Below are 463,430 nucleotides of genomic sequence, written 5' to 3' on the forward strand. Positions count from 1 at the left end.
GGGAAAGGTTTCTCCCATATATCCTTGGTTTGTAATTCTACATGCTTCTACCTTAGGAAAACTCAGTTAGGTTAATGCTGAACTTTATCTTTTACATACATAATCTTTATAATTTATATTTTGCATATGTTCTTTACCTTACTGAGTTGTGAAATTTCTTCAATCCTGAATAGTATCACCCTGACTACAATTTCACTCTAAAGTACTTCTTCCTGTGGCTTCTAATATGACTTTGCCTCTGGAATGTTTTTGCTTTACATCCTTTCCTCCTCACTGTCATCTAGTTTGTTTTTCTTCTTTCTTTTTTTTTTTTGTCTTCTAATCTTTCCTTTAAACCTCACTGTGCCTTTGTGGAGATTTTTCTAGATAATATTTCACTTGGGACTGACTATGGAGAATTATTTACCAGATGTCTTCCTCTTCTCCATTTAGTGAGTCTCTTGCAATTCATTGTTTTCACTTGCCTTTTGCTCAAGTTTCTTCAGAGATGTGTTCATTGATTCCACACATTTCTTTATACTATTGATTTTCTTTGAATGGGGAGACCTTGTGAGATGTGAGCTTGGGCAGTGGCAGGTTTTGTTTGGTTTTTGATTTTTAAGAGACCCTCTTTCACTGGAGGAACATGTTTCCTTTCAGTTTTCAACATTCTTACAGGGAATCAACTACTTAACATCTAAGGATGTCTAATCTAAATCTTGAAGTTAACAGCTTACAAATTGCGCAATCTTTGCCTGCCAATTAACAACAACATTATTCTTCTGGTTTTTAAGTCAAAAACCTTGGGTCGTCCATGATGCTTCTATTTCTCTTTCTCCCTCCAATCCAACCCACAGAAAATCCTTACATTCAAAATATATCCAGGATCCATTCACTTACGTCTTGCTGTAGACTTCTCTCTGATCTCACCGCTTGGAACTAGCAACCTTAATGTCTTTTCTGCAGACAGCCACAGAGCACTACAGGTAAGTAGGTTAGATCATGGTAATCCTTGACTCAAATCTCTCCAGAGTTGTCTGTATCATGCAGAATAGAAGCCAAAGTCCTCTTGTGATCTAATTTCCCTCTTGATCTGGGCCCAGTCTTATCACTGATTCCCTACAACTCTCTTGCTCATTCTACTCCAACCACTGGCTTCCTCTCTGCTGTTCTAGAATACTAGGTAAGTTTGTACCCCATTCCTTGGCTTGCTGTTCCTTTGTCTAGAATGCCTTCCCCAGGTCTCCACGTGATTTGCTACCTTTCCTATTTCAGGCTTGCCCAACTGCCATTTTCTCAAGTAGAACATCCCTGGACACTCTTAACTGAAATTTCAAACTTTCCTCCTGCCCCCCCCCAATCTTACTATCTATTTTCCTACTTTATTTTACCCTATAGCATTTATCATAATCTAAAATACCATATATTTGTTGAATAACTATATTTTCCCCATGAAACTAATATAACAGTATGCTAACTAAATGAAATTAAAATTTTAAACAAGAAAAAAGAGAAAATGCCATATATTTTTCACACTAATCTTGTGTGTTGCCAGTTTCCCCTGTAGAATATAAGGTTCATGTCATAGGGCTGGTCTAGGGTGAGGTAAAGAGATGCTCAGGGTCATGCTAGTGCAGACACCCCAGCCCCAGCCTTGCTTTCTTAAAGGCAGAGATTTTTATCCATTTGTTGGTGGACACCTTCAATATGCCCACAGTAGTACCTGGCATCTAGCAAATGTTGGACAAATGTTTACAAATGTTGAAAATCTCTCATATACTTAATAATTTCAGAAAACCCAACATATCCCAAATAGTATCTGCTGGTCAGTATTGGAGCTTAATAACAAGTTCACCTCCAGTGACCTATTTTAATTCCATTAAGTAGTTTCACATTAACAAGGTATAAAACGCTTGATAGAATATTCAACCTCACCCATATAGGCATATTTTCACACCTGATTCAGAGATGGGGTTAGTGAGAAATAGTTCTTTATCCATGGGTAGGTATTTAAAATCCTCTCCCACATGCCAGAGGTTATAAAATGCACACCTGTATTGTGCACATGTACATTTATTTGCATATTATACTTGCCTTAACATGCAAAATAAAATACATTGGACTTAAAATACTTTGTATTTTAAACAGCTAAAGCTACTCTTGTTTTGATTCGTTTTGGTTAGTTAGTTCCCTGCTATTGAGATCTACAGTCTGAGGATCATCTTATATTCCTTTAGTTTTTTCACCGCATTGCTTTGCAATTTATGTGAGAACAGAGTGGGGCAGAAGGAGAGAGCACAGCATTTATGGCAAGGTTACCACGCTATAAGTACCCTAATCCTATCCTGAGAACATTCGGCGACATTTATCGACCAGTTGAGTCAAGAAAATTCCATTAGAGCTGGATGGTAGAGAAAATTTCTAGGGGTAAAACTTAGGTTATGCATAGTATTCTAGTGGCAAAAAAGGCAAGCATCCATTATAGTTGAAATTCAAATTTATAACATGTGGATTAGAAAACAGGCTAAAATACTGAATTCTAATATCACAAAGAGTTATTTTCTAAAACAGTTTTCTGGGATTCAACATCAGGTGACTTTTCTTTCTTTTTTTCTTTCTTTATTTCTTTTTTTTTTTTTAGCTTTTAATTAAACCTTAATTTGGTCATGACATTTTGAGAGATTTAGATAATTTTCAACCTTCCCACAGTGATTCGTCATTCTCCCCTTTTGACAGTGAGTTCTTCCCACACAGAGAATTTCAGCTGAACAAATATAATTAGTAGCAATATTGCATTCAATTCCATGTTTAAACACACGTACAAGAATTATTAATGACTTTGAAATAATTAAAGAAGTGGAAAGAAATTACTTTTCATTACGAAGCAGAGAACATCAAAACATTTCAGTCCAGTCTCTGGGAAAAGTGAAACAAGGAGAAAATGTGGGGAAGGAAGGAGAGTGGGGAAGAGGCAAAAAGAGAAAACGTATTCAGAGTTTTTAACCCTTGTGTAGAAATGTCTGTTGTGGGGATCCCATTTTCACTCTTTTCCCTTTTCCAACCTCATTCCTTTCAAGCATGTTTAGAACACTTTAGAAAGGGAAAAGCGTTTGTCACCCACCTATTGTCCAATCTATTTTTAAGTCTTTCTAGGTCAAGGAGGTGAGAACACAATACAGAAATTTCTGATACTCTGAGCATTCTTCAAAGAACCATTCCTCCAGCTATCCGGTTTTCAGCTACTCCCGAGTTACAGGCATGATATGGTAATATGTGCAGTGTCAATAGTGATCAATGAAATGCATAAAAAGGCAGAATTCGTAGATATTGTTAGATCAGTATTCACACTGCAAAATTTTAAAACAACCGTAAAGGTATGAATATACTTTTATTATTTTCTTAACTAGGTACAAATATCAGGGGATATTTTTACATAGAGAACATTATTCAAAATTAATCTTGCATTAATTTACTTATTTACTCAAGCAAATACTGGAGAAAAGAAATGCGGGAAGATAAATGTCATTTGAAATGTTTTTATGTCAAAATCAAACTTCAAAATATTGAAGTGGGGTTATCTGCTTCAGAAGGTATATGCCTCGCTGGTTAATTTTCATACAGAAACGTGACGGTGTAATTTCCAAGTTTTGCTTGGGGATTGAAAAGAACGAGAAAGAACATGGCTCCTACCTTTAAAATAAAAATAAATTCAGGCCAATTGCAAGTTCATGAATTTCTGTGACCTCACAAGAGAGCTGAGGAAGCAGAGCACCCAACTAACCCTAATTCTAGGGGGAGACAGGGACCTGTAGGGAGAGACTAGATGAAAAGGGATGCTTCTTACCTGGAGCCCCGCTGGTCAAGGGGTAAAAATAATTCAGCTAAAACTGGTGGTGAACTGGTGGAAGCTGAATGCGGCTGGCAAGAACTCGTGAGTGATGTGGGAAGGGGGTTCCATCACTCTTGCAAACCTTACTCTCTGCACTTTCCACCTGAAGGGGCACAGTCCTGGGAATAAAGATGCCCCAGAATGAAAAGAAACACTACTTGGAATCTTCACCTTTATCTTCTTTATAAAGCAAAAGAATCTAAGTGGGAAGAAGGTGAAAAGAAAAACAAATAATACAACTGTAGCCCTTAAGGACTTAATGAAAACCCATTTCAGCTAAGAGACGGCAACAGAAATAAAGAAACCTAAAAATCCCTCTACGCTCTAGGGAAGTTTCTCAACTTTGACACTATTTGACACTCTGAGGCAGAGAAATCTTTGTTGGCGGAATGCTGTACTCTGGAATGCAAGATATTAAAAGCACTGCCCAGTTTTGGCAGACAAAAATGTCTTTAAAAAAATTTTTTTTTAATGTTTATTTTATCTTTGAGACAGAGAGAGAGCATGAGCGGGGGAGGGGGAGGGGCAGGGAGAGAGAGAGAGAGACAGACAGACAGACAGAGTCCCAAGCAGGCTCCAGGCTCTGAGCTGTCATCACAGAACCCGATGCAGGGCTTGAACTCATCAACCGCAAGATCACGACCTGAGCCAAAGTCAGAGGTTCAACCAACTGAGCCACCCAGGTGCCCTGACAAAAATGTCTTTTGACATCCCCTAGCCACTTTCCAGCATTATGCTAATAAGTCTGGAGTATAAGTAATAATCGAATACTGTTCAAAAGCTGCAAAAGACGTATAGTCTCTGAGGCACAGAACAAGCAAAGAACTAAAACTGAGGGAAAAGCATCATTTGAGAAAAATCCTCCAGTAAATCAGCCCCCACCCTAAACACCAGGTGCCAGCAGAGAATTATGAAGCTTGTGCACCAAGGATAAGTACAGCGAAAAGAAATGTGAATCACACTGCAACTAGACTAACAAGATCTCACGCTAAATGCCTACCAGAAAGAGCTCAGGCCCATTTCCAAACTAAGCATTTACCTCACTCCACTGTTCTACATGACATGGAAAATGCAAGAAAACCAATTTTTGCTAAGAGAAAATTAATCAACAACCAGACTCAATTAACACACAGGTATTAGAATTATCTGAAAAAGAATTTAAATAATTATGCTTCGCATGGTAAAGGTTCTAACAGAAATGGTGAATACCATGCAAGATAGGATGGGTAATTTGCAGAGAGATGGAACTATAGGAATGAGTCAGGTGGGAATGCTAGCAATGGAACATAGTAGAGAAGTGAAAGATGCCCTCAGTGGGCTCATCTGTAGAATCAGCAGAGCCACAGAACCGATGACCTTGAACATAGGTCAAAAGAAATAGCCCAGACCAAAATACAAAGATTAAAAAAGACTGCCCAAAACAGAACGAAATAGCCAAGAGCTATAAGAAAATACCAAATGTCCTCACATACACATAATTAAATTCTGGAAGGAGACAGGAGATAGAACAGGGCAAAAGAAGTATATGAAGAAATGACAGGTACAAAGTGGCCAGAAATAGCAACAGATATGGAATCATAGATGTAAGAAACTCACAGAACAATGGAATAAATACATACACACATATGCATACTCACAAACATGCCACATCAATATGCAAACTGCTGACAACAACAGACAAAGGGAAAATCCTTAATAGTTCAGGAAAATCCTGCTTGTGTGCTTCCTCTCTCTCTCTCTCTCTCTCTCTCTCTCTCTCTCTCTCTCTCTCAAAATAAATACATTAAATTAAATTAAAAAAATAAAAATACTTTATTGCTAAAAAATGCTAACAATCATTTGAGCTCTCGGTAGGTCATAATCACTGATCACAGATCACCATAACAAATATAATAATGCAAGTTCGAAATATTGCAAAAGTTACCAAAGTGTGATAGGTCACAAAGTGAACACATGGTGTTAGAGAAATGGCATCAATAGACTTGTTCAATGCAAGGTCACCACAAACCTTCAATTTGTAAACAAACAAATAAAAAAACGCACTATCTGCAAAGCATAGTCAAGTGAAGCACAATAAAACGAGGAATGCCTATAGTTGAAAACAACATAAATGTCCTTCAACAAGTGCCTACATCAACACGCTGTGATCATCTATACTGTAGAATATTACTAAGCAATTACAAAAAGAATGAATTATTGATACAACATTGATGAATCTCAAATGCAGTAAATTGAATGAAAGAAACCAGTCTCAAGAAAGTTATATACAAGATGATTTCATTTATATGGCATTCTTAAAAAGGCAAAAATAGAGGGGCGCCTGGGTGGCGCAGTCGGTTAAGTGTCCGACTTCAGCCAGGTCACGATCTCGCGGTCTGTGAGTTCGAGCCCCGCGTCGGGCTCTGGGCTGATGGCTCAGAGCCTGGAGCCTGTTTCCAATTCTGTGTCTCCCTCTCTCTCTGCCCCTCCCCCGTTCATGCTCTGTCTCTCTCTGTCCCAAAAATAAAAATAAACGTTGAAAAAAAAATTTTAAAAAAAAGGCAAAAATAGAAAAATAGAAAACAGATCAGTTGTTACCATTGGCCAAAGATGGGAAGATGGTCTGAGTACAAAAGGCAGCACAAGGAAATTCTTTGGGATGTCAGAATTGTTTTGCACTGTGGCAGTTACAAAAATTGTGCATGTTTAAAACTCATAAAACTGTATGCCAAAAACATGAATTCTGATGACTGCAGTTTTTTTTAATTAAAAATAAATTTAAAATACAATATTAAGGAGATATGCAAAAGATAGTATAAGGATGTGCCTAGAATCTAGAAAATAAAAAGAAACTAACAGAAGAGAAAACCAGTACAAAATGTGTAAAAGAGTTGAAGAGTTACATCACAAAATTAAAATAAAGAAACAAATGGACAGTAAAGGAAATTATATATATATATATATATACATATATATATATTCATTAACAACCAGACAAATAGAATCATAACAAGATATTGCTCACATAACAAATGGTTAAAAATCACTTTAACAAGTGTTTGTGAAAATAAGAACCAACAGAACCCTCACATAATGAAGAATCGAGGGAAATTATTTCAATCAGTTTGTGGACAGTTTAGAATTCATAACATTGAAAAGATATCTGCCCATCAGTTCTAATACTACTAATAAATGTGCCCAAGGAGACACGTACAGAAAAGTTTATTGTAACCCCAAACTGGAAATAACCCTCGTATCATGAATTCATTTTACTACACTATGGCTTTCTAATGTTTTCAACTAGGATTCCATGTAAGTGATACATGTTGGGGATATTGTATCAATGCTCACTCCTAGTCTTAGATTGATTCAGGAAAGGCAAATCAGATGTGGGAGAGTTTTCTGGTCACTTCCTAGAAAGTTTAGCTTCAAGTCCAAAAGACAGCTTCAAGTCCAAAAGACAGCCACAAGAAGAATTGGACAGCATGATGTTTTTGGACTCTGTCATATCAGGCTATCATGCCTGGGACTGCTGCAGCCTTTCTACAGTCAGCCTGAGGAAAAAGTTAAGGATGTTAAGTTAATGTTAGTTAAGTTACATTAAAGATAGTAGAGCCTAGGGAAAGACAGAACCAGAGTCCCTGATGCCTACATTAGTCCATTTTTATCAATGAACATCTGAGTCCAACTTACCTCTGCACTTATTTCTTTAGCCACATTGGGTCAGAGTTTCTGTTACTTAAAAAGAAACTATCCAAAATGGTACAATAGACAGACCTATAAATGCCAGTTTTGTCTCTGTGCATAATGTCCATCTAGACAATAATTTGTTACTATGTAACTATGCTACTGTGATCAAAACACCAAGGTAAGCTCTTTTGGACAGATCTCTCCACTTCCCATACAATGATATAATGTGTTTAAAAGCACCCTGGTGTATTTCTCATACTATTTCTAACCTTAACAAGAAATTATGAAAGTCTTATTATTGTTACTCTTAAAGACCTACATCACAGGACTTCTTAGCAATGCTATCCTATGTGGCCATGCTTTAAATATGTCTTGCCTTTTATTTTCTAAAGAGGAAATTTTTAAATTTCTAAAGAGAAAATTTTATGCAACTAATCAAGGTTTTACTAGAGAAAAGATTACAAATTATATACAGTCAAAAGATCATCCATTTATGATCAGGTTTAGCATTTTGTTTAAAAACTTCCAAAAACTTTAAGAACCTATGAACACATACTTTTATTTAAAAAAATGACACTAATTAATGCACATTGTTCTGGGATCCGCCTTTTAAACTTACCATTATATTAAGAGAATCTTTTCCAACCACACTATGATTCATCTGTCTGATTTATTTAGAACTATGTTAAAAATGTCTGGATGATTTCAACTAGCATTTATTGTAGAAAAATTAAGTTACTGATCTAAAAACAAAAGGACTCTCAATTTACACTAGGCACCTCAAAATTAGCATTGAGGGAGAAGACTTCAATTAGAATAACAGGCTATTTATTAGAACTATTTAAAGAAAATGGCTCTAAAAATATTGTCCATTACTCAAACTAGAAAGTCATGAGCCGTGCTCTGGTTTCACCTTTATAATTAATTTAAAACATTATTATTCTCTTTCATTCCGTAAGTTCTTGGCCAGGAGACACAAAATGATAATTTTTCTTATGAATGTAATATGATATTAGTTTTGCCTTTACTCCTTTTTCTCTCATGTAATAGTGAAAACCTACTTAATGAGCTCTGCCATTAAGGGCTGCCAAAAAGTATCGGTAATCTCACTGGCTTGACATCAGATCTATAAAAATTCATCTATTTAGAGTGTGACCATGGTGACAGGCAGATACTGACTTACGATACTACCAAAGATCATCTAAACGCTGCTCTCCTGTGCTTGGAAAAGCCCTAGAGGTTAGTGCGCTAAGAAGAGAACCATGAAAATATCTATGCACACTGCAACAGCCTGGACTTGTAGTTTGTTTGCCCAGAGAGTTCTTACGCTCTAAGCTGCAGTCCCCAGTTTGTGGCCCACTAATGTCATCAGTCTGCAGGACACCTTTGTTTTATTTCTTTTTTTCCTTCTATTTCCAGTTTTCAATCCCATCCAACCCCAACCACCATAAGTAGCACAGAATAAGATGTCTGAGTTTTGGGATATAATTATTCTTAATGTGACCTACTGTTTCCACACTTCTCTGCAGGCGAGCTACATGGTCTACCCTTCCACCGGAACCTAGTTCTTCTACTATCCAATGTCCAAATGCTTTGTGTTATTTTTACTATATGTACACTTGATTACACATACGCTTGATTAATAATCTTTTGATTACTGCCATAGCTTGCCTCTGAAAACAGACTGTCGTCTGTGACTCCCCCTCTTCTTTGTTCTGATTTTGCACTACTCACCCTCTCACCCCAGAGATACTCTGTGTCCTTCTCTACCACAGGACTCTGTAAAAGAGTGGCCTTTGAAAGCTTTCCCTTCTCTGAGTATCATTACCATAATCTGGATTTTCTCTGCCCTTTCTCTTCCAGCAAAAATGTGACTTCTCTCTGTAGTCTTTTACCCCTTCTGGAGAAATTGCAAAATAACGTTATAAGTTATCCATGCTGACATCTTAAAGACCTTCAGTGCCTGCTGACTGTCTTGGCCACTTTGAAGTGGATGAGCACCATTATCCAAGACTGGTTGGGGTGCTCAGTATCGGTGGTGAGCACTGAGCCTTATCTGTGGCTTTGAGGTTCCTCAAAAAACTAAAAATAGAACTACCCTATGACCCAGCAATTGCACTACTAGGTATTTATCCAAGGAATACAGGTGTGTTGTTTCGAAGGGACACAGGGACCCCCATGTTTATAGCAGCACTATCAACAATAACCAAAGTATGGAAAGAGCCCAAATGTCCATCGATGGATGAATGGATAAAGAAGATGTGGTATATATACATACAATGGACTGTTACTCGGCAATCAAAAAGAATGAAATCTTGCCATTTGCAACTACGTGGATGGAACTGGAGGGTATTACGCTAAGGGAAATCAGTCAGTCAGAGAAAGACAAATATCATATGACTTCACTCACATGAGGACTTTAAGAGACAAAACAGATGAACGAAGGGAAGGGAAACAAAAATAATATAAAAACAGGGAGGCGGACAAAACATAAGAGACTCATAAATATGGAGAACAAACAGAGGGTTACTGGAGGGGGTATCGGAGGGGGGATGGTCTAAATGAGTAAGGGGCACTAAGGAATCTACTCCTGAAATCATTGTTGCACTACATGCTAACTAATTTGGATGCAAATTAAAAAAAAGAAAAGAAGATGCAAATCCCATGTATACTCATAAATATTTGGATTCTGAGTCATGGAAACAATGGGTAAGATATTACATGCCAAAAATGTTATTTTTAAAATTCATTCTCAGGGTGCCTGGGTGGCTCAGTCGGTTAAGCATCTAACTTTGGCTCAGGCCATGAGCTTATGGTGTGTGGGTTTGAGCCCTGAGTCTGGCTCTGTGCTGACAGCTCAGAGCCTGGAGCCTGCTTTGGATTCTGTGTCTCCCTCTCTCTGCCCCTCCCCCACTTGAGTGCACCGCCCTACTCTCTCCCTTTCTCTCTCAAAAATAAATAAACTTTGAAAAAATAATAAAATAAAATTCATTCAAAATATGTATTTGGTCCTCCCATGTGCGAGGTCCATTCAAGGTGATGGCAATATGGTGACAAAGACATAGGAGGTCCCTGTTCTCTCAGAGGGTACATTCTGGCATGAGATGGTTCAGATAAAATATGACAAATAACCACCAAAAAATAATAAAATATAGTAAAAAGGGCTATGCAGGTAATTAAAAGAGGTGATGTGTTAGCTATGTTAGAGGATGACTGATTGGACTTCAGGAAAAGTCTCAGCTGATGAGATCTGAATGAAAAGGAGCCAACACTGAGACTACTAAGGAGAAGGCACTTCAGGCAGAGGAAATCCGAGTACAGGGTCCTCAGGCAGGGATATGCTTGGTATATTTGAGTCATAGAAAGAAAACTGACATGGCGGGATCTTGATGGGCAAGGGCCAGCATGACTTGAGTTGAAGTAAGAAAGTTAAGTAGGGTTGGTGCATCAAGTCTTATAAATCAGCAAGTGCTTTAAAACCAGAGAAAAGAGGGTGTCGGGGAGGAGAGTGCAAAGATGCAAAAGCCATTTATGAGAACAAGATCTCCAAAAAGCACTCTTTTCCTGAAAGGAGTTGAAGAAGAGTTCATTGTATCCAGATCTCCCACTGGCACCCAGGGAAAGAGTGGAGCAGGCATATGATACGAAGTGATGTGGTCCGGAGACCAGGACCTGGACCAGAGTCCATCTGTGGAGTTTCCAGAAAGACAATGGCAAGCCTTTTATTAATCAACTCAAATGATTTTTAGTAAAGATAGCTTGCTTTGGGGGAGGGGCAAACCTTACTAGAGCCAAGAGTATTCTTTTTCTTCTTCCTCTCTGTTTCTACTTGTCACCATTTACTTTTCTCCCTCCTCTTTCGGTCCCATCCACTCTCAATAAGGTCATTTGTTTTTACTTCCTATAATTATTAGTGCCTAGCTCTTACTAACCTCATTTACATTCTAATTGTTTAGATGATACAGTTTTCATTTTACTTTCAAATGCCTCTGCTCTGTCCTAAACCTTGTTTAACAATAAACAGTCATTATCATTATCACTGCAAATTAACCACCTTTTGCTTTGTTTTGTTTCAGTTTTCTTGAGGACGTATTGCATTCTTTTCTTCTTCTTCTTTTTTTTTTTTTTTGGTTCTCTAATTGTATTTCTTTCCTGGAGCATTTATTTTTATTAATGTTTATTTTTGAGAGAGTGGGGGAAAGAGGGGACAGAGAGAGAGGAGCCAGAGGATCCAAAGCAGGCCCCGCGCTGACAGCAGAGAGCCTGATGTGAATTCCAGCTTGAGAACTGTGAGATCGTGACCTGAGCCGAAGTTGGATGCTTAACTATCTGAGCCACCCAGGCACCCCTTCCCTGGGACATTTACTTTGTCAATTTCCCATTCTTTCTCTTTCTCTACACATTCCCTCACCAGCAAGCATTATATCTCAAATTGTCTATACAGCTCTCTTGTCCATTGTTAAACCAACACCAACAATCTCTAATAAATCCCCAAAGCTGGCAACTTATACACGTTGCACATTTTATACATCTTCTTGCGTTTTACAGGACCTTCCATTCTCTTCCTCACCTCCTAAACCCATGTGCTGGTTATTTTGTTAGTTTTACTTTTTTTAATATACTGTTAAATCAGGACTCTTTTTAATGTCTCAAATATCTCCCTTTTTCCCTTGAAGGCAAGGAAAACTCTCTGAATCATTGAAGTCCTGATAAGCTCAGTTTTTAAACCAAGACTATTTAAATATCCTTCTTTCTAGATTTTCCTCCAACAGTTTTTCATTTTCTTCCCTTTAGGTTTTGTTTTGTTTTTGTCTTAGAGAGAGAGAGAACATGTGAGCAAGGAAGAGGGGCAGACAGAGAGAGAGAGAATCTTAAGCAGACTCCACACTCAGCATGGAGCCCAATGCAAGGCTCGATCCCATGACCCTGGGATCATGACTTGACCTGAACTCAAAGAGACACACACTCAACCAGCTGAGCCACCTAGGTGCTCCCCTTTTGAAACAAGAAATGTAAATGAATTGAAGGCCCAGTGGATCAAAAATAAGGAGAAATGGATTCAATTAAATAAATGGTTTACATTATCTGGCTGGCAGGTGTAGAAAAAAATTACTTGACTTGGTTTAATTATCTCTAATATATGAAGATAACATGCAAAAAAAAAGTCTATAGGAACGCTTCTACGATGTTACTAAATAATTTATTATCCATTTTCCAGATCACATCACTGTCTTCTAATCATACAGGAACTCAAAAGAAGCACAAATCGTTGACAAGTGTCCAGTTTGAATGTGTGCAGTTGAACATGTGCTCCGCCCCATTCTCCTTTGCTTTTCTCATCTCTCCACTGACCACGTGCTCCTCTTGTTTCAAGGCCATCTGCTTCATTCACATTCACAGATCCCCCGGAGCCCTAGTGTGCCCTTTGTTTTAGCTGTCCCTTGTCTTCTTACCTCACACAGTGAGGTACCAACATCCATTCAATTAGAAAACACAGTTTTAGATTCTGTTGAAGCGAAAGCTTCACCAAAGTTAAACAGACTAGGAAAACCTGATTCAAGGTTATTCATTTTGCACTTCACTCTGCTGAAACAAAGAACAGAAAAATTTTTAGAGCTGGAATGAGGGAGGGATAGTAGGCCCTATGTGTTTGCTAGCTGGATTTATACAAAGGAAAAGACAACTTTCTCCTATCTTCAAACAGCAGGTAGTTGTATAAGTTAGAGCAAGGCACCCACCAAATTTAGGTTCCTCCTCTCCCACAGAAACTGGGAGCTGGGAGTGCTAGCTTCCTTGATGATTAGATTACATTTCAAAGATATGCTGCTAGGTCTTTGAGAAATACAGTGCTGGGTTATAGAACTGGCTAGTGGGCTTTAAAAAGATTTTTAACACAAAGGGGCAAAGAAAGCATTGTAATTCCAAGTTTTCTAAAGTAAATGCTCTATGAAAGGAGCTCAGGGCCTAGGAACAGGAGAAAGACTGAAGTTAGGCAAGCTAAGGACAATTTTAAGGCAGACGTGGTTACTTCATTGTATCCGTGGCTGCATCCAGGAATAAATATCCATGAAGTTAAAGGCACTGGATTAATATGGCCTTAGCTTTAATTGTAACTGTCTCCTAATTCAACGGTCATGTATTCCCTGGAATAAGCTCATTCAACTTCTAAGCCATAACTACTTGGGTGCCTTCTTGGATCACTGCCTGGGCTGGGCTGAGCACCAGGATAATCCTTGCATTATAATTCAATTCAGTACAACTGTCAAGGGAAAACAGTGTTAATTACACTTTCAAAAAAAGAAAAAACCTTCGAGTCTTCGAGTCAACATTATTCTAAATAGAAATTTGTCTTCTCTCTATTTTTATGAATTTCTACATACTCCTGGAAGGTTTTTTTTCCCCCCAAATAAAACTTGACTTCAATTGTTCCTATTCTAAGATACTGGCATCGGAAAATTAAGTTAAAGTGGAACATAGGGACATATGGTGTGAAAGACTCACAGATGTACAAGTGTAGAGCCAGTTTGGTTCAATGTAGCAAATGGCGAACTCAGTTACTTGTTGTGCCAGATTTTAAATACATGCATTGGGCAATGTCGTCTCTTCACTCATTAAGATAGACCTTTCCATTGACACAGTCATCTAGCTCTTGGGGCACAGATTCAGTGGACGTACATCTGGTCACCCATCCAACTGTTTGCACAACCACCCACATCTTTGCGGCCCAGCTCTCTGGAAAAGGAGCAGCCGTCTAACGGGAAGACTCAGGAGTGCACTGACTGATGATAGCCTTCTAGCTTCAGCTAGCACATGGAGGTGGCTGTGTGTCCGATGTCAAAGCCACGAAAGGAAAGAAATCAAAAAGTTTTATTCCCAAGTCTTGTTCAGAAAAATGAGACCTCGAGACTTACCGCTCTCCAATATGTGATATTTTCTCCTCACTTCATGTCTTTCCACAGTCACATCTGTTGGACCAGCACTGCTGTGGATCTCTCGTTGTGTTGTGCCGTTTTGCTGAAATTTTTCCACGTGGAGTGGAATTTGGCAATTTCAACTGTCAATTTTACTCGAAAACATCATTCCTTCATTTATTTACTTGCTTAGGATTTTTATTTATTTATTTATTTATTTATTTTTAATTTAAGTATAAAATTTGTTGTCAAATTTATTTCCATACAACACCCAGTGCTCATCCCAACAGGTGCCCTCCTCAATACCTATCACCCACCCTCCCCTCCCTCCCACCCCCCATCAACCCTCAGTTTGTTCTCAGTTTTTAAGTCTCTTATGGTTTGGCTCTCTCCCTCTCTAACCTCTTTTTTTTTTCTTCCCCTCCCCCATGGACTTCTGTTAAGTTTCTCAGGATCCACATAAGAGTGAAAACATATGGTATCTGTCTTTCTCTGCCTGACTTATTTCACTTAGCATAACACTCTCCAGTTCTACCCACGTTGCTACAAAAGGCCAGATTTCATTCTTTCTCATTGCCATGTAGCATTCCATTGTGTATATAAACCACAATTTCTTTATCCATTCATCAGTTGATGGACATTTAGGCTCTTTCCATAATTTGGCTATTGTTGAGAGTGCTGCTAGAAACATTGGGGTACAAGTGCCTCAATGCATCAGCACTCCTGTATCCCTTGGGTAAAATCCTAGCAGTGCTCTTGCTGGGTCATAGGGTAGATCTATTTTTAATTTTTTGAGGAACCTCCACACTGTTTTCCAGAGCAGCTGCACCAGTTTGCATTCCCACCAACAGTGCAAGAGGGTTCCTGTTTCTCCACATCCTCTCCAGCATCTATAGTCTCCTGATTTGTTCATTTTAGCCACTCTGACCGGCGTGAGGTGGTATCTCAGTGTGGTTTTGATCTGTATTTCCCTGATGAGGAGTGACGTTGAACATCTTTTCATGTGCCTGTTGGCCATCCGGATGTCTTCTTTAGAGAAGACATGTTTTCTGCCGATTTCTTCACTGGATTATTTGTTTTTCGGGTGTGGAGTTTGGTGAGCTCTTTATAGATTTTGGATACTAGCCCTTTGTCCGATATGTCATTTGCAAATATCTTTTCCCGTTCCGTTGGTTGCCTTTTAGTTTTGTTGATTGTTTCCTTTGCTGTGCACAAGCTTTTTATTTTCATGAGGTCCCAATAGTTCATTTTTTCTTTAATTCCCTTGCCTTTGGGGATGTGTCAAGTAAGAAATTGCTGCGGCTGAGGTCAGAAAGGTTTTTTCCTGCTTTCTCCTCTAGGGTCTTGATGGTTTCCTGTCTCACATTCAGGTCCTTTATGCATTTTGAGTTTATTTTTGTGAATGGTGTAAGAAAGTGGTCTAGTTTCATCCTTCTGCACGTTGCTGTCCAGTTCTCCCAGCACCATTTGTTAAAGAGACAGACTGTCTTTTTTCCACTGGATATTCTTTTGTGCTTTGTCAAAGATTAGTTGGCCATACTTTTGTGGGCATAATTCTGGGGTTTCTGTTCTGTTCCGGTCTATGTGTCTTTTTTTGTGCCAATACCATGCTGTCTTGATGATTACAGCTTTGTAGTAGAGGCTAAAGCCTGGGATTGTGATGCCTCCTGCTTTGGTCTTCTTCAAAATTACTTTGGCTATTCAGGGCCTTTTGTGGTTCCATATGAATTTTAGGATTGCTTGTTCTACCTTTGAGAAGAATGCTGGTGCAATTTTGATTGGGATTGCATTGAATGTGTAGATAGCTTTGGGTAGTATTGACATTTTAACAATATTTATTCTTCCCATCCATGAGCATGGAATGTTTTTCCATTTCTTTATATCTTCTTCAATTTCCTTCATAAGCTTTCTATAGTTTTCAGCATACAGATCTTTTACATGTTTGGTTAAGTTTATTCCTAGGTATTTTATGCTTCTTGGTGCAATTGTGAATGGGATCAGTTTCTTTATTTGTCTTTCTGTTGCTTCATTATTAGTGTATAAGAATGCAACTGATTTCTGTACATTGATTTTGTATCCTGCGACTTTGCTGAATTCATGTATCAGTTCTAGAAGACTTTTGGTGGAGTCTATCGGGTTTTCCATGTATAATATCATGTCATCTGCAAAAAGTGAAAGCTTGACTTCATCATTGCCAATTTTGATGCCTTTGATTTCCTTTTGTTGTCTGATTGCTGATGCTAGAACTTCCAACACTATGTTAAACAACAGCAGTGAGAGTGGACATCCCTGTGTGTTCCTGATCTCAGGGGGAAAGCTCTCAGTTTTTCCCCACTGAGGATGATATTAGCTGTGGGCTTTTCATAAATGGCTTTTATGATGTTTAAGTATGTTCCTTCTATCCCGACTTTTTCGAGGGTTTTTATTAAGAAAGGATGCTGAATTTTGTCAAATGCTTTTTCTGCATCGATTGACAGGATCATATGGTTCTTATCTTTTCTTTTATTAATGTGATGTATCACATTGATTGATTTGTGAAACATCATTCCTTTAAAACCTCTTTGACTTTGCCTGAAGCTAAAGCAATCTTCTCTCCCACATCCCCACAGCACTTTGTATATACACCCCCTCCTGGCACTTATCTGCTTTACTCTAATGCTCTGATTGGTTTTCTGTCCCATCTGCTAGATTGTGGGTTCTTCCAAAGCTGGGGACATGTCTTATTCATCTTTCACTTTTTCTTTTTAAGTACCTAGATGAGTATGTATAACGAGAAAGGCTCTCTCTCTAAATGAAGCAGCTGCCCATTGAGCACAGATACTGGACGTGCTCTGGCTTTTGCACCTGTTGTCTCATTTCTTCCAGACACCATTCTTTCAAGGTTTCCATTGCACATGAGGAAAGAGGCTCAGGGATGGTGAGTACTTGCTGGGAAAAGTCAAAAAGAAAGTAGTGGCTTCAGACTTAAAACATAGGATTGTTATTATATTATACAATAAATAATGTGTAATTTATACCAAAATACATAAACAGAAAAGTCAATTTTTTAATTTAATGCATATTGGACATCTGCATAAACTGAAAAAGAATCAGCAAATTTACTTCTCTATTAAATTTTGAATTTTTCCTGTATATGTTCATCCACTTTTGCTAATCACCATTGCGTTTTGCCTCACAAAGACACTGAGTTACAGGAGGTAGGGGAAAAAATGTTAGTTATGGTCTGAATCATTCCTTGATTTTCTTCACATCAATATTGATTTAAAATAACTACTTGAATTAATCCAAGGCTCAATTTTATAAAACTGTACTAAGAGGGTTACACTTGTTTTGTAGAAATCTTTGTGTGTGAATGTGTGTGTATGTGTTTGTGTGCATATGTGTGTTAATGTGTTCAAACACAAGTCAACCGCACACCTTTTTATTTTCAACTTCACTCAAGAGATTAACTCAATCTAACAGAGTATCATCAGTCTTCCAGAGAAGGTAATATCCATGCAGATGGGCTTAAGTGCTTTACATGCTATCATGCGCATTATTTTATTTTAATACGCTTATTTAGATTTGTTTTGATACATAGGTGATAAGAAAAGATATGACTTTAAATATTTAATTTATGCTCAAAATAAAATTACACTCCACAGACTTCCTTCTCCTAAGTCTTTTTGTTTATAAAATTCTGCTTTCACACCATGTCTATAAGGCTTCTAAGGCTTCTGATTGAATAATTGAATTCCCACAATGAGGCAAAGTAGAGAAACAAATCATTCATGCTATTCCATTTGAATATGGATAAGGTATCACCCTGGAAATATATATATATATATTATATAATTATATAAATCATATTATATATATATATAGTAATTATAGAATATATATATTTTCTGTTGTAACAAATCATCACAAATTTAGTGGTTTAAAATGATGCAAATTGATTATGTCACAGTTCTATAGGTCAGAATAATGAATGGGCTGGGCTGTTTCCTCTGTTCTACTTCTCACAAAATCAAAATAAAGTGCCTTTCAAATATTCTTCCTTATATATGTATGTGTTCAAGCTATTCAACTTCCACCATAGTTTCTAGGACTGAGTGTTGATGAATTCACCTGGAATCTCCAACACTATGTCCCCAGCATCTGTAATGAGAGCTTTAATGAATCAATCAGCAAAGCAGATAATGAGAATTAAATAATGTTTTAAGTCTCTCAAAAATATTTTATGCAATTGGTTATAGGCTGATGCTTAAAGAAAAAAAGGAGAAAAATAACTTAAAAGAACCAAAAGTATGAAGGGTTAATGGGTTCTGAGCTCCATATTATTAACTGACCCATTGCAATAAGGGAACTGTTGTAATTATTTCTGAAATAATTTTTTAAATAGTTAGAATACAAGAACAACTGAGAAAATTGTAAGACTTTCCTAAGTATAGTGGAATAAAAAGTTACTTTTATTGTCATTAAAATAAAATACAACAAATTTTCTTGATAGAGAAATCACTCTCATACTCAAAAGATGAATTTTCTTAGTTCCCAGAAAATTTCACTCAATTGTGAATAGATAAAAGGTGGAATGTGCAACAAATAATTGTCACACTTTCAACCTAAAACCACTATAATTATTGTCCCAAGAATTTATAGAAATATCCTCTTCAGGACAGAAGGTTTATCACCCCCATTTTGGGGGAGTACTGACCACCAACAGCTCTGCCCTTGGCAATTATCCTCTCCTGAAGAGAGTCACTGAAAGTTCTGTACCCAATTATGATTCTGTCACCAATTCCAATGTGTGACAGGATAGTTTCCTAAACCACTAAGCAGTTCTCTGACACTGGGAGAGTCCTACTGTCCTACTGTCTACCTGGGAGTAGGGGAGTCCTACTGTCTACCTGGAGATAGCACCAAGTCCCATTGTTTAAAGGCTCAGTCCTACAAGACTAGACTGCCCTCTGGCCCCAGATTGTCACCTGTGCTTCTATTCAACTGGTTATAGGTCAACCAGCTCTGTGGGTTCAATTCATTTGCCAGAGTGGTTCACAGAACTCAGAGAAACATTTTGCTGACTAGATTACTGGTTTATTATGAAGAGATACAACTTAGGAAGAGGCAGATAGAAGAGATGCAAAGAGTGGGGAAAGGGCACCAAGCCTCCATGCCCTTTCTGAGGGAGCCATTCGCCTTGTACCTCCACATGTTCACCAGCCTGGAAGCTCTCCTGAGTAGTTCTCTTGGGTTTTGGGTTTCATTACATAAACATATTAATGAAATCATTGGTCACTGGTGATAGAACTCAATCTCCAGCCTCTCTCTTGTCCCAGAGGTGGTGTTGGTGGTGGTGGGGACAGGGGGGCCTTGAAGTTTCAACTGCGTGTCTGATCATGTGATTACATGATTAGCTCAACTGGCAACCAGTTCCCATCCATAAGCCCAGTCCAAAAGTTGCCTCACTGGCATAACAAAAGACAACTTTAGCTGTCTCATCACAAGAGATTTCAAAGTGGCCCACACCCCACAATGAAAGTCAGTGAGCTCTAATTTTTAGGAAAAGAAAATTTTATAAGAAAAGTTCTTATACCCTTCATTTGCCAAGAACTGTAGTTCTTAAAAGTTTTATGCCTAGAGGTGCCTGGGTGACTCAGTGGGTTGAGCGTCTGACTTTGGCTCAGGTCGTGATCTCACGGTTCATGGCTCAGGTCATGATCCCACGGTTCATGGGTTCGAGCCCCGTGACAGGCTCTGTGCTGACAGCTCATAGCCTGGAGCCTGCTTCAGATTCTGTGTCTCCCTCTCTCTCTGCCCTTCCCTCTTCGTGCTTTGTCTCTCTCTCAAAAATAAACATTAAAATTTTTTTTTAAAGTTTTATGCCTAGATGATGGTCAGATGGAGTGTGAATATTAGATCTTATTTAAAGGTTGTAGCAGGTTTATTATCCACAATCCAGTTTTTCTGGATTCTTATTTTGTAAATTTTTACTATTTCCTGATTGTTTGGGTATTTCCAAAGTAGTGCCTGCATCAGTGTACTTTTCTGACAAGATGTGACAAATAACCCATAAAGATCACATCCTTCAGGCCTTTGGTACTTAGAATTTGAAGTAACAGAGAACCAAGCCCCAAGCCAACATAGACAGGCTGTAGGATCTGCCATTATGACCATAAGTAACAAGTGCAACTACTCCAGGCTTCCAAAATGTTTCCCTTAGTAAACTGGATGAGACGCTGATTTCCATTTTTTTGGTATTTAACATGGCTGTGAGCATCTGGAAAGTAACAGTAGTTTGGTGGAAACTCCCTTTTATAGCAAATGTGCAATGTGGAGGCTGATTTGGGGCAAAAACAATAAGGCAAAGTCATCCAAAGTGAAAAATTAGAATCTCAATTCCTCATTGTCCATAACTATCCCACATGTGTCTTAAGAACCACACACAGGAGAACACTGGCCAAGAAGTCCTGGGATTTTGAACTGCTTGCTATGGTCACTCAACAATGGAGTAAAAGTTGGAATGAAAGCTTGGCATTCCTAATTTCTGATAAACGGTTATAGTCATAAAAATACATCTGGATATGAACCAAAAAGAAGTTGCAAAGGGTGGATTTGTTCTTGGACATTAGAGATAACATCAGAGAAAATCAGGAAAGCAGAAAGGAATGTGATAAATTGAATATATAATCTTAAACATCTTGTAAAAACAAAGGTGTTTCAAGGGGTTAAAGTTTGTGAGATCTTCCTGGGGCAAGGAGATATTCGTTCAGACAGGACAACACGGTTGTATTTGCAAATTGGGGAACAACTTTTGGAACAGACTTGGTGAGGGGAGAGATACAAAGAGAAGAAATCTAACATGAAGGAGGCTGCTGGCCAATTCCCTTCACAAGGAGACTACATCTTTTAGAGGTGGTATAAACATGAATTTCCATTTTAGCAACAGTATTTAAAATACTGAAAGACCTAACATATATCAAGTAGGCCTTTTCATCTCTGGTTTAAGCATAACATCCACTGTGCACACACACATGGAATTAAGTTATAGAAACACATAAATGATAAACATTAAGGACAAGGAAAAGGAGAGTGACACCGAAGTCAAGGGTGGCAGCAAAGGGCACATCTTGCCATTAGTGTCAATTCATCTATGTCCTCCCCTGAGCTCCTCTGGGGTATGGGTCATGGCTCACTCACCGGACATTCACAATAAATATTGTGCTCAGCATCTCAGTCAATGTGTTGTTTTGAAAATAAAATGACCTAGGAAAAAAAGAATTTTAAGAGTGGAAAATCCATTAGCCAGTTATTCAACTACATTCTGGACCAAATTCTACTGGTGCATCAGCAAGGACTATTGAGTTCATTTGTTCCACAAACGCATGCAAAAATGTTCCTGGGGGCACCATGGCAGAAGGTGATGGACAATGCCAAAGTTATAACCATCAAGCTAGTTTAGGAGGCATGATACATTCTCAAGTACTTGCGATACAAGAAACTATATAACAACTTCTGTGTGTGTTCTCAAAGGCAATAAGCCTACAGACAGAATGCCATTACAAATATGTGACCAATCTGCTGGGTAATGGCGTTCTGTGATATACTTGAAATGGATTTAGTAGACATTTTTTATCTTGCAGAAAAAGAACCACAGAATTTCTCATGCATTGTTTTCACTTGAGATGTCTTTAGACTTTCACATAGCTCTAGGCCACGTTAGTCAATATGAAAAAAATGCACTCAAGTTTTGCATGTGTGACAACCACAGGCTATTGAAGGCTTTTATATCGTGCAGATACTCATCCAGGAAATGAGCTGCCAGAATATGTGATGACACTAGAAGTTACATTTTGGAACCCACTTATATGTATGAGTATTTTTTGCAACTATAGAAACCATGTTTTCTTTTAGTGTAAGCAGACACATTTGCAAGCTCAGAAGTATCTCATGCCCATTCAATTGGTCCAAGTACATTGCAAGACAAGCAGCTCAAAACTTTCCCTCATAGGAAACAGGCAATCTAACCATATAAATAATTCAAGTGACCAGTTTGCCTCTCTTCCTTATCAAGAGTTCTGACCTGTTGGCTGAGAACTGTCAACTTGAAGTATATAATGGCTTTTATAGTTACAGCCAGACAGACATCATCTAACATTTGATGGGCGTCTGCTAGATGCCAGTCACATTGAGCAAGTTATGAAGGGTCATTTCTTGCTCTGCCCAAAATATGGATGAGGAGGCCCATATCACTTATTTACATATGTTCAAAATTAATGGTATATTCTTTGTAATTTTTAGTTAAATTTTGTAAATTTTAAATGCAAAATTATATCTCTTCTGGTGATTCAAAATTCTTATTACATTTAGTCAAATCATCACGATTATAAAGGATATGATACCTACCAAATAGTTATGCAAAATACATTTCATAAATGAACTTTAGATATTCTGTATTAAAGTAAGACTTCACATTTGTAACCACTACCTTTCAACACTGTACTGAGCCTTACCAATACAATAAGACTAGGAAAAAAATGAAGTAAGCAATATACATATTGAAAACAAAAAGATACTTTTTTTCATCATTTTTTTAACAGAGAAATGTTGGATGTCCCATCTACTACAGAGATCTACTACAGAGATCAAGGGACTAAGAAACAGTCGGGAGGAGCTAAAGAATGCTATAAATTAGCTGCAAAATAAAATGGATGTGACCACAGCTCGGATTGAAGAGGCAGAGGAGAGAATGGGTGAATTAGAAGATAAAATTATGGAAAATGAGGAAGCTGAGAAAAACAGAGATTAAAAAAATCCAGGAGTATGAAGAGAGAATTAGAGAACTAAGTGACACAATTAAACATAATAATATACACATAATTGGGATTCCAGAAGAGAAAGAGAGAGGGAAAGGTGCTGAAGGTGTACTTGAAGAAATCATAGCTGAGAACTTCCCTATGTGGGGAAGGAAAAAGGCATTGAAATCCAAGAGGCACAGAGAACTCCCTTCAGAGGTAACTTGAATCGATCTTTTGCACGACATATCATAGTGAAACTGGCAAAATACAAGGATAAAGAGAAAATTCTGAAAGCAGCTAGGGATAAACATGCTCTAACATATAAAGGGAGACCGATAAGACTAGTGACGGATCTATCTACTGAAATTTGGCAGGCCAGAAAGGAATGGCAGGAAATCTTCAATGTAGGGAACAGAAAAAATATGCAGCTGAAAATCTTTTATCCAGCAAGTCTGTCACTTAGAATAGAAGGAGAGATCAAGGTCTTCCCAAACAAACAAAAACTGAAGGAATTCATCACCACTAAACCAGCCCTACAAGAGATCCTAAGGGGGATTCTGTGAGTGAAATGTTGCAAGGACCACAAAGTACCAGAGACATCACTACAAGCAGGAAACCTACAGACATCACAATGACTCTAAACCCATATCGTTCTATAATAACACTGAATGTAAATGGACTAAATGCTCCAACCAAAAGACACAGGATAACAGAATGGATAAAAAAAAACAAGACCTATCTATTTGCTGTCTACAAGAGACTCATTTTAGACCTGAGGACACCTTCAGATTGAAAGTGAGGAGTTGGAGAACCATCTATCATGCCACTGGAAGTCAAAAGAAAGCTGGAGTAGCCATCCTTATATCAGACAAACTAGACTTTAAATTAAAGGCTGTAACAAGAGATGAAGAAGGGCTTTATATAATAATCATAGGGTCTATCCATCAGGAAGAGCTAACAATTATAAATGTCTATGTGCCAAATTCGGGAGCCCCCAAATATATAAAACAATTACAAACATAAGCAACCTTATTGATAAGAATGTGGTAATTGCAAGGGACTTTAATACTCCACTTACAACAATGGATAGATCATCTAGACACAGGATCAATAAAGAAACAAAGGCCCTGAATGATACATTGGATCAGATGGACTTGACAGATATATTTAGAACTCTGCATCCCAAAGCAACAGAATATACTTTCTTCTCGAGTGCACATGGAACATTCTCCAAGATAGATCACATACTGGGTCACAAAACAGCCCTTCTTAAGTATACAAGAATTGAGATCATACCATGCATACTTTCAGACCACAATGCTATGAAGCTTGATATCAACCACAGGAAAAAGTCTGAAAAACCTCCAAAAGCATGGAGGTTAAAGAACACCCTACTAACGAATGAGTGGGTCAACCAGGCAATTAGAGAAGAAATTAAGAAATATATGGAAACAAATGAAAATGAAAATACAACAATACAAACCCTTTGGGATGCAGTGAAGGCAGTCCTGAGAGGAAAATACATTGCAATCCAGGCCTATCTCAAGAAACAAGAAAAATCCCAAATACAAAATCTAACAGCACAACTAAAGGAAATAGAAGCAGAACAGCAAAGACACCCCAAACCCTGCAGAAGAAGAGAAATAATAAAGATCAGAGCATAAATAAACAATATAGAATCTAAAAAAACTGTAGAGCAGATCAATGAAACCAAGAGTTGGTTTTTTGAAAACATAAACAAAATTGATAAACCTCTAGCCAGGCTTCTCAAAAAGAAAAGAGAGATGACCTAAATAGATAAAATCATGAATGAAAATGGAATTATTACAACCAATCCCTCAGAAATACAATCAATTATCAGGGAATACTATGAAAAATTATATGCCAACAAACTGGACAACCTGGAAGAAATGGACAAATTCCTAAAAACCCACACACTTCCAAAACTCAAACAGGGAGAAATAGAAAGCTTGAACAGACATGTAACCAGCAAAGAAATTGAATCGGTTATCAAAAATCTCCCAACAAATAACAGTCCAGGACCAGATGGCTTCCCAGGGAAATTCTACCAGACATTTAAAGCAGAAATAATGCCTATCCTTCTCAAGCTATTCCAAAAAATAGAAAGGGAAGGAAAACTTCCAGACTCATTCTATGAAGCCAGAATTACTTTGATTCCTAAACCAGACAGAGACCCAGTAAAAAAAGAGAACTATAGGCCAATATCCCTGATGAATATGGATGCAAAATTTCTCAATAAGATACTAGCAAATCGAATTCAACAGCCTATAAAAAAGAATTATTCACCATGATCAAGTGGGATTCATTCCTGGGCTGCAGGGCTGCTTCAACATGCACAAATCAATCAATGTGATACATCACATTAATAAAAGAAAAGATAAGAACCATATGATCCTGTCAATCGATGCAGAAAAAGCATTTGACAAAATTCAGCATCCTTTCTTAATAAAAACCCTCCAGAAAGTCGGGATAGAAGGAACCTACTTACACATCACAAAAGCCATTTATGAAAAGCCCACAGCTAATATCATCCTCAGTGGGGAAAAACTGAGAGCTTTTTCCCTGAGATCAGGAACACGACAAGGATGTCCACTCTCACCGCTGTTGTTTAACATAGTGTTGGAAGTGCTAGCATCAGCAATCAGACAACAAAAGGAAATCAAAGGCATCAAAATTGGCAATGATGAAGTCAAACTTTCGCTTTTTGCAGATGACATGATATTATACATGGAAAACCCAACAGACTCCACCAAAAGTCTGCTAGAATGGATACATGAATTCAGCAAAGTCGCAGGATACAAAATCAATGTACAGAAGTCAGTTGCATTCTTATACACTAATAATGAAGCAACAGAAAGACAAATAAAGAATCTGATCCCATTCACAATTGCACCAAGAAGCATAAAATACCTAGGAATAAACCTAACCAAAGATGCATAAGATCTGTATGCTGAAAACTACAGAAACCTTATGAAAGAAATGGAAGAAGATATAAAGAAATGGAAAAACATTCCATGCTCATGGATGGGAAGAATAAATATTGTTAAAATGTCAATACTACCCAAAGCTATCTACACATTTAATGCAATCCCAATCAAAATTGCACCAGCATTCTTCTCAAAGGTAGAACAAGCAATCCTAAAATTCATATGGAACCACAAAAGGCCCTGAATAGCCAAAGTAATTTTGAAGAAGAAGACCAAAGCAGGAGGCATCACAATCCCAGACTTTAGCCTCTACTACAAAGCTGTAATCTTCAAGACAGCATGGTATTGGCACAAAAAAAGACACATAGACCAATGGAACAGAATAGAAACCCCAGAATTATACCCACAAAAGTATGGCCAACTAATCTTTGACAAAGCACGAAAGAATATCCAATGGAAAAAAGACAGTCTGTCTCTTTAACAAATGGTGCTGGGAGAACTGGACAGCAATGTGCAGAAGGATGAAACTAGACCACTTTCTTACACCATTCACAAAAATAAACTCAAAAGGCATAAAGGACCTGAATATGAGACAGGAAACCATCAAGACCCTAGAGGAGAAAGCAGGAAAAAACCTTTCTGACCTCAGCCGCAGCAATTTCTTACTTGACACATCCCCAAGGGCAAGGGAATTAAAAGCAAAAATGAACTATTGGGACCTCATGAAAATAAAAAGCTTCTGCACAGCAAAGGAAACAATCAACAAAACTAAAAGGCAACCAACGGAATGGGAAAAGATATTTGCAAATGACATATCGGACAAAGGGCTAGTATCCAAAATCTATAAAGAGCTCACCAAACTCCACACCCGAAAAACAAATATTCCAGTGAAGAAACGGGCAGAAAACATGAATAGACACTTCTCTAAAGAAGACATCCGGATGGCCAACAGGCACATGAAAAAGATGTTCAACGTCACTCCTCATCAGGGAAATACAAATCAAAACCACACTCAGGTATCACCTCCCGCCAGTCAGAGTGGCCAAAATGAACAAATCAGGAGACTATAGATGCTGGAGAGGATGTGGAGAAAAGGGAACCCTCTTGTACTGTTGGTGGGAATGCAAACTGGTGCAGCTGCTCTGGAAAACAGTGTGGAGGTTCCTCAAAAAATTAAAAATAGATCTACCCTATGACCCAGCAATAGCACTGCTAGGAATTGACCCAAAGGATACAGGAGTGCTGATGCATTGAGGCACCTGTACCCCAATGTTTCTAGCAGCACTCTCAACAATAGCCAAATTATGGAAAGAGCCTAAATGTCCATCAACTGATGAATGGATAAAGAAATTGTGGTTTATATGCACAATGGAATACTATGTGGCAGTGAGAAAGAATGAAATATGGCCTTTTGTAGCCACGTGGATGGAACTGGAGAGTGTTATGCTAAGTGAAATATGTCAGGCAGAGAAAGACAGATACCATATGTTTTCACTCTTTTGTGGATCCTGAGAAACTTAACAGAAGTCCATGGGGGAGGGGAAGAAAAAAAAAGAGGGAGAGAGCCAAACCATAAGAGACTCTTAAAAACTGAGAACAGGGGCGCCTGGGTGGCGCAGTCGGTTAAGCGTCCGACTTCAGCCAGGTCACGATCTCGCGGTCCGTGAGTTCGAGCCCCGTGTCAGGCTCTGGGCTGATGGTTCAGAGCCTGGAGCCTGTTTCCGTTTCTGTGTCTCTCCCTCTCTCTGCCCCTCACCCGTTCATGCTCTGTCTCTCTCTGTCCCCAAAATAAATAAACGTTGAAAAAAAAAAATTTAAAAAACTGAGAACAAACTGAGGATTGATGGAGGGTGGGAGGGAGGGGAGGGTGGGTGATGGGTATTGAGGAGGGCAACTGTTGGGATGAGCTCTGGGTGTTGTATGGAAACCCATTTGACAATAAATTTCATATTAAAAAAATAAATAAGTAAACACGTTTAATTTAGCATTTAGATTTTTTTGAAGCACCAAACACTTGATCACATTTTGTATGTCATCAAAAATTATCATTTTAAATAATTTACAAGTTACAACCATAAATATACATCAGTTTGAAGCTATTAATGCAAATATAGTCATTTTCAACTATAGTTTTTTATATTTTTCTTTTTTTTAAGTTTATTCATTTATTTTGAGAGAAAGTGTGCATGCAAGCAGGGGAGGGGGCAAAAAGAGAGAGGGAGAGAGAGAATCTCAAGCAGCCTCCTCACCGTCAGTCCAGAGCCTACAGAGGGCTTGAACCCACAAACTGTAAGATCATGACCTGATTGGAAATCAAGAGTCAGATGCTCAACCAACTGAGCCACCCAGGCGCCCAAATTTACAACTATAGTTTTATATAAAGCTATAGTTTGATTTAAAGCTAGGAGCAAATTGTGGTTATCAATACAAAACACTGTACATATAATCTGTAGTGATTTCTCTCTACTCAACAAAATACGACTTTCCACTATCTTAGAAAAAGTAAGTTGGAACACATTTGATAAATAACATACAAGGCAATACTTCATTTGCATCACATATAGGAAGAAATGTGTTTAAACATTTATTATAGGTTTCTCACGAAATAGAAAGGCTTTAAAGACCATCTGTTTTCTACTACTATCATGTAAATTTAGTACCAAAATCGATACATAGATTTCCCTGCACTCATGTTCCTCCCACTAACTCAGGGCAAAATTCAGAGTAGATTAATTAATTGTGAGGTTAATTATACTTTTAAAAATTTGTTGCTCATGTAGTTACCCAATACACCAAACACAAGTGAGTTGGTTTTAGAATCAGTCTATTTTAAACCTCTGACCATATTTTGGTTAAAGCCAAAGACTTTTGATCTCTAAGATCCTTTATTTTAGTAGAAATAGCTTATCTGGACTTACAGGTAGTTTAAAGGGGGCGTCGTATTTTGTAATAATTGAACGTTCATCATCTGAAAGCCAAGTGTATACAGTATTATTTTGGATCATACCAGTATAGGAATCAATGACTTGGCCGCGTTAGACTTTCATTGGACAGTCTCAGCGCGCCCCCTATGGTACTGTGGTTAAAACATGAAGTAACTAAAATGAAATAACACAGAATTAACTTTCTCTAGTATCACTTGTCACACTCTTTCACTCAACGAAAAAGGTAAGTGAAAACCTGACATTTTATTTGGTTCAGTGGATCTATGGATGAACAGTTATTTTCATATTGGAGAGGCTCCACTGTGAAATAAGCCCGCACACATCGTCTAAACTGACTTTTTTCTTTTTCTTTCTTTTTTCTTTCTTTTTTTTTTTTTTTTTACTACACAATCAATATTTTCCACTACCATCACAAAGTTTTTCCTCCCGTTTTCTTCTTCCTCCCTGTGTGTGTGTGTGTGTGTGTGTGTGCCCGGATGTGTCAGCGTGAGCCCAGCGCGCCTCGGTCTCCGTCTCCCTAAAGCCTCGCCGCGAGGCTCCGGGAAGCAGGTGCCGCGGGGCACGGACTCTTACCTGGGCTCCGACGAGAAGGCAACCTCCGAGCAGCAGCCACCCCCAGACGTGGGGCGAGGCTCCCGGCCCGGCCATGCCCGGACCAGCCCGAGCGAGAAGACGGACGCTCACCCCGGAGCCCGGAGAGGCTCCCCACTCGCAACTTGGCCAACGCGGGGCAAACTTGTGGCCGGGAGCGCGGCGCAGCTGGGGCGGCGGGAGCGCGTCTCGGATCCCCGTCCTGCGCGCCGCCGCCCGCGCCTCGGTCGGGTCTGCCGGGGAGAGCGGCTCGGCTCCCGGCCTTGACTCACCGCCCCGCGAGGCCCGCGTGGGAGAGGGGGGCGCTCTCGGACCACCACCCCCCCCCCCGCCCCCGATCCCGGCGCGCCCCGCGTGGAGGCAGGAGGGGCGGGGGGACGCTCGCGCTCCTCCTCAAAGTCTCTGCGTCCCGCAGCCCAGAGGACCCGAGGGCCTCGGACCCTGGGCGCTGCTGCCGCCACCCGCAGCTCCCGCCGTCTCTACTTCTGTCCACTCTACCCGCTTCCAACCCGCTGTCTCTTGGGGCGCCCTGGGTCCTCGGGGAGTGGTCTCAAAGTTCCCTGCTGTCCAGAAGAGCCACCAGCCAAGGCAGGCCCTGGGTAGTGTGGTGTGCGACACCTGTGTGCTAAGCACTGTCCACAACCCTCTCAAGTTCTCTGATTGCCTCCATCTCAAAATACATCAGCACCTCAATATTTATAGAGACATGTCGATTTGCCGCCTAGAATACTGAACTCATGATGTAGAAACTTAAATTTCTTACACCTATTGAAGAAAAATTTTAGCTCGATATGAAAATACGAATTTTTAATCATTGGTGGATGATGCTTCAGTCTATGAAATTTAGGAACGAGCTTCTGTTGCCTTTATTGCAACATTTCACTGTGTGATCCATATTTATTTATCCCCCTAAAGGAAGCTGTACAAAATGCCTCGGATACACTGATTAACATTGTGCAGTATATACATGCAAATTATCCCTAGTTTATGCAGTTATTGAAAAATAGAAGATGATTTATTTAATGGTCTTGTGTTATTTGCCAATATTCATTAGTTAACTTTAGAAGAGTTATACAAAATTTGTTTGAAACAAAAAGAATCCTTGACAAATATTCAATATTCAAAGGCCAAAAATACAGTAATGTAACTTATTCTCTCACTGCTACCACACTACAGATAAACAAGCTAAATTTGAAGCTCCAAGGAAAGTAAAAGCTTATTTTTGACTTCTTAAAGAGGCCCCCAAATTTATAGTGAGTTTAAAATAGCTTAATACAAATCAGTACAAATAATTTTAAACAATTTCTAACATTAGTATATAGAAGATCTTAATTTTATCAGCAGTATTATGTAAACTTGCTGCAAAACCTGCAAGATAAGTTGGAAGACTGCTTTGCTATATACAAAATTTAAAATTGCTTTGCAATTTATTCAATGCTCCTTCATTTCAATATTAATAATACCATGTTGGTGTAAGAATTAGGGGATTTACTTAATACGCACAAATTAAAATGTATTTCTGTTGCAAATATAGTATTTAAGCTGAGATGTGCTATAAGCATTACATACCAACTTTATGTAATATGATAATACAACAACAAAAAGAATATACAGTGTCTCACTATTATATTTTATATCATTGTTATTGATAAACATCGGACTAAATTAGATATATTCTTTTTTTAATGTTTATTTATTTTTGAGAGAGAGAGAGGGAGACACAGAATCTGAAGCAGGCTCCAGGCTCTGAGCTGTCAGCACACAGCCTTACGTGAGACTCAAACTCACACACCATGAGATCATGACCTGAGCCAAAGTTGGATGCTTAACCAACTAAGCCACCCAGGCACCCTGAAATTAAATATATTCTTAAAATCACCTGTTCTTCATTACTTTTAAATTGCATATATGGACCATATTATATTTGTTTTGGACAAAACTGTTCTAGAATAAAACTTAAGTTACCTCATACCCTTCCCAAAGGATGTGCCCTCTCACCACTTCTTTTTTTTTAATATGAAATTTATTGTCAAATTGGTTTCCATACAGTGCCCAGTGCTCCTCCCAACAGGTGCCCTCCTCAATACTCATCACCCACCGTCCCCTCCCTCTCACCCCCATCAACCCTCAGTTTGTTCTCAGTTTTTAAGAGTCTCTTATGTTTTGATTCCCTCCCTCTCTAACCTTTTTTTTTTTCTTATACCTTCTTACAACGTTTTACTGGAAGTCCTACTTAATATAATAAGACAAGAAAAGAAAATTAAAAGCTTACAGATTGGAAAGAAAAAAAATAAAATTGTCTTTGGTTGCAGATGACATGATTATCTATGTAGAAAAAAAAAACTCCTGGAACTAATAAGTGATTATAGCAGAGTTGCAAGTTATATGGTTAATACACAAACATCAATAACTTTCCTATATGTTAACAATGAAAATGTGGAATTTGAAGTTAAAAGCACACTACCATTTGTATCATCATCAAAAAAAAACACTCAGGTATAAATCTAACATAATATCTATAAGGCATATATGAAGAAAACTACAAATACGGATTTAAAGAAATCAAGGAATAACTAAATAAATGGAAAGATATTTCATGTCCATGGATAAGAAGACAGTAATATCAAGATGTCAGTTCTTCCCAACTCGATCCATAGATTCAGTGCAATTCCGGTCAAAATCCCAGCAAGCTATTTTGTGGATATTGACAAACTGATTCTGAAGTTTATATGGAGAGGCAAAAGACTCAGAATAGCCAACACAACATTGAAGAAGAAGAGAGTTGTAGAACTGACACTCCCCAATTTTAAAACTTACTGTAAAGCTACAGTAATCAAGACAGTGTGGTATGAGTGAAAAAATAAACCAATCAGTGGAATAGGCAGACCAGAAATCGATCCCCTATGTATAATCAACTGATGTTTGACAACGGATCAAGGGTAATACAATGGATCAAAGGTGGTCTTTTCAATAAATGGTGCTCGAACAACTGGACATCCACAGGCAAAAAAGTAAACTAGATTCAGACCTTACACTACTCACAAAAATGTATTCAAAATGGATTGCTTACTTAAATGTAAAACACAAAACTATAAAACTCCTAGAAGATAACATAGGAGAAAATCTAGATAACAGTAGTATTGGCAATGACTTTTTATATGTAACATCAAAGGCATGATCTATGAAAGAAAGAATTGGTAACCTGGACTTCACTAAAGTTTAAAAAATTCTGTTCTGATGACAAGGATATTTACTCTCACTACTGTTGTTCGACATAGTACTGGAAGTCCTAGCCCCAGAAATCAGACAACAAAAAGAAATTAAAGGCATACATATTGGCAAGGAAGATGTCAAACTTTCACTCTTCACAGACAACATGATATTCTACATGGAAACCCAAAAGATTCCACCAAAACAACTTCTAGAACTGATCCATGAATTCAGAAAAGTCACAGAATATATAATCAATGTACAGAAATTGGTTGCATTTCTATACACCAGTAATGAAGCAACACAAAGAGAAATCAAAGAATAGATCCCATTTACAACTGCACTAAAACCCGTGAAATACGTAGGAATAAATTTAACCAAAGAAATAAAAGATCTGTACACTGAAAACCATAGAAAGTTTATGAAAGAAATTGAAGAAGAAATAAAGAAATGGAAAAACATTCCATGTTCATGGATTGGGAGAACAAATACTGCTAAAATGTCTATAATTTCCAAAGCAATCTGCACATTAAATGCAATCCCTATTCTTCACAGAGTTAGAATAAACAATCCTAAAATTTGTATGGAACCAGAAAAGACTCTGAATAGCCAAGTAATGTTGAAAAAGAAAACCAAAGCTGAGGCATCACAATTCCAGACTTCAAATTGTATTACAAAGCTGTAAGCATCAAGACAGCATGGTACTGGCACAAAAACAGACACACAGATCAGTGGAACAGAATAGAGAACCCAGAAATGGACCCACAAATGTATGGCCAACTAATCTTCAACAAACAGGAAAGAATATCCAATGGAAAAAAAATACAGTCTCTTCAGCAAATAATATTAGAAAAACTGGACAGTGACATGCAGAAGAATGAAATTGGATCACTTTCTTACACCATACACAAAAATAAACTCAGAGTGGATGAAAAACCTAAATGTAAGACAGGAAACCATCAAAATCGTAGAGGAGAAAAAAGGTAGCAACTCTTTGACGTCAGTTGCAGCCACTTCTTACTACATATGTCTCTGGATGCAAGAGAAACAAAAGCGGAAATGAACTATTGAGACCTCAACAAGATAAAAAGCTTCACACAGTGAAGGAAACAATTAACAACACTGAAAGGCAACCCATGGAATGGGAGAAGATATTTGCAAATGACATATCAGATAAAAGGTTGATATCCAAAATCCATAAGGAACTTATCAAACTCAACACCCCAAAAAACAAATACTCCAGTGAAGAAATGGGCAAAAGACATGAGTAGACACTTTTCCAAAGAAGACATCCAGATGATTAAGAGACACATGAAAAGATGCTCAATATCACTCATCATCAGGGAAATACAAATCAAAACCACAGAGACTACCTCACACCTATCAGAATGGATAAAATTAACAATTCAGGAAAGAACAGATGTTGGCAAGGATGCAAAGAAAAGGGAACACTTTTGCACTGTTGGTAAGAATGCAAACTGGTGTAGCCACTCTGAAAAACATTATGGAGGTTCCTCAAAAAGTTAAAAATAGAACTACCCTATGACCCAGCAATTGCACTAGGTATTTACCCAAAGGATACAAAAATGCTGATTCAAAGGGGAACATGCATCCCAATGTTTATAGCAACACTATCAACAGTAGCCAAATTATGGAAAGAGCCCAAATGTTCATTAACTGATGAATGGATAAAGAATATGTGGTATACATATGTACAATGGACTATTACTCAAACATAAAAAAGAATGAAATCTTGCCATTCGCAACAATGTGGATGGGACTAGAGTGTATCTAAGAGAAATCAGTCAGGGAAAGACAAATACCATATTATTTCATTTATATGTGGAATTTAAGAAACAAAACAGATGAACATATGGGAAGGGAATGAAAAATAAAATAAGATAAAAACAGAGAGGAGGCAAACCATAAAAGACTCTTAAATATAGAGAACAAACTGAGGGTTGTGGAGGGGAAGAGGGTAGGGGGATGGGCTAAATGGGTAAGGGGCATTAAGGAGGGCATTTGTTGAGATGTGCACTGGATATTATATGTAAGTGATGAGTCACTAAATTCTACTCCTGAAACCAACACTATACTATATGTTAACTAACTTGAATTTAAATATAAAAAAACTTCTATTCTGTGAAAGACAATGTCAAGAATGAAAAGACAAACCTCTAACTTGGAGAAAACTTTTATAAGAGACATATCTAATAAAGGATTATTATCCAAAAAATATACAAAGAACTCTTAAAGGTCAGCAATAAGAAAACAATCCCACTTTAAAAATTGGTCAGAAAACTTATCTACCCTCCCCCAAAAGATATATAGATGGCCATTTATGCATATGCAAAGATGTTCCACATCATATGTCATCAAGGAAATACAAATTAAAACAATGATATACAACTACAAATGGTCCAAATCTAAACCACTGACAACACCAAATACTAGTGATGATATAGAGCAACAGAAATGTTCATTCGTTACTAGTGTGGTGCAAAATGGTACAGATACTTTAGAAGACAATTTAGCAGTTTCTATAATATTAAATATACTTTTACCAAATGATCCAGCTATTGTATTCCTTAGTATTTACTCAAAAGAATTAAAAACTTACATCCACACAGAAACTTGCACACAGATGTTCATAGTAACTTTATTCATAATGCCAAAACTTGGATGCAACCAAGATGTTACTCTGTAGGTGAATGGATAAACTGATATATTCAGACAATGCAATGTTATTCAATATCAAAAAATGAGCTGTCAAACCAGGAAAAAACAAGGAGGAAACTTACAAGCATATTCCTAGGAGAAATAAGCCAATCTAAAAAGGTTACATACTATGTATTTATAAAATATAACATGCTGGAAAAGGCAAAACTATGGAAATAGCAAAAGTATCAGTAGTGGCCAGGGGTAAGGGAGAAGGAAGGAATGAGTAAGTAGAGCACAGAAGATTTTTAGGTCAGTGAAACTACTTAGTATGATACTATAAAGGTAGGTATATGTCATTATAAGTTTATCCAAATCCATAGAATGTACAACACTAAGAGTGAACCCCAACGTAAACTATAGAGTTTGGGTGATAATTATGTGTCAATGCAGGTTCATTAATTATAACAAATGTAGCACTCTGGTGGAAAATGTTGGTAATGGGGGAGGCTATGCATGTGGAGGGGAAGGAGGTATATGGGACACGTCTGTAACCTCCACTCAATTCACTGTGAACCTAAAACTTCTCTAAAAATTAAACTCTATTTATATATTTATTTATTTGTGAGTATATAAACTGATATGCTCTTTACGAGAGAGAGAGGTTGCAAATGAGTGAGGGGGAGATAGAGAGAGAGGGAGAGAAAGAATCCCATGAGGGGCAGAGAGAGACAGAGAGAGGGAGAAGAGATAGATAGGAGAGAAAGAGAAGTAGGGCTCACCCAAAGCAGGCTCATGTTCACCTGAAGTGGGACATGAGTTCACCCAATGGGGGATTGGAAATCACCTGATGTGGGATTTGAACTTATGAACTGTGAGTTCTGGACCTGAGTCAAAGTCAGATGCTTAACTGACTGAGCCACGCAGGAATGCAAAATTAAAGTCTGTTAAAAACATATGTTACATCAGCAGAAATACATATCAAAAACCTAGGTTTGGTATATCCTTTCATTTATTTTCCTTTAAGAAATATATTTACTTTGAGAAAATATTTTTTATAATATTGCTATATGAAAAAAATGACTTATTTCCCAATGTCCTCACTAAAAATAAAGATTTAATGTGTGCACCAAATTGTCCATTATTTTTGTCCAAGTGTATAATGTCCATTTATACATACAGAGATTGATGGATAATGCAGAGTTCTCGTAACTCTTTATCTAGAGTTCTAGTTAATTTGTAAAGGTTTGTAGAAGTCAGTGCAGCACACTGAGACAGTGCTGCTTGTGGTTTAAGAAAAATGAATTAGAAGGCAGAGGCTCTAAGAGACACATAGGCATGTCTACATGGCAAAGTCAGATATTAAAAACTGTAATCTGTTTCCTATCAATCTATGTGCTTTGTTCTGCAAAAAGTTATACTTCCCTCTTATTGACTCACTCGGAAGTATTTACTGTCAAAATATTATTGAAATGAGAAAACTTGCCCCCCATCAGAAAAAGAATAAAGTTTTTCACTATGTCCTTACAGAAACTATCAAGATTCATTTTGCATAGGAGATTAGACATAAAAATTTCTCAGCATTTATTTGACATGCAACTTATGTCTGGTAAATAAAATAAACACCCCTTTAGATTTGTATAGGTAATACTGAAAAGAGCCCCTGATCTCTTCTCAGATCAGTTCCAATTCCTTGAAAGTGTGATATGTCAGAACTGTAGTCTGCAGTATGTCTTGTAAATTGAAAATATATTGATTCACTACTGAAAGGAATTTTTTCATTCTTGTCCCTAAGAAAGCACTTTTACTCCTTTAGCAGCAATATTAGTTCCATCATCACATCTCATTAAGAAATTAAGACAATTACTTTATGGAAGGATAAGTATCACAGAAAAGAGGCCACAAGGCCAAACATATTTCAAGCTCATACATCAGTAAAACTACTTCAAAAAGGTAAAATTTTACCCTGTGTAATCCTCTGGCCAATTCCTGTGATGAATTTTCTTATTGAGCACTGTTACGAATCCAAACATCACTAGATACAAAAGTGCTTATCTTAAGAAAGAAGTCATAAATACTAAGAAGAAAAAGAAAATCTGGATGTGATCCTGAGACACGACACCATTTCAACAAAAGTTAGGTACTTATTGTTTTCTTTTACCTAGTGATTTTTTTTTGGAGTAAAAAGGGTACATGATAAATGAAATCCTACAAGAATGATAGGCCATTTTTTCTTTACGTTTATTCAATATTTCAATATATAATAATGTTGGAGATACTTTGAAAAAACTGTTTGTATCATGTACATAGTGCTTCTGAATTCTCCTGAATTCTGCATAATTCTGTGACTTTGTTATCTCAGGTTGTTCAAGGTTCTTAGGTCTTCCTTTGTTCGTCTTTTGTTTCCCCATATGGACATCTCTACAATCATGTAAGGAACTGAGGTAGCTTATCCAATTGGTAAGTACAACCTGGACCCTGACTTAGAGCATCCCAAAATTAACTTTATTCAAAGTCAAATAATACTAAAGTTTAATCTATTAAGTACATGTCCATCATAAACTGAAAGACAATGCTATGCTAGGCATTGTGGGATAAATCCTACCAAAAGAAAAGTTAATGAAAAGATTACAATTTATATGAAAGAAGATTAATCTTTAGAAATCATTGGTATTAAGTACCATTGGATGATGTGAAAGTTGAAAGGCAGTCTGAATTATGTGACATTTAGAATTGTGTAAAGTATTTTTATGCTCTGTATATTTATTATATTATCATCATACCATTTACTTTTTTGTATTTTTAATCATTTTAGTTTACATTCAACAGAGTCATATTTCAGTATATTATTTTCTCTGTATTTAAGTTTTGTTCACGGTGGCTTGATATTTGAAAACAATGCTCTGGTTAGCAGCAACCTATTCAAATGTATAGATACTTTACTTGTTTATTTTTTTTCAAAGACTTTTGACGTTACAGTACCATGCAGTGATTATAGATGTAAAATTCATGGTTCCAACCTCCCAAACCAAAATAGACCTGTAGTTATTTGAGTATGTAAGCATGAATCCAAGTGGGCAACATGCCCAGAAAATAAGTCAACAGAAACAAAGTCTTCAAATGAATAGCTAGGAAAAACAGGTTTTGAAAAGCTCCTAGTTGAAGATTGGGATGCTGTGCCTTCTGGCCCAATGCTGCTGCACCACATTAAATAATTACCAGTGTGTGGGAGATGAATGGCCTGAACTTGGTCATAATCCCTGCAGTTTTGCAAGGCCAGTTCAGCTGGAAATAAGAAAACTATATTTAAGCAAAAGATATCTTAAAGGCAGATCTATCAAAATCTTTTAATAGTTTTTATAGCCTTATATAAAACAAAAATCACGGTGCTCTTCAATCCTGGATATGACTCCACAATATACTAACTCCTTTCTTACAGCATTTTGGTAAAATACACGGCTATTTGGTTTTTCTAGTCTTATAAATGTAATTTCCTCTCAAATCATAGCATCTTACTTTCTAAGAACAAATTTCATCATTCCAACCCTAAAAGTATGTTATATCATCCATCCAGGAATAATAGATTTTTAAATATATATATTTATCTATTTATCTGTATATCTATATCTATCTATCTATGTATCTGTATATGTATCTCTATATATAGACAGAGATATAACAATAAGGTGCCATAAGTTGCAATAAATGTTTATTAACTGGATAATCTGTCAACATGTGTGTATTACACATATACGTCTGTTAAACAAGTCAAGGTCTCCACTGCCCAAGCCAAGGCTGTCCTGTGGCATGGGACAGAAGTCTACCAACTTGCAAACGTTTTCAATAAACAAAATATGAATGAATGAATAAGAAAGGCATAAGGAGGAAACCTGGAAAAAAATTTCTTTCAAGTCAAAACCCAATACTAACTCCTGATTCCTATATCTATTATGTTGCTCATTCTCAATTAACTGCCTGCCATTCCTAATATGATTTCCCTACCTATCTGTGCCCTGCTTTGTGACAAGGGAGACTGTTCCTTCTGTATTGCCTTACTTGTACTTTCTTCCCAGCTGGCTTCTGGATGAATAGGAGCCACAGGCAGGAGGGTGGGAAAAGAGAAAGCCCAGGGCATTTCTTTCTTTTCACTCCCTTTTTGAACGTAGTCCTTTCGTTGTGACTTAAATAATAATCATTTTTGCTTTTAGAGCTGTAGGTCAGCTGGGGATTGGTTGATTGAGGGTGTGCTTTGCTAGGTGGCCCTGTGTCCTGCACACTGGTTGCCCTCACTTAAGGTTTGGGTAGGTTGGGATTACTGAGTTCCACGTGTTTCTCACCCACTTCAACCAGTTGGTCTGTATTCTCATGGAACTGATAGTCCAGGCACACCAGACAAGCAGGAATGTGTTTAGGGTTTAGGCTCAGAACTAACACATTGCCACTTCCATCACATTTTAGTGAGCAGAGCAAAGCACGTGATCTTTTAGAAGAAAGGCGTGAGGAAACACTCACTTGCACTGGGGAGAGAAACTACAAAGGGCATGGAGGCGGAAAGAGTAAACAATTAGACCTAATGAGTTTCTAGAACTTCCCCTCCCCCCCACTGTTATTGGCAACCAATCTCTTGAGCTGGCTTCTCCATTTGCATGTATTCTACAAAGAGATTTTCATGTATTAACAAAACTTTCAATGAAAATATGTTTTGTGACATTTTCTTTTCAAGGTCCTATTTTTTGTTTAAATAATAATTACCAGAGGAGGGTTTAATTGCTCTACATTTAAAGTGGTAGCAGAATGATTACTCACTACAATTCATTCAAAATTTGTGAATAAAGTACTTTTATATTATAAGAGAAATAAATAAGAAGTTGATGAAATAAATTATGTGATCTTTTCTAATCACTCATGAAATGAGATATTCTTTTTTTTTACACAGATTAATAATAGGAACATGCATAATTCCAGGAGTGATGACCCCCAGAAACATATTTTAATTAAATAATCTAACTTCAACATTTAAATAAAACTGTTTGGACTAGAAGTTATACAAATAGAGTGAAGGAGAAAAAGAAAGTCACATTTCTGAGGACACATTTCTGATCATATATATTTGATATATTCTACACACACACACACATACACACACACGCCTTATAACAGACTGGTAAGGCTCTTTTTATTTCTAGTTCTACTGTAGAAAGGACACTGGGACTCAGAAAGCCCATAAATCACAGAGCTAGTAAGCAGTGGCCCAAGAAATAATATTTCCAGGCAAAATATACATGTGTGGACAAAAAACGCACTATAAATACATTGCCTAATATTTTTGGAAAGAGCTCTGGACTTTGTATACGAAGGTGTAGACTTGCAATTTGAATGTCCTATTTGCTGTGTAAACTTGAGTAGTTACTGACTTCTTCAGGCCTTTTTAAAGTAGTGTTGGGGATTGAGAAGAGAAAACATACCATTTATCACCAAATAAATTCAGAACCAGTTTACAGACACAGACAGGAATTGAGCACATGGAAATCAAGCCATCACCTCTAATGCTGTAAAATTCATGTTAGAGAATATAGCTTCAATCTACTAACTACTGCCAGTGTATACTTTGGATTAGCCCACCTAAGAGAAATTTAGCTCTTTGAGCATACAAATGTATCCAGCTTACTGTTTCCACAAGACCAGCATGAACCACACAAAAGGAGATTGAGACTTCCTCTTCCTACAGAACTATGAGGATTGTTCAGGGAAATATTTATTCCCCAAATGGAAAAGGGATCAATATTTTAAATAAGATGAGACAGTATCACATACGTGCATGATTAGTGATTCTATCTAAAATGAAACTAAGTATTTTTTTCTTCATAATACTAAGTGAAAAAAAATTACTGTCATTCATGCCTCATGAAGCATGATAAAGCCCTGGTGAGATAAGATAAAGGAGCATTTAAAAAATTTTAAATTCCCTTATAAGTGTTCTCATGATGTACAAAAGAGTAGTCTGTGAATTTTAGTCTGTGAATGATATTGGGTGCATTTCTTCATTATGTAACTCCATGAAACTTCTTAAATTTAACTTAGAAATAAATGTTCCTTGGGTCCCTGGTTGGCTCAGTTGGTTCGGCATCTGACTCTTTGCTTCTGCTCAGGTCACGATGTTATGGTTTGTGGGTTAGAGCCTGGTGTTGGGTTCTGCCCTGACAGTGCAAAGCCCGCTTGGGATTCTCTCTCTCTCTCTCTCTCTCTCTCTGCCCCTCCCTGGCTCATTCTCTCTCTCTCTCTCTCTCTCTCTCTCTCTTTCAGAATAAATAAATAAACTTAAAAAAAAAAAAGAAAAGAAATAAATGCTCTTGATGTTAACAGAGGCTGGAGGAAATTAACATTTTAGGGGGAACCTACACTGTGTCAGGGAGACTTGCCCTGTGCTGTTTATTTAATATTTATGACTAAACTATGGGTTAGCTATTACAAAAATCTGTGGCTCATGTAAGATACATAGTGTTCAAGTTTATATTGAGAGCCTACATGAAATCTGGAAAAAATCCAATGGAATGTTGAAATTGATTTAGAATAATTCTGATACTTTTCACTGTGTTAGAATACACTAGATATTTTCTACAAGGAATACTCTATACCATTTATCTCTAAGCTATGCAGTTTGAATCCATTTTAAGTCTCAAAACCTTCTTAAGGTTTTTAAGAATCCATTAAAAATATTAAGCCAAATATTTACTACTATTATTATATTATTATATTGCCTCTTCAATGACTCTGAAAAATGTAAATATATTCCTAAAAGGCAGGTAATAATTTCATACTTGCTCTTTAGTCCCAAAGTTGATTAACCAAAGAACAGGGTCTAAGTGAATCACTGAAAGCCTTGACTATAGAAAAGTTTTGATGATATATCGTCATTCAATTGCATAAATGTGCTTTCAGACGGTTCTCCCTTTGTGTCTCCATATTATAGCCAAAAAAAAAAAAAAGTAGGTGTAAAGAACATTAATACTATACTTGGTTTCATATAAAATGTTTTCCATGGAAACCCAGCAAGGCAGCAACTGTTTTCACTAAATGTCACTTAGGGGCACCTGGGTGGTTCAGTTGGTTAAGCGTGGGACTTCAGCTCAGGTCATGATCTCATGGTCTGTGAGTTCAAGCCCCACGACAGGCTCGTGCTGACAGCTCAGAGCCTGGATCCTGCTTCGGATTCTGTGTCTCCTTCTCCCTGCCCCTCCCCCACTCGTGCTCTGTTTCTCTCTGTGTGTCAAAAATAAATAAACATTAAACAAACAACAAAAAATACAGAACTGGTGAGCTGCAAAGGTGACCTCAGATCCCAGGTGCTTTCACCTGTCCTCAACACCTCCCACCACATTACACCGAGGTACTGCCTTTAAGAATGAAATTTCAACCAGATTTTCACTTAAGAGGAATTTGGAAGGAACAATAAAACTATTTTAATATCTTGGTATTGAGTAGACTATATTTTTTTCTATGTTTCTATAGAGTGATTTTTACTATTTTCCCCCTGGTGCCATTAAAATAGTTTACTATTTAATATGCTCAATCTATTTTTTATTGAGTTGGTGACATGAAAATGGGGAATTATTATTAATTGAAAATGTTTTGCAAGAGAGATCTATGGAGACCAAAACACTCATGTCCAAGGCTGTCAGGGAATGTTAACAGCCCTGATACCTAGCCATTATTGCACATGTCATAAGTTAACATGATGTTTACTCTGGAAAATGTTTATATAAGTTAATTTTCCGTTTAATTAACTAGGATAACTTAAATGGATGCAAAAGAATACACTTTTGATAATATTTCTGGTTTATGAAAATCTTTAATTTCTCTATGATCACAAATTCCCAGAAAAAGTAGGCAATTTGATTAATTCTGAAAGAAAGACTAGTATTTTACCTCTGATTAAAGGTGGAATACATTTCGTACTTTGAGAATTGGCAGCATTTCAGAATAAATATTTTGAATGTTCTGAGGGAATTTTTTTTCCAATTTTCATGAGTGGAATTTCAGGACACAAAATAGCAATCTGTGAGTACAATAAGGCAACGTTTTCTGCTTGAAAGCATGTTCCAACTTTCAATAACTGTTGGACAGAATCCAAAAAGAATAGCTGAGGACATATATCTCAAGAATGCACTGCAGTCTTTATAAATATTTGAAAGGAAGTAGCAACATATTAAAATACTATTGGAGCAAATATAAATTTCCCCTGGTAAATAGTCTTCATATGTGAGACATTATTTTTTTATTGAGTAAATATGTGAAAATGATAGGGGTCAATAAAAAAATCTATAAGTAATAAAACAGGATTCTGCGCATGCATAGTATTTCCAGGATGTTAAACTAGTCAAATATACTAGTCCGTACATTCAGGACTGGAAAGAAAAAAAAAATGAGCTAAAAAAGAAAATCTGGCAGTAATACTTTATTAACTTTTTGTCACTTTCCTGCATTTTTAAGGTTCTCATTTTCTTGTGTGTGAATTTCATGAATTTATAGTGAAAATGCCAGCATATATCTAACCTTTATATATTTGTAGGGTTCTTATTGTTTTTGTTTTTGTTTTCCCAGTATAACATGTGCATGACAGATCTGGGTTTGTGAATTAGTCACCTTTGTAAAATGCTTTGAAATCCGCAGAGTGGTGTAACATAGGAAAAGGAAACATATTTTCATACGACCTGAATTAGCCAGTTCTATCTAAAAAGAGTAGAGTGCTATATCCCAAAGTTGAATTTATAAGCAAAATAAATTAAAACAGCTATCATCTTTTATTAAAAAATGATCTAGATTGTACCAGAGTTCAAGTTGATTGTTGAGTTCAAGTTGAAAGCTATCAATCTTGTCCAGGGGACAAAATTCATTTGCATAATTGAGTAGATTCTTTAAAAGACATTTTCCAGGAAAGGGGATGGGATGGGAGTATATGGCAAGATGGGGAAGGGACAAAAAATGCAGACCAGGGATCCCACATTTATTAAACTTGAATACAACTGAGGCAATCTGCTAACTAATATGAGCTATGGAAACTGCATACTAGATCCCTGAAAATAGCCAAAATATGTAGATGATTCAGATGAAGATTTTCTTTTAGTACTCTTGTTACTTAATTGCCTGTGTGGGTTGAAATGTCAGTCTTAAATATCTAACGAAAAGTCATAGGTACTTTCAAAATCACTTTGCATATTCTGTATGTGTTTCTGTTCATCAATTCTTGTGGTGACATGAAGTTTTCACTGCAAATATACTGAAGGTTTGCAAAAGTATTTAATCTTCAGTTAATGAGGGCCCATGGAGAAAATGACTATTTGTCTCCTTTGAGTTTATTTAAATTTCCAAGAGGGAATTTTAAAGTATATATTGTAATTCAAATAATAACCATTCTAATATAGCATAGATAATAAAATCCCTTCTCAAGATTTCCTAGTTAGTTTTCTTTGTAAGCTTCTTAAACAAATATCTGTTGTAATAAAAAGGGCTGCTATGTCAACTAATAACAGTTAATACTACTCATATAATTTTTGCAAAAAATATAATCATTGTTTCCTATAGTACATTAGAAGCATCATACGGCTAAACTTTAATAGTAAGTACGGTGTGATTTTGCCCAACTGTTAGAATGTATGCTGTCCCAGTACAAACTTCATTTACTACTTTCATTTTTACCACTGTGATAGAGTCTTTCACTTTACAAGGAGCAGGGCATGCCAGGGTCACCAGACAGAGATTTATTAACTGTATCCCAGAAATTAGAGAAATTGAGGAAACCGTTTGAGCCTGTGGAGGACTGGAGGACCACTTGTAACATTCAAGAGACAATGACAACTTGGATGAACAAAAAGTGCTTGTTTGTTTCATCATCCCTTTGAAAGCCAGCTTCCCCTTCCTTCCCACTCCAGTGACTCCACTCTGCTTACAAACCAGCGCCCTGTCAGTTTCTGCCCCAATAACTCATGTTTACATGCAGCTCTTACTTCTGCTGCCCTCTCTAGACATCACAATGTCCAAGAAAGAGGATCAGAATAGATTCTGTAGTCACCATCCAACACAGAGCATTCTTACCAGGTTAGAGTCCTCAAACCATGTCACCTCTTAGGTTGCGAGGCTTGGGTACATCTATCTACACAGCCAATAACCAAAGAGTCATTCTTGAACAGCTCTGAGATATAGACAGATATCCATGAGTGAATTTATCAAGGTGAGATTCTAGTAGGCAAAGATGGCGGCAACTCCAGAAGTATGGTTTAGGGTGGCTTGTTCCCAGGAACATGATCTGTCCTGATGATGCCGCCTCTGAATATGTGTGTCACTGCAACGGGCGGCCCCACAGAAATATGCACCCTTGTCCCATATTCTTGCATGCTGAATTAATATGGCTGGAAGATCTATCCTATTCAGAACATCTATCCTGACTTGTTGCAATCAGTTTTAAGGAGGAAGTTGTGGTTGAATTTTTGAAAATCGTTTGAAGGAATAATAAAAACTACTTTTTATTTCCATGCAGAAAATTTGTATCAAAATCAAACATAAGTATCTGATTTGAGTATAACTCCAATCTGTCTGAGTGATATCTTTGCTTTGACCTTATTTTCTTTATGAATAGAGCAACAAATTAATCCATCGTTTTTGCTACTATTTGGAAAAACATATTCCTTTATTCTGTCAAAGGGCTTGCTTATTATCCAAATTTACAATATAGACATCATTTATTACCACAGTGGAAAATAGTGAAATTACGATGAATTGGAAAAATCTTATATACTAGCATTCCATTCATTTTTAAATAAGCTTTATATTTTAGATAAGTTTCAGGTTTACCGTAAAATTGAGCAGAAGTTGCAGAGATTTCCCATATATCCCCTGCTCCCTCACATGCAAAGCCTCCCCCATTGTCAAAACCCCCAATCAGAGTGGTACATTTTTTACAACTGATGGCTCTACACTGAAACATCGTTATCATCCACAGTCCATAATTTACATTAGGGTTCATTCTTGGTGTACATTCTATAGGCTTGGACAAATGTATAACAGCATATCTGCACAATTATAACATCACATAGAGTATTTTTGTTGCCCTAAAAATTCTCCGCGCTCCACCTGTTCACCCCTTCCCTCTCCCCTGCCCCAGCAACCACTGATATTTATATTGTCTCCATAGTTTTGACTTTTCTACAGTGTCATACAGTTGTAATCGTACAGTATACAGCCTTTTCATATTGTCTTCTTTTGCCTAGTAATATACATTTAAGTTTATTCCATTCATTTGTATTTGATGACGTGGATGAAGAATAATGGCAATTCAACAGCAGAATATTGTGCAATCTCATTTGAGAAATACTGAGAAATAGGCTTTATGATGGTATTCATGTAAAATTTTTAATACGAGACCTAAATAACAAAGGCCATAAGTGATAACAAAGCAGGAACCAAAGTGGACTTCAAAGGGCGTCTCACTGTTTTCTATGGACACAGAAAAAATAATTTACTCAACTGTTTCAGAAATACAGAAAGCAGGCACGCCTAGGTGGCTCAGTCGGTTGAGCGTCCGACTTCAGCTCAGGTCATGATCTTGCAGTTCACGGGTTCAAGCCCTGTGTGGGGCTCTGTGCTGACAGCTCAGAGCCTGGAGCCTGCTTCCGATTCTCTCTCTCTCTCTCTCTCTCTCTCTCTGCTCCTCCCCTGCTTGTGCTCTGTCCCTCTCTGTCTCTTAAAAAATAAAATAAAATGTTTAAAAATTACAGAAAGCCTATCATGCAATCAAACATGTCACAAAATGGCTTCTATATCTGATTGGTAGAAATAAAAATATGTTTAGTGATATTCTGCAAAGTGACCAACATTTGCTTACTTTTATCAAAACTTCACTACTGTTCTGTGATTCTAAAGGGAAAAAAACAAATACGTCTATGCTATAATGACAATTACCAGAACACTTCCCTACTAACGACGTAAGTTGCTGGAGGCTTATGTTACAATCTACTTAGGTTTCCTTCCTTTCCTATAATAATAATGATTTATTTTCATAGAGGAATAAGACATGTACACTTATAGAAATCCTACATGAAGAAATTAAATAATATTTGTGGAGTATCTTAAAAAGATGTAAAGTTGTGGTTTAAATAGCAAGGTGCACTTGAAGTAAAATGGAGCAGTGAATACGAGGCGAATGAATGGTAAGTGCTATTGTTCATGGTAAGTTAGTTCTCGGAAACTTGAACTCACCATTTTTATTACTTAAAGTCATGAGAACAATATTTAAATGTCTGTTTCTCAGCAGCTATAAAAACATTTGACAAGCTAAAACGCTAAAATCTCACATCCCTTTCCATTTGTATATCAAGGCAATAATGTCCCCTAGTTCCCCACCATGCTATTCATTAAACATCTCTATGTAGAGAGATCATGACAATGCCAAGAACTTACGGAAAGGAGACAATTTAGTACAGAAAAAACTTACTATAGAGATGGGAATTTAATGCTGAAAAGTAGACTTAACTTGAGAATCTCTAATTTTTACTAACAATAGAAATTGCTGTCAAAATATGGGACCTTTGGACCTTTTACTTCAAACACGGGAGAAACTATAGCGGAAGACAGAATATGTACGGTCAGTCACTTTATGACAAACGTGAGGCAGTGAGAATGCTTCAACATTTCTTTAAATCATGCGGGATTAATGTGATTTCCATTTGAGCAAAGCAAATCTTGAGCCCTTTGCTTCATACTTTCGGTGATTCTGAAATCTGGGAAGTTTTGACAAAATAAAGATTCTTGGACCTCCATCTCAAACTAAATTCAAAATTTGAGAAGTGAGGAATAGAAATATAAATTTTTAAAATTTCCATGTCAGTTTTTGATGAAGTTGGTACATTAGTAAGAAAAATAAATGGACTTTTGGGGCACCTGCATGGCTTAGTCGGTTAAGCATCTGACTTCAGCTTAGGTCATGAGCTCATGGTTCATGGGTTCGAGCCCCACATCGGGCTCTGTGCTGACAGCTCAGAGCTTGGAACCTGCTTTGGATTCTGTGTCTGCCTCTGCCTCTCCCCCCTCACGCTCTGTCTCTCTCTCTCAAAAATAAATAAACAGTTTTTAAAAAGATTTAAAAAAAAAAGAAGAAATAGACTTCAGAGAAGAAATTATTTTAGCACCTAAAAATTAAATCCACTTATTCCTGCGCTCATTTGAAAGAGCTGTTTGTTATCTGACATGTTTCTTTTCTCTTTTGAGCTTTCCTCTTAATTACTCTGTGTAATCATTTCCAACGTGGAAATTATTGTTCCTAATAAAAACCATGGAAAGAGTAATTAATTGGATTCTGTTTTTCTTTTGTCTATCCAAAAATGACTATTGAGCAGTTGCTGTGTTCCAGGCATTCGGGTCCTGGAGCATATGGTCACAGGCATGTGAATATTAAAGTGTGCTCACAAATCCATAAAGCATAGCTGTGTTATGAGCTGTTTGGGAGAATGCAGCAACCCCAACCTAGTTCACAGAGTCAGAATGCTTCCTCTACCTTTCACAACAAACCTTCTTCGTTAAAGCACAGGGAATATTTATGCCATACTTGTTGGATGTTATCTGAACTAAGCAAATCCAATCAGTTTGATTTATTCTAAGATTAGACTTCCGGAAGATGGCAAGTTTTACTTATTATATTGATCTGTAGTTAATCAAACTAAACACTAATGATTTTAAGCCTTGGTACATGGTTTTACCACCTTTGCCTTTATTATAAAAGGTAATTTGGTCTTATGTATTAGTCATTTGGAATCTGTTATTAACTTTTATGATGTTAATGGTTAAAAGTACAACATGAAAGCATGAATATAAATTCACAGGAATTAGTCTGCAATTAATTAGCTCTAGGACTTACAGTATCGAATGTCAAAGTTGGAGACCAAGGCATTCCTAGTTTTCCTGAAACATTTCTGTAAACTACCTGCTTCACTTAGAAAAGCTTGTTAGAGTATAAAGATAGTGTTAATGGGTAATTTAAAAGACATTAAAAGTACAAGCATTTGTTCTCACTTAACATTTACTATTGAAACTACTGACAATAGATACTATGTCTCAATCAAATCTTAAGAAGAATTCTTTTTCTGGAAATTTTAAACTGGCAGGAAATACCACTTAACATGTCATACTCTTACTTAATAAAATGCCACAAAAGACAGGACTATAACGCGAAGAGTAGATTTTGAGTAAATTTAAAAAATAAATGACAGTTTAATTAGGTATCTTAGTATCCCACATTCGAATCCAAGATGTTTAGTTGCTTAGAATAACTTGACAAAGAAAAACAAGGCTAAAGATGTTGTTTCATTTCTTATCACATTTCAGTGCAGTGTAAAGATTAATAATGTAAAAACTGAAGTCCAACTGTCTATGTTTAAATCCTGGCTCACCAGTTCCTAGCCTTATGACTTCGGGCAAGTTATTTAACCTCTATGCCTCATTTTCCTCATCTGTACAACGGGAACTTGGGACTACCTATCCCATAAGTTTTTTTTTTTTTTTTTTCAAGAATTCAATGAGTAAATACATTGACAGGATTTATTAGCATCCAATATTGACATAGTTAGCACCCAACAAATGCTATCCAAAAAACTGGTTGGGAAGGTTTGTTAGCAAAAGCAAATTTTGTTAGCAGTCACTTAATGGTCTCAGGGGAATTTTTTTTTTAATTTAGATATTATATATTGTTTAATCACTTTCTTTGTTATTCTATGAACACAATCATATATATTCATCACCTAACTTCCATTTTAAAATAATGGAGAAATCAATTTCTCAGAATACTCTGAAACTCTCCTAAAAGTCTTTAAAATTAGCCAGGAAGAAAAAAATTTAAGGTAGACTAACCCTAAACTTTTCAGGGTTACAGACTATGTAAAAATTTCACTCTGCAAGTGTATCAGTGACGTGAAGTTCAGGGTATATAAAGTCCACAGTATGAGTGCACTCGCCAGCTACAGCAGGTGTGTTGGTGTCACAGGGAAGGTAACACCTCTACCAGAATTTCACCAGGATATTCCATCAGACACAAAATGCAAGCAAAGTCAAGCGCATTTCGGTACAGCTTTCCAACCCTCGGGCAAAACAACACGAGCATACATTCCATGGGCCCGTGGAACTAAACATACAAAGAGCATTAACTTCTTTTCTAATCCATTACCGAAGTACCAAAAATTCATTAAAGGGCGCCTGGGTGGCTCAAGCTAAGTGTCTGACTCTTGATTTCCGTTCAGGTCATGATTCTGGGGTCGTGGGATTGAACCCCATGCCCAGGTCTGCGCTGAGGGTGGCGCCTTGCTTAAGAGTCTCTCTTTCTCTTTGCTCCTTTCCCCTGCTCGCATGCTCTCTCTCCCTCAAAGAAAGAGAATTTAATTTAAATTTCTCTAATTTCTTTAATTTAAAAGAAAAAAACTAACTGAATTGTAGGAGGATATTTAAATTATCATTTTTTTTAAATTTAAACAATTTTAGGGGGTGCCTGGGTGGTTTAGTCAGTTAAACGTCTGACTGGCTCAGGTCATAATTTCACAGTTTGTGGGTTAGAGCCCTGCACCCACCCCTGCCAGCGGCTCTGTGCTGACAGCTCAGAACCTGGAGCCTGCTTGGATTCTGTCTCCTTCTCTCTCTGCCCCTTCCCCGCTCATTCTCTCTCTCTCTCTCTCTCTCTCTCAAGTATCAATAAACATTTTTAAAAATTAAAAATAAATAAATAAATAAACTCTCATGTACGTGCAAGAGGGTGCAGGTGCTAAAATATTAAAACAAATTTAGACTATTTTGTGATTTAAACTTACTCACCTTTACTATTAAACGCGTTTCTAAATGCATATACAAGTGGAAGAAAAGCAAAAATCAGCTGCCCTCTCACACCCAGAGACAAACAGTTGTTTGCACACCAACCCATCTCCACACTCCCTTTCCCATCATGCCTCGCCGCACCTCCGCAGCCCAACCCCAGGCATTTGCTCATACAGTAAGACCCTACTCCCTGATATGTCTTCCGTGGGATTTTCATTAACCATAGGCCCTTGAGCAGTAATTTCAAGAGAAGAAATTTCAGACCATGTGCTAGATCCATCTTATTTCTTTCTATAAAGACTTTAATTTGAAATAAAATTTTAATATTTGAAATGCTTCCAGCTTTAACTAAAAACATCTTTTTGAAAATTTCTAGCTTTATTTACACGTGTTCTCGTTGTAAATGTGGTGTTTACATGTGTTGTGCAAGAAGAACACGTTGATTTTTTAAAATTACCTTACCAATTTCAAAATCTGCCGGTTGTGGTAAAACAATTTAAATTAATTAAAAATGATATTCATTTGGAGTCTACTAAGGCTGCCTGACTCCAAAGTCACATATTTTACTTCTACACAATCCTGCTTAAAAATGGCAGAACTTGATTCAACTCCAAAGTGTCCAAGTCTTTAGTCCTAAATTCATTTAATAGGAATTACTACAAATAAATATATGACTCTGATGGAAAATGAATGGAAAACATTAGTTTGTATACCTAACATGAAATCACAGATTTTGCCTGGTATGAAACAACGCATTTTTTATATAAAATTAAAAATTAAAAACCATGCCTATTATAGTTAAAACCCATTCTCATTGTACAACAAAGTCCTTGTCTTTAAATAAAAAAGGAGGGGTGCCTGGGTGGCTTAGTCGGTTAAGCATCCGACTGTGGCTCAGGTCGTGATCTCGCGGTCCGTGAGTTCGAGCCCCGTGTCGGGATCTGTGATGACGGCTCAGAGCCTAGAGCCTGTTTCAGATTCTGTGTCTCCCTCTCTCTGACCCTTCGTCGTTCATGCTCTGTCTCTCCCTGTCTCAAAAATGAATAAAACGTAAAAAAAATAAAAAAAAAATAAAAAAGGATCAGTTGTTCAATCAAAATTTGAACTTTCTGAAGAAAAAGAAACTGTTTTATGAAAAAATAGCAAAATATTTCTTACATAATACATAAGAAACTGTTTATTGCTTATGTATGACATAGTTTATTTTATATGTACTGACTCAAGTACATTTATCACCTATAGACATTCATATTTTCAATATAGTCGTATTTCTGTGGTTGTTGCTTTTGCTACATCTATTAATCTGAGTTCCTGAGAGTTACTTTCTATAAACAACTTTTTAGATAAATGTTTCACGTGTTATTCAATAGTTTGATGATAGTAAAACATCATTAAACCAACATGAAACACAACTTGAGCTTTGTATATCACAGACTGTAAGTATTTGAGAGCTCCCACCCCATTTGTTAAATGACCTTAGCCAAAATGCTTTGCTATTAAATTTTTCCCATAAATACATCATGTTAAGTTTATTAATATTTAAAATTATAGATGACTATCTAAACATTTTGTGTACCTGACACTAAAATTTAGGTATTTAGAAATATTTGAAAGAAAATACAAGATGTCAAACTATTTCAGAAAGGTATCTTCTGCCCTTCCTCTCCCCCACCCCATCACCTAACCTATTCTTTAGAAGATTGTATTTTTGCTTGTCTTAAAATTTTCCTTGATTTATTGAGACTGGACAAAGAAAGTGATTTTTGCCTGGCTCAGACCCTTTGAAAACTATCTGCTTCCAAAGCAGGTGCGCCTTGCCTTACTCCACCATCTAGCCAGCAATTACAACAGAAGATATCCAAGTTTTTCTTCATCAGGCAGATGCGAAGGCCCATCTTTCTCTGTTTGGGCCAACAGACCAAGTAAGTGTGAGGCAGTAAATTAACTCCCTTCGTACTTTTCTGGTAAATCTGCTCTGCAATTTAGGTCTTTTGTTTTTGTTCTCTAATTTAGTTTCAGATGGGATTTCCCAAAGGACAAATGTGAGGGAATATTAGGCCCCAGAGGGTGGCTGATGGACCAAAGCCAAATTCCATTTGTCAGAATAGTCCTCCGTCTGAGTCCGTCGCAGACATGAAGAGAAAATAATATCATTATCCCATCTACAAACTCCAACATAAATATTTGTTGCTAATCGGTGTTATCTCACAAAACTGTTTCTAAAAGAATGCACTGTTCTACTCAAAATATAACTTTAAAATCTTCTCAGTATTTCTTGGGTGATGTCATTACATTTGAGAGTTGGACAGACTGTCAAGATACAGTTCACTGGCCACTTTCATGCCATTAAATGTTAACTAACATCTCCAAGAAAATGTGCTTCTTGGAATTTCCTGTCTTGGTGAAAACTGTGTAGATTTAAAATGCATGAAGATAAAAAATCTTGCAATAGCAATATGGAACAACTTAAGAATGTGAGAAAGGAGTATAGTCTAAGGCACTCGTGATGAAAAGTGCAGAAACAGATACAGAGAGAGTTTCCCCATTCTTGGGATTCATAATACTGACTTAATTTACTTCATCTTTCCTAAACTTATCTGACCATTAAACCTACCACCCTTTAATTTTTCTGAAGGAAAATTAACAGCCCTTTGAACTTTTTTTTCTGGAAAAATTCTCGGGAGAATATTTGGTGACTTGAACCTGTATAAGAATGGTCTATTTATGTAATGGATCTCTGGATAGAGTGAAAGATCCAAAGTAGCTTTGTAGAAGGAGTAGAACTATATAAAGCTGCAAGAATTTTGCTTTCCGGTGTTCTTTTTAAGGAAACATCCCACTTTGATAGAAGCCTTAAGAGCCTTTACACAACTATGAGCCTAACTTTAACCCATAATAATTTTATGCTCACTTTTCCAACAATAAGTATTCACCCTCCTGGGGAGGTGATAAAACGAGCTAGCAAGAGTAAACATGGCATCCCACTTCATACTGGGTTGAGTTACGTTCTTGGTTAAATGGGTTTTGTGGGGAGTTAGTACCTGTTATTTTTCTTCTTTTTTTCACCAGAACATTATCATTATAAAATATGGTGTTTTATTCAAATCACAAGTCATTGTTCTTCCTGAACAAGATGTTGCATCTGATTGTAGGACGTGGAAAAGCAAAATATTAAGCAATGTGGAAAAATAATCACCTTTTGTGAAAGCAGTTTGTTTAAAAAACTGTTGCTGAAAAAACAATTGCAAATTATTTTCTGAATGCTTTTCGGTGACCACTTTTGGACCTACAAAATGGAAATTATTTTCAACTTTCTATCATAGCCTTGATGAGAAATGGATTTTAAAATCATTAATGCTTAAGTAATTTTAATTGCAAACATGGCATAAAAAGGAAAATATTGTATTTAAGGAAAATAAGATTTAAAACATTGGCATACGTAACAGTGTTATAGTAATATTAGTATACCATGGTCTAAAATTACACATAAATATAAAACTCTTACATTTGATGAGTTATACATATCTTTCAGGATACTTCAAGTTTTAGATTTCATAGTTGTATATAAATAATTGTTAACTTCATTTGAATTATTTGCTCATTTATTCTTTATATTAGATAAAAAGTAGAACGGCATGATAATGTAAGGAATACAAATTTGTAAATCATGTAGAAATTTTACAGTGGATTGCTGAATAAAGAAACAAAAACTTATACACACACACACACGTGTGCGTGTGTGTGTGTGTGTGTGTAATTGAAATGCTGATTTTGTTTTGGAAAAAAGTCTAAATTTCAATACTGAATACCATAAATTTCACATGAGGTTATTATTCTTAGCAAACTTGACTTTGGAAGTAAAATCAGAAGTTTCAAAGTGTTAATCTCACAACATTAATACTGAAAACAATGATGTTTAAAGATCTTTATTGGATCTTGAGTTTTCACTTAGAAAGAAAATTCTCACATGAATTAGGAATTAGGATACAAAATGTCCAAGGGAAGTTAAAAGAAACATATATTATGGAATATAGTTAAAGTTCAACATGAGCCATAAATTCAGTTGATTCGCAAAGCCAGTCAACAATTAAACAAGTAGAGTAAAAGCAATGAGGAATACAGACCTTGCCCAAGAGGGTGTCCTGGTTAAGGGGTCACGGGTTCCTTGTTTGGAAGTTCTGGCCAATTGTTTCCTTGCAGGAATTTACCAGAGTTTTGATTTTTCAAAATACTCTAAAAATATAGATTAATATTTATAATTTTCTGGTGTTTAAAGGTTAACAATAGATGGTTGCCTACCCAAAATCCATTCTCCCCTTTCTCCTTCCTAAGAGCATTGGATATCATTCTGAAATCTATTTTTTCTTCCTCCCCCCAACCACACACACACACACTCATGACCCAAGTGCCTTGGAAAAGCTGAAGTTCTGCTCTTGAACTGAGGTTTGATTAGCTTAAGGATTAATTCCATTCCACTCTCAACCAGAAATAAAATAGCACATAAAATACCCTGAAGCAATTATTGGCCGAGCCAACCAGCTGTGTAAACTCAAATATTTAATTACAAAATATTGGGAACTTGATGTGATCGATCTTCCAGCCACTGGTCAACTGACCCTAAATCCACACTATTTCCTGACTTTCTTTTCTGGGCGATAATATTCTTCCCTATTATTTAGGCCAATTTGAAAAATGTTTCTTCCACTTTTACCTAAAATTATCCAAAATGGTTCAACAGATTGAAAAACAACAAGATAGAACAAGTAAGGGCCAAACTTAATCCACAGGCCCTGCAGTTATTATGCCTAAAATATATACAGGCCAACCATGACTCCATTTATATGAAATAATATCTTGGAGACAATTCGATTCATTTGTGTTTTCCCCTTAAAAATCCAAGAACAAAAGTGAAAATGAGCTTAAACTGCCATTATCAGAATGGTTACTTGTAAAAGTCAATAACAATTGCAGAAATGAAATAGGATGTTTTTTTTTTTTTTGTCTTCAGGTTATTATAGCATTTTTATCAAGTAATGATGACAAACTTTTTGGAGTTTGAGTCAGGATTTTATAAACATAGAGCATTCAATCAGCCTGAAAGCCATCACTTTAGCATAAAGAATGTGGCCAACAAGTGGCCACAATGTGGCCAAACATTTGCTGTGAGGGCCTCATCTCAGGTTGACAATTTAAGTACTTTTCAGAGCGAAGTAGCAGTTAGAAAGTACCTTTATGTACTCTAAAGTACCATAGGTAAACTTTTAGTAATGAAATTATAGAGCTTTTTTTTTTAAAATTCTCTTGATAAAGGTTATTTATCCTGATAAATTGAAAAATAAGAGCTGCAAATTTTACAATATCCAACATTATAAAGAATATTTTGTTTCTAAATCTGTTGGATGCGGGGAATTGTGAAGAAGAGCAATAAACTATTGCTGATAAATAAACCGATGCTTTATGACAACATTTCCCTCGTATTTCAGATAAAATTACCCTTCAATGAGTCACAAAACACACGTAATGCTCTGGAGCTGACTGTGTATCAGCAAAAGTAAAAGAGGCAAAAATAATCTTACAGCAAGTCCACAGCTGATGGTATCCAAACTTTTTCAAGACTAGATTACTATAATCTATCTTGATATTATTATCATAGAAATAGAATATGTATCAGTGAAAGTCTAGTCTGGATACAGAAACGTATCTGTTGTTTCAACAGAGAGAGAACTTACTATCAAGAATTATTAACTGGGTGTTATTAGGAAACAAAGGGCAAAAGAAGAACACAATGGTAGCACTTTGGGAATCAGGGCAGAAAGAAGTTAATCGGAGGGAACAAGAGGAACAGTTTGTAATTTTGAAACATAGACGCTTGGATGACAGCTAGAACAAAGCTGAGACTCAGATCTCTGAGGAGGGGGTGCTGTTTGGCTGCTCTTTTGGCCTCAGAACCTTAGATGTGGAGCCAGACATCTGAGGAGAAAGCACCAAAATTGGTGCTGACATTTTTGAGAGGCATAATGAGGCTGGTGCAAGGGGCTGGGAGAAGAGCCAAGTGGGATTAGCTGCTCCTGCTAGAATGAAATGTCACTGTAGCTGCAAGACACGATGCTAAGTGAAATAAGCCAGCCACAGAAAGACAAATAACTTCATGATTCCATTCATATGAGGTATCATCAGGCATTCATTCATTCGCTTGGTTAAGGTGGTTCTCTGCCAGGTTTCTCTACTTTCATTACTTTTTTCTTTATATTTAATGGGTATGTATATTTGCTGAAGATGTTTTCAGACTGTGCAAAGATGCCGTGTCTCAAACTTTGTGCTGGCTAATTTTAGCATCTATCAGTGGGTCTTGACCGCGGCAAGGATTACTGTGGTGGTTTTAATGGTGACTTTCCATTCTCCTCTGTCTCAACCTGCTTGGCGGCCAAGGCCAAACACCACAGACCAGGTGGCGCAAGCAATACTGATGCCCTTTCTCAGGCTTCTGGAGGTTAGAAGTCCCAAATCAAGGCACCAATAGAGTTTGTTCTGTGTCCTCACATGTTCTCTGTGTGAGTATGGAGAGAGAGACATCTCTGGCCTCTTCCTCTTCTAATAGGGACACCAGTTCTATTGGATTAGAGCCCCATCTTTAAAACCTCATATAACCTTAATGACTTCCTATAGACCCCACCTCCAAATGCAGTCACATTGGGTGCTAGGGCTTTGACGTAGGAATTTTAGGGGGACACAATTCAGACCATGGCACCCTCATTCTCTGTACATGAATTAGTAGTACTGTTTTGTAAGGAAGGGGTGTCCTTTCTTATATTTATGTGTCTAAATAGTTATTTATATCATTATGAAATCGGGATATTTATTTTATTCATTTTTATCCCTGTATATGATTCGTGGGAGTGTAGCAAAAATACAAATGCTTAGTAGCCCAACTGTTTCTAGCTTTGGCAGTTGGGAGCTCCAACTCTGTATTTTTGAATTTTAATTTTAGATCTAGGTTTTATCTCTGTTATATTAATCTAGATTATTTTTTATCACTATTACTTCAATAGAAAATATTTAATTTCTAAATCTATCCATTCTGTCTATTTTTTCATTTTTTTTTACTCCAATTTCAGGGTGAGTGCCTAGAATTTCTCCTCCACATAAATGATTACATTGTGTCAGATCAATTTTACTTTTAATGTAGATGTTAAATATAACGTTTTATTTATTTATTTTCTTGAGGGTCTTTTGATGCTTTTAATTATGAGTGAAAGATGCTGTTCTAGGTACTGCATTAATATCTTAATGTAATGAATATTTTTCCCACTCCTTCACAACTGAAGGAAGCAGATTGAAATTATCTTAACCCTATTAAAGGGCTCAAAGCAAGTCTACCTTTTCACAGAAGTGTGATAGGTGGATTTGTGACCCCTCTTGTGCAAAAAATAATTTTGTCCATGACCTAATTCTTCATACCTGTGAATTTGTTACCTTAGGTGGCAAAGGGACTTTTTGCTGATGAAATGAAATTAAACATCTTGATTTATTTGCAACTGGTGACATTTTTCAATATGCTAATTTTTGTACTTGATAATTTGAGTCTGACCTTTGTACTTTTCCTCTATAGTAATAATGTGCTAATTAATATCTAAGGCAGTGTCTAAGTAAATATGACAGTATGTGAGGAAAAATTTAATTCAAATTTAGACAAATTTCATGAGTATCAAGATCATCAAAATTATACCAAACTGACAATAATATACACATTTTGACTAAATATGAGAATCAAATAAATAAATGAGATTTATTTCATATGTGGAAGATAATCAGATAATCTTCCAATTGCTGTAGTAGTAGAAGAGAAAAGAATATCCGCCCCCCCCCCCATAAATCTATCAGGACTTTCCTATGTGTATTCACAATAACCCAGAGTAACTTATAATCATGAAGTCGGAGATATGTATATATTTATATCATGTAAAAGTAGAATTCTAGGGGCGCCTGGGTGGCGCAGTCGGTTAAGCGTCCGACTTCAGCCAGGTCACGATCTCGCAGTCCGTGAGTTCGAGCCCCGCGTCGGGCTCTGGGCTGATGGCTCAGAGCCTGGAGCCTGCTTCCGATTCTGTGTCTCCCTTTCTCTCTGCTCCTGCCCCGTTCATGCTCTGTCTCTCTCTGTCTCAAAAATAAATAAAACGTTAAAAAAAAAAAATTAAAAAAAAAGTAGAATTCTATGTTTGTAAGAATTAGAACAAATAATGTATGTGTGTGTGTGTTTGAAATCTGTGCCCGTGGTAAAAAGATTTCTACTTTGTTGGAAAGACAACACTGTAGTTTAACATTTAGGTGTTATTTAAAATCCTGCCATATTGCTAACATGATCAGAAGTGTTGAACAACTTCTTAAACCTTGCTGGGCTTGAGGTCATTACTGCGATAGAAAAAATAAAAATATATAGCCTTATCTTATAGCACTGTTGTAAATTCCAGTTGAAGTATTTTTTTCCTCAAATTCTAAAATACAATAGAAATTCTAGATAATAACTTTTAGGGTTTTTTTTTTTTTCTGTCACCATTTGTTGAAGAGATTGTCTTTTCTCCACCATATTATTGCCTTTGCTCTTTTGTCAAAGATCAGTTAACTACATTTGTTGGGTCTATTTCTTAGCTCTTTACTTTGTTTTATTGGTCTATTTGTCTATTGTTCATCAATATAACATACCTTGATTATTACAGTTTTATAGTAAATCTTGATATTGCAAATAATCAGTCCTTTGACTTTGTTCTTCTCCCTAAATATTGTGCAGACTATTCTGAGTATTTTATTTTGGACCTCAAAGAATGACTTGGGAAGTATTTCCTCTGATTGTATTTTCTGGAAGAAATGATAGAGAATTGGTGTAACTTCTTCCCGAATCGTTTGGTAGAATTCAACAGTCAGTAAATCTGAGTCTGGGATTTTCTATGTTTGAAGATTAGTAGTTATTTATTCAAGTTTCAAATACGCACAGGCCTATTCACATTGCCTGTTTCTTCTCATGTGAGCTTTCAGTCTTAAAAAACCAGTGCTACAGATCAATTATGAACAAAATATTTTATAAGAAAAAGCATTCAATTTGAAATGTTGAAAAGGTTTATATAGGAGGACATTTTATCCTGCAAGTTTGACAGCTAGTTGCTTTACTGCCATACAACTTCAAGAGACTCTTTTAAAAGAAGCTAGTTCTTTTTGGCCCCCAAAGAATATAAGATGTGATCAAATCTTCTTCAAATAAAAATAAAATCCCATCACACAACCAGTGTAGTGTTTATCATTTAGGCATTTATGCTAGAGAATGGGGGAAACACTAGTGAAGAAAAATAGCAGATACTTCAGCTATCAGCTGAGGTACAAAAGAAAACAAATACAAGCAAGTTTCATAACGAGGGAATGGGAAACAGACAAACTTAACAATTTTAATTTCTTTGATGCTTGTGTATTTGTGGTGATGAGGTTGGCTTTCATCATGTGCTTCCCTCAGCATGCTTTTGAGATTTATACTTACTGTTGTATGTGTCATTATCCAGTTCTCTTTTACACTGAGCATTTTGCCATTTGAATATTTTGCTACATGAGTATATCACAATATGCTTATCCATCCCCTTGTCAATGCTTGCTTCCATGTTTTGGCTCTTAGGCATAACGCTGCCATGAACGCTCTTGTACAAGTCTTTTAGCCACGCGGCTATGCGTTCGTTCTTCTTTGGTTTCTGCGTAAGGATGGCATGACTAGCTCAACTTATATGAAACTGCCAGATAGTTTCCCAAATGCTTGTAAAATCTTACATCAGCAATTCCATCAATGTCATTGTGATACCACATTGTCTTAATTACTCTACCTTCTTTGTCTTTCAAAATTGGATCAACCATTTAAGGTCCTTTGCATTGCCACATAAATATGAATTGTATTTCCATTAGAATCTGAAGTGGTTCCCTGAAACATGGGGGTTCGCTTTTGAGTGTCTAGCTCTGGGAAACCATTTCCACTACTTTGTGAATGGGAAATCAAATAGTAATGCGGATGCACCTCCCTAACTCTAACATCATCGCCAGGGGAAAGACTAAAATTGCGTTTCCTACATGGAAAGCCAAGAGCAGTGTGGTTCTGACTAAAATGCACAGTCCACCGCCCTGAATCCTTCCTCAGTAATTGAAGTCCATTACTGCTGTGCCACAGTCTCCAAATACTCCTAGTCACCACTGTGACTCAGTACTGTGACCCCAACTATTTCAGTGCTGCTAAAAGTCCTTTCCTTCTCATCTTCCACTATGCGCCTCAAACCCTATTCATATTCCTGGAAACACTGTCACCACTGCATGAGCTTTATGTCTTCCAGAGAGAAATTAGGGAAGTAAGATAATTCATTTTAATGGAGGAATAAAATTAAATACATTAAAATGGTTTAATTAATGTCTATAATAAAGACAGAATAGAACAAATGAACTTCTTAAGGATTTAATACGACTCTAAGATAAACTATTTATATTACTATTTTTCCTTATCTGTATTTATTTTTATTTGCTTCAGGCAAAAATATGAATTTAAAACTATCAACGCATAGAAAAGCTTTTCAAAATGGTTCCCTGTGTGGCTGAGCATGTAAAAAGATTTTTGTTTTCCCTTCTAAGAGGCAGTTAGGTGAGAAAATTGATTAACAGAATCTATGAGTGGGAAGAAAGTAGATGTGGTTACTGGAACAAGTCCTTTTAAATATGAATGATCTGATGGGCCCATATAAATCTGTATACCAATACTAAAGATTTTCTACTAATTAGAAAATGAATAAAATTGGGGCGCCTGGGTGGCTCGGTTGGTTAAGCGTCCGACTTCAGCTCAGGTCATGATCTCACCGTCCGTGGGTTCGAACCCCGCGTCGGGCTCTGTGCTGACAGCTCAGAGCCTGGAGCCTGTTTCAGATTCTGTGTCTCCCTCTCTCTGTGACCCTCCCCTGTTCATGCTCTGTCTCCCTCTGTCTCAAAAATAAATAAACGTTAAAAAAAATTTAAAAAAAAAGAAAATGAATAAAATTAATCCAATAAAATACATAACACTTTTAAATAACTTCTCAAAATTGCTGTGAAAATGTTAAATTAGTAGAGTAATTATGTAAGAAGACACGTCGAAGAATTGGCTCCTTTATTCACTTATAAAAAAGACTGCAAAAATATCTTTACTCTTTTGAGAAAATCTAGATATGTGACTGAAGATAGGACCTCTTATTTGGAGAGAAGGCATATCATCCAGGACAGGAATAATAATGAATATAAACCCCATGAGAGCAGAGTGGAGGTTCTTAGAGTAACATATTTTGACGGAAAAGTGGCAAGGGAGTCCCCATCAAACTAATATGATTTCAAAAATTAACTTTTCTATTTGGTGTCAGCCTTCAATGTGTCTCCATTGTCACAACAAAAAACAAAAGACTTGTAAGGCTTGCACACTGACACTCAGGCAGAATGTCATTTGGTTTATTATCTTGCTCACACAATTCAGTAATCACATCTTTGACACAGATGGGGGGAAAAATGCTCCTGGCTTTCATGCAATCTTTCCACTGTGGTTAAGAGAGATTCTAGTGACTTTGACGTTTTATTTTAGGTTTTTTTTTTTTTCCATTTACACTGGAATGGAGGGATAATAAATTGATCTCAGTCAAAATACTTCATCCTTGTCAAATTTTTAGGCTAAGGAAAGTTTCTAAAAAATAACAGAATGACAACCTTGGAAGAGCAAGTTTTTGCTCAGTAAATAAATGTGGGAAATCGTGTTTTCATTACTTTGTATTTTGTTTCTATTTTTCTTATTTAGTGTGTCTCTTGAAGCTATCACCTCATTGAAAGCTCAGAAAGCTGAGAGAATACGAACGCTGCTTTAGTCATATAAAATGTCCTTTGTGGGGAGCTAGGTGGTTCAGTCGGGTAAGCGACCGACTCTTGGTTTCTGCTCATGACATGATTTCACGGTTCGTGAGTTCGAGCCCCATGTCAGGCTCCACACTGAAGGCATGAAGCCTGCTTGGGATTCTCTCTCTCTCCCTCTCTCTGCCCCTCTCCTGCTCACGCTCTTTCTCAAAATAAATAAACTTTAAATATACAAAATGTCCTCTGCTCTTAACAAGTGACGTGAGTTCGTTTACTGATATCCACGCTTTGACCACAGGGCTCAAAGTTCAGGTTCGCATTCAACTGACTTTGATGAACAAAACAGAGTAACACAGAACAGTCTCTGAGCTACCTCATTGAAACCATTCTTATCCTCCTTTGGTTTAAATGGTAACAGCCAGCATTTTTTAAAAGAGGAAAAAGAAAACAGTGAGGAACTGCATGAGGGTTCTGTAGGCAAGGAAATCATATGAGTGGCACCAAAGACAATTTTCCCTTGTTGTCGCCTTGCAGAGGGCACTGGCTTGGCTCGGGCATCTCTCTCAGGATGAATGTGGCTGCTGACATATGTGATATTTCTGGTCGTTCTTGGATTATGGCATGTCTGTTTTAAATTATTACATAGGGGCCTTGTTTAGCCTCCAATTCTAATCTTCTTAAGCAGACTCCATTCCCCATTCAGGATTGGATCCTCCCTCGACTCTCTGGAGCATCCCTCTGTAAGCCTGCCTACTAGAAACAGGACTTTGAACCCTTCTAATCTCTCAGGTCGCTACATCACAAGAGGGAGCTTGCCTTTTAAGCCTCCTTGCCTCCTACCATATACTCAGAAGAGGACTAATGACTCAGTCACTTTATGTAACGTGGAAAATTACATTCCTCTAGCCTGGCCTCCTTCTTTAAAACTTAACACCCTCAATATCTAACTTTGAACATATTCAGTACTGGCTCTTAACTTCTCTCCCAAAGGTATATAACCATAGAAATGTTCTGCTGAGAACTCTCTGCCTCTTTAGGCTACCACTAGTCCCCTTTTCTTCCTTCCACAAAATGGAGACAATCACAAGTAGAACTTCAGATGTTCTGTGAAATACAACTTGAGAACTAATGGATTTGGAAGCATATGGTATTAATCATATTAATCAGTATAAATCAATATTAAATCGTATAAATCAGTATTAAACAGATTTCCTACAGTCTGCAAAATACTCTCTGAAAATTCCCACCACTCTTTTTGTGGGAGGAAAGAAAATCAATCTTGTAAGGTATTTATTTAGTTAGTTAATTTCTATTTCTATTTCTATTTCTATTTCTATTTCTATTTCTATTTCTATTTCTATTTCTATTTCTAACTATTTCATACAATGGTGAATAGCTAATAGACACCAGAAAGTATATGTATAATTCTTGGACTTTGTCTCTGTGAACGTTGGGTTCTCGTCTCTATAGCCAGCACTTTCCTTTTGATTTTTAATTTAAATTAAATTAAATTCGCTTTCAAATCTGCAGCTTGAAGAGGAACAAGAAATCTGTGTGCTGCTCTAGCAGAGTCAACTGACATCAACATCTATCAATCATAACAGGATCATTGCCTTCTCAGTATGCCTGGGCTCACTGAATTCTACAGCGTCTCCATGAGGTTGACATCATTATACACTCACATTCCGTAGAAGAGAACAATTTCATGTTAATTAACCTGCCCAAAGCTACATAACTCTCTAAGAACTGAGCCAGGCTTCCAATAAAATCTTCCTGACTTCAAAATGAAGGTTTATAAACCATATTTAATAGGACTCTTCTAATGGGTATTTCTCAGAAAATCAGGGCTGATCTTATAGAGCAGCCACCTGGGTAGAATGTCCCAAAACCCTTCTCCAGAAATATCTCCATCAGGTATCCACACAGAAATCTAAAATTCGTCTTTCAAATTATATTGTTTGGTTTAAAGAATTAGCCCTTATTTTATGTCCCTCTTAGGGGCAGTGTATTAAATCTTACCCACTAATTTGCTCTTTATTCTCACACACCTCTCTTTCTTTCCTCTTTTCTGAAGAAAAAATATCTCTCCTACTTGCCAACAAATATTGCTTTCCTTTCCTCCTTCCTCCAGGGCCATAGATCTTGAAAAAGGCCTCATGGCCGAGCCCTGGCTTCTAAGTCTCTCTTCACTCAGAGGAACGTGGTCTTCATCTATGTCTCACATTGTGTCTATTAAAGTTACAAGTCCCAAGGCTAACACATTATCTAAAAACGCCTCACTCTTATATCTCAAGTTTTCTTTTTACTACCTCCTTCCTTCATGCTTCGTGAGCTACCTCGCTTTAAACGTGGGGTGGTAAATAAAATCACTGAACATTTTCACCTTTTACCTGAAACAACGAGTAATTTAATCCGTTGAATTTAATTTAGCTTTCTAGTGCTGCCAAAACAAAGCATTACAGACCGGGTTTGTAGATGGTTTATAGATGGCCATATGTTTGCCAATGGACTATGTTTGGAGATAGGGTTTCTAAAGAGGTAATTTAGTTCAGATAAGATCATCCGATAACGGCCTAATCCAATATGACTGAAGTCCTTATAAGAAGAGGAAATTTGGACACAAACATACACCAATAAGAATGTGTGAAGACAGGGAGAAGATGGCCATCTTCAAACTGAGAAGAGAGGCTTCAGAAGAGATCAATCTAGCCAACGCCTTACATTCAGATATTCAGCCTCCAGGATTGTGAGGAGAAAAACAAAACAAAACGAAACAAAACAAAACAAACTTGTTTAAACTGCCTGGCTGTGGTACTTTGTTATGGCAGCTCTAGCAAATAGTCCACTGGTCATTTTAACAGAAAGTAGCTTTGGGAAAGTGACACAAGCATAAAACGGATATGAATGAGAGGAAGAATTGTAAGGAAGCCAGAAAATAAGAGAAGCAAATACCTAGATCTTTCAAGTCATATTTATCATATGATGAACCCAAATAGAATAGTGTGTTTCTTGAGTCATCTCTTACACATTCAAGAACCCTATTTAAAAACAGAATATTATACATACCATCATTCGCAAATTGCCAGAAAAGGGAAAAACTATTTAATTTTGTTTTTGGAAAATGTTTTATTATCTGTCATATTTGAAAATGAGTGTCTTAGATATACAAATAATCCACATTTCCCTAAAACATTCTAATTTGGAATAAATGATCATTCAGATTGGGGCTAGTCTGATGTTCTTTTTTACTTTCTTTTTTATAAGTTTATTTATTTTCTTTAGTAATCTCTAGCAGTAGGTTATGATCAAACCAGATACTCTGTTTCCTAAATCAAAAGTAGGCATACATTTTCTGTCACCTGGCCTGATAATAAGACATACAGTAAAAATGAAGATAATTCTGGAAAATCTATGCTATGTGGTTATTGTGGTCATTGTTTAGAGAAAGTCATAGAGATCTACAAATAGGTGAGGGCAAGAGGGAAGTTCATTCAGGCCAATATAAAGCCTATTGACTATGATCAAGGAATAATCCTTTTAGAAATAGAATATGTCACTATCACATAAAGACAAAGTTAAGATCCAGATGTCAGACAAATGTAAAAACACGGGCAAGTTCACCCCAAGCCAGGAAAGCAAAGAAAAAATGTGCATAATAGGCTTATGCATTCAATTTTCCAGGCCAATCAGAAGGGGCCCATGGAAGCTAACAGCCAAGTGCACAGTTTAAACTAAAAATATGTGTAAAAAATATGAATGTACTTTGAATCACAAACTGGGTTCATTCTTTAAGGCTTGGGACATGCATGTCAAGATACAGCAGATGTACAAACTGCCCCATGAGTTTCAATTCCAGAGAAGAAAACAGCTAGTCCCTTGGTGGGTTTTAGCCACTTTTCTGGGAGAGTAAATGACAGCTGGCCAACGATGATGCTTCCAAGACTACAACAGCCTTCCAAAGGTCCCGCTGAGGACAAGAAAAAGCTGGGAAGCTGGGTTTAACCAGGTAGGTAGGCAAAGAGTAATATATAAAGTTACCCTGCTCCAGAACCAACTTCATGCACTTCATAGACTCAAGACAATGACAGAAACATTTGGGAAGATCGTAATTAGGAATACAAATTCCCCATGGCTCAGTCGGTTGAGCATCTGACTTCAGCTCAGGTCATGATCTCACCCTTTGTGAGTTCGAACCCTGCAACGGGCTCTGTGCTGACAGCTTGGAGCCTGCAGCCTGCTTTGGATTCTTGTCTGCTTCTCTCTCTGCCTCTCCCCTGCTTGTGCTCTCTTTCTCTCTCTCTCTCAAAAATAAACAAATTTTGAAAAAACTTAAAAAAAAAAAGGAATACAAATTTCCGGACTCTCTCTAAAAAATTTTAAGGCAAAAAGGAAAGAATAAATATAAGGGTAACAGGATATATAATTCTTTTAGAGAAATGTCTCATTGCTGCTGAGTCTCTCATAAGTCAGCTTCATAAATGTGATAATGATGGGTGGCCGATATCTCCAAAGGTTTCATGAAGATGTAACCAAATTTAAACAAGAATAAAGTAAACCAATTTGGTTTTTTAACCCAATTTGTTTTAAAAAGTAGCTTCATTTCTAATAGGCTACGATTTGTAAACTTTAGCAGATACCAGTTCAATATAACCCACACAATAAACTCATATATTGCATAGATCCTTCCAGTGAATTGAACACCCAATATAGCATGTTATAATTTTTCATAGGGCATGTTAGATAACGATGAAAATAATCAAATAGTTATCTAAAGATAGAAGGTTTTTTGGTTAAATCCCCACAACTGGGTAAGTTTAACACTTAAAGTAAGGATGAGCACCGGGTGTTGTATGGAAACCAATTTGAAAATAAATTATATTTTAAAACATTTAAAAAAAAAACTTAAAGACAAATTGTTGTGATATAATGCTACTCAATCTGCTAAGGTTAGATTTAAATTTTCCCTTTGAAGGGAAGTCAGGTACATTAATCACATTTTTCTCTGATGTTAAATCCTCAATTTGTGTCTTTAGAGTCTGTGACTTATTTCTTTCCAGGTGATAAAATTACTTGATCAATCAAAAGAATAAACCCCCAAATTTAAAAATTAACACCACCTTCTATTGGCAACTTTGGCAGTTGGAAGACTTCCATCAACACCTAAACACAAAGATAAAGAAACAAGCATTTATTTAAAAAAAAAAAAAAAATCCATGTCAGTTAAATCCTTTCCTTTCAACTAAACTCTTTTCAGTTGAATAGGTTTCCAAAAAAAGAGAATGATCAATTTCTTCTTATTCTCTGAAAAGGCCAATCACTGGATTGTATCACGTCCTCACATATTTAAAATGTGTATGATTAGTGTGAGAAGGCAGCACACTCTGTCTGCTTGGGAGATGAAGCGATTCAGAAGTGGGTGATGATTCGTGCGGAGTTAGTGCAAACGTGTGGACACAGCACCTCGTGAGCACTGGAATGTCTATGCATTTCTGTTCCAGACGTTTCCGAGTGATGAATTTATTCTCCCTTCAATGGAGCATATGTCCATATCTAAAAATATGTGAAACACATTGCTTTAATGAAACTTCTATCTATTATTTGTCATATTAACCATCTGTCTCCCACTAGCACCCAAAGCCACAATTCTCTTCGTAAAGGACTGTTTTGACATGTAATACATACTGAATTGCAGACACAGTGGTAAGCAGACACCCTGGAAACACCTGCTCTGACCATCAGCAAGATGGTTAATCCCTTTTAAGAACCTGTTAGCAGCTTATTGATTGTAGAATGAACAGTTCTTTCTCATGAGTATATTCACAGACGTTAGTTTAAAAAAAAAGTCTGAGGGGCGCTTGGGTGGCGCAGTGGGTTAAGCGTCCGACTTCAGCCAGGTCACGATCTCGCGGTCCGGGAGTTCGAGCCCCGCGTCAGGCTCTGGGCTGATGGCTCAGAGCCTGGAGCCTGCTTCCGATTCTGTGTCTCCCTCTCTCTCTGCCCCTCCCCCGTTCATGCTCTGTCTCTCTCTGTCCCAAAAATAAATAAACGTTGAAAAAAACATTTAAAAAAAAGTCTGAACATAGAACTACTAGGCATTTTCAGCTTTTACAATTGCCATACTAAAATGTAAAGTATATTTGTTAGCTTAATTCTGTAACTTCCTAGAGTATTTACACTATCACTCCAGCTCCTGTAAGCTAATAGCCTTAGGGTTCTATCTCCACTTCTGCATGTGGGGAAGCAGGCTCAGCATCATGGGTTTTTGGTGTTTTTTTTTTAATGTTTATTTATTTTGAGAGAAAGAGAGAGAGTGAGATCTTGCATGTGAGCGGGGAAGGGCAGAGAGGGAGAGAGAGAGTCCCAAGCAGGCTCTGTGCTTAGAATAGAGTTCCATGTGGGGCTCAGTCCCACGACCGAGAGATCATGAGCTGACCCAAAATCAAGAGTTGGTGGCTTAACCAACTGAACCACCCAGACACCCCTCAAACTTTATTGTTGTGTATTCTAAATTATTTGGTGTGGAATTAACTGAAATATGTCTGCCATAAAAGAGGATTGTTAGAGAGGAGCTACTGCCTTTTGCCAACTTTGGTTCACTGCATTTCAAGTATCATATAACATTTACATTTTCCGTAGAAAGGAATAAGTAATAATTTATGTCAAAATTCTGAGAAGAGCAGAAAATATGATGATATCGGAAAAACATAAAAGCCATATGGTAACAAGCTGGAAAAAGAAATTCCCAAGAAATAGGGGCTAGAATGTTTATAAAGAAATAGGTAAGCAGGAAGATGATACCGCTTATTGTGGTTTGGGAAATTATTTTGAAGAACATAATTTTAGTGCATTCAAAGATAGTATTTTGATCCAACTTTATAGCTCAGTAAATGGGAAAAACCCATACCTGCAAGTACTCCAGATAATTCTGAATATTGTTAAGTATGCATGAGACACTCAAGTGCCCAAACCACAAAGCCAATTTTTTTCATATCAACTTAATAGCAAATAAACTGGAAGCAAAAATATTTAACTCTTACAGCACTCATATACGGGGTTGAAAGAAGATTTTTGGTTAAGATACGTAGCTTATTTTTCCAATATCAAAAGAAGGGGAAAACTAGATCCCTCTTCTTAGTTCCGAGTCTGAGGTTTTCCTTTAATTCTACAGATGCATTCTGTGTCTCAAGGAGATTCCTAACATTATGTTAGCGTGAATCATGCTCTCTGCTCTCCTAGTTTACCATCTAATGGGAAGCAAAAATAGAGGCAGTTAACAAACAATAGAGTAGCTAACTGGAAGGGGAACAGAGCGGCAAAGACTTTCTATCTCTGTGGGTCACTTAGAGAAGGTTTCACAAAAATAGTTATGCTACTTCTTGTGAAGAGTTACCTAATGCAGGTATTGTGGTGTGGCTCAAGATATGCACCTGCAAAGAGAACAATCTGTGCCTCTGTGTTAAATACACGAGAAGGAAGCACTCATGAGTCTCTTCAATGTTTTCAGTTTAGAATGACCCAATATAGAATGTTTTTATCTTTTTCTCTCATTCGTTCCCACTTAGCATCAGTTGCTGTATTACCTCTAGAAGTGAACAATAGGGCGCTATAACACAACCAATGATTTATCAAAGTCACACTGACTTGTAGAGACTGAAGGACATCGAGAGACCCTAAAAATCTGAGATCATAATAAAATTTCAATATGATGAGAAGTTTACAAATGGGGATGTGTTTACACCTTGAAAAAGAATTAAGTCTCAAATTTTGTGACTCTAAAAACCACCTTGCAAACACAACTTCAACATTGTGGTATTGATTTTATTATTACTTAGAATTTGAATTTTTTTTAGAGAGAGAGAGAGAGAGAGAGTGCACTAGTGGGGGAGAAGGGCAGAGGGAGAGAGAGAGAATCTTAAGCAGCTCCAGGCATAGCGTGGAGCCTGAGATGGGGCTTGATCTTGCGACCTTACGATCATGACCTGAGCCTAAATCAAGGGATAGACACTCAACTGACTGAGCCAACCAGGCGCCCCGTAAAATTTGACTTTTTTATGTGTATTGAAACTACCCCATAATAGCAAGCTATGTATGTACTAATAATTCTTGAGGTTATTAAGATACTATTTATCAGCAGATAATGCACTGGAGTGTTGTTCATTTTCAGGTTAAATACTTAAGGTGCAATAGTGCACAGCATGTGTTCCATATTGTTATATTATTATTAAAATAAATTCTAAGAATATACTTGCTTGGAAAATTCTAATTAGTGTGATTACTATGGAACAGAAAATAATTTATTTTTAAAAACATTTTGGAAAATAATCAATGGCAGCCTAAGAAATTGCCATATGAGTCATTCAATAAAAGAAAATACCTTTCCCTTGAATTCTGAATAATATTATTTGTCCAATTTAAGGGAAGTACATTGAAAATTAGTTGGCAGAGTTTTTCTAAGAAAAACATGATATGGATAAGGCCACATCAATAGAAGCGAAAAGAAAAAATAATCTAAGAGATGCAGACAACCAATTTAGAACCCGTAAAACTGTTTGGAATTTACTCAGAATTCAAATTAGTCTTGCATTTTAGTCCAGGAGTTGTGAATAGTAATAAAGAATAAAGAGTTAACTTGTTATCAATTATTTTCAAGCAAGCAAATACTAAAAAATTATTTATAGACTTGTGTATCTGTAAAGTATTTCCACAAATTGTGTAAATCAAACAACCCCAAAACTCAATGGTGCGCTAGAGGAAGGATTTGTTTCCAGTCGCCTGACTTAAGATCTGCTGGGTTTCAGCTGACTGCATGTTAAATCAAGAAGGCTTGTAGTCAGACTTCAGGATCAGTGTGGGTCTGTTTCATGTGCCTCATTCTCCTGAGACTAACAGGCTACCCAAAACATGTTCTCTTGGTAGTGACAGGTATCTAAGAGACAAAGCACCTTTCGCTGTTCTGCTGTGTCATACACACTAACATCCCACTGGCAAAATAAGTCATGTGGTCATGTTCTACATTAGTGGAATGGGAAAATTTAGCAAAACCTGTGAAATAAAAACAGGCAAAAATAAACACAGAGCCATGGGAGATCCAGATATTGGAGTTTTTAAACATGGACCCTATACTAACTTGGATTAGTATTTTCAAGAATTTAAATGACAAGATAGTGAATTTGAGCACAGAATCATAAACCATAAAAGCAAGCTAAATGGAATGTCCAGAGCTAAAAGCTACGACTAATTAAAATTATGAACTTCAGGACCGCCTGGGTGGCTCAGTCGGTTGAACGTCCGACTTCAGCTCAGGTCACGATCTCACGGTCTGTGAGTTCGAGCCCTGCGTCAGGCTCTGGGCTGATGGCTCAGAGCCTGGAACCTGCTTCCGATTCTGTGTCTCCCTCTCCTTCTGCCCCTCCCCCATTCATGCTCTGTCTCTGTCTCAAAAATAAATAAACATTCAAAAAAATTAAAAAATAAAATAAAATTATGAACTTCATAGATATATTTAACAGTAAATTACCAAACTGGAAGATAGAAAATATACTAAGTAAAGCATGGGAAGTAAAAGGCATGGAAACACACTAGAGATCATAAGAACATTATAGGAAAAGGTAGGTAGGATTAACATATATATTAGAATCACTGAAAGGGAAGAGAGGAATATCTCATGGATCCAGTAGTGAACACCACAGATTCAAGAAGCACTCTGAACTCCAAGCAGGATAAATAAAAAGCAAATTGCATCTGAGAACATCATAGTAAAACTGCTGTAAACCAAGCATTACTGTCCAAGATGCAACAATGAAACCAAAAGTTAATTTCTCACTAGAACACATGGAAGCCAGAAAAGAATGAAATGACATCTTTAAGATGCAAAAAAATACATAATCTAGAATTTGATACAGAGTAAAAACAGCTATCTACATGAAAGTGAAATAAAGACATTTTCAGAAAAACAAGATAATGGAAATCATTGGTAGCAGTTTTTACTAAAAAAGCATTCTTCAGGCATAAAGAAAATGAATTTAGATGCTTAGATGGAAGTCGAGGGCCTCAGGAAAAAAATGAAAAACAGTAACTGTATAATAATATAAATGGATATTGGCTGTACAGGCAACAATATTTTCAGAGTCTGAAACACGTATACAAAAATGTCAAAATGATTTTTAAAATACAAGAGGGAAGCAAACTAAGTTAAACTATTCTAAAGTCCTTGAATTTTGACAGAAGTGGTAAATGGGATAATTTATATTAAATTTCAATAAGACAATGATGCATATTATAACATTCAAGGTAACCACTAAAACAAGAATCAGGATGTAAAACTAAGAAGTTTGTAGAATACGGAGCACTTGGGTGGCTCAGTCGGTTAAGCGTCGGACTTCGGCTCAGGTCAGGATCTCACAGTTCAGTGGGTTCAAGCCCCACGTCGGGCTCTGTGCTGACAGCTCAGAGCCTGGAGCTTGCTTTAGATTCTGTGTCTCCCTCTCTCTCTGCCCCTGTCCCTGCTCATGCTCTGTCTCTCTCTGCCTCTTAAAAATAAATAAAGGTTAAAAAAATTAAAACAAAAGGAAGTTCGTAGAATGGAAATAACAAAAAAACAAAACTTCCAAACACAAGTCAAAAAGAGATAAAAGAAGGGAGAAAGAAGTGAACATAAAATAGGAGGAACAAATATAAAACAATAGTAAAATGTAGTTATAAGCCCGTTATGTCAGCTCTAAGTAGACCAAACATTTCCAATGAGAAAAAGCCTTTGAGCCTGGATTAAAAGGCAAACAAAGATACACTACATAGAAGAAACACCTTATCTATCAGGTTACAGAAAATACGAAGGTCAAAGATTTATCATAATTTATGGTGCTTATAGGCCATTAGTAATGAATAATATTAAAATGAAAATGTGGGGGCACCTGAGTGGCTCAGTCATTTGAGCGTCCGACTTGGACTCAGGTCATGATCTCACGGTCATGAGTTCGAGCCCCATGTCAGGCTCTGTGCTGACAGCTCAGAGCCTGAAACCTGCTGCCGATTCTGTGTCTCCTCCCTCTTCCTCTGCCTCTCCCCCACTCATGCTCTCTCTCTCTCTCTCTCTCTCTCTCTCTCTCTCTTTCTGTCAAGAATAAACATTAAAAAATTTTTTTAAATGAAAGTGTGGAAGATTAACTTCTTAAATATTGATGTTATTTAGTTATTGCTTAATATAGTGGAACTCTTCCTGCAGTTAACTAGGCTAAAAGCACCCAGAGCCTAAAGGGTGGCATGTATTAATTATCAAAAAATACTTTTAGAAAATAATTACACATGGACAAATAAAGTTATTACAAAAATGTTCAATATTTTGAAATACTAAAATAAGTGGATCTGTGAAAATATACAAATATAAGGAAATGCACATGTAATGAGATACATATGCAACCCATTTTAAATAAAGCTGTCTGCTGACACAGAAAGTTGCTTGTTTTTGAGTAAAATCATAAGCTATAAAAAAGTACGTAGAGATTTCTTTCCCCAAATAAATACACACATATACTTTTTTTAATGAGTTGGGAGGATAGCTTTATGAATATCAGAAGTTTTTATCTCTGCTTTTTAAGATTACTGATTACTTAAAATTTTATTTGTAGACTTAAATTTAAATAAGCAAATATATTAAGTTTCTTTCAGATAAGTGTGTAACAAAGTTTGACTTTAATTGCACATTTTCCAATAAAAGCACCAGAGAATATAGAATTTTATAATTAATCTTCCTGAGCTCACTCTTCTTGGTTTGATAATACATCTACATAGTGTGCATATATACATTTATGTACATGTATATGTATATATAATTATATTTATATTTATTTACAAAATTTTACTACACCTGTTTTATTAATATAAAAATTTTAATTGCAAGATAAGCAAATACTCTAATTTATCAGGTCTATCCTTAGTTTTTCTCACATAAAATGCTAACTACCTTAGTCAATGTGTCTGGCTTTCAGATACAAACACCTCCCTACACATATGCATATACACTATCTCTTGACTATTTATGAGAGTAAAAAATGCTTGGTTTAGATGACATTGGTTATTTTTTTAATGTTTACTTATTTTTGAGACAGACAGAGAGAGAGAGAGGGAAACAGAGCATGAGCAGGGGAGGGGCAGAGAGAGACAGGGAGACACAGAATCCCAAGCAGGCTTCAGGCTCCGAGCTGTTAGCACAGAGCCTGATGCAGGGCTTGAACCTATGAACTGTGAGATCCTGACCTGAGGCGAAGTCGAACACTTAACCGACTGAGTAACCCAGGTGCCCCTGACATTGGTTATGTTTAATCCATCTGTTAGCATGTAAGCACTTGCTCTAGTCCTTTTATGAGGTCCCTTTCAGGAATTAACAAGTTCGTCAAAGATGTGTTCTGTCTCCATACAAGTTTGAGTAATAACAAAAATAATATTCTTCACATTCTAATAAACTGCACTGTGGAAAGTTCAATGCTGACTGCCCTGCAAAATGATAGAATCTGATTTCGCTAATACATCTCAACTAAGAACTTAAAATCCCAACTAGTATTAAGTGACATTGTCCCAACATATTTGGGCCTCTTCTTGATTTCATAGATGTGGTCAGGAGACAAAGAAATGTTACTGGTATTTAGCACTCAGCACTGTGTAATTTCACCACCTATGAGAGGAACTTACATTTCTGTCTTCTCTATGCATATCACATGCAATGTGCATGATAAGTGGATCACTGCATTTCCAGTTAAAAGGTACATAACATAGTATGTTCCTTCCTCAAATACATCCTGATGTTTTTCTCACTGTTATCCATTAGGAGAGAAAAAGAGGATTGAAATGAAAGTAAATTGAATCTTCCAACTTTCCACTGACTTCAAGGAAAGAATTCCTTCGTTACTATTCCCAACATTTACCTTCCAGTGATTCGAATTAATTTATTTGCCTTCAGACAATATCGCCAATTGATGTTTAACATTCTACTCAGTGAGGGTTTCACTATTCTCTGGATTGTGTCTATTTGGTATGACATATTTCTGGACCTGGAAAATTTAGACCTGCTGTATCACACAACTCTGGGTTTGGAAAGAGATTCTGGAGTGTCCCATCCACAATGGATCCCTCTGGGTTGTTGTGGGCTGATGGTCAATGAGTTTAACATTGTTTTACTTTGTGCTAGAAGACACATTCCATCCTGGTGACTAAGAGCACACCCTCTCACCCTGGCTAAATCCAACTCCCAGTTTCCCACTTACTCTATGACCTTGTAAGAAGGTTTGCAACAGAAGATGGCTTATAAAATATGAGCACGTTCCTTCCATGCTTTAAAAGAATAGGTACATACTTGAAACACTTTGCTATTATGATGATATTCTTGGTGTAGATTTTGCAGAAGTCTCCAGTTATCATACCTTATCCCCTACATCTCATAGATTGTAAGCTCTTTGAATAATGATTTCTTTCTCTTCTTCTCTGTGGTCCTAAAAAAAGATGGTTGACTGACGGTGTTAAAAGGAATAAGAAGCAGCTGAAAAAGACGCTGAAGTTGTTGCAATTTTGAAGTCAGTGCAAGTTCTGCGAAAGCTTCCATCTCTAAAACCGTCTTGATCAGAAAAGTCACGCTCAGAACATGAAGGATGACACATCCCTGAGATTCTATGGCCTAACCGTCTCTGTAATGTTAATTTGTGTTACTCTAGGATATTAGGAGCCGCAACCACACAGGAAATGCATTCTGGATAGTTGTAACAGTTTTAGAGCTGATAGAGGGTTAATCTGAGGGTAAACTCTGACTGACTTATCGAACCACTCACTATTTTACATAAACACCATTACTTGTGAGGTAAACTGAATCACGAGACTCATATTTAATGCAAATTCTGAAACTGATTGTTTTCTGTTCTTCTATATCCCTCGAAGCAATCCTGTTTTGTGATTCAATGTGAATAGATGCTAATGCTTCTGAAAAAAAAACTATCTCTATATTCCAATTATCCAATTATGTGCAGCCATCTTTCACAGATAGTGACAGTGAGATATCAAATCACATCGCCTACTCAGACAGTTCCACTAACTTTCACAATTAACTACTATGATCCGAGAAAAATTGAAAATCCAGAATAGGAAAAAATACATAATGTATGTATATATGTACGCACACTTGATTTTTGCTAGTTAATGTAGTCAACGAGAGACAAAGTGTCAGATGCTATTATCACCCACAATTTAGTGACAAAGGGGTGTTTCATCATCCGCCATCATTTCCCTTAGATAGAAGCTTATTATAATGTTATTTTCTGAGGAAAGAGAAATTTGTCAATGTAGAAAGCTTGGGTCATTGTTGCCACATAATGACGACAGTCATTCCTTTGCAATGATCCATTGATTATCATGCACTCCGTCAGGTGGAACTATAAAGAGCCTACCAGCTTTACAGAGTGGGGCATAAATCTTACCTCTCTTAAATATTCTTGTGTAGACTTTGACTTTTTCTAAAATATTTGCCTTTTATTCTACAGCATTTACTTTAAATTTATCAAAGAAGAAAATGAAAACTAAAAGCAAAAAACAAAACTCCCTAAGAGAAAATAAACTTTAAAATATATGCACAGAGTACTTGTACAGTATTGATAATGTCATTAATCAAATGAATAAGTATTATCTTTAAATGGATGACATTGGTTAAAAAAATTCTGAATCCCTAGTATAAATCTTTCATAACTCTAACACTGTGTTATGTGCAGTGTTCATAAATCTAACACTGCAAAATCCAAATAAAACACATTTTTCATTAACTCTCTATGAGAAATAGCAGCTTAGAGATGGAAATCAGAATATGAGTGATGCCTATAAATGTGGAAGAGACTCTTCTAGAGTCTGGAAGAGGGTAATATTTGCTACAAGTCAAAAGAATTATATTTCCCTAAAACACTGATAAAGATATATGATGGAGTTATGAAAACCATAAAGAAGAGTTACCTATGTCAATAAATTTAAAGACAAAGATAATTTTCTTTGAAATTCTTCAAGAAAAAAAAGCATTCGCATTGTTTTTGTGGGATAGAACATTACAGTACAGATTAGAAACCATTCTCAAACTGCCATGCCAAAGATGTGACAAAAAATTTTGCCACAGTTCAGTATTTTATCTCCCTTATTTTGACATTGCTTTTTTTCCCAAAATGGAAACCTCTCAGCCAGCAAACATCTATGTCCTCTAAGCAGTTCTTCTTGGTCATTTTCACTGCAATTTACTCAATAATAAATTCAAGTTTAAGTGGGAAAGATCTGTGTTCCCACTTCTTCATCCCTACAACAATTTCATGGAAGCTACTTAGGAAATACTCTTTTCAACAAAGCTGTGTGTGTGTGTGTGTGTGTGTGTGTGTGTGTGTGTGTGTGATGAGAGACAGACACGGAGAAACTGAAGGAGAAATAGAGAGAGGGAGAAAAGAGGAAGGACAAAGGCAGAATGAAGAAATTGGTTTGTGAATAATTTGAATGCAGTGAGGGTGACAGGATCCATTCAGTTCATATTCTCTATGTGGGGGCCTAAGGGTAGCTTCCAGTTCATTAAGCAGTAACTGTGGCCTCAGAACATCATGAAATACTCTCATATCTTAAAAGAAACATTAGGGTAGAGATATGGGCATATGTAAAAAAGGAGAGAGAATCAGTTTATCAAGGGAGGAGAGGAGTGGATGCCATGGCTTCCCCCGCCCCCACCCCCACCACCACCCTCACTCAGTCAACGGTAAACTTTACATGTGGCCAGTCTTCCCTCAATTACTTGATGCCCCTTTGCTTATTTCCTCTTTTTGGAGGTTCTTTTATTTGCTGGTTTCACGTGACACTGAGCTCCAGATTTCTCTGTTCTCTTATTTTACCAATTCCAGTCGTTCTATGCTCCGTTTGCTCAACCAGCATTAGTATTCTTGGAATCTTAATAAAAATCAAACTCTGGGGCACCTGGCTGGCTCAGTCAGTAGAGCATGGGACTCTTGATTCCAAGGTCATAATTTCGAGCCCCACATTGGTTGTAGAGATTACTTAAATATAAAATCTTAAAAAAAATCAAACTTGTGTGACATGATAGATTCCACTCAGCCTCAATTTCATTACCTTTAAAAATAGTCACAGGATGAACATCAACTCAACCCACATGACAACAACATAGTACAAGTCTCATGACTCCAACACAAAGCTTTCAGGGCCCCAGGAAACGACAGTCTGCAATTGTGTGGCCATGAGAGATGAGGCCGGATGGGTGTTAATGTCTCAGGGAAGCACATCTGCTCTGGGATCCCTTCAGTTTTGACACCTTCTTTCATGTTCTACTTTCCCTAAACTCAGCCTGATGATTAGAGAAGGAGATCCCTCACCTTAGGATTCATCTTGTCATTTGCAATTCTCATTGCTTTCATTGAGACCTCTCCTTTCTCTCAAAGGCAAGTCTTTTCCAGCTAGATATGATAGTTTACTAACATTGGTCCCTTCTTTCCTTCCTTCCTTCCCTTTTTCCTTTGTTTTGTGTTTGTTGTTTTGTTATCCTTTTTTTGTCCATGTCATGAAATTCAAACTCAAAGGCTTTCAGACACATAACATCAATATGAAGATGTTAGGCAAACAGCATTCAAATTCTTTGAAAATATATATCAGAGGAAAACAACAGAAGCTAAATTTGGGCTATGAACTACCAATTGTTGACCTTTGGTTTTTTCCATGAGTCTTTCCTGTTCTCCTAAGAGTACATATAGACCTCTAAAACCACAATTCAGTTTTTAAAATTCCTGTCTTCTTTGCTTTTATTCTTTTGTCCTATAACATCTTTGAAACAATGAAAAAGCTACAGTCAAACCAAATAAATTTCGGAAGTGGGGCAGAGATGTAAAGAAATATTTAGATATAAATGTAATACATACACATAAATACATATGTATGGAGTCATAGCTATAAACAGATATAGGCATATATGTGAAACTATGGTGTATTAGTTTCCTATTGCTGCATAACAAATAGAAGTTTAAATTTTTTAATGTTTATTTTTGAGAGAGAGACAGAGCATGAGCAGGGGAGGGGCAGAGAGAGAGGGAGACACAGAATCCCAAGCGGACTCCAGGCTCCATGCTGTCAGCACAGAGCTCGATGTGGAGCTCGAAATCACAAACTGTGAGATCATGACCTGAGCTGAAGTCGGACACTTAACCAACTGAGCTACCCAGGCGCCCCTAACAAATAGAAGTCTAAAACAACACACATTCTTTAATCTCACAGTTTTGTGGGTCAGGAATCCAGGCATAGCCTAAATGAGTCCTCTGCAAAACTGCAATTAAAATATCAGCCAGGGGCACCTGGGTGGCTCAGTTGGTTAGGCATCCAACTTCAAGTCAGGTCATGATCTCACGGTTGTGAGTTTGAGCCCCATGTGGGGCTCTGTGCTGACTGCTCAGAGCTTGGGGCCTGTTTCAGATTCTGTGTCTCCTCCTCTCTCTGCCCCTTCCCTGCTAGCATTCTGTCTCTGTCTCTGTCTCTCTCTCAAAAACAAAACATTAAAAAAATTTTTTTTAAGTATCAGCAAAGCTGGATTCTCATCTAGAAGTTCACCTGGGGGAAACGTTCCAATTCAAGCTCTTATCAACAATTAGATTGCTGGTAAATTTCATTTCCTTGTGGCTGTAGGACTGAGGGCTCCAGTTTCTTACTGACTGCTGGAGGTGACCCTCAGCTTCTTATGTGGATTCCCCCAAAATGGTCACTATTTTTTTTAAATCACATCAGCAAGGACAGTGTCCACAGTAAGTCTGCTAGCAAAATGGACTCTTACCTAACAAAGCATAATTACAGGCATAACATCCCAACACCAGTGTAATATTCTATGGGTTAAAAGGAAGTCTCAGGTCCTGCCCACACACAAGGGGAAAGAGTCACAGAAAGTCATGAATACCAGGAGGCAAGGATCATGGAGGAGCCACTCTGGAGTCCGTTTATCTTATAGAAGTACCAATGTTAGCGCAGTAAACATGTTCACTAATAAATTGTTGGGGGAGGTTGTCGAGAGGAAATGACCACTGATGGACTGACGATCTAGACCCAGGTAATCAGAGGCCCCTCACCCTTTCTCCTGCCTTAGAAATGACCATTCCACCTACCGTTCTCACAGTGGGAACTTCTTGAGAAGTTCCCTTGAGAACTTGAGAGACTTGAGAGCCTTGAGAGACTGTGGTGTTTTTGAGACCATCTGGACTGAATATGTGATTTAACCCAGTTATAGACTCCATATAAACTTTTAAGATTCTGGCAGACTGTGTGCAGAGACCCACTCATCTTGTGGTTGCCCAAGGCAAGGATCATACATAAGTTCTTTTGCTTATTAAAACTTGCCACCTACCAATCTGGAGTTGTCTGCCTCGTTCTTCAGTCTCTCCTTGCCCTCTGCGTATGGAGGCCAGTTTGCAAGCAGACATAAATCGTGGCTGAATTTCATCTGTGATTTATATCTTGGATCATCAAACTATAGCCCATGAGCCTACTGTCTGTTTTTGTAAACAAAGTCTTACTGGCCCACAGCCACATGCACTTATTTGTAAATTGTCTTTGGCTGCTTTCATCAAACAATGATATTTGAATTTGTAGAGAAAGAGATCACAATCTGGTCCACAAATCCTAACATATTTACTCTCTGGTCCTTTAAAAAAAAACTGCCCACCTCTAGTTTAAGTAATGGACTTTATCAAAGTTAATCCATAAATTTATCATAAATTAATTCCTTTGTTAGTTAGATGGATTCACTATATTTTTTTCTCTAATACTTTTTGAAAAAAAAAATAGGTGCACTCTAACAGCTAAGGATAAATGATGCCAAGCTTTGTGAAATTGGAAATTTGACAATTTTCTTATAGTAACATAGCACCATCTCATGGAAGATTACAGAAACTGTCAGAAAAGTTTACTGAAGTACTACTAAGTTACTGAACATCTGGAATGTCCTGGTGTAACTTCCAAATTCTACTGAAAATAATATGTCAAAAAAAGTGTTGCTTTTTCAACTTAAAAACTGTATAAAATTTAAGGAACATCTAATCCAAGTATATCGTTTCCTGGATGAGAAAACTGGCCTTCTGAAATTAAATGACTCACTAAACTTACATATTAAGTTTAACAGTGGGATTTCAGATTTTTTTTCTATAAACAATGAAAGTGTGTTCATGTATAGGAATATGTGCATATTAAAAATGTTGAATTAAATATTTCAATATTAATATTTGTATTTAAAATCAATTCAGCAATTTTTAATTAAACTTTTTATTTAGAGCAGTTTTAGGTTACTGAAAAATTGCCAATATAGTAAGCAGAGCTTATTTTCATATAAAGATATATTAAATTTCTTAAATCAATACCAAAATTGTGGAGGTAAAATCATTTGGAGTATCATGTTCCATTCTACACATGTAGGTCAAGAAATGGGATCATGTTAAGAGAAACACATCATGATGAGGTAGATGAGATTACATGATTAGAAAACCATCTTGTCTAAGGAGCTATGGGAGGGACTTTGGCTGTTTACTATGGAGAAGACACAGGTGAACAGGGAGCCCTATGCTAAGTATCTGAATGATTGGCATGGAAAAATGGTGTATATTCCATTTCTTGTGATTTTTTATATGAAATTTATTGACAAATTGGTTTCCATACAACACCCAGTGCTCATCCCAAAAGGTGCCCTCCTCAATACCCATCACCCACCCTCTCCTCCCTCCCACCCCCCATCAACCCTCAGTTTGTTCTCAGTTTTTAACAGTCTCTTATGCTTTGGCTCTCTCTCACTCTAACCTCTTTGTTTTTTTTTTCCTTCCCCTCCCCCATGGGTTCCTGAATGAGTTCCTTCTTTTTTTTTAATGTTTATTTATTTTTTGAGAGACAGAGAGCGGGCAGGAGGGGGCAGAGACAGAGGGAGACACAGAATCTGAAGTAGGCTCCAGGCTCTGAGCTGTCAGCGCAGAGCCCAACGCGGGTCTTGAAACCACGAACTGTGAGATCATACCAGAACTGAAGTCAGTTGCTTTACCGACTGAGCCACCCAGGTGCCTCTGATGGGACAAAGATACAGGGAGACAATTTTGTTTCAAGGCAAAACCATCACTCTAACAGGAAATAGAATGGGCAATCTGGTGAGTAATGAGTTTTCTGCTATGAGAGGTATGCAATCAGAAGCCTAAACACTACTTGTGAGCTTGGTAGGGCAGGGGATGCTGTTCAGTAGTTCATGAGAGATGCAAGTGGTCCTAAAACCTCTACTCTATGTTTGAATTTTTTAATTTGAGGTGTAAAAATGTGGGTGGAACGTACGGTATCCTGAAACCCTGAACAGCTAAGGGTTTTCATCGAGAGGTTACATGAAGTGCATTCCAACGTACGGCATTAGGTGGAAAAACCCAATTGTGCCTTACTTACCAAGAAGGGCAAACAGGAGGAAGTCTGAAGGATGTTCCAGAATTTCTAAACATGCTCAAACTTGATGAGGAAGTCTCAGACCCTAATGGTGGAAAATTCTGGCTAGCATTTCTCTAAGAAAGCAAGGAGACCAGGATAGCTTTTCCAAGAGCATCCCTTCCTTTCTCATTGACACACCCTGACTTAAGAGAACTATTAAGATGTGGGGCTTCATAAAACCCAATGACTGAAAACAGTTATTAACATCACAACTTGGATGCTTTTGTGTCCTAACCATAAAGAACAAGTATTTCCTCCTGGGATGTAGATCTGATTTTCGGTATATTCAGTCTATAGTTTTAAATCCAAATGTGCTGAGACCCACTTTGATGTCCACCACCCCTCACAGAGTTGCCTCGGATACTCAGAAATGTGCTCCTCAGGCTGTGACTCTGCACACCGTGCCATCTGTCTCCACTGTGTGCATGCTGCCCTTGCCCTGTTTGGGCTTTGATGCTCAAGGTCATGGGACACCACTGCAGGGATGCCATTCACCATAGTACTCAGGCTCAGGCGCTCCACACTGGGTATGTATGGGCACCCTGAGCCTACTCAGATTTCCATACTCATCCCTAACCCCCACACATATCCCGTCCTTACCCTGCATGGTCTCTGACTCCCCACCTCAGATTTGCTGCCTGCAAGGATGCCCTCCCCCGCTCTGCTCTGACACCACTCACCAAGTGCCCTGTCACATGAGCTTGCTCCTCTCCTTGCTGGGGTTCTGCACCAAGCAGCCCTTCAAGGCAGCTGTCTTTCTCCTTCCTAGATCTCTGACCCCTCACTGTTCTTCCCCCACTCCCCGTCTTTTTGCTTCTTCCCTCTCCCCCTCACTATATGTCTCTACCTAGGGCTTTAGGACAAAACTGTCCTGGAGAGATATTTAGGAATGCAAAGAAGAAGAAAAGGGAAGAGAAAGGAAGAGGAAGCACAAAATTGGAAAAAAAATTGGTTATTGCTTCTGAAAACAAACATCCTTTTCTCTCTCACTGACAAATGTTAATGGCAAAATGTTACAACTATCTGCTATTCTTGGGATATGTTTTTAAATATATTACTTAACCACAAGCAGCTGAAAACTCTGATTTGGAAGCTGACTGTGATGAATCTCTCACAAAAGAGCACACACCATGATCAACAAGATAAACTAATTATTAAAGCACATGATAGCACAGGGGTGCCTGGCTGGCTTAATCAGTGGAGCATGCAACTCTTGACCTCAGGGTTGTGAATCTGAGCCCCACGTTGGAGGTAGAGTTTACTTAAATAATTTTTTTGGAGTACGTGATAGTACAATAAATTTTAGGTATATTTCAGAAGTACGTTTCAGCCTTTCTGAAAAGTACATTTGTTTCTCTACTTCTATCATTTTGTTAATTTTACATTAATTGAAATTAAGGAATCATAGAAACTTGAAATGAATTTAGCATTCCTCGACATTGCTATAACAAAGCAAAATTGGAAGGAGAGCACACAGCAGGAAATAAAGGAGACAAAAACTAGACATGGGAAGATGAAGTGATCCTCTTTGGGAATGACAAATGTATTTCATTAAAAAAGATCTTCAAAACTTGGGGCGCCTGGGTGGCGCAGTCGGTTAAGCGTCCGACTTCAGCCAGGTCACGATCTCGCGGTCCGTGAGTTCGAGCCCCGCGTCAGGCTCTGGGCTGATGGCCTGGAGCCTGTTTCCGATTCTGTGTCTCCCTCTCTCTCTGCCCCTCCCCCGTTCATGCGCTGTCTCTCTCTGTCCCAAAAATAAAATAAAAAAAAAAGTTGAAAAAAAAAAAAAGATCTTCAAAACTTAAAAGAGAACTTACAAAAATAATTAAGGTTTTAAAAATCAACAATGTGTTACAAAGAAATCACTTAGTAAGTCACTTTCTTTAAATAATTATGACTTAATATTTGGGATATAGAACACACACATGTATGCCTATGACTTAATATTTAAACTAATTTATTGCTCAGAGACATTTATTTGTAAGTCACCTGTTTAGACTTCAGAAAATTTCCTTATACTAACCCTGTTGTAAATGGTTATTGGTTTCATCCATTGCATCCAGACTATTTTTTAAAAAATACATGAAGACAAAAAAGAAAGAAAGAAGGAAAGAAAGAAAGAAAGAAAGAAGAGAAAAGAAAAGAAAAGAAAAGAAAAGAAAAGAAAAGAAAAGAAAAGAAAAGATGTATATCCATATGTAAATCTGGCAAGTGTGATTATGTTATTATATTATATTATATTATATTATATTATATTATATTATATTATATTTTAGGTTTTTTCCCCTTCTTTTTCAGTAGAGTATGGGCCATACAGAATCATACATGGTTCCATGGATTCAGAAATGGGGGAAATGTATTATAAAACATAGTGACAGCTCAAGGGACCTGACTGTGGGGAGGTTCCCACTTCCTACTCTTAGGAGCCATTTTTAAAGAAGTATTCCACATAATTCTGTTGATATAGGTCACACCAAGGAAAACAGAATTAAAAGTCTGACTTGTTTTCATGATGCTCCCAGCAGCAATAACAGAGACTCGAGAGCAAGAGAGGTGCTGTAGAGGTGCAGAAGCACACGTTTATATGTGAAAGTTATTTACACACCCACTGTGCATTTATAAGCTGGAGGACAAACAACAAAATATATTTCACAGACGACCCTCCCAAAACAACTGGGACAGTGTTATCAGAAAGAGCAATGCACCGCGCTATTCTGAATTCACTAGGTTTCTGCAAAACCTTCCAAGTCAAATCTTGAATTTTACTTTTAGCATATAAATGGTATCTACTCTCCAAAGCAAAGTGATACTTCTTTTTCTAATATGAGAATCTGTATTTTTGTGTATGAAATAGAAAAATTGTACTCAATAAAGCACTTATCATTAAAAATTTTTATTAAGGTAAGATTGGTCTATAACATTATGGTAGTTTCAGGTGTACAAAAGAATAATTTGATATCTGCATACGGTACAAAGTGATCACAATTGGTTATCATCTGTCAACATACAATAGCCCCCTTGCCCCCTTTCACCCACCCCCCAGTGCTCTTCCCTTCTAATAACCACCAATCTATGCTCTGTATCGGTGAGTTTTGTTTTATTCCTTTGTTTTGGTTTTTTGGATTCCTCATATAAGTGCAATCCTATGAAGTTTTTAAGCCGGTAAAAGTTTGAATACAACTTACTTCTCTATCCATTCTTATTTCCTTGCAACGACAAAACATCGCCATCTCTGGCACACGTCCACCCCTCATTCTTAGCAGAATTAACTACTTACCTTTTGTCAAAACTCCAGGCAACACTGTCATCTATTTCTACAATCCGATTACATCCATTATGCTAAAACTCACATTTTTGATTAGGTAACATAAATTGGGGAAAGCTGTCTCCAATGATCCACTCATCCATGCCATCCTTTTTCTATTTGGAAGAATGAATGCTTATACCTGAAGCTACTCGGAAATCAATCCAACAAAGGTATGTAGTGAGTGATTTTAGTATTACCCATCATTTTTACTTTATTTTTTACACAAACTGAAGTACTTACAATTAAGAACTAACTTACCAGACAGCTGGCAGAATGTTTACTGTTATGAAAGCATCACTGTTTGCATTTTTTCCTATTTGCACTTTTTCGTGTTCTGTGAAAGCGTGCCCCGTTTTTCAAATATAATTTAAATTTTAAGTATTTTTGTAAATTACTTGAATGTAAGTGGCATTCTATACCTTTTTAAAGGTACGAAATAGTTATATATAAAGGGAAATCAAAACATTGTTAAGCCCTCTAGAAAATAATTAAAATATAAAGCATATAGCACCATCTACTGATAAATCCACGTATTTGTGACAGTTTAATTTTATTACATTAATAATTAAAGATGAAAATTACAGGAACTATCCTATGTCTACTTATTTTGTGGATAGTCCCAGAATTTTCATTTCTAAGTCTCCTTGTTGATTATGACTGTTATTGATAAAATACAGTAGAGAAAATAAGATACGTTTTAATAAAGGTTAGAAAGAATTATGTAGATAATACTATTTATGGTGTGCCAGTGACATCAATTTATTGCCTCCAAACTCCACATCCACTCTTCATTGTCTTACTTGTGACAGTGGAGCTGAATCTTATAAGCATTTCTCTCTTTCCGGCTGGCAAGATGGCAAGCTTTGCCAGCAGAGGGACCCTGAGGGACATAGCAGGAGGAGGAAGGACCTTCTCTTTACCTTTCCGAGGTGCTTTTTTTCCTTTCTTGCTCCTACGGTATTCAGCCAGCAAGTGGGACACCCAATTGAGCTTACTTCCAGCAAGTTTCCATGAGACACCCACGGACAGCTTCCCAGAAAGTTCTGCAGGCAGCACAACACTCTCCCAGCAAATTCAAGAACAGCCTCAGTGGGTGACTTCCACCAAATGCAAAAAATAAAAATAAAAATAAAAAGAAGAAAACAAAAAGAACAAGAAAAAGAAAAGGAAAAAGAAAATGTGTTCTCTTGAAGTTCACACAGAGCTCTTACTAAAAGATTATTTTCTGTGTCATACACAAAGTCTCAATGTCTCGAAAGAAATGAAATCATGCAAAGAACATTCTCCAACCACAATGGAATTAAATTGCAAATCAAGGGAAAGATATCTGCAAAATCCCCCAAATGTTTAGAAATGAAATAGCATTTCTAAGTAACCAGGTATCAGAGAAGTTATAAGAAAAAAAAACTAAAAATATGTTGCACTGTGTAAGAATGGAACTACAAAACATCAAAAATTTGTTGGATAGCACCAGGCTACCAGTAGTTAGTTGTGGACCTATTTGAGGAAGCCATTTAAACTCTCAGTGCCTCGATTTGTCTGATTACAAAGTTAGTTGGCTGAGTTTGGCTCTCAGTGTTTATGAATTCATAATGGAAGAGCATTAACTCTGAAAACACAATCTCAACAAGACTTTATAGGGAGGTAACAGTATTGGAGAAAAATTATGACGGAAATGGAATTTTAGTTTTCTTACGAAGTATCAGTTGAAATGAGCTGTTAGTCTAGATTTGTAGTTTTTACTTTACTCTTCAAAATCTAAATTCCACGTTGTTGGCAGACTCATAAAATACTCAATGTCATGTAACCTCAGAGGCATTAGAGAAGCAATCTATTCTACGAGTCCTTTTCATTTCTGCAGCTGGAAAAAAGTGTCCAAACACACAAAAATAGTACACTGTGCTCTTCGTCACTTAGTGTCATCAAAAGGAAATTGTATAAAATGTTAAAGTTATTTTATATTGGGGGGGTAAATCGGTTCAAATTATATTTTAAGTTTCAAAAAATAAAAAATGACAACTTAAAGTTTTCGTTATCTCTGGTTAGAATTTAACTGCAATTAAATAAAATATTGCAAAATAAATCACTCATGGAAGGGGAGTTTAAAAAATACCTTTTTTCTTTCCTGAAGGAAACTCTGATTGGAAAAGAGAAACTACATTCGTTGCAGAGGCTTGCTCTAATATTTTGAGATTTGCTCAATTAACCTCCCGACTCTTGATTTTGGCTCAGGTCATGATCTCATAGTCGTGAGATCAAGCCCCATGTGGGACTCAGCACAGAGCACGGAGCCTGCTTGCAATTCTCTCTCTCTCCCTCTCTCTCTACCCCTACCCTGCTCATTCTCTCTCTCTGTCTCTCAAAAATAAATACATAAATAAATAAATAAATAAATAAATAAATAAATAAAGTAAAAAATAATAAAGAATTGTTTCAGCATAAAACAAGACAACCCATTTGTACCTAATGCTAGGAACATTTTCCATCTAATGACACAGATTTATAACACTGCATTGGCAGAAAAGGTAATGTAGCCATGGTGCACTTCTTGGCTTTGAAGTGAACAATATTTCTATGGTCATAGCAATGTAAGTGCCGGCTTCATTGTTTAGCTAAAAACCTATAGGCACATCGTACGGTATTTCACTATTGTCATAAAACAGAATATAAGTGTTTTCAACTTCGACAAAACTGACAAAAAATGAAGGCAGGGTGACGGTAAGAAAGGATGAGGAAAAAAATGGGGGCATTAATATGCTCTTCTGTTGTAGACTCTGGGTCTGAAATTCTTTCTTGCCCAGCAGGAAAGCGGGATGCAGGATTAAAAATGCGAGAGATGGTTAATGTCCAGGAGAAGACAAGAGCCCGATTAAGGGTCCTTGCTCCATTTTTATTAGGATCAGAAGGCTTACAAACATAGTTTGGACGTGCACAAAAAGACAATGAAATCGTGAACATTAACTCATGGGTGTGAGGGAAAGGGGGTTTTGAAGACAGGCAGTGTTAGGGGTTTGGGTCAATACAAAACAAAATCCTGGCGAGGGCAGAAGGATGCTTACAGCAGACATGAGGCACCACCTCTGTTTACCTAAACTGGCCTAGGGGACAAGAAAGACAGAGCTTGCTATCTCAGGGTCAGCTCCACCCCATAGCAGTCTATAGCCCTATTTACCTGTTTACCTAATTTGGTCCTTCCTTCCTGTGAAAGCAGCTTTCTGCTATAGTACAAAGTTGGGGGGCATTCCACCCTGAATACCTAATCTTGTTTACCTCGTAGACCTTTGTCCTATACTGGGGCCTTTGCCTTGCCTTACCTATACCTATTTCCCTGATCTTGTTTACCCAAACTTGTGTGTGAACATCCTATGGCTTTCTAGTTCTTTATGCTTTGTTAACCCATCAGTGCAGGCTCAGGGAATTCCTACGCTTATTCCTCACACTCTTCTATCAAGTGGTAATTGAAGAACTGGATGTTTTGCATGTTGTTAAACCTTGCAGAGCTGAGGAGTCAAGGAACCGAGAATGGTGGTAAGCTGAACAGCAGAAATGGGGAGGCTGAAATTAGGATGGAATTAAAGTTGATATCTTGTTATAGGCACAGTCTTTAGTGCTATCAGAAGAATAACAACACCAACAAAAAACCCTAAAAGTAGTTTTGTTTGTTTTTTTTCATTGGTTTTACTTTTAATCATGAGTCTAGTGTGGGGAAGGGTTAGGCAGGGTATAGTTGCTCTCATATCTATGGCTAATGCTATACATTTAATGTTTGTGTCCCCACCCTAAATCCATATCCTGAGTTCTGATCCCCAAGGTGATGGTACCAGGAGGTGGGGCCTTTGGGAGGTGATTAGGTCATGAGAGTGGAGCCCTCATGAAGAGGTTAGTGCCCTTATGAACAAGACCACAGAGAACTCTCTCTCCTCTTCTTCCACGGAAGAAAATGAGCCACCTACGAATCAAGAAGTGGGCCAGCAGGAGATACCAAATTTGCTGACACTTTAATCTCGGACTCAACAGTGTCCAGAGCAGTTGAACAACAATTTTCTGTTGTTTATAAGCTACTCAGTCTATGGTATTTTGTTACAGCAGGTCCCAACAGACTAAGATGGTTAAATCATTTAATGCTTCCAAATATGTACACAGATCATATTTGTTTTTTAAGAGTTTAACTTCAAAAAATCACTTTAGTTGAATCTTGTCTCCTGATCTAACCATCATACCTCTTGTTACCGCTGCCACCAGGAGGTGCACTATTGGCATAAAGTTGCAGAAAAACCTAAGCAACCAAAGAAAATGGAATCCGTTTAAGTGAAGAGAAACATCACGTCCTGCTCCAGCTTTACAATATCCAGAACTCTAATTATAATGCTTAATTTTGATCATCCTAAATGGTCCCATGTTGTAAATATCAACTTTGTTAATACATGAAGTAGTTTGCCCGAGTGTGAAAAATAATGGTCTGATTAATATTAATCCCCATAGCAATAGTTTAATTTAAATAGCGTCTTTTAAAATTCTTCAATGTTGAATATACAGTTAAATATATAGACACTGAAACCAGATTTGCCAAGATGGATTTGGGTCCAACACTTATAAACTGTGCCATCTTTAACAATTTTTAAAAATCTTTCTACCTCAGTTTCCTCTTTTGAAAAATAATAGTCCCTAGGTTGAAGGATTGGTATGAAAACAAAATAAGTTAATATATGTGAAGAACTTAGAACATACCCAGGAAAAGAAGTCTTGGGCATTTTTATATGAATTTCTTATCCAGCCTAAAGGCCGAAAACAAAACCGTAGTGCGCTAAGTTATATAATCTTTGAAAAAAAAACAAACCAAAACAAAACAAAACAAAAGACTGCCTCTTTACCAAAGGTAGGAGTTGCAAACTAGTCTTTGTTGGAAAATCATCAATAAGTTAAAATATGACCCTGAACAAAGACCACAAGGTTAGGTTTCTAGTTTACTTTATCATACTCTTAAAATAAACCAACAGGGAAGATATTAACTCTATTTCATAGATACGAACACTGAGGCTCAGAGACGTTCACCAACACATTCAAAGTCATCAGTTAGTGAATGAGAAAGCCAGAATGTGATTGCCATGCTGTCATTGCAGAAAATATTCTTTGCAATATGCCATGCAGTCTCTCAAAGACTTTAATTTACATTCTAAAAGAAAATCAACTGCCAACTCCAGCTCTGTGTCTCCACTCTGCCCCCCCCTTATTTTTTAAATCATCCTGATTTAGTTAAATACCTTAAAACACTGAAATGTGAGCGTTGCATTATAGTTATATAACACCTATGTACAAAAATTTCTAAAAAGTGATTGAGGAGTGGAAGGAAAGCATGGTCTGAAATTTTCAATGTTCCCTGTGCCCACTACCACGTGAACAGCCCAGGCTAGCCTGCCGAAGGATGGGACACGTGTCATCACCATTACCCAGCTAATACCTAGTTAACTGCCAGACACAGGAATGACACTACAGTGGGCAATTTACTCAATGTTTCCGTTGCTGAGACCTTTTTAACAGAAGAAACCTGGGCCTGCAGAGCATTCATCTGACCTGCAGAGGGCACCAGTGGCCCAGACAGCAGAATTTAGTGCCTCAGGCTGAGAGCTGGAAGGAAAAACGCTCCTTGCCCTGCGCGCACGCGCTGTGGATTGTGGAAGCCGCTGGAAGCCAGCACAAGCACTTCTTCCCCTAGAGATTTGAGTATGCCATCGAAGACTTCCATGGCTGAGCATCACCTGAGCTTCAGAAAATTCAGAACTTTGCAGATTGTTCAGATCATTAGCTTTTATGTTCAAAGTAGATAAATATTTTTACAAGAACTGTATACAATTCAGGTTCTAAAATTATTCAGTCTTTCATGCCATAATACAAAAATACTAATACTGAAACTTCATTAATTCACCCCAGCTAGAAGACCTACCTACGTGACATAGCAAAAACTTGATCGTACACGTAAATGCAGTTATGTTGTTTTCTGTAAATATATTTCCTCCTTATTAAACTGACATCTCTTTATTCACTCGGGTCATTTCCTAGAAAGGGTATTTAAGCGTAGGAACAAAGCTGATAAAGTGCATGGCCCTTGGTTTAACTGACTACAGTCCAAATCCTACTTCCGCCACTTACTAGCCGGGTGACCTTAAGAAGTCACTTAACTTCTCTGGGTCTCACATTCTTTGTACAATGTAAATGCATGGAATAAGGGCTCTGCAAACAATGGTTATATTACTGAACAGATATTATTGATTCGTAACTAGCATATTAATAGGTTGTATATGGTGCTTGTTGCAGGGAAGACAAAATCCGTGACATGGGTCACTACTCTAATACTTGAATTATATTATACGGTTTCTAGCAAAGCCTTTGGCCACATTGATTTCTATCTTTAAAATTGTCTTTTGGTCAAAGAAAAAGCATTTTTGGAGCAAGTGAGGAGTGTAGATGTTTAAACATCTATTTGCAAATATAGCCTTCAAGGTATTAGAAAAAAATTTGTCCTTAAAAATTTGGAAGATGGATCTTTAGAATTTTATAAATGCTTAAGTAGCCTATAAATAAATAACATTAAATATAAATTTAGCTTAACGTTTTTCTGAATTATGAAAAAGTATAAATTACCAAACTTTCGCCAAGTTTGGAAAAATCTGTTATTAAATAAGAACGTAGAAGAGGTTTATAAACTTGAATTCAAAGTAATAATTCTGAAGTGAAAAAATGCAGATATTTTATAATCATAAATGAGAACAAATCATATTAACTACCTGTTGATAATCTTTATACACCAAATTACAGATCATTAAAATAATAAAAGGAAAGTTCAAGGAATATAAGTGAGATAGATACACAATAGTGACAGCCTCATCTCTGTGAACTCAGTACAGAAGTATATCCAAAATAGAGAATCTGAATTTAAAAAATAACTAAGCAGGGGCACCTGGGTGGCTCAGTCGGTTAAGCGTCCAACTTCAGCTCAGGTCATGATCTCATGGCTTGTGGTTTTGAGCCCCACGTTGGGCTCTGTGCTGACAGCTCAGAGCCTGGAGTCTCTTCAGATTCTGTGCCTCCCTCTCTCTCTGCCCCTCCCCCACTTGTGCTCTGTCTCTGTCTCTCTCTCTGTCTCAAAAATAAATGAACATGAAAAATAAAAATAAGATAAAAAATAACTAAGCAGATCTCATCACTGAAAATTAATTAAAATGTCTGATTTTTAATAATCCATTACTTTTCAAAATATTGACTATTCCAAAATTAAGGGCTAATAATATTGAAAAGTAATGTTAACTTCATTATTATGTTGTTGTTGATAATAGTATTAACAAAAATATAAATAAGCAAGGAATACATTTGCAATTAACCTACAATGCTTATATAAAGAAAATGTTTGAAAGGGAGGCATAAGGAAAACTTATTCTTGGAAATTTTTAGTTCTCCCTGTGGCCACCACATGTGAACAGTGCCAGCTGGCCTGCTGAAGGGTGACAGCCATGTCATCACCATCACCTTCGTCAGTGTCTAGCCAGCAGTGACACCAATGAATGAAGGTCTCCTAGGCAATCCAGTCCCAGCCATGCTGCCAGGTGACCATAGAATAATCACACAGTTGGCCCGTGAAAATAATAGACATTCGCTGAAGTTTGGGCTGGTTTGTTATACAACAAAGCCTAACTGATACACACTCCCTAGGCAAGAACCAAAACAAGCTCACATTGTCTTTCTTTTGCCAGGGCCCATGTCAAATATAGGAAAAACATATAGCATTGCCTTGAACTTGGAAGAGTAAGATGATTCTGAAGTAATGGCAACCTCTTTCCTATCACCATCAGAAAGCCAGCCCAGGGCTTGCCTTTTGACTGTCTCAGACATGAGTCAGACATGGAAGTAGTGAAAGGGGATACAGTAAGCTCTCCAAGTTGTTGTTTTTTGTTTTTGTTTTGTTTGTTTTTAACAACCTTTTTTCTTGTCTGAAAGAAAGGGAAAACACCTTGCCTTTTGTGGTTAGGAAGAATCTCAGAACACCAATACTCTATCCAAAAATTCTCTTTGAATTTCCAATCATCTTTTTTCTTAGCCTATTCAAGATTCATTAGAGGTAAGTGGTCAGCCAATGATGGAAATCAATATTCTCCTACGATGTTTATTTGAGTCTCACATCTCGCATCTATCAGTGTGGTTAATGCCTTTGACAAAATCGAGTCTGAGGTAATTCCATTATAATATCTTGTATCATGTATTTATAGAATCTTTGCATAGGGAAGCCCTTTTGCAGTTTGATTTGAAATGGAGATGATTTAAAGAGAAATAACGACATGTTATTTCTCCTTCTCACTTTAATCTGGCTATTGTCCTTAGTGCTTCTGTTTTCAACAGAACCTCCATATTGCTAAATCCACTGGTCCACTCATAGTACTCAACCTCTTAGGAGCATTGTACACAGTAGAAATATTTTTTACAATTGGCTTCCAGGACACTACATGATCCTGGTTTATCTCCCACTCTTAAGCTGATTCTGCTTATCTTTTTTTGTTGAATTTACCTCCTCGTCCTGATCTTTAAAAGTTGGAGTTCCCTGGGTCTTCTTCATCCCCTCATTATCATTAAACCCTAAGTGATTTCTTCCAGTAGCATTACTTTAAACGCCATCCATACATTAATGATTCTTACATTTATATTTTCTCTGCTCTGTCCTCTGCCTTTGACTTTCATATTCCATTGTCTACTTGCCATCTCTTCTTGCTTATCTTATACTCATTTCAGATATAGTACATGAAACACAACTTGATCTCTATTCATAAATTTACTTTTTATTACTATTATTATTGAAGTATAGTTGACTCACAATGTTACATTAGTTTCAGGTGTACAACATAATGATTCAGCTTCTTTATATGTTAGTCTCTGCTCATCAAAGTTACCATCTGTCACCATATAACGCTATTACAATACCACTGACTATATTCCCTGGGCTGTACCTTTCATCCCTATGACTTATTCATTCCATAACTGGAAACCTGTACCTTCTACCCCCTTTCACACATAAGGCTATTTTTCAATTTTTTCCCTATACCTACTAAATAATAATGCCATTACCTTTGATCAAGGACAAACCTTTAACATCATCTGTGAGTTTCCCTTTCTTTCTATGCCATCATTTACTTAGGAAATTCTAACTTTCTACTTTCAAAGTAACCAAATAAAATTATCTTTTACCAACTTCCTGCATACGACTCTAGTCCAAGTCTACATGATTGCAATAGACTCCCATCTGGCCTTTATTCTTGAGGTCAGACAATGTCGGTTTCCTGTTAAAAATCTTTTAATAAATTTCCTTAGTGTATAGAAAAAAGAAAAAAAGGTCACATCTTTCTACAGTCTTTAAGAATATACATGATTTAATCAGTGGTTACCTTTTCAATTTCATGTGCTGCTTTTTTCCCCTTTCCTCACTCTGTTCAAGCCACAGTAGCCCTTTCTGGTTCCAGAACGTGTTAAACCTGTGTCTGACTCAGGATCTTTGCATTTGCTACTCGTTGCCTAGAGCTCGATTAACACAGGCATTTCCAAATTTCCATGGTGTGTTCTCTCACTTGATTATGATCTTCATCCAAATATAACCATCTGAGAGCAGCTTCCACTTCTCCTCTCCCTATATCTTTCCCCTGCTTTGTCCTTAAAGCACTTGGTATTTTCCAGATACTTAACTGACATGATCTGGTACGTCTAGTTATAAATTTTCCATCTTCTCCACAAGAATATACCTTTTATAAGGTCCATAGTGTTTTATATAAATATGCTACACACACATGTCTTAAATGAAATAACACATTTGCTCATAGGCAAAAATTCAAATGTCATAAACCAAGTCAACAGAAAATGAACAAGCTATGAAAAAATATTTGCAGGAATGTGACAGATGTAGGCTAATTAATGATATAAGAATATGTATAGGTTAATAAGAAAAATAATCAAGTAGAAAAATGAAATCAGGACATAAATGCGCTATTTATAGCAAGAGAAGTACAAATGTCCCATAAACAACATTCGAAGAGGTGGAAGGTTTACTTGCATTTCATAGCTTTACCTCACACAGTCCTCAGAATAACCTCAAGTGGCAGGTTTCATTACTATTGTCATTATATAGATAGAAAAATAAATCTAAGACAAAGAGCAATGAAGCAACTTACCCTATGTCAGAATACTAGGTAGGATGAATATGTTATGATATTTAAAAAATAAGATTTTATCTCTTTGTGGGAAAAGCAGAGAGAATTCTACAGACTTCATGAAAATGAGCACATATGTAAAAATAAAAACAAAACTATTATCTACAGATGCACAAATTGTACATAAATGTACAGAAAAAGTGTCTGACAGGGTAAAGGCAAAACCAATTATAGTGGTTTCCTCTGGGAATAGAATTTGTGGAGGCTGGAAAAGCCACCAAGTTGTAACTTAATTTTTATGTACACTGTTTTTTTTTTTAAATAATGAGAATGTACTTACGTATTAGTATTATCATTTAAGAATTCCTAGTTAAAAATAAAAATTACTTTTGAGGGAGCTTGTAAAAATTACATGCCTTTTTTAAAAATTGATGTTTAATTCACTATTCTATGTAGGCTTCAAAGACAAAGGCTATGCATGAGCAACTGTCCATGTTTTTTCATTATATTCATTTGTCTTTCTTCCTCTTGTTAAAAAAAAAAAAGGTTTGGCTAATGAACAGAATGTACTCAGGTCTTAATAATTGAAGGGTGCTTGGGTGGCTCAGTTGATTAAGCGTCCGACTTCGGCTCAGGTCATGATCTCGTGGTCTATGAGTTTGAGCCCTGCTTCGGGCTCTGTGCTGACAGCTTGGAGCCTAGAACCTGCTTCAGGTCTCCTGCTTCTGTGTCTCCCTCTCTCTCTGGCCCTCCTGCTTCACGCTCTGTCTCTCTCTCTCAAAAAATAAACATTAAAAAAATTTTTTAAAATTGATACCACAAAATGGGCATGCGGAATTAAACAAACAGGTAAGTGTCACGTCTCAGAAAATGAAAACTGGACATGCTTATTTATAGGACCCATCTTAATTCATTGCTATCAAAGTTAAATGGGAAGCTAATATTCAGCGCGTATCCCTTAGAAAATTCAAAAGATGCCCACACATCCACACCCCTGTTGATGCTATTGCAAGAAGAACTTAGTCAGGAAGATGAGGTTGGAGTCAAATGAATTTTCAGCATCCTGTTCAGAACTCTTGGAAAAGCCACCTCTATAACCTCATAGCAACAACTACTAACACATTGCAACCCACTTGACCTGCTCTCTACCTGGGCATCAGGTCACTGAAAAGGATAAGAAATCACACTTATATCTACTTATATTTACACAAGGAAACTCTGGGAGAATATGCAAAATACTACTAATAATGGTTATCTGTGGGAATGGGGGTGGGGACCAGGTCAATTATAAAAGAAATGTGAGACGTTTTGAATCATATAACTATACCCGTTCAAAAATATTTTATTAATAAACAATGTACTAGGAAAAAACTAAATTGAGTCTAATGAAACTTGGTAACAGCTTCAGAGGTCAACAAAAAAAGCAGATTTGGAAAAAAACAATGTACTAAGAAAAACTAAGTTGGGTCCAATGAAGCTTGATAACAGGTTCAGAGGTCAACAAAAAGCAGGTCTGGAAATCATTTTGCCTCTGGCAAAGTTTTGGTGAGAAACCATATGACTGCTGGGTCAGTTCAGAAAAATTCACATCTTTATGAGGATTTTGCTGCAGTTTATGCATTGAATTGTTTTCCTTAGGTGTAGTCTAGGATCAGCATCTGCTAAACACTCCATTAATTATGTAAAATTCTTACTGTTCTAAGAGAAAGTCTCTCCCACTGAAGAATTGCTGATATATCAATTTTTCCTAATTAGCTCTTTGCTCCTTGGTCAGATTTCTCCCTGCAGGAATTTAAAAAGGAAACTACCCTGGGTTGCCTGGGTGGCTCAGTCGGGGACTGACTTCGGCTCAGGTCACGATCTCACGGTGTGTGGTTCGAGCCCTGTGTAGGGCTCTGTGCTGACAGCTCGGAGCCTGGAGCCTGCTTCGGATTCTGTGTCTCCCTCTCTTTCTCTGCCCCTCCCCCACTCATGCTCTGTCTCTCTCTGTCTCCGAAATAAATAAACATTAAAAAAAAATTAAAAAAGAAACTACCCCATCGTCAGAATTTTTTAAAAAAATTACAAATTAGTTTACAACATCCCTTAAAATTCCTTAGAACTTCTAAACATGCTCTTTATTATTTCTTTTTGACATTGGGGGCTGGGTTCCTCAACTCTGAAAAACAAGCAGAGTTGAGGTAGAACTAAACTTCATTGTCTTGTTTCAGCTACAGGAATGAAGGTTCAGGAGTCTTGCTGGAGTCCATCAACTATTGTGCCAAGTTGGGCTTCTCAGTCTAGCTTACAAAGAGGATCTGTGTACAAGTAATGTTTTAAGGAGGTATTTTCCAGGATATGAGTCATACTAGAGACAAAGGTATGGTCAAACTTGATCCTGCAGGGGAACTCTGGAGCATGAGATACACCTCAAGATTGTCTCCAGCAAATGTGAGGGAACCAAAATTTAGTACTCCCACATGGGGAGTGGAGGCCCACTGCCTAGGGCAGTTAACTGAGGAGCCCCAGATTTAGCCATGGAAGACACAATGAAAGCCAAAGAGTGGAAGGAGGTTGGGGAAGAGGGCAGGGAAGAAAGCTATAGAAATGTACAAAGGGGTTGGGGGCTGGGGCTGGAGTGCTATACCAATACATCAGATCTTAACCACAGACACAGAATGCATTTATGTACAATCTGTGTTTAGACCTAAGGCTCTTATGTTTGTTTGTTTGTTTGTTTGTTTCTAATTGTTGCCATACTTAACACTGTAAGCCAGAATTCAGTAGAAATTCCAATTCTAAATAACATAAAAGAAGCTGCCTTAACACTTCGATTTTTAATAGCACTTGGTAAATTCATTAAATTAATGAGTTCCATTGAATAGCAAGGTAAGCATTCTTCTCTACGGTGATGTCTTCACTTAGTAGCCATAACTTAAGAAGCCTTAAGAAATTTAATCCAATGGGGGCGCCTGGGTGGCTCAGTCGGTTGAGCATCAGACTTCTTCAGCTCAGGTCATGGTGTGTGAGCTCGAGCCCCGCATCGGGCTCTGTGCTGACATCTCAGAGCCTGAAGCCTGCTTCAGATTCTGTGTCTCCCCCTCTCAATCTGTCCCTCCTCTGCTCACACTGTGTCTCTCTCTCTCTCTCTCAAAAATAAATAAACATTAAAAAAATAAAAAATAAAATAAAATATTAAAAAAAAGAAACTTAATCCATTGATTAAATGTTTCTAAAAGTGTCCAATTTGGATAAACTATTATAGAGTTAAAATTTCTATATCTGGGAGTCATTTTTCAATGATTAAGTGAAATATTTCAATAATGAATTTATGTAATAAATATTGTGCCAAGCATGTTCTGGACATTGAAAATAAAGTGGAGAACCAAACTCACAAAGTCCTTTCTCATAGAGCTTACATTCCAGAGTGGGGAGATAGACCAAAAATAAAGAAAGGTATGTGTTACATTATTTCTGATGTGACATTATTGATAAATAAAATAAAATAGTGTGACATAAACTGATAATAGTTTAAAAACATACATAAAAATAGAACTAAAATGCTAACAGAAGAAAATATAAACTCTTATCTTTGGAACTTTGAGGTAAAAAACAATGTCGTAGGGCCCAAAAAGCACAAATCATAAGACTAAGTAATTGGCTTTAAACACATCAATATAAAGAATGTCTGATCAGTGAATTGAATCATAGACAAAATTAACTAATACACAAAAATAAACTAAAAATGGATTTAAGACCTGAATGTGAGACCCCAAACCATAAACTCCTAAAAGAAAACATAGGCAGTAATCTCTTGGACATCAGCCTTAACAACATATTTATAGATCTATCTCTTCAGGCAAGGGAAACAAAAGCAACAATAAACTTCTGGGACCACACCAAAATAAAAAGCTTTTGCAAAGCAAAGGAAACCATCAATAAAATGAAACCGCAACCTACTTAGTGGAAGAAGATATTTGCGAGTGATATATCTGATAAGGAGTTAGTATTCAAAATATATAAAGATATTATATAACTCAAAACCAAAAAAAAAATCAGATTAAAGAGTGGGTAGAGGACCTGAATAGATATGTTTTCCAAAGAAGACATACAGATGGCCAACAGACACATGAAAAGATGTTCAGCATCACTCATCATCAGGGAAATACAAGTCAAAACTACAATGAGATATCATATCACACCAGTCAGAATGGCTAGTATCAAAAAGACAAGAAATATAAATGTTAGCAAGGATGTGGAGAGGAAAGGAACCCTCATGCTCTATTGGTGGAAATGTAAATTGCTGCAACCACTGTGAAAACCGGTTTAGTTTCCTCAATAAATTAAAAATAGAGATAGCGCATGATACAGTAATTCCACTATTGGGTATTTACACAAAGAAAATGAAAACACTGATTCAGGGGTGCCTGGGTGACCCAGTTGGTTAAGCATCCAACTCTTGGTCTCAGCCCAGGTTATGATCTCATGGGTTCATGAGTTGGAGCCCCGCATCGGGCTACACACTGTCAGTATAGAGCCTGCTTGGGATTCTCTCTCCCTCTCTCTCTGTCCCTCCCCTGCTCGCATTCTCTCTCTTTCTCAGAATAAATAAATAAACTTTAAAAAGTTGAAAAAAAGAAAACACTGATTCAAAAAGATAAATGCAGCCTTATGTTTTTGCAGTATTATTTACAATAGTCAAGATATGAAAGCAACTCAAGTGTCCGTCTTTAGATGAATGGATAAAGAAGACGTGATACAAATACACACACACACACACACACACACACACACACACAGAGGGAGAGAGAGAGAAAGAGAGAGGGAATATTAGTCATAAAAAAGAATGAAATCTTGCCATTTGTAAAAACATGGATGGACCTAGAGAATATTATGCTAAGTGAAAGAAGTCAGAGAAAGACAAATAGCATGATTTCACTTACATGTGAAATCTGAAAAAACAAAACAAATGAACAAATAAAAAAACCAGACTCTTAAATACAGAGAAAAAACTGGTGGAGTCAGAGGGGAAGTTGGTGAAGGAATGGGCAAAGGTGAAGGGGATTAAGAGGTATAAATTTCCAGTTATAAAATAAATAAGTCACAAGATGAAAAGTACAGCATAAGGGATATAGTCAATAACACTGTAATAACATTGTACGGTGACAGGTGGTGACAGGCGGTAACTACATGCACCGTGGTGAGCACTGAGTAATGTGTAGAATTGTGAAATCACTATGTTGTACACCTGAAACTAATATGACATTGTATGTCAACCATACTTCAATAATAAATAAAATAAATTTTAAAAAATATTAAAAAATTAACTGACAATGACAGACTGGGAAAAGATATTTGTGATATCTAAAACTGATTGAGGATCAATATACAGACTATACATGGAATTCCTAAAAATCAAAAAGAAATGAATTGGTAGAAAAAAATGATCCAATGATCTAACAAACAGACAAAATGGGAAATCTGCTAACAAGTAGGTAAAGTAATATTGTTTCATGCAATAATTGGAGAAATGCATATTAAAACAAGACAATACTCTTTTTTGTTTTATTTTTTGTTATTATTTTGTTTTAAGCTTTATTTATTTTGAGAGAGGGGGAGAGCACAAGTAGGGGAGGGGCAGAAAGAGAGAGAGAGAATCCCAAGCAGGCTCCGCACTAATAGAACAGGGCCTGACACAGGGCTCAGTCTCATGAACCGTGAGATCATGACCTGAGCTAAAATCAAGAGTCAAATGCTTAACCGACTGAGCCACGCAGACGCCCAAGACGATACTCTTAACACATCATATGAGCCAAAGTTTAAAATCAGAACGTTGTTTAACGGAGTTTAAAATCAAATGTTGGAAAGTGTGTAGAGAAATGGAAAGCACCATGCCCACCAGGTAGAAGTGTAACTATTACTAAATACTCTCCAGTTAAAAACCAATTAACACACATACACCAAAATGAGTAGTGTCAAGCAAAAACAATTGATAAGGTCCAGAGCGACGTACCACTCATATGTATTGAAAATACACAAATGCAAAATGACACTGCATATTGTATAAGCGTATGTATACATCCAAGGTAAATCAACGAATACAATGGTGGAACTAGGGGAACAAAATTAAAGAATAGCCTTGCACAGAAAACTTGAAGAACTGTGCTCCAATTTTATATTTAGAATCTCTTGCAAAACTTTAACCACATTTTTATTGTGTTTCATATTTACCATGTTACTGGGATCCATGCAATACATTAATTCATTTTACAAGCTCTCGTGAGGGTCTACTGTGAACAGGCTTTATGCTGAATGTTAGGATTAGAAAGATAAATGACACGGGAGCATGTGGTCTCCTGGAGGGCAGGATGCATACTTAGAATAGGTTTATATCTTCAGGTGATATCTGGACATTTTTTCACATAATGAGTATGATGGCTATTTCATTCAATGTGAACACTTTCTACTCTTGGATTCTGCGCCTCAGATTTAAATTGTGAATTCCGTAAGACTACCTAACTAATCCTAAGCTTCTGATTCAGCATTTATTCTGTTTTGCCATAGATTTTGGTCTGACTTTAAACATGTTTATTTCAAATGTTTATTTTGGATGCATAATAATGCAATTAGTCCCTGAATCCTTTAGGAAACAGATGAAGGATAAAACACAATATATCTGACTAATTAGACAACCATATTTAAATGCAGGCATTTCATGCTTTTTATCCTGCATTTCCCATTGTTATCCAATATCAGATGTCAGATAGCAAATCTGCAAAGTGACTCTGAATGTTACAAAATATTTCTAGAAAACTTGAAAGGTCATAATACAAGAAGTAGCTTTAAGGAAATCTAAGCATGAAGGTTTTGGTAGGAACAATAAACTCCACCAGTGATTGGATTCGGCAAAGTGAAAACAAAACGGGAGTGAGCAGCTGCTGGAGAAAAGAAATGTTTCAGCTGTTTTCTATGCAATACGTCCCAGAAATGTAGCAAATGACATTTTACTTGTGCCCTAGGGCTCCTTCCGACTAAAAGTTCATTTCCTCTGAGCCTCGGAAGACCTGCAGGTTTAACCCACCTTGGCAGTCCTCAGGTAGGAGCCTGACTCAGCAACCCTCCCCAGCTTCCTGCTGCCTCTTTCCGAAACCTGTGACCCTTGTAAGGAACCAGTCACTCTCCAAATGAGAGTGAGCTATTAGCTTCATTGTAGGGACACTCATTTGACCAAAACAAAACACAACATTGTGGGAGAGAAAATAACACCTCAACTACCTTGCTAGAAATTGTAGAGGTATTACTGATAGAAATATTTCTAGGTTTCAGACCTCTTTTTGCTTTACATTCACATTTAATTAACTGAGCACCTTCTAAGCGTATGAACATAGGTCATCTTTGAAGCAACCCTGAATGACAAATGTAATTTTCTTTATTTTATGGTAGTAGATAATTGAAGCTCTGGTATATTAAAGGCTTATACAAGATAACATAGCTTTAAAGTGAAGCTGTTTGAGGGTGGCTCAGTTGGTTAAGCATCTGACTTTGGCTCAGGTCATGATCTCATGGTGGGTTCGAGCCCTGCGTCAGGCTCTGTGCTGACAGCTCAGTTGGTTAAGCACCTGACTTTGGCTCAGGTCATGATCTCATGGTAGGTTCGAGCTCCACATCAGGCTCTGTGCTGACAGCTCAGAGCCTGGAGCCTGCTTCGGATCTGTGTCTCCCTCTCTCTCTGCCCCAATGCCGCGTGTGCTCTGTCTCTCTCTCTCTCTCTCTTGCTGTCAAAAATTACTAAACATTCAAAAAAAATTAAGTGAAGAATAGGTACTAAACGTACTGTTTAAGTCACCCAGGGTCTCAAGACATAAAAATCCCAGACTATCTACAACAATGTATATTTATTGCAAGGATGACAGTGCATGAGGTAAGAGCAGAAATCAGTTTGTTGGCAACCCATCAACTCAGATTCAGTTACCCAAATTTCATGAGGTAGAAGAGTCTTCATAGATACACAGAAAACTGGCTTGACAAGTTTTAAGACAGAAATGCTAGCCACATAACCACCCATTTCCCAAAGGGAAGAGTTTGCTTGGGGTGGCTAGGATATCACCTGGTGTGCTAGAGTTCTATTGGCCAGTTTTGGCCAACTATCCCTGTGTGATCAGCTGAAGAAACCTGCTGCTCTGAACCCCCAAGCTAGAGGGGATCCTACACCACCCCCTCCATTTAGAAAAGGTTTCTTCTTAACAGACAGGTGAAAAATAATAAGTGTCTTAAAGAGCACAAAGACTCTTGGGTCACTTGTCACAGATGATCTGTAACCCGCACATCCTCTCTCTTGAGGAACGCCCTTCAAGCTCCTGAGAATAGCTACCCAACATCTTTTGCTCCACATTCTCAAAAGAAAAGCACATGCAGACGGAAGTCATGAAGGTTTGAGGGTTTTACCTCTGCTGCCTACTTTGGAAAAATATACTGCTTCAGAATGTGGGGAAAGCTGAGTAGGTAAAGCCTTCACGTAACTGAAAAGACTAATGAAGTAACTTCTTGCTACCTTCTTCTCAGATATTATGCTTCTGATTCTTGCATAATTAAGTGTTGTTTCCGAGGAATAAAGATGGTCCATTTCATTGCTTCCCTTTATATCTCAATTTGTGGAAACTCATGAACCAGTGGGGTGTTTGCAACAGTTGGCGAATGGTTACTGAGATGTGATATAGCCTTATATATGCAAGTATATATATGTGTGTATATATATATATATATATACACACACACACACATATATATATATATATATACACATTAACTTTAGAGAAAGAAACATAGACATTAGTGCAATACTAATTTTCTCCTGGGCAACTAAGAAGATATTGAATACTAGAATGGTAGATAATTATATTCTTTATAAAAGCAATTTAATAATTTAATTAAATGTTAAAAATTAACATAAAAATTCCAGACTTAAAACAAAACTTCCAGATTTATCTAAATAATGCTGACTTTCACAGGGATAAAAGGTACAACATAGTAGGTGTAGTCAGTGGTACTGTAATAGCATTGTAGGGTGACAGATGGGAGCTACACTTGTGGGGAGCAGAGAATAACATATAGACTTTTCCAGTCACAAATGCTGGACACCTGAAGCTAATGTAAAATTGTGTGCCAGCTATACTTCAATTAAAGAGATAAATGAATGATCAAATGTTTCAATAGAAGGGATAAATAAATAATAAATGAAGAATGCTGACTTTAAGTTTCAATTTATAACTTTGGTTTAGAGATATGGTATGTGGGCCTCTGTTTCTTTTTCATTTCTTATTTTTTTAAGGAGGCTCCATGTCCAAAGTGGGGCTTGAGCTCATGACCCTGAGATCGAGAGTGGGATAGTCTATCTACAGAGCCAGCCGGGTGCCCCTGTGGGCCTTTGTTTCTTGATGCAAGATGACAGATGTTAGGAACTAGCCTGTATTGGGGTCAGAGAATAGTCCAGATAAAATTTGCTATGACCTGGGCAGCGGCTGGATACCTCCTTCTGACAAAATAAATTGCACTAGCAATGACTGCCAAGATTGGGAAAGACCCTTTGGGGCCAATTTTTTCCCCAAATGGGCGTGTATGTGCATGCACTAAGGATATTTGGACTCCTCTGTCAGCTCATCCAGCATATGACAATATGTCACGGTTGGTATTTTCCAAAACTTAAATCAGAGATTGGCAATATTTCTGGGACAAGAAACTTCTAACTTCCTTATGAGCATTAGAGGAAGTGGGTCCAGGGCCTGCCACAGTAAAAAGCCTTTGATCATAGGAGCTAACATCACTCTGCAATTGTAGTATGAATGGCAGGGTGGGGATGTTTATCCAGAGTCCTGTCACAGTCCAGAGACACTGAGAAGAGAAAAGAGCTGATGGCCATTTTGACTATGCCCTTCCATGAACAATATCCTCTTAAGTAAGTATCTATACTTACCCTTTAGCTAATAGGAGTTAAGGAGAACAATTCAGGGTCTTAAAAATGATAGGAATAATAGCAATAATTACAGCTACTAGTCATTAAGCCTGTATGTGTCAGAGGCTTGACATACATTAACAAACACAGAAACCATGCAAGGAACACATTAGTATGCAATACTGAAGATGAGAAAGCTGTGATTAAGTAAAGCAAAGTCAGTTACCTGGAGTAACAAAGTAACTAACTTCTAGAGCCAGGATTCCAACCCAAATTTGTCTGATTCCCAAACTCAGGAAAACATTGACCTTTTTCCTAAGCCTATTGCCTCTCTTGCAGAAAGGAGAATTTGTAGAGAAGGAGACCCTCAAAGAAAAGTACAATTTCGGGTAACAAAGAATATCTGGGCCAGTGCTTTCCAAACTTGAGGTACACAGGAATCATCCGTAAGTCTTGTTAATTAGTAATTCTGTAGGTCTGATTGAGACCCAATGTTCTGCATTTTCAAAGCGTTCAGTAACAAGCCTCTGGTCTAACCCCGTTATTTTCAGATGAGTAAAATGAGGTCCAGAGAAGCTAGGCGATTGGCTCAAGGCCAAGCAGTTTGTTCAGTGCGCACAGATTGATCTGGTTCTCTTTCCAGCTACACAACCTTGCAGTTAACTAACTACACAGAATGGAATGAGAGACTCAGATGACACCCATGTGCTTGAAAAGAACATTCCCCAACTGCTGGGGGTTATTGTGATCCTACACAAAGATGTTCAAAATGGGCACATCCTCATCGCTAGAGCATTTCAGTCTACTACATATCTTTTCAGGATAAATTCCACTCCCATATCCCTGTAGTCTGGTGCTATTTAATACTCAGATTAGAGATTCCCATGTTCTCTCTTTGTATCTGTTACCATGTTAGTGATTGTTTTACTTAACGCAATAGACATATTTCTGGAAAATTATGTGGAACTTTTTTTGATGCTCTGAAAGATCTTATTCTTTTTTTTTTTTTGGTAGAGGGTAATAAATTCTATTAAATTTTTGGAAAAAATCTAAAGTTGCGATTTTGTTTACCATAATCTCTCATCGGAGAAACACTAGGTAATTCGTGGAGCTTACAAACAAACATAACTTACCCCAGACTCCAATATGATGCCATGGCACAGATCCATGATTATTAATATGTGATATTATGTTATCTACACTCAGAGATAATTGTGTTACATAACTAAGAGCAATTCAAATTTATTTGCTATTTCTCAGAGTTCATCCTCTCAGTTTGGAGAAACATTCTTCTGACCAAAGCACTTTAAGTAGATTTCTCTGGAACCTACTACAATGCAGCCTGCTTTGGCAAAAGGAAAGTTAATTCGTCTTCTGATTTCAGAAATCCTTTAAAAAATAGTGTCAAAAATCAATCAAAAATGAGAGTGATGTGTGATAACTGTTCTTATTAGAGATGGGGCATCTCATGGAATAAGCATATATGTGATGGAATAAATTCCTCAGGCAAACTGATTCTCATTTCTCTAAGAGCCTTTTTAATTACGAGCAAAGTATGGGCCTTGAACATAACATTACATATTATCACAATCGGAAATGGCATTTATACACTATTCTTAGGCAAATCACATATTATACTTCCTTGAGTACATTAAGTAATTTCTTGGGAGCTTTTTGAACTGACTGTGTTTTAAAATCATGTCTATCTCCTTCTTGCCTTCCTTTGTGTGGCTGCCAATTCCTAAGTAGCTTTTTTATGCCAAGCTTAATCCAATAGGAAGGATCACAATAACCCCAGCAGTTGGGGAATGTTCTTTTCAAGCACATGGGTGTCATCTGGTTTCTCATTCCATTCAGCTCCTCTCCCTCCTCCCCTTCCCCACTGCTGGAGGATTTTAATTTCTTGGCCTTTCACTAAAGAATTAACCTGAGAATAAACTGAGATTAAATGGTACAGATTATTATAGTGACCATCAGGGGAAAATTATTATGTCAACTGTTTTCCCCTCTCTTCTTTATTCCCACCCCCTGCCCCACCAAAAAAAATTGTTTATTTAAAAAGTTTTAGACTGCAAACAAATCACTTAGAGAATTATCACATCATGACATATGGCCAACCTGGATCGCTAGTCATTTCCTAACATATAATTGAGTGTCTCTCCATCTGAGCCTAGGTCCATACTGTCCCCACTAATGTGAATGTATTCAGTTCACTTAGATGCCCGCTAAGATGCTACTTTTCCTTCAAGGCCCAGTCAAAAGCCACCTCCTTGCATCTATTTCTCCTTTGTAACTGGTCTGCATGGATTTACTCTCATAAGAGTATAAGCTCCTGAGGTCAGTGCCAACGTCTGTTTATGTTGCCTTTCCACAGGGACTGTATTAGTGTCTTGTTACTGGTGGAGTTCACTACTAGACTGATGGAGGTCACAGGACAACAAATGCCAAAGTTTCCATAAAGAATCAGTGCCATAGAAACACACAACTTCCTTGGGGTGCCATCATGAATAGTAACCAGCCAGTCTCCTGGTCATCCGTTTATTGCAGGTTTTGCCAACATACCTGAATGAATTGATCTATGTTGTCCATCACTTTATAACTGTGTTTCTCAAAAGGTTGTATTCAGATCTTTGACAACAGAACCAACGGGGGCTCTGGTTTAAAATGGAGGTCACCTCGTTGGGCCTTACTTGAGATCTTCTGAGTCAGTATCTTCAGAGATAACATCTAGAAATATGATTTTTTTAAAAACAATCCTATGAGGACCTTAAGCCTACAAATCTTTGAGAATTGCTGATTCAGAGTAATGAGATTTCACCTTCTTGATAGGACATTTAATGCTTGAAGAAAAAAAAATGGCTGGTAAAGATAGAGAAAAATATACAAAGCATGACTTTAAAACTTTTCTGACTTGGCCTGTTCTAAGGTGGAGTTTCTCAAAGGCAGAGACAAGTATAAAATGGAATCGAATATCCCTTGCAGCTAAATGATCCCCTAATTTTTGTCACAGAAGTAAGAGAGCCACAATTTTTATTTGGAAGATTGACAACTGTTTAATTTAAAAAAAAAACAACAACAACAAACTGATTACCATGTCTAACTACAGAAAGGATGGATAAGCAGTTTAGGCAAAACTGTTCAAAATTAATCCATTGCCCTTCCATTTTAAATAATATTCTTCCATTTCTGATCCATTTTTCTCTTTCCTAACAAATTTTCCTTATTTCTTTTAACCGAAGTAGCTTGTGATCTATGAAGAGTCTGTTGAAATGATGCGTGGGAGGTTTATCTTTTCCTCCAAGGGGAAGCTCTCGAAAGGGCAAAAGCTCTATTTTGCTATATGCTGTTCAGGGTCATAAACTCCCTGGAATCTGGGTGATGAATGCTCATATAATAAATATTTTCCCTTTTCCCGTTAGCTTTACATTAATTTCATCTCTTCCAGTGAGTAAATGAAGGCAGACATATTGGACAAGAGATTTCTCAAGTTTATGGGTTGGCAGTTGATGTTTTTGCTGAAACTGGTTAGTTTGGGGACCATATAATTATTTTTTCCTAGAGAAACATTCACAAAAAGATAAATTAGAACTTCCAATGAAATGCTCTTTGGTTCCTGTTCGGGGCAGTAGGCGTGACTGCTGTGTGTGCGCATGCAAATACTTCTGTACTCCTGGAGAACTGCCCACCTGCTCTCCTAAAGTCAGGTATTGCTGTTGAGTTGCTATTGCAAATAGAGTGTGTGTAAAAGGGCTGTGTCTTTTCTGGGTGGCAGCATTTAGTTCCTAGTGGTTGATGCCGCTGGGGCACCCATGGGAGCACATATTAGTGCCAAGGTGCCTCTCCTGAGAGATACAATCTGAGAATTTACTTTAAGGTTACAGAGCTTTGTTTCCAGTCCTTTTCATTAGCTGCCAGTTTCCCCTCAGACAGTTGTTCTTAATTATCAGGCTTGATTGCCCTAGAAAACTGAGGAAGATATTGTAAAATATCTTCTTCCTGCTTCACAGAAATCTCCAGGATGAAACTCTACCTGACGTTATCTCACATCACTCACACCTGTTCTTCTTGGAGTTCAGTCTCTGGGGTGTTTCAAGGGGCCATGTGCCTAATCTCTGAGGAATTCCTCAGGGTCAAGGTACAACAGGTCTAGGCCTGTTGTAATAAGCTACAACTAGCATTTTTCACTAACAAAAATAGTTTCTCTTTCTAAAATTACAGAAACACAGATGATTTCACAGGAAATGGCAGTATAGTTGGTTTCTTTTGCCAGTACTGGCTACTTCTCTTGATCCTCTTGCTTTGTCACCTCTGAGTTGTAGTGAACCCTAGTTCCTAAACATATTCCAAATGATATATTTCAAAAATTAAAACCAATCTCAGAATTAGACTAACACGGCACAAGAGTTTTAAGTTATTATTTTAGATATATATATGGATGATATACATGTTAGATATAAATATTGATATATATGTGTATACAAAGCACTTATAATTTAATGTAAGGCATGAAGAATAGACAAAAACCTCTATCTGACTACCATCAAGTTTAAAAAGTAAATTATTAAGAATGTTTTTGAAGGCCTCTGAGTAAGCCTCTCCAATCCTACCTATTTACCTCCTTTCAGAGATAACAGTATCCCAAATCTGAATATGGGGGATATCATGCCCCTACTTTTATTTATAGTTTTACCACCTATATTTGTAATGTTATATGTTTTTATTTTGCTTGAACTTGTGTGCTTTTGAACATTATATAAATGGAATTAAACTATGACTAGTCCCATATAATTTGCTTTCCACTCAATATTATGATCATGAGATTTATATGATTTGTCACATATAGCTCTGAATAATTGACTCGTTGTTGCTAATGGTATCTCACTGCATATTCCAATGAAATACATATATTCATTCCAGTATGGACTGATATTTGGTTTTCGTCCAAGATTTTTTTTTGCAATTGCAGATTATGCATATCTGAGTATCCCTCTGCCTATACTTGCAAATCAGAGATGACTGAAATGAGTCCTACAAGCAAGTGCTATTGAACTTAGTTTGAAAAATCTGGTTTTTCACTGCAAGTCACTGCAGAAGCAGTTTGGTGCAGAATATTTTAGGGAACCACACAGTATCGAAGAGCCCTGAGTGTCTCCATAAATTATCATAGTAAATGGAGATAATTTGGGATGAGGCAGAGAGGAAAATGACTTCAACATTCCCTACAGAACAAAACAGAATCGTCTCGGTAGGACTGGAAGCAATCGGAGAACTGAAGTTCATGCAAGTATGACTCAGCCCAGATGCAGAAATAATGAGAAGCAAAGCCCCTTCCCGAACAGGGTGGAGTAGAGTCCAGTGTGGTTAACCTTCAAGAAGACGAGAGATCCTCTCTCTGTTAGGCAGAAGGCACCGACAAGAAAATTCCAAGTACAAAGAAAGGCAATGGGCCCTGAATCAGAAAAGTTTTAAGAATTGCAATTTTTTTTCTTTCAAGGGAGGAAGGCATAACATGAGAGATAATAATAATTGGCTCCTATAACAAGAACTTCTCTCTAAAATCATCACTGTATTCTTCAGAGGCACCTTGAAATGTTTAGTCAAAATTGGCATTCAGAGCTAAGTAAGGCAAATAGAAAGATAGAAATTGAAAATTGGGATGGAAAAGAGAGAACCCAAGGATCCTTGGCACTACGTGGACGAAGAAAGGGAAAGGGAATGCTGGAGGGTGGGAAGGCGGTGAAACGCATCTTCGGAAAACAACTGTAAACAAGCATGTTAGCTTGTGTAGTATTGGGTCCTCCCTCACTTCCCACGCAAGGCCTTTATAAAGGTCTGCATTGCCCTCATAGCTTTCATATGACTGGATCTTTGCAGAAACCTCGCGATTGTCGGGCTATACACCTCAGCCCATCTACTATAACACAAAGCACCTAAGGATGGAAGAAGAAGCACAAAAAAACCATGAAAAAGTTAATTCTTGGAATCCGGAGATTGGTAATTCCGCAGGCCAAGGAAGTAGAGTTTTACGGCAATCCTAGATTTCATTGGGCAGGAAGGACCCAGCTGACATCTTTTGATAATATTAATCTATATCCTTATAGAAATGTTAATTAACATTTTACCTACATAGGGATTCCATGTATCCTTCTTTCTTGTAAAACCAAATCTTAACAGGAACTAAATATATAAAAAATGAAAGTGTCTTATCAAACTTTCTCCATCTTTCCCTCATCTCAGTATCATCCCCAGAGGTATTCACTGCTATTTATTTGATAGATTTCCTTCTGGAGCATTTTCTTTTCATTTGCATACATATATTCTGTAGCCTTTTTTACAACTCTTTTTATTCTGATACTATCCTTTCGGTAAGAGATTATAAATGTGAAATTCTGTACTTTCTGTTTTAGGAGGTAGTCTGAGTCAAAGAGGACTGCCTTCTTAAGAATGGTATTCCTAAACTAGACTTCTGGATATATACCCAAAGGATGGAAAACACTCTTTCCACATTCTTTTTTTTTTCTTTTAAGTTTTTTCAAAAGTTTATTTTTGAGAGGGTAAGAGAGAGCGTTAGCAGGGGTGGGGCAGAGAGCGGAGGAGACACAGAAAACGAGGCAGGTTCCAGTCTCTGACCTGTCAGCACAGAGCCCTACATGGGGCTCGAACCCTCAAGCCGCCAAGATCATGACCTGAGCCAAAGTCAGATAGTTAACCCACTGAGCCACCCAGGCGCCCCACACTCTTTCCATGTTCCAAATAGAGCAACACATAATGAAGTATTGCCACTATGTAAGCCTTTTCTGATAGAATGATCGGGAAAGTGGGTAAAAGAGCAAGGAACTTTTTGCTCCTTCCCTACTTAAATCCAATCCTGTTTTCAAGTCTGACTCTGGATGGATTGGTGCGCCTCCTAATCTCTCTCGAGGCTGCTATCTACAGTATGAGAAAGTTCCTTATGGAGTTTGCTTGCCTCTGTTTCCCTATTTGAAATCAGAACTAGGCTGATTCCTTCATTCGAAATAAGAACTGGGCTGATTCCTTCAATAAAGTTTTAGAATGGCTTAAACAAATTGCTTTGCCTATAATATCCTTTTTACATATACATAAGAACACGTAATACAAACCTGCCTGAATAAATTCAAAGTACTGTCCTTTTCAATAGTTACAAGTTACGAGCGCCTGACTGCCTCTGTCAGTAGAACATGTGCTTTTGATCCTGAGGTCGTGAATTTGAGCCTCACGTTGTGGATACAGTTTACTTTAAAAATAATAATTATAGGGGCGCCTGGGTGGTTCAGTCGGTTAAGCATCAGATTTCAGCTCAGGTCACGACCTCGCGGTCTGTGAGTTCGAGCCCCGCGTCAGGCTCTGGGCTGATGGCTCAGAGCCTAGAGCCTGCTTCCAATTCTGTGTCTCCCTCTCTCTCTGCCCCTCCCCCGTTCATGCTCTGTCTCTGTCTCAAAAATGAATAAATGTTAAAAAAAAAATTTTAAAAAATTAAAAAAAATAAAAATAATAATTATAAATTTAAAATTCTAAGTGAAAGCATTATATCAGAGTTTAGTGGTCAGCGTTTTCTTTTCGTTAGTGGTACATAAAATAATCATGTATTTCATAATTGATAGCCTCTTAGATGTACTGAAATCTGGTATTTCTAGCCTGTGCAAAAGGTAGGGGACAGACAGGTGGACCAGCTTCCTACAATAAAATGCACCTATGTGAGACTTAGTGTCAGTCCGACCTATGTGAATCAACAGCCTTCCATTTTTTTATGGCTTGAGTGATGGCTGCTGTCTGGGCTGGTCAAGCACAGTGGTTCAGGAAGTGTCCTAGAAGTTTGGTTCTAATCTGTTTTTCTAGCAATTGAATGACTCTGTGAGCTATATAACATCCTGAAACAAATTCCTTTTATGCAGATTTTGCTGTTTGCATCTAAGAATCTTAAGTGACACATGAATTACATTTGAGAATACAGTTTATAGTAAAATTGCTAGAGAAAGGATAAGCAATGCATAAATGATTCTGAGCCTTTATACTCACTTGGAAAAAAAGCTATGTTTGAGTTCCACTTCACATGATACATGAAATAAATTCTAGGTGATTAAATATCAAAGTGTACAAAATAAAATTTAAAAAATATAATGATAATAACTGGAATTTGTGAAACTAAAGAATCACACGTACACTTGGTGAGGATATCAAAAAACACAATCTTGTTTTTTGTCAACAGTTCAGTGTTATCTATCAAAATATTAAATACACAAGTTTTTGTGACAATGAGTTTACCTCTAAGAATCCTACAAGAATATAATACATACTTGCAAAGATTTCTATACAGAAGTATTTATTTATTTATTTATTTATTTTTCTATTTATTTTAGAGAGGACTGGGAGGAGAGAGAGAGAAAGAAAGAGAGAGACAGAGAAAGAGAATCCCAAGCAGGCTCCATACTCAGTGCAGAGCCCAATGCCGGACTTGATCCCACGATGCTGGGACCATGACCTGAGCCAACATCAAGAGTCAGGCACTCAACTAACTGAGCCACAGAGGTGCTCCAATATAGATATATTTATAAAAGCATTTTTATTACAGGCAAATAGAAAATGAATCAACCTATACAACCTTTAATAGGGAATTGTTGGAAAAATGATAGCATGCCCACAGAATAAAACACTCTGTTGCTATGCTGAAGAATGTTGTTAGACCTCTACGTGATAAACTTGATGGTTATATATGATATAGTCCATTCAATGTGTGTGGGAATGTTCACACTTTGAGAATATTTGTATACACTAAAATCTCAAAAGACACCCAACAATGATCATCCTTGGGGAAGGAGACAGTAAGAGGAAGAGGAGGAAATTTTGTAATGTTTTATTCTGTATTGTTGGGATTTATTATAATGAACATTATTGCATTCATAATTCAAAAAGCAATAAAGTCTGAAAAATAGAAACAGCCTCTTGCAAAGCAATATGAATATATTTTCCTGCTTCTGTTGGAGCAGAACAACGCTTTCTCCCGAGGCTCTTAGCTACAGATTCACTGGAAGTGATTTAGATTCTATGGGACTTTTTTCTGGGAGAATGACCACACCAATCCAGGGCAGGTAGCTGTTGTTTCGAGCTCTGTTGTCAAACCTGCTCAAATAATTTAGGGTCCCCATCTAGACTCACACACCCTTTTGGCTGGAGAAATAAATTTACCCGAGTGTGTGTATGCTGAGCCACACCATTCCTTAAAACTACATATGTGTGTAACAGATTTTATACAAACAATGGGAAGCAATACACTTTTCTCTTTCTTGTTTTATTTTTCTGACATCCGTTAACCCACATCTGGCATCTTTGAAACAAAAGGATTCTATATAAGCAGTAGAGAAGGACTAGATCTGTAAAGTATATATTGACCAAAAGTGAAACAGATATTCATCATTGGAAGAATTACAGTATTTAGTTACCTTCTTGTAAAGCAATAGCCTATTACATTACCGAACCAACCCAAAAAGAATAAACCTACAAGTAGACAAAACTGAATTTAGTTTTGACATTGAGAAATCTGAGGCCATTAAAACTGATGACTATCTCAGAACCGATCAGAGAAATTTTGAAACAAGCAGGCTGATGTGACCCATCATTTTAAGTCATTAAAATGTATCTGTCAAAAGCTTCTCGCTCACTCTCTGGTTCACTCTTTTTTTCAAGAAAAGTTGTTTAATTCCCGCGATGCTAAAGTCAATTAAAAGAAAGACAAATCTATGTATTCAGTTAAATAAAAAATGCTAACAGTACTGTGGTACTTTTTGCTGTCTTTTGAAATTATATTAACCATCTGAATGGTGCCAAATGATTAAAATAATGTTATAAAGAGCAATATGTACCTATGATATTAAATATGCATATTTGCCAAGGCCCAAAAGTAAGTTAAAAGAATCTTTATACTTTCAACGTGAAGAAAACCTACTTTGTGATGCTAAACAAAGAAACAGTATATGATTTAAAAAATATTATTAGAAAAATAAAATATTGTTATTAGTTAGAAAATAAAATGTGTGTGTTCACCATAATATTTCCTAGCAGTGTCTCCTCCCCAAATACGCTGATATGAAAGTGACTATGATTTGGGGGTGCCTGGGTGGCTCAGTTGGTTGACTATTCGACTCTTGATTTAGGCTCAAGTCATAATCCCAGTGTTGTGGGATCGAGCCCTGTATCAGGCTCCACGCTGACCATGGATCCTACTTGAGATTCTTTTTTCTTTCTCTCTCTCTCTCTGTTCCTCTCACCCTCTTCCCTGTTCTCTCTCTCTCTCTCAAATAAAAAGGTTTAGGGGCACCTGGGTGGCTCAGTCGGTTAAGCATCCGACTTTGGTTCAGGTCATGATTAGATTCAGATCAGATCATGGTTTCTGGGTTTGAGCCCCTTGTCAGGCTCTGTGCTGACAGCTCAGAGCCTGGAGCCTGCTTCAAATTCTGTGTCCCCCTCTCTCTCTCTCTGCCCCTCCCTCACTTATGCTCTGTCTCTGTCTCTCTCTCTCTCTCTCAAAAAAAACATTAAAAAAAAGTTTAAAAAAATGATTATGATTTGATGCAACAATAGCATTGTAGATCAAGGGCAAGTCCTTTTCTAAGCAGGCCACCATGCTTTTCTTTGTGGTTGATTTTATTGTAACTTAACATAATATTACCTTCCATTTGCATAATATAAAAATGTTAATCAGATTCCCTTTTCAATTCCAACCTTGTATTGTAATTCTGTATGTACATAAATAGGGTGGGTTTTTATCTTTATATTTCCTACTGTCTAGTCCAGTACATTGACCAGAATGCCTAATCAATAAGTGGTTTATGGGTAAAAGATTGACAACCAGTATGTACCGTCACAGCAGATATTTTATTATCTCGACTATAACACAATAGGACAGCTTTTATTTTTCAGTGCATAGCAATTAAATGTTCCTGCTTCCATAGAAACCTAAGCTTATGGTCAGTGTGACATGTTAGTGAAATTACAAATACTGTATCTCTTTCTCTAAGGCAGTAAATTTTGCCTCAATTCAGAGATGATATGCAATACCTAATGTAAATTTGCAATATTGGAGATTCTACAAAGTTGTACTAATGCATATGAATCTGACCTTATAAGGTTTATATGGAAATTTGAGGAAATCAATTTCTTATTGTTTAATAATCTTGTCTTCATTTCTGACATGACATTATAAAAATTCCCCAGAAACCAAATACTACAGTAATCATTTTGGTTAAATAGTATTTTTTAGGAAAATTAATTCCTTTCTGTTAGCTATTTAAACATTGTCAAATGCTATTGCTAAAGCACAAATGTAACAGTTCTAAAAACATTTACTTACTTAACATTAAATTTCTTCTATAATTCCAAATTATTATATTCAGGGTAATGCAGATTACTTCTTGATTCCCTAAAACATGATTTCTGCACATTCCTTGGAGATTTAATACAATAATATGAAACTTATGTAGTTGTTATTTTATTTATATATGATATTTCTTTAGCATAAAGTCATTCCTAATTATAGATTCAAAATAAAGACAGATAAAAATATCTCTTATATCTCCTCTTAAATATAGAGAACAAACTGAGGGCTGCTGGAGAGGTTGTGGGTGGGGGGATGGCTAAATGGGCAAGGGGCATTGAGGAAAACGCTTGCGATCAGCACTGGGTGTTATACGTAGGGATGAATCACTGGATTCTACTTCTGAAATTATTATTGCACTATATGCTAACTAATTTGGATGTAAATTAATATATATATAATATATACATATATATAATATATACACATATATATGATATATATAATATATACACATATATAAGATATATATATATAATATACACATATATATAAGATATATATATATCATGGATATATATATATCTTATATCTCTCTAATGCTTTATTATCCAAAATACTTGCAGAAATTAAAGGGATACAACAACCAGAGCAGATTACCACCATAAGAATAAAATCTGTCATTATGGAAGAGGATGTTTTATCTTCCCCTAAAACAAAATCATGATTTAATGTTTACATTTTAATTCTTGCTAAGTGGTTGTCCTTGATACAGAGTAATTGCAATCTTCATATTCTTGCTTTTCCATTTCCTGATTCCCTCCTTCTTTTATGCTAACTTGGTCAAGCCTTTTTTTTTTTTTTTTGAGATGGAAAGATAAAAGAGATCTGATTAGCTCTTATCACACATCATGTTGGATTTGCCTTCAAAGGAGTTTGAAAAAACTGTTGATCCAAAGGAAAGATCAAATGGTGGAATTTTAGACATTATTCTGTAAGTTTCTAGAAGAGAGAATATGCATATGTGAAAACGTACTTTCTCAAGAAGAATTATGTCAAAACATAAGCTTGTGACTAAAAAAAGATAATTTTGAACTATTTTCATTTATTAGCACATTAATATCATTAACTGTTTTATATTGTTTGGTTTTATAAATATTTAACATGAACCTACTGCTAAATAACATCAGTCAATAACTTTTGAGAACTTATCATGCAAGACACCTGTGTAAAGAAACAAAATAAAGACAATTCCTACTCTTAAAAAGTTCACCACCTAAAGAGGACAAAGAAAAATGAATTATAACACAAAATTATATGTGCAATAACTGTAAGTCAATTTATTGCCTTGTTAATGACTAATGGGCTATGGTAGCAGCAAATGATTATCTAATGTTTATTATGTGCCAGGCATCTACTATTTATAATCAAGAAAGTTCTTACTATTATACTGTCCATCTCACAAATGATAACACTAAAGCAAAGAGGGCAGGTCATTTTTCCAATGCCACAGAGCTAGTTAGCAGTAGAGTTGTGATTAATGGTCATGTTGGGGGAAGGAATAGTGTTTTGACTTGACACTTTAAGGATAAAAATTTTAAAAATGTACAAAACACTGTACTCTAATTAGTAAATCTGTTTCTTTCAGGGGTACATGCTAGCACTTCTGAAACTATTTTATAGGTGTATTAGCATGGAACAAATAAGTAAATGTATTGTAAGTGATGAAAACCAGGTTTATCACTAGGAGAACCTGTAAAGTAGGTCCTCAATGTAAAGTTACAGATATGCAAAGGGGACATGGTAGAATGAATCCTGTGGTAGTGGATTGCAATTGGGAATATATGTATGAATTTATTTAATTTTCTGTATATTTAACAATAATATGTATGTAATATAAGTGGATAGATAAATAGATACATAAATAACATAGACCACAGAAAGGGAAAAATGGTGATTTTATTGTGGAGAAATCTAGCAGGCACTACTTTATCAAACGACCAAAAGTCACATCCCCAGTCATGGGACAGAGTAATATCACTTAACTCTGATACAGTATACAAAAAAAAAAAAAACAAACAAAACAAAACAAAACAAAACAAAAAACCCACATCTTCTCTGTGATTTTCTTCTGCAAAATTCATATTCTCCATCTAATCATTAGAAAGCATCAAATGAATTCAACTGAGGGATGTTCTGCAAAGTACCTGACTGCTGCTCTTCAAAAGTATCAAGGTCATGAAGGCGAGGAAAGACTGAGAAACCACCATGGGTTGGAGGAGACTAAGGAGACATGACAAGTAACTGTAATGTGGTGGCCTGGGTGGAATCCTGGAGGACAGGATGGTCCTGAAAACCTGGGAACCTTCAAACAAAGTCTAGAGTCTGGTTAGCAGTCTCACCAACGTTACATTCTTAATTTTGTCAGCTTTACCGTGGTTATGGGAGATGCTAGCATTAGGAGAATTATGGTGAAGAGTAAGTGGGAACTCTCTGCACTATTGCAATGTTTCTGTAAATCTAAAATTCTTTTTAATTAAATTTTAAATTTTTAAAAATTATTTCTTTTAAATCCAATAATCATTTTATTATATTTTAAGTTAAAATGAAGTCTAAAAACAAACATAAGGGCGCCGGGGTGGCCCGGTCGGTTAAGTGTCCACTTTAGCTCAGGTCGTGATCTAGTGGTTCGTGGGTTCAAGCCCCACATCAGGCTCCAAACTGGTGTGAAGCCTGCTTGGGACTCTCTCTCTCTCCCTCTCTGTCTGCCCCTCCCCTCATGCTTTCTCTCTCTCTCTCTCAAAATAAATGCAAAGGATGCAAAGGTACATAAATCTCAATACAAATTTTTTAAAGGATTTATAAATAAATATCCACAGTAGCACTACTCTTAATAATAGTTTTTTAAACTAGAAACTATCCTGGGGCGCCTGAGTGGCTCAGTCAATTAAGTGTTCAATTTTGGCTCAGGTCATGATCTCACAGTTCGTGGGTTTGAGCCCCCTGTCCGGCTCTGTGCTAAGAACTCAGAGCCTGGAGCCTGCTTCAGATTCTGTGTCTCCCTCTCTCTCTGCCCTTCCCCTGCTCACACTCTGTCTGTCTGTCTCTCTCTCTCTCTCCCTCGCCCTCTCTCTCTCTCTCAAAAATAAATAAACATTAAAAAAATTAAAAAAAACCTAGAACTAATGTTTATTAAGAGTTGAATGAATAAATACATTGTGACGTTTATACAATGGGATTCTACTTTAATGAAAGAAACTACAATAAAGATCACTGTCACAAACTTTATGCTGAATAAATGAGATAAAAGTAATTATTGAACAATTCCATTAATATGGAATTTTAGAGTAAGTGAAAGTAATCTCTAATGATAACAAGCACAAAAGTGGTTGCCTGAGGCCTATAGTGGGGGTGGGGGTAGGGTATTGAATGCCAAGAGAGAGAAAGTATCTTGTTGAGATGACGGAAAATTTTATAACCTGATCATGGATGAGTTCCATGGGTGATCATTTCTTAATACTTATTGAACTATACACTTAAAATGGGTTCACTTCTTTTTATATAAATGACATCTCAACAAAGTTGATGTAAAATTTTAAAAAATCATCAAGAGATTAATTTACATGTTTGCTAATTTATTATGATGACACAACCCAGCCTTGGTTTCTGGTGTATAAATGGTCTCTGGTCCCTATTTTGCCATATTGGACATGGTCTCAGAATTATTTTCGGAGGAAAAATCCCCTGCCACTCCTGTGTTGAGATGGAACAGCCATCTCTCGAGACAGCTGTTCTGATTGACTTCTCCAGGTTCACTGAAAATTTCCACCCCTCTCCTCAGCCTGGCAAGTTATCAAAGCCTGTGGAGCTCTCCTTAGTTAGCAACACAAAACAACTGCCCTTCAAGTCTCCCCCAAAATTAAGGCCTGAAGCACCCTGTTGCTAATTCTCATTAAAATTTTGGCTGTGATAAGTAATTTCATTTGGAGCACTGCTGGTGTGAGTAGTTATTCTGTTCATTCAGAGGTATACATTGTTTAGTCTTCCTAGATTCTCTTTTAGTAACTTGCGCTTTGGTATTAGACCATCAGTTTGGGTTTAAAGAAATGAAGAAGAAGAACATACAACTCAATATTGTATCTATTCATTTGTTCAACTTTTTAAAAAGTTGTTTTATGATGTGTTAATTTTGAGGTGCCTGTGAGAAATCTACATGGCTACGTATTGTAGGGAATATAGTATCGAAGTCTCAAGAAGTACGTTGTTTTGATTTGGAAATGATAAGACAACACATTTCACAGCCAGTGAGGCCTGGACACTGACCCATCAGGAGGAACACCGCCAGAGTGTTGGAGCAGATCTCGAGGCACCCCTTGCTGTGCCAGATTTCATCCTTGCCTCATGGATGTTGAGGATAAGCAGAGAATTATGAAGGCAGGTTCACATCAGAAAGAGTGAAGAAAAGGCATCGAGGGCAGTGGCAGTTTACCAATCAGTAAGGAAGTGTTTCAATATTTAAAAAAATTTTTTTAACGTTTATTTATTTTTGGGACAGAGAGAGACAGAGAATGAACGGGGGAGGGGCAGAGAGAGAGGGAGACACAGAATCGGAAGCAGGCTCCAGGCTCTGAGCCATCAGCCCAGAGCCTGATGCGGGGCTCGAACTCACGGACCATGAGATCGTGACCTGAGCAGAAGTCGGACGCTCAACCGACTGAGCCACCCAGGAGCCCCGTATTTCAATATTTTAACAACAAGGATGCCATCCAATACGTGCCCACTGAATGGCAATCCTGAATGCAGTTGACAAGATTTATTAGTATATCAGCCAATGGTTTATTTATGAAGACCCTTGGGAAAATTTTCATTCTGAAAGTTCTCAAGCATCTGGTCTTTTAAAAATGTATCTCATGGATATTCTGAATCTCAAAAATATCTATCTCTGTCTGGCTATTGAGAAGCTTAGAACCATATTTGCAGCCAACTTCAGCTACTGTATTAAAAATTTTTAAATAAAATACCTTGTATTCCTACATTTGGCTATATTTCATTTTTATTCTAATTTCTTATTTGTCTTTTGAATATATTTTCCCATTGATTTATTTGTATCATATTATACACATTTCTTCAAGAAATCTCAAACAAATTTTAAATTATTTAATGTATTTTCAATTAAACATACACATTATACACACACGTGCGTGCACACACATACACACACAGGACAGGTTAAGTTTTTCTGAGTTGGAGTTAAGGGTTATATATGAAGTAAGAATTGAAAGACAATGGTGTTTATTTGGGAGACATTGAGAAAGGACATTTCAGAGAAGTCACAGCGTGTTCAAAGGCATAAATTTGTGAAAATAGCATTGCATGTTGTTGCTGATCTACAAGTAGTTCATTCTATATTATTAGAAAAGGATAGGGGAAGGAGGGAATTACAGAAATAAAGGCTAGCTTTACAAAACCAAAACAATGAGCTGGACTCTTTCCTGTACTTAACAGAAATTTAATGAATAATTTTAAGCATGAGAGAAATGTGAATTGAATTGTAATTTAGAAAAAGTACATTAGGGGCAATATAGAAAATCACTTCAACGGTGGGAGAGTTTAGAATCTGGGATATAAATTGAAATGATAAAGAAGAAAAGTATGTACAGGCACAGTGCTAAGAGCTTTTCTATATATTATTCTGTTTAGGACTCTGTTCTAAACATGCCACTCTCTTCATAGCCCCGTGAAAACAGTCCTACAGTTACCCTAGGGTCTCTCACCTTTTCTGGAACAGTTGACCTGACTTCCTGACCTTCTTGGTCCCTTTCCCACCCTCCAAGGCTGAACTGAAGTGCCCCTCATCTACAGGAATCCTTCCCTGATTGTTCCAGCGTTCATAAGTCGATCACTTCTCTAAGTTTGAGATTATACCAAATTTACAAAACACTGTTAAGCACTTCATCATCGCTTCGTGTGTTTATCTCCACAGCAAGAGCCTAAGCTCCTCAAATGGCAGAGCCAGCATGATCGTCCTTTTGAGTTCTCTTTATTACCATCCTCACAGTGGTTAGCATTAAGAGTACACTGAAGAAATCTGGTTCAATTGATCAAAAAATTTTAAAAATGGATTGAATTCTTAATCAATTCCCAATGTCAGCTGCTGGCAAGAGACCAGAAATAAGTAGCTATAATAGGGTAGAAATTCATTTCTCTGCATTAAAAAGAAAAAAAAAAAGTCTGTATAAAGCAACTCTGGTGGGAGTGGCAGCTCTTTTCGTTATCAAAGACCTTAGTAACTTTCCGGTTTCTCAGCCTTAGCAGGTAGCTTACAAACCCAAGGTTTCTTTGTAGGGCAAAGTGCCAACTAGTAGTCTAGCATATCCAGGAGGAAAGAGGAAAGGAAGGAGTGAGGGGCAGAAAAGACCCATGCCAACTGTCTACCCACTCCTCAAAGAGGTTTTGTGGGACTTTCCACCTAAAAATTTCTGCTATTGTTTCTTTATTCTCAGTGGCTAGGAAATGTAGTCTTTCAGGTGGGCACTGTAAATCCCCTAATAAAATTAGCCGTCATACTAAGGAAGAAAAGTTGAGTGACTATTAGGTAGGCATTTCATAGTCTCTGCCACAAGTGTTTATAGCACACTCAACGCTTGTAATGTTTTCTTTCGTTTAACACAGACAGCATTGTGCTAAGAGTCATGGCTTTAATGTTGCCCAAATCCATGTCCCAGCTCTAGCTGCGACCAGCTGGGTGAACTCGGGCAAGTTATTCATCCACTCTGTGTCTCACTTTCCCCATCTGTAAACCGAGATAATAATAGTACCTACATCACGGATGGTTTTAAGCATTAAATGAGTTACTGGATAAAATCACTTAAAGGAGTATTTGACTGACTCGCTAAGTGTTTATTTTCTGTTCTTGTTTTATCTTATATTCTTGTTACATATGTTCTGTGCAGGTAGGCTTCGTTATTATTGTGAGTGGCAAGATGCAAACCCGACTGCTAACTCCAAGCTCCATGATCAGCCCATCCCACCTCCGACTCACCCGGCACCAAGAGAGGCATGCAAGGAAAGGACTACAGAAAAAAAAGACGTGGCAAAGCCCAAGGTGAGCTTCACTCCTTCACAATTTTGCTTAGGGCCAGGGCTTTCCATGCCTTGGTGGTCTGTGGCTTTAAATACTTAATAAAGCTTCATGCAGCCCCTGTATCTTGCATACTTACAAGTAAAGAATATCTCGATCTGTCATACAAAACATTGCCTGTCAAAATAAGAACTGCTATGCCATTGAAACTGCATTGCAAGAATTTAGTAATAAAAAATATTTGTTCTTTTGGGGGCACCTGGGTGGCTCAGTCAGTTAAGTGTCTGACTCTTGATTTCAGCTCAGGTTTGTGCGTTCTCATGGTTTGTGCGTTCAAGACCCGTGTCGGGCTCTGTGCTGACAGTGCGGAGCCTGCTGAGGTTCCTCTCCCTCTCTCTCTGCCCTTCCCCCACTCAAAAATAAATAAACATTTAAAAACATTAAAAAAAATGTTTGTTCTTCTTGATACCTAGAGTAAATTTCAAAGTTTCAAGTGGTTTTGCACGGTAACCATAATAAAGTGGTTTTAATTCTAGACAACAGCAACATTCTCTGTCCCCTCTCAGGAAGGCCTGGCATTCCTAGCAGGTTACATTGCTTCTTATCTGATTGGAGCTTTGCCAGGAATTCTCGCCTCTTACACCTGCCAGCTGAGACAACACCACACCAGCTGACTGATTCATGGCACTGGGATGAAACCAACAATGGCACTGAAACAAGAAATCTTGTTGACAAAAATGGCATCATAGACTCATGATTGAGAACTATGGCTTCATGTTGATCACAAGTGGTGGCTAGAACCTTTTCTTTACGTTTAAATTATTCCTGAGACATTTCTGATTTGAATCAGAGCAAAGACCCATATTTAAACCATGCCTTTCTGTAATGTCTTTAGCTCATCTAGAAGTATAACATTATTTAAAAACTTAATAGCTGGTTGTTTCAACCACTATAGAGTGTGACTTTTTTTTTTTTTTTTTTTTTTTTTTTTTTTTTTGGTGAAGCATCAGTTGTCTTAGTCTATTGTGAAGACAAAGAGACTATAGAGTAAAACGGAATCTCTGGACCTGTCCAAATTTGCCCTTAGGAAGGAAAGCAACCATGCTGCAAAGAAATACAAGCATTTGGCGGAGAAGACTGCTGATTCTTTTTCTGTCTCAAGGCAGAGCCATCTATTAAGCACAGCCATGAACAATCCAACACCATCCCTTTTTTGTTTGTTCATTTGTTTGAAAGTCTAGGCAAGACACATCACTACAATATATATTGCTTTTTCCTTTACCACATCATAAAGATGATAAGAAATGTATTACTATTTGAAATAAAAAATTTTTAATTGATCTGACTGGTAATAAAAAACTATGTTGGGGCACCTGGGTGGCGCAGTCGGTTAAGCGTCCGACTTCAGCCAGGTCACGATCTCGCGGTCCGTGAGTTCGAGCCCCGCGTCAGGCTCTGGGCTGATGGCTCAGAGCCTGGAGCCTGTTTCCGATTCTGTGTCTCCCTCTCTCTCTGCCCCTCCCCCGTTCATGCTCTGTCTCTCTCTGTTCCAAAAATAAATAAACGTTGAAAAAAAAAAATTAAAAAAAAAACCAAAAAAAAAAACTATGTAATAATGACAAGTGCAATATGAATTATAAACAAAAGCTGTCATCTGGCAGATTGCATTGCTATGGAAGAATTTATGGTCTTTCTCAAATTATTTAGAATAATGTTTGTCAAGCTGGAGGGTGCCTCAGGACGATGATTCCCTTCAGTTAGAAGAAGTGAGAGCCAAATGAGTCCAGACAGGTGGGTCAGAGGTCAAAGTATTTGAACAGATGCTCGTTGACTTGGACTTCTGTCTCCCATTTTACCCACATATGAATTAGCACCCTTACATTTAGCAGCTACATATTCAATTCTAGTTACCTGACATTGTTTTATCTGCTCCATTGCAACGCTTTGTCAGATCGTTAAGTCCATAAACCACAAAGTGGGAGAGTCTTGGGGTTCTCCATGCCCTAGGTCCTGACAGCTGTGAGAAAAACACCAGTCCTGAATTAATTTTGATAGCAAATATCACATGTAAAATGTGAAGCACATATTGTAATAGAAACATAAATAGCGCCCAGTGCCCAGCACTAGTAAGCATTTAAGAAAAATGTATTTATTTAGTCAATGAAAAGTTTCAGACATGAGCTCATGGAATATGACTTCGATGCATATGGTTTTGGTGCTATTGACAACATATTTGAATCAATCATTGTATATATTAATGGAAATATGCATGTAAAAAGAAGATCATTTCTATGAAAACGAAGTTGAATGCTTTGGAAAGATCATAAATGTAATACTACCAAAATTCTTCATCAATTCAGGTGTATCTAGAAAACTAAAAATCTGACGGGAAAATCATAAAATACATCAAAGAAATTTGTACTCTACTGGCTTCGTAAATATCTGTAAATTCCTATTCCCCTTTAAGGAAACTAAATCTCAAAATTGTATAGGATGAATTTTCGATGTGGATTGGGCAGGAAGATGACAATTCAAAGCAAGGAATCCAGAATAAAGGAGAAGATCTTGGCACAAAATCAAAATATTGACAAGTTACTGTGGATTTTTCAAACCACTTAAAGTTAGGCACGTATTATTTTTAAGCTTCCGCAATAAAATCATTTTTATCTTAAAACCAACTGACCATTAGACCTGTTAGTATCAAAAAACAGGGATTTATCTCAAATACACATGAAAGAATTTTATAGCTCTTCAAGTCTTATAGAAATTTAAGTTATGTGGACCCTTGTCTTTTTTACCAATAAATCACAAAGTTGGTAAATGAAGAATTCGCTGAGAACCAGTGAATGGACTGATGTGCAGTTGGTTCCAAAGCCAAAAGGATATATATTATGGCTTGAAAGGAGAGGACACAAAATTTTAGTGCTCATAAATTGGAAGGCTCCCAGAGAGCTTTCCTTACTTAACCTTAGTGGCTTTAGCAGGACTAATTAACTTCTGTTCATGTGTGTGAATGTGTGTGTGTATAAAATATTTAAACATATGTGCATCATGATTTTGTACAGGCATACCATACATACTTGTGGTCACATTATACATGTACTATATATAACATACATATGCCTATAAATACACAGTGACACGTCTGTCTATAGAACACTGAACACTCCGCTTCCCCTTTAATCTTATTCTTATAAACTCAATTTCCAGCCAACAATGTGAAGTTTCTGAAACAAAATTACCTAAAAGGAAACTTCACACTTAGCTTGCACCTTCTTATAGATTTTCTGTGGCAGCAGGTTCTCAAACTTTACTCTTGGCATATAGAAAGCTTTACTGCTGATCTTAGGCAATAGAACTTAACACCTAAACAATATGTCCTACATTTTATGAACACTTTGAGGATACTAATTAATCTACGTGATATCCTTGTGAAGGGAATAATTGCAATTTTCACAGGTTTTTCCAGATGACACAACCGAGACTTGGTTAAATAAAGTATCTAATAACACAGGACATTAATGAAAATGATTTTAACACTATTATTTACAGAGGAAAAATAACCTAGGAAAGATGAAATGGCAGTTCCATAAACAATTATGGGGCACTTATTACGTGCCTCACAAGCAAAGAAGAAAAAGAAATCATTTCTGTCCTTAATGTGATTGCAGTATAACACGATACGTGTGAGGAGAGACTTATTTAAAGCACAACTGAAGCACAGGGGTAGGGACGACTATCTGTTGTTTGTGAGGGAATGGCAAGCAATGTGTTCCTAAAATGACTTTGATGGAGCGTCTTGAAGAGTAAGATTTCATTTATCAGACAAAGAGGAGAAGGATATTCTACTGAGAGCATCATGACATATCAAGGTACAGAATGCCTTTTTCAGCCAAATAAAATCATAGCAGTACAGTTGGTCTGATGAAACCCCAAGGTTTCAGTGGGAAATTGCAGAATATACAGAAGCCACATGATGAATGGTCTGTATTCTACCTATGGAGCTTTACATCTATTTTGGGTTCCCAGGAGCTAATGAAGATGACATAGGGGAGCGAATGACACCATCCACTGCATTCTGGAAGATTTTTCTGTAAATAAGTAGGGGTTCAATTTGTTAATTTGAACAAGAAGGAGAATATACTAAAGAAAAAAAAGTCTGGGATTAAGCCGTTGTACTGAGAATAAAGAGAGAGTGGCAGTTTGGGTTCTTATTTTAGGAGCAGAATTAACAACACTCAGTGCTTTTAAATATAACTGATGACTTTCCTCCACTAATTGCTTCCCAAAGGGTGTCGTGATTTTTCTCCTCAGGTCATTCCTGTATTTATTTGGGGGGACAAGTTTCTCTAGGGTGGTATATAACCCAGCTCGATGGCTTGCTGCACGACCACTTAGACCAAGTGTAGGTTTAGAAATCATACAAGTCAATATTTTATCTGAAGATATTCTTATTTAAGGTGACAATAGTGTCTAACTCTTAACTTGGAGTCTAGGGTTACATCAGATTTACACAATCAATATCTACTTTTCTCCCAAATTAAATCAAGACCACGACAGATTGACCAAAGGCTCTGCAGAGGGGAACTGCAGGTACAGCATGTGGGTTCTCATTTCTACCTTACTTCAGAGAAAAGAGAAGGGTGTGAAAAGTCAGGAAGGGTATTTAATTGCTCCAAACTTCATCGGCTCCATAAAAGCAACTAGAGAGTCCGGTTAATTACTCCACGAGTAATTAAATCATCAGGAGTTTAAAAATAAGTTACAAAGTACTAAAATGGAATGCTTTTCAGAAATTATGTCTCTGATAATTAAGCAAGTATTCAAATATGTGCACACACAAAATGACAATCTCCCAAGCTTTATCAATAAACATTAGCTTAAAAATTAGTTTTGGTCAAAATGATCTCCATTGTTATTAATGGAATCGTGCACCAACTTTATGCATCACGTGGGAAGCTATTAACTTATAAATTAAGAGCCAAATAGTTTTGAGGGGCACCTGGGTGGCTCAGTCGGTTAAGTGTCTGACTTTGGCTCAGGTCATGATCTCACAGTTTGTGAGTTTAAGCCCCACGTCGGGCTCTGTGCTGATAGCTCAGAGTCTGGAGCCTGCTTTGAGTTATGTTTCTCCCTGTCTCTGCCCCTCCCTCCCTCATGCTCTGTCTCTCTGTCTCTCTCTCTCTCTCTCTCTCTCAAAAATAAATAAACATTAACAAAATGTTTAAAAAGCCAAATAATTTTGAAATACTCCATTTTTAATACTATTTGTATTGATCCATTATGTTTTGAGGTTTGACATAGAAATGTATAACCGCGACTTTCTTCTCCTTAGTCCTATGTTAAAATCCAAAGTAGAAACCTTTGGGAAGAGTAACGTTCACTAAGCCATTAGGCAAAACGATGAAAACAGGGAGACGGCTGGTTGACCGGCCTTGTACATACTTTCAATGCATTTCACATGTCTTCATAGGAGGACTTCATATTTCCTCTAGAGTTCTCGATGGGCACAACTCATGCTCACTCGCTAATTTGACTTCTCAGAAAATTTCCCTCCTTATGAAATTCCACTCAAGGTCTTCCCTATAAGAATCAAAATAAAATGTTCTAGCCACCCAGGAGACAGCGGTGTGTAATGCTATAAGCAAGGTGGCAGACAGACTGCTCACTGATGTCAGACATAGTGAAGCTTTTGTGTACTCAGGCCTTGGTGCATTTTTTACCTTCTTATGCATGAGTTTAAGCATATGACTTAACCCAGATGTGTCTCAGTCTCTCCTGTGTAAAAAGTGTGAGGATTATAATTACTTACCTCTTAGGGATGTTATGACACTAATTAATGCCTCAGAATTCTGTGAATAAAAATTATTCTGCACAGATGTTAATTACTATTATTCAAAGAACAGCCATAAGGCCAGATGCCGGAGAAGGTGACGGGCAGGTTTTTAATGCCCACAATGAAGGCTAAATAGAATTTATTAGGAAGAATTGTGGAGAAAAAGAAAACAACAAAAGACTTAAAATGAAGGCATTATATTAGCAGAACTTAAGTAACTGGGCATCTACTGAAAATGAGTGTGGGGTGCACATGCCATAGCCAAAAATCAACAAAAAAAAATGTAATGGCCCATGGCAGATTTCCTGAAGGAAAAAATGTTTTTAGCAGTACTTAAGTCCTAGTGTTGTGAGCAAATTTTAAGGTACATTGCTATACTCTATATAATCAAAAAACACTAATTCACTCAAAAGACCCCATGTGAGTCCACCTGACACAGTCTTTTTATTATGTGTAGTAGCTCAAGATGTGAAAATTAACAAATCCGTAGGGATTGCAGAAGAGACAATGGTCAAATAGAGAATTACAGAATCTCCCTTATCTGTTATTTCATAACTGAAGAGATAAGGTAGTGTGTCTTAATGATGTTTCAAAGGTTTTATTTTCCCGTAATTTCTACAGTTGTATCCTTCGGGCTCTGCCCTTGGTTCACTCTCTGGCTACAGCTGGGGAAGCATGAGGAAGACAGGTCTTCAGTTTTCCCTGACCATTCTTGTACACCGTCACGTGATAAATCTTGTGAGGTTATTTCTGAAAGTTTTCTGTATCAGGAAAGACAGCCTAAGCAGAAAGTGGATTCTAAAGTCCTTCCCAGCCTAACACGATGGAATTCTTAGCACTTATATATTGCGGACTATTTACTCACATTTTGCTCTTTCTCCTGAGACTTCTGCAAGATGGCTTGCATTCTTGATGTTACCAGCTGCACTATAGTCTAAGGGCAGACATGCTGACTGAGCACTGGAGTTGTGATTGTGTAGGGATGAACTAAGCAATAAGTAGCCCAGCTGGAATGATGGAGAACTTGCTCCTGGGGTCAGGTTTAAAGAGCATCACTTGTTATCCAATGCACCTAAACTGTATCTGACAATGGTTTATTTTTGCAGAGATCAGATTCAACATAAATTGAATTTGTACTATATGTCAAGCATAGCCATGGCTGTTTTCCCATTTTGGATTAAAAAAATTTTTTTTAAATAAGCATAATAGTCATTTTCATTGCATTTCTTTTCAAGGAGGAAACTGAAGTTGAGAGAAATTAAATGACATTCTAAGGTAGTTTAGCAACACAAACGTCTTTGACTTTCAGTCTAGTGATCTTCCCTCTATACTCCATAGCATCCTCTGATGTCATAATTAGTTAAGTATCTACAGAAATTGAATTAAACATGAGTGTGCAACTTCCTGATGGACCTTACCCCAGAAACATTCAAGCCCCAGTTGTAGAGAAGCAAAAATAGTAGCCAACTCAACTGGTACCAAGCCATAGTCACAGAAAGATGAGAAAATAAGCTAAAATATTTACTTTCACCAAATCACCATGGTTAGAAAAGCCATGGGTTCATTTATTTTTACAACCAGAATTTATGGATAATCTGTTGTGTATAATCCCTACTAAGTATAGGGATGATTTGACAGTCAAAAGACACTAGATCCTTTCCCTCAAGGATTTAACCATCTATGGGGGGAGACCGTCGTGAAACAAGTAAATTCCTAAAGAAGCATTTAGTCACAATGTGAATAGTGCTAAAATGAATATAAACATTTAGTTACCATAATATCCAGTATATATAAAACAAACTGTTAATTTTTTTCAGAGTAGTTGTATTATTTTCAATGTAAAAATATATAACTTTAATTAATATTCTATAACCCTACACCCAAGTGGGATTTGATGTTGCCTTTGCCCTGGGTTTTCACAGTTCCCAGGGTTTCCAAAGCATATTTTAAAGACGCTGCATTGAAGGAAGATAGAGTTGAGGGTTTGGTTACCATAAGGGAATAATAATGAACCAGAAGCCAGGAAGTTGGCCTGAGAGGTTGAGTCAAGAACAATAAGACTACGGACACCACGGTGTGGCCTGGCTCAATTCCCCAGGGAATTAGATATCTGATGCCAGGTCATTGACAACCCTGACCAAGAACAAAGGGACTTGTCTCCCGAGCCTATAGGTGAAATGAAATCTACAGGTTCATTTAATCACAACTGTTCTTCAAAATGCTCGCTCTAACCACGAGAGACTCCTTGCGACTCTCTCAGCACTTGAACCTGAATACTGGAAGTGTGCCTTAGCAATTGGAGAGCAGTATGTGGCAACTGAGACTTGTTCATTTGTTTGTACGTGTGCCTTGATTTCTAGACTATTCTTCCTGTGAGTTGTTAAAGGTCTCTGAATTAAGCTGTACCTTCTTGCACTGCCGAGCAGCATTATATCCAGCACACTGCCCTAGGCCAGCTCAGATAATGGGGCAGAACAGCAACATAATGGGATATTATAGCAATCTTAACCCATTCCACACTTGACTAACCCCAGTAATGAGTCAATAAGGCCTGTAGCTCTGTAATGGGAGCTTATGCAGTGGAACATTGAGGCAGGATGTTGCAAAGGAAAACCTAGGAGCCATACTGGAGCAGTTACCGCGGCTCCTAATATTTATAATAGGCCAATTCAGTCTGCAATCTGATCTCTGTGTGGTGCCCAGAGTCTTCCTGGTTTGCTTTCCTGAATCACCTCTGTTTTTCAAGTTCCTTACACCAAAATAATTGAGATAGTCTTGCTAAAATGAGATAGACAAGGGATTTACAACTTTGAGTTTTGAAAAGGAGGAAGTAGACTGAGTGAAAATAAGGCTCATCATACACAACTTAATCTCTCACGCCCCTGATTTCTCATTCTAAACTCAGATTTCTATGCTATGGATCCAGGAGGGGGAGATTAGTCAGGATTATTGCCTTCTCCTTCTGGTTCTACCAATACTTTTAGTTATTTTAATTCTTCAAGGATTTCTGATGGTTTTATTCTCTTTTAGCCCTAATAGCCACAAGATATCTTAAAATTGGAGGCTTCGAACACCTGCCCCATGATCTCAAATTGATTAACCGAAAAGTTCAGCATGTACCTCTTAAGATCTAAATGATATTGTAATTAGATGCAGAGTAGTATTGCTGTGAACCAATATATGTATTCCCTCCTCCCTGCCCAAATTCATATGTTGAAGCCTGTACTACCAATGTGACTGTATCTGGAGACAGGGCTTTTAGGAAGTAATTAAGGTTAAATAAGGTCATAAGGGTGAAGTCTTAATCTGATAGAATTGTGGCCTTATAAGAAGAGGAAGAGAGGGAGGTATCTTTATTGACATGCAAACGTTGCAAGGAAAGGCCACATGAGCACACAGCAAGTGGGTGGCCATCTACAAGCCAGGAAGGCGTTCTCACCAAAACTTGACCAATCTAGGACTTCGAGCCTCCAGAAGGGTAAAAAAATGCATTTATGTTGTTTAAGCCACCCACTCTATGATATTTTGTTATAGCAGCCTAAGCTGACTAATACGAGTATATTCAATGATGTACTTAACACTGTTTTCTACAACGATCCTAGAAGATCAGTCTAGCAGAAGAGAAGGATGGACTGTGCTACTCCTGCCAGGAGGTTGGGCACAGAGAGCAGTGTCATAGACACTGATAATATGATTATTAGATAGCAGGAAGCCCTTGTGTATTGACTGCGGTTCAAAAGAAATCTATTCACACAGGAGCTAGCAAGACACCGACAAACTTGACCATCCCTTCTGTGACTCTCAGATCTTCAGCAAAGTTTCTAAATTTTTGACTTGTTTTTGTTTGACCACTGACTTAGAATAAAGCCAAGAGCAGAAAGGAAATTCAACCAGAAGAAGAACCATGAAAATGTAAATAGGGATTTCCAAAAGTATGGGGAGAACTTTGAATGTCCTGAGGCTATGGTGTTGGGCCAAGTTCAGTAAGCTCTTCAGAAGGCAAGGAGTTTCATTTAAAATGAGAGCAACAGGAAAAACACATACTATGAGAATATGTTATAGTTGGACCATACTAGTCGGCATTTTTTTCCATGGGCCAGTATAAGAGAAAAGGCACTTTGGCACTTTTCTGGGGATTGAATGAGGGCAAAGGAAGAATCCTTACAATATGGCAGAGGTAGAGGATACAGACCCATTACTGGGAATTCTGCTTACAACTTAATGAGTTGTTTCCTCTCAAAAATGGCGAATGTACACTTCATTATACTTCAATATTAATGAGAATAATCGATTTCACTTAATTTGCTCCCTGACACTTTCTCCAAAGATTTAATTTGTTACTGTGTACTTTTTAAAATAACCCATTACAAATTTAGTAATATAGAACAAGGAAACAAAATAAGGCAAAGAACGGTTAAAAGGCAGATAAAGGGGAGAAAGACTAGGAAATGAAATATGCAAAAGGAAGAAGCAAACAACCTAACAAATGGGTCAAAGACCTTAACAGACATCTACCAAAAAAGTAGACCAATGACAGATAAACATATAAAAAGATGCTCCGCATCATATGTCATTATGGAAATGCAAATTAGAACAATGAGATACCACTACTATTAGAATGGCCAAAATCTGTAACACCAAATGTTGGCCAGGATGTGAAGCAACAGGAAATCTCATTGCTGGTGGGAATGCAAAATGGTACAGCCATTTTGGAAGACAAAGATTACAAAATGAAACATACCCTTAACATATGATCCAGCAATTGGGCTCCTTAGTATTTGCCCAAAGGAGTTGAAACTTATATCCACACAAAAACTTGCACATGGTTGTTTATAGTAGCTTTAGTTATAACTGCCAAAACTCAGTAGCAACCAAGATGTCCTTCAGTAGGTGAATGAATAAATAGAACGTGGTACATCCAGACACTGGAATACTATTATTCAGTACTAAAATGGCATGGGCTATCAAGCCATAAAAAGACATGGGGGAACCTTAAATGCACATTACTAAGTGAAAGAAGCCAATCTGAAAAGGTTACATACTGTATGAGTCCAACTATACAACATTCTGGGAAAAACAGATCTATGGAGACCTTGGCAAAAGTCAGGAATTCGGTAGAGCATGTGACTCTTAATCTTGGGGTTGTGAGTTTGAATCCCACATTGGGTGTAGAGATTACTTAAAAATAAAGTCTTTTTAAAAAGTCAGGAATTAAAGAGGGTAGAGAGATGTGTGGGTGGAGCATTAAGAATTTTTAGGGCAGTGAAACTACCCTGTATGACACTATAATGATGGATGCATGTCGTTATACATATATGTATAATGAATTTATACATATGGAATTTACAACACCAAGTTGAACCATAATGTGAACTATGATCTTTGGGTGATGATAATGTTTCAGTGTAGGTTCATTGATTATAACAATGCACCACTCTGGTGGGGAGTCTTAACAATGGGGGAGGCTATGCGTGTGTAGAGGCAGAGAATATATGGAAATCTCTGTACCTTCTCTTCAATTGCTATACCTAAAACTGCTCTTAAAAATAAAGTCTTAATATTAAAAAAATGAGACTGGGAAAGGACAGTTGCAAAGGAATAATGAGCAATTGTAAAACAGAGAAAAAGGACTGTATAGCAGAGATTTTGAGGACACACAAAATATCCTTTTCCCATAACCCCTTAGGTTTGGGCTACATGACTAATTCTGGACAAGGAAACAGGAATGAAAATGACATGCGTCATTTACAAGCTGGGCAGCTAAGAGCAGGTGGCCACATGTTCCTAGATCTGTGCTGTGCAATAAATATGATACAAACCCCATATGTAACATTAAATTTTTTAGCAGTCCATTAAAATAAATACATGAAGTTAATTCAATAATGTACTCTGTTTATCCAATACATCCAAGATATTATCCTTTCAACATGTAAGCAATATACAAATAATTATTGAGATATTTTGCGGTTTTATTTTTACTAAGGCTAAATCCAGTGTATTATCTTTAAATTCAGACTAGACACATTTCAAATGTTCAATAACCACAGGTGGCTAGAAACTGAGCAAGAAATAATTTGCAAACTGAGCAAGAAATAATTTTTGGTTGCATTAAGCAAGCAACTGAAATTTTAGGACTTACATATTACTATAACATTGTGTACATTTACCCTATTATAAAAATTGTTACAAATTCAGGATCAAACAACAGACCTTCCCCTCTTCCTTTTAATTTTAGAGAAATTGGATGCAATCCTTGACCAGGAAATTAGGTAAAGGGTTGATGCGCTAGAGTTGTTCACTGTTGGGAGCAAACTTACCGAAGGATTGGAAGTTGATGTCTCACTGCCAGAAGAAACATACAGAACAGATGGAGTTGATTGTTCAGCCAGTCACTATTAGATGCATACACAAAAACAGAGTTCTAGTCACAGATTTCAAAAAAAAAAAAAAAAATAGCAGCCTCCTTCCCTGCTTGTTAAAAACCTAACTTTTGGGGAGGATATCGTTCAGTCAAACACTAAGTTTATTATTTAGTACATCTTTCCAAGCTTTCTTTTTTCTCATTTAATGACAATTCTCCTTCCTTCTAGTCTGACCATCAACTGCTCAGAAGTCACAGATGCCTCACTGCCAGTGGAGGGGGAAGGAGTCTGAGACCGTGAGCTGGCAGAGGTTGGCGTCGTGAGGACTGAGTTGGGCTCTTTCAGCCCTGCCTGCTTCTCAGCCAGGTGTTCGGGATGATCACGTTGCTGACAGCTGTGAAGACCCATGGGAGCTGAAGTTCTTGTTTCTGGACCACTTGGTCTTTGGGTGCCCAGTTACAACCATGTATGTCACAAACGGTGCAAAGGTGATTCTCACATTACTGAGCAATTCCTTGGGAAACTGGTAGTCAGTCTCATGATTCAAATTAATTTCTCTGGCCGACCCTCAGCCTATATGAGAAATTTAGAAATGACAGCCACTCCCAAATAGGACATGGGGGTGGAGGAACCTCTTTCCTCTCTCATTTAGAAATGCCATTCTGGGACACTTGGGTGGTGCGGTCGGTTAAGCGTCAGACTCCTGATTTCGGCTCAGGTCACGATCTCAGTTTATGTGAAGTTGAGCCCTATGTCAGGCTCTGCGCTGACAGCACAGAGCCTACTTGAGATCCTCTCTCTCCCTCTCTCTTTCTCTCTCTCTCTACCCCACCCCTACTTGTGTTGTCTCTCTCTTAAAATAAATGAACAAAACTTAAAAAAATAAAGGCCATTCCAGCTTCTTCTATGTTCTCAAATTCTGCTGCTCTACAAACTCCAGTTAAAAAGTAGTCACCAGTCCTCTAATTAAAGACTCACCCCAAAATTCCATGGACATGTTCCATAGGGACATCTAACCTCCCAGGAAGATGAATGAAGTACCAGCAGCCCCCATTGTGAGGAGGGTGGCCTGGAGAGGGGCAACACAGCTCTCAGACACCTTTCTCCAAATCTCTTCCCCTGATGCTCCTTTCACTCCCACACCCTTTTGCTCCAACTCAGGAGTGGAGACAAACCGGTTCTTCTAGTTCTTATAATCTCTTTCCCAAAGGCCTTATTCTGACACTTAGCCAGGTCTCCACTCAAATAGCAATCTTCTGTCTTCCCTCCCTTCCTACACTCCTCTGCTGTGTGTGTGTGCGTGTGTGTTTTGTGATTTTTTTTTTGTAAGTTCATGTATTGACAGTGGAGGAGTGAGAAAGGCAAAGAACTCATTGTTCTCTTTTTCAGTTTATTGTCGCAGGTAAACCCTTCACAGCTCACCCTCTCCCTTGTAATTTCTATAGCCTCACAGCAGATAAAGGAGCTTCCATAGATACTCAAGACAGGTGCACAACTGAGTTCCTGATGAAACTCTTTCTGCTTGGCTTTGTGAATAGATTTGACAACAGCTTCCAGGAAATTGCATCTGATGTTTTAAGGCTAGACCTGGCTGTCAAGCATGCTGAGTCATATCCATTGAGTCAGAGAGTGCTATGCTGTAAGGGAATTTTTCTAACATTAGCCAACCTCCCTGCTTTGGGATGAGGAAAACAGCAGAGTTTCATAGCTAATGATCCTGAAGAGGGAGGAAAGCTTCCCTTCAGTTTGTTTGGTTGGTTGGTTGGCTGGCTGGTTTTTCTTCAAGGTCTTATTATTGTCTCAAGGTTCAAACATAGCTCTGAGCTCACCTACCTGGGAAGTAAAGGCTTATAGCCCATACTATTTTTTCCTAATAAATGTAATTATAAAACAAAGTAAAAGATGTGACATCAATTGATTAATTAAGCTCCCATAGGTTCAAAGTAAATACATAGTTAAATGCCATGAGGAGGAAGTTGGAGACCTCAAAATTGCAAAAGTAAAACATCAGCGATAGAGCCATATTTTTCTATGCCTTTAATTCTTAGATGTTCACAAATGACCAAGAGTTTATTGATTTGTGGTCTAAACATGACAAATTAAAACATTAGCAGAACCCATAAACTCCAAATTAATTGGAAGAGGAGATCTATTAAGAGTTGAGTAGAAACAAAAATAATATAAAAACAGGGAGGGGGACAAAAGAGACTCATAAATATGGAGAACAAACTGAGGGTTACTGGAGGGGTTGTGGGAGGGGGATGGGCTAAATGGGTCAGGGGCACTAAGGAATCTACTCCTGAAATCATTGTTGCACTATATGCTAACTAATTTGGATATAAATTTAAAAACATAAAAATTAAAATTAAAATAAAGGATTGAGTATCAGGGCACGTGGGTGGCTCAGTTGGTTAATACTCTTGATTTTGACTCAGGTCATGATCTCATGGTTCCTGAGATCAAGCCCCACACTGGGCTCTGTGCTGACAGTTCAGAGCCTGCTTGGAATTCCCTCTCTCCCTTTCTCTCTGTCCTTCCTCTGCTCATGCTCGCTTGCTGTCTCTCATTCTCTCTAAATAAATAAATTAAAAAAAAAAGAGTTGTGCATAATACTTCCACATAGTTTATGGTTCACAGTCAGTATAAGAATACATATTAAACAGAAACATTAGTTACCCTTTCTTAAGTGGGAAATATCCCAAGCTACAATCATTAGACTAAAGCTGTTCACATTTCAGAAACTCAAGGACCGCCTAGAATAAGTCTGTGATCTCCATAACCTGATTTCAATGGGAAAAGGACCAAATAAATTGCAGGTATGTTTAAAACCACAGTGATTGCTACAAATCAAAAAATCAAGATACCTAGACACACATTCACATTACCTTCATGCGTTTCTCAATATGTAATTCCACGGTAAGATTTTAAATCTGATAATTATTTTTTTTGCTTTTCTATTTTTTCTTCAACAGCAACAAATAAAACTTGCTCTGAGAAATGGTCTACAGACTTGTCATTTTTCCAATAATGCAAAAATTTTCCTAATAAAAGCATGACTGAATGAGGATGAATATAGGGTAAAATTATTTCCATTATCTTTACCTTCAATTTTTCATCAGAATTTCATAATTAAACTCCTTTTCAATTCTATAAACAATATACTATTCACACAAAAAATACTAAAAGGTTTTATGAATGCTATAAAATGATTTATATATATTTATGCTGGCTTCTAAAAGAGGTGTAAAGCATTTTCTTTGCCCAAATAAAATGTATTTGGGGCAGAAACTAATATAGATTACATTGAAAAATATGTATGCATTATTTATTCCTTTTTTCCCCAGTTTATTTTTACCCATTTGAATAAAAATGGATATATAGAAGGGTGGAAAATTCTTTACATTAAGGAGTAAATGAGTGACATTCAAAATTAGTGATAAACTAACAATTGCCCTAAGAGACACAGGTAAAGGAATGTTGGTGGTTCAGCTCTACTATCCATAAACATGTGTAGGGGCCCAATGAGGAATTGATCCTCCCAAGTCTTCCCAACCACCTACCCAAGTCTATTAAAATCCATTATCCTGGATCTTGAAATATTTTGAGGACTTACAGTCATCCATTAAAATGCACAAAGCTGAGCAAAAGGACATATTTTGGTAGGAAACAGTTTGGGGAGGAATAAAAAAGATGCAGGTTGGAGAAGAGGCAGAGTAAGAGAAAAGTTCTGTGATTGGGGAAGGGGCCCATAAAAGGGAAGGCAAAGGAGCCCCAAAGCCATATGTTGACATCTAGAAGCCCTCTTGTGAATGGCATGCCTTGATATCTTGAATTATTGGCCCTGATTTGTCACCTTTCCATATATCCAGCATCTTTGCCTTGTGCCTTTGAAGTTCTTCCCACTAAAGGCAAAATGTTCTTTCCTGCCCTTGACTTTGGGCTTGGCTTTGTGGCTATCCCAGACTGCTAGCCAACATGATGCACTTAGCAGCTTCAAATGTGCTTGTGCATTCTATTGTCCTCTTCAACAGCTGTGAGTAGAGCATATCCAAGCTAGTGCACAGGTCCAGGGAAGATGAGAGAGACACGTGGAGCAGAGGTGGATTCAGTCTGCACCTTGGAGCCAAATGTATATCAGCCAACCCCCTGCAGACCTGCAAATGCATGAGGAAGAATAAATGATTGTTACTTTAAGCCATTGAGCTTTATGGTGCTTTCTTTTGCAATCTCACTGTGGCAAGGGCAAACAGATAGATTGATTCTGGTGCTGGTGCTGAGGATAAGGCAGTTAACAAGACATAATTCTTGTTTTCAAGGGATTTACAATTTAGTAGATGATACAAATCAGCAGGCAGAAGGTAAATTACTGTCTAGGGTAACTACGAGATATCTAACCTAATGTCCAGGATTCAGGTGCCCTAGATTGAGTTGCATCTAAACTCAGACCTGACGGATGAAGAGGAATGAACAAACCAAAAGGACTGGCAGGGAGTTGTGATTTGAGAGAGCCCTGTCTGCTGAGCAAATATGCAAAGATATGCAAAGACCTGGACATATGAGACAGCACAAAATTTTCAAGTGTGAGCAATGGGAGAGTGAGAGATGTTAAGAGAGGAGATGAGAAAGAGTAATAGCCAAATGATTCCAGTCAAAGACTGTACTGTGTAAGAAGGATAGCATGAATAGGTGTGGATTTTGGTAGAGTCCAGGGGAAAGATCATCAGGTTATTGAGTTGCCCGCCCAGAGTTTCAGTTTACTCATTTTGTAGGTCTGTTTCTTTGTACACATCACCTCTGAGCCTCTATTATTTGGTTGCCTCTATTATTTTGATTTAGAAATAATTAAATCCTCCTTAAAGTGTTGTGAACTTTCTTCACTAATTATCGAATTCTATGCAAATGCTATTATTATGTTTGACAATAATAATATCCATCTGCAATGCTCTTTTCTGACAAAGGTAAAAATAATGGTTGCAGGTGAATTTCCATTTTCAACTTTTTATTATTTTAACATTACTTTTAAGAGTGTCTGTAAAGATATGCATACTTAAAAATTTTTTTTTAATGTTTATTTATTTTTGACAGAGACAGAGCATGAGCAGGGGAGGGGCAGAGAGAGAGGGAGACACAGAATCTGAAGCAGGCTCCAGGCTCTGAGCTGTCAGCACAGAGCCCCACGTGGGGCTTGAACTCCTGAACCACGAGATCATCATGACCTGAGCCAAAGTCCGACGCTCAACCAACTGAGCCACTCAGGCGCCCCTACAATTTCTTTTTAAAAGTAGTGGGATATTACCAGTACCCATGTTACTCTGCCAACCAAAATCATTCCCTCTCTTCTCCAAACATAAACACAATGCTGGATTGTGTGTTAATGATTCTCTTATTCTTCTTTATAATTGTATCCTTTGTGTATGCTTCCTTAAACGCTATGTTTAGTTTTGAATAGTTTACTTTCTTACTGCATATATCCTATTATGACTTGCTTCTCCATTCAACATTAGGTTGTGAGAATCATCGACGCTGATGTGTGTAAAGCATTCTGTAAAGTCCCCACCATTTTTTCTATTAAACCCAGAGATGCCAGGAACATTCTTGACCATGTATTCTGTTGTACATATGCAAGGATGTCTTGAGATTCTGTTCCAAGGAGTACAATTGGTGGCTCGTGGATTATGTGCATTTTCAAATCCACTGGGAATGTTAATTTTTTCCCCCAAACGTGTCACCGCCAGCGTTGCCTAAGAATTTACACTGGCCCTTTTCCTCTCTCACGTTAGATACTGTGCGTTTCAATTTTGCAAGTCATGCTGGACCCATGTCTCCTTTCCGTCTCCTCCCTCCCTTCCCTTTTCTCCTTTCCTTTCATCCCTTGTGTACCTTCTTCTCTGCACTCCATCGCTGACATGGAAACAGATATCTATGGCTAAAATGTTTAGGGTAGAGAGTGGGGCGGGAGGCGGGGAGAGCTAGAAATGCTTTGCAGACTTTGTAGCACAGGCATCCCTACTTCAAGCTATACGGTGCCAGCTTGGCAATCCTCACCGTATTGTTTTTCCAGGCTACTGTAGCATCATTGATTGCAGAATGACATTTAAAAGGTGACCTCCCGAATCAGAGTCCATGGTCAATGTCAAATGCTTTACAGGCAAAGCTGCTGTTTTGAGAATCTGCACCAACCACGTTTTGGAAGGTACGCAAATAGAGGAAATCTTTTACTAACAGGCTGCAACCGCTGACTCCACTGTTTCCATGGCAACCCAGTCCGAGCAAGGTATTCCAAAGACTCTTTATTTAAGAAATATCAAACAGCCCCAGGGAGTCACTAGTCTTGTCAGACCACCATACCCACAATAGCAAAGATTATCCCCTTCCCGTCACGAGGGGATAATCCTTCCCCAGATTTCATGACTTTCTGACACCTCTTGAGAGGAATAAAATTCCATCCTTAAGCTTTTCTTTTCATGTTGCTTTCTTGGAGCTAATAGAGTATTCAGAGTACAAAACAGGAAGAAATGGGGGTTGAGAGATGGATCCATTCTGCCTCCAGTGGTTCTATTTATGTAAGCTGTCTGGGAATATTCAACACAAGGATTCAGAAGGCCTAGGTTTTAATCTGTCCTGCTTACTGCTTGATATTAATACTTGAGTCTTGGGTTCTTCCCCTTTAAAATGAAAGGATTGAACTCGATTACCTCCAAGGATCTTCAAGTTACCAACCAGAAAATATAATGCCATGTGCTATCTGTCATTTAAGACCTCCATGCAAACAGACTTCCTCAGAAAAATGGTCAATAACAAAAACTTCTGTTTTTGCATTGCATAATGTTTTCATTTTGAAACAGGTGAAAAGATATGTTTTTATCCTGCACAGACTCTGTTGGGTTTTGCAGGATCAGCTTTTGTAATTCATTGTGTTACAAAATGTAGCTCTTTTCAGGGCTAATCACTTCGCGTTCATAATCTCTTGTGGCAAATGTAAGAAAGTTAGAGTGTACTAGTGCATCTTCTAACTTTACATAGCAGGGGTGACACTAAATCTGAACTTCTCTGCTCATTTTCTCCCCATCACATCACTGATTATTTCAGAAGGTGTCACCCTGTGGATAAGAGAATAGACCCTTGGGAGTGACAATGTGGTTTCCATTCCCAGATCTGTCCCTTCCGGCTCTTTGACTTTAGGCAACTTCCATACCTTCTCTGACCTCAGTTTCTACATATGTAAAATAAGAATGATGGTACTTCCATTATGGAGTTGTGAGAAATAAATGTCACTACTTGTAAGGCGCTTAACAGTGCCTTGCATAGCATAAGCACTCAATAAATATTAGCTATTATTATGTTATCATTTCAGAAGCATTCCTTAGGGTACCATTTAGTGCACTGAAGTGCTCACTTACTTGATAATAGTCTAGTTGCCCAAATGTTTATTTGCCTCCAAAGTAAGCAGTCCATTGCTTGCTTAATTACCTAAGGCACTCTGGCATATTTTAATCTGCGTGAATAATAACAAAAATCTATTATGAAACATTATCCTTATCATTTTAGGAATTATTAGAGGAAATTAATGCATATAATGAAAACAGGAAGTTTCAATTCTTTGAAAATATTGGCAAATGACTCTTAAAATTTATGTTGCTTAATATTTATTATTTTTTAATTTTTTTTAATGTAATGTTTATTTATTTGGGGACAGAGAGAGACAGGGTGTGAGCAGGGGAGGGGCCAAGAGAGAGGGAGACACAGAATCCGAGGCAGTCTCCAGTCTCTGAGCTGTCAGCACAGAGCCCCATGGAAGATGAACTGTGAGATGGTGACCTGAGCCAAAGTGGGACACTTACTGGACTGAGCCATCCAGCTGCCCCAATGCTGCTTAATATTTAAAAAAAGCAGTTAAAAGAATAAAAGATTTTATGTTTTATTTAAACAAGCCTGTTTTTTAGCCTGTCCAGAGTCAGTTTCTCTGTATATCTCAGCATAATTTAGGCCCAAGATTTTTTCCACTTTACCTTTGGCAAGTGAATTTCAATTTTACAAGACCTTCAGGAACCTCCTTTTCTCCCTTCTTCCTCTCCCCCCTCTCTTCCCCGTGGTTCCCCCTTTTTAAATTCTCCAGTTAGTAAGGTTAACTAAAAATGTGCAAAAGTGACTTCAACAATCGAGACCTTTGGTAATTACAAGTGTTAGGAACCCAAAGGAAAACTATCTTCCATAAAACTACTGGCCACAGCAACATTTGTATATTTATTTCATCGTTTATATTCTATGATTAATTTTGATTCCTGATTATTTCATAAATAGATGAAAGGCAATATTGTATGTAACAACACATTTTCTATGTAATTTTTTTAAGTTTTGCACACTGAATCATCAGCATCATTAATTTTTTTTACATATATACTGGATTTCCTTTAAGTGAGTCCCATCTGTATTTTTCCATCTCCAAGAAGGGCACAGTCAGGCCAATCGCAGCAGGAATGCAGTGAGATATTTGGAAGGGTTTCTACGTTGTTGTGGCTGGCAAACCCTGGGGTGCTTTACTAAAGCAGAAAGCTCTTTCTCTGAAGTTTTTAGGAACAGGATGAGTAACTTGTCTGGGAACAATGCCATCCTGAAATCTGAAGGACAGGCCGGAGTTTCCATATCATTTAATATAGCTCCATTTATCACATTTTGTCACATGCTTATCAAACTTTCAAAGCATTCATTGATGGTCAGCCTCCTACAAAACACTGACATAATCAAAATGTGCCTTGCTTGGGGCGCCTGGGTGGCTCAGCCGGTTAAGCGTCTGACTTTGGTTCAGGTCATGATGTCACAGTTGGTGAGTTCAAGCCCCACGTCGGGCTCTGTGCTGACAGCTCAGAGCCTGGAGCCTGCTTCAGATTCTGTGTCTCCCTCTCCCCCACTAGCACTCTCTCTCTCTCTCTCTCTCTCTCAAAAGTAAATAAACATTAAAAAAAATTTTTTTTAAATGTGCCTTGCTTGCCTTTCTCTACAGTAGAATGTTACTCACTATATTACCTGAATCCTAACTGGTGTCCTCATCTCCCGAAGCCTGTGAACTATCCACAGTAGGAAAAATTAGGTGAATTAGCATCACCATAAATAGAATTCCATGTACAGAAATACTTACATGATTGCATTTAATTTTCACAGAATAACTCCTTGAGGAAGACATTCTTTTCATTTTGCAACAGGAGAATCAGAAAGCTGAGTAACTTGTTCAAGGCAAAGCAGCTGACTCCAAATCTGCTGCTTTTTCCAACAAAGTACGTTTTTCTATATTGCCCAACAAGTCCTCTAAATTAACCACAGAGGATGGCTAATTGGAATTTTTCAGGGACTGTGGACAAGCAGGTAGAGAAATTGTTTCAGAGTTGAGGGATAGGAGGGACTTTTCCCAAAACTCCTCAAACTGTGGTAAATGACCAGGTTCATTGATTGTGTCTGAGTCCAAGATTTCAGATTTCCCTGAAATAATGACATTTGTCCTTAGCTGCCTGGCAGTCCGAATCTTGTAGAAAACAGCAGCTGTCCTTACTTCAGTCACTTGCTCGGTATGTCTGTTAGCTCATCACCCAATAGATCATCCCTTAAATCTTACCACTCATTCACTCCACAAAGATTCAGAAACATCAGGATAGGAAGAGTGTTACTGTTGAGACTTAATAATTACTTAAAAATATTTGCTTCAGCATCTTTGTTAGCACTTGCAAAGAAATGTAAATACTTTTTAAAGTTTATTTATTTATTTTGAGAGAGAGAAAGAGAGGAGGAGGGGAAGAGCAAGAGAGAGAGAGAGAGAGAGAGAGATTCCCAAGCAGGCTCTGCATTGTCAGTACAGAGCCCAATGTGGGGCTCGAACTCATGAACCATGAGATCATGACCTGAGCTGAAACCAAGAGTAGGACGGTTAACAAACTGAGCCACCCAGGCGCCCCAGAAATGTAAACACTTTAAATTAATGTTATAAAAATAAATGAGGAGAGTAAATTTTCATCAACTGTTTAGTTATACTTGTATATTTGCCTGATGATTCAAAAACTTTAAGATTCTGGAAGGGATCAAAAACCATCTGGACAAATTAACTGATAAAAAATTAGCATATTTTGTGCTCACTTCGGCAGCACATACACTAAAAAATTAGCATATGCTAAAGTAAACATTTTTGCTTAGAATTTAAATTATATATTTAAAATAGTTCAAATTACCAATGTTTAATAGTGATATTAAGTATCATTATTAAATGAGGTAATGTACATTAAGTGCTTTACCCAAGGTCTGATACATAGTAATAATGAAATAAAAATTATCATTATTTTTGCAAATCTAGAGTATGATTCTATGTCCTGTCCTCTTTTATTTCATTAATTTTTATGTGTCTCCTCCCGATAAATTGATTCGTTACTATTTTTTAACAAAGACACTTTGTAATAGTAAAAGAACTGAAGTTAAAATATATATCAAGTTATACTGCTGTATTTTTAAAACATGCTTACTAGCCATTTCATTCTCATATCTTATGAATATGTATTCCAACTCCTTTGCAGAATTTTCATATTAATCTTGATTTTCTTCAGCATTAAACAAAAAAAAAGATTTGTTCATTTTTCAACAATAACATGGGGATTAATGGATTGAATGAAGCCCTTTGCTTATTTAGTTCAAGATCCACACAATGAAAATGATACTAAAAAAATTCTGATTATAATTGTTTGTGTTTATGTATCTCCATGATTAGATTATGCATTACCTAAGGGCAAAGATCTGATATTAGTAATTTTTTAAATTTATTTACCCATTTATTCCTTAAAGAATTATTTATTGCAAACTTATGTGCTAACCCCAAAACCCGCTGGAACGTATGCATTTATCTCCATTTTCACCACTACCATGAGGGTTCTCTTCATGAATATCTCTTGCATAGGCTCCCACAACAGTCTCCTCACTATTCTTCCCACCAACAAGAAAGCTTTGGGTTGGTTTATGACTATCTTTATCAGGAGATATGTTAATAGGATGTTGACTCACTAATTTCTTCATCTTTCTTATCAGACATCAGTTTGTTAATATCCTTAGCGCATAGGTTATGGTGACACATATAAATCTATATGTAGAGGTATATAAAAATATATAGATATGGATATGGAGAGAGAGAGAAATGCCAACTGGCAAGAATGAAGGCAAGGGAGGAACACTAAATTTATTTGAATGAAAAAAATATTTAACAATATTGAAGGAAGAAAGATAATACAGGTCTAGATTATTTCTAGTCACTTTTGTAAGAAAGTTCTCAATTAAACAAATACATATAGGAATCTTTATTAAAATTCACCAGCCTTTAAAAAATTGGCTAGAGTGAACTTATAAAATGTACCTGAAATATAATTACAGAGGGTTTTAAAAAGAAAGGGTGGTCAGTGAGTCCAGTTATGGTCAAGAGAAAACAAACTGGAGGAGGCATTTTACTGGGTTTACTTTAAAGTGAAAAGTATACTTGATGTACATCCAAAGAGGTGTCTAATTGGTTAATATAAAATGGGTGACATAGTCAATAAGAATGATAAATATTTATAGTATTGAACAGAACGGAGTGGAAAACTACATTCATGGCCCTGAGCCCTTTGACCAAATTACAAAGAATATTTGTTTTGAAAAGAATTTTAAAACACCAGGACTATAAAGATGGGGAAAGTGATTATATTTACATATAAATGTGTTGTAAACAACATTTTTTGTGTATTTTCATACTTTTATTTCAGCATATGCTATTTTATTATATAATAATTTATATAATGTGTGGGGCACAAAAATGTAATTAAAATTCAATAAGTAAAAGGCTCATATTATTGCTTTTTATTGCATGTAATAAATCTTATAAGTAAATACATGAATATTGTTTTCTCTATTACAAATTCAAGACAGACTACTGGTCAAGACCCTAGGCTCTGAAGTTAGAAATTCTGGAATTAAATTCTGCTACTTATTACTTGTGTGCTTTTGCACACTAAACTTCTTTAAGATTTAATTGCTTATAAATGTAATGGGAATAACAAAAGTACTTACCTCATAGCACTGATACACAAATTAAATGGGATTATGCATAAAGTAGCATAGTACCTAGCATACGCTAAGTGCTCATTAAATTGTTTTCATCATCCTAATGGCTATATATTATTTCAATATAATTTTATACTTACATGTATTTAACCAACCATCATATAAGGTCATTTAGACTGCTTCCAAATTTTGTTATTATTACCAAAGCTACATTGAACATTCCTATCACAAAATCTTTATTATTTTTTCTTTTTTATGTACTCATAGGTATAGATGGAATTGCTGGTCAAATGGCATGTCTATTTGTAGATTTCTAGTCACTTTTATTAGTCTAAGTAAAAAAAAAAATAATAAGATTAAAAAAAAGTGCCTCAGTGGCAGAAAAATGCATGCCTGATAAAACCTTAACTTTACACTGAGGATAGAAGTTAGGAAAAACACTGAAAGTCATGACATTATGCCTTTACCTGATGCAACAATTAAAATGAACAATGTAAATTGCAGGCAGGAGATTGGAATAAGACTTGAAAAAGCCATGCAAAATAGGTCAAAGACTAAGCATTTCAGAACATTCCAGCCATAGGATAGCAGCCAGAAATAATTAGCTCTGGCACCAGCTCTTTCAAGAGAACACTGACAGGCATTATCCAATGAAGACAGAAGAAAGTAAAAATTTGAAAGATGTCAGTATCAAAGGAGATGGGTGTGCTGAAATCCTTTTAAATCTACCCAGAGCACAATGTTATATATTCACGTGCAACTAGAAGAGAAAATAACACAGATTATGACATCCTTTTAGAGGACTGATACTTCAAAAACAATGGGTCAATTAGTTTCTGGAGAAGACTGTACATAAATGCAACATAAAATGAAGTCTAAAGAATGCAAGCTGTGTTTGACTCAGCAAGGAACGGAGATAAATCAGGGGCTTAGTTGAAGAAGTGTGGGCAGCCAGGAGCCCAACAAGAGTCAGGGGATTGAGGATGTACCCTCTCAATGAACACACACTCCTCCATGTCACGATGTGTTTACCCTGTAACTGTAAAGTAATGTTGCCGTGGAAAGTTTCAAGACCCAGAGAAGGAAAGAATTACAGCTGTAGAAAACTCATTACTGCAGAAAGCATAATGGTGCATGAAATTATCGATGCAAAGCTTACAACATAACACACAATTCTTGTTGTCCTACGTCTGTGTGAAAATTGTAAAATTTTTAACACAAAAGAATCTGAGAGCAAAGATAAACTAATGAAAAGCCACTATAAGGAAAGATATATTTCTACATCCTTACTCTCAGATAGTGTATACAGTTTTTCTCTCTCTCTCTAGGTAAAAATGTTGAGATATTAAATACATAGTAAAGCTAGTTTCTAGAGCTATAAAAAGGGTAATGAAAAACATATACATTTTACAGTTTACTAAACCAGTGAATGGAGAAAGAAAATAGGTCAAAGTATTGCCTTGGTTTTCCATAAGGTGCATCAACTGTAAGTGGATGTGGGCTAAATCTACTCAAAATAGAGGCCTCCAATTTTTCCACGTGGCTAGGAGGAGGCCTTATTTATTAAAAGCTACTATTAATTAAGCTCCTACCTATTCACTGTGTATTGCATTATTTCAGCTGAACTTTCCAACCACTCAAGAAGGATACTACTTTCCTACTTTAGGTAAGAGAGTTTGTGTATATTGTCCAACATCATCCAGCTGGTAAGAGGCAGAACTGGGACTCAAACTTAGGAATTCTGTATGATTTTGAAGCCTGATAATTTTAAACACTCTACTATCTAACTACTGTTTAGAGACAGCAGCTCAATTCTAGAATAGGGCGTGCTCATAAAACTTGGTTGCCTATCTAAATTTCAGATTTGTATCTGGGATCAAAATAGATTATATAACCTTGTTACAGGAACATCAGGCATCACCCTCAGTTACCAAACTTCCAGTTCAATTGCAAATTGTACAGCCTAATAACACAGCAAGAGGAACTGTAAGAGAGATTTATCTATCTTAAATAGATCTGATCCCTGACCTATAAAAAAGTTAATTAATGCTGTTAAAGACTGGGGTGTAGAATATGTATGAGAATATGGACAATTAACATGGAGGATATAAAAGCAAGGGCAAGGACTACATGAAGATATTTCAAGGATTAATGATTAGAAAGAAGTGAGTGGGAGTAAAAAGGGATACTGAGAAATGGTAAGACCATGCGGTTGCCAAGGAGACACCAAATCATGCTGTGGATGACCCAGCTAGGAGAAATATTCATAACAGAGAAAATGGTTTTGAGAGAGATATAAGGACAATCACATTCTAAAGCAGCATGTGGGGAAAGAAGACCTACTAGAACATTTGGTTTTTGAGTGCCTGGAAACAAAAAAAATGTTGGGAAAAAATAGCAATAGATTTAAGAATGCCAAGGTTAGAGAACTGTCTGTATAAAGGAAGAAATACCAAAGCACGATAAATGCATTTGCACTAAAGGGCACTGGAGGATAATTATCTAGCAAAGAATACACAGTGATTTTGCTGGTGTCACTGAGCATCGGTGGCCATAAAAACAACTTTTGTGCTAACTTGCTCATAACAAAATTGTTTTTAAGTGCCAAGTAATTTACTTTCTGGTTTGCAAGACCGGATTTGCAGAATCAATTTATTTCTACCTATCACGTAATACATTCTGCCTTGCCAGCCACCAGGTGACTGCTGACGCTGCATTTATAAAGCAAGACCTAATCACTAGGATTAGTGTCGCTATAGTTAAAAGAAGGTATGAGCAAAAGCACACAATATAAAGAAATGCACTTTCCTAAAAACAAAAAAACAAAAAAAACCTAACTCTTCATTTGATTTATCTTTGCATGTTACATGGCGCCCAGCCATGCCTGGTATATATTTCTTGCTTTTTGGATCCCATTGAACAAAGCATTAACACTAAGTACTCATTAATTGTTAAGAATGGTAAAGTGGGGTCACGTTTAGAGCAAGATTTAAAGAAATGAAGATTGCGAGGAACAATTGGGATTTTTCTTTTTATATGTGACTTATGAGACATTTTTAATATTTTCTCATTTTTTAAATATGTAAGTAGTTGCTAAACCTCAATCTTTAGTGGATCAAATTTTAAAATTTTGCTTTTATTATTCAAATAATAAGGAAGTTCTAGCACCTATGCAGCTCCATAACTCCTTGAAAAAAAATGACGGAACTTCACTCGGTACAGTTTAACAGAGCTATTTTAATGACATCACCTTCTACAGACAACTAATATCTCACCATCTTGAGTCATGTGCAAAAATTGCTTTTTGTTCAATTTTGCTATATTACTTGTAAATGTTAGAAGAACTCATACATACTTGCATACAAGGGAATGGATGCTTCAATGGAACACCCTGGGCCTCTCAGAAAGAATCCTAAGAAAGAAAAATGAATGAATGAATGAATGAATGAATGATAAAAATAAAAAAAAGAATCATAAGAAAGGAACCAACACTTGAGGGAACAAATGGAAATTCAGTTGATAAAAAAGTGAGAATTATATTAGGATATCAGTATGTTTAGAGAAAGAAATTTATTGAGAATAATATCCAATTCACATTTTGACAACTGCAAACTTCACACTTCTTCCTTAAATATCATTATATTCTCACACTGAAAGTAATCTTATAGCTTGTTCACTTCCATCTTTAGGAACTGTGGTATTCTTTGTTAAACTTAGTACTCAAAATGCCTTGTGAAATGTTCAAGCCCTTCTTTCTTTAAGATCTTTATAAAAATAAGAACATTCCTTGTGAAAACAGCCACATGTACTTCATTTTAAAAATAATGATGTTCCAACATTTATTTTTAAATAGCAAATACAATGATCACTTTATTTCTTACTATGACAAACTTGGATTAAATTACATGTCAGTCAAGATAGACTTTAGTAACTGATTTTCCCATCAGGTCAACCTATTAACAGACAAAGCTGCTGTTGGATGTAATGGCCTTGTTTGGGAGATTACTATTCAAATTCCTCCTCACTCATGGACTCAACCAGCTTCATCTTTGAAAAAAAGCATATTTCCATGAAACTGATCATTAAAAGGCATCATCCACTCATTTCATTAGCTCAATTTAGAATTGTATCAGGAATATTATTTTGGCTTTCTGTGAACACCTTTCTTGAGGTAATAAAGTTTGAAGAACTGTGTAATAAATAATGGCACAAGGCATACAGTAGAAAATTTTAATGTAAGTTGCTCTAGGTTTCAGATGTTAGCCTGAATTTTACTTTAACTTAAATAATAAAAAATACCCCATGGTAAAATAAAATATTAGAATATTCATTTGTATTTAAAATAAAAATTAATTCCTTGAGCTTCTAAGCTGGTAGGCTTTCTGAATTCTTCATGTAAAAAGAGCTAAATTAAAACAAATGCTATAGAAATATTTTGATTCACTATTCAAGAGACTAATGTGTTTTATCTTACTGCTTTGAGAAACAATATGTCTTTAAATGTACAATATATTTTAGGACATAGCATAGTTATCCAATTGTTGTTGTTGTTTTTTTTTTCCTCTCTTCCTTCAGTAATTTCATAACAAAATGATGAACAAGTGGGGGCAGCATATGTGACTAGGAGGTTTCCAGTATTCTTCACTTTATGTCAAACTACATTTATATCTGCATTTTTCAATCTTGTTAATTAAAGCACAAAGACTTATTCAGAGTGCTACAACAATTACTGCAGAATTATTTGGCCTCTAGATATCTAAAGACCTTGTCTTCTGACCTTGTCAAGTATTACAAATTTTGAAAAATGACACTCAAACTGGAAATGCTTTTCTTAATTATGTGGGCTACTTTGAGCATGAGGTCATCATTTAAATGTATACTGGTGTTTTGAGTGGGGTGTATGTGTGTATAGTTAGGTGGTCTTGCAAGACATGAGAGTCTGAGAAGTTAGGAAGAGAGCATAAATGATCTATAATGTGATAGGAGAAATGTATTTGTATTTTTCATTTCCGTCACTTTCAAATATTACCAATGTTACTTTTGCAAAAGGAAAGTGAAATGACAGTTGTTGGAGTGCTTGAGTCTTTCTGCAGAACTGAAGGTGGGTTGAAACTTCACAACACTGTCCAAAGTCTGAGCAGGCTCAGTAGCAATCACCATAACTCAGGGCTGGTTAAAGGCAGAACAAAAGTACTGCTGTTTGTTGATGGAAAAATACAAAAGCTCTGAATTACCCCCATTGGCCTTGGGGCAAACTGGCTTCTGTGTCAGGAGCTGTTCAACACTGTGCCTTTTCCAGTGCAATTATGCAGAGAACTCTGACTCCCTTTCCAATGGTAAGTAAGAGCAGCTTCATGGAGCTGCTGATTGATGTTATTACAGTTGCCTTCTAAGCACCTGGCAAGACATGGCGGTGGGGGGGGGGGGGGCAATGCTATATGTCTCTTAGCAGCTAGAGTTTATGGTATCCTGTACTTTAATATTCATCCTACACATTTTCATAGCATTGTCACAAGAATTACTATTCTCATTTCATGTTGACTATCACTGTGCCCTGTAAAGTTGAAGATGCAGCCAAAATATCCTTGATCAGTGAGAGAGTATCATTCAGATAGAACAGGGAAAAGTGCTACTTTGCACAAAGGAAGGTTTATTAACTGTATAGCAATGTCTCATTATTAAGTGGTTTCTTTTGGAATGCTGAGTTGTACAGAGTGTTGAAAGAACTAAATCATAATGACTCATGTTTGGAGAACAGCTTGCTTACACATTACAATTTAATCAATTTGGGTATAATAAATTGGCACACAGCATTTCTTCCACCTTCATCCTTCCATTGCACACTGCAAAGGCTAGAAAACCAAAACAGACACATGCCCTATGCTCTTGCAGATTGGGTTCTGGAAATTACATTCACGATTTCCTGCCATTTAGAAAGAAGTAAGGATAGTGATTCGGCTACTGCTGCTGATTAGTGTAGTTGAGGAGACAATGGGTTTTCTGCATTTATCACCAGCTGTGTGATTGTGAAGAGGCAGTTGTGGTGTAAGCAGGACTGGTTTCCTGATAGATCTCATTTAGGTCACCACTCTTAAACTCATTACTTACAATAGCAGCTTCATGATTTGCAGCTCTCTGGTTGTGATAGAGGTAAGAGTGTTCCTGACTGACCAGTCCAGAAGGGATGTTCTCATTCTCGTTTGAAGGCCAAGCCTCAGCCCCCTATTCCATCGGTTCTAAAAATGTGTTAGTATTTTATTTCCTATATTGAATCCCTTTCTGTCTAAAGTATGTTGAGTGGTTTTTGTTTGCTGCAAGATAATCCAGACAGAAGTGCTCTCATTTCCCCTAGGAACACTGAATACTGGATAATGAAAAGAGGATGTTAGGGATTTCGGCTCTTAGTAATTGTAGAATAGTTTATTGTAGCCCGATTCTCCCTCCAAGAAGAATGCGAAGATCTGGACAAAATGTAAACATATATCTGTGTGAAAGTAGCTCCAAATGAATATTGATGGTATAAAACAACAACAATAATGCGTTTGGCATTTAAAACACCCAAAGAAATAAAATATATGAAAATTGCACGTGAGTCAGGAGGGGATATAAGCTGAATTAAAGTGCTCTAACTTTTCTGGATTTCCAGGAAGTGGTAAAAGGATACATGCAGGTTGAAATCACTGGCAGAAATAAAAGAATGTACAGGCAACAATCTAATGGAGGGAATATGAAATAAAAATAGCCAATTTATTGAGACGAGGGAAGAAAGAAAGAAAAAGGAACATGAAGCAGTATGTGCAAATACAAAACAAATAGTAAGATGGAAGATTGAAGCCTCAACGTAAATGAATTACAGTAAGTGGAAACAGACAAAACAGACCAAAATTGTCAGACTGGAAAAAGAACAAAACTTAACTCAATGTTGCACACAAACTACTTATGAATTAACATAAAAGGACTAAAATGAAATAATGGAAAAAGTTATTCCATGTGAACAGTGGCCAAAAGAAGGTTGATGGAAGTGTACAAATATGAGTAAAATAGGCTCTAAGACATTACCACAAAAAAGAGGAATAGCTCGTTATAAAACAACCAATTAACCAAGAATATATGATCATTCGATCATTTCGATGCTTTGTTTAGCATAGCCTTCAACATGTGAAGCAAAAACTGGCAGAATTATTATTTTTTATTTTCTAATGTTTATTTATTTTTGAGAGAGAGAGAGAAACAGACAGAGTGTGAGTAGGGAAGGGCAGAGAGAGAGGGAAACACAGACTCCAAAACAGGCTCCAGGCTCTGAACTGTCAACACAGAGCCTGATGTGGGGCTCAAATCCACGAACTGCAAGATCATGACCTGAGCCAAAGTTGGATGCTTAACTGACTGAGCCACCCAAGCGACCTCAAATTTGGTGGAATTAAGAGAAGAATAGATCATCACAGTGGGAGATTTCAACATATAGCCCTCAGAAACTACTAGAACAAGCTAACAAAAGATCAGTAAGAAAGACAAGATTTAAAACTACAAATTGAAAAATGTATCTAGTAGATACATTGTGAAACAATAACTTGAACAACTGCAGATTACATGTAATTTTTAAGTGCAAATGGGCGATTCAGCAAATTTAACCAGGTACTAGGTCATAAAAAAATGTGGTCTCTGATCACAGTAGAGAAATATATGTATTTTTGATCCAGAAATAAACAAAAAAGATAATGTAAAAAGTTCTGAAGAGTTTGAAAATGAAATGCTATTCTACTAAATAACCACGGGTCAAGAAGGAAATCACAATGGAAAATAGAAAATAAGTTTGACTGAATGATAATTAAAATATGATATATCATATCTAAGAAATAGAGCTAAAACTATGTTTAGAGAGAAAGTCATGGCCTTAAATGCAATTGTTAGAAAAGAATTTCAGCTTCTATATGAAGAAGCTAGAAAAAGAACAGCATATGAATTTCAAAAAAGGTAGTACAGAATAAAGAAGATAGATAATAGGAAAAAACTGATGATAGAAAGCAATTATTTTCTATTTCAATAAAGACAAAAGTCATTTTGTCAAAATGACTTAAGAAATTATAGTCTTGGCAAAGCTGATGAAAAAGAAATATAGGGGTGCCTGGGTGGCTCAGTCGGTTGAGTGTCCGACTTCGGCTCAGGTCATGATCTCACAGTTTGTGGGTTCGAGCCCCGCATCAGGCTCTGTGCTGACCGCTTGCTCAGAGCCTGGGGCCTGCTTCAGATTCTGTGTCTCCTACTCTCTCTGCCCCTCCCCCATTCACGCTTTGTCTCACTCTGTTTCTCAAAAATAAATAAATGTAAAAAAAAAATTAAAAAAAAAGAAATATAAAAGGTACAAATTGCCAATATCATGAATAAAATTATGAATGTAAAATAATAAGGATCTCATAAAAAACTTAATACCAATAAATCTGGAAATTTAGTGAGATGATAATCTGGAAAACAAAGTATATTACAATACACCAAAATAGCAGTAAAAATCTAAATACATTTGTTAGGTAAATTTAACTTTGAATTGGACAACTTTCTGCAAAAAAAGCACCAAGTCTGGTTGGCATTACTGGCAAATTGTTCAAGTCATTTATGAAAGAAAGAATACCAAACCTACGCTAATTCATCCAGATATAGAAAAAAAGGAAAATGTCTAAATTGGTTTCATAGAGTTGAATAAACTTGATATTAACACTTGGTAAGGATATAGCAATAAAGAAAACTTGCAGATCAATTCTTCTTTAAACATAGATGTAGCACAAAGAACATGAAACATGAACATAATAAAATATTTGCAAATCATGTCCAACAGCAAAGCTGATGTAAATCATAACACAGTTGAACTGGGAATTCAAGACTGGTATCACATTCAAAAATCAAATCTCCTCACCATATTAACATAGTAAAAAAGAAAATTGCACAAATATATCAATAGATGTTGTGGAAGACAAAATAACATTTCCTTCCTGCAAGGATGTCTACATCTAGTCTCCAAAACCTGTGGATATGTTACCTTACATGGTAAAAACACTTTTCAGATGTGATTAAGGTTAAAGATCTTGAGATAGAGAGAGTATTCTGGAATACGCACGTGGATTCATTTTAACAATGAGTCCTTAAAAGTGAAGAACCTTTCCTAGCTGCAGTCAGAGACATGCAATGTGAGAAAGATTGATACCCCTTCCCCATACTGGCTTTAAATTTGAGGAACGAGTCCAAAAAATGCAGTAGCATCTAGAAGCTGGAAATAGACCTCAGCTTACAACCAGCAAGAAAATGGGACCTTGGATCTATAACCACAAGGAACTAAATTCTATCAACAACTGAAATGAGCAAGAATGCTGATTCTTCCCTGCAACCTCCAGTAACAAGGGCAAGCCTACCGACATGTTGATTTTAGCCTGTCAAACTCATGCCAGACACTTAACTTACAAAATTGTAGATAATAAATCTGTGTTGTTTCAAGTTATTAAATTTATGGCAATTAGCTATAGCAGCCATAGTAAACTAATACAAATATATAAAAAGCATTTGATAAATTTCAATACCATTCTGTGCCATAATTTAAAAAATTATTCACAAAATTTAACATAAGGGGCCATCTTTAGTGTGATGAAGGTTGAATACAAAAAATATATATAAGCATCATATTTAATGGTAAAATATTGAAAGCATTCTCTCTGGGATAAGGAATGAGATAAAGGTATACAATATCATAACTCATATTTTCAATATAAGTAATTGATATCATTCAATAATGATACTGGGTGAATAGGAGATTCATGGTTAAAAAAACATTTATATCATACCATCAAACATTAATTTCAGGTGCACCATAGATATTAATGTAAAACCTAATCAAAAAGCTTCTGGAGGGGAGCCTGGCTGACTCAGCTGGGAGAGCGTGTGACTCTTGATCTCAGGGTCGTGAGTTCAAGCCCCACATTGGGTGTAGTGATTGCTTAAAAATAAATTTTAAAAAATTAACATGGAAATTAACATGGAAATTTGCCTCATGACCTTGTGTAGGAGATGGCCAACATGAAGCATATCATTCAGAGTATGTTCTCCGACCACATTGGAAATAAATTAGAAGTTAATTTAAGGTAAGATATTTAGGATATTAAACAACATAATAATTTTTATTTAAATGATATTACAAACACAAAGGAAATTAGAAATATTTTGAACTTAAAGATAATAAAAATACAACATAACATTGTTAGAGTGCAACTAAAGCAATATTCAGGGAGGATTTCAGTTTAACTGCTTATGTTAGACCATAAATGTCCAGTGTCCAACTGAAAATTACTAGATAAGTTAACAATACAATGATAACTAAGAGAAATATCACTCAAAGGTAAAAGAAGCAGAAATAACACAGATGGCAGAAATAGGAATGAAAGGATCTTAAAAAGGTACAAATATTGATGTTCAAGTTTTTAAAGAAAAACAAGAGCACAGTGAAGAGAAAAATGGAAGCATCAAAAACAATGGAACGTCTAAATATATTGGAAATGGAAACTCAACTTTCTGAGATGCACTGAGGATTAAATGACATAGAGACAGCATTAATGAATCTAAAGACACAAAAATAGATTATTTCTAGACACAGGCACAAAGAAAAGACAGAGAAAATTAACAATCTCAGTGACATATGAAACAAGATCAAGAACTTAAGTAGCCATGTATCTTAATATTTAATATACCATGTAAACACTAATAAAATACTAAAGAAATACTGGTCAGGGAATTTTGAAATTTAAAGAAAATTATAAACCCAAGGATTTAGGGGGCTCATAAACCACTAAGGAGGATATACATCATACAACACACAAGCCACTTACTAAGGAACATAATAATTAAATTCTAAAGAAGAATTATAAAAGCAGCTGTAAAACTTTATACATTACATACAGGGGGAAAATGACTGTAGTCTTCTCATCAAAAAATATGCAAGACAGAGGAAAATGGAGATATATCATTAAAGTGATGAAATGAAGAAATTTATCAACTAAAAATTGCATTACTTGTGAAAATGTTTTTAGAAAGAAAGGCAAGGCAATCAACAAAATGGGAGAATATATTTGCAAATGACATATCAGATAAAGGGTTAGTATCAAAAATCTATAAACAATTTACCAAACTCAACTCCCCAAAAAACAAATAATCCAGTGAAGAAATGGGCAGAAGACATGAATAGACACTTTTCCAAAGAAGATATACAGATGGCTAACAGACATATGAAAAGATGCTCAACATCACTCATCATCAGGGAAATACGAATCAAAACCACAATGAGATATCACTTCTCACCAGTCAGAATGGCTAAAATTAACAACTCAGGCAACAACAGATGTTGGCAAGGATGTGGAGACAGGGAACCCTCTTGCTTTGCTGGGAATGCAAACTGGTACAGCAAGTCTGGAAAACAGTGTGGAGCTTCCTCAAAAAATTGAAAATAGAATTACCCTATGACCCAGCAATTGCACTACTAGGAACTTATCCAAAGGATACAGGAATGCTGATTCAGAGGGACACATGCACCCCAATGTCTATAGCAGCTCTATCAACAATAACCAACTTATGGAAAGGGCCCAAATGTCCATCAACTGATGAATGGATTAAGAAGATGTGATGTGCTACATATTATATATATGTATGTATCTATATATATATGTATATATATATATGTATGTGTCTATATTAATATATGTATCTGTATGTATTTATGAATCTGTCTATCTATCTACATATAAACAATGGAATACTACTTGGGGATGAAAAAGAATGAAATCTTGCCATTTGCAACAACATGGATGGAACTGGAGGGTATTGTGTTAAGCGAAGTATCAGTCAGAGAAAGACAAATATCCTATGATTTCACTCATGTGTGGAATTTGAGAAACAACAGATGACCATGGGGGAATGGAAGGAAAAATAAAATACAAACAGGGAGGCAAACCATAAGAAACTCTTAAATACAGAGAACAAACTGAGGGTTGATGGGGGTGGGGCTTGGGTGGTAGGGAAAATGGGGGTGATAAGACATAAAGGAAGGCACTTGTTGGGATGAGCACTGGGTGTTGTATGTAAGTGATAAATCACAGGATTCTACTCCTGAAGCCAAGGCTACATTGTATGTTAGCTAACTTGACAAGAAAAAAAAAATTGTTTACAGTGTGAGTACACTGGGACACTATAAAAACAAACAAACAAACAAATAAATAGACAGACAAAATTAAAAAAAATTTAAAGACAATAAAATCTGAGAAAATTTGTTACACACAGACCTAAACTATAAGAATACTACAATTGATAACTACATAGTTTGATGATATTAAAGACAGTACAAATGTATTTTTTATTTGCAATTCTTTTGCTCTCTTTTCTGATTTAAAAGAATTTCGGAAGCAATACTTATAAATCTACATTGATGAGAATACAATGTATAAAGATATAATTTGTACAGCAGTAGTAAGACAAAAAAGAAGGGAGGAAATGATGCTAAATAGAAACACAGTTTTTAGAGGTGCCTGGGTGGCTCACTCAGTTGGGTGTCAGACTTTGGCTAAGGTCATGATCTCACACTCTGTGAGTTCAAGCCCCACATTGGGCTCTGTGCTGACAGCTCGGAGCCTGGAGCCTGCTTCAGATTCTGTGTCTCCCTCTCTCTCTCTGCCCCTCCTCTGCTCATGCTCTGTCTCTCTCTCTGTCAAAAATAAATAAACATTTAAAAAATAAAAAAAAAGAAACACATTTTTTTATACCGTTGAAATTAAATTGGGGTTAATCTGAACTATATACCTATAAACTATGATGCTGATTACAATCCCAAAAGTATCCACTAGAAAATAACAGAAAAATATAGTAAAAGAAATAACGATGAAAATGATACAATATAAAATACTTAATTATCAAAGTCAGTAATGGGACAATAGAAGAACAAAAAAGACTTAAGATATATACAAACCAATGACATATAAATCCTACCTTACCATAAATATATTAAATGTAAATTGATTGGAAAATGCAGATATTGACAAAATGTACTTTAAAAACTGTTCCAAATATATACTATCCATAAGAGAGACACACAAAACAAGTCGTTAAATATAAATATATGAATAAAATCTTCAACAAATTAACCATTCAAATACAATAACATTTATTTTTATTTTTTTAATGTTTGTATTTGAGAGGGAGAGAGAGAGAGAGAGAGAGAGAGAGAGAGAGAGAGAGAGAGGTAGAGAGAGAGGGAGGGGCAGAGGGAGAGGGAGACACAGAATCTGAAGCAGGCTCCAGGCTCTGAGCTGTCAGCACAGAGCCCGATGCAGGCCTTGGACACATAAACTGTGAGATTATGACATGAGGCGAATTTGGACGCTTAACCAACTGAATCACCCAGGCATCCCCAAATCCAATAACATTTAAAAAGGATTGTACAATATGATCAAGTGTGATTAATCTCAAGAATGTAAGATAAGTCCAGCATGTAATCTATATGATAACTTATTGTAATAAAATAAAAGACAAAACCCAAATAATCATCCCAAAGGATACAGAAAAAACATTTGACAAAATTCAACATCCTTTTTGATAAAAGCACTCAACAAACTAATACACGGGAATTTCCTCAACCTGATAAAGAATATTGATGAAAATCCCACAAGTAACATCATACTTCCTAACAAAAGACTGAAATAGTTTCTTCTAAAACCAAGAACAAGAAGAAAATGTATGTTCTTACTGCTTCTATTCAGCATGGTACTGAAGATTGTAGCCAGGGAAATTAGGCAAATAATAATAATAATAATAATAATAATAATAATAATAATAATAATAAAAACATCCAGATTAAAAAGGAAGAAGTAAATCTGTATCTATATGCAGATGACACTTTTTTTGAAACAGAAAAACCTAAGGAGTCAAAAAAAGATGAAAATTATTAGAATTAATAAATGAGTTCAGCAAATTTGCAGAAAACACACTCAGTTATATTCCCTTAACTATCAACAAACAACCCCCGACATATATAACATCAAAAAGTATTAAATACTTAGAAATAAATTTAACGAAAGAAGTGCAAGATTTGTACATTAAAAATAACATTGAAAGAAATTAATAAAAACCTAAATAAATGGAGGCACTCCTGTGTTCATGGATTAGAAGACTTAATATTGTTATAATAGTGATACTCCCAAACTTATCTATAGATTCAATGCAAGTCCTATCATTGTGGCTCATCTTTCCCAATTTCAAAAGTTACTACAAAGCTACAGTAATCAGGACAATATAGCATTGGCATAAAGATGGATATACAGATCAGTAGAATAGAAATGAGATTCCAGAAATAAATCTTCACATTTTTTGTGAATTAATTTTTGAAGAATATGCCACGACAATTCAATGGGGAAAGAATGGTTTTCAGGAAATGGTACTGGGACAACTGGTGGTCAATATGCAAAAGAATAAAGTTGAGCTTGTATCTCATACCACATAAAAAATCAACCCAAAATGAATTTTAAAACCTGCATGTAGATCCTGAAAGTATAAAACTCTTAGAAAAAACATAAAAATTTCCATGACTTTAGACTAGGCAATGGATTCTTACATATGACCCCCAAAATATAGTAACCCCCCCATAGATATATCAGACATCATTGGAATTAAAAATTGTTTCAGTGGACATGTCAAGAACATGAAAGGATAACCCACAGAATCAGGTAAAATATTTACAAATCATATGCCAGATAAAGGATTAATATCCAAAATATGCAAATAACAGTTTCAGCTCAACAATAAAAGACGTAACTCAATTTTCAAAATGGGTAAAGAATTTGAACAGATGATTTTCCAAGTAACATATATAAATGGCTAAGAAGCATACGAAACAATGCTCAATACCATTAGTCACTAGGGATGTGCAAATCAAGACCACAATGAGATACTACTCTACCCCCACTAGAATGGCTAAAATTAAAAAAAAAAAAAAGGCAAGCAATTCCAAATTTTGGTAATGATGTGGAAAGACTGAAACCTTCATACACTGCTGGTAAGAATGTAAAATGGTGCAACTACTTTAAAAAAACAGTTTAGCAGTTAGTCAAATTATTAAAAATGTAAATACAACTATAAATATATACACATTTATAGGATGTATGGGATATATATGTGTGTGTATGTATATACACACACACACATACACATTATATATACATATATATAAATATATATGTGTATATATATACACACACACACACATATATATACATATATATACATTTCTGCTTCATTCCTAGGCATATACACAAAAGAACTGAAAACATATATCCATATAAGAAGTTATACACAAATGTGCATAGTAGCATAATTCACAGCATCCAAGAAGTGGAAACAACCCAATGTGCATCAACTGTGTTTATCAGTCGTTGAACAAAATGTGGCATATCCTACAATGGAATATTATTAAGCCATTAAAAGGAATGAAGAACTAATCCATGTTACTACATGGATTAAGCTAAGTGAAAGAATTCAGGCACAAAAGACTACATAGTATATGGTTCCATTTATACTAAATGTCCAAAATAGGGAAATCCATAGGGACATAAAGTAAATTAATACTTCTTAGGGGCTGGGAAAGGTGGGAGCAGGCAGTACACTGCTATACGTATGGAGGTTTCTTTTTATGGTGATGAAAACATTCTGAAATTAGTGGAGATGGTTGCACAACTTTGTGAATATGCTAAAACCCACAGAACTGCACTTTTTAGAAGGGTGAATTTTCATTAATATTTGAATTAAATCTCAATTTTAAAAGTAGAGCAAGATATACTCCATAAATCTTACTCAAAAGAAGTCTGGAGTGATTACATTAATTCAGACAAAGTGGACTTTGCAAAAACAGTATTACCGGGAAAGGAGGAACATTAATCATAATACATGGAATAATTCATCAAGAAAACATCTAATAATCCTTATATGTGCATGTATACTCTTTCAGAGCTTCAAAAACCATGATGGAAAAATCTAACAGAACTCAAAGGAGAAATAGACAAATCTACAATTACAGTTGGATATTTCAATACTCTTGTCTTCATCTCGAGATCAAATAAAAAGAAAATCTACAGGGATATTGATATAAACAACCATACGGGGCAAATTGGCATAATAGACACTAAATAAACACTTCACTTAGCAAAAGCACAAGGCATATTTTTCTCCTAACAGATTTATTGATATATAATTTACATACTATAAAATTCCCTCACTGTAAGCGTACAGTGTGATGAGTGTTAGTAGGTTTACACAGTTGTGCACCTATAACAACAGTTTTGAAACACTAAAAACACCACAAAAAAATTCCCTCGTGCTGGTTTGTAGTTAATCGTTGTTCCCATTCCTCACCTCAGGCAACCAGCGATCTACTTTCTGTTTCTATTGTTTTACCTTCTCTAAAATTTCACATGGATGAAATAACTCAGTAAGTCAATTGTTTTGTCTAGCTTCTTTAACTTAGAAAAACGTCTTTGAGGTTTATCTTGCTTGTTGCATACATCACTATTTTGTCCCATTACTGTGTAGTAGTATTCTAATGTAGAACTATATTATCTGCTCAATAGTTCATGGACATATGGGTGACTTCCAGTTTTCAGTTATTATGAATTATGCTGCTACGAACATGAAGATAAACATCTTTGTATGGACATATGTTTCATTTTCCTTGGGCAGAGAACCAAGAGTAGAATACCTAGTCATATGTAAGTGCACGTTTAAATGTTTAAGAAACCAACAAACTGTTTCCCAAAGTGAATGTATGGCTTTATGCTATTACCATCAATGTATACAATTCCAATTTCCTCATATCCACACTACACATGGTAATGTTGGTCTTTTATTATATTCTTCCTAACATATATGTAATGGTATCTCATGTTCAGATTTATGTTTTCCTAATGGTTACATGCTATTAAGCATCTTATGTTCTTGGTAGCCATTACTATATATTCTGTGGTAAAGCATCTATTCAAATATTTAGTCTTTGGATGGAGGGCTGTTTATCTTCATATTATTGAGTTCTGAGAACTCTCTATAATTTCTACATACAAAGCCTTTACAGAATACATGACTCTTGGTTCACTTGGGAAGCTTGGGAGCTTCCGCGTGAAATCTGAAACTGTTCACAGAGGACAAGAAGAGACCATAGAAAGAAGCAGGCCACCTCATATTGGTAGGTGGCAGGATTAACATGCAAAAAAACTGACATTCAAGGCTTGCCTTGGGTGGCCACAAGATGAACGGATCTCTGTGCTCGCCCACCAGGAAAAAAAGTTTATAAGAGGCCTCACCTCGGTTCAGATGGTCTCAGCAACACATTGCTCTCTCACAGCTGCATCCTTGAAAACTTCTCCCACTGTGGGAATAGTGGGCAGAAAGTACATTCCAAGGACAGAGATGGGGTGAGGAACCTCTAATTGCTCATAGCCAGCTCACAGGTCAACCGGCGGTCACGACCTCTAGATGACCTCTTCTAACACTTCACCTCTCCAGTGACCAGCTCTTACGATCTTAAATGCCCCCGTGTCTGCAGCATTCCCTGAGTGGTTAGCAAGGGGTTTTACTAACCATGGAGGTGACTCATTTGGCAGCTATCTGACTGCATTGGAAGTAGAAACCACAGTGATGGTATAGGTAAACGCAGGAAAACACACACACACACACACACACACACACACACACACACACACACACAGATTAAGATAATGATCTTTAGGGGCGCCTGGGTGGCGCAGTCGGTTAAGCATCCGACTTCAGCCAGGTCACGATCTCGCGGTCCGTGAGTTCGAGCCCCGCGTCAGGCTCTGGGCTGATGGCTCAGAGCCTGGAGCCTGTTTCCGATTCTGTGTCTCCCTCTCTCTCTGCCCCTCCCCCGTTCATGCTCTGTCTCTCTCTGTCCCAAAAATAAATAAACGTTGAAAAAAAAATTAAAAAAAAAAGATAATGATCTTTAAATTAAGTAACAATGTTTTTCTGCTGAAAGCCCTATGATCCAAACCACTAATTTATTAAGTGCCCTAGGCTGGGAGGCAGATCACCCAGGGTGTTCACTTGTGTCCTCACCTCAAGTAATTTAATCAAGATGATACATTAGCAGACTTACCATGTATGTGTACCTACTCATGTAAGTATGAACATACAACATTCTTTTTGGATAATGGCACACATGCCTTCTTGCAAAGCAGTAATAATGTCCAAGACCATACTATTTCGGAGGACAGCTTTTCTTATGAGAGTCATTTTGGTGTGCAGAAAGACAAGATTTGGGGCGCCTGGGTGGCTCAGTCGGTTAAGTGTCCGACTTTGGCTCAGGTCATGATCTTGCAGTTCATGAGTTCGAGTTCCGCGTCGGGCTCTGTGGTGACAGCACGGAGCCTGGAGCCTGTTTCGGATTCTGTCTCCCTCTCTGCCCCTTTCCCGCTTGTGCTCTCTCAAAAATAAATAAACATTAAAAAAATTTTTAAAAAGAAAAGAGAAGAAAGACAAGATTTGCAGGGTGTCATTTAAGATTATTGACTGAACTCAGTAGGGGCTTTTTCTATGTGTTCCTTAACATCTTTCAGGCCAGAAGAGGGGAAAAAAGTGGCCAAATGATCATACCAATAGAAAATAGAATCTGTCCATCTGGCCCTGAAAAGAAGATTGGCAAGTTATATTGCCATGGGACAGATTCTCCCCTATGTCCAGGGGAAACCCAGGGTACAGCAGCCCAACCACATAGGTGGAAAGTTGCAAAGATTCATATCTCGCAACCATTGGGATTCATTCAGGGCTACCTAATACACACCTGGGTGATGTGACTAGTTAGTGTCAAACCAATGGCTATCCTTAAGATGACAGAACGGCTACACAGTTCCAGTAAAATGCATCCCATGTTCTTGGTATAATTGAGTTGGTTTTGTTTGGCATTTTTCTCTTCCCAACTTGCAATAAGGGTGCCTTTGTGCTCAAATCTGCAGAACCTGAGGTGAGCCACAGGAACACATCCCAAATCTGAGCATAGCCACTCATGGCCTCAATGGTGATATTTTTAGGACCCTTCCAGTCAGCGGTTTGATGGGCTGCCTGTGTAGTTTGATAGCAAAGGAATCCCCATGCCCAGGGTTGATACTGTGTGCCATAGGCCAAGTTTCTGGGTCAGTATTGGTAATACCAGGTAAATTAAGAATAAGAGTCCTAGCTTGTTCTTCCTTAATTTACTGCTTTAGTGCCTTCCAATTCCCTCCCTGGAGTGGTGATACCCACCACTGCAATCATGACAAGCTAGAGGGGGGAAGTTGTCCACATATCCAATAGCTCGATTGATTTTCTAGCCAGACACATGTTTGGGCCTATTGTAGGTGGGTATTTCCAGCAGATGCCTGTCCTATGACTGGATACCATAGGAATAGCAGAAGTCTAAGGTTGAAAAATGGATATTTAGTAGGAACTTCTATGGGAGGGTCTTCCCCTCCTATAAGAATTACACTAAGACCTGATCCTTAGATGTTAATGCGGTACAGCTTTAGGAATTTGACCTGGCTGTGTATACCCTACCTGTTGACCAGGGGAAGCAACACTGTTCAGAGTGAGGAGATGTACTGGGGAAGGCATGTACCAGACCAGTACTTCACCTTCTCCCCTTTCAATGGTGAATTTTCCATTCCAGGTATGGTGTGTTTCAATAGGTCCAACCTGAAGCAGGATAATGGGATCTCAGTAGAGATTGAGTAGTTCCTCCTCACCCAATGATGCCAAGTAACTCCCCATCCAGGTGAGATGTCCCGTTGCAAATTCCAGTCAATGATGCCCTTTCCAGCTGTAATGGACCTTGGTGTTCTCAACAGCCTCACCCCAGTGAGAATCAGAACTTTGGCTATTTCTCCAAACTTCTATACCCTTTACAGTATTGGACATCTTGGCAGGCATCCCCAGTCTGGCATACAGAGCAACAGGCCCTACTGGCTGATCATTCAAGTGTGTTAAAGCCTGAGAAAGTACTACTTGCCCAAGGTGGGTTTTACCTGTTAGTAATTCAGTGTGCTGCTTTAACATTCCATTCTTCCTTTTGACCAACTCTGCTGCTCGCATGTTGTAGGGGAGAGGGAACCTCCATTCAATGTCATGTTCTTTTGCCCAATCTTGTACATCATAGCCTTTGAAATGGGACCCCTGGTCATTGTCTCCTGAATGAGAGTGTCTGTACATGGTACTTAGCATCCTCTCATCCCCTAATGGTGGCAAGCCTGGTTTGTGCAGCAAAAGGGGAAAGGTTAGGCCATACCCAGTGTTTCCACACAAACAGAGGCATACTTAGAATTGTCACTCAGAGGAAGGGGGCAGAATAATTAACTTGCCAATTCTTCACGGGTTGGGAATTCCTGTGGATGTTCCAGATTCCTTTGACGGTTGCCTTGGGTGTCGTCTAGAACACACAGAACATGCTGTTACCATATTAACCAAGTCACTGTATTTTAATCCTTCCTCCTTGACAATGCATCACACATCCTAGGCACTATGGTAGTTGCTCTTTTTAACACTGAATCTGCTGCATCTTCTGAAAATTCAGTTGCTAGGTCTCATACCTGAGCTATGGCATCAGCTTCCAAGGGGTGTCAGCCCCTTATGCGCTGGGACATGGAAGACAGTGAGGATTACCTCAGACTCTTGCAGGGGAATGCAAATGTCTTTCCACATATCCTGACCCCAAAAGGGCTTATTCTTGATCATCCACCCCTTAGATTCCCATTGGTCAAGCCATAGGGTTAAACCCTTTGGAACAGTCCAACTGTCAGTGCAAAGGGTTAATGGCCAGGGCTCATGAGTGAATACCAACTAAACCACTCTGAGTTCAGCCCAGTGGTTGCTGTGGTTTGTTCCTGTTTCTACCCAGCTGGTGTCAGTATTGGGCTGCAGTCTATGTGGATGAGTTGTCCAGACTAGACTCCTCTCTTTACAATGCTTCAGGGAGAATTTCCTCTGCTCCCTTTTATAGGCCAAAGGGACCGCCGCGGGAATGTGGCGGAGGCATATAGAAATTCTACACACTCTACAGGGCCTAATAGCACTGCATTCCTAGAGACAGTGGGCTGTTGGATAGGGTGCTCCTCTGCTGTAAATAGACCGGCCTTTGTCAAAGTGGGAGTTTGAGCCACAGCAGAAGTGAGCCCATGGAACACATTCCTAAGCCACCCCATGATAAGAAGGAAAGTTTGCACATCTCGTTCCTTCATGAGAGGCTCTACCTGCAGGAGTACTGTGTACACTGCTGGGAGCTCTTGTTCCATGGAGGCATCTCAGGTTTCTGCCCCCTTCCACAGCTGGGACCAAAATCCTAGGGGTGTTCTCTTCTTCTGCTGTCTCTGCCATAGCGCCCAACCTACACCTTCCAGAGTTTTAAACACATCTTACTCAGATGGAATCCCAGAGCTTCAATAGGCTTCACTAACATTTTTGCTTTCTCAAAGGCAGGTTGTTATACTGATTCTCAGTCTCACATGTGCCCTTTCTTTGTCAAGTTATATAAGATGTGGAGGCATTCTGCCAGGTCCTTCAAACTAATAAAAGTCCTTCAAAATCCCTAAATCCCTACAAACTCTTGTACCTCTCTCATGTCCTTAGGGGTCAGATAGGCTTGCACCTTATGAATCGTGGTGTCTGGGACAACCTGTGTCTCCACCCAACCGAAGACTCCCAAAAACTTTATGGCCGGGCCTGGGTCTTGAAATTCTGTGGGTTCACAGTCCATCCTCTTGCTCACAGATGTTCCAGAAAAGTCTGCAGAGTGTCTTGCAGCAGAGGCAAGTCTTTATTTTACCACCAATGTAATGGACCCATTTTACTGTGGGGAAGGAGAACAGAGAAAAATCTTTGGCTAGCATCCCATGACATACTGTGGGGCTGTGCAGGTAGCCTTGAGGAAGGACTTGAAAGGTCTACTGTTGCCCCTCCCTCATGAAGGCAAAATTCATCCTCTGACTTAGCAGCCAAGGTTATGCTGAAAAAAAAAAAGCATTTGCAAGGTCCAGTACAGCATAGTACTCTCCTAGGACCATGGCCAAGTTATCTAAGATGATGGCAATACAGGGAACAGCCTCATGGCTTGCAGGGAGGGGGGTACTACCTTATTTAATTCTTGGTAGTCCATGGTCATCTACCATGAGCCATGTGGCTTTTTTATTGGTCACACAAGACTATTAAAAGCATTATGGACAGGACATACAATACCCACTTGGTGCAGTTCTTAGATAGTTTCTCCTCTTTCCTTATGCCGTCCACCCCAGGCAATTTACATTGTTTGACAGTTACTGCTCTTCATGGAGGTGGTAGATTTACTAGTTCCCAGTTGGTGTTTTCCCTCAGAAAAAAATCTCAGAGTTTATGGTTCGATTACTCTAACCAGGAGACAGGGGTCACTAATACAGGGGACTGCAAATTAAATCAGCAATGAGGTACAATCATACAGCTATTAGAAAGTCTAAAATCTGAAACACTGACAACACCAAATGCTGTTGAGGATGTGGAGCAACAGGAATTTTTATCCATTATTGGTGGAAAAGTACAACCACTTCAGAAGATAATTTGGCAATCTCTACAAAGCTAAACAGTCTGCTACACAATCCAGCAATTGTGCTCCTAGGTATTTACTTAAATGAGTTGAAAACATATGTCAGCACAAAAACATGAACTTGAATGTTTATAACAGCTTCATTCATAATTGTCAAAAATTAGAAGCAATCAAGATGCCTTCAATAGGTGAATAGATAAACTGGTACATTCATACAATGAAATGCTATTCCACGATAAAAAGAAATGATCTATCAAGCCATGGGCATGAGGAAATCTTAAATGCTTACTGCTAAATCAAAGAAGCCAGTCTGAAAGGGCTGTGCATTATTAGATTCCAACTACATGACATCTGAGTAGGGAGCAGAAGAAGGGGGGAGGGATAAGTAGAGCACAGGGGAATTTTAGGGCAGCGAACTATTTTCCATCACACTGTAGATGGTGGATATTATATGTTTGGCAAAATCTATAAAACTATGACACCAAGAGTGAGCCATAATGTAAACTATAGACTTTATTAATAATAATGTCTCCATATTGGTTCATCAATTATAAAAAAAAGTACCATATCTGTGCAGGAAGTTACCAATAGGAGAAAGTCTGAGCAGAGGGAAAGGAAGTATATTAGGAACTCTCTATACTTTCTGTTCAATTTTTCTGTAAATGTAAAACCACTCAGAAATAAAGTTTGTTAATAATATTTTTCTATAAAACTTCCAGAAGATCTAAAGAAATAGAGGCTTATACCATGTTCATGGATTGAAAGACTCAATATTGATAAGACGGCAATTCTGCAAAAATTGACCTGTAAATTGAATACAATTTTAACTGAAAAAACAGCACTGTTTTTTTAAGGGTGAGATGCTTTATTTTTTTTCAATATATGAAATTTATTGTCAAATTGGTTTCCATACAACACCCAGTGCTCATCCCAAAAGGTGCCCTCCACAATACCCATCACCCACCCTCCCCTCCCTCCCATCCCCCATCCTCAGTTTGTTCTCAGTTTTTAAGAGTCTCTTATGCTTTGACTCTCCCACTCTAACCTCTTTTTTTTTCCTTCCCCTCCCCCATGGGTTTCTGTTCAGTTTCTCAGGATCCACATAAGAGTGAAAACATATGGTATCTGTCTTTCTCTGTATGGCTTCTTTCACTTAGCATCACACTCTCCAGTTCCATCCACGTTGCTACAAAGGACCATATTTCATTCTTTCTCATTGCCATTGTGTATATAAACCACAATTTCTTTATCCATTCATCAGTTGATGGACATTTAGGCTCTTTCCATAATTTGGCTATTGTTGAGAGTGCTGCTAGAAACATTGGGGTACAAGTGCCCCTATGCATCAGTACTCCTGTATCCCTTGGGTAAATTCCTAGTAGTGCTATTGCTAGGTCATAGGGTAGGACTATTTTTAGTTTTTTGAGGAACCTCCACACTGTTTTCCAGAGTGGCTGTACCAATTTGCATTCCCACCAACAGTGCAAGAGGGTTCCCGTTTCTCCACATCCTCTCCAGCATCTATAGTCTCCTGATTTGTTCATTTTGGCCACTCTGACTAGCATGAGGTGATATCTGAGTGTGGTTTTGATTTGTATTTCCCTGATGAGGAGCAACGTTGAACATCTTTTCATGTGCCTGTTGGCCATCCGGATGTCTTCTTTAGAGAAGTGTCTATTCATGTTTTCTGCCCATTTCTTCACTGGGTTATTTGTTTTTCGGGTGTGGAGTTTGGTGAGCTCTTTATAGATTTTGGATACTAGCCCTTTGTCCGATATGTCATTTGCAAATATCTTTTCCCATTCTGTTGGTTGCCTTTTAGTTTTGTTGGTTGTTTCCTTTGCTGTGCAGAAGCTTTTTGTCTTCATAAGGTCCCAGTAATTCATTTTTGCTTTTAATTCCCTTGTCTTTGGGGATGTGTCAAGTAAGAAATTGCTACCGCTGAGGTCAGAGAGGTGTTTTCCTGCTTTCTCCTCTAGGGTTTTGATGGTTTCCTGTCTCACATTCAGGTCCTTTATCCATTTTGAGTTTATTTTTGTGAATGGTGTGAGAAAGTGGTCTAGTTTCAACCTTCTGCATGTTGCTGTCCAGTTCTCCCAGCACATTTGTTAAAGAGACTGTCTTTTTTCCATTGGATGTTCTTTCCTGCTTTGTCAAAGATTAGTTGGCCATACATTTGTGGGTCTAGTTCTGGGGTTTCTATTCTGTTCCATTGGTCTATGTGTCTGTTTTTGTGCCAATACCATGCTGTCTTGCTGATTACAGCTTTGTAGTAGAGGCTGAAGTCTGGGATTGTGATGCCTCCTGCTTTGGTCTTCTTCAAAATTACTTTGGCTATTTGGGGCCTTTTGTGGTTCCATATGAATTTTAGGATTGCTTGTTCTAGTTTTGAGAAGAATGCTGGTGCAATTTTGATTGGGATTGCATTGAATGTGTAGATAGCTTTGGGTAGTATTGACATTTTAACAATATTTATTCTTCCAATCCATGAGCACGGAATGTCTTTCCATTTCTTTATATCTTCTTCAATTTCCTTCATAAGCTTTCTATAGTTTTCAGCATACAGATCTTTTATATCTTTGGTTAGATTTATTCCTAGGTATTTTATGCTTCTTGGTGCAATTGTGAATGACATCAGTTTCTTTATTTGTCTTTTTGTTGCTTCATTATTAGTGTATAAGAATGCAACTGACTTCTGTACACTGATTTTGTATCCTGCAACTTTGCTGAATTCATGTATCAGTTCTAGCAGAGTTTTGGTAGAATCTATCAGATTTTCCATGTATAGTATCATGTCATCTGCAAAAAGTGAAAGCTTGGCTTCATCATTGCCAATTTTGATGCCTTTGATTTCCTTTTGTTGTCTGATTACTGATGCTAGAACTTCCAACACTATGTTAAACAACAGCGGTGAGAGTGGGCATACCTGTCGTGTTCCTGATCTCAGGGAGAAAGCTCTCAGTTTTTCCCCATTGAGGATAATGTTAGCTGTGGGCTTTTCATAAATGGCTTTTATGATGTTTAAGTATGTTCCTTCTATCCCGACACTCTTGAGGGTTTTTATTAAGAAATGATGCTGAATTTTGTCAAAGGCCTTTTCTGCATTGATTGACAGGATCATATGGTTCTTATCTTTTCTTTTATTAGTGTGATGTATCACGTTGATTGATTTGCGAATGTTGAACCAGCCTTGCATCCCAGGAATGAATCCCACTTGATCATGGTGAATAATTCTTTTTATATGCTAAAACAGCACTATTTTTATAGAAATTGACAATTTGGCATTAAAATTTATGTAGAAATGCAAAAAACTAGATGATTCAAAAGAAAATTGAAAATTTTGAAAGAATAATAACATTGTAGGACTTGCAATACTTGATTTCAAGGCTAATTGTAAAGCTAGAACAGTACTTTTTTAAGATTTATTTATTTCTGAGAGAGAGAGCACAAGCAGGGAGGGGGCTGAGGGGGGGAGCAGAATATCTGAATTGGGCTCTGCACTAACAGGAGTGAGCTTGATGTGGGGCTTGAGTTCAGGAAACGTGAGTTCAAGACCTGAGCCGAAGTTGGACGCTCAACCGACTGAGCCACTCAGGTTGACTTGCAATGCTTGACTTCAAGACTAATTGTAAAACTGGAACTCTGTTTTTGTTTGCAGACAATGAGGATGGGCAGGATTGTATTCAAGGCCCAAAGTTGTGGTTGTCCACTTTATTCATTTTTTTAAGTTTATTTATTCATTTTGAGAGAGAGTGTGTGTGTGCATGAGCTGGGGAGGGGCAGAGAGAGGGAGAGAGAGAATCCCAAGCAGGCTCCATGCTGACATGCCAGCACTCGGGGCTCCATCCCAGAACCCTGAGATCATGATCTGAGTGAAACCAAGAGTCAGATGCTTAATGGACTGAGTCACCCAGGCACCCCTGCATCTGTCTACTTGAGGCTCAGAGTTGATGCAGACTCAGGGGAATTCTGCCTGGAGTGAGGGAAGACAGAAGGAGCACCTTCCTTTTGGAATGTGGTTCTTATATCAAATAGTACGGAATTAACAGGAACTGAGAAACAATAATTGGACTATGTGGGACTGAAGAGATACTCTCAGCGAGCATCCGCAACTGTGTGCTAGGTCATAATTGTCAGCCGCTAACGCTGTAGCAGGATTCTTACTTTTCCTTCCATCCCTCATATCATTTCACAGTCTCCTAAGATGTCCTTCTTCTCACGCAGGCCATGTTCTGAGGAAAAGTCCTAACTCCTCCAACTTCCCTGCAACTTGGGTGTGCCCTGATACTTCCAGCCTCATTGCAAGCGTCACAGAGACATGGGGTGTAGCTGGGCGGAGGGAAGCAACACATGGAGCATGGGGTGTGACTTCAGAAGCCGGGCTTTCAGATTTTGCTCTGTTACAGTTTTTAATCTTCATAGCCTCTCATCATTAGGTTTCTGTCTTCCATATGAAAACTAAGAGAATTGGACCAAATGCCGAGAAAATCAACTCTAATATTCTATGGTCTATGATTCTATGGATAATTGAAATGACACAACCAAATTATGGGTGCTATTTCATCAGCACTGTTGAAACTGTGCAAGCCACACCTCTCTATCTTGGCTGACCTTAAAAACACCTTGTTACGACTTGATATAGATGCTTGAAGCAATTCTGAGTTGCATCTTACCTCTCTTACTTACAATAAAGTGCTGTTCTCTGATTAGAAAGATTCCATGGTAAAGACTCATCTGTTGTCTCAGTTGGTCATATCACTTTCAAAAGTATTTGAGGTGATATTTTTAATGGCGACATTTCAAAGTCAACATTTTCTGTGCTAATTCATTATTCTTATATTTGTCTTCATATTCTTCACAGACTTTTCTTATTCATGATCTAAATGTATCCTCATATTAAACATGGCAGAGGGGTATGGCTAATATTTTTAATCCTCATTCATACACTGAGATTTAGATTAAGTGAAGGGACTCTGGATCATACATCTAGCTAAGTAGCAGGTAGATTAAATCCATGAAGCCAAAGTGTGGGGGAGGGAGGCAAGCCAATCTTGTTTTATTCAATGCTGCTTCCACAGTGCCTACAACAGTGCCTGACAGACTAGGTTTTAATAAACATTTGTTGAATGAATAAATGAATGTCTGAATCTGATTGATGACAGCCATTGCTCCCTTAGGGTTGACAAAAGTTGGTCTCTGTCCTCATGCTCCCCCCAATTTTTCTGTCCTTTCCGAATGCAACTGTTGTCAGGTTTGTGGAGGCAAGTGCAATGGGCCTTCTCCGTGGAGGGGTAACGGGAACCCACGCCTCACAGTGACAGAGGAAGGAAAGGAAGGTATTTATAGAGACTCCCCTATCTCCCCCCCAAGGAGCAGAGAAGGTCCGCTGGGTGCCTCTGTCTCCCTTTGGCGGCGGAGCGGGAATTCTCTGGAGCCCAGTGTGGCCGGGGCTCGGCAGGCTCTGGGTGGCTGCCACTCCCGCGGTCCCCACCGGGCGGCGGGCTGGCTGCGGCAGGAGGCGGGGCTGCCGCGCTCCCTGTTCCCGGACACTGCGGCGGGGGCACAGCCCCCCGGCCGAGCGGCCGCCGCATGGTGAGGAGGGGCCGGGGCGGGGCGCTGGGCGCGGGGAGGCGGGGTCGGCGCGGGGAGGCGGGGCCAGGGCGGGGCGGCCGCTAGGGGAGCCCGGGCCAGGGCGGCGCTCAGACTGGGCCGGGCGCTCGGGCTGCGCGGGCTCTCGGCAGCCGCGGGGCAGCATCCTCCTCCTCCTCCTCCTCCACCTCCTCCTCCTCCTCCTCCTCCTCCTCCTCTTCCACCTCCTCCACCTCCTCCTCCTCCTCCCTCCTCGCGTCCTTTTCTTTCCTTCCGTTTCTTTCTCTTCTCCCTCTTCTCCTTCCCCTGCCCCGTCTCCCCTTTTTCTCCTTGTCCGGAGGGCCTTTAGTCCTCAGGTCCGTGAGCGCAGGCAGCAGCCAGGGCGGGTGCATCCAGATTCTGCGTCCAGGTAAGAGAGCTGTCGCCACCTCTGGTTCTGTATTCGGTGCCCTTCCTTCCTCCGCCCAGCTTTCTGCTAGAGGGAGCCTCAGCTCGGAAACGGGTGGGACTGGAGAAGGGGCTGGGCTGTCTTGTCCTCTCTGCCTTGGAAGCCGGCACAGGTTGGTCGGCTATCCCGTCTCCCACCTGGCGGAAGCTTCAGGCCCGGCCTCTCCAGGTGTCACCACTGAGCACGGGAATGGGCGCTGCGCCTGGGCTCTAGATTTGTAGAGTGTGTGACCTTGTCAGGTACCACTTTGAAACCCGGGGAACTTACGTCGGGTTAGGATATCCATATTGAGAGCTAATATTACCTGAGCTGTAGAAAGACGAGGAGTGGGTTATACAAAGGTAATGGAGGTGGGGGGGGGGGTGTGGAGAATTCGAGGTAGAGAATTTTTTTGTCCATCTAGCTGCAGAGAACTGCATACTGACGAATGAGTGAGTTAGAGAAGCCTTATCAGTTTGAAATCATTTTCCTTGTAATTCTTCCAAAAACAGCTGGAAGAAAAAATTGATAAGTATAATTTTAGGCAAATGAGAAATCTATGATCGTGTTGAAGGGCGGGATACGAAAAAAAAAAATGTCTGGATGAGCCTGAGCGTTTACACAATATTTCTGTTTCAAACGATAGGGGTGAGAAAGCTGCACCTACAGTCCATCTATTCTTTTTATTTTTAAAGGCTTTTGGGGGCCCGCATTGCCAATTGCCCTCCTTCCCCAATGTAGTCTTTTGTTTAAGGGTGGAAATTTAAAGGAGTGTATGAAAGGAGTGGGGAGGTGTTGTGTTTGGGTGTGTGGAGGGGAGGGGACGGGAGAGTAAAGCAGATGGGGTCAGGAAAAAAGCATCTTTGGAAAACTGGAATTGATATTATATTGCTTGGTGTCAGGGCTTAAGGATTTTTGTCAGAAAATAAAAAGCTTTCATTAGCAACAAGCCCATTTATCACAATTACTGTGTGCCATCTGCTGTAAGCCCTTAGCACAATGATTCCAGGATACAGACCTTTAAAACTGACACAATGTGAAGGGTTTTTGTTTCAATGCATACACATACATACTCACGATGCGTGCACTTGTGCACATCACACACACGCTTACACATATGTAATACACTATATACAGAATATATACAGAAGAGAGTGACTGCTTAAAAGACAAATCTTTTAAAATTTATCTTTGAGGGTTTGGGGCTTATGGTGTGAATGAAATCTGTAGTGCAAAACAAAAAAAAATATTCTCAGGTGATATATAATTTTGAATGTGAGGCAGAAGGATTAATGGATGTTGGCAGGAACTAACTCAGATATTAAAGGTGTAATTTATTTAGAAATGGTTGGTCCGGGAGAGGAAATGACTGCAAACTGAAATTGAGGTTTGCAGCCGCAGTGAGGCGATGGAGAACAAAGCCTTTTATGTGAGCCACATTATGCAAAATGTCCCATGCTTGAACTTCAGGTACCAGCCCAGTGTAAAGCATAGCTTTGTCACTCTGTCATTTCACTGTGGGCAAATATATATATATATTTGGCAATGGAAATAGATTAAACAAATAAAAGCCCTTTAGAGTGCCCAAGAGGAAGATTACAGCCTTTCACCTGAATGTGACACAGAACACCCATTTCACTGGGCATGTTTAATAGGTATGTTTAGGTAGAAATCTTTATGAATTTGTACATCCTAGGTGTTTCAGTCAACCCTCTCCCCTTCATGCACAAAGCATCGTCCCTCCAAGAAAAGGTAAATTGCATTTTTTCTTTCAATAAAGAATATTTATTTGTGTGTGTGTGTGTGTGTGTGTGTGTGTGTGTGTGTGTGTTTTAACATTGATTTTCTGGTGATTTTATTTGATTATCATAGGTTTATATCTGTATGTATGATTTGTATATTATCAGAGCTATGGTGCCTTTAAGATTGTTGGCACAGGCTGTTTATCTGTTCATGATTTATTTGATTTTAATTTGTAGCATTTCACAGTTTGCGGTCATATTATTTAATTTACAAAAGTTTTTAAAAATTTTACACATAAGTAGAAAATTGTCTAATATGCCTCTGGAAATCTTAGTAATTTAAAAATTGATCTTCCTTTAAGCGTTGTTTTGATTACCTTAATTTCTTTTTAAAAATTTTTTTGAATGTTTATTTATTTTTGAGAGAGACAGAGACAGAGAGTGTGAACGGGGGAGGGGCAGAGAGAAAGGGAGACAGAATCCGGAGCAGCCTCCAGGCTCTGAGCAAGCTGTCAGCAGAGACTGACATGGGGCTTGAACTCACAAACTGCAAGATCATGACCTGAGCTGAAGTTGGACACTTAACCAACTGAGCCGCCCAGGTGCCCCTATAACCTTAGTTTTCATTTCGTTTCTCTCCTATTTTCCCCCCTCTTTCTTGTCAAGTAACCCTGTTTCTTTCTGGTTGTCAGGGCTGCTTTCAGCTTCTAGTTGTGGCTAGACTACCAAAAGCAGAGATAGTTCTCTCAGGAATTTTGAGTGTAGGAATTGTTCATTCTCTGCAGCAACTCTCCCTCAGGATGACCTGTTTACAGCACCTTCTCAGGGAGGAGAAAGAGAAAGAATGTGCTGAGAGAGCATGACCCAGTGAAACAGCCATTACCTCATCGTAGTAGCTACTTCAGATTCATTGAGAGAGCAGACATCCTCTCAGTGGAAACCAAACACTGGAGCACACCCATCTCTAGGCAGAAGCCCTCCTCTTCCCATAGCAGCCTCTACTGATTTTGCTTTGCTGAGGTTAAAGAGATGTTTTCTCTTTTAAGTATTTCAGAGATCTTGAACTTGGACGAAAATATGCAGCCAGAAATGAAACTTGGCACAGAATCTGAGCCTGAAGGAACTATTTCATTCCTTTACCGCTTTTGGCTTAAATCAATTTGCAAATTTTCTAAACATCGGAAGGGAAAAGGAAGAAAAATATTTGTTACTGTATGTTTTGCATGTTTTCTTATGACACACATATTTTGTGTTGAATTTTACTAGCAACTGGATAATAGACTGGACCGCTATGCTGTTTGAGAACTATAGCTGCATTATTGGAGTTGAAAATTAAATAGTTATTATGTTTGATTAGATGTATACATGACAATATGTACTTTCCTGAATTATTCATCAATATCCATAGGAGGCAGACCATGTGAAACCAATTGGGCGAGTTCAATTTTCAAGTTGATTATTCTGATTCATGAAGTCTTTTCAATGCTGAATTTCTTTGTGACAGATTAAGATAAGAATCTGAAATAAGAGTTATAGTAGATGACAACAGCACCCCTAGGTCAGTACTGTATTTCCTAATGCTAAAAGTAGTCATTAGGTAAGTCATTACTAGATGCGTGAACCTGAAGATAACATTCTGAAGCTGTCATAAGCTCTTTTGTCTCTTGATACATGAGTTAAAGATGCTGTTAAGGTCTGCAAGTCACATCTGATTCTTTCAGATATATCAGTTCTTTTTGCTACTTTAATTCTCTCAATGCTTTTATTATCATCATCGTCTTGATCTATTCAGTGTATGCCTCTTATACAGGCGGCAGTATTTTGATCATTTCACCAGTTCTCTCCTCCCTTCACACCATTTTAATCTCACATCTGAATGTTAGACTTCTCTATTACTATTACTACTATTCTCTCATAGTATTGTTTTCAGCACAAATTAACTTTTAGGAGAACATTTATTCCTATTTATTTATTACACATCTATTAAGTTTCTACGAGATGCAAAGTATCATACGGGAGGCTATGTAATGACATACCAAAAAAAAAGGAAGACATAGTCCTTGGCTTTAAGAAACTTACAAATAAACTGAGGGTTGGTGGGGGGTGGGGGGGGTAAGTGGGTGATGGGCATTGAGGAGGGCACCTGTTGGGATGAGCACTGGGTGTTGTATGGAAACAAATTTGACAGTAAATTTCATATAAAAATATAAATAAAAATAAGAGGAAAGAAACTTACAAATAAAGTTGGAAGGATTTGTTTCTTTTATAAGAGGTGACATTCAAATGAGTAGCTGTTGTATTACAGATATGACAGAATGCAAGGGACTGCAATGCCCCAGCATCTCAAAGACAAGCTATTATGCATCACTTATATAAATGCCTTAATGTAGACGTACCTTCTTTATTCCATATATATTTTTTGAATTGGAGAATGACAAAACATAACTGTGTGTGTGTGTGTGTGTGTGTGTGTGTGTGTGTGTGCATATACATACCTACATAGTGGAAATAGTAATAGCCCCTCAAATACTTCCATCAGTCAGCTGTAGAAAGTCATGTCATTAAATACTGTACAGCACATGAAAATTCAAATTCAGAGTTTTTTGGATATTCTCAAGGAATTATCTGTCCCAGGAATTGATTCCAGGCCTCAAAAGCAGTTAAAGAACTATGAAGTCAGAAGTGGTAGACAGAGGACCAAAATCAAGGGAAAGGTCTATGGGAAAGTTTGGGTGGGTGGGTGGGAGTAGAGGAGATGAGGAATGAAAGCAAATTCTCAGTTGTTAATAGTTGTCCATTCAAGATGGAGAAGAGCCTGTGTCTAAGTGGGTGGGGAAGGAAGAAGTCCTTTTTTTCTACCTCCTCATAATATTTTGTTCATATTCCTCCCTTTCATTACTTTGAACTAAGGCCGTAGGTGTTTCCTTATAAAATTTATAAAGGATGCTTATTGGAAGCCATTCTGTAGTGAATCAAAATTTTAAAAGAATGTGAGCACGATTAGTTGACGTTTTATGCAAAACGCTTTGAATCTAATCTTTGAACTTTATCTTTCCTGTTCAAGAGAAACAAGCCTTCCTTTGAGTGATAGTATTTTAACTGTGATGTTTTTACTTATACATTTGAGGGAAATTCTGTGAGAATTTAGACAAACTAAAGAGCCCAGGATTTCCTCTTACAGTTGGTTAACTTGTACTGTGGCTTTGGGGAAAGTTGAAAACAATTTACTTCCATTAAAACATACCAGAAGTGGCAAAATCTTTTTTTTTTTAATTTTGCTTTTTTGTTATGTTAACAAGCCTTTAGAGAAAACAATTTCTGGGGTGCCTGGGTGGCTCAGTCGGTTAAGCGTCCGACTTGGGCTCAGGTCATGATCTCACGGTCCGTGAGTTCGAGCCCCGCGTCAGGCTCTGTGCTGACAGCTCAGAGGCTGGAGCCTGCTTCAGATTCTGTGTCTCCATCTCTCTCTGACCCTCCCCCATTCATGCTATCTCTCCCTGTCTCAAAAATAAATAAATGTTAAAAAAAATTAAAAAAAAAAAGAGAAAACAATTTCACTTATAAGATCACACAGCTTGACTTTGCCCTTCTTTCTTTTCTTTCCTCCTTCCTTTCGATTTCTGCAAAAATCATTGATCATTAGAAAGGTGCCAATACTATTTTTATTAAAATTTATTTTCCATTACACCTATATTTCTCATTTAACATGCAGTTTTATGTTACATTCTCCTCCTCCTTAGCATTCCATCCCTATCTTGGCTCTTTCTTTGATCCTACCTTTTATATCCTCTAGCCTTGAATAATCTTTTCCTTGTATACCAGTGTTTGCTCATGTTCCCTTCTTCTAGAAGGCCTTTGTGAATCTGGAAGAAAAGTTACTACCTTGTTTCTTCCCATGATTGGAACCAAGTTTCCCCAGGTTCTCTTATCTTAAACATAAATGCTCATCCCAACTGTGTCCTCACCAGCCTTCTTTAAATTAATTCTTTAAAAAATCTGCAGGTAATGGTACATCTAAATGACTGATTGTTTCCAAAATGAAAAATTTGGATAACCAACTGCTATTTTTGTCATTTTGTTCACCTGAAGCCAAGTAAAATGGTTCAGCTATTTTTATAAATTAAATTGACTAGTAAAGTCAATCCATTATCTTCATTTTATGCTGCTTAACTAACTCCACAGATATATACCTAATACTTGGAGTACTAGCTAGTCAATGACTATTCTGAAAATGCTGAACCAAATTAATTCAGTTTCATATAAAATATTTCTGATTAAATTGCTCTGAACAACATCATCATTAGCCATCTTGAGTCCATTTCAAAATGATCATAAAGCAGAGTGCCTGAATATCCATGAGGATATTTCATCACTTAATTGTCCAGGTCTATTACATATAAAGCAAACTCACAAGTAAATACACAAATTCTATTAATTTGAGGTCCACTAATCATGCCAATATCAGCCTTTCACATTACTTTAAGTGTTAATGGCTTTATAGTTGGCTATGTTTTATTGCTGTAACAATTTTAACACTACTGTGTTGTATTGTTAATGGACAGCAGTGAAATTCTGTAATGAATTGATATGAAAAAGTGTTCTTAATTTTATTGGCTAGAAAGAATGATGCAACATCAGTTGCATTGACATGAAAGCAATTAAGTAATGCTCAGCTTTGAAATTTCATTATTTGGGCATCGTGTCTTTCAAAATTGTAATTTAGTCTTTCCTTAAGCGTATACATGCTTTTGGCAGAACAGTATTTTAAACAATATGCTGCTCACTTTTTGTTGATGTTTGTATGAGATACCATATTCCTTTGGCCCTTTTTAAAAACAAGCAAAAAAGTTTAAGCGTTCAGTTATGCATTCTCTTTTTGTTAATGAGTACTGTATAGCTAGGAAAAGCTCTCACTCATTAATTTACTGCACATGTTTATCATTTATTGTTGAACAAAAATTTGCAATCTGTAGCATACAATTTCTTCAGGGAACAATAATATGGAGTCATAGTACATGTAACAATTTATGAACACATGAAATTTGTTTTCCTTCTGTTTCACAAAGGGCTTGCATGGTGTTGTGTGTGTGTGTGTGTGTGTGTGTGTGTGTGTGTGAGATAATCTAAGACAGCCTATTATAACTATGCCATTTTTTGTAGTTGAAATAAATTATTTCACAATCAGTTGATTTAGGGAAAATTAAAATTTTACTATGATGTTCCCCATGAGAACTTTTGGTATTAAATACATTTTTAGAGGCAAAACAATGATATGGGTGTTCATTAAAGAAATTAAATTGTATTAATTTCAACCTATTTGTATACTTTTCTGTTTAGAGATAATAGTCCAGATTCCATTGTCCATTATTGAAATCAAATGATAAGGCTAAATATTGTGCTCAAATAAAAATATCTGTTTTGATCAAGTCAAAATGTCCTAAAATGAAATATTGGCCACTTAAGTTTATCTTTTAAGAAGTTTAGGTGGCACTGCTTTTGCATATAAAATGCAATTTATCTTCATTGCAACAGGAGAAGCTTGAGTTGATGGAACTTTAGAAATTTTACTGCCAAGAAAGCATTAAAACACTAAGCATCCTACTGAAAGCCAAATCTCTTCTAAAACAATAAAGTGAGTATGGTCTAGCATTATTTAAATGGACTTTAGCCATTGTGTCTCAATCTAAAGCTTGCCTCATTCATAGATTACGTGATGGAAATTATTATAGACTACTGAGTGGCCTTTGGTGAAATTGAGATTTTGTGGGTTTTTGTTTTTTTTTTTTTAAGTTCTCTATTTCAGACTCAGTCACCAGTTCCATGATTTTTGTTCCTTTTGTTTTAAATAGGACTACATTATATGAGGGTGGTCACTATCAAAATTAGAATTTATGAAAACTGCACAATTCTGGATAATCTCACAGCCCTATATCAGCCCCTTCTTAAAAACTACATGAGGGTATGTGATAAGAATCCAAATGTTCATTAAAAAGCTGATATTGAAAATGAGTAAACTGAGGGGTGCCTGGGTAACTCAGTTGGTTAAGTGTCTGACTTCAGCTCAGGTCATGATCTTGTGGTCCATGAGTTTGAACCCCACGTTGGGCTCTGTGCTGACCTCTCAGAGCCTGGAGCCTGCTTCGGGTTCTGTGTCTCCCTCTCTGTCCCTTCCCCATTTACGCTCTGTCTCTCTCTGTGTCTCAAAAATGAATAAATGTTAAAAAAATTTTTTTTAATTAAAAAAAAAAGAAAATGAGTTAACTGATTTTTGGTTTTTAATAAAATATTTTCCTGGGGTGCCTGGGTGGCATAGCCAGTTAAGCATCTAGCTCTTGATTTTGGCTCAGGTCATGCTCTCATGGTTTGTGAGATTGAGCCCCACGTCAGGCTCTGTGTCAACAGCGGGGAGCCTGCTTGGGATTCTGTCTCTCTCCCACTCTCTCTTTCTCTTTCTCTCTCAAAAATAAATAAATATTTTTAAAAAATAAAATATTTTCCTTTTGCTTCTAATTTATTTGTACTGTATATAACAGAGTAGCTCTTCATAACCCTATTAATTAGTAGCTTCGAAGGATTATGTGCTTACGTACTTGGAAACATAAGATGACATTAATGTATTCTTTAGTTTTATGCCTCTGCCCCATTGCAGAAAGGACATTAGTTCTTAAGGCTTGCTAATTATACATGAACTAGATGATGTTTGAAGGGGAAGAGGGACTGTCAAGAGAAAATGATGTGAACCTTTGACATACGTGTGAACAAACCGGTACAGAGAGCTGTTAAGTGACTTACCCAAGGTCCTGAGGAGCAGAGCCAGGCCTAAAACTGTCATTATGGATTCAAATCAGAGCTTGTTAAGGGTGCCAGTGAAGAACCATTCCACTCTGACTTTCTGTTTCCAATTCTGATTATATTGTCGTTTTCTGAGCTGAGGGGTTTAGGTGAAGTGACAATCATACCTGCCCAACTTTGTGATCCTACTGTGACTTTCTCATGGACACCAAAGAGGGAGGGACTTGGAATTCTAAGGCCATTCCAACCAGCTCCATGCCAGCCACACTTCAGAAATTGTTAAGACTAAACCTGATCCAGGAAACACTGACTGGGCTCCTGCCCAGGGCCATTCCTGTGGTTTGGATCTCTTAAAACAGAAGTTTAAACTCTCTGGGGATGTGTGCCCAGACTCAAGGTACTTGGGAAGCCAAGGAGCTTTTCTCTGAGCTTGAACTATCCATACTGATGCTTCTAGATTGATGGAGTCTGTGTTTAAACTTGGCTGTATGTACAAGGGGAATTCAACAAAAATAGCCAGATTGAAACTTTTTTCTGACCTATAGCAACATGAAATTTTCTCAAAAATAGCTTTCCTTTTGTGTTTCCCCCAGCTTTAATATTTTTAGCTAGGAGGAAGTGAGCTAGAAAGGCTGTGGGCCTCTGTGTCTGTGCCTGTTTCCCTCTTTCTTACTCTTGTATGTCCTCCTGTTTCTCTGTTGCCAGTGCTCCATCCCTCTTGGATTTTGCTTCTTCCAAGGAGACAGCAAATTAAATAAGAATTAGGTGTTGCTATGGTTACTATGTTCAGTAGAGCTTCACCTGCACCCACATTGCTTAGGCGTTGTAGAGTCTTAAGTTGACAAATATTTGAAAGGCATGAAAAGCATCTTGGAGGAAAGAAATTAAGCAGAAGCCATGCTTAAATATTTAAAGAGGAACATATTCCTAGTCACTGAAAACTGAAACGATATCACTACCTAGGGAATGAAGGAATTCTAGTGTTACCCTTCTGTTAGAGAATGTTATATAGCAGGTCCTGTTTATCTAGATGAACATGTTTAATCGCCCGTCAGAATCGGAGTGACTTTTATCAGTGAGTAGATGTAACAGAATTCTTTAAAATATTTTCCATGTACATTTGTGAAAGACTGTGTTGTGCATATTGTCTTTCTCTGGGATGTTTTTATTTTGAGCCATAAATACAGGAAAAGTTATCTTAACTGCACACCACGAATCTATACTTTATAAAGGCAAATTTTAAAAAATTAAGATATTCCTTGCTCTTCTTTGTTGTGGTTTATTGAATTTGATAATCTGAAAATCTAAATGATCTTTAAGAAATTAAAATGGTATTCTTCCTTGGGAAGGATTCACTCTCTGTCTTTTTTCCACTTAAATATCAGGCTAGTGAGCCGTAAGTATTTCTAGTGTCATCGCCCATAAATCATTCATTATTTATTTAACAAAAGGTTATTGGATCCCTAGTATACATCAGAATTTTTCTAAATGTGTAGGAAATTGGGACATAGCATACAAATTCCCGCCTTTATGTAACTTATAGTCTAATAACAGGAGACAGAAACTAATAAATAAGTGAATGAACATTTGAAGCATGAAGAAATGCTATAAGAAAGAGGAAACAAAAGCATATAATAACGCTTATTTGGGATGGGATAGGCTGCCTTTATAGACTCAAGTAATGAGAAATAGCCATGGGAATGTGGGCGGGCAAGAATTTTCAAGCTGTGGGGACAGCATAAACAGCAGCCTTGAAACAGGAAGAAGCCCGGCGTATTGGAGAAACAAATACAAGGCCAATGGCACTGGAATCTAACGAACATGATAAAGGGTTGGAGAGGAAATCGAGGCAGAAGGCAGGTGCCAGGCCACATAGGTCCTCTTGATGAGGGGTTAGACTTTTATGTGACTTGCAGTGCTTTCTGATTTTTAAGGTAGTAGAAGCAGAATTTTTTGAGAACCTCATAAAAGCTTCCAAAGATTAATTATATTATCTAAGTCCCTATGGACATATCTGTATCTTATTCACTAATGTGTTAAATCACAAGAGAGAAATAATTTAGAAAATCAAAAATCAATGGTGGGGGTAAAATTAGACGTGTGTTAACCTGGTCTAATATAACAGTTTAAACATAGGCAACCCTTGAGGTGATGGGTGGCTCAGTTAAGCATCCGACTTCGGTTCAGGTAATTATTTGGCAATTCATGAGTTCGAGCCCCACGTCAGGCTCTGTGCTGACCACTTGCTCAGAGCCTGGAGCCTGCTTCAGATTCTGTGTCTCCCCCTCTCTCTGCCCCTCCCCTGCTCGCACTCTCTCTCACTCTCTCAAAAATAAATAAACATTAAAAATTAAAAAAAATAAATAAACATAGTAACCCAAATTGTGTCATTTTCTTTAGGTGTTGGAAAATTATGTATATAAGTAATTTTAACCTCTTGTAGCCTTTTTGCACCCCAAACTAACCTTTAAAAAGTAAATCCAAACAGAAAAGTACAAGTATGTATATGAGAAAAGAACCCCAAATCATTTTAGTTTCAATATGGATTTGTTCTTTGGCTATTTCCCCACAGCAGCTTTATTGTAAACAAGTCCAGGTGCCAAGCAACAACCAACATTGTACTGAAATTTCTAAATAAATTAAATAACTGAGCAACACATATTTTGCTTCACATATTTTGCACATATTATTAAGGCAATAGTTTAAATTTGAGAATTTATAAGTGAGCTGATCCAATTTCCTGATGATATTGGATCACCTGTGTGATTAATGATCATGCATATATTATACTAAAATATTTAATACACTTTTCATATATTTGTAGATCTAATGTGATGCTCTGTTGAGCTTAGCATTAAACACAGTTTGCCAGACATTTGATTGATTTTACCTCTGGTATATTGCAAGGCTGTTAACGTTTTCTCTAGGCATTCCTCAGTAGAAAAGAGAATTATTTTTTTTTTATTCCTTCATGTAATGTTATTTTCCAGACATTTCAATATGCCACATAATGTAGGAGAAATTAGTATTTTTATTTTATAAGGAAGAATTGAATTAATGTTGATTTTTCTTCAAGCTTCTTTTCTTGACTCCATTTTGTTTTGTTTTTAGGATTAATTAAATCATAATGTTAATTGGTTTTATGTGGAACCATTAGATAGAGTGATATATCTATTTCCCAGATTTGCGGTTACTCAACTTAAATATTAAAAGTATGAATAACAAACCAAGAAATAATTCTGATATATATCAAATAGTATTCTTAGAATTTTATTCAAATGTGGGCTTCTTAATATTGAGATATCACTAAGCATCAAATATAGTGGAACATGTTATTTCAAAGGATTGATGATCAGGCTTTAAAAAGAAACAGTAATTTTCTTCTAAATATACAACCATGCTTATGCTATGGAATATAAAATATACAGCATATTGCTGTCCCCTAGTTGACATTCACTAGAGAGACGTGAGACACAAAACTAAAAAAGAATATAGTGCACAATAAGGTAAATGATATAGTATGGCCTATAAATGCTTTGCAAGTTCAGAAGAGGGAGGTATATCACCATGTATAGAAACTGAAGATTTTGTGTGGGAAGCAGAATGTGGAGTGGGGCTGTATAAGTGGCTGGGTTTGGAAAAGTGCCCAGGTAGGACAGTTGTGAAAGCAAAGGCAGGGAGGTGACAATGAGCAAGGTAAACCAGATTGCCAGCAATAGAGGATTCCGTTAAGAGAACAACGGGATTGGAAGATAGTCCTGGGTTTGTAGAGGTCCTTAAACACTGGGCTTAGTAGAGGTTTTGGTTTTATCATTAAGGCCACTGGAGGCAAGCGTTTGGAAATTAGTGAGGGATTTTGACCTGGGGAATGGCAAGAAAGCATGTGATACCCTAAGATTAGCAAGACAAATTTGAGAGAACAGAATGGCAGGTTTAGAATTTCTACGTATGGCATAGCCTAGAGACACCAACCTATTTAGAGTACGAGACTAAAAGATTTGTTTGGGAGCTCTGGTTTCAGACATTTTCATGAACAGTTAAGAAAATATCAATACCAACAAATGAAAGTAGGTGACACCGATAGAGATGGAATGAGGAATGTCAGCTCTTTGACATTTTTTGAAAGATAGATTTGAGGAAGCCCGGAGAGTTAGAAGCCAGGTAGAACTGCAGTTAGTAATATGAGCCTCTACTGGGGTGATGTCACATGTGTGCAAAATATGTACTTTTAAAAAGAATTGGCTTTGGAAGATAGCAAAGAATTTAGGACAAATTTCAATACAACTCCTCTGATTTCTAGGCTATATTGGAAATGGACTACATGACTTCACAAATTACTATAGTAAACAGTGACTGAAAAATCAATGAAATGTGTGTGTGTTTAAACAGATTTTTTTTTTGTAAAAAATTACAAAATTATTTTTGTTATTTAGTTCTGATTTTAAATATTTGGATTCTTAAAATGTTTGACATCTTTATAACTAATATCATATGGTTATATGTAAGCTATTTTGTAAAAGGCCAGATAGAAAATGTTTAGGCTTTGTAGGTCACATACACTCTCTGTCCCCAATTACTCAGCTCTGTTTTGTAACAAGAAAGCAACCATAAGTAATATGTAAACCACTGGGTATTGAAGTGTTTCAATAAAACTTTATTTACAAATAAAGGTGATAGGCCCATTTGACCTGTGGACTGTAACTTACCAACTCCTGGCATGTAGTGTCCTGTTTTGGCATAGATCTAGAAAATGTCTTTGAAATTATGTAACCGAACATATTAGAACATATCAGAACATATTAGAAACTATAGAACTTGTCCTAAGCCACTGGATTAGTTTCATCATATGGGCATGGATTGTGTTTACATTATTTTTTCCTCAGCCTCTGGTAACTTCAGAATAAAATTGTGTTCCATTTCCAAAACTGTTTGAACCTATAGTTAATACATTTCACATACTAACTCTTCTATGCTTCACTTTCTTATGATTTTCTTTTGTCCTTATCTTTTGAACCCTTTTTTAGAACAAGTAAGATGAAATAAGGCTCCTTTCTATATTTTCATGAGAGAGCCATTTTTAATTAAAGTCTGTGTGCAGAGTATTCTTACTTTCCAGGAGTGAAGGTGGTGTGGCATTTCAATCATGTTTGCTATTAAATTAGGACAGATTGCATTGCTCTTGTTACCCTATTTACACAACTGAAATAGTTTTCTCACACATAAACTGTAACTCTTATGTGAATATGATATCAGAGGACATTTATTAAATCTGTTATCCTCACATTAAAAAAAAAATGGGATGGTTTGTTGCTTCTGAACATTTCACTGTGTCTGTGGTCACAAATGCCTTTCAAATGAGTTTTAAACCCTCAGGATTCAAGTGATCCTGGCAGGAAGCTGCTAAAACTCAAATATTTTCTCTCTTTTATGAGTACATGAACATGGAAATAGTCTGGGGATTAGGATTCAGATAATTTAAATATTGTTCTCTTTGTCTCCAGAATGCTGTGTGAGATTTTCTCACTCCAAATTGAAATCTGGGACTCATGGTATAAGAAGCTACGAGTTTTAATTTGTTTTGTTTTGTTTTACATACTCTTCTTGTGAAATGATACTGTTGCCTTCTGATTTCAGTAAGACCCTGTTAATACATTGGAATTAAATAGTTGGACAATTTTTGACCATCCAGTTAAATTAATAGTGAGATGGTTTTGTTTTACTCTTCTAGATATGGTATAATGGACAAGAGAGCTCTTAGCCTGAAAAAAAAAAAGTGTTATCAATTAGGTGCAACTTGGTAATGATCTTTAGACCTACCCAAGGAGAGTGACATAGGAAATGGTAAATGTGTACATGTATCTACACTGGATGTAGTTAACACTGAAACAACGTTTCAAATTTTGGATAACTATGTTATACAATTAGTTATAATATCTAATAATAGAAGAAAAATTGACCCGGTATTGGAAAAATTTATACCAAATCTAATGAGAATTTCATTTTGCACTTAAAATATAATTTAGTAGGGCGCCTGGGGGGCTCAGCGGTTAAGTGTCCGACTTTGGCTCAGGTCATGATCTCGCGGTTTGTGGGTTAGAGTCCTTGCATGGGGCTCTGTGTTGACAGCTCGGAGTCTGGAGCCTGCTTCAGATTCTGTGTCTTCCTCTCTATCTCTCTCTGTCTGTTCCTCTGCTCATGCGTTTTTTTTTTTAAATAATAAAAATAAAAAATATAATTTACAGAATTTTATTCTGTCACTACTTAATAAAATTTAAAATTTAAACACTTAAAATTGTTCATGAATATATACATGTACAATTATGTACATTGACTGGTCATTGAAGATCTATAAAAATTTCTTTCCACATCTGAAGTTAGAGAGGACAAAATGGAGAACAGAGAGGAGAATCATATGGCAATCACTTTGCTTAACTCCAGCTTTATTTGCATTATTTCTGTGAGCCCACATTGTTGCTGTTTCATTTGTTATTTGTAAGACTACACACTTAATTACATAATTCCACAACTATGTGTGATTGCCAAGGTCCACATTTATTAATACCTATACTCCTCTGAACAAGATGCCTAATGTGTGTGCACGTGCATATGTACCTGTATTTATGTGTATGATTTACAAAGGGCAACTTGTCTTAGCATAGACTCATAAAAGAAATGCCCTCCAAATAAATCTACAACCACCTTGGCCCTTCTTTTGTTATCTTTAAAATGAGGATAGCTGCTGGGGCACCTGGGTAGCTCAGTCGGTTGAGCATCTGACTTCGGCTCATGTCATGAGCCCATGGTTCATGGGTTTGAGCCCTGCATTGGGCTGCTGACAGCTCAGAGTCTGGAGCCTGCTTTGGATTCTGTGTCTCCCTCTCTCTCTGCCCCTACCCCACTTGCATTCTGTCTCTTTCCCTAAAAAATAATAAACATTAAAATAATTTTAAAAAATGAGGATAGCTGCCAAAGATCTCTCAGGCTTTTGTTTTGTTTTGTTTTTAGATATAAGAATCTGGAAGCCAAATTAGAGCTATCTTTTAGGACAAGGATTTCTTGTTTCTAGGGAGCAAAACATGGTGAACAAAATGCTCTACCTTCCACAATTATATTTCCAAAGAAGAAAGGCAGTGACAGAATTATCATATTTAAGAGATGTCTAGGAGTGCTGGATAGTTCAGTCAGCTGAGCATCCAACTCTTGATTTCAGCTCAGGTCATGATCTCAAGGTTCATGAGTTCTACATGGAGCTCTGCACTGACAACAAGGAGGCTGCTTGGGATTCTCTTTCTCCCCTCTCTCTGACCCTCCCGTACACATGCACACACACTCTCTCTCTCTCTCTGTCTCTATCTCCGTCTCTCCCTCCCTCTCACCCTCTCAAAATAAATAAACATCAAAAAAGAGGGAGAGAGATGTCTGTCACCCAGTAGTTATATTAGCCAGTTGGAAACTAAGGAACTGTGCAGACTTTTTGGACATAAGGCTTAGCAGTTCACAACATCTTAAGTCAATGTTAAGTCATCCCATGAATTGATACTGGGATATACAACATGAATAGACATGGGCATTGCACTGAATTTATTTGGAAGAGAATGTAAATGAAAATAATATTTTACAGACCCTTATTTTATTGTTTGGTATAGACAACATAGTATCTTTATCATGATGAATTAAAAACTTTCTGTTACATTTCACTTAGATTCTCTCTAAGTCATTGTATGTAGGCTATAAACATTTTCACAGAGTAGTTCTTTGAAAAATTCAATAATTTCATTATTAGAGAATGTGATGTTATAGTTAGTATATAATTTTTATTTGCTTGTTTGTACAGTAATTACAAGATATCCCTACTGCAAGAAAATTTTGTGAAGGGAGTGGTCAACGAATATTTTTGAAAGAGTGAACAATTTTAGATAAAGTTGTTTAGAATCCCAACTTATTTAGTACTGTACCCAAAAGGAAATGATGGCTCTGTTTTTGGGTGGTAATATTTTAAAAATCAATACTGTCTCTTTCTCTTAAAAAGAAAAAAAAGCCATTTGTCTAAAATCTCAATCTTTACCTTTGTTCAAGATGTAGAAAGCATTATCAGTCTACACTCTTATTGAGACCTTGAGAAAGTTTTTGAGTCCCCGGGCCTCAGTTTTCTAATCTACAAAATGAGGAGATGAATTTCATTGTCTTTAAGACTGCTTCACATTCTATAGTGAGTTGAAAGGACATCGCCTTAATTTCCACTTTTGCACAAATCAGTTTTTCATGTTAGCTAGCTATTTGGCCAGCAAAGATTTCAGTGATTAAAGTGCTGTACAGATAGGTTTTTTTATTTATTTTTTATTAGGGAAAGCTGAATGTCACCAAGAAAGTTGGCATTATGAGATGTCTTTCACACTTTATCCATTGTGGGCACCTTCTTTATAGTCAGCGAATGCTTACTAAGAACCAGTTATGAGCCCCCTGCTGTGGTGAGTCATGTTAGCCGTATGAGGAAAAAAACAAGACTGCATCCTTACTCTCCAGAAACTTATTACAGGGTAGGGGAAGACAACCAGGTCACATGCTTTGGATAACTAAACAGTCTATAAATGAACACTTACAGCACATCACTAATTTCCCTGTGTCAAGTACATGGAGGAGGAAGTGTGTATGGGCCAGCTTTGACTAGGAACCAAGTCATGGTATGGTTATGAGTGGTACAAATACTGTGAGCTGATGGAGAGATGAGACTGTGACAAGGCTTTAGGAAAAGATGGAAGCAACTCTACACACGTGGCAGATATTTGCCCTTCTTATAGCCAGTGGGAATTAAAAAAAGAAGAAAAGAATTGTTTTTGAAAAAGCTATTTTGCAATAGAAGGACAATAAAAATGTTCTGTTCACTAATATATACGATACACATTTTATTTCTTTGTGTGGTAAGTCTTCCATCGAAATTATTATGGAGAAAATATTTCTCATGACTCCTTTAAGTTAATTAAGTTAATTTTGTTAATTGCAGATGATCTTTAAATGTCCATTTAAATTCTATGAGAATGGCTTCTGCTTCAAATGGAAGTCCTTTGGAAGACATGACGCTTTGAAAAGGTTGGAAAGGAGGAGGAGGTGTGCCCAGAGGATTTATTGTACCATTTTTTCAAAGCAGAGGCCAGCTGTTTTGGAACTAGAATTAAAATGTAAATTATCAAAGGAGGATAATGAGAGCCATTCCTTTCAGACAATGCCCAGTGCAATCAGAGTAAGCAAAGGGTTTGGGAAGATTTTCTACTATGCACAAGTCACGGATGATGAACTCAAAGGCTGGGAGGGAAGTGATTTACAAGAACCCAACTGGACACAACCCATGGATTGTCTAGTACTCTGGACAGCTGAGTTCATTGAGGAACAGACCTTCAGTTCTGCTGGGACTGAATCCAAATCACGAGGTAACTGTACAGAATTGAGGAAGTCACTGCATCAGTACCATGGCAGGGCTGTAAATTGAACTATAGTGCTGGCATGAGTTGCATTTCAATTTATGTGGTTTTATGAATCAAAACAGAAGTCTTTGAGTACAGGGCAACAGTCAGTGCCACATGGGAACAAAATAGAAAGATTAAGCATGAGCTTGTTCAGGATTTTCTACATAAATCAGAGGACAAAAACCCATGAAAGCTTTCAAATGCAAGGATTTTCATGAATAAATTAGCTTTTATTTAAAATTAAAAAAAAATTAATGTTTGTTTATTTTTGAGAGAGAGAGAGAGAGAGAATGCGAGCATGAGCAGGGGAGGGGCAGAGAGAGAGACACAGAATCTGAAGCAGGCTCCAGGCTCTAAGCTATCCTATCAGTGCAGAGCCCAATGTGGGGCTCGAACTCACGAGCTGTGAGATCGTGACCTGAGTCCAAGTCAGATGCTCAACCGACTGAGCCATTCAGGCACCCCTATTTAAAAAAAATTTTATACATTTATTTATTTTTGAGAGACAGAGTGAGGCAGAGCACAAGTGGGGGAGGGGCAGAGAGAGAAGGAGACACAGAATCTGAAGCAGGCTCCAGGCTCTGAGCAAGTGGTCAGCACAGAGCCTGATGTGGGGCTCAAACCCACAAACTGCGAGATCATGACCTGAGCTGAAGTCAGTCATTTAACTGACTGAGCCACCCAGGTGCCCCAAATTAGTTTTTATTTTATTTTTTTTTGTTCAAATTTAAGTGCTTCATAAAAGATCCAAAAGGCTACATGTAAGTCATACAGGTATATGTTCATTTGAACTGACCTTTTGGTCCTAGTATTTAATGTCGCTGTTACTCAGACATCATGCTTCTGTAATGAAGAAATCAAATGTCAGTGAGGAAAAAAAAATGGGGAATATATATATAATTTATATTTGGGTTTTACACACACTGTGAAAGAGAGTAAAATAACTTTAAACTCTAAGATTTTGGGGTATGGAGCCTTATACATTTTTTTTATGAAAAAGTGGTCAATAATTGTCTTTTATATGACCATAAAGTTTATTTGCATTGGTGAACAATTTCTATAGTGTTCTAAAATCAGATCAGCTAAAAATCAGATCAGAGTTAATGTCTGAAATAATAAGGGGTTTGATTAGTAAATAAATATTTAATTACAAGCTTAAATTTTAGCACCTTTCCTTACCCCCAACCCAGTGTTTCATTTAGATCCATGACTCTTTCTCTTTATGTACTCTTGCTGGTTTATTTGTTCCATTTTTTGAGCTTTAACAATCATCTGTATTCTCATAACTCTCTAATCTGTGTCTCCAGCTTAGATTTCTTCTCTGGAGACTCAGATTCATATACTCCAATGCCTACCAGGTAGCTCTGCTTGGGTTCTGTGGGCATCTGAAACTCAACATGTTCATAAGGAAACTGATTCCAACATCCGTCCTGCATTCCTCTTAGAGTCCCTGTTGTACATAATGGAATTATTTATTCCAAGTCAGAAACCAAAGGTCATCCTAGACCTCTCAAAATATTTCCTACATGTATTTTCCTTTCAGCTTTTTCTCCTTTTCATCCCCTACTCTCACTGGTTTTTCACCATTTATCTGTAATATAGCAATTAATTTTCCTGTCTCCAATCTTTTCCTATTAAATTCCATCTTTATATGAACTGGAGTGATCTTTCTAAACTGTGTATCTATCTAGATTACTCTTCTCCTTAAAATCCTGAATCTAGTATCTTTTTCGCATAGCTTCTAAAGGCATGTAAATTAAGTATGCTGTCTCTTCTTCAGTCTTATTGTCAGCCAGCCACTCCCTGTGTGTATTTTTGGCCACCCTCAGAACTACCAAACTACCAAACTACCGATGACTTACTATCTTCTTCCCATTACGGGTTTTTTTTTTGTTTTCTTCCTTCACTAACTGCTTTTCATTTTTTAAAATCAGATCAGCTTTTGTATTTCTCTCCCACTGGGGTATTTATGCTTCTTGAGGGAAGGAATGATCATATTTATCTTTGTAAATCCAGGCACTGGCAGAGTGCCCTGCTATATACTACACATTTAGTAATTGTCTGTTGAACTAAACAATGCTGGTTTATGGTTGCATTTAGCTTTTGCTACTGATGACTTTGATTAAGTGGGTGCTTGTCTGCTACACTGAGTTTCCATCCAGGGAGCTAACTTCAGTCAAATACTTTGGTGTACCAAGTAATTTTATCATGCTTCTTGATCTGTGCTCCCCATCTCTTCACCATCCACTCCCAGAGAGCACCTTGTTTCATTTTTCCACCCAACTCTGAGTAAGTTAAAGGCTCTGAACCTCAGTTTCTTCACCCTAGTTCCTTTTCAAAGGGTTCTTATGAGAATTAACTGTGATAAAGAGCTTTTGTGAAAATGGTAGCATGGTGTTAAGCACAGCATTAGAGCTCAATAAGTATTTAGTGATTTTTCAGAAAAAATAATGACTCTTCATGCTTTCTAAAATGTTTCAGCATTGCTGTTGGGAAATAAGAATGAATGTTCAACTGCTAATAGGAGAGAGGTGAGCTAAAATTCTTAACTATCATAGGACCATGCTATGGGTCTGACTTTACACATTTGACATAACTTTGACCTCAACAAGCCTCCAAGCAAATTGAGTTTTTAGAATAAACCAGTGAGAAAGAATTATTGTAACAATATCCTTTGTATAATAATTAAATATTTAAGTGACAATTATACTAGCATTTCATAAAGTGAGCAAGGATCCTAGTATGCTTGAAATCTATATTGTTTTGCTTAGGTTAACTTAATTTAATGACAATAAATGATTTATCAAATAGATTAAACATTAAAATCAGCAAAGTGGGGCACCTGGGTGGCTCAGTCGGTTAAGCATCCGACTTTGGCTCAGGTCATGATCTCACGGTCAGTGAGTTCAAGCCCCACATCAGGCTCTGTGCTGACAGCTCAGAGCCTGGAGCCTGTTTCAGATTCTGTGTCTCCCTCTCTCTCTGACCCTCCCCCGTTCATGCTGTCTCTCCCTGTCTCAAAAATAAATAAATATTGAAAAAAAATAAAATAAAATCAGCAAAGTAATCAGAAGCTTATCATACTTGTCTTAGGTCAGTGCAGGAAATTAGGACCTGAAACTTGAAGTCTTTCATGGGAACTAAAATACAAAATTTATGTCTATCATATTTACTATTTCTTACCTTTGCTCAAGGATTTATTATATTGCTCAGTCTCAGTGAATAAAAAATTAATATTTTTTGTCTAAATAATATACAGTGAACATCTCTGCAATACTAATTAGTATCTTATAATTAGAAGTCTTGGATTACATCTATATAGGGCCATCAGGTCAAGTATTAATATACATTCCAATTAAATCCATCTAGTCAGTACAGTGTATACTGTGGCAAAGCTATTGGTCTAAAATTAGAACTAGGTTGATACTTTGAACCAAGATCTTAAGTAAGTTTTTGGTTGCAGCTTAATAAAATTACTTTAAAATTGTTAGGGGAAAGGAAAAATTAAAGTATAATTCAAATCCTATTATTGTAACTTCTAGAGGGGTATGTGAGTTATTTATTTAACTTGGAATTTAATTATAACAACTATTTTTCAAATTGAGTCATCATTGAGACTGTTTGCTATTGAAATATCCTTTGAAGAAATGTGGGGAAAAAAAACGCCACTTGGTTTCTGTATTAATTTTATTTTAACTGGGAGCAACTTTGGAAATAGCGTGTATTTAAATTTTAAAATGTTTTGTAAAATTGCACACTTTCAAAAAAATTTGTGATTGTTACATTTAAAAAAAGCATAAGTCAAGATTCTGTGATGATGGATGGATTACCAGCTTTACTCTGAAGACATGGGTCATCATTTTGGTTTGAATGCAATATTGTTTTTGCCTGATTCTGTAGTCAATAAACGTCCCAGGATCTTTGGATTTAGAAAATATGTCTGGATCATTCAGATTTTGGTTTATAATCTAAGAGTGTTTACATTGTGATACCTACTCACATAATGTCTTGTTAGCTTACTTAAACATGGCTCCCATATTTAAGAAATTTTAAACATTACTAATAAAATACAATCCAATTCTAACATCTAATGGGCGATAAGGACACTAATGTCATTATTATCCTTATGCTCTCAGGAGCGAGGTTTATGATCACATTTAAAGAACGTATCTTTGAGATATACAATGTAAGCTTCTGCTTAGGCAACGATGAAAGTGAGTATCACATGAAAATAAAAACAGTGTCATAGTCACTGTTCAGAATAGATGGACAGAGTGTGGCTTCAGTGTTTGGGTTTTCTTAAAACCCTAAAGATATGTGGCACAGGTTTTTCAGCAGACAAGTTGCAACACATTTAAAACATGTAGCCAAAAATGTGATAAAGCCAAGAGAAAAAGTTGGTGCTTTTACTCCTTATGGAAAAGCAAAAATCGCTCGGAATATAAGATCCTGCTGGGCACATAGTCTGCATTAAGAGAGTAAGATGCCATTTTTATGTAACATCTTAACTGTGATGGTTTACTAATAAATATGATGGAGAAAATCATGTTCCACCAGTAGGACTAAACTTGGGAATAATAATCAGAAGCATTGGCAAACTATTCAACCACCTACATTTTCCAAGAAAATTACTCATAATAGCAATTTTGCATTGAGGTATTATTAAGCAGCATGTTTTAATAATATGTGGGTTTAAATTCAACAAGGAAACCATAGCAGTGCCTTTTTTTTTTGTCTACAGACCATAAAACATACCATAAACTAAGTGAACTAAAAGCCACATGTTTCTGACAATCAAAACCTAAGTTCCTGTGCTTCCTGCCCATTATAGAATACCATGCAAAAAATCAATATTCCATAACAAGATTCATCTGCAAGATGCCATATTGGAAAATATTTGGATTTGGGGGTTAACTTTAAAATTGTTCAATTTAATGTCATAACATGGTTAGAAGCTTGATGTGTTTTTAGGAAGAGTAAAATTATTTAAGAAAAGTGTAACTTTTCGTATAGCTTTTCAGTTTTTACTAACCACAGTTCTATTCACTGGCTAACAAATGTCAAATATAGAAGTAAAGGAAATATTAGTAGACTGGTGGATATGGTTCTGATTTCTTTAGATTTATGTAGGCCTGTAGTTCTGTCCAAGGGTCTGCCTTAGATTTTTGTCTTCCTTTGATTTAGCTTCAATGTTACATTGTATATTTTATCTTTTTGTGTTGAAAAAGAAAGGTTTCAAGGATAGCTTGGACATATTTACCCTTCTTGGAACTACCACCAATCTCAGTTAAAAAAAAAATAATAAGGCTACTACCTTAAAACTATTTTGGGAATGTGGATATTTAATGCTTAAAAATGAAACACACTTTATTATTTTTTTTAATATTTATTTATTTTTGAGAGAGACAGAGACAGAATGTGGGTGGGTTAAGGGCAGAGAGAGAGAGAGGGAGACACAGAATCTGAAGCAGGCTCCAGGCTCTGAGCTGTCAGCACAGAGCCCGACGTGGGGCTTGAACTCATGAGCTGTGAGATCATGACCTGAGCCAAAGTCGGACGCTCAACCAACCTAGCCACCCAGGCGCCCCTGAAACACACTTTAAATGTACAGTGGTAGAAAGTTTTTGATGCACAACTACCTAAATGTGAATGAACGAAGGGAAACAATGTTGTAGTCACCACAAAAGCATCTATAATCACATTGTTAAAATGGGAGGTTCCAGCTGTTTTATCTCTCCACCTAGTTGGAATAAATACTTGGTTTTCTCAGATCATGGGAATTGTTTTTGTTTTTGTTTTTGTTTTTCTCTGTGGAACCAGTAATAGAGCCCAACAGGCTGCTACCTCATACCTTCCTGGTAGTCTGTTTGTAAATTCTGCAGATTTTGAAGCCCATGGCCTTCTATTGAGATTTAATTAGGTTCTCCAAGGCCAGCAAATCTTTATTGCAGGAAAGTTCCAGTTTGCCACTGCCTGTATCTGGCTTTCTCTTTGTGTAGCTAGTGTTTGGGTAAGTAAGTGGAGGAATGCCATGGTACACCAGAGTAATTGTGGCTTCTTTTCTCAGACCTGGCTTCCACAGGGACCTGGGATTCTGACCTATCTTAGTGCCTAATGAAGATACCCCTTATAGTCAGCTCTCAGTGATGTTAAAACTGTGACTTTTGAGGGGTGCCTGGATGGCTTGGTCAAGTAAGTGTCTGACTTTGGCTCAGGTCATGATCTTGCGGTTCATGGGGTTGAGACCTGTGTTGGGCTCTGTGCTGACAGCTCAGAGCATGGAGCCTGCTTTGGATTCTGTGCCTGCCTCTCTCTCTACCCCTCCCCTGCTTGTGTTGCTTCTCTCTTTCTCTCAAAAACAAACATTAACAAAAATGTTTTTTTTTTTTAATGTGGCTTTTTAGTAGCTTACAAGCTTTCAAGTTTGACTGTGAGGCAAGTGGTCACTTCTGTGGAACTAGGAAGTACTAGCCCACCAATATAACTTGAACCACTGAAGTTTTGGTCACCATGGCTCCTTAAACTGCATGTGTCGTATATGTCTCTTTTCAGCTTAACTAGAGTTAAAATATAATATGGTACAAAACCTCAAGCTCCAGAAATCTCCTCTGCTAGCATCTTATTTGTATGAAGAAATTCATGCTAAAAATACGAGTAGCTAGCAAAAGAAGCAATACCATTTAGTCTAGAGAGTCTCACGGGACACTCACACTTGCTGTTGGAGAGAATAGCCATATAATTCTTGATACTATCCTTGGTGATTTTGTCAACCCCCAAGGGTCACTTAACAACCCTTAAGAGGGTTGTTCCTGATCCTCTTGAGTTTGAGAGACTTGTGCTGTCAGTGCTTCCAACTAAGAAACAGAGTACCAGCCAAGTCTTGATCACTCAGGATATAGTGGACGGTACTCTATACCCTAGCTCAGGGAGTGCAGACCATCCTCTTGCATGCTTTCCAATCAAGAATTCTTACTAATGCCTACATTTACTGCTTCCCAAGGATTAATACTTACCTGCTTCACATACTGGGACTCTAGAACTATAACTGGTCATATTAATTTATTGTGACTGCTGTAACAAATCGGTGCCCTGAAACAATAGAAATTCATTTTCTCACCATTCTGGAGGCTGGAATTCTTAAATCAAAATGTACAAGCTCTAAGGGGGATTCTGTATCATGTTTCTTTCAGCTTTTTTGTTTGTTTGTTTTTAATGTTTATTTATTTTTGAGAGAGAGAGAGAGAGAGACAAAGAGAGAGAGAGACAGAGTATGAGTGGGGAAAGGGCAGAGAGAGAGAGGGAGACACAGAATCTGAAGCAGACTCCGGGTTCTGAGCTATCAGCACAGAGTCTGACATGAAGCTCAAACTCACGAACTGTGAGATCATGACCTGAGCCGAGGTCCTTAACTGACTTAAGGACCATTCAGTTTCTATTGGCTGTTGTTTTTCCTTACCTTGTGGCTACATCGCTCCAGTTCTCTGCCTCCATTTCACATGGTGTTCTCCCAAAGGAAGAGTCCTTTGTCTTTCAAAACTCCCTCCTGTGTCTCTTGTAAGGATACTTGTAATTGGATTTGGGGTCCATCTGGATAATTCATAATCATCTCTTCATCTCAAGATCTTTAACTTACATCTTCAAAAATCCTTTTTACAAACATACAGTAACATTCACAAGTTCTAGGGATTAGGGAGTGGATTTATCTTTTGGGGGATCACTATTCAGTCCCTTACACCCGTCTTTCTGAAAAATGTGGTAGGTACAACATACCATTGGCACTGATGGCTGTGGTTTTTGGACTAGCGACAGAGATACGGGACACTAGAGCCGACTTTCATAATGTCATTATTAGAATCCTACAACTAACTAGAGAAAGTCTTGAACCTACTTCCATTAGATGCACTCTGATTTAGTGTCTGATTTTGTTCTAGGGATTAGATATGGAGCTACCCAAGCGTGTTTAGCATGTTGGGCTAAAGAGACAACTGGAGACCCAACCATTAGACTATAAGTTCCGTGAGTCTTATTTACCAGCCTATCACCTAGTACATTGGCTGGATCATAGTAGGTACTTAGCATATATATATTTTTTTAATGAAAGAAGGAACAACCAATAGGGTCAGAAAAGTATTTTGGGCCCAAGCACAAATATTTAGGAAGGAACAAGCGGTCCTGCTCCTTATTCCAGAACTATAGAAATACTTTTGGGAAGGACTGATTAAGAAAATCAGATATTCAGAGAATGTCCTTCCCTCTTCTCTCTGTATAACCAAGTCCTGTGTTTTCATTCCAAGGCTCACCTCTTCCATCAAGCTTTCCCATCTTCCCAGTCTGTGCCAGTGATCTCAAAATCCTTTGATAGACCGCCCTAGTACTACGACAGCATTGAACATACCGCCTAATATGTATTAATTTATTTTCTATACCTTAAAAAGTTCCATGGATTAGAACTATGTTGTGTAATTATTAATATAAAAATAGAAAATAAAAAGGGTGAGTGAAGTATGGAATAAAATATCATTTAATATGTAATTTAAGTGAGTTTTATTATTAATGATATTGGATATAAATCTGTACTATAAATAATCTTCTTGATTTCCTATTTCTTTGGCCGACTTCTTGTCAGATGTGTGTAGATTTTCATTGTCTTTATCTAAAAAGACACATTGCTATACATTGTAATAAGCTAAGAACAATGAACAAGTGGGAGAAGTTCCCTTTATTAGCGACCATACGGTCATCTGCTGGATAGCTCATTTCGTCATGGTAATGTGGCATTTGACATACAGACAAAGTGAAAATGCCAGCATCAATTAACATATTAAACAGTAGCAACATTTAATTTCATTTTCCTCCCTTTCAGAAAAAAAATTATAAATGGAATTTCTAATGTTTACTTCCTGTGCTACAAGAGAGACCACATTATTTTCACTGTATCACTTAGTACTAGAATATCTAAAACTCCATTATTTGCCCTTGCTCAACTATAGTCGTATGTTCCTCAGAACATCTGTAATGAAGATGGTCATGTCTTAAACTGCAGTATTCTATATATCATCCAAAAGCATCTTGTAAATGGTGATTAAGGGCTACAGCTAATTGGAAAGTCCTATTGTTCTATGATTTTTTTGATTCATTGAAATCATTTTAACAGTCGGGATGCCTGGGTGGCTCAGTCTGTTGAATGTCTGACTTTGGCCCAGGTCATGATCTTGCGGTTTGTGAGTTCAAACCCCACACTGGGCTCACTGCTGTCAGCACAGAGCCCATTTCAGATCCTTTATCTCTCTTTCTGCCCCTCCTTTTTTCTCTCTCTTTCTCCCCCCACCCCCCCCGCCCCATCTCAAATAAATAAACATAAAAAAATTTAAAAACAGAATAAAATAATTTTAACAGAATCTAATAGAAATCACCTCAATGCAGCCTAGTAAAATGGACAGTATAGTAGAGCATATAACATTTTTTTGAATTGTATTGTAAACTATAGGCTACTATTTAATGGCTATAATTATTAGAATTTCAAAGTTCTTTTGTGAAAGAGTTGTCTGTTTTTCAAAGCTATTAGTAAGTTGGAGTTTTACCTTTTATTTCTCCTATGGAGCATGCAACACAATATCCATTGAACTGGTAGCCTGAGGGATATAATCCAAATCCACATAATTTGTGACTATTTAAGTTGCTTATTCACCATTGCCTCCATAATATACGCCTTGATATGGAAGCTTCTTTAAAATGCAGTTGAGCCATGTTTACAGCAAAACAAAGTTTATAAAAGATTCTTCATGTACTCTTCATCCACACTGCCTCCCCATCTTTCTCAGCCCTGGTGAGGGGAGTGAAGGCGACTCTCAGGATTTGCCCCATCCAATCTCCTGTTATCTCTGGCTTCCTGTCAGATTCGGCCAATGGGAAGCAAGATAGGCAAACAGCAAGTGGGAGAAGGATCTCTCCCACCTCCTTGTTGCTGCTGTAATTCCCGAGAGACTTGTATCTCTCTGGTAGATAAGGCAGCCCCCTTGGATGACTGCAGTTTTTGTGGAGTGTGGTTACATTGTTGCCTCTGCTGGCTCCGAAGTGCCAGGGTTGGAAACAGCTTCTTGCTCTTCTAGGCTCTGGTTGCTGCAACATCCCTGGTTGATTTCCTTAATTTTATCCACATCTCTGTAAAGGACCCCCTCATCAGAACCCCACTTTTCTAATCAGACCATGACAGATACACATGCTAAACAATGTTGGAGTGTTTAACACAGGTCTTCAGCAAACTTGCTGCCGGGTATATGTAGGCACAGCTGTAGGCGGCTAAGAATAGTTCTGCCTGCAGCATCTATTTTTTTTTTTTTTCTGGGAATCTTTTGCAATTCTAACTCCAATTTTTTGGACTCGGTAAGAACTTTATCTTTTGGTACCAGCTTTTTACTTGCAATCGAATCCTCTCCCCGCTCTCAAAAACAACCTGATACTAGTCAGCAGTTACCCTTGTTTACTTGACCACATACTGTTTTAAAATAGAATTTTAGAGAAGTGTACCTTACTTCTCAGCCTAGCATCCACCTTTTCAATCATCTCTCTCTCATTATATATAGAAAAACTGTATTGATTGTGTGATGGAATTTTAGGCAGCTGTGAGGACTTGAGGACCCAAAAGAACATCTTGAAATAAAACTAGGTCTATTTGCAAGTCTAGCCTTGAGAGTAAACCTGATCATTCTTTGAGGTTAGGAGTAGGAAAGAGTATGAAGTGACAGTCTAGGTATTTTTCTCCTTTAGGGGTGGACCTGTGGTCTCCAGAAGCAGAGAGAGTAGGGGGAGGGTTGACCTGTATGCAAATACTAAAGACCTATTTCTAGGAGCTATTTGGTTTTCCGGGCTTCTTCAAGGAGATAAAACCCACTTTAATCTCATGGCGCATCGTTCTTTCAAGAAAGGCATTCTATCAGGAGCTCTCCTATCCTTTTTTGAGACAAAATCAGTATTCTTTCCTTTAATCTGAGGACCTCCTTATACATTTTGAATTTTGTCACACACCTAGAAACAAATAGTATTTTAGTAGCCCTTTATGATGTCCTGAGGCATATCCTTAGGCATCCATTTTCCTTCTGCCTCTGATAATGACATTTCTGATAAAGTATACTTTTATCATGAAACTTTGTCAGTTGGATAAGAATAAACCCATATTAAAGGACGGACCCAAAGGTTAGTTTCCTTGTTAGCAATGTGTTTGGTGCCTGCAGTACCCAGCCTCATCGGTCATCATGTTCCTTCTTCCCTTTGGTTAGCCTGCAGACACACCTTGGTACCAGCCGACAATTTTCTATGTAAGTTGAAACATGGAGGGAGGCACAGAGGAATACTTTCAGTGTCTTGTCTAAACCCTTTGTTGCAACCTTAAGCGGTTTTTGTTGTTGTTGTTTTGTTTTGTTTTGTAATCAAAGGGGACACACTTGGTTGGTCACCGCCCTTTTTGCAAATACTATTGATCTTTCCTGTATACGAATAATAATTTACATCTGTCTAGTTTTTCTTCTCCACTCTAAAAGATTTTGAAGATATTTAGCCCTAACCTTTAATTTTCGCTCATAATTCTTCGAACCTGTTGTTTTCTTTGTTTCTTTCTATGTTTTCTCCTGCTCATCTATATTTTGAATGTAGAATAGCCAAAAAGTGCATTCTGTAGCTTATGTAAAAACATCTTTCACACAGAGTGGAAATGTGCCTTATGGTCTTGTGTTTTATACTCTGTTATTACCTCTAAGAATGGCAATATAATTATAGAGATATTGTTGTTTCTTTAGTGAATGATCTGAACCCCCGGATATTTCTCTACTTTAATGATGCATAATCAGCCATTATCCATTTTGAATTTACGCTTTTGTTTAAGAAATTAATGACAAGCTGACCATGATAGTAACAATTTGGCACATTCCATCCTATATTAGTAAGATTTCATAAATTAAAAAGCAAACTTATTCCCTGCCCCAGGAAATAAAATGTCAAATTATGATCAATTAACATTACAATATTTTAAGATTAGAATGAACAGTTTTAATAAACAACAATGCAACATAACAATTTAAGATGGGTTAGAAGAGGGTTAGGATTACATATTAATACTTATGACTGATTATATTTGTTATCCAAAAGAATAAAACCCAAATCATCCCAAACATTTATGTGCCCGTCTTACATTGAAACTCTTTATGATAAAGATCCCACACATTCTCTTAGTAACCAAATTTCTTATTTGGATTTCTTTTTATATCAATAAAATTTTTTCCCATCCAAAGTTTTCCTAATTCTCTGTTTACTCAGAGGAAGTGTCCTATCATGGAACGCAAAGTTGGTTACATGAGTAATTATCTTGATATGGGTATTAGTACCAATACACAGATATATAGACTATATAGAATCACCCTTCTACTGTAATAAAAAAAAAAAAAAAAACAAGGGCAAGTTTAATGCCATTAGCTCAGCCAGTAGTGAGTGACAGTCCTAACATCAGATAAAAGGAATTGTGTAGTCATTCTTCTTCATGGTGTGAGGTAGGATAATACATTAGAAGCTAATACATTAGAAAATCATTAATATATTCAGTGAGTGATGAATATCTTAATAAATTCCATATATGACAAAAGTCTGTTTTAAAATATGTAGGATGCAACATGTAGGAGACATAATATGTAAATATGTGATAATAGATACTATTTATATACTATAGTGAGGGTTAAGCATATGTCTTGTACTCTTCCCAATGTGTATGTTTGTGTGTGTAAGAACCTCATTAATATGTACTATTATTAACCTGGTCTTACAATGGAGGAAGCTGAGGAGAAGGAGATGTTACATAATTTGTCAGGGTCACATAGGTAATTAGTTTTGAAGTTACAATTTTATTTCATAATCTTAACAATTAGAATCAACTTTCTCCTGTAAAATTGTGTGTGTTCTCTTTTATGTGAGTTTGAGTTCAAGATATTTTTGTGGTCATCCTTAATTCCTTGATATAATTTTCTTAATGGATTGCTATATTTTTATGATTCAAAGTAATCTCTAGGTTATTTAGGTAATATTTTTACTTGTATGAAATTATTCTACACTATCTCTGGCATTTAGTGCTTATCAACTATCACATTTTAAAGGTACATTAAAATAAAATGGATTAACAAGGTGTCTTTGAAATTGCTCAAGCTCTCTGCTTAGTTATGTCAATGTAGATCTGTACTTCAAATAACCAAAGTGAAGGGCAAATTTGTTTACTTTTGTTCTATATTCGCTATTCCTTATAATAATCCCCAAATGGCTGAAATACAGATGCATCTTTAGGAAGATTTCCTGGCGTAGGGCAAAAATTATTAATGCTAAATACTCCTGTAAGATGTAGAGCAAAATAAAAATTGCCTCTTCATATCCCTAATATACTTACAAATATTTTAAAGAAAACTAATAATGTTTAGAGAATCCACTTAGAAATCCAGAGCCTGATTGTGACTCAGTTTTGGTGATTCGGAATAACTGGATTCTCATTCTTATTGGTTAATCATTCACCTGGCTATGAACTTGACTGATCTACATCAACTATGTGAGAACTACCACTCTGGTACAACTACTCCTATTACACTATTACTGTGAATAGGAACTTAGGTTTCCTAAGTACCAGATATGTTATTAAGCACTAAACCTATACTATGTTGCTTAAATTCTCATAATGATCTTATTAAGTTAGTTTACCCCAGGTTATTGTCAGCCTCTTAGCATTAAGGTTAAAACCTGTGCATCTTTAATCTAAAGCAGCAGTAAGAGGCAGCTGTCACTCAGGCTCCCAGATATCATGTCATTCTCATGCCTCTGAGTACTCTTCAGGTGGCCTCTTCCAAGGGGCAGGTCTCATCTGAGATGCTCAATGGTGAATTTCCTGCTTTGACTGAGGGAACTGAAAGGATGTGTAAGATCTTCCAGTGCAGTCTAGGAATTATAATCTCAGGCTGAGGGGATTGGTTCCCTGCTCAAAAAAAAAAAAAAAAAAAAAAATCAAAGAATGGCAGGATTGTGAGGGACTTTATTTTCCTAAAGGAAATTAATGTTTGGAATAGAAAAAAATGGTCACATTGTAGGAATTTTAGAAGAATTTCCCCACTTAACACATTTACACACACACACACACACACACACACACACACACACACACAGAAAACACACAGATCAAAGAAGAAAGCAGATGGATCATTTTAATGAAAACCCTATTCCCACCAATAAGTGACCATCTTAATCACAATATTTATTTAGTACTTTGTTGTATAAAAGTGTATTTCACATACATTATTCCATGGAATCATTACAACCTTTTTGAAGTGGTAGTTAATACTTTCTTGGTTTTACAGATGAAGACACTGAGTCTCAAAGAGAATGAATCTTTTTTTAAGTAAAGTCTTTTGTTTTTGTTTTTTTAAAAATAAATTTATGTGTTTATTTTGAGAAAGAGAGAGAGAGGTCACAAGCAGGGGAGGGACAGAGAGAGAGAGAGAGAGAGAATATCCCATGCAGGCTCCACACTCCGTGCAGAACCCAACATGGGGCTAGATCCCATGATCATGAGATCATGACTTAAACCCAGATCAGGACTCAGACACTTAATCAACTGAGCCACGGCAAGAGGTGCCCCGGCAAGAGAATGCATCTTGAAAAGGATGAATGGTTTATGGCAGCTGCCCAGATTGGCTTTCACATGGGTACTGCCACATCTATCCTGCACTTCACTGGGTCTTGTAAGATCTTCCAAAATTATCCACCAGCTAGTCTTGAGAGGCACCTGTTAACCTGAGTATCACAGCTAGGGCGCAGTGAGCCAGCAGCTAGGAAATGACTGTGAGTAGGCACAAGAGAGCCCTATGTCATCGCCCAGTTTTGGAAGCAAGAAAAATGTAATACAACAAACTAATGAGGCCTACAAAGATTCTTTCAGTTTAGAGTTTTTGCATGAGTGGGCTACTATAGTATAGTGAAAGAGTGCTGGATTCTGTACCAAAATATGAATGTATCTACTCCAGCTTTCCCACGTATGAATTCTCTGATCCAAGCATTTAACGTATTCTCTCCAAGCATCAAATTTCCCATCCATTAAGGACGACAGGAATATCCACTCTATATTTCACAGGATTGTTGAGAAGACCAAACTTAATGCAGCATATGAAAGTTCTTTGAAAACTACAAAATGCCTGAGAAGTGTTCTGAGGGTGAAGAATGGAGGTAGGGGTAGAGGTTAGGCCAGAATGTGTCCTATAGATATAGAGACCTGAGTTTCATTGCCACTTTTCCCCTTCCTTCTTGAGTTAAAATGGTCCAAAGTAAGTTATGAACCATGTTCCACAATATGCCAATATCCATCTCAACCATTCGAATGAACTGCAACTACAAAAGAAGTTATCTTACCAACATGCTTTTTCCTGATTTTGTTGGGATTGGAAAATTTGCCTTGTTAAATTTAAAAAGGTCACACTGTGTAACCCTATTGGTTATCAGTGTGTCCTAAGCATTAGGATAATAATACAAATAAACAGGTACAATTTTTCTCTCTGACAGAAGTCCCTGCTGTTAAAATGCCAGGAATCCCATTTAATAAAGTAGAATCATTATAAAGGGCTTGGCTTGACTCCCAGAACAGGAGGTTCCCCAGTGAGAAACCACCTGTTAACAAAGTCTTCATCTCTCTGTTTGGAGTCGTGGAAGAATATAAATTATCCAGAGAAAGTAACACAGAGGACCTGGAGGGAATTCACCTCCCCAAACAATTCAAAGATGTATAGTTATACCTCTATTACATGAAAAGATGCATTTCAAGTATACCCTCTGTTGACTGAAACTTTTTAAAAAGAGGTGGAAATAATATTGGAAGCAAAGTAAATGGGGAAACAGAGGTATAGATTAATGCCGATCAAACTCACATGAAGGAGTCAGACTGCCCATTGAGAAATGGTTGGGATTGGCTAAAAGGATGGATGACTGAATTTGAATAATGAAGTAAGTGGGAGTTTGGAAATGCTGAAAGATATTTTGAATCACAAATTTCCCCCAAAGTCTGTCTTGTTTACTTCTACTCAGAATGATAATTCGTATGGGTAGAGCTCTATAGTTCCAAACCTGGGAACATTAGTCCCTAAATCTCATAGGCTATCCCTGCAGATCAAAAGTCCCATAAAGCTGTATGATGCCTTCATGGCTGCCTCCCCCTACAGCTGAAAAGCTGTAGAGGATACTGGCTAGAGTATAGGATCTGGAGTAGCTTTGGTTAAGTTGTTGAACCTCTCTGTATCTTAGTTTCCTCACATGTCAAGCAGGGGTAATACTTATACCTATTGCGCAAGGCCGATGGGAAGATTGCCACAATTTAATGTATGTAAAGTTCTTAGAATTGCTAAGGGTAATGTTATCTAACAAATACTACTGATCAAAGTTGAATGACAAATTTAAATCAAGATGTTGCTATTTATGAAATTTATTTTACCTCTAAAAGATGTTTTTATTTTCTAGTATTCTGTGTAGTGATTAAGAGAATGAATTAGGAAGTCAAACTGCTTATGTTTGAATTATGGTTTCACTCACAGTTAGCTCTAATTTTGGGTAACTTACCTCTTATTGTCTCTGTTTCCTCATGTGTAAAGTGGAGATAATAACAATGATAGAGGTATTAGGAGGTAAGTAATGAGTAAATGAGGTAAGACATGGAAAGCCCTAGAACAATGTCTGGCACATGCTTGGTGCTCATCCAATGCTAGCATTATTATCATTAATTTCCTTTACAATTTCTCTTCTCTGTAACTTTCTGGGACCACTAGATACTTCACTCGTATCTATTCCTTCCCTAATGTTTAAGACCAAACCTGGTCTAAATTGAAAGATACAGGAGCATCTTTAAGTAATCATTCTATGTGTATCTCAATGTTACATCAACCTGTCCTCCAGGCAGAGCCTGATCTTGTTGTCCAGTTTACATATGTGACTTTCTAATATGATTCTTGTGTTTTGGTTTGTACTCTAGCTCTCTGTTGACACTCCCTGGACTCTCTTGCCTCTGAGATCCTTTATTTCTGCCCTGTAGGACTGTCATACAACAGATTCATTGGCAAACTTCTTTGATATTCAGTGCCTGGGGCTTCTGGCCCTTACTCCTCATGCCTACAGGATTGCACTGGATGCTCCATAGGTCTTGGATCATTACATCTGATTATTTACTGGAACCTCTCTTTAGTACCTGAAACTGTCTCCTCTCTGTGAATACTATATCCAGGTCTTACACCCTCCTTATCTGCCTTGCCCAGTAACACTAGCCTCAATGAGCAAATAAGACCCATTTCTAGATTGATATTCTATGATTTCAACTACCCTTATAAAAAACAAATAGTTGCATACAAATCAGCAGACCAAAATTTCTCAACTCAGCATCTAAAGTCTCCTTTTTGGAAATTATATCTCAGTGTTTGTACAGTGACCTGTTTTTACTTTCTAGTACAAGTGTGATATTTCAGTGTGTGTGTGTGTGTGTGTGTGTGTGTGTGTGCGTGTGTGTGTGTGTGTTTAGTTTGTGCATAGTTTCCTCGATAAATTCTGGAATTATCATTTTAGTCAAGTTAGAGATACATAAAATAGATGAAAAAAATTGGCCACCACAATGTATGGAAATTACTAATATATGACTAATGTTCTCAATGACAGTCTTTGTCAGGCTATACCTATCCAAAGGAAACCAACATGGGTGGTTTGAAAAAGAACAAACTGGTTCTTTTGGGTGTGGATACTGGTTTCATAATGGAAATGTTGGTTTGCCCTAGAAAAACTATTGCAATGCAATAAATTAAGTGACTCAGGTGTGTTAAATTGCAGGGAGAAGACGTTCTCTTTTTTTTAATTTAAAACAATTTTTTTAACGTTTGTTCATTTTTGAGAGACAGAGAGAGACAGAGCATGAGCGGGGAAGGGGCAGAGAGAGGGAGACACAGAATCTGAAACAGGCTCCAGGCTCTGAGCTGTCAGCACAGAGCCCGATGCAGGGCTAGAACTCACAAACTGCGAGATCCTGCCCTGAGCCGAAGTCGGATGCTCAACCGACTGAGCCACCCAGGCTCCCCGAAGAAGTTCTCTTAGTACCTGAGATCTGGGTGGACTGTGAAGGAATAATTTTTCTCCCTTTCTCTTTACTCTTTTATTTTTCATTTTTAAACTATTAATAACAAATTTCCTTTTACCTGTTTGTGGTAAGTAGAATTGCTTAAATGGGTGATTAAAAAATGGAAACTTTAAAGATACAAACTAGTTCTACTAGAAAGTAAAAACATAAAAAAGCCACTGTAAATACTCCAGAAAACGTGTTCATTAAATGAATTTATTATTAGTAGAAAACCATTCATAGTCATTCAAAGTAAAAATAAAGCATTTTTTTCCAAAATCTATGATGTCCAAAATTCACTTCAAGTGGCTATTAAATTTGAATGTAAATACATGGGTTAAAATTAAACAAAATTTAAAATTTAACTTCTCAGTTGCATTATTTCAAGTGCTCCATGGCCACAGATGGCCAGTGGCTACAATGTTAGGCAGTTCAGAAAGCTCTCTTGGATAGCACCTGTTCACATAATTTCAGTACTGGGTTACTGCAGAAAGTTCAGTTGTTCATCATTGCTTCAAGTCATTTCTCTGTTTATGATTGGTTTTTAGCTTAATAGGCTCTTAGCTTAATGTTTTTATCGTTTTATTCTTTGGTTCCTGATCCTCTGGTCTTCCAGCCTCTTCTTTTGCCACTTTGCAACTGTATTGAACCTCCTTCTGCAATCACTGATCTTTTTTATTCTTATACATTCTCAGTCCCCTTACACATTATTTGCCAAGATTGCCCCTTTTCCTCTGGTTGCTTTCCATCTTAGAATTTAGTCCAGATACCACCTGGCAGAAAACCTTGCTCATTCTTCTCTCTCTAGGTTAGTTGCCCTTAAAAGTCTGAGTCTCAATAGCACATTCAGTTTATTTTTATTTTATGAATCATCACCCTTGTCAAAATTCTTCTATGATTCCTCTTGTATCTTGAGTTGTCTTATAGAAAATCTTGGTAACATATGAATTTTACTTGTTTAATTTTGGACAACCATTGAATTATTTATTCTAATTTTCTTTTTAAGAATAAATGAAAGAGGAAACTAGTATTTGGATATAGAAACGAGAAGTAAAGTGAATGGCAGAGTTTTCAAGAGATGTTATTGGGCAAGATCAATTCATATACAGGAAGAAAACTCAGGCTTCAGAACTGCACTCTAGTGGTATCCTTGAAGAGAGGGTCATGTGTAGAAAGAGCAGGGGTGTTGTAATGAACTCAACATGGGAAGAAATAATGCCTTGGAGTCCAATATTGGGTCAGAGGTTTGATTAAAAAACTTAGTTATTCCAATTAGGTTATATACATGTAACCAGAAACTTTGGCAAGCACACATGCTATTTTATATCTCTGAGAGCTCTATAGACACTAGGATTTGGGATCCAATAGACTGAAGAAGTTAATTTCTGGTCATGAAACCAGAGAGGCGTTAACCCATTCGAAAACCACAGCACGCCTCTTACTTTGGATGTTCTCCTCCACAAATGTTTTGCTAATTATTGCTAATTACAAATTATTACTAGTATGAGAGATAAGTCACTGATTTAGTATTTTGCTAGTGTTATATCCTTAGTTGCTTGGTTTAATAAACATAAATATATTTTAAAGAGATTACTTAAATTTTTTCTGACACGATTTCTCTCAACTTAGTTTTAAGATCTTTAGCTGTAAATCACCTTAGCATAAGTGGCTTTTGGAAATGCCAACTCTTTCAGTGAGGGGGAACTTGTGTGTAATTATCTACTTGTCTTCTCTTCTATCAGCACCCAGTACTCTCGTGTGTGTGCACACACCACACCCACCCACATACCCACCCGGACAAACACACGTGCTCATGAACAACTTGAAAGCAACAATGTGTCTTTTATCTCCATATTCTCAGTATCTATCTCATCATGCTTATTTCATAAATGATAGAAGGAGGAAAGGCAGGGAGATATGGATGAAAGAATGGAGAAAGTTTGTTTTTTTTTTAATTTTTTAAAGTTTATTTATTTTGAGAGAGAGCATGAGTGGGGGAGGGAGAGAGAGGGAGAGAGAGAATTGCAAGCAAGCTTTACACTGCCAGTGTGGAGCCTGACGCAGGACTCAGTCTCATGAACCCCGAGACCATGACCTGAACCGAAATCAAGAGTCAGATGCTTAACCAACTGAGCCACCCAGGTGCCTTGAGAAATGGTTTTTTATACAACACCTTACATAGTCATTCTTTTACTATAAACTTACTCTTCATTTAGTAATGTGGTCTTTAAAAAATTGTTCTGATTAGTTATAATATGACTACTATGTTTTATGTTCTAGAAAATAATGCAAATCAACTTCCTACCACTTCTTAACTTTTATTGTCTCACAAAAAGTGTCCTTTTAATGAAGAATCCCTTTAGTGCTTTATGATCCATTTCTAAGTAAGGTCTGACCCCTCTAGCCATTAGATACCCTGAGAATGTTTTTCTTTTTCTGGTCTCTCTCTGAAGAGAAAACAGCTTTTAACCGATTCTTTATTTTTGGAGTTTTATGAGATGCACTTATGATTCATTTAAAGTGAAAAATCTTAAAAATGTATGCAGCAAAAGACCAATGCCTGTAGTTCACATATGAGGAAACTAGAGTCCAGAACGATAACTTAATTGCATAGGATCATAGGGTAAAAAGAGGGTTATTTCAAAAACACTGTAGGTAAAACCCAGGATTAGATTTTGTCTCCAGTTACTTCACAGGGCACTTACTACAACACCATCTTTTAAACTATTATTAAAAGAAAGAATTGAGGGGCACCTGGGTGGCTCAGTTGGTTAAACATCTGACTTCGGCCCAGGTCACGATCTCACAGTTCATGAGTTCGAGCCCCATGTCGGGCTCTGTGCTGACAACTCAGAGTCTGGAGCCTGCTTCGGATTCTGTGTCTCCCTCTCTCTCTGCTCCTCCCCTGCTCACGCTCTGTCTGTCTCCCTCTCTCTCTCTAAAAAATAAATAAACATTAAAAAATTAAAAAAAAATTGAAAAAATCTATACTAGTTGTCTAGTCCCTTTTCCTGCTTTATCTTAACAGGTGCCTTTTTATTGAAGGTCTGAATGTTTGTAAAATATTATCAGCTGGAGTCAAATTAGAGACTAGATTCAGTAAAGTCAATAAAATTATCGATGTAGGGATTGCTCGCTGTTGAACTATTTTTATGTCCCTAGATTTAGAGTGGTTTGCAAACAACTTTGTCTTTCTGAGACATCCAATTCTTAATTTGAATGTCACAGGTGCACAAATCACAGAGTTCAGGAATGTTGAATGAATGACTAGGGTGAATGGGCTCTATTATTTTTTTTATCATCAACAGGTCAGTCTACAGTAGCAAGTCTGAAATTTGAAACCACACTCTGTGCCACTCCAAATTTCATGAATGATTGCAGTGGTTCACTAAAATAGATTCATTGGGGCACCTGGGTGACTCAATCGGTTAGGTTCTGACTCTTGATTTAAGCTCAGGTCCCGGTCTCATGGGGTTGCGTCCTGTGTTGGGCTCTATGCTGACAGTGCAGAGCCTGTTTGGCATTCTCTCTCTCCCTGTCCCTCTCCCCCTGCTTGCTCACACATATGTATGCTCTCTGTCTCTCTCTCAAAAATAAATAAACTTAAAAAAATAAAATAGATTATTCCATCTTAGTACCAAAATAAGACTAGCTTGTCGCTTGTTGACATAGCTTTAATTTTAGTCTTCTTTCTGAGGAATAGGCATGACTATTTTGGGTGAAAATAATATAAATTTCTATAGGTATTTATAACTATTCTCTACCCTTGAAATAATGTGTTAAAAATCCCTACATGTGATTAATTAAAATAATTTCAATGAAATAACTTCAGTTTACTCAAATTATGCTGCCGAAGGAAGAAAAACTGTTGACAGACTCTTTTGGTAACATTATTAGATAATTTTTGTTCTTTAGGGAGGGGGAAGTTTCAGGATCCTGTGGGAGGAGACATATTTCTATTCCTGAAAGAATTATTTTTATTTCAATTTTCCTGAAAAACAGAGGTATGATTCTATAGATACATTATTCATTGATTCCAGTAGTGATTGATTTATCCCAATCCAGCATTCAATTAACCATCCTACAGTTAATTATCTTGAATTTATCACTGATTTTTAAAAAAATATTTATTTTTGAGAAGGAATGTGTGTGCATGCAAGTGGGGGAGGAGCAGAGAGGAGAGAGAGAAACCGAGAATCCAAAGCCGGCTCCTTGCTGTCAGTGCAAAGCCCGATGTGGCGCTTGAATCCATGAACCGTGAGATCATGACCTGAGCCAAAGTCTCTACCTACTGAACCACCCAGGTGACCCTATCAGTAATATTTTAATAATATACATGCTCAAGTTAAAAAATCAGCTTGAATGGAAGGCTACAAAGACATAGATGTTTCAAAATAATTCTGTCTACTTATAATATAGGGTCATTATGGACAGCTAGTAGACTTTTTAAAGCATAAAGACAAATTAAAATTGTATTATTTCCCTAACAAGTGAAATAATTTTGTAACATCTTCTTTAAAACATGCTCTTTTTTTTTAATTAGCTCTTTTTTTTTTTAAATTAGTGTGAGTATATGTGTGTGTATATATACACAGGTCATTATGATTGTGTGTGAATAATTGTATACTGTTTTGTGCTTTACCGTTTTCATGTCATGTCATAACATTTCTGTTCCAGGCTGAATACGTTTTATCATAAGAAGGGACTATGACCATTCTCTTGCTGTTGGGCACTTCAGTTGTTTCCAAAAGTCATGGGTTAATAAAGTCATAGAGTTGGAAGGGGGTTAGAGAAGATTTAATCCAGTTCTTTTCCTTTTATAATTAGATTTTATAGTTTGAATTAAGGTTTAGAAAGGTTAATTGACTTAGGGATTATTTTATTTTCTTTAGAAAAAAAAATGTGAGTTATGTAATTCCAGAAATATTTTTTCTTTAAAAAAATAGTGAAAGAAAAATAAACTAAATCAGTCAAGGCACTTTCGAAATAGAATAAAAAATATGGATGAGTAATCTATCATTGGGTGACTAATATATCATTTGCTATAAATATTTTCTTCACATTTAAAGGGCAAAATGCATTCGCATAACATAACTTTTGTAGTTGCTATCGCTGAAAGAAAGGGACACACAAAACATCACATTGAGTGAAAATCAGAAAGTGAGTTTCTGCTCTTTTTTCTCCAAACTGAGCTAATTACATGACTATAAAGAGAGCACATGTTGAAAAGTAAACTTGGTTTCTAAAATTCTTTCCATTCTAATAATCTGAGTTATTGCAAGGAACAATAATACTTTTTCCACTCTAGGATGTAACTATTCGGCCTTTAACTTTATATTTCATTTCCTTATGTAGTGTTCACAACACTGTGATTTATGGCTTCCATGTCATTCTAAATGATAGTTTATTCAATAAATTCCCTTCGGTCTTGGATATATGTCAGTTCTTGGGATGTTAGCCTTTTCCTGTTCTAATGGTGTCTAGAGGTGTGATTTTTTAAGAATAGGTGCATCAGTGGGCTATGCTTCATTTTCCAAGAACAGTGTGGTGGTGAAGCCTAAGTCCTTCTCAGGTGTAGACCCAGTTAAGACTACCGGGCAAGGGACCAAAAGAATCAGAAATGCTGGCACTTACTTTAGGCCATGAAGAACATTCCCTTGCCAAATTACCTAAAGCTAAGATTGAAGGTATGTATTCAAATATCACCAAACTTTGAACAGGCTGGTTCTTATAAAAGTCCCATGATATTTCTGGAGAAATGATATTTAGTCCAAGGAATACTACTACAGATCTTGTCTGTTTTTTGTAGAGATATATTTAAGAATAAAATGAGATTCTATAAGCTATTGGTGTCTGCCTTTGTCACCCAGTGCAATTACATTTCCATTATTATTTCCTGATTCAGATGTCACCTGCAAATCACTGTCTGCACCTTTCACATTCCTTTTTTCACAGTAACTTCATCTTGACACCTCATTCTAAGCTGATTTTTTTCTAAAACAGTTGATTCTAAAACAACATTCTAGGATTGTGACCCTGGACTAGTTACCTAACTTCCCTATGACTTAGTTTTCTTACCTGTAAAGTGAGACTAATAATAGTACCTTTACTAAAGGTCGTTGTGAAGATTGCCTAAGCAATTAGAGTGCTTGGGCCATAATAAGTGTTCAGTTTATAGCTACATTTATCAGGGGACTCCTAGGTACCAGACACTTTACATACACCATCAGAGTTGATCTTGTGGCAATGATACCCATTATACAGATGAAGAAATGTGGACTTTGAAATGGTAACTTAATTAAGGGATAACAGAGCAAAGAGTTCAAGCCAGAATTGTTGCATTCCATTATCCAAGTACTATATATTTCTTCCTCCATGAAAACACTTAAAGAAGGGAGTTGTATTTGTTTCTGCAATAGTAGGTTGAAAAGAACTTATTTCACCCATGACGCGACAATAAGCCAAGAAGGGAGTATATCAGATTCCTGCTGTCTTCAAAATAAAAGGCTTACCTGGTATCTTACTGGGTGAGAGGGACTGTAGGCCTGACTAGGATGTGGGATCTTAGAGAGTGTTGGTCCGTGGAGTTAGATTTCCCCTCCTTGCCCCAACCTCCCAGATTCCAGCTACCAGTTGACATTTTTCCCTGAATGTTCCACTCGTACTTCAATCTCAGTGTGTCCCCGTTAGAACTCACCACCTCCTCCAAACCCTCTCCTATTTATCCTATTTTTTCTCATTTTTACTGAGGACGCAGGACATCCACCTTGTCATCCAGACTCTGATAGAGTGTAACCTTTCCCTCACCTCTGTATTTATTCAAGTTGTGCTATTTTTGCTGTATCTTACTTTTCACTTTTATTTCCACCCCGCTTGTTCAGGCCTTATGTCCCTCTTGTAAAAGTATTGTGACTTCTTTATTGGAGTGTCTCTGTTCCATTTCTACCACCAGCACGTTGTCTTACAGACTGCTGCCAAATTCCATCCTCAACCCTGTCGCTCTCCTGAATAGTCACTTCCAATGTCTGTCAGTTTTTAAAAAATAAATTCTAACTTCCAAAAACATACCAATAAAGGCCACTTATAATTTTGCAAATGTGCTTTTCTTAGTTTATCTTTCACTGCTTCTTTTCATGGACCCTCCTCTCCAGCCAACCTGCACCCACACCATTTTCCACCATTCCTTCTTTATTTATTCCATTCTTCTCATTAGGCCTTTTCTGTGCTACTCTATCTCTGTTTTGCCATTTTGTTCCCCTTCTACCAGCCAAAATCTCATATGGATCTTATTACTAAAGCACTTGATTTGCTTCCTGCATTTCCCCTGGGGGTAAGAGTCATTTCACTCTCTCTTGTCTGGACAGAAGAGGCAGGATAGCAAAAGAGGATAAAAAACATGGACAGATCGCCAAGGGCTCATTCTCGGCTCTGCCAGTTACTAGCCATAAGACCTGTGTCATTTCTTAACATCCCTGCGCCTCAGTTATCATGTTTGTAAAATGGGGCCAGTAATAGTACCTATCTCCTAGATTGTTTTGCGGATTATATTAAATGAAAAGCACTTAGAATGGTGCCGGGCTCACAGGAAGCACTATAAAAGTTTGTTAAATGAAAGAATTAAGAATTGACTGCAGCAACTGGTTAATACTTCCTTTATGAGTGGTGATCTCCTGCACCATTTTATTTGCTTGTGTGTTTACCTAAGCCTGTCCCCTCCCACCCCCAACTTGAGGATGGGATTTTTGCTTTTTTCATCATATTTGTACATAATGGGATTTGGTACTTGGTCCTTGAAAGATCCTCATCCTTCCTTCATTCTTATCTTCATGCCCAATAGAATTGTTCTAAGGTTTGGGCCGGCCTTATCTGTCTGGTTAGCTTTGCCATATCTCTCTGAGCAAGTGAATTGAGTTTTTAAGAGAACTGAAAGGTCCTGTGAGTTCGGTAATTTTTAAGCACACAAAACTTTAGATTCAACTGATGGAGAGTCTATCCCTTCAGTCCTCAGCCTCATAGGCTTTATGGTTCTTGTGTTTTCACAATCTATACCAACAGATAATGATATGGTACCTTAGCCAAAGGGTTTTACAGAGTGTATCTAATTAAACCATGTGGATGTCTTTGATCTGAGCACGTATTACCCTTACTTAGTAGGTGAGGAAACAGGAAGCAGAGGCATAGGGCAGCCAAGCAATGTGGATGGGACTTAGAGCCATCTGACTCCTCCAGTGCCCCGGGCTGCCAACATGTGGGAACATTTCTCTGCTGCTCCAAACTTCCGGGATATGTTGCCTCCGAAGTTCCAGGATAATATCCAGGACGATACTCTCAGGACCACACTGTGAGCCACAGACTGCATCAGATCGTGGCATTTTCTTAATAAGAATCAGAGAGTTGGAAGAGGTCTTGGATATCATCTTGTTCAATTCCTTATACATGATCCCCTTTAAACAAATGTATTACCTGAGCTCATTCAGCCTTCATTTGAACTCCTATAATGTTAAGGAGCTCATTATCTCTTGTTAGCTTACCACATTTTCTCATTGCTAGAAAGAGCTTCTGAGTATCAAGGCATAGCCTGACCTCTTGTAGTTTGCCCATTTTGCAAGTCCTTCCCTTAAACTATTCATGACTTGTCTGATATTCTTCCATAAGAAGGTTTTTTCCAGTATAAGAAGGCAGATACTGTGCCCCATCTACGTGTCTTCTTCTCTAAGTTGAATATCCTTAGTTCTTTCATATGTTTCTAATATGGCACAAGTTTTCATATTTTACTTAAAAACAAAAACCTTTACCGACTCTATGCCGTAAGTATATGCACAGTGTCCTTTTTTTCGTTGGTGATTAATGGGCCCTTCCTTATTTTCCTCTCCATCTTAGGAAGAGAAAAAGCAGTGATATGTTCAGTCTACTCTATCCTTTCTCTGCTTTTCTACTACACCTGCTGTTTCCTCCCTTCACACTCAACCTCTTTGTCTCTCTTTGTCTCTATTCCACTCCTCCCCCCACACCCTGCACCCCCCACCTTCAGTGCCTTGGTTCCTACCCAGGCTAAGAATTGCCTAAGCAAATTACCTCATGCTTGCAGACAGTATTATGAAGATTATTTGCCTTTCAGCTGCACAAATTAGTATTTGAATTCCAGCATTGCCACTTACTAGCTATGTTATCCTAACTGAATGCATTTCCATTTCTTCACCTGCAAAATGGAAAATTAAATTCTTTTCTCACTGGCAAGTGGTGGCTATTAAATGAAATAGTAAATGTGAGAGAGCCTGGCTTATATAAGCTTTTAAGAACTGTGGGTTTCCGTTCCACTGTGGGTCTACATTCTCAAGAGCCCACCTACTAGTTTTATTATGGTTTGCTGCATCAAACACACATGTTTGCTTTCAGACCTTAGTCATCCATATTTTTTTAATATAGCAAATCTTCAGTATTCAAAATTAGTATGGCATGTTTGAATTTAAACACTTGTAATTGAAAGAAGTGAAAATCCAAACAATGCTTTGGGCAAGGCAGATGATATGCAGGAGAAGATGATCATTGGAAACAGCTTGTCATGTAGATGAGCAATGCCCCCTTGGCACTGTTTTAAAAGCAAAAAAAAAAAATTACATATGGCAAAGTGCTCTTGTATATTTATCTAATCGGGCATATTATTAATGTGTCTTCTTTAGCAGTTTGAGCTTGTGTTACATTGTAATTACACATACTTCCCTCCCTTGTAGACTTCTGCTCTATTTAGAGAAGAAACTCAGTTAAGAAAATGTTTTTTCAATAATCCCCTTTCCCGTGTTTGTGTGTGTGTGTGTGTGTGTGTGTGTGTGTGTGTGCCCGTGCACACACACATGCGTGTTTACCCATTTAAAGCAGGTAATGCCACTGAACCACAGTGGGTAAAAAGCAAAACCTAATCAGGAAGAGACCCTGTCTTTCCCATCAACAGTGTCTCAAGGTCAGCCCCATCACCACCCTTGGTTCTGTCTCTATCAGGATTCCCATACACAGTTTGCTTTCAGCCCTGAAGTTAGCTAGGGTCACCTTCTCCCCAGTCTCGTCCGTCTTCTTCCAAGATCAGACACCTGGATTCCAAAAGTGAATACAGAAAGGAAACACTTTCTAAGGGCCACAACTGCTTGCACAGAGCATTGGGAGCTCTGGATTTAAAAAGTCAGGAAAGCAGGGGCACCTGAGTGGCTCAGTCAGTTAAGCATCTGATTTTGGTTCAGGTCATGATCTCATAGCTCATGAGTTTGAGCCCTGCGTCGGTCTCTGTGCTGACAGCTTGGGGCCTGGAGCCTCGTTTGGATTCTGTCTCTCTCTCTCTGCCCATCCCCTGCTTGAAAACTCTCTCTCTCTCTCTCTCTCTCTCTCTCTCTCTCTCTCAAATATAAACATTAAAAATTAAAAAAGATAAATAAAAAGTCTGAAAAGCTTTTCTGGCTTTACAAAGTCCTTAAGGGGAGCTCATGGAAATTAGGTATTGCACATTTTCACTGCTACAATAAAAAGATGAATAAGTCAAATGGTATGGTTAGAAGAGGTTTCAGCTGTACTGCTGTCCCCACCCGCCTTCATCCTGAAGATTTTCCATTAGGTTAATATACTAGATATGTTTTGGAAAACAGTCAAATATTAATTTTCACTTGGAGCCCCTCTGGGATGTCATTACTGATGCCCCTCAGAGCCAGTGTGTGTCTGGGCCAATAGCCAGGGACTTAAATTCGCATCTGGGTGTATTAAGGAGAAAATGGGTCCCTTAGGATTGTTGCAGGTATATTAACACCGTGCTGAAAAGTAGTCCAGGTTCTTGGCTACAATTAGACCAGCATTCCAATGGGTGGACCCAGCTCTGAGTTACATTGGACTTATAAAGTAACCCTCCTTAGGCTTAGGGCTAGGTAAATCTCAAGGGAAGCTAAAGCTTGCAGTCCATGCTTTTTGTTTCCAAAAGATTGAAAGTAATAATTTATCAAATTACTGATGACAGAGGCATCAGCATTTAAGTGGCTCTTCCTGATGAAAGAAAGAGAAATTAAACCCTAACTACTGAGGACTTTTTGCCCCTAATACCTGAAGGAGGAAGAAAAAAAAAAAGACAATTATATAACACAGTTATGAATGGCTCAGACTGCTCAATTGAAAGTTATTGCCAAGTTGTTGCTTTGTCATTGTTTTACATCCAAGAACAGACAATTGTGAATTCGTATAAAATAGTGATACTACTTAATAGAATCTTAGCACTGAGATCTTCTAGTCCAATCTTGTTTTACAGAAAGAAAAAATAGTGAATTAAGAATTGTCAATCGATACAAATGTGTTCCAGGTTATTTTTATGTATATACGTATTTTATATTCTTCTGATTCTCTCATCATCAGACGAAGACCTTTGATGGCTAGTATCACAGTCTGAGTTCCAGGGGCAGGGTGTTGCTCTCTGGCCCAACTCAAGCCAAACCTCAAGTCAAGGTTTCATAGAACATTGTCCCCACGGCAGCTGTTACTGCACTACCCACCGGGTACTGTGGTGTATTTGGGCTGGTCTGTGTCCACCACCATATTTTGTTCATCTATGGATCCTACATGTTTGACAAGTGATTCACAAGCTCTTGGTTCTCAATAATTAGTTTTTGCTGGGAAAATAAATAATCATAAACTAATCTAATTAGCAACATTTGGAAGGTTTATTTACAAGTAGAAATGTTTTTTTCCCCTTCATTCTTGTGAGTATTTTAATGTAGATTAATTAATTAATGAAAATCCATTTGTTACAGAGTTAGGGACTTGAGGGAAGAGGCTAAAGCAGAGCCCAAGAGATAGAAGGAGCTATCGTCACATACATATTTGAGGATTCTGCATTAACCAAGCACATTTTCATCAAGGGACCTGCAGGATTTTAGTAAGAGCTATCACCCCCAAATGTCTGGATTTTAATTTTAAATTTTGTACTTGGGGATAGAGATAGACATAGAGCTACAATAGAGATATATAGTTGTCTACTTTTATAAGATAGTTGTGGCTTATAAGTAAAAAGGTACAAGAATTCTTAGTAGAGTCCTCTGAAGTATGTGTGAGACTAGTTTATGATGTATTTAATAAAGGGCTTAGATATGACGCAACTAATAATAAATTAGAACATATCACAGAACAAAACTAAAATTATGAATTACTCTTTTAAAACTACCTTGTCAAACAATGATTAAACATATTTATACCATGGTATTTTGCAGCATGTATTTTTTGAATAGTATTGTATATTTCTTTTTTAAGATTTCAGTAGGAGAGAATATTAGTATTTCCAACTTATTGCATTTTTTTCCATACATCACCCAGTCCTCATCACAAGTGCATTCCTTAGTCCCCATCACCTATTTCACCCATCCTCCCACCGACCTACCCTCTGGTAACCATCAGTTTGTTCTCCATGGTTAAGACTCTGTTTCTTAGTTTGTCTGTCTCTCTTTTTTTCCTTTGTTCACTTGTTTTATTTCTTCAATTGTACTTATGAGTGAAATTATAGGGTGTTTGTCTTTCCCTAACTGACTTCACTTAGCATTATACTCTCTAGCTCCATCCATGTTATTGCAAATGGCAAGATTTCATTTTTTATGGTTGAATAATATTCCATTGTATATATTACAACATCTTCTTTATCCCTTCATTTATCAGTGGATGTTGAACAAATCTTCCATAATTTGGCTATTGTAAATAATGCTGCTATATACATCAGGGTGGCAGGTATCCTTTTGAATTAGTGTTCTTGTATTTTTTGGGTAAATATCCAGTATTGTGATTACTAGATTGTATGGTAGTTCTATTTTTAACTTTTTGTGGAAACTACATAATTGTTTCCAGTTTGCATTCCCACCAACAGTGTGAGAGGGTTCCTTTTTCTTTACATACTCCTTTTCTTTATATACTCACTAACACTTTCTGCTTATTTTTTTATGTTTTTAATTTTAGCTATTCTGACAGGGGTGATGTGATACCTCATTGTAGTTTTGATTTGCATTTCCCTGATGATGAGTGCTGTTGAGCATCATTTCATGTGTCTGTTGGCCATCTGAATGTTTTCTTGAGAGAAATGTCTGTTCATGTCTTCTGCCCATTTTTAATTGGATTATTTTTGTTTTCTGGGTGTTGAGTTTTAAAAGTTTTTTATATATTTTGGATACTAACTTTTTATTAAATATGTCATTTGCAAACATCTTCTCCTATTCAGTAGGTTGCCTTTTGATTGTTTCTTTCACAGTACAGAAACTTTTTATTTTGATGTAGTCCCAATAATTTATTTTTGCTTCTATTTTCCTTGCCTCAGAAAACATATCTAGAAAAATGTTGCTGTAGCTGATGTCAGAGACATTACTATCTGAGCTCTCTTCTAAGATTTTTATGGTTTCAGGACTCACTTTTAGGTCTTTAATCCATTTTGAATTTACTTTTGTTTGTAGCGTAAGGAAATGGTCGTTTCATTCTTTTGCATGTCGCTGTTCAGTTTCGCCAAAACCATTTGTTAAAGAGACTGTCTTTTTCCCATTGCATATTCTTTCCTGCTTTGTTGAGATTAATCGACCAGATAATTGTGCATTTATTTCTGAGTTTTCTATTCTGTTCCATTGATCTGTGTGTCTGTTTTTACTCCAGTACCATACTGTTTTGGTCACTACAGCTTTTAATATAACTTGAAGTCCAGAATTCTGATGTCTCCAGCTTTGCTTTGGTTTTTCAAAATTGCTTTGGCTATTCAGGGTCTTTCATGCTTCCATATAAATTTTAAGATTGTTCTGGTTTTGTGAAAAATGCTGTTAGTATTATGATAGGGATTGCATTAAATCTGTAGATTGCTTTGGGTGATATAGACATTTTAACAATATTTGTTCTTTCAGTCCACAAACATGAAATATCTTTCCATTTCTTTGTGTTGTCTTTGATTTCTTTCATCAATATTTTATACTTTTCAGAGTACAGGTTTTGATCTCTTTGGGTAGGTTTATTCCTAGGTATTTTATTCTTTTTGGTGCAATTGTAAATGGGATTGTTTTCTTAATTTCTCTTTCTGCTGTTTCATTATTCGTGTATAGAAATGGAACAGATTTCTACACGTTGATTTTGTATCCTGCAACTTTACTGAATTCATATATCAGTTCTAGTAGTTTCTCCAGATTACTGCATTTATTCACTCCATGCAATCCCCACCCTACTATTTCTTTTTGGTTTCATCAGTTGAGGGTACACTACCCAGCACTTTACTCACATTTCACAAACCTGATTCGTAGTGTTTTGTGACATTGAACCAATCTGGGGAGGCAAATTTAGAAATGAGTACTCATTACCTTAGATGCACTCTGTAGTGGTTAACCCAAGGGGAGCTTGAGATATGGGCATTCCACCAGGAGATGAACCAAAGCAATTTTGGTTACAACTGATTTGTGATTTGATCTTTGCGGATGTATTTACCTTTGATCTAGGTTTTAGGAAGTCACTGCAATTCAGTGGAGCCAAATGTTGTAAGTGCCTGAAGACAATGCCTTTATTGCATATGTTTTGTCAGCTGGATTTTTGTCTTGGCCAAAAAGGAAATTATGAGTCCTCCATATGATATGACAGGACCCTCCATGTCATATGATACAGGATGGTAGAAAGGCAATCCCACAGCCTTTAAAATAGTCATTATTCGATTATTCCAATAACCTAGGAAAAAAGCATAATCTATGGGAAAAGGATTCTCAATATTAGTTTCTGACAAAAGGTTTCTCATTATATTCAGCATGATACATTCAGTATCCCTCAGTTTGGAGATCAGTATTGCTATGAGAAAGACAGTGGGGAGGTGTGTATTTTATATATGTTATTACAAAAATATCATACATTTTATATGATACATATATTACTAATTACATGTTATTACAATATATATTACAATATATACATATATATAGTATTACAAAAATTAAATGTGCATGTCAATAACAAATGGCAACTTAAGTAAGTCAAAAAATACTAGGAAAAAGCAGTGTTTCTTGGAGGTTGAAGTGAGTGATTTTCAGACAAAAAGTTAAGTAATATTTGACTTGCCAGCAAGTAAAATGCATGGGAATTGTTACTCCAGGCTTACATAGATACATCTAGTTTAAACCTATAAACAGGCATGAGGAGAATATAGGTCATTTTCTCAATTCAGCCAGTAGTATTTCTGAATCCAATTTGGTCATGATTTATCCTCTCCCTCCTAACAGGGATAATTTCAAGTATAATTTAAAATAGAGACTTTTTGCAAGTGATAGCTTTTCACTATACTATCCTTCATTTAGTGGAAAGCACGTTTTCCCTACCTAATAATTTTCTGTATATATGGAGAGGAGTGAGTTTAGCTCTCTCTTCCTTATCTTGGTCCGTTAGACTGGAAAGTTGATTTAGAGTCATAAATCCTTAAACACAATGTATTCTGGTGGAGCGGTTTGCTTATGTCATAAAGTTTGCATAAAAGAGGTTAACATCCTACCATGTGCTTATGATATAAACACATGTGATAGACAAATCACAAGCCAGGGAATGTAAAACCACCTTCAATCAGGTCTTAAAAATACTTATTTGTAAGGTTTTGTGTTTTCTTTATTTACTATAAAATTATAAATTGCAGATGGAATTTTATTCATATATTTTTAACTTAAACCACTGTATACACTCAACTACAAGTGTTCCTCTTCTTCTCATTCCAGTGCAGGGTCTTGAGAGCAAAATATTCTATAACATTAGGGGACGAATAATATTTATTTAGCAATAAATGTCTAATAGGTATATTCTTTTTTTTTTTTAATTTTTTTTTCAACGTTTATTTATTTTTGGGACAGAGAGAGACAGAGCATGAACGGGGGAGGGGCAGAGAGAGAGGGAGACACAGAATCGGAAACAGGCTCCAGGCTCTGAGCCATCAGCCCAGAGCCTGATGCGGGGCTCGAACTCACGGACCGCGAGATCTTGACCTGGCTGAAGTCGGACGCTTAACCGACTGCGCCACCCAGGCGCCCCTAATAGGTATATTCTTATACAAAGAGTATATTTGAAAAGAAGAGTCTCACAAAACTCTTAACCAGAAATTATGTTAAATAGTGAAGTACAACTTAAGGGTCAAATCACTATTGCCATGTTCTAATGGGAGCGACCATCCTTCTGGTTTTATATGTATTCATAAAACAACAATGCCATTTTGAAGTATAGTTCTTAGCGTCTATTTATATATCAATTCTAAATAAGTATCAGCTTTTGTATGTATGCATTCTCCTCTCTTCTAATACATTTTTTACTTTAATGCTATGTATTATCTCAACTTCTGTGGAACATACATTCTAAGTACCTAAGTACAAGAAACATGAATAGGGTGGGTCACAATGTAGTACTATTCTAGAGCCTTCTATGAACATTGTCTAGGAAAATTGTTAAAGAATTAATGTGATGTCAGGCGGTAAATGTTGGATTTTTATTAGACAAAACTTTCCCTCCCTCAAAATAGACAACTTTTTCAATGTTAAAATGATTTTATCCTTTCAGATTGAATGTATTTTATTCTAGTGAGAACTTCTCATCTCAAAAAGCAAGTTTCTTACCTTCCAAGACAGAGGAAAAAGCCTCCAGAAGAAACAAACATTTAGAAAATACTTTACAAACTGGCACAAATTTTAAGCTGAGGCCTTCTCCAAGAACATAATGGTAGATCTTAATTTTGGAAATAAGAGTCCTGTCCACCTAAAAGTGGTAACAGTCAGTTAGGAATAAGATCCATTGACCTCTGACTTAAGATTGTTTCTCTTACTTTGGAATTAAGCATCTCAGTAAACGGATGCTGAAGAAAGAGTCTCATTTACAGAGGAAAGTAAAATAGCCAAACTGCTATCCTCCCACGATGTTTTTTTTCTTTTTTTTAATTCTCTTATACATATAATTCAGGCCATAATTTTGGAAGTATATTGCTGTATTTCCACGAGCTATCTTGAAAGTGAAACATACTATCCTGGTCAGAGCCCCGTTTCCCTGTTTCCCTAACGGTGATTAAAACTGGGCTGAGGGCCCAAAGTAATAAAAACAGTCTCAGAGACTTTTCACTAACCTTAGTCTGGGAAAAGCAACATTGGAGGTTTCATTTCTTGACAAATACACAATGTCCATATGATTAAATGCTCTTCAGTTTCTTTTCAACCACAGACTGCACATTCAGGCCTTAATTGTACCAGCTGTTCCCTTAACCTGTCCCCTAAATATTGCTCTTGAATGTAATCTGTTATGATGCAAAGTCTTTTAAGTTTTCTTTATTACAACTCATCTTTTTTATACTAAACGAGATGTCCTTTCTCATTTGAGAAGAGTGAGCTCTCTAGAGGAAAAAAATAAAAACAAAGATTTTTTATTCTGCATGTATTAGGGCAAATCCTTTTTCCCGTCTTAATTGAATTCAGTTAAGTGTTCAAAAACTTTGCCACAAAGATCGGCTGAGCTATTTTTCTTTTTAAATGAGGCCAAGTCTTGTTGGCACCCATGACGAAGACCATACTGTGCAAGGGCAGTTTGCCAATAGGTTTAACATTCGAGGCCAGGGTTTCACTACGTCTGCTCAAAGCTTCTTCAAGAGTCCTGCAGTGAAGCCACCTTGCAGGCCAGTGGTGTGCTTTCTGCACAAGTATTATTTTCCCTGCTTTCAGATGGTAGATTTGGAAGTAAAGCAGTCCATTTGCTTTCTCTCATACAAAAAGAAAAACAAAAAAAAAAAAAAATGAAGGGTGGAATTGGGGGAAGCCAGGTGAAAGGTACACAATAATCTGAGCCTCTTCTACAACTTCTGGTGAGGCCTAAGTTATTTAAAAATAAAAAGTTATATTGTAAAAGGGACAACCAGAGCAACTAAATATGAAAGAACCGAACTGTAATGTATAAGGATGGCTTTATCTTCAAAAAATTTAGTTAAAATAAATATGGAATACAAAGTTAAACACAGGTTTTTTTTTTCTTTCTATTGTTTAGGCACATGCATGTTAGGGACATGCATATGCCTAAACCCCTTTACTATTGCAGGTAGTGGAGGAGGAGGTGGAATAGTGTTAGATTATTCTGTAACCAGAGCACAGTGGGTTTAAATGGATATTTAAATCTGTCTCTGTCTCTTTGTATGTTTCCTTCGCTTCCTCTGACCTTTCTTTCCTCCTGGTCCCCTCCCTCTATGCTGACGGTTCTGACATTAAAAGTAGTGCTGGATTAGTCTAGTTCTATTGCATTAGAGAAGTACCAAGTCAGGCTAAAGGTTTATAGAGCGTGGTTTGGATCAGTTAGGTGTGGGAGATGAAAATGAAAAAAAAAATCATAACAAACATGTTCTTATTGCTACAATTACCTGTGAAGGGAAGGGTGTCAGTTATAGCTAGGTTAGGAACCTGGTTTCCGAAATCAAGCAGCACAGAGTCAAACCCAGATGGTGCTCCTTACCTGTGACCTTTAGTGCCTAATATCCTTATCTCTAGAAGGGGGTGGCCATCATATTATCTGCCTTTTAAGCTTATTAAGAAGATCATGTGAGTTAATATGTATACGTATATGTATGTGTGTCTGTTTAATATAAAATATCAGTGAGTATTAGCTTATTTATCTAACTACAGTAGTATCTAACTACTAGTACTGCCAAGACTTCACAATGTTTCTGGGTATTTGAAGTACAATTTCCAACACCTCATTTGAGAAGAATATGAAATATGAACAGTTAGATACTCTTGTGAACACTTAGCACATCACTTCTACTTAGACTCTTTTCCCAAATAGTCTACTTTCCAAATGTATGTTGGGCAGACTCATGTAAATAATTTAGTTTTTGCTGGTGTTCATCCTACATTATTTAAATACCAACTTGTAGGGGCTGCTGTCTTCCATTCACTATAAAGTTCTGCCTATTTACTTTGTTCACTTGTTTCCCATTTCTTTTCCAGATTTAATATGCAAATGTAAATTTTTGAAATTGACATCATGGGTTATGTATTAAATTTGAAGGAGCTGCTCATATTTCAATTGGACGCCCTCACTGTAACTACATGGGGTGAAATTCAATAGGCTGTGTGGACTATATCAGGGTTTGAGACAACTTTGTAAAGAAGTGTGTAGCATTTACTCGGTCACACAGTTTTATCGACTTGTTTTCACTTTAAGCAGTTTTATTCGAGAAGCAATTAATAAAGCATTCTGTAATAATGAATAAAATTAATATTAATATTTAATATCCTAGCATTTGGTGATTAATTTTCAAGTTATGAAATTAAGTGGTTCCTTGAAATAGTTTAGGGAATTTGCCAGAGAGTGGGGAACCTCTCAACCAGTTAAGGTGTCCAGGAAGAAGAGTCCATAAATTGAGCTATAGTGTCCTATGACAGAGGCTGGGGTGGGTTTGGTTTCTGTGTCAGCCCCATCTAAAGTGTATAAAATCGGTTCTTCCCCAGAAAGGTGAATTCAGCTCCAGAAGAAGAGATACATATATGTATACATGAAAATGTACATACATATACTGTACATGAAACATATGTATACATGAAAATTCCTCACATAGATCCCTTAACTATGAAGCCAGGTCATCTTAAATTTTGAAAAATGAAGGAAAGTATATGATGGATATTTATTTAGAACATAGAATCTGGATATGTTTTTGTTCTAAACCTATCCTCTGTTACTAAGTATTTACTAGCTCACAGTATAATATAAATTAAGGGACAGATAGTTTGCATGAATTTCTTATTCATGTGGAGTTTATGGTATTGTAGATTTTTTTCTGGATTGAAGTATACATGAATCTCATTTTTTTTCCAAAATAGTATGTTCTTATGCATCTGAATAAACTCATTTAACTGTATTTAAATGAAGTGTCTTAGGAAGAAACACATAGGAAAAGCTGGGGCTGAATGATTTGTCTCAAAGACAACAGTGGAATCAGTCTTGACACCTTGTCTATTCATACTTAAAAACTAATATCTGTAGTTTCATCATAAGGATGGGTCATGTGTCTTAGCTCTATTATTAAATTGTAACTCTCTGAAAATGGAGTATAGGTACGCTTGCCTTGTGTTGCTTAGATCACATAGCACCCAACCCTGCATAGTGTAGACAACATAAAAATATTGTGTAAGTGAATGTGTCAGTAATAATCATGGGTAGTTAAGGCTTGTATTAAGTAAAATAATATCACCATCAGAAATCCAATGTCAGCTTCAATCACTTCAGTGTCAGTGTCCAGTAGCCTATCAGAGTTTGCCTCATTAAAAACTAGGTGAACCCTTTCCTATTTGGCACATGTGGTAATATGTGTACAGATTAATATATTATTGGCAAGATAGACATCAGTCTTAAAACGTAAGCAGATTTGCACACGCATGTTATAGAGTGAAAAAACTCACTATATGCCAAATTTTGTGATATACTCTGAATACGTAATATCTATGTAATCCTCAAAGAAATCTGGGAAATAGGTATTCTTATCTCCATTCCAAAGATGAGAAAACTGAGGCTCATACATATATTTAAACACTAATTGGTTAAAAAAAAATGGCAGGATGCAAGGACACTTCATTAAACACTTAGATTCAACTAAGGACAATCTAAATTCTTTATTACACACTAATGACTGCAAACATGACCTGAAATTTTGTTTTCAGAATGTTTTTCTTAAAGTAGAAATTTTGTACTGTGACCACAGAAAAAATATTTTCTAAAAATTATTTTTTCTTCTATTTTTTTATTACTGGATATGATACATATTCATTAAAGAAAACTTAATACAAAAAAATGAGATAAATATAAAAGAAGAGAAAAATAACAGCATTGAAATGGGTTCCTTGTTTTAGTGTTGATTTCATTACTAGTACTTGTACCAAAATTCAGTGGCACATTTACCCTTTGTTGAAAAAAAGTTGTTCTTGAAATTACTTATTTTACTTTGGTGATCCAGTCTATTTATTATGGTTCTTGTTTATATACAAGAAGAAAATGCATTTTGAAATTTGAGGCCAAAATGTCATAATTCATTGTTCAATTTGCCTTTTGGGCAATGCCAGAGTTTGTAGTAATCTTTTGAAAAATTTCCAAGTCACATCAGCATGTTTTGCTGTAAGAGAGCACACACCATTTACTTCTATCCGTCCTTTCATCCTGGGAGGGATTACATAGAATGCGTGGAGTCTGGAAAGGTGGTTGACAGCTGGGAGAGATTTTTGTAGGGGCCTCAGAGTCTTCCAGAAGATTGATTATGCAGCATTTTCTGCCAGTTCCCTTATAGCTTCACCCAGGGTATCATCCCACAGGAAATTTGGCTCTGGACCTCATTGTGTTTCTGGTAATTTAGATGACTTTAGGACATCCCCTTAATCTCTTGAAGCTTGATTCTGTTTTTCAAATATATGGGTAAGGTCCCTTATACCCTCTAATCTTCCTAAGGATGATATAAAGAAAAAATCATTTGCATTTGAAAAAAAAAATTAACTCTTGTGGGAGCCATTCGAGTTGACTGTTAGAACAGTAAAATGACTTCCCCTGAGTTCAGTTGGAAATTCAGTTTGCCTTCTTACAGCAGTGAACATTTACTGACGTGTGGTCAGTAGTTTATAGCATACCACCAGGAAGTCAAGGCGGTTTCTTTAATGCATCCTTATACCGAATCTTACTTTTCTCAACAAGTTTGCTTGGGAATGAGTTATTCCAAGTCAGGAAATACTCATTTTGTTTTTACTCTGCCTTTTTAGCACCTTGGCCTTCTTGATTTGGGATTGGCTAGAAAATAATGCCTCTTCGATCAGCTGTAAGCTCTAGTTAAAAAAGAAAAATTCTGTGAAAGAACTTAAATCTTCTAGCTCGGTTCCCAGAAGCACACTGAAACTGGCAGATGGAAACACAATAGCAATTTTGCAGTACGACTGCAGCCGTGACATACACACAACAGAAGTTGGTAATTGGGTTCCTTATTACCGGCAGGGAGAGGCCTGTTGACTTTCTCTACTGCTAAAGAGTATATTCAGTTACAGTGCTGTGGCACTGGGTCCATCAAATACTGAGTGCTCCAGGAAGTGACAAGGGGACCGGCTGTACAGGCTACTGCTGGCTGTCTTCATATGAGTCACATGGGGCAGCATGTTAGTGTTGCCTGACTGCTGTCAAAGTTTATTTCCCTCTCTGCTAACTGGTTGAAAATGTCTGTACCAAGGGGAACTTTTACTAGTGTATTGTAAGTAATTTTGTGCCCGGCCCAAGGAAGAAGAGTTCATTCATTATGGATGGATTATAGAACCTACCTTCTCCAACATATTTTTTTTTATGTTAAAAGTTTGGAAACATGAAACACATGTTATTATTTGGAAATACTTCAGCACATGAGTGTATCAAAACCTAGGTCATTTGTTTTCCTCGGTCTCTGGATTATTTTCTTTCTCGCTTGACATTTGACACTTTGGTAAGCTAACGGTTGTGGATAGCCGGTTACTAGAGATTGCCTTTCATTGGGAAGCAGGTATAATGAGCCAGGACCAACTAAATCTAGGTCAACAGAGGTATCTTAGTTTACAGAATTAAGCAACACTGTATATGTGGAAGAACTTAAAGTCTCTAGATGTAAAGTGATAGTTTTTAGTGTTCGCACCGATACGACTACTAAAACCCCACGCTAGTTCACAAACTGCATCTTGGGTGCATTTTGAGAATGCACATGAATGTGTTACATTTGCACTTTCAAACTTGAGGACAGTTGTAAGCCAGGGATCTATCTGCTGTTTGAAATATTCCCCTCTGAAAGGGCAGCGGGTGAGGGTCTAGCTTTCTGGCCGTGATCATGCCATTTCAGCTTGTATCTATCAGCTGCTGAAATTGGGCGGTAGAGAAGGCTCCCAACTACCATTGCTTACCCTGCTTTGTTTTCTTTATAGAAATGACTACAATCTTATGTATTTGTGTTCTGTTAGAGGAATGGAAGCTCCAAAGGGGCAGGAATCTTGTTGATACTTATTGGCCACCAACATATACCAGTCCCAAGAAATGGCTGCCATGAAGCAGTATTCAAAAATTATTAGTTAAAAGAGTGAATAACTAACTCCCAAGTGTATTCCATTTGCTTGGGAAAATATCCTTACAGAAAATAATGACGAAGTTGTATCTTGGAACACTGTCAGGCTATAAACATTCTATTTAGTGAGGCAGCACTATTTGGTTTTACTAAGAATTAAACAGGCCAGGTTAGGAATTTAACCACCATTTGTAATAGTTCCTTTATAGCTTTCAATAAATGGTTTGGGAAATTATTAGTATAGGAGTGCCTGCGTGTGAAATACAGGGAAAATATGTATTGCTAATTTACTTTCGTTCCACTATAATGCTTTTTGCTTCAGTGCTACTTTGCGGGAAATTAAAGCTTTAGCCCCTGATTTGTTCAGTTGAGGGATGGCAAGAGTCTGAGAAAGTACTTAATATTTAACATTGGTAACAGCAGATCTGTTTCCAACATTAACGCTTTTAGACTTATAGGAAACCCTAACTTTTTGCTGCTGTTACATTTCTTCCAGATATAGGATTTTCCATTATTATGTATAAATTCTAGACTTTTTTCTAGAAAAAAAGTGTAAATTTATGTATAAATTCTAGACTTTTTTCTAGTCCTTTGTATGTAATATGAAATGGAATAAGAATATTCAAATGGATGAAAATGTTCTTTATAATAATAGTTCTGAAGTCAATCCTTTTATACCTCGTTTGGGTATTTGCAATTCTTTATTAAATTAATTAAATTATGTTGGAAATGAGTTATCATAACAACATATGTAGGAGTTAAGTATACCTGGATTCACCCAGGAGAAAGCCTGTGACTCAGAGAAGTAGGTTCAGTAATGTGTGGAATGCTCCAATTTGGCTTGTTAGTGCCGTACTAGAGTTTTCAGGAAATGAGAGCTTTGGGCAACAGATTTACTTTATTGTTTAAGGATTGCCTATAGCTGCACATTCCTTTGAGATCCAAGTTTCACTGAGATGACAAAATGACCTGTTGGTAGGCCTAGGAGAATGTGTGCTTTCTGAATTAGAGAAAATCAGGGTTGTGACAATCTTAAAAAAATATCGTGATGTTAGACACAAGCAACATTTCTCCTTCTTGATGAGTGTCTCGTATGTTTCCCACATCTTTCCAAATCTCCGCTGTAAATCCAAGTATTAGGGTCAAGATTCTTCACTATAGATTTTGGACAAATAATTAATAATGCATTCACTTTACTATAAAACCATTTCAAAGGAGACCTTGGATTTTAACGACTAATGGTTTGAGTGAACCGATAGGTTTTTCATTCTGAAAAAAAGTGAGCTTATTGGCTTTTGCAGATTCTGTCCTCGTTCCAGTCAGTGTACCACCTTACTACCTAAATAAATACAGCATCATTCAGATACCTTCCAACTCTCAAATAACTCATGTTCCCTACTGCTGTGTTTCATCATAAGCCTTAAATATAACAGTTAACTTCTTAAACTATTTATATGCCTAACATTAATAAAAGAAAAATTATAAAGAAGAAAAAAAATGAAAAGCTCTTGGATGAAAATATGTTAGATCTTTTTCCTATAGACCTATAAGGTAAGGTCAGCAAAATATTTCTTAAAAAATAAATACTGCCATCTTCCAAATATTTGTCCCACTGAAAATACTGGGAGAGAGAACTACAGGAGACCAGGCTCTATTTCCAAAATTTGTCTTCTTTTTTTTTTTTTAGAGCATGCTTACAGTCACTGTTTCTGCCTGAATTTGAATATGCCAGAATTCCTTAAGGAATCACGCAGTTGGAAAGAACCATCAGAATTCTAACTTAAGGGGCGCCTGGGTGGCTTGGTCGGTTAAGCGTCTGACTTCGGCTCAGGTCATGATCTCATGGCCGTGAGTTCGAGCCCCATGTCGGGCTCTGTGCTGACCGCTCAGAGCCTGCAGCCTGTTTCAGATTCTGTGTCTCCCTCTCTCTCTGCCCCTCCCCTGTTCATGCTCTGTCTCTCTCTGTCTCAAAAATAAACGTTAAAAAAAATTTAAAAAAAATAATTCTAACTTAAAATAAGAGATTAAAGAATATATGTATATATAAATATACACAGGCCATACACCCAAATGTATGTATGTATTTCACCTTGTCTCTGACTTTTTTTTTGAATGTTTTTATTTATTTTTGTGAGACAGAGCAAGTGGGAGAGGGGCAGAGAGAGAGAGAGAGACAGAGAGAGAGACAGAGAGAGAGAATGAGAATCTGAATCAAGCTCCAGGCTATGAGCTGTCAGCACAGAGCCTGACGTGCGGCTCGAACTCACCACTGTGAGATCATGACCTGAGCCGAGGTCAGATACTCAACCAACTGAGCCACCCAGGTGCCCCATCTTGTCTCTGACTTCTGTTGTTATTTCTTTGCCTTAATAAATGTTTGTGTAGTGTCAATTACTTAGGGATCTTTATCTATAGGTACTGGATATTTAATCTTTATGAGCTTAGTTTTCTCCTGGGAAACTAATATATAATAACAGTATCTGCTGTATTTGGTCTTGTAAGGGTGAAGTGAATGAATAATGCGTGTGACATATTTTTGTACAATGTCTGAGTTATGTAGACACTTAATGATCATTTCTTACTATTGCTGTTGTTTTGTATTAGAAACAGTACAATAGTTTTGGAAAACAAATTCCATGACTGAGTGTTTGAAAGTGCTTCACTTTAAGTGAGCTCTTATTATCCAGTTGCCCTAACACCCAGTCATTCTTTTTTCTGTGTTGTGACATTAGATGAGTGACTTAGACACATGTAGCTGGCCCTCTGTAGTCTTAACCTGTATTTGCCATCATTATTATAGCAGCTACAGCAAACATGTCAGAGTACAGAACATTCCATTAAGAGCCATACCTAGTGCCTGGCTTCCTACAGTGTTATTTTATATGAATAATATAAAGTCTAGAGGTGAAATTAGTTGGAGTGTCCATGACTCAGCCTGTTTTTCCGGGGAGTGACTCATTCCACATTTATAGATAGATCCCTGACTTTATGCCATACACCACATTAAGTGCTTGAGATACAAACATGGATTTGCTGGGTCACTGACCCAGAGCAGCCCACAGTCTGGGTAGGCAGGCTACAGCATCATTCATTAAGAACAATATGGGTATGCATGTGGCCAGTACTTTATTAATGTTATATCTACCTATCAAGATGGTGACTAAATATACAATAATGTGGGCTGGCTAGATTACCTAACTCTATGGTTTGGATCATACACATATACTTCTGATTTTATATTGATATGTTTTAGCCTAATTATATCACCATAGTTTTCATTCCTTTTCTGTTTTTAGTGTTAAGTAAGACTTCATTCTTTTTGCATATCACATGAATCATACTCTCCACGAATAGGTCAGTTGTCTGATAAATACCTTCCCTTGATTATCCTGCCAGAAACTCAAACTTAATGTGTCTACAAAAGCCCCTCACCCTCTACTCTTGCTCAGCGCCTTGATCTTCTTTCAGCCTTACCCGTTTCCAAGAATGGCACCATCTTTCTGGGAGTCTGTCTCAAACCCTCAGAATTCTTTCGGCACTTTTTCTCTGTCCTGCGCCTTTCATATCCAACCGATTCCTAAGTTCCGTGACTTACACACAGCACTATGGACTGAATTGCATCCCCTCAAAGCTCCTACATTGAAGTCCTAACCCCCAAAGTGACTGTATTTAGAGATAGGACTTTGGGGAGGTAGCTAGTATTAAATAAGGTCGATAAAATGAGGCCCTAATTTGAGAGTGGCTATGTAAGGGCACAGTGAGAAGGTGGCTGTATACAAGCCAGGATATGGGCTTTTACCAGAAACTGATCAAGCTGGTACCCTGATGTCAGACTTCCAGGCTCCAGAACTGTGAGGAAATGCATTTCTGTTGTTTAAGTCTCCTCATCTATGGCATTTTGTTCTGGCAGCCTGAGCTAAGATACTTGCTATGCAGTAGTTAGGGTATTCTTCCTCCTTTGCACTGACACTATCTCTACCTGAGTTGACTCTTCCTTATCATTCACTTGGACTTTGGAAGGAGTCATCTAAGTGGTTGATTCTTTAATCTCATCTCATCTCTGATCCAATCTATACAGTGTTGCCAGATTCAGTTACCTAATTATGCCATTCTTGAATTTAAAACCTTCAGTGGTTCACTTTAGCATACAAAATTAAATATATTTAATTATGTAGCCTCGTCAGCTTGTCATTCAAGGTTATTACCCTATACAGACCCAACCTAGCCTTTCACCCAATTAGTGTTTTTCTTATGTGTTATATTCCAGTCAGGTAGGCTTGCAGGTGTTTGTACAGACAGCCCCTGGGCTTAGCTTCTTTCATTACTTTGTTTCTGCTGAGTCCATTAATCTGAGTGGGTCTCCTTCCCATTCCATCTCTGCTTATCAAAATCCTCTACCTCCTTCAAGGCCCAACTCAAATGCCTGTCCTCTGTGAATCCTTATCTATATAATAGGATTTCGTTGTGTTTTTTATTTCCTCTTCTTTGATCTCCTGTAGCTCTTTGCTGGTATTTCTTTGTGACAGCAAGCATATTCTGTTTAGTATCATAGCTTTTGTCTTTTGGCTTTTCATAACCACCCCCATCCCACCGCATTCTCACTAAGCTCTTTGATGGTAAAGAACTTTAGATCTCTGAAATATTAAACAAGGCTATTAAAAAAAATACCCCACAGAACTGTTCTATATTTTAAAAACTAAAGATTATAAACAATTAAAAAGCACTTCAATTAATTTTTTTTAACAGAATTGATTTTTAATTTGTCTTGCAACTGCAGTCTTTCCTATGTTTGTATCTGTAAATTGATGCTCAAGCAGTAACTTTTCTACTAATCAACAACAGTTTCTGTAAACTGAGATTCATGTGTAACTCTAAGGGAAAAGCACAGCAAGTGTGAAAGGTGGGTTTTCAATTCACAATGGACCTGGGTAATCTACTAGTTAAAATATGTCTGCTGTTTTCCATTTTTATTTCTTGTGAGGTATAAACAAGCAAACTTCAGCTTGATACAGAGTCTATAATCTGATTTCATCATTACAATATGATTTATAAAGTGTAGGCATGAGATCATTTCTTATTGGAAAAGGAGGGGGGGAAACAAGCTGTAGCAGTTAACTCTCAAGATTATTTTCTGACATTTCCCCTACCTTTTTGTTGTGGAGCAAGAGGATGGAGAAGTGGTGCTTTTATATGCTGATAAGTTAAGCTGCCTGGAAGCAGATGCAGAATCCTATTGAAAAGAATTTCATTTGAGTTCTGCTTAGGGCATTGTTTAGTGCAATACTACACTGAGTCTTGACCTGTGTGTTTGAAATGGCAGATGTTCACAGTGAAGGCTGAGCCTTAGGGCAACATAAATCTTCACTATTCTGTGCCTATTTGCTCAATAACTGGGTTGAATGAAAGAAAAAAAAAAAACGGTCTAGAGACTTGTTATTTAGAAAGCAGCTGCTCTTGCTTGGCACTGCAAATGGAAGAGCCCCCTTAAGATAAGAAAAGCAAGCAAACAAACAAAAATCCTAAGAGCCCAAGTGAACATAAGTCCACCAGGTCAAGACTGTCCACCCCTTCTTCCTCAGAACTTTGTCTCCATTAAATATTTTTGATGCAAGTCAGGTGGGACAGGATGAAATTTTTTTTTCTTATTTCTGCCCAAAGGGGAATTTTCAACTATTGAAATTTGGCAAAGCATCAGAAAAGCACAACACCAAGCACCCTCATTCATTTGACAAATATTTATTTACATTCTCCTGGGTGCTAAACACTGTGCTAAGCCAAAGGGTTCAAATATAAGATTTGCATAGCTAAAATAGCATTATTATTATTATTATTATTTTTTTTTTTTTGAGAGAGAGCATGAGAGCATGAGTGGGGGAGAAGGACACAGGGAGCAAGAGAGAGAAAATTAAGTGGACTCCACGCTCAGCATGGAGCCTGACCTGGGGCTTGATCCAATGACTTTGGGACCTGAGCCGAAATCAAGAGCCACCCAGGCACCCCAGAATTAATATTTTAAATAAAGTTTGTATTTGACTCATGCTATATTGAAAAGAAAATAAACTAGAATTTTTTGGAGGCAGGGCTGGGTTGGGGTGGGGAGGTAGTGGCCGTGGCAAGTTAGAATTTCTCCCCATGTATGGAATACATAAATAGCCAGGTTCATATTCCATAAAGCCTGACTTCTGAAAAGCTCTATAAATATCATTCTGTTTTTACTATGAAAACATATATGTAGAAAGGATAAAATCCAACTTATTTAAAAGAATATTAAAGATATCAGGATCTTGATCTAGTATGTTAAAGAAGTCTTAGCAAGCAGTAGCTATGGCCAAATCGTACATCGAGGCTTAGGACAGCACACAAATGAATGTGCAGATCTATGTAGTCTCTCTTGCCTCCAGACAACGAGGGAGCCACATTTTCTTAGGGAATGACGGCTGGTAATCAACATGGTGAGAATGTACATATATGCAGTGTGCCCACTACTTGTTCTTTGTCGTTCATTTCTGGTATTCATGTGTACTATTTTAGCCTCCTCTTTCACACACAGTAGGACACTCACACATGCACGTGTACATATATAGCACACACAGCCACACATACAAAGTCGCTCGGTGTGTTGAACCACTGACCTTCCTGCTCTCCCAGTATTTTTCTTCTTATTTTAGGAAAATTTTTCTTCCTCTCTTTTTCCTTTTCTCCTTTACTAGTCTTTTTTTCTTGGTTTAATCCCTCCCGCTTTCTTTTTTATTTAAATTTGTGGGGCAAAAAAGAAACAAAACAAAACAAAACTAGGCTTAATGGAGAGTGTCCCAGACTTTCTCTGTGGCATTCTGGGTATCTCAGTAATTTTTTCATGGCACCCCATAGGCCAAAAGAAATGCTTCACAGTTCTGTTTCATTAGCATAAGTATGTATGTCCTAACAGCTGAATGGCTTTTTGGAAAAAAAAAATACACAAACATTGAAAGAAAAGTCTTTTTTTTTTTTTTTAATTTTTTTTTTCAACGTTTATTTTATTTTTGGGACAGAGAGAGACAGAGCATGAATGGGGGAGGGGCAGAGAGAGAGGGAGACACAGAATCGGAAACAGGCTCCAGGCTCTGAGCCATCAGCCCAGAGCCCGACGTGGGGCTCGAACTCACGGACCGCGAGATCGTGACCTGGCTGAAGTCGGACGCTTAACCGACTGCGCCACCCAGGCGCCCCGAAAGAAAGGTCTTTTTATTTCATACTTAGAAACCCACAGTTACTTACCAATGGTATGTGTGTGTGTGCCTGCTGGGTACAGCCCAGCCCTCAAAGCTGGGAGTCTGATTGGATGTTGTCATCCTCATTTCTTATTCCACATTGGTTTTCATGCCGTATTTGCTTTTATGTTACAAACGTTATCAAAATCCAACTTTGCAAAGTTATCGTATCATTGAAACACACATAGCAAAATCTAAAATTGAAACTGTGGCTTACTTCAAGTTAGTAGTTTGTAGTTTGTGTTGTGCCTGATGGATGTTGCTGTATTTTTCATTTATTGAATGTATTTATCAGTCTCTGAATTTACACTGGTGCCCTGGGGTACTGTGACACACAGCCTGGGAATTGGTGGCTTTATAGAAAAATAATAATATTGGTATCAAAGTAAGATAAAGGCAGGTGTTTGAAATGGGAGTAGACATATTAAAGGCATTAATCTTGAAAGTCCCTCAAAATGCCCCCAAATCCTATCGTTTAATCTTCACAAATTTATCCACCTGTTAATTCATTCTTGCAAAATAAAGTTCACTTTTTTTTAAGTACCTACCCTTGAGATTAAAAATCAGGAATTTCATGTCCAATCATACTTTTTTGGTTTATTACTATTTCTTTTATATTATCTTTTAATAAAAACTATATACTTAAGGTGGATAACGTGATGCTTGGATATACATAGTGAAATGATTACTGTAGCCAAGCTAACTAACGGAACTCCCTAGAGTATATGAATATTACTTTGGACTATCTTTTCATTAAATAATTACCATTTAAGGTTAATTTTACTTTTGGATTTAACCTAGGAGTCTAATAATGACCATTTGTAACAATATCTTGGGGAACAAATTCTAACTTCTAACCAGTTAACTCACAAATATACTTCTTACTTGTTTTTTGTTTTTAATTGGAGATTTAGCAGTAGACACTCCCTGCAGCAAGTCAACAGTTATGCTCTATGTCATTTTAGTTATTATCTTTACTAACTTTCCAAAAGATAGGCTGACTTTTGGCACGGAAGTTTTGGGTTTGCTTTTGTCCTTGGTGTATCTTCTTTGGTACTTCCATTTGATAGTGTGCTTCTCAGAATAATTCAGTGGCAGGACTAAAGTGTAAGACAGGAGTGGGAAGATGGATATTTTGCCCCTGAAATTGCCTTATTTGGCTTCTGTTGCTTTTTAACAGATTGTTGATACTGGACTAAAAATCTGCAGACTGTTAAACCAGATTAAGGGTCCAAATGCAGTCGTTTTATTTTTTTCAATTAAACATCTTTCATGAGAAATGGTAGTCTATGAGTACAGAACTGGTTAAAAAATTGAGGGGAGGTTGATGTTTTAGAACATAAGCACAAGCATTGTTCCTCTTTACGTAAAAACTGCTGAACATAAAAATAGGGCCTAATTTGGGCATATAATACATCTTGTTAAACAAGATCCAGAAAATAAAGTTTTATAACTACATAACCCTCCTTATTATAAACGTATGTGTTGTCAGCCAGTATATTTTATGGTCAAGGAACCAAATAACTTGACTTCATCTTCTTTCTTAGTAAAATAAAAGATTGAATCATTCAGTTGATTTAATTTACAGGATGTTTTCCTGTTTATCTTTCAGATTTTATTGAACTGATCCAAGGTATCTTGTGACTTCTGGCTGGAATTAAGGTTGGTGATGTGTTTATATCGATTATGAATAAGCTGTGAAATAAAATAGAGGCATCTTGGGCCTTTGGACAGCTGGGTCAAACAACTCTTGCAGAGCGTGATGTTGAAAGCCAAAACTTAGTGAGAAATGGATGATTTCAGACTTGGGGCACTTAACACACATGTTTTCCTCAGCAGCATTTGTTTTCATAGTTAGTATAATTTATTTCATTATCAAGTATTGTTTCATTTATTTTACCTGTCTTACTAGCTGAATTTTGATCAAATAAATAAGATCCAATTCTAATTTATTCATTTAATAAATACATATGTCAGAAGAATGACTTCTTTGTAAGGCTGGCTAACATTTTAAAGAATGGTCAGCTTCCTGAATTTGCAGGGAAACACTTGAGACCCACAGTTTGGTGTCCACACTTCCTGAGATGGGTGGAGTTGAGACATTGCTTATCAGCTGCAAATTTCGATTAATTGGCAAAAATGTTAGATGCCATTCCTTTTGTTCTATTTTCTTGTTAATTGGTTTTATGGGAGACTCAAAACTAGCTTAACTGAGTTTAGAGTAGTAACAGAGTCTTGAAGTTTGCTCACATCAGTAAGCTTGGAATTTTACTTATCCTTTCTATTTTCTTCTCTAGAATATGTATTCAGATTTTATTTTATTTTATTTATTTATTTTTTTTCAACGTTTATTTATTTTTGGGACAGAGAGAGACAGAGCATGAACGGGGGAGGGGCAGAGAGAGGGAGACACAGAATCGGAAACAGGCTCCAGGCTCTGAGCCATCAGCCCAGAGCCCAACGTGGGGCTCGAACTCACGGACCGCGAGATCGTGACCTGGCTGAAGTCGGACGTTTAACCGACTGCGCCACCCAGGCGCCCCAGAATATGTATTCAGATTTTAAAACAAAGGAAAAAACCAGTCACTGTATGAAACGAGGGCTTTTGGTGCTCATATAACAGCAAAATGCCAGGTGTTGCTAAATTTTTTGTGTAGGGCTTTGATTAATAATTAACAAAGAAAAACATCGGCTTTTCATTTATGCTTACATTAATCACGATTAGCCTTCAAAGCCCACATTTACCCTTCAAATTGCAGTGTCTAGCACATGGCAGGCACACAGTAAATATGTACCTTTTCTGCCTTCAATTCTGACCTCACTCATCTACCCCCTACACACACACACACACACACACACACACACACACCACAGACTGTTGTTTCTCTTTTTCATGTACAAACTATGCTTTCCTATCTTTGAAATATGCATGGATTATAGTAAATAGACTATGTTGGAATCATGCCTACTGATAATTAGAAACAATAAAAAAAAAGTAAAATGTTTACACAAGGATAGTTGAAAATCTTTATTTGTATCCTGTATTATTTTATCATGTGTATTCATATAGTTTGGAGTTGAGTTTATTGAAGATACTTAGCTTGGCTTCCTTTCACATCTGCTCCTGAGTACATTCTATGTAAACTTGCACACATTTAAACATGAAATTTCTTGTAAGACTTTTTGAACTTCTGGCTACTCCTCTTTTTCCTGCCAGTCCGTATCCATCTGCCAAGCAGAAATTACAAGTAGATGAGATTTTTGGCAAAGTGTAAACCTTTGAATTAGGAATATTTTCATATATAGGGTTAACTTTGAACTGTTACTTTTTCATTTTAATTAAAAGTAAATCAGGGGCGCCTGGGTGGCGCAGTCGGTTAAACGTCCGACTTCAGCCAGGTCACGATCTCGCGGTCTGTGAGTTCGAGCCCCGCGTCAGGCTCTGGGCTGATGGCTCAGAGCCTGGAGCCGGTTTCCGATTCTGTGTCTCCCTCTCTCTCTGCCCCTCGCCCGTTCATGCTCTGTCTCTCTCTGTCCCAAAAATAAATAAACGTTGAAAAAAAAAAGTAAATCATACTTTGCCCCTCTTCCTTCTTGGGTTGTGTTTTATGGTTGGTATGATTGACATGGCAACTTGAAATCTTATCTCCTTTTGGCCACTTTTCAGAAAGAAGAAAAAAAATAAAAAGAAACATGTAAAAGAAAAGAAGTAAAAAATTGTGTTAAAAAAAAAAAACGTTAAGAGTAATACACAGAAACTTTCTTGATCTGAGCCACTACCCATCTTCCATATGGAGAGTTGCTTTTGTGGAAGGGTGAACATAATTTAAGTGTGTTCAGTCTAACTGAGATAAGTCAGGGTGACTTACATATTCCAAAATAAATATATCAATTAAAATATATAAAATGTGTGTAGAAATGGAAACGTGTTTAATCCTCTCATTGCTAGGTGTCTTCCCACATGTATATGTGTGGTTTAGCATAATTGGTATTGTTTTTCTTTTCAGCTGAAAACGAAAAGAGTTAAATTTGTTAGTTATCTAAATCATACTTTGGAAACGTAGCTAGATATAGCAGGGCTTTTCAAAAATGTATTAACTCACCAGAAACAGCCAGACTCTCAACATAAAATAAGATAATATAATGAAAATGACCATTCTTTTCAAAACTAGAGCTAAGCCTTTTGCTTCAGGAAAAAAGTCTTCCTCATAGAAAAGCTCCTTCTTAATATTAGCTGAGCAAAATAACTAGTGACACTGGATAAAAGCAAGATACAGATGGGGTATACAAAAGGGGGTGCCAGAAATGTTCTTGCACTTCTGCACAGCAAAGGAAACATCAACAAAATAAAAAAGCACCCTACTGAATAGTAGAAAATATTTGCAAACATCTATCTGATAAGGTATTCGCAATATATCAATAACTCATACAACTCAATAGCAAAAACACAATCTGATTAAAAAATGGATAGAGGACTAAATAAGACATTTTCCTGAAGAAGGCATACCAATAGCCACTGGACACATGAAAAGATGGTCAACATTACTAATCATCAGGGAAATGCAAATCGAAACCACAATCAGATGCCACCTTACACCTGTTAGAATGGCCAGGATCAAAAAGATACAGAATAACAGGTGTTGGCAAGGCTGTCTAGAAGAAGAAACCTTTGTGCATTGTTGGTGGGAATGTAAATGGGTACAGCTACTATGAAAATCAGTATGGAGGTTCCTCAAAAATCTAAAAATAGAACAACCATATAATCCAGCAATTTCACTTCTGAAATGAAAACACTAACTCAAAAAGATATGCACCCTCATGTTCATTGCAGCATTATGTATAATAGCCAAGGTATGAAAACAATCTGTGTCCATTGATGGATGAATAAAGAAGATGTGGTGTGTGTGTGTGTGTGTGTGTGTGTGTGTGTGTGTGTAAAATGGACTTACTTAGACATAGAAAATAATGAAATCTGCCCAATTTGTGACATCATGGATGAATCTTGAGGGCATTATGCTAAATGAAGTAAGTCAGACAAAGAAAGACAAATACTATATGATGTCACTTATATGTGAAATCTTAAAAAAAAGAAAGTTGAAAACAACCTAAGTTCATAGATACAGAGAACAGATTGGTGGCTGCCAGAGGCAAGGGCATGGGGGGGTTGGCAAAATGGGTGATGGGAATCAAAAGGTACCAACTTTCTGTATTAAAATGAATAAGTCATGGGGATGTAATATATATCATGGTAACTGTAGTTAATAATTCTGTACTACCTATTTGAAAGTTGCTGAGAAAATAGATCTTAAAAGTTCTCATCAGAACAAAATACAATTTTATAACTATGTGTGGTGACAGATTTAACACAGCTTATCGTGGTGATCATTTTGCAATATATACAAATATCGAATCATGTTATATACTGAAAGTAATGTAATGTTATATGTTAGTTATACCTCAATAAAATTTTTAGAAGAGAAATGTCTTTACAAAATTTCATCAATTCTAAGATGTCCATTTCTTTCACATAAAACTATATAAAATTAAAAAAGAATGCCATAGTTGCCAAATATTTTTTTCTTTTATCCTAGCAAATGGAAGTATGTCTTACAATAGATTGTATCTTAGGTTCTATGAAATACAGTATTACTAAATTTAGATTGGCAAAAAATTTAAATTCCCTAAAGTTATTACAAATGGGAACCAGAATGATGTCCAGAAACTAGAAAGTCAGACTTGTTACTGATTCTTAAAACGTTTTGCACCACCATTTTATCTTTAAAAGAATGTGTATAAATGTGTATCTACTTTTCCAATTCATTTTTTCTCTTCATTATTTATACTGCTACTAATATTTCGGTATATTTCCCTCCGTTTTTTATCTTGCTTTGTTTTCACAAAATTGAAGTTAAACTTTGTATCCTGTAACTTCTGGTTACTTGAAAATGTGGTTTTATCCTATAGATATTCTATATTTTTTTTCACTATTTTACTTATTGTTGGACACTCAGATGATTTCTAATAGCTCACCATTTCAACTTGGACGTGGTCCTTCCTCCTAATTCTAGTCTATACCTCTGCCTTGAATTCTGATGCTTTCTATTATGTTTCTATACTACTAGGCTGCTTGCCATCAAGTTCTTTGCTTTCATTATTTTATCTCTAAAACGGGAACAAAAATAACTTATACTTCAATTAAAATATTAAATGTGGTAATCTATAATTATGAGTAAAAAAAGAGAGGGTTCCAAATCACTTCTAAAACATCTATCAAAGGTCTTTTTTCCTCTAGGTTTTGCATAAGGAATACATTCTGGTGCTTCTCTTAAGGCGGGCAATAAAACTAATGAAGATCTTTAAATTGACATTAATTTTAAAAATAAAATATAAATATTCTAAAATAAAATATAAAAATGAAGGAAGCCAGAAGTTTTATACACATGTATGAAAAACTAAGCTGCATATTGCACAACTGAATGGACTTTCACTTAAGAAAACCAGTGTAGAATGGGGCACCTCGGTGGCTCAGTCGGTTGGGCGTCTGACTTTGACTCAGGTTTTGATTTCGTGGGTCATGGGTTTGAGCCCTGTGTCCGGCTTTGTGCTGACAGCTCAGAGCCTGGAACCTGCTTCAGATTCTGTCTCCCTCTTTCTGCCCCTCCCCCACTCATATTCTGTCTCTCTGTCTCTCTCTCTCAAATAAACATTAAAAAAATTGAAAACAAGCAAACAAACAAAAAAAGAAAACCAATGTAGAAAATGAGAATAATATAATCAGGAGCGGGGAGAGAGGATACACTTATGTCTTCTGAATAAGCTTTGTGCTTTGAGCTTTCTAGGGTCAAGACCAACAAGTCTTTGACCAGCTATGTAGTCTTCAGTATCACCTGAGGGAGAAACTCTATTTCGCCTCTAAATTGTTTCATGTTGCTTCACACATACCTCACGGTGTTTGTTCATACCTCGATATGTTATGATTAGTTCCGGATATTTCTTATCTCTCCTAGTAACTCATAGCAACTGGGGTCTTTGCCATTTTGTCTCATGCTCTGGTCAGGCCTTGTAGGAGTGAACATCCAGGAATTGCTTATAGTATGAATTCTGAAGATTAGAAGCAAGCCACAATGAACAATTTTGCTGTGTGTCTATAAGCGAAATACACAGTTAAACATATATATGGATCTGTGCGTATATATACATCCTAATAATTATTTTTTTAAGTTTATTTATTTATTTTAAGAGAGGCAGAGACGGCACAAGTTGGAGAGGAGCAGAGAGAGAGAAAGGGAGAGAGAGAATCTCAAGCAGCCTCTGCTGTCAGCACAGAGTCTGATGCGGGGCTCGAACACACGAACTCGTGAGATCATGACCTGAGCCCAAACCGAGAGTTGGACACTTAACCGACTGAGCCACCCAGGCGCCCCAGTCCTAATAATTATTAATCACCGTATTTTCTTCCCTGGTGATGGAAAAATTTGAACAAAAGAGCAGGGACTTTTATTTGAACAATAAATCACCCAAAAAACATTTGAAGCAGTAACAATCATTAGGTTTAATATGTGGAATTTAAAAAAGTAAAGGTGATTGTTTTGTCATTCTGTTTTATCCCTACATTTAGCATAATATAATAGTATAAATATACTAATGGATGAAAACTTACCCAGAATTCTAATCATTGGATTAACATGTGACAAAGTGACTCTGAGATTCACAAATTCAAATTCAAATTTGCAGAATGCCTAATTATTTGATTGCCACTTTAAGGAAAGATCCAAAGCTACTAGAATCACATGTCAAACTGGAAAGACCAGTTGGTTCTAGGGAGAATTTGCTTTCTCTGGTGCAGCTTTCTGAAATCTGAAGCATCGTAAATCCTTATTTTCTCCTTTTTATAAAAGGTAATCCTTTCCCATTACGAACATTGAAATCAAGAAATAAGCTTGTGACATGATTTGGAATGGGAGAGGTGGGGGCAGGTGAAAGTGGGGGTGACAGGTGTAGGAGAGGAAAAGTTTTCTCTTCTTTCCTTCCAGGTGCTTTGGCTACCCTCATAATTAAATTGACATAGGACATACTAACATAGGGGATAAACAAATTTAATTTTGTATGAGAGCTCATAAAAATATGAGACTCAAAGAAGCGACCAAAACTGGCAGCTTTTGTACCTTTTAGACAAAGAAACGATAAATTTGTGAAACATTGACATGATAAAGAAGTTTGGGCTCAGGGGTAGTAAATTAGTGAGGAAGTAACAAGGTTTGTTCATTCAGCCTTCTGGACTCTGAATTCCCTCTCTCTGGTGATAAGGATGTCTCTTTACCTCCTAGTACAGGGAGGATACCTTTCATAAGGGAGATTTATTTCCTGCTTTCGGGTGGACAAAAGAGGATCAGGGTGTCTTTCTTGCACTGGCTATTCCTTAAATAAATTTTATTTAAAATAATCAATATGCCAAGTGACATACTTTGGGGTAGCCTGCCCAGAACCTAATCAGAGACAAACTTGCTATCACCTCTCAATCTCCTCATATGATCTAGGGAAATAACCTCAGGAAGATGTGTTACCAGAATTGCTCCTTTATTTTGAGAGAGTCTTGACATACTGAGGAAACAGGCTTGTTGTTGCCACAGAGGACAAATAGGATAAAGCAACTCACTGGAAATATATCAAGTAACTACTACTGAGTCTATTTTTTCTTTGTCAAAAAAAAAAAAAATTCTAGCTGAGTCTTTTTTTCTTAACTAAACGTTTATGGTATCAAATGGCTACAAAAGACAGTCCTTTGGCTATATTTTCAAATAAATCCCTTGCTTCTGAAAACAAACTTGTGGGTTTAATTCACTGACCAGCTAATTTTTATTTTTTTCCTCAATTCATGTGAAAGAAAGAATGCTGTTCCAAAGAGTAGCTCTGCCGATCTTCTTGCAGATTATTTATATCATTAAAGAATACCATGAATTTAATTTGGGCCTATATCTTATTAGGGAAGTTTGAAGGATTTAAAAACAAGAAGTACTTTCTTCTTATGTAAGGAGCCCATTCATTTAGAAATGCTTTATTTCTTTCACAGCCTACTTACTGCAAGGTAATAACTTTATATTATTGAAAGGGGATATGCTCTCTTCTTCCTCAACTTCTATAAACCCATGTGATGTTATTAAGTTTCATTAGTTATTCATCTAAGAATAGAAAATCATCAGTTGCATAGCAGAAAAAGGAATGTAACATATATAGATGTTAGATACATAGATATGCCTACTGGTGTTGGATAGTTTTGGCAATAAACAATACAAGGGCTTTGCTTTGGGGCATACTTGATAGGCCATTCTTGTTAAGGTAAAATTATCTGCCTTTTCTGAACAAACTCCCTACAGTTATTTGGCAATATAAAAATGTTAGTTGAAAAACCAAGTAGACTTGGTTTCATTCCGTATTATTCAATGTCCCGTGACCATTAGCTTATGTTTTTTTCAGTCTTTGCTTTACTTTTCTTGCCACTATTTTAATCTAATTAGTAAAGAGCTGAATGAAAATAAAACAATACATTATACACATGCTTCTATGTCTATACTTATATATCCATCCATGTCTCTCTTTCAGCCCCCCTTTCTGTCTTTTGTAAAAGTTATATGTCTTTCAAATGAAGTTTATAGTTCAAAAGTAGGGCAAGCATATTTATATTCTAACTTTTAGAATATGAATAGATATTTAAAACTTTAGGTACTATCATCCTCATTTTATGAGTAGAGAAACTTAGTCACAAAACCAGACAATTTTTATTAACGACTGATTCTGTGTAAAATGTAATAGTTCTTAAAAATATAGAGGTGTTTTGGGGGATAAAATAAGTATAAAAAATGGGTTAGTAAACAGAATGTTTAATTTGATAGGCAACTTTATAGATGCAAACACTTTCAAATTCCACTTGACTTTCCATTATCTTTCAGGGACTCAGAGATGTAATACAGATGATTTGGCAATAATATCACAGGGAGAGGACCTTTGTACTCCGTTCCTTTGGGATTTTCTTCCTGTTTTAAATAACTGGAAATTAGGATATACATTTTTCACCATTAGTAGTATATTTGAGGTATGCACAAGCAGCTATGTAGGCTAGGTGAAATCAATGACCAAAGAGAAATTTATTTCTGTTTTCAAGCCAGGCTATTGCAGGTAGGTATTTAAGTGTAGTGTGATCACCTTTTCTTATATTTTACACAAGTATTACACAACATAAAAAAATGCATGTTACATATTTTTAAAAAACATTTTTCTTTTAATGTTTATTTTATTTTTGAGAGAGAGAGACAGAGCATGAGCATGGGAGGGGCAGAATCTGAAGCAGGCTCCAGGCTCTGAGCTGTCAGCACAGAGCCCGACGCGGGGCTCAAACTCATGAACCGCGAGATCATGACCTGAGCCGAAGTCGGATGCTTAACCCACTGAGCCACCCAGGTGCCCCCATGGTACATATTAATAATTACTTAAATGACCTTAAAATATCTCATGATACTTGAGTGATTGTGCATCAACTGTAAACATAAATTCCCCAGAGAAGTTACCTAAGTAATTTTTATTTCCCTTATCAAATATCATTCTGCCTTTTCCACTGTACCTGGAATTGTATTCTCTTTTTACATTGCAGAGACTGAAGCAATGTTTGTTAATTTTATTATTTTCCTGTATTTAGTTTCTCTTTGGATTAAATGTAGTATCTTTTTTTTAAAATTTTTTTTTTCAACGTTTTTATTTTATTTTTGGGACAGAGAGAGACAGAGCATGAATGGGGGAGGGGCAGAGAGAGAGGGAGACACAGAATCGGAAACAGGCTCCAGGCTCTGAGCCATCAGCCCAGAGCCTGACGCGGGGCTCGAACTCACGGACCACGAGATCGTGACCTGGCTGAAGTCGGATGCTTAACCGACTGCGCCACCCAGGCGCCCCTAAATGTAGTATCTTTTCCACTTCTATGTCATGGTTTGCTCAGTGATATTTTTCCCAGGTTATTATTTATCCCATGAAGTCCACACAGATTTTGTTCTTGATAATTGTTTATTTCATCATTTTGATTTTGCCATATATGGTGTCCAACTCAGCCTATCAAACAATGTAGCGCATTATTGGATGCAGGAGTCATTAGCTAAGGTGGCCCCACATGGAGGTACATCACTTCATACGGTGAAATGATCATGAGGGGTGGGGGAAGCAAGAAATGTGCCCAACGAGGAGAATAGTTTATATAAAAAAAAAATCCTAGTCACAGATAAATGTCTGATAGCCAAATGGAAATTTTTAAAAAGGAAAGAGGCAGGGAGTGGGGAAGGGAGTAAGATAGCCCAGATGTGAACTCTTTGTGCCTATGGGGAATCAAATTATTTTTTTCAGTCTCATTGTTTCATGGAAATTTACAGATGAAAGGATTTCTAAATCATGAGTTGTTACCTGTACTCTCATATTAAAGTCTTTGCATATATGAAATAGCCTACATGAGAAAGTATAGTTCCAGTGAAACAGAACAGTTATTAATAAGTCAAGTATTGAGAATACACTTGCAATTTATTTGAGTGCTGGGTTCTGTGGATGCTTTAGAAGTATTAAAAATGATTCATTTTTTCTCCAATAGCTTGTGGTCAAGTTAAGGAAAGGGAAAACTAAAGCATGTAAATAGTAACTAATACATGTGATACAATCAAATCCTAAGTACAGACATAACCTTCTAGGGAGATCTAGAGAAGATATAATTCACTGTAATTTACAGAGACCTACCTCATTTTAAAAAGAACTTAAGTTGGGTTTAAAGGTGAATAGAATTTAGGCAAAATAGAAAGTGAGAGGTTGAGAAAGAAGGGCATTTCTTGAAAGGGGTCTATGGAAGCCAAGGCACAGAGAAAGTACCAAAGACTGAGAAGTTAGGAAACCTGAAACAGAAGGTGCAAGACGGTTTTACTTTGGACCTGATTCTACCTCTTCCCTCTCCTCTTCTCAGTCTTCCCTTTCTTGTTTTTTCTTTCCACAAATATTTGTTGAACTATGTCAGATGACAATAACAATACAATTTAGTAACAAATCTTATGTCCTCTGTTCAAGGAAAGACAAGGAGCACAGTGGAACACAAGCAGTGGAATGGTTTTCTGGGGACTTTGGTTGGTTAACCGTGAGTTTTATAGAGCATTAGAAGAGGCAATGCAGAAACAGGGCCTGATTGGCTAGGAGGTTGAGGATTTCTTTCTAAGCAGGTTCTATTATTTAGGGAAAGGTAACCTAGCTAAAGCTGGGTTGGATGATTGTGACTGGTATATGATAGGATTCCTGGACAGTTATTTCCCAAAAGTGCAGTCTGACTTAAGTGTAGATTTGTCACCTGGGCTGTGCCACTGGGGTGGGTAGCCTCCATTTTGTTGATCCACATATCCTTTGTCAACTTTAATGTGTATCTGTTTTTTTCACTCTAAGCAGGAATTCAATTCATTAGATCTTTCATACTCTTTTGGTGCACAAAGAATAATTACATACAGAAATACTAATGTGAATGTCTGTTCCAAGAGCTTCCATTAAGAAAGATACATTTGTGTGTTAGCTTTTATGAAAACAAAACAAAACAAAACAAAACACAGTATCTCAACATAAGGGAACTAATGCTCCAGCTGACATTCGTGCTATCAGGTTTTATTTAATTTTGATATCAATGTCGCCAAACTTGTTTATAATTAAAGGTAAATGAAGTACTAAATTTAAGTACTATAATCAAATGATAATTATTTTGGGTATATAATTATAATTAAATTTATAATTCAATAATGTTTATAATTAAAGGTAAATGAAGTACTAAATTGAAGTACTATAATCAAATTTCACATGAGAAATTTGGAATTTCACCATTTAAATTATGTGTTAAATTATCTAAAAGGGCTCCACTAAAGGGAGAAGGGTTAATTGGAATTGAAATTATTGGGGAAATATAATTAAAAACAAACTTCTTCCAACTCAGACATCTTCTCCACAAAGGTAGTAGAGGAAAAACAAAAACAAAAACAAAAACAAAAACACACAAAAAAACAAAACACCACCTTTTGTTCAATAAACACTAAATGAGAATGTGATGCACATTGAAGGCAATCCAGTAAGAAGAGATTGCAAAGACCAAAAGAAATTTCAGTCTTTTTTATAATCAAGCAGATAAAACCCATTATCTACATGCTTTCAAAAGAAACAATAACTAATCCTTCTGTAAGAGCACTAAATTTACCTGGTAATTGGGGTGACCATCTGTGTTAGCTAATTGGCTTTCTCTAGAGGAGAAACACACTTCTCCTAACCTTTATGATAGCAAGTAGTTTTACAGTTTGGAGCAAGGAGCCCACTGAAGTTAGGCTCCTCATCTCCCACAGGAAGATATAAAGAGAGAGAGAAGCTACCTCCTTTCATGTTTGCATAAAAAAAAAAAAAAAAGGCTCCTAGGCCCTTGAAGAAACATTCCTGAGTGTAAGAGGGGCCAAAGGCTTAATTAGCCATTATAAAGACTTATATGCATTTGAAAAGGAGAATGAAAAAAATTCTAAAAGATGAAGGAGGAGGGTGAAGTCTCTTATTTTTAATGGGCAGAATTAAGCCTCTTATTTTTCATTTGTGTTTGCCCTTCCAATGAATAAAATCACTTTCTTTAAAAAAGTAGGCAATGGATCGTTTTGGTCCTCCAAATATACTGCTAATATATTCTAAAACAAAGGGAAAAAATAGGCTTTAAAGTGGAAAGATTTAGGTAAAATCATCACTTCTTCCTCAGTCATTGTAACGCCATTGCTGGGTAAATTAGTGGGGCCGTACTGCTCAGATGTGGCCTTTGTCAGGGAAGGCTCAGGCTCTGCAGAGGGTGGACAATATAAAAATAACTTAAACTACTCCTTTAAGTGTGTTCAAAGCTTTCTGGTGCATTTAACTTAAACTTTCTGAACTGGTGGACCTCTGGTACTCATTCAAATGCTAATGTTTGGCCTTCTGCTTTTTTAAAGAAATGCAAGCTGGAGGTCACGTGACCCTAATTACTGCAATTATGAGCTTTCTGGGAGTAATCACTCTGGTTGCACCCAGATGAGCATCTGCTGATGATAAATAGATCTGGAGATTACTAAGACCAGGCTTCCTTATAAGACATCCAGTTATTAATTTCTTCATATATGTATACATATACAGAGCAAAAACCCATATACTCTAATGAGAGCATTCTTTTTCCGTACAAGTTATTTTTTTTCCTTAAAATTCTTCAAATTTAATTGGAACAGTTGAAAATGCGTATTTGTGTATGTGCATATATTAGCATTCTAAAGGAAGACATGGAAAAGCTCTAATAATGACTAATAATGACTAATAATGAAGCAGCACCCTTCCCCTACATACATTTTAGTTTCCTGTGCAGAGTAAAGAATGTTACAAGGGCTTAATCTTTTCAGCAGAAGTATCATTTGATGTCATTTTATTCTGTTCTGTTTTATTAATTTGGGGATGAAGACCTAACTTCTAATCATAAGGGAATGTATCTAAGGGGAAATTCTCCAGACAACATAAGGCTTCTAGGAGTCATCCTTTAACAAGGAAAATTACTTTCCCATGTGAGTAAGGCCATTTACTTCTCAAGAGGTTATCATTTCATAGGATAATTTTTAGTGGACTCAGTTTTAGATTTCATTGTATATTATTGGATTATTTTTACCCTGGCCCATATCACACAACAACATTTGAGCAAAACTCTGTTTATGCTGAATTGCTACCTTATTGAAATAACGTTGATAGACAACAGTGAGATTAAAGATCGTGTGTGGCGTCCTTGTTTGAGAATCCCTCATTTTGCCAACTTGCCTCTAAAGTCAGGGTTAGAACTTATACTTTGCTATTTTAGTGTTCAGGCAAGCTTACTTCCAGTCTGTGTAAAATGTACATTTTACAAATAGTAAATTTCTGGTTCATTAAAGAAATGCTTTTGTGAGCACCATGACGTGCCAAGAAGTGTGCCAGAAGGTGTAGGGGAGGAAAACTAAATGTCCCTTTACCCTTCTGGGTTCTCAGCTGAGACAACCCTGTAATGAAAGAGAGATTAACAGGAGCAAAACAAATTTAATTTAATTTCATTCATGCATGGGCCCCAAAGATATGAGATCCAAAGAAGTGATGAAAGAAGGCAGCTTTTATACCTTTTAGACAAAGAAACCATAAATCTGTGAAGAGTTGACAAGACAAAGAAGTTTAGGCTTGGGTAGCAAATTAATGAAGTAGCAAGATTTGTTTATATAGGCTTTTTGGCCCTGAAATCCCTATCGATGGTGAGAAGGAGGCCTTAAGCCCTCCAAGTTCAGGGAGGGTACCCTTCACAGAGGAAATTCATGTCCTGCTTTCATGAGGACAGAGAAGAATCAAATTGTCCTTCTTACTTCAGCTGTTTCTTAAGTGTCTTTAATTTCAAAGCAATCAGTATGCCAAGTGGCACCTTTTGGGGTGACCGGTCCTGAACCCCATCAAAGGGAACGTGACAGGCACTGTCTTGCTTTCTAATATTCAGGACTTAAGTGGAACAGCCTTTGAAATACAAACACGTCTTCTACAGAACATTTGTGTGGCGTATCTACATGTGATACAGAGTTTGCTAAATGATTTGTCTTCATCTATCAACAAGTTAAAAATGCATCTATTGATGGCTTTTAAAAGCCTTTTTGTGGCAGCACCTGTCAAGTTTCCCTCCTACCCCCTTTTTTGTCATCACTAGGAAACGACACAATTTATTCTTAAAGAATAAAGGATGTCTGATTGGATCATAACCCTTTCCTCCTACCTTCATCTGTCTGTCTTTGTTCTTCTGCCTTGCTTCTTGTAAACTCTTTAATCTTCTTTAACAACAAAAAAAGCTACTTCATTTGTAAGGATTGAGATCCCTCTTTTCTAACTTCTCAGAGAAAGAACAGTAAAGAGACTTGGCCATATTCAAATTCTGTCAGCTGGGACTCTGTGCCTTTCAAAGACGACATTAGAAGCACATTCATGTTCCCTCTAAACTGATATGCCAGGAAATTGGGATCTTGAGATCAATAGTTAAAGCTTTACATATAAAATTCTATAGCATATTTTAAAGGAGAAGCTTCACACACTAATTTGCCAAATTGAGTAATTATTGTGTCATAAGTATAAGAGCCCCCCATTCCTTTTGCTGAAATGATAGATTAAATATTTGATAATATAGTTCAGTTGTTCAGCATTATGACTTCTTGTAAGTAAAAGCATAAATCACACACACAAAATTTTTGGCAGATAGATGTTCAGAGATTTGGTTGAGAATAGGTTGTCTTCATAAATATAATTCAAATGAGGGGAGTTTGTCCACTCACTTTTAGAGATGTAGCAGAACCTGTGGTGAGCTTCTCCTGACACTAGAGATCCAACCAGACAGCTCTTGCCAGCGTCATTCCGGTCATTTCTGCCACAAATGGCAGTGCTCCTTTTATTTCACCAGTTGGATCTCCTCTACGATAGGAGAGGAAAAAAAAAAAAAAAAGTCACATAGACATCAAGAGCTAATCAGAGCAGAAAGGCATGGCCATGAACGAAGAAGACAGAAGTCAGGAGCGTTATGCACATGGCCAGAGCAAAAATGATGTCATTTGCCACAAAATAGCATTTTGAACCCTGAAGGCAGAGAAAGAAAAGTGAGTTGGCAGAAGTCTTACAGGTTTAGATGAATGATACTAAATCATGTCATTGAAGTAGGTTGACAAATCTTCAAGACTGAGGAAAATAGTGCCTTATAGCATGTTTCAAGAAATGTTTGTGACAAATACTTTTCAAAATAACTTGAAAGGGCTGTGAATGTATTTTATGATTTGGAGTCACTGATTGAGGGTTTAAATCAGTATATAAAATACATTTCAGGGCACTTGGGTGGCTCCGTTGGTTAAGCATCCTACTCTTGATTTCGGCTCAGGTCATGATCTCACCATTCGGGAGTTGGAGCCCTGTGCTAAGCTCTGTGCTGAGTGCGGAGCCTGCCTGGGATTTTCTCTTTCTCCCTCTCTCTGCTCCTCCCCAGCTCATTCTCTCTCTCTCTCTCTCTCTCTCTCTCTCTCTCTCTCTCTCTCTCTCTCTCTCTCAAAATAAATATATAAAATTTAAAAACATAAAATAAGTTTCAAAATTATTAATAGGTATAAAAAGCTTGCAGTTGTGGGTCTCTCCTAATGAGAGAGGCATGGAATCCTGGAAATTGTTATTAGAAGAGTCGTCAATTAGGGTCTTTCCGAAAGCTCTTACTTAGAAGTTCTTTGTCTGTTCACCTTTGGCCAAATTTTAAATCTATCTCATTAAGGGAAAGTAATAGTTGATGCTACCCCCTCAGAAATAAGTGTCCCACTCAGACATATTATAATTTATGGACAGGAAACACAAACCAATAAACCATAGACATCAACTCAATGCAGCCCACAATCATAGGTGACATAAGAGTAGTCGAGTAGTCGTGACTCTAATGAATTTAGAGTTGTCTTTTCCTGTTTATCTATGGATACCTCAGTCTGGTTTTTAGATATGACATATTGCATGCTTATGGAAAGGCTGGTAAGATACAAATTAAATTCTGATATTTGTATTCACCTGAAATTAGTTCCAGTAAATAGTTCCTCAGCCTCATCTTTTGCTACTTCCTCTCCCTTTATTTTCCATTTTTCTGTTGAATTGCGTGGTCACGTATCAGTTTCATAGAGAAGCCTTCCCTCCACTGGGCTAGATGTTTTGGCTATGCATTCCCGTAACACCTCGACTTTCACCTGTCATTACACTTCACTTTTTTTGCATTGCTTAATCAACCTTCATTTTTCTTAGTAATTAGATTCTAAGTTCCTTGAAGGCAGAGACCATGCATGCCTTGTCATTGCCCTCTTTCTGTAACCTGCCTGATAGAGTTTTTGTAGCTATTAAGTGTTGATTACACTCACTGTCATTGCTGTTGTTGGGTTGCTGGTTGTTATTCCCAGTGCCTTGTGTGCCTCTCTCAAAATACTGTCTGGAGCAGTGGTATCCCTTTCTAACCACTCCGTTTGGGCTGCCCTGTGCCTGGGCCTTCTGCATTTTGGAGGCTGGGCCTCCTTTCTGCTCCTCCTGACCTGCAGAAGTCCCTTCTTCTTCCCCAGTGGAGGCCCCTGTCATACTCAGCTGTCAATCAAACTGTAATATTTTCGCCCTGAAGGAGTTTGGCAAATAAAAAGAAATCCCTTCATACTGCATGAGAGGAATCAGCAGACCTGTTCAGCTCCATTTGACTTTTTATTCATTTATTTATTTTTTTGCTAGGTGGTCTGTATCAAGGATGGAAGTGCCCTACATTTGCGGAACTGTTGCCTACAAATTCAGTGTTAAGCACTTAGCGCCGTTTATAGCTTAAGCGTAACTTTATAAAACTCTATTTTGAAAAGCTATGACTAACTATGGAAATACATAAAAAGAAAGTTAACGGAAATGAAAAGTCCCCTTTAAATCTGTTTGACAAGGCTTCTCTCATTTAGAAAAACAAAAACTATGTTGCTTGCCTCACTGATGAGTTGTGCCAGTGTTATTTCTCCCATTTGCTAAAGATTCAAAATTTAGTTGGGCTTATTAAAACAGTTTAATGTATCAAAAGCCTACATAACGTGGTGTGAGTAAATGTTATTTCACAGCTTATTTTAGTATCTAGAATGGTTGGCATGGAAACCTTGAGAAGGCATTTTAGATGCTTGATACATAAAGATTTTCATTTTGAAAATCCTGGTTATCTTATTTATTCCTACTCAGAATCAATTTTCATGTTTATTTCCATCCAGTTTTAGAAATATGATTTTTTCCACGGACAGAAACAACTTTTTTAATGAAATTTTTTAAAAAGAAATACATATTTTATTAGAGACTAATAAGGAGAAGGTAGGCAGGGTCAGAGGGATAACTTTCAAGAATTAAGAGATTTAATTTGTTAGATATACATATGGGCTGTGGAATCATATAGAAATGGGTTCAAATGCTGGTTCCAGCACTTACTAGCTATATGACAATTGCTATATTAAAAGTCTTAAAAAATTGAGATTAAAAGTTGATATGGTAGTTATAAAAAAATAAATGAGGTAATGTATGTAATGTACTTAGCAGAGTATCTTGCATGAAATACACATTCATCAACTTTCATATTTAAATTTGTAAAATACAAGAAGAGCAGGCAAAAGAAAAATTCCACAAAATACTTTGATTCAAAAACCTTTCCATTAGCCATTCTTTTTTCAATCATTGTCTTTTGCCTGAATATTATGACATAGTGGTTATAAAATGTCTCAAGACCTTCACTAATTTATATGTGCATAAACTTCTGTGGTTTAAAACAAGGCATAAAAAAAGTTCCATGTCAACCATTTTTTAAATTCATTACCTGTTGTGTTGTTCTGTTACTGACTGGAGCTCTCTTACCCCATGATAGTGACCCTCAATGTCCCTTGGGATCCGGAAACCTGGGTTTGATTCCTGCCTCTTCTGCTAAGCACCTGCGTGATTCTGAATAAAAAAATTTTAACTCTCAGGACCTGGGTTTTCTTGTATATAAACTACATGGAGATAAGCCATGTGGTTTCTGATGTATAGATATTCCGGGTTTTTAATACTATGATTGTTGTCAACCTGGGTGTCAGGATAAAGTCTGAACTTCTGGGCACCCATTTTTTTCTTGACACCACATACTAAATTCAAGTATGATATTGGACGTTATATAAAGATTATTTTACTCCCTTTATAGTCCTGAAACTGCCATCCCTGCAGTGCCCAAAGGCTGTCAAACTTTAAAAAAATAACTTTAAGTAAATAAGCAACTAATTTTTTTAAACTTAGAATCACAGAATATTTGGCAAGTTTGATAACCCTGGTTTTCCAAAAACTCCTAGCAAGTAAATGACAATTATTTCTAAATCTATTTTTAAAAACACAGAGATCAATTTTCCATATCCATATTTAGAATTGGCATTTCTTAGGCTTAAAACAGTTAAAAAACAATCAGTGTATTTTATACCAAAATAGCCAAGTGATGTGAGGAAGTTATAAGAGAATGACCCAAAGGAGCAACTTTCTCAGGTTATAGAATTTGCCAGTGTGTGGACGACTGTTAATTCATGGAAGGTTCATCTGTAGGCAGTGACTGTTGTTGAGCTGAGGAAAGTTCTGCCAGAGCAAGTCCATTCCTGAATGGACTGCCCCTTGGAGTAATTTGAGTTAGGGACAAAGGTAACTATGCCTTTGGAAAGGGTATCAGAGCATAATTATATAGACCTTACTCCTCAAAAGCTTCAACCTTTGTAACTAAAGTTTTTACTAGGCTATCAGAAGAATCTCAAGATTAACTTGGAAAATTCCACTAAATCAAAACTCTGTTGTCCTTTCAAGATACATTCACATGGAGTTCTGTATACTTCAAGACCGCATATGTAGCTTTGTCCAAACTTGGTTCATACATTAATTTACAATTTCTTTTTTTTCCCCTTCCCAAAGAAAGTCTGGGAAAAAAAATCTTCACTATAGTAACTGATTAGTTCCATTTCCTGCAATATTTCTTTTCTTGTGGTTGCTGGTTTCTAGCCAATTCTATTTTTGCATTTATTTTCTCCATTACATTTTTTTTTCTGAGTAGAAGAATTTTTGTGTTTTTCATTTTGTCAAAATGGAATTCTTCCCACGTCATGCCATGATTTTGATATTTTCAAAGTTTAAAAAGCAGTACAGAAGAGATGTCCACATAATTAAACATGCCGTGGGCTTTGAAAGCCAGTCTGATAATTCAGAACGTATCCTTAACCATCAGTGGATTGGGAGTGCCCGATCACTGTTTTCCTATGTCATATGCTCTTGAGTATAGCAGTCAGCTTGAGACAGCTGTGGTCTAAAAGAGGAAACTACAAGTATAGGAAGTGACCTGATGAGAATGCAAAAAAACTAAGAGATTAAATAATAATAATATACAAAGACAAACAGCATATTTCATTGAATGTATGAAAATTCTGAAAGTGGAGGGAAATGCAATTCAAAGAATATGCAGATAAGTGTCTACATATGAGCACATGGAGATATACAATGGAGTGAGTGAGACTTTTCTCAGTCTTTTGGTTTTCTGGGATCTTTCTGGTTTATTTTGGGGGTGGTGGTGGTGGGAGTATGTGTTTAGAGCACTCTAGATTTATTTGAGTAAGTTACTGAGTATTTACAGTTCAGATGTAAGCATTTATAAAATTAGGCTAGGACTCTGCCTGGGAGCAAATCCTTCTGTCCTTCTGCCTCTATGTTATATGTTGAAAAGTAAGAAGTTGCTGCAGAATTTATCTCCTAATTGAACTCTCTGTGCTAGATCCTTGAAGAAGCATTGGCTGATTTCTGCCATTCTAAATGTAAAAGAAGGAAGTGTCACTGGAATGAGAGCTATAACTAAATCAGACGGTATTCCTATTTTCTGATTGTGGTCATTGTCTGTTGGAAAAATTTCGTTTCACACCTGGAAGATGTGCAAACCTCTGTCCTAAGCCTGATCCTCCAAAACACATCTGTGATTGGGATGTAGTTCCAACTCTGTAAAGCTAGCAGACCAGAAACCATCAAATACTTTCTCTTCTCTCCCAGACCTAGTTAAACTGTATCTGTGAATATATGAATGCAGTAGGTCTCTAAGCTGGAGGACTCCCATGAATTCTACACCCTCACTATCTGAAATTCTTTATACTAATCCTGGTATCTGGGGGATAAGTCACTGCTAAAGTTACAGGTTGGAATTGTCTCAGTTTCTTGCAGCAGCTCTTATGTCTGATATCTGGTAGGCATCCTTCCCACATTGCCCTGTGTGATAAATGAATACTTCACTCCAATCTACCTTACCCTGTATTTTTTTTTCTCCATGGCAGTTATATATTGTAGAAATATTTGATATGTTTTATTTATCTGTGAAATTACTTATTATGTGTTTCCTCTAACTAGAAAGCTCCTGAGAGCAGGAGCATTTTTAAGTTTATTAATTCATTTTGAAAGAGAGAGAGAGTTCACGAGCATGCAAACAGGGAAGGGGCAGAGAAGGAAAGGGAGGGGGAGTATTCCAAGCAGGCTCCACACTGTCAGGGCAGAGCTCCCTCGTGGGGCTCAATCTCATGAACTGTGACACCATGACCTGAGCTGAAATGAAGAGTCGGTTGCTCAAGTGACTGAGCCACCCAGGCGCCCCACATTTTCTATTTTGATTCCTGATGTGTCCCTAACTCCCGGCCCAGTTTTTATCACTTAGTAGTTGCTTACTAAATATGTATCGAATAAATAAATCTCGTTGTTATTACCATGCATCCACTGTTGTCCCCTGGTCTTTGTTCTTCTCCTGAATACACATGCAGTCTCCCTCTCTGCTCTCTCCACAGTTCCCATCCTCAAGTAGTGGCTTGCTTCACTACAATGAAGTTACACACTCTCTTTCCCTTTCTTTCTTTCTTTCTTTCTTTCTTTCTTTCTTTCTTTCTTTCTTTCTTTCTTTCTTTCTTTCTTTCTTTCTTTCTTTCTCTTTCTTTCTTTCTTTCTTTCTTTCTTTCTTTCTTTCTTTCTTTCTTTCTTTCTAATTTGAGTATAGTTGACACCCAATGTTACATTAGTTTCAGGTGTACAACTTACTGATTTGACTAGTTTATATGTTATGCTATGTTCACCACAGTGTAGCTGTCATCTGTCCCATTACATCACTATTACAGTATCATTGACTATGTTCCTTTAGGCTGTGCCTTTTATTCCCATGACTTATTCACTGCATAACTGGAGACTGCACACTTGTTTCAGGAGACTCTCTTCTAGATTTTTCCCAGGTGCTTAGTGTGACACCCTATGTGGCTATGTTCTCTTAGAAGTAGAGGTTGAGCTCCTTTGGCTTCCTTATGTTCTTCCTCCATATAAGACAGAGGTTCTCAAAGTGTGTTCCCTAGACCAGCAGTAGCAGCATCACCTGGGAACTTGTTGGAAATGTAAATTTTTTTTTTTGGGCCCTGCCCAGGGCCTAATGAATCAAATGTGTGGATGCAGCCCAAATCTGTTTTATCAAGCCTTCCATCTGATTCTAATGCTAAAATGTGGGGGCCAGTGGTAGGACACAGGTTGCATCCCTGACATTGTTTTTAACTTTCTGAAAAGCCTGTAATTTCTGTGGCTTCATTTGTTCGGGGGATCCAATAACGGCTCATTATACTCAATTCTCTATTTAGGTTAGTATAGGCGTAGAGGCGCCTATATGGCTCCGTTGGTTACGCCTCGGATTCTTGATTTCAGCTCAGGTCATGAATTCACTCTTCATGGGACTGAGCCCCACAGCGAGCTCTACAGTGACAATGTGGAGCCTACTTGGGATTTTCTCTCTCTCTCTCTTTGCCCCTCCTGCACTCATACATGTGTGCACGTGAGCTCTCTCTCTGTCTCAAAATAAATAAATATACATTTAAAAAAATACAAGGGCTTAAAATTTTTTTATTAAATTGTGGGCATGGTGAACAGAATCTACGTAATAAATTATGTGCCTTTGTAGGATTTGTTTCACATTGTTGAAACTTTCTTTTTTTTTTCCAGAAAATACTCAAAATCAAGTTTCTAGAGGAGTTGATTATAATTCCCAATCTCTTGCTATATGTCTACTTCCTCCATCCCACTTCCACTCCCACACCCCCACCACAGGACATATATAAATTCAACCCCAGAACCTGCTGGAAGTGAGCCATTGTTCTTTATGGAAAATATACAAAATAACTTATTGGGTCTAAGACTAAAAAATTAAATATTTTAGAATAGGAAATATAACACAGATATTATACATTTTTTTCCTAGAAATCCTGTGGATTTCTGTTTTAGAGGATAGGAATGATTGCCCCTGTTTAAGTATTTATGTACAAAATCTGCTTTAATTTGTAAAATAATATTGCGCCTATTTTTTGGCTAGAACTGCTTCTACCATCTATGGGAAGATATTTCAGATGCCGCATTTTACTCATCATTTGATTATAGTTTGGTTAATGTATTGAGAGTTCAGTCTTACAAGCTTTGTGTCCAGCTTCTATACCTTTTTGCTGTGGTGAAAAGAGCACCCGGATTTAGGACTGTCTCTCAAAAAAGCAACTGGAAGGGTGGCTGAACTCATGTCATCCTAGACCCTTGCAGAAATATATATCCATATTTCTCCTCAGTCATTTTTTTTTGCATACTTAAAAGCAGAATCACATCTCTTGCCTCTCTTTATTTGGAAGACCAATTCATTATGGTTCCTTAATAATCTTTGTGTCTGAACTAAGAATAAAGAGGTGCTATTTGTCCTCCAGAGTGGAGTTTTCCTGTTCTAAATGAGAACTAAGGAGGGCTACGGTTAGGAATGTGGGGATGAAGTTGAAGTGGCAGCAGATTATCAGAGGTGCAGTAGTAGAACAATAAGGGCATGGATTTTGAAGGGAAATAAGCAAGTTTTGGAAAACTGGAATTGTGTTGTTGTGATGGCTGCATTTAATTAGCAGACCATTCAGTCCAAACCAACTTGTAGTTAATGCATTGTAAGTGAACTTCTCAGCAAATGATTGTATGTGTGCTCTGATGAAGAGGTGGTAATTGAACTTATGGAATGAGGGGCATTGCCTGGTGTGAAGGAGGAAAAGCACATTTCTCCTATGAAAATCATAAGCATTATCATTAAGTCCATTAAAATAGCTCTTCAAGAAAAAAATGGCTTGATAATTAGGAATGTTATTTACTAGCGTACCCAGTCTTATAATGACAAAGAGTCCCCGATAATCCCATGTTTTTAAAATGTTTTTATTTTGAGAGAGAGACAGAGCACAAGCAGGAAAGGGGTGGGGGGGGGTGGGGGACACAGAATCTGAAACAGGCTCCAGGCTCTGAGCTGTTGGCGCAGAGCCTGACGTGGGGCTTGAACCCACGGACGGTGAGATCATGACCTGAGCTGAAGTCAGGCACTTAACCCACTGAGCCACCCAGGCGCCCCTAAAATCCTGTTTTTTAATTGCTCTAAAAGTAGAATTCCATTTGAAATAAGTAGGAGGCAAGCAAATTCATCAGTCCCTAAAGCGTGTCAGCAAGATGAAAAATGGTCCAGGGAGAAGCAATAAATACTTTGAGCAAATATGTATATGTCACTAAGTACCTAAAAGCTATTTATTTCTCATTTTAACCATAAACTTTAATTGTATTCTTGGCTATCCTAGACCAGTTACTCACTTCTGGACTGCTAAAGTAATTTGTTAGGATTACATATGGCCTAAGTTTTCTTTTCAATTAGTGACTGTGAAAGGAAAATGAATCCAACAATTCTGAGGGTTGAGAGCAGAGTTTCTCTTAGGTATGTTTAATTTTGACTAGATCCAGGGAAGAATGACAAAAAAAAAAAAAAAAAGAAAGAAACCAAAAATCAAACCTGAAAAATATTTGTCAGTATGGTTTACAATTAGTTTTAAAATTTGTTATCTTAATTAAATTCTGAAATTTGAAATAACAGTAACTTCGGCCCATCGAAGTTTAGCATAGTGCTCCATCATCATTGAGGACTCAGATACCTTCTATGTTTTCACCCTGCCATCCTCAGCGTGTATCTTCCAGTTAGCGTTCAAGATGACTGCTTCAGTGCCCACTGTCTGACAGGCATCCCAGGGGGCAGGAACAGGAAGAACAGGAGAAGGGTATGGTCCTACCTTGTACACAGATTTCCCACTAGTCAGACACACCTCTTGTTCTCAATTCCCATTGACCAGAGCTTAATTATTGGTCATACTTTGCTATTGAGATGAAATGTGGCATTTATTCAGAATAAATACATACCCAACTAACATTTGAGGATTCTTCTGCTGAAGAGGAAGGAGAGAATGAGTAATGGAGGACAATTTGTATCCTCTGCCACACTAGAATTAGCTCTATTTATTTTGTTAAACGGGAGGAAATGCAGATTATTTGGGTTGCAGTGAATGTTTACCGATCAGTAACATGATTATAGGACAAATATAGAGAGGAAATTAAATGTCTTTTGCAAATTGTGTAATTTGAGACCTTAAAGTTGCCTGCTATTTATGAGGCTAAGCATTTTTCTCAGCTTGAATTAAATCATAAATGCTAGTGATTTGTGTTGATAACAGGACAAACATTTATGAAGTTCCAGGCAGGCAGCATACCAGGTTCCTGATGTATATTATCTTTTTTTTTCTTTATAGCCATCCAATATATTTTTTTATAACCATCCAGTAATTCACTTTCTTTTGTAGCTGAAGGATCTGAGGATTAGAAGAATTAATTGGCTCAAGGTCCCATAGATAATTAAAAAATGGAGTTGGATTTTTACCCATGTCCATGTGATCACAAAATATGTGTCTCCCCTATTACTTTTCTATATCCCAGGAGCTCTTCAGTGTCACTGGCATGGTATTTAGTTTCTTTCATCCATCTTCAGATCCTCCTTGTTAAGGGTAATAACCTGTAGCTACTGATTAAATGAATGAAATACTAAGTCCACTATTTTTTTCTGACACTATGAAATATTTCTTTCATTTGCAGACGATCTAATGCTGGCTAGCTACTGTCTTTGCTATGTTTAATTTCTGACCGAATTTACATAATGGCTAAAATTTTATTAAGTAGGTGACATGGTAAGTAGGAGATTCCAAGTAGTCCTTTTCTTCATAAGAAAAACAAAGGAGAGAAACAGATTAACAGGAAAGAAAAGCCAATGTTCTTCTCTTTGTTTCTGTGTTCTTACTGCACCTGACTCTTCTCATATTGTTGGTTAATTTTGTCCATATTCTGTGTCCTAAAACATCTGTGCTTCCTCTCCTGAAGTTTGTGCTTGTTTGTTTGTTTTCATCATTTAATAGCATGGTTTTAAAAGCCATTTAATTTTAAAAAGCATGTCTAGTGCCATTTAGTGGTTGTAATATTTGAGTGCTACAGAAAAGAAAATACAAGCAGTCCTTTTATGAACCTGAAACAGACTTTTCTGAAATAAGTTATAAAATAATTAAATGTTTGCCTGCTACATTTATGTATATTAGCCTTGAGAATATTGAGACAGAAATTGAATACAATTATCCTTCAGTTCTGTTGGAATATTTATTGGTTGATTAATGTGACTGATTTGTCAGTATGGTTTCACCTAGTTTTTAAAATTTAAGTTATCTTGGCTAATTTGAATAATAAAAGTTTTGAATTTTAAGAAAATTTGAATAATAAGATTGAATTATAAAGTTTTCAATATATGGATCGCTATCACTAATTTTGCAGTCAGTTCCTTTTTCTGTTTGTAATGCTAAATTTAAGTGAGTTTAATTATCCCAGTACAAACAGTTTTGATGTTTTTGATGTACCAAATTAGGGTATTCTTAGGCAACCAACCTTAGAGCCCTAAGGGAAAGGTCTTACTGAGAAAAAGTGTTTTTAAACGATACGATATCATTCCTTTCTAAAATATCCATGTTGATTGTTTCCTTCCTTTGGCTCACTGGAAAATAGGAGCCCTAGGTATGACTTCAGTTGTTCTAGGGTTTGCTTATTTTATACAAGTTCTTCATCAGCATAATCATTTTGTTCATCATCATGCCCAATTTTTACAGAGCACTAAATGCTTGCCATGTGTTGTTTCAATGAATCCTTTTAACAGTTCTGAGAAGTAGCTATTATTTTTATCCTGATTTTAAAGATGACCTAACTGATATTTAATAAAGTTAAACAATTTACCCAATAACTGACTGGGCCTGGATCCAAGTGGAGGCAATCTGGAGCCTACCTTCTAAACCATGCTGTGATGCCCATATACATCAACTCAAAGATTCTCCAATCTGGAATTGGCCATGTTTAGAAGCCCGCTTTTAGTGCCTTCCTGCTAAATCTTCTTTCTTTGTTTTAGCTGTTGCCCTGGAATTTTGGGTTACAGATGGATATTGACTAGATCTATAGGCTGTTTGCATTTGCTGTTTGACTCAGTGGGTTGATGGCTTTCGTTGACCAATCAGCTCAATGAATTTTCACCAGATAATTAATGTACCTTATACACTCGGCCTAACCTGCTCTTGGGTGAACTCATGAAATAGCTGAGGTGTGCCCACCAGTCACCTCATCCTACACTCACACCACTTTTCCTTTCAGACCTTTTTTTTTTTCCCCTTCAGGAGTTCCACACTGCCTTCTGTGTTCAATGCCCCCTTTTTACCACTTCAAAAGCAAGTCTTGCAAAATAAGTGCAAATTTACTTTCACATTATTCTTCCTTACTGCCCCCATCTCCCTAGTCAAGATATATTTTTAAATATTTTTTTTTCTGGTTTTCTGATTGACCTGTTCTCTCTGTGGAAATTTTAGAAAAGTACAGAACAGTATAAAGAAGCAGAAAGAAATATAAGACTTAGGACTGTACCACCCAGATGCTGCTACAGTATGCATGTTGGCAAATTTCCTTCTAGTCTTCTTTTGTTGTATGAAAGATTTCTAAGGCATGAGGAATTATTTTGTTAATAGGATACAGCCCTTTAAAACAAAGGACTCATTGTCAGGACTTGTTTCCTGTTCAGATTAGACAAAGGTTTCTGGTCATTGGGTATTGGGGGGCGGGGGGATGTTCACTAAGAACGTAAGTTGGTTTGTATTTGGGAAATTGATGTAATGCAACCCTCCAGGGGAGGACCAGAGAGTCGCTTACAGGTCAAGACTATTCCTGAGAGAACTGAGGTGAGGCAGGGTAAGGAGAGCTGGTCCAGGTACCAGAAGTCTTTCTAGGAATTTCAACACAAGGAGTATCTAAGCAGTGACCTGGCCCAGCTGGAGGGAATGGAAGCTGATGCTGGCAGAAGGAGTCAGGGGATCCCAAGAGACCTGGGTTCCAAAGGGCCAGTCAGCAGTCTGGCTGCCGCCCCAAGGGGCTATATAAAATACCAAGGTAACCTGCCAAAATGCGTGAAACCTTCAGCTTAAAGCATAGGCTGATTTCATTATTTCTGAGCCCTGCAAATAACTGATGCGAGACCTTTTGTTAGTTTGCCATTAATAACAGCTAATGTTTCTTGAGTATGTGTGCAGCACTGGCTAATCTATTTCCTGTCCTGGTGTTATCTCATTCAGCCCTTACAAGTCAGTCACTGTTAGGATCTCCATGTTACAGATAAGGAGTCAGAGGCCTTGAGGAGTTGATGGCTATGACTAAGGCCACTTGGATAAATAGAGGGATAGGAATTCCAGTCCAGGGATTGTTTGACTCCAGAGTTCTTACTCTTGACTGCCACATGGTCTGTGATTTAGTCTTTTGTCTGGGGTTTAAGGTGGGATTCTAATCTACTAGAAGAAATCATGTATGTGTGTAGCGGGAGGCAGTATTTTCTGGAGGTCATCAAAGTAATGTACAAAGATAACATTGCTTACCCCTTCCAAATTACTTTATAAAATCTGACCTATAAATATGGCAGATATTCAAACTGTCTTCTGACTTAGAAGTATCCTGGGCTCTTTATTATTTCTGGGTTCTTGATTCTGTCCGTTTTTTTCCTCCCTGGACCTCAAATTTATACAGATAGAAGGTAGAATTATATAACAAGAACATCTTTCTCAATTGCCACAAGTTCTACAAGAGCTGCAATTCAATATTTAAGTGAATTGCTGCTCTGAAATAACAGTAGTGTTCAAGCTAATCTGTAGTGACATGTAGAAATGTCCATGAGTCAGAAGGTCATGTACCCTGCCTTGCATTTCATTGAATGGAATACTTATGTATTCTGTTGAATGGAATACTTGCATTTTACTTTTTTGAATAGATTTGGGGGGGGGATACAATTCACATACCACACTTTTCACTTATTTAAAGTATACAATTCAGTGGTTTTTAGTTTATTGGCAAATATGTGCAACCATCGCCACAGTCAACTTTAGAACATTTTTATCATGTCAAGAAGAAATCCTGAACCCTTTAGCTATCACCTCCCAAACTGCCTTCCACCCTCAGGCATAAGCAACCATCAGTCTACTTTCTGTATCTATAGATTTCCCTATTCTGGATTTTCATATGAATGGAATCATATAATATGTGGATTTTTGTGACTGACTTCTTTCACTTAGCATAACATTTCCCAAGTTCATCCAAGTTGTAACATATACCCAATTATTCCTTGTGTTATATTTTTCTCTAAGGATGTTCACCCTCGATGCCACCAAAATGTTGACTCCCTATTTATTCTTGAAATGTCACTGGATATCATATCATTTCCAAGAAGCACTGAGAATTCTAACTTCTGTAGGCTGTAGACAGATAGTGGTTCTTGCGAAGAAGGCTTCAGAAACACTCTTTACTACTTCAGAGATGCCCATGTCCTCCTCAACACCTCTTCATCCATCATAAATATATTTTTCAGTCATGCATGCTTTGCTCAAGGCATTCATTCTCTATAATTTTGTAAAGTATCTTTCCTTAGAGAGGAAAACTGATCCATGACTTTGAATTGGAGTAAAGAGAAAGCTGTGAAGCAAATCATGAGAATGCAGTATAATCACTACATTTTGGGAGGACTGTAGTTTAGCCTCCGTTAATAAAATTGCAAAAGAGATTAAAACTGGTGATAAATAATGTATATTTTTGTATGACTTTTAAAGTTTTCTCAGTTATACCACATTGTATGTTGTATGTTGTATGTAATATTATATTGTATGTATTGTTTTTAAGGTATTCTCAGTTACACCAAATTAAATATAATTGATTAAAAGAATATGGAAGCTAGTATAATTTAAGATTTTACTTATTCTGCTCCTCAATGTCTTTTCCTACAAGCTGACCTATTATATAATAGTAACTGAACTGTGATTACATTTTGTAAGCCTTTGTTCTGGTCATTGTACATTTGTAAATCTAGAATGAATTTTATCAAAAACCTCCAGAAAATTAGCTTTTTCAAAGCTTTCTTAGAATGAGACAGATTATAGGTAAAAATAAATTGTAATAAATTGGCATTTTAATTATTTGGCAACTATTTTTATTTCAGCACTGTCTCAGATTGAGGCAGCTGAATTTTGAAATTGTTCTCCTAAACATTTGTTAATCACTTGATCTGTGCCATAAACTGGACTAGGTGTTTTCAAGTATATCTCAAATTTTTATGACGTATGCAAGTATAAAATACACTGGCAAAGTGATGTCACGTTTTCATACTATTACAGTTCCAGCTATCTATGTATTTCTTGCCGATGACTTTAATAGACTGATCAATCTGCTGCATTTTGAGTTTGAGCTGACATCAGGAAAGCCAAGTGATTTGACGTGCAGTGATAAGGTCAGTCACAGATTCAGATACACTACAAACCAAATTATGTACTTGTAACAAAAATTTAAATACTGATGATATAAGATTGTATTGGGAAAATATTCTGTCAGTCAACTCCAACTCATTAAATGCTTTTGCTGTAGCTATAAATTGTCTCTTCAGATTGATTATTTAGAATGAATTCAGAGCTTTTAGAATAGATACCATATAATTGAAATCTTTGGCTGAGCTATAGGTGGTTTTGATTCTAATATATTTGGGTTCACAGTCATAACTCTGGGAATTATTTCATGCCTCCAAAATTGTTGACCTCCTCTTCTTTAATAGCTCTGGAGTTATATTTTGATATGTGTTCAAGGAATATGAAGCAGTATTAAGGCAGTGAATATTATTGATATATCAACTTAAAAATTGCATTCTTCAGGCAATTTTTATAAGGTCATTTTTATAAGGTCAATATTTAACTTTTAGAATATGAACCTATTTTGGAGCATAAATTTAGTTTCTTGTTAATCTAATCTAAAAAAATAAACGTTTATTTATTTTTGAGAGAGAGACAGAGTGCTAGTGGGGGAGGGGCAGGGAGAGAGGAAGACACAGAATCCAAAGCAGGCTTCAGGCTCTGAGCTGTCAACACAGAGCCCAACATGAGGCTTGAACCCATGAACTGCAAGATCATGACCTGAGCTGAAGTCAGAGCTTGACTGACTGAACCACCCAGGTGCTCTGTAAAATACAATACATTTTTTTAAGAAACCCATAAGAAGTCCATGCAATGACCTGGGCAGAAGAAACATATTTGTGCCTATCCAGGATGGAAGCTTTTGTCTTCACCTTTTGTTTCCATTTCCACTCTATTGAGGTACACCAAAGCAAGGTTTGCATTGAATATGTCTATTAATATTTGTGTACATACTCTGAAGGCAGCTCACAAGTGGGAGGCCATGGATTTTGTAGTTTTTTCTATGTCACCAAACAACACTGACCCAAGAGTCAGTTACTATTTTTAATAGTAAAATACAGTACACTGATGATATCAAGTACAAATATATTTTGAAAATTTTTGATGTGTCCTAATGGGGAATAAGGAGTGTACTTTTTGTGATGAGCATTGGGTGTTATATAGAAATGTTAAACTACTGTGTTGTATACCTGAAACTAATATACTATATGTTAACTAACTGGAATTTAAATAAAAACTTAAAAAAATAACTTAATTTCTTAAACATAAAAACAGGAAAATTTTTGATATATCCCTGAAATTTATTAGATGTTTCACTTAAAAATTTTTTTTAATGTTTATTTATTTTTGAGAGGCAGAGACAGAGCATGAGCTGAGGAGGGACAGAGAGAGAGGAGACACAGAATCTGAAGCAGGCTCCAGGCTCCAAGCTGTCAGCACAGAGCCTGATGTGGGGCTCGAACTCACAAAACTGTGAGATCATGACCTGAACTGTAGTTGGATGCTTAACTGACTGAGCCACCCAGGTGCCCCAATGTTTCACTTTATTTAGTACTATTACTTGATAGCCCCAGACATCACTTTTATCGATGATGTGAACGTGAAGGTGCACTTCACTGGCACGTTATGAGAATGAAAAGGGCTTAGGTATTGTTGAGATGTTGGCCTTATAAAGTACCTTAGCTTTTTTTTTTTTTTTTTTTTTAATTTTTTTTTTTTAATGTTTATTTATTTTTGGGACAGAGAGAGACAGAGCATGAACGGGGGAGGGGCAGAGAGAGAGGGAGACACAGAATCGGAAACAGGCTCCAGGCTCTGAGCCATCAGCCCAGAGCCCGACACGGGGCTCGAACTCCCAGACCGCGAGATCGTGACCTGGCTGAAGTCGGACGCTTAACCGACTGCGCCACCCAGGCGCCCCCTTAGCTTTTTATTAAATGTTTTAAGTGTTTATTTTGAGAGAGAGAGAGAGAAAGAGAGCGTGTGCGTGTGCACAGTAGGGAAGGGGCAGAGAGAGAGTGAGGGAGAGAGAGAATTCCAAGCAGGCTCCATGCTCGGTGTGGAGCCCCACATTGGGCTCTATCTCACAGCAGTGAGATCATGACCTGAGCCAATATCAAGAGTCAGATGCTCAACGGACTGAGCCACCCAGGTGCCTCAAGCTTTTTGTTAATTTTTTAATGGAGATAGTACTTAGGAATGCATTACATAAATGCGAGTCTTCAAAATTTACCTTTTTTACTTTCCTTAAAATTTTCTCTAACTTTTCCTCAAGTTGACAGTCACAGAAAGTCACAGTAGTAGTATTTCCTGTACTCTTTGAGGTCACTCTCAGTGAAAGATTCAGGACCAAATCCGCTTTTCTAAATTAATGTGGTTTTTGTGTGGTTTGGGCAAGTAAACAAATATGTCTTCCTTGAGTTTGTCAATAACAAATTTGCACTATTCCTTACTGCAGACACAGAAAAGTAGATTGTTGAATTTTTAAGTTTAAAATACTTGACATTTATATTTAGAAGTAAATATAATTAGATTACAGTGTTCATTTAAATGATATTCAAAATAAGTGATTTCTTTTCAGAAATCAACATGTCAGCAACCATGATGAGGATCATAAAGCCATAGAAAAAGACAACCAATGAAGTCTTTAATCCTAAAATTAAGACCAGTTTTTTTGGATATTGTTTAGGAAAAAGAATCCTCTAAAAGCAATAAGATCACAAAATTGCTTCTATATTTAATATTCAAATGAACATCTCAGCATAAAGGCACATGTATTATTTTCCTTAGATATTCAGAGTAGATAATATTAATTTTTTCTGCAGAAAATATTAGTTACTTTATATGACTAGTCCAGGTATTCTGATTCATGGTTTTTTAAAAAAAATTTTTAACATCTATTTATTTTTGAGAGACAGAGCATGAGTAGGGAAGGGGCAGAGAAAGAGAGAGACACAGAATCCGAAGCAGGCTCCAGGCTCTGAACTGTCAGCACAGAGCCCGACACGGGGCTTGAACTCATGAACCATGGGATCGTGACCTGAGCCAAAGTCGGACACTCAACCGACTAAGTCACCCAGGCATCCCTGATTCATGTTTTAAGTTAGGTCACATGAGTGGCTGAATCATGGAGTAGATGTGAATATAGAATTGATTAGACCCCAAAACTTATTACATACAGAATATATTCACATGTATTACAGAAACATTTTTCAGCTAATTCTAAATAAGATATTTACTCTGATCTATATACTTGGCACTCTGTAAGAATAGAAATAATCCATAAATTTAAGGTAATCCCCAGAGTAATAAGGATCCTGGACAACTATAGGGTTGTCAGTCAAATGAAATAAGGTTGAACTAAAAATTTATGTTTTAGTTCACAATATCATCAGTTGCCAAAGGGATATTGATCTCTGTTTTAAATATCAGGATTACACAAAAAATATGTCATTTTAATAATTTGTTGAAAAACTAGTTTTATAGGTATAGACTTGAGTTAAAAATTAAGCTATTAAAATGTACCTGATTCTTTTTTTTTTTTTTAAATTTTTTAACGTTTATTTACTTCTGGAAAAGAGACAGAGTGAGAGCGGGGGAAGGGCAGAGAGAGAGGGAGACACAGAATCCAAAGCAGGCTCCAGGCTCTGAGTTGTCAGCACAGAGCCCGATGTGGGGCTTGAACCCACAAACTGTGACATCATAATCTGAGCTGAAGTCAGACGTCCAGCGCCCCAAAATGTACCGATTCTTAAAGAAGGAAACCACTGATTATTTTTCCATAACTAACTTAATAACAACAATGATATTCTTTGTTATGTACTCTAACACATACCTGTTTAAGAGTTAGTTAATTTCCTTTTTACTGAGCAAACATTAGGGTAGTCAACAATAGATTTGATTGAATCAGTGTGATGTACTGGGAAAGAAATACTTTTTTTTCCAACATCCTCAATTTCCCAATGTGTTTTCATTAACTGCAGAGGCAGAGGGCGATAATATGGAAATTTACTATGTATTTTAATTCATAGTATACTGAGCATTTGCATTCATCTTTCCAATGTGTACCACATTTCTCCCAAAACAGTTTATTACCAGTTCCATTTATACCCAAAGCCACATGCAGAGAAGAAAACAGGTAGTTGGCTCTTGTGCTCTGACACTGATTCATCTACATTTTTTTGGATTGAATTGTGTTTTATTTCAACTGGCTCAAAAAAAAAATTAGCAAACATTAAAGATCCTTCATTATTACTATTTTGACAAAGAGGATTTGAAGAACTTGTTGGCATGTGAGTCAGTGATTTAAAATAACAAAAATATCATTCAGGGTTGGAAATCCACTAAACAGCTCTTTTAACCTAATGTTGGTCACCACCAAGGTCATGAATCCAAAGTATCAACCTATTCCACTGTTGTTTTCCCTCTCTTCTCTAAGCATTGTTTTGAAAATGCAGCCCATTTATCTTAAGTTGTATTAACCACTTATAAAGTATTCAATGGAGACAATATTCATAGGCAGAAATCCAAAATGTCAAAGTGCCCTTAACAAAAATTAGCCAATAGGTTTGTATGTAGGACACAGCCAGAGAGTATCTGTGTCCAACATCAAAATATTCTATAATGATGCTTAAATGAAGTGGACCAACTTGAATCTGCCAGACTGTAACCTTGGGGGAGTTATTTAACCTTGATGAGCCAGATGTTATTACGGTATTTATTATTGTATTTTTACCTGAAGATTAGAGATGAAATAATATGCAGAGTATTGGCTCAGATGCCAAACATCAAATGCGGTTGATGTTATTTTCATTTCAATGCATCTTAATACCTCTGTGAGCAGTGGAAGGGAAAGGAAATTAAACTCATATTGGTCAGTAATGCAGTTTCCTCATAAGATGCATTGAAGGCTGAATCTCAGGCAGGTGAAGGAAATAAGTAAAATATTCAAGAATATCAGCTAGAGTCTTTACTGTGAGTCCAGGGTCTATTAGCATCACCCCAAGGTTACTTCAGACCTTTGAAAGGACTTGGCTTAATTACAAACTAATCAACAAATACTAATAGAATTCTAGCTAGTTTCTCAATATCATGCTGGATAGTGATAGGGGCTATAGTACAGGCACATAAACAATGCCATTGCCCTCAAAGCCCTTGAAATACAAAGAGACAAAGCTACTATACATAAAGAAATAGTACATAATACACACACACACACACACACACACACACACACCTGTAATCAGTTTCTGAAATGCATTATCTAGAAAATTGTACAATTTGTTTTTTATGATGTTCCATAAGAGTTTTGGTTCATTTAATCGTTTCATCTAAATATAGTCTCAGTACAGAAACAACCAGAATTATTTTTATTAAGCTTCCAGTTGCCTTGTTAGTTTATACAGAGCCTCCCCAGGTATAAATTAATTCAAATTATATTGAAAAATTTGTTGTGTTGTTTCTTCTAGTGACTCATTATTTAATTCAACTTGGATGTGTATTAGTTTTCAGCCTTAAAATTTGGCATAGAGGATGCTAGTTTATCTTGAAAAAAAAATAAAGCTTTACTTGATCTTTATCTTAATTCATAATATATTACAGGGTTTTTGAATCAAAATTTTCTGTAATTTAAGAATCTTAATTAGGGGAGAGAGTACAGTAAGCAGAAATCTGTACTTTATAAAAGTTAAACAGTCCTAATTATTCATCATAACTACCATTTTTTGATTAACATCTCTGGGCAGTGATTCCACTTTTTTATACATGATCTCATTTCTTCTGTTCAATTCTGCAAGGTGGGTGTTACAATTACTCCATAGGGCAGTTGAGGGCCAGAGAGACTAAACAACTTACTCAAGAACATATAGTTTATAAGTCATGAAACTATCCTGGTTTGTGTGATTCCAGTGCCCAAAGTATGTCACTTTATTCTTCTGTAATATAATGCATTTCATTAACTCTTTCTTCTTAAAAGTAGACTGAAACTCATAACATAGAGCAGATTGGTTTAGATGGCTTCTTTTGCAAGAGAATAGCTTGATATTTTAGCCATATATTTTAGAATAAAGTCTCAAAATATGTAAATAAAAATATATATATTAAAAATAAAAGAGTTAAGTAATATATGTACATTATTTAATGAAATAAAATTTTAAGAGACAAGTCCTATTTGGTGGCAGATATTTAGATATTTGTTTTATATTTTAAAGAATATATTTTTTCTCTCGATACATTACTCTGTAGAAAACAGAGCATTGAAATCTTGGCTTTAAAACTGCATGAAAATGGAATATCAAGTTTTATTTTGCAGTTGTTTAAAAATAATAATTTTGTCATAAATATGTGAAGCTTCCCTTCCTAAAAGCTTTCATTCCATTAGTGTCCTTTTTTAATCCTTCTATTTCCTTTTTCTTTTTTTTCCTCTCTGTCCCAGCAGTATCATGATAATCTTGAAAATAACAAGGATAACAAAATGGCATTGGAAAGAATTTTTATGGCAGTGGAGAAAGAGTAACAGTTTTTCATCTTGACTGTGGAAGGGAGGGATATCTATGGATTTTATTTATAGGAGCAGAAGGGCTTTAAAATAATTATTATATATATCATTTGGAACTGGTTGGGTCTGTCTTCTCTTAATGTTTTATTTCTTCACAAGTCATTGGTTAGGCCCGCACAGCGGGATATAAGCTTGAGCAAGTTGCTCACCTCTGAAACCACAGTTCTTCTATAAAGTGGGGTTCCTTCATCATAGGCTTTTTTGTTCTTTAATTAGAATTAAAAGAGATAATCCACGTAAAGTACTGGCACTCCTAAATACTAATATATATATTAGCTATTATTTTCTGAGAAACCCTTGCATTACTGGGTAAAAGCAGAAGAGTGAAATCATAGTCATTGACCACTCACCCTTAGATTCCTTATCCCTTTTAAAAATATAGAGTAACCCAATAATGTGATACCTAAATTCTATATGTAGTCAGCATTGCAAACTGTCAATATTTTTACGTGTGCATTAAAATACAATTATGGCAGGTACTTGATTTTTCAGGGCTTTGGTAGGTAGGGTCTAAATTGCATCAGCCTTTGTTAAACTGGAATCTTCTGGCCATTTCACTGCTCATTAAAATATCTATCAGAACATGAGCAGTGGAAATGGTAGCAGATAAAATAGAATCCAAACTATTTTTGCTCCTTTTTAAAAGAAGAACACTGCTGTTAATTTTTTAAAGAGATTTCAACTATGGGATAATGATAAGAGTTTTCTTTTTTGGGTGGGTGGGGTGATCTGGCAGTGATTGGATTTTTTACACATTTAAATTAGGTTATTTATACTCTACCAATTACTGAAAGTAGTTGTGAGATTCCTGCAATGTGCTGAACCTTAATTTACACTTTACCATCTGTCTATGTCTTAAGGATTTAATAGATTCTTGCCTATAGTATCCTCTTGTGATGAAATCCACCTTTGGAAAGGCATCCTCTTTTGTAAAGTTACCTAAGCTGCACTATTGGGTCTCCAAATCAAAGAAACAAGTCCTAGTAAAATTCAAGAGGCAGGTAATTACTATTTTTTGATACTGATTTTTTTTTTTTTTTAATTTTCATGGGTGTAGAGCTTGGACTATAAATCAGTTGATCTGGTGACAATAATATTATGAAAACAATGTAGCTGACAGTATTGTAACATTATTAGTCAAGTCACATGATTAGTAACCTATTAACCAGAGAGTTTGTTTTCTGTTTAAATTGATCATGTCTCTTCTTTTATAAGAGTAAAAGATGGGTCCCTGGGTGGCTCAGTTGGTTAAGTGTCCGACTTTGGCTTAGATCATGATCTCACTGTTCATGGTTTGAGCCCCATGTTGGGCTCTGTGCTGACAGCTCGGAGCCTGGAGCCTGCTTCAGATTCTGTGTCTCCCTCTGTCTCTGCCCCTACCTCACTCTTGTTCTGTCTCTCTCTCAAAAAATAAAATAAAATAAAATAAAATAAAATAAAATAAAATAAAATAAATAAAAGAATAAACATTATAAAAGATTTAAAGAAAACAAAACTTACCTCATTCCTTGTGTGTAGCACACAAATTGCTGCATTTGTGTTTTGTTTTTGTTACAATTTAAATTCCTAATTAACAAGAAGTTAGATGAAGTTTAGAAACTTCATCTAAAACTATAAAACTGAATAGTTAAGTTTTCAGTTCAACATGAGAAAGTGAATGGTACTGAGTTAAATCTACATGTAAAGTAGATGATATTTAACAAGCATAATTTAGGAAATGCAAGCTTTTATAATTTATAGTCCTGTTCATTTCACCCGTGTATGGGTGCTTATCACATAGATGTGTGTGTGTGTGTGTGTGTGTGTGTGTGTGTATCTTTATATGCTTGCATATATGTGGACACTGTGTACATATGGATATATACATATTGGTATATAGATTTAATTACACAACTAAATATATATGTATGTATGTTTCTTTACATATAAATATGTATATATGCATCTATTTGTATGGGGAAGTATCTTTAATACTATATCTAAACAGTCAAATGATTATGTAGTTATGTATTGTCAATGTTGTCATAAGGAAAAAACTTGGTCTATGGAATAAGATAAAGCTGAATTTCAATTTTGTCTGCCTCTCACTGCTTATATATATTTTTTTCATCTTTTTGAGCACCAGTTGCCTCACCTATAAGTTAACGTATGTCAAAAAGACTAGCTAGGAACAGTAAATAAGACAATATGTAATGTGTCAGGCACATACAAGGTTTTCAGTTAGTTGACCTTCCCCTAAGCGTGAAGAACTACAAAATTTCTTTGAGTCTTAAAAGGATATACGTTGTTAAAAATGAGATAAAGGATATGATATGCTTGGCTTCTAAAACCATGTGGTTAGCCCAAATTAGAAAGCATTTTTGTAACATTGTTATGTAATAATTCTCCATATAATCCAGATTTTAGAAGAATTAAGTAACTAAAACTCTTTCCCCTTTATTTTTCACTGGTTAAAACAGAAAGATTGACTAAAATATGAAGTTATGAATTTACATAGTTCAGTGGCTAAAAAAATGCTTCGAGTATGGAGCACACATTATAACTTTCCAGTGAGTCAATAAATATACTAGACAAAAGAAAAGTTTTATACATATTTGGAAATAAAATATTTAAAATGCCCACTTTATTGGCCCAACAGGGAAAAATTACCCAATTATACATATCCTCAGTTGTTTTTGTTGTAGATACTATAAACTGCTCTAATTGTCTCTTCTCATTTCTAAAATACCCATGCTGGTTGGTGCCAGGGTTGTGTTAAGAGATATGTACCCAAAAGCAGGACCCTTGAGCAAAGGTGGGTTTGGAGCAATAGCTTGGAGGCTCTGCTACTCTGCTCTTCCCCACAATCTGCACACAAAACTACACCCCCCACAAAGGAAAACCACCAAAACATTCCTTTGAGTTAAACAAAGTATGTTTACTTTAGCAATGTAAAAGTCCCCAGTCCCCCTCCTACTCAATTTTAAATTCTTTTTTTTTTAATTTTTTAATAATGTTTTTATTTTTGAGGGCGATAGAGAGACAGAGCATGAGTGGGGAAGGGGCAGAGAGAGAGGGAGACCCAGAATCCGAAGCAGGTTGTAGGCTCTGAGCTGTCAGCACAGAGCCCGATGCGGGGCTGGAACCCACGAACCATGAGATCATAACCTGAGCCAAAGTTGGATGCTTAACAGACTGAGCCACCTCTTAATATGTTGTAATTTTGTAGTCATCACCACTTTCAAGGTAAGTGAGCTTTAAATAATGACATTTAATTTGTAGCAATGCTTAAAATACAAGCAGATTTTAAAGCTTGAAGGACCTAAAGAAGAAAAAAAAATGATGTTGGTAATAAAAATATTCATATTTCATATGAATATAGAGGATATAGAGGGTTCTGGAGCCATATCACCTGAGTTCAAATTCCTGCCTGACAACTTATTTGCTGTGTGTCTTTGGACATGTTACTTAATCTCTCTGTGCCTGAGTTCCCTCTGTCAAATGAGTAGAATAAAACCATTGGTCTCCTCGTGGTTGTGAGAATTAAATAGGAAATCCATGTAAAACGCTTATAAAATAAGGATTAGTTCTTGCTGGAATTTCCATCATTGTCATCATTATTACTATTATATTAATAAATGTCATATCACATGGAAACAAACCTGTAAATGTGCCTGAAGGCTAGAATTCTTTCACATTTTTTATACTACAATATAGTCAGTCTCTTTACAAAAAATGATAGTCATTGTGCACTAGTCTTTAAATGGGAGAAAGGATAGAAATAAGAACACAAGGCTTCTCCTTTTTTCATTTTTTTTTTCTTTACTCAGACAGTGAAGCTTTACATAGTACTTTTCTCAATAAAACACCAGAAATAAATTGACTGCTGTTTATTATCTGGACACAAATGTCCTGATTGCTTCGGTTCATCTAGGCATGTAAATTATTCAACATTCCACACTAAATTAGACTTCAGGATCAGTAGGAAAATATTTTCTGAGTAGCTTAAATGTACATTATTGTAATGAAGGCAGCCGTTCAAGGAGGCAAATCATTCAGCGTTGGTAGGGAAAGTGAAGAGTTCCTCAAACCTTGTATTTGTATCTAGGGACAATTAACCGCTGTTTAGATGGACAATTAAGATGATAACCTGTCTAGGAAGCCTTTGTATTTTTTTATTTGTTCTCTTTCTGCTACTCACCAGATATTCTAGCTCTTTTCTGTATTTTTTCTTTGCTGAACAAATAGCAGGCTTGGCTGAATCCACATATAACTTTATGAATCATTTTGGCAAATATGGAAAGAGAAGCCTTTTCAGATGTCATACAAATGACACAAGTACAGAAATTAGACTGTCAAAAATGCAATCAATGTTCAGTGATATCATTGGATACCTAGGGTCCTCTTATCTTTTTACATTTTTGTGTATCCTCATGATGTTGACTTTTTTTTCCATCATACTTTTTGCCTCATACTTACAAAACAGCTGCTACACCATCAGGTATCATATCTGTATTCCAGGCAGGAAAAAGGAATGGTAAAGCCTTTTTCTTCCTGAGGTTTGTATTTCAATTTAGGACAAAATGCTCTCTTCTGGATATTTTCCCTTTTATTTGTTTTTATTTTTATTTTATTTTATTTTATTTTTATTGTATTATATTTTATGTTTTATTTTATTTTATTTTCCCTTTTATTTGTTTTATTTGTTATTTACCCCACTCCAAACCAATCACTGGCCAAAGAAAATGGCTCTTGAAAAGACAATGGAGTGTCTGCACACCTGTCTTTGACCAATGAAAAAATCAGTCTTTTCTCCAAAGCAGACTGGCAAAGGTCTCACAGTTGGCTGCAAACTTAGTTCGCTCTAGTGGCTTCCACCTTACCCCACTACAACCCTCCATTAATCAAAGAAGCGTTCTTTGAATCCTTTCTAGAACTGTGTTGTTATTCCTGAAAGTTAATTTTAATTACCTTTAAAGGACAATTAGAAACATATTGCTTATTGATAAATAAATCACCATACTATTGCCTGGAAAAAGAATACTTTTTAAAGACACATTTCTTAGATCTTTAGAGAAACTGACGTAGATTTAAATCTGTCAGAAAACTTCTTTTTCTTGTTCTTGTTTTCTTCTTTGCAGCTACTGTATATTCTACTCCCTGCTATTTTCATGGTAACAATCACAAGTTGGTTGCTCTTTTTAGCTGTAATGGCATGATGCTGAATAGGCCAGCTGATAGCTATTTTACAAGAAAATTTAGCAGTTGCTTTGCGGTAATGGGTATTGGTTTGTGGCACATCCGTTCCAGTTTCTGCCTTGTTAAACACTTTAAAAGCAGCTCCAGTTTTCTTAGCCTCTCTTGCTGACCCTCTGGGAACCATAGGTTTTATGCATCTTTACAACTGGTGATGAACAAAACTAACCTAATCCTAATTGCGTATTTGGCCCATTGACATTATGTGAGAGGGTTACCTGGATACTTTTTAAAATAACTTTTGATTTTATTCTGCTTCCTATGCTGGAAAATATGCTGATTCATTGTAACACAAATTTCCAATATTAGCTGTTAGGAGATCTTTCCCAATTTTTTTTAAAAGGGATTTGGGTGGTCTTAGAGAAAGGAAGCAAGCATTTGGTTCATTCTATTATTGTCGATTCTTGTGGACGCTATAATAGTGAATTAGTCAACTCTGTATTTTACATTAAAAATGTTTAAAATGCAACTGCTGTTGGAAAAATTACCTAACAGTGTGCCATATTTAAAAAACTACATCCCTAGCCTCCCTCTCCTCTGAGACTATCAAACCATACTCAAAATATTGAAACTGTTCACAACATCTATTTGATGGAAAAATGAATGGGCAGGGAGTCCATATGCTTATGGTTATAGCAATAACATATATCATGCTTTATAAAGTAATGTTTCCCCTAAGTTTCAACAGGAGACTGGCATGAGTGCTAAATTTAAAATGCATTATTAGGTCCAGTTAGAAAAGTTGATTAAAAGATTCAAAGAAATTGGAAGTTTTTTGGATTTTCTTTCACAAAAATGTTTGACTTTTCTGATTCTAATTCCTACATTTGATATTTTCTCTGAACCTGAAACAATACTTTGAAATGTTGATGATGAATATAAGACAGACTCCTGGATAGTGTTTCTTAACTTCTGAGCCAGAGTTAACCAGATACAGCTAGAACATTTAGGAAATGTTGCCAGAAGCAATGTTTAGATGATTAATAAGTAATCAAGATTAGTTATTGCAGTTAACTAAAGGCTGTAACCGTTGCAGTGTTCAGAAGACCCAAGAATAGAACTGGTTTTGTCATGGATAAAATATTTCTGGAAACACTTCCTACCACTCACAGTTCTCATAGTGTACTTTTTGTTTGATCAAATATAATTAAGTAATAAAACTTTACAGAGTTTGGTTATCTCAGGTCCCCCCAAATGAGTGCTAAATTACGTAGAAGTTGCATTAGATAGGATCTCCTAGTCACAGTGAGGAGGTCACCCTGAGCCTTCCTCTGTCCCTTCTGATAGCATACTCATTTTAGTTTGGTTCTCAGCAGAACACAATCAGAAGAAAGATATATGGTGCGGATGCTGTTTAATCTCAAACACCATCAAGGACATCCTATAAAGGATTCCAAATTACCCTACCGCTAACTGTTGCCTAGCAAGTAAAAGGGCTAGATAGAAAAAAAATACAATCCATCCTTCTTTTTGTTTTTTAAAAATTTTAAGAGATTATTTATTTATTTAGTGGGGGCAGAGAGAGAGAGAGAGAGAGAGAGAGAAGGAGAGAGAATCCCAAGCAGGCTTCATGCTGTCAGCACAGAGCCTGACATGGGGCTCGAACTGAACAATCCGCGAGAGCATGACCTGAGCTGAAATCAAGAGCCAGACATTTAAGTGACTGAGCCACCCAGGCACCCCCTTTTTATCCGTGGAAAATTGAGAGCTGCAAGAAAGGAGCGTACCTGGCATTATTAGATGGAAATAGTTTGTCTGTGGATTTCTGTTAAAAAACATCATCTGAGTAAGAAAAGGTGCTGTCCTAATAGTGCTCCTCTTCTCCGTGTTTATTTTTGATCAGCTAGTTTTCCCAGTTTCATCTGTCAATTTTTATTATATTTCTTTGAAAAGTGGCATACATACAATGTTGTCTTTTAGAAGCATTTTCTTACATTGCATTATTTTCTTACATTACATTATTCACTGTGGGAAGCCCATTGCATTCACCTGATAAGATAAATTTCATAATTATTCAAAAATGTTTTAGTTTGGAATGTGTTTATCATGTTCTTGCATGGAGCCCAGAGAGTTCTAGTGTGCCTGCTCTGTCTTAAAATACATTTTGATAATTTCGTTATATGCATAGTCTAATGCAGGTGAAACCAGAGTATGGCATGGCCTATTAAGAAAGACAGAGGACTAACTTTATGGGGAGGGTAGGATGTGCTATCACTTTGGGCACATCAAGTTATTTATTTCATATAATGATCTTACGAAGTACGGATTTATTAAGTCTAGGCTACTTAATTTCCCCCAGGCTTTACAGCTAGCGAATAACGGAACTCAATTTTAAACTTAAGACTCATCCCACAGCCATGCACTGCTCAGTATACCATGCTGCCAGTAAAGTTAAATGGCTCTAAATGAATAAGTACACTTTTGGATCTATGAGTTATTTCTGTTATGGAGTCATGGCACATGAAGTTTCTGCCTAGGCAAAAAGATGCATATGTGTTTCTTTAAAGCATATATTCCATTTTTTCCCCATTGTTAAATTATGGATAGGAACTTCTATAAATAAAAATATTTATAATAAAATGAGACTTCATTATAGGCAGTCTTAGCTCTTTTTACTATTTCCAATTTACTGTAAAGTTTCAAACCTTAACCTGTTAGGAACAAAAATGTCTTTTAGTCCATTTGGAACCCTCGCTTATAACAACTTCCTGCATCCATTCCCTCTATTTCTATTTTTAAGGCTAGAGGCAGACTTAGCACAGTGCCAGGAACATAATATATTTAAGTAATGTTGAATTTATGCTCTTAATAACATCAGAATTTAGAGTGAAGAAAGCAATCCAGTGGCCTCACCTTCCTTGCCATGTCTGTCACTGCGACCTTTTCCATACGATCTCTTCTTTTAAAAATCCCACATAAATGACCAAAGCCTGCTTTTAAGGGATTTTTAAGATTCACTAAAATTAAAATTAATTTAACTTGGAGGATTTTTAAAAATCTAACAAACACGGTTTGAGAGTGTGGAGACCTCACAAAACAGAGTGAAAACATGAAACAACAGCACACATTTATTTCTAAGAGGTAGTGTGGTGTAGGGAGAAGACTCCTGTACTAGAAATCATGCAGCACAGCTCCTGGTGTTGCTTTGTACAGAAACCAGAAGTCTAAGCTGATGAAGGGATGTGTGGGAAGAAAACAGTACCGGGCGCAGCACCTCTCCAAGATTTGCATCAAGGACATAGGAGGTAACATACCCGAAACAATATGATGGTGTTCAGGGGCAAATGACCACCCTGATTGTCATCATTGCTGCCATTAATACCACCACTTAATAATAGTGGTGCCACTAATTGGAACTACTCCTTTGAAGTCCAAGTCATTTCAAGTAATTTTTCCTGTTTTTATGCCTCTATTACTCTTGTTTTTGAACTGTCCTTACCATTTGAATTAACTTGTCCTCATCTGTAAATGAGGCATTTGGGGTTGTCACCACTGCTGAAAGAAGTGTAAGAATGTGTCCAAAGGAAGACTCTCAAACTTTTGAGAATCAATAGCATGCTGGTATTGGTAACCTGACTCTGAAAGGGGAAGGCGGGTGCAGCAAGAAGAAAACAATTCCAATTTGTAGAGTTAGTGGGTTTCTGTGTGTAAATCCTCCTCCTGTGGATGATTTCAAGGTGCCATCATGTCACTGGCCACAGAGTCAGGGAGAGAAGCACATGGCTGGCTCTTGCAGGCAGGTAGGAGCCAGCCCAGCACACACACATGGGCCTGGGCACAGATGGGTGTGTTCAAGGTGATGGCCTCCAGGTGCCTGTCTCACTGTGTAACCTACTGAGAACAAAGGCATGGACAGAAATGCACACCTCTAATTCAGTTCAAGACTTTTGGATCTTTGCCTCTCAATACAGTATCTATTTCTATTTTTTTAAATTTGTTTATTTATTTATTAGAGAGAGAGAGAGAGAGAGAGAGAGAGAGAGAGCACGTGTGAGCCAGAGCAGAGGGGTCTTAATCAGCCTCCACGCTCAGAATAGAGCAGGGCTTGGGACTTGATCCCACAACCCTGGGATCATGACCTGAGCCAAAGTCAAGAGTCAGATGCCCAACCAACTGAGCCACCCAGGCACCTCATAATATCTATTTCTGGTCTCTAATAGAGCATTTAAATTCAGTCTTTTGGGTATTTAGGTCTAAACTCTGTCTACTAGACCCTGACTTGCCTCAGTCTTATAGCCCATGAAAGCGAGGTTGTCTTCAGGATTCCTCTGCTCTTCTTCTGTCCCTTCCAAATTAAGCCCACCACCGTTCTAGCTATGTGTACCCATCCCCCACCTCTACCTCCCACTCTCCCTCTCCTTGAGGGTACACAATTCAGGCAAATAGAACCATGACATATTCTGGGGTTAAAATTTTCAATTTATTTTATTAACAGGCAAACTGAGCCCACAGGATATAAACAAGCAATAGCTGTTTGATTTTATATATACATATGGAACCCCAGAAATGTATTTAATGTTTGTTTGATAAATTTTATGTGGGAACATTGGGCAGTTTGCTTTGGGTGCTTCTGGTAAATCTCATGGAGGCACTGAACTGAACTGTGTGTGTCGATCTGTACACACACACACACACACACACACACGCATTTATTTACCTGCTTATTCTCAGCCTTTTTTCAGAAAGGATTTGAAGTGTTGGGAAGAACTTCAGGTTAGTTATTGAAGGGGCAAAAAACAATTATACAGCCTTGATTCACAGGACTTCTAACTGAAAAACTAGGAAATAGCACATGATGTGTACCAGAAGACAACAAAAGTGCCCATTGTAATCATGATTGTTCTTAATTTTATGGTAGTATGTCTGCTTTTTGTTTGAATCTCTGTTACTGCCTTGAATTCAACCATGGGTATTCATTTGATAGAAAACATCTGATAAAAATTGATTTCCCTTAAAAAAAAATGCATGTAGAACCAGCCTAGCTGGTTCTATCAGAAAAGCATGTGACTCTGAATCTCAGGGTTGTGAGTTTGAGTCCCACATTGGGTGTAGAGACTAGTAAATAAGTAAGTAAGTAAGTAAGTAAATAAATAAATAAAGTTTTAAAAAATATTCATATATTCTTAGCGAAGATGCTAGCAAACATCCATTCAATTCAGTTATTGATTTATTTTTAATACTCAGGTAGACTTTACTGTGGAAGAGAGTTTTAATGCAGTCTGAGAGCTAGGCAAGTTAGTTTAATGGAAAATGTAAGGAGGGTGGACAGACCTGAAGGGGATTTTTTATTGAGATTCGAACGTACAGTTGGGCTGGAGGTAAAGTAAGTTAGACATTGAGAGCATAGAGAAATACAGGAAAAGTTTTATTTTTTTAAATAACAAAGGTGCTTATCTATTAGTTTTCAGTACAAAAAGTCAAAACAGAAACTCAGCTTTATCTCCTCATTTACAACTTGTTTCTTTCTTTGATTCATCCATTCAGCATTTGTGAAGCCATTAGGGTGTTCCAGGCATAGTGCTCCCCAAAAACAGTTTCATCTCAGATTTGTACTATGATTCAACCACATGTGAGTTAAATAGATTTCTGTGGGCTAGCTGGGGAACCCAAGTAATATCTAATACTCTTCATAAACTGGTGAGTGCTGACATTCCACTCCCATCCTTCACTCAAGAATAAATTTAAAAGTCTTATTATTTTTTTATTTTTTTAAATGTTTGTTTATTCTTGGTGGGGAGTAGGGGCATTGAGAGGGAGAGAGAGAGAGGATCTGAAGCAGGCTCTGGGCTGACAGCAGAGAGCCTGATGCGGGAGCTCGAACTCATGCACCGTGAGATCATAACTTGAGCCGAAATTGGATGCTTAACTGACTGAGCCACCCAGACGCACCCCCCCACCCCACGCTTCTGCAGTTGTTAACACATGTCAGTTACACACAGCTAGGGTTTAACAGTTGTGTTCTATCTTATTAATGGTGTTAATTCTGGGAAAACTACATTTTCTACTTGAGAAGAAATTGGAAACATAGAATTGTTTTAAAGCATTCTTTCTTTTATGATTTGTAGTCCTACTGTTTATTGTTTTTGGAGGGCAAGTTACTTAGTTTTTTTGTGCTTCAGTTTCAATATCTGTGAAATGGAGATAACTACAGTGCTGCCTCCTAAATTTTGTAAGTAAGGTATCTTCTGCTTTTTGAAAGTTCGTGTTTTACTGCTTTGCTGTTATGCAAAGGCCAATATCAGTGCCTGTGTTTGCTAACCAAAAGAAATCTGAAGAGGATTTTTGCCTTTACAAAAAAAAAAAAAAAAAAAAAGTTGAAAAGAAAAAATAGCGTCCAGCATTTGCTTTGCAGCGAGCCATTATAGAGGCAGCATGTGCTCCAAATAGTGAGTGTGGCCTCTGCCAGGCTCTTCCCCAGGAACCACACTGCGCATCTCAGCATCAAGCCCCCATAGCTTTGTACTGTGTCTTGATTCATTTGTGCATCAGTTAGCAAAGATGTGTCCTAAGGTATCAGAAAAGCCAAGAGGTTATTTCAGAGGTCCAGGAATGCTCTAAAAATTTTTTCCGTATAAGTTAATGGTAATTGCTTCTTCACTTTATCACATTCTGGCTTACAAAAGATTTTGTAGGGATGTTCTACTTTTAGGTAGTGTGGAAAACCTCTATTACCTGAGGCTTGTTAAGTGCAGAGCACAGTATCTGGCACATAGTATGCACAACAGTTCTGCCCTCTACTGCTTAGAAAGAAACATAGGGACCAAGAAAAAAATAGTGCCAAACTTTAGCTTGATGCACCTCCTTCTCTCTCTCTCTCTCTCTCTCTCTCTCTCTCTCTCTCTCACAGACACACACACAAACACATACACCTCTCTCTCTCTGTCTCTCTCTCACACACACACGCACACGCACACACACACACAGCAACATAATCTGGTTCATTAAAAAGAACAACACAGTGGAAAAAAACAATCAAAATTGAAAGAAATATTTCAACTAGAGGTAACTCAGCATATAAGCATTGCAGCCTGTGTTGGCATATAAAATCCATAATTGCTCTAACCTGCCTTCTAAAAATTCTTAAAGTTAGGTGACTGGGTGGCTCAGTCGGCTAAGCATCCAACTCGGCTCAGGTCATGATCTCATGGTTCATGAGTTTGAGCCCTGCATTGGGCTGTCTGCTGTCAGCTCTGCTTCAGGTCCTCTGTCTCCCTCTTTCTCTGTCCCTTCCCCAATCGTGCTTTCTCCCTCTCTCTATCTCAAAAATAAAAAACATTAAAAAAAATAAAAATAAAAACTCTTAAAGGTAAATGTATTTGTAAATCTCATGTGAAAAATTGTGCCTCTGGGGTTGATTTTTAAAAAATTGTTAAGGAGTACAAAAGAAAAAAAAACACAAGAATTTAAGTGCAGTGCTGGTTATTCTAAAGGAAATATGATTAGTTGTTATATGTGTAGATTAGAATTATAGATTATTCAGCTCAAGAAAGATGCTGGTGGGCACTGTATGTGAAGTCCTCTAGATGAGAAAATGAATATTATTTGAATCTTCTAGTTTAACTGAAGACATTTTCTTTTGAACTATTAAAAATAATTTAACATCTTCATAACTTGATAAAGAATATCTACAAAAAACATACAGTTAACATTATAGTTAATAGTGATAAACTTGAACATTTCCCACTAAGATCAGATATAAGGCAAAAATGCCCCCTCTCACCACTTCTTTTCAGCATAGTACTGGAAGTCCTAGATAATACAGTAAGATAAGAAAAGGAAAAGAAAGGTGCACAGATTGAGAAGGAAGAAATAAAACTGTCTTTATTCACAGATCATCTGTGTAGAATATCCAAAAGAATTGACAAACAAACACACACACAAAAAAACAACCCCCTATACCAGTAAGTGATTGTAGCAGGGTTGCAAGATATAAGGTTAATATATAGAAGTCAATTGGTTTCCTATAGACCAGCAATGAACAAGTGGATTTTGAAATTAAAAACACAATACCATTTACATTAGCATACAAAAAAGAGAAAAACTTAGGTTTAATTCTAACAAAATATAATATCTATATGAGGAAAACTATACATTCTGATTGAAGATATCTAAGGAGAACTAAATAAATGGAGAGTTCTTGGATAGGAAGATTTAATATTGTCAAGATGTCAGGTCTTCCCAACTTGATCTATAGATTCAGTGCAATCCCAATCAAAATCCCAGCAAGTTATTTTGTGGCTATTAACAAAGGGATTCTAAAGTTTATATGGCGAGGCAAAAGACCCAAAATAGCCAATGCAACATTGAGGAAGAACAAAGTTGGAAGACTGAAACCATGCAATTTTAAGACTTACTATAAAGCTACAGTAATCAAGACAGTGTGGTATTGACAAAAGAATAGAAAAACAACTCAATGGAACAGAATAGAGAGCCTAGAAATAGACTCATGTAAATGTAGTCACTATCTTTGACAAACACGCAAAGGCAATACTATGGAGCAAAGATAGTCTTTTCAACAAATGGAGCCAGAATAACTGGATGTGCACATGCAAAAACAATCTAGACACAGATTTTACACACTTAACAAAAATTAACTCAAAAATGATCACAAACCTAAATGTAAAATGCAAAACCATAAAACTTCTAGAAGATAACATAGGAGAAAATCCTGATGACCTTGGATATAGTGATGCCTTTTTAGATGCAACACCAAAGGCATGATTCATGAAAGAAATAATGGATAAATTGGACTTCATTGAAATAAAAAAAAAACTTTTATTCTGTAAAGAACAATGTCGAGGAATGAGAAAACAAGTCACAGACTTGGAGGAAATGTTTGCAAAAGACACATTTGATAAAAAGACTGTTATCCAAAATACAAAAAGGACTCTTAAAACTCAATAATAAGAAAAAACACAATTAAAAATGGGCCAAAGACCTTAACAGACACTTCACCAAAAAAGATATACAGGTGTGGGGCAATTGGCTGGCTCAGTCAGCAGAGCATGTGACTCCTGATCTTGGGGTCATGGGTTTGAGCCCCATGTTGGGTATAGAGTTTACTTTAAAAAATTTAAAAGCTTAAAAAAAGAAAAAATCTTAAAAGATATACAGATGGTAAATAAACATTTGAAAAGATGTCCCATATCATATATCATCAAAGAAATGCAAATAAAAACAATGAGATCTCACTACATACCTATTAGAATGGCCAAAATCTGGAGCAATGACAATACCAAATACTGGTGAGCGTATAGAGCAACAGGAACACCCAATCATTGCTTATGGGAATGCAAAATGGTACAGATACTTTGGAAGGCAGTTTGGAGGTTTCTTACAAAATTAAACATAGTCTTACTAAACAATACAATAATCATACTCCTTGGTATTTACCCAAAGAAGTTGAAAACTAATGTCTACACAAACACCTGCCTATGGATGTTTTAAGAGGCTTTATTTATAATTACCTAAACTTGGGAGCAACCAAGATGTCCTTGAGGAGATGAAAGGATAAATGAACTGTGAACTGTGGTACACCCAAGTCAATGGAATATTATTCAGCGCTAAAAAGAAATGAGCTGTCAAGCCATGAAAAGACATGGAAGAAACTTCAACTTAAATACATATTACTACATAAATGAAACCAGTCTAGAAAGGCTATGTGTATACTGTATTATTCCAAATTCTGGAAAAGGCAAACTATGGAGGCAGTATAAAAATCAGTGGTGGCCGAGAGATGGGTGGAAGGAGGGATGAATAGATGGAGCCCAGAGAATTTTTAGGGCAGTGAAAACACTCTATGTGATAAAATAATGTTGGATACATGTCATTATACATTTGTCCAAACCCATAGACTAAAACATAAAGAGGTGAAGAATAATGTAAACTATGGACTTTGGGTAATTGTGATGAGTCAGAATAGTTGCATTAATTGTAACCACTCTAGTGGGGGATATGGATAATGAAGAAGGCTATGCTTGTGTAGGGGCAGGGGCTATATATAGGAATTCTCAATACTTTCCCCTCAATTTTGCTATAAACCTAAAGCTACTCTAAAAAAAATAAAATCTTAATTTAAAAAATTAATCTAGGGGTGCCTGGGTGGCTCAGTTGGTTAAGTGTCGACTTCGGCTCAGGTCATGATCTCACGGTCAGTGAGTTCGAGCCCCGCGTCGGGCTCTGTGCTGACCACTCAGAGCCTGGAGCCTGTTTCAGATTCTGTGTCTCCCTCTCTCTCTGACCCTCCCCCGTTCATGTTCTGTCTCTCTCTGTCTCAAGAATAAATAAACGTTAAAAAAAAAATTTAAAAAATTAAAAATAAAAAAATTAATCTAGTTAAATAAATAACCCCCAGTAGACTTTGAAAAATCTATGATCTCACATTTACTGTCAATTAAAAGTGCATTCAACAAAATAATCTTGAGGTTCACATGAATCCTTGAATCTTATGACTTCTTTCCAGTTGTGAGATCAAACAACAGACTTACGGAAGTTTCTTACTCACAAAATGTGACCACTTAGGCCTCATTAAGAGTATTAAAACTTTGGGGGCACCTGGGTGGCGCAGTCGGTTAAGCGTCCGACTTCAGCCAGGTCACGATCTCGCGGTCCGGGAGTTCGAGCCCTGCGTCGAGCTCTGGGCTGATGGCTCAGAGCCTGGAGCCTGTTTCCGATTCTGTGTCTCCCTCTCTCTCTGCCCCTCCCCCGTTCATGCTCTGTCTCTCTCTGTCCCAAAAATAAATAAACATTGAAAAAAAAATTAAAAAAAAAAGAGTGCTAAAACTTCAGTGTCACTCTGATGGCAAAATCACCTTTCTGGTAAGAAGAGAAGACCATTGTCCGGTTCTTCCAGATAATATAAAGGTAAATGGCAGGAAAATAATTGTTGTCTTTCTGCTATGTTTTAAGTCATGGAGTATAATCCAGTCAAGAGTGAATATTTTGTGAAGGCCTTTTCCAGTACAGCTACTATCCAGCTCCAGTCTCAAGCATTGCTAGAAGGCCCACCTAATTTTTTTCCATGTGAGTTTACAAACACCAAAATTTGTCTGTAAAAGGAGTTCTTTGTCCTGGGTATCTTGAGACCGCTTGGATCTAAAGGGGCCTGGGGGCTGAGAATAAGCCAGATGGTCTTCAGCTTAGATTAGATTTCCTTTTATCAGGAAGGTAAAGATAAGAGGTTGAGTGACTAGAGGTGAAAGTCCAGGAACAGCGCGTGAGGGTGGGAGAAGCTTAGAACAGGGTCTCAGGATCCTGAGGTTAGAATCCATCTCATCTTCCTCTGTGCTTTCATGGTTCCGTAGGAGATACTCTTGCAGAGCTTACCACATTGAACTCTAAACAACTTTTACATACCTTTCTTCACCACTTTATTGTGAGCTCTTTGGAACATAAACAACATCTTTACTCCCACCTTTTAGTTTTGAATAATTTTACAGCTACAGAAAAGTTGAAAGAATGGTAGGATGAATGTCTATGTGTTTGTAGTAGATTCACTAATTAACATGGTGCCATGTTATGACCATTCTCATAACCACAGTACCATTATCAAAGCCAAGAAATTTAAGTTATTCAATAATATTATGTAGTATACCACCCATATTCAAATTTCCTCAGTTGTCCCCAAAATGTCCTTTATTGCTTTTTTTTTTTTTTAAATCCAAGAGACAGTTAAGGTTGCCATGTCTCTTTAGTCTCCTTTAATGTAGTAGAGGCCCCTTACCTTTTTCTTTCTTCTTCTTTTTTTTTTTTTTTTCCTTTCATGACATTAATGTTTCTGGTAATTCCATACCAGGTGTCTTATAAACTATCACGTGATGAACTTTTTGTTTGCTTCCTTGTGATTGTGTTCAGAGTATATATTTCGGGAGAGAATAGGTGATATTGGGACTCCCTGGCAATTAACTATAAAAATGCCTTTCTCCCTCTGTAACAAAGAAGAAAACTGGGTGATACTTTGAGGCCATGGGAATATCCTGTTTCCTAGCAATGTTTCACCCAGTAGCTTAGTATGCATTCATGATTCCTGCTTTTGTCGCTTATATATTGGGGGTATTGCTGGTGACTTGAAAAAAAAAAATCATTCTTCTTACTTTTTGTAACTAGCATTCTTCTCTAAAAAAAGACTTTAACACCACTCCTCTCCTCTACGGTTCTTTCCCTCTTCTGACTCTCTCTTTCTCTTCCTCCCTCCCTCCCTTCATCTGTTCCCCCTGCCCTCTTTAGCAGATCTCTATAGACTCATGGGTTTTCTTTGATTTGATGTCTTACAATCTTAGTGCCATCATTATTAAATTTGATGCCTAAATTCACTCAAATTTGGCCATTGGGAGCCCCTCTGAGACAGCAGTGCTGTCTTTTTGATAAGCCCCATTAATCCTTCAGCCGGTCTCTGCTTTCTGACACAACAAGATGTCCAGGGACTCTTTGTACTTTCCCTGCTGCAGCCCTGGGTTCAGCCACTTTTTTGGAAGAAGTTCTGGGTCCTTTTAGTAAAACATGGTATTTAGAAAATAAGACAAGGATGTCATTGCTTTTAGGACAAAATGAAATAATTGATGTGAGAGTACTTCATAAACTCTAAAGCTCTATACGATCACGATTGTTCTTAGTGTCACTGACAGGCATTCAGCTTATTGGGAGTAATGCTAAATAGCAGCACCATGAGTCTCTCTGTGTTTAGAGAGTAACTAGGAGACACAGGACACATGCGAAGGGGGAGGAGAAAAATAAGCCAGCTTTGTCAGGTACAGTGTGAATCCTTGTCTTACAGCTCTAAGAGAGTGTATAAAACAGAAGAAAAGCTGTGGACTGTAGTCTACCTTTTTCCCCCGAGTTGCTTTCTTTAATATTTCAGATAGAAAGGCACAAAGCATTTTATTTTGTGGGCCAATTAAAATCTTTTTAAAAAATAAAACAGTCATTTGAAAGATGAAATATAAATGTGTGATTTCTGTTTTTTTTTTATTTAAATTTTTTTTAACATTTATTCATTTAAAAAAATTTTTTTTTCAACGTTTATTTATTTTTGGGACAGAGAGAGACAGAGCATGAACAGGGGAGGGGCAGAGAGAGAGGGAGACACAGAATCGGAAACAGGCTCCAGGCTCTGAGCCATCAGCCCAGAGCCTGACGCGGGGCTCGAACTCACGGACCGCGAGATCGTGACCTGGCTGAAGTCGGACGCTTAACCGACTGCGCCACCCAGGCGCCCCAACATTTATTCATTTTTAAGAGACACAGAGAGACAGAACATGGCGGGGGGCAGAGAGAGAAGGAGAAATGGAATCCAAAGCAGACTCCAGGCTCTGAGCTGTCACAAAGCCCAATGTGGGTCTCGAACCCACAGACCATGAGAATATGACCTGAGCCGAAATCGGACACTTAACCAACTGAGCCACCCAGGCGCCCCTGTGATTTCTGTTTTTACATTTCTTATTTTATTTATTTAGTTGGTTTTAAAAGAATAGTGTAATTTAAAGATTTCTGGATTTTTTATATTTCCAATATATAGCTTCTTTTATTTTCCCCACTGGATGGTATACTTCTTGTCACATTTAAGGAAGTAATGTTGTGGCATCTTTGAGTTTCTTTGTGGGCAAATTGATTGTTGAAAGTGTTGCTTCCTGTGACTTTATTGCAAATAAAAAGCATACCTAGTTGTCTATATGATTTCACTGTTAAGATTCACACTATAAATATCATTTGGTTTAGTTTCCAGGCTTTCCTACTTGTACTACATCTCTTTATACTCTCAAATTAAAACTTTTTTATGACATTCCCTTGTGAGACCATAGATGATGATAAATTGGACAGAGGACAGAGATCGTAAACAGGTGATGCTTAGCATCTCATTAATTCCTGGAAGGAAAGCAAAATAGGCCAGATGTCCAGGAAACAGCAATTCTTTTCTTTTTAACTGCCAGGACTATTTCTTTTGATGGTGGTGGTAAAGGGAGGAATGAAGATGGAGTAAGGAAGACACCCCACAAAGACCCAGTGGTTTTACAAGTCCTTTTTTCATAGGAAACCAGGCTAAAAATGGAGAGGAACTAAAGACATGTGATTGTATGCTCTACATTGGAATGCCCTTTATTTTTCTATTTGTGGTTTTGTATAAAACTCAGATGAAGGGATGTCAAATGCCTGTGTGTTTTGGGGGGGAGGTTGAGCTAAGAAAAGAAGGTGATTGGGTTTGTTTCAGTTGTTTCAAGAACTCATCATTTTCCAATACTGAAGAAAATGGGGTAGTGCTACACAGAATTCAGAACATCTGCAGAAAAATGTAGGCTCTTGGAGAAACTCATACCAGATTGTCTAGTTGATAAAGTTCCTCAGTTTACTGGCAGTTTGTCTTTGGGTAAGTTATTTAACCTCTCTGTCTCAACTTGCTTACCTAGAAAATGGAATTAATAAAAGGACCTTCCTTATAAGGTCCTATTTTATGTTCAAAGTGTTTAATATAATATAGGCAAATACTCAGCACCCAACAAACATTAGTGCTTGCTGTTGTTATTTATATATGTCGAAATAGAAACAGATATTAAGAAAATAATATTACTTCTTATCAGTATTTGAAAATTTTAAAACAATCCAGTCAACAAATGGATCAAACACTCAATCCTAAAAATCAACTTTCTGACTTTATTTTGTTATGGATTTATTTAACTTCCTTTCCTAGACATGAAGTATTTTTACACTTTTAATGCCTCTCAGTAACTAGGTCCACAACTCCATACAAGACACATTGATGAAGTACCCGCTATGGCCAGCACTCTACCAGATGCTAGGGATACAAAAATATAATGTGATACTTATCCTCAAGTGGTTAACTCTGGTGGGACTGACCATTACATAAATTAAGAATGTTATTTGGTTTGATAATTACTATTACAAGGTACAATAGTGTATGGTTGGGAAAATTAAGGAATTTTTATACTTCAGAGTCAAGGTGGATGAGCAGATATTCCCCCAAATTAACAAAGCTGCAAAGAACTTTCCAAAATGAAAATATAAAATAATCTTGCTTGCTGACCAGAGTGTTTTTAACAAAGTATGCTTTAACCTTAGAGCAGTCAATAAATGTGATTCTGAAGATTTTATTTTGGAATTTATCATAACGTCCAAGGCTCTAAGTACTAATAATTTATTTCCCCTGGGCATCTTATACTTTAAAAGAATAAGGTATCACTTTCCACTTTCAGCTGGAGCACACGAGTCACAAAGGCACTTATGCACTGGTGTGTTTCCAGCTTAAAAAGGTGATGCAAACAGCATCTATGTGAAACTTCAAAAAAACTGAAACTATTGCCCAGAAGACCAACAGTGATTCCACACTGACTCAAGTACCAAAACACGGAGCTTTTTATTTCTTGACTTTTTAACTAACCTTAAAATATAAGGCAGCTTTTAAAATTGAAGACTGGTTTCATTTTAAAATTTGAATCTTTAATGTTGTTATTCATACATCTCAGAAAATTAAAAGACTAAGAAATAACTTACCAAAAAATATAAATGTTTTTGGATTTCCATTGCTCCCTGGGTACCAGATTATCCATATTGTGTGTATTACTGATGTGGACTCATTGTCAAAATTTGCAGCTGGAAGATAGGGATGCCAAACAATAGTCTTTGTAAGATCTTTAACCATCTCCCTGCTAGGAAAAGTTTAGATTACATCCAAAATGGAGGAGAATACTGAGGAGTAGAATTTAGGGCGTTTTGCTGTTTTTTTTTTGTTTGTTGTTGTTGTTGTTTTATTTTAGAATACAGTTTTAAAAGCATAACTGCAGTCAGATATGCACTGAGTTCATATCCAATAGTTTAATCTACTATTAATACATTTAATCTACTATGAATTTTGGCTTTCTAATTTATAACACGGGCATAACAGTAACTACCTCAGAGTTGCTGTGAAGATTAAATAAGTTAATGTAAATACATGCTCAAAAAAAGTGTTTCGTCTTTAGCAAGTCCCTGATAGAAATTCCTCATTATTATCTGTAGAGATTCATGGGAGCAAGTCCTTATAGAGGCCATCTGAACCCAGTTTAGGAGTAAGGACATCTGCTCCCCCTTCCTCCCTTTCCCTTTCTCAACCTCTGAAATCAGTCCAAGGCTCTGCAGACCATGTTTATGTTAACATACTTATGGGCATACCCTCTTCTGGATGCTGGCTGTGCTGTTCCAAAATTCTTTTTTTTAATGCTTATTTATTTATTTATTTATTTATTTTGAAAGAGAGAAAGAGAGAGAGAGAGAGAATCCCAAGCAGACTCCGCACTATCAGCACAGAGCTCAACACAGGGCTCCATCCCTTGTGAGATCATAACCTGAGCCAAAATCAAGAGTTGGACACTCAACCAACTGAGCCCCTCAGGTGCCCCATGTCCCCAAATTCTTGATAGAGGTTTTGGTTTCTAATCAAGATAAAGCCCTTTGAGAGCTAAAGTAATGTTGCGCGTATCTGACATAAACAGGTGTCTCACCTTATGGTTGCTTGGCAGTTGAAAGAATAAGCTTTTATCTGGGGCTCCAAGTTCACAAGCATCAAATTCAAAACTCACATTAGTTGATAGAAATAAGATAAAAATGGTGAGGTCAACATTATAATTTTACGAGCAATATTTGTAGGTTTTATTTAAAGTATATATCCTAAGTACAATCTTGGAATCCTCTTTCTGTCTTCATTTCTGTTCATTCTTAACAGTCATAGTGTAACAAAAGAGTTAATCTTAAAATGTTTGAGTAGAGCAGTACTTTTTTCTGGATATTACCTGTTATAACTGATTATAGCTAATGAGGAAAGAATACTAAGAAAGGAAAAATGAACAGAAAAATAAAAGGAAATAAAGTAAGTCATGTTCTTTAAAAAATATGTTTTGTAATTTTAGCATAATCTTTAATTATAAAAGACATTGTGGTAATTCACTACACTTGTTATTGGCACAAATTCATATTGACACATAGTTTGGCACATATACCCCCTTTTTTGGAACCCCTGTTGCTTTCATTAGCACAAGAGATAAATACCTTTGCAATTAGTGAGTAATTTATCTCCCCCCTCTTTCTTTCTTTCTTTCTTTCTTTCTTTCTTTCTTTCTTTCTTTCTTTCTTTCTTTCTTTCTTTCTTTCTTTTCTTTCTTTTTTCTTTCTTTCTTCTCTCTTCTCTCTTTTTTCTTTTCTTTTTTTTTTCTTTTCTTTTCTTTTCTCTCTCTCTCTCTCTCTCTCTCTCTCTCTCTCTCTCTCTCTTTTGTGGCATTATTTTTTCAAGATGTATTCCATGAACCAGTAGCATCAGAATCATCTGAGGTGTTACACAGTGGGTTCTTGGGCCATCTCTAGACTTCTAAATCAACACACAATGGTGAAACCTAGCATTTTAGCACAACTCTGTGGAATCCAGAACAAATGTTGGGAACTGCAGCCATGTTCTCCACTTTCACAGTCTCTGCCCCATAGATGGTATTGGGAGGAGTGAGGGCAAGATCTCACTTCATAACCTTGCAGAATCTCAGGTTTCATAACCTTTTGTTGTTGGTGGTGATGATGGTGGTGGTATTCTGAACCACAGGTCCAAAGAATTGAGTTCTTCATGATCTTCATTTTTAGGGGCACATCATCATCAGAAAAGAAAGTTCCTTTCTTGATTCACATTATTTAAAATTTTTCTTTTAATCTCTGACCTCCACTTCCATTTGCCTCCCTCATATACTTGGTTGATGCATATCTGTCTTGGCAGAGATGATGTTCTATTTATGCCTTTTCCATTCAATATTGTTGTATGTTTACTTACTTCAAAGCTTCTAAAAGCTGTGCAGGACTCCAGGACTTCTTCTATCTCCTTTGACTTGTCCATGTGTCTCACTGTGAGAACCCCAGTTTTCTTCAACTCTTGTGGCATCATGAACAATGAATTCAACCACCTCACACACGTTCACCACTTGTAATCAGGCTTCAAGAATAGTCTCACAATTTCCCTATATCTGTTATTAAATCCAGACTTTATTTTTATTTTTTTTTAATCTTTTTTTTAACGTTTATTTATTTTTGGGACAGAGAGAGACAGAGCATGAACTGGGGAGGGGCAGAGAGAGAGGGAGACACAGAATCGGAAGCAGGCTCCAGGCTCTGAGCCATCAGCCCAGAGCCCGACGCGGGGCTCAAACTCCCGGACCGTGAGATCGTGACCTGAGCCGAAGTCGGACGCTCAACCGACTGAGCCACCCAGGCGTCCCAAATCCAGACTTTAAAAATTATTTTTCATTGATAGCATCCTAACAAGCTGTCTGGATAACATGTATTGGAAGGAATTGCAAACTTAATGGAAAATGCCTTTAAATTGCATTGTGGAATGAGTTATATCTGAATTACCTTTAATCATGTAATTCCAGCCTCTGATTTATAAGGTCTTTTTGAAAATCTGTCATAGGTAAGATATCCTAACAACAAAGCTGTTTTCTTTTTCTTACATTTGTCATACAATCTTGTGATCTTTCTCTCTGGAGACTAGCTCTTTATAAACTCTAAGTTACCTAGAATGTGTAACAGAAAGTCACAAATCAATTCTCACTAGTACAAAACACATGTCCTATGCTAGAGGTCATCATTTCTCAATGAAATATGCAATGTTAACATAAAGGTTACGGTATCAGGGACTCTTGATCATAGTGCTATCTTTGAATCTCTTGTCTGGCTGCACGGATGTTGGAAAGAAAGTTTTTCTGAGCAAAGATATTTTATGTAAGTAATCAAGCATTTAACCTAAAGAAGAATGCAGCCAGCCAGTCAATAGTGATGAAATACTCTTTGTTTTTCACTCTCCCTCACTCAGAAACTGCTGACTGTTCACCTCTAGGCCATAGGCATTTTGAGGGTGACATTCTCTCTTTCCAAGATAATCCTCATGATAGGATACACTTAATTTATGCTATTGATGGGACAGCTTCTGAACTGAACTGATTTGCATATCATCAATATACGTAAGTCCTGAGTAGAGGGCCAGCCATCCAAATTAAAATATTCCCTGTCAAGGACATGCTGTGTCTGGCAAATTCTACAGTAATGCTGATTGCAGGTGGTTGGTGAATATTGATGCTGTTCAAGATTTATAAGGCTTCATTGGAGAGCCAATGAAACTTAAGATTTCTTTAGAACAATGTCCCTGTTTAAAACAACTCTTGTTCGGACCCAGCTGGGCATTCAGTAATGCCAGCCACTGAATAAGATCTTTCAAGTGCCTCAGCCCGCCTCACCTGTCAGACTGGCTCACTGGTTTATAAATGAAACCCTGTTTGCTTCCAAAGTTCTTGATCTTCCAACTTTTCTCTACCCTTCTCCCATATTCTTACTTTTCCTTCTGATTTGAGTGTCTTAACCCTTCTAGCACATGTCATCAGTTTTTATTTACTTTTTTTCTTCTTCAGATGCTGCACAAATAGCACTGGGTCAAGGTCAGCATGTCTATGCTATTTTATTACTTTCACTCCTCTTCACTCCCCTTTCCAAAGTTTTTCCCTGTTGTAAAATAAATTTCTCTTTTGTTGCACTTGGCTTTTAATGGAATGCCTTGCCAATTTCTCAAAGGTTTCCCTTTTTGCAGTCCTTATGCATTTAACAAAGGCTTTACTTCCCCATCTCCAATCAGCAAATCAGTCAATCATACATTCTACTGGGGATTTCCAAATTAACATTTGAAATTATAACAGAGTTATAATCAACCATTGCCATCTAGAAAAACCTGTCATTGAGGTACCACCTGTTCTTTTCTAATGTGGCATCTATGTGCTCACAGGTGTTTCAGCAGAAGGTATCTGGAAGCTGGGCATTCTTTTTTTTTTTTTAATTTTTAAATGTTTATTCATTTTTGAGAGACACAAAGAGACAGAGGGTAAGCAGGGGAGGGGCAGAAAGAGAGGAAGACATAGAATCTGAAGCAGGCTCCAGGCTCTGAGCTTCATCACAGAGCCCAATGTGTGGCTCGAACCCACAAACAGTGAGATCATGACCTGAGCCAAGGTTGGACGCGTAACTGACTGAGCCACCCAGGTGCCCCTGTAAGCTGGGCATTCTATTCCCTTGTCTTTATTTCTTTAGTTCTAGTGAGTTCAAAATAAATACATACCATGCTATAGTATTATGTATAGTGAAAACAATAACTATATATTTTTCTCCCCGTTTCCAGTTACATTTTTTTCTGAGTCAGCACCCAAGACACACATTATTTATTCTGCACCAATGTAAGAAGAATCTATAGATATTGTAGAAAGAAAATGCTATAAAACACATCAAACCTGCCCTTAACTGAAGTGAAACCAAAGGCTTCGGTAGAGAAAAGTTGTCCAAATGATTCCTTACCTATTTTCCTGTTTTCTTGACCATGTTCCCCATGACTTTGGGGTAGAAGGAGAAGAAAGAATTGAAAAGGGATAGACAAAGCATAGAGAATGGGAGAGGAAACACACACACACACACACACACACACACGCACGCACACACACACACAACAAGAGTGTAACAGTTTAAGAAAAAAGTTAGTGTTCTCAGGGATGTGGTAATTTCTCTCACAGACAGATTCATTAGCCCGGGTACTTAACAATGGCTACTTCTGCAAAGATCATGTTCTTTCAATCCATTTGAAAAATAAGTTATAATAGATGGATGATATCTGGAAAAAAACTGAGGTTTTCCCCAAAATATTAAATAAAACATTCTTATTTCTTTAATTATATGTTTGCTATTAGAAGCAAAAGGGAGGAAAGCCACAGAATTGTGGAAAATGATAGTATAAATATAATGTAATTTCAGACATTGTCATATAGAATTCTTCCCACATGAACCCTTTCTAGCCAACTTGATGGTACTGTTGAGAAAGAATGTCCATATATAGACATGGATCATATCTAATATTTCCTTTTAATTTAAAAACCAATATGTCTTTTATCTAGAGTCTTTTGTAGCTTAGAAATCTGATAGGATGAAACATAAAAGTATTCCTGCTCTCCATTCCAGTTCCCCTCTCTTTTCACAAGGGGTTTGATATCCGTAATCTATGTTCTCTAGCTCCAATCAACAGGAGGATTTAGGACTTTCGTGCACATTTAGGTATATCAGTGGATTTATTCAAAGTGTATGTTTTTCTGGCAAACTGTTTTATTTAAACAATGTACAAATAAACACTCATATCACCAGTAAATTCTCTTCTCATCTCTGATGTACCGTTGGTAGAAGGACTGGAAGAAGAGGAAAGATAAGGACTAAAAAACTTTATATATATTTCCTGGTGCCTGTTACCCCAGGGTATACTCTCCCCTAAACAGCAAAGAAAATAAGTATGGATTTAATAAATTTTTGGAATGTGGATTTTAGCTATTCACAGAATACATATTTTTTTAATATATGCATTTTCGAGAAGCATTCCACATATGATGTTGCATTTATGAAGCCATCACAGTAGATGTTTTATGAATTGACCTGGAAATATTTAATGCTGGAAGAAAATACTATAAGAGCTTGTAAAATTTAAACCTTTTCAGAATAATCTGCTACTAATGTTAAGGTTAAAGACTGCCTAATTCATATGGATTGGCCTCTCAAATACTGCTAACTCTCCAGTTCTATGAAGTTGCCAAGTATTGAAGAAATGAGAAAGGTTTAGAATATTGAGATAATAATCTTGAAATCTAGAAAAGCAATGAACAAAATAACTTCTTTTAGCATTTTTCAAAAAGAAATCGGAATTTTAGAACTAATGTCATGCAATGTAGCATTTGATTTTGTAGCATTTGACTTTGTGCCATTATTTATTCTTCCATTAAATCCTAATGGTCCCATTTGTGGAGACGTTCAATCAAATAAAGGTTCATTTCCGGCTTCCAGGAAGATCAGCCAAGAAATTCATAACTCCTGAAGATGATTCTGCTTGGCAGACTGTTAAATGAAACTTTTCATTGAGAATTTCTCAACACCAAATCTTATAATTTTCTTTCATGACTTCCCGTTTTCTCCTAATAATATAGATTCCCTATAGGCTGATTGTATACAGTGAAAGAAAGCAGTTTGCATCAACTTTTAGGTGATTGGAAAGCTAAACATGCAAGTTATAACTAAGGATTCACAAGCATGTACAAAAGTTGCAAGAAGTTTTGTCAAAATAAATAATAAACACATAGATAACTATTTGTAAAAATTTAAATTGTGAGATGCACTTAAAATGGCTACAAATGTGTCATAGATGAAAAGCCTAAAATGTGTATATTTAAATAACCAAGACACAAAAATAAATAAAATCATTGCACCATGTATTTTGTCAAATGATTTCTGAAACTAGTGATTTCCACCAATTTTGCCAACTGTTTCAACTCAGACTTCAGATTTTTATGAGGTCATTCATCCTTTTTATATGAGTCTTAGTGTTATAATTTCAGTCATCCATTCATGCATACATGAGTTCAAGGAGTATTTATTATGTGCTGATTATGTACCAGGCCTAAGAACCTGTGGATATTAGTGAACAAAAGAGGCAGAGTTTTGCTTTTCTGGGGCTCACAAATGAATGAGGAGAGACAGACCACAAAGAATAAGCATAAAAAATATGTAAGTTATATAGTATATTAGGAAATGATAAGTATTCTGCCAAATGCAATAATGGAGACTGGGAATGGGAATTGCAGATTGCAATGGTCACATTAAGCCTCACTGAGAAGATAATATTTGAGGAAGGGCTTGATGGAGGCAATGGGGTTATTTGGAAGAAAAGTATCCCGCACCTTAACTGTAGATAAATTTAAGTTAATTTAAACAAGGCATGCATTGGCATATGATATTGGTGTAATGTTTTCTGATGTAACCTTTATGGTTAACCATGGTATTCAATTATTTCTAACTTGACATAATAAAATGGAAATAGTAATTGACTATGTAAAACAACTATTTTACCATTATAATCTATAGTTAAAAAAATTTTTTTTAATCTTTATTTACTTTTGAGAGAGAGGGAGGCAGAGTGCAGGTGGGGGAAGAACGGGGAGAGAGGGAGACACAGAATCCAAAGCAGGCTCTAGGCTCTGAGCTATTAGCATAGAGCCTGATGCGGGGCTCAAACTCACAATCCATGAGACCATGACCTGAGCCGAAGTCAGACACTTAACCGACTGAGCCACCCAAGCACCCCTGTAATCTATATTTTTAAGACATATGTTAATTTCAACAAGAGGTTAAAAATATGCACAATAAACCCAAATTATCAATGAAGTTCTTAAAAACCACGTGAGCATATATCTCACGCATGTCACTCTGTCAAGATTAGACCAGATAGATAGTAGATAAAATTACGGTGTCTTCCTTAACTACAGGAATGCTTGTGTTTCCTCATTTATATATGAACTGATGGAAACTAAAATAATTCTGAAAGTAAAATTTTTTATTTCTAAGACTATCTCTTTTATGCACACTTAGAGTAGCATAGTCTGTCTTAAAGTACCTGACCTAGAAAAATGAAAAATTATTATTTCTATGTTCAGTTTAGCTCCTTTCTTCTGATGACACCTTAGAATTGTTAAGGTGGATTACAAACTAATTAACTCAGAAGTCCAGGGATTGAATTTCTGCTTCACCACTTACCAGCTGTGTGCTTGGCATATAACTAAACCTAATTGGACTCTTACCTCAATTGTAAAGTGGAGGTTCATAACTCTCAGAGTTGTGAAATAAAACAATGTTCTATTTATTTATTTTTTAATGTTTTATTTATTTTAGAGAGAGAGAGAGCGAATGGAGAGGGCAGAAAGAGAGGGAGACAGAATCGAAGTAGGCTCCAGGCTCTGAGCTGTCAGCACAGAGCCCGACAAGGGGCTTGAACTCATGAACTGTGAGATCATGACCTGAGCTGAAGTCAGACGCTTAACCAACTGAGCCACCCAGGTGCCCCTAAATAAAACAATGTGTTCAAAGAGGTTGGCACATTATAGCTACTTAATCATTTATATTACAATTGTGTCTTATGCTTTTTAATTGGTCAACATTAGAATGAATAAATGAATATAAACAACATAAGACTAGCCCAAGGCCATATATAATATCAGTCATTATAGCATCATGGTGATTTTGTTTTATTTTATTTTATTTGGTATCAGGGTGATTCTGAGAAAGCAAAGTGTGTACTGGAGCTGTTCTGGAAGCCTTTTATAAAAGAGGGCAGAACATTAAATGGACAAAACAGGAAGTCTAAGATTTTGGTTGGTGGCAAAGAAGTAGCTGATTTTGAAGAAAACTAGTGACTATGCTGGGTGTCAATGGGCAAGCGATTTGCGTGAAAGGGACAGTATAAAAGGCACCTCACCTGTCCATGCTTTGGTCATCACAGTGTAGTTGAGTAGGTATTGCTATAGACAAGTATTTTCACATGTTACTAAATTTCTAAGATACACATTTTACTATACAGTTTTTTAGTTCACTGTTTCCTATTTATTTATTAAAAGCCCATGTGAAATGTTCTTGCAGTTTGTTTATTTAACAAATACATAATACTCATAGGGCCTTCATTTATGAGGCCATGGTTCCACACCTGAGTATGTATGTTCATACCAGAACCCTTTGCAGAATGTTCACTGTGGATCCTAAAATGTGCTATAAACAGAATTTCTAAACCATTGGCATCATAGTATTTTATTGCTATTGTTATTATTATTATTGAGGTATAATATACCTTAATAAAGCACATGCATCACGATTGTACACCCCCCTCAACATGTCACAGCCACCCATGTCAAGACTCATTGTACTTCTTCTTAGTCAGTACTACCCTTTATCTTAATCCCCATAGAGGTAAACGCTATTCTGACTTCTATTTCTGAACATTAGTTTTGTCTGTTCTTGAATTGCATATAAATGGAGTAAAACAGTATGTCCTCTTTCGTGTCTGTATATTTTACTTATCATTATGCCTATGAGATTCATCAGTGTACTTGCATGTAACAGTAATCCTTTTTTACTCTTTATTTTTTTCACTGTGCTAATCCATTGTATGAATATACTGTAACAGCTTCTACTATTGTTGAGCATTTGAGTGGTGTCTAATTTCATGATGTTATGAATAAAGCTACTAAGAACATTTCCAAAAACGTATTTAGATAGGCATATGTATTCAGTTCTCTTGAGTATATACCTAGAAATGGAATTACTGGCTGATGAGGTAGACTTACATTTTACTTTACTAAGTCTTGCCAAAGAAGTTTCAAAAGGGTCTATACTAGCTTGTTCTCCCACCAGCAGTGGGTTAGAGTTTCAGTTGTTCTGCCATTATAGTTTTCAGTACCTGGAGAATTTTATTCCCAACATAGTTCTTCAAGTGTAATGAGATTATAACTTGATGAATTGAACTAGCAATTATTTTTCAGAATTGAAGTTCACATAACACTGTTTTGCAAAAAGAAGTTTCATTCCGTTTACTTTGATGAAAGTATATGAGCAGAATAGAACTTGGGGTAACTGTCATTTCCTAAGCCTCGGTGGTGATGGCATACACAACTTAAATATGGCCTTTAAACTAGCTATTTCACTAAATAGCAGTCAGACTGTATTTTGGGTGCTGACAATTGGAAAAACTTCTCTTTCCTTTCTCTATTTACATCATCTTTTTTTTGGCTTCACCTTAATGAGTGAAATAAGAGTACTAATGGAATAAAGAAAAACAAGAGCATATCATTTTTGAAACTGCCTGTGAAAAATTGCCAGTGAAATATGAATATTTCTGAGGTTAAAAATGGTGCATAACCCAAAAATAATTTGAAATGTATTTTGTGCTTATATTTGGATAAGAATATAACTGAATTTTAGGAAAAAAAAATCACCACACTAAGATTTAAAATGAAATTGTGAAGCCAAACTCTGATCCTGATGACTCAGAGGATTAAAACATGATACAAGAGCAAACGGAAAGTAGTCCAGTTATGTTGCCTTACTCCTCACCCTACTTGCTTAGAATATATTCATCCTTCCCAGTATGGGTCAAGTCTAATCAAAATCACAGTGAACATGGCAAAGATGACTGTAGGTGACCCATATGTAAGTGTGCTCTTTGCTTCTTTATAAACATACTCCATTTCTGATTCACTCTATGTAAATTCAGTGAAAATACTAAGTATCTTGGCTTAAAAGTTTTTATTTTTAAAAATTTTAAATTTTCTTTTTATTTGAGAGAGAGAGAGAGAAAGAGAATATCTTAAGAAGGCTCCACTCTCAGTGCAGAGCTGGATACGGGGCTAAATCCCACAATCCTGGGATCATGATCTGAGCTGAAATCAAGAGTTGGATGGTCAACTGACTGAGCCACTGGGCGCCCCTAAAATTTTTTCTACTGGGTTGTATGTGAAGAGACAATTAATATAAATATTAAAAAGGTGAATAATTATGGAAGTTGAGGCCTGAAAAATATCAATCTGTTTTCAAGTTTTGGATAAGTAAAAATCCAGCTCAGTAGCATAGAGTGAAAGTCAGTGAAAGATGAAGCACACAACAAGCTGATGAATGTAGTTCATCCTCTTTAATCATAACAAGAAGAATTTAGGGGCAAGAGTTAGTGATTTAAAGATTTTATTGCGGGGGAAGGGATTTTTATCCTTCTATAATAAGTTTGCCCATTATCTGCTCTCAAAATCCTATATATGAATTTCTTAAGATATTGGTTATTTATTTTTTATAAAGATAATTCAGCTTTGTTTATGTTAATAATTTTTATAGTTTGCTATGAAAACAAAAGAACATCATATGAGTAATTTACGTAAATGTGTCCTTTGGGTGCTTAGGGATTGTCTTTTACCTCCCAACCAGTTATTCATCCCATAAATCAGGAATCCCCTAGAACATATGTCTTGCACTGCTGATATTACATTGAATCTGTTTGCCTAGGCATTTTTAAGAAATGAAATCCAGAGACTTACTGTAGAATTTGTCAAAGAATTCAAGAAACATTTCTAGAAGATTTTCAGATCCTCACATGAATCATAGAGCCTCATGGCCTTAAAAGCAATCATTAGTATTGGGGCCTATGCTTCTCATAATTTGTAATATTCTGGAAAGTGTCACATATTGAATTTGAAACTTGTCATATTTTATTTAGTGGCTATTGAAGACTTGCCTTTGCCTAGAGACTGGGACATTTTGTACAGTTCTCTACTCAGTTCGGCTTCCTTTTTATGACTTCTCCAGGTATTGTTGAACAATATGAAATTGCTATTTTATAGGTTAAAAGGTAATGGAATTTCAACATTTCATATAATTCAGACAGATACACTAATTGTGACACTTTTCTTTCTTTTTGTTTTTTGTCGGACCACAGTGTACTTTTTTTTTTACATTAACACATGTTTTTTGAATCTTTATAAACAACTGAAGCATCCATTAACCATATCTATTGACACTTCATCAGCAGTTTGGTTACCTCTGATTAGCATAAACTCAATCTGCCGCCAGAACACCCAAGTTTTCTAGACTTTCTTTGAAGGAGGACACCCTGGAAGTAGCATTTCCCCAGGTTTTCCGGGCATTCAAGTCACCTGGAGTACACAGGTTTCAGGCCCATTCCATGGAAATCCTGACTCAGTAGTCTGTCTTAAGGCAGGCAGGGTGCTGGGACATGGATCCTGACCACAGGATACTTTTGTGTGGACAAAATTTGTTCAAAGAAGAGATGCCATCTGTGATAAATAAGGCAAAACAGTGTACAGTGAATTTGGATGTTATATAACTTGTAAGATACTCAGATAACTGCTTATATTTAGAATGACAAATTTCAGAGTATAAGGTAAAAGTATAATTATTATTTCTATTATTAATTTTTTAAGTGCCAAGTATAGTAATTATAGTCAATTTATAAAAAGCTACTTCAAGGACGCATGACTGGCTCAGTCGGTAGGGCATGTGACTCTTGATCTGGGGCTTGTGGGTCCGAGCCCCACGTTGGATGTAGAGATTACTTAAAAATAAAATCTTTGAATTATTTTTAAATTAAAAAAAACTAGCCACTCTGGAAAACAGTGTGGAGGTTCCTCAAAAAATTAAGAATAGATCTACCCTATGACCCAGCAATAGCACTGCTAGGAATTTACCCTAGGGATACAGGAGTGCTGATGCATAGGAGCACTTGTACCCCAATGTTTATAGCAGCACTCTCAACAATAGCCAAATTATGGAAGGAGCCTAAATGTCCATCAACTGACGAAAGGATAAAGAAGTTGTGGTTTATATATATAATGGAATGCTACTTGGCAATGAGAAAGAATGAAATATGGCCTTTTGTAGCAACATGGATGGAACTGGAGAGTGTTAGGCTAAGTGAAATAAATCATACAGAGAAAGACAGATACCATATGTTTTCACTCTTATGTGGATCCTGAGAAACTCAACAGAAGACCGGGGGGAAGGTCTTCTGGGGGGAGAAGGGGGGAAGGGAAGTTACAGAGAGGGAAGGAGACAAACCTAAGAGACTCTTAAATACTGAGAATAAACTGAGGGTTGATGGGGGGTAGGGGGGAGGGGAAAGTGGGTGATGGGCAATGAGGAGGGCACCTGTTGGGATGAGCACTGGGTGTTGTATGGAACCAATTTGACAATTTCATATAAAAATTTCATATTAAAAAATAATAAAAATACATTTAAAAAATTAAAAGACATTTCTAAGCATTTTGGCCATAAGGCAGTATTGATTTATTAACTATTCTAATTTTATTTAAATAATCTAAAGATTAAATGTTAGCATATTTAACACCAATAGAAGTATTATTTATCAAACAATCTCTGTCTTAGCATTTAAGAGCTGATAATCCTGTGCTAGGAACACTGGAGAATTCAAAGAAAGCAGGAGACAAGTCCCTATGTTAAATAAATGTATATCCTTTAATGGAAATAACAAAAAATATTGATTCCATGGGAAAAATGATTTATAATACAAATAAAATACAATATTCATAAGGAAGACTGAATATATGGAACAAGGAAATCAATATAGAACACAAAGAATTTTCTTGTGCTTAAATGCTTCAATTCATCTGCTAATGTGATTTTCACATTTACTCATTAAAAAAAAAAAATATATATATATATATATATATATATATATATATATATATATATATATTGAATGTTACTATGTTCCCAGCCACTGTTTTGGGTGCTTTGGATACACCAGCGTATGTCCCAAACGTGTGGGATGCATGTATCCCAAACGTGTAAAGATGATTTCCCTCACAGAACTAGCAGAATGAGGCAGGTAGTAAATAATAACATAATAAATACAGGTTTATGGTGTGATAGAAAGTGGTAAGTGCTGTGGAAAAAGGGAAGCAGGAGCAGGGACGAAGGCTGTGGGAGACATGGTTGCAGTTTTCATCATAGTAGTCAGGAAAGCCCTGGCTGGGAAGATGATATGTGAGCAAAGGCTTCAAGGAGGTAAGGAAGAAATACCTCCATTATTCATTCCTAAAGAACTCCAAGAGTGATACACAAATATACAGACCACTGTATCCGGGAGTAAAACTAAGGGTCTTCCAGAAGAGCCATAGGGCTAAGCTAACTGAATTTGGGGATGTAGTTAAATCAGATTCTTAACCATCAGGATCTGAGATGAAGTAGATTTTAACAGACAGGCAGAGACAAAGTGTGTCATCAAAGGTAGAAAATGAAGTGTTAGCTTAATTTCCTGCTTACTTTTATGTCCTCTCCACTATAGTTGAAGTTCTTGGAGAAGGAAATGTTGTTTTTCCCCCATACCTATCAAGTGTTTGAAATATATGTCTGTATGTCATCAAAATTGGTTAAACTGATGAATGGTACTAAGCGAAGGTCTAGAATATTGTCAAAGAGAAAAAAGGGAAGGAAAGCAATACAGTTTAGGCTCATAAGCACAAATATAAAAAATATAAAATGTCATGAAAGGCTCTCAATTATCTGCCATCTTGTGGTCTTAGAATAGAATTAAAGAGAAGAATTACAAATATAGTGCTTAGTATACAATGCACATGCTAAAGTAATAGTTGCTTCCATCCACTAACAAATGAAAAGAAAAAAAAAAAGAAAAAAAATCTACCAATTCGTTCTCAATGACAAAGCAAATATTCTCAACTATTAAATGACTCCTAAAGAGTCCTAAATATTTTTGAAGCTGTGCTATTTTTTTAGACTGACCAGGACCATTATGTATACTTTATAAGATTCTGAAAAAATATTTCTGTTTGAAGAAATGACAATCTTATGCATCTTTTTTTTGTGCTTAGAAGTTAACAATTTATTATCAATAATTAATATATTAAAACATTTCTTTAAAAAAATAACTTTAGTGTCCAAATCACTAGAGAAAAATAGACAATTAACAGAAAGATCATATTTAAGAAACACTTTTTGGAGGAGAAGATGTCTAACCACTATGTAAGGTTAACTGAAATCTGAACTCTCTCGTAATTTTACTAGGGTAATCATATTTTAAATGTTATTTCTTTATTTTGTAGTTGACATACTGGGGGCAGAGGACAATAGTAATGACAGCAACTGTATTTCAGACATCAGAAAAATCAAACTGATCCTACCTATGGATGAGTTAACCTAAAAGCAATGAGTTATAAGAACTGAATATTGAAAGAACATTTTATGAAGGAAATAAACACAGTAAAACAGCAAGGTCAAAATCCTAATCACAATTTTTGCTGACTCAGAAAGATTTTAACAAATATTGCGCCCCCCAGTGGTGGTTTTTGAGTGAAAGATCTCTTAATTTTTTTTTTTTTTTTTTTTTTTTTTTTTAACTTGGGCTCCCAGTTTTCCAGTTTCATTATTTTGGGTAACTTCATGAAACTACACAAATAGGGGGAACCTTGGGAAAACAGCTGAGTTTGCCCGATTTCATGCTTGCAGAAAGAACAATGCCTGCCGGGGATGATGGAGTGCCTAGTATATGATGATTAAGTTCAGGCTCAACAAGATAGGTTCACAAAAGGGTAATCATGCTGGATTCATCTGGTTGTCGGGCTGGAAATGAAAGAAAAGCAGTGACATAATTACCCCAGATTCTTCAGACCCCCAATACAGTACAGCACAGCTATTAAGCAAGACTCGTCTCAGAATTATTGGAACATATTTTAAAGAGGAAGATCACTGCTTTAGCAAGTAAAGGAAAGCTTACAAAATCAAAGACAAAGGATGTTTCTGGAATCGCTTTTGCTTGCAAACAGAACGGGACAGAGCAGGGCATGAAAATCACTTGCTGGAAGAATTAAAGCAGGGCACCTGAGATAGGAAACTGGGATGGTATTTCTGCTGGATCTCCAGCCTGCTTTGTGACCTTGGTCAGATTCCCTGGGCTTCTGCTTCCTCACCTATGAGACAAAGGGTGTGGACTAGGTTGAGTGGTGTCCATGAATCCAGAATATGGACAGAAGCAAGGAGAAGTAGGAACCATGTCATACAAAAGAACCGTAATTTGAATATTTATGAAAGCAAAATTAGCTAGTGATCGAAAAGTGGAGAAGAAAGGTGGCTAATGGAGGATGTAAATTCATCTTAATGTGTCAAAAATAGAATGTAAAACCGATAGAGACAGTTCTTTCCAGAAGGCAAAGGATGAAGCATATCCCTTGGTCTCTAAATTTCCTCCACTGGAGTCTCCTCTTTTCTCTATCATCACCTTATTTTTCTCAGTACTTTCTGTTTCCGGTAACCATGGTGATGCTCCCTCCTGGCAACCTCCTTCAGAGCCAGCCCTTTTGGTATAGATCGAATTTTGTTCTATTCACTGGTGCAGGAAGCTAACAGTGCTATAAAAATTAATTTATTTATTAACATTTTCCCCAGCTCTTTTGTCCAGGCAATAAATTCAGGGAATTATTCCACATGTAACCTCCCTACATAAAGGGCACCGTAAAACAGGGATAGTCAACTGTTCATTTCAGTTGCTAACATAAAGGGGATACTGATTATGCCAGAGATTCAGTTCCCTGCCTTGGCCCTTGGGGACGGTAAAGTCCCAGTACTCAAGCTCCTTGCCACTTCCTTTGGCTTCTGTATGTAAACGGAATAAAATAGATTGCCCACAGAAATCACACATCAACCCTGGTTTTCCAGTCCTCTTTGTTTTTTTGCGGTATTCTCTCTTGTAAGGAAAAATTGCCAAGTGTGTAATTATCACAGTTAAAAGGGGATTGAATTTCCTCTCTGAAAATACAAATACATATATGCATTTTTCTATTGGGCACAGTTATTTATTTTGGAATATAAGTAAGCAATATGTGATACTGAGTTTTTAAAATATTGCAATTAGCAGCCAATGACAAAACATCAAACAACCTCTGATGTCATTAATGCAGATAATAAAAATTCCCATAAACTACCATTTAGTCATGTCCAGTTTGTGTAGCCAGATTTATTTGTAATCCTATATGCCGGGAAACTGCCTCTCTATTTAAGCAGTGTGTGTGTGTGTGTGTGTGTGTGTGTGTGTGTGTGTGTGTGTGTGTCTGGCATTAACACAAAGGAGACCAGACGATGACATTCATAGGCTTATAGACTCGACTCCTGGGGACACACTTGGATGGAGGCAATTAAAATGCCTGTCAGGCATTTGATACCAGAAGCCCCTATGGTAAACCGCTAAATCATAAGCCAGGGCTGCATCTTATTGTCAGTGAATGATGGCGGAGCTGGGTGGCTTGTCATCATTCTCGAAAATTCTGAGGCTAGTGAGCTCTCTCTCCCTCTCCCACTCGCCTTATTTTCCTTTTCGCCACTGCGGGGACTTTTTCTAATTTGCAGCTTCCCTTTCCCCGACACACACAGACAGGAGCTGGTGGCTTGCAGACTGCGTCTGTCTGGAGCTAGAGAGCTAGAGCCAGCCCGTAGAGATAATGCTCCGGGAGAAGGATTCTGCAGCAATCCTCAAAGGCTAGACTTGGGTGGTATCGCTGCCTATTCACTGGTAATGGTTTGGGTTTTTTGGTTTTTTTTTTTTTTTAATTTTATTTTGTTCTATTTTTAATCCATTTTTCAAAGGAGCTGCTTGATGGGATCTCAAAGTAAAATGCTTTAAAATTCATTACTGAGCTTCCTAAAAATTCAAGTACTGCATTTTTTGTACTACAGATCTCAAGACATAGATTTATTATCTGGATTATAAAGAATACATTTGCTTACTGGTGAGTTACAATTTTCAATATTTAGTTAACAAATCTGTATATGTATTTTTTTTTCTTGTGTTTTGTTTCAGTAGATTCTTCAGCTTGTTGTCTCTAACCGAAGAAACATTGATTGGGAACTACTCATTCAGAAAATTAAAAGGTACCACATGTTTTGTTTGGGTGTTTAAATGAGGGAAAATCGGGAAAGATTTGGAATGTTTTTATTTAAATTAATCTGTCTATGGTTGATCTTTTATCCTTAAGCCTACGTTGATCATTGTCTGTAGCATGTATCATTCCCCAGGCAGAGAATGCCATTATCCAAGGCTTTTTTGATTATAAGACGTTTAAAGAATTATATCTTTTGCCTGTGTTGCAAGTTGTTAACAAATATCAATATGTCTGGCTTATTTTTGGATTTTTATTATGATAGCAACTAAAAAAAATGTCCAAAATTCTCTATCTTAATGAAAATTCAGTCATTTTAATTTAACAGAACTATACTAAAGTAATAATTTTAACTGAGGGAATCCTGCTAATAAGTGATATTTTTAAACTGGTAAATGAAACGCTGGTAAATTCCCAGGTAGAATGAGCGCTAGAGACAAGAGCTTAGGAATGACTCAGTATTGTTAGGTTTTGCGAATAAAATATTGTAACTTCTTCACTGATGCTTCAGTCTTTAGCACCATGTTTAAAGGCTGAGGTTGTTGGTTATTAAAAGAACTGATTTTACATATGCTTTATTGGCATAAGAAAGTAATCCTTCATCTTGCCATGAAATCAAGTTGAATCCATTGATCCTGGCTGGGCCTTATGCCTTACATGAAAAATATTAATTTTCGAATTCAGCATCACGATGTGTATTGATTGGAGATGGCAATTACAGGTATTACCTTTTGTTTAATTCCTTAAGATTACCTTTGACTTCAACATACACTCATGTCAAGAAAAGCTATATTTGAAAATTGCCTTCCAAAAATGGAAGACATTTTCTGCCTTGCTGAGAAGATCAATAACATCTCTTAAATCTTTCTTTGGCATTCACATAGTATTTCCTCTCAAGATTATCGGTCTGAAATCTTTTATGCAGTGAAGTTAGTTTTTTTTTTTTAATGTACTTGGGAAATAGCTAATGTTCAACGACAGATCCTGAAATGCCAGAAGTATGTGAGTGTACATCTGTGAGTGTGAATATTTGTACCAGTTGAAGGAGATGAATGCATTGTCCTCGTTTAATTTTCTCTGCAGTGTGTATTATGAGGCCCTTAATTTATTCATTCCACAAGCACTTACTAAGAGCCTTGGTAATGTGGGTAGTTATTGTGGGAGAGAAGGAAGGGGCAGATGCCACTGTAACCACCCTTCCAGAGTGTAGGCGATATCACATAATATTTTTGCACAAGAGAATGAATTCATTACAATAAATCAGTGTGTTCTAAAAAAAGGAAACTGCATTATTTCAGATATTGAACAAAAATCTAATAGACTAGTCACAGAGATACAGGAAATATATTGCATTTTCCCTTAGAAATTACTCAGTGGAGTCAGGTATGGAATCCCCAGACAGGACTTAACTCTTCCTCCTGGATATTGTAAAACCCTTGGGACTATTCTCTCGTTTTAGGTTTCACTCAGAGTAGTGAATACATTTCATTTTTGGTGCAAAAAAAATCTATTTGGTATTTTCCCATCTCACAAAATCCATATAGTGTATATTTTATGTGAGAATCTGTTTCCTAATCTGCAGGATCATTTAGCAACTCATTATATTAATTTTGAACATTGGGGTATTTACGTGAGTTGGAAAAGGATGATGTTGCTATTTAACCACTAAAAAATGTATTCAATATATTGTTAATAAGAACGAATCTGCTCTGTTGTGATTTAACTGGGTGTTGGAAAAGTGGCATATTACCTCACCTAAAGCCTCTTAGTGCCTACATTTTCTAGGACCATTTTAAAATATACCTAGGGGTGTGTTGACAGACTTTGTGTCATCAACTAGGGTTTATTGAAATAGACTGTTATGGCGTCAGATCAGAATTAAATTTGACTTTTGAGCTCGAAGAGAGTCAGGGATCTGTATCACGGTTTTGCAAATCAAGCTTGTCTTGACATTGGTTAATTATTTCACTGATTTTTTTCACTGATATCTACAGCACATAAAATAGTGCCTGGAACGTAGTAGGAGTTCAACAAATATTTACTTATTTGATGAGTAAATGTTTCATCAGCATTTTTCCTCTGTTACTTTTTTGTTCTTGTTTTTCATGAGATTACACACTGTAAAACAGACATTTGGTACTTCTTTTTTTTTCATCTACTCAAAACATTCATTATATCGTCTCTAATTAATAAGAATAATTAATTAGATAATTAATATCAGGTAGAAAATCAGGCAAACCATGTGTGGAAATTTCTCCAAGTTATATAGAAAAGAATTTTTCCAGTTTTAGGTTAAGATGGAAAGAATTTTTAAAAATGTCCCTTTTCACTTTCATCAGCAAGGGAAGGGTGCCAAACTGCAGCATGAGTTTTGTTTTAAGGATGCTTCCTAAATACTATTCCCAAGCTTGACGTTGTTTATTGCTCTTCATGTCTTCAGCCAAGATTTTGCTGCAGCAGTGGGGAGGAGGCCTTCTCTTTCTGTCTCTTTCTTTCCCTCTGTAATCCTAGAAATGATGTCATAGTCTTCTTAAACGCTTTGTTGCTCACCGTGGACTAGTATGACATCATTTCCTAATGTATAGAGAAACTTCTAGAGTCATGATAGTTTTAGAGAATGCTATTTTTTCTTGTCATTTATTTTTATTAATAAAGCTATGGTTTTTTGTTATTAACTATGTGCTAGATAATTACCCTTAGCCCCTAATGTAGGTTATCTTGTTTTAACTCTCTCCACAATCCTGGGAGGTGGGTATGGTCTCCATTTTATGGATGGATGAACAGAGATTCCAACTGGGCAACCAACACAAGTCTGGCCCAAAGTCCTTCATAGTAACCACAACATACTACCTTTTTTTCCTAGTAGATTTTTTGGCTCATAGCCATTTGCTTTAATGTTTTATTTATGCACGTGACATATACTGAAATAAGGTTCAAACAGTATGCCTGTAGATTCTTGTTTTCATATGCATAAGGTGGGACTAAATAAATCTTCAAATATGTAACATAATCAAATTCTGATATATTTTATATTTTTAATATATATATTTTTTATTTAAACTAAAGAACTTTATTCTTTAAGGAGGAATGTCAGAGAGAAATTAGGAAGTCTTAAAATAAATTAATCCATAAAGGATTCCTGTGTCATTACGATGAAGACATATTACTGAATTATAGTCTACATAACTAAATAAGCCAGATATCCAAGTGTTAAATAGCATAACTTGATGCAATATTTTGTAAAGCTTTTTTTTAATTGAAATATGGCAGAAGTTTCAAATGACCAAAAAAATAAACAAACAAACAAACAAGCTGGCAACAGTATGCAGTGTGCAGACACTACCTTCAACCTTATATACAACTTAGCCAGAAAAATAGCTGAGGACACTAACAATTACAAACGTGTATTAAGATGCTCTACTTGAAAAGCATATATAGAATAGAACACTTTTGGAGCCCAGTGGGGTGCAGCAGAATAAAACAAAGAAGTAGCCTCAAGGCTCAGTGGTAGCAAAAGAAGTATTCCAGGGAGAGAGAATGCATGGAGGAGCTCCAGGAAGAACAGGCAACACTTAGCGCAGAAACCAAAGAAAGTGAACAAGTGGGGAGTATAGACTGATCTCATTTATATTCTAGAGTGTAGGGTAGAGGAAGGGGATTCTTAGAAGGTGTGGATGGAAATAGTGTTCAATTGTGCCATCTGAAATGGCTACGATTCTACCCCCTTTTGAACTACAAAATAAAAATCCATTCAGGTCAACCCGATACATTGTAAAGGGGACCCTAAATGCCAACTTGAGGAAACCGTTCAGTATTTGATGAGAAGCTGTTGGGTGTATTTTGAATAGCAGACCACTATGACCTAAACTGTGTTTTCAGGTGACTTAATTTATAGCTCTGTGTGAGATGGAGTTGTGAGTGAAAGTATGTTGAAGGAGGCATCGCTTTGGAAGCTATAATACGGTAATCCAGGAAATAGTCAAAGAAGGCGACTGTCAACACAGTGGGCATAAAAAAGAGGTCATGAAAATGAAAGATGTTTCTGAGCTCAAACTCATAAGCAGAATATAGCAACTGCTTGATTAGTAAGAAGAATGAAAAGCAGAAGGACCCAGTGCTGCCTCTAATGTTGGAATTTGGTAACTGGAAAAAGGAAGGGAGAAAAGTCATGAAAAGCTGCTTGAAACAAGAGGCTCTCTTTCATTTCTGTTGCATCCTAGTCTCTAGCAGACTGTGTAGTATGTAGTGTACAGGCAATAAATATTGACTGAATGAGAGAGGGGATAAAAAGAGAAGGAGCAGGGTTAGGCCACGACGGGCTGGATATGCAGGTAGACTGATCTGGTAGTTTGCAGATCACGTAGGGCCAACACTGAGAACAGAAACTGGGGAGACAGGACATGGGTGACATTATCAGGAGAGGAGAGAAGAGGACCCGAGAGAACATTCTTGATAGCACCGACATTTAGGTGGTAGACTAAGTAACAGGAATCGACAAAGTTAAAGGAAGAAATATTAAAAAAAAAAAAAAAAGGACAGGTGAAGTAATAGAAAACAAGGCTAACACTCAAATTATGCCAAAAAGCTGAAGAATGACAATAGGTAAAAGTCTGTTGCATATATTATTTATTTCAGTAATGTTTTCTGTTATAAAAACAATAAACCCATGTTTTATAAAACTTGTAAAATTTGGAAGAGTGTAAAGGAAGGAAGTAATAGCCATCCATAATTACACTATCCAGAGCCTGTGGTTAATATTCTGTTTAACTTTCTTCCTTTCATCTATTGTGTTTAAATTTATGTAACTGGGATCAGAACAATACAACTTGAATTCTGCCTTTTTTTTTTTTTTGCTCAGAGTACTTAAGCATCTCTTACAATATTTTGCCACCTGTGTAATATTCTATCATGAAGACATTGGATATGTTTATTCCCCCGTGTTTCCCAACCTTTCACTACCATCCTAATGCTGCAATGGAATTGTATTTTACTCTCACATGGTATTTCAAATTATTTCCAAGGGATGTTTCTATAACAAAAGCATCAATGTATTTTGTGTTGTGAAACTTCTGGTCAAATATTATTTGATCGGTCAAAATTAGCCTCACTTTTGTTCCAACAACGGGAATCTAGAATGACATTAATGCCTGCCATGTGCCAGCCTCTGTGACAGGCACTTTAATCATCACAGTGACTTTAGATTCTGTTCTGTCCACGTAAGTGGAGGAGCAGAGACTGTGAGAGTTGCACAAGTGTCAGGACTAGTTGTGAATCTGGGTATGACTCCAGACCAGTCAAATTGTTCTTGAGGAGTGAATGAGTACATAAGGATATGAAAGTAATAAGAAAACATGTTCAAGAGGTCCAGAACTCAAAGGCAAGAGAAGAGAAAATACATAAGGCAAGGAGGACAGTGACTTCAGTGTGACTTTACTCCTAGTAACCTGGTAAGTCCTAAGCCGAAGGGAGGGCACATAGAGAGAGGGAGGGTGTATATGTAAGCAGAAGAAGGACAAAATTATAGAAAAGGTCCTGAGATAAAGGAGATAAAAAGCATAGACAAGGATTTAGGCTTGGTAAACAAAATTCATGGTCCCTAATAAAAGCAAGAGAAAAGAGAGTGGGACTTTTCTAGTGGTAAAGAAAAGATATTGGGGGCCCTACATATCCCCTAGAATTCACTTCAGACTAGAGGAAGATCCACTTTTAATCATTCATTGAACATTTATTGAACACCAATACCATGCCCTTTTCCTGCCCTAATGGAACTTTATTTCTAGAGGGGGGAAATAATCAGTGGATGTACAAGTAAAATTAAAAGATTATTCACGCAGTTATGCAGAGAATGGATGATAAGGTGGTAAGAGTAGACCCAGGGAGATCAGCTCCTCAAACTTTAAAGCAGAGAGGAATCCCATTAAAATGCAGATTTGGAATCATTAGGTCTGAGGAGGGACCTGAGAGCCTACGTTTTAACAAGCTCCTGAGTAATGTTGATGCTGCTGGACTGTGTACCATGCGTGGATTGGCAAGAGGTTAGGAGGTGAATGTCCAGGCAAGAAAAGTTAGAAATAACTGGAGCAGTTGTTATGAACAAGTCAAATGTGAGCCCTTCTTTTAGTGTGGCAGCACTGCATACTTCCCCATCTCTTTGGTGGTAAGAGAGAATTGTCTCTCTTGGTTTCTGACTCTTTCAATTCCAGCCAGTTGTTTTATGAAAGATCCACTAAACAAACCACAATGAGCTACTGGCATTTCAATCTTTCTGCCCTATGCTCAATGTTTCTTGTGCCATATAATGAATTCTTATGGCTCAGGTTCAAGGATGTGTTTCCATATAACACTGTGCCAGTTTCTTAACTCCAGTTCTGTTTCCCTGTTTCATGATTTCTTTGAACTTCTCACGTCCTCTCTGCCTGGATGTTCACCACAGCACCAGCCCGATAAATTCTCTGGTCCCCTAGCACTTGACATACCTCATGCCCCTCTGTGCTTAGTGGCAAAGCTCCTGGATGTCCACATCTCATCTTCTTGCCAACCACATCCCAATACAAACCTTGGGGGACTCTACTTAAAGCCACAGGGGACTACAGGGTATGGAGAATAGTCTCTGATTTAAGGAATGCATTTTTTCCAACAAAATCATTTATCTTTGGTGGAATGTTTTGGTTGGTGGCAGCAACCTGCATTCCTCTGGAGAAAGGATGTGTTTTTTTGCAGATGATTAGAGTGTTCAAAGAGGCTAAGTGTTCACAAGAAGCCTTGACAGACTCTTGAGGGATGTTATCTTTCTGCCTCCACCATGAGTCTCTTAGTCGTCCTCTATAGCTTCAGGAACTTGTGAACATTTGCCTGTTTGGTTCCTTCCACACTACCCTTTGCAGCAATAAAATATCTAAGAAAACAAGAAATCACATAGAAACACCTTAAGTGCATATTAAACATTTGTGATGTCCTCACACTTATTAGCATTTATCCTTTGTTTAAATGGTTGCTCCCATCTCTAGGCCATACTGTGACCAGATCTGTGGTCTTTGTCACTGTAATTTTGACATTTGGTGTTTACTTTAACAAGCAAGTAGATGTGAGCAGTGCCATTAGAAACTTTGAATTAAAAATTCCAGTGAAATGCTAGTTTTCATATGAAGAGAAGTCAACTTAAATTGATATCTCTTCAAGGAAAACACTTAGGAGAGGTATCTGAGGAGCAAAGCCATGTCATGGGCATTTTTGCATTCATTATGTTGTCTGCTCAGAAACGTCCTTGATGCATAAGTCAAGATGAAGCTACGAAAATGAGTGTTGGGCATGAGTGTATGTGCGTGCGTGTGTGCGTGTGTGCGTGTGTGCGTGTGTGCGTGTGTGTGTGTGTGTGTGTAACTAGTCTTCCTATAGTGGACATCACTGGTCTTTGCATAGACAAACTGGAATTGGTAAAATACCCAGAATTTGAATACCATACCTCTGCCTTTTTGCAATTTTATTCAACAGTTAAGAGTCTCAGAGTAGCACAGGATAATCTCTGGTCTTCCTAAAAAATTCTCCTTTTCTCTCTCAAAAAAAAAAAAAATGAATCAATCCTCTTTTTTTGTGGATTCCATTTAGGTCTGCCACAGATGGTTTGAATTAACCTTTCTTCAGATTCTCTCCTGGTGTTAATGACTTTGGATTATGACTATTTAAGGCACCAGATGTATATTGGTCCACATCTGGTAATTGTTAAAACAAAGCTACTCTATTTAACACTTACAACCAAAATATATTTCTTTACAATGAATAGGAACTTAAGAGATGATGTTTCTTTTCAGGAAGATCTTATGTTTTATTTCCAGTGTGAATAATGTTGATACCTTCTTTTCCTTAAAAGTATTTTCTTGCTTACTGTAGGATTTTCTCATGGTAAGATTTCATGGTTATATATACAGAATAAGATACATGTAGGCATTAAGGATTCTCTCAGTGCCTAAGAGCAGCTAATTAGCATGATTTTGAGCATAGCTGCAGGTAAATTTGTGATATTCTAGAATCTTAAAAAAGAATAATTAGCCTGCTTTAAGTAGAGGGGACAGAAATCCCTAAAATGATTGACTTTTAAGATTATGTTGGTAGTTGAGGAAATATGACATGTAACATTGAAAAGATTTTAAAATGATACATGAACTCATAGTACTGAGTAAGTCACATAACTGGTCAGACTTTTCCTCTACAAGATGGGTGGATAGTCCAATAGGTCAAAGGGCAATAATAAATGTAATATATAGTGTAATGTGTACATGCATTTTTAGTTGTTTCTTATGATATGTTCACAAAAAGGTCCAAGACATAGACTTTGGTTTTTAAAATTATTGAAATAATACAACCAGTGAGGAAGTAGCATTTAGACTTTGAGAAAGAACTTATTTCTGTACCACTTTTTAAGTGCTAGAAAGCATGTGACCTCCCAAAGCTCACAACAGTCTCTGGAATGGGAATGGCAGATCTTGTTATATTTATTACAGATAGGATATCTGAAGTTTGGAGAGTGCAAATGACCTACCCAAGTCCCTCCACTAGAAAACAGTAGATCTTTGGCCCATAACCTTGCTCTAACTCTAAAGCTTTTACTTTCTACTAAGATGTAGCCAAAGCAGATAAATGAGTATATCATCCCAAATATGGAATATTTTAATAATGCACTGACTTGACTGCTAAAATAAAGAACACATTTCCAAGGTAACCCTGGCCTGCATTATTGCTCTGCTCTCCCAAAAGACTCCTGCCCTTTAGAGTACTGGATTAATATGGCATGGAGCTCAGTAAATACTAGTAAAAATAGCAGTTATTACTGAAATGGCTTTATACTTTTCAGTATAAAAAAGAGATCAGACTAAATATATCACAGAAAATGTAATCTTAATGATTTAAAAAGCATTTGCCAGAGGGATGGATTAATAAGAATCCATTGTTTAGTTTCAAGTTTCACAGAATTTTAAGCAAGTGGTAAGTAACTCAGCAAGAATCCCAGATCACAAAGAAAATGATTAAAGCCTCAGAAAATCAGATCTATGGAGAAAGATTTGTAAAAGCAGGCATTTTGATTTGCCTATTTTTAGGACAATTATGAGAGCTAAGAAAGAAGAAGCTGGAAGCTACGGATCCCAATTCTGATCTCAGATGTAGAAAGAGGAGGGTAGCATATATAAAGAAAATTATAACCTCAGAGGTCATTGAGTAGGGCTAGGGCTGAGGTTAGGTGTGTTGAGGCAGACAGCAACAGGTACGGGTCCACTGAGGACATTGTCATTGTGGAGACCTAGCTCTCCCCCAAATTCTCCTTTCCACCATCTTCATCCTGGTTCTCATAGCTGTCAGGGTTGCTGAAATGCTTTTATCTTGTCTTCCTGCCCCGAACGCCATCACCCCATTTAATCGCCTAAACAAACTGTTAACACAAACTTTTCTTTGGCTCTTGTTTGTTTTCTTGAGTTGTGCTAGCCAATAAGTATGGTAGCAGCTAGCTACTTGCAACTATTTAAATCTAAATTAAAATGAAAATAATTAAAATTTCACTTCCTTAGTCATACTAACCACATTTCAAATGCTCCATAGCCACATTATTTTTATAGAACATTATCTTCTATAGTACACTTCCCTAATGAGATAACATTCATTGGAGAGGGCTGATCGGAAGCATAACCCACACCTCTCACCGAAGCATCCAAAGCCTACATTGACCTCTCCTTATCCCTCACTACCCTTGGCACATACCCTGCACTCCACACATTTTTCTCCTCCTCTTCCTCATCATCATTACTACAATGATAATCAAAATATTAATAGTCCTTACTTAATCTATATTATGTGCTAAGTACATACAGTTCAGAAGACGAAAAGGGGAAGAGGGAGGAGGAGGAAGAGCAGAGGAGGAAGAAGAAAAAGAAGAACGCTGCAGATAGGATTTTTAAATCCCCAATTCACAGAAGAGGTTTAATGAAGTATATTCACCAAAGATAAATTGCTAATGGTTAGTGGAGCTCGAAGGAAACCCAGGTCTGTCTGTTCTCATAGCCAAGTGTTTTACTCTGTACCAATGATTCTTAACCAGAGACAATTTGCCCATGCTGCCGGAGTTCTTTTGGAAATGACCTATTTAAATTAGATCTTTTTAACTCAGAGAAACTTTCCTCTGGCTTCCTTTTTTTTTTTTTTTTTTTTTTTTTGCTATCCCTGCCTCTGTCCTATATTTAGGAGATTCCTATTGACAAATGTTGGACTTACTGGATTGATCTGTCTTAATTGCCTTTTTTCTTTACATATTTTTAAAATCCCTTTTTCTATATTCAAGACTTTTTTTTCTTATCAGCTGAATTATTATTTGCCTTTAGCCCTGCCAATTCTATTTTTAATTAATTCATGAACTACTTATTTGGGAAATCACATATTAATTTCCAGAAACTTTTTTCTTACCCTCTATCTGATACTTTTCTAAAATTCATTTTTGGAAGGAAGTTCATTTTTAAAGTGTGCAATATTCTTTCAAATCTCTCTGAGAAAGACAATTGTAAGTTCTCTTGTTTCCTGAATCATCTCTATTTCCTCAGGAGTCATTTCTAAAAATATTTTTCTTGTTCATGCTGCTGGTGTTTCTCAAAGGTCTTGATTTGGAGGACTTTTGTTTGTTTTTATGTATGAAGAACTAGGCTGAAGATGATAGGTAGCTGCTGTAAGTTTCCTCTGCAGTTGTGCAGATATGTACGTCCGCTCACCATGAAAGCTGATTGCAAATGCTGGGTAAATGGGCAGAGTTTGTCAGGAAGCAGGTATCCCAGGAGAAGCACAGAAATGTAACCAGCACATTAGCAGGTTACAATCCCTACAATTGTTCCAGTTCTGCATAGATTTATCTGTATTAGACCTGGTTCTAAAACTGATCACTTGCTTTTATTAAAGGCTAGTTCTTGCTTTCACCATTGGGGGCAAAAGCTTCTCCTATCAGCTAAAAATGTAATAGCAAGGGGAAGAAGAATAAATAGAAAGGGTCCCTATTGTTCTGAATACATTTCTTAATGAAGAGCCATGATTTTAGTCTCACAGCTTCCTAGGACCCTGTATTTGAAGACTCTAAGCTTGGGGTTTCTCCAGGTTCTTCTGTTAACGCAGGGGCTCCTAGCAGCAATTTTTCTCTTTCTTTCTTTATCTTCATTCTAGGGTATCTTCAGAACGGTTTTGCTAGGGCTACATTATTTTCAACATTTTTATTATTTTTTTTAATATTTTATTTTTTTATTTTTTTTCAACGTTTATTTATTTTTGGGACAGAGAGAGACAGAGCATGAACGGGCAAGGAGCAGAGAGAGAGAGGGAGACACAGAATCAGAAACAGGCTCCAGGCTCCGAGCCATCAGCCCAGAGCCCGACGCGGGGTTCGAACTCACGGACCACGAGATCGTGACCTGGCTGAAGTCGGACGCTTAACCGACTGCGCCACCCAGGCGCCCCAACATTTTTATTATTTTAATAACAACTAGAGAAAGGAGAAGGGTGTGATAACTCCTCCATTACCGATCATGTTTAATCTTCTTTACCATGTACTTTCATAGCACCAGTCTAAGTTTGTACTCTTTTGCACTTATTATTCCAGTGTTCTATCTTTACTGTTTACTAGCCAGTTGGAAAAAAATATTTCCCTTTCTTGGGCCTTTCTCTTTCTGTAAAATAAAGATAACATCTTATTTTCTGGGTTGAAATGGAACATATGAATGCATGTTGAAAACTATAATGTAGAATACAAATATAAGCTGTCTTTACATAAAAGATTTTGTCATAGGTCCTGAGTAACAAATAATGCAAACTTGAATGGCCATTGTTACAAGAAAACCCTTTCCCTATGCAATAGGAATTGCAAGGTGATGCCAGTTTGACACTAGAACTATGCAGTGCAGAAGAAGCAGAAGTTATGCATCAATATAAATAATTAAATAAGCAGTTGTTTATTGATATATTTTACACCTAAGGGAAAAGCAAAGATAAAAGCAGACCAAGAATGTGGTTGATATACTATAGCTCATTTAAAACAAATTTGAATTTTTGGTTTGGCAAAGAACATATGACTTAATGTTGTGTGATCCCTCTTGATTGGCAAAATTAAGAATGTGAATATTTATGATAATAATGAGTATAATTTAGTGCTGTTAATTAGCTGCCACAAAAATATTACTGACTTAATATGGCTTCAGTTAATTGAGGGTTTCTGCTCTGTCAGTCAAGTTGAGACATGAAGCACCAGTAAAAGGAAAATGAAGAAAATGAGAATAACAGTAAAGTGGCTTACTCGGAAAAGTTGCGGAAATGTTAACAGAAAATTAAATGTAGAAGGAAAGTTAAGAGTCCCAGCAGCCTTTGATTTCAACCTACTGAGAACCATTTGTGGAAAATTGATGAAAGGAGTTTTTTCCTTAAATTATTAAATCCAGCATCTTATTGATAGCTTTTATTCTTAGAAACAAAATAAAAACACATCAAACAGACAAAACAAAATAAATCAATGTGAATGTACGCTGAGTGATGCGTGTATGATTCACTATCTGACAGCTATTTATTCTCATTTTCTGCATGTAGTTATTACATTCTGAAGCTGAATGTCTGTAGAGGATAAGTCACCAGCCATAGTTAAATGTTAATGGATCCAGTGACATAATTTAAATTCAAGGCCTCATCCAAAGGAATGTGAATAAAATGCATTTGTTTGGCTTTTTATGACCACTATTAAAAGTAAAGGAAATGAAACCATAAACAACTATGCTCAAATATTGGCCTAGCTGAGGCTGTTTTGTAGCAGTATAAAGCCATATTTATTGATGGGGAAGCTCTGTTTAACTTACCCAGTCTATCTAGATTATAATTGAGGTTAAAAAATGTATGTAGCGACGTAGACAAAATGTGGAATACTAATTCAAAATGAGTTCATTCTGATGTGTTTTAATTTTCTGTTGTTGTAAAGGGCAGGTACCATTTGTAAGTGTTATTTGTTCCTACTCCATCTCTAAGGCCTTAGCCCGTAGTTAATGTGGTGCAGATTACTTTTGCCCCCAATATTGATTATCTCTTCCTTCCTCAGTAATAATAGGACCCCTGCTATTTGGAGGGTTCGTGGTCACATGGACAGTCAGAATAAGATCCAGAATTCCAGCCTCCCTGACAACAGGTGTAACCATATGACTCAGTTCCAGCCAATAAGATATGAATTCCAATTGTGTGTGAAACTTACATTAAAAGGAAGGAGTGTGCTCTTCATCACTCTTTCTTCCATTCTTATGGTAGGAATTCAGAGGTGATGCCTAGAATTTCTGTAAACATTTTGAATATGAGATAACTTTGTAACGAATTTTTATTGTTTAAGCCACTGTTATTTGGACTTCCTCCATGACTTACCATCATTTGTATGACAATTTTACAACTTAAAGTTACTTTCAAAGGCTCTGAAATGTCATTTTATCAAGTGCCATTGTTATTTATATAAAAACATTTATATTAAAATTGTTAGTTAAAGGGATGCCTAGCTGACTTGTAAGGCATGCCTCTCTTGATTTTGGGTTCGTAAGCTCAAGCCCCACTTTAGATGTAGAGCTTGCTTAAAAAAAAAAAATTGTCACCTAAAACATACTGGTCCAATCTGTTACCAAGTCCTGTCAATTCTACTTCGTAAACATTTTCCAAATCTATCCATTTCGTCCATATCCCCAAGGACTACATTAGTTTCCTGTTACCCCTGATCTTGACAACGGCGATAGCTGCCTGCATCAGTTCTTCCTCCAATAAGCCATTATACATATAGTAACTGGTGCCATCTTTTAAAAATGCAATCTAATCATGATATTCCTGTGTTTAAAGCCATAAGTATTCATCATAAAGTCAGGAATCTATAAACTGTGCTATAAGCCTATCCATGATCTGGCTTCTGTCTGACTCTCCAGGACCATCCTGGGTTTATTTCCTTGGGGCTATTGCACATATTTCTATTCTCTTTGCCTGGAACACTCTTTCTATGCTCCTCCTCTCCTGCTTTACTCTCACTTCGTCTACCCCTCTACTTAGATAAGTCCTGTTCACTGGTTAGGTCTGGGATTTCCCAGGTAAGCCTCTTGCATCCTCTGGCCTAACAGGTCTGCTCATTACATTCTCTATGGCGCTCTGCTTTTCTTTCGCTTGTATTCATCCGTTGAATGTATGTCCTCCCCACAAGACTGGAACCTCCATGACTGTATGTCTCATTCCTAACCAGAATCCCAGAATCTGCTGAGAGGACTGATACAGAGTAGGTGTTCAAACAACAATGCTGACTGACAGAATGATCCTTTATTCTCTTCACTTTCCTTGAAAAGTATACCTAATATCTCATCCAAAGTTCCACTTATCAAAATCCCATCCATCTTCTGGATTATTAAAACCATTTATGTGCTCTCTCCTTCTAATTAGATATTTACTTTATTTCCACCCCTTTGCTATGACTTTATATTTTAGAAGCGTTTTAAATTTGCAATAAAATTGAAAGTACAGAGGTTTCCCATAAACCCACTTCCCCCACACATGGCCATCCACCCCTATTATCAACATCCCTCACCAGAATGATACATTGTCCACTGACGATGAACATTGGCAGATCATAATTCACCCAAAGTCCATAGCTTACCTTAGATTTCATTCTTGGTGTTTGACAGAAGTATAATGACATATATCTATGATTATACTATCATACTGTCACTGCCTTAAAACTACTCTGTGCTCAGAGCGCTTGAGTGGCTCAGTCAGTTAAGTGTATGACTCTTGATTTTGGCTCAGGTCACGATCTCGCGGTTTGTGGGATCGAGCCCCACGTCGGGCTCTACGCTGACAGCTCAGAGCCTACTTGGGATTCTTTCTCTCTCTTTCTCTCTCTCTGCCCTGTCCCCTCAGTGCTCTTGCTCTCTCTAAATAAATAAACTTAAAAGGAAAGTCCTCTGTAGTCCATGTCATCATCCTCCCCCTTTCTACCAATATTTACTTTTCTTGTGATCATATGCTAGACTTTAATTACAGGTATTTGTTTACAGAATTCTATATTTTGGGGGAAATACATTCTAGAAAAATGAAGTCTTTTAGAAAAGTTTTTTTTTTAAATATTAACAGCCTCAATGTAAAAAGCCCTTTAACAGTGCCTTCATCCCAACAGAACAGGAATTTCTAGAGGCTATGGCTATTAACTGCCTTGCAAGCAGAGTGTCTGGCACATTAAAGGCATTTAACAAATGCTGGGTTATAAGGTAGTGAAATAAGTACAGACTTTGAAATTAGATACCCTTGGCTTCAAATCCAGGTTGTGCCCCTCATCAGCTATGAGAAATTGGGAATTTATCAAACCTCAGATGTATAAAACAGTGACAAAAACAACCTTATTACAATATTGCAGGAGTTAACGAAGGTAATTCGCATAGCGGAAGCCCTGTAATTGTTAGTGATTATTATGACTTTCTAAGTTTTTATTTCTCCACCCTCTTCTTAACAGACAAGATAGATGCTTGGTTCTTCCTTTATGTTGTTTTAAAGCTGAAGGGTAGAAGCTTGATAAAGACAAGGCCCAACATTAAATAAAAGATAAGACCTGTAAAAGAAGGGTTGAGGGTACTTCACAGTTTTGTTTATTGTGGCCCGCTTCTCCCTTCTGCCTGCTCTACTACATAAACCAACCAGCCAACCAACCAACCAACAAACAGGTGAAAAGCAGCAAGGGAAAAGATAAAATTATGTTAAATCACCCAAGGTCTCCAGAAAGCCCTGGAAATTATATACATTCCAAATTACAACACCTGAGGCCACTCTGCTCTCTGGAGAGAAGCTGGCTTGGGGAGATGTTAAGAGTTCAGCTGTCTCCCATGAGGTTTATCTGCAATGCAGATTTTTCTAAGCTTTTCCTCACTATTTTCAGCCTCCAGACCAACCAGCTGCTCTCAGCTCTCTAGGCTCAGTCTTCTCTACAGCTGGCTTTCAGGATTGTCCACCACCAGAACATGTTCCAGATAAACATTTTCCCCTTAACTGACATCACAATCCCTACCGATCCCCAACGTCACAAGCCTCCATTATTGCTCGACTTCAAGAAAGGTACACTATTGAGAAATTATTTTGCACACTCTGCCTCTTGCTTCACAGATGTTGTCTTTTGCAGGAGCTGTCAGTCCCTGTTGCAGAATAAAGAGTGGTATACCTCCTTGTAGGGCTCGTGGAGCCAGGACACTGGCCATGATCTTGGAGGCAGCTGCCTGGAATTTGCAGGCTCCCCTCCCCAGGTGTTAGTGCTTTTCAGCTATCTGATTTCACATGCGCTGTTGTTCCTTCTCTGCAGGGCTCAACAAATCAGTTGAGCCAGGATTGTGACCGTACAACCTTTCCTGTAGGCTAAGGTTATGCTTTCTTTACGTGCACAGATTCATTGCTCATGTTTTTATGACTGAGCAAGCATATTGTCGACAGGCTAATAGCGGAGATCAGTGCAGCTTTGGGTTTCTCTGTGTGCTCTGGCCAGTTACTCTGTAGGGAGAGGTTTCTTACCCGTAAGTGTCAATAGTCCTTCGAAATTGCGATAAACAAATATCACATGGATTATGAAGTGCTTAGCAAGATTGTGAAGTACTTAATAAATCTTCATTTTTAAAGACTTACATTTTGTATCTACAAATAAACATTAGATTGTAAAACAGGCTCTACTTAACATTTCTATTGCAATTGGGCACTTAGCAGTGGTGAATCATAGTAGTTGGTATTCAATTATTTTTATTTATATTTAGTGACAAGCACAAGTTATAGGTAGTCAATTAATTTTTTTCAGTTTATCCTTGTTTTTCTCTTTAGTCATAATGTAGGGTTTAATTTTCAGAACATTTTCATGACGAGGTGTCTCATTCATTTCTACATCTTACATGAAAAAAATAATTTTCCTTTAGGCTTAACTTTAGCCATGTTTTACTTTTATAGAAAATGATTTTTTTTTGTATCTAGAGGGAAAAATACTTATTTTCATAAGGTATTTAATAATCTTTGCTATTTAAAACATTGCTTTAAAAAAGGTGAATAGCTGTTCCTTATTTATAAAGAAAACTCATGAATTATGTCTGAAATGCAATGAGCTTGGAAGTCAATATGCTATTAAGGTAATGCTCCTGGGAGTTTTTATTTCTTTAATGTTTGCTCCCCTTGTGTCACTAATGACTTACCAAGTGTGTAAATGAGAAGACCACTGATTGATTCTGGTTTCATCAATAATGATTCTTGCATCTGCTACAAATCAATTCTAGGAAGGTCAAACTACATTTGGCTGGCAATGTAGTTTTCTGCTATAGAGGACCTACAGATAAGAAAGAATAAACGGTATTCAGCATCTTAGTCTTCTTTGAAGGAGTACTAATATTTTATAAAATAAATCTTTATCTATAAAGATGTACACATTGTATCTACAAAACTGAAAGTAAATTGTAAAACTGACTACTTGACAACATTTGGGAAAGGAGGTTGTTTACTTGTGTGACGTGCATTAATTCTCCTAAACTTTAGGGTTCAACTTCATAAATTCCTTTCTTCACAGACATGTGGTGTGACAAATCTCCCAAACGAACGTATACAACATCTGACTCAAAGGCATATAATGTGGTGGTTGTTTTTCTAAACTATTTGTTCATCTTTTGAATTTTATCTGGTTAAAAAAGGAAATTGACTAATATGCCTTACCTTCAGTTCAGCTCAAACAAGGCTCAACTATTTATTTGCCTTCTGTTTTCCCTTAACATGAAACAAATCCAGTCTCAGTTAAAAAGAAAAAAGTTGGTAGATTTCACTTACCGTTGGGGTTAAAAATGTAATTGACTTAAAAAAAAATTTTTTTTTCAACGTTTATTTATTTTTGGGACAGAGAGAGACAGAGCATGAACGGGGGAGGGGCAGAGAGAGAGGGAGACACAGAATCAGAAACAGGCTCCAGGCTCTGAGCCATCAGCCCAGAGCCCGACGCGGGGCTCGAACTCACGGACCGCGAGATCGTGACCTGGCTGAAGTCGGACGCTTAACTGACTGCGCCACCCAGGCGCCCCCAAAAATGTAATTGACTTTTAAAGCGAATGTAAAAACTGTTAGGAATATTTTTTTCCCTCAAATACATTTAGGTAGAATTAGCAAAGAATACAGAGAGGCAGTCAGTTACCCGTTCAGTGATGAACTAAGTGTGGCTGAGCTCTCTGCATGCTCTTCTTTAGCCAGACGCAGAGCCATCATGGCATCCCCTTTGCTGTCAGAAGGATTGAGCTTTCAGTAAGCTCACTGGATCAGAATCCCAGCACTTTGAAGAGTTAGTGTAAATAGGAAGATGAATACAGAAATAAACTCTATCTTTACTCAGGTTGATAATTAATACCCGCTCCCAATAAAAGTGCACATTTGCCCTGGGAATCTCTTTTAATCAGCTCATTGAATAGGAAGCAGCTCTCCTGATAACTGAAAGAGACAAAGAAGACTCAGGTTCTTGTAAAAACCTTAGTGTAGATTTTGAGCACACCAAAACGGGACTAATTCTCCAACAGGATCTTTGTAAACGTGAAGTGCTTCCTACGGGACTTGGTGCCACTTTTCTGAAAATCAATATTACACGTTGGAAATTCTCTACCAGATTTTAAAATGGCTTCATGACTTGCCTTGTTTTCTGGAAATAGGAATCAGACTGGCAAGAGATACTCTGGCGACCACACTCTCTGACAGCCCTAGGAGGGAGGCTAATGACTCAGGCAGAAACATCTTAAGTTCAAAAATCAAGGGCTTGAACTGAGCCCATTTACAACAGAAACTGTTTAACCTTAAATATCAAAGAAAGATAAAATATCCTTAAGAAAGAGGATCACGGGCTGCGCATAGCCACTCTTCATTCAACTCCAGGCAGGAGTCAAACTGGCTTCCAGCGTGGGCATGATAGTTGGTTGAATAGGATTGGCTGTCCAAATAGACCTGGGGCCAAGAAATGTCTGGGAAAAAGAAATGATGCCTAGGAAGACCATAATACTAATAAATAATCAATAGAGAGAGCTTTATCATCTCCAGTGTGCCTTCATAGTTATTGTCTCATTTGATGTAGAAACTTGAAAGTGGGGCTTAACCTACTAGTACATGAACAGTACCTTCCCTAATGATGTTCTGTTGACCTTTGATATGTAGACACAGAGAAAACATTTAAGGGTAAGTTTTCAAAGCTTTTCTGCTTGATGGTGGGAAGTTCCTTTTGCTCAATGTTAATAGCTAAGTGGGGAGAGGGGTCACTCACACTCTGTCATCCATGTTTAACCTTTGCTCATTTCTTTGTGTCCTCCATTTTTGGCTAAATAACACGATAGCTATTGTTTTGCCCATTTATGGCAGAATCTCAATTTTCTGAATAAATGTAATGCTATATAGGAGGACCCTTCTTTTCAGTACTGTTCTGATCTTTTCATCAGTGGGACAACGCACAAGCACTGTTACTGGCTTCAAAGTTGATCTAACAATCTACAGGATGTGTGTGCTCAGGTGGCAAAATCAGATTTGGAAAAGTTTATATAATGACAAGGTAAAGCCACAGATGTCCTGCTTTTGCTGGACAGAGGAATGTGCAATTGCCTTGGGGGAACATGTTACACATTCCAGTGAGCTAAGGGTTCTGCCTTGCTGAGTGGTGGCAAGTCCCGTGGTCTGTTGGAGGATTTCGTTTTGCATAGTGTGTGCATTCACTAGTTTGCATTAATCTACCTCTGAGATTCACTGGGTCTCTCCAGCATTAAGGAGAGGTACCAAAAAGAAAGCCGTAGATTAGGGTAGGGACCAAGAAAGACGAACAGACTTTTACTCTTAGAATGATTACATTTGTTTAATCATAGCTTCAATTTAGCATTCCCGGTAGATACCAAGGTACTCATTAAGTCTGTGACCAGTGCCCTTGAAACAAGAATGCTGTACAAATCCTATCTTAATCTGCCCTAATCCAGATGAGCTAATTTGGTAGTTTGGCCTTTGCATTAAGTAAAATGACTGTCACATAGGGAGTTCAATGCCCTTTCTGCATAATCATAAATTGTAGCAAAAAGGATTTTGCTCCTGGTCTTAAGAATCTTACCAACATCATTTTAGTGATACATTTGTTGTCTGGTATGAATATCAGTATTTTAATTAAAATATAATTAAACTAAATATAAAACTAAAACATAAAGGAGATCTTCTTAATGTGACTCTCTTGCTTTCTCTTGGAAGATTTTTGTGAAGGGTTTCTATAAAATTATCATTGGCATTTTTGCTGGAGTAACTGAAAATGGCAGTCTGTTTTATGGAGAGCAATTGGGATTTTTCCATATTATGTAGACTGGCAGGCCAATAACCCTGTGCCTTTGAGTCTTGTTTTTGGGGAGAACACTGTTCAGTTTTTTTTTATTGCTTAAGTAAAAATAACAAATAATTATCCTTCTGTAAAAGAAAACACTGATAATTATAATTTGTCAGGCATGTTGCATAAGGGGACAGGAAATACAAAGTGTTAGTGTCGGCAAATCCCAAAACAATGCCCTGCAGACTGAAATAAACTCCCACGTCTAACAGCCTCCCCACAGAAATCCTAAAAACTTCAAGGGCTGAACAAGAGTATATAGTTATGATATATTATGCATAATCAGAGAGACAGAGATTTTAAACATAGTCCAGAATTTCCCACTTTATTTTAGTTAGTGTGGCAGAAATATACTGAGAGAAAGTGATTGAGAGAGAGAATGCAGAAGTGAGTAAATAGCCCTGAAAGGAAAATATTTAGATAGAAGCCGCTGGACTATTGTAAGAAACAATTTTAAAAATTCAGATTCTTCTGGCTCTATTCATCAGTAGTCTCCACTAAAATATTTTGGTTAGACTCAAGTCCATATCTTAAGAAGTTTTGTATGGCTTTTAGACAGCAGATCTATGAAAATAGATTTATTCAAAATGAGATCTTTTGCATTGAACATGTACAAGATAGCTTCATTATCTGACAATAATTGGCATCAGAAAAAGACATTTAACATGAATCTTCCTCAAACACCAATCAAATTCCATTAAAACATAGTGGAAAAAAGTATGAGGCAAGCTTTAGTTTAAAAAAGTACAATTAGACATTATGAAATAAATTTATTAATACTGTACATAGACATTTTTACATTATAATTGCACCTATATGCTAATTCTAAGAAACAGCTAGTGTTAACCAAAGGATAGATGGATGTGCAGATTGACGCTCAGTTTGTCAGTGATCTGTATTCACATTATGCTGAGAGGACCCCGTAGAAAAGAAATTTTCCAAATTTGCAGAATGGTCTCCCTCACTTAAAATCATATATCAAGGTTTTTCTTTAAGAAATAACTCATTTACAGGGTGCCTGGGTGGCTCTGTAGGTTGAACATCTGACTCTTGATTTCAGCTCAGGTCATGATCCCAGAGATAGAGCCCCGCATCAGGCTCCATGCTGAGCATGAAGCCTGCTTGAGTCTCTCTCTCTCTCTCTCTCTCTCTCTCTCTCTCTCTCTCTCTCTCCCACTCTGTCTCTCTCTCTCTCTCTCTCTCTCTCTCTCTCTCTCTCTCTCTCTCTCCCCTTCTGCCCCTCTCCCCTGCTTATGCTCTCTCTCTGTCAAATAAATAAATAAATAAATAAATAAATAAATAAATAAAAATAAATAAAATCGCCCATTTACTTGAGACGACCACAGAGAGCTATTATCAATAAGTTGTTTAGTCATTTTGATTTCTGGCTCTTTCAGAAAATAACTTGAAGACTATTTCTAAATATATGTCCATGGGTAAAAAATATATAAGAAATGCAGAGTTGCCAGGGATGACTACACATGTTTTGTTTTCAGGCACAGTAAAGGAGCAGGTTGTGTTTCTGGATATTAACATGTGAAAAAGAAATGAGGACATTGGTGTTAAAGTTACAGGAGATTCACTTTGCGGATCCAATTTAATCAGAAACCAGTTAATTAGCATCGATTTCTATTAAGTTGGGCATATAAGCTTTGGAAAAATCTGTACAAATCCCTCCCTTTGTTTTGATGATATCGTTTTGAATGTAATAAATAATTATGACGTTTGATAGTTGAGATCATGTCTGTGAGTCATTTGCTTTTACGTCTATCTGTGAGGCTGTCTTTCCTTTCTGGAGCTGAGTAATTGCATAATTAAATTGTCATTTAAAGAAACAATAACAATCACAGAATGTCACATGCTAACTCCAGTGACACATGATAAAGAAGATCTCATATTCATATTTGAAGAGGACTCCACAGTAAACTTATAGCATTAATGATATTAAATATATTATTTGCTATTGTGTTCCTATTAAACTCCAACAGAAATATTAATTAACCTTAAATGTATTTTTCAGTGACTTTATTTTTAATGGTTAGAAAAACTAATAGCATCTGCAGTGGTATAATAAATAAATAGCAAATTCATTCAATCACCAATACTATTTATATTACACGATATATTTTCAAGGTACATTTCCAAGTAGGAGGTATTCTACTTTCAAGTAGAGCTGGGAACAATATAAACATTGGATACAATTTATCATTTGAAACATTTTCAAAAGTTGAGGGATGCTCTGAGTATTTAATTTTTTTCCCTTCCACTAAATTAAGAGGTATATACTTAAATACTGGGAGAAACAACTATTCTGTTGACTAAGATGAATTAGTGAAGAAATCACATAAAATTTGATCCAGGGTCAGTCCATACCAAACACATTTTGAGATATAATAAATTATTCTCCCACCCCCTTTCAGGAGCCTTCAGTGTAATATCATGTGACTGCCTTACCCCTGTTGAGTGTGGTCCATTGCTAGATCCTGACAAGTCTGGTAACTTTTTACAACAGAATACCTCATTGTGAAAATCCCAGGCTAAAAGCTTGTTGCTTACATGATTTCCAGCTACCATCTTCTTATTCCCCTTGTTCTGCAAACTCCTCTAACATATCTACTCCTCTTACTGTCTCATTTCCCATTTGTCCTATTGTCTTCTTAGCATTTTGCTAGATGTTTTCTTTCACTCTACTACTTACTGAAAACATTTTTGAGAGATCTCCTGTGTTGATCGTATTTTAAAAATTGAATGGTTGCCTCCCAGCCTTTAGACTGAAGGCCCTCTCTTGCCACAGCAATAATTCAGTGGAGAGAAAACTGAAAACCTGATTTCAGTCGACTTTGCCTCCTACCACTGACTGTGAGACCTCAGACAAATTATAAACTATCCAAAGACTGTCCAGGATTAAATATGGTGCACATGCATAAAATATATTATTAGTAGCCACCCATTTCTCCTTGAGATCTCTTTTTCATTAGGTTTTGCAGTACTGTTTCTTCATTATTGTCTTGTTTCTTCATTTTTGTCTTTGCTAGCTTTTCCTCATCCTGCCACCCTATTGATGATCTATCCCATGACTATTGGTCTATGCCAAAACACTTGTTCTACATATAATTGATCAGCTCGTCCAAGTCCAGTCAATTCAAGATTAATCTTCCTAAAAGTCAACTGATTCATAAAATCTAGACTATCTAAAACCTCCAAGGAATCCGTTACTATAGAATAAGTATCCATTCTCCCAATTAAGATTCTAAGCTCTCTCTCATATGACCCCAACCTACATTTCCAATTCCCCCCAAATTCCCTGTGTACCAGTTACTTGTAATTTTCATTGCCTGCTTCTCTTCTTTTGCTTCTACTATTTTCTCAATTTCTTCTCTTCTTTTTTTTATTTTTTTTAATGTTTATTCATTTTTGAGAGATGGAAAGAGACAGAGGATGAGTCAGGGAGTGGCAGAGAGAGACAGGGAGACACAGAATCCAAAGCAGGATCCAGGCTCTGAGTTGTCAGCACAGAGTCCCACACGGGGCTTGAATTCACGAACCATGAGATCATGACCTGAGCCATCAATTTCTTCTCTTCTATCCCTCTTCCTTCCTTGTCCAAATCATATGTAACTATAAAGTTTGTCTTAAATACCATGCTGTCCTGAATAATTGAAATTCAGCATAATCTCTCCTTGGGCTCCAGGTAGGCCCTGATTTGTACAGTTTCATCTGTATTCTCACCCTGTGCTTTGTGTTGTAGATAATTACCATCTCAGGTATGATTGTATAAGCTCCTTGCAATCAGGGAGGGTGTTTAATGCATTTTTTAAAACAGTCTAAGTAGGTATAACTTAGTGGTTAATGTATAGTAACCAATGAAGTACTCTGAATGAATATTCTGAATATTTTGTTCCACTATGGGAAGATTTCCTACTCCTTGGGCTTAAACTTCTTGGAAACTTTAACTTCTAAAAAGATGAATGTTTACTGAATTATTTAGATTAGACATATTATGAATTAACATAGCCAATAGGTCATTGATTTTTTTGGTAATAACTATATTGAGATATAATTCACAAGCAAAAATTTAGCCTTTTAAATTGTACAATTCAGTGATTTTTAGTATATTCAGAGTTATGTAGCTGTCTTCACTACCTAATTTTAGTACCTTTCCATCCCCTCCCTAAAAGAATACCCATAATTATTAGCAGTCCCTCCCCATTTCCACCTCATTTATACTCTAGGCAACTGCTAATTTAGTTTCTGTCTCTGTGGATTTTCCTTTTCTTCTGAACATTTCCTGTAAGTGAAGTAATACAACATGTGGTCTTTTGAGAGAGGATTCTTTCACTCAGCGTAATATTTCAAGGATTCATTCATGTTGTGGCAAGAATCAGTACTTCATTGTTTTCTTATGGCCAAATAATGTTCCACCAATGAATATGCCACATTTTTTAATCCATTTATCAATTGATGGACATTTGAGTTGTGGAGTCACTGACTTTTAAAACTGAAAACGAACCCAGTGATTATTTACTCAAAAGCCCTCATTTTGTGCATGAGAAAAGTCCAAAGAGGTATTCCTAGACTTTTAGCTGGTTATTGGGTTTTGTATTATTTCTATTTGTATTTAGATGCTAGGTAGGTAACGATATGATGAAAGCATTTTTTTTTTTTTAATTCATTATCGACCACCAAGTCCTTATGGTCTGGATAGCAAAAAACAGCTGTGGTCTTCATCCCTGTGAAGCTTAAAGTCTAGTGGGGAAAAAGCTTTAGGTCAAATAATTACATCAATAAGGGAAAAATTAGAACTATAAAAAATGCTATGAAGGAGAGATTCATGAATTGACCTTGTCAGGGAGGATAATTTAGTAATGATCTATGAATACTTAATACTTAACTAGGCAAAGAAGGTAGAAAAGAGCATTTTAGATAGACCAAAAGCACATGCAAGAGCCTTGTGACTACAGAAGCATGGCATATAAGGGGGAATGCCAGGAGGCTGGTATAATAGGAGACCAGGGAGTTGGGGGGGGTGGGGAGGGCATAGCATAGAATGAGGCGGGAGAGATAAATAAGTCCAAGTGAGGCAAGTTATTCCAGAACAAGGTAATGTTTTAGTCTTTTTCCCAAGAGGATTGGGCCATTGAAGCATTTTTGTCTTAGAACAATGTAAGCAAAAAGGAAATGTACATTGCCTTACATCTCTCCCCCAGGACTTAGATGCAATAAGAAAGGTAAAACTTGCTGGGCAATACATATCTGTTTTACAAAAACTTGTGGTAGAATCTGTGGCATTTAAAGTTTGTTTTTACTGAATTCCTTGTTATCCAAAGTAGAAACTTGTGTTATTTTAACAGAATAAACAACCTCCTTATTAGAATTCTCCAATTCAATTTTGTAAAGAGCTATTCTTTCCAAACCTCCTACAGAATAAGCAATCAAAGCTACTTGAGAATAAATAGATATATAAAGGTCACATTTTTTTCCACTGCACAATAATCATGTTTTAGACCTGTGATATCTAAAGAGTATAGAAATAAGCTGCAAATGGTTAATACCTAATTCTTTAGTCCAACTGCTTTTAACATGAGGTTTGTTAGATCCCAGCTAGTATATGAATGGGACCCAGGAAGCTTTTGTACAAATAAAGGTCATGCCACACGGGTGTTGATCCAAAGCTTCCACTGAATTTTATAAAGAGTCTATAACACACAAAAAGCTAAACTCAGACTTTTTTGAGAAGATAAATAACCCATAAATTACTAGGAAAAATATTTGGGATTATTTTAGATCGCTTATAGAAGGCTAAGCCTATACAATTAAAAATAACAAAAATTAACAGCTATTGCTAAGCTAGTATCTTGAGAACAATATCCTCCTTTTCTTAATTGATATAGTCACAGTAAAAAACTCATGATTATTCTAATAGTATTAGTTATATATTATATACCAGTTATTTCTCAAATTGGGATCCCCAGATCACCCTCTTAGAGATCGTATTAAGTACCTGTGAGAGATATAGATTCCTATACCCACTCCAGACCTCTGGGATCAGAATCCCTGAAATGAAATTCAGGACTCTGAATTTTTAAGAAGGATCCCAGGAGATTGTGATGTCTGGCCATGTTGAAAGTTCTAAAATGCATGATAAATAGCAACACTTTTTCTTTTCACTGTTTTGACAAATAGTCCTACCCAATTCATTGAGTTGTGTCATAACACCAGTACCACGTATTGGTGAATATACGTCAGACCCTATACAAAAAGCTTTCCCTAGCCTATTCCTAGTCCTTAGAATCTTTCTACAGGAGAGTAGATATTACTATTTACAATTTATAGATGAAGAAATTATGGCCAGATGAAATTGAGTAACTTGCTACATAGAGGTCTGGCTGGCTCTAAAACTTCTCTTTCCACTCTATTAAGTAGACTCTTGCTGTAACCATTATGCCAGTGACCCACTGCAGGAAGTATCCAGGAAAAAGAAAGTGAATGGAGTTATGTGTGAGTCTAACAGCTCTGGTCAGCACCCACTGAAATCCACAGTCATCAACAAAATTACAGATTATAATGAACAAAGTATAACACATGAGCCCCTCTTGCTAAGCACAACTGTCTGACACATTTCTAAAATAGGTTCCAGAGATAACACTTTATAGGCAGGAATAGTGTGAATATGAGAAAATTGCTTCCAGTTTTACAATTTAACAAGGAGAAAATATAAAGGAAAATCAAATATTCTATCATGCAAAGTGACTCTAAAATCACTACCAAAAAAGAAAAGGAAAAAAGCTCTGTGTAACTCGATAAAGGAACTGGAAGACAGTCTGTTGGGCCTCTTTAAAATATGAGCTTTTATAATATTCCTGCCTAAGAGAGATGGCTCTGTTGTATGTGTGTGCTATATCACTTAATTATGCCTTATCTCACTCAACGCCTTTTTTGGGCACTAATTATTCACTTTAAAAACTGACAATCATCTCTATTTTATAGGCATTTACTTGAAAAGAGTTCAAACTTCTTTGCCAAAATTATAGATATAATATAATTGATTCTTGCAATTTTGAGAATGACAAGAAACAAATTACTCTAGTTATCTTTTAAAACTATGCTCGCATTGGGACGCCTGGGTGGCTCAGTTGGTTGAGTGTCCAACTTCAGCTCACATTTCGTGAGTTCGAGCCCCGCGTCGGGCTCTGTGCTCTCTCTCTCAAAAATAAATAAACATTAAAAAAAATGTTTGCATTTTAGTTATGAAGTCATCATATGAAGAATTTTAATTTGATTTGTATGGAAACTTTATTACAGTAACAATGATTTCTTTTAAAATATCTTCACAGATAATTTCTTTTCAAGGAAAAAGATTTTAATTGTTTAATTAATTATTTGGGAGCAACGGCTGTTGGTTTGTAACATACTCAAAACCAATTCTCTGGTAAACTGGAAACCCGAAATTTCCCCTGGGTCTGTTGTGACTGGGTTATGTCACCTGCCATAAAAGGCTATTATTCCTTGTGGTTCCTGCTAGAAACTGATGGTGCTATTCAGCAGCTGTAGCGAGTAATTTGTTAAATGAATGGGAAAACTATTAAATAAACCTTTTTTTTTATTTACACTGAAACTTCAGAGGCTGTTAGATGATGCCACATGCTAATACAATATGCAAGAACATGGTGAGAAATGAATGGTAGATGACTTTTGTGATAGTGCATGGACCCCTTTAACACACAATTTCGTATTAGAACACATTGCAAAGGGAATCTTATTCAAGGACAGACAAGCTTATAACATTTTTCTGACACAGAAAGGTCTTTATATTTTGGTCAAAGAGTGGAATTAGATAGAACATGTTTTCTTACAAACAATTTAGTAGAAATCTGAGTTTCAGATTTTATTGCTATTTTGTTTATTTATTTTTAATAATTTTTTTAACATTTATTTTATTTTTGAGAGAGAGAGACAGAGCGTGAGCATGGGAGGGGCAGAGAGAGAGGGAGAGAATCAGAAGCAGGCTCCAGGCTCCGAGCTGTCAGCAGAGAGCCCAATACGGGGCTTGAACTCGTAAACGGTGAGATCGTGACCTGAGCGGAAGTTGGACGCTCAACTGACTGAGCCACCCAAGGGCCCCGATTTTATTGTTATTTTAAAGTTATGTCAGTATCTAATGTGTCCTCACCCTTTCATGTCTATGCTCTACTGTAATGGCTTTCAGGGAATTTCTGGAAGCAATTGATAAGATTACCTTCTATTAAACCAGGGTCTATTCCCCTCTGTGGTCACCAGATCTCCAAAGAAACTGAGAGAGCAGTGGAGGAGGTTGTGCATAGATAAAACATTTCAGTCCATGCTCACTAGATAGAGCCACCAAAAACATGAGGCAAAAAGGAAGTAAGGAATGGCTTGCAGCCTTAGTTTTAACTGTTTTCTCCCTTTTCTTTAGCTGCGTGAGTTTTCTTTGAGCTGAATGACTTCCAGGGTGCAGGGGGACTCACAGAGCAGGTGGCTGGCCCTCACAGTGCAGGGAAGATCCTGGAGAGATGGGGGCGGTCAGTGGGAGTCGGTCAGGGTCCTGCATGTGCAGTTAGAAGACTCTGAGACTTTCCTGATGTAACAGTTGGGAACCACAGTTGTTAAATATTATAATACAGTTTTAAAGTCTCAATAATTTTGTTTAAAGACTGTTGATTCTTCTTTGGCTCTAGCGTAGCTCTAAAAGCCATTCTCAGATTGAGAGCATGGAACCTTACCTCTGAAGCAAACTTTGGTGCCTGCAGATACCAAAAGGGGCTGATGGAGTCCCAGAAGAACCCAGGAGAACCCTAGCTAGGCATCAGCAGCCCTCACATTTCCTTTGAAACAACAGTAATTAGAGCAGCTGGAATATTTGCAACCTCATTGGTTCGCTTGCTGGGTTTTTTTAAAGCTTAGACTTTAATCTTATTTTCATATGTTTTTATATAAATCAAACCCATGTTGCTTGATTATAGATGTTAAGTGGCCACTGGGAGCTGTAGATAAAAGCATTTCTGGAGAAGGCAGGGCTTGAGGTTCTCTGATATCTGGTTACAGTCCCTGTCTCTCTGTGCCCCTCCTCCTGTGTTAATTTCCTAATGCCTCCTTCCTCCATTCCAACTGCCCTTCTTCTCAGTGGTGTCTATTTACTTAAATCTAAGCCAATTAAATAAAGCATAATAATAGAACACCCTTCTGAAAAGAGCACAAAGGAGAGGAATTGCATGGCCACTGACAGAATAATAGAGGAGGGGAAAAACATTTTAAAAAGCTCCCCAGCAGACGATCTGCCTCCTCCTTTGCCTCCTATTTATAGTGAGGCAAACACTTTTGTTACCAGCATCTCTGTGTCAAGCCCTCCCCTTTTGTTTGGTGAAATCTTAATGATATATCCTTATGTGTTTTAATATTTCTAAGTTTACTGATGGGAGAATTGTTGTATCATGCATGCCTTAATATTGTTATTGAATTTCAAAAGCACCTGGGAGTGCTAATGTAGTTCATTCAGGTATATTTTAAGGGAAACTTTTATTTTGATATATTTTCTCAACCAGTAAGTAATATTCTCACTCAATTAAGAAATCTTCACTTTTTAAAATGGGTCATTACTGAAAATTTCTTTAGTAATAAAATGTTGGTTGCCACTGTTAAGAAAATAACTTAGGGAGGAGAGAAGTTATTTCAAATTAGCATTACAGAAGGGGAGGGGTAGGTGCCTACTTCATCCCCACTGTGCTGATTAAGTTATCACACATTGCCTCTTAAACAGTATGCAGCAGGAGATGAAGGGCCTGAATCAGCTGGAGATCACCCTTAATTGTAAATGCTTCTCCAAGACTTCAGTGAGCTGGTGAAATCCCTCAGCTTCTAGAGCTTTTAGGTCTTTGGGCTAGAAGTAGAGTTACCAGAATTTCATCTTTCCCATCAGATGACTACAGCACAGCAAGTATTTTCCTCTCTTTGGTGGAGCCCCCTTTCCTAAATACATGACTTTTCAAATTCTCCAGCAGTCAGGACGTCGCCCTCAGAGAGTGCAGGACCTCTGGCAAAGAACATCATCACTCAGCTGAAATCTGACTTTTTTAGACTACAGCTGGAATTTGCATGCTCACAGTGGCCTCAGAAATAGCCTGGTGCCTTGTCACTGGGGTTCAACCAGATGCCTCCTCTGCTTCCCCAGTGAAATCTCTCTTCGCTCCTGCAGGTTGACAGATGGCTCCCAGCAGGTGACCTTGGGCTATTAGTAAATGAGTTGCTTTCTTTCTCTGGCACAATCCTTCTCAAAGACACTCTCTGTCCTAAGAATTTACAAAAGGCATTTGGCTGCTAAGCAAAACTAAAGAGAAGAGGTAAAGCTAGAAACCATGTATTTGCATGAATTTTGCTCAAGTTAATGCATCCTCTCTTCATAAGGGATATAGTAGTGCTAAATGGTGAAGATATATCATCTGAGACCTTACCATTTTCCACAATTGTCAAACCACTTTTCTACAAATGATTTTCTTTAATTCTTGTATCAACTCTATAAGGGAAATCTCATTAATAATCTCCATTTTATTGATAAAACTAAGGTTCCAAAAACTTAGAAGATGTGCCCAGTCTTATGCAGCCAGTAGGTGATAGGCCAGTGTTCCAACACCCATATCCAAAGTTTGTGTTTTATTTTAAAAGTCTAACTTAATCAAATCCTAGTCAGAATAGTTAGAAAAATAAACTGTTATCATTCTTATAATTATTCACTCATTCAGCTTTTGCCAATCACCACTGTCAAATCAGGGAAGCAGTAAGCCAGTTAGATAAGGAGATATTGGTTAGAACAGACAAGTTCACATATACAGAATTAAAGCATCAACACACCTTTCTATCTTTTTTACAGTACATGACTCAATTTTAATTCATTTGTTAAATAGTTATTGAGCAAGTACTTGCTACCAGACAGGGAAGGGTCATAGTAAATATGAAAAAAATGGCCCCTGCCCTGTAGAGCTTGCAGATTCCTTGGAGTGGGATGGGGTGGGGTGGAGCAGATATTAAACAAATAAATAACACACAGTGCTGCTAATGGTATAGGGAAATAGATGGTGGTAGAGGTGTAAATTGCTAATACTTCTTGAGACAATTTGATAATATGGTACCCTTATTTGAAGTGCATTGTATATTCTTATGTGTCTTCATATTTTTTGTTCTTCATTTGTATTCATTTTGGATTCAGAATACTATGAGAAAAAGGAATTCATATATTTGATAGAAACCAATAGCTTCTAGTATTGAAATAAGCAGAAAAAGGATGGGGCTGCGAATTTGTTTCAATTTCAATAAGTTTCATTCACAGCATTCATATGAATGTCAAGTAGGTGATAAAAACAAGCAACATGCACCTGGAAGTTGTTGGGGAGACCTCACAGAGAACAGGGCTCCCATTCAAGGAGGAGTTGACAGACATGGAGGAGGGAGGAGACAGGGAGAGAGGAAGAGAAGAAAAAGAGAAAGAAGATGACTTTGTAGAGGGAAAGAAGAAAAATGCAAAACTGGAAAGAAGAGGGCAATTAATAGGCTGATAAAGGAGCTAGAGTGAGACAATATGAATCTTTGTGATGGTAGAAAGCTGGGGATGAAATTGAACAAGTTGAGCATAGGCACAGTGTAGAACCTTTTGAGACCAGTTCTAGAAATTTGGTTTTTATCATGTTGACAGAAGAGTTTTTAACATGATAGTGAAATCACTAAGAGGCATCCTCGTCAGATAATGTTATGGCAGCCTGCTGTTTCCTTTGTGTCCCTCCTCAGTTCTTTCTTCTTGTACCGCATGAACCTGCAAATCTGCACTAACTTATTCTACCATTTTAAAAATGGTTAGTGTTTGTATGAAAATGAGAAACAAATGAACAGATGGCTTTCTGTCAAGCAAAGAAGTGTTAGTTCTTCATATATTCTGACTCTGAGCAGAAAACAGCAATGTAACATATAAATACGTGAAAACACTGACACGTGCCCCGTTGCTGCCCAAGGTTCTCTATATTGCAGTTCCTCTTGTATTTTATCTATAAAATATTTATTTATATCCAGTCAGAGTCAGCATATGTTAACAATTTAGCAAAATAAGTTTTTCACTGATACCACCGACCATTTCTTTTCAACCCTTTCCAACCAAGAAGGAATCTAAACCTGACCCTAAAGTAGCTACTGGACATCTCATCATGCTTCCTTCACTCTTGCAATGGAGACATTTACTACTCACCAGATCTCCATGTATTTATTTATTTTTTAAAGTAATCTCTATGCCCAACATGGAGCTTGAATTCAAACCCCAAGATCAAAAGTCACATGCTCCACTAAATGTGAGGCAGCCACGTGCCCCCAGAGTTCCATTTATCCTCCATGTTTCTCAACCCCTTAAGTAGGCAGAGCCATAGTGGTTAGTTCAGTCCATTGAGTGGTAAGAGGAGGTAATAATGTGTGTCACTTCTGTGTTAAAGCATTTAAAAGCTGTGGGCAACCCTCTCATATCTTCTTCCCTGCTACTGTAATCTTGGAGGCCATGAGTTGAGCCACAAAAAGGATGTACTCTGATCATGAGAGAGAGCTGTCCTGGAGCATTACCTTACCCACATCAGGATTTGTATGAGCAGGATATAAACCTTTATTGTGCAAAGTCTCTGAGACTTAAGCTTGACTTTTCTGACTAATCCAATCCTTTATCCTTCACCTGCTTGTATCCTATTTTTATGGCCTTGAATTAGGTTGAGGTGCTTTGGACAAGACTAGCTAATTTCTACTCAACTGGATTAACCTAGTCTGCTACTCCTTAGCAATAGCCTGGAGTATATCAGGTTTGGGAATCAAAGTGGAAAATTCTTACCGTCTACCTTACCTAGATATGGAGACCATATGTTTTGAGTAGGGCTTTTGTTAACTCTCCTTAATTCATATATTTCGAGGTATGTTTCCTTTGCAAGAAACATAATGTTCTCCAAAAAAGAACTTTGGCAAAAGCCCCAAGAAAGGAAGATCTCTCTCTGATCTGTTTAACTATCAGTGACTTTGGTTCACCATGACTTTTGGCTACTTACAAATAAGTAGTGATAATGAACTGCTTCTAAACCTATTAGGGAATAGAAATGGTTTAATAGCCTATCAGACTAAATGATTTTATGTCGGCAGCTTCTCTCCTGTTTAAAGACTGCTTGGATAGTGGATCCTTTCCCAATAGTACTGGCAATTTTGAACGTCCTCAGTAGTTGAAATCTTGTTAACCTTCACAAGTGCTCTGAATTACATGAACTGTTCAAAATCGCATAGAGCATATTCATAGAGGAGGGAGAGAACAATGTTACTATTGTTTATTTGAGAGCTAACTGAGTAAGCTAATGATAGCCAGTGAGTTTAAGATTAGCCTTCCGAAATGCTATTTAGGATTTCAACTTCAAGCATCTCAGTGTTTCACTTATCTGACAAAGTCTATCAAAACAGGAAAAATAATCAAATGGTATTTATACTAGAATGTGTTTCAAAGGTTAATGAAAAGTGTATCCTGGCCTAATAATCTAAGGAAGATTTTATCTTGACTTTGTTGCTTAATGAAACATTGGTTCTTATATCACTTGAGAAAACCACATGTTGGTATTAATTTCTTCCTGAGATTTTAAGTCTGCATGAATTCATCATTCTAACTTCAGTGCTAGGGGCACAACATAACTTGCATATAAATATGTCAACAGCCAGACATGTATTATATGCAGACTAAGTGCATTGTATGTACATCCTATTTATCTGGGTAGTAAACTGGTAAAAGCTGATTTTGTCTATAGCTGAACAATTGTCTATCTTGGCTTTCTCAGTAGATAATCTACTCAGCTTATTTTGTGATGCCAATGTACACTCTATTCTCTATTATATATAGGCCCCTGAAAATAGTGGTTAAGTAAATTAACTTTGTCAGGTGTTGCCAGCCATGATTCTCAGGATTTCACACCCAACTCTAAGAGATTCTGGAACGTGGCTTAACCAAACCTGATAGAAATAATGGAGTAGAGAACAGAGGCAAAACTGCAGTTGAGTACATTTCAATTTGGTAAAAAAGCTGAATATACTGAATAAAATATATTTTTAGTAGGTGTTTCTAGTAAATTGAAGGTTGCCATTGGTGAAATGCCACTTCTCAAGGGCCCACAAAAGCCTTTGTGCTTGAAATTGTCTTTCCCCAGAGTTGGAGACCTTAACACCAGTTCTCAGGGTCCATAAGGAGTTGGTGTATGGTTGAAAAGTCTTGTCCACCTCCTAGCTATGTGATGCTGGGAAGGGCACTTAAAGTCTGTTGGCCTCAGTTTTCTCATCTTTAAGTAGAGATAACAATAGTTACCTGTCACAGAGAGTAATCGTGAGGACTAAGTGAATTAATATATATGAAGTACTTGGAACATTGTGTGGCACAAAATAAAGGCTGCATAAATGTTTGCTAATATTATTTTAAGGATTTGTAGCCAGTATGTGTAAGATATCAAATACTGAGACTGTGTCAAATAATATTCTTAACAAAAACTGTTAAAAGTATTTTAATCTTTTGATATGGAATAAAATGATCACTTCTAGCTGCACTGTGTTAATTTAAAATGACTATTCAATTTTATGTGCCTAGTGGAATAGGCCACAAGTTGCTTTTAAAAAATAAATCCCAGATGGCATTTATCTCTTTTTCATAAAATAAAGTCTAGAAAGAAGCACAGCCATTTTAATTTTATAACAAACAAAAAAACCACAAAAGTCAGGATGATGGGTAAATGGGACATTATTTTTATGACTAAAATTGTTATGACTGAGTAACCTCAATTTTCTAGTAATGATCTCATCTTTTGGCCAATAATTTCCAAATTCTGTTGGAATTAAATTAGTTTTTAAGTGTTTAGGGCTGTAATTTCACTTTCATTCATATATAACTATTGAGTTAATATTTGGGAAGACTATAAAAGACAGGATATTAGTTTTTTAATATTGCTTTTGGTATTCCTCAAATGATGAACATGTTCTTTGATAACAGGTGTGAGCAAATGTTTTTGGTAAAGAGACAGATAGTAAACATTTGGGTCATATATAAATACATGAAAGGCCATACAGTTTCTGTCACAGCTTCTCGACTGTGGCATTGAAGCATGAAAGCAGTCATAGACAGCAAAGAAATGAATGAACATGGCTGGATGCCAATAACACTGTATTTGGAAAAACAGGCAACAGGACAGATGCAGTCCATGGACCACAGTTCGCTGATCCTTGTTCTATGGAATTCTTGCTTGCTTTTAAAAAGGTTTACTAGGGTCCAAGAGACATGCATACATATATAATATGTACTTGCACACTTATACACACACGGACATGTACTTCAAAATCATGAAGATGTAGTGTAAAACATATGCACATGAAGGAATTTAAGGAAAATAGGGAATTTAAAGAGGAAACAAAGCATGATATTTTATTCAGCATTCATTGGTTAAATACATGAGGACCCTTTCTCTCTGAACAAGGTCCAGAGCTCCTCTACCATTCTCTTTTTGCTCTAAAATCAATCTACAACATTTAATATGCTTTTAATCAAAGTTACTCTTAAAAATTTTTAAGTAGTCTTAAGTTATTGTGTATAGAACTCTGTATAATAATGTTATATATATATATATGTATATATATATGTATATATATATATACGTATATATATATATATATATATACATATATATATATATATATATACGTATATATATATATTCCAAATTTGAAAAACACTGAGCTGAAATAGAGGGGGAAAAAACTGTTCAGACATGTGGGCAGTGAAAACTTTTTTTCCCCTAAGATAACTGCCAAGTTATTTGAGAGATGGGAGAATTCTATTGTGTTTTTCTTGCCTGCAGAATTTTATTTTTTTTAATGTTAAGACTTTCTAACTTTAATATGCAGTAATAGACTTATTTGCTGCTGCATATGGAACATGGCCCAGTCAATGTTTGTTACTTTTGAATCAAACCCTGTCTGCTCATATCTCTATATGCATTGTTCTCTGAAGGGTGATAGAGAAGAAATGAGCCACCACTTCTTATCTTTCCAAGTTCATTTCCATTTCCTACTGGGTCTCAAAGAAGAGTTAATAGCTATCACACTTTGAGTCTTAGGGCCCTTTACTTATAGAATGACATCTTCCTTGAGGGTATATAATGGGATCCATCCACTCTACCAGGTGTGAAATCACACAGGCCCTGGTGATAACACATAGAGATGGATAGATTTAGATACCTGTTGTAAAACAGCAAGATTTCAAAGTGATTTCTGCCCTTGCTGTATGTAAACACAAATCACTTATGTGTTGAGAATGGCTTAATGAGGTACAAAACCTAGTGCCTTCTAGTAATTGGGTTTATTTTCACATACCACTCCAGTAAGAAGTGTCCTGTATTGTTCTAGTGAAATTTCTAAGCAGAATTACTAATCCAGTATGACTTTTAGGATTATGAATGTCAAAGTAAGTTTCATAACTGTATAGGGAAAATTTAATTAGTTGTTAAAAAATTCCTCTCCATCCTGTGCTGGAGGGAATCAGTGCAGCTGGGCTAGAGGCCCAGTCCTTTAAAGATATAATTAACAATTTACTAGGATGAATATATTCTCTTGTGAGAGAATAGTTGCCTGCTATTTATTAGCTAAAAAAATTCAAACAATTAAAAATTTTATTTTTCCTTGGATATAATACTTTGGAAACTTCACTAGAGTGAAGCTAAAAAGTGAGGAAAAAGTGTGCATCTGTTAACATTTTCATTTCTCTGTTCCAAACAAATGAAAGGGCACTTAGCTGGTTGTAAATGCTCAGTGTATGACTGTAGAAGAAACCATCATTAAATCCACCTTGCAGCCTCCTAGTAACCCAACAGAGCAGGAGAAAGCCACAAGTTGATCTACACGATGTAATAGATTTTTATATGGATCATAGATTATATTAATAATTTCCTAAATTCTTTTTTTTTTACAGAAAGAAGCCAGAACATATTATTAACCCTTTGAGAATACACCATAACGAATTTTACCATTTTACTACTTCCTTGAGTAGGTAAGACCCTATCCTCTCTACAATAAAAGATTTATCCACAGTTTTGAAAAATAACTTGTTGTCAACCACATTTTTAAATGTTTATTTTTGAGAGAGAGAGAGAGAGAGAGAGAGAGAGAGAGAGAGAGAGAGAGAAAGAGTGCAAGTGGGGGAGGGGCAGAGAAAGAGACACACACACACAGAATCCGAAGCAGGCTCTGAGTTGTCAGCACAGAGCCTGACACGGGGCTCGAACTCATGAAGAGTGAGATCATGACCTGAGCCAAAGTCATAGGCTTAACCAACTGAGCCATCTAGGTGCCCATGTCAGCCACATTAAAAAAACAAAAACAAAAACAAAAAAACTTTACTAAATAAATATCAATTTGTTTTGATAAGGGAGAAATACACATGAATTCTACAGCTAATAGATTTAGGTTTATTAAATTAGCACTTCAAAATGTTTTGAATGGTTTAATAGTAAAAGAGTTGAAAAGATCTTTTTCTAAAATGAGGACTGAACTAAGCCTGTTTCTCCTGCTATGGGTAAAAACACCAGTGGTATTTTCTCAACACTTAGTATGTGCCAGATGTGACCTGTATGACTTACTTCATATAACTAACCCCTGTGTTCCTTACAGCAACTCTGTGAGTAGATGCAGGGATCATCCCCATTATACAGACTCAGGGTTTGACGCAGAGGGAGAGGAGGCAAGTAGATGTAAGGACTTCACTCAGGTTTTATATATATGTCTGGGAAGAGCAGGCACTGGGAGAACACCAGCCCCAGCTAGTATTGTGAGAATAATTTCATGTTGTGGTGTAAATGCCTAGCTATCAGATTCTCCTATGTTTTGAATTGGTTCTATCCAAATTTCAAGAAGAAAAAAAATGTGGTTACTGAAAGAGTCATGGCAGGCAACATTTACTTTATATTTGCACTTGTTAGTTTATTATAGTTGCATGAGTAAAAAAAAGAATATATAAACTTTAGCTCAGTTTACAAGCAGAAAGAATTTTTCTTTTGTTTTACACCTTTCTTTAAACTCAAAATTCCTATGTTAAAGCAGAATAATATGATAGAAAGAATACAAATGAATGACTTTTTATTCTAGGAAATGGAGAATGTATTTTACTGTAACTAGTTACCCAATCTTAAATTGGTCACAACAATGTATGCTTTACTGTTTTCATGAATTCTTCCTCACTTTATTTTTAATCAAGAAGCTTTACAAAATTTTCAAATCAAAATACAGAAAACATATAACAATTACCTAAGTATCAGCCACATGGATTAAACAAGTGCTAATATTCAATTTTGTTCAGATCTTTTCTGATGAAATAAATCATCACAGAGAGAACAAATGCTAACCCTGCTCCTTTTCCTTTTTTTCTGTAAGGCGTCATAATCCCAAAGATGATATATCCTTCCTATATGTGTTCTAAAACTTGAATGTGTGTGTGAAACAATATGCCATATAATTATTTACATTTTAAAAGTTTACATAAATGGCATCATACTGTAGACTTCTTTTGCCTTCACCCAACATTATATTTAGAGATTCAGCCATATTGAAACATGAAGATCTGATTGACTCATTTTGTCATAAAGTTGACTTGTTGTAATGTTTCAATCTTGTGGTATTTAGTATTATAAATTACTGCTTCAAAATAACTTTTAACATTTTGAAGATTTAAGGCCAAGATGGTTTAAGCATGGCTTTCAAGGTATCTTTGGCATTTGTATATAAGAATCCAAAGTTCTTAATATGTGATACTATGCTAATTCTATTTATATTTTAGTTTTTTTTTTTTCCTAGTAGAAAATCATCCCTTTTACTGACTGTAAGAATCTTGCTAATTAATAGACTCATGTTTTGGTTGTTTTTTTTTTTTTTAATTTTTTTTTCAACGTTTTTTATTTATTTTTGGGACAGAGAGAGACAGAGCATGAACGGGGGAGGGGCAGAGAGAGAGGGAGACACAGAATCGGAAGCAAGCTCCAGGCTCCGAGCCATCAGCCCAGAGCCTGACGCGGGGCTCGAACTCACGGACCGCAAGATCGTGACCTGGCTGAAGTCGGGCGCTCAACCGACTGCGCCACCCAGGCGCCCCTGTTTTGGTTGTTTTTTAATGTTTTTGCCATAATATAATAATTGAAATGTTTTATTTACCCATGGATGAAATACCGACTATTCCCAAATACAATGTAAATATTGCCTCCAAAATTTAAAAGATATTTAAAAACTCTCTCATTTGGCCTACGTTAATTGCTTATATTTCCTTCAAAAATCATGAGGGAAACTAAAAAAAAGGGACTTTTTCTCTAATTTTCTCTACATTACATTTAATTCTAGCATTTGTTTAAGGTAAAAGAGATATCAATATGCATTAGTAAGATTTATTAGACATAGAAGCTTTCATGACTTAATTTCTGGAGGGAGTAGATGAGTACCCTGGCTGTGTTGGGGAAGAAAGTAGAAATGAACTAATCTTTTCTGGACGTATATGAGTAAGTGCAAGACTGTGTATGCACCCAGATCAGAAGTGCAATGCAAATCTGCAGATGGGGAAATTGAAGTCCATATATGTCAGGCAACTTAATCAAGATCATACAGTGATTGCAGAGCTAGATTCAAATTCATTTTTCTCAGACTCTAAAACTACACTGTCTACCAGAAAAAGAAAACCTACCTAACCTATTTGACACAGAAATAGCAGTTTCCTTTATTTCACTAATATTTATTGGGATCTTTTTATATGACTTGAAGACACTGATGTTAGAAAGGCAAGAAAGCCACAAGATCTACCCAGAGACAAAACAGGCTATTTAGGAGTGGCAAAGTTTCCTTCGGTAATACCATAAAAGTGACTATTTCGTTAGATATCTCTATTTTGCTATGCTATGTTAACATCGTTTACCAGGTAAATTACCTTCCTGGTCACCTAACCATGCCAATTAGATTAAATTGAATGAGATAATAAGAGTAAAAATGCTTTGTAAATGACATAATCTTTATAATCAATTGCCATTATTACTAAATATAAATTTAGAATAAAGTATTTCAAACATAATACATGTAATTCAGACATAATACATGTAATTCAGATTCAGATTCAGAATACATAATACATGTAATTCAGATACCATGTAGAGCTTGGTGTCTGTCTCTGAAGTTTAATAAGGGTCTTACTACTTCACGTAATAGCATCTCTTTGACACAAAAGCCCCATGTAAAGATTACAGTGTAATAAACAACCCTGACGATTGGTTTATTTTCAGCCTTTACTACCTATTAGAAGCATCTTGTTTAACTCCCTTAAGCTTCACAGCAGATAATAACGGTACCAAGCTGGTGTCCATCCAGAATGTGATCATTTCTCGTTCTCTCTACTTGTACCATTGGAATCCACTCTCTCTCATCTTGACCACTGCAGTAGCCTCCTGTGCTCAATCTTGCTCTCCTATAGTCTGTTCTTCACATAATGTGATCTTTTATAAATCTTAATTGATATGACTTTTTTGTTCAAAATCCACCAGTGGCTGCCCCAAATCCACCAATAGTCAGAATAAAGCCCACGCTCCTCCTGTGGCCAGCAAAGTGCTATACGAACTGGCATCTTCTACCTCTATGGCATCATCTCCACCTCCTTTTCCCCCACCAAGGGGACTGTGTGACATTCTGAGCTGCGTCTAGAACAGTGTCTCTATCTTGGTGGATTCTCACTTGCTAAGGGGACTGAATAGGTATGTAAAGGGTACTGTGGAATACACACTATGTCTTTAATACACACATCAGTGATGGTTGTTGCCCTTTTCAGGATTCTTTCAGTTTGTTTTAATTGAGGCAATTGCTTCTGGGATGCTGGGGAGCTTTTGTGCACGATTTTGACGCACAACTTTATAACATTATGATAAAACTTTACTGATAAATAATCTTGAATCTTAATTTACAGTCCTAAAACCACAGAGAAATTAAACACAGATCAGCTGGGTAGATATGAGAAATCCATTTTAAGAGCAGAAGATATTTATTTTATAATTACATGCCATCCTTTAAATAAAAATATTAAGACTTGGTACAACATGACATTGCTTAGATTTTGCTTTATCTTTAGAATAGATGGGTATCTTTTCATCACTCATAAATGGGTGAATTTTAGCCCTTAAAACAATTTTCTGTGAAACAGGCTGACTTTTTTCTTTTACTTTTACAATATTCCTTAGGAACAGCACTTGATGCGTATTTACATTGCTGAGAACATCTGGCAAGAGAAAGACAAACAATAGGACCGCAATGTCCCCAACAGTTAGGGAAAAGAGAAAGAAAACCTGGTATTTTCACTATCCTCTCTGAAAATAAGTACCTTGTCTTACACTGGTTACTATCTTATCAGCACTCAGCTTTGACCCATGGCCCTCTATGTGAATAATTTTAAAGGCAGATTAAACATCCTAAAAATAAACTCAATTGGTAAATTAGGATATCAGATATCTCCTTTATGAAAGCCTCTTCTAATCTGTACTATCAGCTTGCAGTTATACACAGACCCCAAATTGTTCTGGCTCTTACTGAGCAAGAACCTATTCCAGGGGTGAGGTTTTGAAGAAAGATGTCTTATGGTTAACTAGAGACAGAAAAAGGGAGAATTGCCCACATACTCTGGCAGGAGTTAAAATAACAATAACAGTCCTCCTACTTAACAGGCTGAGTCATAAGCACATTCTACTGATTTCTCAGCAATTCCGAGCAGATTGTTTGGGCTGCAATTCTGTAGGCAGAGGTGGGCACCACCTGCTGCAAAAGGCTCGGGTTCTTGTCAGGGCGATGCTGTCAGCAAGTCTTGCCTTTTAACAGTTTGGCCAAATGGAGGTAGGAAAACACAACAATTTGGTGCCGATGAGCACTTTTTCTAATGCATAGAATATACGAATGAATATTATGCATTGAGTTCTTTTGCTGGCCATGAGTATAACTGACTTAAAGAAAGAGGCTTGGGGCGCCTGTCGGTTGGCTCAGTCGGTTAAGCGTCCAACTTTGGCTCGGGTCATGATCTCGTGGTCTGTGGGTTTGAGCCTCACATCGGGCTCCGTGCTGACAGCTCAGAGCCTGGATTCTGCTTTGGATTCTGTGTCTCCTCTCTCTCTGCACCTCCCCCGCTCGCACTCTGTCTCTCTCTCAAAAATAAATAAACATTATTATTATTATTTTTAAAGAAGGAGGCTTACTGTGGAAGGTCTTAAAAATCATCTCTTGTTGGATGTTTGCCTTCAGAAAATTCTTGACCAGTTGCAGGGCCCTTGTCTCAGTCAACTCGGGAAAGGAATGAAAGCCAATGGAAATCTACATTTTTGCTTAAAGAAAGTGGGAAAATTATGTGGTTACTGAGGTACTTCATAATCCAAGGACTGGATACTCTTGCTCCCTCAGTTCAGCCTCCAGTACCTTTACCTGAACCTTTCAGTGACCTTCAGAGTTGCCCTTTTCCTGACTCTTTTACAACCCGACTCTCCTGCATGCAGGCACCACATGATTTTTTTTCTTGTGCATCAGATCGTTTCTTTTTCCTACTTAAAATTTTCCTATAATATAAAGTATCAAACTCAGTAAACACCCTTCAAAACTGGGCTCCCAGGGGCCATTTCTGGACAATCTCTAATCCGTCTGTCTACTCAGCTGCCTTTCCTTCATTCCAACCATGGCAGACAACTTGTTGCTTCTTCTCCAACTTAATTAATTCTCTTTGTAAGCCACGTTTTTCTCACGTTACACTTGTCTTTGTTATTTCCGCAACTCCTGCCTAAATACCTAGATTCCCCTTGTCTGCCTTAGAAAAGCTATGTGTTTTCAATCCATATGTCATAGCATTAGGATGGCTAATTGCACACACAAATAGATCCAGAAATGTATTATCACATTATTTCTTGCTCACTTAACAGTCCTGCATGAGTGTTTGGATTGGGAGCTTATCTGTCTTCTTTACAGATTGGTGGGATTCCTTTCAGACAAAGGGATCTTTCCATTCATGGCTTTACTTTGTCATTGTCTCCATCCAGCTGCTAGAGGGGCAAAGACCAGGGAGGAGTACATAGGCGTTGTATATGAGCCAAACTTCCATTGGCTAGAGCTGAATTATATGACTACACCTAACTATCAGGATGGTTAGGAAATACATTCCTGCTATGTGCTCCAGAAAAAGAAGAAAGAGATTCTGATAAACTGTTAGCTGACTCTGTGATACCAAAGGAAAAATCTGTCTCCAGTATAAATATATTTGAACATTTGGATCAAACAACTCAAACCCTGGTGAAAAGAGATGCCAATCACACCATGGGAACAAAACTATGAATCATTATTTCAGTAACATGTTAAAACAGTAAATGTATTTAATACATCAGCTTATCGATGCTAATTTTTAAAATAGTACACAAATAAGATATTTTTTTTAAAACCTTCTTTATAGAAATAAGCATTGTGTCCAAGAAGATAATGGCTAAGAATAGCGTAGTGCCTAATACCTTTAGTTTTTTAATAACTTCTTGCTAAGTGAATCAATTGATTGATTAATAGATGAAGAAAGCTTAATTGAGGGGCAAAATGAGTATTTGTACTTTGACAAATTTCTAAAATTCATTATAAAAAGACATGACTGAAGTGGTCAAAACCCATTTTGAACTGAAGAAGGATGTGTCCTTTTAAAGAAAAATAACGAGTAAAGATAAAATATTGAGGGGAAAAACCCGGTTTGTACTTTTGCAAAAAATTTTTCAAGAACTTTTATGTTTTGATGAACTCACAAATAATCATAACAGACTTCACAGTATATTTTGTGTTTGTTCCATGTATTTATTTGGAGTAAATATTGCTATTTGTATGAAGGGTAGCAGTCCATCTATTTTTTATGAATGGAATATCATGTCACAGTGTTGTAGAAAAGCCATTCCGTCAGCTAAATATTCCATAAAATCAACTTATCTGCTAAATAATTCTGTCATGGAGTTTCAGTTTCCTGTGACTGTGGAATGCTTGGGTGAGTGACTATATTGCATTACAGAAATGTATGATCACTGGTTTTTCCTGGAAGGTTAAAATTCCTTTACCCTTTGAGGATAGGTAGCAATTTAATAAAGTTCTCATGGCATCAGAGAAAAACTGCCTTTTCTACAAGCACAGAAGGAAGGGAAGTCTGATGCTTTAGCCTGTGTGGGAAGAATGGGAGGTAATGAACAAAAATCCAACATGGCTGATCCTGGAATCCTGGAGGCTGATTCCTTCCATATCTCTGTCAGATCCTTCTTCCTGAGAAGTAGAATGATTTACTTAAACCTTCTAATTTCTTGTGATTAATTTTTTTTTTTTTTTACTCTCCACCCCTGCACTTTTTTTTTTTTTTAAATGAATGTCAAGGACTCCAGTTGTACGATGTGCTCAGTAATTACTACAGGAAGCAGTTTGATTGTGACACAGTTGTAGTCTCTGTGAGAGAAATTTAGAATTCACTGAAGCAATACTTTAGTGAGGGAGTGCCAAAGCTTGAATCATTTAAAACCACTGTGATCAGAACTCTAGGAAAAATACGGTAGTAATCAATGCCAAATAAAGAGCAAAGGACCAAAACAATCAAATAGACCTTTTTCTAAGGCAGACTGCTGTGGTTGGGAAGCAGTGTGCACACCTTTTTGTTTTTAGTTTTCATTTTCTAGCATATGTTTCTTTTCAAAGTTGGTCTTGTTTTTGAAACCTAAGAAATCTAAAGGAAACTTTGTTTTAAAAAAGGTGTTTAAGGACCACCCGCCACAGTATTTGTGTTTCCTCTGAGTTCATCTCATCAGAGATGCTTCTCTGACTATCCTATCGAAAAAAAAAAAAAAGACTTCTTGCCTTGCTATCTTCTTCTCATTTTTGATTTTATATTAAATATATTAAATGATAAATTTAGTAATTTAATATTAAAAGGAAGTTCATATTCTCATATGAAATATTACAGTTTACATTTTAATTAGGGCGTTGGTTACTGTATGATCGCCTCATTAAAATGTCACTTTCATTAGGATAGGAAGTTTGTACGACCTGGGGCATTTTGAGAGACCTCCCTGTGTCTCAGTCTAAATGTCTTATATCTTCCCCCATCTCCAGTCCCACTGCTGTCTTCATTCAAACTCAATGTTGCTCTCTCATTGATTATTACATTATTGGCCCTCTATCTACTTTTCCTGTTTCTGATCATAACCTGCAACTCTTTCTCTGGCTCATCTCATCAGCATATATTCAAAGTTTCTCAGTGATAGGCTGTTAAAGATGATACAAGTTATACTTCACAGCCTGACAAGCAGAGTGCTTTATCATCTAGATGCTTGCCTCTCTTGGCAGCATCTTCTGCTACACTGGTTCCTGGCATTCCAAAACATCCCTTGACGTTTTCTAGCACATTTCCGGTTCTCTCTCTGCATGTCTTTGTATTGCCGTTTTTGTGTATAGAATTGTGCCCCTGTCCACCATGAATACCCTTCAACACTGAAAGCAAGTTTGTCATTCTGAAGTCTCCCATGGCTTTCTGATTTCTTGGGAACTTCCATTGACTCATTTAATACCTCTCTTAAAGCATTTGTCATATTGTTACTTAAATATGTGTTAAAGTGTTAGTTTCTCTCAGTAGCTCCTGAAGGCCAAAAGTGAGTCTTGACAGTATTTTCATAACCTCAGCATCTAGAACCATGCCTGTGACAGAATAGGTATTTAATAAATATTGTTAAATTTCACCATCAAGAGGAGAAAATTTTCTGATCTCATATTTCTCTCTTTTACTGCCTATGCTTAATGCTCCTGCCTCACTTTTTATTTTCTTGTAGATAAGGATGAGTGAGGTAGTCTCTGTCTTATATGTAAATTATTCCTGAAAAGACTTTTATACTTTCTAAGAAATGTTGGTTTCCTTTATGTTTCAGGTCTATGGTTTCTCAAAGGAGATGTGACTATGTATTGTAATTTATATTATCCTGAGCTTACCAAGAAAATATTTATGTTTACTGAAATGTTTGTTTCCTTTTGTCTCAATGATTAAAATTCCAGACATGGAATATAGTTTTAGTTAAAATATTTAATTCTAATTTATTTTTTTAAGTTAAAGAGAGAAAAAGGTGGAAAAGATGAAATTAAATCTTGATGCTTAGAAATTCTCAACCAAAATTTCCCCTGGAAATATGGATCCCAGGTCAAGGTAAAGAACAGTTGTTTATAGCCATTTTCTTGGGAAAAACAAAACAAAACAAAACAAAACAGTTATCTAGAGCATTCTTATATCACTGAGTTTCTTGATTCCATCTTGAGTTCACATTTTTTACATAGCTTAACTCTGAAATTCCAAACTTAACTTTAGAGAGTTTTCTCTCCTCTATTTACCTCCTATTTTAGCTATAATAAAATATTTTGAAAAAGTCAAAGAAGCAAAGTCTTTTGATCGCACACTTTGTTGGGTAAAGATACTGCTTTTTCCATCTATTTCTGTCAAACCCTTTTCAATAGGACCAGTTCTCCTAAGTGTAGACGAGGAGTCTACTAGTACTTGGTTTGGCCAAATGGAGATCTATGAGCCATGTTCTGAAAGTCCCATACCCATGTCCTCTAATCTGATGCTATATCCTGACATCTCTCTTTTTTAATAGTACATCACTTTTTTTTTTAAATGTTCATTTATTTATTTTGGAGAGAGAGACAGAGAGCACGCGCGAGGGAGGGGCAGAGAGAGAGAGGGAGAGAGAATCGGAAGCAGGCTCATACTGAAAGAGCAGAGCCTGATGCAAGGCTCGAACTCAACAAACATGAGATCATGACCTGAGCCGAAGTCGGAAGCTCTAACCAACTGAGCCACCCAGGTGACCCAGTACATCACTTCTTTATAGGCTTTCAGAAATAGTAAGAAAAACATTTTTCATTTTAATTATCAATGTTAAGGATTTTGAGGAACCTCAGGTCAATTTGTGATTTTTTTCCCTTTGTTTTGAAAGCCTTTCTTTGAAAGGCTCTATCTATAGCCTTTAAAAAGAACACCATGTGGAAATACTATGCTCTCCCATTGTTGAGAAGCCATTTCTTAGTCTATATATTTCTTTCTGGTGCCCAAGTTCTTCAGTGTGGAATTGAAAAGAATTTCAAAAAAATGTTTTAGAGATTCACAGTAGAGACAGGAAGATTTTCTGGATTGTTCTATTCACTGCTTTGAAAAAAATATTAAGGTGGATTCTTGGATTTTTTAGGTTAAAAATCCAAAAATCACAGAGTGCCAAACAAAAGCTCAGACAGTATCTACCTAAATGATGCAGATTTACAGTGGTCATGCTTTTCTGGTTTCAGTTCATCTGGAAACCAAGGAAGGTGAGGAGCAGTCCACAGTGACCCTGTCTTTTTCAGAGATGTTACCACCAGCAACACCTCTAACCTGTGCAGAGACTTCTCAGCAGCCCTGTCTGACCCCTTTTCTGCCCTTTTCCTGTTGCCATTAAAAAAGCATAAAGTTCCTATCCTTTATTAATTCAGTGGCTATGATGAAGTGTTAAAAATGTATTGGGTTTAAATTGAAAGTAAGCACTTCACAATGAATATATTTAAAAAATTAATATGCTTCCTCAAATTTTTTGTGACTTTTCTATACATGTATTTCATTTTCAAATTAATTTAACATTTCTTACATTCCAAATCATGGTTTTATTTGCTCTTGGCCAGTGTTAAGTCTGTTATTTGCCTGACTTGCCCATGGTAAGTCTATTCTTATATCAAAATATTTTACCTATGAGCCTACCATCTAATATTGCCACATCTGTGCCTACACTAAGACTTTCACACATAAGACTGGAATATATTATAGAAAAATTTACCATTGTGGCTAGTTGTTTACTTGAACATTTTTTCCAGTCCAGTTTTTTTACCTTCTCATAAACATAGACAAATTACGTACATTTCAGTCCTGGAGGATTTAGCAAATTTATGTCCTATCATATCACTCCAGAAGTCTGGCAGAATACAAATAACAAGCCATGAAAATTGACTTGATTTCTCGAATTCACTCCAGGGCACACGAAGATATGTCTGCTCAGAGAGATACGTCAAGCAGTATATGAAGACAATTGAATCAGACCTGAGTTATGAGGGAAGTCCAAATGATAAGGCCCAACTCAGCTGATGGAGTGAGCAAGGCTACTTTCTACTTAGAATTCCCCTGAGTCACCATTACAGCCAGCTGTGCCACAGCACAACGTAGCACACAGACTGCCCTAAATCCAAAGAAAAAAAAGAAAGAAAGGAGAAATTGATCTACTGTATATGACTCATACTTTACTCTTATATGACTCATATTTTACTTTTCTCTAGAAGACAATTAGAACTAGATTTGGGGTTCTCCGTGGATGTAAAAGTTTGGTGTATTTAAAAATGCATGTAATGCAAATATTTTGCATTCTTCCTTTTTTCTTTTTAAATACGTATGACTCAGAAGGCTTATACTCATTTAGCACCTGCTTTGTCCTCTTTCATTGCATTTACTGTGATATATTGTACCCTACATTTTTCAAACGTATCTGCTTTCCTCTATATAGTGTGAGCTGTTTATGGTCAGAATCTGTATCTTAACCACATCATAAGATGTGATCATCCATTTTCATTCTTCCTAGAAAGACTCCCCTCCTTTCTTTGGCTAGTTCCTACTTGTTCTTTAAACTCAGGTCAGGGGTTACTTCCTCCTGGGAGTGCTGGTTGACTTCCCAGTGTGGTAGGAGCTGTTCATGTGCCTCTACAACTTCCTGACTTATCTGCGTGTACCATGCTGTATTTTTGTTATTGGTTTGTCTGTGAGACCCTTTAGCAAAAGGGCTACATATTTTTCTTATATCCCCAATGTATCTTTTCCCTATTGCCTGATACATGAAGCCTTTCCATTAATGTTTTAGAGACAGTTTTCAAACAATTATTTGTTTAATGAATTAAGATTTGTAATCTTAGAATTGGAAGGCATTTTGGCAGTCATATAAGCCATTGCTCCATCAGTCAAAACCACAATTGATTCTATAACATTCATCACAGGGTGGACATTTGGATTTTGCTTAAATACATCCACTGTCAAGGAGTGCATTAAGTTCAAAGAAATACATATAACAAATGCTATGACATTGTATGGTAAGTCCATGTACTTACTGTATTTGGAAAAAGATTTTAAAACATGTTAGAGACAGCATCACATGGCTTGCAACTGTGGAAGGAGAACTGATCACCAAAAGATAAAGGAACTGAGGAGATCAGATAAAGTACGAGGAAACAGAATAAATGGAATCTTGCTTATAATTCCCCAGGTCTTCACTCTTCCTTCTGTCTTCAATAGCTAATAGCAGGTTCCTTTCATGGAAAACCATAAGTCATTAATTTTTGAATATATGGTTCTACACATCCTTCACTTCCAATTCTCCATTCTTCTTTTATTTTCTTTTCGTGACTGTCATTTCCTTCTCCAGCTTTTTGGCTTTTGTTTGGTTGGTTTTTGTTTTTAATGCTAGTATCTTATTTTGTGGTATATAACACAGCCTTCAAGTTTACCCAAGTCATGGCTCTATTCCCATCTCCTATAAAGAAATCTCTGAAGCATCTTTTCCTCAAGTAATGATTGTTGTTTTTAGATCATAACCACTTGAACATCCAGCCAGTGCCTTTCCTATTATGGATCTTAGGTGTCCAGAACTAAAGGGTCTTCACTTGGTGGTGGTGCAAGTAAATACTTGTGACCTAATTTTTCCTTGGGGATGTCTGCAATGCCATAGAATATTCTTTAAATTGATACCCAAAAGAGATTTATATTTACAATGTTTTGTTATATGACACTGGACGAAGTCTGATACATCTAAAATCAGATTTCAACTGGAAAAAGTTTAAAACAAAATCATTAATTGTCCCAAATCCAAATTACAATTTCCCTGATGCTCAAATTTATGCTTATTTAAAGAAAACGTTAGTGCAATTATTATGATTGAATTTCTCCTTGTTTGGAAAAGAAAAATATTGATGTAAGGGTCAAAATGTATTTGTTGAATGCTTCAGTAGTTTGTTTCATGTTTATGAAATTAATACTCAGGTTTAGTGTCATATGTAAGTTTACAAACCTAGTAAGTGGGAGAGCCAGGATTCAGGCCTAATTTTCTGGTTGTAAATCTATTATTTATTCTACCGTATCTTAGTACCTAAGTGCTGGTCCTTAATAAATATCATCAGTGGAAGCTAAAGCTTTAGAGCATCTTATAATATTTATTTCTGAAATGTATATAAGGTATTTATTAGTCGTCTTAGTGGGAAAGAGGAATCAGAAATAATGTAGAGCTGTGAAGTATAGCTTGTACACTAGTCACATAAAGTGTCTTACCCAGCTCAGTATGGTAGGTTGTTATCAATGGAGCAGTCTTGTGAAGTTAGTGTTATCTGGATTGGCCTTTCTAGTTCCAACCCCATTCCACTATCTCACTATTTGGTGAAAGAGCAAACAATGATATGGATATTAGTGGATTTGGCTCCTCATTCTAGATTTTACTAGAAGTGTCTAATTTGGTGAAACAATTTACTCTCTCTGGCCTCAGTTTTTTAATTTGGGATAAACCATGTATGGATGCTATTGCTAAAAATGTTCAAAAGGCATAAGTAATAACAAATAATAGGTAGGGTTTATTGAGCACTTCCAACTTGCGTGGGATTATGCTTTATTTCTATTCGCTTATATAATTCCACCAATAACCTCACACTGGGTTTTGCACTTTGAGTTCATCATCATCAGAAATAATTATGCACCCATCAACTCTCTTCATACAAATTGTTTATTAGTCATGGTGTGTAATGAAGAATGAATCATCCTTATAGGTATTTTACAGTCATCTTGAAAAAGAACAGAGAAGGCATGAAACAAATATCTGGATTCTCAACTTAAGTTTCTCATGTCAGCATGAACTTTTCCCTCAGTTTTGCATAGAAGACAAAGAGAAGGAATAGAGGGTTATAGTCATTTCATCAACAACTGTTTAAGCTTTGAACTCAGCATTTATAAGCAAAGATGTGCGTTCTACATAAATTTCTAATACTCTTAGGGACCAAAACAAAAGTTTCTGTTTTGTAGTACTGGTATGGATAGTAATAGTATAAAGCATAATTGAGCCTACATGGAAAAGGGAAACAGCATTCATTAATTGCATTATATAACTGGTTGTTTTATTCTTTTGTTCATTCTTGGATATGCAGCAGTACAAAATTACAATCCCAGTGTTTTTATTGAATTGGTACATTACATGATGACAGGGCAGAACATATCATAGAAAACATTCTAGAACTGTCCATGCCAAAAGCATTATAAAAATGGAGTCCTGCCTATCTGGCACACAGTGTATTTTTCCTTTAGATTTTCCAAGCTCTCATTGTTTCTCTTTTTGCCATTTTTTGAGAGTATTTAATGTTGCCTGGTAATAACTATAATCAGTGACTATTTCTGTGCTTTGTGATCTTTCTAATACTGTAATCCAAAGAAAAACAGTGAGGTTTGTGGTTATATGGGAATCCTGAGAGAAAAAGTTATACTCTACTAAATGATATTTTCAGCATGCATCTAAATTATCAAGATAGTAAAACATTCAGTTACTGCTTTGAGAGCTTTGCTAGTTCAGATTATCACATATTCACACCATGTTTATTACCCTACATCCATTTCTAAAATGATCTAATGGATAAAGAGAATTATAACTGGATTTGAGATATTTTAAGCAAATGCACTTTTGTCCTTAACCATTAATGAATGTCAGGGAGTATCTAGAATAAATATTCTAAAGACAATTTGAAGATGTGGATAGACTGACTAAGGACAAGTTACTGCTCTCAAAATGTGAAGTAGATTTTACCACAAACAATGGGTAATTCTAAACATTCTTCTGAAACATTTCTACCTCCTTCAAGTAGGATTAGACACAGCAGCAAACTGCCATGCTCCTAGGAATCTGACTAAAAGAAATTGGTCCTGTGATTGGACTAGGTTGCTTCATCATAAATGTACTAGACTGAGGAAGTAAAAGCTTCAGCCTATATTTGTGAGAATGATCATGTGACCTATCAAGATTATTGTCTTAACCTTTTACTCCACTTATTCTACAAGGTGTTTATGTGTGTGTGTGTGTTTCTATCTTCCCTGTTCTTTTCTGAAGTCCTATGTAGCAGGCTTTCCTGAAAGCATGAGTCTTCCAATTTTCGTATATCAGAATCACCTGTTGGTCTTGTTAAATTACCAATCAATTTCCAAGCCCCATGCCCAGAAATTCTAATTTATCAGATCAATACTGGAGGTAATTGGTTGAAAACACTTTTAAGGTACATTGGAATGGATGATTGCCAAAGAATGTGTCAGTTTCATGATTTTAGTACCTTTTCTGAAACGAGATAAAAGAGTTTATCTTAAAGATATTTCTAAACCGACATTCACATGGTCTCTGTTACGTATACTAGGTCTTACCCAGGTGTAGTTACTCTTTGCACTTGGTGTCATTTTTTACATGTTCTCCAATGGACTTAGAACTTGAGAGAATGCCAAATCCTAACCATTAGACCACCAGGGAGCATCTGGAGTTAGGACTTGAGTCCAAATCTACTGTGCCTGAAAAATTAGGTTCAAAAAGATTCTCTTCTCACCCAGTGAGCTAGTGTTGGCCAAACATCCCATAGCTGACAGAACCTTTTTCTATGTGTTTATCTTGAGGTTAGGTATTGATGAATAATTCATTCAACATTTAACAAATATTTGAAACCCAACTGAAGACTAAATGGCATTTTGGACAGTTTGTATATTACTATCATGTTTTCTTTGTGTGCATCTTACTTTTGCATGACCCCTTTCCTTTCAGACTTTGAAAGAAAAATATGAAAACCTCCAACTAGGTAGGCAGAAAATTAAAAAAAAATGGTTTCTTTTCAGTGCAATGTGTCTCTGATTTGCATCTTTAGCCCTGAGAAAAGAAATTCACTTGGTACTTCAGGAAGACAATAGAGCTGTAAGGGACATTACATTCTTGGTGTTTCTACTTAGTTTTTATTTCTTCCCTTGAAATAGTGGAGAAAATGTGACAGTCGTATCTTATTTTCTTGTATCTTCAAGTGTTCAGGGCATATGTTCCTAGAAACTTTTGTTTGGTGCACTTAAATAAATGTATCTATTTGCTCCTTGTTGTAAAGAACAGGAAGTATAGGAACTATCAGAGCTTATCACACTATTTTTTTGCTCGTACAGGATTCAGGTAGTCCAATGATAGATGGAGGTCTAGATGAAAAGGCTTCTTTTTTCAAACTGGGCTTAAAATGCATTGTTTTAATGTGCATATATTAAACCTTTAGGGAGAACCAACAAAAATGTGTTTTTTGGACATCATCAATATAAGTCACTTCTCATTTTAAAGTTATTATTCACTTAGTACCAATATTTGCTAGAATAGTAATTAAAAGAGTACTTTACGGAAGATAGATATAAGAGAAATACTGTTTTTAAAAAACTAAGTAATGTTAGGGGCATCTGAGTGACTTGTTCAGTTAAGCGTCCGACTCTTGATTTCAGATCAGGTCATGATCTCAGGGTTCTTGAGCTGGAACCCTGAGTCAGGCTCTGTGCTGCTAGCATAAAGCCTGGTTGGGATTCTCTCTCTCTCCCTCTCTCTGCCCCTCCCCCACTCATGTGTGTGTGAGTGTGCTCGCTCTCTCTCTAAAAAAAATAATAAAACAAAAATAAACGAAAAAACTAAGTAATGTTAGTTTTTGCAAGAACTCATATTTGTCACGTGACTTTGTTAACCTATAACCTATCTGAAAGATCTAGAACATTAAGGCCTTATAAATGTTCTCTGTGGAAAAAATTTAAGTCTTTTTGTATTTTATTCATTTTACATACATGAGGGATAATATGAGAGCTACTGTGTGCTAAATAATATTATATTTTTTTAAATTTTTTTTTAACATTTATTTTTGAGACAGAGAGAGACAGAGCATGAACAGGGGAGGGGCAGAGAGAGAGGGAGACACAGAATCTGAAACAGGCTCCAGGCTCTGAGCTGTCAGCACAGAGCCCGACGCGGGGCTCGAACTCACGGACTGTGAGATCATGACCTGAGCCAAAGTCGGATGCTTAACTGACCGAGCCACCCAGGCGCCCCTATATAATTTTCTCAAAAGAGTGATACCTTAAAGTAAATTGTTAGAAGGCAATAGGCATGGTCATTATTTATTTATAATATATAGTTTGCCTGATTTCAGAAAAGATTTGACAAGTTTTACAATTAAAAACAGAACATAGTACCACAGTCTTAGGCTGGGAAATACTGCAGTGAAGCATTAAAGTTCCTAGTAATTAAAGAAAGATATCAAAAGTGATACATTACTTGATTGTCTAGGAAATGTCAAAAATCAGCAAAATAAATATATTTGAATTTCCAATATAAATTACTTTATTGTGTATATTCTTGTGCAAGGGACAATCATATCACAAAAGGCAATGTTTTCAAGAATGGCTTTATACAATTAGAAGCAGACTTTCAGGTTGCCTGTAGGCCAGTGCAAATTTTTTTCACACACACAAAAAGCAGTGCATATAGATATATATGAATTCATGTAAGTATCTAGATAGATACTCAGATAAAATCCGGAGTTTTGAAACATAGAGCATTACAGTCTTAGACCTGGGCAATTTGAAAAGCAGATGTATTTAAATATAGTAGAATCTTAATATAGGAGAAATATAATTACTGATATTATAATAAATATTTGAGTAATCTGATAAATAATAGTGGTGCCCACTGGTACACCTATCCATAAGCTACAAAATGTATCTCCAAGAACCTAAATTAGTTATAATATATATTTATTTATTTATTAAGTAATTAAAAATTGGAATTTATCTGTCCCAAGCTATCGATTGAATTTTGCCATACAGACATGTTTTATGTTAAGTTAGGCATTTAATTTTGTTGTTGTTGTTGTTGTTCCTTGTGTATCTTACTTGTATAGCTCTTCTCTTTCTTGGGATTTCTTAACTACAATTATCTAGATTTGACTACTTATAAGGCTCCTGATTCATGGTACTAAAACCTTCTCCCCAATATATGAAAAAGTACTTATTTTACTTAGCAGCATTAAACATGTATGCATCAACTGTATCTAAAAACAAAATTGAATGATTTTACATAAACAAATAGACAAGGAATTAATCCATATGCCATTTCAACTTGGAATTTAATCTGTAGAAAAACTGTATTCATTCTGGTTTTAATATACGGTGGTATACATTGAATCTTTAAGAGGTTGGAAATCTGATCAATGCCAAGTCATATCATTTGGCCCATATCCCTAGAATCAAAAGTTAATGACAGATTGCCACATGGTAATGAATCTCACATTTTTTAAATAATTAGTCATCAAAGAAATGACTTAGAGTGTAGCAGTGATCAAGGATTCAACAGCTGGGATAAGAGCATGCATTGTTGAGGGGGAAAAGCTACAATTTTTTTTTTCTGAAGTTAGTTAATATACTAACTTCAGGAGTAGAATCTCGTCTCGGCTTCAGGAGTAGAATCCGGTGTCGTCACAGTAGAATCCGGTGATTCATCACTTACATATAACACCCAGTGCTCATCCCAACAAGTGCCCTCCTTAATGCCCATCACCCATTTTCCCCACCCCCATCAACCCTCAGTTTGTTGTTCTCTGTATTTAAGAGTCTCTTATGGTTTGCCTCCCTCTCTGTTTGTATCTGATTTTTCCCTCTCTTCCCCTATGTTCATCTGTTATGTTTCTTAAATTCCACATATGAGTGAAATCATATATCTATCTTTCTCTGACGGACTTATTTTGCTTAGCATAATACCCTCCAGTTCCATCCACATTGTTGCGAATGGCAAGATTTCATTTTTGTTGTTGTTGTTACCTAGTAGTATTCCGTTGTATATACATACACCACATCTTAACCCATTCATCAGTTTATGGACATTTGGGCTCTTTCCATACTTTGGCTATTGTCAATAGTGCTGCTGTAAACATTGGGGTGCATGTGTCCCTTCGAATCTGCACTCCTGTGTCCTTTGGATAAATTCCTAGTAGTGCTATTGCTGGGTGATAGGGTAATTCTATTTTTAATTTTTTGAGGAACCTCCATACTGTTTTCCAGAGTGGCTGTACCAGTTTGCATTCCCACCCAACAGTGCAAGAGGGTTGCCCTTTCTCCACATCCTCACCAACATCTGTTGTTTCCTGAGTTGTTAATTTCAGCTACTCTGACTGGTGTGAGGTGGTATCTCATTGTGGTTTTGATTTGTATTTCCCTGATGATGAGTGACGTTGAGCATGTTTTCATGTGGCTGTTAGCCATCTGGATGCCTTCTTTGGAGAAGTGCCTATTTATGTCTTCTGCCCATTTCTTGACTGGAATACTTGTTTTTTGGGTGTGGAGTTTGGTAAGTTCTTTATAGATGTTCTATACTAACCCTTTATCTGATATGTCATTTGTAAGTATCTACTCCCATTCTGCCGGTTATCTTTTCATTTTGTTGATTGTTTCCTTTGGCAGAAGCAAAAAGCTAGAATTTTAAGAACTGGAATTTTAAAGTCTAGACTTTTGATGAAAGAAGAAAGAACTCTGTTCTTAGAGAAGTCTCAAATATCAGCAGAAAATTGTTAAATAAAAAAAATGGTAGCAAAGATTGAAACTTATCACTCAAGTCCATGACTGACATTTTTGGTGGCACAAGATCTTCTCTCAGCTTTCTTTCCAACTGTGTATCTTAATTGAGATGAATACTGGGACCTGCAATATGCAGCATGATTAGCAATGTAATGATAAAGTCAAGTGAAATATCTCATTCTGATATAAAGAGAAATTTGAACCCTTAAGATCTCTTTTTAAAAAATCCATTTTACAGGGTGCCAGGGTGGCTCAGTCGGTTGAGCGTCCAACTCTTGATCATAGCTTAGGTCTTAATCTCAGGGTCATGAGTTCAAATCCTGCATTGAGCTCTGTGCTGAGCATTTTATTACTTAAAAATAATAATAAAAATTAAAAAAATAAAAATCCATATTACAAGTAGCTGTATCCTCACTGATATTGACACTTGTGTTTAGCCCTAGCAGGAAAGATTGCCATTGCAAATTTGTTGTACATTGGAAGCCAATGTCTCGGACTTAGTACAGTTCTTTTTAACTTAATAATTTCCTTGCCCACATTATCAAGCTAGGCTTTTGGAAGAGAGGGATGAGGGGAAGAATTCAGGTAGCTTTTCAGTTTAATTCTCAAGTAAGATGATTGTGTGGCAGATCCCCAGCTGCTCAGTTGTTCAGAGCAGTTAGGATCTGTGATCTTTTGCGATATGGAAAATAGAGTCTTTCTCATTACACAGTAGGAATGGATGTTACAATTTCTAGTACCTCACAAGTTTCCTTCTATATTTTGGAGGGGATTGGAGTTTATCTCAGCTTTCTTATCTTTTTTAATACTACATTCATGGTTTTCAGAGAGATTCAGGTAAAGGAAGACTATATATCAGGAAGAAGAAATGAAAGGAAGCTGTGGTCACTTTTAACTATATTGTAAAACCATTTTGAGGAGTGGAAATAATCTACGACCCTAAAACACTGATTAGGAATTTAAGTGAAATTTACCATGAATGTGTGGGATTTTCATAATACCATGTTTTGATTATAAGTTAGTATGGCCAAATAGTGTGTCCTTTGATTCCAGCAACTTTTCAGTACAGCAGAAGAAAATCTTTCCAAATCATATTTTCTGTCAAAGTAGTTTTGTCAGAGCAATGATGATTGTAGCTTGAAATCTCCTCAAATGATTTTCACTTAATAGATGGTTAGACTATATACATTTCAAATACCCAACAAATTAGAAAGTGGCATCTGATTCGTCTGCAAGTGTTTTAAAGTGTATTATCTGAATAGTCTTATCAGGAAGTCAAATAATGAATTTTAGGTAACTAATTCCCTGTATTTATGCCTCTGATATTAATTGGAGCAGCATGACCAGACAGCTCTTTCTTTTTCCAAAATTAGCTTTTATTGATTAACTGAAAAAAAAAAAAAAAAGAATCCAAAGCTCTAAAGCTTTGAACATTAAGGAGTTTGTTTACTTTGTAAATGCCTGGTTTCTTTAAAACAAAGTATCTTAACATTTTAAGATAATTAATTTTAAGATAATTAATTGATACTGTCCCCAATAAGGCATTGGTTTTTTAGGTTCAAGGTGAAGATTTTTGGTCACTGACAAATCTTCCTCAGAGAGCCTTGGGGAAAAAACTGCCAGTTTTAGCTAGGAGTTTGGGTTCTTATATTGTTTTATTTACTTGGACTATCTGTGGCTAGGACTCTTGGTGTTAAACAAGGGCTAAAATGCAAACCTAAGAATTTCCCAAATCCTTTTGGACATGTTAATAAACATGGCATCAAAAAAAGTTTTCTATGCTGAACTGGTTGGAATGCTTTGGACATCATTGCCCATCCCTAAGATTCAAAAGTCCAGTAGCTTATCAAAAACTCTTAAAAACCTCAAGTTATATACATGCCTCTGTAGCTCAGCATTTCTCAAGCTTATTTGAGCACTTTACCACTGACTGTCTTCTTCCCCAAAACACATAACCCAAGACTAATCATGAAATAAATCAGACAAATTTCAATAGAGGAATTATCTATACCTGACCAGTATTTTTCAAAGTCATCAAAAGCAAGGAAAGTCTGAGAAATCTTACAGCCAAGAGGAACCTGAAGAGACATGGCAATGAAATGTAATGTATCCTGGATGGAATTTTAGAACAACAACAACAAAAGGACATTAGCTAAAACTAAGATAATCTAAATGAACTATGGACTTTAGTTAATAATAATATATTAATATTTTATAATTAATTATAACAAATATACCATACTAAGGTAAGATGTTAGTGATAGAAAATTGTGTACAGGGGTGCATGGGAACTTCTTGTACAATCTGGTTAATATTTCTATAAATCTAAAACTGTTCTAAAATTATAAAGCCTATTAATTTTTTTAAAGTGGCATTAACAAGGCATGTACTTGTTTTGGGGGAAACTTGCTACTTACAAGTATTTACTCAGCATGCAAACTAGATTGGATAATGTAGGAATATGGAAATTTAAATTAAACTATTTTAGTAAAGAAAAGTAAAGAAATCAAGGCATATAAAGAAAGGATGCTGAGCCAAGGGTCTCAAATTCAAAGGTGACAATTTGAATCCACATAATTTCTTCAGCCCATTGGACATAGAAGATGCTGCAACAACTGAGAAAAAATATAATCTGTATATACCTAAATGAGGTCCTTTGATTTTTGACTGGAAGACAATGACAGAATGGAGTCTAGAACAGTGCAGAATCATCTTTATAAAATATGTAGGGAAGATTTCAGATGTGTACCTTGAGTGCTTAATTCTGATGGTGCACCCCTTCTATCAGGCTTCCATGTCTCAGACATTTCCCATGTCTGCCTTGGAACATTCTTTCAGTCCCATATAATATCCGGAGACAGATTTGCAAGTAACTCTTGTTATTGTACCAAGTTTTCAGACTCTTGTTCCTGTGGCGATAATTCCAGAAAACTACTTAAAATATTTTATATATAAGGACTTGTAGTATAATGGCTAGTAGTATAATTCTAACAACAATAACAGAGATTGTAACTGTTAATTATTGGACATGACTGGGACTGTGCTGAGCCCTGTATATTTTTCTTTTTTTTCTTTTAATTTTTTTCAAGGTTTATTCATTTTTCAGAGACAGAGAGACAGAGCGTGAGCAGGGGAGGGACAGAGAGAGAGGGAGACACAGAATCTGAAACAGGCTCCAGGCTCTGAGCTGTCAGCACAGAGCCTAATATGGGGCCCGAACTCACGGACAGCGAGATCATGACCTGAGCTGAAGTTGGATGCCCAACCGACTGAGCCACCCAAGGCGCCCTGCCCTGTATATTTTTCTGTTCAAACTTCACAATAATAAACTAGGCATCATTGTCCTCGCTTTGCAGATGAAGAGACACTTCTGGGGATAAAGTTCTTTACACATTGTCAGTGATACAGGGATGCTCCTTGGTTTATTCACAAGCCCTTCAATCAATGCTTTGAAAGCTAAATTCATATCACTTTTTAAATATGTTCTTAAGGACAATAAATAGAACCCTTATGGGAAGCAGTTTGGGGTAGGTTTGGTATTGTAGTCAAATTAGTTTAAATGAGTTAACTCATCTAGCTCTTCCAGCTATGAATAGAAAACTAGAATGAGAACCTGAAGAACACATTGAAATGTGGGGGAAAAAAGACAAATGCTTGTTAGGAATTTGGTGGGAAAGCTTACTTTCTTTACAACTTAGTTTACTTGTGATGTCTCTAAACAGAGCTTAGTAACAGGAAGATTTGTTTTAATACAATTTTGTTTGCTTGTTTGGATGTTTTTACTTGAGTTACTGTTTTGAAAACAGGAAAGTGAAGAAAAAAAAAGGAAAGAAAAAGAAAATGGGAAAGTGTTCTTAGTTTCCATCAGAGACAGTCATGGCCTATGTCTATATCCTCAGTCTGGGAACAGTAGGCCATGAATAAGACTACATTGCTGGCAACAGCTTTCTAGAAGTGAGTGATGAATCATCTCTTATCAACTACATGTCTAAACCTAGTGACATCAGTGTGTAAGTGAAGGCCATGCAATGTCTGTCACTGACTTAATGTGTACAAAACACCTACTCCATGACTTTTTCAAACTTTACTATAATTCACAGTTACTGATACATGTCAGTAATTTAACTTTTCCAGATCTGATTTGACTTAGTTGTGAAATAACATTATAAGGTAGGATGTAGGTCTAATACTGTATTTTTTTTATCTTTTCTCTATGTAAGATATACTAAGACAAAATCTTAGTATATCTATATATACTCTTAATCCATAGATAGGGTTTAGAAAAATTTTCTGAGAAACTAAGTCAAAACTCTCTTTTAATATACAGTATCCAAGAAAACATATCCACCTCTGGTTTGAATTGAACACCTTTGAAATGGAAAAAGCTAATGTGGGAGCACCTGTGTGGCTCAGTCGGTTAAGCATCCGACTTCAGCTCAGGTCATGATCTCACTGTCATGGGTTCAAGCCCTGCATCAGGCTCTATGCTGATAGCTCAGAGCCTGGAGCCGGCTTCACATTCTGTTTCCCTATCTCTCTGCCCCTCCCCAACTTGTGTTCGCTCTCTCTCTCTCTCTCTCTGTCTCTCTCTGTCTCTCTCTCTCAAAAATAAATAAACATTAAAAATTTTTTTAAAAAAGACTAATGTGTTAGCCATTGTCTTTTCTAGGGTTCAGGGATAATTGTGTTTTTAAATATTTTTAAAAATTTTTTAAAATGTTTATTTTCGAGAGAGAGAGAGACAGAACATGAGTGGGGGGAGGGGCAGAGAGAGAGGGTGACACAAAATCTGAAACAGGCTCCGGGCTCTGAGCTGTCAGTGCAGAGGCCGACTTGGGGCTCCAACTCACAAACTGTGAGATCATGACCTGAGCCAAAGTTGGATGCTTAACCAACTGAGGCACCCAGGCATCCCTGAGAATTGCTTTTAAAAGAGTACTTGGAGTAGTTTCCCCCAATTCATCATTTCCCCCTCAGCCATTTGTTTTCTCACATACTTCTACCCTATTTTCTCATACTACAAATTTTCCCTATCCTGAAGGATTCCTTGACTCTACTGTATAGTCAATATCTTGTATCAATGAAAGTTAGATATCTCCTTAAATGCCAAATACTAGTGTAAAAAATATATATGTAAATTAATGGTGATCCTGTATTAAAAGAATTGATACGCCAGAAGAGATCTGTAAAAACGAAGGTATTAACAACAGCTGTTTTCTTGATAGTAACAGTCGATTATTGAGCATGTTTTTTTGACCATAGCTAACTATTGAGTTTGCTATAAGTGTGCCCTATCTTAGTAATATTAGATCGTAGTTCCCCACAGTGATGGCCGCTATTGTTTTTATTCCAATCCCAGAAGAGGTCACAAGGTGTAGAAGAATGGCAGATGATCGGAAAGATGAAGCAAAGGCGCCTCACTGGACCTCAGCTCAACTAACAGAAGCATCTGCACATCCACATCCACCTGAGATTAAGGACCAAGGCGGGGCAGGGGAAGGACTTGTCAGAAGCGCCAATGGATTCCCATACAGGGAGGATGAAGAGGGCGCCTTTGGAGAACATGGGTCACAGAGCACCTATTCAGATACCAAAGAGAATGGCATCAATGGAGAGCTGACCTCAGCTGACAGAGAAACAGCAGGTAACCAAGGGCTCCTCTGTCACCAGTGCTGGCTTTGTGCTTTGAAGTCTGTTTAGTCTGAAACTGAATTAATTTACCATGATGACCTTCTTTCACCAGCACAAGGTCTAAAATTCCAGTCCGTCAGGGAAAATAGACACCAAGAAAAAAGAAAAATCTTGAGGAGGAGCCTAACATTCCCCCAAATTAGTTGTATTCTTAATCTCATCTCCCTATTTAGTTTTACCACTTTAACTTTAGTGGACAGATGGCTCAGTGTGTGTGTGCTTTTGCTAGTTAACGCTCAGCCTTTTTAACTCATTGAAAGAAAACTTCACAAATGCTTTGAATGTTATTGGACCTAAATCTGATTGACTGATTAGAAGCATATGTACATTTTAGGTCAGAAAGCCATATAGAGCCTATCTCCCAGCCTGTAAAAAAAAAAAGAGACAGAGAGATTGGGGCGCTTGGCTGGCTCAGTTGGTGGAACGTGCAATTCTTGATCTTGGGGTTGTGAGTTCAAGGCCCAAGTTGAGTATAGATATTACTTTAAAAAAATAAAATCTTAAAATAAAAAGAGAGAGAGAGAATAGGGAAGGGAGGGGAGGGAAGGGAAGGAAACACATACATGGGAACCATTTCATACTTCCTCAGAGAGCTTTTGAAGAACTAATATTACAGATGCTTGAAGGAGAACTTAATTTGGTTTACTCTTAAGTACTTCCTTTCAAAGTGCAATTTCTACCAATAGTCCTCCTTACTCTCATTGATAATAGCTTCCTTGATGGCGTAGTCATTATAAAGCATTAACAGCATAGAGAAACACTTGCTTTCACTATATTCTTCACCATTACTTTCTGATTTTTCTGTCATAAGAATTTAATGTGTTTGTACACAATAACTTGCTGACATGCTACTCCAAAAAGAGTAGGTAAACTATAAGTAATAAGAAAGGTAATGCGTCCTTCAGAGTCATCCCTTGCTTATTCAAAGACCAATTTTCTGCACTCTGTCAGTCAGCAGCACTTATCAACTGTACGCTTTGTTCAAAAAATATACTTAAAATTAATGGGGGTAATATTAAAGGCTTCTCAAATAACTGAAGAGAAATTACATAAGGACATGCTGTAATTTTTTTAATCCACTCATTTGATAAACTACTGTTGAGCATTTTCTATATGCAAGGTATATTAGCTTCTGTGCCAGGGCACTTGCAAGGAGTGGTCTCTGAACTTCACAGAGCAGAGGATGCAGTAGCAGACATGAGGCCTGTGCACACAATTCAAATGCAAAACACAATGTATTGTGTGCCAAATGAGCAGTATAGAAAGGCAAAGTTGAAGAGAGATCATTATTACTTGGGACCAAAGTTCCCAAATTGCCTACAGAAGCATCTTGATAAGTCGCAGCAAACTCAGGGGTGTGGCAGAATATTTTAAATGCTCAAAGGAAACACAGAAATACTCAACATCTGTTAAGCACTACATGACCTCAAGATAGTCCACAGTTTCAACATTCGATTACAGTATAAAATATAAATATAAAATCCTTTTCAAGATTTATCTTTGTGAAGTCAGGTTTTCGGCTGTAATAAGAAGCAAGTACCCTGCAGAAAGTCATGTGGAACAGGAGAAGAGAGTGGCAGTGTCCAATCTAATTTAAGTATTTGAGCAGCTGCACAGTGCTCAACAGACACATATGCCCCATTAGTAAGGAATTGTGGATACAAGAGAAGTAAAAATGTTATTTTTGCCTTTCGTGGCCACAATGAGGATTAAATGAGATAGTAAAGCATACAAAGTCAATGAATCAAGAAATAGTATCTATTAATTACCATTAGTATTATTGGTGGTGGTAGTAGTGGTGTCAATATGGACGATAGGGCACTCTTGATCAAGGAATATTTTTCTAAAGTTGAGTATAATACAACTTGAACAGGGCAGGACCTGAGTGTCAGGAGCACTAACTAGGAACATTTTGAAGAAACTGAAGCATGAAGAGACGAGGACATGAGGAGCAAAATTGTTGTGGGGAAAGCAAGAGATCATGTGATAGACCAACATTTTTCTCATCGTCATATCTTGCAACACCTGACATTACACTTCAAGGACTCACTAAATGTATGTTGAATGAGTGAGTGAATGAATGCAAAAGAAGAAAGAAAGTCCTGCTTAAATTAATGGTGAATGAAAACTCTTGAAAATCTTGCTTTGTCTCTTGGGCTCTCACCAGTTGAATCTTACTGATGATGATAGAGGCTTGAAATATACTAAGGAAAAAAATCCCTGTAGCGTGTTTGGTCAAGGAAGAACCAATATCACTTACTATTTCATTTTTTCAGTGGTTTTAATTAAATATTTAAGAGCATCAGAAAAATCTCTTTGCAAGGTCAGTATGTCCTTGCCAGCTTCTTTGAGAAAATAATATAAATTAAAAAGAGATTAACAGATGTTTCTTTTAATTTATGGGTTCAGGACCATCCAGAGTTAATTTTGAATTCAACTAAACATATATCACACGAATCTTGTACTGCCTTTGAGAAACTGATTCTGAAAGTTCTATATGTATGTTCATAGTGAAAAAAAGTTGTAAGCAGCCGGTTGTGGGTCACCAGAGTGAAGTGTGCAAGCCAAACTATGATGTTTCTTAAGTTAAACTCCCTCCAGAAATAACAGGCCATTTTTAAGTCCATAAAATATCCATATGTAGAAAGCTGTGGGAAAGGAAAAATGTGAGATATTGTCTCATATCTACAGAAGATGTTCTAGTGGTAATTCAATGTGCAGTTAGATTTTTCTCCAAACTTTTGCTTAATAAAATAATGCATTTTATTATTGATGGTTTATATATAACTGTTTCACAAACAAAGATCATTCCCAATAAAAAGAAGTGTCCTTAAATCTCAAAGATAGTCTTTAGAAATGCTAACCATTGATAATAGGCATCACTAATGTGAGCTGGCCTTGTATTTCAAGGTGATTAAAGAGGACCAGAGGAGCTATATTCTGGCCTCCTCTTTTATCATTCACATGTATATGAATGTATATTCATGTATACATGTATATTCACATGTATCATTCACATGTATATTCACATATCAGTATATTGCATTTTTCCCTTACAAAAGATACTTCTCCGGGCACTTTTAACATGACACATTTCCTAGGAACATCAGGTCTTCAGCTACATGTTGTGGTGTCTAAGCCACTAGTGGTTGAATCCAGAGATCTTTCTTCTTTCCTTCTTTGCTATAGTCCTCTCTTAATTTTTAGAAACAAATTTTTCCTCAAGGTTGTTTATTTTTATTCTTCTCTAAAAACAAGATCGCATAATAAATGAAACACCATCACTGCATCACTTTCTTCCTTCCTTTTGTCATCAGGTGGGCTTACTTGAACCAGAGATCTTACCTCATTCTCTCTTACCTATGCTTTTCAATGTTCACCTTCATTTCTGGGCCATAATAATTCTTAAGTTTTAGATGTGCAAACCCATAGTCAGCTTATCTTTGATCTTATGTGCTGAGGCTGGGAAAGGGGGAGAAGGGAATTCTAGAAGACAATAATATTTTAAATTATATATATATTTTTTACAGATTATTCTTCTAGATCTTGGCTCTTTTCTTACAATTGAGAGCCAATCCAATAGAAAAGTAGATAGATTTACTCGCTTATTGTATCATAACTTTTAATTACTTTAAGGATTATTCCTGTATTTATTCACTAAAGTAACCTTTTTAGAAGCCATGACATAAAAGTCCCCCCCCCCCGCCCCACAAAAGGAGAAACCATTGAGAATCTAGTCATTTAGGAAAGCTGCTATTATAATGAAACTAAAACCATCATTTTTTTAAATTTATTTTTTTATTGAAATATAGTTGACACATAAAGTTACTTTAGTTTCAGGTATACAACATAGTGATTCAACTTCTCTACACATTATGATACACTCCCCACAAATATAGCTGCCATCTGTCACCATACAACACTATTACAGTACCACTGACTGTATTCCCTATGCTGTACCTTTTAGCCCCATGACCTACTCATTCCATAACTGGAAGCCTGTACCTTCCTCTCCACGCTCATCTTGCCCTGCCCCCTTACCCCATTCCCTCTGGCAACTATCGGTTAATTCTCTTTATTTAGGAGTCTCTTTCTGCTTTTTGTTTGTTTTAAAACAGTCATTCTAAATCATCTTCCAAAGCATGAATCATAAAAGGCTTGTAATAAACCTTTCCTCTCTTTTCTGCCTCATCTTTATTGAAGAAAGCAAGAGGACTGCATTTGGTACCCCTAGAGTTCCAATCCTGACTGAAAATTAGTAGCCGCATCTTTTTTTATTTAGAAAAAAAAATTTTTGTTAAGTTTATTTATTTATTTATTGAGAGAGAGAGAGAGAGAGAGAGCAAGCAAGAGAGTATGAGCAGGGGAGGGGCAGAGAGAGAGAGGGAGAGAGAGAGAACCTCAGGCAGGCTCCACACCATCAATACAGAGCCCAATGTGGGGCTTGAACCCACGAACCATGAGATCATGACCTGAGCCGAAACCAAAAGTCAGATGCTTAACTGACTGAACCACTCAGGCGCCCCTAAGAGCCGTATCTTTAAGTTTCTTATCTTTCTTATCATATTAGCATTCATATCAAGATCACTGGAAGAGACAGGTAAGACCACCTTTCAGTCCTCCTCTTTACTGGTGTAGTCACCCATCTGAGATCCCATGACCACAGCCAGACTGCAGGTCTCCAGCTGCATAGACCTGTGCGCTTCCCACACCCCACTCTGCCAGATTCAGAGCAGCACGGCCAGCTGCAGCTGTTACCAATTATAGCCTTCTATTACAGAACAGCCACATCCCTGTACCTTTCAGCATGACAGAACATCCTAACTTTAGTCTTGATTTTAGCATGAATGGAGCAAGAAAGGGGGCAATTCTCAGAAGTTTATAGATGCCACAACATTGAAGCATTTAAAATCATGCTTTTGTGGAGCACCTGGGTAGTTCAGTCTGTTAAGCATCTGACTCTTGATTTTAGCTCAGGTCATGAACTCATCGTTTGTGAGTTCGAGCCCTGCATGGGGCTTTGCTCTGGCAGTGCAGAGCCCGCTTGGGATTCTCTCTCTCTCAAAACAAATAAATAAACGTAAAAAAAAAAAAAGTCATGCTTTCATGATTTTGACTCCCCTAAGGTGCAATGCTTTCAACACAAGTAAGAAAGACCAGTCAGGGGGTAAAAGCCTTTGTGATCATCAAAAGTCGGTATCAGCCATCTCTTGGAGTAAATTTAAAGATTAAAGGACATTTCTCCAGTTACCCCCATTCCAGTTCTCCAGAGCTGCTTTGTTTTCCCAACATCCTGGGGATCCTATTCAGGTCTCCTTCCTGCTGCGGCCGTGAGATCTGTAAAAGCTGTTCCAGGTGACACACTATTGCTTTTTCAGAGCTTACCAATGGAGCTGTGCCTTTGAAAGCCTTGACCTGCACTTTAACCTCCCCAGAGCTTAGACAGCCAGGTGATCAACATACTGAGATACGCAAGTTTATTGTTGCTGGAATTAGAAGCTGAAGGCTTAAAAATACATAATGGAGGAAAAGTTTGTCATCATTCACATGCAAAAAGTTGAATATACCTTTAAGCTTCTCTTTCCCTTTTTCATCTTAGGAAATGTGAACCTGCCTTTTTCTTACCTCTCTCATTTTTCCTGCCTCCATTCCTAGATTTGAGATTTACTGGCAGGAGTCACCATCCCATCTAAAATATGGCATATTGTATATGATATTTTATTAATGTACGCAGGGCCAAAAAAAGTACAGAACCATGTCTCTCGTGAGACGACTAAAGCCATCTGCACCACCCCACAAGGCAAGTAAACACGCTGGCCTAACAATACAAGAGGTTGCAGATTTTCCTTGTTGCCACGGCAACCACTCATTGCTCTAGCTGCCATTTCCCTGAGCTGCGCAGAGAGAGGAGTGTGCAGAGCACAGTTATTTAGCATTCAAGGCTGGATCTGCAGACAAGCACCAGGGCCTCACTGCGAAGCGTCTGGGCCTGGAGGCGCCGATAGATGAGTACACAAAATGGGGATCTCGTCCGTGGTTTCCTTTGAATGGTTAGGCATCTGGGGCTGGAAAGAGTAAGAAAGACAGGATTGATTGAAAAAAAAAAGAAAGGCAATTCCACAAGGTTTGTATTTGTCATGTTTGCTTTGTCCTTATGGGGTCTCTATACCATTTGAGGCAGATTTGGGCATCAACTTCAATCATAAAATGTGGCTTGTCTTGTTGGTAAATAGAAGGGTCTGAACCTGATGGAGAGCTTGCTTACATGGACGTTATAACAATGAACTGTATCTCCTACTCTTGGTAAGATATGAGCTTGTAAATAGATATGAGCTTGTATATAGATATTGATAGCTAGAGCTTAAAATGTTTGCACAAAGTGGAGGAAAAGACAGGCACCAGATAACGTTGTTTACTTAAATGCGCAGTTAGGGGTGGTTCTTCCTGTAAAAATTGACTTCACATCTCTCTTTGCTCTTCAGCGGAAGTCTTAAAGTAGAATGAGATTGTCTTAAGTCAGTAATTCTGAATCAAAATATAAGGAAACCATGATTTCTCTAGACTTATTTTAATTAAACTCAGTGATGTAACAAATTAAAATATGATTTTGTTCCTTGGAATTTTAATTGCCTACAAACATTTCCAGTTGTGAGGAGCAAGGCTCTAACACAATATAATAAGAGATTTGAAAACTAATATTAATTTGCATACACATTTACTCCCATGTATATTCTTCCACAAAATGCCTCCCATGCACTTGGTGAAAATTAGTCCCATTTCTTTACATCTTGTTTTATACTAAATGTCAGAACCACAATCCCAATCACTAAAGAAAAATATTGTTTATCATTCTCTTTGGGCACTGACACTAAAAAATTATTTTGTTGAATTTGAATCTTAATGACTGCAACAGATTTGAGCTAAGAAAAATTAAGACCTACTTGTAAAATTATTCTGTCTGGCTTTTTTTTTTAAATGTAAATATAATTTAATTATCACTCTATTTTCTTACTTGACCCTCTCCCTGATCCTGTATTTTCCAAGACATTATCACATTTCCTCCTCTCTAATTTGCTATCACGTTTTGTCATCATATTTTTTAAGGTATTTTTGAGGTTTTTAAAATCTCCACTTAGGGAAGAATTCTACATGCCCCATAAAATCCTTTTCATTTGCAGTGAGCAGATGAAAATAATCAGTCATGGAAGCAAGTCTTCCTGGATTTATTTTTGGACAATGTAAGCCTTTGTTTTGATTAGCCTTATGCATAACCTTTATCTGTCTCGTTCCATTTCTTTTTTTTTTTTAAGTTTATTTACTTTGATGGGGGAGGGGCAGAGAGAGGGAGAGAGAGAATCCCAAGCAGGCTGCGTGCTGTTAGTGCAAAGCTTGATGCAGGGTTTGAACTCACGGACCACAAGATAATGACCTAAGCTGAAATCAAGAGTCAGACGCTCAACTGACTGTCTCTTGTTCTATTACTAAGAATTCTGTCCTCACAAGGGGCGCCTGAGTGGCTCAGTTGGTTAAGCACCCAACTTCGGCTCAGGTCATGATCTCACAGTTTATGGGTTCGAGCCCCGCGTCAGGCTCTGTGCTACAGCTCAGAGCCTGGAGCCTGCTTCAGATTCTGTATCTCCCTCTCTCTCTGCTCCTCCCCCACTTGTGTTCTCTCTCTCTCAAAAATAAACATTAAAAAGAAAAAGAATTCTCTCCTCACAAAAAAAAGATAAGAGAACAACTTTAATAGTAATTTGCAACAAATAAATTCCTCTGATATCTTGAGAATACATTAATCATTGATCAACAATGTATTTTTTAAGTGTAACTTATATATAAATTAACTATATTGCTTGTATGTGCCTGAGAAAAATGTCTGTCCCTATATACCAAATACCACCTCAAGGGCTGGCTCTGGTTTTGATGTTATTGTTGCTAAGCGGTTAGTAGACCAGGGAGTATCTCACGGTCATCGGTCATCGCTCCTCCTGTCCTTCCTCCCCTTGCGACTCTTTCTGCTTCAGGGTACCAAGCCTTTTCCTCTCATTCCCTCACACTTCACTGCTCCTTAGCACATTACATAAAGCACGTGCTTTGAGTGTCAGGGGAGTCTGGAAATTCATTTCAGGAGCAGATGAACGGAACAACTGGTGCTGCCTTGCAGATCTGATAGTGAAAGCATGATCTGACTTGGCATCGTGAGTCCTGAGGGGAAAAGGACACTGAGCCGCTTGCTGCCTGCTCACGGTGCGGCTCATCTCACAGAATGAGTCACCATTCGGCAACACTCATAGAAAGTACAATTCAAAACCCAGCCAAACTGATGACATATGTCTTAGGCTCTCATTGCAACTTTTAGTAAATATGCAAATGCTAGGTGGTTATTAGAACACAGAAATGAGAACAAAATGTCTGTTTCTACAACTTATTTCAAAAGTTCAAACCTTAAGACATTAGGCAAAATGACTAATAACAGAGGAATCAAGATTCAGAGAAAAATCATCTTTAATAGTATGATTCAGCTTCAGCAGCCTGAAAGTTAGATTCAAGATTTTCTGTCCAAATTTTTTATTTGGAAAGACAGATCGAGACAGTGTTGGGATATGAGCATCTCTGATTCTTCCATAAGTGACTCCAGCATGAAGGGTCAACTCCCCTGAGTGAACTAACAACCTTCTCTTTTGCAAAACAAGTTACATTTGCCCAACTAATCAGTGGTTTTATTCATGTTCTGCATTGAAACCAGTGATGGTAAAATGTTTTGAAAAGGTGCATATCCCACAGGAGAGGTTCTCAGAGTCCACGGTCAAAGATCCAGAACTGATGTTGATTTTATTCTTTCCAAGGAATCTCTTCTTCTGAACACCTGCATGTAACATGTTCGTATCTTGCTAATAGCACTCATTATATGGATCATGTTACTGGGCTTCTTACCTGTTTTAATCTCCAGCCCTAGGTTGTTAGTGTTTCGAGGTAGAAGCTGTGCTTCATTCATCATTTCACGTCCCTTTCAGTACGTGATGCAATGATTGTTTCCTATAGTAAGTACTAATAAATATTTTTGAATTGATATAAAGAAGAGAAAGAGTTCATATCCATGTTAGGTTTTGAGATCAGGAATCTCATAAGCAGAACAGGGCTCCAAAAATTATTTCACAGTATGAGCAACGCACTTGAGAGAATGATTGTATTGAGAGAAATGCTGGATATAAAGAAGCAAAAGGAGAAACTGAGAGAGGAAGCTAGAATCAAAGTGGGACTATCGAACTGTTGGCTGGAACAGAAAGGAATTAAGTAGGAACTCAGAAATACTGTAGTGAAAAGAAAGTCAAGACAGGATATAGCGGAAGATGGCATGGTCTAAAAATGAGAGTGTAAGTTTGGAGTAAAGAAAATATACCTTTGACTTAATTAAGGTAGCAGTATGACACCTGATTAGAAATATTTTCTTGATTGTAAAAATTAATGAACTGGAAAGAGTATGGAAACTCAGGGTAAATGACCTAAGAGACATCTATAGCAGCTAAGAAACACATGGACAGTGAATAAATTCTCATGCTCTTCCTGCAAAATTGAGCCCGATATAACAGTTGGCTCCACTTGAAAGGCACTGAAATATCCTGCAAACAGCTTTACAGTTCTTATCCCTGCTGATCCTCTGGTGTAATGTGTAAGGATCGCCTCACTGTTCTAGGTCAGGAGCTCATATTAGTTTCATTTCTGACAAATGGACAATCTGAATCTTGAAGCAAATGAATATTCTAAGTCATAGATTTAATTATCCTTCTTTAAAGGAATATACCAGTTTTGCCTTGGAGAGATGAATCCTATTTTTGAAGGTCAGCCTGAATAAAAGTATCACCAATGTCCTTTTTCTCTCTACTTCATCTTTGAGTCTGTAAAATGACTTGCAAATATAAGTTCTTCAGTAATAAACAGCATTTCTCTACTGAATAACAGGGATATTTATTTGTTAATTTTAGGAAAAATGTTTTGATTTCAATTGGATATGCTTCTCTAGTTTCATTATTTTAAAAAATGATAAGAGTTTTTTGTAACCCATTTTTTTTTTCCTTTTTGGTATACTAAAATGAAAGATGCTCCCATTTGTGTTTTCTGATTCTAATCATTAAGTATTTTAGTATTTATAAGACTGTTTTTCTTCTCCATAAGAGAAAACCATCATCATCATTTACTATTGCTTTTATAAACAGTTTTAAAAATGAAATTTTTAGGGGCGCCTGGGTGGCGCAGTCGGTTAAGCGTCCGACTTCAGCCAGGTCACGATCTCGCGGTCCGTGAGTTCGAGCCCCGCGTCGGGCTCTGGGCTGATGGCTCAGAGCCTGGAGCCTGTTTCTGATTCTGTGTCTCCCTCTCTCTCTGCCCCTCCCCCGTTCATGCTCTGTCTCTCTCTGTCCCAAAAATAAATAAACGTTGAAAAAAAAATGAAATTTTTAGATACTTTTTGCATTTTGCATGTTGCTATCCTTTATCTTAAAGCCTATGTACATTTTCTCTTTCTTAAAAAATTGTTTATTGTTTTTCCTCATCAGCTTAGAAACTAGAGATTTGTGCCTAAAGCACTGGAAAGATTGGAATAAATCTGCTTTACTCAAAGGTTTACCAGAACAAAAATGCTAACCTAGGGAAAACTGCTTCCCCCCTCCCCCCCAAAAAAAGCTTGACCTAGGTGACAAAGCATGGAAGATATTCCTCCAGATCAGTTCTCACCCAATTCTTAAAAGTCTTGATTTCAATCAGAAAACAAAGAACTGAGTTTGAAGCAAATACAGATTCTACTCTCCTAAAAAGTCACATTTTAGGAGGGGAAGTTCATGTATTTGGGGTAATAATGATCCCTGTGATCCCTGTCCTCATGACATATCTGCCATCCAGCCTATGAATATTATAGTGCTTGAAATGCCCTGTGGACCACACTGAACTTAACACATGATCTGAATGAAGCATTAAAAATACTGCTCAAGATGGGGTGCCTGGGTGACTCAGTCGGTTAAGCATCTGACTTCAACTCAGGTTATGATCTCATGGTTCATGGGTTCGAGCCCCACGTAGGGCTCTGTACTGACAGCTCAGAGCCTGGAGCCCACTTCAGAATCTGTGTTTCCCTGTTTCTCTGCCTCTCCCCCACTCACGTTCTCTCTCTCTTTCTCTCTCTCTTTCTCTCTCTCAAAAATAAATAAACATTAAAATAAATTTTTTTAAATACTCTCAAGAACTTGGATGTCTTGGTGACACAGATTTCCTTTCTAGTTGGATTTCATTGTTTAAGGAGGAGTAAATTGAAGCTACCCTCACTGATAATTTAATATTTTAGGACTGGATTCACCAGATGAGATTGAATTTGTTTTTTGGGTTTTTTTTTTTTCGTGTGAAAAATTATAAACTTCCCAAATTATGTTTAACTTTTTAAAGTAAATTTTTAAAATGATGAGCATTTCTTTAATTCTAATTGGAAATGCTTGAGTCTCCTGTGCCCCAAATAATGCTGAGTTTCACCTCTGCCTTATGCTCTGTGATGCAATTGGATATGAAAAAACTATATAAATACAAAGTATTTTTCTTCACCTGGTCTGTAGAGAAGTGAAAATTACCACATATGCTTTTTAGAAAATATTTTGGAAAATCTATTTGATTAAAATATTGAGGTGGTTCTTTTATTTTGTCCTATAAAATTTTAAGTTTGATGCTTTAATTCAATGGTTGCATTAAGACCATACTTCTCTTCCTATAGCTTTTGATTACCTTTTTCCTATCAGACCACGTTATTCATGCCTCTGCATTTCATGTTGCATGTCAGAATTAGCCAAAAAACAAAAAAAGAGCAGAAATAACAAAGTTCCCTGATTTCATGAAAGTTTTTCCTTTTATAGCAAACTTTTCTTCAGGAAAACAAAACCCCAAAATAAACCCAAATAAAACATTATTGAGGGGTAGAGGATATCTCTAAAAGTTAGGAAGAAAGTCTTGGTAAACTTTCAAGGGAAATAGAAATGAACCAGAAATATTTTCAGGCTTTTTCTTAGAACCAGGAATTGGGCAACCTGTTTGTGATCTACCGTGTACAAAATAACAAAATTATAATTTCATTTTGAAAAAATAAAAGCTACAAGTCCTGATATACAAATTTTTCTTATATCTCAGGAAGAAAATAATATACCTTTTCATATGTTTTTTATAGTAAATTGGATTTCACTGCCATGAAATGAAATGAAGGTTTATGAAATCTGATTTACCTTAGCATGAAGTAACCCCATCTATCCCTTACATGGGATTGTGGTTTTCATGCCAAATGAAACTCTCTGTTTTTAAACATAGTACAGCTTATAGTTACGGTAGCATCTGCCTACCTGGGGCCTGCCCTAAGCAAAATTATGAAGAAAATAAAACTTACCTTGAACACCTTTGGCTTTGGTTCCTGAATCTCGATTTCTTCGTTTTCTTCAGATTGTCTGTATGCATCTGAAGCTACCTCATGTGGTCAGGTTCCCCCCCCTCAACCCCATGCAAATCCCTTGCTTGATGTCAGCCTACCCACCTAGATAACATCTGGTCCTTACTTTTTTTTTTTTTTCAATTCTGCCACTCCATCAAAATCAATCTATTTTTCTCTTTCTGCTGGGCTTCTACAATAGAACAACCAGAACTGTTACCATAATCAGTTACAGCTTTATGCTTTCTAGATGTTTTTTACGTTCTGATATAAAGCTTCAATGTCTTTGGCTGATTTAAGCATGATATAGATGGCACCCACAATGTGCAAGTATTTCTAGAAGTATACTTTGTAACAATGATACCAATACACAGAGAAGAGATAGAGATTGACATGGTAAATAACACTGAAGTAAAATCATCAATGTAAAATTTTATTTCAACAGATCTCTAAGAGGTATTTTCTAAAGTAGAATGTGTATGTTATTTGCAAATTTCTGAAGAAAACTTTGAAGTTACTATTACTTGTTCTTGTTATACATAATGAAACTTTTGAATCTGTGGATGGAGAGAAATTCATTTAATAACATTTTCTTTTCTTTTTTTTAATTTTTTTTAACGTTTATTTATTTTTGAGACAGAGAGAGACAGAGCATGAACGGGGGAGGGTCACAGAGAGAGGGAGACACAGAATCTGAAACAGGCTCCAGGCTCTGAGCGGTCAGCACAGAACCCAACGCGGGGCTCGAACCCACCGACCGTGAGATCATGACCTGAGCCGAAGTCGGACGCTTAACCGACCAAGCCACCCAGGTGCCCCCATTTAATAACATTTTCTATGGGATGCATTAATCAATCCAGAATACAAAAGTAGTCATCTTTATTCTAGAATAATTTTTGTCATGAAGAAATTAAAAATTCTATTGAAGTCTTTCCTCTTTCCTATCATAATGTGACCAAATTACAAATATAACTTTGGACTTGACACTTATTTTCTTACTTAAAGGATCTTGCAAAGTCTCTTGATTTTGCTACTTAGAGGTCCTAGAAAAAAGTCTTTAGGGGCGCCTGGGTGGCTCAGTTGGTTAAGTGTCCCACTTCAGCTCACGTCACGATCTCACGGACCTTGAGTTCGAGCCCCGAGTCGGGCTCTGGGCTGATGGCTCAGAGCCTGGAGCCTACTTCCGGTTCTGTGTTTCCCTCTCTCTCTGCCCCTCCCCCGTTCATGCTCTGTCCCTCTCTGTCTTCAAAAATAAATAAACGTTAAAAAAAATTAAAAAAAGAAAAAAGTCTTTAACTATTATTAATTTTACTTGTTTGGAACTTTTCCAGAGAATGTGCCACACTTATCTTGTGTTGTGGCTGAGCTTTTATTTAACAAAAATTATTAATGAATAATAGAGGGTTAGCTCAAAACTCTATCTTCTTATTTTTCTTTTTGTTTTATTTTCACAGCATTTTAGTTTCCAGAATTTCATAATGTAATTAATTCTATTGTACCTTTGCCCACAGATTATTGAATTATGGTTCTCTGGTATATGTATATTCATTTATAATTTGAAATTTATGAAGAATTACCATATACACTTATTAGTGACTTGAAATCTGCCAAGTGGTTTTAGGGCTTGTGTAAAGAGAATATTTGTGGATGGTATTTTATATAGCTATAATGGCAAAAATAAAACAGGCAGTTATAGAAGATGGAGAATCACTTACTTAAAACATTTATAGTTCATGAGAGACTTGATAAGAAGAAAGCACATAAGGTTGATGTATATGCTGCTATTTGCACATTCATTCTTAGAAACATGGTGGGACTGGAGGCTTAAGCAAACTATAATTACATAAAAATCATGTTGGTCTCTCTATGTGCTGATTGTACCCTACGATGTGTTGTGAACAAAGTGATTTTCCTATCACACAGTTCCTAAATTCCATATGCTTCTAGGTCACAAGGCCTCCAAAGGCCTTACATACAAAGCATGTAAGTTATACTATGATGGGGATGAGATAGCAGCAGTGAACAAAAGGTGATTTCTGCCATTTTATCATAACAAACACTTTCTTCTAGAAGAAATAACTAAGTTTATAGAAGTAACTAGTAAAAACTATTCCTGGTATATAGACAACTTAACATTTCGAAAGTTTACTCCAATGACTTTTTTTGGAACCTGGAATACTTTTCCATTTTTCCGTCATATCCTCTGTCTGAAGCATTCCTAAGTTTTGAAACTATAGGAACCTAGGGGTACCTGGGTGGCTCAGTCGGTTGAGCGTCTGACTTTGGCTCAGGTCATGATCTCACGGTTTGTGACTTCGAGCCCCATGTCGGGCTCTGTGCTGACAGCTCAGAGCCTGGAGCCTGCTTCAGATTCTGTGTCTCCCTCTCTCTCTATGTGCTTTCCCCACTCACACTCTGTCTCTCGCACGCGCACTCTCAAAAATAAACATTTAAAAATTTTTTTTTGAAACTTTAGGAACATTGATTCACCCAAATCCTAGCCTCACTCTAGGTGGTCAAAGTCTTTGAGGTACCCAAGTACAAGTGGAACTTTAAAAACATGGAGAGACCTTTATGTATATGAGTGCTGGCACACACACACACACACACTACTGCATTTCTACACAAACGTTTAAATTTTGTTTATCCCACAGTTACTCTAAGTGTGAATTTATTTAAGGTCTCTTAGTTTTATTGATATTTTATCTTCCCATTAATGTTATTAATAATGTCTCAAGACTTAATTTACCTCAAATGCATTTCTCCCCCATAAACTAAATTGATCTTTGTTTTAATCAGTAAGTCTTTAGAAGAAATCTTTGGAAGAAAGGTATGCAAAGACCTACAGCTGCAACATTGGCAAGGGTGACCTTTGAGATCAGAGTCTGACTCAGGAAGGATATGCCAGTGCTGGCCTCTTTAATTAATGCTGAGGTGCCAAGGAAACAAACAAACAAAAACCAACAATCTGCTCTTTTAATTTCCTTCTTCACCAGTTGATTGCAGGAAATAGTTTCAGAGAAACCATTTGCTCTCCAAATTAAGCAAGGAACTTTTCTTCTTTCCCTGTTTTTATGAATTTATCAAGGGTATTTGTCTAGCACAGTGCTTCCAACTACACAGTGCTTTCCTTGTTGACTAGCTTCCATCAGCAGCAGCAATTAGCACCCGTTTCCTAGGCAACCATTCTGTACCCTACTGAGAAAAACCTTTCCTTGTCAGGAGCATTCTATCTAAAATTGTTTTGTTTTCCTTCTTTCACAAGTGTACAGTAGGCTTACTTGTCATTTCTTTTAACACGGCATTATTATGTCCATTATTCTTAAAAGAAGAAACATTTACTGGCTTTTATATTCCATATGTTTGAATTTATTGTTAGTGTCTCTTACTTCTCCCTTAACAACCTGAAAGAAATCAACAAAAATATGTTCTCAAGCATATGCCAACTTGTTTTGGATTTTTTGTCCACAGTCTAATTGGTGAGCCTTTGCATGTTCAAGTAATCACAGCTGGTCCTGATGAAAACTCAAAGAGTACACGTTCAAAATCAAACTTCTGTGTCTACCAACAATGTCGTGTTGCTCAGAGGCAAGTTGAAGTTTCCAGGACCACTGAGAAAGTTTTAACTCCATTGCTTTTGTTATGAATCAGCCAAGCAATATCGATAGATTAACATAACAAAATAACTAAACTAGAAATAATGTGCCAAAAAACAGGGCCTTGGGACTGTGTTAAAAATTTGACGTGATAAAATACCAGAGGAACATAGCAACGGTATAGCATGAATCAGCACTTGGAATAAGCCAGAAGGTTATAACAGCTGTACATGCTGAATAGTATTGCATACTACTGAATAATACTATAGGTAGAGTAAAATTTAGTTTATCATTTTAGTTTAATGGCAGGCACCTGACATATTGTGTGTTAGGCAGTGGTTCAGCATTTAGGCAAGGAGGTACTCCTGGGGGAAAATGACAGAATTATCTCTGTATGTGGCAAAAACTTTCGTATCTTTATATCTTGTCAAATGATGATTATAGACTTCGATGACTGCAAGACAGCAAGAGTGATTAAACCAGTGATACAGAATTTAAATGAGCAACTGATATATATATATATATATATATATCATTGCATTTAATTGCCACAACACACCAAAAGGTGAACACCAGTTTAATTCCCACTTTACAGATGGGGAATCTGAAGGTTAGAGAGATTGTCACTCACTTGCAGCTAGTAAGAGATAGAGGCAGAATTTTCTGACACCACAATCTACTACTCTAAAATATTTGAACTACACCAATATAATTCAAAGTGTTGTCTAAATGGGACCGTAAGTTACCTTTATCCATTATTTTGCCAGTTTTCCCATCGAGAAAATGTATTATTGTGTGGATTCAATATGTTGATGAGAAATAAAAGTGCCTGGGGTAGCAACTTATAAATTTGTATCACAATATGATGTTTATTCATTATTTAGGTGAAATATAAGTAGCTTAGTATGATATCTTTTGAGGATTATCAGGTAGGTTTCTGTAGATGCAAGCATGTCTTAATTAGTGTCTTATCCCTATTTGCCTCCTATATGTATATGTATTCCCCAATACCAACAAAAAATATTCTTTCTTTCCAGAATTCATTTTATCTACCAAGGGCTTCCTTGATAGTGTTTTTTGAATACTGGCCCCATCTCCATTGCCCAGAATAAGTTTTTAGGACAGACTTCACTTTTTACTTAAAGGTGTTTATCTATACAGTGATGATCTGTTATCACCCATGGCTCTGTCACCTGGGTTGTATCTTTAAATCTCTTATTTTGTATCTGCCTATCATTTTAATAGACAAATGTGTTTTAAATAAGTTGATTTTAATGTTTTCCTTCAAACTGATTTAGGGTCACATTACTTACCAAATTAGATCCCAGTTGTCATTCATTTTATTTAGATATGATATGACTTAGAACCATGTCATGAAATATTTTTGTAATACTTACAGAAACTGTCTCACTAACTGTAATGACACTATTAAAAAATATTAATATTCAAATACTGGTTCTCACTTCAATGCAAAAACTACCATTAGTTATTTACATTGAGAACCTGACATTAACAAGAGTGAAAATAAAATACAAATTATATACACTCCTTAACTAAGGCAATTTTTAACATAAACTAAAAAATATCCACTACCAGAAAACTTTAGATGTTCAAAAGAAAGATAACTGAGTCCCTAATAATTTCTGCTTATGCTAAGAAGTATAACGTTTTCAGCTGTGAAGATCAATGTTACCTTTCAGTTATGTATAATAATTTCCCAGTTTATGTGTAATCTAGATTCATCTTTAATCTTATGAACAACTAAGTCCTATTTATAGTTTTATACATATAATGTGTCAAAGAAAAAAATAACCAAAAAATAGAGTATAAAGTAGGATAGGGAATAAAGAAGTAGAAAAAATAAACAATGAAAAATTAAAATGTAGCTCTTACCTGAAAAAAGATTTTTTCATGTTGCTAATAGTTCTCAGGAGAAGACAGGGGTTATCAGGCCTCTTGGAGTGCTGTCCAGAAGATGGTCCTAAATTGGGACGCTAGCAGAAATCTAGAGCAGGTCATAGCCCAGGACCTCTGCAGCCAGGATAAATGGCTATAAAGCCATAAAATAAATAACAAAGAAAGTTTTTACTTCCCTCTAGCTTTGTCTAGGAAAGTCAAAGCAAAACCAAAAAACACTGTCCCTGAAATCAACATGTATGATTGCAGATTAACTCTATTATCTGATGTTCATAATAGTAATAGGCTAGTTGATCTGGACCTTTAGTTGCTCTTCCTTTGAAGCAGAAATACCAGAAGACCCAGAAGAATGTATGACTGGGGGAAATAAAGACAACTTGGTGAAGAACTCCTTGGAAGTCTCAAGTTCCTTGATGTCCCAGGCCTGTTCTATAATTATGCAATTGAGTCTGCACAGCAACTTGTGAGACAAGTGCTATTAGTATTTCCATTTCATGGATGAGGGATAGAAACCCAATTATTCTGAGTAAATTTCATATTTTTTAAAATTTTTTATTGTGTTTTTCTTTTTTTTAAGAGAGAGAGAAAATGTGAGGTGGGTAGGGGCAGAGAGAGACAGAGACACAGAATCTGAAGCAGGCTCCAGGCTCCAAGCTGTCAGCACAGAGCCTGACGTGGGGCTCGATCTAATGAACCACAAGATCATGACCTGAGCTGAAGTTGGACACTTAACCGACTGACCCACCCAGGCACTCCATTCCAAGTACATTTCTTAGTATGAAATAACTAGAAAGTAGCAATCCTAGAGTTTGTGCCCACATTTCTCAGAATTAAAGTCCATGTGACTTCCTTTAATCCACAATATAAAAGGGAATGATCTCCCAGATAGAAAGATTTGTTGGATAGATGGATGGTTTGATGGATGGATAAGTGGATAGAGTCATTTAATAGATATTTGTAGAATGAATGAGTAAATTATATATAGATACAGATTATAGATATAGATAGATATATAGATACATCATACACACATCATAACTCTTATATTTTTATCTTTGTAGGTCTGATTTTGTGACTCTCTTCTTTGTCTTCTGTGTTTGTTTGGCATGTTTACCGTTAATTTTCTCTGAACTTTCCTCAAACCTTGAGTGAATTTTCTTCTGTCCCAGGAGCCAGGCTTTAAGGGTAAAACTCACCCGGAGATCTGCTGATTAGATTTCTGTTGGGAAAAGGCCATTTGTCCTTGGGGGGAGGAAGCTACCTCCCTGCACTGACAGCAGCCCTTGCTTAGAGGAAGATTTTAAAGTGACTGGACCAATTGAAACCCTCAGGATAATCCTATGCTCATGTTTTATTGCACTGGGAAAATAATATGAGACAATGTGATATTTCCTGTTTGAAAAGTTTTAGCAATATTACGCTTTCAAAAAAAATGAAGATAATATGTCATTATCTTGGCTCCCACACAGCCTGTTTGCTTATTCTAAAATAGCATTTCTTAAAGTCAGTTAAGTTCTTTTAAGGAAAAATAGATAATTAATTCTCCCACGACTGAGTTAAATTATTTTCTTACACATTTTGCTTAAATATATACAAATGCAAAATTACCTTATTCATAAGCTCTTATTCAACTGTGAAACTCAAACACATTTATAAATCAGTTTTATCTGAAACAACAAAGCCAACAAAATTCAAATGTTCCACTACTTATTATGTAAAATAAACTATTGCTTTACTGAAACTAAACTATTGCTCACAAGAAATGGGGTAATGGGTGGTAACAGTGCATTTTTATTTAGGTTGGACATGTCCACACTAACTGGAGAAAAGTAATGATCCTATTTTTCCTTTCCTTGTCTCTAGAATATTTTGAAAGTCTGTTGTGTAGTGTACCATGATGTTATTTGGCCTACGTCTTCTGTGAATGCATTTTTTATTGTAGAGTGTTCACTCACCCCTGTTCTCTTCTCATTAGCCCACAACAGGTAAACTAATTGTCTATAGTGTCACAATTCTAAATGCAATTCCAAACAAAAAAACAAATAATGTGGCGTTGCTCAGTTATAATTTGTTCACACAAACCAATAGATACTTTTTATTATTTTTATTGGATTATTTTTTTCAAATTAAGAAATTTTATTCATGTTAAGTGTTTGCAGACTCTGGAAAATTCATCAGTACTTACACAAGAATCTGTAATGCTCATTTAAGAAATACTGTTTTGAAATACATCAAAACTTAAACAAGAACTCAGTAAATAATTAATTTGGGGAGGTTTAAGTTAGTAAATATAATAACGAGCATGGATTATTTCTAAGCTTGTGTAAATAGCATGAACAAAACCTTTCATGTTAACTTTTCATACTTTCAAAAAACTTTGTTAGGCATCCAGTCTGAGTAAACATCAATGAGAGGAGCTTCAAGGACTGCAACAGTGATAAAGAGAGAGTCTTTGGGGCGCCTGGGTGGCTCAGTCGGTTGAGCATCCGACTTCGGCTCAGGTCATGATCTCACGGTCCGTGAGTTCGAGCCCCGCGTCGGGCTCTGTGCTGACAGCTCAGAGCCTGGAGCCTGTTTCAGATTCTGTGTCTCCCTCTCTCTCTCTGACCCTCCCCCGTTCATGCTCTGTCTCTCTCTGTCTCAAAAAAAAATAAAATAAATAAATGTTAAAAAAAAAAACTAAAAAAAAAAAAAAGAGAGAGAGTCTTTGACTTGGGAAACTCTACAAAGCAGGGGAGATAATTCTCAGCACAATTCCATGCAAGATGTACTAAGTGCCATAGGAGATACTATACTGGTGTAAATGCCACCAGGGTAATGCAGGAATGATCCATAAGATACATGGGTTTCATATATGTCCCAGTTTCCTCTGTGTTTGCTCCACCTCTCCATTACACTGAATTTCCTATGAAACACTGAGGTTCTAGAAGAACTGAAAATCATTTTATTGATTTTAAAAGTCTGAATTTTATTGAAAATGATTATATGGAAGTGAGGTAAGTTATCTATTACACTATTCAACTTTATCTATAAGATATATAGGTAGGCAGGTAGATGGCTGATAGAGAGGACAGATAGATGGATACATACATACATACATACATACATACATACATACATAGACGTGCGGATACATAGTTATTGCTCAGTTGTGGTCAATTACTTGTTTCATAGTCTCAGAATACATTTAGGAATAGCAGTTTTGTACTTTAGGTAGAGGAGCAGGTCTGAGAGTGAACGTTACCTTAGTTCATACCTTTAGAAGAATAGAAGAATTTATGTATTTCCACTGGGCATTCTCACATGACTGTTAGGGAGGTTTAAGGTTATTTTCTCATTATTCCTTCTGCTGTTTTTCTGCTTGAGACAAAGAACAGCATAATAGGGAATCTGGGTTCTAATTTCAGTTTGCCTCCATTGACTGTGTGAACTTGAGCAAATCTCATAACCATGCCTAGCCTATATTTCCTCATCTACAAAATGAGAGAATATAGATACAATCTACTCTTCAAGCCCTTTTAGCTCTGCAGCTGTGGTGCTGTGAATTAAATTGCATACGATAAAACCACCTTACAAGAATGAGCTGTATCTTATTAGTCTGAAATCATAATTCTTTACATTTTTCACAATATTAAGAGAAGATCCTTCTTAGTTTAAGCTAAATTGAGAGTATAAAATGTGTCGTGTAAAAAAAATGTTTTATGAAAAGTACTGAGTACATAAATATATGAGACAAATTTGCTGGAGCCTTGTTTAGAAATTAAAACTTTTTCAGAAATAATTTTAAGTAGTCTGTCAGTACTTGCTCTTTGAATACTTAAAGTTTGAATGAGGTCTCCAGCTTCCTAAAATTATATTTCAAGAATAAAAGAAATATTACATCACATTTAGTTTAGTTATAGCACCTGAGGCATTTTACAAGATCCCAATTATTTGGAAGTTGGTTTTCTAAGTATGATATTTATAGTGAGAATGTCTAATTCTCTGGCCTGTTAGTCGTCTGTTTCCTCATCTGAAACATAGAAGTAACAATAGTAAATCATTCATTGAAATAATGAGGGCAAACACTTTAGCAGAGTGCTTGGCACATAGCACCGTATTTTTAAAAGCTGCTTCTATTCCTGTGACTGCTACCCGGTCTAGATAAGGGTGTTTCTACAGTGCATCAAGACTGTATGTAGGCTATAGTGTCAAGTGGCTATTTAAAAATCAGGAACTTAGACATGTGATGGCAAATATACTCAATAAGGTGATCTAGCTTTTAAAATTCAGATAAATCCTATGCAAGTGGATTGCTCACCCCAAAATCTAGGTTTCAAGCACTATACTCTGTCATCCTGGGTGGGGTAAGGAAGGCTTTCCAGAGAAGGCTAAATCTAAATGAACCAGGAAAAATTAGGATTCCCACTGCCCTCTATCAACCTGCTTGTAAATGTGCAAATTCTGATCATAGAAAAGTCAAAGTAAGGATTTATTCTGAAAGCTAACATAACGAGAACAAATCGCACTGCCCCACCCTCCTTGTGTAGAACAACTTGTTTCTGTAAGGGCGGTACATGGGATTATTTGCTACTTCTTTCATTTTTAGTTGATGATATACAGAACATTGTTTCTTGAATATTTATCTGACTTGGTTATATAAAATTAGCACTGGGATATGCTCCAGGAGGTCCCACTTCAGCCCAAAAACTAGTTATCTGGCATCTCACAAACCGGTTATTTTAATGATGAACCCCCCTTAACCCCATCTTGTTGAGTGAAACTATTGTCCTGACGAGGTGAGTATATATCATATGGCCTTAAAAATCTTTAAAACTTCTGCTGTCTCAAAAAGTAGTAGCTCTTTAGAAAGAGACCATCTGATATATCATTTTCATGTGTTTCATTCAAATTTTATCTTCCCAGGATTTTCTTAATCAGTATTGTTTACACTGATCCTGAATAATGCTGTTTGATCACAAATTCACATTTTGAGGCCTCATTTTTAGGTTTTAAATCATGGTATTTCTGCAAATCAGCATAGAAACTATTGCAAAGAAAGTTTTCTGGAAAACCACAAAACATTTTATATTAAGCCCAAGATGAATCTTCTCTTCTCTGAATTTGTGTTACTTGGTACAAAAACTTTGTTTCTGTTTGCATCAACAGCTTTTAAAAACAAATTGCCACCCAAATTAATTATTTTTTTTATTCTGTGTTCATTTTGCATAGCTCCCAGAATGCCAAACCCTTTTTTTCCTCTTTATTCTTTTTTCTTTTTCTGATTACAATATATGTATTTGTGTTTTATCTACAATTTAATAAATTCTATCGTACTTATTTTGGGGGGGGATAGAAAATAAAATCTTAATCAGCCATATTGTTTCCTTACTTTTCCCCTTTGCTGCCTGTTTTGGACGTCTCATCACTTTCTTTTCTTTTGTTACTGTGTATTACAGAGGAGGTGTCTGCAAGGATCGTTCAAGTAGTCACGGCTGAGGCTGTAGCAGTCCTGAAAGGTGAACAAGAGAAAGAAGCTGAACATAAAGTCCAGCCTGCAGCTCTACCTTTAGGTAAATGGGAAAGAACCCTCGGTCAGGGACTATGCCTGCTGTGCCCTGATCACAGGACCAAGTCTTCATGTTCAAAGGAAGGCCCTACTTCATACTTCATCCTTACATATAACATTCATCAAACACCTCTGTTGGGAGGCACTGGCACCTGTTTTCACTTTCTTCCCAGGCTCATTTGTGGTATTTGGACAGTCTTTAGAGTAATAAGCTTATAGTTAGACTTTGCCCCTAAATCGTTTTTAAATTTTCATTTCTAGACCACTGGAGATACTTACTATAAAAATAAAGCCAATGCATATTGATGTCACGACACCCACTTGTATAGAAAATGTGTTAAAACTTTAATTAGAAATGATCATTTCCCTTTATGGATTTTGGCGAATGATTGTCTAGTCTTATTTCAGTCTCCCTGAACCAGCTATAGAAAACCTACAGTCAGGGCTTTGTTAGAATCATGAGTGACTTTGTATCCCAGTATGGTCTTCACTTGGTTCATCTAAGGGCACTAGATAGCATTGCTCTCTCCCTTGGTCACAAGTCAGATGCCCTCCAGAGCCAAACAAGTAATGTAATGGTGTTTGCCAAAGAAAACACTCTCAGCCAAAGGCTTGCTGACTCTTCTCTAAATAGATGGTAGATAGATAGATAGATAGATAGATAGATGATAGATACATGGTAGATAGATAGATAGATAGATAGATAGATAGATAGATAGATGTAGGTGTATATACATGCAAAGACACAAAAAAGAAAACTCTTAGGTTCAACATATGTCTATTTCACAGGTACATATAACTAATCCACAGAAAGGTATAATTTTAAAGCCTAAAAAATAGTACATATCCAACGCATGTCTCATGTACCCTTAATATTTGATTTTCTGGTCAGTACCCCTTTAAGCAATTTGAGCAACTCAAAAAATTAAGCAATTAAAATTCTGCTCTCCCAGAATAATCAATACTCATTATTTGTAGTAGAATGTTCTTTGATTATAAAGGTTTATTTTTCTCTTAAAACAGGAGGGAAAGTATATTATTCAAAGCATTGACCTTCTGCTTGTGGTTCACTTCTATTCCTTAAATAGAAGACCCCCACCCATTTTTTTAAAATTTGAAACTTGAAGGGAGCCTGGGTGGCTCGGTTAAGTGTCCAACTTCAGCTCAGGTCATGATCTCACGGTTCATGAGTTCGAGCCCTGCGTCGGGCTCTGTGCTGACAGCTTGGAGCCTGGAGCCTGCTTCAGATTCTGTGTCTCCCTGTCTTTCTGCCCCTCCCCTACTTGTGCTCTGTTTCAAACAAACATTTAAAAATTAATTAATTAATTAAAATAAAAATCGAAACCTGAAAATGTGTTATATAGAAACCTATGGGTCAAGGGGTTAAGAAGTTGCCTGTGACCCCAAAGCTCCAACTAGTAACTGATTTAGGAGAGGGGAAAACAGATGCTCTTTAAAATAGATTTTCCTGCTGGCCTTGATGATAAACATTTCCTTTCGCAATTTCTCACCTTCATAGGAGTAGTCATAAAGAAGGCAAGAGTCTTGAAAAGAAGTAGAGTTAACTGTGGTGTTAACATCTTTTAGAACCTTTCTCTTTGGCTCTCTATGTATAATGCCCAGGCCAGAAGATTACTCAGCTCCCACTAGTGCATGGTTTCCGTCTGAAGGTTGCCTCAGGCTCTGGTAGCTTCATTTTTTCTTTTCTGAGAATACATAACAGAAGATGCATTTTGACATTAGACTCAGTGGACAAAATGTTGTTTAAAAAAATACATCACCTATAATACTGTGAATGACGAAGGTTACATATGTTTCCAGATCAAAAATTTAAACAATATAGAGTTCTAATTTTTTTTCAGTCAGCCAAGCTAAATCCAAACTACAGTGCTTGCCTGTGCGTTTGAATATAGTAGATTAGGGCCAGAATAAAATATTATATTAATCAAACAAGCAGACACAAATAAATGGGATTAATGATAGAACTTTAGCAGGCATCAGTAATCCATTCTTTAGAGGGAAGACAAAATGAATTTTTTAAAATATTAAATGCTTTTCTTTCTTTTTAGGTTCTTTAAAATATGTGAATCAGGTAATGGGACAAAAAATAAGTCAAGCACAACTTACTATTGAATCTTTTCCTAAATTTCGTGGAGTGGCCTTTTTAGAGATGGCAGAGCTGTTACCCATCTACTGACCTAGCAGGATTAATTGCTGTATCTCGTTTTTCCACTGTTTGCTCTTTAGCAGCTGAAGAGACACCTAATCTGCCTCCTTCTCCACCTCCGTCACCAGCCTCAGAACAGACTGTCACAGTGGAGGAAGGTAAGGCCTATTGGACTTTTTGAGGTTTGTTTTCTGGTAAAGTGTTAATGGACATCAATCCATAAGCAGTGGACTTCAGTATAGGTTAGTACATGACCCAGCTGAGAGCTGTCTGTTTCAAACAGTCAAGAAGAAACAAAGACTCTACATAAATGTATAATCATTTATCTATACAAAATCAGAAGTAGAGGAATATGGTAAATAAAAAAAGGAAAAATCACCTTGATGCAGCAGAAGGTAACTCTGTTTAAATTGCTCAAATAGCTACAGAGAACCAGTTCACTTAATTAATGTAAAATGTTTTGACAGAGAAGATACAATCCTATCTTATAAGTGACTGAACAAAAATAAATTTATTGGTGAAATTATAAGGAAGTGTTATCTGAAATTGTCTCTGTTTTGCTCACTATTTTGCTGCCAAGGCCTTCCCTAGGGCCTGGTCCATAGCAAACTCTCAATAAATATTAATGAATAAATGAAGAAGTCAATGAATGAATTTGATATTGAGAGCAGTGAACTGGAAGCTGAAATCATGGCTTCTTTCCTGCTGAGACCTGTTATTGTCTATGAATATATTTATGCTTTTATTCAACATAAAATGCTATGTCAGCTTTTCAGTTCCAATATAACAGAGGGATGCCTTTGAAGAATATTCATTCAGAATCTGAGCTGAGAGGCACTACTGAAAAGCAAACTATTACTGGTTTTCTGACTTAGATCAGTTAACTTTTGTGTATTGTTTGAGTTACAGGCAAAGACAGAGAAGAGCGATAGCTAAAGTTTTGTTTCAATATAATTTAGTTTTCATATAGCAAAATCAGAATTTTAAAGCTATTCCATTTTATTCACTTACTGTTTTATTAATTTTCCTTTTGTTGTCCCTTTTAGCAATTATTTTACTGGGTTAAAAATTGAACAATGTCACAAAAGAGTCATTTTTTTTATAATTTATAATTAGGTTCATTTAAAATATTCTTTGAGTTCCTCAATACAGATTTTCCAAGTTACAGAACTGTAAACTATCAATAAACATAATTTATTTATCATCACAGATTTATAAACCTAAACTTCTTTTAATGAGGTTTTTCTTTCTTAAATTGAGGCCTTTTTTCTGATTTACTGCCTGAAATAGCATTAACTGAGCTAAATTATTCTAAAGAATAAAAGAAATTTGGGGACTATAATTAGTGGATATAATCGGGATTATTCGTCAATTTCCTGAAAATGTGATTTGATCTTTTCCTTTATAGATTTGAAAGATTTTTTTTGTCCTTATTTTCATCCATTCATTGACACATATTTGCGGAGCACCTACAATGTTCCCAGCACTCTTTAAATTCTAAGTATACACTAGTGGGCAAAACAGACATGATCCCTGCTTGTAAGGAGCACAGAGTCTGGTGGAGAACAGCAATCCAATAAATAAGCTTACAAATAATTTCAAGTTGGATTAGCACTAGGAAGGAAAAGAATAGAGCTTTAAGATAGAACAAGGGAAATCTTGTTTTATTGGATGGTGAGGAAACAGTTAAGCAGCTGAGCTCAAAAGCATGAGGAAGAGTTGGTCAAGCAAAGATGCAGGGAAAAGGGCATTTGGGGTGGAGAGACCAGGACATGCAGCGGAACTCAGGTGAACAAGAACATGAAGTGTTCTAGCAACTAAAGACTTCGCATGGTTACTGGGTAGTGAGAAAGGGGTTGAGTAGTGAAGGAGTTTAAGAGTCAGCGGTAGCCAACTTGGTTCATGAGCCTGGATTTCACTGGGGATGCGCTGGAGAACGTTCCATGACAGCTGTACTTCCCTCAGGCCATTAAAAATGTTTCTGAGCCTCTACTTAAAGCCTTTCAAGTATCAGAGAATCTTCTTAACTCAAGATGGTCACTTGGGTATGATGTTCACTCCAAAATCGGCTGGAAAGCTAGTAATTTACTCTTCTTACTCTTATATGGGAGTTGGAGCGGAAAGGGTAGTAGGATCCATCTATCCGCCTGGGAATTCACCCAATCTGCTTTCTGATTGGTGCTATCGTGCATATAATGAAAATATAAATAAGTCATAGAATCGTTTTCATATTTTGATACACTTTCCAGAGTAACTATTTCCTTATATTTCGAGATTGCTTTCCCCAAGTTGTTTTGAGTATATTTGGGGAAATTTTCAATTTACTTCCTATTGAAGATGATCCAAGATATTTTATCCTTAACATTTTTCAAACCAAACTTGTATTTTTATTGAATTATTACTTTTTATTTTTTCGAAAGAAAGCATTAAACTATATGAAAGCCTAATGATTTGCTTTTCAAAGGATAACCATTTTTTACTTATATGAAAAAAATATATGTCATTTATAAACTCTACCTCATTAATTAAAAGATCAAGTAATATTCTTATATATGTGAAAGGTATGGGTCTAGGTAATTCTACTTGCCCTATCTGATTTTAGGCCACCCTGAAAGCATGTATAATTTTTTTTTAGGTTTTGTTTATCAGAAAATAAATAGTGAAAAGTTACAAGACAGGATTCAACTCTTCAGTTTTTCAAACCAATTGGTTTGCAAAGACCTGGGAAAAATTCTATTAATGTATAGCTCATAGCAGGTTGGGTGGAAAAGGAGTATGTGGGTTTTTCATCTGCAAGATTTTTACCTACCTCAACACACCCTCAAGGAAACTTTAATCTAAAGGCATGTGACTGCCAATTCATTTATACAAATGTAAGAGAGCTCTTAGATTAAATTGAGTAATTCAATGTTTTTGAGGATGTGATTATTTTTATGTTATCAAAGGTTTTTAAATCTGTTCTTTCCCAAAGGGGAAGCATGAACGCTTCCACCAAAAATAATTTAAGATGTTAATTACTGTAAGTTATGAATATTCATTTATTATAATTGATGTAATAATAATTCTCAGAATGTGTGCTTATTTGGAGAAACAAAGGGATTTTGATGGCAAAAATAAATCAGTAGCACACTTAAAAGGAAACTCAGGTACAGTGAATCAATTAATACTGCACTAGTTGTCATGTTTTCAGATTAATCTCCTTTTTCTTTTTGGCCTAACCATAATAGTTGTCATTTGGACTGAACTGTTAGAATTTGGAAGCCTGTGCAAGAACAATGGAATCATCTGAAAATAGAACCAGGAAACTTTCTGCCCTCTTAGGTTTGCTCCAGAATCCTAGGGTGGTGTTTTCCTGTGTCAGTGATGTCGTAAAGTTATCGTTGCTAATCTGAAAGTATTTTTCCTTCCAACTCACTCTGGGCAGCAAAAGCTTGCAGAATGGAAAGGGCTTAGAGATAGTGGAGAACAATGTAAGTAGAGCCAATTGCCCCAGGTGGTGGGACAGAAGCCGCGATGCCAGGACAGGCAAAATCACGAAGTCACTGATACCCCAAGAGACTCCGTGTCTATTACAAAGTGACTACTCATTTGTACCAAAGGGTACAGACAGACCAAAGCTGGGTTTTATGTGGCAAATCTTACTTTAACTCAATATAGAGTTTCCAATGCTTTAAAAAAAAATTGTACGAAAACAAATCAGGGAGATGTACTCCTCCACTGAAATCAGGTAAGCTTCATTTCTGAATATTATCATTATGCAACAGAACTATGTAAAAGTCCAAGATTCATCAGGTAACCATATCCTTTGAAATATCACATTACCAAATGAAATAGAATATTTCATGGTGAAAGCAGAGTCCCTTTCCCAAAACAGGTGTACTTTTAATAAAAGGAAACATTCAATCCTGACCATAAATGACAAAACTAACTTATGAGATGAATTTACTTTTTATAAATCTCTCAAGTCTGGTCTTGGTGTATCAAATGAATGGAAAGCACAGGTACATGACAAGTTGAGTATATCGAAGACAAAGATGCTAACATACATGGAGTCCAGCATCACACTTGGCATTTTCTCAGATATCTCCTCATTTAATCCTCCCAGTAGCCCACAGAGATAGATATATTCACTTCCACTTTTTGCCCCTGGATGTCATGGCTAGTAATTCAGGATTGCAATCCAAATCTCAGTCCCTGCAGTCATAGCCCATTGTGTCCCTAAAGCCATTCTTCTCTTGGTTCTTAATGTAGGTCTAAGAAATGGAAGTGATCTTCCAATGAGGGTTTTTTTTTTGTTTAAGCTCCTGGACCAATTTCCTTTTTTTTTTTTTTTGAAACCATACCAAAATAAATAATTCGTTTACTTATAATTAGTATGTATCCCACCTCCACTGGGTGTGAACCAAGAACACCTGCCATTCACGATTCCGTAGCAAATAAGATCTATTTCTTTTATCATTATTGTTGGAACCAAGCACACTGGTTGGTCTTAGCTAGCCATGGTCCTCTTAGTATAACTTCCCTAGCACATCTCTGCAACTTGTAGATGGACTTGAGGCTCATAGGTCTGAAACAGAGACTTGGAGCACCTACAGCTAATAGTACCAAGACCGGACTTTGCCAGACATTCATTCTTTTTGGAGTTGCCTGGCCATACAAATACTACAGAGAAACTCCTTTTCACTGCAGTCCTTAAAGTTTTTTGCTGTTTTTGTTGTTATCTGTTTAGAGTCAAAGTTTTCAGAATAGAAAATACTGTTTCTGTGAAATGTTACAGATCTGAAGCAAGACTCTGTACTGTTTTCACATTTTGGCACTTTCGAAAACAAGCAATGGCAACAAGAAAGAGGAGATCAAAATCTTCGAAAGGCTAATGCATTCAAGGAGTATTGCCTTTAAACTACCAGCTCTCGGCTTTAAATTCTTTCATTTTACATTATAGTTAACCCCTACTCCCCAGAAAATGTTGAAAAGCAGACAGACAAATATGCCATTTTCACTTATTGATAGTCCATGCAATCTATTGAGCATATTGGAAGTTTTAGAAGTAACTTGCGTACATGAGGTGTTTAGAGCCTTAAGGAGTCCTGGAGGAAATATGAATGGCTAGGACATGTGACAAGCCCGGGGCTTATGATTCAGCCAGTGTTGTAGGCCAATTATCTCAGTCAATTATCTGCTCAGCTGAGAAATCGTGCCGAGTTGAACTAAGAATATCAAATGTAATTTTAGTCTTCTGCTACCCCCTGATATAATAAGCATCATGGCTGAGAAAGTTCTGAGCACCCAGCCCCAAAAAATATAACATGGAACAATCAGTAAATAATGTGCTCAAAAGATTAAAAGCATTCCCTCTATAAAATGTTATTTTAGTATCCTTATGATTTCAGATTTATTTCCAGTTGGCAGGACTTTGTTGCTGAAAATTAGTTACTGCCCTAAAAATACAGTGCATTTTCAAATAAATGCTCTAATCCATCTGTTTAAGTTTTGATAGAAATAAAAATCATACAGATAGATACACAGACTTTCAGTAAGTCTTAATCATTCTCATTATTGAAAGTTATGAAATTTAAAACTTATTTCTCTCTATAAGTAAACAAATAGTGATTAGCAAGTTCAGTAACCTGTCATGTAGGCCTGAGATGTAGTGTGCATACCACATCAGAAGCTGAATATTGTTTGCTGTCATCATCCTTAAAGCTCACGAAATATACCAGAATCCAAGTGCGAGCAGACTAACCTACACTTGTGTTTTTAAGGACATGTATTTAAATAAGGCTGATTTCTAAGCCAAGACACTGGAAAGGATAGAAGTGAGAGCAGTTCTTTTAGCATTTCAATGAGAAATATGCAATGAGGGTTTAAAATATAAAGACAGCCAAGAGCCAGAGGTGCAAATGAAATCACATAGAATAAAGTCTTGGTGAATCTGAATCCAGCTCTGTGGAACTTCTCAGCTAATTATATCACTTTTACGCTTTCAGAAGAAAAAGAAAAGGAAATGATTTACATTATTAGGGACTTTCTTAAAACCGTCTACCTTCACAGTCATGCAAATGAGAACCAGTGTTAGAAGGGACACCGCTAGGATTTGGCATCCAAAGAAAGATCTAAGGAGCTATGCCACTGTGCTCTCCTTAGCAAGACAGGAGAGAATAATACACTATAGATTTTTCTCAACTGGATTGGAATTAAAAATGGCTTTCTGGTGAAAGTCATTAACAAAAAATTAAATTAACCACAGTGCTAACTATGTGAGCATCCTGGATAATTAAGGTTGTGCTTCAAACAGGACTGTTTTCCTCTATAATTGTATAGCATCAGGTCCTAACACTTTTCTTCTTTTTTAACTCATAAAAATATTGACAGAAGCATGAAAAGAACCTGCTTGAAAACATTTCTTCCAAATACTGCTTTTGTATTGTAATGCTTTGTTTCTATTCCAGTGTTTTTGTGGTTATTCTGACTTGTTTGAGGGGAATGTGTAGACCATTTCTATTATGTATACAGTAAAGGGTGTTAGTGCATTTGATTTATTAAATCAATGGCAAGGTTACCTAAGGCATAGTGTAAATTCAGTGGCTGCTGAAGCATGAAGCATTCACTCTCTCCCATCCTCCATCAGCTTGGTCTTGCTAATTCCCCTCCATCCCGCTCTGCTGGTCTGTAGCCCATTGTGTCCTTGTGCAGGTGTTTGTCTCGTTCGTCTGATCTTGTGTCTGTCTTGTCCAGTTCTCCCTGCAGTTTCTTCCTGTGTGTCTGTTTGTAGATGAAGGGGCTGAGGATCAAGTGGGTCCTCTACACAGGTTCCCCCGCCATGAACCTGCCACCAGCGGGGAGAGGCGTAGGCTCCTAGCCCCCTCCATCTCGGTGTCTGTGCCTGATGATGACCCTTGCAATTCCGATGAGGAGTACTATGAGCATCCTTTGTTCAGCTCACAATGGACTACCTCTAGTGTGCTCCCCAGTGTCCCAGCGCAGAGTGCAGAGGCCCACTTAGGCCAGGAGAAAGGTGAACCAAGCATGGTCCCTTTTTGCTCCTCCTCCCCAGCCTGCAGCTTTGACCACATGCATCATACTAAGTGTACCTTTGTATGTGGGGTGGGAGGGGAAAGAGCCTGTTTTTTCCACATGAAAGTGAAGTCCCTATATAGTTTGTATGTCTAGCGAAATACCTCATGTACAAGAAGCCTTATTTGAGGCATGTGAGTGTTTTCTTTTTCTGTATCATTGCTTCTGAGAAGAAGGCAAAAAAGATGGGGGAGTGAAATGGAGGGAGCAAAAGGAGTTCAATTAAAGTTTGGCTCCTTTCTGCTCCCTGTAAATAAATCAGTGGGGGAAGAATATATCCTCTTACTCAAACTGAAGAAGAGGATCCTGTATATAATTTTTCCTCTTTGGATACATAATATTACTAGGACCAGACTTAAATAGAATTAGCCTTCTTTTTAGTGCCATGTTAATACAATAGCTCTTTAGAAGGGAAAGATTGTGAATCTGTTTGGAACAGAATTAATGTTACAAAATGAATGTATTTCTCCAAAACACTTAATCCTCTACAGAAAGTAGAGAGGCTCCCCCGGGTGACTGAATATTGGCTAACATCAGCAGACCTGGGCTAAAGTGAAGGAACTGATCCACAGCCTTTGTCATCATCCCACCCTCATAAAGCTAGAAGACCCTAGTGTATAACTGGCTGTGATGAGGGTAAAAAATGTGGGCGGTGGGCTGCAATTTATCTCATTCTAATTAGGTAGTTTTGTAAAGGAAAACAAAATTAGAGCTAAAAACATTTTTTGCATAGGTGAAGAGGTTATTCTCAAATAGGGAGAAATGACTTGTTTGCATGAAGAGTTTATTTTCATATGAGACAGCATTTAATGTAAGGGCCGATAGTTCCAAGGCAACAGGGAATAAATTCATAGCTTACCAGCTACATTCATGATAATAAACTTCTTCAAGGGTGCTTTGGAAAACAAAGAACCCCAATGGCTCAGACACACTGACAGAGAAATCTAACCCATACTAAGTTCTTCCAATAGCGTGAACTTACCACAATTAAGAGAAATATGTGAAATTTTGAATAAAGGACAAATGCAGTGGAAATAAACATGATTTATAGGAAATAAGGAAAGGGAAAGCTAAAAGGTTATGTAGATTTGGAAAACATGTCGATTAAATTGATTAGACTTTATACAACAAGGTGACTTTAAAAGTCTCATCTGTAATCAAAATCTCTAATTCTATTCATTGTAAAAATGGCCTTAATAATAATTTGGAGTCTGAAATTTTAAAATGTTAACTTACATAATTAAATGATAAAAATGAAAGTGGCTGGGTGCTAAATGGGAGGAAATAGAAGAAGTATTTCTCTCCCCTCCCCCACCCAAGAATTTTAATATTTCTCAAAAAAAAAAAGACAAGAAAAGAAAAGAAAATTCCTTTCCTTTCCATCTGTCGTCTTTCTCACCGGGCCATTTAAATAACGTATAATTGTTTCATGAGAATTTCATAAGAATCTTTCATATGGAGAACTATAAAACAGCTTATATATCTCCCTCTAATTTCTTAAGGAATAAAATGGGATTTATTTTATTGGTATTTGAAGTGCAAATGAGAAGCAAATAAACACGACAATTCATGGCCTTCATAAGTGTGCTGTCTACATTTTAATTGTTAACATTTTTCCATGTGGTATACATCTTTTGGGAGGATATTTTGGCAGTTTAGTTGCCATTCAGTTATCTTGGTGGTTTTGTTTTGAATTGCAGAAATAAGACTTTATAGGTAATATGCACATTTTCTTATTCAGGATCAAAGAGAAGTATACATGAGCTACATTATTGGTATTTTAAGGGTTTCAGCAATAGGGTAACAGTTGTGTCCCAGAGGTAGACTTTTCTAAGTGGGAAGATCACATTTTACCTGGACCTTGTTTTTCACAATATTTTGCTTACCCATTCTCTGATACCACGTGATGCAAGGAAGGTAAAATAAATTGAATCAGGAAGTCATTTGCCTTAAAAATATTAAACAAATTATATTAAAGTGCAGCCTGAAGCTTTAAATAGTAAATACTTCTGCTTTTAAATACGAAATAAAATAGTTTTGATGGATTCCATGATAAAGCTGTTAAGGTAGTCGGTGGCTATCATTTTGAGACCAGGTGTTTTTTTAATTCCCAAAGATTCTTTACTGAAATTTGCATGGTTTAAGTAAAGTAATAAGAAATTCATATGTAGGGGCTTACTGCATTGGAGAAAACAGCAGGTGTCTAACAAATGTAAAGGTATTTTTCAGTACATCTACGCATCTATCTTTTCATGATCATCCATCGTCCAGCAGCATCATCTCTTATTTCCAGCGAGCTTTCTATACGTGTGCCACTTCCTGCCATTTCCACCAAGGGTAATAGAGCAATAAAACCCTTTCAGCTCTCAAGTTTTTAAAAAAACAGTCTTTTATCAAAAGTGTAAAAGGCATCATTATTAGCAGATTATATATAATAATTTCCCAAGCAATACATAATGCACGTTGCATTAGAATATTAATTTGCTCATCCAAATGGGAAAAGAGGTTCTGGTGAGGTCAACATAATGGAGCTGAAAGTGTTCCTTGAATGATATTTCTGCCATTTTGTGTATTGTTCTGTGGTCATGATGTCAACATCTTTTTCATCCCTAAGAAGAAGAAACGCTAGAGGGAACAATGGCTGAGGAAGAGAAACCTGCCACTCTTCCTGGGAAAGAGTGCGGGGCTGCCAAGGCCTCAGACCAATCCAAGGGCCTCAGTGAGGGCCAAGTGGAGTCTAGTGCGGAGGCCCAAATAGTTCCTGAAGAGAGTGCCCCAGCAGGGGCCCCACAGGAGAAAAGTGTAAAAGAGGTCTCGGAGGTGTCTCCAGAAGTAAAAATCCCTTCCTCTGCTGGGGAAGGTGTGTCTTTTCTAGGATTTGCATGTGTTTTGTTGCAAATGATCTCTCCGGCAGCTTACCAACCTGATGCCTTTCCAATGCTATTCCATTGCTTGGTCTTCTCATGGTCCCAAGACCACTGTTTTAGGTTTAACGGGCAGAGTGTGGCTTGCACAGGTGCTGTGTGGCAGCTAGGTTTTCCACCGCTGCAGCTGATTCTTGGTTTTACTTTGCCATGATACGATACGCTTTGCGGCCAGGCTGACGATGCTGTGTGAGCTTTTTGTCCGCCCCCTCATCTCAAGTGTTTGCCAGTCACATTGCTAATACATGTATATTTTTATTTTTATTTTTGAGACAGCGATTCATATGCTTTTCTTTCAAATCGTAGAGTTGGATTTTGGCACATACAGGCTTAAATGGTAGAATTGTTTTTGTTTGCAACCGCAGTGTGCTATATTTTTTATGCTTCGATGAATACTGGTTTGGTTTCCTTAAAAGCTCCTGCTGATGCTTCTCATATCATTTCCTCTCCATGGCAGCCAACCTCTTTGACCATCACCATATCTCTTGAGTTTTCATTCATCTAACCTTTATTAGAAGTTCATAAAGTATTTCTTTTCTATTGTTACAACAGGACACACAAGTATATAAGGTAATGATGATCCATACACTTGCTCTTCGAGAGATGACTGAATTTTCTTATTTGCCCCAAATCTTTTCCAGATAATTACATTTAGCCCTAAAGATCACAGTGAAATACCTGTGACAAAAGTGAGACTCTAAAACCTTTCGGGTTAGTGAACAAACCGAAATTGAAAAAAGAGTTGTTTAATTTCTGGGAAGCATCTTTAAAGCCAATACTATTTAGTGTCTCATCATTAGTCATGTTCCAGAGAATGAGGTCATGACCAGGGAGAGAAAGATGTTATAATAACTGACTCTTTTTGAAATGTGTATTCACATGACATCCCAGTATTAACAATATAATTTAGATTTTCTTATATCTGTCATGTAGGTTAACTAAAATGATTAGGAATTAAGAATTTTGAATTTGTGGTACAAATTGATTTGTCGACTTTTAGGTCATATCATATAAAGTTAATAGCAAATATTTATTTACATTATAAATATTTATATAAAATATATTTATAGATAAATATCATAAATATTTATTTATATTCCTGAAATTTAATCTCAGATGATCTCTAAAAAATTATGTCAGTAACCTTTCAGTGTTCAAAACATTGGCACTGGCATGTGTAAATCAAGGTAATTGAAACTATTGATACTTATTATGAATTAATTGGCACTCTGCCCATGGCCTGCCAGTTCATTTTTAAACGAGAACAAAAATGAAAAGTTCAGTAGACATTCATCCTTTTTCATATTTAGTCCTTAATGTATTTTTATACCGTAATGTTACTGACTTATTCAATATTCTTTAATTTATGATTTTTGTCTGTAGAAGGCACATGAAATTTTTTTCCACTACAACATACATGACATACTATTTAGGAAAGACCAAATAAAGGAGAAAGGAGTATTCAAACTACACACTTAACTACAATTCCTGTATGCATAGATTCTCAACAGGAGTCCATTTTAGCAGTACAAATATATCTCAGTCCTGACATTTTCATATTGATTTTTAAATGGGTAGCATGCTTGCATGATCCATAGTTTCATTTTGTTTTGTTTTGTTTTGTTTACCCTACCATTCATTTGTCATTTCAAAATATAATTTTAAGCTTACTGCCTGAAAGCACTTGCCTATTATTTGTTTAAAAATCAACCCAATTACTTCAGGTTTACTTCCAGCCTCGAAGATGGAGTTCCATGATCAGCAGGAATTGACTCCCTCCCCAGCTGAGCCATTGGACAAGAAGGAAAAGGAGTCAGAGGAACAAAGTAAGCCTGGTGAAGACCTTAAACATGCTGCCTTAGCTTCTCAGCCTGAGACGACTAAAACTTCCCCTGATAAAAAGGACACGCAAGGCACAGAAGAAGAAAAAGCACCCACCGCCCTGTTTGGGCATGCTCTTGGTGCCGGGCTGGAAGACATGAAACAGAAGACAGAACCCAGCCTGGTGGTGCCTGGTATTGACCTCTCTGCAGAGCCCCCAGCTCCAAAAGAGCAAAAGGACTGGTTCATCGAAATGCCAGTAGAAGCAAAAAAAGATGAGTGGGGTTTAGCTGCTCCCATATCACCTGGCCCCCTAACACCCATGAAGGGAAAGGATGTGTTTGAGGATATCCCCAAATGGGAAGGGAAACAATTTGATTCTCCTATGCCAAGTCCCTTTCAGGCTGGAAGCTTCACTCTTCCTTTAGATGTCATAAAGAATGAAATAGTTGCAGAAGCATCACCCTTTGCCCCTGCCCTATTGCAGCCAGATGACAAGAAATCTCTGGAAGAAACCAGTGGCCCAGTGACTGCCAAAGATAGTTCTAAAGCTGAAGAGCCTCATAAGGATAAACCTGACAAAATGGCAGAAGCACCAGCCTCAGAAGCAATCACCTTACCCAAAGATGCCCACATTCCAACTGTGGAAGAATATGTCCCAGAGAAAGTATTAGGAGAAGAAAAAGGGGCGATAAAGCAAGAGAGTGTGCAGAAAACAGAGATCTCAACCCTCAGTGGACAGGAAGCTACACTTACTGAAAAGGAGTCTCAGCTAAAGCTTGAAGAAAAAACGACCATCTCTGACAAAGAAGCCATGCCAAAAGAGAGTGAGCCCCCCAAACTGACAGATGAAGAAACAGGCATAATTCAGCCCTCCGTGGAGCACACCCTCTCGAAAGAAGAACAGAAAGGCCAAGACACTACCAGAGATACACTAAAACAGGACTCATTCCCTGTAAGTTTGGAGCAAACAGTTACAGATTCAGCCATGACCTCCAAGACACTGGAGAAAGTCATGACCGAACCAGCTGCAGTAAGTGAACAGAGTGCAACCCAGGACCTTTTTCAAGAAAAAGTTGCTGATAAAGATCATAAGGTTGAAGGGGTTGGGGCTGAAACGTCAGCTGAGCTTGACATGCCATTTTATGAAGATAAGTCAGGAATGTCCAAGTACTTTGAAACATCTGCCTTGAAAGAAGAAGTGACAAAAAGCATCCAGCCAGGCAGTGATTACTATGAACTAAGTGACACAAGAGAAAGTGCCCAAGAGCCTTTTGATACCGTATCTCCTGCATATAAAAACGGTGACAAGGGACTTCAGGCCGGTAAAGAACCCCAGCCCAGTGCTCCAGCACAAGAAGCAGGGTATAGCACTCTTGCACAGAGTTATCCATCTGAGGTGCCTGAAGAACCCAGTTCTCCTCAAGAAAGAATGTTTACTATTGATCCAAAAGTGTATGGGGAGAAAAGGGATCTCCACAGTAAGAATAAGGACGACTTGACATTAAGCAGGAGTTTAGGACTTGGTGGAAGGTCTGCAATAGAACAAAGAAGCATGTCAATCAATTTGCCCATGTCTTGCCTGGATTCCATAGCCCTTGGATTTAACTTTGGTCGGGGACATGATCTTTCTCCTCTGGCTTCTGATATTCTAACGAACACTAGCGGAAGTATGGACGAAGGGGATGATTACCTTCCAGCCACAACCCCTGCACTTGAGAAAGCCCCATGTTTCCCAGTAGAGAGCAAAGAGGAAGAAGAACAGATAGAGGGAGAAAAAGCTACCGGAGAGGAAAATGCTCAAGTTGAGACATCGTGTGAGTCACCTTTCCTAGCCAAAGATTATTACAAAAATGGCACTGTCATGGCCCCTGACCTGCCTGAAATGCTAGACCTGGCAGGCACAAGGTCAAGATTAGCCTCTGTGAGTGCAGATGCTGAAGTTGCCAGGAGGAAATCAGTCCCATCAGAGACTGTGGTTGAGGAGAGTAGTGCCGGCTTGCCCCCTGTCACTGATGAAAACCATGTCGTTGTTAAAACAGACAGTCAGCTGGAAGACCTGGGTTACTGTGTGTTCAATAAATACACTGTCCCACTGCCATCACCTGTTCAAGACAGTGAGAATCTGTCAGGGGAGAGTGGTTCCTTTTACGAAGGCACTGATGATAAAATGCGAAGAGATCTAGCCACAGACCTTTCGTTGATTGAAGTAAAATTGGCAGCTGCCGGCAGAGTCAAAGATGAGTTTGGTGCTGAGAAAGAAGTATCCCCACATATCCCTGGTGACAAATCAGTACTGGGTAGGGAGTTTGATCAGGAGAGGAAAGCTAATGATAAGCTGGATACTGTACTAGAAAAGAGCGAAGAACATGCTGATGCAAAAGAACATGCCAAGGCAACGGAAGAGGCCAGTGATAAAGTCGAAACATTTGGATTAGGAGTAACCTACGAACACCCTTCGACCAAAGAACTGCCCGTATCAAAAGACACATCACCTCCTGCGGCTGAGAAAGCTGAGACAGGTCTTAGTTCAGTCCCAGAGATAGCTGAGGTGGAACCATCCAAAAAAGCTGAACCAGAACTGGATGTCATTGCACAGAAAGCTGACCAGGGTCAATTAGATGTTAAAATCAGTGACTTTGGACAGATGGCTGCAGGACTGACCATAGATGCTGGAAAAGCAACAGAACTTCAACTCGAAGCTACACAAGATCTCACCCCCTCATCTGCAGTACCTCAGGAGGGAGATATGTTTCTGAGTGTTGATCCTGGCCACATGAAAGAAGGCACTAAAACCAGTGAGACAGAAATCAAGGAGAAGGTGGCCAAGCCTGACTTGGTGCACCAGGAGGCTGTGGACAAAGAAGAGTCCTACGAGTCCAGTGGTGAGCATGAGAGCCTCACCATGGAGTCTTTGAAAGCTGATGAGGGCAAGAAGGAAACATCCCCAGAATCCTCTCTAATTCAGGATGAGATTGCCATCAAGTTGTCAGTGGAAATACCTTGTGCACCTGCTGTTTCAGAGGCTGATTTAGCCCCAGATGAGAGAGCTGATGTCCAGATGGAATTTATTCAGCAGCCAAAAGAAGAAAGCAAAGAGGCCCCAGATATATCTGTCACTCCCTCCGATGTCACTGAGCCATTACCTAAAGCCATCGGGGCTGAACCAGCAGAGGTTCAGAGTGAAGAAGAAGAGATAGAAGCCCGGGGAGAATATGATAAACTGCTCTTCCGCTCAGACACCCTTCAGATTACCGACCTGGGAATCGCAGGTGTCCGGGAGGAATTTGTGGAGACCTGCCCCGGTGAGCACAAAGGAGTCATCGAGTCCGTGGTAACCATCGAGGATGATTTTATCACTGTAGTGCAAACCACAACTGAAGAAGGGGAGTCAGGTTCCCACAGTGTGCGTTTTGCAGCCCTAGAGCAGCCTGAGGTGGAGAGGAGACCGTCCCCCCACGCCGAAGAAGAGCTCGAAGTAGAAGAGGCAGCCGAAGCCCAGGCAGAACCCAAGGATGGCTCCCCGGAGGCTCCAGCTTCCCCTGAGAGAGAAGAGGTTGCCCTCTCAGAATATAAGACGGAAACCTATGACGATTACAAAGACGAAACCACCATTGATGATTCCATCATGGATGCTGACAGCCTCTGGGTGGACACTCAAGGTGTGCATTTTTTTTTTAAATTTTCTACTTCCAAATAAAATCCCATAACCTAATGGATTTTTTCGATTTTAAACATTTTTTAAAATGTCCCTTTATCTCGATTTTGCATTTTGTTAAATATATGAAGGATTTTGTACATTTGTTACTAATGTTTTCATTGTTGTTGTTGTTGTTGTCATGGTTTGCTTTGATCCACAGATGATGATAGGAGCATCATGACAGAACAGTTAGAAACTATTCCTAAAGAGGAGAAAGCTGAAAAGGAAGCTCGGAGACCATCTCTTGAGAAACATAGAAAAGAAAAGCCTTTTAAAACCGGGAGAGGCAGAATTTCCACTCCTGAAAGAAAAATAGCTAAAAAGGAACCTAGCACAGTCTCCAGAGATGAAGTGAGAAGGAAAAAAGGTTCATTTAACAATCCCTTCTTTCAAAATGTTTTTGAATTTGTTATTACTCTTTTGTAAAAGAAACTTCCTTACAGTGGTAACTAATTATTTATGAAATTTCGTTCGGTTTTGCTCCAATTGTTTATTTTCTCCTGATGGTATGCTTTTTGTGTGTGTTTTTTTTTTTATTCATAGCAGTTTATAAGAAGGCTGAACTTGCTAAAAAAACAGAAGTTCAGGCCCACTCTCCCTCCAGGAAATTCATTTTAAAACCTGCTATCAAATATACTAGACCAACTCATCTCTCCTGTGTTAAGCGGAAAACGACAGGTGACTGTTCAATTGTGCAATGTGGCTGGCAAACATAGATGTGTATTTTTTTTATCTCATTACCGTAGCAGCTTCTTCATTTTGTTTTTCTTCCAAGAATCTTAGCAGTCATGAACAGTTTTGCTATTAAGTGTCTTGTATCATTATTCTTTTTTTTTTTCTCCTCCCTGCAGAAGAGGTCATGACCATCTGTTTCTTTGTTATGCTCAGACTTAGCAGTGATTTTATCTTGGCATTGTGCTCTAGTGTCACGTTCTGGGGATTCCTATTTTCATTCTGTGTGTTTGGTTAGAGGATGACGATGAATAGGACTGTGGTATGCATTCTCATTATTTTGCTTATTTCTCTCTCTCATGCTTAAACCCATACTATATTTGTTCTATTTTCTACGTGGTTACTGCCAAATCTGTTACTGATGTTGATGAATTTACCAAGAATGTACAGTGATTTCAAGATTGGAAATGAAAAGCAAATCTGGGGTAAAATTGTGATTTCAAAATTACTTTGCTTCAGATGAAAGAAAAAGAAAAGGAAAGGAAATGGTCTGGTCATCCCATCAGATTTTATTTTTCGTATCCAAAATTAGCAAGGCTTTCAGTTCACTGTACTCCATCTCTTCACTGACTTTTTGTCATTGGGATTTTCTTAAATGTGTTGGATGCAAACTGCTAATTTTCTGATATAATTTAGTATTCAGAATTCCCAGATAAAACTCCTTCCCCCTGAATCTCTTAGAACTTAGGTGCATTTATATTTCACTACCTCATTTTTCTGTCTTTTCCAAATACACTTGTTTTTAACTCCCCTTGAAAAAGTAGTGAAATGAAGGAGCAAAACGTATTACAAATCACAAATAAAAGCGCATACAAATATCTATAATGCGAACTCTATTCCTAAATTTCAGTACCAAGTATTTACTTTAAGTGTGTGATTACCCTCGGATAATCTTAATTTATAATACATTTTATTTTTGCATTTATTAAGTAGCACACTTGTAGTCTAGAAAATAAGATATCAGATTGCTAAATCAGGAAGGAATATTTACCTTTACAGTGTATATTGGAAGTGCCTTTATATAAACCTTTGGATGGCTTTAAAGGTTAAGAGCAGCATTAACCTTTGTAAGAAAAAGAAGATCAAGGTAATTGATGGTTTTATGATAGTCAGTAAAATTACAAGTTTTTTATATTTGTGTTCCTCGTATGGTAATCATCTCATGAGCTTTCCTTCAAGAAGCAGTCTTTCAGGAAGTATTTGAAGGTGGAAGGCTCAGAATTATAAAGAAACCTTGATGATAGAAGTTCAGGATGAGGAGCTTTTCTAAATTAGACATTAACATGCTATTTCTAACTCTTATATCACATCTTAATTCATTTGCATTAAACTCGGAATTTTTCTTCTAATTAGACAAATGCTTGACAGACTCTCTTGGTTTGGGCATCAAAATCAGATATCATATGTAAAAGGATGAAAGAGTGTATCAGGATTATGAAATTTTAGAGGAAATGTCAAATGGTTTGGTGAAGTGTCTACATGTCATTGGTATTCGATTTACCACATTGAGAGTAAACACCTTTTTAACTCATTCATTAAGGGAAATTTAAGATGTTTGGACTAATTAGAGTCTTACTCTGTTCAGATATTAAGATACTAAAGCAGAAAGCATATACCAAACACTAGATGTCATTGGCTTGAAGCAAGCTCTATGTCGCAGAAATTTAAGAAATGCTACAGATACATTAGGGAAGCATCATTTGCACTGCTTCTTAAAAAAAAAAAAATCATTCCAGAATCTGAATCTTACTAGCCAGTCCTAAATAGCATATAGCATCTTGTAGACAGTTGTTTTTTTGTGTGTGAGAGCTGCATGTGACATAAGAAACCTTTTTGAAACTCACTTGGAGTGCTTATAAGCTTTAGATTTTTCCGCCCTGACGTTTTCCCTTATGAAAGAAGATTAAGGAAGAAATAACTACACAAGCTTGTGCCTTTCATTTTCTAAGCACAATTTTTAAATCGAGATCGTTTTTCCAAAACACAAAGGGTTGTTTTCAATCATGAGAGATATTTGAGTCAAGTCAGGTAAGTCATCAACAGAAAATGTGCTGGAGATAGTAGAGTTTAAAATTGGAACCAGAGGTATTAAACAGCAGCAAGAGAAACAACAGTAACAGATGTGGTAATAATTTCATACAGGAAGTGCATGTGTAGAACATGTTCTATATTACTGAATTTGAAATTCCTCTCATGTTTTCTTTCCTTGACAAGCTGTTTTTCTTCTCATTTGGTGCGTTTCACGTCAAACAAGTGTGTCACTCATGTTGTGAAATGAAGGGGTACAGAGGAAAAGGGGTTGGCTGACCATGACAGTTTGAATATAAAATGTAGAAATATCTGTAGGTATGCCACTGGCCATAAAAAGAGGGCTTGGGAATCTCCATGAACGCTCTTTTACATCATGCCAACCCTAGAAACCAATCACTCCCCCTTTTCTTAAATTTGACAGTATTTGGATGGTGTTCTGTGACTTCCGTTCTAAAGGATCTATGCTTATGTAGTAATAAGATTTAAAGGTACCTTGGTAACCAATAGGAAGTTATTTGGTGTGCTTACCTGTGCTTTGGTAAACACTGGGTTGTATTAATTAGCACACATTGTAGTGGGAGCCACATGCTATAATGTTGGTATTCAGATTTCTTCAGTTACTGAATTTGAATCTCAAAATAAGCAAAATTTTGCTTTGCGTTAGTCTGTTGACACAACTGAATAACCAAAAGAGATTAAAAAATGCATTGTGTGGTTTTTAGCCACTAAGTTCGGGGTTGTTTGTATCTTCTTTTTTCGACAGCAACAGGTGGTGAAACAACTCAGGCTTCCAGTGTATTTAAACAGGCAAAGGACAAAGTCTCTGTGAGTAAAATGGTTTTTTCCTTGTTCTTCACTTGAAGCTTCCTTTGGTATTGGTGGCAATGTTTTAATAACTTTAGTTGTAAGTTACACTTCAGATGTTTACTCTTAAATGTCATTTTATTTATTTATTTATTTACTTACTTACTTATTTATTTACTTACTTATTTATTTTTATTTGTTTATTTTTAATCGTTCATTCGCCCAGAATGATTCTCCATGGCATTTGGGCATGTCTCAGTATCTTCTAGAATGACATCTGATAGTACTTGGTGAGGGCAGAGCTGGGATTTAGGCTGTCTCTCTTTTAGTAAGATAAAAACCAACAGCACAATGATCTGGCAAAAATAGGGAAGCTCAGTTTATTTACTTTTCATGGAATCAAGATAAATCACTATAATCCACATTAAAGTGTACGTTATAAGACATTTTCATTATTGTTATTACAAAATAAGAATATGAGAAAATTAAACAATGTAGATGAGCAAATATAAGTAAAAATATATTATAGCCCCCTTATCTAAAGAAAACTATAGTTACCATTTTGATATAAACTCTTTATTTTTTCCTACATATTGATAGGTTTAATGACAAAAATGGAAGCACTGTGTATCAGTTTTTTACTAAAACAATGAATAGATTTGTTTGTTAGATTTTAAATTTGTAATAGATTTTAAAACAATAAATCAATAAACACATTTCCCTCTCATGAACCAGTCTTGTACATCACTTTAATGACTACATTGCATTGTGTTTTATTTATTTATGGTGACATACATTATCAGTTCCCTGTTACTTGACTTTTAAACTATTTTTATTGTCGTTTTAACAGTATTACTCTAGAAATCTTTTTGGCTTAATCTGTGAATGCATCCATATGCTTTTCCTTAGGATAATTTCCTAGTAGTGAAATTATTGTTTCAAGCAGAAAGTCCACATTTAAAGTTTTTTCCTAACATTATCAAAATTGTCCTCTAGAAGTGTTCTACTGACTTATATGTTCTCCAGCTGTATATAAGAGTGCCCATGTTCATTATTATTACTAGATATTCTTGTACTTTTTCTATATTTACCAAGTTATGGGGATAAAATATTGTTTTAATTTAGTTGCATTAATGGTGTTTAACTTCTTCATATGTTTGTCTTTCATATTTCTTTTTTATTGTACTTTTTATGTTATTAACCATCATTTTTTAAACTCCCAAAAGACCAAAGCAAACATGAAGTATTTTACTCCTTTCTGATTGAAAGAAAAAAAAATTAAAAGACTACTAAAGAGGGGCACCTGGCTGACTCAGTTGGTAGAGTATGCTACTCAATCTCAGAGTTGTGAGTTTGAGCCCCACTTGGGTGTAGAGATTACTTAAAAATAAAATCTTAAAAGAAAGACTATTAAAGAAATCCTAAAATTACAAAACTTTGTACAAATAAAAATATAAATATTTTGAATGATGTTAACCAGTAGTACATCACAGTGTTCTAGGTTTTAGACGTCACATGTAAATCACAACTCTTTGTTTAGCATTCTAAAAACTAGTCAGATTTTAGACTTTCACTTTTTATTTATTATGAAAAATAGAAATACGTTTCCAATGAGAGCCAAACTGTTTATATCATTTTGAACCTAAAGGACTTTATGTTGATTTTTAAAAATTGATTTTTATGTTTCCAGGCATATTCCTGAACATATGGCAAGCAATAGATTCCATTTACTGCTTTGATAAATATTGGGCTTTATTTTGAAAACACTGTAACTTCAAGATTTCTCTTTACCTTTTGTTTCTGATGGGCAACTAATGAATTGTGGCTGAGAGCAGGGCTATGAAGCACACCAGGTCTAGGTCTTGAACATTTATTAGCTCTAATAAATAGCTCCCTATGTCTTAATTTTCCAAAAATAAAGGGAGGGTTAAAATTCCTATATCCTACTTTGTGAAAAATAAATACAGTAAATTATAAAATAGTACACTGTATTGTGCTTAGAACATAGTATTTATTCAATAAACAGTGATCGTTGTTGTTGTTGTTATTTGAAAGGTAGAAGTCTTTAGGAGCAGATAGAGAAAGTAAGTCAGCTTTCCCCCATTAAAAAAAAGCATTTTTAAGTGGACATTGGAAAATCTTTTGGGTCTTTTTTTGGCTTTTAATTCCAGTTGGTTAACATACAGTGTAATATTAGCTTCAGATGTACAACATAGTGATTCAACACTTCCCTACAGCGCTCGGTGCTCTCATCACAGGTGCCCTCCCTAATCCTCACCTATTTCACCCATCCCTCCACTCCCCTCCCCTCTGGTAACCATCAGTTTGTTCTGTATAGTTCAGAGTCTGTTTCTTGAGTCTCTCTCTCTCTCTTTCCCTTGGATCATTTGTTATGTTTGTTTGAAAAATATTTAGGAAATTTTCAAGTCCCTTGGTCTTCAAGTAACTCAGTGGGAATTCGCATTAAATGCTTGTACTTAGAAAAGAAACCATATACATCTTCTACACAGAACTAATTTTTTTCCTTTATAAACGCCCATCTCCCCTTTCTGAAGAACAGAGATAGGCCACCATTCTTTCTAACTTTTTCTCATTTAACATTCTTTCCCCTCATAACCTCACCCTCTTCCTATAAATTTCCTTTATAACCCCAAGTCTAACCTGTTTTTATCTGTGACTTTCAGTACATTCCTCAGAACAGTTCTTTCTGATTTTTCAATTGATCTTTATTGTAAGCCTGACCTATAATCCTTCATTTGTTGCGTATTTGTTTTGTTTTTGTTTTCGTTTTAAGCACAGGATTAGTAGTTGTCTTTCATAATTTGAGGCAATCCAATTATTCCATTTTTTTCTCTCCTGTATCACTTTTGTAATTCACTATTTTGTGGGTAGCATCAATCAAAAAAGAATGACTTGTGCCGAGCCAGGTGCATGTCCCGCTCAAGGCGCTGGGTCTGGAAAACGAGAAGTGATTTGTGCAATCTGTTAATGGGTCTGCCCTGTTAAAGTGCCTGTGGAGGTTAAAACTCGAAATAAAGATGTCAATTTCAACTGCTATTTTTGTAACAGCAAAATCATATTAACTAATGAAATAAAATCTCCTTGGCTTCTTTATACTTTACTGCATTTTTAACAAAGTGCCCTGTGAAATATGCAACATGTCAGCATAGCTTTCTCTAGAAGCCATGTGTCCGACCCCCTGATGATTCCCACTTGAGAAATATCTCTCCAGGGACTAGCAACACCCGTAATTTAAGTCCTGTGATTTTTTATGGGCAATGTCTTTAGTGCTCACTTTCATTTTTAGAATTTATAAGACACCGTACAAACTGATCTATGCATAAAAATGTTATCAATTCTATGGTAAAACTTGGCCCCCAGTATGCATTTTACTCATAAAATGTACTAATTTTATATAAACTCTGTAATTTTTTTGACGAAATCAATGTAGACATCTGAAAGAACAAAATGTATTTTCCATTATGAGACCTTAAATATACCTTGTTCTAAAGTTCTTGAAATGTGATCAAGATTTTGATTATAAATACACCTTAAGGGTTTGAATTTATTAAAGGAACAATTCCAACAGACTCTCAAGATATTTTTCAAATATGGTATCATTGAAAGACCTATGGATTAATCAGATTTTCTGCATAGAATTCATGAAGAGTATTGTAATCTGTATTCTCATATATGAGCATTCTTTAGTTGCAGTTAACATCTGTTCAATGAAAATCTCTTGTTCTCACATAATATGCATTTCTGTCATTGATTATAACCATTTATCATGTGGTCTTTTTAGATGTCAGTATTTAATTTCTTATATGTTTATACATTTTTTATTTTCCTTTTACTTCATAGTTTTGTTTATTTTGTGCTTTTGTTTGTTTTCTTTCATGGCTAGAATTCTACTTTGTCAAAGATTCCTGCCTTTCAGGGTAGCTCAAAATCCCCAAGATGCAGCTCAGCCTGCCTTAGTACGTCTAAAAGGGCTACATTTTCTGACAGTTTTTCAATAAAGCCCACCTCAGCAGGCTCCACAGACCGTTTGCCATTCTCAGAATCAGGGAACAAGGTAAGGCAGCAGGTCAACTGAAGTTTCAGAAAAGAATATAATTTCAGAGGTTGTAAGACACAGTTCAGTAAATATATAAAAACAGAGACTAAACTCTAAAGTGTTTGACATATAAACAATAGACTCTCTTATAAACAAATAAAAGTTTCAATAGTTATTAATAGTCTAATCAGTAAAAAAAAAAAGCCTCTATTTAGGTATACTGTCCCTTATTAATTTATTATTTGTTTATTTGGTATCTTGTAAAATTTCAGATACAAACCAAAAAAATAAAATATATATGCTATTATACATAATATATAACATGTAGCATATACATATATATAGCATATAATGTATAATATGTAATATTGTATAATAATGATGAATTATATATAATATGATAGACCATTTGGACTCAGTCAGACACATCAGGATTTAATACTGCCTCTGCTACCTATTAATTCAGTGATTTTGAAAAAATTACATACATTGATTCAACCTGTTTCCTTGGCTATAAAATGCATATAGTATTTTGTGGCAAGAATTAAATCATAAATGGATGTAAAGTGCTTAGAATTCCTGTCACATAAATGCACAACATACGGTAGTGTTCATTGTTAACTGTCATCATGCAATGCCCACTGCCAGTCCTTTCTGACTAATGAGTTTTCATGCTTATCAAGAGGTTTTAGTAAAATTTTTCATTTGCTGGAGATTACTTAGGTAAATTACTATTTACCCATGTTATTTAGAATTTGAATTTCATGATTAATTATTAGCATGAACTCCAGAATAATAGATTTTTATAGCACCTCTAGGCAAATAGGAACCCTTTCTAAGTTTCAAAGTGGAAATGCTTATAAGTATATGAAATTCAGTAGTGTGTATTAAAAGAAATGTATCTATCAGCACAGGAAGAAATTAGCCAGGCTAACATAATCACTTTGTATACCTGAAGATTCACAAGAACCCAATGTGTTTTTTTCCCAATCAGGATGGAGTAACCAAGAGCCCAGAAAAGCGCTCTTCCCTGCCCAGGCCCTCCTCTATCCTCCCTCCTCGCCGCGGTGTATCAGGAGACAGAGAGGAGAATTCCTTCTCTCTCAACAGTTCCATCTCCTCTTCAGCAAGGCGGACCACCAGTAGGTTTATTTTGATTTGGCTTCCTTTTTAATCCCTTAAGTGGAGTAGAGCTTATTCTAGGTCTATATTTTACATCTTTCAAACAAAACACACATTGAAAACAAATTATATTTCTTCTAAGAATCACAAAAGCCAGGGGCACCTGGGTGGCTCAGTCGGTTGAGCGTCTGACTTCGGCTCAGGTCATGATCTCACAGTTTGTGGGTTCCAGCCCCTCGTCAGGCTCTGTGCTAACAGCTCAGAGCCTGGAGCCTGCTTCGGATTCTGTGTCTCCTTCTCTCTCTGCCCCTCCCCCGCTCACGCTTTGTCTCACTCTGTTTCTCAAAAATAAATAAATGTAAAAAAAAATTTTTTTAAAGAATCAGAAAAGCCAGACTATTGATGGATCCAAAACAGCTGCTTGATTCAAAATGATTGTTTTGGAAAATGAGTACCTACAAGGAAGTAATTAATAGAGAAGACCAATAGTCAGGAATTATTTTTTTAATATGTATCTATATAAGCTTAACTTCCTTAGAATTCCAAATCCTAAAGTCTAACTGGGAAGTCAGTAATCAAAACCTAGGATCCTGCTCAATTTGGTAGGAATTTACATTCCAGGGGCACCTGGGTCGTTCAGTCAGTTGAGCGTCTTGATTTCTGCTCAGCTCATAATCTCACGGTTCTGGAGTTTGAGCCCCGCGTTGACCTCACACTGACAGTGTGGAGCCTGCTTGGGATTCTCTCTCTCCCTTTCTCTCTGCCTCTCTCTCTCAAAATAAATTAAAAAAAAAAAAAAAGAATTCGCATTCCAATGTGGGTGTAAACATAACATGTTCCGTGCAATAGTTTAAATTTCTTTTGGTTGATGGCCCATAATGAACTAGCTGGCGTCATCACAGTTTAAGGAAAGAATATTAACAATGTTCCAATCATTACCCACTCATGTGGTGTTACTACCAAGATTATCTGGTTGAAGGACAGATGCAAATTATTTTCACAAATAGGTTTCTATTACAACAAAAATAGCTACGATTTTTTTAGTACCTGTAGATGCTAAGATCCTAAGACACGTTTTTCACTCCATTTAAGTTAATAATGCTGATGGTTAGGTAAAAATAGCCTCGTTAAATCTACTCATGAGGAAACTGACCTTTTAAAGAGGGTAACTTGTCCGATGCTACTAAGCTAGAAAGTGGTTGAATTGGTTTTCAGCCCACTGATAACTTCATTCACCTGCCCTTTTAATGTCTTTTTTATATTTATGTGGAAGAAGTAGTACTAGAAAACTATGTAGAATCACTTGGAGAATAATATCTCTGTCATTTAAAAACCATTAAAAATGGTGGAAATTGCTCCTCCCATCACATTATAGTTGATTTTGTTACTTACTCTTAAAATATTTAATAAAAATTGTCCCACTTCAAATATTACCATTCTGTATGACACTTAAAGCATATTTTTGCCTAGAATTAAAGTGTTTATTATATTTAGAGCAGTTGTGCCCTACACCATTTAGTTTCATGAAGCATTAACATTCTTTGAAGTATATGCCAGGAACCCTTTAAGATCACAAAACTATTTCTTTGCAAAAATAAAGTATTCAAACAAACTAGCAAAGAAGGCATTGAAAAGATAGTGATCCCCAGAGAAAAGACCAATTCCAAATATCCGGAGTTGGAATTGGGCATCAGCAATATGGAGGCTGTTCAGACAAGACAAAGGCACCAAGTGCTTCCCAAAGGTATACCTTGAATTATGCTTCTATCTGTGGTTATGGGAGCAAAATGGTACTTTATTCATAACTTCACATCTTCAAACTACTGTGCTCTGCCCTCTAAAATGCATCCATATATAAATTATCCTTTATGATCTGAGCCAACTCTATTTTGACTTTCTAACTTTATTTACATTCATAAGCATGATGCATTTTATTATTTGCTAAGAAACATAACTGGTACCCTGATAATCTCAGGACATTCGGTTTATTTTGTTTCCCTATAGCAATAGCTAAAAAGACAACTAAAAGAACAAGTGCTGTGCTTCCTCCCATTCACCCATCATCTCTGTAACTACACACAGACACGTTCTGGCATTTTGTACCACTACTGAAAAGATTTGAAGGAAACAAAGCTATGCCCTTAGCACAAACGGAGAGAAAGGCATTGTCATCGAGGAGTTGACAAGATTAATAAGAACACAGTTTCATAAAGTAATTTGTAAATATATATTTTCTCATAGATATATTTCACATTGTTTTAGTATTTCAGATTTAATTAACTCTTTCAGTTTCAGAACAAATAGGAAACACTCGAAGTTGCCATTTGATGACTAGAATATAATTTATTATATTTTGAATCAATCCTATCTATTCAACAGTGGTGGTAGGGCTTAATGCTTTTGGTTTTTCTTCATTCTCCAGATGTAACACAAAACTTTCATTCCTTAGTTTTCTGAAGCTTAAAGCCATTTTCTATGGGTATAGAAAGGACTCTTTAAAAAAACAAGTGAAACTTGTTATGCACATGCAGAATATTGCTTCAGCTCAGTCTCCCTCGAGTAAAACACACCTCAACACACTGATTAATTTTGAATCCAATTTGTACTGATAAAAAAGAAAGTATGTTGAGCTCCTACTGTATACAGATCTCATGGAAGGCACCAGTACAGTGACAAATAACAGAAGTTTCCGCTCCCCAAAAGACCTGAGCTATTCAAAGGTGATGAAAGCATAGAGAAAACATTTAAGGAGGAAATGAGGTTTCTGAAGAGATTTTTCTGAAGGACAGAATGACTGACTCAAACATCAAAAACTTGGTCCAAACGCGAACTTTGTAGCAAAGAAGCCTCAAAAAGCCAAGTTAGCTGTGGCTGTATCATCTTGGTCTTGAAATGTCATTTCTGTGGAAAGCAATAAAAATCATAGAACGCACACTCATCTGTCATGTTAGTCTTCTTATATCCCATTTCCTATTGTCAGTTAAACAGTCTGCCCATGGTTGGCCCTTACACGTTAAAAAACCAGAAGGACACAGGGCAGCTTTCGCTTATATGTAAAAACTGTTCACTGAAAGAAGTGAAATGCTCCTGTTTCTCCGGGAGACTGAACCCAGGCCAGTAGGTAAATAGATGTTGTCTGTAGATTATAATTAAGAAACTCTCTTGAGCTCATTCCCTGTAATTATTCCAGCAATGATTAATTATCCCCTTTCTCAGGCAGAACTTCCCACACTGATGACCAGTTGTACGAGATGACTCAAAGATCCCTTTCACTTCATTGATTTAAAAACTAATGACTTGTACCTTTGTCCTCGACAAAATTTCTAGATTTATTGATTTTACAAAGTATATATACTCAGTAATAAAAAATAAAATTCATGCCCTTCCTATAAAACACCAAAAAAAAAGTGAAGGTATTTACATTGTTTACATTTATTATTCAAATACCTTCACTTTTTTTTGGTGTTTTATAGGAAGGGCATGAATTTTATTTTTTATTGTTATTTTAAGAGAAAAGATTTTTTTTATTGTTATTTTAAGAGAAAAGATTTTTAGAGCTCAGAGGCTAAATATCACATCTGGCTTTGAATTTAGTATCATCTGGGTAAACAAGCCTCAGTATCCTCATTCTTGAATTTAGGAATAATAAGAGCTGCCTCTAACTACTGTGTTTGTTTGCTCATCACATGTTTGGTATTCACAAAAGTGCTTTGAAATTTATAAGGTGCTGTAGTCTCACGTATCTCTTTTTTTTTTTTCAAAAAAGGATTTGAAATGGCATTCAAACACACAGTTAAAAAGTTAATGTGAAAGAAACATAGTACAGGAAAATGGGCGGAAGGAGCTAAATAGTAAAATGATGCCCAAGTTGGGTTGAGGCAAAGAAATGCCTCCCACAATATCATATTTAATTGACAATGGGGGATTATTGGTTTGACTCCAAACTGCAAACTAGCAATGAAAGTATAGGAGAAAACAATCAGGTACAAGATGCACAGTGGATATATTGTTAAAATACCCTATTTTTCTAAGAAGAAAAATAGATTTTTTGTGTGTGGTTTTAAGAGCTGAGACGAGGGACGCCCAGGTGGCTCAGTCGGTTAAGTGACCGACTTTGGCTCAGGTCATGATCTCCAATTTGTGAGTTCAAGCCCCGCATCAGGCTCTATGCTGACAGCTCAGAGCCCGGAGCCTGCTTCGGATTCTGTCTCCCTTTCCTCTTTGTGTTCTGTCTCTCTCTCTCGCTCTCAAAAATAAATAAACGTTAAAAAAAAACTAAAAAAAAAAAAAAGACCTGAGACGAATTTCCATACAAAGGAAAATGTAATACTGTAGAACAATGTCTAACATGACTGAATAGCCTTCAGTACACACATTTGCAATTCACAGTGTTCCTCAATATAAATGGAAGGAGTACCACTGAAATGCAATTCAATAAATAATTTGTACACAGCTCAAAATTACTGATACAAACACACAATTGTATGTTGTATGTCTACCTGAATCTTGGAATGAACTTACTGCACAAAAGAGCAAATGGTCCATATATCATTCAAGGAATCTTTAGTAAATATGAGCCCACACAAAAAATACAGTGCAGACACTTCTTCCAACTAAAGGCAGATTCATATGCCTTAATGATCACACAAGTATAAAAAACTTTTGACACATTCAAAGTTAGAAGGAAAAATAAATCAAGAAAACCCAAGTTCTTTCTTTGCATTGATAGCAATGCATTTTCACAAATGTTACCAGGTTATAAGCCTTTGAAAAAAAGGAGACTTTCACCTTTTGGAGCATTGTTGTTATCCATAAATATTCTCAACTCCTTAAAAATTAATGTATTGTGAGTTCTGACAACCCGTGGGAAGACGATGTCTTGAGGAGAATTTTCTGATGCTGTGGTTTCAGTTTTGTTTTGTTTTGTTTTGTTTTGTTTTGTTTTGTTTTGTTTTGTTTGTGAATATAGGATCAGAGCCAATTCGCAGAGCAGGAAAAAGTGGCACTTCCACACCCACCACCCCTGGATCAACCGCAATCACTCCTGGCACCCCACCAAGCTATTCTTCACGCACACCAGGCACTCCTGGAACCCCTAGCTATCCCAGAACCCCTCACACACCAGGAACCCCCAAATCTGCCATCTTGGTGCCCAGTGAGAAGAAAGTTGCCATCATACGTACTCCTCCAAAATCTCCTGCTACTCCCAAGCAGCTCCGGCTTATTAACCAACCACTGCCAGACCTGAAGAATGTCAAATCCAAAATCGGATCAACAGACAACATCAAATACCAGCCTAAAGGGGGGCAGGTAAGAATCATATGAACCCATATTTGCTGCTGGAAGTAAATTGCCACTAATTATTAGAATGCCTTCCTCATATTATATGCTAACAGTTCTTACAATAAAAGGGAGGTGGAGGTGTTAAAAAAATTAATGGTTATGGTTCATTGCCAAGAGTTTAGACCTTATCTGAGAAATCTAGCTTATCAAATATAATGAAAATGACATGAGATATCCATTCCTTCTGGTTATTATCAGGTAAAGATGGATTTGACCATGCAGGAGAATTTTTCCATTAATTGCTAGCAGATCTTTTCTGAATGTATGTCTATTGCCTTGTGGACTTTGGTTTAAGAGATTAAAATTACATTTCTGATACGAATTTGAGTGTTCTAGTTTAGATCCTGTGACCTCATTTGACTATCTTTTAAGAATTCCACTTTTATCTCCTTTCTCCTTCGATGATTTTCTATGACATCTTCTACCATTTCCCCATCTCTACACCAACACCAGAACGGTTCGCCAAATTTCTTTTCTGGCTGCTCATGTTTACAAATTGCAAAGGGTAGACATTCGTGTTGATGATAAACAGGCAGTTTTGTATAGTTCTGATGCATGAAATTATTATAGCAGAACTCTTTAAGATTAATTATATTGGGTAGAATTATTAGTAAAGCTCTACCTATTAAGTCTTAACTTCAGCTCCAGTACGAACGTTCACATTTTTACCAACCAAGGGTGTTTGAATTCTGCCTTGACCTGAACCTTGCTTACATACCGTTTGTTTAGATGAAACAAATAGCCTGGAAGGAGATAATACAAATATCATTTCTTGTTTTCGTTGTGATATTGATCTGCCTATGGGATAGTTTGACTTTTCTTGTCAGTAAAGAGATAAAACACCCATCCTTGAGAGAAAGAAGAAAGAAAGTATCATTTCCTTTGTGCATCACCAAACTTGTAATGCCCTCTCAGCATCTCCAAAAGCCTTTCTTTTAACTTCAGTATTCTTTCCTGCCTCTCTTTATTTTGTGTCTTATATTTTCTGCCGCTGATTTTTGGTATCCTTCTTCCATGCCAAAGAAAACATATTTTCAGGCAGGTTTAGAAAAAAGATCTTGCCAAAATGTGAAGCTATCAAGGATTCCTACTCACTGCTGAAACAAAAACTCAGTATTGCCCCTTCCTTTAGCACCAAACTTGATTGCTGTCTCACTGTGATTCCGTTCCACAAAGCCCAAGGAGGTATGAAAAATCAACCAAAGAGTTGGAGGAAGTGGAGGGCAGGGGTGGTGCTCTGTATGCCCTCTGCAGAATGACTGTAACATTCTCTAGTAATAAAGTCATCGACAAATGCTTTTTCATACAAGATGTTCTTAAAATATGAGCTGCAAGAAATCTCTTTTAAACAATACAAAACAAAAAAACTAATTCTACCAAATTTGATCCTGTAATTCCATAAATCTCATAGTATTCTTGGATTCCTCAGAGTTTTACACACTCCAGAGAATGAAATATTTTGAGTCTTTAGGAAATACCCAAATGCTGTATTACACACCATTTGTAATATTTATGTTTTATATTTATATATAAATATTAGTTGACTAAAATAAATTTAGTACAAATTTTAAAGTATCATTTTAGTTTTTGTTGAGATACCTATTAAAATACAATAGCCAGTAAGTATATTTAGAATCAAATCTCTTTCTATAAATATCCTTTTGGTTTGTATTTTCCTGATCTAAATGTGGGGTTTATTTGCTTATATTCTAGAAAATATTGATACTTAACATGTTTCTTCTTAGAATCACAAGGGAATATAACTCATCTCCAAAATATTTTCCTGAAAGTAAAAAGAAAATGTAATCAAAATGGAATTATTGATATAATTTGACATGGAAATTCTACATGTGACTCCTCAAGGTAGAGAGGCATAAAGAATGGTTTTAGCCTCCGCTTTGCCAGAGTCACTAAGGTTAAACCAGTCCAAAAAATATGAATACTTCATCCTTCTGCTTCTTTACCATATCTGATTGTGAATATTTTTATGTCTAATTAATTGACTTCTACTACACTTGGTAATTCATAAAAGTGACATAAAGATGTCTCATTCTCTTGAATTCAACTAAAATGGCCTCAGAGATTGTCGTAATTAAGGGCTAGTAAAGACATATGACACAAAAATTACAGAATAAAAATAGCCTCAAACTCATGCTGTCCTTTGAAGAAAATCTCTTCTTTCATAAGGCAAGTGTTAATCTGCTGCAAAATTATCCTATCTCAGCCGCAGATGACTTGGAAAAATGTCCACAACAGTGGAGTTATGAAGCGACTCTTGTTGGAGAAGCAGGAGATATTTCCTCACCAAGATAAACAGATGGAAGGAAGATACTTGCCTTCTATTTGGTGATAGATGGTACAATGTGTTTAGGTTGGAAGAGGAAATAAATTGGGAAATTGAGGTGCCCTGTAGTTGAACTGTCTTGGTAGGAAAAATACATCACTTCACACTTTAACAGTGTTAATATAAGCTGCGAGAAATCTTTTTCTTTGAGGCTTAAAAGCCTCAAACACAAGGAGTAAGGAGAGATTCTTTTTCTGTACATGTTAAACTGGAGGTTTTGACTGGATGATTCAAGATTCCACTTTACAGAATGACTAGGAAACATTTTTATGTTAAAACATGTTAGAAATTATCAGGATGATATACTAAAGACCCTTGTTATCTGATTGAGGATCCATAAATGCACTCTACTGGGGAGACCGTAGCCAATGGCATGTTGTTACCAATTATAAATTGATAATCCTAAGATATTTGAATGGATGGTGTTCAACTCAGAATCATTGAAGAGGACAGGATAATAGCAATACTTTCCGTAGAAGGCAAGTTTTGTAATAGAGATATGTAGTCTATAGATATTAGGAAAAATAGTCACACAACTCTTATTAATAAATAAAGGAGGAAAATTATAGATGTAACCTTAATTCTTCTACACAGGCTCTATTGTTAAATCTGAAGTGGTTAGACTGTATGCCAATGATTTCATTTTAAAAGCTATATTATTGCTGTTTTAAAGTTTGTATAATCATTAAGAAATGGGAGGGGAAATATGTAATAAAAAATATATATGTCTTGGGAGCCCAACAACTTTCAAGTTGGGAAGCTTTATTATTTGCCTGAATCTGAGCATTTATTGCCCTTCCATATGTATAGGTTGTGTGCTTACATTTATTATCGCTTCTGTTAAAAGTCCAATTTTATATTGGAAGAGAGGCTTAGCTCTGTGGCTCAGTTCAGTGAAGCAAATCAATGCATAATGGAATAGATAAACTAGCTGAAGATGTGAGGAGCTTTACAGAAAGCAATAATATTAATCTTTTCAGCTAAAACACAAATTCATTCTGCTGGAAAGAACATACCCAATCCTAGATTCACTGTACATTGTGACCTTGGTTAATTTAACTCGAGGCTCAGGTAAGACTATCTTAGTGTATTAACTTGAAACTATTTCAGTGTAGTTAGCTCCCTATTCTACATGAAATCTAAATCTAGATTTTACAATCAATAGTGTTAGCTTTTTAAGAACACAGCTGCTTGATTTCAACAGAAGTAGGAAAATAAACAGTTTCTCTAAATGCGTGGCATAAAAAATTTAGGCAAGAACGCAGTGAATGGTACTTTTTACCCTTCCTATCAATGGATCAGCTTTTTTATAGGTACTTTGATTTATGTGGAATACTTTTACATGCTTTAACAAGTTTCTCGTTTTTTTCTCCAAAAGCTTTATGAAGATCACTATACAAAGAACAATTTTTGTACCCTTGTCATAGTTGAAAGTTACTGATGGGGTGACTTCACAAAAACTATTTTCTTTTATAGCTTTTTGGATATGACGGTTAGCTAGATCATGATCTCCGCAAGGACTTGTCTATGGATTTGACTGATTACCTTGTGGATTACATACTTCTCCTTCGTTCATGGAACAGTCAGTCATTTTCAGGTCAGCTGCGCTAAAGATGGTGGCATCTTCGAGCAAGTCGCACCTGTTAAAGAAAAGAACAGTACTTCTCTTTTATACACAGAATCTTGTAGAATGTGTCAATCTATTACCTTCCCAGTCAGTGTTGCCCTAGCATCTTTTTAAAAAACTTATTTAGAGGAGCACCTGGGTGCCTCAGTTGGTTAAACATCCGACTCTTGATTTTGGCTCAGGTCATGATCTCACGGTTCATGAGACTTGAACCCCGCATGAGGCTCGGCCCAGAGCCTGCTTGGGATTCTCTCTCTCCCTCTTTCTCTGCTCCCTCCCCCAGTCACACTCTCTCTCTCTCCCTCTCAAAATCAATAAGTGAACTTTTTTAAAAAGACAATAGAAACAACAAAATATACTTCTTTTTGTAGTGCCATTAATATAATGTATTTGTACCGTCTTAATGTCATACCATTTCATTTAAGCAGATGGTGAGGTCACTTTAAACTCTCAAATTCATGGTTCTACTTGAGAGATTGATAGTATTTTTGCGTTACAACTCATTAAGAATATTCACTTAGCTATTCTAACAAATTCCTTAAGTATGTGCCACAAAGGGCAAGCTGAACTTGAGTAAAGCAATCAGTGCTTCTGAAATGTAATTGGGAGAGAGGGAGGAAGGAGGGAATGGATGAGGGAAATGTGGACAGGAACCTTTTTTAGATTTTCTTATAAAGTTTTAGGAATTAGAAAACTTTTTGGGCCTTTCACGTGTAATTTGAATAAGTTACTTTTAGTTTCATACTCAAGGAGAAAATGGAATTAATGCTGGAGGCAAGTAATAAATTATACTGAAACAGGGTTTTTTTCTCATTCTGTCAAATTATGATGGCCACCATTGTGAAAGGTCTACTGAGTGCTATTAACATATAAGTAAATTAATAAAATTATAAGCTTTATAAATTAAAAGAGAATTAAAATTTATTTAGATTTATTCCTCATTCTCATTGGGTATTATTATTTCATCAAACATTTATTAAGACCCTGATGGGTACTCTATGACAAATGGAAAGAGACATGGTCTCTACAATCTAGGCAGAAAAGAAGTGGCTTTTTTTTTTCATTTCCTATCTTCCCCTAGCTGTCTTGCCCTTATGTAATAATTTAAAGTTCTTTCCAAGCCATTTCTTTCCATCTCATTGGGCTGTAAATAAGTGCTAAATAAGAAAAGCAATAAAATACCCCATAAGCTTTAAAATACTGTCAATCCAGCATGAAGAAAAACTATTCACTGAATATGCATTATATTATACTGACAAGGGTGTGTGTGTGTGTGTGTGTGTGTGTGTTTGAAAGTCAACATTATCTCAAAGCAAAAGCTCCTTAATATCATGGACCCTGTCTTTATGCAAGAGAAATTTTATAACTATAATTCAAGTGTCTTTTATAGGGTAATGAAAAATTTTGGAGCTATGCTTCATAAATATTAATTTTTTAAAAACTATGATAAAAATCATTACAAGTTGAGGCCTATAGAGTCCTTTTTATGTTTGCTATTTACTTACAAGCCAAGCAAGGACATAGGAACAACCTTGAATCTCAGATTATTTTCAAACAACTGAACTAAATTAAAATTTTTTTAATGTTTATTCATTTTTTGAGAGAGAGAGAGAGACAGAGTGTGAGTGGGGGAGGGGCAGAGAGAGAGGGAAACAAAGAATCTAAGCAGGCTCCAGGCTCTGAGATGTCAGCACAGAGCCTGATGTGGGGCTTGAACTCACAAACTGCAAGACCATGCCTTGAGCTGAAGTTGGATGCTTAACTTACTGAGCTACCCAGGCACCCCCTAAATAAACCCTTTAAAACTTCCTGCCTTGGGGTGCCTGGGTGGCTCAGTGGAAATGACAGCTTCCAATTCTGTCTCTCCCTCTCTCTCTCTACCCCTTCCCCGCTTGTAGTCTGCCTCTCTCTCTCAAAAATAAATAAACATTAAAAAAATTAAAAAAAAAAACTTACTGCCTTTACACTTGGTCCACTATTCCTTAAATTTCTTACAAATTTAAACTGAACAAAAAAAAATGTAGTGCCAGTGTTCAACCATGAGGTTAATGCCTAAACTCAGTGTCTGTTCCACCAAACATTTCCTTACAAATTTTTCAGCATTATTTGCTTATTCAGGGTTTTTGATGTGGTTCTGTTTTTTGCTGTGTGGCATAGCCTGCATAGAAAAATTGGGCTGTCATCTTGATGGGCCCCTCCAATGTATCCTTTTCCTTTAGAGCTCTGTGGAATTGTAGGTTTTGATATAAACTGTTATTTCTATTTACATGTGCACTCTATTTATTGCTTATATTTGATACATCAAATTCTGAAGAAGTTATAGGTCAGTATAGGCAGAGTTAAAGTTTGAAATAGAGAGGCGTCTGGGTGGCTCAGTGGGTTGAATAAACAGCTCTGGATTTCTGCTCAGGTCATGATCCCAGAGTCGTGGGATCAAGCCCCAAGTCAGGTTCCGTGCTGAGCATGGAGCCTACTTAAGATTCCCTTCTTTCTCTCCCTCTGCTCCTCTCTCCTGCTTGCACTCTGTCTCTCTCTCTCTGTGTAAATTAAAAAGGAAAGAGACCTTGCAATTCAATAAATAAAAAAAATTTGAAATAGACTATAAAGTCTATATGCATTTTAATCTGAGTACATGGTTGTCAACAAAAGAGTCTTTGTAAAACATCATCTGTTCCAGAGAACTTTTATTCTTCAGAAATACCTGAGGTTGTCATTTTTTTAAGTGTTTATTTCTTTATTTTGAGAGGCGGGAGGGGCAGAGAGAGAGGGAGAGAGAGAGAGAGTCACAGCAGGCTCCATGGTCAGCACAGAGCTCCACACGAGGCTCAAACTCATGACCATGAGATCATGACCTGAGCCGAAACTGAGTCTGATGCTTAACTGACTGAGTCACCCAGGAGCCCCTTTTGTTTTAATACATGATACTGCAGGACCCTAAATAGGCTCGATAAATAGTTTTCATTAAAATTGAATGCTATAAAATGGGAAATACTTTTGAGAGAGAAAGAGGGAGAGAAAGTGTTTTTCTAATGCAAGGCCAAGGAAAGGCTTTATTTTTAAGCACTCCTGAGAAATCATGTAAAGCCAAGGGAAAAGCTTAATCTCCTGGAAAGTTGAAGGGAAATCAGTTGAGTGTCACTGGCCACTACCTGTTCAAAAGAAAAAAAAAGTGTTCTTTCTAAGACAACGTTAGATGGAGGAATAAAGAAGTGATACAGCAATTAAGGATCATACCTAGCTAGAGGTTGTCTGTAGAGCCTAGCACTATCATGTAGGAGAGCCAAGAAGAGAATCCAAACTTTTGAACTCCCAGTTAATCTCCATATCTTGCTATCTTGAGCTGCATGTGGATCTTTTGATAAAGAAACCAGCATCAGAGTGTGTCAAATTTAAAAAAAAGATCAAAACACCATTGCTTAAGAAATTCAAGTTGACATGGTGATTAATGCCTCTGGTTTATAAATCGTTTTACTAAAAACCATAAACCAGGATTATATTTTCTTTCATTTTACACGTTTCGTATTTCCAACGAAGCTCTGGTAAAAAGAAATTTGTTCTTGCCTTCAGACATATCCTACGTTTTGTCTTCTGGTCCTTCTTAAAGCAACCTCATTTGGGGAGAAAAAGAAGTGTATTTCTCTAAAGGAGCATTCAACCTTCCATGCAGAGAGAGTACAGTGGCATATCATTTCAACTGAACCATCATTATAAAATCCAACTAGAGTAGCACCAGGAATATCCAGAAAGTCACTACACTGTTCTTCCCTAATGTGGTGGAGGAAGATAGAATTAGTAAAAAGTAAAATAAAATAATTCTGATTAATTATTCAATTACATTAGTCTATTCTTTTTAACTCTTTCTTATGTGACTCTTATGTAAATGAAAAGTCAACAGTGAATGCAAGCAAGTCGCCAACCTTTGTTCCTGAGACTGAAATCCTTTTTTGCCAGCCTCCCTTGAGAGGGACTGATGGACTGATCCCATGAGAGGGACTGATGGGCTGATCCTTGAAGAATGACGAGTTCCAGACTCAACTTGGAATGAGGCATTCTAGCGAGAGATAACATAAAGAAAGCATGGGAATGAACTTCAAAACGTAAACAAGGGCCTTAAAGTATGGAATGCAACACTGTCTGGCCAAAATGAAAATTTTAGGAAGCAAGCTCAAAAATCAGAATTTGGAGAACCTGACGGCCTACCTAAGAATTTTTGATGCATCTAATAGAAAATAGACTTTGGGAGAATTTTGAGTAAGGCAGAGCTTTAGGAAGAGGATTCAGTTCATTGAAATAATACGTTTCCCTTCCACTATAAAGTACACAGAAGGAAAGATTGCTACTCTTTCAAATGACTCCATTTTGCATTAATAGTGCAGGTAAAAATTTTGACTGAAAGAAATTGACAAAAAAGGTAAAATGTGCTTTAGAGTTAACCTTGTGTAATGATTATTCAAATATTTTTTCCTCTGTATCATGAATATAGAAAATTAGTTCATCAAATAGAAGTTTGTTATATTTTTTCTAGACCATCTCTGAAATGTCAAAATGATTTTCCCTTGATATATAGGAAAACAAAAGCTCAATGGAAATTCCTTACCCAAAAAAGTCATTTTTATTTAGACCCATCCATAGAGCACAGAGAGTTAAAATTTGAGTCTCTGATTTAGAAAAAGAGCACGAATCTGGAATAAAGCTTTCTCCTTCACAGCAGCTATCTATTTTTCTATTTTGTGGAATGATTTCTGAGGACTGCTGATACTTGTGGAATTAACTCTCTAAGGTGTTAATTATTTGTAAATGATCCCAGAGTTCTTTGCCATGAAGTATTTTGTGATTTTGTTAAAGCATAAATGTGCATCACACGGACTAGGTGGGTGCAAGTTGTCAAGCTAGAGTACAACTTTACTGAGCATCAAGCATCTAGTGCCCAAAATGATTTTGTTTCTGTCTATTCAACCATCAAGCAAAATGGTGAATGTCATATTCTGCCTTATTTGTTTAGCAAAAACAATATACTCTGAAGCTATTACAAATATGGAAATATGTAAAGAACATGCCATTAATGCATGTCAAAGGTCTGCTTCATCTTAAGAATTGAAAAGACATAGGTTGGGAAAGTCTACCGTCAAAAAAGACCCCTGGTTGTTTCACTAGAAAATCTATGATTCTCTAGAAAATCTGAGGAAAATCGACAGAAGTCAGCCTTTAAGTTTTAGGATTTTAAGATTTAAAGTGTCTTTAAATAATGCTAGCAATGTGCCCCCTTTAGGTTTGAATCATTTGTTTTAGAAATCATAAAAATTGCCAGTTGATTAAATGTTAGAGTCAAACAGATTCATGCAACTAAAATTGGAATTTCCATTTTTGCAACAAGTGAATCAGATTTAACATTTGGCTTTGATCACTTGGTAATGAGTCACTTGATTTGTATTCTAATGATCTCTAAATTAAAATTTGCAAATGGAATATGAGACCCTGTACATCCACAAGGATTAGGAAAAATGGCTTAGATGAATTCTGTTTCATTGACAAAATAATTAGATACTCATGGAGGATAATTAAAAGTATTATTATTTGAAATAATAAAATGATTTGCTTTCTACAAATAATTTATCTGTGAGGCTTGAGGTGTAATGGCCCTTGTTGACAAAGTTATTTGTGTCTCCATTTTATGTGAAATTCCTAGCATACAACTACACTTATTGTTAGATACAGACTCTGTGATATTACCCCCTTCTTTTTAAATTGGAATTTTTATCATGCCCTAAAGAGTGGCCCAGTCATCATGTTTTCTGAATTCAGATTTTGGCAAGAGGCCCTTTCCTTGGGCAGCCAATGAGAGCTGTCAATGATATTTCCCTGTAAGGGACAAGCTCTTTTGTCAGTGGTAGGCAGGCACTGCAATTTAAGCTTTGTCTAGTTAAAAATAGTCAGGACTCAATGTCAACTTGAATTTTTTACTCTGTTTTGCAAATACCAAGAGATGTGATACCACTCTTGGAGAGGGCTGTATATCTAGGATATATTTATTTAGCTTTTTATAATAAGAGGACAAACTGTCCCCTACAGCATTGAAAACATAATTTCTCTTTAGCTATTAAAGGGACACCGGCAGAGTAGTAGAAGTAGCCAAAGTAAAAATCAAAGAAACAAACAACAAAAATAAACCTTTCTTTCCCTGCTTACGTTATTCATGTGCCCTCCAAAACATGCAAAATTTAAGACACATGAAAGAAGTCACAAGAGCTATTACTTTACACATTACATTACACTAGAGTAATGTCTGTCCAGATCTAGATTTGCTATTGTCCTTAAGATGAATACTGAACTTTCTGAAAATAGAAATAAAACGCCTAACCTCAAACCTTTTGGACCTAATGAAGGCCTGGACTACCTTTACATGACCTAGTATAAGTCAGCTAACTAATGGTCCTTGGTTTGCTTCCTTCTAAAAATGGAAAGAATGCTTCCACACCAATCATCCAAGGTTTATGGCTGTTTATGAGCAGCTGTCAGAGAGAGGCCTCTCAGAAGACCACTGAACCAAACCTGCAAGGCAGTAGTGAAGCCCTTTCAGCAGAGGAGGCCCTGAGCCTCCTTGTTGACCCCCTTGGGAAAGCAAGGGTTCTTCCACTGGATGCATAAGAACCCTCATCTATGGCATTCAGCCCAACCAGTCATGAACCTCACCTGTGCTATGTCAACCAATAAAAAGTCAAATGTACCAGGTAATTTATAATTACGATGGCTGACACTGTAGGATTTAAGGGGGTAGGGCATCTACTACACTGAATTACACTATTGGGCCTTTCATAGAGTAGACCTGAGTCCCAGCATTGTCCACAGTATCAGGAGCCTCCCCATCACAGATGACCCAATTTTTATTTTTCTATTCTTCTCATCATTTCCAGATTACACCTGCCTACAACTTGGATATCTAAAGTTCTTGAGCATTTGGCCCTTGGGGATTCAGGAGAATAGGGGCTCATATTTATATGATAGATCTGTTCTTCAGTTCCAGTGTTAGTTTTTTTTTCTCTTAAATGATTATGTAGGTGGAAGGAAGTTTGGAGCCTCCTTGGCACTGATCCATTCTGGCTCCCTATACCCAGCATACTGAAAGAAAAATGCACGGTGAAGTTACCTCCAATTCCTTTTAGGTTAGGATTTTAAACAAGAAGATCGATTTTAGCAAGGTTCAGTCCAGATGTGGTTCCAAGGATAACATCAAACATTCTGCTGGGGGCGGAAATGTAAGTAGAAGCTTCTATTAGAAAGCTGTCCTGATTGTTTGGAGCCATCTGCACAGCCAGCACACTGTCTCTTTTCCTGCCTTCCTCACAATACACACCCTCCCTTCTTGCTGCTCCACGTGTGCCCTGGTCGGGGAGCTAGCTGGTCACCCTTGCATTTTTGCTGGTGGACTTCCCATCCTTCCCTGTAAGGTCATCAACAAATTTCTTTCTTTGAATTGAGGAATAAAACCTTAATGGACTGCACAGTGGTTTTCAGGGGGATGGCAAACCCACCTCACTTGCCGATTTTGTTTGCTGGCCTTTGGCTTCAAGGTATTTCCTCATGCTGTCTCTACTCCCCAACAGAAGTCAGCTGGGCACACACACATTTATAGTTCCATTTAAATTACTCTTGAAGCAAAGGCTGATACACTTGAAAGTACCTAAAGTGTATTATGACAGTCTTTTGTCCATCGCTATTCATGAGAGTTAGGATATCATTTGCAATAATGCAAAACTAATGAAACACAGTTCATGTGTCATTCAAAGTCCCAATATAAATTTTGTCTTGACGGGATTATGTTTTCTGTGCCTTGAATTGAGTGGAAATAATGTCCTTTGAGAGGAAGGGAAAGATGAATCCATGTTTCTAAAATGTAGTTGAGGCAGAGGCAAACCCAAGGTGTAGTCAGCATGATTCTTCACAAAATAAGAATAATAAAAGAGGTGAGCCAGGCTGACTGTCTGTTCTACAGATCCTGTCACCTAAAACTTCAGAACCTGGCCATCTGTGACTTAAGTAATTTACAGCGTAAAGTCCAGATTTCTCACCTGTTTAATAACTCTTGGCTCCTTGCTCCTCAGCTGGGCAGAGATGGAGTCAAGCAGTGAAAGGGGACAAACAACTGCCTTCTACCAGGAACTGTCACCTCTTGCTTGAATTAGTCCCACTGAGCATGAAAATGTCACTGTCATAGGAAGTCCATAACAAGGTTTGCTGGGCTCCTTTAAGGGTGCTGGGCTAAGCCTCAGGATCAGTATTTACATTGACACGTTGCCCTCCTCCCTGTGTCCTGACTGTAAGTGCAAACCATGTGATACTTTCACAGAAACAGTCTCGGTCCTGGGAAATAACTGGAGGGTATCAAAGGGTGACCCCTATCCTCTACTGCAGGGCCTGCTGGTCCAAACAGCTAAGTGGCAAAGGATAAATGAGATAACTAACCATCTTAAAGAAATTAGGGGAGCTTCCAACCTCCAAAACAACAGTCTTAAACTTTCCTCTAGAGAAGAATCACTTGTTCAAATATGCAGATTCCATGGCCTCATTTCCACAGTGTCCAATTCAGTAATCCCATGTACATCTAATGCAAATGGACAACAGCCCACATTTGGAAAAGCACTGTTTCTAACATGGGGAGAGGAAATAATTTCAATAAAATACAAGAAAAAATGTTAATACCATCTTGTAATTTGGTGTATGAGAAAAATTCCATTAGCCAAGACATGACAATAGTATTTTAGAAAAACATGGTTACAGCTTTCTTCTTGTATCTTAAAGCAGTGGTGGTCTTATAGCTATGAGCAATGGTGGTCACTTTTATGTAAAAATCATTTTTAAAAAAAATAATTCATCTCTTCACTTGGCTTTTTGCTTATGGGAAGGTTTAACACCGTGTGGTTTCATTCTCTGAGTGGAAGCTTGCCCTATTAATCCAGGTGTTGCTATCCTCTTGTGGCATGATCTGTTTTCTACTAATAAAATCTTCTATTCTAGGATTTTCTTTCACTTTAGTCCTTCTCTCCAACCAAACGTGGGAGGATATTGGGAGGTTATGTTTTCCTGTGTGTGTGTATGTACTTCAGTTTGGGTTTCTGTGTTGTTGGGTGTTGTGAGCTTGGATATGTTTGTGGGTTTTGCATATGAGCTTGGGAGCTTGTCTATGTCCCAACCATTTTAAGCATATTTTTTGTGGCTCATACAGGTACAGATTGTTACCAAGAAGATAGACCTAAGCCATGTGACATCCAAATGTGGCTCTCTGAAGAACATCCGCCACAGGCCAGGTAAATAAATTCTTCTTAGTAGTTAGAGAAATATTAAATTGTGTTTAAGAAATTGACAAGCAAAATTTTTGTTATGAAATACCTAATTGGAAAAATGTCTCAAAATCCTGAAAATTCATGCTTTTATTAATAGAAACTTAAGCTAGCAACTTCAAGCCATCTTCATTTGGACAGATAAGCTTCAATATCACAAAGAGGCCACATATCATAGGACAAGTTCAAAATCAAAAGATATATAAAATGCATTTATCTCTATGTTCTCAACCTGCACACTGGAGTTCTTTTAAAATATATAGTCCATAAAATACCTTGGGCCATGTATTCATACATAATTACATGAGCTGAAATTAGCATTTCCAAAGATTTTTCATGAAAACGTTTTTTCTACATTATGTGAAATAGGGTTTGTGCTTAAGCAAAGCTGATGAAATGTGTTTATCTGCTGAATTTCTCAGATCCTATAGTAGGTCAACAAGCATTACGAACCCTCAGCAGAATGCAGTGCTTAATGGATCCATTGCTTGATGCAGTGCTCATCTCAATTCATTTAACCATTGGCCTCTCGTTTTTCTAGAATATCCTATGGGACTAGTGGTCTAAAGTAGAACTTATATTCATACTTGCTGGGAATTATTTCATCTTTAAAATGTAAATCTAACATATTATGAGTCATTTTTTATTCTGAGTATCATTATCACATATTTTTGTTAAATTCTACCTGCATGCCTATGTAAATAGTGGACAACTGTCAAATTTATAATTTTCTTAAGAATATTTTGACACAGTATATACCATTGAATTATAGAAGGACACGATGTTAGTATGCCTGATAACTTAATTAAACCAAGTAATAGGTTATTACCATTCATTATCTCAAATGTTATCAGAAACAAGGGATAAGAACTGCGAGCCCCAGGGCACCTGGGTAGCTCAGTTGGTTAAGCACCGACTCTTGATTTCAGCTCAGATCTTGATCACAGGGTCATGAGTTCAAGCCCTGCATTGGGCTCCACGCTGAGCATGAAGCCTATTTAAAAAGAAAAAGAACAACGACAACAACAATTGAGTCCAATAAGATTTGTGACCAAGAGAAGATTATTAGCAATGTACTAATTGAAAATTAGTTGAAAACCAAATGTAGATAGGATAAGTTTCAAAATGAATAAATGCATTGGAAACATGTCTAGGGGTCAGGCTTCACTTTGAGAAGGTGTGTTCATAAAGTAAATCAAGGAGTTAGAAAATACATATATGGAATCTCTGTTGGTTCACGACCCTCTTGGGAGCTTCCCTGGTATAATCTGAAATTAGCCCCTGTACTCAGAAGGCAGGAAGAAACTGAAGAAAGAGGCAGGCCACTCCAGGTTGGCAGTGGCAATTTTAATAAGGAAAGGGAATTTACATATGACGTTTGTCTTGGGTAGCAGTAAGGTGGATCCCAACACCTACTTGCCAAATCTTAGAAGCTTATAAAGAGGCCTTAACTGGATTTAGTCATGTTTACAGTGTAGCTCTCAACACCACATCGTTATCACAGAGCTATGTCCTTCGAGCAGCAGGACATGTCCTGGAAGCAGGAAAGGCAAGCAGAACCCACATTCCCAGGACAGGGTAGGGAACGAGAAGTCTCTAAGTGCCTGGGTCCAGCTCTCAGGTCAATCAGTGGTCATGTCTTTTTGTAGATTATCCCCAATAATGTCCAATACTAATTTCAGAACTGTTACCCTGGAATTAGCTTCTCTTTCATTCCTGAGGCAGCAGGGACATGGTGTCATACTGCATATCGTCACAATTCTGTCTGTACCTCAATCTTACAAACACTTAGTTGAGTCTACTGCTGTGTCAACATGACAAGTATTTGGCCATACCACCTATTTTCTTCCAGAATGCAAAATAAAATTTTGAATTCTTTATTTTAGACAATAAGTATTCCATTAGCCAAATTCAACCAGACTCTTGATGCACAGAAAAATGTTACACAGTTAAGGAAATAGTCTATGTAAGATTTATTGGTCATAAAAGACTATTGTCATAGACTCCTACCTATTTCTAAATCTGGATCTTACTTTTCTAAGAACTGCAGCAGATGACTAAATTCATAAAGAAGTGTTAACACTATGATCCTTGACAACAGCAAGCTTTTCACAAAGTTACTTTGGAATGTGGAATATGTACAGAGAAAATAAAGGCAACAACTCAATACCTGGAAGCTCAACTTTAGGATGTATGAGGCCTGATAAAGATTATAGTCCTTCACAATCACTGCTCCTGGTGGGTGCCAGGATTCTTCAGGACCAAGGGGATAGATCCATGAATTCAAATGGGCTTCTCTAATAGTTATATAAAAGTTTCTAGTAGGCTTTTCACAAAAACAGACTTCTCGAGCTTCCTTTCCTGAATATATTTGGGGTCAACCTTACATTTTTTTTTTCTGTCATAAAATAGAATTCAACAAAAATTTTAACACAGTTATGTTGACACAACATAGAATCATAAAAGAGAGCTTGAAAAGGCCACTTCTATTAAAGGCTACCAAAAAATAATAGAAAAGGTCCCAAGAAAGTGGATCTCATCTAGAGAATTCAACATCCTCTATGCTCTAATCAAGATAAGTATGTTTTATAAATCACACTAATCCCATCACAACTAACAAGTGAGACCCACATGGCCAGGTGAAATGTTGGAAGAATACAATTTATTGCAATAATACATATTTTGAGGTAGGGACAACTACATGTCTCCTGTAAGCATGAGCTAAATAACATCATGCACATCCTAAACCTTCAGAAGAATGAATGGATATATCTTCAAAATGTAATCTAATCACACCATTTAATTTCAAGGGGCACTTTCCCAGGTAGTTGGGTGTCATTGTAAATGTCCAGGTATCATATGAGAAAAATACTGCAAGGTCTAAGTCTGTGAAGACTTAACAGACCTTTCTTTGCTGACCTTGAGAGATAAATAAGCGTCAAGAGTCCAAAATTGAAAAAGCTTTTCCATGTTTCTCCCAAGTCAAAATCCTAAGACAGATGCAATAATAGTAGAGGATCATGTCATTTACCACTGGCCTTTCAAAGAAATGCACACAGCCAAAACCAAATTGCTAATCAAAGTGAAAGCAAATCTTAGGTGGAGAGGTAAAGGAGTCTAATTCAGACTAAAGGACAATGGATACCAACTGGGCTTGAACTCCTTGCATTTGCAAGATGGAAAAGGCATGCAGAGATAGGGGCATCACTCTAAAAGGTGGCATGTTGGCACTCTCATCTGTCAGTAGATCCTCAAATTTAAGACTAGCATTTAGGGAAATGGCACGGTCCAAACTGTATCCCCATTATCAGATCAAAATGAGTGTAAGATTGGTCCTACGGCATCTGTGTAAGAATGGGATCTCTTCATGTTCTCCTCCTATTACTCCATCTGCTAATGATAACGGGACACTCTCAAAACTCTCTAGTTATAAACCACTTAGTTTCCAGCTCGAATTTCATCAGTCAAGCTCTCAGTGTTGAAATTTTACAAATGAATATATGACCCATATGTGCACCATTCCTAACCTATAGTTTTTTGGAAAAGTGACCTATTACCATGAAGAACATTAAAGAAGATCTTCATTTCAATTTAATTTGCACCCTTAAGCATAAGAGATTGGATGTTCCATGTTTTAGAAAGGGTGAAAGGAGATATTTTCACTGTGTTATTTTTAGAGTTTTTGTTGTATAGATAAGGAAATGCCCCTCGTATATTTTAGGTTAGACATAGGTAGATTATTAAGAAGAATTTGTTAGTTGAAAAGTAAAGAGCAGAGGGGATAAGTTTCAAAATAGATAAGTGCATTGGAAACTTATCTAGAAATCAGCCTTCACTTTGGCTTAGAGGAAAAAGATATTAATATGTAGAGCAGGCCATATAATGGTACAAAATAAAGAGGTCATTACCTTGGGTGGTATGGGAATAATGGTATGGACTAGAATTCTAAAAAAATCCCCATCACATCCGTGGTCAAAAGAATAGTAAATGAAGTTTGTGCTTTGTGATGGTCTATCTACTGAAATCATTTTAGGGAAATAGTCACCACAAATAGAAGATGTCATGGTAGCAAGGCATTTAAAAGCTTTGTCCTCTCACAGGTGGTGGGCGTGTGAAGATTGAGAGTGTAAAACTGGATTTCAAAGAAAAGGCCCAAGCTAAAGTTGGCTCACTCGACAATGCTCACCATGTACCTGGAGGTGGTAATGTCAAGGTAAGAAACAAGGTCGCGAGCCGAGCCTGTCTTATTTTGTTTTGTTTTAATCCTTCTGAAATACTCCTTATCAAAATGGGTCCCAGATGGAAGACCTGGGCATAGAGGAAGTAGAGATGGCAGAGCTGAACAGAAGTGACATTGACATCAGCTCTGAGACATGATGGGAGGTCTAGGGGCCATTTAAGATGCTTGAGTTAACAAGGACTGATGTTTGTCTTGAACAGATTGACAGTCAAAAGCTGAACTTCAGAGAGCATGCTAAGGCCCGTGTGGACCACGGAGCTGAGATCATCACGCAGTCCCCAGGCAGATCCAGCGTGGCGTCCCCCCGACGACTCAGCAATGTCTCCTCCTCTGGAAGCATCAACCTGCTCGAATCCCCTCAGCTTGCCACTTTGGCCGAGGATGTCACTGCTGCACTCGCTAAGCAGGGCTTGTGAATATTTCTCATTTAGCGTTGAAGTAATAATATTTAGGCATGAGCTCTTGGCAGGCGTGGGCTCTGAGCAGGTGTTATATTCATTCTTTACAAACCATAAAATAAATAATCTCATTCCCAAACTGTAGTAATTGTTACAATTTTATAAAAAAAAAAAACAATGAATAGTATATGCAGAAATTGACTTGATTTCCATTTGCAACAGGAAGACACTGGCTTTACATGAGTACAGTTGGACAATTATTTTTGCTCTGCTCTGTTTTGCATGGAGTATTATTATTTTAAAACTTGCATTTTTACCTTTCATGTGCCTGAAGGCTATCCATACATTCTGAAAGGCCTTGTTGAAATCCAAGCTGCTCATTTCACTATTCTGTTGCTGGGTGAAAAGATAAAAGCTGCCCATTTTAACTTATTACAGGTTAAATTAAATCAAGGAGTCTGATTGCAGGAAGGAAAGAGCATGTAAGAAATAAGTTGTTGTTGTTTTTTTTTTAAGTGTTATTTTGTATAAATGGGAAGAAAGATTCAGTTAAGTTATTAACATTTGGGACCTGGATAATTATATCAGAGTATAAGTCAATCCAATAAATTATTTAACTAATTAAAAATAGTTACGAAGCATTTGATCTGTGGTTGAGGAAGTGGTATAAAAGTGCATCTCTTAGGAATGAAGCACTTTCATTAGGATGGGCTCGTGTCTGATTAGAATGTCAGTTGATCAGCTAGATTTGTGTCCACACTACCAGTTTCACACTCCCTTTCCATCTGTTTGATACAGTATTATAGATATAAATATATATATATTTCTCTGTGGCCATTTGTGATACTTCCTCATATACTTGAATATTATACTTCCTTATTCACAGTATCTGTGTCTCCTGCACCCTTTGGTGTTGCAATTTTAGGTATGTGAAAGTAGATGTTAGCAGGGTTCTTTCCCTACTCAAAAAAAAAAAAATACATTAAAAAAGAACAAAAAGTTTTAGCATGAAGTTGCTTCCTGTAACAACTCAGAGCTGTAACCCTGTTTTAGTGCCAGATACAAGTCTCTCCCGTGATGCTAGGAAAAAATTTTTTTCTTTGCTTTTACCAACATGGAGTTTGTGGGGGTGGGTCCAGTTATACATTGAAAGGGTTTACAGATTATTGGTTTAAGATTATGGATTTATCTCATTTTGAATTATGGAATAGTTTGGGTTTTATTCCTGTAATCATTCACAAAACAGACTTCTTAGGATTTCTTTCTTTTTTTTTTTTTTTTTTTCCATTTGCTAAAGTTGAAACTCACAGAGGGAGTTTGGGACATGTTGCCCCACTCCTCCAAAAAGTTACTGCTAATTAAATTACCTGATAGAAAACATTTGGCTTTCTTACCCAAAGTAAAGATCCCTTGATCAGAAAGGACAAATACAGTATTTTGAGAAGGTATAGCTACAAAACATTTGAGATACAGATATCTAAATCAGTTTTTTCAGGACTCCCAACATTGCCCTCTGTAAAGGAACACTATATGACTATTACTTATCAAAAGGTAATGTTGGTCTGGCTTAATATTGAATCTAGAAATCACAAATGAATTAATTCCTCTCACAAATCATTCATTTTAGACTTGTGAATAAGCAATTTATAGTCAATGGCCTGAATATGCAATGAGTTACCAGTCTGGGTGGATGCTCTTATGTATTTTATCTCTGTTTTTTCTTGCTCGGGGCTGGTAGGTTGGATATGAACAGTCAAAGGCAAATGGTCTGATAGGTGTTTGATCTCCATAAGCCAATTCCTGGATATAAAGGAGGAAATGATGAGCATGGATGTAGCAATGAGGAAGTATAGTAGTATCTAAGAACACAGCCAAGGGATACAAAGACAGAGAGACACAGGTACTGCCATTTTGTGACCACTGGATATTGCAACCAATGTGACTCCCATCAAAAAAACTCTAGGAGCAAAATCATATCATTCATTCTCAACAAGGAGGCTTTACATAGGCAAACATGTCTGAAAATATAAATCAGTTATTTTATACGACAGTCAAAAAATTAGAAACTGCTCAGTATGACCATGGATATATCTATTTTCTGTCTAGTAAGTGCTGTGATGTGGATTTGACCAACCTGAGCATTTTATTCATCAGCTTCCCTTGAAATGCACCAGAATATAATGGAAGAAAGAATAGTTATATGGAGACTTATGGTACTTTCTTACATGTTTGATAGTGTTAGATAGTGATTAAAGTTCTCTAGAAAGAAGTTAACAGTTGGTTAGGACAGTCTTAACCCACAAAATAAGCATTTTTTTATCAACCTGGTTTAAATTTTTTGTAAAACTTAAGAATAAGTAATTATGCTTTACATATTAAAATTCCATTTCCTACAAATACTTGCCCCAAATAAAGATTATATAAAGCACTAAATTTAACTTAGATTTGGCATTAAAACAAATGTTTATTTCAAATCACAGCAAAATTATAATGAATAAATGCCCTTCCTTTGTATGGAAATGTGATTCTTTACAATGTTAACAAAAAGAAACTGATAATTTGTACCAATGGAAGAGGGAAACACACAGGCTAAATGTCTTCTTATGGGAAGAGGGGGTGGAACCTATCTTGCCTTCACTCTCAAGATTAACGACACAAATTAAGCTTTTTGAACACCACTCTTGTGGGGATACCCATACGCTGATCTAGAAATTAAAGCTTCATAGTTCCAGTTCTAGATCTACTAATGCCAGTTTCTCTCTGGCTTTAGCCTTTGAGAACCTGTTTAAGGATACATAAGTAATCCAGAGCTGTGAAGAGTTAAAAGGCCAGCTTCTCCAATGAACTCACTCTCTTGGGTCACCTGCAACCAATAATTGGGTACTTCATAATGACACAGGGAAGATCCAAGTTCCTGATGAGTTTCAAAGGCCATGTTCATTTAGGAACCAACTCTCTCTGGATTCTCCTGCTGAGTTCCAGCAGGGTGATAGGCTGAAATCCCACCCACAAGCAAGACACCTGTGTAACACCAACTAGGTTTGGCTAAAGAAGGCTGAAGAGAGAACTCTGTTAAATGGAAGAATCTGCTGATGGTAGCTGGTCTTCTCCACACATTCATATAGTAATACAGCAGGAAATAGAATCATCAGTCAAAATATAACATCATGTCAATATTGTTAAAGAAATCATCTCAATGTGGTTGATTGTGACATTGCTACAATTACACTTTTTCTCCTATTTTTCATGCCACAAAAATGAGGAAAATAAACTATTCATGGTCTAAGTACCCAAAAAACAAAAATACATTCATGACTTGGAAAGACAAACTTTAGGCATTCCTTCCAAGATTGATGTGCTAAAATCAACACTGATGTTTGTGTTTTTACACCTAGGATTTTCAGCCTGGGTGTGTAGGTTGAGGCCAAGTCCCTCTGCAGGAAATAGCTTATTTTTAAACTTAGAAAATGTCAATCATGAAAATCTACTTCAACTTTAGCAAAAAGAAAAAAAAATCAACACAAAGTATACTCTGTATGCTGGGATTCCAAGGTTCCAACATGCCGCTACAAATCTCTGGGGGGTTTCTTTCTTCTGATAATTCTAGAGCCTGTTACCATAGAAAGGCATTTCTTCAATGGCTGGTTGTAGTTAGTTCATGTTTTTCAATCAAAATTTGCAAATGTATTTGTTGCTGTATAGTGATTGTTTTGCAAAATAAAATTGCTTGTCACCTAACTTATAGTTTCAGATTGTTTCTTCTCTGGAAGAAAACATTATACACACATGCACACACAGTGCTCAGTTCAATCAAGGAAAAATTATGCTGAGAAGGCTACAATTATCTCCCTAATTCCTACTATGTACCAGGCTTCATCTACTACTGTATTTAGCAGGATGCTATCGGTTTTAAGTGACAGAAGCACAGATCAAATTGGCTTAAGTGACCAACAATTCAAGCCTCAGGCATGGATGGATCCAGGCATTCAAAAGATGTCATTAGGAATCTTTCTTTTCCTAAATCTTAGCTCTGCTTCTTCTGTGTTGGCTTTATTGACCTTTCACGATGGTCACTGGAAGCTCCAGGTTTTACAACCCACTAAAGAAAGCCTCCTTCCCACTAGCATTAGCCAAGGTCCTGGGTCTGAAAATCATTTAACTTTGGGTCACCTGCTTACTTCTGCTGATTGCCCATGGTTGGGTCACATGATTAACTCTATCCCAGGTGGTTGGGGTAGGAAGAGAGCAAAGGAAGAAGTGGTCTTATCTGGACTACATAAACTAATCGTGAAGAGGAAATATTCCCTTCTAATTAAATGTTCTGTCCTAAGTAAAGTCGGGTTCTACTGCTAGAAAAAAGAGGAATTGATTCTGTGCAGGTCCTAATGTGGACTTCCTGTGGGTCCATATGCCCTTTTCACTATCTTTATTCAATCCTTTAGCTTCTTGCTACTCAAATTGTGCTCAGGCATTACCTGGGACCTGGTTAGACATGCAAATTCACAGCTCCACCCCCATGCCAACTTCCAGCATTTCCCTAGGTGAACCAGTCTGCATGTTAAAGATGAGAAGCATTCACCTCTTCTAGTCCAAGGGGAAAGAGCTCCCCTGCAGCCCCCTACCAGGTAAGAATTACTCCTAAGACTACATGAGATAATATCACCAAGTCTAATATCAAAGAGTCTAGATAATTCTATCACAAGTGGTAGAAACTTGTGACTGGTGGAAGAAGTGTCGTATTAGAAGTTTTCCAGACTTGCCATTCTAGCTTGGCTGAAACCTACATCTACCAATGGAGTTATCACCTTCCATTCCATCTTTCTTTACTAATAATGCAGATCTTGTCCAATATAGCCAACATCACTGGACTTTCTCTTTAATAGTGTTTTTTTTTATTAGTATCCTTGTTGTCCTGCAAGTAAGTCTTTACACAGGATTTATACATTTATTTGATAGCACTAATCACAATAAAGTCTTAATTTTCTTTTTTATTAACAAGGCAAAGATTTTACTTGTCTTGAGAAGAGTTAAGTAACTCACATATAATGTAGGGTTACAAAATAACCCTCTAGCTTATATAGAGAAAAACTGTTCCTCTTTTATGATATGGTACTTCTAGAACATTGACTGAAGTAATTCAGGGATAGGATGTTGTCCCTGTCAAAAGTACACAGTCCAGCAACCTAAAATTGTTTCAAACCACTGTCCTTTACTAGGTTTTCTTGAGTGTGTCAAAGAAACATCACAGACACGCTCCAAAAAGCCTTATTTTTTTCTCTCCTGCCTTTTATCACAAATATACCACAGCTGTTCCCACTTCTAATCCTTCAAATTCCATTAAAATCTCCTGCCTCGGGCCTGGTTGAGGTAATAGACCTGTGGCCTCCAGATGTGCTTTGTTTGGCCCGCACAGTGTTTTCAAGCCCAAGGAAGTTCACATGCCACCCCCCAGACCCACAGTCTTAGATTTGGATCTTTCAAAAGTTAAAAAAATTGGCAACATTGGGCCTCCATTCAGGATACCAATTGGCTGGAGCTGGTTCGTGAATGCTGATATGGGTTTGTTCCTTGCACTTGGCCATAATGCCAACCCTAGCCAGTTAGTACTCTCAGACCACTTATTCACATTCACTCATTACCGTAGGTGCTAGACCCTACAGATTTAGTTTGTAACCTCAGGTTTAGACCCACTTATTTTTCTCTCCCTCCTAAGTATTTCCTCATCCTGTGAAGCAAAAACCCAAAAAAATAAACCCCTAATCCTAAAGTGGGAGTGGGAAGGGTCAGGTTGAATAGGTCAGATCAGAATCCACTGGGAGCCTGGGGAACCAATATTTAATCAACTTTTGCCCTATCTCAACAAAGAAGAAAAGAAATCTTTAAGTAGTACATTTATTTAACAGTAACAATTGGTAATTTTCATACCCATGATA

The 463,430-nt window shown here is 36.8% G+C and overlaps 1 protein-coding gene and 2 long non-coding RNA genes across 48 annotated transcripts; 1 reads left to right on the forward strand and 2 right to left on the reverse strand.

Moving 5' to 3' along the window:
* Positions 1–16,899: 16,899 nt before the first annotated feature.
* LOC123379257 lies at positions 16,900–30,488 on the reverse strand. Its single transcript, XR_006583512.1, has 3 exons — positions 29,692–30,488; positions 21,628–21,693; positions 16,900–17,376 (listed from the first exon to the last, which is right to left on the reverse strand). It is a non-coding gene; the product is annotated as an uncharacterized LOC123379257 (long non-coding RNA).
* Positions 30,489–178,307: 147,819 nt separating this feature from the next.
* MAP2 (microtubule associated protein 2) lies at positions 178,308–461,235 on the forward strand. 46 transcript variants are annotated; one of them, XM_019838577.3, is made up of 19 exons: positions 178,308–178,499; positions 246,600–246,649; positions 321,309–321,379; positions 358,800–358,877; positions 383,935–384,219; positions 407,669–407,782; positions 410,026–410,103; positions 419,634–419,879; positions 421,668–425,426; positions 425,625–425,831; positions 426,008–426,142; positions 428,991–429,052; positions 432,936–433,106; positions 434,083–434,230; positions 439,180–439,520; positions 450,685–450,777; positions 452,745–452,826; positions 456,960–457,072; positions 457,300–461,235. In XM_019838577.3, the coding sequence occupies exons 5-19, from the start codon at positions 383,958–383,960 to the stop codon at positions 457,513–457,515; spliced, it is 6,027 nt and encodes a 2,008-aa protein (XP_019694136.2). In that variant the 5' UTR covers positions 178,308–178,499; positions 246,600–246,649; positions 321,309–321,379; positions 358,800–358,877; positions 383,935–383,957; the 3' UTR covers positions 457,516–461,235. The 46 variants fall into 46 exon arrangements, with proteins under 46 accessions (XP_019694136.2, XP_019694134.2, XP_019694144.2 ...); XM_019838575.3 differs by having other exon boundaries at positions 321,312–321,379; XM_019838585.3 differs by lacking the exon at positions 358,800–358,877.
* LOC123379259 lies at positions 389,727–407,723 on the reverse strand. Its single transcript, XR_006583514.1, has 4 exons — positions 407,602–407,723; positions 405,487–405,587; positions 402,207–402,363; positions 389,727–390,331 (listed from the first exon to the last, which is right to left on the reverse strand). It is a non-coding gene; the product is annotated as an uncharacterized LOC123379259 (long non-coding RNA).
* Positions 461,236–463,430: the final 2,195 nt, after the last annotated feature.

The sequence above is a fragment of the Felis catus genome, chromosome C1 (genome assembly GCF_018350175.1).
Source record: "Felis catus isolate Fca126 chromosome C1, F.catus_Fca126_mat1.0, whole genome shotgun sequence".
Taxonomy (NCBI): Eukaryota; Metazoa; Chordata; class Mammalia; order Carnivora; family Felidae; genus Felis; species Felis catus.

Coding starts and splice junctions, on each gene's coding strand:
- MAP2 (XM_019838577.3), top strand. CDS start 383,958: ATGGCAGATGATCGGAAAGATGAAGCAAAGGCGCCTCACTGGACCTCA. Junction 384,220..407,668: donor AGCTGACAGAGAAACAGCAG/GTAACCAAGGGC, acceptor TGTGTATTACAG/AGGAGGTGTCTGCAAGGATC. Junction 439,521..450,684: donor ACCAGCCTAAAGGGGGGCAG/GTAAGAATCATA, acceptor AATTCCTTTTAG/GTTAGGATTTTAAACAAGAA.